The sequence below is a fragment of the Gopherus evgoodei genome, chromosome 14 (assembly GCF_007399415.2).
Source record: "Gopherus evgoodei ecotype Sinaloan lineage chromosome 14, rGopEvg1_v1.p, whole genome shotgun sequence".
NCBI lineage: Eukaryota > Metazoa > Chordata > Testudines > Testudinidae > Gopherus > Gopherus evgoodei.
The window spans coordinates 1,451,457-2,021,975 of record NC_044335.1 but is presented as its reverse complement, the minus strand read 5'-3'; the positions used below and the strand labels follow the sequence as shown (position 1 = coordinate 2,021,975).

The 570,519-nt window shown below is 51.1% G+C and overlaps 11 protein-coding genes across 19 annotated transcripts; 3 read left to right on the top strand and 8 right to left on the bottom strand.

Moving 5' to 3' along the window:
* Window positions 1-3,711: 3,711 nt before the first annotated feature.
* Window positions 3,712-16,361, bottom strand: CDK5RAP1 (CDK5 regulatory subunit associated protein 1). Of its 4 annotated transcripts, none has more exons than XM_030532902.1 (14): window positions 16,282-16,361; window positions 14,710-15,027; window positions 13,393-13,496; window positions 12,878-12,912; window positions 11,202-11,302; window positions 10,809-11,019; window positions 9,970-10,090; window positions 8,971-9,201; window positions 8,656-8,753; window positions 7,696-7,751; window positions 7,148-7,278; window positions 6,289-6,438; window positions 5,496-5,636; window positions 3,712-5,001 (listed from the first exon to the last, which is right to left on the bottom strand). In XM_030532902.1, exons 2-14 carry the CDS (start codon window positions 14,996-14,998, stop codon window positions 4,921-4,923), a joined length of 1,749 nt encoding a protein of 582 aa, XP_030388762.1. In that variant the 5' UTR covers window positions 14,999-15,027; window positions 16,282-16,361; the 3' UTR covers window positions 3,712-4,920. The 4 variants fall into 4 exon arrangements, with proteins under 4 accessions (XP_030388762.1, XP_030388764.1, XP_030388763.1 ...); XM_030532904.1 differs by having other exon boundaries at window positions 14,710-15,000; window positions 16,282-16,348; XM_030532903.1 differs by lacking the exon at window positions 16,282-16,361 and adding an exon at window positions 15,394-15,667.
* A 2,894-nt stretch (window positions 16,362-19,255) lies between these two features.
* Window positions 19,256-37,125, bottom strand: BPI (bactericidal permeability increasing protein). Its single transcript, XM_030532906.1, has 15 exons — window positions 36,763-37,125; window positions 35,154-35,268; window positions 34,256-34,384; window positions 33,139-33,294; window positions 32,475-32,538; window positions 29,789-29,852; window positions 29,131-29,222; window positions 28,391-28,567; window positions 27,205-27,264; window positions 26,653-26,820; window positions 26,104-26,171; window positions 23,410-23,452; window positions 22,517-22,580; window positions 21,945-22,021; window positions 19,256-20,514 (listed from the first exon to the last, which is right to left on the bottom strand). Exons 1-15 carry the CDS (start codon window positions 36,875-36,877, stop codon window positions 20,476-20,478), a joined length of 1,431 nt encoding a protein of 476 aa, XP_030388766.1. The 5' UTR covers window positions 36,878-37,125; the 3' UTR covers window positions 19,256-20,475.
* A 17,875-nt stretch (window positions 37,126-55,000) lies between these two features.
* KIAA1755 (KIAA1755 ortholog) lies at window positions 55,001-82,888 on the top strand. 2 transcript variants are annotated; one of them, XM_030533627.1, is made up of 14 exons: window positions 55,001-55,272; window positions 63,871-64,068; window positions 64,800-66,198; window positions 66,321-66,515; window positions 67,641-67,764; window positions 69,777-69,870; window positions 73,427-73,513; window positions 74,868-74,984; window positions 75,678-75,776; window positions 76,953-77,101; window positions 78,460-78,598; window positions 78,980-79,099; window positions 79,858-80,049; window positions 80,575-82,888. In XM_030533627.1, the coding sequence occupies exons 1-14, from the start codon at window positions 55,270-55,272 to the stop codon at window positions 81,628-81,630; spliced, it is 3,972 nt and encodes a 1,323-aa protein (XP_030389487.1). In that variant the 5' UTR covers window positions 55,001-55,269; the 3' UTR covers window positions 81,631-82,888. The 2 variants fall into 2 exon arrangements, with proteins under 2 accessions (XP_030389487.1, XP_030389488.1); XM_030533628.1 differs by lacking the exon at window positions 73,427-73,513.
* Window positions 82,889-113,707: 30,819 nt separating this feature from the next.
* Window positions 113,708-152,767, top strand: TGM2 (transglutaminase 2). Its single transcript, XM_030533432.1, has 13 exons — window positions 113,708-113,818; window positions 122,861-123,040; window positions 132,394-132,636; window positions 134,232-134,350; window positions 138,630-138,758; window positions 139,692-139,869; window positions 141,060-141,195; window positions 141,570-141,673; window positions 142,279-142,518; window positions 142,940-143,212; window positions 149,907-150,067; window positions 151,223-151,359; window positions 151,965-152,767. The coding sequence occupies exons 1-13, from the start codon at window positions 113,809-113,811 to the stop codon at window positions 152,119-152,121; spliced, it is 2,067 nt and encodes a 688-aa protein (XP_030389292.1). The 5' UTR covers window positions 113,708-113,808; the 3' UTR covers window positions 152,122-152,767.
* Window positions 152,768-182,559: 29,792 nt separating this feature from the next.
* Window positions 182,560-231,098, bottom strand: RPRD1B (regulation of nuclear pre-mRNA domain containing 1B). Its single transcript, XM_030533830.1, is given in 9 exon segments — window positions 182,560-185,297; window positions 203,801-203,976; window positions 207,053-207,179; window positions 210,974-211,086; window positions 224,865-224,998; window positions 225,852-225,861; window positions 226,854-226,920; window positions 226,922-226,974; window positions 230,683-231,098. Coding segments are annotated over 9 exon segments (981 nt in total). The 5' UTR covers window positions 230,834-231,098; the 3' UTR covers window positions 182,560-185,147.
* Window positions 230,832-253,505, top strand: TTI1 (TELO2 interacting protein 1). The gene is given in 12 exon segments (XM_030533528.1): window positions 230,832-230,964; window positions 234,464-234,513; window positions 234,515-236,744; window positions 239,576-239,779; window positions 240,653-240,784; window positions 241,255-241,337; window positions 241,339-241,419; window positions 242,974-243,178; window positions 243,951-244,038; window positions 244,528-244,538; window positions 251,129-251,257; window positions 251,260-253,505. Coding segments are annotated over 12 exon segments (3,435 nt in total). The 3' UTR covers window positions 251,349-253,505.
* Window positions 253,506-261,372: 7,867 nt separating this feature from the next.
* Window positions 261,373-311,441, bottom strand: VSTM2L (V-set and transmembrane domain containing 2 like). Of its 2 annotated transcripts, XM_030533559.1 has the most exons (4): window positions 311,264-311,441; window positions 275,152-275,321; window positions 272,615-272,665; window positions 261,373-263,176 (listed from the first exon to the last, which is right to left on the bottom strand). In XM_030533559.1, the coding sequence occupies exons 1-4, from the start codon at window positions 311,352-311,354 to the stop codon at window positions 262,835-262,837; spliced, it is 654 nt and encodes a 217-aa protein (XP_030389419.1). In that variant the 5' UTR covers window positions 311,355-311,441; the 3' UTR covers window positions 261,373-262,834. The 2 variants fall into 2 exon arrangements, with proteins under 2 accessions (XP_030389419.1, XP_030389420.1); XM_030533560.1 differs by lacking the exon at window positions 272,615-272,665.
* A 21,092-nt stretch (window positions 311,442-332,533) lies between these two features.
* Window positions 332,534-441,280, bottom strand: CTNNBL1 (catenin beta like 1). Its single transcript, XM_030532901.1, has 16 exons — window positions 441,174-441,280; window positions 424,690-424,878; window positions 422,316-422,422; window positions 417,183-417,322; window positions 412,375-412,472; window positions 409,134-409,227; window positions 406,180-406,271; window positions 400,358-400,430; window positions 400,059-400,117; window positions 398,713-398,861; window positions 387,431-387,612; window positions 359,697-359,794; window positions 357,695-357,775; window positions 339,943-340,080; window positions 338,840-338,912; window positions 332,534-332,769 (listed from the first exon to the last, which is right to left on the bottom strand). The coding sequence occupies exons 1-16, from the start codon at window positions 441,201-441,203 to the stop codon at window positions 332,681-332,683; spliced, it is 1,692 nt and encodes a 563-aa protein (XP_030388761.1). The 5' UTR covers window positions 441,204-441,280; the 3' UTR covers window positions 332,534-332,680.
* A 57,969-nt stretch (window positions 441,281-499,249) lies between these two features.
* Window positions 499,250-511,821, bottom strand: LOC115634885 (WAP four-disulfide core domain protein 3-like). 3 transcript variants are annotated; one of them, XM_030532867.1, is made up of 7 exons: window positions 511,642-511,821; window positions 506,042-506,182; window positions 504,284-504,424; window positions 503,775-503,918; window positions 503,460-503,648; window positions 500,611-500,751; window positions 499,250-499,415 (listed from the first exon to the last, which is right to left on the bottom strand). In XM_030532867.1, the coding sequence occupies exons 1-7, from the start codon at window positions 511,721-511,723 to the stop codon at window positions 499,375-499,377; spliced, it is 879 nt and encodes a 292-aa protein (XP_030388727.1). In that variant the 5' UTR covers window positions 511,724-511,821; the 3' UTR covers window positions 499,250-499,374. The 3 variants fall into 3 exon arrangements, with proteins under 3 accessions (XP_030388727.1, XP_030388728.1, XP_030388729.1); XM_030532868.1 differs by having other exon boundaries at window positions 503,460-503,630; window positions 511,642-511,818; XM_030532869.1 differs by lacking the exon at window positions 500,611-500,751 and having other exon boundaries at window positions 511,642-511,817.
* Window positions 511,822-518,256: 6,435 nt separating this feature from the next.
* Window positions 518,257-534,533, bottom strand: LOC115634888 (kunitz-type serine protease inhibitor B1-like). Of its 2 annotated transcripts, XM_030532872.1 has the most exons (4): window positions 534,201-534,533; window positions 532,945-533,118; window positions 531,248-531,418; window positions 518,257-518,423 (listed from the first exon to the last, which is right to left on the bottom strand). In XM_030532872.1, the coding sequence occupies exons 1-4, from the start codon at window positions 534,280-534,282 to the stop codon at window positions 518,383-518,385; spliced, it is 468 nt and encodes a 155-aa protein (XP_030388732.1). In that variant the 5' UTR covers window positions 534,283-534,533; the 3' UTR covers window positions 518,257-518,382. The 2 variants fall into 2 exon arrangements, with proteins under 2 accessions (XP_030388732.1, XP_030388731.1); XM_030532871.1 differs by lacking the exon at window positions 518,257-518,423 and having other exon boundaries at window positions 530,950-531,418.
* Window positions 534,534-541,214: 6,681 nt separating this feature from the next.
* LOC115635183 (papilin-like) lies at window positions 541,215-570,311 on the bottom strand. Its single transcript, XM_030533527.1, has 11 exons — window positions 570,161-570,311; window positions 566,031-566,204; window positions 564,146-564,319; window positions 563,398-563,571; window positions 562,477-562,644; window positions 561,701-561,874; window positions 557,938-558,111; window positions 551,844-552,017; window positions 549,377-549,550; window positions 542,026-542,157; window positions 541,215-541,380 (listed from the first exon to the last, which is right to left on the bottom strand). The coding sequence occupies exons 1-11, from the start codon at window positions 570,240-570,242 to the stop codon at window positions 541,340-541,342; spliced, it is 1,641 nt and encodes a 546-aa protein (XP_030389387.1). The 5' UTR covers window positions 570,243-570,311; the 3' UTR covers window positions 541,215-541,339.
* Window positions 570,312-570,519: the final 208 nt, after the last annotated feature.

The following is a 570,519-nucleotide window of genomic DNA, read 5'->3' as shown; positions in this document are numbered from 1 at the left end:
CCTGGGTCACAGCTCACACATTTGACGCCTGCCCCTCTGCACAACGCTCGGCCCAAGCAGGAGAGAGTTGGTCAGGCCCACCAGAGGCCAGCAGCCCTGAGCCGACCCCCTGCAACCCTCCCATACACTGGTGCCAGTCAAGTAGGCACCCAGAAATGTGCTGCCCTGGGCAGTGGCCTGATGTGCCTAGAGCAAGCGCAGCCCCTGGATTGCAAACTGGAGGAGGGGTCCCGGTGCAGCAAAAAGGGGGCCTGCTAAGACTTGGGGAGGGGGAGATGAGCTCTGAAGTGACCCCCCGCCGCCTTACTGTGGGCCACACCTGGCTCCCGCCAGACAGGGCCTGAGCTTTGAGCCGTTGCCTTTTTCGCCAGACAAATTGCACCATCGCAGCAGCACAGAAGGTCCAGAATTGTACCACTCAATCATGCCGCTTTGGACCAAATGGAGGACACCACCCTGACATAGCCCAGCCCAGGATTAGGGGCTTGCAAAGGAGCCCTGAAGTCATCATGCACGCTGGCCCTCCATGAGCTGCATCCCCCGCACCTGTCTTGCTGCAGGTCAGGGTCTGGCCATATGTACAAAGCTTTGAGCAGTGGCTTGCAAAAGCCGCTGGAGATTCAGGATCATCAGCAAAACAATTAGCAAACCCATAGCATGTAAGGTCTCCTTGGGGATCCATCACCAGCTTTAAACAACACCAAATAAGAGCAAAAGCAAACACCTGGGAGAAGGCAGGCGCCACCTCAGGCAGACAAATCAGTGGGCTGCCCTTACTAATGCCGCTAAGCCGCGCACGGGGCTGGAAGGAGGGCTGGGACGTGCAAAGCCTTGGGCTCGGCTGGCACAGCGCTTGTCGTGTGTCACACGGGTGCATAAGGGCGCCAGGGAAGCCCAATGAGCTGGTCCAGTCCAGCAGGTGCTGCAGGACAAGGCTGTGCCCTGCTCGTGGCGGGGCCAAGCGAGGACACGGACAGGTGGGCAAACCCTGTGCAATGGGAGCCACCTAACGCACCCTTATGCTGGGTAGCACTTACTCACCAGAGCAGGTGCAGTGGAGCCCGTGAGACTGAATCCTGGACACCTAGGGCTGGCATGGCCCTCGCGAGGCCCCCTAGTCCCCCCCCCCCCCCGCCCCATACACACAATGCTGAGGCAGGACCAAGTTAACCTAGGCCAGGGGGGTCGAACCTTGGTCTCTCTCTCTCTCTGTGCCCCTGCCCCCTGCCATGTGCGATTATAAACTCCAGGGCCCAGCGGTGGGGAGGGTAGAGGGAGACTCATACAGAGGTACGGTATGATGTCTGTGGGGAGGTGGGGGAGGAAACAGCACACACACACACATAGGGAAGGGAGCACGACCCTTCCCCCCCCCCGCCCCGCCTCAGCATGATACTAGCCATACTGGGCTGTGGGTGGGCTGGGAGCCCACCCACAAAATATAACACACAGACACAGAGTTTGGAGTGGCGGGGGGGGGGGGGGGCGACTAAGTGCAAATAGTTGGAAAACAGCTCAGGACCCCTTGCCCCCCAGTGCCCTCCCCGAGCACCTAGCTCCCCCTCCCCCTCCTTCACACAGAGCTGCCCTCTCCTGGCACCATTCTGCAATACCAGCTCCCAGCATCCTAAGCTACCCCCACACAGGTAGCTGGAGGCGGTGTGTGCTCAGGGTGCAGGCAGGAGGTAGCTGGGGGGGGGGGCTGTGTGCAGGTGGGGGGGGGGGGTAGCTCAGGGTGCAGGCAGGGGGCAGCTGGGGGCTGTGTGCAGACAGGGGGTATCTAGGGACTGTGTGCAGGGAGGCAGTAGCTGGGGGGGAGCTGTGTGCATGTAGGGGGGTCACTTAGGGGGTAGCTGGGGGCTGTGTGCAGACATGGGTAGCTCAGGGTGGAGGCAGGGGGTAGCTGGGGGCTCTGTGCAGGGAGAGGGGAAGCTCAGGGTGCAGATGGGTAGCTGGGGACTGTGTTCAGGTGGGGGGGTAGCTCAGGGTGCAGGCAGTGGGGGGGGCTGTGTGCGGACAGGGGTAGCGCAGGGTGGAGGCAGGAGGTAGCTGTGGGCTGTGTGAGGACAGGGAGTAGGTCAGGGTGCAGGCAGTGGGTTGCTGGAGGGGGGCTGTGTGCAGACAGGGGTAGCTCAGGGGGTAGGCGGGGGCTGTGTGCAGGGAGGAGGGAAGCTCAGGGTGCAGACAGGGATAGCTGGGGGCTGTGTGAGGATAGGGGTAGCTCAGGGGGCAGGCAGGGGGTAGCTGGGGTCTGTGTGCAGACAGGGGTCGCTCAGGGTGCAAGCAGGGGTTAGCCGGGGGCTGCGTGCAAACGGGGTAGCTCAGGGTGCAGGCAGGGGGTAGCTAGGGGCTGTGTGCAGGGAGGAAGTATTTCAGGGCAGGAGATAGCTGGGGGCTGTGTGCAGGCAGGGGGGTAGCTAGGGGCTGTTTGCGGACACAGGTAGCTCAGGGGGCAGCTGGGGGATGTATGCAGGTGGTGGGGGTAGCTCAGGGTGCAGGCAGGGGGTAACTAGGGGCTGTGTGGGGACAGGGGTAGCTCAGGATGCAGGCAGGGGTAACTAGGAGCTGTGTGGGGACAGGGCTAGCTCAGGATGCAGGCAGGGGGTAGCTGGGGGCTCTGTGGAGGGAGGAGGGAAGCTCAGGGTGCAGACAGGGGTAGCTGGGGGCTGCATGTAGGCAGGGGGGGTAGCTCAGGGGGTTGCTGGGGGCTGTGTGCAGGTGTGTGTGGGGGGTAGCTCAGGGTGCAGACAGGCGGTAGCTGGAGGCTCTGTACCCAGAGGACTTCTCTGTGGTCCCTGTTCTCACCGGGCTCTGCTAGCCAGGGAGCTGCTCCTGTGCCCCTCAACTCTGCCCATGGGCTCAGGGCTTCTGCTCCATAGGGAGCTCCTGGCTTCAGCCCCACAAAGGGCCTGGGGATGCAGCTTCAACTCGGGAGGGACGCTTCGTTTCAGCCAGACGGCCCTTGCTCACTGCTGACCTAGCCCCTCTAACAGGTGTTCGTCCAACCTGTTCTTAAAAACCTCCCATGACGGGGATTCCACAACCTCCCTTGGCTGCCAGTTCCAGAGTTTAACCACTCTCCAAGTTAGAAAGTTTCTCTCCTAACATCCAACCGAAACCTCCCTTGCTGCAGCTGATGACGGCTGGTCCTACCTCCGGGTCAGATTCGTCAGATGTTACCCACTGGCTGAAAATACAGTGTATTGATGTAAGCACGGGGGAGGGGGGGGGCTCTTGGCCGCTATCCCTCCCTTTACCTGCCTTGTTCTTACCCCAGCTGTATGATTCACCCAGCTCTCTATTCCCGATCCGGTTCTGCTCTCGCAGGCTGTGCTGTGTGAGTCAGCCCCAGAGCTATACATCCGATGCTCATCCTCCAGCTGGCAGCATCTGTGGGTCAGGCCCTGGGTTCCACCCCACACCCTGCCCCATGCCCAGTAAAGCTCTGAAGGCTCTGCCCCTTGCTCACCCTTCCACCACAATTCCAACACTCCTGCACCGTGCAGGCTCCAGCTGGCCATAACCCCGCTGCCTCGCTCGGGGACGCACGGCTCTGAACTCACTGCAGCCCAGCTGGGGGCGCTCAGGTGGGGCCCAGTTACAGGGTCAATTCCTTCCTCCTTTACAGGGAGATGAGCTGTTGAATTTTCCATACAAAGTTCACTAGAGTATTTAGCTTGTGGCAGTGTGAAAAAAACAACACACACTTCATAAGAGGTGTGAATCTTTTATCAATGTCCTCCCATTTCAGAACATTACATCCTGCGACCCACTGCTCACTCCCACCTGACAGGTACAGGTATCGATTCCATTTCAAAGCCCTGCTCTGTCCCACAAAGCAGCGAGGAATTCCCACGTCAGTCTGGGATTCTACTGGATGCTAACAGCTCCTTGGGCACAGATTGCCGGGAATAATCTCCCAGTTAAACAGCTCAGGCTGCCTCCCTACTCCTGCGAAATTGCCCAGGAGGATGACACTAGCCCACCTGGAATCCAGAGCACGGAAACGAAAGGGAGCGCTGCATCGCGACTCAGACCAGTGCTCAGCCTTAACAGCCACTTCACCCAGCTACCCCCGGACTCCGCAGCTACAAGGGATTGTCCAGGTGGCAGAGCTGCCCTTCAGCTCCTATCTCCTCCTGCTCTAGAGGGCCTGGACAGGAAGTGACCAGTGCAGGGCAGGGCTGGGCCGCCTGGATGGTTCCCACAGCTAGCAGGGTGCAGCTCTGCAATCTGTCTCCCACCCCACAGCTCACCCCTCAGCTGGGCATTTAAAAGCAATACTTCCTCTGCTCTGCTCCCATCTGCCCAGCACTTTATAAACAGCACATTAACAATCTCTCCCCGCTCCCCTTTCACGCAGGGCTCTCACTGCCCCACTGGCACAACAGAGGTGTTACTTGTCAGCTGTAGGAGTAGCGACTGCCAGCCCCTGCTTTAACCACCAGGGCATGCCCCACCTTCTGCAGAGTCTCCTGCTGCCCTTGCTCGGGCTTTGAGCAATCACTGGAGTTTTGCAGCTCCTAATGTCAGTGGCTCCCTGCAGAGTTTACGGAGGTGACCTGGGAGAAGGCCGCAAGTCGCTGGGTGCGGAGACCTCCAGCCCCTGGTGCTGAACTCTGGCAGGTGCACAGCTGGGGGAGGGGAGGTGTTAACTGCCCCTGAGCCCAGGGAGGTACAGCCAAGACAGCAAGTGAAAAAGCAATTCCTGGAGGCAGCAATTTTCGAATGACTCAAAGCAGCTTTGCCAAGGCCAGCGTGTGCGTACGTGTCCGTTGCCTTTTGCTCAGGAGTTTGCACGGCTCCAGCTGAGGGAGCATCTCTGGGATTAAACACCACGCCCGTCTGCACCTCCATTCAGCCAGCACGCCCTGCTCCTCCCTGGGGAAAGGTCACTTGCCCCTTGCTCGCAGGCAGGCGTCAGCGGTGTGCTGCCGATTCTCTGAGGGTGGTGCGGCGAAAGAGAACTCCCTTCAGCGTCTGGGAGCTGGCGGAGGTAACCTGAAAGGCAGCAGCACAGAACAGTCATGAGAGGAGCTGGGAGAGGTGGAGTGACAGCAGGGAACAGTTCAGGAGAGCTGGCTGCATGGGGCAGGGCAATGGCCCAGCTCTGCAGGTCAGATGGATTTCCGACAGGGAATGCTGAAGGACGACATCCGCTGGAGTTCCAGTCCCGCCCAGCAGCAATGGACAGCGCACTGCTGGTGTCTGAACTCCCAGCCTCATCCCGGAAGGCACTGGAGAGAGCAGGGCAGCAGCGCTGCCAGTGGTGGGAGGTCCCAGCCATGCCAGAATCCCTGGAAGAGGAACTGGCATCTCCCCCCAGCAGGGGATGGTGCTGGAGCACCAGGCAGGCAGCAGCGCAGCTCGTCTACTTACATTTGTGCTCACTATTCATTTGCAAGCACAAAAAAGCACACGCAAAAAGGGAGAGCTGGCCCCAGCCCTTTGAACGCCCAGCTCCCTCCTGGAAATGAGAGCCACACGAGCCTCACCTTCACCAGCACATAGTCCCCTGGCTGGGCTCTCACCACAGCCCCCGAGTCAGTGCCGTCCTCCATCTCCGTGTCGGGGAAGACCACTCTGATGTTTCCATCATTCCTACCGCACAGCTCGGCGGCAGAGCGCTTGCTGGGCTGGGAGGAGGACAGGGAACATTATCTGCACAGCATCAACCCCAACTCACGGCTGGACTCTGCTGCCCAGGGATTGAGCGCTGTGGCCAACATTAAAATCCACCTTCCGTGTCGTTAAGCAAAGAGCTCTGGCTGCAGCAGCTGTGCTAGGAGGGAGGCAGCCAAAAAGCCTCCACTCATTTTGGGTGCCCAACTTGAGACATATCTAAACTCCACCCCCATCAGGGCTGTCAACTCTTCAGGGCAAGGACCCTGCCTTCACATCTGTCTGCAACACATCCAACGGACAGACGTATTTCACCAACTCCTCCAGTCTGGGCTCTTGTCACCTGACCAGCATCCCCTGCAGCCACACCCTGAAATAATTCTTCTGCAGCCTCCCAACAGTCCTATTTCAGGACCTCTCCAAAGCAAAGATTTTCCAAACTAGGTGCCTGGAGTTACGTCCCTACAGAAAAGTGAGCTGATTTTTAACGGGTGCATCCAAGTATTTTGCTTTGCACTTCTGAAGAGCAGGGCACTTATTTAGTACGTATCGCCGGCCCTGACTAGAGGGCATATGTGCCGGGGAGGTGGAATGGTCGAATGGCCTCAGAGCCTCTTGGGCCGGGGGTGGGAAGCAGACCCAGCGTGGTGTTAAAGTTCCACTCACCCCTTCCACCAGCACGAGCTGCAAGCGGCCCACCATGGCCCCGTTTGCCCGGGTGGCCTCCTCCCGGAAGACGGAGATGAGTTCCTCCAGCCGCCTACGCTTCACCTCGGCTGGCAAGTCGTCCAGCAGCCGGTGATAGGCCCGAGTTTTCTGAAACAACAAAGAGATTAAAAGCCCCTTCTCGGCCAGGATGCCAGGGGCAGGAGCCCCGTCCTGTCTGAGCCAGTGGGGCTCAGATGCCATTCAAAGAAGGACAAACTTTTCACAGGTGGCCAGTTAACGCCCACCCCGAGGAGATTTATCTTCTTTTGTCTCCTTCAGCCACTGCCAACCTCCCGCCTTCTTTCCCTCCACCTGGCATGGCCACCAAGAGACCTTCTGCCTCTTCTGCCAAAAGCTTCTGAAAGCCGACCGGCTCCACCTGCAGTGGGGCGGATACCTGGCTATGTGCTGCATCTGCAAAATTCCCCTCCAGCAAAGCCAAATGTACTGTGGTCAGCCCCCGAGTGCTCAGCTGGGGTGCAAACTGTGCTGCGAAACCAGCTCACCCAGCTGGCAGCCTGGATGCTCACACTGCATTTCGCACCTGGAAAGTGCTGAGCAAGGCAAGCATTGCGGCTGGGAAAGGCTGCTCCATGGGCTGCTCTGCTGGGCTGGACTGTATCAGCTCATGCTCCATGACCATAGGTCCCACGGGCTGGGAAGGTCCTCACTTGGGCAGCCCACCCCACGGATGCTGACAGTGCAAGAGACTGGGGCTCGGTAACACAGTCACTGCCATTCACTGGGGAGGGTGGAACAAACTGACCCGGACGAGGGTGACCATGCTCGAGGCTTCTCCCCCGGGCCCCGCACTCACCTGCCTCATGCTGTAGGCAAAGAGGAAACCCACATTGTAGCGGACTTGCCTGAGCAAGGACACCGTCTGCTGGTGATCGTCCTCGGTCTCACCGCAGAAGCCAGCGATGAAATCACTGCTGAGACTCACTCCTGGCACCGAGAGGCACAGGGTTACACAGCTGGGGAGCAAAGCCTTCGCCCCACAAAGCATAGACGAGAGGGGGATACCCAGGCAGCTAGGAGCAGCTTTATTCCCCATCCACCCTCCCTGCCAGGGCTCTTTCCCAGCATGCACGAGGGCAGAGTGAGGCCGGAGGCTGGCTTTGGTGCACAGTCATTTCTCTGAGGAACGGGCGAGGGCCAGGCAGGCCACCTCGCTGACCTCATTTCATTTGGAGGAACATCCTGGTTCTTCCCATGGGCCCCTGCAAATGCAAAGCCCGAACCCCAATCTAGCCAATCCCAGCACCACTGCCCGTGCGCATGCGTGAGGATGAGAGAGAGATTCCAGCAGGGGAAGTGGGACAGCAGTGGCTGGGTCAGATCCAGGTGAAAGGAAACCCCTACCTGGAATGGAATCCCGCACGTGCTGTATGAGCTCTAAATATGCTTCCCTCGTGTAGCTGTCAGGAAAAGCACACGGATGCGTTGGTTATGAAGTTCTGACCTCATCACAGAGACAGGAAACAAAAGCAGCATCTGCAGGGTCTCCCCTAAACCCAGGGATTCCTCTAGCTGGACCCAAAGCTCAAGAGGAGTGGAGTGGGAAAGTCAAGTATCAGAGGGTAGCCGTGTTAGTCTGGATCTGTAAAAGCGGCAAAGAATCCTGTGGCACCTTATAGACTAACAGACGTTTTGGAGCATGAGCTTTCGTGGGTGAATACCCACTTCCTCAGATGCATGTCATGCATGTCATGCATCTGAGGAAGTGGGTATTCAACCACGAAAGCTCATGCTCCAAAACGTCCCGGAGTGGGAAAGTGTGTCTCCTCCATCTCCCTCCCTGCCAGGCGGGCAACATGCCCCTGACAAAGCTCAAGGCGACAACACATAGCACTGCAATTGTCTGGGAGCCACGCAGAGGGGGGCACCTGCCCTCCCCACAGACACCAACCGTGAGGGGAGAACCAAAAGTGCATGGAATGAAACTTGGCCAACAGAAGTGAGCACTGCTCAGAGAGGCGCTGAGCGTCACTGCAGCGCGGGTTTGCCACGTCAAGACTGAGACGCAGACAGGCCTGGAGAGGCACTGCCGGAATCCACCCCCTTCACTTCCAAAATGTTTAGGGGGGTGTTAAACTGTTCACCCAGGCCTCTGAACTAGCCTGTGCTGCCATCCCGTGTCTGCCCTGGCCAATGCATGGTCGTCACACTCGCAAACAGGCACGTCTGTGCATCATGTGGCTTCCTTGAGCTCCTGTCTGGCAGGCACGGTGGCCCCCAGAAGGCTCCTGCTCCCCTATCTCCGAGCCGAGGGGCAGGCTGCAGGGCAGCGAGGCCAGAACATGTCCCTTCAGTCAGACTCACCCTCGCCTCATGGCCTCCAGGATTCGCGAGCTCCCGCTCTGGGCCGGGAGGTGGAGCTGTTTGCAGATGTTGTGCCTCTCTTGGATGAGCTGCAGGACCTGCCGAGAGCAGAGCGGATGGGTGGTCACAGAGCTGCACAGCTCTGGCCCAAACAAAGGGAACAACCTCCCTACGCGAAAGGGAGCAAAGAGCGATTGCAAAGACACAGCTCCCGCTAGCACCAGCTGCCGGGGGTGATCTCAGGCTGGTTCCCTCTGGGGGGAGCTGCCGTTCCCGTGGCGAGGAGATGAAATCCCGCAGCCCCTTCGCACGCACCTCGTCAGGAAAGTCCTTGGGGTGCGGGGAGGTGAAGCGGATCCGCATTTCCGGGTCAACTCTGGAGGCTTGATCCAGCAGATGTGCGAAGCGCAAGCCCCCCTCTTTAGCCTTGTAGATGGTGCTAAAGCCGCGACTCAGGCCAGGTGCGGCTGCCAAGCGGAACTGGACCTCGGAGGTGTCTCGGAAGCTATTGACGTTTTGACCCAGGAGGGTCACTTCTTTCACCCCCTGTGGAGACGGACAAGGGGGCACAAGTCACAAAGGGAAATACCAGCCTAGCCAGCAAGCTAAACCAAGCCAAGCCTCCGGACCAAGCCTGGCTTTGCAAAGCCATGGCCAAGGGGGCAGGTTCAGTACGCTGCCGGGAAGGGGTGGGGGCTGACGCCTGCTCTTCACGCAGACCCACCAGAGCCCCAGGAGTAGCAGGACGAGCTCACTGCCCTGCCTGTGGGATGCCCCCGAGGGCCAAGGGGCAGCTCCGGCTCCATGGCCTTGTCAAGCCTTGGCCTCTCGGCTGAAACTGTCCAGCGTACAGGAGCAAAGACCGGACGGGAGGTTTTGTGACGCGGACGCCTCTGCACCAGAACAAGCCTGAGACCATCAAACCTGTTCCCATGGGCCATCGAACAGATGGGAAGGATTCGGGGATGCCACCGGCATGGGTGGCTGACTCTGTACCCCAGCACAGCACAACTCCCTCAGCCAGCCAGCACCCCCCTCAATGCCTGAGGCCAAGGGCCCCTCCCTGTGGGGGAAATGGGGGTGGACAGGAAACAGCCTTTGGTCACTCCCTTCTGGGATGTCCCATAGGGAGAGCCATAGTTTTATGGGATCGCTGATCCCCGGAGGGGCTGATCACCACACGCAGCCCGTGGCCTCGGCTCAGCGCGGCACTTGGGACTGCTGGCACAAAGACGGCAGCCCAGCCAAGCAGCCTGACCAAAGAGCTCGCACGGCCCCGGGGCTGGGCCGGGCGGGGTGCAAAGGACAGCGCACCTGATCAGACAGCACCTTCACTTCCTGCAGGATGGAGGCCAGGGGCCGGCTCCTCTCGCGGCCGCGGGTGAAGGGGACGATGCAGTAGCTGCACATGTTGTCGCAGCCGCGCATGATAGATCTGTGGAGGGGACATGCTGATGAATGGGCACCAGTCACACTAGCAGAGCCACTGGCTAAGCATGCTCCCCACCTGGACCCAGTGCCTCTGGGTGAGCCTGCCCCACGCGGGAGGTGCCCATGTCCTCCTCCCTCCCAGGGCAGGGCGGTAACCGCCTATCTGTACCCATACAGCGCATCCACACCTAGAATGTGGCTTCACAGCTGGGCGGCTCTGTCTCAGAAAGGAACTCGCCAACGGGAAGAAAAGCAACAAGGACGGGGTGGGAGGTGCCCTGGAAGAGGCGACGTACAAGGCAGGATAAAATACGCACAACTTGGGTGTCCAGCTACGAGCAGGGAGGGTGAGACAGTTGCCCACCCAGGAGAGGTGCCAATGTCAGAGGCAGGGGAATTGTCTGGAATGGTGCTGGGGTAGTGGGACAAAGCATTGAAAGGGAAACCAAAGCTGGCTATTAGGAAAAGATCCCTGACGGTCTGAACTGTCGGGCAGCCTTGCCAGGGCAGGTGGGAGTCCGATCACCAGGATAAAGCAGGTACAACAGGCGACAGGCCTGCATCAGCGGGGTGATGGCCTGGGTCTGCGTTGCCAGGGACGAGCACGGTACAGACACTAGCTCGCAAGTCTCTGCCATCTCTAAGGTCTGGTTCCCCACGACTCTCCGAAATCAGAGCCCTGCAGAGCAGGGCAGGTGGGAGAGAGACTCCTCGGCTCTTACACAAACGCAGAGGTGGCATCCGGACTGGTCTGAACAGGCAGGATATCTGCATACGTCTCATCTAAGGAGAGCAGGACATTGGCAGCCTGCTGGCCCGTTTTGGCCACAGCCAGCAGCCTGGGCAGGTCACGGTAAGCATCAGGGCCAACCACGATATCCACCAGCTTCTCCTTGTGCAGGATCGCTTCCTTCAGCCTCTCGGCCATGCAGCCTGTGGCCAGAGGAGAAAAGTCAGTGTCTGACCCCACCCAACAGCCCGCTCTTCCCCGTCAGAGAAGGCTCAGTGCCCCCGATGAAGCCAGTGTCCTGGGATGCAGCTTTTCGTCCCCTTGACAGTGGATGTAACACCCTCTGTCCCCTTGCCACGGCAATGCTGTACCTACTGCCAGGTACCTAAAATCCCAATGCGGAGAGGTGCCTGGGACCGCAGCCGCTTGGATTTCAGAGCTGTGAGGTGCCGCAGGCGGTTCCAGATCACCTGCTCGGCCTTCTCCCTGGGGAGCCATGAGAAACGGCAGTCAGTGATGCTGATGGTTCTTCCTCTGCCCCGCCCAGCCAAGGGCCCCAGGCACTTGTTGAACAGCAGGAATGAGAGGCAGGGAAATTTATCAGTGTCCTTTCACAGACAAGGCACAGGGCTGCCGAGTGACACACCCACGTGTGTGACAGGCCCAGGGAACAAGCTCAGCCCCATCTCCGCAGCCTGGGCCCTGAACCGTGTCCACTGTCATCAACCCCCTGCTGTCCTAGGTTAGGCCAGGAGGGACTCTTATGATTAGCTGGCCTGTCACATGGGCCAGAGAACCTCACCCGTGCCCTTGGCATCCAGCCCACAGTGTGTGCTGAGCTAGAACAGATCTACTGGGCAAATATCCAGTCCTGACTTTGGGCATGCAAGAGACCCAGAGCCCAGCACATGCCCAGGTAAATTGTTCTGATGGTTAATCCCCTACTCCCGATAAAAGCCTGCACCAGATCTCTAGGCTGAATGTGTCTAGCTTCATCTTCCAACCACTGAACTCATGAGGTTTTGTCCTGCTAGATCAGAGAGCCATCTGCTCTCCAAAACCTCTTCTCCATGCGGGTTACGTGGGATATACCATGCTGAAACCACCCCGTACCCTCTCTTGGGTACAAATAAATAGATTGAGCTTCTTAAATAACTCAATAGAAGGCCTGTTTTCCAAACCTCAGACTGTTCTTGTCGTTCTTTCCAGAACCTTTTCCAATTTTCCCCCTCCTGACTCCCCCGAGAGTGAGGGAGGATATTTGTCATTACAGTGTACCTCAGCCTGGGCCGGTTGCCTGAGGGTGCGCACTGTTTACGGCAGACAGATTGCATTGTTTCGGCATTGCGTCACCAAGAGCTGTTTTGTTTGCTTGCACAGGTATTGCCTGTAGGCTGCAGCTACACTGCAGAAATGATTCTTAATCAGCGAGACTGAGGTCTTTCAGAGAAAGAATCGGACGTAACTGGTGACACAAACTGCATCACAGCTGACAATGAGCATTCTGCGATGCGTTCAGAAACCGCATGCAATTTTACTACCAGCACTGAACTACAGCCCACATCCTAACTCCATTCCACGTGAGGAGATGGAGAAAAGAGGCAGGATGCAGAGAAGCAAAACCAGATGCAGATTAAGTAGTAAAAAAAAAAAGGGGCTTCATTCTGTATAACGCGGCTATAAGTGTATCCCACTGGTGAATGTTATAGGGCCCCCTCCGTCACAGATTCCAGCTCAGAACGTTCTCTCGCTAGCTCAGGCTGCAGCAACTTGGCTTTTAGCTCGGGAGGTCCTAGTTCAGTCCCCAGCGTGTCAGCCAGGATGGCAGTCATCACATGAACACACGTTATGTTCACTTCAGGCTGCGCTACAGCAGAGACCAGGGAGACCTGGATGCCGATGTGCCGCAAGGTGAGCACTATAATAAGGTCAGTTCAGCTCTTTAGATATCTAGTGGGCAGATCCAGGTCTCCAAGCTCCCAGCTCTGATCTCCGACACTCAGGGACATTCACTCTCCATGGTTTCCAAATAACCCTTTCTAAGAAAGCGATGTTCCTTACCTGACAGAGCAGGTGACCAGGAGAATCACGTCTGCCTACAGTGAAGAAGACAATACAGAAGAAATGAGAGGAGGAGGATCAGTTCTCCATGCAAGCTGGAATCCAGGCACAGCCAGCATCACGGCCATCAGCTAGTTCAGCAAACCAAGGGAATCGCTACGACTCTCCCCAGAGCGGAATACAGGCAGCGTGCGCCGTGGAATGGCTGAAAGTTACAGCCCGGCCACCTGCTTCAGGCTGGGCCTAACCCCCTTTGCAGCCAAGACAGACGCAACAGTTAAAAAATATAAATCAAGTTTTATTAATGTGCCCAGCACATCATTCCATTCCAGCTGCTGAGCAGGACTTCCCACAGAGTTAGCACATGAACCGGCAGGGTGCTCTGCAGAGAAGACCCCACTGAGGATATCAGACCCTTAATGTAAAGCTGCTTCTGGACCCAGGCTGGGAGACATGGGCCCAGGGGTTCCCCGAGCAGCACCCTGTATGTCAGGACAGCAAACACGGGGCCATACCTCCTCCAGCCGGTGTGTCCGCAGGTAGCCACTCTTCTGTAGGACGGCCCAGGCAATCTCGGTGTCATTAACGTTCATTTGGCAACCGTAGGTCTCCAGATACACTGCAATTAAACAGAAGGCAGCTCCTGGGCATGACCAGGACAGATGGGGCCAAATCCTGACCACGCAGAGCAGGCAAAGGAAGACCGCACCCATCACTGCTGACTGCAGGGGGCATTCGGAGATTCACCCACTGTGCAAACCTGCTCAGCGGTCTGCTGGAAGATTCAGACACGTTGTACCCCTAACACTGTCAACCTGCAGCAACGACAGCTGCTTAGTGAGGGTGGGAATCCTGCCGGAATGGGAAGGAGGCCAAGGATGTAACAAACTGACCACGTGGGCACAGCCCCCAGCTAGGCCTGGACCCGCTACCCTGAGCGCACAAGCCCCTTCTACCTGCCCTGCAGGAGTAAAGCAACTGGCTCCACAGAAGCAGCAGTTTCTGGGGCCAGATGCTCGAGGGAGACGGGATCACATCACTCAGCCCGTCTGTCACGCTTGGCTCTGTCTTGTTCCTCTCCCGGCCACCCTGCTGCTCTCCCACCTGGGCTCCGATTCACGCAGGCAGCACATGAATTGCCACCACCTCCCAGTTTGCTTCTTCCACATCAATGACATGCCAGGGCTGCCAGCAATCCCTACCACTGGCTCTGGGCAGCCTCAGGCCCTACAGCGTCTCCCCCTCATGCCGTGGGCCCAGACTCTGCAGCCCCCTAACAGCGCGGCACTCTTGGGATGCTCATAGCACCACTCTTCGGCTGGTGCCTCCTGATAACCAGCGATTCCCTCTGTAGCAACCAGAGGCACAGTACGCACGTGCTATGAAACGTGCACAAACACTCCTACTTTCCTAGTGGCGGCTGTGCCGGGTGCCTGGTCACCACCATAATGACTAGCCAACAGGAAGAGCTGGGCACCGCTCCTCAGCCCCCACTTCCGGGCACAGGGGAAAGAGCAGCTTCATTCTCCTCATTTCAGAAAAACAAAAGAGCATGAACTGGGCACTTCCCAGCGAGTCTCATAGCTGGCTAGCCCCGGGCCTGGCTCCACTGGCCCATCGGTCCCTGGTGCACAGGGTGAGACTCGCTAGCCCCCGATGCCAGCCTGGTGCTAGGTCACTGACAGCCAGGCTCTGCCACAACCGCGGCCTGTCATAATGCCCAGGAGCTGGGGACAGGTGCATGGGAGGACAGAAAGCTGGTGCAAAGAGGAGGTGTGAGCCAGTCCTGAGGAAAGGGGTGAGTGGGGCCAAGAAGGGGCAGTAACACTGACCTTTCCAGCCGGCTTCCTCCAGGATACTGGAGGTGAGATAGGGCTCTGGCTCCTCCGGCTCCTCCGCCAGCTGAGGGCGAGTTTCCTGAGGTGGGGACGCGTTTCTTAAGAAATGCTGCAGCGTTGGCCCTGCTGCCAGCCGGGCACTAAAGTCCTCCAGGCGCCTGTTCCGCTCGCCACAACCCCGGGTGGGCACGCGAGCTCTGAGCTCGGAACGCGCTGCCCAGGACAACCGCCTCCAGAGGAAGGTCCCAGCAGCTCCCGAGACGTGTTTGAAGGGCAGGAGCATCGCTGCAGATGGGCAAGAGACCAGACACCCTGCAAAACCCCAGAGAGCAGCCTGTTCACTAGCCAGCCCCCCTTCACGCCCTGTCTTGGGAAACTGATCAGATGCAAAACGCCTGGGAACCCGTTTCCTCCCCGCCGGAATCAGCAAACTATCAAATGATCGAAATTCCCAGCATTCGTGTTTCAGAACAGGGGCGACGCTCCTGCTGCAGCATCGGGGGGCTGGTGACGCCAGTGGGGCTACAGGCCAGCGCTGGCACCTGCCCAAGTGGAGCAAGCTGCAGAATCGGGGCCGTACGTCATTGTCAGTGAGTCAGAGACACGGTTCTCCGGGGATGTGCACCCTGGGGTGCAAATGGAGAGGGGCATAAAAAGGAGGGTGGGGGGAGGTCTCACTGTAAGTCAGGTCCAGTCTGGCAGCTGGCCCATCCTGCCCCCCATGCAGGGCAGGCACGTGTCTCCTGGGCTAGGGATGAACTGGGGAGGGGGCCCCGTGGGTCAGCAAAAGGACTGAGGTGCAGGGCCCCAGCAAAGACAGGCAGGAAGCAAAGGGAAGAGACACGACAGATGCACCCTGTGTTCGGGCTGCAGCCGGGGGCATCCCCAAACCCTGGGCCCTGCACCCGGGGCCGGGGGGGGTGGTGCAGGGCGGGCAGGACCCGCTGCATGGCCCAGGGCTCAGGCAGCCCCCGAGCAGAGCGACCTGCGCGGGGCAGCGGGTCTCACACCCCCGCACCGGGTCACAGCGAGCTGCTGAGCGCCCCCCCCAACACACCGCTATGGATTCACCCCCCGCCCCCAGTCTGAGCCCCCCGGGCTAAGGGACCTGCACGGGCAGCGGGTCTCACACCCACGCACCGGGTCACAGCGAGCTGCCGGGTGCCCCCCCTCACACAGCGAGCTGCCGGGTGCCCCCCCCAACACACCGCTATGGATTCACCCCCGCCCCCAGTCTGAGCCCCCCGGCTAAGGGACCTGCACGGGGCAGCGGGTCTCACCCCCGCACCGGGTCACACAGCGAGCTGCTGAGCGCCCCCCCCAAACACCGCTATGGATTCACCCCCCGGCCCCCAGTCTGAGCCCCCCCGGGCTAAGGGACCTGCGCGGGGCAGCGGGTCTCACACCCACGCACCGGGTCCCCCCCCTCACACAGCGAGCTGCCGGGTGCCCCCCCCCCAACACACCGCTATGGATTCACCCCCCGGCCCCAGTCTGAGCCCCCCCGGCTAAGGGACCTGCGCGGGGCAGCGGGTCTCACACCCCCGCGCCGGGTCCCCCCCTCACCCCGTGACAGGTCCCGGCGGCAAAGCGGGGTGGGGGGGGCCGCCCCGGCTTCACCCGCGAGAGCAGCCGCAGGCCCCGCCCACCCGCGCGCTCACCGCCCCATCGCGTGTCCCGCAGAACTCGCTCCCCCGGCAACCGCGCGCGCAGGTGCAGTTCCGGCTCCGAGGTTCCTGCCGCGGCCGAGTCCCTGGCTGGTGCCTGTGGGCAAAGCCCCGCTCCTCCCTGCGGCCGGCAGAGCGCGTTACCCAGCAGAGCCCGGCCCGGCCCGGCCCGCCCGTCTGTTAGCCTCTGAGAGCAGCGGAGTCCTGTGGCACCTTGCAGACTAACAGCCGTGTCGGAGCATGAGCTTTCCTGGCGGAATCCCCACTTCGTCGGATGCACGATCCCGGGAATTTGAGTCTTGCATCCGACGAAGTGGGGATTCACCCAGGAAAGCTCATGCTGGTGCCACAGGACTCTGCTGCTTTCACAGATCCAGACTAACGTGGCTCCCCCTCTGATACTTAGTCTGAGGTGGTTTTTGTGGGTAGACTCCCAGGCCACAGATCCTGGCCAGGTTCCCGCCGTCTCCCCCCCAGGCTGAGCGCGTGGCCCGGCTCTCACTCTCGATGCTCTTGGACGCTTCTCTCAGCGCCTCCGTCAGACTCTTGCCTCTGTTTTTAAAAGTCAGCCCGTGTCTGGCTGCCTGCTTATGGGCCAAGGTGAGAGCATGACCGTGTGCCGCCGGCCAGCTCTGCCGGGCACAGAAACAAACAACTCTCAGGATTTCGGGTGCTTGCCACGTGATTTTTGAACTCTTGGGGTTGGCAGTGCGGCAAAGAAATCACCATCCCCGGATCCCGAGTACGGAGCTTCCCCCTCCAGCATGGCAGAGCGATCATCCACCCCCGCGAAACCAGCCCAGCAGGAGAGCATGCGGTGCAATCACCGGGCACGCCAGGGCCCCTCAGCACGGGCAGGATTCCCACTGCTGAGTGTTAGAATGATACTTAATTCAATTGTACAAGGCCAGCACGGGCTCAGGTGCTCTGTTGAAAGAGACGTGGCTGTCAGTTACAAGGGCCGTGCCTGCTGCCCTGGATCCTAGTTCGAACTAAGAACCAGACACCTCCCTGCTTTGCAGCTCCACCGTCCCTCTTCTATCAGCTCTGCTCATGATATCACCGTCCTGGTGCCCAGAGAGTCACCTCCCTAGCAGGTCTGGCTGGAAATGGGACTTTTCTCTGGATCATGCAGTCAAGGTGAACGCAGCCAGGGGGGCACCATTCGATTCCTGACCCTGGCAGGTGCCAATTGCTGGGTTTGCCCCTCTACCCCACAGCTCTCTGCCCAGGCTAGTGGCTGTTTGGCAGAGCGTCCCGCTGAGTGCACAGCTTTGCCTTTGCCTCCCACTTTTACTTCCGCGTGTTGCTGCTCACAGCAATCCCCATGGACTGGGCTGGGGCAGGACAGAAACCGGGCTAGGGCCGGAACCAGCGGCCAGCGCCGGAACCAGCGGCCGGCCTGCCTCCTGCTGTGACTAGTTCCCACGCTCCTCCGCTCCCCTTCGTTGATGTGTCATACACAAGCGCAGGCCCCAGTGCCCTCAGTGCCTCTTCCCAGAAAGACTGAGCCTGCCCACATGGACTCCATTGCTTCCACATGTCTGTGGGTGTCCCGGAGCATGCAGCAACTGGGCCAGAGAATTGGAGTGTGGGGCCAGTGGGGGACGTTGCCCTGTTTCAGACACAGACCTCCACGGGGTTCCTGCCTCACCCATCTCAGCTCCACAGCACCTGCCTCAAAGGGCCAATGGTCTAAATTCCACCGCCAGCAAACTGGGCCTCAGAAACCTGCCTCTAATCACTGGCTGCAGCCTGGACAGCAGTACCAGAAACTGTCACGCTGCCTGTCACATGGGGGCCTGACATTCCAACAGCAAGTTCTGCTCGTCCTGCTGTCAGCTTTTTCGTGCCTTTGTCACCCCAGCCGTGCCCACCTTCATCACCACTGCCAGGCAAACCTCCCTCAAGCCCTGCAGGACCAACCTGGCTTCTTTGTGGGAAGACAGGGCCCTGGTCTCCAACATTGCCTATGCCAACAGCTGCCTGAATCCCATCCTCTCTGAGAATTACAGAACAGGGCTGGGGAAATCAGTCACTACCACCTCAAGAGACTCTCAGGCAGAAGTTACTGCCTCGGGCCTGCTCTGAGCGACCCACGTAGCACCAGAGTCCAGCAGTGGGTGGGAAAGTTAATCTGCATTCAAACTACTAAAGGAAAAATATCCAGTGGATAAGTGGTTAGTATATCATACCTGGTGGGTAGGGGAGGGGCCTGAGGGTCAGGACTCCTGTGTTTGATTTTTGGCTCTGCTATAAAACCGAGCCTGTGACTTAACCGCTACTTGCCTCAGTTTACTCACATGTAAGATGGCTGCCTCCCTCAGACCTTATTAATCAGTCGTGCTGCTTGGACAATTATTCACCTCTCCCTTGAAAAATTCTGAAGAAAATTATTTTTGTTGTTTTTCTGCTCATAAAAGTCTTATTTTTAGTTTTTGTTGAAAACCTGATAAACATTTTCATTTTAAACAATAAATAAATAAATGCACATGGTTTTTCGTTACTGAAAACTGAAAATTTGTTGGATTTCATAGTTTTCCCCCCAAAATTTCCAGGATATCAAAAAATTGTTTTTCATTGGAAAAAAAAATGTGTTCTTTTTTTACAGATTTTTTTCAGCCACCTCATTACTGTGTAATGGAGCTTCAAATGCTTGGCTGAAAGCCACTCTGGACCTGACGCAAAGTCCACCGAAGGCAATGGAAAATGTTCCAACTGGCTAGTGTGTTACACGCAAATGCTGGAAAGGTGTTGATGAGAGGCATGTGAGTGTGAAGTATTATTGTTATGTCAGGTACTTCCTCGGAGTAATCGTTCTGCTGAGGGGCCACAGAAACACAGAAATAGATGAAAAAACCTTCCACAACGTCTGCCTTTATCAGAGTGTTTTATTTGCCAACAGCCCAATAAAACATGTGTTCCTCTTTCTAACATACTTTCCACTGGAGCACGCTGCAGCGTGAATAAATAAGTTACAGCTGGTCAGAGTGCAAAGTGGAGCGGGGGAGATGCGGGACCGGGAGCCCTGTTCTGAGAAACCCACAATTTCAATGTGCCTTTTTTCCAGGGTTTTCTTGTCATTATAAAATGTGCAGCGAGCTGGCAGGTCACATGGTGCTGGTTCTCCTTCCCCTGCCCCCCTTCATTGCTAGCTGCTACGCTGAGTTAAAGATACAGCAAATGCTGCCACGTGTTACTGATCCATGAAACCAATTGCCATAGTTAGCCCAGAGACGACCCTGCATCGGAGTGTGCAGGGCAGTGGGCCTCGAGACAATGTCTGCCTACTGGGGGAAAGGTGGAGGAACCCTGAGCTTAGATGCTAACCTCCTGGTAGGGTGTGTGGGTATTTTCAGTTGCACACACCACTTAACAAAACTAGGGCTAGAGCTCAGATGAAGACTGACAGCCGGGGCCCGGTGCATGTGACTCCCAGCTCCCTGCTAATCAGGCCTCACGCACCCCCTGGCTTTTGTTCATTTCTGGTCTCTTCTGCCACACCGTGAATTGCTCTGCACAATCAATGGACACGTCCCTTCTGAGTGCCCATTCTCAGGTTCTGTTGTGAGCATTTCCCCGTGCCACACTCCACCTGGCACAACCAGTCTGCTGCACAGGGCAATGGCCACAACTGCTCATTAATGCAGATCAGTGCAGCCAATGGGCACCTTTCCTGGGAGCTGGATCGGTTCCTGTTTGCTGGAGAGCAGCACATACCAGAACGGTTTCCTAGAATCAAAGGCTGTGGAAGGGAAGCTTGTTTGCTTGGTTTTTCTTATTGTTCAAATGCACTTGCTGCTCCTCTGTCTATCCAGTGCTCAGTGATCCAGACCGAGACAGGCAGGGGAGGAATTTCTTTGGAGACAAATCACATGTGTTTTACTCCTGGACAAACAGCTTTGGTAGCAGTGAATTGCAGGGGGAAGGAGGGAATCTGGAGCCCTCTCTGGGCATGAGGTGGGTGTGGCGCAGACAAAGAGGAAAGGCGGGAGCCTGCTATCCATTCACAAGGCCAGGTGCTGCTCAGGGGAAAGAGGAACGTTGTCTTTTCATATCGGTCATTTCTTTCAGCGTCTCAGCCTTGGCCTCTCTACACGTAACGAACGTCTGCTCCAAACAGCAGGAAGTTCTAGGAAAGAGATCATGATGTAAGCCACTGGCAAAGCCTTTCCTCTGGTCACAGAACAGCAGAGCCCACCTGCATTTGGCAGTAAATGCAGGGCTCTCTTTAATCAGGGAATATGTACTGTAATTAGAGCAGCAAGCCGATGAGCACGTGTGTACGGTGCAGGCCGCAGGGCATGCAGTGTGTGAGTTGGCTCCACATCAGAGGGAAATCCATGTTTCTCCCCAGCTATTGTTCCCAACTTTCTATTTATTCAGCATTGTGTGAGCAGCTGTTTCTCTGTTTCTGTCATTGGTGCTTTACTCATTCGCCCTAGGCTGGATATGCTGCTTTGCTTTGGAAGGGCTTTACAAACATGCCTGGCCAGCACCCAGTGGACTCAGTTCTTGACAGGTTACGTTTCTTTAGTTTCCTCATGCTGAGGGGTCCCAATTGCCTCACAAAGTCTGGGCTGGATCCAGGCCCCGTTCAAAATAACAGGACTCTGCATTGATGTCAGTGTGAATCGGCTTGAGCCCTCTATGTGCATACAAAGCCACCGGACTGCAGCCATGGCTAATGTGAGGGTGGGGACAGGGAAGGACGCAACCCAATAGAAAACCCACACATAGCACATGGCAAGATTGTGTGTGTTAGTGCTGGTGGAGATGGTGGGAATTTAGGGTCAAAAATCACAGCAAATCTCGGTCTTTATAAAAAGAGCCGTGTGAAAGTTAAGACCAGACTCTCAGAAAACACAAAACCACATGTGCATTTGCACGCTGATTCTGAATGTGCAGTTCTGGGACTGATGTGCAATTGTACTTGTGCAATTGTGAAAATCTGGACCCTGACGCTCAGAGCCGAGATCAGCTCAGTTCCTAAGTTCTGGTCTGAGAGACAGGTCCTACCCCCTGGCCGCCCACGCCCAGTAAATCCTAAGGAAATCCAGGGATGTACCTTGGGTAGACAGAGGGCTTTATATGAACCTGAGCTCCCACGGAGTCTGTGTGTTGCTGGGCCACTGACACTGACTAGTGATCTTCTCCTCATTCTCCTCCCTTAGTACAGACCAGCTCCTCCCTGCCAGCTAGCACCGACTAAGCAGGGTGATTCCTGCCTGTTCCCCTGCCTGTGAACGGCACTGTTCTTCCTCACCACGCTTCCGCCAACCTGTTTGTCAGCGCAGAGACCCCTTCATACCCTCTCCCGCCCTTCGCCCCCCCTACAAGAGCGTCACTAGCCATGAAAAGGGTTTATTAGGCTACCTCGCCTTCCCCTGCCCTTCCCTGGCCCTGTACTAAGGTATCCAATGGTGGTTGTTCTGGGCCTGGCTCACACCCTGCTCGGGAGGCTGCTCTTCACTCTGCTCCGCCTGCTGTCAGCATTATTTGTTGTCCCAGATATTTGCCCAGGGGCCCCTTTGCCCAGCACAGAGGACTGTGTTCACTGACCTGGCGGGGCTGTATGACGAGGTTGGAGAGCTGAACGCGAGCCGGCAGTGGGAGGGGGAAGCCCTCCTTGAGTCTTGCTGCAAAATAAACCACTCGTGTGAGCAATGGTGGGGCAGAACTATCCGAGTCACTGCAGGGTAATGCAGCAAACTGGGCACCATCGACTCGCACCGACCCAGCCCTCCCCTTGTTAGCACCCTGCTCCCTGCAGCTGCACAAGCAGGGAGACGTCTCGTGTGCTGCTCTGCCCCTGCACATGCACACAGGAGCCAGTCCCAGTGCTCTGGTCTTGCGAGCTGCAGCAGGAGACGCAGCATGTGAGGGAGACGGGATCTGGAAAGCATTAAGATGTGCATCGTCAGGCACATTCTTTCCAGTGAGTTCTCTGTGTGTCACCGCTCCGAGATGGACTCTATCCAGCCACCCACCCTGTGTGTGCAGTGGTCCCCAGGACGCTGGTGGCAGCTCTGGGATCTAGGTCTCTGCTCGCAGCAGCTTCTAGCCACCGCTGAGAAGTGAGGTGTCAGGGTGCTGGTCTGGTACAGATACCCCGGGCCCCACCAGCCCCTCACCATTGATGCGTGGGATCAGGATGCTTGAGCCATAGAAGTTCATGAGCGCCTGCAGCAGCTGCACCTGGGGATGCAATGAAGAGTGTAACCCTCTGCAGCTGGCAGCAGGAGAGGCAATGGGAGGGGGGTGGCTGTATGCCAGGGGACCAGGAACTCCGGTTAGAATCTGCTTGAACCAAGGAGACAAAAGACAGGGGCCGTCCTGGAAACTAACCAGGTCCCACAGACTGCAACACCCGGGGCGGGGGGAGCATCATCCCAGGTCCCACAGGCAGGCCCAGTGGGGGTGTACAGGCTCCCTGTGTCTACACCGCTCACTGAGCCTGGCTTGGGGGACCTGGGCAGGTGGACTCAGCACTGCACTCTAAACCTGGGCTTAGAGTTGCTCCACCTGCGTCTCCCAGGTGGGCTGATACGTCCACACTGCGCTACGCAGACTATCTGACTCAGGCTGCAGCTTGACCTCCATCCACACTGCAAAATGACAGGGCTTTGACCCGAGCCCCCCAGGGGTCCCAGAAGGGGACCCAGCCCCCTAGCAGGGTCCTAGGACCCGGGTCCTGAGGGCTTGCTGCTGGAAGCGGGGCTGACACCTGAGTCCCAGCTTGGGCTTAGTGTGCAGTGTAGACACATGCATGGTCTCCTGGTGCTCCAGGGAGGAGGAAGGGATGGGCCTGTGGAAGTTGAATCCTGGGAGATGAGAAGACCCCAGTAGTGCAGCTCCTCTTGAGTCCCGCTGGCACCCCAATAGAATGGAGGCAGTGGGGTGCCATCTCCCCTCCCCCGGGAGCCCTCCCTTGGGTGCACATCCAGGGGTGTGACTCAAGCCCAGCAGCTCCTCCAGGGAGAGCCTGGGTGACTTCTGGTGTGAAGTCCCTTTGAGGAGAACTCACGGAGAAAGGGCCGACATCCGAGTGCTTCAGTGACAGCTGCAGCCTGCAGAAAAACACAGAGACTTGGCATGTCCGTCGCACCCTCATTTAGGTTGGTCTAATCTACTGTCAGGGCTCTGCCCCAGGAGGGGGCTCACGTCTGAACCCCACCCGCAGCCAGCCCAGCCTTTAGAGAGAGTGGAATGGCAGCAAGCACAGAGCTGTGACCCCTCTGTGATAGCAGCAAGCACTAGGGTGCGGCCAGAAGCAAGCCCTGGACAGTGATGGGCATGGCTAGGTTGGGCCCTGGGCAGTGACACTCGGGCGCTGTGGCACGGGTGGGGGTGGGCCCCGGGCAGTGACCCTCGGGCGCCGTGGCGTGGGTGGGGGCGGGCCCCGGGCAGTGACCCTCGGGCGCCGTGGCGTGGGTGGGGGTGGGCCCCGGGCAGTGACCCTCGGGCGCCGTGGCGCGGGTGGGGGCGGGCCCCGGGCAGTGACCCTCGGGCGCTGTGCCTCGGCTGGGGGGTGGGCCCTGGGCAGTGACCCTCGGGGGCTGTGGCGCGGGTGGGGGCGGGCCCCGGGCAGTGACCCTCGGGCGCTGTGGCCCGAGTGGGGGCGGGCCCCGGGCAGTGACCCTCGGGCGCTGTGGCCCGAGTGGGGGCGGGCCCCGGGCAGTGACCCTCGGGCGCTGTGGCCCGAATGGGGGCGGGCCCCGGGCAGTGACTCTCGGGCGCCGTGGCGCGGGTGGGGCAGGCCCCAGGCAGTGACCCTCGGGCACTGTGGCGCGAATAGGGGTGGGCCCTGGGCAGTGACCCTCGGGCGCTGTGGTGCGAATAGGGGTGGGCCCTGGGCAGTGACCCTCGGGCGCTGTGGTGCGGGTGGGGGCGGGCCCCGGGCAGTGACCCTCGGGCGCCGTGGCGCGGGCGGGGGTGGGCCCCGGGCAGTGACCCTCGGGCACTGTGGCGCGGGTGGGGGCGGGCCCCGGGCAGTGACCCTCGGGCGCTGTGGCGCGGGTGGGGGCTGGCCCCGGGCAGTGACCCTCGGGCGCTGTGGCACGAATAGGGGTGGGCCCTGGGCAGTGACCCTCGGGGGCTGTGACACGGGCAGGGGCAGGCCCCGGGCAGTGACCCTTGGGTGCTGTGGTGTGGGTGGGGCAGGCCCTTGGCAGTGACCCTCAGGCACTGTGGCGCGGGTGGGGGCAGGCCCCAGGCAGTGACTCTTGGGAGCTGTGGCGCGAATAGGGGTGGGCCCTGGGCAGTGACCCTTGGGCGCTGTGGCGCGGACGGGGGCGGGCCCTGGGCAGTGACCCTCGGGGGCTGTGACACGGGCAGGGGCGGGCCCCGGGCAGTGACCCTCGGGCGCTGTGGCCCGAATGGGGGCGGGCCCTGGGCAGTGACCCTCGGGCGCTGTGGCGCGGGTGGGGGCGGGCCCCGGGCAGTGACCCTCGGGCGCTGTGGCGCGAATAGGGGTGGGCCCTGGGCAGTGACCCTCGGGCGCCATGGCGCGGGTGGGGGTGGGCCCCGGGCAGTGACCCTCGGGCGCTGTGGCGCGAATAGGGGTGGGCCCTGGGCAGTGACCCTCGGGCGCTGTGGTGCGGGTGGGGGCGGGCCCCGGGCAGTGACCCTCGGGCGCTGTGGCGTGAATAGGGGTGGGCCCTGGGCAGTGACCCTCGGGGGCTGTGACACGGGCAGGGGCAGGCCCCGGGCAGTGACCCTTGGGTGCTGTGGTGTGGGTGGGGCAGGCCCTTGGCAGTGACCCTCAGGCACTGTGGCGCGGGCGGGGGCAGGCCCCAGGCAGTGACTCTTGGGTGCTGTGGCGTGAATAGGGGTGGGCCCTGGGCAGTGACCCTCGGGCGCTGTGGCGCGGGCGGGGGCGGGCCCTGGGCAGTGACCCTCGGGGGCTGTGACACGGGCAGGGGCAGGCCCCGGGCAGTGACCCTTGGGTGCTGTGGTGTGGGTGGGGCAGGCCCTTGGCAGTGACCCTCAGGCACTGTGGCGCGGGCGGGGGCAGGCCCCAGGCAGTGACTCTTGGGCGCTGTGGCGCGAATAGGGGTGGGCCCTGGGCAGTGACCCTTGGGCGCTGTGGCGCGGGCGGGGGCGGGCCCTGGGCAGTGACCCTCGGGGGCTGTGGCGTGGACGGGGGTGGGCCCTGGGCAGTGATACCCGGGTGCTGTGGTGCGGTCGGGCTGGCGGTGCACTGTGAAGTGTGTGCTGTAATGCCAAGGCACACTGGAAGGAGTGAAGTCACATACCAGGGGAGCTGGGAGTTTGAATCCCACCGCTTTCATCCCAGCTTCGTTGCTCCCCCGCCCCATGACCCCTGGCCTTCACTGGCAGGTACAGGACCAAATTCAGCTCAGATGTAAGCCAAGGCAACTCGCCTGATGCCAAAAGGGCTGGATTTACTCCACCAATAAGGCCATGGCCATGGCTGGCTCACTAACCAACAAGGAGTCTGGGCTTGCAGCTCTGGGATGCTTCTCAGCCTCCCTCCCACCCTCACCCGCCCTCATCTCCCGAATGGAAACTCTAACACCTCCTGGGCCCTGCGGGAAGTTTAGCCGAATCCTCTGGCAGTGCCATTGCCCAGGATCCACACTGCTCTCAGAGACACTCGGCTTGCTAGCAAGCCTTTACGAGCATCTTGTGACTTGATGGCGGCTTAGTGGGCAAGGGCAAAGGTTGAACTCCCCCTGACCCTCGCTGTGGCTCCTACCTGCCAAGTTCCAGGGTCCCACCTATCCGGGCAGAGGTCACCATAATCTTGGCTGAAACGCTGCTGGTCTAGGAATAGAAGGAGAAGTGACATCCGTTTCCGTGAGCCTGGCACTGTGAATGCAAAGGCCCTTCCCTGGCATTGGGGAGCCAGGAGTGAGATCTGGCTCCTCCAGGGGAAGGGCTGGGCACAGCCTGCACTGTCAGTTTGCTGACAATACTTGGAGCGAAGCTGGCCTGGGGAGGAGGCCAGAGTGGCTGTGCTGGGAAAGGCAGATTAGGTGAGGGGTCCCTCTCCTCTCCTGCTCTGGGAATGCAGTAGAATTGCTGCACTTGGCAAAGGGATGGGACCCAGCTCATGGCAAATCCAGTCCCAGCCGATCCCAGCAGGAGTCAGCTTGCTAGAGGGGGCGACACAGGGATATGAGCTTAGGAGAGCTCACAGCTATTCCAGGTCCATATGCCAGATCCCTCCTCTATCATCAGTAGGACAACTGCACTAAGGTCTCTCCACCCAGGGTCAATATCCATAAGCCATTCCCAGACTGACCACGCTGAGGAGGAAGACAGGGACGAGGGAGGAGTTGGGTAAGATAACATATGCTTGGATATCCACAACAGGCATAAGCGACAAGTTCCCAGGTGTGATGGTCAGGAATGGAGCAGAAGAGGTTTTAATCCTGAGCTTCATCAGCTTGTCTGGGTAAATCTTTTCCAGCTGGGGATGGAGCAGAAGAGAGCCAGTCAGCACTGGGGAAGGTGACAACAGATTTGCACAAACTCGGTACAGTGGTAAAGCAAAGTCCCTGAGAAATGGAATCTGATGCAGCCTTTAATCTAACAACATATCATGTTCCTCCAGTGATCATCGCCCCAGCGAGCAGCGGGCCCACCTCGCTATTTCCAAACACGTCTTTCTTAACACAAACCAAGGTGTTGTGTGAAGTTCTCATCTTTAATCCAGTGTGGGAATGGGCGACGGCTCACTTGAAAACAATAGACCAAAGCCACCCCCAGGAAACCCCGATGCCCAATCGCGTGTGTGCGGCAGACAGGTAGCTGGCTCAGCACCGAGGCTCTCTCAGGGCAGCGGGACACTTACCTGGGGAATGAAGGCTGAAAAGGTGGAGGTGTTCAAATGGAATTTAAACTCCTTAGGAATCTGCAGCAGGAGAAACACAAATGGTGCCTGAGGGCCAATTTGCCACAGCAATGACCTGCCGTGCAGAACAGCACAAGGAAGAGCTGGAGGCAAAATCAGCCACCAAAGCCACCTCTGCCTTCCTCACTAGAAGCTGGTTTCAAACAGGGAAAGGTTTCTCCAGGTGCGCTTTGGTAGGACAGCAAGGACCTGGGGCCACAGATACCCCGTGGATGGGCTCTTCCAGGACTGAAATCCATACACGCAAGCTGGCCTGTCTCCTACAGCCAGAGCTGAGTGACCACTACAGCCATCAGTGTGTGGCTGGGCATATCCCCATCTCATTTCCCAATCCAAGCTCTTCGAAGGCGCACTACATGTGTAACAGACATGGGGCTGCTGTGCAATAATCTAAGACTACTGCTGTGTAAGGCCGGGCCCTGTATGAACCTGATATGTGACCTGGTCAGTCAGGGAAAGTGAGTTATTAGAATCTCCTGTTCGAGCTAACTCCTACTGGGAGCAGTGGCACGTTCATGATGGGCCTATCATTCTGGAATTCAGACCTGCTGGGTGACCACAGCTGATGCACAGGGCCCAGTCTGAGAGTGAGAGAATCGCCTGCATCCACCCTGAGGGAGGTTGCAGCCCCAGGCCTGAAAGCGGATGGGCTCAGAGGTGCCATTAGCCCAAGGAATTGTGACTAAACACCCCATCTCCTTCTCTGGGAGCCATAGCCCAGGGTCTGTGGGACCTGCCCTAAACAGTGAGAAGAGCTCTCAACCCCAGCAGCAAGGGGGGTATCCACCTCTAAGGACGGGTCCATGTGAGATCTTGCTTTTTACTCTGTCAGGGGATCACTGCAAACTCCACATGTGGTGCCCAGTGAGAGAGAAAACATGCCCCACTCACGTCCCCTAGATGCCCCTGCCCCTACCCATCCCGGTACTCATATGGCCCTCACCACCACAGCGTCTGAGTGCCACGCAGTCATCAGTGGAGTTATCCCATCCCCACCCCATGCAGCAGGGTGATTCAACGATCCCCATTTCACAGATGGGCCGGAGAGATTCAGCAACTCGCCCAAGGAAGCTTGTGGTTGAGATGGGAATGGAACCCAGGTCTCCTGAGTCCCACAGCCTCTTACCATGGCATCAGTGATCTCGAAGAGCAGGGCCCCGGCTGTGTGGTACACAAAGCCGGCTGTGTTGAAGAAGTAACTGGAGGCCCCGCAGTAAACCATGCGGTCATGATCCTCCGGGAGGGCCAGTGCAGGAGGAGGAAAGGGGATGGCAGAGTGATGGGCCAGGGAAAAAAATTCACCCTAGTGAGGAAGGAAAGGAAGAGTGACGCCTGGAGGAGGGGAGAACAAGAGCAGCTGGAATTCACTTGGTTCTCACTGACCCAGCTCGGGAGCAAAGCATTCGGAGGAAGAGAATAAAACCCGAGTCTACCCACCACTCTCCCCGCCCTGCACTCGCACCACAATGTGTTAAAAATAACCCGGACTGGATCAATATAAAGAATGCTAATGCTTTGGAATGGTCTGGAGCTCGTCAGGGGAAGGAGCTCAAGTGCCCCGTACATGACACCAGAGAGGGACGGATTGCGTTTTACTCATTTCACCCGTTTTTAGCTGCAGCTAAGTCACTGGAGGCACAGAGAGGTTAAGTGACTTGCTGATGGCCACAATTCCACACTGAGAGTCAGTGGCAGATCTGAGAACAGAATCAATGAGTCCTGACTTCCAGCCCCTAGTTCCTAGGATGCTCCGGCACCTGGTAGTTGATGCTCCAGGCCCTTGCTAGGCAGAAATGCTAATGGAACGTACAACTATTCTTCACTGATCCCCGCAGGGTTGTGTGTGTACCTCCGTTCCCTTCTCACCTTCAGATACACATCCAGAGACTGGGCTGTTACCGCAGGAGGTGCAACCAGGGAGTAATCAATCCCAGCCACCTTGTCTATCTTTGCTGTGACTACAGAACAGGAGAGACACAAATGAGATGGGCTGAGATGCCAGAGGAAATCACTGTGTGTGTGGGGGTGGGCGCTAGCCGGTCCTGCTCCCCAGCTGGGACTCACACAGAGCAGCAAGCCAGGGAGGAGTTACCAGTGGCATGGGGAGTTAGGGAGCCAGGGTTATTCTCCCTTAGCTCAGTTCGGCACAAAGAGACAAGGTTTTTCTGTAGCTATCAGCTCTGGGAACTAGCCCTCAGCCCGGAGAGTCAAGCTAGGTCCTTTCTGATAAGGACGACTGCACTTCCAACCCCTGGGGGGCCCTGGGCCTGGTCCAGCCATGCTCCCCAGAGGCTGCAGGGAGGAGGCAGGGCTTTGCACCCTCCCGTCCTGAGAGCAGCTGACTAGGCACAGAGGTGGTCAGCCTCCACCACGGAGCTCACACAGTCCCTCTGGGGTGAGGTGGTGCCCCATGGCCCTCAGTGTGGGCCGGAGGCTAAATGCGGGGTGAAAAACAGTGTCTCATAGCATGTGCCTGGCCTGAGGAAAATACTTGTAAAAATCCAAAGCCATCACCATGTTGTACCTGGCACAGTCTGGAGATAGGGCTGCAGCTTGGTGGTGACAGAGCTGGTCACCGCTCCACAGACCTGAGGAAAACAGAGAAGTGACACCTTGGTGAATGGCCAGCAGCTCTGTCTGGAGAGGCTGGGTCACACACAGAGGGGCAAGTTCTCAAACCGCCTCTTAGTTTTGGCAATGTTGCACAATTTTTTTACTTATGCAAAAGCCTGCGTTTGCACATGCAAGTGAAATTTGTGCATGCAAATGAGGCAGCAGTCTGGCTGACTGCCCGACATGCATGTATCACATATATGTGGGGGTGGGGGGTCTGTGTGTGCAAATATCTACTCATGCAAACAACTCCAAGCACAGCCTGGTGGCTGAGCTGAGCTCCTTTGAAAAGGGTCTCACTGGTGACCCAATTCCCAGTTCTATCTTCTAGGCTGGACATGTGGGAGAATATGTACATGGAATCCAACCTGCTCTGGGTGATCTCTGTGACCAAAGCCCCATCACGTAGGCTGGAAGTTTGTCTGTTCACCAAATGCAGGCAGTGGGGAGAGTGGAGGGAGGGGGAGGTGTCTTTAAATTACTGCTCTTGGATAAGCTAGGCTGGGAAGCCATGTTTTTAGCCAACCCAGGCAACCAGAAAGGGCTAATTCAGCCTTGCCTGGGGAGGGGGAGAGAAACACTGCAATGGAGTGTGATGATAAAACTCAGAGTTCTGTGCTCTCAGTGACAACCAGGGCCGGCTCCAGGCATCAGCCCAACAAGCAAGTGCTTGGGGCGGCAAAAACTCTGGAGCCAGCCCTGGTGACAGCATGCTATTGACTCTCCTCCCCAAGCTCCAGGTGCTCTGTGTAAACACCACTCCAGTATTACTGGGGGATTGAATCAGCGTACACAGCATGGTAGGAAGTGGACTGCAGGGGATAACCCTGCCAATGCACTGGAACACCTGCCGGACATCTCCAGTTCCGTTTCCCATAAGGACCCAGAAACTGCCGCGCTGGATCGGACCATTGGTCTGTCCAGTCTGGCCGCTGGCCTGCAGTATGGCCAAGAGCAATATCCAGTGCTTCAGAGGAAAGGGGGACAGTAACCAGAAAACAGAGCTGAGCTCAAGGGGAGAATTCCCTCGAGCGGTACGAGGCAGGAGCTGCCTGGTTAGTCCACGGGTCCCCGTTATCCACCATGCGGTCAGCTCACGTTCAGTTCTTTCCCCTGCTCTCTGCTGTACAGCTTGTGAAAGGGGAGGCATGTTCCTTCCACCCTGCTGTGCAGAGACAGGACACATCCCCCCACTTGGTCCTGCTAGTGAAGGCAGGGGGCTGGACTCAATGACCTTTCAGGATCCCTTCCGGTTCTGTGAGATAGGTATAGCTCCATATATTTTTAATTTAAGGCCCTGGAGCACCAAAACCTGGCCAGAGACTGATGGGGAAACGAGAAAGGTTTGTTGGGGGCTGAGTCATATAACAGCCCTTGTGCATTCACACACCTTCCTAGTACACAGAGACACACTTGTGTGTCAAGGGGGAGCCAGCCCAGCGGAGAATGGGAAGGGGAGAGAGGCAAGGCAGGGGCAGGGGCACGTCAGCAATATAGGGTGTGGGAAGGTCCCTGAGACTGACAGGGAGCTGGGGCATGCAGGGAGTTAGGGTGAGAGACAGGATGCACCCCCTGTTCGAAGGAGGGGAAACAAAGCAGCTCAGTGACTTCCTTGGGACAGGCATGAGCAGATTGACCGGTCGCTATGGAGGGGGGAGGCCCCTGCCTACGGGAAGTTTCTTGCCTGTGTTGACAGGCAGCTGACGTGCTGCAAGAGGAGCAGAAGGAGATTCTCACCAGGTTTCCAATGTTCCCCAGTGGTGTCCCCTCCAGAGAGGCAGGAGACGAAAGCCTTAAATGGAAGCACGTCTCTGACAGGCCTGGGCTTTGCTTCTAACGCCAACCCATCTGCTCCAGCAGCTTCCAAATGGCCCTTAAAAAGCCACTAGATGGCACTAAAAGTAGCTCAATACAATCAGTCCCGTATTTTAAATCTATTATATAAATGGACTTTTCCCTGTTCTCCAACTGCCTCCTTCCTGACTGAGATTCCGATCCAGAGATGGAGCAAGTCGTGCCAGTTAGCCGTGTAGCAATTATTGCTAACAGCTTGTTTCTATGTCTTGGTGCAGGTTTCCTGAGGGCAGGCTATTGTACCGTGCTGTAGGTACCAGGCTTTTGCTACTGCGCCCCATTCAAACAAGCTGGTAAATGTCTGTAAATCCAGCCATGAGAATTTCTACCCCAAAGCTCCTAAAAATCTCTACGAGTGACAGGCCGTTCAAAGCCTCGCTCTAAGTGGGCTCTCTCGTTTGATACAAGCTTCGCTGAGGTATGCAATCTAATGAACAGACCACGTGCAAAGAAAAGTCTATGTTAATTGAGACCAATTATATTAGGCACTGGCAAATGTTGCAAGTTTAGAATTCCGTAAGAACCATGCACTGCCAAGGGGACTGCCATTCATGTGTTTTTTCACAATACTTTGCAGCACTTATCTCCGTACTGCACACTTCTCCCCAAGACACCCCTCATCCCCCGAGCTCTCGTCTGTGGACATGGGCCATCTGGAAATCGTGTCAGTGCTGCAGGAGAGCTGGACAGTGAAGGAGGGGCACTAAAAAGAGTTGGTAGTCTGTGCTCCGAGTATATCGTACCTTGCCTTCCATTGTCCTCCTGAAGCTGGACTCAATCTTCTTGTGAAAGAGATTGTACAGCCAGCTATGGAGAAAAACACAAAGCGCTAAAGTCATGCTCCTGCCCATGGAGGAAAATCGGTGGAACGTTTGCTTGGAAAGGGGTGACACTAGAGAAGCGAGTGACTGCGGGGCATATTGTCCCAGGATGTTCTGGATTCTAATTTTGGCTGCTTTGCTTTGTGTTGATATGATGGCTGCATTTGCAAATCGATAGGAGAGCTCCCAAATTTAAAGATGAGCTGAAAACGTGTCTCCTAAAGGGACAACACTGTGGGCCAAATTCAGACCTGGTGCAAGATAATTCATTAGCTCATGATTTGATTCTGCATGTTTATTTATTAAATTCGTCTTTGACCAACCAATCTCCTGGCAATAGTGGAGCTTTTCCTTAATTAGCCTCTCTATGAAGCTACTGGGCCTTTGGGCCAATTACTCTAGGATTCAGTTTACCTCGTTAGCATTCTGTGAAGGAAGGCCGAATGGGAAGGGCCAACAGTGCTGTTTACAGACCAGTGGGTGCAGCAGAGATGGGCTGAAGGTAACCTATATCCCTGGAGGCCCTTGTAGAAGATGGCTAATCAACATGATCCCCAAGCCACAATAATTAAGGGAAGTTACATACCCAAACCTGCCCGAAATGTGCACCCGAACATTGGAGATGTGGGTTCCACACTCCGAGGTGGTAACGGTGGGTCTCCCAGAGGTGTCGCTGCCCAGCTTCAGACCAATAGAGATAGAGAGACCCTCAACCTTCAGGTCAAACGACCCACTGTCCCTGCTAATGGGAAAGGAGGAAGGAGAAGAGATTGCATTTGCAGCCAGGGCTCTCCTAATATCCCTGCACATGCCACATGCTGGTGGAAAGGGCTTGTATGTTAATCCCTTGAGCATGGATTATTCACAAGGAACATCCCTGAGGCTGGAGCAATATTCAGGATACGTAGTCACTCCGCCATTTCTTTTTTCCTTTATCTATCATTAGGGAGTGGGAAATAACCTACAAGGCCATTGGTTCCATGCCTGGGATGGAGGTTCACTGCAGGATTGCGCCCTCCAGTATATTCCCCAATGCTTCATACTAACCACCTCAGAGCATCAGCCTCGGGGCTGCCCCATGTCACCCACTAGCCATTTAAGCCATTTCTAAAGAGGCAGAAGGGGAGAACACAGCAAGAAATTCCCTCCATCCTCATCCCTGTGGCTTTTCCTCAGGAGCCACGTGACCAAGCCACTAGACGGATCACCAAGGGCTGAAGTGCAGAGGCCAGAGCCTACAAGGGCTGTAGGAGTGACTCTGGAGGAGATCCAGAGAAGAACCCAGCCCACTGCCCAGTGCCGCGAGAATGCTGCCCTCAGGAAATGAAAAGCTGGGCTTGAGTACTGCCCTCCAATCATCCCTGTGAGTGCTCACGCCAGGGAGACAGGCCCTATGGGTGGGCTTTGGGGCCTGCCTCCCTGTGGATGATGGGCCTGATCCTTCTCTCGCTTATGCTAGTGTAAATCAGGAGTAACCCCACTGATGTCAATGAGGCTGCCCTTGTGTAAAACTAGTATGAGAGGAGAATCAGCCCCCTCCATGTGGGAAACAAGTTAGTGGGGCAGGAAATGACAAGGAAAAACAAGTGTGTGCGCGTGTGTGTGTGCGCGTGTGTGAGTGAAGGGGCAGGGGAGGGGAGATAGATGAGATGGGGCTGTTTGGGACACAAAGGGTTACACACGCGGGGTCAGACGGAGCTTACACAAATCTCTTCTTCACCCTCCACTTCCCTGTCAGCTGGGCAAAGGCGTTGGCGATGGAGACTTTCAGGCCCACGTTGGGGATCGGGGCAATCTGTGAACTCGGCAACTGGAAACTGCGAATGTTCAGGCTGCAAGAGAGAGAAATTCTATCAGCAGGAAACCAGACCCTCCTCGGGAAAAGTGGCTGGTGGCTCTCAGCCGCACCCTAAGCATAGGCCTCCATGTCCCCACAGCCACCAGCACTGCTGGTCGCACAAGGCCCAAGACCGAGCAGGTCAGGGTGAACAAACTCCTTCACAAGTGACCCTGCCAGGACAGGCCTGAGGCACGGGGAGGGGCTGTGCCCCGAGGCTATGCCCCTCCCGTGAACACAACGCTCTGCCATTCACCCGCGGTCTCTCAGCAAAGCAAGTGACCTCACTCCTGGGAGAGAGCCACAAAGTGCCTTCACCATCACAGGAACCTGCTTGTGTCAGACGGGCTGGGGATGGACTGAGGGGTTATTCGTGGTCTTCTGAAAGGAGAAGTCACCCAGCAGCGCTGGGAACTCTGCTCCCTGGAGAGGGGCTAGCTCTGGAATCAGACAGGGACAAACTGGGCTGGGGGTAGGTTTTCTTTTTGGGAAAACCCATTGGGCCGATTTTGCACAAACACTATCCCAACCTTGAGTGCCTGGGCTCCGGGTCACATTGTACTTGGCTCTGGCTGGAAGGTTTGGATAAACAGGTCTGGCAGAACCACGCAATTTCCTCTCCACCTTGTTCAACCCCCTTGCACCCGGCTCTCTGGCGTGAGAAGAACGGTCCCTCAGGGACATGCCGCACCCTGGGAAGGACTCTGCCCACACCTGGCACTCAGAGCGGGGGCTGGCTGCGCATGGAAGCCCCAAGGTCTCACCTGTAGAAAGTGTAGTGCACCTTTCCTAAGAGCTTGACTTTAAAGGACCCCGAGAAGTCTGGCAGCTTCAGCTTGGCTAATTCCTTCTGCAGAACAGCGATGCCCTCCTGACGAGCTGCAGGGCCACAAAGGTGACATCACAGGCTGGCCCTTTGAGAGCGAGCCGGATACAGCCCTGGCATTTATGCCATCACACAAGGAAAGTGTCAAAAGGAACAACTAGTTAGTAACTTACCTGCTGATTCCATAAGTGAAGGGAGCTGGTTTTCATCCCACATGAGATTACTAGTGCAAAGCCTTAGATTGTGAGAAAGAGCCCTAACATTCCAGCCTGAGCTACGGCTGCACTAAATGACATCTGATTAGCCCTGACCCATGGGGGAAGGCTGCAGCAAGGTGGACAATTGGCACAGGGCAGGCTGCACTGCTGCCAAGGGGAAGGGAACCCAGGAAGCAGGGCTGCATGCCGAACATATATTAATTCCAGCTCCTAATGGATGCTAGTGAGCCTCATTCTTCACGGCCCTGCATCTCGGGCAGTCGTTTACACCAGTGCAAAGCAGGGGTACCGTTGGTGTAATGGGCCACTCTCTTACCACTTCAAAAGTTATTTTTCCTCCCTTGGTATCCTATTCTTAGTTGATTTATCTCATTAGACTGACCTCACGCTTGGTAAAGCAACCCTCATCCTTTCATGTATTTATACCTGCTCCTGTATTTTTCACTTCATGCATCCGATGAAGTGGGTTTTAGCCCATGAAAGCCCAAAATAAATTTGTTAGTCTGTAAGGTGCCACAAGGACTCCTAGTTGTTGGTGTCAAAGAGGCCCCAGATCTGAGTGCTCGCACACTGCAGTCACTTTGACAGTGCAGAGCACTGCACAAGGCACAGCAGAGCCGGGTAGGATGGGCCCAGGTTCTCCTGAGATCGGCACGGCCCTTACAGGTGTGTGTCCACTGCCGCTTGCTCGAGCTTGAATTTAGCTAGTGCGGCTAAAAACAGCAGCGAAGGTGCGGCAGCATGGCCCTGGCGTGGGTTAGCAACATGAGCACGTATCCAGGATTCCCGGCAGGTTTGTACAGCCTGCACCAGGGTCTGTGCCGGTGTGTGCTAGTTCTAGTCACGTGACCAAAATGAAAGCTAGTGTGAGCTGCAATCATACCTGTGTTTGCAGCGTAGATAGCCCTTAGATGGCTGCAGCTGTTGGCTCTAGCTAGGAGGGAAAGGCACTTCCCACCACACGCAGAGATGACACAGGGAGGACTCTGCCCATTTAACCTGCACGCACCCCACAGAGAACACGCCTGGAGAGATGCAAGTCCCAAATGCCCTAATGGGGTTGGTAGGGCTCCTTCCCTGCCTTCACAGGGAGACGTTGCCATGAAATGGCCCATTCCAGAGATGGGAACAGGCTACTCCACACGGTCACAGGACCCATCCTCACGGCCATGACTAGCACCCGCATTTCTGGACTCTCATGTCATGTCCATCCCACTGGCCGACTGGTTCCTATCATACCCCCCTTACAATGCATTTTGGGGAGCTGCACACCTGGCCCCTCTCGCCCAGCTCGGTGTGAGACAGACACAAATTGGACTGGGAACCTACCGTAGTCCAGGCCTTTAACAGTGATTCTGGCCACAAAGCCGGGGTTAGTGGCCCTGATGAGCACCGTGCAGATGGCCAGCACGGAGGCAGCCAGGGCCAGGCGATGCGCTACCATCCTTACAGGAGTGCAGAGGAACCGTCCGTGCTGAGCTGGCTGCTGGCAGATGCTCCCCTCCGATCCTGCTGCTGTAACCGGCGTGTTTATGGCAGGGTGGAAAAGGGAACTGAGAACGGGTGCCAAGGAAGCAGGAAGTTGCTTTCACATTCCTCTGGGGGCTGTCCCCACTTGCACAATTCTCAGCCATGTCCTGCTCCAGGTTCCTCCTCCTGGGGCTGGGGCTGGGGCAGACCCTCGGGCAGAGGGCAGTGGCACACCCCAGGGGACAGAGCTGCTCGGGGCACTTGTGCTCTCTGCTCCCCAGCCCGTGGCTCGCTCGCTGCTCACTTGGGGAGTTTCTGCTGGTCTCTGGCAGTGCGGGTGACGCTCGGCTCCACTAACAGACACCTGCTGACCGCAGCCGTGCAAGCCACAGGAATGCAGCTGGAAGAGTCTCCATGGATACCAGGGTGGGTCCTGGAGAAAGGAGAGGCAAGGACTTTGCATTCAGCACGGTGCCAACCTCGAATGCCTCCTCACTGCCCTGGCAACTTGTAGAAGCTCCTTGCTGGCTCCTGAGCAGGCCCCAGGATTCAGCCAGGGGCTTGGATCTGCTTGCTTTCTTGCACTGTATTTTGCCTATTTCATTGGCAGAGGGCAGGGAGCAGGATGGCGCAGTTTATATCTCAGCAGGGAGCTGCTGGGGGCTGCTCTCCCTAGAGGTTTCTCTGGGCATTTTCTCCCTTGCGAGGAGGATTTTACATCTTGTCAAGTCCCCTGGCTGGGAGCAGCTTTTCCCAGTTATTTCTCTCCTCCTGCAGCTTCCTCCTTTCCACATCCTCAGCAGGCTTCTCCTGGCCCCAGCTCCACTAGCCAACGGCCTCACCAACCAGCAGTGGCCAGTAAGACGTGGCCCAATCAGCGTGGTAGATGGCATGGGCCAGGCCAGGGAATCAAGTCGGTCGCTCTTTTATCCCCTCTGCACCCTGGCTAGGTAGCTAGCAGCCACATTCACTGCACGGTTCTGCGCAGGAAACTGGTCGGGGCCCAGGACGCCAGGCCTGAAGTGTCATGCTGAAGCCAAGCTATTAAGGTCCATCTTCACCCTTGGTTTTAGTCACTAGTAACATGCTGCAGGCCCTTGTATGGCACCAAGTGCCTCGGACCAGCCTCCGGCCGAGACCTCAGCAGGGTGTAAAAGAAAAGGAGATGCACAGTTCTCATGCCCCGCAGAGCCCGGATGCTCCACCTGCAGCAAGGGCCGGTGATCACATGGGAACAGAGAGGGCTCAGACGGGGTGTGACACGAATGAGATGCTGTTATTACCCCGCACGTGGGGGGCTAGACTGCATGAGAGTTGCTCTGCCCCTTCTCAGTCCTGACGGCTGAATTCCAGCACTGCCCAAGAGCAGCCACACTGGGAAAGGTGGGGCATGCAGCCTTGAAACCAGCAGCAGACCCAAGCTGCAAAGATCCCAGACATTGAGGTGTGCTCAGAGCTGGGGGTTTGCCTCAGCCCCCTGTTCCGCTAAACTATGCTCTGGGTGCAACTCCTCTCCTTCTGCAAACCACAGTGCTTTGGTCCTGCCATTGAAGTCCAGCCAATAGGAAGATTCTACGCCCATTTCACAAGTGGCCATGGTTTGCTTTGTGCAGAAGCACATTTCCAGGGGCCTGAGCAGCCCTGCCCCTCCGCAGAACTGACAGTCACAACCGAAGGAAGGAGAAATCTATTCAGAAATGTTCAGTTCCCTTTTTGCGATGAGCTCCAGGCAGAGCACAGGAAATCTGAGGGCACCGCTGCATGTGCATTGCTACACTCTGCGAATCCCATGGAGCAATCCCATAGAGCTCCTCTGAGCTTACAGCTGCTAACAAAGGAAGACATACCACAAACCAATTGCGCAAAAGCTGGGGCTCTAGATGAGCAGGGGCCTGTATTTTGTGTGTGCAGGCTGGAGACTAGCTGCCTGCCGATTTACCATTGCCCCTCAAAACACACATTGCACAAGCAGCATTATCCAGCTCACTAGAATGTTTTGGTGGCCCTGCCCCAAGAAATGGGGTGCCTTCCCTGCAGGGTCTGGCACTCTGAGGGTTTGTGCCAGGGAGGCTGGAAACCCACAGCCAGAGTCTATTTTTCCTGCCTTTTGAGAAAAAGGCTCATGCAGTTGAGTGCCCAAGGAACGTGTGTACAAACGTGCACAATTTGCATGCAGAATTACTGGATTTGAGGGTGCAGTTGTGGTAACTGAAGGTGCAAAGAGCTAATTAGGTGCCTAATTGGCCAACTGCACATCCAGTAAGATGTGCAGATGTGTATCTCACTACTGCACGCTGGATACAGTGTGAGAGCTGCTCTGCCACTGGCCTTCAGAGTGCTGCAGCGAGAGGGGATTCTCCTTTGGCGGCCGTGAGAGACACCTGCACTCTTGGAGCAGAAGGACTTGAGTTTTATCCCGGCTGCCTCTGACTGTGGAGTCCTAGGGGTCAGCTGTGATTGGCAGACACACAGCAGGAAACACAATGAAAGACCCACCCAAAAAGGCAGCTGTTGACCGTTTCCTTTTAGAGCAGCAGGCAGATGATGTGCTTCAAAGGGGGGCAAACCTCACTGGGATCCCCACAGAGAAGAACCCCAGAGCCTCTCAAAGTACAAAACTTCATTCATCAGCCACACCTGTCACGTGGTGTGTCTAACAAGCTGCTCTCCAAAGCTCCCGCAAACAAGTCACCATGGGGAAGGGGGGGGGTGTCTCTCTCTTGTAGCTCAGGTGGACAAGGTCTGTTAATTCAGAGCCGAAGGCCATGACTCCTATAACACACTGCCCCTCCCACGCCCCATCCCAGGAGGTGCCAGAGCGCTGGTGCAGGGTGTAAGTTCTCGATCTGACCCAGTTTGCTATAGATTGAGCAATTCACCAAAAAGCCACTGAAGGCCTTGGTTTGTGACACTGCAGACGTTTGAGTTCAGTTTGGTAACAATTTAATAAATATGCGAAGCAGAGCCCGTAAGAACCAGAGAGCTTTTTAAAGGTGAACTGAAAACCTTTCCACATCCCTGTGTTTGTCACACAACAGCTGGTGACATCACTAGCGCCTAAGGGCAGAAGACTGTGGTCCTTACACAGCTCTAAGTGCTAGAGGGGACACTGACTCATGCAAGAAAAAGATAGTTTTGCTAACAATCCTCGGGGTAAAAGGCCTGGGTACGGTTTCACGAGCAGATGGCGATCTCTCCCATGCACCACTATGTCTTCAGGCTCTGCTTATCCTGGCAGTGGCGGCCCCAGCCCAGGGCAGATTGTAACCTGCCTAGTGTGTCCGTTCACTGCTAGCATGATGATAACCCTGCACAAACACGGGAACACAGCAAGGTCCTTCTGAACAACTCCCGCCTCACTCCCCCGCCTATACAACGCCACAGCAGCACAACGCGACGGGCCTTGTGCCACCCGTGAAAAATGACCTAGTGGGTATGAAACCTGCAAAGAGCAGCCTAGCCTCGATGGGCTTCCACTTCCCGTATTCTTTGTGAGCACCTGGCTGTGCTGCAGGGAAGCCTTCTGGTGCCTGGCCCCAGCGCACTCAGACATGGGCACTGTGATAACGCCAAGCCCTTTACTAAAGCTAATGAATTAAGCTTCCAACCCTTGGGAGGAAGGTGAGTATCACTGTCCCCTGATCTATATACAGGAAAACTGAGGCACGTAGGAATTCAGCAACTTGCCCAGGCTCACCCAGAGAACAGGCCTGGGACTAGAGCCCAGGAGTCCAGGCAGCTGAAAGCACACACCACTCAGCACTTCCAAGCTTTCACCACAGGATTTTTTCAGACCTTTCCCCTGCTGAGGTTCCTGGGTCCATCTGGCACCGACGGGCGAACAAAGTGCCTCCATTTCGAGCTGGGGAGAGCTGTACGTTATTAACGCGGCCAGCCTGGTGCAGCAGGAACCTATTGCCTTGCCCGGCCTCTGGCTAGACCAGCCCTTCTTTTGGTTCCTTGCTGCTGTAATCCACACCCAGGCGGATGCAGCAGCACAAGACGAGCTGTGGGGAAGGGTCATGGGGTTATGCAGCAATCGGGGCAGAGAGAACATTCAGCTGCTGCCCTGGCTGGTGCCCTCTCGGCTGCAGAGACGCTGCTAAGCAGCACTCGTTCAAACCCTTGCCCTGCAGCAGCTGCCATTCAAACGGTACTGAGCTGACCAGGCGCAGAGCCCAGCTGGCCACAGGGATGTCAGACCAGTCTGTCCTCTCCCAGGGACCATATCCTGGGCCCACTCCAGATGGGTGGTGAAAGTCAGGTCTCTCCCCACTGCCACCCCAATCATTTATAAAGCTGCACCCAGGTCATGAGCACGGACACTCCTGCAGTGGTGCTTCGAAGTCAGCTTTGGCTTTGCCAGGCCCAGCAGCCTAATGGGAATTCCTGTTCTCGCTTGCAGGCAGCACAGCCTGATCTGCCAGAGGTGGGGTTGTGCCCAAGGGCCACACACAAGCCATTCCATGCTCTTTAACTAGAAGTTGGGTTTGCTCAGCTGCCCCTCTCTAGCTCCTGAATACAGGGCCTGCTGTGCAGACAGAGAGCAGACGGGATTCCAGGGGGTGGGAAGGGGAACAGGTTGTTCTCCTATGACAGTCCACAGCTATCTGGATTTGCAGCTGTAGTTCATGACTGGTTCTCTGCAGCCTTCCACAGCTCTCCTGTCCCAGGGGATGTGCATGTGTCTTGATTCACACAGTCTGGGTTACTGCTCATGTGGGACTGGAGGGAGGTCTCAGATGGGGTTATGCAGGGATCTGTTCCGGGTCCAGCATTGTTTAACATCTTTATTAATGACCTGGAGGTAGGTAGAACAAGCACACTGATGAAGTTTGCAGATGATGGATAGCTACGGGGGTTGCCAATACTTTGGAGGATAAAGCTAAAATTCAGAGGGATCTCGATAAATTGAAGCACTGGGCTGTAGACAACAAAATGACATTCAGCAAAGAGAAGTATCAGGTGCTCCACTTAGGGAAGAAAAACCAAGCGCACAAACAGAATGAGGGGTAACGCCGTGCAGCAGCAGGGCTGAGAAGGATCTGGGAGTTGTGGTGGATCACACCCTCAGCATGAGTCAGCAATGCGAGGCTGTTGCAAAAAAGCAAATGCAATTTCAGGTTGCATTAACTGAGAGTAGCATGCAACTCACAGGAGGCGATAGTGCCACTCTACTCCGCACTGGTTAGGCCCAGCTGGAGAACTGTGTCCAGTTTTGGACCCCAATGTATAGAAAGGATGTAGAGAAACTGGAAAAGATCCAGAGAGGAGCAACAAAGATGATCAAAGGGATGGAATGCAGCCATAGGAGCAAAGGCTGAAGGAACTGGGCATGTTTAGTTTGGAAAAAAGGAGATTAAGGGGGGATATGATAGTGCTCTTCAGATCCTTGAAAGGCTGCCATAGAAAAGCTGGAGAAAAGCGGTTCTCTCTGGCCACTGAGGGCAGGACAAGAGGCGACGGGATCAAACTGCAGCACAGCAGATTGAGATTAAATCTTAGGAAAAACTTCCCAGCTGTAAGAACAGTCGGACAATGGGACAGATGCCTGGGGAGGTTGTGGAAAATCTTTCCCGGGAGGTTTTCAAAAGGAGGCTGGAGCCGTCTGTCTGGGATGGGTCAGACAGACCAACTCCTGCATCTCGCTGGGGTCAGACGAGATGACCCTTGGGGTCCCTTCTAACCCTGTGGGTCTGTATCAGCCACGACTCTCAAGGTGCAATCACACTGCTGGTGCGGAGCTGCAGTCTGCACAATCTGAGGGATGAGCATTTGCCTGGTCTGTCTGCACGGGAATTGCTCTCTGTTTTATTTGCTCATTCTCCAGGCTCAGGGCGACAGTCCAGCCTGGGTCAATTCACTTTCTGAGGTTCAACCTCCTTCCCGCTCCCTCCCAAAATACTACAAAGAGCTTTCCTGGAACACCTGGCCTCTTTGCCCTGGGGGACACAGCCAGCTGCTGACTGGGCACTGAAGTGCCTGGGATGATGCAGTCCAGACCTTGGGGACTCTGGTAACTGTGTGATCAAAAGTAGCTTTCTCAGTAACCTGGGCCATGGCCTGGTCTGAAGGCTGGTAACTGAGGACAAGCCAGACAAGTCAGCAGTGAGGGGTGAAGCAGACTGAAGCCTGGGCTCCCTCACAACCCACCCAGGACTGGGAACTCCCTAGGGTTGATGTCAGGGGAATGAGATCTGCTGCTTACAGACTCCTGCTGTGCAGATACCTGCTGTCCAATCAATAACGGGCCGGGGCTTGGAGAGCAACAGCAAAGCTGGGCCGGGTTCTCAGGGAACTGGGAATAAGAAAAGCCTGCAGCTGGGAATAAAACCGTGTCTGTCTGGCCCTGCCGGCCAGGGTAGGGATCTCACAAGGAACCCTGGGATAATACAGGTCACTCCAAAGGTAGGGGACGCTTGCCAGCCTAAGGGGAGATGTCTGTACCCTTCCCCAGGGTACTTGCAGAGGGATAACGCTATTCTTATACTCCTGGCCACAAACACACACAAGTTCTCCCTGGGAAGCTCACGGACCCAGAGCTGAACATTTTGAGCCTCCTGTTCCAAAGTATCAGAAAGCTCATGCTCCAAAACGTCTGTTAGTCTATAAGGTGCCACAGGATTCTTTGCTGTTCCAAAGGGCTCAGTCCCCAATGTGCTGAACCCCCTAATCTGGCCCTTCCAGCCAGGGCCCAGCCAGTTTAGAGGTGGGATTTCATGTCTTATCCCCTCCTCCCAACATACTACAAAGAAATCCAGGGAAAGGTCTGGGCCTGACTCCTGACAAGGCAGCTGGACTCAGGGGAGCAGAGGGGGAGTTCAGGAGAGCGTCACACTGCACCTCCTAGCAAAGATACGGCAGAAAGCCCTGATAACGGAGGCTGATCTAACAAAGGACCCTGGGAATGGCCCAGATTGCCCCCTAAGAGTAGGTTAGATAAATGTCTATCAGGGATGTTCTAGACAGTATTTGGTCCTGCCATGAGGGCAGGGGACTGGACTCGATGACCTCTCGAGGTCCCTTCCAGTCCTAGAGTCTATGAATCTATATCACCTCCCAGTCTCTGAATCAATCCACCACATTCTTCCGAGGTCGCCTTGCAGGTGTTATGATGATCCCAGGGGTGCTGAGAGCACTGGGTAAGGGGAGGTGGAGTCCCACCTCTGTCCTCCCCTCTGGGCCCCGCACTGGTCCAGTGCTGACTTCTCACACCCCCTCTGCCATGCTGCGTGTCCCACCCAGCCCACATCCCCTCGGTGGGGGGGAGTGTCCCAGGCTGGCACTGTCCACCGTGCTGAGAGGAGACACATGGAAGTGAGGGGGTTCCTGAGTGCAAGATGAGATGGAGCCCCCCAAATGCCTACGCCTGAGTGACCACAGCTGGATGCAGACAAAAGCCTGGTGCATTCAACGTCTGGGCCAAGCTGCATCTTCATGAGCTGGACCGAGACGCCTTGCTCGTTGCCTGGAAAGCATGACATTGACTGATTGGGAACCCAACCCCCTTCGCCCTCCCCCCAGAGCAGGCTGTAGTCATGCTCCCCACCCCTGGAGAGGCCATTTGGGGCTGAATTTAAAGAGAGGAAAGAACTTGCTGTGCCCACATGGCAGCTCTGAGACAGTCCCCTGGCCTCCAGCAGGACTCAGGGACCTACATTGCCCAGGCCAATAGCAAGAGGAACTGGGGAAGAGTATGTGGGGGGTAGGTCTGCCTCCACATCCATCCCAGCAACTGCTCCCCTGGCCTGGGGTCTAGGCTCAGAGCACCTCGACAGCTGGGGAATAGCAGCTCAGCTTCTTCTCACACTTTCTTCTGTTTGGGCCCCTGGTGAAAAATCTACTCCTGGGGGCATTCTGTGCCAGAAAAATTAAAATCCTGTGCACAATATTTTAAAATTCTGCAAATTTTATTTTTCAAATAAATGTGGAGGTTCCAGCATGGCAGTGGGGAGCACAGGCCACTGGCTGCATAGGGTGGGAGATCATTGTGCAACTCCCCCCGCCCCCGGACACAGCCTCAGCGGTGAGGCTGCACCAACCCAGACACGGGGCAAGGACCAGGACTGCCCCAGAAACACCCCAGGGTCCTGCCCCTCCATGCCAGGTGCACCAGGTGTGGGCAGGCAGGTTGAGCAAGGCAGATCCAAGTGTGGAGGGGCTCAGTGTGTGTGTGGGGGGGGGGAGGGGATCCAGGTGTGGGGTGAGACGGTTCTGGGTGGGTGCGGGCAGCTCAGTGGGGGATCTGAATGTGGAGGGGATCTGGATGCACAGGGGCTTGTTGTGGGATTCTAGGTGCAATGGAAGTGGGACTCTGCAGGGGGGTCCAGGTGAAGGTGCTTCGGGCTCAGTGGAGGGGGGTCTGGGTGTGGAGGGCTCAGTGGGGGGTCCAGGTGCTGGGGGAGCGGGCTCAGTGGAGTGGGGATCCAGGTTCAACTGGTTGGGGCTCAGTAGGGTGGGGACCTGGGTGCGAGTGGCTTGTCAGGGTGGTCCAGGTGCAGGAGGACTGAGGCTCATCAGTCGGGTTCTGAGTGTGGGGGATGAGACTCGGCAGGAGGGTCTCGGTATGAGGGGGTCTGGATGCATGGGGGTTAGTGGATGGGGGAGCAGCTCCCTGTACAAAGATCCCTCCCCTTGCAGCTGAGAAGTGATGGGTGCAGGAAATGGGGTGGGGTGAGGTTGCAGAGCGTCCTGCAGCCAGGGGAGAAATCTGGGGGTGGGTCTGACCCTGCCCCAGATGCCATGCTGGGGAAGAGAAAGTCCCATTCTCCCCAGATTTACCTCTCTGCCAGTTGCTCTGTGCACCCAAAACATACTGCTGGGGAGGGTTGCATACCCGCTCTTGTGAATTCCCTTTACTTCCCCATCAGAAAGTCATTTCTGTATGGGGAAGCAAAGAAATTTGCAGGGGACATAAATTCTGTGCCTGCGCAGGGGCGCAGCATTCCCCCAGGAGTAAAATCTCCCAGAGGCAGAATGTAACCGCATTGCTCTTGCTTTTGCTCTCTCTCTCTCTGCTGTTTCCAAGTTTGATTTAGCAGCCCCAGCATCACCATCAGCTGTCGCTGCCTGTACAGCCACTGAGCTCCATCCCGATGGTATCTAAAAATACACAGTCTTAGCAGGACGGGACGGGGGGTCCTTTTCTGCTATTGTTTTCCCAGCTGCAGGATCAGGCTGTCTCCTGAGCATGACCAGGGTTCAGCCTGTTCCTGGAAGCTGGTGGGGACGTCCCTGGGTTGGGATAATGTTACAGAGGCAGACGAGAACAGCTGGCCAGGTCATCAGAACTCCGAAGACCAGGAACCACTTGGGGATACAATAAATAGAGTAGCTGTGAAAAAGCATGCACTGCAGGCAGGACAGGGTTTGCAGCTCTTATACAAAGTGCAGGGATAGTCCCAGAATGCTGGGTTCATCCTCTGGGGAGCTCTGCCAGGCTGCCGCTCCCCCTGCATGTGTCTGGCACGAGGGAGAGGGCATCCTCTCAGGGCCAGGTTAGGGGGCATCTGCCACACATCAGCCAATTAATCCTCACAGCGCCTGAGCGAGGCAGGCCAGCGCGTGTCTCCATCCTCATTTTGCAGAAGAGGAAACAGACAGCCAGGCAACGTGACTTGGCTGAGGCTACACGGTAAGGAGTTAAGGATGCACACTTCTGGGCCCATTAACCACAGGAATGGCTTTGGGCCCATAAGAGATGATTTCATGGCTGAGGGGCACCTAATTGGAATGCAGTCAGGTGTAGTCCGTCAGGCGCTCGTCAAGAGCCTGTATGCTGCAGGAGGTCAGACTAGATTTCAGTGTGACCCCAGGGGCTGGAGTAGCCCCACTGGAAATGCCAAGGTCAGGGCAGACAGCAAAAGGGAGAGCAGGTGCTGCCAAGGCTGACGGGTAAATACTGAAATTAAACTCCCCAACCAGTCACAAACTGTGCTGCTGCTCCCCCACGCTGGTTATCAGGATGCTAAAAAAGAAAGAAATCACCCAGCCCCCTTTACTGCATTCCTGTTCTCTGGCTCCCAATCACCACCTCGGTGCAGTAAGGTGAGCAGTTATTTCAAAACTCTGCTCACTCTGCAAAATGTTCTTCTGAACCCCAAAGGGCCAGTCACATTGCCAGGTCCGTATTAGGTTGGATCTTACCCCAAATCTCAGGCTGCCAGCTAACCCTTTAGCATCTAAAACTAAAGGTTTATTATACAGAAAAAAGAACAAGATGTGAGCTGTGAAAAGGTAAAGCAGTCACATACACACAGAGACCTCAGATCCCATAGGTCACGTTCTCAGCAGTATTGGTGAGCTTGCTGGCTTGAAAGTCTCTCCGGACACACCCACAGCTTGGGTGGGTCATTCAGTCCTTTGTTCAGAGCTTGGTTTGTAGAGAAGTTACTTCAGAAGTAGCAAGCAGGAATGAAGACAAAATGGAGACGATGCAGCTGCCCTTTATATTCCTTTTGCCATGTGGCTGGTACTTCCTGTGTCCCAAACACAAGCTGCACAGCACATGGCATTAGTGCTGTCCACCGGCATGCCCCTACATGGCTTGCTGACTCATAAGGTGTTACCCCTCACCCTCCTTTCAATGGGTCCCTTGATGGGCCATCAAGCAGGATGCCAATCTGTCTGCGGGTGTCACCCAGAAACACAGCACAAGTTTGGAAATACAGACATACCCTACACATCTATAACTCCCAATACACAGGTGAAACAAACATATCAACAAGCTAGGCATACTTGGCAATTTACAACATTTTCACAGATACCTCACACGGCAGATCGGGTCCGATTCCTTGCAATTTTATAATATTGGTATCAACAATATCATAAAGTGTCCCACATATTCCATGCAGTGTCACAATCAGGCTTAAAGAGAGACTGGGAATGGTTGGGCCTTTACACACATTGAATCTATTTTCCCATGTTAAGTATCCTCACACCTTCTTGTCAAACTGTCTTAAATAGGCCATCTTGATTATCACTACAAAAGTTTTTTTTCTCCTACTGACCATAGCTCATCTTAATTAATTGGCCTGGTAGGGGAATTCCCACCTTTCCATGTTCTCTGGATGTATAAATATCTTCTTGCTGTATGTTCCAGTCTATGCATCCGATGAAGTGGGCTGTAGCCCACAAAAGCTTATGCTCAAATACATTTGTTAGTCTCTAAGGTGCCACAAGGACTCCTGTTCTTTTTACAATCAGAACTGCCCCTTCTGGCCTTATGGCCCGTAGCTCTGATGTGGCAGGGCTCAGACATGCACGCAGGGCAGGAACTGAGGCTGCAGCCTACCCCAGAAGATTCCACAAGGTAAGGATTATGCCGTTGGCTACAGCCCTGAGTCATAGAGCTCAGATCTGACTCCAGATCCAGAGTCATTCCTTCCTCACTCTCAGGAAGGCTGAGCTCAGGAGTCTCACACTTCAGAGAGAAAGGCACAAGCTGTAGCCTCAGGATTGGAACATGGCTCTTAGCTCTAGGGTTGGGTTCACATCCACTCCACCACAGCTCACCCCCAGCCCTTGGCCTGCGACGTCTGAGCCATATGCCTGCTCCCCCTGGTCAACCACATGGCAGCGAATGACGTATTCTAGACACACCACAGTGGTGATCTCATGCCCCGAAAAATAGTCTGTTATTACCCCTGTGCTGCACCCCCTGCCCCATACACACACACTCCCATCCGCTCAGTGCCCCCTCCCCAACACACTCCCTTCTGCTCAGTGACGTGATCCAGGCCCCACTCAGGAGACAACAATGACCCAGAGCTGGGAAGGAATGATGACCTCAGGGAGCCCCTGGCGGGAAGACTCCAGCCGCCCCGTTGGCCCTGAATGGTGGCTCTGTGCCTGCGAGGGGTGCAGAGAGAAAAGCCACATACAAGCTCTCAACAGCTGCTCATGCAAAGCCAGACAGAGAAGGGGGGAGGGGGAGATAAAAGTGAGGGAGAAACAGAGAGACCCACACAGAGCCCCTCATCCCATGCCCTCCCTGAGGCAAATTCTGGATGCTCCTGGGACGCTGTGCCTGTCTCCAGCTGGAGCTCATCTGGCCCCGCTACCCTGAGTTCTACATGAGTGTCCCTCCTTTCCACTCCACCCCTGGGGACCCAGGGAACCCGGGGGGAGATGGCCCAAGCTGGTAGTGGCCTGTATGAAAGGGAACCATGCTTTGCTGTTGCTGCCTCCTGCGTATGCTCATCTCTTCATCCCATTCTTACCTGCAGACTCACGGCCAGTCGGGCAATGCCAGCAGCCCATGCCAGGGGCTCACTCGGCCCAGAGCCTGGCTCTGGCACTGAAGTGGCTGGACAGGCTCCAGGAGCTACGGGGGACACCTACCTACTGCTCCTGGCTTCACCAGGGAGTTCTTTCATGCTGACCGCATTGCCCTCTCCTGCCCTGGGCTGCCGCTGATTCGAACCCCTTGTCCCAGCCTGCAAACCTGTAACTACTCTCGATCCCCCCCTCGAGGTTTTGTGCAGCCCCTTCCCCAGGTGCACCTGCGCTCCTCGCAGTGGACCTGCTGAGCGGCTGGCGACCCCAGCACTCCTGGGTCGTGCCATTCTGCAGAGACGATACCTCTGGGATCCACACCCAGCCATGGAGGTCTGGGGTTTCTTCTCTCCCCCATGGGCAGCAGTGGACACTGCGTATGTCAGTCTGCCCCTTGGGACGTCTCCAGGACTCTGGGGGACGTGTCCCATGGTTCTTAGCACGGCGATAAGCTGAGCCGCTTTCGGATTCTTTCCCAGTGAATTGTGGGAGAATGTGTCTGTCCTGGGCACCTGGGGGGAATTGTGGGACGGCAGTGTCAACGCCCGAGAGCTTTCACCTGTGTCCTCACTGCAAACCAGCCTGAGTGAAAGTAGAGCCTGGGCTCGAACTCCAGCCCCAGCCAGGCTGAGAGCACCACGAAGCTCAGGTGACAAGAGTTTGGGGTGTGGGTGGGGGGTAGGGACAACACCAGGCTAACTCTGCAGGGAATTCACCCTCATTTCCTCCTGTAATGAGACTCAGGGGAAGCTGCGGCTGACATCACCCCAAGCAGGAGAGGATGAAAGGAGAGAACATTGGCCTACTAAACCCAGGGTTGTGAGTTCAGTCCTTGAGGGGGCCATTTAGGGATCTGGGACAAAAATCTGTCGGGGGTTTGCTCCTGCTTTGAGCAGGGGGCTGGACTAGATACCTCCTGGGCTCCCTTCCAACCCTGACATTCTATGATCTATGACCTAAACAAACCAGTCCATGGAGAAATGGCTGCTGGGGAGGGAGCTGCCCTAGGCAGGGCCACAGCTGCTCAGATGTTCAGCCCCCTGACACACAGGGAGAGGCCCCGCTCTGCATCGCTGCACATCACCCATTGCCTTTAGCACCAGCCCAGCAGCCTGCTGCAGCCCAATCCAGCGGGACCAATGGCTCATCCAGGCAGCTCCTGGAGAAGGGAGCTGGGAACCCCACTGCACCAGAGGCCCTTGGATCTCAGACACTGAATGATCATGCTGCAGCCGTGGTGAAGGGGCTCTTGCTGCTAACCAGCTCACAAGGGAATGGGAACGCAGCAAGCTACGGACTCTCCAAAAGACTTCCCTGGCCAGCGGAGCAGCATTACCCCTCCTTCCACCGCCGTTTGTTTTTGTAGTGCTCTGTCCATCCCCTGCCTAATCCCTGGACAAAAGTTTGTTATTGCAACTGCCTCCCCCTCAGCCAGCTGTTCCAGGATCCACCGAGCTCTGGTGCCAGAGCCCCTTTCCCAGAGCTGCTTGGATGCTCGCTGTCAACGTCACGCTATATGCTTGATCTCCAGCACCACAGACCCAGTGCTGCCAGCCCCTCAGGTTCAAAACTCATGAGGGAGGACTCAGAAATCATGAGGGTTTTTTAAAAAACATAAACGTGGGGTTCTTTCCATGTGCTTTTGGGTTTCTGAGCCTTTAGGACACGCATGGGTCACGTTCTCCAGCTTTCCTCTGAGACCATTTATCTAGTTCTTCAAAAAAGAACTAGATCAGTTCCTGGAGAACAGGTCCATCAATGGCTATTAGCCAGGATAGGCAGGGATGGAGTTCCTAGTCTCTGTTTGCCAGAAGCTGTGAAGGGGCGACAGGGGATGAGTCACTTGATAATTCTCTGTTCTGTTCCTTCCCTCTGGGGCACCTGGCACTGACCACTGTTGGAAGCCAGGACACTGGGCTAGATGGACCTTTGGTCTGACCCAGTACGACGTTCTTATGTTCTTATGCTCATGAGGGCTAGAAACTTCCTTTTTTTTAATGAAGGCTGAAAGTGTCACACAGTCAGCTGACTCAAGGAGCTGGCGCTTTAAGGAAAACTCCAAGGAAAACTCTTAAGGAAAACAGGAAGGCAGGTGGTGTGGCCCCAGGCCCCTGGAGTCCAGTGGCACTGCCGAAGTGGGGCCGGGGGGCGGGGAGGGTCACACCTAGCTTTTTGAGGCGGCACCGCCTCCCCCAGCCTCCCCTACACACCCCCACCGTGGTCGGTTTTGGAAGTGACATCGCTTCCACCCGGGTCCCGCACCCCCCAAGGACGGCCCTGCCTGGCAGAGTATTAAAGGATCTTCTGACAAATCCACCTAGTGTGTATAAGTAAGCTCGGTGACCAGTCTATCTCTGGTATAGAAGTACATGACATGGTGTCCGGAGTAAATTAAGGACAGACACAAAAGGACAACAGAGGCTGCAGACGGAAGGAACAACGACAAAGGTTGCAGGATCTCATCCACATGCCGCTCTTCAATGCCCTTGGGAACTTGAGCTTTGACAAACCTTCCCAGTGAACAGAATGGAAGTAGCATTTTGCAAGATTCTGAATTGCAAACCAACTCCACAAAGAAACTGGAGATATACACATATCTTCTTTAATTTACATACTACGGGGAAGAAGGCAGAGCATATCTTTAAATCCTTTGAATTTACTGAAGACAATCACAAAGATGGCTGGAAAGCTGCATACTTCAGACCTTGGAGAAATGTGGTTTATGAAAGACCATGTTTCCACCAGAGAATTTAAGAACCAGGGGGAAGTGTTGAGTGTTTTATAGGAGCTCTGCGTAGATTGGCTGAAAACTGTGATTTGGGGAATGCAAAACATGAAAGCAGCCTTTGCTGGTGAGACAGCAAAACCAAGAGCAACTTGCCAAACTTGAAAATCAAGAAACTAGCCTAGAAGCTGTTAGCAAATGCAGCATGAGTGTTAAAAGTACTTACTATGAGACCCCAGAGGCAAGGAGAAAGAACTCCCAGGCTAAGAGGGACAAATTCCAGCCCAAATGCACACGTTGTGGAAAAAGTCTTATCCCAAGAGATGATGCATGTCCAGCCGGAGACGCATGGTGTAATACATGCACAAAATATGGACATTTTGTAGCTGTTTGCTGCACCAAAGCAGTCAGGGAGTTGACACATATTCCAGACAATCAAGGCTGTTGTTTCTATGATCTATCCTTTGTGATGCCATACAGCCTGCCTGGGGAATGAAATTGAATATTTATGGCAAGTCCACCGACTTTAAAACTGACTCAGGAGCTGACATCACAGTCCTCTCAGAAGGAGCTTACAATCATGTTCAACCCCGCCCAGGGCTGAAGTCACCTGACTCCACTCTGACTAGCCCTGCAGGTTTTCTGAACTGCATGGGCCAGTTCACCACTGAAACAACTTACAAAGACCGAAGCTGTGCATTCAGAGTGTATATGACCAAAGGACCACAGGCCAGCAGCCTTCTCAGCTGCAGAATGGCAGCCATGATGGGCGTAGTGAGAAAGCAGGAAGAATTCAACAGAGGTTTTGATTATATTGGACTTTTGACAGGAGATCCACTACAAATCAACCTGCAAGACAATGCTGAACCATACAGTGTACAAACACCTCTGCCAGAGAGACCTTGGAAGAGACTAGCTGCAGTATATGCACATTCAGAGGACATCACTACCTGGTCACTGTGGACTGTTTTTCCAGGCATATAGGAGTAATGTACCTGAAAGATACAAAGGGTGGCTGTGTTACCAAGAAACCAAAGTGCACTGTTGCTCACTTTGATATTCCAGAACAAAGAGTGATGGGCAATGGACTGTAATTCACTGCAGCAGAATTTAAATCACTCTGAATGAAATATTATTTTGATCATATTACTAGCAGCCCACACTACCCACAAGCAAATGGAGAGGCTGAGAGTTGTACAGACAGCCAGGAAAATCCTACAGCAGGAAGACACATTCCTTGCTCTTCTGAGTTACAGAGCAAGATTAAATACAGTTCAGCACAACTCCTGGTGGGAAGACAACTCAGAGCTACTGTTCCGACTTTGGAAAAGAACCTATGTCCATAATGACCAGATATGACGAGAGTAGCCCCCCAATCAGGTAAAGAGGCTTAAAAGAGCTTATGGACACATATAATAGACATCAATCAGTCAGAGAACAGCCAGGTCTAGAACCTTGGTGACCACGTCCATGGAGAAAAAGGATAGACAACTCCAGCTGTCATAAAGACAAAGAATTCAGATGGTATGTGATAAGCGACTGACAGTGGAGAGTTCACCAGAAACCGCTGACATCTACAGTTTGTTCCTCAGAGATAACAATCAACAGAGCAAACTCAACAGACAGTGGATGCAGAAAAAGACGCCGACGCCTGACAGATTCCAAACCCATCAGAGCCAGTCACTGCAATTCCTGGACAGCCAGATGACCCAGTTGTTACGGGTTCAGGACGTGTAATTAGAAAACGGGGACGATTCAGAGACACTTAAAGAACCGATCCATACTGAACTTCGACGAGAGTCTGACAGTGAAATCCTGTAAAGGGTATGATTGTAGAACGTGAAGTGGGAGATTTGATGGAATGCTCAACTGGGTGACATTGGTCAGCCACCAGGTGACACGTGTAAAAAATCTTATGTGCGCTCAACTCAGCCAGACCCAGCAGAGCAGTAAAGGATCTTATGATGAACACCTCTGGTGTGTACAAGTCAGGTCTGTAGCCAGCCCATCTCTGGTACAGACATACATGACAGACGATTGATAAGACAGGCAGGCAGAATGATCCAATGGAGAGAGAACAGGACTTGGGTGGAAGTCAGGAGACCTGGTCTCTATTCCAGCCACTGTCTGACTCACTGTGTAACCTAGGACAAGTCTCTGTGCCTCTGTTTCCCCACTAATAAATGGGGATAATGACACTCACCTTATTTGTGATCAATGGCTGAAAAGTGCTAAGAACGGACAGACTCGCAGATTTCGCTATAACCCAGGCCATTGCCGGCGCCGCAGCATTCTGTATTAGGATTCTGCAGTGGTTTTCTCCCAGAACAGTTTTATGATCTATTTTTCCCAAAACCCCTTTATTTCTGAAAACGCTCAGCTAGAAACGGAGACCTGGATAACATCTAGGGCAGAGACAGGGTAGTGTTCTGCCTGTCTGAAGGAGTGTCTCCTTTAATTGGCTTGCTTCACTCTTGCTTTCCTTCCCCATCATCTGAGTCACAGCTTGGATAAGCCCTGAGCCTGGAAATGGATTTTACCAGATTACAAAGGAAATGAGTGGCCAATTAAGCAAAGCTATTTCACACAGGCAGGAGGGGAGATTTCAAGGCACTGGCTGGCATGCCCCTTCCAGGAAGAGACAGAGAAAGAAACCACTTCGGAGGGAAATAGAACAGTTAGAAAAACAAGCCTGTGTGGGCGTCTTGTGTTCGTCTTGGCAGGCATCACTGGCCAGATTCACCCGGTGGGACTGCACTGAATTCTGTGTGCATGCACCACAGATGGATTTGGCCACTTAAGATGCTTCCCCTGCCTGTTTTGCTCTCACTCCAGTTCTTGTGCTGTGTGGGCATGAAAAGAGCCTGTCTAGATGCACAATGGGGGCTGCTGTGCCTGGGGCCTGGCTTGCTCTGTGAATGTTTTGTAGATGAAGCAGCACAGGCGTGAAGTAGACTGAGCTTAAGACGTCTTTCCCAGACAGTCCCCTCCCTTCTTCCCTCTTTCCACTCCCTCTCCCTCCCCTTCACAAGCAGGGCTGCTCTTTTCTACAAGAGAGGAGAGGTGGGTGGCTGGGTGGGAGGGATCCTCTCTGACTTATTCTGGTCGGGAATGGGATGGAGGTACGGAGGCAGAAGCTGGGCTGACGCAGGCAGAGCCACCTCTGCCCCTTGTCTGGCTTCACTGCAACTTTTCTAGGGCACCTGGATTTCACTGAGAATCCGCCAGAAGGAAAAAGAGCCGCTTGCATGGACTGAAGACTGTGGCAGGGCAACTAGATGCAATAGGAAAACTTCTAGCTTCCAGGGAGAAGGGACAGTTACCTCCTTGCTCCCGCCAGCCTCCCTGCCACTTCCTAGTAAAACATGGTAATGCCTTCTGCTTTTGTATCTTTGTAATGACTTTCCCACTAGCTTTCCCTGTCTGCTTGTCTCCTCTGGCCCCTGCTGCCAACACAGACTGCACACCTGGCCCTGCAGCAAAGTCCTAGCAGTAGCCTGCTGCTTTGTTGCTCTCAATGCATGGTGGGTGCTGTCCTTTCCCAGGCCCTGTCTTTCTGTATGCTTGTGCCACACTGGGCGCGGCTGTCAGCAATGAAACGCTAACGCTCAGGTGTAACACCACTCCTTGCCAGGTGGGAAAGGGGAGATAGATTGAAGACAGAGCTCGCTTCTAAATCCGTTTGTGCCTGGGAGGATTCCCTTCTCACGCAGAGCCTGTGTCTCCAGCAGATTGAGCAGACGTTTGGCACCAAGTAGAAGGAAGGGTACAAAGATCACTAGCAGCTGTTTGGATGGAAGCGTGCGGGACTGCAAACCATTGTGGTTAAAATCTCCCTGCAGCCCCTAGCTATGGCTGCAGGGAATTAGAGCCAGAGAATGTGTGTTAATAACTTCACTCCTTCTCCCTGTGCTATGCAGGGATGACATTCCTTACTCTGTCGGTCCCGACTGCATTACTGTTAGTGCCCCCCTGTGCTGCCTGGAGTGGCTGTGATGACCTCGTCTCTTGCCTTCCTAATGCTTTGACTTGTCTTTAAAGTTTGGATCCTGCAGTCCTTACTCAGGCTAAACTCCCCTGATGTAAGAGCCGGAGCAGCGGGAGTGGAGTTGTTATTGGCCACTGGTTAGTGCTCTCAAACCTCCGCATCAGGCAGAAGGAGCGGTATGCTTGGTAACTTGAGAGTTAAATGAACAACCTTACTGTGCCAAAACTGTGTTTACTGTGAAGCTCTAACCCGTCCGGAGATTCAGACAGACGGCTTTATAAAAACAGATGGGGATTTGGGGGAAAGAGCATTGTGTCCGTTTGAACTACACTTTAGGTTATTGAAATGGAAATAACTTATGAAATCTCAGTCTCTTTATGCTTTTAGTGACTTTTGTTTTCGTTTTGCACTTCACTTAAATTGGTCAAAGAAAGTCGACTGGTCAGTTTCCTTTGGTTTCTAATCACTGCTTAGTTAGGGTCCCTTTTCGCCTCGCGTTTGCACGCTGCTGCTGCTCTCTATTCACAGCCAGATCAGACTCATTTACTGATGGGAGGTTTTTTGGTAACATTTCATGAAGTTGTTTTGTCATCTTGGGCCAAATCATCCCTGGTGTAATTGACCGTGGAATTACACTAAGAATAAAGTCTTGTCATTAGGATTTGTAAAATCCCACTCTTCTCTCCTCTACATGGGGGCCCCAAATTCAGTTGACATTTTTTTTTAACCTGGGTTTAAGAGGGCCCTGCTGCTTTACAGATTACAGCATTAGAATCTGAACTGGTTGATCTTGGGAGGCGGGGATTCGAACTTCTTCATCTCTGTTTTGTTACAGCACCAGGAAACCCAATGAATTCAGTACCTCACCAGCTACTGGGAGGTGCTAAATTCCAAGCTCCCCTTTGAGATTTGGGAGTAACAGCACCTGCTCCGTTCACTGCCCCATCCACCAGACCAGGGAAGGGCATGAGAACCAGCAGATGGGGGGTTGAAGTGCCATGGTACCCAGACAGCAGGACAGCATGGAGAGATGAAGTGACTTGCAAGACAGTCTGCAAAAGAGTAGGATTCCCATGCCCCAAAGGCACCCAACCGGGTCCCTTCCGACAAATCTGACCGGGAGATAAAACCAAGTATTGTGCAAGTGTCTGTTTGCAGGGGGTGCCAGATCTCAGCAGAGGCGAGGAGGCAGCACTGGATGGGCTCACATGGACAGAGCTCCCTGCCTCCCCTGTCCCTCTAGAGGAGGCCCCTGCAGGTCAGGGCAGAAGCAGAGTGACACAACCTTGCTTCGTAGCCCTGCACCCATGCTGTGCGGCCTTAGTGTAGTAGACACTTCCTGCATTGACAGAAGGGATTTTTCCACTGCTGTAGGGAATCTACCTCCCCACGTTACGGTAGCCAGGCTGACAGACTAATTCGTCCATCGACCAAGCCACGTCTATACCAGGGCAAGGTTGGCTTAACCACAGTGCTCAGAGGGTGTAAATTTTTCACACCCCTGAGTGCCATAGCTATGTTGACCTAATTTTTAGTGTAGACCAGGCCTAAGGCTGTCAAATCTGAGCATATGGCTACACTCGAAAGTTCAAAGCGGTGCAGCGGGAGTGCTGCCGCGGGAGCGCTTTGAAGTTTCGAGTGAAGTCGCAGCGCCAGCGCTGGGAGAGAGCTCTCCCAGCACTGCACGTACTCCACATCCTCTACGGGTGTAGAGAGCTCTCCCAGCACTGCACGTACTCCACATCCTCTACGGGTGTAGAGAGCTCTCCCAGCGCTGCACGTACTCCACCTCCTCATGGGGATTAGCTTGCAGCGCTGGAAGCCGCGCTTCTAGTGCTGGGGCACTGTTTACACTGACGCTTTCCAGCGTTGTATCTTGCAGCGCTCGGGGGTGTGTTTTTTTCACACCCCTGAGCGAGAAAGTTGCAGCGCTATAAAGCGCCAGTGTAGCCATGACCTGACACAGCCTTCTCTTTAAAATGGTAAACAGAGAGCTCTGCAACCAGGCTGAAATCTGCCTGACTGAGAAGTGAGAATCTAACGGCAGGGTGTGTCTACTTGGGGACACTCAGGAAAGCTCCTCAGAATTAGCTAAAAGGTATGATGTTAAAGTGCTTTAGCTAAGACACATTAAACCTAATTAAGCTAAGCTGGACAAGGCAGCTTTACTTCTGAAGTAACATGTCCACACAAGGTTTAATGTGCTTTAACTAGTGCACTCTACATTCACACCTTGGGATAATTCCACTTCACCTTCCCGAGTGTTCCCACATTGACATGTGTGTGACAGTCTCACCTCCTCAGCCCTAGTGTGTGACAGCCACAGACCCCGGGCTCATTCAAGTACCAGAAGCCGTTGCTGATACAGCTCCTGGATGGATTAATGGGAGGCTGCTAACTAAAGGTCCTCTCTACTTGAGGCTGTGCTCAGAGCTTTGGAATTCGTCCATATCAAGCACAGTTAAATTTGGAGACTGACCTTCCTACCAGGTCAAGAAGCTCAGATCTGTAGCAGGTCAAGCTTGGCAGTGGGAGATAAAAGCGCCTTCTCTGTTATCTAGAGATTGAACAGAGACAGATCAGGAGTTTTTAGATATATATAAAAACTCAACACATCCCAGTTAAAAAGTATATTGGGGTTAATTCTTCCACCAGCTTCCAACAGCCCAGATTTTGCAGGAACATGGGTTTGCACGCTCAGAAACCTCCATTTGTGTGTGCCTATGGGCCTCTGTACATTCAAATCCAGTCAAGGCTTTATTTGTCCGCCTGTCCAGTTCCGGCAAAAAGGCCAGCTCTGGGAGAGCAGTCTCAGGCTACATAGCTGCATTATTATTTACTCTCTGTGAACAGCCTGAAAGCCCCTCCTAATGGCCTGAAAAGCCAATGTCTATCCCTACTCATTATGCGTTTTTTCCATTTGACAACCATTGCTTTCCTAAAGCAGCTGAAATTTAACCTGAACTCATCCTGATTGCTTCCCTTGGTGCACCAGTTATGTCAGTCAGATTAGCACAGCCTTGGAAACAGGGTTTGTTTAATTAACTGCTTCTGCAGAGGCAGGTCAGTGAATTGGAAATATCATTAAGTGGGCCTTACTCAAATGGTGGGTCGTGTTGTAGTCTGGAGGGTCTTGTTTTGCAAGGATGGAGCTGTAGAACATGTAGGATATTTCCTAACAGATTCTCCAGTGATTGGTTTGGAATCAATGAAATGTAGGGATGAGGCTGAACCAGAGCAATCATGGTGCTTGGCCTCATGCATTGTCACCTATCCACACAATTGGAATTTCTAAAACACCTGCCAGTGTCTGGGAAAGAGCTTAGATCTGAACAGCTCTGAATTTGGGGGCAGTTGGGATTGGGTCTAATCTCACTAGCTACCCTTCTCACTATAATGGACTGAGCCAAATCACCAGGTGTGAACACTCCTGAACTTGGAGGAGTTTAGAATTTGGAGCGTGCACTTGGGAACTCAGACCCACCACAAATCAAACGTGTATAAACCTAGACATACTACCGACCCTTTCAACCAAAAGCTCCTTAACCTGCCTGGTCAAAAGAAAGTCCTCTGTGACGCTAGTGGCATCTCCCCAATTCGCTCAGATCTTTCGACCTTTCCTCACTTCAGCAGTGTCATAACTAATGTACCCCGAGTCCCAGAAAGGCACAGTTACTCCTAAGGAAACACATCTATTGCATGTGACTCTGCCAGCCTGTGACGGACTGGGAAAGTTCTTAATGTTTTCTCTGAATACTGTATTGGTGCCTCAGTGTCCCCATGGCAGTTCTTAAGTATCTGGCAGAGCAAAGGGCCAGTGCACCTAAATGCCTGACACTCTGTCTCCTAGCAACTGATGGCCTGGGCCCCTCCTCTACAAAGGTGCCAGCTGAAGGTGTTGGAGACAAAGGGATCATGTGACCTCCTGGCCCGGGAAAGGGGCTAAGCAGAGAGGAGGGGCTGAGGGAGGGGTTGTGAGTCTGGAGCTGGCTGGGGTCGAGGGTGGAGGGCAGACCTGGGGGTCTGGCTCACTGCCCCCCAGAATGGACCCAGCCGAGGGGTCCGGTTCTCTGTACCTACAAGCTCTGTTTTAGACCCTGTTCCTGTCATCGAATAAACCTCTGTTTTACTGGCTGGCTGAGAGTCACGTCTGACTGCAAAGTGGGGGTGCAGAACCCGGTGGCTTCCCCAGGACCCCGCTGGGGTGGACTCGCTGTGGGAAGCGCACGGAGGGGCAGAGGATGCTGAATGCTCCAAGGAGAGACCCAGGAGGTGAAGACGTGTGAGCTTCTTGCCCTGAACAAGTCTGCTCCAAGGGAGAGGAGGCTCCCCAAAGTCCTGACTGGCTTGGTGGGGAGCAGTTCCAGAGCATCGCCCGGTGACTCTGTGACAACTGGTGGCAGTGGTGGGATGTACTGCACCCCGTGAATGGCGCTGCTTGCAGTAAGTGACTGGGGAGCAGTAAAACAAAGGAGGGATAATGAGGATCAGGTGTGCTGAAGGCTCAGAAAGGCACGGTTTCAGGGGGCGGTTAACCTCTGGGAGTGTGTGACCAGCGAGAAGGACTGTTGGAGTAACAGGGTCCCCCTGAGCACTGCAGCGAGCAGTCTCAGGGGCGGAGGAGCTTGCCGCTCGACCCTGAGAGAGAGAAGGATTTTTGCAGTAGCAGGGTTCCCCGGGGGATTGCAGGAGCAGTCCCAGGGGCGGAGGAGTCTGCAGCTCGACCCTGGCAAAAAGGTGGTGATCACGAGAAGGGCTGGCACACCAGGGGTTCTTCCTGGAAACCATGGGGGAGGCAAGAGCACACAGGCCTGTGAGTCCAGAGCCACTTGGGAAAGGCGAAGTGATGGCCTATCACCATCTCCTTGAGAAGGACATTGTGATCCTGTGCACAAAGAGAGGGTTACGCATGGGGACGTTCACCAAGGCACAGTTAATCGTGCAGTTGAAGGAGAAGCACCGCTCTGAGGAGCAGATTCCTGGCCCAGATGGGGCTACAAGAGGATCTGAGAGCAGCTGGAGCATCAGCCAGGCATCCCCGGGAGTCTGGTCCCCAATCAGACGAGGGTCTTCACGATTGGGTTCCCCATCAGGAGATTGGAGACGGATGGGATGGGAGCAGAGCCCGAGAGAGCGAGAGGACCGTGAGAGAAAGCAAGAGCCCGAGGAAAAGCTGCAGAAGAAGCAGCAGCAGCGTGGACTGGTGATGGTGGAGCAGAGAGACATAGGGGGCTGCCCAGGGGTCAGTGGGGAAACACGCCTGCAGGGGCGAGACCCTGGGACAGAGAGAACTGTGGTGGTGCAGCCCCAGATGCTGAGGGACTGTGGGACCTGGGTGAAGGTCCCCGGGTTGAAGCCCCTCGCCCTGCCTATGGCCCAGATCCCTGTGCAGACCCAGAAGGGGTCGGGCTGGCTGGTAGTTGGGGTTCTCCAGGATATCGGCTCGGAGGCCCTGTTGGGGGGGTGACTGTCTCCCCATGGGACAGGATCCAGGCCCCGCTTCTGTAACGGCCGAGGGTTTGAATTCAAATCCAGGGAACCAATTGGCTAGGATGGAAATGGTCAGTGAAAATGCAAATAACCTGGCTGGCAGGGGGGAGAGGCTGCTGGGCTCAGGATACCTGCCTACCTGTAACCAGCCCCCTGAGGCTGAGTGGGAGGGAGAGATGCTCCCCGCCCTCCTGCACACCGGAGAGGGGGCTCACGCTGGCTCTGATGCTGTGACCAGAGCAGAGAGCTCGCTGCCTGTCCCCACTGGGACAGCAAGGGCAGCGCTGAGCACAGGGGGAGCTGAGACCCCAGCTGAGTGGGGGGACACCCAGGCAGGGCAGGTCGGCTGCCAAACCGGTTTGCCTGGTCCAGACGTGCTGCTGGGAAGTGATTACACAGCAGGAAGGGAGCTACCAGGGACAGGGCTCAGGGGGGCTGTGACCCCAGGCCCAGCCAGCGAGAGGGAGCAGGTCCCACTCCCTGCCCCAGCTGCTGGATCCCAGACCGAGCTGCAGAAGGATCCCTCCTTGGAGAAGCTGAGAGAACTTGCTGGCCACAGCGCTGCAAACCCCCTTGGGGAAGGCTGCAGGGACAGAGTCCTGCAAGAGAAGGGATTCCTGTACCGGGAATGGGCTCCCCAAGGGGAAGTAGAACTGGGGGGAATCGGGAGACAGCTGGTGGTGCCCCAGGAATCCACAGGGTTCTTCCCTTTCGAGCTGCTGGATGGGAGGAGAGTGAGGGGACCCCTGAACCTGAAGAGGGAGGATTGGATGGAGAAGGGGGAAGACCCCCTGGGGGATCTCTTCCCTGAGGTGGGAGACAATCTCCCCATCAGGTGTTCCCCGTTCAGAGTCACTGGGAAAGCAGCCCAGAACCTGGAGAGAGAGGTCAGGGACATGCTGGCTTTAGCTGGGATCCAGCCGTTTTACAGCGCATGGGCCTCACCTGTGGGGCTGATCCCCAAGCGAGACAGGATGATCTGGTTTTATGGGGGCTATCAGAAGCTTAAAGCCATCACAGTGTCCGATGCCGACCCCATGCCTAGGCCTGGGGAGATTCTAGACAAGCAGAGGACGATGGAGAACTTGGCCCTGGCAGACACTGATAACATGTGCATCTTTAGCCAGACCTGGGAGGAACAGGTGTCCCAGGTGAAGAGGGGGCTGGGCTGCCTCAAGGAGGTGGGACTGACGGTAAAAGCTGGAAAGTGCAAGGGGGGACGGCAGAAGTGTTGTGTCTGGGCCACAAAGTGGGAAGTGGCTGCCCAAGCCCAGAGCTGGCAAAGGCCAAGATGGGGGCTCTTAACCAAGGGAGCCCGAATCACAGACCAGAGGGCTGGGAAAAGACCCAATCCCAGCTTGAACCCCGGGGGTACTGGGGTGGCAAAGGGTGTGGGCTGCATAAACCTTCCCACATGCGGCCTGCAAGTGCCATCAAGCACACCCGACCTAAGGGAGGGCGTAAGACTGGACTGTCCTAGTGTAACTCACACCAAGGAATGGGAGAGATGCTGGGGCATCCATGGGAACCTTGGTGCGTTCGAACTTCCCCAGGTCACTGGCTGGAGTGACCTTGCTCAGTTCGGTCTCGAAGGGGGGAGAGATGTGACGAACTGGGAAAGTTCTTAATGTTTTCTCTGAATACTGTATTGGTGCCTCAGTGTCCCCATGGCAGTTCTTAAGTATCTGGCAGAGCAATGGCCAGTGCACCTAAATGCCTGACCCTCTGTCTCCTAGCAACTGATGGCCTGGGCCCCTCCTCTGCAAAGGTGCCAGCTGAAGGTGTTGGAGACAAAGGGATCAGGTGACCTCCTGGCCCGGGAAAGGGGCTGAGGAGAGAGGAGGGGCTGGGAGGGGTTGTTAGTCTGGAGCTGGCTGGGGTCGAGGAGTGGAGGGCAGACCTGGGGGTCTGGCTCACTGGCCCCCAGAATGGACCCAGCCGAGGGGTCCGGTTTGCTGTATCTACAAGCTCTGTTTTAGACCCTGTTCCTGTCATCTAATAAACCTCTGTGTTACTGGCTGGCTGAGAGTCACGTCTGACTGCAAAGTGGGGGTGCAGAACCCGGTGGCTTCCCCAGGACCCCGCTGGGGTGGACTCGCTGTGGGAAGCGCACGGAGGGGCAGAGGATGCTGAATGCTCCAAGGAGAGACCCAGGAGGTGAAGCTGTGTGAGCTTCTTGCCCTGAACAAGTCTGCTCCAAAGGAGAGGAGGCTCCCCAAAGTCCTGACTGGCTTGGTGGGGAGCAGTTCCAGAGCATCGCCCGGTGACTCCGTGACACAGCCGCATTGGTTATTTAAATCAGCGTTCCTCCTTTAAAGACACTTCCATGCTCCCACCAGGCTGGAGGGACGGCCTGGAGGCTCTGTAGGGAGGCTGGGAAAGCGAGTGATGGATGCGGTATATTAAACAGGGGGCGGTGGGAGAGGTCCCCAAAGGGGGCGGGTTACTAGTGCTGGTCTGTCTAATGGATGGTGCGTTTCCCCTGCAGGATCCCCAATCACTCGATGCTGCGGTGCAGAACGCCCTGCTAGCCCTCTACCCGCCATTTGAAGTCACAGCCCCAACCGTCCTCAGCCAGCTCTTCCGCCTGCTAGACAGCAACTACCACGGCGATGGGCTGTGCTGCCTCCTTGATTTCCTGATTCCTGCCAAGCGCCTCTTTGAGCATGTGCGGCAGGCAGCCTGTGTGAGTTCATGGACAACAACACCAGTCTCCACCTTCCCCAAGCCTTCCCAGAGCCCAGCTCTCAGGCCCAGGCCTGCCGGGGGTGCATGGATGCAGGCGGGCTTCCCCCACTGAAGCAAACTTTCCACGTAGACTCTAAACGCTGTACTATCATATCCCACCTAGGGGCAGTGCAGGCTGGTAGTTAAGCAAGGAACAGGACAGGATGCCTGGTTTCTCTCTGTGGGGCCTTCAGCAAATCACCTCATCAGGGTCTCCTTTTCCCATCCGTAAAATGGGATGATGAGACTTCCCCAACCCCCCGCAGGTTGCTGGGTTTATTAATCATTGTGAAGCACTTTGTGGCACTGCAGAGTCAGTCTGTGCATCATTATCCCCACCCCAAACAGGAATAATGGCCCGGCCTGGCCTCACACAGGGGCTGTGACAAAACGTCCAGTACGGGTTGCAAGGTGCTCGTACACTGTGGAACAAAGGCCATACAATAATAATAATCCTGAGCTCTTACACAGCTCTTCATCAGTAAATCTCAAAGCATTTTACAGAGGAGGACAGGCTCATTATCCACACTTTACAGATAGGGAAACTGAGGCACGGGGAGGGGAGTGGCTTGCCCAAGATCATCCAGCAGGCCCGTGGTAGAGCCGTCTCCCTGTCTGATGCTCTATCCATTAGGCCACAATAAGCTGGTCAGATTCCATTTCGTTAATATCCTGTCTTTCTTCTCTTAGGCACCTTACTTTAACTGCATCTTTCTCCATGAAGGCTGGCCCTTGTGTCTTCACGAGAAAGTGGTCATTCACCTTGCCCCACTCAACCCTCTCTTACTACGCCCAGGAGACTTCTACTTCCAAGCAGAGCCCTATGGAGAGCAATCTGCCTGCATCACTGTGAAGTGCCTCTCTCAGGACTTGCGCACTGTGGAAGAAAGAACCGTTCCTGAATCCTCCTACACGCTGCTATTTACCAATGAGTGGCTGGAGGAAATCAACCGAGACCTGGAGAGAGCACCTCTGCACACCTGCCTGGTAGCCACAGAAAAGGGAATTGCCCCTGTGCCTTGGAGTAAGATAGCCAGGCCAGAATTCATCAGCAAGCCCAAAGCAGCACCAAGTCCCACCCAGGTCGGAGTGTCCCTTCCAGCACATGCACTGGGCCTTGGAAGCTCTGAGGTGATGGTAGAGCCAGCATCACAGAGCTGCACAATGTCTTTTTGCATGACTGATGCTCAGGTGCCACCTGGTAACGTCATGGGTAATGTCCAAGACTGCAATGATGTACACTGGAGGTCCAGCCAGGGCAAGTATCCAGGACTCATCAAGCTGGATCAAGCAGGATCATGGAAGAAGCCCAGTGTGTTTGCTGTGCCAAGCCTGTGTGATACCATCAGCCAGGGCCTGGATGGTGACTATGTTGACCTGTTGGAATTTTCTGAAGAAATGAAGCTGGATCTTCTGGCCAAGTCAGGACCATCTGCTGAGCAACCTGGACCTTCTAGAGAAATAAAGGTGCCATCAGAGCGTAAATCAAGGCTTTCAAAAGTGAACAGAGAGTCAGCAGCAGAAAAATGGACCTGTGGGAAAGGGCAGAGCTCAGAGGAGGGTCCCTGCAGACCGTGTCTGAGGAGAAAACTGAACAGAGACCCCAAATTCCATGGGCCGAGGTGTCGATACCGTGAGTCCTACGTGGCCGCCCTTCAGAACCCTGTGAGCTTTGGCTCTGGGCTGATGGCAGCCATACTGGAGGAGTCTGATGTGCCCAAACCGGAGTTCCCTTCAGCAAGCACAGCTCCAGAGAGTCCAGCTCACCTCAGACAGAGGCCAGGCCAGGCAGCTACTCCCAGACTCCTCTCTGGCAGTCCTCCGAAGGCAGTGACTCAGGAGACAAAAGCGAAGGAGGTGACAAAGCAGGGATACTTAAAGCTTCTCAAGTCTCCTGCTGGTGCAAGGAGAAACCTCTCTCGGTCACAGTCTCCCCCTGCCAGCCATAGATTCTCCTTCTTCAAAGGCCAACGACAACCAGCATCCCCAGGGGACAGTTTGTCTGGTACCAGCCAATACGAAGGGCCTCAGAAAAGGATGTCGGCTATTTACTCTCCCAGGATGAGCAGGGCTAAGCCGACTGGGAAAGGTAATAGCCAGTAGAGGGTTGTACAAAACTGGGTATAAAGCAAACATTGTAGTAAGTTGTGCAAGTTTTGCCTCCTTACAGCTAAAAACTCTGCCACATCTTTGATCTGTTTTCCTGGCCAGGTACCAATCAGACGGATGCGTCTCTCTTTGACATCAGCTCTCTCCAAGGCACCAACTGTAAGAATGGTCTTTGTGTTACCACCGTGAGCTATCCTGCCCGAGAACCCCTGTCTGCAGAGTCCAGCCCTCAACGACCACCCCAATGGCAGGATCTCGGTGCTGAGCTCTTGCACTCGGGCATAGCTCGCTTGCCAGGTAGTGACAGGATCACGACTAGACCTAGTCACATTTCTTCATTCAAAATGGTTTTTTTAATGAAAGATTTTTGAGTCAAAATGAAAATTTCTGCAGGGAATGTCCAACGTTCTACATTTTTTTAGGGGTTTTGTTGAAAAATGGAAAGCACCAAAATGGCAAAAAATTCAGCCAGTCATTTCAGTAAAACTAAAATATTTGCCTGGTTAGCTGAAATGTTTCTGTTTTAAGTGGCTGAGAACTAATTTTTAACTGAACATTTGGGGTCGGGGGGTACACTGAAAACCTGAACATTTTTGACAGAAACAAAAAAATGCCTCAGGGGAAACCCAGACATTCCCCAACCAGTTCTTATCTCCTGAAGGCAGGACACAGCCATTAACTTCTGAGTGTGCAAAGCCCCCCAGGCAGGCAGGGAAACATTCTCCCCCCATTTCACAGATGAGAACTCTGAGACACAGATGAAAGCCCCCCAGAGCCAGAATTAGAGCTCCCAACATGCTACTAATTCCTCCAGACTCTAGCCCCTCTCACATGAGCCTCCACCCCAGCTACTCAGACCAGGTGGAAACCTGAGGTGTGAGCAGTCATCAAGGTGAAAGTGAGGTTGTGCGGGAGTTTAGGCCAATAGTATTAACTGCAGCTCTTCCATGAACTCCCCAAGGAGATGTACTGGAGGTGCTGTACCATGCAAGCAGCACTCCCTAAGGGCTTTCAGGGAAAGCATGCAGCCGTGTGATGGAGTAGTTCAAGGGAGAATGCAGTAGATGACATTTGGATTGTCCAGGGTCTCCCACTCCACAACAAACTCAACATCGCCAAGTCTCCCGATACTTAGTGATTTCCTTGAAGCCCCAATTCCTGGAATCATGGAATAGGTTGAAACTCTGCTTTGCTTTGTTTTAAGAAAAAGCATGTCTCTAGCCTTCATGGTTGCAGAGAGAAAACAGCTTCAAAATGTGACTCTTAAAGGCTCAAAAAGAGCAGGCAAATTAAAGAACCCAAGCTTTGTTTTTCGAACAATCTCATGATTTTTAAGTCAATCTGATGGCTTTGGAGGTCTGAGCACGTGGGCGTGGCAGTACTGTGAACTGGTAACTCACTGTTTGCTTTTCCTGGCTGCAGGGAGCACAGATAAGCTTGGCAGGGCCCTGATCCAGGTGACCACAAGCAGCAGAGCATGGGAAGCCGCCTGGTGCTCTGCCAGAGAGGTAGCCCAGCTCCTCCTTTACCTCTGCTTCATCCCCAGGTAAGGGGAGAACACAGCAGCCTTCCCACAACATCCATGTTATAGCACAACCTTAGCAGAGCACCTGCATGCAGCATTGCCCGGCGCAGCAGCCACTCAGCCTTGGTTTCCCAGCCTGTCTTCCACTGCTCTGCCCAGTCTTCAACACTTTCTGGGTTGCAGAGACTTAGCCCTCCAGCAGGTCCCTTCCAGTTCTACCCCTTGCAAGGCACTCCTGTTCCAAAACAAGGAGGAAACAACATGAACTTAAATTCTTCCTTTTCCTTGGGCAGATCTGCTAGGCACTGGGCCCTGACCAGCCTTCTCCAGCCGCTGCTCTCTCTGCCTGCTCCCCCCAACTGAGCAGGGCTCTGCCTTTTACCCTGGAAGCCAGGCTTCTGTTCCAGGTATCTCAGTTGGGCTATCAAAGCCTCCAGCTGCCCATTAACCCCTTCCTGCCATGTGTGGCGGCTTGCATGCCCCGTTCCAATTCCTTTCAGGTAGTAGCATAGTCAACGGTAAACATGGGTTAAAGGAATTTGGGGAATATGGTGTTTAGTCTGCCTGGGAGCTGGGCATCCATACTCGCTCCTTTGCCTGCTTTGCGCCCCCATCTGCTGCCTGGCAAGAGGGAGTCAGGTGGCTCCAGGCTGCAGAGGGCCCAGTTAATTCTTGTGAAAGGCATTCTTTCCACCCGTCCTTTGAAATCCCATGGCAGCTGTTGGATGTGAAGATAAATAGTGTGTGTGATGTTGGGTGTGTGCAGGCATTTCGGGGGGGAGCAGGCAGAGAGAGAGCAGAGCTGGGGTTCTTGCCATGGGGCAGAAGGCTGGCCAGGGCCAAATGCCCAGAAGATTTCTGGAGGAAAGGGAAGAGTTGATGTTCATGTCCCAGGGTTTCAGCCTGAAAGACAATCCCAGGAGAAGTCATTGAAATATGTAACTACTTCAGAGGTTAATGTACACGCCACATACCTCTTTGTCAATGTCATTAGCCACTGTGCACCAGAGTGAAGTAATCAAGTCTAGAAACCAGGACCAGCCATAGGCAAGGCCACCTACCCCTCACAGAAGAGAAAATTTGAGTTCTACAGTCCATTGAAACTTTCACTTAACTGGTAAATCCGGCTCTGCTTCTGGAGTCTTTGGATTGCTCCAGCCCTTCCCCATTATCTAGAAAAACACACACACCCCAACCCCCAAAGCCACCTACGCTGCTGATGGTAAAATAACCCCTAGAGGATAGGTGTGAAGTGATGAACTGTTCACCCATGCAGGAGAAGGCCTGGGGTAATCCAAGCAAGGTATTTGGGGGTTCAGTGCCATTAAATCCAGCAGGTATCTCCCTCAGCTTTGGCCTGGAATGAAAAAGGGTGGGGAGATGGGCCACAGCACCTCCTGTTGGTTGGTTTAAAGTAGTGCTACAGCTTTGGAAGAATTCAGGTTCCCTCTTGGCCTTAATCTGAACACTCATATGGGCCCTGACTTACTGTATGGCTGGGAGGGTGAGGATAGAGGTGCCAACTTGAAGTGCGGGGGAGAAGGGAGCGGGACACCAGCTCTCAGGGGAAAGGAGGCCCTTAGACTTCCCCTGACCAGACGTCAGCGGGCACACGTCTACACTGAGGCTGGAAGTGACAAGTGAGCTCCCAGTCTAGCAGATAGACTCATGCCGGTGGGCTCGAGCGAACGTGCTAAAACCAGAAATATGGACGTTCAGCATGGGCTGAACCTCGGGCTCTGATGCCTAGGGGGTGAGGTGGGCTGGAGCGTCCAAGCTGCTGCCTCCACTGCCCGCATTGCTACTGTTGGTGCACTAGTGCGAGCTCTCTAGCACGAGTCCGTCTGCCCGAGCTGGGAGACTCGCTCCCCACTGCAGCGCAGGCACACAGACCCCAGGACGGTGCCTTCAGGAAACTGAGGCATTTCCTCTCCAGCAGGGATGGGGAAACCCCAAATCAGCTGCTGAGGGTCTCAGTTAATGCTGTTTTCTTCTTCCAATGGGAGCTCACTGTGGTTTATTTTGTTCCCTAGGAGGGAAGCAAGGGACAGAGGGCTGACCATTGTGGTGGATGCCAGGAGACAGCCTCCCTCCCCGACCCTGCACATGGCATTCAGATCAGTCCAGGTACATATTGGTCTCTGTACAGTCATGAGCTCAGAGTGATAAGAGGGCCCAGGAAAGCACAGTCGATTTGTGTGGGCGAGATCCTCTGTTCAGCTAATCAGTAAAGTTCAGCAGTGTTGTCCCTAAAGCACCTCTTGAATTCCCTCTGGAGTGTATTGTGTTGAGTGGGGACCTGTGAGCAGTTCCCTGCTGGCCTGCAGCTGATCCTTTGACAGTCTCTTTGTCTGCGATGCCCTGAGGCCAAGATTTTGATCTCATCCACACTCTTTGCCCTAAGCATCCCCAAGACCATTTACTCAGGCAGGTCTCTGTTACCCTCTGTTTGAGTGGGATATATTTATCTAGGAAACACTGCATAGCTCCTGCTCTCCCTGGGACACCTGCCCAGTCTCCTCCTTCACAGGCCGTTACTGATCTCCTGGGGAACCGTCAATGCATCTGGCCGCCCACAGCTGTCTGGGAGGTCAGTGCTACACTCCAGCACTTTCCTGGTTGTCTGGTCTCAAGTTGCCACTACAATTCTCTGCTTGCCACCTGTGGATACACAGATCGCACACGTGGAGGATCAGACTCAAAGCACTGTTTATAGTCCCCCGGGCACAAAAGATGCTCATTGCTACCCCAAAATCATGCTAGGCTTAGCTCATGTAGCCAGGAGATGTGCATCTGTCTGTCTCTGCATACTCTAAAACCAGCAGAGAAAATCCTTTGTCCAAACCCCAGCCCAAGTCACTTGTCAATCAGAGGTTACTACCTTTCTCTCTGCTTCCAGTAGCCACAGTCAGCTGCAGAATCTAATCAGTGCCCCTGTGAATGGACCAATCCACAATGGAGCACCCAGACCCTGACCTCATGTCCAAGCTTATCCCATACCTGGAATTCAAACACAACAACACCACGTACATCTCCACCTCTCGCAGCTGCTCCTAAGGATTCCTGGCAGGACCTCCTGGGCCCCTTGCAAGTCCCGGCTGGCATTAACTGGGCCCACCTGCCAGAATGACTCTGCAATCATTACCCTGCACCTTAATGGAGGTGTTTAGTGCCTGAGCCCAGGGCAACTCAGAGAAGTGCCCTGTGTTCCTGCACAGAGGCTGAGAGTTTGTCACTGACACAGCTCCCATCAACTCTGCATTTTGCCGGGGTTTGCTTTAGGTCTCTTCAGTGAGTTTTGTGCTCATTTGTGATTGGTCAAATAAGTCCCATGATATCTGTTCTGTCCCCAGCCTGGATGACCGTACATGCTGTTCCAGCATGAATATAGAATGTTTCATAGAAATTCCCCTGCTGCTTTTTGCTGGGTTGCTCATGGGAGGTGGACACAGCCAGGGTGTGGATGCGCTGTCCTGTTCTACACAGGTTCTGGCCCAAGTGACTGGATTGGGGGAAATGGGCTGCATTTCCCACCCAGCTCTGCTCAGGAGCTTTTTCTCTGGCTTCTAATAGCAGCATTGAACTGCTCAGGATATGAGGCTCTCCCGCTCACAACAGGACAGTCCCGTATTTGGTGAGTGTTTCCCAATGCCAGGACTGAATGTCACGTGCAGAGTAAGCAGAGGATGTCATAGAACCATAGAATCTCAGGGTTGGAAGGGACTTCAGGAGTCACCTAGTCCAATCCCCTGCTCAAAGCAGGACCAATCCCTAACTAAATCATCCCAGCCAGGGCTGTGTCAAGCCTGACCTTTAAAACCTCCAAGGAAGGAGATTCCACCACCTCCCTAGGGAACCCATTCCAGTGCTTCACCACCCTCCTAGTGAAAACTTTTTTCCTAATATCCAACCTAAACCTCCCCCACTGCAACTTGAGACCATTGCTCCTTGTTCTGTCATCAGCTACCACTGAGAACAGCTGAACTCCATCCTCTTTGGAACCTCCCTTCAGGTAGTTGAAAGCATCTATCAAATCCCCCCCTCACTCTTCTCTTCTGCAGACTAAACAATCCCAGTTCCCTGAGCCTCTCCTCATAAGTCATGTGCAACAGCCCCCTAATAATTTTTGTTGCCCTCCACTAGACTCTTTCCAATTTTTCCACATCCTTCTTGTAGTGTGGGACCCAAAACTGGACACAGTACTCCAGATGAGGCCTCATCAATGTTGAATAGAGGGGAATGGTCACGTCCCTCAATCTGCTGGCAATGCCCCTACTTATACAGCCCAAAATGCCATCAGCCTTCTTGGCAACAAGGGCACACTGTTGACTCATATCCAGCTTCTCGTCCACTGTAACCCCTAGGTCCTTTTCTGCAGAACTGCTGTCTAGCCATTCAGTCCCTAGGCTGTAGCAGTGCATGGGATTCTTCTGTCCTAAGTGCAGGACTCTGCACTTGTCCTTGTTGAACCTCATCAGGTTTCTTTTGGCCCAGTCCTCTAATTTGTCTAAGTCCTTCTGTATCCTATCCAGGGCTGGCTCCAGGCACCAGCTTATCAAGCAGATGCTTGGGGCAGCAACTCCGGAGTGGGGCGGCACTTTCAGGGATTTGGTGGCAATTCAGAGGGTCCCTCACTCCCGCTCGGAGTGAAGGACCTCCCACTGAATTGCCGCAGATCACGATTGCGGCTTTTGGGGTTTTTTTTTGGCTGCTTGGGGTGGCAAAACCCCTGGAGCCGGCCCTGATCCTATCCCTACTCTCCAGCATATCTACCAATCCTCTCAGTTTAGTGTCATCTGCAAACTTGCTGAGAGTGCAGTTCACACCATCCTCCAGATCATTAATGAAGATATTGAACAAAACCAGCCCCAGGACCGACCCTTGGAGAACTCCGCTTGATACCGGCTGCCAACTAGACATGGAGCTGTTGATCACTACTCATTGAGCCCAACCATCGTCCAAGCCCATACTTCTTTAACTTGCTGGAAAGAATACTGTGGGAGACCATATCAAAAGCTTTGCTAAAGTCAAGGAATAACACGTCTGCTGCTTTCCCCTCATCTGCAGACCCAGTTATCTCCTCATAGAAGGCAATTAGGTTAATCAGGCATGACTTGCCCTTAGTGAATCCATGCTGACTGTTCCTGATCACTTTCCTCTCCTCTGACTGCTCAGAATTGATTCCTTGAGGACCTGCTCCATGATTTTTCCAGGGACTGAGGTGAGGCTGATTGGCCTGTAGTTCCCCAGATCCTCCTCCTTCCCTTTTTTAAAGATGGGCCCCACATTAGCCTTTTTCCAGTCATCCGGGACCTCCCCCATTCGCCATGAGTTTTCAAAGATAATGGCCAATGGCTCTGCAATCACATCTGCCAACTCCTTTAGCACCCTCAGATGCAGTGCATCCGGCCCCATGGACTTGTGCTCATCCAGCTTTTCTAAACAGTCTCCTGGTCACCTTCTCCCCATGCTGTGCTGCCCAGTGCAGCAGTCCGGGAGCTGACCTTGTTTATGAAGACAGAAGCAAAAAAAAGCATTGAGTACATTAGCTTTTTCCACATCCTCTGTCAGTAGGTTGCCTCCCTCATTCAGTAAGGGGCCCCCACTTCTTTGAGTTTCTTCTTGTTACTCTTAACATCTCTTGTATTGCAAGGAGTGACATTTACTCTTCCCTCCCCTGCAGAGATCTTCACCTGCCACCATCCATGGTGTGTTGCTGTTGGCAGAGAAGGAGACGGCTGCACACCTGGAGAAGTTACCTGGAATACAGGTGAGGACTGGAGCAGTGTCTTCTGCTGCTGCTCCCTAGCCTCGTCTTTATACTATTTGTACCTTCTCCTGCTAGGAGGACAGAGTCTGTATTGATGGAGGGTTCCTTCCTTTTCTCCCTCGTCTCTGCAGTCAAGGGGATGGAGCTGGGCCGAGGTGCTCCCCCACCTCATCTCCACCTTGGCCTAGCTCACTGGGGCTCCATCTGTGCCGGCAGAAGCAGTGACTAGACGGATTCTGTCTGTCCTGATCACGTTGCTAGAGCTCAGGTTCGACTATTCCCAGGACATTGTCAGTACAGCCTGCCCATGTGCACAGTCCTCACCCTCGTTAAGAAATACCTGGATCCTGTCTCACATGAGGAGCAGGAAGAGGTGCCCTTCTCTCTGTCTGTGGGGCCTTTATCTTATTATCTGTGTCCCAGGCAGGTAATTCTTGCAGTCCTCACATTGTCTGACGGCAGTAATGGACTGCAGCCACCCGGGGGAAGCCAAGGACTTTCTCAGTTACTTCCACATGCTGGACACGGGCATTAGGCTAATAACTCACAACTTGAAAGAGTTTATTGTTCTTTTAAGGCTGCTCTGTTTAATTAATATAGTGTGAAATATTAATAAGTTCGATTACCCAGCCTGGCTGTCCTGGCAGGTTTACTAAAATGCCAGCGTTCTGCTGTGCATTCGAAAACCACAGAGCCCCAGGGAGCTCCACTTAGAGACAGTGACTTCTTCTGAGCCAGTGCTAGGTTCAGGCTCTTGGGAAGGAACCAGAACTGCTAAAATGCCAAGGGTAACAGCTTTTCTCTCCAGGCCTCATGCAAAGCCTGTTGAAGCCGCTTCTGGGCTTTGGGTCCAGTCCCCAGTGGGTCTGTACTCAGCAGGGGTTTGCCTGAATAAAGACTGCATGTAAGAAACTGCAGCTGCACACAGACCCCAGGGTCTTGCATGGGAATGGAACCAGGACCTACCCAAACAAGTCCCTCTTTCTCTGAGCCAACAGAGGAACTGACTCATTTGCTGCTGATAACTAGCAGGCAGTTCTGCTTGCTATAGGGAGACACAGCTGCATGCATCTAGCCAGCACATTGCATGTGGGGTTCAGGATTTACAGCACAGCCAGGCAGGAGCGGACAGCCGGGAATCTCAACCAGCAGCTTCTCCTTCTGACTCTTCAAGCCCTGTTTTGGAGATTCAGGTGGCTGGGATCCTTTGGAGAAGGAGAGAGGGATTTTCATGCCCAAAGGCTGCAGGATCCCCTTGGGGAAGCTTTGCCAAACCAAACTCTTACCCACCACTCTCACTTGCCTCTGTAAGAGCTCACCACAGAATTTAAAGCCGTGTCCCTCCCTCCTGCAGGTGGAGCTGCTGACTTCTCTCAGAGCCCTGGGCCGCTATGTCGACAGCACCCAGCTGACCCCAGACTTGGATGGTACTTTCCCTTACAACCACGGCGAGTGGGTTCAATTCTTCCAGGTGTCTATTATCATGGCCTTTAGCTTCCCCCTTGTGTTTGCAGCAGCCCTTTCTCCTCAGCAAAGGACTTGCTTCTCAGGGGGCATAACACTCACAGTGACGATCACTGGCAAATCCCTGGTACCTTGGTAATGCAGGAAAACAATGTACGAGAATGCACATGCTGCTGGTACTGCAATAACAGCGTAACACCCGACTGCGGGGAGAGAGTGAATCTGGTTGCAGGTTATGCCAACTGGTTGCATCACAATAAGTACATCCCTGTTTCAATGTATCACAAAAATTGCGTGTGTGTGTGTGTGGAGAGAGAGAGAGAGAGATGAGGGGGAGGATTCCCATGGGATGCCCTGAAGCAAGCAGCGGTTTTCACGTGTATTATGCACAAGTTCAAGAAATCAACAAGAAGGCCCAGAACTTTAGCTAAGTATCAATAGCTACCTCAGTTCTGCTTAGAAATATATTATCTACAATGTCTCCCTGCAGTTAACCTTCCCACTCTGCTTATTGGCTGCACTGCTATTCATCCATATTTCCACCTGCTTCTTTCCCTATCAGCCATTAAACTACTGTCCATCTGTTTATACATCCACACAATCTAAACCCTTTCCCCCTCTCTACTCTAAGCCTGTCTTGCCACCCCTCCGCCAGCCCTCCTGGCCTGGGACAGGCCAACTTGTGTTTCCTTCTCTGTAGAAGCTGCATCCCTTCGTGGCAGATCTCAAGCAGGCCTCCGAGCTACTGCAGAGCTCCATCCAGGAACTGGAGAAGGGCGATTTCCCAGAGGATATGCAGGTAACATGCTTCCGAGTTCCAGACAGGAGAGCCTGCACCCAGCTCTGAAGCAGTGATCCCCCAAAACAACAGCACGTGCACTGTGCTGCCATCTCCTGATGCCCAATGGCAATCCAGCCCTGGGCCATTCCTGCCCACCGGGAGAGCCAGAGGAACTCTCTAGGTGCCTTTGATCAAAAGCAGCAGTGAATCTCTCCCACAGCCTTTGCTTGCTATGTAATCAGTATTTAAGAGCAAAGAATCAATTATTATATTGCAAAACAATTTTTAAGCCAGCCTTGTGCTGTTCAGCTGGCGCAGCCCACAAGCTAAGTCAGGTCAGGCTGGGTCACTGCTTGGACAGGAGACCTGCAAGGAACTGCATGCAGCGGCCATACTGAATCTGTGCTGGAGCGGGACACCTGGCTGGTATGATGCACTGCTCTGCTGAAGATGCTGTTTATTGGCTAAGACTTAACACCAGCGCCCTGAGTACTTGTGGTCACTGCAGATGCCATGGGAAGGTCTGCAAGAGGAGGAGCGTGAACTCTAGTGCCCTGTCAAATTCCAGTCCATATCATTCCAAGCAGCCCACCTGAAGCCCCTGTACAGGTCCCACTGGACACAGACAGCTGCCATGTTGCACCCCAAAGGTGGCTGCAGTCAGTAATGAATGAGATGATCTGTGCACAGATTTGTTACTGTCTCATGCTCAGAAAGAACACTGGGATCCTCTGACCAAGGGACCACAGAACCATAGGGTTAGAAGGAACCTCAAGGGTCATCTAGTCTAACCCCCTGCCATGGTGCAGGACTTGTGTCTAAACCCTCCAAGACAGATGGCTCCAGCCTCCTTTCGAAACCCTCCAGTGAAGGAGCTTCCGCAACTGACCTAGGCAGTCTGTGATTCAGATAGCTCCTCCAGGGCTCTTTGCAGGACAATGTGTGTTTTACGTGGCCCGTGGCATTTAACTCCATTTTGTCCCAGGGTGACGGGCATGAGTGTGAGTGAGTGTGTGTAAGATAGAGTTCCTTTGGGGGAAATGTTGTTCTCCAGGTCGAAGGCCTTTTCCGACCTCAGGCTCTGTTCCCTCTTCCCTTTGCCCCTGACAGCCGACTTGGTGCTGTTGATTCGGAGGGTGATGGGGCAAAGGGCAATTGCAGTGACAACCGTGTGTGTCTCTGATCCTCGGGCAGGAGGCAGCCGAGTGCACGGAGAGATACAGAGAGCTGATGAAGGCAGTGCTCAGCAACGTGCAGCTAGTCAGCTTGCAGAGAGAGGGTGGGGCCATGCTGGCCAGGCTGAGGAAGGAGGCATCCCGGCTCAGTTTCTCACCGGATGTCAGGTACGGAGACTGGAGCCATCCCTGCCCCAGAAGAGGGACACGGAGCACGAGCTCTCACCCTACTGGCTTCAGGATGCTCGTGCCTTTGGCATTGCAGAGCCCCTGCTCCTCATCCGTTCTCTGGGGACAATGCAGTCCATTACCCATCAGCACAGGCTTCTCACCAGCCCTTCAAGGTGTTCCCACCACCATCCGCTCCCCTAGGCCTAGCTCTGCCAGCTCCCCACCAAGCTGGAGGTCCGAGCTCCCGGGAGTGGTTCCACGGCCCCGCTCAGCCCAGGCCTGGAAAGCGACCGGGCACCGTTGGCTTGAGCAGGGTGAGGATTTTCTCCCTGGACTGAGCACATGTGCCTGTGTCACTGGGAAGACGGAGCTCTTGTCCCCTGCAGAACTCCATTCCATGCAACTTTAAACAGATGTCATCCAATGTTATTTCATTTTATTTTCCAGTGGGGCTGCTAGATGGCGCTGCTCCCCCATACTATCACATTGCTTCCAGCCAGCCGCACACCACAAAACCTGCCAGTTTCCTTCTCCCTCCGCTCACTCCACTTGTCCCCCACTCCTTTGCCCGAACTCCTCTGCTTCTGGCTGTGGCAGTGTCAGGCTGGGGTGCAGGATATTTCCAAGGGGACAGAGAGCAGAGTTAGCAAGCGCCATCCCTCCCTCTGGTATCCAACATCCAACTCCAACCTGCTCGCTGTAACTGGGAGATTGCTGGACATCTGCAATCACCTGACATTACACCTGCAGCTATTCAGGGCTCCACACATCTGGAGAGTAACATGTACCTTGCCCCAGGGACGGCCAGTCTGTGGGCACAAACTGGTCCCACACAGAGCGATACAATGAGGTTTTCTGGACAGGTACAAATCCAGAGTCCCCTGGTGTGTTAATAGAATTAGAAACATTAGCAGCTTGGCTCAGCTTGTGGCAAAGCATCACCTACAAATTAGAACCCTTGTGACCTCAGCTCTGGCTCCCACGCTGGGCTACAGTGCGGCGGAACGGGACTGTGGCTCTTCCACTCTGCATGTGCAATCCTTCGGTGCCACCGTGCCAATCAGCAGAGCAATCTTTGCACATGACCTTTCTCAGCGCCCAACAGTGTGCATCAGGGTCATAACTAGAACCCAGCTCCAGGGAGCACAAGGGCATAGGCTAGGGTTCCCCTCTCCCCAGTTAAGGGATTGTGATGCTCAGAGGACTCCCTCTGTTGATTTCTTTACTAGGAATTGTGCCTGACCTGTAGCTCTAATTCTAGGAGGGATGGATGGTCTCCTCGCATACCAGAGGCTGATATGCTGTAGGTGAACAGAGATGGGCCAGATAGATTTGTCACCCTTTTTGTTCTTAAGGAACAGCATGGACTCAGCCATGGGCCTCTACAACCAAGTGGAGGAAGAAGTTCACACTTTGGTGACAAAATCCAACAGCTGCCTGGAGCGTCTGGAGTTCCTCCGAAAGATCCGGGAGTTTGAGGCAGAATTCGTCAAGGTGAGTGCTCTCCTCACGACATGCTGCCGGAAAGGTCAGATTGCACCTTGGATACCATGGCAACACTTGCTGAATCTCATTAATCAAATCCAGGACCCAGCCACTAAGTGACAGAGCAAAAGATTTCTTTGCTTCAGCTCAGAGTTGAGTGAAACAAATAAACTTCTCTGCCCACAGCCTGGGCTGCTGATACCAAGGGAACCTGGAGAACAACAAGATTTTCTTGAAGCCCAGATTTTAATTACTAGATTACTGGGAAAAAATTGCTCACAAACTCTGTGAAATCTGGATGACCCAAGGGAAGGAGGGGAAATTCCCAGGGACGTGGCAGCTGTTAAATAACTGAGATCTCATGGAAACCCTATTTATTTCTTCTTACAGCTCACTTGCTGGATTGATGAAGGAGATTCTCGGCTCCGTGAGCTGAGCACTGAGGAATGGAGCCTGAACAGCCCAGAGAGATCCTACCAGCAGTTCAAGGAATTCTTGATGCAGGCTACAGTATGTTTGAGGATGCTTTTCTATAACCTGTATCCTAGCTATAGCTATATTGCCTCTGTCTGGAACATGGTCCTTGCTAGGGCTCTTTGCCAGATACTCAGAATGAAATACGAAAACCCCAGAATTAGAGCTTCTCACATTGCACTGCAATTTAGTTACAAATGGCCCAGTATTGTTACAGAGCTGCAGAAAATACCATTTTTGACCATTTGAGCGATAATGGGCCCATCAACATTTAATTGTCAGGTCAAATTTTTGCAAGGAGGTTCCCAGTGTTGCACAGCGCTAGTCCCAAATGTGAGACAATCCTTATACTTCTGGACCACGTATGGGCTCCGACCCCTAACACTCCTGCCTCCTCATCCCTTCTCCCAGCCTCCAGCTCTGGAGGGCAGTCGTTCTGTTCCAAGGAAGGTCCAGTGCTGTATGGGGACACCCAGGATAGGGTTCTGTGGAGACAGGCTTCTGGTTAATTGACCCAAACAAGCAACCCCATGCACTGCACCGAATTAAATGAGGTCTCAGTGTGGGGAGTGTAGAATGAGACCCTCCATTCTTATTTCCTCCCAAGACAGAATGATTCTCTTCTGCTTCCTTGCACCCAGAAATGGCTTGTGCCCAAACAGAGAACATTCCTCTGACTTTGATGCTGGAATCTTCCAGCTGCCGAGCTCCTGGCCCTCAGCAAACGAGGCCACCACAATAAAGACAGCAAAGCCTATTTAGGAATAGATCATTTTCCTTGTATCCTCCTTTAGGCTCACTACAACCATGGACTTGTGCTGTGTAAGGAAGCTGCTGAGTTCCAAGGCTCCATGTTCCCAGAGGCACAAGCCTTCCAGGCAGCCAGAGGTACCATGCAGGCCAAACTGAGGAGTTTCTACACAAACTTGGAGCGGCAGCAGGCTGAGCTGGAAACTCTGCTCAACCTCTGCAGGTTCTACGACAAGGTGACTGTGCTAAGCTAACTGCTCCATATTGTTACCCTGCAGCAAACTGGAACCAGACCAACATTGCTCTCAGCCTGATGGGAATCTGTAGGGCACAGTGTGAAATGTATGAGCAGGGAAGTAGTTTGAGACCCCCAGCACCGATTGCATAGCAAGGAAACGGAGCTCCCTCCCCCCCCGAGGATGTGCTCTCCTGACACTGGTAGAGACAAACCAGTGGAGAAACTCAAGGTTGGTGATTATGATGGAATTTCTGTAGGACACCAGAAGGAAGTCGGTGTGGAGGGTCTGCAGCAGAACAGGGGATGAGAGAAGTTACAGAGGGATAAATAAGCAAGTGGGAAATGAGGTCTGGAGAGAGAGAGAAAAGTTCACTAGATGGAGAGCATGGGAAGGACGTTGCAGTTATAAGAGGTATAAGAGAAGGTTCTTGCACCAGCAGCAAGTGGGATCCTGGGGGAGGAGAGACAGCAAGTTCTAGATGAGCGACAAGGAAAAACTACCAACTATTGCTCTGTTTTCTAGATAACATTGCTTAACCTTGACTGCAAACCTCACATGGCTCATGTGAAGCTTGGGGAGGGACAGCCAGCGAGTCGGGAGGCCCTACAATGCCTAGAGAAATCATTACAGAAGCTATCACTGAAGTTTTCAGCAGAGAGGTTCCAGGAGATGAAGGTACAAGCCTACACCATGCACAGCTGCAGAGGACTAGGAGTATGGAACAAGGCATGGCAGAAGTGTCAAGAAACCAGGCAGATCCTTGAGGAGATGCTGGAAAAATTCAAGAAGGCCCAAGGATTTGAGCCAGACTGTAGTGGGGAGGAGGATTCTTTCAGCTCAGCTGCCTCTAAATCAGGCCCCAGAGTCCAAGGCAAAGCTCCTCATGTTTGCAAATCAACTTCCAACCCTGCCCAAGCAACAGCAGAAAGCAAGACACAAGTTAAAGAATCAGGATGCAGAGCAAGGAGTGAGATAGAATTAAAACCACATCTGCCCACAGACTCTGCCCTAGGTGTAGATCCCAGGGACCCCAGGTGTTCTCAGCAAGACTCCTTGTACTGCAAGGATGTGCAGGAGGGCAGATGTTTTCATCAAGGCTTTATAACAGCTGAAGAGTCTCCCCTGAGTGCTGCATGTGGAGCTGATCTTGAACAGAGAGAAGCCCTGGCTCAGAATCCCAGCACAAAGGCTTTAGAAAGCGTCCATCGGGCACCCCCTCAGAAGCCTCCTCTGACTCTTCCTTCCCAAGCCTCTTGCCCAGACCCCGGCCAGTTTCCTCGGGTCAGTGTGAGTGAGTCCCTGGGTGATGGGCCTTGCTCAGCCCACATCACATGTGGTCAGCAGCACAGGGGTAAGATGCCAGAGGCAGCCCAATACTTTCAGGTGTCCAGACATGGCAGCTTTTCTTCTGAAGATACAGAGTCACAGAACTTGGCCCAAGACCCTTCAACAACTAATCTCATTTTGCCCATGGAACTCGTAAGTCCTAGACTGCCTGGGCCGCTGGGAAAGCCCCTGGGGATCATATATCTGGAAAACCACCACACAAATAGCCATGAAAAAGCAGATGCTGAGTAAAACCAGCTCTTTTGAAACTGGGTTGGCTTTGTCTTTCCAGTCCTGGCAACTTTGGCCACGGAGTGGATGTGTTGTCTAGTGGTTATAGCACAGGACTTGGCATCAGACCTACTGGGCTCTGCTCCTTACCCTGCCATTGACTCATTGCTTGCCATTAGGCAGGTTACTTAACTACCCTGTGCCTAACTTATCCCCATTTTGCAGATGGGTAGAACAGTACTTACCTACCTCCCGGGAAGCTGTGAGGCTGTTAATGAACAATCTCGAAGTGCTTTGTGGTCCTCCTGTGAAAGGCCTGCAGCTGGGTAAGCGCAGGGTACTGGTCGAGTTAACAATAACGTCACATTCACATTCAGTCACCGCAGGAGAAAAACCTCGGGCAAATGGAAACAGCTTGGTCACTTCTCTTCTAGCAACACCCGTTTTCCCTGAGGCACACCAATCATCCCCTGAGCCCCCGCAGGAGCACCGTGCAGCTCACTATGGGATGTTCCTCACTGCTGAATCTTCCCCCGTCCAGAGCCGCCAGGCCTCAGAGCGTAAATTGTTACCACAACAGAGCGTCGTCCCAACTCCCCTGCCTGCCCCGTGGAATTTTCCTCCTGCCCATGTTTTTACTGTCTCCTTTCCCTCCTGGTCTATGGGGCTGCTGCAGCTTGGGTTGTGATATTTTGTCCCTGTTACACAAGGATAATTTTATTACCTATAATAAACCCAAAATGCAGAGCTCTCAGTGTAGAGCAGTGCAGAGGAAACTACATTCCAGCCTGCAGTCAGACAGCCCCCAGAGTCTGTTCCAGCTGCGAACAGAAATCCTTCTCGCGTGCTTCTGCTGTGGCGGGAGGAGCCAGAGGAATAAATTCAAGGTGAGCACCAAAATCCAGTCCTGATTCATCTTCTCTTAGCAGCTGTGCTCACTATCCTTTCAGTGAGCCAAAAAAGAAATGTCGGATTCTACTCCTCTGAGGCTGTACCCATAATCCATCCCCAGCGCACAGGCATTTATTCTCCTTAATCTAAGGGTGGACATTGAGATGGGCTCCTGGATAGACTTTCAAGCACGCAGGGCATAACTTGCATGCACTATTACAGAGACTGAACATGCAAGTGACAGTTGTTAGCGGTTTGCACACACTGTTACCCAGTTTTCATGTGTCATCACAGGAATCTCATGTCTGAGTGTTTAAAAATCCAGCCCCGTGCGTCTGCCTGGGAAGATGTGATGGAGTAGGGGCTGTCTGTGTGGGGAGTGGGAGAGCAGGGGAGGACTTTAGGGGATGGACGATGCCAGGGCCTGTAACCTGAGCTAGGTAAGGGAGGGGAAAGGTCAACACCTTTGCCCGGGAAGGGGACAAAGGAAGGGAGTGGCAGGAGGGAAGCAGTTTTGAGTTTGGGCTTGGGGCTGTGTGGGCGAAATTCAGGGTATCCTAGCTAGGATCCAAGCACCCTGAAAGCCCAGAGGGACTCGATGGAGGGGTCCTGACTGTGCCTGCAAGCCCTGCTGTAACCTGTGTTCCTGTTGTCCAATAAACCTTCTGTTTTACTGGCTGGCCAAGAGTCACTGTGGGTCCCAGGAAGAGGGGTGCAGGGCCGGACTTCCCCACACTCCGTGACAGAAGGATTTTGGTGAAGTCTTGAGTGTTTTTCTTTTTAGCAAAACATTCAAATCCAGGCTCGTCTCTCATACTGCGCTGCCTCCTCCTCCTTTTTCCCGTCCCCTCATCAGTTCAGAAGGGTGCGTTGTGTTTGGTTCCATCCTTTCCCCCACAGCCAGCTGGCAATGGAATGAGAGGACCTGCTTCCAGGTCTGGGGGGTCAGGTCACTGTCCTTCCTGGATTGTAAGGTGAGGAGGGACCAGTCTGGTTACTAGTCTGAGCTCCCTGCATCAACGTAGGGAGTTCAAGCCCCGAAGGGACTGTGAGATAATCTGGTCTGACCCAGATCACAGCCCTCAAATTTCTCTCCATTGTCCCTGTAGTGAAACAATTCGCTTATGTCTGGCAGAAGCATCCAGCCATGGGCTCTCAGGCTGCTTTTCTCCTCTGAGAGCCTTTCGGACACAGGATTGACATGCTGTACAAAGTCACCTCTCAGCCTTCCTTCCAATAAGCAAAGCAGACTGAGCTCAGTCACTGGCTCATTTTCAGCATTTTGTCCAGCTCTTGTGCCTCTTTTCTGCACCTTGTCCAAAATTGGACCTCAGAGCTGACACGAGATCCAGTATCGGTCTCACCAGTGCCCTTTACAGAGGTAAATCACCTCCCTGCTCTGACTCACTACTCCCCTGTTTAGATCTCCAAGGATCACATTAGCCCCGTCTGCCCCAGCATCACACGGGGAGCTCCTGGTGAGCTGCTGGTGCACCGCGACCACTAGATCCTTTTCAGAGTCCCTGCTTTCCAGTCTGAAGGGATGCTCTGCATTCCTGTCCTGAGACGTGTAACTGTGCACTTGTCTGTATGAAAACACATTCTATTAAAATGGACCCAGCAGACCAAGTAACCAGGACTGCTCTGTCTGACAGCCCCGTCCTCATCATTTTTACTACTCAGCGAATCTTTGTGTCATCTGCAAATTTTATTGGCAGTGATTTTATATTTACTTCCAGGTAACTGATGAAAATGTCAAACAACGTTGGGACCAGCGCTGGTCCCTGTGGAACCCCATGAGAAACACCTCCATTCGATGGTGATTCCCCATTGACAACTCCTTGAGATCAGTCCGTTTGCCAGTTGACAAGCCATTGAATGGGTGATTTATTGATACGCTGTAGCACTCATTTTTAATCTGAATGTCATTCAGTACTAAGTCAAATGCCTTACAAAAGTCCAGGTCTGTGACATCCAGGCAGTTATCCACTCGTAACCTCAAAGATGAAATCAAGTTTGTTGGACAAGACTTATTTTCTGTAACTCTTGTTGCCTGCCATTAATTAGATTGCTTTAATTCTTTATTAATTAAATCCTATATCAGATTTCCTATTATTTTGCCCAGGACTGATGTCAAGCTAACTGGCCAGTCATCCTGCTTGCCTTGTTGAATGTTGGCACAAAATTAGCCCTCTTCCAGTCCTCTGGAATTTCCCTGATATTCCAGGTTTTACTAAAAATGAACATCAGAGAGAGAGAGAGAGAGATTGTCTGTCACCTCTTTTCAGACTCTTGTGTGGAAGTTGTCCAGGCTGCTGATATACAAATGTTTATCCCTAGTACATGTTGTTTAACATACTCCTTGGTTACTAATAGATTGGAAAGTACTCCATTCATCATGTGATACAAACATATCATCCTGCATCTTTCCAAATATAGAACAGAAATATTTACCAAACATTTCTACCTTTTCTGCATTAACTGTTTTACCATTTCCTTCTAGTAATTGGCCTATATCATTGCTAGGATTTCTTTTGTTCCTAATTCACTTTAAAAAACTCCTTAGTATTGTCTTTACCCCTCCCAGACATAGATTTTTCTGTAATATCTTTAGCTTCCTTTATCAATTTTCTATACTTCACAACTTCTGATTTATATCGTGAGCTATACATTTCTCTCTCTCTCTCTCTCTCTCTCTCTCTCTCTCACACACACACACACACACACACACACACACACTTATTATATGTGGCTTTTTCGTTTTCTAATTGCTGCTTTCACTACTCCACTGGACCAGAAGGGCTTTTAGCCAAATTTTTACTTCCTTGAGGTAGAGTCCTGGCTTTTGGGCCTCCTAATAGACTCTGCTTAAAGAACTCACTATTTTCATTTGCATTTTTTTCCTCCCAATCAATTTTGTTCATAGTTTTCCTCAGCTTTGGGACACTGACCACTGTGAGGCACCAAACCTTTTTATTACTGGCTGGGACTGCCCTCTGTTTTCCCGGATTGAATGCAATCAGGTCATGATCGCTAGTCCCTAGGCAACCACCAACTTGCAGTCTAGTGATTAAATGTCCTCGGCACAGCTTTCCGCCACAAAGAACATGGAGGAGGCCACATAAGGGCATTTCCGAAGCCATTAGATTCAAGATGCAGCCAATGACTTCCAAGTCCATGTGCTAAACCCCCAATACCAGCTGAAGGCTTGTACTGCACAGAGGTTCCTGTCTCGTGCTAAGGCCAAGGAAGGAAAGAGTGTGATTTATTCTTTCTAGGAATGCAGATCATGATTTTCTAGTGTAACCCTTCTGCCAGTCAGAGTGGGTAGCAGGAAGGACTGGGTTCAGTATCCAGGGTTTCTTTTCACTAGTACAACACAAACCAGCTCGAACCCCCGCCCAGTGACCTGGGACAATTACACCCCACCCCCTGGGTGCCTCTCAAAGGCAATACTTCCCACTCGCAAGCACAGAGTCTGAGTGCAGCAAAACACTTTTAATAAAAGGAAGGAAATAATGCGGCATTAATTTGGGGTAACACCACACAGGGCTCATAAACGTAAACCATGAGCAAAAGACCCACCCCCAAGTAGGGTGGGCAGTGTCCTTTTCCCCTCAGGTTCTTTAGTCTAGCAACCCAACAGACCCTTTCACGTGCCCGTCCCTTCTCTGCACCCCACTCACAGTTGCTGTCCCTGGATAGTGCAGGCCCAGAGTGTTTCTTGAGACATATTAAGTAAGTTCTCTCAGATAGTCTCATCAGATGTTACTGAAGAAGGCCAACTAGAGTCTGCCTTCTCTTGATCCGGTTCCAACCCAGCTGGCAGAAGGAACATCAGCTGGGCTTGGGGTCTCTTATTTTGAGAGCTATGAGTCTTACCTACATGCTAACCATTTGAAAGGCAGCCCTCCAAATTCCTTCGCTGAGTTTCCTCCTTTGCGTAAGGATGATCTGTCTCCTTGTCACCCTCTTCCTTTTTTCCCTGCAAAACATTAAATATATTTACACTGTCTTAAATCAAGCTCTCAGTAGACACCATTTACTTGAAGTAGTTCAGTCTGGATTCTGCAGCCACCCTAAACTTCAAAGGTCGCAAGCAGCAGTTTAGAGCCATTTCCTAATTGTAGTTGATCTCACTCTCAAATAAATGCCACATTTCAAATGCACAGAAACCTTACCCTAGCCATGTGCAGGGGCCGTGCTAATAACTCAGTATCAGCTGGATTTGGCACATGTCACCGCAGGGCATAAAGTGTGGGCACTCCCTCGGCACTGGTATCTTGGATCGCTCAGTACGGCTGAGCTGAAAGCGACCCGTTTTGAAAAGGGGCGTGCACTGCTCAATCTTGCATTTGTGTATGTGGAGACCTAGGTGCCTGTCTGTATGTGCAAATGCTGTGAAGGGAGTATTTTCTAGGCACATGTGTTGGGCCTTCTGATGAAAATGTTGCCCTTTCCAATCTAGACAAATTGTCTGTGAGGTTCAGTATCGGATGGTAAATAATTTTTTGAAGATTCAACCCAATACGGCCAAAGTTTTGTGAATCAGTCTAGAATCCTGTGTAAGCAAGAGGACCTAAGCAACGAGGGCTTGTAATGACTGGTTCCAGGTGTCTCCTGTGCTTGGCTCTTACTCCTGACTTTCTCCCCCTTACATATAAATTGCACATAGATTCACACACACACACACACACACACACACACACACACACACACACACACACACACACACACAGGTCCATGCGCGCGCGCACACACACACACACACACACACACACACTCTCTTTCTTATTGTATCCAGGAAATGAACAAGTAAGCAAGTGACCCAAACTTTGCCAAGTAAGGGGCTGTGCCGAGACCTGGTTGCAGCAAAGGGTGTCTCAGGAAACCTACATGCTCCAGGAAACAAAAAAGGGCTGCACAGCAGATGTCTGGAGGAGCCTCTGGGACCAGGGCTTTGTGAATACAGATGAGCTGATTCAGGTAAGGCCACTATCAGCGTGTGGTCAAGAGGGAAGCCTCTGGCTTGGTGTCATGCTTTCATTGCCTGTATTTAAGTGGTAGGGATGTCTGAGTGAAGATCCAGAGACACAATATATCTAACACTCAGGGCCGGCGCTACCATTTAGGCAGCCTAGGCAATCGCCTAGGGCGCCAGAATAAATGGTGGGCGCCGTTTTGCCGGAGGGGGTGCCTGCGGACGGTCGGCTGCTCGCGCAGCTCCGGTGGACCTCTCGCAGGCGTGACTGCGGCAGCTCCACCGGAGCCACGGAGCACCGGACCGCCCGCAGGCACCACTGCGGCAGCTCCAGCGGAGCCGCAGGACCAGCGCGCGAGGTGGCGATATTGCCGTCCACCTAGCGCGCTCAAACCCCTAGCGCTGGTCCTGCTAACACTCCACCGATTTAAACAGAACTGACAAAACGCATGTGAGAGGGAAAGACACACAACCCTCCCCAATTTAAGAATCAGTCAGTAACCTTTCTCATCCGCCCCTGCCTTGCTGACCTGCTGTCTCTCCTGATTCTGCCTTGCCATCTGGCCTGACCTCACCTGCCTGGTCTGCCAACCTGCCCCCCTCGACTGGCTCTCCTGGCTACAGACCCCCTACAAGAACTCTGACCACTGCCTGGTCTCCCTCTAATCCCAATTGACCTGCCGGCTACCAGACCGCACAGGTATCACTTGATCCTGGCTCTGAATGTCAACCACTGAGCAGTACACTCTGTCCTGCACTGCTTTGCTTTCAGGCAGGTAGTGTTAGGGAGACCAGCCTCAGTAGGTGGATAGTAGGAGTCGCTGAGGCTGGCGCTAAGCGCAGGTGCTGTGCTGTCCTGTTCTGTCCGTCAGTAAGACATTGCCACTAATTTCTACTTAGGAACATTTTGTAAATCTCCTTCTTCTTCCTTCTGAACAGCCTGTTCCCTGATGGATCAGGCGAATGGCAGTGAGGGCGCTGCAGTGTCCTTCAAAAGACCATGCCTGTTGGTTTTGGCTTTTTGGGGATTATAAATGTTTCCAACACACCTGAGTAGCAAAGAGGCCTCCCAGCCCAATCAGCCATTGCCTGCTCAATGTCATCCAGAATCTAATTGTTCACAGTTTAGCATATGCCAGTTGGCAAAATATCTGAGCTGACATCTGCACCGGTCTCACAACTGACTTTGGCAGAGGCCTTTCTTGGAGAACCGCGTTTGTGGGGAGGTTACTTGTTCCTGGTGAACTCCATGTTCGTGAAAGGTGCTGGATTGCCAGGGCTAGGCAGGGACAGCCTTGATTTATCTACAGGTCACTGGCAGGGCAACCTGCCTTTCCTCGTCCCCTGACAATGGCCCGCCACAGCCTGTTCTAGGGTGAAGCATCAGTCTGGCTGCGTGGCCTGCTTAGTCCTTTGCCTCTTTGCCAAAATCACAAAGAAAGGAGCTGGCTGTCGTGTGAATCTCACGCCAAGAAGGCACCATACTGTGTAGTACCAGTCAGCGACCTAGAGAGAAGCCACTGTCCTTTATCAATCCCTTGGGCCATCCACGGCCTCCTTTCACTTTGTTTTAATCTATTGCTGAATCAGTCACCACACCCGGCTTCTAATCAGAGACAAACCCTGAAATCTGACCAGTCCTGACCTTTGGGTGGGAACAGGGGTGTCATGGAACCCTGGCAAGAGATAGCCACGTCTCGGGAAGCCCCAATTCCTGTGCTCTGTGGGAACATGCACTCAAGCAACAGAGCAGTGAGAATGCACAAACCAGCTGGGATCTCTAGGGAAAACCTGCATGTTCCTGGAAATCACTTCACTTCCCCCTTTTCCCACACAGCCACCAGCTGAAGCTCCACCAATGGGAATATCAGTGGGTCCAGAAACTCGGAACCCAGCAGTCTCAGACCCACTTCAAGGCTCCTTTGCGCTGCCAGAACTCTGCAAGGGGCCTTTGTGCAAAGGAGAATTGGGTCCATTGGTGTTTAAGGTACATGATCTGCCTGGGAATGCTTTATGAGTGGCATCTACGCCATGAAAAGGCATCTAGATTTTGTGCTGCTGTCTTAATAGATGAAAAAAATCACAGAAACATGGTGGGGATTTTCCCACTCAACTGACATGAATATTTTCTAAAACAATTCTCATGTTCTCATTTTTATTTAAAAAACTCATGGAAAATTTTGAATGAAATTACTGATTTTCTTTTCTTTAAAAAATGTTCGTCTTGCTGCCCAGCCAGTAATTGAGACCAGACTGGAGAACTGCTGGCAAGCCAGGAAGGGTGCAGTGTTGCTCTAAGAAGAGCTCCATGCTCTCAGATTCTCAGCTGTCCTGCCTGCCCTTGGTTTTCTGCACTCATTTGGATGGATCCTCCCAAGAAAAGCCTTTGCATCCTCTTGTAAAAGCTTTCCTTGTGTCTCCTTCCCTTTCAGTGCTGGATTTATAGCTGACAGTCTGACCAATTAAGCTGTAACCTTTCTGGAAGCCAAGTGCAGGAGTTAATGAATGTTTCTTCCCCATCCCTGAAATGGCAAAATCATTTGTCAAGAGCTTCAGCGTGAGGTCTCAGCGGTGGCAAATCTCTCCAAGATCTCCAACAGCTCTGCAGAGTGTCCTGGAAGTGCGAGGTGAGCTGGGCTTGAAGGTATTTCAAGTGAACAATTATTTTAGGCTGAGATGGGTTTTTTTTGCAGTCCAAAGACTGGTGGCCCCCAGAGGCTTTGAGAAAATTATTCTCTTTCCAAGGGAAAAGCTAATCAATCTTAGATGTAAAAGAGAAGAGAGAAGGCGCAACAGGCAGAAACTCACCCACTGAATCTAAGAAACAAAACTATGGTCACAATTTACAAGCATTGGCAGGGGCCTCATTCCTCAGCAAGATCCAGGTATTATTGGGGGATCCCATTGTTTGAAACGATTTCTAAGATTGTGTCTTCTTCTCTATAACAGAACTGGTGTCCATTGTGCCTGCATCTCACCCTATCTCTGGGGATAGGGGAAGTGTCCGTTGCCTCCACAGGCTCTGTGGAGAGCTCTCTCTGACATCAGGGATCGAAGCAGGGGAGACAGATGGGAAGTGAAGGAATGGAGCTAGTGGAGACCCATGTTGTTCCCCCAGAAGGGAATCTGTATTCACTTCAGTACAGTCTCTCCTCTGCCCCATGTTCCAGACTCCCCTTCCCCTCAATGACACGCTCAATGGACAGATACCATGGGCACATCCCTGGCACTGAAGGGCGGTGCTGCCCAGGAGCTGGAGGTGAGGTTGTCACCGAGTGTGGGGAGTCCAGTCCTGCACCCCTCTTCCTGGGACCCACAGTGACTCTTAGCCAGCCAGTAAAACAGAAGGTTTATTGGACAACAGGAACACAGGTTACAGCAGGGCTTGCAGGCACAGTCAGGACCCCTCCACCGAGTCCTTCTGGGCTTTCAGGGTGCTTGGATCTTAGCTAGGATACCCTGAATTCCGCCCATCCAGCCCCAAGCCCAAACTCAAACTGCTTCCCTCCTGCCACTCCCTTCCTTTGTCCCCTTCCCGGGCAGAGGTGTTGACCTTTCCCCTCCCTTACCTAGCTCAGGTTACAGGCCCTGGCATCGTCCATCCCCTAAAGTCCTCCCCTGCTCTCCCACTCCCCACACAGACAGTCCCTACTCCATCACATCTCTCCCCCCTTCGAGACTGAACTGAGCAGGGTCACTCTGCCCAGTGACCTGGGGAAGTTCAGGGCCCCCCCTCCGGGACAACGCGTCCGCTGTCAGGTTGGCACTTCCCTTCCCATGGACCACGTCCATGTCATAGTCCTGCAGGAGCAGGCTCCACCCTCAGGAGCTTGGCGTTGGCTCCTTTCATCTGGTGCAGCCAGGTCAGGGGAGAGTGGTCGGTGTACACGGTGAAGTGTCGCCCAAAGAGATATGGCTCTAGCTTCTTAAGGGCCCACACCATGGTCAGACATTCCTTCTCGATGGCCGCGTAGCTTTGTTCCCGGGGTAGCAGCTTCTTACTCAGGTACACGATGGGGTGTCTCTCGCCCTTTTCATCCTCCTGCATTAACACCGCCCCCAGTCCTGTGTCTGAGGCATCAGTGAACACCATAAAGGGTTTGTCAAAATCTGGGTTTGCCAGAACTGGGCCACTAACCAGAGCCTCCTTCAGCGCCCGGAAAGCCTCCTGGCACTGCTCAGTCCAGAACACCTTGTCTGGCTTCCCCTTTTTGCACAGTTCAGTGATGGGGCCGGCTATGGCACTAAAGTGGGGCACAAACCTTCGATAGTACCCCGCCATCCCAATAAAGGCCTGGACCTGCTTTTTGGATTGGGGAGCAGGCCAGTCTCTGATCACCTCCACCTTGGCTGGCTCCGGCTTCAGGCAGCCGCTCCCCACCCGATGGCCCAGGTAAGATACTTCAGCCATCCCCACCTTGCACTTCTCAGCCTTTACTGTTAACCCAGCCTTTCGGAGTCGGTCCAGGACTTGTTTAACCTGGGACATGTGGTCCTCCCAGGTCTGGCTGAAGACGCAGATGTCGTCAATATACGTCACGGCAACACTCTCCATCCCCCTCAGTAGCTGATCCACCAGGCGCTGGAAGGTGGCCGGTGCTTCCTTGAGGCCGAAGGGCAGGGTCAGAAACTCGTAGAGCCCCAGAGGGGTGATAAAGGCCGATTTCAGCCTGGCATCTGCATCCAGCGACACTTGCCAGTAGCCTTTGGTAAGATCCATAGTGGTGAGGTACCGAGCACCTCCCAGCTTGTCTAGGAGCTCGTCAGGCCTGGGCATGGGGTAGGCATCAGATATGGTGATGGCATTGAGCTTTCGATAGTCCACACAGAACCGGATTGACCCATTCTTCTTGGGGACCAGCACCGCTGGCGAGGCCCAAGGGCTGGAAGATGGCTGGATCACCCCCAAAGCCAGCATGTCCCTGACCTCTCTTTCAAGATCCTGGGCAGTTTTACCAGTGACCCGAAAAGGGGAGCATCTTATAGGGGGATGTGACCCGGTCTCCACCCGGTGGACAGTCAAATTAGTGCGTCCAGGCTGGTTGGAAAACAGCTGTCGGTATAGATGCAGCACCCCTCTGATCTCAGCGTGCTGGCCCGGGGTCAGCTGATCAGAGAGGGAAATCGCCTCCAGGGGGGAACCAGCTTTTTTCCCAGGGAATAGATCTACTAAGGGGTCATCTCTCTGCCCCTCCCAATGTCCACACATGGCCAACACCATATTCCCTCTGTCATAGTATGGTTTCATCATGTTCACATGGTACACCCGACGGTGATGTGCCCAGTTTGACAGCTCCACCACATAGTTTCCCTCATTCAGTTTCTTGATAACCTTGAAGGGCCCTTCCCAAGCATCCTGGAGTTTGTTTCTCCTCACAGGGATGAGAACCATCACCTGATCTCCGGTGGTGAAGGCACGGGCCCGTGCCGTGCAGTCATACCAGACCTTCTGCCTCCTCTGGGCTCGGGCCAGATTCTCCCTGGCCAGGCCCATGAGCTCGGCCAGTCTTTCCTGGAAGGTCAGGACATACTCCACCACTGACTCTCCCTCGGGAGCGGCCTTCCCCTCCCATTCGTCCCTCATCAGGTCTAGGGGCCCCCTTACCCGCCTTCCATACAACAGTTCGAAAGGTGAAAACCAGGTAGATTCCTGGGGTACCTCCCCGTACGCGAACAGCAAGTGAGGTAAGTACTTGTCCCAATCCTGCCAGTGCTGGTTCATAAATGTTTTTAGCATCATCTTCAGCGTCCCGTTGAACCTTTCCACCAGCCCGTTGGACTGGGGGTGATACGCTGAGGCCCAGTTGTGCCTGACCCCACATTTCTGCCATAAGGACCGGAGCAGGGCCGACATGAAGTTGGACCCCTGATCCATTAAGACCTCTTTGGGGAACCCCACCTGGCTGAAAATTGTCAGCAGCGCATCTGCCACTGTGTCGGCTTCGATAGAGGACAAGGCCACCGCCTCGGGGTAGCGAGTGGCAAAATCCACCACCACCAGGATGTATTTCTCCCTGACCGGGTCGTCTTGCTGAGGGGTCCCACTATGTCCATGGCCACCTTCTGGAAAGGTTCTTCTATGATGGGTAAAGGCCTCAAAGCCGCTTTCTCCTTGTCCCGGGCCTTCCCCACCCTCTGGCAGGGGTCACAGGATTGGCAGTACTGTCGGACATGGGTAAAGACCCCAGGCCAGTAAAAGTTCTGTAGCAGCCTCTGCCTGGTGCGCCGGATTCCCTGGTGCCCTGCGAGAGGGATGTCATGGGCCAGGTACAACAGCTTGTGACGGAACTTCTGGGGGACCACCAGCTGCCTCCTGATCCCCCATGACTCTACTTCCCGAGGGGGAGCCCATTCTCGGTACAGGAACCCCTTCTCCCACAGGAACCTCTCCTTGCAACCTCTCCTCATGGTCTGTACCGCATTAAGGTCAGCCCGGTCCCTGTGCTTCCGCAAGGAGGGATCTTTCTGCAACTCGGCCTGGAACTCAGCAGCTGGGACAGGGATGGGGACCGGCTCTCTCTTGCTGGCTGGGTCTGAGGCTGCAGCCTCTCTGAACCGTGCCCCTGGGCGTTCCCCGCTCCCTGGGTTAGGGTCCTGCACCTCGGGTCGAGTACCTTCCCCGTTGTCGGGGTGCAGTGCCCTTTGCCGACTCTGACTACGAGTCATGACCAGGGCACTCTGGGTGTTATTAGGCCAGTCCTCAAGGTCCCCTCCCATTAACACGTCAGTGGGCAAATATTGGTGTACCCCCACATCCTTGGGGCCCTCCTTGGCCCCCCACTTCAGGTGTACCCTTGCCACGGGCACCTTGAATGGGGTCCCGCCCACGCCCATCAAGGTCAGGTAGGTGTCGGGCACCATCCGATCTGAGGCCACGACCTCGGGCCGGGCCAGTGTCACCTCTGCGCTCGTGTCCCAGTACCCAGTGACCTTCCTCCCATCTACCTCCAGGAAAACAATGCACTTTTTCCGGAGGGGCAGCCCCGCTCCCACCCGGTAAACCAAAAACCCGGAGCCTGGAGCATCTAGCCCCCCAGAGGAGCTGACCTGGGGACCTCCTCCCTTCTTCACAGGTGGTATGTTGCCAGCCTCCCTTTCCTGGGAATGTAGCCCCTCCTCTAATTGGGTTTTTACCCAGTCCACTCTCTGCGGGTTGGGTCTGCTTGGTCTGTCCCTGAGCTTGGGGCACTGGGCCCGTATATGGCCTCGTTGGCCACAGCGATAGTAGCCCATGTCTCGTGGGTCCCCTTGAGTGGGTCGGAGGGACCTGACGCTGGATGTTCCCCTTTTGGGGGGGTTCTCCATAGGCCCCCTTTGGGAGGTCCCATGATGACTCTCTCTCTGCGTTGAGGCAGGCCTGCTCCTTCGAGACTCCTCCCTGCCATCCCCTGCCCGACTGTCCACAAATTGGTCGGCCAGCTGGCCTGTGTGCTGTGGGTTCTCCGGCTTCTGGTCTCTCAACCACAGCCTCAGGTCGGACGGGCACTGCTCATGCAGGTGCTCCAGTATGAATAGGTCAAGCAGGTCCTCTTTAGTTTGGGCCCCAGCTGACCACTTGCGGGCATACCCCTGCGCCCAGTTGACCAGTTGTAGGTATGTGACCTCACAGGTTTTACGCTGGCTCCGGAACTTTTTCCGGTACATCTCAGGAGTCAGCCCAAACTCGCGGAGCAGGGCCTGTTTGAACAGTTCGTAGTCCCCTGCCTCCGCCCCTTTCAGTCGGCTGTACACCTCCACGGCTGTGGAGTCCAGTAAGGGGGTGAGAACTGCGATCCTGTCTGCAGGGTCAACCCTGTGCAGCTCGCAGGCATTCTCAAAGGCCGTCAGGAAGGTATCTATGTCCTCCCCCTCCTTACGCCGGGGCAGCAAGTGCTTATCAAAGCTCTTTGTAGGCTTGGGTCCCCCCTCACTCACCGCAGCCGGGGCCTCACTGCTCCTCAGCTGGGCCAGGTCCAGCTCATGTTTACGCTGTTTCTCCTTCTCCTCCCGCTCATGTTTACGCTGTTTCTCCTTCTCCTCCAGCTCATGTTTACGCTGGTTCTCCTCATGTTTACGCTGTTTCGCCTTCTCCTCCAGCTCTTGCCTCTTTAACTCAAGCTCCTCCCGTCTCAGCTCCCTTTCATATTCCAGCCGCATCCGCTCCACGGATGCCGAGCGTTGCCGGGAGGATCCCCTGCTGGCCGGGGGTGTCACGGTGCCCTCGGTATTCACTGGGCTCCTCCCTGCTCTTCCCCTACGCCTAGGAAGGGGGGGTCTCGGGAAGCCCTCGTCCGCCGGCTGACCACTCCCAGCGGGGACAGACCCTGGTGCCTGCGCTGCATCTGCCCGGTTGCTTCCCTCAGAGACAGGGCTCCGTTCATTCATGTGGTCTCCCTGTTCCAGCTGGGCAATCAGCTTGTCTTTGTTGAGCCTCCCCGGGCGCAGCCCCCTCTGCTTGCACAGCTCCAGCAGGTCGCACTTGCGCCGCTTGGCATACATCTTCCTGCTGGCCACTCACAGGCCGGGGTGCTCGCCGCTCCCCACGGTTTCCGGGGGGACCCCTAGTGCACCAGCCCTTCTTGAGGTCACCACCTCTCTGCCAGGGTCGAGCTGCAGACTCCTCCGCCCCTGGGACCGCTCGCTGCAATCCCCCGGGGGACCCTGTTACTGCAAAGTCCTTCTCACTGGCCACACACTCCCAGAGGTTAACCACCCCTTCGTTTTACTGCTCCCCAGTCACTTACTGCAGGAAGCGCCGTCCACGGGGTGCAGTATCTCCCGCCGCTGCCACCAGTTGTCACGGAGTGGGGGGGAGTCCGGCCCTGCATCCCTCTTCCTGGGACCCACAGTGACTCTCAGCCAGCCAGTAAAACAGAAGGTTTATTGGACAACAGGAACACAGGTTACAGCAGAGCTTGCAGGCACAGTCAGGACCCCTCCACCGAGTCCTTCTGGGCTTTCAGGGTGCTTGGATCCTAGCTAGGATCCCCTGAATTCCGCCCACACAGCCCCAAGCCCAAACTCAAACTGCTTCCCTCCTGCCACTCCCTTCCTTTGTTCCCCTTCCTGGGCAAAGGTGTTGACCTTTCCCCTCCCTTACCTAGCTCAGGTTACAGGCCCTGGCATCTTCCATCCCCTAAAGTCCTCCCCTGCTCTCCCACTCCCCACACAGACAGTCCCTACTGCATCACAGAGGTCAGGTGGCCTAGAGCCAGTGCAGTGCTCATGACCTACTGTGTGTAGCAGATCTGCAGGCTCTGGCCATGGAACTCCCTGCTTATCCCATGGTGGGCACACCCTGCCCTTCTCCCTTATGGGACAATCTGGGGGGCAGAGGGAGTGTTTTCTCCTCACACCCCAAAAGCTCTTCCCATGGGAGAGAGAGACCCTATCATTGTCTCCAGTAAGAAGTTGGTTTAGACTGAACAAAACTTGCTGCATGTAAATAAAATAGCAGTGTATTCGTTCAGTGGGTGCCAGTCTCCATAGGTGTTGTAAAGAACCATGGACTAATCCTGGCTATGCAGATAACTGGAAAAGATCTTAGCTTCCTTGCGGAGTGTCTGTTTGCATTGCATCCCCAGCGCTCACTATTCCACTTCCAACACAGTGCCTCGCTTGTCACTACCAACGCAATCAGTACCTTCGAGGTAATACAGGCCAGCCCACACTCGGGCACCAGTAGGAGACGTCTGACATTAGCTTAACCAGCATGAAGCCCTGCGCAAAATGTAAGTGCTGTTCTGGGGCTGCCAACGTCCACCCACGTCACTGGGAGCCTTCCATTACCAAGTCCAGCAAGAACTCTCACTGCAGAGTCTACATGGCCCTCCCAAGTAAACACTCTCCAAGTTCCTCACCCCGTATGCGTGAGGACCCTGGAAGAGAGGTTTTAGAAATAGATTCATATTGTTTATATTTAGTCATCATTTTGAGCGCCTGTTCAGTGCTGTATTAGTTGTTCTGGTAATAGTGATATTAATTATATAACAACAGAAATGGGAGCTGCCCCTCTAAGAACAGAGTGGGGACACCAGGCATGAGAGGCTTGTGTGGCTAGCAGGCTGCCACAAGTTAAAGCTAGCCGGTAGCTAGGCACGGAGGAGGTCTCTGGCTGCAAGAAGGTCTTAAAGAAAAGGTTGTGATTCCCAAAATAGAGGTTCTCCTTCAAAAGCTGAGCCGTGTGATTAAGGGTGTAACACATGCACTTGTGAAAGCCTGAGATGGGTTGTCTGGGGAGTGTCTGCAGTTCGGTTCCTTTTAAGTCTTCTTGGTGGGGAACTGCCCAAGCCCACTGCGGTGAAATGGCCATGGGAGCTGGATTTCTCATCACGCCACACTGCAGAAGGGTGGAAGCTTAGAAAATTGCCACACAAAGTGAAGAGACAGTGGATGCAAGGACCACGCATGTTTTGCTGAAGTGGAGACAGTTGCTGGGCTACTTAGCTCTGTAGTTATAGAAAAGAAGCCACGATCTTGGAGATGGTTCCAAACCGGCTACAGCGAACGAAGCACAATATAGGGAATGTTTCCAGTTTCCCACAGCTGCGGCAATAGCAGACAAGTGCAGAGCTTACCCAGCCTGGCAGAGATGATGGTTTTGATGTCTAATGAGGTTATTGAAGAATTGTGCTAACCAAACAGCAGTCCCCCTTTGTCATAAACAGATAGCTAAGGGTTAATGTCTCTTTCACCTGGAAAGGAGTAAACTGAAACACCTGACCAGAGGACCAATCAGGAAACAAGACTTTTTCAAATCTGGGTGGAGGGAAGTTTGTGTGTGAGTTCTTTGTTCTTTGTCTTGTGTCTGACCCTCTCGGCTATGAGAGTGATTTTTCTATCTCCAGCTTTCTAATCTTCTGTTTCCACATTGTAAGTACAAAGATAGGAAGACCATAGGTTTATATTGTTTTCTTTTGTATTTACATGTGTGTAGTTGCTGGAATGTTTTGAATTGTATTCTTTTTGAATAAGGCTGTTTATTCATATTTCTTTTAAGCATTTGACCCTGTATTTGTCACCTTAATACAGAGAAACCATTTTTATGTCCTTTTCTTTCTTTTTATATAAAGCTTTCTTTTTAAGACCCGTTGGAGTTTTTCTTTAGTGGGGACTCCAGGGAATTGAGTCTGCAGCTCACCAGGGAATTGGTGGGAGGAAGAAGTCAGGGGGAAAATCTCTTTGTGTTAGATTTACTAAGCCTGACTTTGCATACCCTCTGGGTGAAGAGGGGGGTGGGATTAGACCTCTCGGTACTTCTGTTTCCAGGACTGGAAATAGGGAGGGTGGAATCCCTCTGTTTAGATTCACGGAGCTTGCTTCTGTGTATCTCCCCAGGAACCCAGAGAGGGAACACCTGGAAGGGAGAAGGGGGGGGAAATGGTTTATTCCCCTCTGTTGTAAGACTCAAGGAATTTGGGTCTTGGGGTCCCCAGGGAAGGTTGTTGGGGGGACCAGAGTGCCCCAAAACACTCTAATTTTTTGGGTAGTGGCAGCTTTACCAGGTCCAAGCTGGTAACTAAGCTTGAAGGTTTTCATGCTAACACCCATATTTTGGATGCTAAGGTCCAAATCTGGGGAAAATGTTATGACATGGTGTGCAGTGGTGGGATAGATAGAATCCAGAAGCCAGTAGGAATATTATATTTTTCTTTTCTCTGCTAGGGGCTTTTAAGCAGAGAGGGTTTGGTTTTAAAAGGAACCAGAGAGAATTTTTTTTCTGTTCTCTCCTGGCAGTAGCTTGCATATTAAGCAAGGAACCATTAAGCTGTGACAAACAGGTCTTTTGTCAGACAATAGCACTCCGATTGTGAGTCAAGTATCCAGCAATACACATGCAAATAAAGTGGTTTTTCTGGTTTACTTTACATTTAAAAGATTAGCTAGAGGAAGAAAGGGAAAAAGGCACTGTTGCTAGGCAGACCCCAGGAGGCAACAGAGAGCCTGCAGTTCAGAAGATAAACACCGGAGGGCACCCCAACACAAGAAAACAGGAACCATGCCTTCCAATACAAAAATGGAGGCCGAAGAACAAATCAAAGAAGCTGAACACAGGCGACAACTGGAAAAAAGACAAAAAGAGGTGGAGCTGAAAGAAAAGGAAGAAAACATCAAACTGGCAGCCTACAAAAGAGAACAAGCAGCCAAAGAGGCAGCCCACAAAAGGAAAGTAGAAGAAGAAGAGGTGGCCCACAGAAGGAAACAAGAAGAAGAAGAGGCAGCCTACAGAAGACAGATAGAACTCCAGAGGGAGACCCACCGACAGGCCATGGAATTAGAAAAGGCTAAGCAACAGGCTCCAGCTAATCCTAACAACCCTTCACCAATTATGGTTCCACATCCCAAGAAATTTCCCACCTACAAGGCAGGTGATGACACTGAGGCCTTCTTGGGAAATTTTGAAAGAGCCTGCCTTGGGCACAACTTCCCTGAAGACCAGTACATGATAGAGCTGAGGCCACAGCTCAGTGGACCCTTAGCAGAGGTGGCAGCTGAAATGCCTAAGGAGCAAATGAACGACTATAAACTTTTTCAAACCAAGGCCAGATACAGAATGGGGATAACCCCGGATCATGCCCCCCTTCAAATAGAGCAATAGCTGGGACGTGCAGCAAAGCACCAGTCTTCATTCAGCGCCCCGGACTCTGCAAACATGCCGCCAACTCTCTGTTGCTATAGCAAGTGCGATGGTCTATACAGGAAGCTTTCTAGTGTGTGTCAGCAAGAAACCACTTGACCTAAGGTCCTGAAACAAGACACAAAATAGGCAAATGAGTTCATTAGCCAGTAATATATGGTCAGAATGGAGGAAGTGAGTCAGTAAAGACTGGAGCCAGAGCAGCAAAAAATACAAGTCAGCACAGAGATAACTGTACCCCAGAGCCCATGTGAGCTGGGGGAGGCTCCCAGACTTCTTTCATAGAATCATCAGAGTTGGAAATGGAAGAAAGTCCCCGTTGAACGGCTGGTGCATCCCCCAGCCAATGCAGGATTGTTCCCTGAGTCATGTTGATGTTATCCTGTCTAGCTTCAATTGTCCCCAGCAAAGGGAGTTCCAACCCTTCCCTGGGGACACTGCTCCACAGCCTAATGGACCCTGCTGGCAGGAAGTTTCATGAGTATTTGAATGATTTATTCAACCTACATTGTCCCTCTCTTCAGTGCATTCCATTACGCCTCGCTCTATTCCCCCCCTCACTTCCGCTGTATAATCTCTTCCCCCGCTGTACGCCCTTCCAATACCCGTGGGCTGCTATCATGGCTTAGCCATGCTGTGCATGTTTAACTCACTTGATCCTTTTCCTCCTGCATCAATCCCCCCACTCTCCTTAATCATTGCTCTTGCTCTTCTCTGAATTCCCTCCAGGAGTGAACACAATATTCCAGATGAGGCCACACAAGGAATATGTGTATGTGTGTTTTTGTGACATCGTAGGGGGAAGGACAGATTCAGATCTCTTTTGCACAAGCTTATGTCTGAAATAGTGCCACTGGAATCAACCGAGTTGAACTAGATTTACGCCGGCGCATGTATCTGAGTTTAGAATCTGGCCGAGTGATGATTCTCTTCCTGGTCCGATATACACATCCAACAGGAAATACGGCAGTCTCTCTAATAGCCTTGTGTGGCAGTTGTGGATACATGGTGACTTTTTAATAACATCTACTAACCTGACAAATTCCACTCCGAAACTTTTCTAAACAAGAAAGCTGCATAAGACGTTCGGTGAAAATTCTGAAGCTTATTGCCAATAAACACCCAGCTCTGAACCTGTTACAAGAAACCACGCTGACAGCTATATACGGTTGAATCAAGGTCACCATGTATGTTCCTCTTTTTCCCAAAAGCTGACAAAGTTCTCTAGCTGTTTCTGTCCTGCCTTGCTCCTATGGGGAGTGCCGACGTGACTCAGTACGGATGGTAGATGCACCCACAGCATTGTGACAAGTGGAAAAGAATCACCCCCAGGGACACTGCAGGCGAGACAGAGAAATGTCAGTGTTCTGCTGCTCTGTGGTGTTTGTGCTTCTGTGCCTCTGGCTCTGCTTCTTGGAGCTGCGCACATGTGGGGCCAGAGGGAGGGGAGAGAACAGGCCTGGTTCTCTGTAGCTCTAGTCCTGCCTTTGGTGCAGTAATGGAGGGGGAGCAAACCACTCCCCATATCCTCGGGGTAGCCAGGGACCTGCCTGGCCCTTGGGTTAAGCGGAAGCAGCCAGGGGTTGCAGGGGCCACATGCCTGGCACACACAGTCAGAGGGCTGCCTGGAAGTGTTCGACCCAGGATCTGGATTCAGCTCATGATAAAGAGAGTGGCTAGTCACAGAGTTCGGATCCGGATCTGGTCTGCAACTCACCATTCACATCTATGGATTTCATTTGGGCAAATGAACAAATGGACCAAGGAACCTTTAACACCGTGGCCAGCTAAACTGTGATCAGAAAACCACTTTGACTCAAGTAGCTTCCAACTGCATTTCAATCTGCTTCAGCAATTTATTTATTTTTAATTACAAGCCAAAATGGGGCCTCTGGCATTGGAGCAGACTTTGTTAGATGCTATTTCCCTTCAAGAACAGAGAGGAATCTCCACCATCCCCACTTCTCTCCCCTGCAAAAAAGACAGACAGCAAAGATCTGGGAAAAAGTGTAAAGCGGCTTCAGATTAGTTGGAACAACAGGGCCGGCGCAGGGTCAAAGGTCCAAAATCAGACACAGTCTGAGCTCAGTGAGTGAGGGGAAGCCAAGGTTTGGGTTTTCCACAAAATTAGCTGAGTCAGGGAAAGCTCCATTCTCTGGCTGCCTGCTGGGAAGTTTGAATTGTACAGTTATTACCCAGACCACCTTGCTGGTAAACATAAAGGCCATTGTTTGAAACTCCAGAGACTAAAGGAAGAGGGAAAGTCATTTTAACCTCTCTCTGTTTCTGTTTAGCCACTGAAACATGTGGCTAATAAATTCTGTACCTCTCCTGCTGAAGTTGTGAGGCTCAATGCACTCATGTTTGAAAACACTTTGAGACCCTTGGAAGATAGGTGAAAAGGTATCGTTACAAATCAAGTAACTAACAGGCAAATAGAGGCCTTTTGTTTTCTCTAGCAGACTCTTGGGGACTTACTTTCAAATATCACAGAGGTGTCAAATTCCTCAGGGATAAACAGGTTCAAAGACACTTGGGGTCCAAGGAGAATTGAGCAAGACCATTTCCAATCAGGTTTTTTCTGCCTTGAACTGTTTTGGAAGTGGCACTTGGGAGGTAGCAATTTGACCTAAGTCAGATTTATGTATTTCAATTTTCAAAAGAAACCTTGGGCCTGTTTTATAACTCAACCTGTCACTTGTTTGTCTTGCTCTGCAATCTTTCTGTTCCTCCCAGCAGCACTAACAAATGACAACCAGCAAAGCTGGCATCCCGTGCCTTGGCACACCACAGGGCCACATGCCAGGGCTTATTCAATCAGTTGTGCTTTTGGATTGGACTGGAGCACCCCCTCCAAAAACTTAACAGGCTGAACCTACTGCCAATGCTGACCTTTCCAAGGGCCTGTCACAGCCAACGCTGCTGCAGGTTCCTCAGCTAGGATTCAAGAAGAGCTGACTGCTGTCACTGGGGCCAGTTCTTCAGTAATCAGCATCTGTTAGGTCAAAGCCAACTCCCTGGCACAGTGTCACTGTTGGGCACTGGGGATTTGCAAAGATGCCCCAGAACCTGACGAGATCACACTAATAACTGGGATACCCATTGCAATGGACTGAATTTAGCAGATTACCAAGCCGATGAACAATTAAAATCCCCAGGGATACTAAGAGCATCAGAACGGCCAGACTGGGTCAGATCAAAGGTCCATCCAGCCCCGTATCCTGTCTTCCGACAGTGGCCAACGCCAGGTGCCCTAGAGGAAGTGAACCTAACAGGTAATGCTCAAGTGATCTCTCTCCTGCCATCCATCTCCACCCTCTGACAAACAGAGGCTGGGGACACCCTTCCTTACCCATCCTGGCTAATAGCCATTAATGGACTTAACCTCCATGATTTTATCCAGTTCTCTTTTAACGCTGTTACTGTATCATCACATGCAAACCAGAGAGCAATGTGCACACAGTCAAGAAAGTCTTTCACCAGCCACTGAAATGCAGCCACAGCTGAGGTGGGGGGCTGCCTGTAGACAATGCAGTTACCCTGCAGGGCAGGAGGACTTTGCTAACCACTCCGGGGCTTGGCTATGCTTAAAAGGCTGCAGCAGTGAATCCACTAGCTGCACCTGAGGGAGGGGCTCTCCTATTGGCGCAGGAGAAGGGCCCGCACGTAGGCCCCGCTGATTCCCAACCCCCCAAGATAGACGATTTCATGTTCATTGACGTAACTGACCCTACATTTAAAAGACAATAGGTTGCAGAGAGCTGCATGCAGGGCTTTGAGAAGCGGCTCTCTCTAAAAGAACCTGCTGTGGTGCTGGCAGGCAGGGCCTTTGGGCTTTGTTGTGGGCTTGAGATTTATTTAACTGACAGGTCTGAAATTTAACTTCCAGCCTATCAGCTGTCAGTGCCCAAGTCAACTCGGCCTTTACTCTGCCCCGAGGGAGCCACGAGCCCTCAGACTTGGCTACCTCAGGTCGCCTTGTGTTTGGCTGGGCCCCGAGCCCATGCCGGTGCCTGCAGCTGCCTGGCTGATGTAATGGGGAATGGCTAGTCCAAGCTGTGTCTGAAGGCGGTCACTTGGCAGGCAAGGGAGAACATCACTCGGACACTGCACAATGTGAAATTCAAAACAAGCTGAGCTGCTCAGCACCTGACTTCCACGCAGGCCAGAGGGGAAAACAAGCCCTCAGTCAGAAAAGGCCTCCCGGTCTCTCTGCTTTCCTCTAGGAACCGGCCTCTGCCTTACACCGGGGGCATGGAAGTGGCTGATAAGCCCCTGATCATCCTGAGTTTTGTATGCCCTGATCAAAGCCCCAACTCACCCTGCAGCAGGAGGAGCAGTGAGAGCGCAGCCCCCAGAACACCTCCCCCAGATGCAGACTTAACAACCCTCTTGTACAATACAGCCCGGGCACTGGGCAGGCTAGAGGGCTGGCGATGAGGCACAGGGCTGTCACCTCCGGGGCCCTGGTGCAAATCCAGCCCTGGGTGCTAGCGACTGACAGCCATTGAAACCTGACTGCTGCTCAGCGGAAAATGAGTGGTGAGCGTGGTCCAGGTCAGCGAGGTCAGTCCCGGGGACATATGCACTCACTCAGAGTGGGGGTGAGGGTGCCACCAGGGGCAGGGAAGTCACCCCAGCCTTCCTTTCTGGAAGGCAGCAGAATTTGAACCAGGGGCTCCTCTCACACGTCCATGATTCACTTCCTACAGGATACTAACTCACAACGGGCTTGGCTAATTGATGGTGCTTGCAGTTTTATGGAGTCTTGTCTGGCTCTCTCTTGGGCGGGGAGCAGGACAGAGAACACACGTGGCATTCACTAGAAACAGAGACCATGGCGCCCTGGCTATCTTGCCTCGGCTGTCCTCTTGGCAGGTAGAAACGTTAATGTTTAGCTTGTCTGGCTTGTAAGTGTAGCACAGGCTACTCAGGTCACCACACTGCTGAGTCAGGATTCAACATCTCCAGCCATTACATCCCTCTTATTTCCCTTACGGACCTTCAGGGCAGCCAGAGTGCCCAGTGCGCTGGACCTCATTGCGATAGGTGAGCTGGGGGAGGGAACGTGCCCAGCCCATCACTTCCTGTGCCAAGGGCAGGTCAGTTTGCCACATTGGTCCCAGGCAACGGGGGCCTCTGGGGAATCTGAGAAGAGTTGTGGTTCCCTGACTGATGGCGTCTTTCCTCAGCCAGGTCCCCTCTCAGGTCCATTCCTATCATGGTTAAAGCACTTTTACATTTGTCCTTTATCAGTTCTAGAGCATTCTCCCAGGCACATGGACCAGAGGTTGCATCTATAACTGCACTATTTTGAGGATGAATGTAATGAAATCCATTGGGCATGGGGCTGCAAGCCAGCCAGGGTTCCAATGGGCAGATACATATATTCCCTGCCAGCTCCATCTTCAGGAACCTAGGAATCACAGTCAGTGACTGTGAAATGCTCAGGGAGATTAGACAGCTACAAAACCAGAAAACTCAGTAAAAATGGGGGGGGGCCAACTATCCCCATATTAACTGGGTGCATGTCACCTCAGGATGGGATGCAGAGATAAAATGTGTAGACACCATTAATGGCTGCTTCTTGCAGCAGCTAGTCCTAGAGCCCACAAGAGGAGAGGCAATTCTTGATTGGCTCCTAAGTGGCACACAGGATCTGGTCCAAGAGGTGAATATAACCGAACCGTTTGGTAAGAGTGACCATACTATAATTAAATTTAGCATTCTTGTAGGCAAGAAAATACCAAAACACCAAAGAAACCCATCTTAAAGGATCTTAAAGTGCTTTAGATCCTTAACGTGGGCCAACTGTTGCTCCCTCCTCTGTTGCTGTGGAGGACTCCAGACCCATTAGAACTAGCATAGGGAGAGAAAGAGAATTGGGAAACTACACAGACCCCCCCTCCCAGCCATTGCACCCTTCAGAATAGAGCAGCAGGGTCTAGGGTAGCCATTTGTAGGGGCCTCTGTTGCCACTCCATGATGTATGACTAAGGGGAGGATTCCTGTCTCCCCAGCCCCCACAGCCTTACTTCTTGAGCTGGGTGCATGGGGTAGCATTTAGTCAATGAATTAAAACGAGCATTAATGCAGTATTCCCATTGAGACACAGAACATTCAGTCCTCAGAAAATAAATACTGGCTTAAAGATGACATCTCAACAAATTTAACTCTAACCTTCGTGTTTATGCCTTAAAATAGTCTCACTTGCATACAATCCGTAGTATTGGAAACTGTCTATCAGTTAATAAAATATATTGTATAATTGTCACGGAGTTCCTGGGTGATGCTCTGGAACTGCTCCCTATAAAGCCACTCAGGACTTTGGGGAGCCTCCTCTCCCTTGGAGCAGACTTGTTCAGGGCAAGAAGCTCACACGTCTTCACCTTCTGGGTCTCTCCTTGGAGCATTCAGCATCCTCTACCCCCCCCATAGCGAGTCTGCCCAGGCAGGGTCCTGGGGAAGCCAGAGAGTCCTGCACCCCCACTTTGCAGTCAGACATGACTCTTAGCCAGCCAGTAACACAGAGGTTTATTAGATGACGGGAACAGGGTCTAAAACAGAGCTTGTAGGTACAGAGAACAGGACCCTTCAGCCAGGTCCATCCTGGAGGGCGGGCAGTGAGCCAGACACTCATGTCTGCACTCACTCCTCATCCCCAGCCAGCTCCAAACTGACTTACCCTCCAGCCCCTTCTCCTCTGGGCTTTGTTCCTTTCCTGGGTCAGGGGTCAGCTGATCTCTTTGTTCTCCGACACTTTAGCTATCTCCTTGCAGGGGGGAAGGTCCCCTGCCATTAGTTGCCAGGAGAGAGTGCCAGCCATTTATGCACACTGGTCCTTTGCTCTGCAACAATCTCACCCCCTAGAGACTTAAGAAATGCATAGGGGAAACTGAGGCACCCACACAATATTCAGAGGAAACATTAAGAACAGTCCCAACTTTGTCACAATAACACAAACTGAAATCTCTTGCATACAGTAAATTATAGTAGAGTACATGCACTCTACAGATTGATGTTAAAGTCTCCCTTAGATCTACAAAACAAGCCAAGTCTGAAAAAAATTGTTTTGGAGCCACATACCGCAAATCCAGCATAGTTTCCAAGAACACTCTTTTTGGGTACCGAGGTACTTCAAGCACATATTAGGGCTACAGATTCTTTCCTTCAGCCTTGCCAGGGCTTAGCACATTTTCATGAAAGCTAAAGTCAAACCCTTTCCTTGGGCTTTGCTCAGCATCTTCGGAACCCCTCCCCCTTTCCCATAGAATTCTGAATCAAGTTCAATGTCTCAGTCCTTATCTTCCAGGTGCTCCATGGCCTGGGCCCAGGTAAGTAAAGGCTAGCCTAAAGCTTCGGGGTAAAGACAATGATCAACAGCTCTGCTCCTCTGATACCATGGAACGCTCCACAGTAAGGGGAAAGTTTGTCTGTGCAGGACACAGCGATTTCTCAGGGCCTAGCCCCAGACTGTGGAACAAACTCCCTCAAGAACTAAGGACCATCACAGATCTCATCATCTCCCGCTCCAAGTGCAAGGGGCATTTCTTTGACCTGCCTTCTCTCAAATAAATACACAGCAATATGGATATTAAACAAACCAACCCTACCAAACCAGACACTGCATTGTATACACTTCTCCCCCCAGGGAGAGAATGGGAGAACAACGCCTGACACAGGTGTAGTGACGCTGCTTAATGACGCTGCTCAGATATTAGGGTGATGAGTGCGGCATAAGACCGCAACTGTCACCCACTAAATCACCAACACCATCTGCTCCCGGCTTTCGTTCGTCAAAAGTTGGGAGTGGGCAGCAGGGGATGGATTACTTGATGATTCTCTGTTCTGTTCATTCCCTCTGGGGCACTTGGCACTGGCCACTGTCAGAAGCCAGGATACGGGCTGGATGGACCGTGGATCTGTCCAAGTGTGACCATTCTTATGTTCTTTGAAGATTTCCAGTCAAAGTATTGACACGATCTGAAACCTGAGGAAACACAGATGCCTTTAAAGCTGCCCTTCCCCTGTGATCCATGTGAATGGCTGTTTCTTTTTGCTGTATGATGCTCGGGTGGCACAGTATAAAAGAATTCAGAATGGAAGTCATGTTAGTGGGTTTAGCCCACGAAAGCTTATGCCCAAATAAACGTATTAGTCTCTATGGTGCCACAAGGACTCCTTGCTCTTTTTGTATAAAAGAAGCTATTCAGCCGTTGTGGTTTTCCAGAGACACTCTCCATGTTGATTTGCAAAGTGGGAGCTGACATTTTTCTGACCCTACTCACTCATCATATTTAATGGCACCTGCACGTAATATGAAATAATCTAAGAAAAAGGGCAACTTTTAAGTGAGGGTGGATAACTTAGACAAATGACTAATGTACTGCCTCTTCTCATGGGCTTGCTATCCCGTCTGCATTGGAGACCGAGTCAGGATCTACTGCTACAACAGAGTTAGTGTAGAGGTGAGCTGTTTGTCTAGTGTACACGCATCCAATAATGCAAATAGTATTCAACCTGACAGTACAATGATTTGGAAAGGCCAAGAATGTGCATACTTTGAGGAGGTGCCAGATTCAAAGGCGGGTGTGAGAGGAAAACACAATTGTATGCTATCCACCTTGAGCAAATTCCTGGCACCCAGCAGCGCAAATGCCTCCTAAAAGCCCTTGGCTTGCTAAGCAAGGTAAAAATAAGCATGATGAGGTTTGCCTTTCCAGTGAATGGCGAATACCACTATAGTGCGCAGCAGAAGCTTGGATGAAGAGGACAGTAACATGAAGATTTTCTTCTTTCCCCAGATACTTTGTTCAAACTCACTTCCCGCAATGGTCCTTACTTTCTTCCCACAGCAGAGGGCTTTTCAGTGTCCCCTGGGAACTCTGCTCACGCTCAGTCTTTCTCCAGTGTTGGAACATAAGGCTGTCAAAACTTGCATTAGGCACTCAAAAAACTCAAGGACCGTGGGCAAAGCCTCAGATGCCGCAAAGCTGGCATAGCTGGCTTTACACTCTTGGTGCCTGGCATCCTGTGGGCTAATCTAGTGCCCATAAATGTCCTTAAAAACTCAAGTCCTGATGTGCCCAAACTAAAAGGCTCCCTTACTAGGCATGAGGGAGTAGTTCCGTTTCTCATCCATTCAGTCCTTAGGTTGCCAATCAGCTGTTCATTCATCTGAATCGGAGACAGCAGTTGATGGGGCGTGGACATGGACTGACACCAGTAAACTCATTTCATATAGGCCCCCAGTAGGCATCCAAACAGGAGGAGGGCCCTATGATTAAGGCACTAGCGTAGGACTTGGGAGCCAGGGCTCAAGTCCCTGCCCTGCCACAGCCTTCCTGTGCAACCGGGGACAAGTCACTTGATCTCTCTGGGGCTCAGTTCCCCCTCTGTACAATGGTGATAACTCTGTCATGCCACACAGGTGTGTGAGGACAAGTCCAGTCATGATTGTGAGGTGCTCAGATACTACAGTGATGATAGCCATAGCTGGCCAGATGGTAGAGACTGTTGGGCGTTGCTGACCGAGGCGATGTTTAACCCAACAATGACAATAAAGATGAAATTCACCGTAGTCAGTGAATAGGCCTCACCGCCATCCAGTCCTCCTAATTTGTTTTCCTTCAAGCAGATGCACAAATACACACACATTACAGGGTAATGAACAGCTTGGGTTTCTGAGCAAAATGGAAGCAGAGTGAGAAAAGTCTGTTCGATGTGTTTTAGATTTGCTTTGCTGAGATGCTCATTACTGGTCTATTGGCTGTACATTACACAAAGCACATCCAGAGCACAGCAGCTCAACGTGATGAGCACAAGTAAAGTTCAGTGACAGAAAGCAGGACTGAAATGTGGCAGAATGGATTGCCTGTCATGCTCTGCAGCAGACAGGGCCAAGTCCTGTGTTCATTACTCTGGTACAGGGGTAATCAATTATTTTTTGTCAAGGTCCAAATTTCTTGGTCAAGGTTAGTCAAGGTCCAGAGAATAATGCAGAAATAAAATAATAATAAACAATAAATAATAATAATAATAATAATATAAAAAATAAAAAGATGTTGTGATCTGTTCAAAAGCACATGGCGGTCCGGATTGACTACCCCTGCTCTGATATTTCTTATATTCCCCTTGAAGCAAAACCGCAAAGTCAACAGGAGTTTGCCTGAGTACAGACATGAAGCATGTGGGCTGCACTGACACAGTTGTAGTGAGCTGCATTCTCAATCTGATCTGAAGAGACACATTTTCCAAAATCTGCCTAAAAAACTAGGGGGTGTCCCACCCCCCGGCAGATGCAAAAGCCTGCATTGGTGTGTGCCCAAATTGCTGTGTAGAAGAGAACCTGGGTGCTTTCAGCCCAAATACTCTATACATGGGTTGCTCTATGAACAGGTTCCACTTACACATCTTGGGGTGTATTTTTGGAGAATGCTTTGAAAAGTTGGCCCGATGTTACAATATGTGCAAGATCTAAGATCACACAGGAGTGGCTTCTGTGTCCTAGGAGAATTACTAAAAAAGGCTCAGCAACCAAGGAAAGTACAGAATGCTGACAAAATACGGGCCCGAGCGAAAAGATAAAGTGCAATGTGAGACATTTCAAACCGTTAGTAAATCATATCAACACTGTATAGGTAGGTGCTCAAACTCAGAGGCAGCTGACCATCCAAAAATAGGATTTAATTATCAGTCTGTTCTCTAATCCCAACTGCGTCCCAGAAAACAGCTCCCACAATGGCCCTATGCTACCACCATGCCCTAGGAGACACCTAGCCGGTGAGGGTGGTGGCATAAAGCAGATACCAAGGGTGCTGAGGACACTACTGCAGTTCCATAGTCTGGTTGTTTACCAGACCTACTGGTTGTACTCACTCATTGGGAATTACTGATTTTGACCCTCTTTTAAGCTACTTAATTGCAACATAAAACATATGGAGCCAGGGGCACTGGAACAGTTTTTATAGTGGGCGCTGAGAGCCATTGAACCAAACTGTAAACCCTGCATGTGATGGAAACCCCTTCAAGCCAGGGGGGTGCAGTAGCACCCCCAGCACCCCTAGTTCCGGCACCTACGGATGGAGCCTGATCCACTGTGTTCCATCAGCTTTTGCGTCCAGGAAAGCCCATTGAAGCCACTGCTGTTACACTGGCCTATCAGAGAGGAGACTCAGGACCATCCTGTATTGTCATTCCATGTGTGCTAAACGAGCTCTGCAGCCTAAGGGCACCTATATCGTTCTTACTCGGTACATGGTGAGATGGGAAGATGAGGCAAATATTCTCGAGGCAGCTGATTTACATTACACAGGATGAAAAGTGCAGACCATACGCCATGTGTTCCTTCTCAGGTCCATCAGCAATGCAGCTCCAGACATAGCTCCCCGACTTGATTCACCAGGATGCTGGAACTAACCACATCACGTCACAAGGCTTCCACTCAGCCAGGATTTATTGCACATTAAACCTTGTTCCCTGCCTCCCCTCCTGCGGGTTATGATGAATGGCTGGGCTCTTCCCAGCCACAGCTGGGTCATTACATCCATGTTGGGCTCTGCTTGCCTGCTTCATTTCATGCGCTGGGAGAGATTTCATTTCCAGAGTCCCCAGTCGGCCCTCTGCCGTGTGAGACAGAACAGTGCCATATCTCTAGGACAATCAACTGCAAAGCATTTGTAAATATGAAAAATTCAACTAGCTGAGCTAAATCCATCAGAGTTCATTTCCCCATGGCTGCTCGTCCCTCCATTGCACGTGCCGGAACGCGGTATTGAACTCTAGAGCAAGGATTTCTTTTCGCAAAATCCCACACACTGATGTGAAAACAACCCAGCTCCTTGTGTATTACCGAATCATTGGATAATTTTGTTTTCTCCCTGCTGGAGCGCTTTCCCCCCATCGTCAATGGAGAGCATGCCCAGCCGCCGTCCACCTGCCACCACCTAGCAGAGTAGCCATTTAGTGGGGAGGGAGAATGCCAGTGCTGCAGCCAAGTCAATTCATGGGCCACAGGGGCTGCAACAAAGTCATTTTTCAGCTTTGCAGTGGCAATGCAATTAGCTGTCGGCACCAGTGTAGAAAAGGCCAGGGCACTGACTCAGCACAGCTTTGGTGACAGTAGGGTTCTTCCACCACTGCAGAATGAGGAAAATATTCTATCTATTGCATAGCCTTGGGCCTCCTGCAGAAGCTATCTGCCCTTCGGCTTACAAGGTGGCACATCAGCCGAGCACACAGAGGAGCTGATGGAAGTTACGGTGGAACTAGATGGCATTTCAGTCAGTTTCCATTACAGGGCAGCTCAGACATTACGGACAATAGCGAAAGTGTCAAATGTCAAAACCTCTCAACTAAAAACATAGGACATATTTTTCATGAACATCTTCCAGTTCCAATGTCAAGGAGCAGGCCTCTCCCGCCACCCTGGGCTCCCATGAACTGCCCAGTGCTGGGACAGCCCAAATGAGAGGGAGACAGCAATCCATAAAACATGGTTGTCTGGTCCCAGGCAGCTTGTGAGCAAAATGCCCAAAAGTGCTGATTGGTTATGAATTATCCTGGAGCATGGGCCAGATCTGGAAAGGATTCAGAAAGAGGTGTAAATTACCCGTCAGTGAGTGAGTGCAACCATCTCACTTCATGGACGGACCCTGAAGCTGCCGCTTGTGATTAATAGCCAGCACCAAAGTGCAGGAGCAGCAACACCTCCCATCCCGGGGAACCACCAAATGTTTAACCTTCACTCCCTGCCCGCGAGGGCTAAACTCTGTGGGTAGTTCCCTCCCTTCCCCCAAGAGCTCAGCATCATTGACTGGTCACAAGCTCCCCCCTCCCCCGCCAGATTTGCTCACTACCTGTACTTGCAAATGGTTTTCCTGAAGTACCAACAGCAGCCAATTCCCACAGTCAAAGGCCACAGCAACTGGCCCCAAGGATTCTGGGTTGTGGCTGAGGGGGAGAATGTGGGGTTGCAGTCTGAAAAGAGCACAACCCCAGTGCTTCACTCTGCCGACCCATTCTCCCAGTTAGCCCGTGGGGTGGTGGGTGGAGGAGGGTCTGACGTGAGGTGACAAGGTGTCCGCCATGTTTTTCCTGGGGAGGGCCCATCTCCTCCCAGTGTGTTTAAAAGAAGGGGGTTTCCAAGAGCTCTGCCTTTCCCTTTAACGGCCTGTGCAAATTAGGGGGGACACAGTCTTCAGACCAGCTAACTAAAAGAGAAAGCCCCTCCTACCGAGATTTGTGACTAGCCTCCTCAGGCACTGCACACGAACCCCACTTTCATAGGATGACATAAGAAATTCCTTCCCTGAAACTGGGGAAAGAATTTCACAACATTGAGCAGCGAGAGAGGCTATTCATCTGCAGTGTCCCCACACTGGCTCTTTCTGTGCGTCTCACTTATCTGTATATTTTTAGCATGTGTGGGGGAAGTGAGCTATTACAGACCTGCTTTTGTCACAAATCCATGCTCAACTTTGAAAAAAAATAGGTGGATTTAGTTTTTCTTGGAAACAGTGGGTTTTTTTCCAGTTCTTGCTTAGGTTCCACCATCCACCCAGATGAGGGGGTGTGTGCTGTGTGTGCCTGTATAAAGGGAGAGCACAACTAGTGAGGGTGGGAGGAGATAAACCATCAGCTCCTTGTTCATAGCTGTAGGCACGCCAAGCAGAGAGCAAGCAGAGTAAACGGGATTCCAGTGCTGGACACCATGGCTGAAGGTAAAGCCGCAGAATGGCACATTGCCAGAGGCTGCATTTCAGCAAAACTTGACAATTTTTTTATAATTCTTCTAAATCAGAAAAGTTTGCTTGGTTATAGTGAACTTTGCAAAGTGTCTATGTAAGGGTGGGCAGTGATATCAGTGAGTCGGTATGTATCTGTGTACATAAGTTCTACTTTAAAAGTTGAGTATTACAGTCTGTTCAGTTAGATCAGGCTGGAACATTAAGCAAGCTCCTTTATGTCAACTGCACTTGTTTATATTTCTGGAACTTATTGAAACTGAATGGCAAACTCTTGGCTCAAGTGCAGAAAATTCAGACATGCCAAAGATTAAAATAGAAGATAGTTATGATCAGGAGGAAACTATTTTGAGTTAATTTTGTTCTTTACCATAACAACAGTAATTTGCTACTGTTTTAATAACGTCAATGCTGTAAAGAGTGAAATTTTAAAATACTGTTTGCAATTGCAAGCTCCCTTTCAGCAGGACTCTGCAGAAAGCTGCTCTAAAAATATTTGCTTTAAGTCTCACCCTATTTTTAAAGAGAGTTATCTAAATAAAGCCATAAAAAGCCCCTTCTAAGCCTTTAGAAATCCCTCTGACACATAGCTGTCTTTTTTCTGTGTAGTCTTTCACTGGGGAAAGAATACTTTCTTCTCTAGATCTTTCACAGTGGAAAGAGGTAAATAGAACCATTCCCCAAAGATCTGTACTGGGACCAGTGCTGTTTAACATATCCAAAAATGATTTGGTAAAGGGGGTAAACAGGGAGGTGGCAAAGTTTGCAGATGATACAAAACTATTCAAGATAGTGAAGTCCTAAGCTGACTGTGAAGAGTTACAAAGGGATCTCACTAAATTGAGTGACTGGGCAACAAAATGGCAGATGAAATTTAATGTTGATAAATGCAAAGTAATGCACATTGGAAAACATAATCCCAACTACACATACAAAACAATGGAGTCTAAATTAGCTGTTACCACTCAAGAAAGATCTTGGAGTCATTGTGGATAGTTCACTGATCAATGTGCAGCGGCAGTCAAAATTCCTAACAGAATGTTAGGAACCACTGGGAAAGGGATAGAAGAAAACATCATATTACAGTATAGGCCACTTTGAATAGTGCATGCCATTCTGCAGGGCCGGCTTTAGGAAGTGCGGGGCCCAATTCGGGAGAATTGGTGGAATAGGCCTAAAGCTGGCCCTGCCGTTCTGGTCACCCCATCTCAACAAAGATATATTAGAATTGGGAAAAGTGCAGAAAAGGGCAATGGAAATGGTTAGGGAGATGGAACAGCATCCACACACACGGAGAGATTAAAACACTGGGAGTGTCCAGTTTCAAAAAGAGACAACTGAGGGGAGATGGGGTCCACAAAAGCATGACCAGTGCAGAGAAGTAGATAAGGAGGTGTTAGTCACCTCTTTGCATAAGACAAGAACCAGGGGTCACCCAATGAATGTAATAAACAGCAGGTTTAAAACTAACAGAAGGAAGTGCTTCTTCACACAACAGACAGTCAACCTGTGGAATTCACTGCCAGGGGATGTTGTGGAGGCCAAAAGTATAACTGTGCTCAAGAAAGAACTAGATAAGTTCATGGAGGACAGGTCCATCAATGGCTATTAACCAAGAGGGCCAGGGATGTAGCCCCATGCTCTGGGTGTCCCTAAACCTCTGACAGCCAGAAGCTGGGACAGAACAACAGGGGATCGATCACTCGATAATTGCTGTGTTCTGTTCATTCCCTCTGAAGCACCTGGCATCAGCCACTGTTGGAAGACTGACTACTGGGCTAGATGGACCATTGGTCTGACCCAGTATGGCCGTTCTTATGAAATAATATTTACCATGTCAGATTCTGATCAGGTGTGCAGCCCTTTTGGTTCAGTCTATGGTCAGTGAGACAAGGCAATACAGGCTCAGCGTTATTATGTGGCATCAGAGCCCATCCTAAAGCAAGTGACTGTGTCCTATGGCTGAGTGTGGAGGTGCAGATAGGCAGGTGAGAGACATGTCAAACCCACAACAGTGACAAAAACAAACAGGGAAGTTAATTCAGTTTAGCCGCCTGGGATCTCAGTGACAAGACCAGGTTTTATTAAATCGAGTCCCAAGACAAAATAAAAATGAACGAAAGAGGAGGAGCCAGCAATGGCATTGCAGTGACTGCACCCTAAGGAAAACAGGGTCAGAACGGACTGTGGCACTGAGAGAGCTGGGCCTGCTTTAAACCCTCTGACTGCTCATCACTATAGGGCAGCGGTCGGACTTTGAGAGGAGTCTGAAGACCCTCATCCTTCATTTTCCCTCAGGATGATGAAAAGCAGGATCCCTTACATCAGAGATTGGACCAAATTATATGCGGGCGTAAATGGGGAAAGCTCCACTGAGGTTGATGCATGGTGCTCACTGCCATCACCAGAGAATGCTGCTCCTGGCACTTCTCTTCCATGAAGCCCCTCACCTGGGCCCTCGGCTTGGGCTGTTCCTGGGAGAAGGTGGAACTGAAGTCTTCCATGAGCTTCTCTTCCTCTGTCTTTGTGCTCACAGGGACCCTCCCATGCTGTGTCCAACTTCCCAGCACTCCCACGTCTTTCAAAATAGAAACAAACGCTGACAGGCTGTCTCTGCATCTCCTGCTGCTAGATGCCAGGAAGAGCTTAGTTCAGAGCTGGTTTGTGTATGTTTAAAATGCAAGTATGTCTAGGGAAAGGAAGGGTGAAAAGGGGAGTTACATGTTTTGATGTGAACGCAGCAAGGCTTGTGGCCATTCTTCTCTCTCGCAGGAGTGAGCACCAGCGTCTAAGTCTGACTCTCCAATGCACAAAGCAAAGAACACTCAAAAAAACAGAAGAGAAAAACCCTTCTAATCTCTTTCGTGGCAGCTGTCCTAGGGGTTAGTTATAACAGTAGGACATAGAAGTCTGGCAGACAGAAATTTGACTGTTTAACTGGTGTCCTGTTACATTAAAGGATTTCAAAACACAAGGAAAATGGAACTGGAAAGTTAAGATATTTCATTCCACTCATGGCCTTGTGAACATTGTAATACCTGCAGTGAATAGCATGTAGACATCCAGGAAGAGCTCTGCAAACATTCTAGTATATGTTTTCATCAATTTAATAACTAAGGAATAAATTGGTTGTTACTGATCAAAGAGGCCAACAGAATACAAGTTTGGAGTTACCAGCTCAGGCTGGTTTTTTGAGCCAAAAATCATTTTTTAGAATTCCTCTCTCTAATGCACTTTCTCTGACTTGGCCCAAATTTTCTGGGAGAGTCTAGTTTGATATAAGAAAATACGCATGTAATTGGGCACAGTTTTTGCTAAATCGGGGCAGGGGCGGCTCTATGTATTTTGCCGCCCCAAGCACGGCAGGCAAGTGGCTTTTGGTGGCGCGCCTGTGGGAGGTCCACTGGTAATGCGGATTCGGCAGCATGCCTGTGGGAGGTCCACTGGTAATGCAGATTTGGCAGCATGCCTGTGGGAGGTCTGCCGGTCCAGCAGCTTCGGTGTACCCGCTGCCAAATTGCCGCCAAAACTGCAGGACCGGTGGATCTCCTGCAGGCTCGCTGCCAAAGGCAACCTGACTGCCTCCCCCCTGCAGCTTGCCACTTCAGGCACACGCTTGGAGTGCTGGTTCCTGGAGCCGCCCCTGATCAGAAGTGAAATGTGTAAAATGGAAGTCTCCCTTCAGTTTGTTCTACACTGGTCACACTCCTGCAGCTTGGCAGCCTGATGGAATCATTTTGATTATGGGCAAGCTATGCTTTCTCCATAACTCCATCTATCTAGATCTCTTAGGTCTTACCACGATAGCCTCCTACCAGGGAAAGCAATTATTTCTCTCCCACATGCCTTTCCCTGCTGGCAAGCAACAGGGCTGACTTTGTGGTAAGGTTTTGGGGGCATATCCATAAGCACGAACGTGAGGGCACTATTGCAAGAAAGCCTTTCGCTCTGGATGTGGCAATGTCAGAGGTCTTCCTTTTTACACCTGGCACTATTCCTATAGCAACGGGTTTCTGCAGCTCTCTCCCTTCCTCCTTCTGGCCAGCATTCAGCCCCTTCCCTAGGGCAGTGACTCTCAGCCCTTCCAGACGACTGTACCCCTTTCAGGAGGCTGATTTGTCTCGCGTACCCCTGGTTTCACCTCACTTAAAAACGACTTGCTTAGAAAATCAGACATGAGAATACAAAAGGGTCATAGCCACTAGTACTAAACAATGGCTGAGTTTCTCATTGTTACCACAGAATTATAAAATAAATCAATTGGAATATAAATACTGTACTTACATTTCAGTGTATAGTAGACAAAGCTGTATAAACAAGTCATTGTCTGTATGAAATTTTAGTTTGTTCTGTCTTTGCTAGTGCTTTTCCTGTAGCCTGTTGTAAAACTAGGCAAATCTCTAGATGCGGTTCTGTCCCTCCTGGAAGACCCTTGCGTTCCCCTTGGGTAGGCATACCCCTGGCTGAGAACCACTCCTCTAGGTGACCCATTGCTGAGAGAGGATGGGAGCGAAGCAGCAGTGAGCTGAGCAGCCCCAGCCCTGTCAGCACTTGCTCCATAAATCAGGCCCTGGTTTTCCAGCTCAGGTACTCTGGCACTGAACTCGCTATGTGTTCTCCTACATTAAATACTTTCACTTATTCTGGCAGCTAATCTGCCTGACTGCAATACATTCACGGCTCGCTAGCCTGGAACAATGATGAATGATATCACATTGCCCCAGGAAACCACGCTGAAACAAGGGTAATGGTGCTGTCTGATTATCACCGGCTGCCGAGCACAGGCCCTGCTTATACCAGTGCCTCTCTGCCCTACCACCACAAGAGCACGCCCTGCAGAATGCCGCAGGCCACTCAGTCAGACATCCCTTTTCGCAGTACGTTTATGGGCAGGCTCTCCAATTTGTCAAGACATAAAATATAGGAAACTTCCCGTCAGCCTGACCGAGGGCACAGGGAACATCCAAAGCCAAGCGTTCCCCAAGCTCAGAAATGCTTCTCTCTCTATTGGGGGGAAAGCAACCAAGACAACTTGGCAGCGGAAGCCTGAAGCCAAACTCCTCCAGAGGCAGGAAGGGTAAGCGCTGACCCTTTCTGCTGCTGGCCCTCTGCAAGTCTCTCCTGCCCTTGAATCCTGATGGACCCAGTGCAGCTCTGCAACACACCTTTGGCCTGGCCTCAGGCCTCTCTGCTGAGCAGAAGCCTAGTACAAGGGGTCTGGCACAGAACTGAGGGGAAACTCGGCATTCCACTCCCAACTCTACCGCTGACTGGCTGCGTGACATTAGGCACCGTGTTTTTTCTCTGTGCTCTTCAGTTTACTCCCTGGTGGAATGAGGAATGTAACATGCGTCAGCTCTGTAAGGCTCTTTGAGATCGACGCAGGAAGAGTGCTGTGTAAGTTCTATGGGTGGTACCAAACCGGGGCAGCCACAGCGACTGTAACTGTGTCACACGTCTCTGTGTCCTGGGAAAAGGGAGAGTGGGGAAGAGATTAGCAAACTCCTCCCTTGGCCCTAGTGATGATCCAAAGGAGCTTTTAGCCCAGAGACACCCAGGATTCTGCTTCTCTCTCCCCCACAAGTAGATTGCTTAAATTATTAATTAGTTTCAGTTTGCTCCTGGGAGCTTTGGCCATGGTGAAAGAACAGTGGTGAAAGAACAGATTAAGGACAATTTAGAAAAGCTGGATGTGCACAAGTCCATGGGGCCAGATCTTATGCATCCAAGGGTGCTGAGGGAGTCGGCTGGTGTGATTGCAGAGCCATTGGCCATGATCTTTGAAAACTCGTGGCGATTGGGGAAGGTCCCGGACAATTGGAAAAAGACAAATATAGTGCCCATATTTTAAAAAGGGAAAAAAGAGAACCCAGGGAATGGCAAAATCATGGAGCAGGTCCTCAAGGAATCCATTTTGAAGCACTTGGAGGAGAGGAAGGTGATCAGGAACAGTCAACATGGATTCACTAGGGGTAAGTCATGCCTGACCAACCTGATTGCCTTAGATGATGAGATCACTGGCTCCATGGATATGGGGAAAGTGGTGGACGTGATATATCTTGACTTTAGCAAAGCTTTTGATACGGTCTCCCACAGTATTCTTGACGGCAAGTTAAAGAAGTATGGATTGGACGAATGGACTATAAGGTGGATAGAAAGCTGGCTAGATTGTCAGCTCAATGGGTAGTGATCAATGGCTCAATGTCTAGTTGGTAGCTGATATTAAGCAGAGTCCCCCCAAGGGTCGGTCCTGGGGCCAGTTTTGTTCAACAACTTTGTTAATGACCTGGATGATTGGATGGATTGCAACCTCAGCAAGTTCGTGAATGACACTAAACTGGGGGCAGAGGTAGATACACTGAAGGGAGGGATAGGGTCCAGAGTGACCTAGACAAATTGGAGGATTGGGCCAAAAGAAATCTGATGAGGTTAAACAAGGACAAGTGCACAGTCCTGCACTTAGGAAGGAAGAATCCCATGCACTGCAACAGGCTGGAACAGACTAGCTAAGTAGCAGAAAAGGACCTAGAGGTTACAATGGATGAGAAGCTGGATATGAGTCAAAAGTGTACCCTTGTTGCCAAGAAGGCAAACAGCATATTGGGCTGCATTAGTTAGAGCATTGCCAGCAGATTGAGGGACGTGATTATTCCTCTCTATTCGGCACTAGTGAGGCCACACCTCGAGTATTGCGTCCAGTTTTGGTCCCCCCACTACAGAAGGGATGTGGACAAATTGGAGAGAGTCCAGCGGAGGGCAACAAAAAAGATTAGGGGGCTGGAGCACATGACTTATGAGGAGAGGCTGAGGGAACTGGGGTTATTTAGTCTGCAGAAGAGAAGAGTGAGGGGGGATTTGATATCAGCCTTCAACTACCTGAAGGAGGGTTCCAAAGAGGATGGATCCAGACTGTTCTCAGTGGTGGCAGTTGACAGAACAAGGAGTAATGGTCTCAAATTGCAGTGGGGGAGGTTTAAGTTGGATATTAGGAAACACTATTTCACTAGGAGGGTGGTGAAGCACTGGAATGGGTTCCCTAGGGAGGTGGTGGAATCTCCTTTCTTAGAGGTTTTTAAGGTCAGGATTGACAAAGCTCTTGCTGGGATGATTTAGTTGGTGTTGGTCCTGCTTTGAGCAGGGGGCTGGACTAGATGACCTCCTGAGGTCTCTTCCAACCCTAATATGCTGTGATTCTATGATTCGTGGTAGGGAGCTATTTTCTAACTGCTGAGGCAATCGACCCCTGTGAGGCAGGCACACTGAAAGGACAGATAACTCGGGAGTTCAGACAGGTTCCACTGAAGCCATTTCCATGCTAGAGCGCAGAGGAGATGTGTGCATGCTGTATGTGCGTGTATGTATGTTGTGTAGGTACATGTATGTATGCGGTGTGTGAATGTATGTAAGCTGTGTGTGTGCACAGCTTCACAGATTCCAAGGCCAGAACAGATCATTGTGATCATCTAGTCTCACTTCCTGCACAGAACAGGCCATAGAACTTCCCCAAAGTAATTCCTAGAGCAGGTCTTTTAGAAAAACGTCCAAAATGGTCAGTGATGGAGAATCCACCGTGACTTGGTAAGTTGCTCCAATGGTAAATTACCCTGACTGTCAAACACTTACACCTTATTTCCAGTCTGAATGGGTCTAGCTTCAACTTTCAGCCATTGGATCATGTTATACCCTTATCTGATAGATTAAAAAGCCCATTATTAAATATTTGTTCCCCATGTAGGTACTTACAGACAGTAATCAAGCCACCCCTTAATTTTCTCTATGTTAAGTTAAATAGGTTGAGCTCCTTGAGTCTATCACTATATAGCTTGTTTTCTATTCATTCTCGTGGCTCTTCTCTGAATCCTCTCCAATTTTTCAGCCTCCTCCTTGAATTGTGGGCACCAGATTTGGACACAGGATTCCAGCAATGGTCACACAAGTGCCAAATACAGAGGGAAAATAACCTCTCTGCTCCTACTCGAGATTACCCTGTTCATGCATTCCAGGATTGCATTGACTCTTTTGGCCACAGCCTCCCACTGGGAGCACATATTCAGCTGATTATCTACCACAATCCCCAAATCTTCCTCAGAGTAACTGCTTCCCAGGATAGGGTCCTCCCATCCTGTAAGTATGGCCTGCATTCTTTGTTCCCAGATGTGTATATTTACATTTAGCCATATTAAAACATGTATAGTTTGCTTTCACCCAGTTTACCAAGCAATTTAGATCATTCTGAATCGGTGATCTGTCCTCTTCATTACTTACCACTCCATTATTTTTGTGTCATCTGCAAACTTTACCAAGGATGATTTTATGTTTTTTTCCAAGTCATTGACAAAAAGATTAAATAGTGTATGGCCAAGAACTGATCCCTGGGGTACCCTACTGGAAACAGTCCTGGATGAAGTTTCCCCATTTACAAGCTACTTTTTGAGACCTATCAGTTAGCCAGTTTTTAATCATTTCATGTGTGCCATGTTAATTTTATATCATTCTAGTTTTTTAATCAAAATATCATGTGGTACAAAGTAAAATGCCTTACAGAAGTCTACGTATATTACATCGACAGTGTTACCTTTATCAACCAAACTTGTACTGACTATTAGTAGACGCCTATTCACGAGTGTTGGGGTGGGAAAGAGGCGGGGGGAGAAGGGGGCTAGATCCAGCCCTGAGTTACACCGACATACACCAAGGTAAAGATTCCCAACTAGTGAATCTCGTGGGGCTCAGAGCTCCCCGTTCATGCACGGAGATGCACCCTGTACTCCCTAAATGCAGCAGAACAACAACCTGGCCATGTGTGTATGCACATGAGAAACACATGGTAGTGAAGCCAAATGCATGAGCTCTATAGGAGTAAAATTGATCTCTTCTCCGTTGGAGCATCAGATTTTGAAGCCCAGCCTCTGAACCACTAAATGGATTCAAAGGAAGAGAGAGTGGAGTCTGGGTCAGTTTGTGCTGTGTCTTTGCTGCCTTCCTGAAAAAGAGCTTTAGATGCTGTTGGTTTTGCAGATCTGGTGCTGGAATCATGCAACCTGGAGTGTGAGAGCAACAATCGGAACCACATGACGGCTGACATGGGCAGCCAGAAGCTCATTGTGAGGAGGGGACAGTCTTTCACCATCACGCTGCTCTTCGCTGGAAGGGGTTATGAGGAAGGAGTGGATAGACTTACTCTCAACGTAGAGACAGGTAAGCCCAGAGCTATTCACTAAACTCAACTGCAGTCAGCTTGGAAAGGAGCTACCTCCATCCTCTCCTTCAGAGACACACACAATATCCACCCCTGTCACATCATCTCAGAGATGAGCCGTCCTACCCCCTCATCTCAGAGACAGACATATTCACCCACCCTCCCCTCAGAGAGAGACACCATCCACCCTCCCTTCAGGGAGAGGCCATGCCCAACTAAGCCACCTCCGCGCCGTCACATCCAGGAGGGGCAATTTCTACCCCAGTCATCACGGAGAGAGCCATCCCTGCCTCAGCCCATTCAAAAAAACACTTTCCACATTGGTCGCTTGTATACAGATTCCTCCTCAATCATTTTGTAGGCAAGCTGTCCTCAGTTTCCACCCCCATCACCCCACCTCCCCATCCCTCACCTCAGTAAGAGGCCGACCCCACCCCATTCACCTCAGACAGTCCATCCCGGGGTCTGTCACCATCCAGATAAGCAAGCACTACCACATGAATGGCCCTCACATTTTTGTTCAAGAAAACTAATTGCTTTCTCTGCTGCTTATATTTGCTTGTTTTTTCAACTCACAAAGTGAATCTAAAAGCTCTTGGTCCAAACTTTTTATTTATTTGTTTTACATTGTGGGATCTGAGAGGACAGCTTCCTCTTCCTGTCAGGAGACTGTTATCTCAGTTATGTTATTTCCAACACTAAAGTAAAATTTCCCTGGCACTGATCCTGATGTCATAGGTGGTTTTTCCTCATGGTTCGGGACAAAGATATAAAAACAGAGACTCCACAATATAATAATAGTTGAATGGTCTCAAGTTGCAGTGTGGGATGTTTAGGTTGGATAGTGGGAAAAACTTTTTCCCTAGGAGGGTGGTGAAGCACTGGAATGGGTTCCCTAGGGAGGTGGTGGAATCTCCTTCCTTAGAGGTTTTTAAGGCCTGGCTTGATAGAGCCCTGGCTGGGATGATTTAGTTGGAGATTGGTCCTGCTTTGAGCAGGGGGTTGGACTAGATACCTCCTGAGGTCCCTTCCAACCCTGAGATTCTATGATTTTATGAAAGAAAGCAAGAGCCCCAGCACTAGTGAATGTTATTTGCTTGCGTATCAGAGTGGCAGCCATGTTAGTCTGGATCTGTAAAAAGCAGTAGAGTCCTGTGGCACCTTACAGACTAACAGATGTATTGGAGCATGAGCTTCTGTGGGTGGATACCCACTTCGTCAGATGCTTGTAATGGAAATTTCCAGAGGCAGGTATAAATATGCAGGCCAGAATCAGTCTGGAGATAATGAGGTTAGTTCCATCAGGGAGGGTGAGGCCCTCTTCTAGCAGCTGAGGTGTGAACACCAAGGGAGAAGAAACTGGTTTTGTAGTTGGCTAGCCATTCACAGTCTTTGTTTAATCCTGAGCTGATGGTGTCAAATTTGCAAATGAACTGAAGCTCAGCAGTTTCTCTTTGGAATCAGGTCCTGAAGTGTTTTTGCTGTAGGATGGCTACCTTTACATCTGCTATTGTGTGTCCAGGGAGATTGAAGTGTTCTCCTACAGGTGTAACACTAACTCCTCTTAGCCAACAACATTCATTGTTGCCACGTTCCACACTTCTTAAGTGTTCGGGCATGAAGACAAGTCAATCAGTCTGTGCTAAGGATTATTTCAGACGAGTTGACAGAGTTGGGCTTTGCCCAGCTATTACCTTGGAATGTCTGAGTTGGAATCCATAACATCTGTAGACTCCTAATGTGGCGTTCCAAAATTCCAAGCAGTCACTTTCACACCTGGGATTTGCATTACCATAACTGGAAAAACAAACTACTACTACGAATAATAAGAGGTACTTTGGCCAGAAGGTTTCAGAAGCCAAATAAGAGCTTCATCCACAAGCTATTTTTATGGAACTCTAAGGTTCCAGCTCAAGGAATTCAGCATAAAATAATAAGGATAGCAAGTATAAAATAAAGTCATATCCCTTAGTGGCATGGACCCTCTGTATATGCACATAGTACCTTCCCCTTGAGAATCTTAAGGACCTAATAAATATTAATTAGCTGAGCCTTATGTCACCACCATGACAAAACGCAGTAATATTATCCCCATTTTACATATAGGAAACTGAGGCACAGAAGGGGGCTTAAGTGACAGTCCAAAGTTACACATAGAGCTGTGGTAGAGTCAGGAATGTAGCCCAAAACTCCCAATTCCTGTCCCACTGTGCTTCCACCCTCTGTAGGCTAAGGGCTTCTTTGCACATGGAAGCTGTAACTGTTTAATGTAAATCAGTTTAGTTAAATCGTACAATTTGTATGTGTGGACTCTCATAAAATGATTTAAAACTTGTTCTATGCCTTTAGCTTGCACCTGTACATTTACCAGTGCAAGCTAAACTGATATAGGCCAGGTTCAAATTGATATAAGTCTTTCTGCACACAAAGTTATACTGTTTTAATCAAATCGGTACAAAAATTACACCTATAATTAAACTGGTCTAACTTTGCGTGTGGGCCAGGGTTGATTCTGTGTAAGGATCCCAATTCCCTTCTAGTGACTGGGTAAGGAGATGCCCTCTGCTCACGGTCTAGGTACATCTATCCTCCATCTTGGGAGAAATCAGACATGAAAGAACAATAGTGGTGGACCCAGCCCAGAAAGATGTGGGTTTGGTTGTGAGGCTTTGGCTATGAACCGTCTCAAAGTCTGGGCACGTTTTTTCTCTTAGGGTTGGGCCAGTGTCTGGGGAATTTCCATCTTTCAATTGCTGAGTAAAATTAGACCTCCAAAGCGAGAGACTTTACCAGGAAAGGCCAGGTGTGCTGGTGCAGAAGTGTTGGATGGGTCAAGGTTAGCCAGACCAAACTCCTTTCCCAGCATGAGCCCCAGATCTGTCCATGGACAGAACACCGCATGGAAGCCCAGCAGAGGGACAGAAGTTTTATTTATCTCGGTCCTGCCCAGGTGACTGTGTAACACAGTAAGAAAGACCCAGCCCCACTGTCAATGCTCGGGTTGGACCAGCTCCATTACTCAACCCGCTACTCACATTGGATCATGCTTCCACCAGCTGTGTGCGCCACTAATCCAGTCCCACAGGAGCTATCGGGGAGAACGCAGCTAGGATGCTGCATTTTCTTCCCTCTCCCCATCCCGGATATAGTCGTGCGCATGCAAAGCAAAGCTAGGATGGAGGGAGCAGACCACACACAAGATTGGAACTTCCCACCACCCCACAGCATTTCAGAGGCTGGAGGACTCCTTTAGCTGTCCATGGTTATGGCAGCCTGCATGGATTTGGAGGCTTTAATTCCTGGCTGAATATTCCCTCCCAGGGCTGGCTCCTGCTTTTCTGCCACCCCAAGCGGGGCCGGGGGGGGGGAAGCAATCAACGGCAGCTCTATCGCGCTGCTTCATTCTTTGGCAGCACTTCGGCAGCGGGTCCTTCACTCCCTCTCTTCCTCTTCGGCGGCACTTTGGAGGCAGCTCAAAGAGAACGACAGGGACTGAGAGACCTGCCGCCAAATTCCCACCGAAGACCCGGAGTTTCCACCCCGATACCGGACAGAGTGCTGCCCCTTTGTATTAGCTGCTCCAAGCACCTGCTTCCTTCGCTGGTGCCTGGAGCTGGCCCTGTTCCTAGGCTTATCTCAAACACTGCCCCGCCTTCAGTGTCACACTAGATCAGTGGTTCTCAAACTTCTGTACTGGTGACCCCTTTCACACAGCAAGCCTATGAGTGTGGCCCTCCTTATAAAGTAAAAACATTTTTTTATATTTAACACTATTATAAATGCAGGAGGCAAAGCATGGTCTGGAGAGGAGGCTGACAGCTCGCGACCCCCCATGTAATAACCTCGCAACCCCCAAGGGATCACTACCCCCGGTTTGAGAACCCCTAGGCTAGGGTTATTTATTCAAGAACTGGGCTGTCTCAGGCCTGAGTGGGTGAGGGGGAGAAGAATACTTAGATCTTGGCTCATGTGTTATCTCTGAACATCAGGCAGCTGTGTTCCGCCAAGAACAACGAAAGAGGCTAGGGAGGGGAACAAAACAAGGAAGCTTGCAGGCTGGCCAACACCCATCTTCCTCAGCAGTACAGTATCAAGGAAGAAAAGGTCCCAGCCTCCTCAAGTATCTGCATGGAATTTCTCAGGGAGTTAGTCACAATGAGCACTCCTACACAGCACAAAATATCTCGGAGCCTGAGTCAATGACTTGGACTCACAAGGCTCGCGCTGCAGGACCATACGTAGCCGTGTAGAAGTTCAGACTCGGGCTGGATCCCAGGCTCTGAGACTCACCCCCCTCGCCGAGTTTCAGAGCCCAGGCTCCAGCCTGTGCCCAAAGGGCAACGCTGCCATTTTTAGCCTGGCAGCACGAGCCCAAGTCAGGTGACCTGGGCCCCAGACTCACTGCCACAGGGTATTTCTGACATGCGGGTGCAACCTGTGTGCCTTCCCTGACCTGCAGTCCCTCCCTCCTCCAAGCAGAGAGCCATCCTCCTGCAGCCAGGGGCAGGGGGGGATGAGATAGCTCCCTGCAATGCAGCACAGATTCTATTAATAGCGTCAGCCACCTTTTGTCTTTCCAGTCCTTTGTACTGACAAACTTATATCCGGAGGGACACCAGTTGGCCCAGGGGATTGGGAATGAGCTCTGGGGCCTTCTGCTCCAGCTTCAGACCTGCCCCAGAGGAGGAGGCATTACCATGTGCGGGCCTGGCCAGCTCGGTGAGACTCCATCCAGTCACTTGTGTCCACGTCACAAAGCCATTGCGCTGTCTAGCATACAAGATTTGACTTGTCGGCAGCTTCCGAAGAGAGGCTGAGCTCTCCAGGCAGCATTAGCTACCCTCTCCCGCACTGTGGGTCCCAGCAGGATAGTGCAGAGGGACTTTGGTTGGAGGAATGGGGAAAATCTGCCCTGCAACTGGCTAAAGTGTGACACTTCTGGGGATAAACAATGCCTTTGCTCCAGCCTCGTCTTGTCTCAAGCAGTTTTACCTGTAGGGTGACCAGATGTCCCGATTTTATAGGGACAGTCCTGATTTTGGGGTCTTTTTCTTATATAGGCTCCTATTACCTCCCACCCCCTCTCCTGATTTTTCACTTTTGCTGTCTGGTCACCCTATTTACTAGCCCCCTGCAGGTCCTCCTCCATGGCGGAAAGCCCTAAACAGGATGTCCCGTGCCAGGGCCTAGGACAGGAGGGCTCATGACTGACATTCAAAATCATGAACCACAGAGTTGGCCGAGAATTTATTTTTCCCAATGAAAAGTTGCAATAAAAACATTAAAACTTGGTTTTGTTAAAAATTCTCATAGAAATTTTTCAGATTTTCATAAAAAAACCTTAAAACTAGAGATGGGAGGAGGGGAAAGGGAGGGGAGCAGTCAGAATGGTTTCAGTGAAAATGGAAAATGAACATTTCCATTCTGTCAAAAAAAGACAAAACCTTTTGGTCAGAAAAAAAAATTGGACAAAAAATGTAATGTATAAAACCGACCAGATGTTTTTTTGTTCCCCATCTTGGAATACAAGAACAAGGCATCCCCAGGGGCGGGTGCCTAGAGGACACGACTCATTTTAGGTGGCTGAGGAGTTAGATCCCAGAGCTGAGAAGCAAACTAGGGTGAGATCCAGGCCTGTAAGTAATGGCATCTCCTTGGGGGGCGGACCCTAAATTCTACAGGGAAGTCATTGAATCTGGAGCCTCCACAGGGAGGCTCACTAGAAAACCAGTATTAGCCTGGAGTTAGGCACAGATGGTGGAATCTTGGCTCCACTGAGGTCATTGGAGTTTTGCTCTTTGCTTTGGTAGGATGAAGAACTCCCCAGGGAGTCTGTCTTCCTGCTGCGTTTGGGAACAGATCCTGAACCTGTGGGAGGAGTTTTGTTTTGTTAGACACATCCTGTAACACCAGGTGAGGAAGGTTAGCGTCCCTGTGTTTGCTGGGTTTTGTTTAGGGGAGAACGGCACTGGACAGAACGTTTCTGAGCAGCACTGGAGGAGGGGAGTTTGTGGTCTGTGACTTTCAGAGCAGTGCCCTAGCTACACCCACTGTGCCTCATCAAAATCAAACAGCTGATCAGTGTAGAACAAATAAGAAACCCTACCCAAGTAAGCTTGTGCAGTCCAAGGATGCAGGAGGCCACTGAGTCACATACAGGGGCTAGATCAGGGATCGGCAACCTTTGGCATGCCGCCCATCAGGGTAAGCCCCTGGCAGGCCGGGCCAGTTTGTTTACCTGCTGCGTTTGCAGGTTCAGCCGATTGTGGCTCCCACTGGCCAGGGTTTGCTGCTTCAGGCCAATGGGGGTGGCGAGAAGCGGCATGGGACGAGGGATGTGCTGGCTGCCGCTTCCCGCCACCCCCATTGGCCTGTCTCAAAGATCCAGTTAATCAACCATCAGGCTTCAGGGCATAAACTGACATCCTGCAGGGGCCAGGAGGGAATTTCCCCCTCCCCCTGAATTGCTCATCTGGGTCGATGCCTTTTAGCAGTTCTCGCCTTTCTCTGAAGCTCCAGGGATTTACTGAAGCCTGCCCTTGGAAACGTGCCCTGCCCTAGAAACAGTTTTTTGCCCTGGTGTTTCTTGCCTGTTTACAACATTTCTGTTTTGTATCAGCTTCAAATTGTACAAACTGACATAAGAGGCTGAAAGCCCAGACTCAGCTACCCTAGCTTCATGCTAGGCACACTCATCCCCAAGACCAGCACTCACACCTCCTGGGGCCCTCAGGTCTCCGCCTCACGCCCTGCAGCCACATGGGTGATACAAACCTGCCATCAGTAACTGTATGGGGAAAGACATGTTCTCTGTCAGAGTGACCCAGGCCATTCTGGACACGGACGCAGCAGCCACTGACCTGCTGCTCGCTGCCCCCGTTTCCTTTGGCCATCAGTATGATTTTTACCTAGTGTCTTTCATCCCAGGTGATCCCAAAGGGTGTTCCAAATGACAGTGTGTCCATACAGCACAACTGAATGCAAGGGTGGAGGGTGGCAGGCAGCTGACATTTTGGCCAAGGGCACAGGGAGGAACATGTCTACTCTTGCAGAAAAGTGCTAGGGGTTCTTTAACATCTGCACAGGGCAGGTAAGTGCTCAGAGTTTGGGGGCCTCAATTGACCTGCCTGGCTAGCAGGACAGGGCTGTCTCTACTTTGCCAGCTTCAAACCCAGGGAGTGCATGTAGTCCAAACCTGAGCCTTTGCTACCAAGTCATCCCCACCCCGAGTGATTGCTAATAGCCTGAAATAGCCCCTGGCCTGCAAAGAAGGAGAGTTATTTCAGTGCAGACAGACAGTGTCTATTTTTAAGGCAGAGATGTTTGCACAGTTCCAGTCGGGTACCTTGTGTGGACAGATCCAATAACAGCCCTACGTCCCCACCCCACTGCTCTTCGCAACACTGAATTAGCATCTCTGTGCAGAGGAGACAGAACTTCCCCTGGCTCTTTTTGGGAATGGGTGGGCGGGGGGGGGGAGGAGGAGCAAGGGAAGGAGGCAGTTTCCTGCTGCCTGTCTGAGGAGGGGGATTCCTTGGGGACATGAGTAAGGAGCAGGGCTGAAAAGGGAAACGCTCTGCCTGTGCACTCACGCCTTTCTCAGAGCTCAGCCAGCTGCGTGTGAACTAGCCAGGTCAGCTCTCCCTGGCCCCGCAGATGGAGTGAGGAGGAGAAAGTGTGTCACTCTCATTAGTTCATGTGCATTTCTGGTCATGAAGTTCTACTCCCCAACAAGGGCAGGGCGCTGGAGCGGTGGAGTGTGGGCCCAGGACCAGCATAACACAGAGTTCCCAGTGTGGGAAGGAAGCCTGCACACAGACCATCACTTGAAATGAAATCTGCGGGTCACTGCGGCTGCCTGGACACCGGGCGCAGTCACAGGGGAGGGCCAGGTCTGAGCTGTTCTGTGTGTTCCTCTCCGTTTCTGGGAGGAGCAGTGTTTGGATCCAGGATGGCTCCTTGTACTTGGAGTAACGCCCCAAGCAGAGTGAAAGGAGAGCTCTTTGTGCAAGGGAGCACTGATGTCACTGCTAGACGCTGGAAGTGCAGAATGCTAGATGGGACCCAGGCTCTGTGAAAGGGACACGGGCTCTCATCTCGCAGGGGTGTATTGTCCTGCCAAGGGACCCGTCTGTGGTTCCAGAGCAGCTGGCTTTGGAATGAGAGCTTGGATGGTCTAGGTCGCGAGTGGAAACGCAGCGTAAAAGGGGCTTAGCGATGCTCAGCTGTGGTGTGTTGTTATGGGATGTTTGGATGTAGCCGGCAGAGGTGCTTTCACACCGTGCGCTACCTGGCACTTACTGCAGACTCAGAAATGGTTATTTGGGGAGCTGTTAGCCTCAGCTTATAAGTGCAAGACTTGGGCCCCCAACTACACAGACAGACTGGGGTGCCCCAGTCTGAACGCTCCCCAGGGCGCATCCCTTAGAGCCTCCACTGGTGTGTCCACAGAAGGGCGAGGGGAGGGCACGAACCAACCATTCCCCCAGACATCACTCAGCAGCAGAAGCAGACTGACTCTCAAACAGAATTACCGCAAAGGGAGTGTACAGACCAGGGAAAGGCTGACGGGGAGCGACTGGAAAGGACCCCAGGTCCCCAGCTGCAGGCATCACGTGTGTGCAGTTACGACTGCACATGCAGCCAGTGCAAAGCACACAGTGCACTGAATAGCGTTGAAATTCGAGTCCCGTGCATCAACTTGGGCCTGAACATTACCCATGGCTACGGGCCCCTGCCTGCCAGAGTATCATAAGACAAAATCCGGTTATAGCAGGCAGGGGATCAGGACATCACATACCAATCCAGCCAGCAGAGCAATGGGGTCCCCCTTGTCTGCTTGCTACACTGACGTGCACCAGCCACATATGAAAGAATGAGGAGAATTCTGTCCCCCAGTGAGTCACCCATCGAGTGGCTCCTCCGTACTGGGAGCAGGGAATCATCTGCAGGAGGTGCAGTGCCCTGTACGCGCCAGCCACTTAGACTCCCCTGCCCTCTGCATGCTGGTCTGCTCAGGACACCACAGCCCCCAGCCTCTGCCCTGCTGGGGGCCAGCGAAGGCAGATGCGGAACCAAGCCTGGGCCTGAGCCTCCGCTGGTTCAGTAAGGGTAGCTACCTACAGCCGGTGCAGGGAGAACGGGTGCCAGCGGGACACGTCTGTAAAGGGCAAGGGGTGCTGGGCCTCGGGAGGCTGGAATAGCTTCTGGTGCATCCAAGCGCCAGTGTCTCTCGGGCAGAGCTCACACAGGGCGAATCCTCCTTTCCCTGGCCCCAGATGCATTGCCCCCAGGACTATCAGAGCGAGAGGCCAGAGGCAGGGTACACTAACGAGGCTGTTTGCTCCGGCAGGGCCGTGCCCCATTGAGTCGTCGGGAACCAAGTCCCATTTCCCCGTCTCCGATGCCCTCCAGGAGTCAGCGTGGAGCGCGGTCGTGGACCATCGGGATGGAACCGCTCTCTCCTTGTTGATTTACTCCCCTCCCGATGCCCGGATTGGCCGCTATGCCCTGACCCTGGAGGCCTCTATGGGGTACCAAGGCTCCAGCTTCAGGCTCGGAGAGTTCATCCTGCTCTTTAACCCTTGGTATCCAGGTGAGATGTTCATTCATCCATTTAAGGTGCAGGGGTCTCTCCAAATGGAGATGGGCCAGAGTCGGAACAGCAGCCTCTGGCTGGGACTACAAGCCTGGAGCTAAACGGCCCACGCTGGCCTCTCTTGGATGGGCCGAACCAACACCAGCTCCAAACGCCCACCACTTTGGGGAGGTTTGGCCCTGAGCTTCAGCAGCAGGCCCAGTTGTGCTCCAAGCCAGGATCCACCCTAGAGAGTGCTGGTTTCCCTTCCCACACCATAGGAACGCACATATTGTCAGATGCCTGCATCCCTCTCCAAAGACCTGCTCCCTCCCTGGAAAATCCCTGACAGTGGGTGCAGTCTGGTGCATGAGGAAGAGCATGGGTTGGGGGTAGGAGCCAGCCTTGCCGCTGAATCCAGAACTCTGCCAGATGCAAGGGGACATCTCAATTCCCACTCCTCGCCCACTTGCTGCCCTGCTCCCTCACTGCCATGGCCATCGGGTTATGGGGCAGAACACGCAGCTCTGAATGCCACTATGTTAGGAGCCAGCCAGGGCACAAAAAAAGCCACCACTTTCCCTGCTGAGATCAGACAGCAGCATGTGGAGGGAGGGACCAATGTCTGGCCATGGTTGGGCAAGTGACCAACCAGGTTGCCCACATCTTGTTCTTATCCCCCACTGCTCTCCCCATCCGTACGAGGAATGTTCCCCCATCAACTCCCCCATCCAAGTGCAGCCTCATATCACCCAAGTGAAATACAAGACCTAAAATGACAAACTTCCTCCTGAATTCCAAAGTGTTTTGTGCTGACTCTTCAGAGAAAAGGAGTTTAGAAAGTTTCACTTGGCCACCACCGCACAGAACACCAGGGCTGGCAGGAAGTTTTTGCAATGAACAAATGACACAAAACATTTGGCCACATTGTTCAGTGTTTTTCACTGAAACAAGAAAAACCAAAAATCTCATCGACAGGAATATTTTTCCGTTTTCATTTTCTTGCATTTCCCTCCCTTTCTTTCTTCTTTTTTCTTCCTCTCCACTTTTCAGTGGGAGAAAAGATGGGGGTGTGGAGGAGACGGGCACACAAGCAAAGCCAACCCCCTCCATGTTACTTTTTAATTCAAATCTAATCACATTGAAAATTTTCAGCAAATTTCATGAAAAATGTTATCTGCGACATGCAGTTTCATTTCCTTCAGCATTGCTCATGGGAAATCTCGGCCACTTTTCACAGGGGCCCAGATACTCAGCAGCATAGAACTGTAGCTCGATGGGCAGCTGTGGGGCGATGCCAGTTCATGCCAGCTGAGGCTCTGGCCCAGTGGGGTCAGAGCCGTGGGACAAAGCATCACCACACAAGCCCAGAGAAGGATTTTCTCCTGCATCCTTGGGTCATGAGTCCTAGGCTCTGTGCTGCTCCAGCAATGGTCCAAACTCTGCAGCGTGAAGTAGAGGTATTCCTAGTGTGGGGGGCAACCCAGCACTGCAGTACTTTTCCCAGAAGCAATGGAGAGCTGCCCAGTCTCTGCTAGTTCGTGGATGCTAGAATGAGAGGATCCAGGGGGGAGAGCGTCTCACCCTGTTCTCTCCCTCCCTTCTCCCCACAGACGACTCTGTCTTTCTCGAGTTTGAAGACCAGCGGTGTGAGTTTGTGCTGACGCAGCAGGGCCTCATCTACCAGGGATCTCTGAAGTTCATGGTCCCTACTCCCTGGAATTTCGGACAGGTGAGTCTCCAGCCCTGACTCCCCTGCCCTGTACTGGCAGCACAGTTACAGGTAGTCGGGGACCAGGCTATAATCTCTGCCCAGGAACATGTACATGGAGTTCCTCCAGGTGGAGCTTCACAGTGCAGCTAGTCAGAGTCTATGATGCAGGATATCGCCTCTCAGGGGCCTGCAGGAGCCCTCTGGAAACACAGCAGAACCCACCCACCCACTACTGGCAGATGGCATCATGAATGGCATGAGACAAGGGGGGAGGGATAGCTCAGTGGTTTGAGCACTGGCCTGCTAAACCCAGGGCTGTGAGTTCAATCCTTGAGGGGGACATTTAGGGATCGTGGGGAGTTGGGGATTGGCCCTGCTTTGAGCAGAGGGTGGGACTAGATGACCTCCTGAGGTCCCTTCCAATCCTGAGATTCTATGATCCCTCTCCCGTCACCAATCCCCCAGCCCATTTCAGGCTCACTTAACGGCCTGAATGTTTGGAGACAACAATCCTGACCCAGTGACTGGGCAGTTCCGCAACATGTGGCCATGCGGGACATTGCATTTCTGGAGTCAGTCCTGGTCCCTTGCTGCTGGAGGCTGTGCTGTGCAGCATCATCTGCTCTGGCCTGCAAACAGAGAGGCACTAAGAGCCCAAGGGGAGCAGTGCCCAGCACCCCTCCTTCCCCCAAAGGAGACAATCTGAGATGCTGGAGGGGCAGGAGGGGGAGATCAGCAGGGATGGGAGGAGAAGATTCTGGGAAGAGTCGCTAGTGGGGAAACGCATACAACCCCCATGACCGCACCAGGCTGGCTTCCCTGCTCTGCTCAGGCACAGTGGAGAGGAGAGAGCGCTGGGGGCTAATCACAGCTGACTGGCTCCTGCATAAATGAAAGCTTTAACTTATGCCACTGGGCCCTTCTGCCAGCAGATAATCAGGCCCATCGGATTCTCTCCCTACCACATGCCCACATGCTGGCACCAGGAGAGGGGTCCTAGAGCAGGAGGAGATGCAGCTGAGTGGTGGAGGTGGAGCGGCTTTATGCCAGTGGGGAGTCCCCCTACACAGGGGGAGGACTCTAATGCAAAGCTGCAGCCTGTGTAACGTCCCTTTATCTCATGTGTGCAGCAGTAGGTGAACCTGGCGATTCAGAGCACCAGCCCCAACACACAAAACAGGGTTCGCTGCTCACTCAACATGTCCCGTCCCATTCCATGTGCTGGGCAGCAGGGGTCAATTTCTGTGTTCTCTGATAACACCTCAGTGGAAATCTCACACCTCCTGCCTCTAGAGGCAAATTAAAATCTCATTTCCGGAGGGGAAAATGCTGAGTTCAGATCCCCGGAGCAGCCCATAAATCCTTAACCAATGAGGCCTGGGAGAGAGGCCAGGACAGAACACTCCATAATAATGACAAAAACACCCTCTGTCTGGGAAACATATGGAGGGGCCTTTGTGAGATAACCAGCTCCCCCCTCCCAAGTTACAGTGCTGATAAGGGGACTGCCAGTGCCCTGCCTGGGTGTATTTTGGTCAGGAGCACGTCACGTCTGCATTTCAAATGCCTTTGGCCATATTGGGGCTGGGGCTGCCACTGGCTCCAGCCATGTCCCCCAACCCGTGAGCGCCTTTCTCTTTGGGGCTGAGTGACCTGCAATTCCCGAGGCAGATAACAGAGATGCAGATAAACCTGTCCTATCTCCTAGAACTGGAAGGGACTCCAAAAGGTCATTGAGTCCTTCACTAGCAGAACCAAGTACTGATTTTGCCCCAGATCCGTCAGTGGCCCCCTCAAGGATTGAACTCACAACCCTGGGTTTAGCAGGCCAGTGCTCAAACCACTGAGCTATCCCTCCTTCTGAGTGCCTCCTGGGGGGGGGGTCCTGTCGGGGGTGGAGCTGAATCAGGGGCTTTCCAGCCTCTTAGCATTCACCACCACTGACCCCTGAATGCAGCAAATTCCTCCTCCACCGTTACAAAAATCACCCTGGGTCACCAAAGTTGCCTGGCTCCTGTGCAGAACAGCAGCTGTCACTCAAGCCCAGCTCCTCAAAGGCCCTTCTGAGCACTGGCTGCCCAGTGCAATCCTCAGCCCCAGGCTCCCTACACAATGCAGGGGGAGAGTTAGACGCTGGCTGAAGGGTTTGTCCATACAGCGTGCTAGTGCACAGCAAGCGGGGTCAGCAGACATTCAGCGGGGTGGGGAGCTGCCTATGCTAGCTAGGAGTGAAAGGCAGGGAACATGGTGGGATTAGGCACCTAAGCAGCTGGCTGGCCAGAGACAGACAGCTCCCTCCACCAGGGATCCTGAGCCAAGAGCCCTAAGCCCATCTGCAGACAGAAAGAGAGACCCCGTCCCCATATCCAATGTTCTAGTGGGTAGGATGTTCCCCTGGGAAGCGGGACACTGATGTTCAGCTTCCCCCTTCAGACTAGGGACTTGCACATGTGCTGTCACACGTGGCTGCGCTGGGGTGCAGGAGACACACACTCATCTGGAGGGCTCAGGTGTGCCTAAGGACATTGTCGAGATGGGTGGGGATCTCCACAGCTAGGGCTCTGAGTGTGGGGTGGGGCGGCTCCAGGCACCAGCGCTCCAAGAGCGTACCTGGGGCAGCGAGCTGCGGGGGGCACCCTGCCAGTCCCTGCAAGGATGGCAGTCAGGCAGCCTTTGGTGGCTTGCCTGCCGGAGGTCCGCCGGTCCCGCAGATTCAGCGGAAATTCAGTGGTGGGTACACCGAAGCCACAGGACAGGCGGACCTCCTGCAGACATGCCGCTGAATCCGCGGGACTGAAGGACCTCCTGCAGGCAAGTCATCGAATCTGCGGCACTGGGGACCTCCCACAGGCACGCTGCTGAAGCCGCTGGACCTGGGACCTCCCGCAGGCAAGCCACCAAGGGACTTGGGGCGGCAAAAAAGCTAGAGCAGCCCCTGGCACTGAGGCACTGTGTGTACACCCAACAGTACAGTCAGGTGGCGAGAGCAGTGAGCGCTGGGGGAATTTGGGCAGCCGCTGAGGATGTCAGTAGGACCCAAATGGTGGATTCAGGCTCCTAAAGCAGCAAGAGGCACCCAGGTCCCTGGGGGATCCGAGCCTCTTCAGGGAAGTCTTGTGACTCCTGCGAGGGTGATGGGGCTAAGCAGCTGGGTTCCCACGGATGCGTGGGGCCTGGCCATGGCCCGGCTTTCCAAGAGGCATCCCAGCTGCACGCCAGCAGTCTGCTCAGCGTCTGGGGGGGGAGACTTAGCTCATTCATTTTCCATGCTTAGCCTTGAACTTTGCACACCCAGCTCCTTATCTGCACAAATGGAGAAAAGCATCCAGACTCCCTGTCCTGCTCCCCTCCCTTTGTACAAGCCCCAGGCTGTCAGATACAGGGGCGACTCCAGGCACCAGCACACCAAGCATGTGCTTGGGGCGGCAAGCCATGGGGGGCGCTCTGCCAGACACCGCGAGGGTGGTAGGCAGGCTGCCCTCGGTGGCTTGCCTGCGGAGGGTCCGCTGGTCCCGAGGCTTCGGCGGACCAACTGCAGGCTGCCAACAAATTCGCGGAACCGAGGACCTCCCACAGGCAAGCCGCCGAAGGCAGCCTGCCTGCCTGCCGTGCTTGGGGCGGCAAAATGCCTAGAGCCACCCCAGTCAGATAACATTGCTCTGAAATGTCAAGGCCTCCCCATCGCAGAACTGCTCTCACAGGTGCTTTGAGGACAGGGCACCAGTCCCAGTCAGCCTGCTGGGCTCTCGCTTTCTCCTTCCAAGTGCCCCGAGCTGCCTCCCTAAGTAAACATGCCGAGCGTCTCTCAGGAGCCTTGGCACGGGGCCGGGTGCGAACACAGCAGAGCAAGGGCCAGGAATGCGCATTCTCACTGACGTTTGAACTGGGGAGACAGACAGTCAGTGCCTGTTCCCCCTGTGCTGGTCCTGGCCATGGCCCGCACACTAAGGGGCAAACTCCTGGGTAGCCCTTGGCTACCAAGACAGTGGCAAAACCTCTGACACCTAAAGGTGGGGCATGGGGGCAGCCCACTCTACAGGATGCTGCCCCTGGGCTCTCCCACACCCTCACCACAAGTTGTCCTTGTTACAATGGAACAGTGAGACAGACCTGAGGCGAGGGAGGGGCTGAGTCCCCTGACGTGTCTCATGCCCTGGGGTGCAGCTACTTTCTATCCCTCCCAGACCTAGTCCCAGTGCTGGGCTAGCTCGCCCGCCCAGGGAGGACAAGTAGCCTGCTGTGCCAGTGCCAGCTTCCGGGCTTCACCGCGCTCCTGTCTCTCTCTCCACTGCACCAGTTTGAAGATGAAATTCTGGACATCTGCCTTCAGCTGCTGGATACAAACCCCAAATTCCTTCGAGACCAGAACCGAGACTGCTCCCGCCGCAATAACCCCGTTTACATTGGCCGGGTTGTGAGCGCCATGGTGAGTCTGGGAAACTTTCGGAGTAGCCAACAGGCAGCTTTTTATCTGCTGGCTGGTCTGCCCACCCAGTGGCCATTCCACTCACTCATCTCCAGATCCCATGTGTGTCGCCTGTATTCCCTGAGCTGCCCCTGGTTAGCCAGCCAGCTACAGCCCCGCGTATTATGGGCACCATTAGACCGTGGTGACATTGACCGCTCAGCCCAGCTGACCCGGCTGTGCTCTGTCTCATTCTGTATATGGGGGATACCCAGGCACCCCAGCAAGTTTTCACACCATCCGCACGATTGAATCACACTCACCCCACAGCAGTGGCTCTGCTCCACTCCGGGAGTTGTGGGGGTCACAGAGCCACTCGGGTTTGGGGACCTGTCAAACATGGGTCTGGGCCAGACTACCCTTCCCCAGTGGCCTTGCCCCCAACTGGAGTTCTGCCAACGGTACACACTGTGCAATTGCATAATGCGAATACGGCTGGGGGCGATCATTGCCGTGGTAATGGTGAATGGCCAGGGCTGCAGACAGCCAGTGTTAGAGGCAGGTTGATTTCCCGTTTAAGAGGGTGATTGTCTGCAGCTGCCTAGGCTTTCCGAGAGGTCCCCAGGGGAGGGGGAGGAGGCAGAGAGCAGAAAAGGAGAATTAAGGTGAGTGACCACAGTGGCTCTGTCTTCCTCTCATGTATAAAATCTCCACCCATCTGTCAATCCATCCATTCACTCTTCTACCTCCATCTATCCCTAAACCTATCCATCCGCCCTTCACTGGTCTGGTCTGTTCATCCACCAGCGCACACGTCTGTCCACCACTCCTCCGGTTATGAATCCGTTTCTCCACTGATCTCTGCGTTCAGTCCAAACTCACACCCACAGCTTCCCTTCTGACTGCTCTTTCCATGCCCTCTGCTCACCAGGAATCTCATCTGTTCTGTTGCAGGTGAATTGCAATGATGATCAAGGGGTGCTTGCAGGGCGCTGGGACGATAAGTACGAGGACGGGGTGAGCCCCATGTCCTGGATAGGGAGCGTGGACATTCTCCGGAGGTGGAGGAAGTACGGATGCCAGCCAGTCCGATATGGCCAGTGCTGGGTCTTTGCGGCAGTGGCATGTACAGGTGAGGAGACTAGCTGACAGCTGCAGACGATTCCCACTTCCTCCCAGGACTGGATCATTCAGATTCCCACTCGCTCCTCATGTTCCAGGGCTCACAATGACCCAGCTGACAGTGCTGTGAGGCCGGAATAACTTTGCTGAGGTCCGTGGCATTAGACAAGGGAAACCAGACTTGTCAGCAGGGAAGTGTCACCTCCAGGCTGATTTCCTACCAGTTACACTCTCTGTTAGTCTAAATTAAAAACACCTTGGTTTTTCAGTTACTTCTCTCTCGTGTCCCCCCAGCATGCAGCCCCTCCCCGCAACAGGGCACAGCATCATGTACTACATGAATGACAAAGAATAGTTTAAAATAATGTAATTAATCCACACAGACCATTGAGAAACACTATGTGAATGATTGATAGAAAATTCATTGGCCTTCCCTGCACACACAGGGACAAAGTCTCATGTCACTACAGTCTAACTCAAAGGTAACTTCACCAATGTGAGTTGAGTCAAACTGGTGCAAATCAGAACAGAATATGGCCTTAAATTTTTCAAGACACACATATACATGCACACACTTATTTTTCTTGGGGACAAAGTGCATGAGGGTTTGGCCTTGTTCTCCTGGGTACAGAAACAGGAGGAAGAAAATAGCTAAAATATATGTGGACTTCTCAAGCTGGCCCACGCCTACCGGTGGCCTTCAAAACTTTAGAACTGCCCGTATATTGCGAAGGGTGCCCCACGTATTGTAAGCAGCAGCTACGAGATTAAATAAACTGGTTGGATGTTAAATTCTACCTGTTCATGGAATCCCTTGAAAGCATTTCCCCAGCCTCTTTTGGCCCTGTTTCTAGTGAAGTATCAGAGCTTGACAGACTGTCAGTGTCACTGAACATCCCTTCCATCATTGTTGCCTCCCCTGGAGCACGTATGAAATTTTGGCCAAAAGAAATTTTTTTTTTAACAAAAATGTGAGTTGCTATGGCCACAACTCCTGTCTGTGACATGGTCTCTCTGGGCTTCCACACAGCAGCCTGGGCACCTGGTAGGACAACACTTCCCTGCATTGCAGAGGGGTTGTGAGGCTCAGGGACTGGACGGCACTTGGAGAGCCTGGGATGGAGAGAGATTCAAGGGATTCCAATAGCCAGTCACCAAATGCACCAGGCTTCACCTCTCTCCTTCTCACTCCCTCCCCAGTCTTGAGATGTTTGGGAATTCCCACCCGAGTGGTGACCAATTATAACTCCGCCCATGATACCAACAGCAACTTGGTCATCGACCGTTACCTAGATGAAATGGGAAACCTGCAGAAGACATCCAAAGACATGATATGGTGAGTAGCGTCCACAGCAAGGGATTCTGTGCTTCTGGGTGAAATGGCCATCATAATAGCCCAGGCTACACAAATACTGCTCCGTACGGCATGCCAGGAGCTGGGCTATTCAGGAATGCAGGCCGCGTTCTCCACTCAGTTACAGGCAGATCTCATGCAGGGTTGAGACCCCCTGTAAGATCAGTAATGGCACTTGGCAATGTCCACCTCAGCAAGCATTGAGCAAGGGGCAGAGGACAGGGCTTAAGTGTCCCTAGCAGACAGCGCTGGAAAGCTGTGACTCTCTAGGACAGGCTGCTGGACACCTCCTGCATCAGGGATGAAGACGACATGAACTTTCAACTCTCTCTCCCCTCTCTTTGCTCTTCTTACAGGAATTACCATTGCTGGGTGGAGTCCTGGATGACCCGGCCAGACCTTTCCCCTGGCTGTGATGGATGGCAGGCTTTGGATCCAACTCCTCAGGAGAAGAGTGAAGGTAAGGAGATGCTATAGGCAGTGGGCCTGATGCCTGCCTGCGAAAGCAATCAGCCACACCTGTTTCTGTCCATAGCCCTCACCTCAGGACTCTTTTTTTCTCTAAGACAGAAAAATAGGACACTAGCCCTGCTCCCAGCCTAGGTTGCGCGGCCCCCTGGTTTCCGGCAGCGTCATGGACAGGACTTTCCCCAGGCTTGGCAGGGGTTCACGGGGCTTGCTTGCCCTCTCACTGTCTTCTGCTGCAGCCCTGGGAGAGCGTCCCCCTGCCGTCTCCTGGCCCTTGTTTCTATTCCCCCGGCTGGGAACCATCAAAGCCACTCACTCAATGCTGCACAGCTGGGTCGGATGATTCCCAGCACTTGCCTGCCGGGCTCTTTTCCAGAACAGAGCTGGCCGCTCCCCAGCCCTCCCAGCTTTTAAAGGGCAGGCTGCCCTGTTACAGAGGCCAATTACTGAGTGCTCACTTCAGTCCAGTCCAGATGGTGTATGGCACGCGCCCACCATATCCAAGATCCTGACTGGCATGGCTCACTCAGCTCATTCTCATGTGTGCTGACCGTGCTCGCTAAACACAGAAGACAATGCAGAGTCCTTTCTCCCCAGGGGCATACTGCTGCGGGCCAGCTCCAGTCAAAGCCATCAAGGAAGGTGAACTGAGGCTGAAATACGACATCCCGTTTGTCTTTGCGGAGGTCAATGCAGATGTGGTTTATTGGGTGCTGCAGAAGGATGGCTCCAGAAAGAAGACCATCCACTCTTCTACCGTAGGAAGGAACATGAGCACGAAAAGCGTGGGCAAAGATACCAGAGAAGACATTACCCACAACTACAAGTATCCCGAGGGTATGTGCTGCTTGTTGGAGGATGTCCTGCAGGACAGGTGCCAACTGGTGTTCATTTCTTCTGCCGATTTGTGGGCAGGAATCATGCTAGTTCCCACTGAGCTCATAGAATCAGAGCGAGATAGGACTGGAAGGGACCTCAATAGGTAATGATGAAATAGAGGCAGAAAGGAAGGGCAAAGCACGATGCAGCTTGGGAAGGTCTGGTCTCTGCCCAGTGAGAGAAAACCCAAGTGCTGGGGGATAAAATGGGGGGAACTCAGGATTGGACAAGAATAATCTAATTAATAAAGCATCTGATTGGTCAAGCTGCAGTGGTCTCATTGAGGACGGTTATGGGGAGAAGGGCAAAGGCAGCTGGGACTCCTGTGCCAGCTTCTTGTTGACCTACCTGGTAACAATGATCTTTTCATGCACTGCAGGATCAGATGAAGAAAGGGAAGTCTTTGCAAAAGCAGAACTCCAGAAAAGTTACCTGACTGAGGAGGAGAAGGGCGTGAGCATCAAGATCAAGGTGTCCGAGGGCATGAACAATGGCTGCGATTTTGACGTCTACGCCGTCATCAGCAACAACACCGAGACAGAACGGCTGTGCAGGCTCATGTTCTGTGCCCGAACTGCCAGTTACAATGGCGTTGTGGGCCCTGAGTGTGGGTTGAAGGATCTTCTGAATGTCATTCTCCTACCCCATGCAGGTAAGAGACTGACTTTGGGAATGATACTGGAAATAAAGCAGGGAGAATGGAGCAGAGAAAATTCTCTACTTCCTGGACCAGACCCTTAGCTGATGGCAACCAGCCAAGCTCTTTTAAACCCAGTAGCACAGCAGTGATTTGTACCAGCTGACCACGCGGCTCGCTTTAGCTGTCCACCCCTCACTGTATGTATTGCAAAGCGCAGCACAGCTCAGCATCCTGTGTGTATCCTACGGTCGGATCCGAGACAACAGGGGAGATTGCAGACAAACGTTGTAGAGTGTTTTCTCCATTGTGGTAGAACTGGCATTTTGCCGAGCTCATTCCCAAACAGTATTTTGTACTGTGGCGAGGGCAGTGTCTGTATGGTACAGAGGGGCTGACTTTGAAATCAGTGCACAGAATGGTGCATGTCGACCTTGGAATTTAGCTGCTCAGCACCAGGGCATCTAAGAACCTTGGAAGACTTAATGTTTGTTTTTTCAATGAAGATCTAATTATTTAAATCCTTGTTAGTCCCCCTGCCCAGCTCTTTGGGTTTTCCATTGATCAGTATTCTGGGAAAGCCAAGTCAAATGAGTGAGTTTTGTACTTTGACCTGAAGGTGGCAAGACTGGTCATTCCCATGTGTCCTGGGAAGGCCAGGACTGTCCAGTGGCAGGCCAGATGCCAAGGAAGCTTTGCCCTCATGCTCACCTATCTTCTTCTTGTGGCTGGCAGTGCCATTGTCTCAGCAGAGCTTAGCGCTGATGGGCAGTGTAGGGTAGAAATGCTATCTGCGAATACACTGCCAGGAAGAAGCTAGCCAATAGCATGACAGCTGTATCATCCCTTTTCTAGGACATCATAGGCCAGAAGAACCTCACAGCCAGATCTAACCTGGATATCATCCCAGCCGCTAAGTTTATAATGCAAATTGGATTTGTGGGTGCAAATCAAGCAGGCATCACGTTGCATGGACAAAATCCAATAATCTAGAGGGCACCCACAAATTCCATCTGTTTATGCAAATTCTGGTTTTAGCTTGTTCAAAGTTGGAGCCGGTTTTTGACAATTTGACCCAACAAATTGTCGTTATTGACTGCTGAGACTCAAATCAACACAGATTAACACAACCCGCATTCCAGACCGGCACTTTGCATTGAATTGCTAAATGAGCTGTGAGCTGAGGACAGATTTTCATTCTGAACTTCAGTTTCCTGGCCACAGCCGTGTGCAAGTCTACTGTTGTTATTTTACTTAATTCAATTGTATAACAAGCCACCTGGGTCATCAGTTCACACAAACTATGGGCTGGCGCAGCACAAGAATTCAGTATTTGTGTTTATTCTCGGGCAATAATAAAGGTGCCAAACATATCTTGGAGGCAAACTACCAAGATAAATAGCACCTAAGGCTGTTATTTCCTCTGGGTCGGCTCCCAGCTGAGACACGTAGGTGATGTTTATCCTGGTAGGTAGCTGCCAAGCTGCATTAGCCAGTTTCACTATTGCACAGAGAGGGTTTGAAATGGCTGTGCGGCACTAAACCGCAGGCTGCCTCTACGTGCAGGCCCCCATGCAGGCAGGTGGTTATTTGATAGCTCTGGCTCTCTGGGCTTCTGCTTCGTGGCCAATGCAGCTTTCAGTGTTTTTCTGCTTATTTATTTATTGTTGTGGATTTGTAATCTTTGATGAAAGGATAAAGAACATTGTTCAGGTAGCGGGGCCGGAAATGGATTTGGAAATGGGCCAAAGCAGCGTCTGTCTGACTCTCTCCAAACGAGTTGGGCTTATCCGCATTGATCTCTCTTTCTAGGTCTTTATATCGCACTCATCTGTCCCCTCGCAGAAGAGGTTTCTCTCTCAGTATTTCTGCATTCTATTTTCTCTCTGATTAATACATTTTTATTTTGAAAATTCTGACTCAAGCTGCTCCACTCATTGGTATAACCAGGCAACAGGGGTTCCTAAACCCATTTACAAATGCATGAAGTGTTAAAGCCAGGTGTTATGGCTCCCAGACCCACGTTTGGCTGCCCAGTCTTTACGGCTCCCAAACCCATGTTCGGCTGCCCAATCCAAACCTGGGTTTTACAGCCCTGGACACATGCTCAGCTGCTAGATCTGAGATTACAGAGCCAGATCCTTGAAAACTGGATCAAGTGGCCAGAGAGCCACTTTAGGCCATAGCTAGGTCTCTAGGTCAGCCCGGACAGGCCCGGGGACCTGGATGGTGGCCAGCCTGAGTTGTGCACGAGTGTGAGGCAGCCTTCCTGCACCTGCAGGTCCAGAAAAAGCCCATGCCAGATGGGCGCATCCTGCCTGAAAAACTAACTAGGAACAAGATTTGCTTCAAGAGGAAAGCACTGAGTCTGTGTGAGATCAGAGTTCGCTGCACTCTCGGCGGTTAGAGAGAGGCTGAGACCACTGCCTATCATGATGACCAGTTGCCTGGTACTCCTGCTTTCATCTGTAGCCATCTGGCTCCTCTTGCCGTATACTGAGATGGTCGGTTCTCTGGGGCAGGATCCTGCCTTTTGTTCTGTTTCTGAACAGCTCCTGGCACAGTGGGGTCCTGGCCCAGGACAGAGGCTCCTGTGTGCTACGATAATACAAACAAATAATAACAACATCCCTATACAGCGCCACTGTGGCGGCGTCGTGACCTCTTAGCTCTCCTCTGGAGAGTTGCTCAAAGCCTAATATTTCAGGGGTGCCAAGTCCCTCTCCTAGGGTTGCCAGGAGCCTAGTTTTTGACCAGAACACCCAGTCGAAAAGAGACCCTGGCGGCTCTGGTCAGCGGCCGCTAAAAGTCAGGTTGGCCCCAGGCAGACTGGGGTGCAGAAGGTTTAGGGTGTGGGCTCTGGGTGGTGCTCACCTCATGCACCTCCCGGGAAGCAGCAACATGTCCCTGTGTCTTCTAGGCAAAGGGAGGCTCTGTGCACTGCCCCTAAGCACCAGCTCCGCCCCCGCAGCTCCCATTGGCCGTGGTTCTGAACCAATGGGAGCTGAGGAACTGGTGCCTGGGCTCCACACCCTCCTCCTGGCTCCAACCCCACAGCTCCCATTGGCTGTGGTTCCAGGCCAATGGGAGCTGTGGAGCCAGCACTTGGGGGAAGCATGCAGAGCCTCCCTGGCCGCCCTTGCACCTAGGAGTCTCAGGGATATGTTACTGCTTCCCAGGAGGTGCCTGAGGTAAGCGCCGCCTGGAGCCCACACCCCCTCCCACGCCCTTTCCTTTGCCCCAGCCCGGAGCCCCCTCCTGCAGCTGAACCCCTCATTTCTGGCCCTACTCTGGAACCTGCACACCCAGCCCAAAGCCCATACCCCCTCCCACACCCCAACCCCCAGCTTGGCTGCCCGGAGCCCGCACGCCAAACCCCCAGTCCCTTGACCCAGCCTGGTGAAAATGCACAAGTGAGCAAGGGCGGGACAGAGTGAGCAATGGAGGGAGGGGGGATGGAGAGAGAGGGGTGAAGCCTCAGAGAAGAGGCAGGGATGGGGCAGGATGGGGTAAGGGTGTTTGGTTTTCTGCAAATAGAAAGTTGGCAACCTAGACCCTCCCCAGCTCCCCAAGTCAGCGGGCAGGATCAGCAGCTCTGAATCGCCTTGGGGACCATGTGGGGGCGAGCACTGCTTTCCTATAGCCACATGGGCTAACTTCCATTAACATGGAGTCAGTGGGAAAACAGACCTCAGCCTCTGTATTTAGTCAGTCTAGGTCTTTGCTGTTTACTAACAGGCGAGCGGTTCGCTTCATCTGCCCCTTGGAAGGGCGTAACATTTCCAGTCCTTGGTGATCATTTCGCCTGCCTGTCCAGTTGCTACGGTCTGGGTTCCCAGCACTCCGTTCAGAATCCTGCTTGGTTTTTCTAATCCGTTACCATTACTGCCAGTGAAGTTAAAAGAGTTTGGGGGAGTTGTATGATTTTTTTAAACCAGCTGGTTTCTCTTATGTTGGTATCACTTATCTACACTAGGACTTTTGCCTGTTTTAAAAACCCAACACCCTCAGGTATTATTATATCAGCAAAAGGGTTTAGTTTAGAACTGGCCTAAGAAACAATCACGAGCTGAGTCCAGCCCTACAGGATATTCGGAGAATCTTTTGGATTTGTTTTGTGTTGAACTGCTGAGGAACAGAAAAATCCATTATTTGCCCAGCTCTGGCTGTGAGGGAATCTCCAGGGCAAGGCCTACTCTACGCTAGAAAATGTTTTCTGTTATAGTTGCACCAGCAAACCCTCTGAGTGCAGACACAGCTTAAACCAGCACAAAAGTGATTTTGCCAGTTCCCCAAGTGAAATCATCTGTATTGCTGGGGATTTCACAACCTTTCTAGATAGGACAGGTTAAACACCAGAATAGACTTATAGCTAGAAAATTTCTCCTGGCATCTTAAGCTCTGGAATAGTCTACCAAGGGAGGCTGTGGAATCCCCATCACTGGTGGTTTTTAAGAACTGGTGAGACAAACACCTGACAGGGATGGTCTAAGTTTACTTAATCCTGCCTCCGTGTGGGGCCTGGAGAAGAGGACGTCTTGAGGTCCCTTCCAGGCCTATGTTTCTATGATTCTATGGTGTAAATTGGGGGTAACTGCACCTAGGTCAAAGAGTTACTCTATAGTTTTACAGCAGGGTGAGATCAGAATCAGTCCCTACGGTGATGTAGCTACCTCTGGAGTGGAACACAGCAGCTGTTGAACGTCACACAACAATGCTACCCAGTGGTAAAGGGCAGGACGTCAAGACCTGAAGCATCCATCTGTAAGCGTGCAGTGAGTCCAGCAGGAAGCCTTTACTCAAGCTGGCATTTAGCCAAGATAGGTGGTGCTCACTCCCCGACTCTGACAAGAAATGCAAGAAGTTCTTTAAAGGTGACAGCTTGTCAAGACCTCAGTTTTATATCTGGTCTAAATTCCATCAAAGGATAGATGCCTTTTAGATTAAACAAGCTAATTGCAGGAAGGTTAGCATAAGGTTTCTCCTTTAAAAGGTTTCTGCTCTATCTAAAATGCTAAACTAACCCAGCTCAGTAGAGGACAGAGCACGCTGTATCAACATGCATTTGGATTTCCCTTTCCTCACAGGGCATGTTTGCTGAACCTCTTATCCTTTTTCTCTTGTGTTCCTCTGCTCGCCTTCACTGAGTGTAGAAAAGATCAGCTAGAGGTCTGTAACCTGGAAAGTGCTTTGGAATCCTTCTGGACGAAAGACTCCGTTGATGAGAAATTTGCTATTTCACAACAGACACTGATGTCTGAGCTGACTTACAGGTCACCGGTGTCGGCCAGAGTAGACAGGCCTAGAGGATCGTTGCTAGTCATGCACAGAATCCAGCTCTCCTGAGCACCAGTGCTCCGCTTTCCCCAATACTCCATGCTGCGTCCTGCCACCCAGTGCCCTGTGGGGACCGGGGTTCCCCGGATGTCAGGGTTTTGCAACTTCTCTCCAGTTCCCAGTGTTGCTGCTGGAGCTGCCGTCTCCGCAGAGCAAAGGGGCCTGGCAGCCCGGCGTTCCCAAAGCCTGCCCCCGTGAGCGTGAGGGGGCAGCTCCGCAGGGCTGTTTCTTGTTGGAGCAGTTGGCCCAGAGCACTGCTGTGTCGCTGCGGTTACACCGCCCTCCCTTGCCCTGACAGTGTCTGTCTGTGACATTAATCTGCAAAGCTCCATGTTGTGTCAGTGAAACCCAAAGGGACGAGTGGCGACTCATGACCAGGCCGCCCTCCCATCAGCACTCTCGCTGGGGGAGCCCCAAATTCAGATACCATTCAGCAGCTCCCTGCTATCGCACAGCTCTGTCACTGAGCAGCCCCATCAGCTCACCCTCCGAGGGGCCCACAACCTGCCCCAACACCACAGGGAAACGGTGCATTTGCTTGCAGCTTTATCGGGCTTGCCAAAAGCAGCCCACAGACCCAGAACTGGGTCAGAACCAGCGGGGCTCACAGGCCCTACACACCTCTGCCTATGGCCTTCCAGAGACTATGGATTTGTCTGGAAAATGCCAGCAGTGCAGGGGTTAAGAACAGCTGAATGTGAATCCCTGTTTAGTTGTGGAAGTTATGCATGACGATTAGAGTCACAAACCAGGCCTGTATCTCATCAGATAACACAGGACTCATTCCTGTTTGCAGTCACTTCCACGGTGCCCCTACACTGAAAGCATCCCACACCCAAGATCTGGGGGCCCTGGCTGCTGGCATAGCCAGCTGTAGCTTGCTCTTCTGCATGGTTCTTGAAGCAGACACCTCAGCATCATCCCTTGCTATACCAGTGCTACTCCTGCCTGCTCCTGGCTTCCCAAGGCCAGCTGCCCTGGGCACAACCCCTTTGGATTTCCAGTTCCTCTCCTCAGACTTCCCGCCTCGGTATTGCCATCAGACTTTGCCACTGTCATCCTAGCTTGTCTCCGGGCCCAATCCCAACCCTGGAAAACCAGACATTCCACCTCACTCAGAGCCAGGGTGGGGGGAGGCTCCTCCCCCTGACGTGGGTCTGTGGCATCTGCTTATGCCAGACCTGAAATCACCCCCTTTTCTCTGTCATTTCCATCCCTGCTTACTGACTGCAACAGCTGCAGGGAAACAGCTGGGCCCAGACTAGGTGATGGCCCAGCCTCCGGCTCAGTGATCCTTGGGCACCAGGAAGCCAGAGGGAGTTGAGTTTTTGGGGGGACAGCTAATCCGGAGCTTTTTCACCTTTCTCTCCAGAAAAGACTGTGCCCCTGCGTATTCTGTATGAGAAGTATGGTAGCTGCCTGACCCAAGACAACATGATCAAGCTGGTGGCCCTCCTGTTTGAATACCAGACCGGAGATATCATCCTTGGGGTCCGAGACATCTACGTAAAGAACCCGGATATTAAGATTAGGGTAAGGGCTTCAGCACGTTTCTGTCCTGGCACTGCTGAGCACGTGTCCGGTCCCTGCTCAGCTTCGCAGATGTGGAGGGGACTGGGACATTCTCAGCCCAGTATCCTTGGTGTTAGCCAGACAGCAATAATGGAAGAGATGCAGCTTGCAGCATACGCTCCTCCCCCAATGCCTGGTATTGAACTGACATCCCTGCAATCAGACAGGGAAACCAGCCTTGCTCTGCTGCTGTCCTGGGAGAGCGCATGCCTCTGGCAGTCCAGTCCTGGCACCTGTGTTCCAGTGCACACGGGAGTTCGATGCAGTGCCAAGTCAGAACTGAAAAGCATCAGCATCTCCCTGGGCCCCAATCCTGAGACCGAACTGCCAGGCACTTCCCACAGCTCCCCACACCCAGTGTGGCCCGTTTCACCTCACTCAGCACTGGAAAGGAGGGGGAAACCCAGCAGCCTCCCGCTCTCCCACAGGACCCTCTGAGGGGCTATTGGCTGAGCAGCTCACAAACAATGCAAGGGGGCTTGAGCCCGCAGAGGGGACGCTGCAACATTGCTGAGCAATTCAGGTACGGCCCCATGGTGTGGGAGGAGGTCAGGTGCCAGCTGTGAGGGCAGAGAGGTGAGACCAGTGCTGAGGGCAGGCGGGGAGCAGGCTGGCGTGGGCAGCGCTGTGAGGAGTTTGCAGCAGGTAGGTTATAGCGGCTGTCAGACAGGCAGGGTGCATTTGCCACAGCTCTTGGTGACTCACACACGCAGCCAGTAAGCGCAGAGCCAAGCTAAGCCATGGGGCCAGGAACCGCAGTAACCGGCTTTGTCTCACTAGAATCAATGAAGCAGCTAATGCAGACACGGCCTGCCCTGAGTGGTGCTGTTTAATGGCTTCCCTCTGGGCGAGGGGTGGGTGTGTCTGGAACATTATACACCCAGTCAACATGAACCAGGGCAATGGATGGGAGCGTATGCACGTGCACACACACACATGCGCACACACACACACATACTCACACACACGTATGCACACACACGTACATGCACATGCGTGCACACACAGTATACACACACACACACACACAGAGTACACATGCACACACACACATATTCTCTCTCTAATGGCAAAAGGGACTTCACTGAGGATCCAACTGATTTCTTTGAAAAACAGGTTTTAGGGGAACCAGTGCAGAAGCGGAAGCTGGTGGCAGAGCTCACCCTGACTAATCCCCTCTCGACCCCTCTGAGTGGCTGCGTGTTCACCCTGGAGGGGGCTGGTCTGACCGAAGGACAGAAGACCCAGGAGCTGTAGGTGTTTTCTACTCCCACTATGGGGTTGGGCTGCTGTGGGAGGGCAGGGGCCAAGGGACTTTCGAGACTCAGCAAGAACTTTGCACAGGGAAGGCGCTTGCCCCACCCCAGCCCCACCTCAGCCAGAGGGCTGCCGTGGGGCATGCAACAGGGATGTGAACTCTGTGAGAGATTGCAGCTGCTCCTGCCCCAGTGACAGTCACTGAAGGGACCAGCGAAGGAGGGCTGGCGGGGGAAGCTCAGAGCATCCCCAGACCAGCTACCCCCAGCAGGAGTTGCTGCAGGAAACAGTGGAGGAGCCGTAGCGAACTGTCTGGGGGCATTTGGCTGCAAGCATCCTGCGAGTCGATTTGCTGCAGTTCACTGAGGACGCTCAGTTTCATCTCCGATATTAAAGGGAAAACTCTTCCCCACCCCCCAAACAGTTTGTTTTGCTGCTCCCCAAGGATCTCCCCCTCAGGCCTGTCCAGTGTCCCCGGGGCTCTAAAGGAGATGGACTCCCGACAGGGCCATGCATGGGTCTGGCGAGGGTACTTGCTAGTGACCGAGTTACGCTGGCGGGTGGTGCTGGGGTTTGCTAATTTTCCCTCTGCCCCCCGCAGCGCCAGCCCCGTTGAGCCGGGGCAGGAGGCGAAGGTCAGGGTGGACTTGGCTCCCCAGCTGTCCGGCCTGCACAAACTCGTGGTGAATTTCGAGAGTGACAAGCTGAAGGGAGTGAAGGGCTATCGCAATGTGATCGTCGCCCCACTGCCAAAGTGAAGCCGCCTGACCCGTTCTCACCTGGCCTGCCGATGCCAACATGAGCCTCCTCTCAAGAACTAACGACGATTCCTACAGAGACCAGAGACCTCGCCCTGCGCAGCCAGTCCCAGACGCCAGGCACCTCCGCCATTCGCTGGGTTCGAAAGGACTTCACTGAACTGAGCTGCCAGCCATTGACCAGAAAAGCTCCTGCCAGAGGTGCCTGGTGCAGCCACCACACCCCGTGCGTCAGACACTTCACCAGTTGGCCACGGTCAGACAGCGAGGAGAAAATCAGTCCAAGCTGACACAGAAAGCGGCAGGGAGGGGAGGTGCCAAGGGAGAGAATGGTTCTGGGAAGAGGGAACCCCAGTTCCAGGTAGGATGACCAGACAGCAAACAGGGGTGGCTCTGTTTTTTACTGCCCCAAACATGGCAGTCAGGCAGCCTTCAGGGGCGTTTCTATGAGATGTCCGCCGGTCACACGGATTTGGTGGCAGCTCTGTGGGTGATCTGCCGGTCCCGCACGGTCGTACCTGCCACCGAATTGCCACCGAAACCATGGGACTGGCAGACTTCCCTCAGAAACGTCACTGAAGGCCGCCTGACTGCTGCCCTCAGAGCCACCGGCACGCCACTCCCTGCAGCTTGCCACCCCAGGCACGTGCTTGCTGCTCTGGTGCCTGGAGCCACCCCTGACAGCAAGTATGAAAAATCGGGATGGGGGTGGGAGGATAATAGGAGTCTACATAAGAAAAAGACCCAAAAATTGGGACGGTCCCTATAAAATCAGGACAGCTGGTCACCCGAGTCCCAGGCCTCCTCAAACACATTTGATGGAGCTCTCAGCAGCATTACCAAATGCCCCCTCAGCTGAGCAGGATGAGTCCAGATTGAATCATAGAACCATAGAATCTCAGGGTTGGAAGGGACCTCAGGAGGGATCTAGTCCAATCCCCTGCTCAAAGCAGGACCAATCCCCAACTAAATCATCCCAGCCAGGGCTTTGTCAAGCCAGGCCTTAAAAACCACTAAGGAAGGAGATTCCACCAATTCCCTAGGTAACCATTCCAGTACTTCACCACCCTCCTAGAGAAAAAGTTTTTCCTAATATCCAACCTAAACCTCCCCCACTGCAACTTGAGACCATTGCTCCTTGTTCTGTCATCTGTTACCACTGAGAACAGTCTGGATCCATCTTCTTTGGAACCCCCTTTCAGGTAGTTGAAAGCAGCTATCAAATCCCCCCTCATTCTTCTCTTCTGCAGACTAAACAAACCCAGTTCCCTCAGCCTCTCCTCATAAGTCATGTGCTTCAGCCCCCTAATCATTTTTGTTGCCCTGCCCTGCCCTGGAGAGGATATGATCAATCTACACCAAAGCAGGACTCCACTCGCTGTCCTCTGCCACGCCCAGCTGCAGGATCTGCTTCCCTTGGAGGCTGCATTTACCGGTAGGCTGGGATCCTCTGAATGCACCAGGCCCGTCTAGGGTGCAGAGGCCATGCTGCATAGAACACAAGGCTCCTCTTCCTTGCCGGTTACCCCCCATGTCCCACAGGCAGGCGTCACGCCCTTAATGACTTCTGTATTTTTAGGGTTGGGTGTTAGGGTGGCCTAGAAGCTCTCTCTGAACCTCCACCTCCATGTGGTGTTTGTGTTATGCGACATACTTGGGGATGTGGCGTGTCCACCTGCCAGATGTGCTTGTGCGTTTTTTCACATAGCCAGCGCCTGTCCTAGGCTCCCATGCACAGCTTCTCAGTGACTGGCTTTGAAAACGTGGCCCTTAGAGCTTTTGTGACCCCTAGTCACCTTCCACCTCTGCTCAGTCCCCAGCTGTTTTAGCAAAGCCTTGGCCGCCTGTCCCTGCCTCCCAGTGGCCCAGGCAGGGCCAAAGGAAATGGCTTTAGACAATCGGCAATCCCCCTAGACTGCCTCTGGGCACATCTCAGCTGTTTAGGGTGCGCTGTATCCTGATCGGTGCAGGGGAACTTAGAGAACAGAGTGGAAAACCTCTGGTGAAAAGAGCAAGGAAATGAACAAAGCAGCCAGGCGATTTTGGCTTGGCAGGGCAGTCAGACTCATCTGAACCCCTGCTGTTGTAAAGCACGAGGGTGGCAGACGTGACTTAACCTGACTGGTCACAGCATGTTCCAGAGGCCCGGTCTGGAGTTCCCACCAAGGCTCACGGATGGGTTCAGCATCATGCAGGATCAGGCCCTGTATAAGTTAACCTCTCCATGCCACCCAGCCAAATGTGCTAAACAGTCAGTTCCCTCCCCCAAACTCCCAATAAATCCCTTCCCCCAAACCTCCAGTAAATCCCCCAAACCCCCATAAATCCCTTCCCCCAAACTTCCAGTAAATCTCCCCAAACCCCAATAAATCCCTTCCCCCAAACCTCCAGTAAATCCCCCCAAACCCCTAATAAATCTTCCCCCAAACCTCCAGTAAATCCCCCCAAACCCCTAATAAATCCCTTCCCCCAACCTCCAGTAAATCCCCCCAAACCCCCAATAAATCCCTTCCCCCAAACCTCCAGTAAATCCCCCTAAACCCCCAATAAATCCCTTCCCCCAAACCTCCAGTAAATCCCCCTAAACCCCCAATAAATCCCTTCCCCCAAACCTCCAGTAAATCCCCCCAAACCCCAATAAATCCCTTCCCCTGAACGCCCAATGAATCCTTCCATTCCTGCAGAAGAAAAGGCACTTTGGAGGGCAGGGGGTTATTGTGAAAGGAGCATCTCCTTGCTGTGGGATCAGCTTGCTGCTGTGGCTGTGGCAGGCGCCTGTGCCTTGGCAGCAGTCCCCACAGGAATGGCCAGGGGCACCTGGCACATCTTACAGTCCTGGCAGCGCACCGCCATGCGACATATCCGCTACATCATTCAGCAGTGAAGTGGTTAATAAAAATTGGCTTCACCTCCTGATGGGGGGAACATGATCTGATGATTCGCGCTGTGGCTGTTTACATTTGTTATGGGGTTTGGGAAGAGTTAACCCCTCCCAGCCCCGGGGCATTCCTAGCAGCACTACCTGGCATCTATACAAATCAGGAGGCATTTTAACAGGTCTGGAAAGTTTGCAGTTTCAAAACCACCACTTCTTCTAGAACTAGACACCAAGTAGAAATGTCCCCTTTCCCCCAGCTTTACATACTCGACTGGGAATCTGAGCAGAATTGATAAACTAACCCGCAGGAAGACAAGACACTTTTATAACGGGATTGCACAGGGCCAGCGCTATTTTATACCAGTTATCAGTACCGGGGAAGGGCTTTTGAAACCAGCGAGGTGGAAAAAGGATTGTATAATGTGAGCAACACTGTGTTTGTTTTCGATGCACATTATATGTAACCTCTCCTGTGCAAAGAGGGCAGCACATGTGCTTTTCTAACCCTTTCTATTACTGTCACGGCAGACACTGCATGCCGAGGGCTGGACATGACACTGACATGAATTCATGAATTCACTCTGTAAGCACAGAATAAAGAGTTTATTTTTCGCTTTCAAAATCTGACTTGCTGTGTTCTCAGCCTCTTGTGCCTCAGGGGGCTCCCAATAATCTCTCTGTCTGGCTTACAGCCGGCTGGGAGCAGGGGTGTTTTTCCACTAAATTAATATGAAATTGTGTTTTCTGTCCTTCCTAGGTGAATTGAGGCCCCCAGTAAAATGCTGGGTCAGTGGGTTTTTTTTCTACGTCAATTCATCCAGGAATCCAAACGAGTCACTCTCTGATTCCCCTCTAAATAGCTCTCTCCGTTTCTGTAGCCACAAAGCCAATACATTCAATGGCAAAAGACTACCCTGACTGAGACTTACAGTGGCTTGGTGGTCAGTCATCCCCTTTCAGAATGCTGAATTGAGCAAATCTCAAACTTTGGAAAACTAGGAAGTGCAGAGATAAGGTTGCCCATGCAACCTTAACTCTGCCCTCCTTCAGCTATGCCCCACCACGTCCCAGTAACACACATACTGTTATTCTGCCCACCCCACAGGTGCTGAAATATACAAGCTCCTCACCTCCTTCTACACCACATTCAGCCCTCCCCAGGATTCCATCAAACATTATTGAAGGACAAGGGGTGGGGGGATGGGAAGGTTGCTCACACAAGTTTCCCTCTCTTCCTCGGGAGCTGGCAGCAGCCAATGAGGATTGCTGGTGTACACGCCAGGTGCAGCCAGGGGGTTAGATGTGCCAACACTAAACAGCGGAGGCAAGAGCTGGGCCTGCTTGGTAGAAGTGTCTGTCAGAGGAGGAGACGTGTGGGTTACTTTGTGGCACGTGACAGGGCTGTGACTGTGATGTGAGGAAATCCACGTTTTGCAATGTGTGAAGGCAAAGGGCAGAGCAGCAAATGTATCTTCTGGCTCCAGCATGCATCATGTCAGTGCCGAATTGTGTCTGTTCGACACAGAGCAGGGCACAGGGGCTGTCAGTCGTAAGCTGAGCGAGGAGAGCAAGCCGAGCGTTTATTATCTGCATGCATTCCCGGTACAGCGAGCGTGGGCGGTGTCAGGAGGAGCGGAACAGGACGGTGATGGCAGAAGTTGGTCTGCGTGGTGGAGGTGTGTCTGCAGATCTGTGGAGCCCTTAGTGGGTGTGACAGAGCTGTGGGGAGATCTTTGCTTTGCAGCCTGTCATGTGTGAGGAAAGGGAAGAGGTGCCCGTGCCCGTGTCCCTTCAGGGGCAGCATTTCTGTGCAGAATTGCCCAGGGCAGGGCAGCAGCAGGGCACAGGGCTTTTATGGCAAAGGCTCCTGGCAGCAGTGAGCTGGCAGGGAAGAGGATCCTAATGCTTTACTGACGGTGAAAGGAAAATGGAGGTTGAGCTGGCAGCCTGCGGTAACGGTACATCCGTGTCTGAGCTGCGAGGTGCCGCCCCCACACTAGCTGTGCTCTAGCTGGCTCGCTAGAAACATGCCACACACCCGCCCGGGCCCCGGGTGTGTAACTGGAGGCTAGGCCAAGCCACTGCCCCTGCTCCCTCAGCTGCACAGGGATGCAGCCTCCCCTCAGGAATAGCCGCGTGGGACCTGCCCCACGAGCCAAGCGTGAGCATCTCTGAGCAAGCGACACCCAAAGCCCCTCACAATCCCCTTCCCCACCGCAAGCCCACGCAGCCCTGCCCGGAGCAGCTACGCTGACGGGGCCTTGCAAAGGCTTCTGCAGCAGTCGGGCTAGATAGAAAACACCTGGTCCCCTACCTGGTGGTGTCTTCTGTGGGGACAGGACCAGCCCACTCGACGCTGGTGGTGGGAACTAGGCCCGTTCCTTCCTCTGGACTCTTCTCTCCTCCCAGCCCTGCCTGAGGAAGTTACTCAAAATGGCTTCCTCTGCTGAGCCCATGATGGGGGCGGCTCAGCCCGTCAGGGATCTTGTGCAAACGCCCCGGTGCCAGAACCCAGGTAGCCCAGCTCCAGCTCAGGAAAGCACCACACAAAGCTGGGGCCACCCACAAAGTGGCCAAAGGCAGCAGCTGCTGAGTGGCAGGATAGCCCACAGTATCAGGTGCTCCCCTTGCCCCAGGGAGACTGGGGTTCAATGCCCTGTTCTGCCAGCCACCAGGCGTGTCCCTGGACAACTTGTCTGGTCTCGCCATGCAAGGGGGATACTGGGGCTGCCCTGCCTCAGGGCCTGTTGGGAGGCTAAATACACTAATTGTGAGGTGCTGGGATATTACACGAGTGCCTCCCTCAGAGATCTTCTGATGCAGTCCCAGGGGAAATGTATTTTCATGGCAGCGCTAAAGAAATAAGTTCTGACTGTTGTTAATGTTTCTGTATTTCACACCCCACTTCTACACTTTGATGCTGCACTAAGAAACTGGCAACCTGTAATTCTCACCCGTGCTGCCGCTCCAGGGGTAGCAATGGAGGAAGCTGTAACGTAGGCAGGACTCAGGCATTTTTGACTCTAGGTCGGCTCTAGGTAGAGTGAGACAACACAGTGAGGAAACCACCAGAGTCCTGTCCGTGCTACAGCCTCTGCCACTGCTGCACGGAGGGAACTGCACCAGTCCCAGGTAACAGGCCAGACAGCCTCGTATAGATGCAGCCCTATATGCACTTTATAGCCCAGATGTTCATACCCAGAGATGGCCTGAGCACAGCACTGAGAACTAGGACCAGGATTCTAAGGCCAGGCATGAGATGAGCCCAGCTGGTCTTTGAAAAGTAGCCCCTGTACATGTGAATTGCAGTAACTCCTAAGTGTTTGTGATGATTTGGGAATTCTGTGTCTGTACACCCTACAAATTCTGTTTGACACTGGGGACTCTCTGCATGTATCTTTGTCAGGCTGCAAACTCCATCCTGATTGTAGGGCTGGTCAGTGCCTTCCTGCTGGCTGTTTACCTGCATCTTGGTAGCACAGGCTAACCTTGGAAGGTCATTAAACTTTGATGATCATCCATTTAAATGGAGCACCCTTGACAAAGAGATGGCTATTGTCCAGGGCAAACCAGCTTTTCAAAGCTGAAATCCAGAGGGGCAATAACTGATGAAAAGGTCACCTGGTGAGGGACTTTGATCACCTGACCAAGGGGGCTGGAGCTTGTAAAAGAGGGTCTCTCATCAGCCATTTGAGAGATTCCATGTCCTGGAAGAGGGTCCTTATCCTGGCCTTCTTGGAGGACTCTGCCTAAGCCCACAGAATGCTCCAAAGTGATGAGGACACGGATGCAGAGACACGCATGTAGGGTTTTATCATTTGGCCTGTACCTGTGTATTTCTCACATTGCCTTAATAAAGGGCAGTTCTGGTTAGAAACCCCTCCAATGCCCATGTCTCTTTCCCTTTCACTCGCCCGTGTCCCTGAAGAGAACTGTAAACCTAGCGTCCCTGCCCCTTGGGAGCGCTGGGAAAGGGTGTGCTTGACCTACGGAAGGCTGCGGGGTCAGCACTGGTTCCAGTGACCTAGGGCAGCTGTGCCACCGGGGGCTATTTCTGTGACATGGTAACAGACAAAACTCATGTCCAGGCAGTTTGCCATGGAGGCCAAGGGGAGAAATAGGGCTGCAGCCTTCTGGGACCCAGCCTGTTGGGACCTGAACCCAGCAGCCTGGGGGTGGCCAGCAGGGCTGTGTGAGAGCGTTCAGTTAGGCTTGGAGAGGAAGTGCTGTCTAGTGGTTCATGCACAGGCATGAGGGGTACATTCCCAAATGCTCGGGAGAAGAAAACAGTAGCTAAGCCTCAAGGAAACACAATGAATGAACTTTGCTTTATTAGGCTCCAACAACAACGGATCTCTGGCGTCCAGGGGAAACAGGGTGAAACTCTCCAGCAGGTGCAGGCCCTGGCACCCATGCAGGAGTGTTCTCCTCGCTCCCTACTCCATGGCTGGGTCTAGTCTTCTCTCAAGCAATAGGACGTTGCCCCTTCCTCTTTCTAGACCACAGAAGAGTCTATGGGGAATTTCTTTTCTCTCTGTCACGGAGTGTGGGGGAGTCCAGCCCTGCACCCCTCTTCCTGGGACCCACAGTGACTCTCGGCCAGCCAGTAAAACAGAAGGTTTATTGGACAACAGGAACACAGGTTACAGCAGGGCTTGCAGGCGCAGTCAGGACCCCTCCACCGAGTCCATCTGGGCTTTCAGGGTGCTTGGATCCTAGCTCGGATACCCTGAATTCCACCCATCCAGCCCCAAGCCCAAACTCAAACTGCTTCCCTCCTGCCACTCCCTTCCTTTGTCCCCCTTCCCGGGCAAAGGTGTTGACCTTTCCCCTCCCTTACCTGGCTCAGGTTACAGGCCCTGGCATCGTCCATCCCCTAAAGTCCTCCCCTGCTCTCCCACTCCCCACACAGACAGTCCGTACTGCATCACACTCTCATTTAGGGCAAACATGCATGTTATGTTAAAAAAATTAAATTTGCTTGTAAGTGGGGTCAGGCTTGTGCGGATTGTTAGCCAGGTGCATGACAGCTCCCTAGCTGAAGCTCCCCGTTACAGTTCAAAGTCGCTCCCCATGGGGAAGGACAATGCACAATGGCAGGATGCAACTGAGAACAGGCAAAGCACAGACCCCAAACATGGAGTCAAGCTCCCATGTGGGGAATTGCACGTTGGTAGTTCACGCATGTGAGTCTGGAGCCCATGTACAGCCTCCTCCAAGGAAAGCACCAGGCCAAATCCTGCTCTTCGGCACAGGAGTCTCCACTGATTTAATTCAAGGCAGTTCCCAAGTGCCCCTCACTCAGGACCCAGCTGCTCTGGATGTGTCTGTATCAGCCACCAGCCTGGAATGAAATGCCAACTTACCCAATGCCTTTGCAGAGAGCGTGAAGGGGAGCAGCGCAGCCCAGGGAGAGGACATAAAACAGGGCCATGCAGACACTGTAGTCATCTCTGGGTCAGTTATGAAGTTCCAGAGGGCCCTAGACTTAGTGTTGTTTCATCTCTCCCTTCACATACCTCCAACCCAGACTCTCCTGCTCCTAAATCTTCCAGCCTGGCCTCTGGAACCCAAGGGCCCCTGAATTCCACCGTGTCAGTTCCTGGCAGTCAAGGATGTTTGTGCCATGAGCAAACATTCCTCTGACTGCTGAGAAAAATCTGAGAGAGTAGAGGAGGGAATATCTTTTATTAGACCAACTTCTCTTGGTGAGAGAGACCAGCTTGCAGAGGTCCAGGTCAGAAGTCAGAGAGAACCACAGACTCTGGCTCTATGCTCAGGCTTTCTGCAGATCCAGCAATGAGGGGAGAGGACTGGCTGAGACACCCTGGTGGCAGTTTCAGCTGTGCCATCCAACGCTGCTCTGAGCAGAGCCAGACGCATGGTGGTGAAATGCCAGCACTGGGTGGGGTTGTAGCTTTCTTCCCGTTGCAACCCTAGGGCGGAACTGCTGCTAGAGTAAAGCTGGTTTGATTTCAATGTCCTCAGTGTAGACAGGGCTTCTGTCCCACAAAGAGGCAACGCCTTCGCCTTCCCTGGCAGCTGTTCCTGCCTCCTTGGTACAGAGCTCTGCTCTAGCACTTGCTTTGGGGCAGGGCTCTGGCCTGTGGCATGCAGGAAGTCAGACTAGAGGATCACAGTGGGCCCTTCTGTCCTCACAATCCATGAATTTGTCAAGAGGAGTATATAAGGACAGCCAGACTGGGTCAGACCAAAGGTCCATCTAGCCCAGTGGTTCTCACACTTTTGTACTGGTGACCCCTTTCACAGAGTGAGCCTCTGAGTTTCGACACCCCTTATAAATTAAAAACCCTTAATATATTTAACACCATGATAAATGCTGGAGGGAAAGCGGGGTTTGGGGCAGAGCTGACAGCTCACAACCCCCCCTGTAATAACCTCATGACCCCAAGGGGGTCACGACCTCCGGTTTGAGAGCCCCTGATCTAGCCAGGTGCACCAGAGGGAATGAACAGAACAGGGAATCACCAAGTGATCCAGTCCATCGCCCATTCCCAGCTTCTGGCGAACAGAGGCAGGGGACAGTTCAGAGCACGGGGTCCTGTAAAACTCAGGAGGATGTTTAGTCTGAGCTGCATGTTGATCACTGCTGCTCTAGGGGTCTCTGGCCCTGGTCTAGGGTAAAACCAACACACTCTTCTAGTTCACCCTCCCTGGCAGTGTCTCAGTCCAGCACTGTTTCGACATCAGCGGTTCTAAGAATGACGATAGGTACATATGCCAATGATCCCAATAGACACATCGAGTATACTGAAAAAAAATAATTACATTTTCTCCAAAGTTATATACCTGTGCTGAGAGCTGGCAGAAAGTTTTCATCAAAACGCTGTTCTGCTGGAAAATGCTGTTCTGATGAAAATGAAACTGGTCATGAAGATGTAGAGCCTAACAATTTCTGGTTTGGAAAAAACTTTGAAATTTAGTTTCAAAATAAAATGTGTCAATTTATTTTATTTTAATTTATATTTTGGGGTTTTTTTTACAATATTTCATAACATGTTAGCAGTACTACTTTATGACATGGCATGTCAAGTCATGTCATGTCATATTATGACAACTAAATAATAATTGAAATATCTACTTATTTTATTTTTAACATCATTAAAGGCAGCTGCTGCTCAGTACAGATTGAAACAGTTTTCCTGCTGAAAATGTCTCCTGTGTGTGTTGTAATGAAACAGTTTGACACTGACACTTTCAACAACAATATAAGAGAAGTGCTCTGAGTACTAACTAGAGGAGCCGCTGTTTCTAATCTACTTCTGTGATCCTGGAATCATTTTGCTAGGATATTAAATACAGCTGCTCTTCTAATTAGCATACTGAAAGATTATCATTTTCATGTTAAATGTGTCAGTGTCAAACTATTTCTTTACAACACAAAGAGGAGTAACCTGCATCTAAAAACAGTACTGATCGAAACATCTCAAATGACAGCTGCCCTTAATGTTTGTCCAAAATAACATTAAAATAAAACCGGCACTGAAACAGTCCAGTGAGTCATCATGACACAGCTATGCGCTGCTACTACTGACATGTTATGCAGGAACGTCAAATACAGACATGAAAACCAGACATTTCACAACCAAAACTTCATTTTGAAACAAAACTTCAAAACATTTTCTACAACAAATTTTTCTATATTAATTTTTTTCCAGAATTTTAAGACAATTGTTTTCACTTGGATTTGGAATGAAAACAAATTTTGAAAGTGTCGAAATGTCCCTGTGAAATGGGAATTCTGAGTTTTGAGCCACTCTCCCTATAACCCAGAAGGAAGCGTTTCTACACTTTAATAGCAGAGGAGTTTCTGAACAGCACAACCAACGGCAGCACATATACCCCCCAAATCATTTCCCTACTGTATTTTAGAGAAGATAACACTGCAAAGAGCAGAGCAGGAGTTCTCCACGCCAGCACAGACAGATTGCTGTAAAAACTTGCTGACTTTGTTGGCTTGGCTCAAGACGTTAAGGTTTCCTAGAATCCTCAGGGAACAGGGCAAATCCTAATCGCCACCAGCCTCCTCTCTGGCCCAAACGCACAAAGCAGCAGGGCCTTCTCCATGGTAATCTTATGCCTGCCTGGATCATTCTAACGCAGATGCAGCATTCGTGCAAAGGAGCCGCTCGATAGCCCTGATGTCAGAACTGCTCTGTTCGCACACAAGAGACCAGCAAGGGAGACGCAGGGCAATCCCTTCCCCCACCCTGCACTGGAGGGCTTGAGCACAGATGGCAGAGCTCAGCGTCCGAGACCCGTTCCGCTTTGGTCACCAAAGGGGAGAATTAAGATGGTGGGTTTTTCTAGCACTTGGGAATTAGAGCAGCCACTCATTACGCTGGCCAATAACAGTCACATTTGTAGTGTCTACCAGCTGGAGCCAGATTTGAACTAGCAGCCTAAAGGTGAAAGATCATGTCCCTTCACCAGTCCCCTGGGACAGTCAGTGTTCATGTAGCTCCACTTCTTCTCACGTTTCCATCCAGCACGGACAGCTGCAAAACTTCTTTACCTCTTGGGCTCCTAAAGAGCCACAGCCTGAGAGACAAGCTCTCAGCCGGACCCGTAATAATCCCCGGAGCGGTGGGGGACTGAGCCTCTTTAGCACAGCAGACACTCGTGGAAAGCTGTGAAGGTGTTCAAACTCTTTGACGAGAGGCGCTCCAGACACGCCGAGGATTCTTTCTGGGGCTAGTTGGTCCAGCACTAAGTGTGCTAGGCCTAGAAAATAAATATCAGTACAAAGCGCCGTGGGAAGATAAGCCTTTCATGCAGAGCTTTGGTCTTATTCTGGTTCCAAGAAAACATCTTTTTAAAGAAACCGAATCCAGCTAGAGGGACCGAGGGAGGAGTGAGAGATGGAATTAAAGACCCAAATGTACACGAGGAAGAGCCAGAGTGTGGTGCAATCCCCATTAGTGTGCTCCAGCAAATCAGTCACATGAAGGCCTTTGAAACAGCTCCGAGAGCTCCCCAGCCAGCCAATTACACAGAAGGTCTGTAACAGTCACGACTCTGTCCTGCACTTCGCAAGCATCTGCACAGCAATTGCCAGTGACCTAGGACCCATCAAACCTTCAGCCAAGGAACCAAGAGCATTTCCATTGACTCATGCCACTGGCTCCAAGGCCTTAGCCTCCTACAGGAATCATTACTTATCCTCAGGAGCCATCCAGCCGCCTGGGAATGGAGCAGTTACCAAGGCAGGGGTTTCATTTTAGGGACACAGCTTGAGATTAGGAATCTCTGACTATTTCTGACAATCCAGAGGGCTGGTCAACAGTGACACTTAGCACCAGCTACTGAGACCCGAAAGAAGCCCAGAGAGGAAATGGCCTAGTTCACAAATCAAAGAGAAACCGTAAAGAAACCTGAGGGTCTGTTCTCCCTTCCTGGCTGCTCCGTTTGTTTGATGGATTTGAGGCTGAGCCTTTCATTAAACCAGGGAGCTCTGCCAGGCACCGAGGGGCAGCTGTGACCATCCACTGTTTGCAGGGCAAGCCAGGTGTATGCACAGGGCAACCAAAACCAGGAGAGCAAGTGTAGGCATATGGAATCTTCCATCCTACACTGGCATGACTGAACCCAGGCAAGTGACACTAGTGTAATTCCCAATGCCGCTCTGGCTACAAGGGCAGGTGATGTCCAGCCAGCAGCGCAGGGCCCTGATTGCATATTCCTTGCCAAAATTCCTTGCACTGGCTGATATGTCCAAGAGCCAGGACAGGCTGAGCACATCTCATCTCTCAGTACGAAACCCGAGTCCAGTTTCTCACTCCCCCTTGCAGGAGGCACCTGAACAGATTTGCCATCTTCAGTACCACAAGCCTTTGGCTACAAGCTGAGGCAGAAGGTGGCTCCAAAGCTCAGCTGCTGTTGTTTGCGTCAGGCTACAGCTGTGTCGCTTCCAGCCCTCAAACCCCAGGACCGGACTTGGAGGGGAGAGGAGAAGAAATACCACAGAGGGACAGACTCATTCCTGGAGTGAAAAATCAGAGTCTAACATCACCTTCAATCACAGGGGGAAACCATGCGGGACTTGAAGCGTGAAGCTTTTTGCAAAGCCAGGAGGTTGGGCAGACTAAGATGAAGTAGAGAAAGTGAATGGGAGGGGGAGTTCTGAGCATGCATTTCTCACCTAAACCCTGCGACAAACTATCTGTCAGGCCTTTGAGGTCATTGACCAACAGGGTTGGTCGTGAAGGCCTCATTTATCACAGCTCTGCACGCTGCAGTTGAGCTCATTCAAGGACACAGGGAGAGAGCAGCAATGGGCCAGCACCTGGAGCCTGCTGCCCAGTTCGAGTACTGGAATTACGAGCCAGGAGCAGCAGGGGAAAAGCCAATAAATATTGAAAACATTTGTATTTTATTAAAATACCAGCCCCCTACTGCCTGGCTGGGAGTCCAGGCTCTGCTAGGTGTTCGGAATCCAGTCCTGACTGTGTTTAACGTGAGGAAGGCGCCTCTCTGATGTGAGAACGGCACCTTCTTGCTCAGAAGATTCACTTTCCAGGCACATTCCAAGTCTCATGTTTGACACTGAAGTCAGCAGATAAGAGTTCACTACTCTTGTGAGAATTGCTTATGAAGGTCCAATTCTAGGGCCAGTTACATACGTTCAAATCCACTGAAGGCAACTGGATTGCACGGGTATTGTTAAAGACATAAATCACAACAGTGCGGTTGTCCAGAAACCATAATGAAACTTTTGTAAGCAGCAATGATGCACAAGGAAAGAGCCCAGCTTGACTCTCAGATCCCAGGCTGAGTTTGCCAGCAGTTCAGAATATATACTTGTATTACAAGGAAAAAAGGTATTTGATTTTTTAAAAAATGACTGACACAAAAGCAGCATAGACCGTCACAATGCCATTTGTGCAGTCATGTTTCAAAGGAGAATCATGCTTTAAAAAGCAGAGCAGAAACATGAGCAATTTTTGAGGATTAACCCCTATCCCTCTCTTTGATGGCCAAGGCTCATCTTAGGCACACGCTCTCAATCTGGGTGTGCATCTAAGATAAGCCTTGGCCATCAAATAGAGGGATAGGGTTAATTCTCAAAAATTACATCTCCTCTTCCTGGGCACATTCTGTTCTTCCAGTCCAAGGAGTTGCCTGCCTCCATCCTCCCCTCTCCTCCACTCCTGGAAATCAGTGAGTTTCAGCACAGCTGAACTGATGAATGCGTTATAGCAGCTGGAGGGCAAAGTAGGTTTTCACCATCTTCTGAAATATCAGGCATGGGCCAGTGACAGATAGCTGAAGGACAGCTGGTCACATTTGCAATGACGAATGTTATGACCCTAGTTACAGACGACTTCCCAGGCAGCTGCACAGCACATTTGTATCACATACCACAAGGACAATGTTGGACATGGCTAACGTGCCTTTCCCTGCAGCATGTAGGCATGTCCCTCACTAGTGCTACCTCTCAGAACATTGTGTCTCATGGAGAAGCTCAGCTGTTTAGGAGACATCGCTTCAGCGGCACAAAACGACAGGGGGGCTGAGCTGTCTGATAGAGTAACTCTCTTCTTGCAGTGCTGACACTATCTGTGAACAGTCGTGAGGCCTTGGGGCCGGGGGGCGGTTCTGTGTCTTTAAACATCAGGACAGACAAATGAGAGAACTGGTTTCAGCACACACAAGATCATTAGACGGCCCAGCTGGCATGGAGTGACGTCTTCTGGCTACTCAGCCATTGCACCCCCTTAAGGGACCGGATCACAGGAGTGAGATAGGGCAGGGAGGAAACTGACTAAAAGCTGGGTCAGGAGTGGTTTCCAGCTGAGATGGGGTTATGAAGCGAGACATAAATTCCAGTTTTGCCCATTTTTGCGCATTTCCATTGTGCGTTCATGTGAAGGGAGGATAATGAACTCTCCCGAGAACAATTCAGATTTGCTTTGTGCAATGAATACACAACAGCCAAGACCAATTAGATCTTCCAAAATACTCTCAACATGACACAGCAACTTTCACTGTTCCCCAAGTGACCATTTGATCCTCTCCTGAAAACTGCCAGGCTCACGTCTTCTACAATTGGTCACGTAAGCACAGACTGGCTGCGGGGCAGGAAAGTTTGGAGTTTGACAGATTTAATAGCAGCTGTAGGACATGGTGGAAATGGGAAAATTGGATTTATTTTTTCAAAACAAATTCCCGCCCTTCAGAGCTCTGAAGAGTCCCTCCTTGCGTTACCCAGCAGCTCAGCCGGAGAGCCAAGAGCAGAACTGGATACCAGAAACTGACAGGAACTCATCTTAATTCAGTCTTTTAAGAGGAGTAAAGAACTCCTGGCAAGAGCCCGGGGGGAATTCTCCAGCTGCAGGCTGGTTGCATAGTGCAGAACAGCAGCATGGGGTATTAGCACATGGGCGCTCTTATTTAAGTTTCCCCCTCCCTGGGCACTACTTGCTAGTATGAGCTATTTAAATGCTGATAAAGGAGGAAACAGTGAGTGTAATGACAAAAGGAAAACTAGGAGCCTAAGCCTTGGCTACACTCACACTTTACAAAAACACCCCCCTGAGCGCTGCAAGATACAGCGCTGTAAAGCGTCAGTGTAATCAGGGCAGCAGCGCTGGGAGCGCGGCTTCCAGCGCTGCACGCTACACCCGTAAGGGATGTGGTTTACATGTAGCGCTGGGAGAGCTCTCTCCCAGTGCTGCCGCTCTGACTACACTCACACTTCGCAGCGCTGCCGGGGCAGCGCTTTGAAATTGAGTGCTGCTTGGGATTTTAGTTCTATTCGCACATAGGGAACTGACTACAGAAAAAAAACTCCATAAAGCGTTCAGATCTCCCCACCCTCCCCTAGCCCTAAATCTGTTATTTTCATAGAAGCCTACAAGTCGGTGATGGAAAAGACCTATTGCTATGAGGCTCTTATGCCAGCCCTCTGGGACCAACGGCAGTGTGAGACTAGGCTGCAGGGGGCAGGCGTTCAGCATGCAGTTTGGATTTGCTGAAGTGACGTCAAATCTTCCACATGCGCAAGGACATGTTCTCTAATAGACCTAGGAACACCCTGGCATCACGTATCAGTGTTGCCAAGTCTGTCTGCTCCATCCAGGGCCTGGCCTAAAGAACCTTACAGAGCACAGCATGGCTGTTGGTTTGAAAAGGCAGGAGGCACTTGGGCTCCTGGAAAAGGGGAAGGTACTGTCAATCATTTGCATGGAAATGGTTTAGTCAGTCTCTTCCCTGACCTGTCTCACTCCTGTGATCTGGTCCCTTACGGAGGCACAATGGCTGGGTAGCCAGAGGATGTCAGTGCCTCTCTCTCACTAGCAATGTTGAGGGATAAATCCCAGGGTGTGACATGTTCTGTCCTTCCTAGCAAAGGCAGTGTGTTCTGGGGCACATTCCTGAGTTTCTTGCAGTATCAAAGTTCTCTGTATAATTCAGCAGAAGTGCCCTTGAGCAGAACTGGGTTTTAATGCTTCCCTCAGACGTGTGTTGATCATCCACACGCCACTGGCAGCTCTGAAATCTTGCCCTGCCCCAGCTCAGTGTATGTACCCTGACACTCCGAGAACTTTGGCTGCTCCATCGTCATCTGGTTTACGTCTCCGAAGGCAGGAAAACAGCTATTCCTCGGCCTGTTTGTTCCCGATTACTAAGGGATAAATTAAAAGGCTCCCTGGGCAGCCAGCGAAAGCCAAACAGTAATGAGCTTGTGGGGGAGGGGAGAGGCTCATCCAACACACTTTAAGACACATTGCCTCAGACCAGTTGTACTTGTTTTGGTGTAAGCCTGGGGGTACTGGGGGGCACGCAGGCATGATGGAGTTACTGCACCGTGAGTGGAGAGCGGCCCTTGGCCGGTGCACAGGCAGAGCTCACGTACATCTGAGGGCCAAGGAGTCGTCTGTTCCACTCTACTGTAAGGGGGAGAAGGTACCCAGTTCCAGCTGGCCATGTACCCACATCACCCGAACCACTGGCGCTGCTGGGAGCAGGGGCAGCTGGCTCTGGAGAGAGACCAAAGACCACGGAATGAGTCAGGCCTGCACAAGGCAAACTCTGCCTGCGGGTTTAAAGACACGTTTTAAATGAATCCTCAGCTACTTCGACAAAGATGCTTTGCCTAGTGCAGAAACCTAGGCCATGTCAGACAGGCAGCGCTGCCTGTGCTAGCCCTACAGAGAGGCACATGAGCGACACGCACCGGTATCTGTACCCCAACTTCTCAGCATCCCATTGTCATGCTACAGAGAAAAACAACGGTTTCCATTGGGGGTAGGAGATGGTCAAGTCTTGAGGAGAACTGATGGTAATACCTGAAACTTGATAGTTTCTGCTGAGTTCAGCTTTAAGGGGTTCAGGGATTTTTTGGGTTAAGTTACATTAAAATGGAGGATACCCCCCCCCCCAACAGGTTCTCTGCCCCCCTGCAAGTGATCTAACACACCACTGGAGATTTGACTAAGATTGTTAACCCAGGCTGTACCCTGTTCCCACTGAAGAGGACAAAACCTGTCACCTGCTCTGGGAGCACAACTCAGGCCCTCGCCGGGGGAGATGCAGCACTTATTAAAGGGTGGGGATCCTGCTGGATAGTTCTGCCTTTGTCCCCATCCTTGCCCTGAGGTGAGCCTTGGGCAGCAGGGAGCGTTCAGCTGGAGCCGTGCTGTTCTGGGCCCCACAGGAGCTTAAACCCTGGTCACTGTTCAGCAGGACGCTTTAAGGCAAGAGCTTGGTCCCCTGTGTTTTGCTGTGCAGATTTCTCCGTCTCACCCAAATGATATCCATCTTTAATCTCTCAGTCCCGTTCATTCGCATCAGAGCAAAGGGCTTAGACGTCCTAGAAAAAGGGGAGGGAAATGCAGATCCTATTTCAGCCAGCGTTCAATACAGCTCCAGCCTCTCCCCACCTAATCCTCTGCAGCCGATGAAGTGGGCTGTAGCCCACGAGAGCTTAGGCTCAAATAAATGTGTTAGTCTCTAAGGTGCTACAAGGGCTCATGTTCTTTTTGTGGACACAGACTAACACGGCTGCTACTCTGAATACCATAGTTGTAAACTCTCTTTAAAACAGGTAGAGGGGCATTAATATATCATCAGTACCGGCTCAGTAATACAGATCTGCTTCCTGTAAGGCAGGGGCAGGCAAGCGATGGCACGGGTGCCAAAGACGGCACACAAGCTGATTTTCAGTGGCACTCACAGTGCCCAGGTCCTGGCCACAGGTCCCGGGGGGAGACGGGGGACTCTGCATTTTAATTTAATTTTAAATGAAGCTTCTTAAACATTTTAAAAACTTTATTTACTTTACATACAACAATAGTTTAGTTATCTATTATAGACTTATAGAAAGAGACCTAAAAAGGTTAAAATGGCACGCGACGCATTACTGGCACGCGACACCTTAAATTAGAGTGAATAAATGAAGACTCGGCACAGCACTTCCGAAAGGTTGCCGACTTCTGCTGTAATGCCTCGCCCTGCAACAAAAATTAGCCACCTAAACAGCCCTTTTTCAGTCTCCTCTCGGTGTATGTAACGTTACTGCTCAAGGCTGTTGCCAGGACCACCAAAGGCTGGCAAGGGGAGCAGTTTTCTTCCTTGCAGGAAAGCTAAACGGTGCCACATTCCAATTTGTGCTGATATCTCATTTGCCCGGTCAGGGGTCTAGCTGGCTTCTCGCTTTCCAGCACTGCACAGGACAGAGCAAATAGAGATGGTTCCCCCAGGCCTCAGGGCAATTCAACCCAGGGCTTTGGTTCTGTCCATCATAGAGGTAGGGACCAGCTCAGAAGTTCTGAGCCAGATCCTAATTTCTGGGGGTTTGGTTTGGGCTCATCCCTGAACATAAGCAGACAGTTCACATTTACCCAAAGGAATATTTGTTCTATAGACAGTTCCGGGTGCTCCAAACCTCAGCCTCTAAAAGAGGCATGCAAGTGGCCACCCTGATTCTCTCCTCCTCAGGCTGTGACCTCCTCTCAGCTGAGCAGAGATCAATTTGCCTTTCAAACTGCTGTGCTTTGCTGAATGTGGATTGTTCTCACACGTGCTAATACCACCCTCAAAACAGCAGGATTAAACACACAATGAAGTGCAACATACACTTGGCTGGAGGGGAGGGCAGGGGGCAGCCATCACCCTGGGCCTGCTTGCTGGGACACCTGCTGCTGCACTGGGGATATGATGGAAGGCATAGTTCCAATCCTGGCATTTTAGCTGCTGTGTAGCAGACATTTAACCTTTAGCTTCTTCACTGCTTCGCAGGCTGGCCTGGGGTTCTCCAGGTTATTATGCAAACCATGGCTGGGATGGACAACCACCTCAGGGAGTGTTTCTGCAGATCTGAAGGGCTGGCCTTGGGAATCCAAGGGGCAGTTTAGTATCAGGCTACCAACCAGCCCGTTAGAGGGGTGGACATGCTTCTTCCCCCTGAAGGTGTCATCCCTCATGCCTAGGGTGACCAGATGTCCTGATTATGTGGGCACAGTCCTGATTTTTGGGTCTTTTCCTTATATAGGGTCCTACTATCCCCCCACCCCGATTTCTCACACTTGCTGTGTGGTCACCCTACTCATGCCTGCTCCTTTGGAAGTGTTCTGGCATCGCTGCAGCAGCTAGCCTAGGAAAGCCATGCCTGGGGTCTGCTGTGGCTCTCCAAAGGCGTAGGACAGAGGGACTTGAAGCCATGGAATAAGGAACAGATTGTGGCTCTTTGAAAGGAGCAGGAAGAGGAGGGAGGTGCTAGTGCCCATGACATGAACCCAGTTCCCAGGCTGGGCAAAGAGGAGACGGGGCAGAGACAGGCTTCCTCCACTGGAGCCTGGAAGCTGGGGAGCTCACCAAAAGATTCCTGCTGCTGGCCACCCTGATTTTCTGTCTGGAGGAATGAAGGAAGAAGAGTGGGACCATCAAGATCTCCTCCAGGACTGCCTGGTGAGGCCAGAGACTGCACTGTGCAAACACAAATAGGACATTACACAAGAGCCACGGAGAGAGAGGTCTAGAGAGGTCAACTCCTCACTCTCCTTTATCAGAAACATTCTTCAGAGCAGGAAACAATGCACAACAGCACTTCAGAGAGCATGCGTGTCACACAGCTCTGCTGAGTAGGGCCAATGCCTGGTTTAAAAATAACTGGTTCAATGCCTGGTCCTGATAAAATAAACATTAGCCCAGCTATTTCTGAAGGTCAGTCACATCTGCCTTAACACACACTTGGCAGCAGTGCTGCTTTAACAGAAAATGCACTTCTTAGGAAACCAGTTGCTGAATTCCTGGCTCAAAGCTGGGTTTTAGTTCTTGACACCACCACTATTGCCTCATGGCTCCTATCATTTCCAGCAGTTGATGTTAAACAATGCAAAGCACATCACTCAACCCTGGGGCACAATGGCCCTCTCGCTTTAGCACTCTCCCGAAGACTGCTGGTTTCAGGAGTGAGATAGCAGGTAGAAGAGTATCACAGGATAGCAGAGATGTTCACTCAGAAGCTGGAGGAGGGCAGCCAAAGTCTGGCTACATCTCTAGGTCACAGAATACTCTGGTACAGCTGCTGGGCTGTGATGATAGGGGAAGTCAGTAATTCGTGACATCCATGTACATGGAAAACACATCTTAGCCAACTGAGGTGTCAGACACTGGTACCCAGGGAATGGCTATCTGCTCATTCTAGCCTTAAGGACCTCGATTTGCCTTGATCAAGAGAGCAGAGACTGGCAGTAATACAAACACAATGCTTTGCATCTCTGTAGGATTTTTCCCTTCCACCCTCTCCACGACCCTGGCAAACATCAGCCTCCCACCATGTGGCCAAGGCAGGAAAGTATTTTATACTGATCAAACCAAAGCATGGACATGTAGCATAAGCAACAGCAGAGCAAGGAACAGGACCGAGGAGTCCTGATAAGTCATTGCTTTCCTAATCCCCCACCCCACCTTCTTCCATGAAAACAGTATTCCACAGGAAGCATGGTCAGCTTGCAGTCTGGCCATGAGAGTCACTTTGGGAGAACAGGATTTCCATGCCCACCAGAAAGAATCTCTTCATACAGTGCCAGGAAGGAGAAAACGGTGAACAGGATTTTGGTGCTGGCTTTAATCTGATAGTGGGTGCAGCATGTAACAGACGAGCATTGTTTCTGGGCCTTGCACCGTATTTGCCATGGCTAGACTCATGTGCACCAGACCCATGAAAGCAGGTGCCTTGCTTACTGCCATTTCTCATTTTCAAATCGTATCACACATCTGTCTGCTAGATCCCTACAAACAAAAAAGGTCCGTTTCCAAGTAATTTCCACATGGGCTTTTCTTTCTGCTGCCAGCATTGAGTTGAAACCAGTATAATGGAATTGACCATAAAACACTCAAGTTTCTAGATACTCATTAAATCCCTGGAGTAGGGGAGAATGCTGGGAAAAGACATTTACTTACAACTAGATTTTTAAAGGCTGATGGTGTAGTTGTACCCACAAAACATGTCCCCCCAAATCTGGCATTTACCTGTGCAGTGGGTATGTGTGTGCCTGAGTCAGCTATTTACCCCCGAGCAAACATCATTTTATGCATGCAAATACAGACCGGAAACAGCATATGCCCAAACCGTGTAGGTATGTTTTAATGCTAGTCGTCTTCTTGGTGTTTTAAGAATGTACAAACCCACACAGAGCTTGCTCCTCTCTTCCTTTCACCTTATCTGTTCGGTCTACACAAGAGAACTGGGAGATGCGACGGTGATGGTATCGGCACCAAACAAGACCAGCCCATGGTGCAGTATAGAGAAGAGAATGGAGATAACGGACAGGAAGTACTCAAGGGGCCACGAGAAAGACAAGCGAGCAGAACAAGGCGTAGCAGTCACCCAGCACTTTCTACAAACTTGGATACAGAGACAAAGTGCCCACAGGCCTTGGAAAATCTTTGTACCCTGGAAGTTACTATTTTAGCACTTGTTTGTAGTTTGTTGTGGCCATGTTGGTCCCAGGATATTAAAGACAAAGTGGGTGAGGCCATAGCTCTTAGTGCTTGTTGGAGCTCGAAAGGGTCTCTTTCACCAACAGAAGTTGGCCCAATAGGAGATATTCCCTCCTCCACCTCATCTATTTTAGCACTGGTGAACTGATATTTTCACCGCTTTGAAGTTAGACTTTGTAAGCCCCAACCAAAGCGTTCATTCCTTACAATGCTTGTTATTTTATTGAAGTAGCACCTAGGAGCCATGTTCATGGACCCTTGTGGTAGGTGCTGTACTAACAAAACAAAAAGATGGTCCCTGCCCTCAACTGCTTACAGTCAAAGTAGAACACAAGAGAACAGATGGATACAGACAGATAGGGAAGCACAAGGAAACAGTACGATGGTCTCAGTTCATCAGCCGTCTCATTGTCAAAATTGTGTCAGCATCATAGCTCAGGACATTTTGAGGTGGGGATCTCAAAGATGATGATTTGACTTTGGCTCTCTGCTTTCTCCAAAATGAAAGAGAAATGCACTTAATTGCAGGTGGCACAGCTGGCCAGTGTTGTTTGCAGCTCCTTAATGCCAGGGACCTTCATAAAAATCCTGAGTAGCCACAACAATGCAAACAGATGGAAGCCAACCGGGAGTTTGTTTTTTTAAAAAACTGCTGCTACTAGTGTAGATAATCACAAGGAAACAGAAGACCCATATGAAGCCATTGATTCTTCTGAGGTAGACACCCCTCCAGCACCACTGGCAACAGGGATGCATCAAATGGCTGCTTATGCAGGTCCCATTGAAGCAAGCCCCTCTGCAGCTGAACTTAGCTACTAGACACAGGAGTGAGATGCAAGGAGAATACAGTATAAGGTTCCACATCAATGCACATTGTACCCCAAAAATCCATGGACAAAAAACCCAAATGCCTCAAACCATCTTTAACTTTATTCCAGAGGTCTGGATAATCATCATCCGCCACCACCATTAATAGCAGGTGTCCCATAGTCCTATTGAAACAGCTGTTTAACAGAAGCATCTGATAGAGTTGTGTGGCTCAGCTGTTAAGACAAAGGGAACACAAACAATGAGACCCAGGTCATATTCCCAGCTCTGCCCTGCACTTGTTGGGAAAGCTTGGCCTGTCTCTCGGCTTCCCATCTGTAAAATGAAAGAATTTAATTCCTAATTACACATGGTATTTTACAGATAAATAGTACTATCCCCTCTATGAAATCCCTGGAGAATTTCCTATGAAAATCACTGTTCACATTTTGCACTTACATAATAACTACACCTGAAAGAACTCAAACCTGTTGTAAGGAGAGGCTTATGGTATTCTAATAGTACTTATTAAATTAGCTTCTTAAATGCTGTGGTGTTAAACCCAGCACTGAAAATGTGGCTAAATATAAGCCCCTCATGATTTCATTAAAAGGCAGAGAGTTTTATAGTAAAGGTTAGTAGAAGCAATTGACATGTATGGCAGGGAAAAACTGCAAGGAAGGCTGGATCAAACAACACACACTGGGTCTGGTGCCACTTCCCTTTATGCAATCGCTTTAGGTCATCCACAAGGGAGCAAGCTCTGATTTTAAACATTATTACAGGACTCTCTCTCTTCTAAAGAAAAGAGAAATTGAATGATGAATCTCTGATTAAATGAATTCTGCAGTCTTGGAGACCACGGCACCCCTCCTAAAAAGTCAGTTTATCAAATTATAAATCCTCCAACCATTGCACTATTTTGAAGGAGATACTTATGGAGCTTGTGGGGCACAGTTTGTCTTATTTAATATTTAGTTTGTCATACAAGAAGGGAAAATGTGTTCTCTGAAAACTGACTTGGTAAAGTTAGATCCACCACTGTTTTTGGAGCTACCTAAATATGCAGTTCTACTCCACAAATGTGCCTAAAGAGATCACTGTGGAGCTCCATGCTTAGTGCATCTCTATGATTCCCACATCAAATCTGCTCTATTTAAGAAATAAAAAGGTTTTTCTAAGCATCTCATTTCTGAAAGTCTAGTTGTATTTTTTTAGATTTCCCATCAAAAGGAGAAAGATCAGGCAGACAAAATTCTGCCTATTGAGGTAGACAAATACTGAAAACAAAGTTGTTAATGTTATTTGAAAAATATCACAACACACATTGGATCAATTAGATGAATAGTATTCAGGCAACTCCAGCTGTCAGTTACACTAGCGCTAGGAATATCTGGTGGGGTTTAAATGGTACACAAATTGGCCTGGAATTTAGTAAACAGTTCTGTTACTACCCAGACCAGACCTCCCCACCCACGCTGCTTTAGGGCTGGCAGAGAAAGCACTAGTAACTTATACTTGTCACTAAAATAGGCAAATGTGATTGAATACACAGACTGAAGATGACAGTTTTACAAAGTCATTTTTCAGAGAATTGTACTTTCATTAAACCTCCCTGTTTATCCTTCCATGGCAGTGGCAATAGGCTACACAAAAACAAGGAGTCCTCAAAAGAAGTGGGTTTTAGCCCACGAAAGCTTATGCCCAAATAAATCCATTAGTCTTTAAGGTGGCACCAGACTCCTTGTTGTTTTTGTGGATACAGACTTACACAGGTACCCCCGATAATAGCCTACACAGTTCCTCGTGGAGCTGCAGCAATACTGGCACACAAATTGGGGAAATACATTTCAGCTCCCATACAGAAGAGAGGTCACATATTTGTCAATACTGATCAAACATATTTAGACTTTTAAGGTGGATTAAAAACACAAAGATTTTAGGACTATCTCCTTTCAAAAAATCACTCGAGATGTCTGGGATACTGGGGCTATGTTTTTAAAAAGGTTACAACATGTATCTTTTCCCCCAGCTTGAAAGGAGATTGGGTCCTAAGATCTGAAGTCTTATTCTTGACTTCAAAACCAGATGGAGGCTCCTACTCTACAATGCTGCACTTCCAAGGTTTGCTATTGGCACGAATAGCGATGACAGTAGTTGGTGATCATTTTAACATGCTAAATAGCAAGGCTTTCATTCAACTGTACAAAATAGAATCGGTTTGATCCTCAAAATAATAGCAAGAGTTTAGAGCTTGTGTGGCAGCAGCCTAGTGCACTTATAAATGTATCTGGCTCATGCAGAAAAATCAGATTTAACGGAGCATCTTAAGCAGATGATTGCAAGATGCAAGCTGAACTGTACATACCATGCTACAATGAAGGAGTAGAGAACAGACGTATGGAGGACCTGCTCATAGGACACAAGGACACCATATATTGACTGCTGGACAGTAGACTGGGTAAAGCACTTAGGTTATGCATTTCTCCTAGCATCAGAATACTTTTTAAACATATTAATGCTCTCACGTAGCACAAGGGACAAAACACAAAGCCTCCAGAGTCTACTTCATCTAACTCCTCTGTGGAAGCTAAAAGTTGTTTTAATTTTATTGACACCATGATCACATGGTATCTGAGTACTTCACAAAAGTACATAAATCCTTGAGCTGTCAACACTCAAGTTTCTTTTTCCCCTCCACCGTTTCAGAGAAGGCGTGTGTCACGGAGTCACCGGGTGATGCTCTGGAACTGCTCCCCACCAAGCCAGTCAGGACTTTGGGGAACCTCCTCTCCCTTGGAGCAGACTTGTTCAGGGCAAGAAGCTCACACAGCTTCACCTCCTGGGTCTCTCCTTGGAGCATTCAGCATCCTCTGCCCCTCCGTGCGCTTCCCACAGCGAGTCCACCCCAGCGGGGTCCTGGGGAAGCCACCGGGTTCTGCACCCCCACTTTGCAGTCAGACATGACTCTCAGCCAGCCAGTAAAACAGAGGTTTATTCGATGACAGGAACAGGGTCTAAAACAGAGCTTGTAGATACAGCGAACCGGACCCCTCGGCTGGGTCCATTCTGGGGGGCAGTGAGCCAGACCCCCAGGTCTGCCCTCCACCCTCGACCCCAGCCAGCTCCAGACTCACAACCCCTCCCAGCCCCTCCTCTCTGCTCAGCTCCTTTCCCGGGCCAGGAGGTCACCTGATCCCTTTGTCTCCAACACCTTCAGCTGGCACCTTTGCAGAGGAGGGGCCCAGGCCATCAGTTGCTAGGAGATAGAGTGTCAGGCATTTAGGTGCACTGGCCCTTGGCTCTGCCAGATACTTAAGAACTGCCATGGGGACACTGAGGCACCAATACAGTATTCAGAGAAAACATTAAGAACTTTCCCAGTTCGTCATATCTCTCCCCCCTTCGAGACCGAACTGAGCGAGGTCACTTCAGCCAGTGACCTGGGGAAGTTCGAACCCACCAAGGTTCCCATGGATGCCCCAGCATCTCTCCCATTCTTTGGTGTGAGTTACACCAGGACAGTCCAGTCTTACGCCCTCCCTTAGGTCGGGTGTGCTTGATGGCACTTGCAGGCCGCATGTGGGAAGGTTTATGCAGCCCACACCCTTTGCCACCCCAGTACCCCTGGGCTTCAAGCTGGGATTGGGTCTTTTCCCAGCACTCTGGTCTGTGATTCGGGCTCCCTTGGTTAAGAGCCCCCATCTTGGCCTTTGCCAGCTCTGGGCTTGGGCAGCCGCTTCCCACTTTGTGGCCCAGACACAACACCTCTGCCGTCCCCCCTTACATTTTCCAGCTTTTACCATCAGTCCCACTTCCTTGAGGCAGCCCAGCCCCCTCTTCACCTGGGACACCTGTTCCTCCCAGGTCTGGCTAAAGATGCACATGTTATCAGTGTCTGCCAGGGCCAAGTTCTCCATCCCCCTCAGCTTGTCTAGAATCTCCCCAGGCCTAGGCATGGGGTTGGCATCGGACACTGTGATGGCTTTAAGCTTCTGATAGCCCCCATAAAACCAGATCATCCTGTCTCGCTTGGGGATCAGCCCCACGGGTGAGGCCCATGGGCTGTAAAATGGCTGGATCCCATCTAAAGCCAGCATGTCCCTGACCTCTCTCTCCAGGTTCTGGGTTGCTTTCCCAGTGACTCTGAATGGGGAACACCTGATGGGGAGATTGTCTCCCACCTCAGGGAAGAGATCCCCCAGGGGGTCTTCCCCCTTCTTCATCCAATCCTCCCTCTTCAGGTTCAGGGGTCCCCTCACTCTCCTCCCATCCAGCAGCTCGAAAGGGAAGAACCCTGTGGATTCCTGGGGCACCACCAGCTGTCTCCCGATTCCCCCCTGTTCTACTTCCCCTTGGGGAGCCCATTCCCGGTACAGGAATCCCTCCTCCTGCAGGACTCTGTCCCTGCAGCCTTCCCCAAGGGGGGTTGCAGCGCTGTGGCCAGCAAGTTCCCTCAGCTTCTCCAAGGAGGGATCCCTCTGCAGCTCAGTCTGGGATTCAGCGGCTGGGCAGGGAGTGGGACCTGCTCCCTCTCGCTGGCTGGACCTGGGGTCACAGCCCCCCTGAGCCCTGTCCCTGGTAGCTCCCTTCCTGCTGTGTAATCACTTCCCAGCAGCACGTCTGGACCAGGCAAACCGGTTTGGCAGCCGACCTGCCCTGCCCGGGTGTCCCTGCACTCAGCTGGGGTCTCAGCTCCCCCCGTGCTCAGCGCTGCCCTTGCTGTCCCAGTGGGGGCAGGCAGCGAGCTCTCTGCTCTGGTCCCAGCATCAGAGCCAGTGTGAGCCCCCTCTCCGGTGTGCAGGGGGGCGGGGAGCATCTCTCCCTCCCACTCAGCCCCAGGGGGCTGGTTACAGGTAGGCAGGTATCCTGAGCCCAGCAGCCCCTCCCCCCTGCCAGCCAGGTCATTTGCATTTTCACTGACCATTTCCATCCTAGCCAATTGGTTCCCTGGATTTGAATTCAAACCCTCGGCCGTTACAGGAGCGGGGCCTGGATCCTGTTCCATGGGGAGACAGTCACCCCCCAACAGGGCCTCCCAGCCGATATCCTGGAGAACCCCAACTACCAGCCAGCCTGACCCCTCCTGGGTCTGCACAGGGATCTGGGCCATAGGCAGGGCGAGGGGCTTCACCCCAGGGAACTTCACCCAGGTTCCACAGTCCCTCAGCATCTGGGGCTGCACCACCACAGTTCTCTCTGTCCCAGGGTCTTGCCCCTGCAGGCGTGTTTCCCCACTGACCCCTGGGCAGCCCCCTATGTCTCTCTGCTCCACCATCACCAGTCCACGCTGCTGCTGCTTCTCCTGCAGCTTTTCCTCAGGCTCTTGCTTTCTCTCACGGTCCTCTCGCTCTCTCGGGCTCTGCTCCCATCCCATCTGTCTCCAATCTCCTGATGGGGAACCCAATCGTGAAGACCCTCGTCTGATTGGGGACCAGACTCCCGGGGATGCCTGGCTGATGCTCCAGCTGCTCTCAGATCCTCTTGTAGCCCCATCTGGGCCAGGAATCTGCTCCTCAGAGCGGTACTTCTCCTCCAACTGCACGATTAACTGTGCCTTGGTGAATTTCCCCATGCGTAACCCTCTCTTTGTGCACAGGATCACAATGTCCTTCTCAAGGAGATGGTGATAGGCCATCAGTTCACCGTTCCCAAGTGGCTCTGGACTCACAGGCCTGTGTGCTCTTGGCTCCCCCATGGTTTCCAGGAAGAACCCCTGGTGTGCCAGCCCTTCTCGTGATCACCACCTCTTTGCCAGGGTCGAGCTGCAGACTCCTCCGCCCCTGGGACAGCTCGCTGCAATCCCCAGGGGAACCCTGCTACTGCAAAAATCCTTCTCTCTCCCGGGGTCGAGCGGCAAGCTCCTCCGCCCCTGAGACTGCTCGCTGCAGTCCTCAGGGGGACCCCGTTACTCCAACAGTCCTTCTCGCTGGTCACACGCTCCCAGAGGTTAACCGCCCCCTGAAACCGTCCCTCTCTGAGCCTTCAGCACGCCTAGTCCTCATTATCCCTCCTTTGTTTTACTGCTCCCCAATCACTTACTGCAAGCAGCGCTATTCACGGGGTGCAGTACATCCCAGCGCTGCCACCAGTTGTCACGGAGTCACCGGGCGATGCTCTGGAACTGCTCCCCACCAAGCCAGTCAGGACTTTGGGGAACCTCCTCTCCCTTGGAGCAGACTTGTTCAGGGCAAGAAGCTCACACAGCTTCACCTCCTGGGTCTCTCCTTGGAGCATTCAGCATCCTCTGCCCCTCCGTGCGCTTCCCACAGCGAGTCCACCCCAGCGGGGTCCTGGGGAAGCCACTGGGTTCTGCACCCCCACTTTGCAGTCAGACGTGACTCTCAGCCAGCCAGTAAAACAGAGGTTTATTCGATGACAGGAACAGAGTCTAAAACAGAGCTTGTAGATACAGCGAACCGGACCCCTCGGCTGGGTCCATTCTGGGGGGCAGTGAGCCAGACCCCCAGGTCTGCCCTCCACCCTCGACCCCAGCCAGCTCCAGACTCACAACCCCTCCCAGCCCCTCCTCTCTGCTCAGCTCCTTTCCCGGGCCAGGAGGTCACCTGATCCCTTTGTCTCCAACACCTTCAGCTGGCACCTTTGCAGAGGAGGGGCCCAGGCCATCAGTTGCTAGGAGATAGAGTGTCAGGCATTTAGGTGCACTGGCCCTTGGCTCTGCCAGATACTTAAGAACTGCCATGGGGACACTGAGGCACCAATACAGTATTCAGAGAAAACATTAAGAACTTTCCCAGTTCGTCACAGCGTGAAATAGTGGTATTAGCCTTTTAACTAGCATTATCTGATGGTTATGTTTTTGGTGAAGGGTACACAGTGTGCCGAAGTAGAGAACAGTATGAAAGAAGTTGTGAACAAGGCCAAGTCTTTTTTGGAGAACTGTAAGATGAAAACCTCTAGAGCCGTGTCTGGCAGATGGCACCTACCTGCAATCTGTGCCTTTGAAAAATCTTCCTTCTAGTTCCTAGGATCACCAGAAGAAGAAGAATTTTCAAGTGAGCAGGAAAATGAAACAGGTCTCCTCTTATTCACAGGAAGGATGTCCACCTTGAATGCCTTTCATGGTAAAGGAAGTAGCATTGAACTTTAAATATGCCACAGACTATAGGACTTCAAGCTGGTATAAAATCTGAGAGGCAGGAGAATATTTATGGCTACTCTCCAACCTCTAAGCCTTATCTGCAATGTAGATGCACCTCTTGCTAATTAAATTTGTCTGAAGGCATGCTTAAACTCAGGAGTCACTTAGGCTGAAGAACTTTGCCATAAGCATCTCTCACACACTCTGGTCAACATTATGCAAGAACTAATATCACAACTTCTATGTTTTCTCTTTCATACCACCCTCTCTAAAGCGCCTCAACTACCCAGTATCACAAACTCTTATTACCACAGTTCTTGATATAGCATTCTAATTACAGTGTAGTTAGTTAGACAGACATTTCCCGGTGCAACTGGGATTACTTGTTGATTGAATATGTCTCCCAAACCTTCTGCTCCCTCTAAGCAGGAGTGAGCCCATTGGAGTAGAGGGTCTTTGGCATGGTGATGATTTAAGACAATCATACAAAACTGTAGCCTGTAAGCAGTGAAAGGGCGACTGTCAATTTGCCAAGTTCAAATGATACTTCACAGTTGCAGAACTCCTCAAAGTGGGAATTCTCTAGTAGCCACTGCACATGGATCTCACTGCTTTAAACAAAGCAAAGCCTGGGGTGTGCCAGTGCAAAATGCAAGCTCTGAATAAAATAAACCCAGTACCATTCAAGAACACCCTCTTTATTCAAAAATAGATATCTGAGACATTTCAGAATATACTGCTGCCAGAATGGCAGCCTATACTTCTAAATGAATTCCTAGATCAATTCATATACAGATTTAAGCTTTTTTTTTTTTTTTTTTTAAAAGAGACACTTTGGGGAAACTATTTGATGAAGTTGCACCCAGTTCACCAGGCATCCTTTGCCCTTCCCCCTCCCCGTCGATAAAAACCACAAGACCATTTAAATTAAGCAAAATAAAGTAAAACACACACATTTTTTTGGAAAAATCAAAGCATTTCAATTTAAAAAACAAACATACAACTTTCTCACAGAAAATCCGCCCAAAATAGCAGTTTGAGATGCCAACACTCATTTGTCTACATAATTTCTATGACAGTTTTGCTTCATTTTTATCCTGTAATGGTTATGCAGTCAAATTACAGGTCAAGAATAGTTACTGTTTAAATAAAATACAGCCTGGGGTTAACTAAACTGAGCTGGGGCACAATAGAAATGCATCTTTTGGTTTGTGTTTAAGAGTTTGGGATTTTCTTTTGTTTTTTTTGGCAAAAGCAGAGAGGGTAGAACACTTTATGGTTCAAACATTTAGCTATAGGGCTCTCCAATCACATCAATTCATGGAAGAATGTAGTTCTGCCCCCAGGAATTCTCCTCTACAACAAGAGGAAAAACAGATTCCACAGATGGGCAGTAAGGAGGCAAGAATAAAAGGGCCAAAATGAAGTGCAGGAACTTTTCACAAACTAAATGACCAGAAATGCTAGTTTATTGGGTTTCACTGAATGCTGAATTAGCCATTATATTCCCTGTAAAATAAGTTAATGAGCACACAGAACAAGCTTCATATTTCTACAGGTTTCCTCTCACGTCTTTGAAAAGCCCAGCTTAACACCACAATGAGGCACGAACAAAGCACATCCCTCTGCCTTCCTGGTTTCAGCCTCTGTAATACAAAACCTATATTATCCAATCAAGTGTTTCCAGCAGCTTGTGAAGTCTTAGGCCTGGTCTACATGGGCACTTTACAGCACTGCAACGCTCTCACTCAGGGGTGTGAAAAAACAATCCCAAGCACTGCAAGTTTCAGTGCTTTAAAGTTGAAGTGTAGACAGTGCCCCAGTGCTGGGAGTTACTCCACTTGTGGAGTGGGGTTTTTATAGCGCTTGGACAGACAGTGCACCAGCACTGGTGCCACGACTACACAGCCAGCTTAAAGCATTGCTGCACTGCTAGTGAAGACGGGCCCTTAGCAAGAAGTGTTTACATTAAAACAAAAATTGCCAGATTGGAATGGTTTGCAATGAGCAGGCAGGCCTGCTTGCTAAAACTAACACACAAAAATTTAAACCTAACTACATCCATGGTAGTTATACCATTAGCTAGCACGATCATAGAACTAGAATTAGTATTTAAATTTGTTTTTCGATTTTTACTGGGAAAAATCAACTCAATGTGTGATACGAAATTACATACATCCTCCCAATATATACATGCACATGTATATTGATGTATGGCATACATATACATACAGGTCTGTATATGTTGATACATTGTATAAATAAAATATTTATACCACATTTAACTTCAGTCCATCAAATAAAATTCACTTATTTAACCTAAGGAGACAAAATTCATAGAACAAAATTTTTAATATAGCCATTCTCAAGGTCACAAAGCAAGTTACAGTACCTATCTGAGATATCACTAGCTTTATTCCACCACTCCAACCTCTTGGCTAGTTAAATGCCTGTAGCATTTACATTTATATAATACTGAGGGAAAATGTGGTATAAATATAATACAAGGAAGTTGGAATAAAATTCACTTCTACTCATGTCTAGTAACCAGTTCTGCATTGCTCAGCAGAGCTTAAGTTATGAAGTTAACCCTAATTCACAACAACAAGCTGTTCATTTCTATTGCCCATAGCGCGAGTTTCAAGGTATATACATATGCACCATACCAGATAGGAACCACCTTGAGGTCATACCTACAACAGTAACAGCAACTATAGATTTAACAAAAGGTTAACTGTACTGTTGCTCTGTGGACATGTAACCCTGATCCCAGTATGGTACAGTACACACATGCATACACCCCCATAAAGAATGCCAGCCACTCTACTGCTTATAGATTTGAACTAACACAGACAAAACAGATTCAGAAATAATCAGACACTTTCAGAGAGAAAAAACAACATTTCTTTGAAAAAAAACTTTCAAGGTATATGTACATGATTCTTATGACTTCTGTGGGAGTAACAAGTGCTAAGAGCAAACAGAAACTAATCTGAGTAGAGAAAAGGTGAGGAAAAAAGTTTCTTTTCAAAATATATATGGACTCTATACCCACTCCCTTCAGAACATGGACATACATACTCTCCATCTTCCCCTCAACGTGAGCCACTGTACACAGAGAGCACACATGTGCAGCTGGTAGGTTGAAAGTAGGGTCTGTATGTTCGTTCCTATGGTAGATCATTGGAAGACTGGATTTCCAGTCAATACGAGAGTTTTCTTACTTCTGCTGGTACCAAGGGGAAGTAGTAAATGCGGGCACCATTAGTTCTAGTCAGTTGAAAACAGATCACCAGCAGATGGTAAAGGTGCCAGGCCTCCTGTTACATTGGGCAGCAGCGACAGATCTGGAAGGCTCTGGATGTGAGATTTCAACTCCTTGCGGACCTGGGTTACCCGAGCAAGCTTCTGTTTATACTCCTGAGGGGAAGAGACAAGAGAATAAGATTAGAAACAGATTTTTACACGTGATCAGTGCGTACTGTGAGAGAGTTTTCTAGGACCGGTTTCCTGGAGAAGACTGATTGCTAACTCTGAGAACAATAATTAGAGTGTTGTTGTAACCATGGTCAGTCCTAGAATATTAGGAAGACAAGGTTGGTGAGGTAATCACTAGATTTATGGGTTATTATAAAAATCTAACTGATTAACCCCCTTTTTGTCCTATGACTGCAGAGGTGTTAACAGGCCACTCTACCTTGAACGGTCCCTTAGAATACGTGCTAGCTACTTATGCTAAAGAATCTGTTCCACCTTGTATTTAGCTGTGATGCTCAGAGTACTTTTCCCAGACCCAAAGAGCTGTGTGTGGCTCAAAAGCTGGTCTCTCTCACCAACAGAAGTTGGTCCAATAACATATTACCTCACCCACCTGGTCTCAACAACAATTACAGACAGTCTCATAGCTCCCCATCACCTGGGTCCACGTTCACAGCACGTGACTGACAGGAATGCCACAAGCTTTAGCATTCCAGAGCCTGTAATTCTCCTCCTGTTGAGGTGGGGAAGAGTCCCCTAGTGCCTCTGTCAATTATGTCACAGCGTTAGAGCTAAAGGCCAGAAGAGACCATTATATCTTCTAGTTTGACCTCCTGCGTTATCAGAGGCCATCCCCACCACACAGCACTCTAAACCCAACCACCCAAATGAGACCCAAAGGAGATTAGGCTATTGCGTGTCACAGGCAGAGAACGGGAGAAACGGAGGCGCATCAGTGCTCGAGGTCCCCGCAATCGCAGGGAAATTATTTCTCACTAGCAACTAGTAGGGCTCATCAGTTGCTACAGATATAACTACAGGGGACACTTTCTTCAAACGTCATATAAAAAGGTCAAACTGAGAATCTGGATTTCCCTTCAGATTGTTATTGTTATCCTTTCCCCACGTTAAGTCAAACACAGATAGACCCATGTTGGTTTTCGGGCTTACACGAGGCTCAAGCCCTTATGAACATTTTCTACATTTGCCTTCTATACTGACACAAGAGTTCCTGCTCCATCTAGCCTCGTATGTGTGTTTGCCATCTTTCTGCGAGACAGATGCAGCACAGGCGTTCGGCCACACGTGGAGTCCCGTCACGAAGTCACAGACCCCCTAGGCCTGAAGCTGTTATTACTGGTAAGAGGGGTAATAAGCTCCCTGTGACGAACTGGGAAAGTTCTTAATGTTTTCTCTGAATACTGTATTGGTGCCTCAGTGTTCCCATGGCAGTTCTTAAGTATCTGGCAGAGCAATGGCCAGTGCACCTAAATGCCTGACACTCTGTCTCCTAGCAACTGATGGCCTGGGCCCCTCCTCTGCAAAGGTGCCAGCTGAAGGTGTTGGAGACAAAGGGATCAGGTGACCTCCTGGCCCGGGAAAGGGGCTGAGCAGAGAGGAGGGGCTGAGGGAGGGGTTGTTAGTCTGGAGCTGGCTGGGGTCGAGGAGTGGAGGGCAGACCTGGGGGTCTTGCTCACTGCCCCCCAGAATGGACCCAGCCGAGGGGTCCGGTTCGCTGTATCTACAAGCTCTGTTTTAGACCCTGTTCCTGTCATTGAATAAACCTCTGTTTTACTGGCTGGCTAAGAGTCACGTCTGACTGCAAAGTGGGGGTGCAGAACCCGGTGGCTTCCCCAGAACCCCGCTGGGGTGGACTCTCCGTGGAAAGCGCACGGAGGGGCAGAGGATGCTGAATGCTCCAAGGAGAGACCCAGAAGGTGAAGCTGTGTAAGCTTCTTGCCCTAAACAAGTCTGCTCCAAGGTAGAGGAGGCTCCCCAAAGTCCTGACTGGCTTGGTGGGGAGCAGTTCCAGAGCATCGCCCGGTGACTCCGTGACACTCCCAAATAGAAATTATGGCTCTGAAATTTTACCATCTCCTGCATGATGATTTTTATGTTGAAGTCTGGTCCAGTTACCTTTTTAACATGCTGTAGTATGATGGTAGGTTTACAGAAAGCATGTCCCTCCTCAGGTACAACTGAAGGGATTGAAATTATTGACAACTAGATAATTTTCTGAAGGTCAATAGTGTGTCCTTCTAGAGAAAAATGAGATCAACCCCTACAAAGCATATATGTATGAGAGAGGCAAGCCCGTCACTTCCCAGTGCACAGTACTACAATAGTCTTTACTCCATGGACATTTGAAGAATGACATTATGAACAATCTATGTAGATACTCCCTTATGGAACTATAAAAGTAGCCAAGGATAAAGAGAAATCATTACTATTAGCCAGTCAATTTGTGTTATTAGCACTTATCCATAACATATCAGACAACCGATTATTAACCGTAACAGCTGTAGCATTATATTGGCGCATTACCAGTGACTCAGAATTATGCACCACAATCACTAAATGTGAATAAAAATCAGAGGGTCAGAGACTGAAACCACCAACTTAGTCTCTGCTAACTTCAGAAATGTGCAACAGCAACAGAAGAAAGGCAGTATGTAGAAGGAAGAGATACTGCAGAAAGAATTCCTTCCAAGAGCTAGGCAGCCAGGACTGTTCATTCAAAAGTCCAGTAAGTGAATATTTGAGAGTTCTGGGAAGTCATCCCTGAATTCCACAGCCTGAAGATGACCTGAAATAAGGCTGATTCTTCATTGCAGGAAGCCGGGAGGGGAGAAAGGGGATTGATCAGAAGCCCAAAAGCCCAGGAAACCAACTATCATCATGCATCACATTATCCTGTCTAGTAATGACTTTTAGAGAGACTGTCAAAAGCAGACTAACATTCACACCCAAATACAAGTCAACTATCCAATTCAAAAGCTCAGTTAAGATTTAACACATTAACTCTGTAACACGATTCCCATCAGAGCACTTTGCCTACATATAATAGGCTAATAGCATTAAGATGTTATAGTCCAGTATAATAAACCAACCATTACATTGAGCTCCATCCCCATATGTCATAATTTTAAACTGTATTCAAGTGTCTCTCTACCCAATTGCTTATCCTGTATTTTTCAAGTCATCCCTGAAATGTGATATAATTCTATGAGAAACAATGTGACAGTTAAAAAAACCTCAGAGTGCTGAACAGGTTTCCATATAGTCAATTGCAATACTAATTTACTTCTGATTTCTTGTTTAATTAGTAGCAAGAGAAGAACAGTTTACTATGGAATCCTCTCTGAAGAGCAAAGAAAAACTGGGCATTTAATAGTGAATCAGCCTTCTGAAGAGTTTACAACTTTAATTTGAACCCAATTCCCTATTTAGTCCTTACAATGATGGAAATTCTCCCCACCTTCCCCAAATCTCAAAGCAAAGCAAAATATTCCCCACATGATCATGAATGATGAATTTACATTCCTATCAGTTTATTGCTTTGTACTGGAATAGTGAGAACAGAACCGATTGCAATAATGCAAAATATCTCTACACTTGAAGAGGGTGTATGAATGTCTACTGTAAATTTCCAGTACAGACACAAATATGGATTTCCTTTAACATCCTATTTCATATATAAGCGGATTCACCAGGCTAAGGCAGTAACAGATCATTACATCATAAACATGTACACACACAGGATAATAGATTGGAAGGATGGAATTCAAATGAGGCTCTAGTGGCTTCATAAACTGTTAGTGTGCTGCTTAAGAAGCTAGGGAACGGCAGAGGCTCAGGAGGAAATGCACTCTTCAATTTACGGGGGGGCGGAGGGGTTGGTGGGAGGCAAAGGACAGAAAGAGCAGAGACACTGGGGAGGAAGGAGGGCAAAAAAAGTGGACAATGTGGGGAAGAGCCTTCATATGGGGAAAATGAGGCAAGAGAGCTGGGGGATGGACGGACACCGAATGCGTAACAGTGGAAGAGTAAAATGCGAACATAGTATGAAGTTAAAGGCATGAAAAAAAAAACAAAACGAACAAGAGATGGGACCAAAAGTTGAAAGAGGCAATAAAAGCTCTCCAAGGATAGACTTATCAATATATTCATGGTTCTAGATGATATTGCATTTCTCTGGTAGAATATGGGAACCAACACAGGAGAAAGGGAGAATGCAGGGCAACCAAAGCAGTTCTCCTCCCTTCTCTCCCTTATGTCTCAGCAATTACAATCCCAAAAGAAATGCCAAGGCTTACTGCAGGTTTACTCCTGGGGGAATTCTGCGCCAAAAAATTAAAAATTCTGCACATATTTTAAAATTATGCAAATTATGTCAAAACAACACTATATAATCATGCCAGTTTCAATTATTTTGGTAATTTATTTCAAAATACCTGTCAGCAAGTATGTCTGTAATAATACAAACAAAAATTCCCCCAGGAGTAGAGTATATGACAACCCAGTTCCTGTTTCTATGCCCAAGGCCCTGCTGGTGGGTCAGACACTCACACCTGCTAGCCCCAGAGGCCAGCTGTACCCCCCCACCCTCTTCCCCTTACAGTCCAGTCACAGCCCCCCACGGCCCTCACATTCACATCCCCTACCCCCTAGAGGCCAGGGATACAGAGTGAGCCCATGTCCAGACTAACCCGCGGCATCAGCGGGTTAAAATCGATTGCTCGGGGATCGATATATTGCGTCTAGTCTGGACGTGATGTATCGATCCCCGAGCACGCTTACATCGATTCCGGAACTCCATCAACCAGAACAGAGTTCCGGAATCGACATGGAAAGCCGCGGACATCGATGCCACGCCGTCTGGACGGGTGAGTACCTCGATTTTAGAAATTCGACTTCAGCTACGTTATTCACGTAGCTGAAGTTGCGTATCTAAAATCGATTTTAATACCCTAGTCTGGACGTGGCCTGAGAGACAGCGTGATGCTGGGGGCCAGGCTTGCACAGAGTTTCTTACATGCCTCCGCCTCCTTTCTTCAGACATGCTGGGAACTCTCCAGTTCCCTCCCTCCTCACATCCCCCCCAAGCCTTGTCTTCTATTTGTGAGCTGGGCTCTACTGGGTCCAATGGCCCCTCGTGTCAACCAACATCTTTGCAGCCCATTTCTGTGAGGGGGGGGGAGGAGGAAATTCTGTGTGCACAACATTAATTTCTGCAAAATTCTGCATTGCACAATGGTACAGAATTCCCCCAGAAGTATGTGTTGTACCATCCATGCAGAGTTATGGCAAATTGAGTGCTCTGCTTAAGCATGACAAGTTAATTGTTAACATGCAGTAAAAGGAGGGCAGAGCATGAGTGCTCATGTACCTAGAATACAAACAGCAAAGGGGCTTATTGAACTGCATCTGCTCACAGATAGGAGTTGGATACTGCTGCTTCTACAGATAGCTTTCTGCAAAGAACCTGCAGTCTGAAAGTTGTTGCACATGAATCTGCCAGACAGTGATAGATCCAAGCTAGAAAAGGAGGGAGAAAAAGGCTGCGCTCTCTCAGGAATGCTGATGTCCACCAACACAGACAGGAGAGGGCAACAAGAAAGCTTGCTACACTCTCTCAGGCAGGAGAGAAATAAAAAACAGCAAGAGACAAAGCAAAACCAAACGGTATGATTATCCAGAGGAGTGGCAAATTCCATGTGAGGACCAAGGGATGAAGTTAACTACTCTTAAGAAATGAAGAGGTGTGCTTGCAAGATAGAAGTAAATCCACACTTGTTTCTGCCTAGTTGGGAAGAGCAGAGCCCCTCCCTGATCTTTCAGATGCAGGACTACGCTGGAGGGAACAGGAAGAGCATGCTTTAATATTAATGAAAGAAATAAAAAACATTTTATCCAATTAACTGAAAACCAAAACAATCTCATTCCTCCCATCCCAGAAAGATTCTCAGGCCTGTAAATCTTTGGAACGCCTCACTCAGTCAAATCTTATGAGAACATACTCACAAAAAATGTTTGCAAAATGTGCTATTAATGTGGAAGTATGTGCATCTGTTCTGAATGCTGGTGCTGCAGACAAGTATCCACATTGAGATAGAGTTTCTTCTAAGGGCTGACATGGCTATTTGTTCCCAGATATATGGTGCACAGCTTCAAACATTTAACTACATGATGGGGAACATTATTCTTAAGTGTATCCTTATTTGTACGTGTGCACTATTTTGAGATACCCCTCCAACACTCAGTCACATGGGGCAAGTGTTCCTACCTGAAAAGGAACTGGATTTTGAACATGTATCAATGGCAAAATAATTCAGGTCACCCCAACCACCACATCTGTACAATCCTTAGAATATTCTTTGCCTGGGGGCTAAAGGGAGTGATCTACCCCTAACCAATATTATTGCACCTCAGAGCGCCAGCTGTGGAGCAGAACCCCACCATGTGGGGCACTGGACAGACATAAGACAACTGGTCCTACCCTGAAGAGCTTAGAAAGAGGGCTCAGAAACAGATCACAGCCATGAGAAAGACGCTGCACCACAGCAGGTTGAGAGAGACAACCAGGTATCTGAAAGCTTTGCTAGATGATTGAAAGCAAAAGAAGGACCTTCAGGATGCCAGGCAGAACATTGTGCTGTAGATCAAATCCCTCCAGTTAAAGAGCTACCATCCAATTTGGCTGCTGATTGCACTACAGATACTGTATTACCTACTTTCTACTTAACCACGGTCTGCTCTGGGGCCAAGGAGGCAGTGTGCTGATGCAGAAAATGGCAACAAGTGAGAAGAAGGATTGGAAACCACTGATGGAGCAGGAACAGCTGGCAAAGTTGAAGCTGAAGCAACTGACAGGCACAACAAAAGAACAGACCATATCAGCCCAGAAGCGATGGTCTCAAGAGAGTATGTCAATACTTCACTGATTAATCCTTCAAGGCAAGGATGGTGCTCAGTCAGGGCAGGGTGAACCCTTTAACCCTAGTTAAAAGAGCCCTTAGTGTAGGTCTACATTGCAGGTGGAAACATGCCTCTGAGCACAGAGATGCTAGCTCTGCTTGAGCTAGTACGCTACAAATAGCAGGGTGAACATTGCAGCAAGGGCACCAGCTCTGGCTAGCCACCCAAGTTCAGACAGAGGGAGTTGCACAGGCTTGCACTGCAACACCCACACTGCTATTTTTAGCACACTGCCTTGAGAAGAGGTAGCATGAGTCCGTTTACCCAGGATGGGAGGCACACTCCCAGCTGCAGTGTAAACATACCCTTAATGTCTACCCTTAAGCACAATACCGCTCTACCCCGATAGAACGCTGTCCTCGGGAGCCAAAAAATATCTTACCATGTTATAGGTGAAACTATGTTATTTTGAACTTGCTTTGATCCACCGGAGTGCACAGCCCTGCCCCCCTGGAGCGCTGCTTTGCCGTGTTATATCCAAATTTGTGTTATATTAGGTCACATTATATCGGGGTAGAGGTGAATTAAAGTTAAGATCTCCTGTCCTTTTAAAGGTTCTCTGTGGCCAGCTTCAGAAGCCTACGCTGCCTGCTTCAGTTGGTGACTGGAGTGCTCAGTCCTACTTCAAACAGGACATCACTTAGCAGAACGTCACCCCACGTCACATTAGACGTGAACTGCGGGGCACAGTGTGTATTGACAGACCTCTGAACCCGGTCCTTGGCAATACGAGGTCATGGACAAGCCTTAAAAATAAAATCTGAGAAGGGCAACTAAAATGATTAGCGGTTTGGAACGGGTCCCATATGAGGAGAGACTAAAGAGACCAGGACTTTTTAGCTTGGAAAAGAGGAGACTAAGGAGGGATATGACAGAGGTATATAAAATTATAAGTGATGTGGAGAAAACAGATAAGGAAAAGTTATTTACTTATTCCCATAAGAACCAGTGGTCACCAAATGAAATTAATGGGCAGCAGGTTTAAAACAAATAGAAGGAAGTTCTTCTTCACACAGCACACAGTCAGCTTGTGGAACTCCTTGCCTAAGGAGGTTGTGAAGGCTAGGACTATAACAACGTTTAAAAGAGAACTGGATAAATTCATTGAGGTTAAGTCCATTAATGGCTATAAGCCAGAATGGGTAAGGAATGGTGTCCCTAGCCTGTTTGTCAGAGGGTGGAGATGGATGGCAGAAGAGAGATCACTTGATCATTACCTGTTAGGTTCACTTCCTCTGGGGCACCTGGCATTGGACACTGTTGGTAGACAGGATACTGGGCTGGATGGACCTTAGGTCTGACCCAGTCTGGCCGTTCTTATGTTTGTACGAAATGTGCCTAAAAGAAACTGCTGTGCATACAGCTGACTGCCATGGTGCATAGGAGGGGTTCATTGAGACTGACAGCATTTGGCTGTTATTTGCCTTTTATGGTCAGAGCAATGAGAACTGACTCAATATTTGCTGTAGCTAGACCATGAGGATGATGTTGGAAAACACTGGCACTGTGCATTGCGAGTGCCCTTCCTAATCTATGTTCACTTTCAGAATAAAAGTTAGAATTCTAACTCCTCTGTGGCAAAACAACTCCAGAATCAAAAACTTAACACCATTAAGCAGTGTGATCTGACAGGAAAACACTCTTACTACTAAACTGACAAGACAGGAAACCCAGAGTGAAAGCGATTTCTGAGCTTAACTCATTCTGTTGTGCTATAGCATAGGAAATTGCAAACTTTTTCATAGCTGGACCTCATTTTAGTATAGAGATTACACTGGCAACTTCTGACCCAATTTATAGTTATATAAGACCCCTGTATGCAATTACAACAGTTGCTTAGCTGTTATCACTAAAGAAAGATCTTGAAGTCATTGTGGATTGTTCCCTGAAAACATCCATTCAATGTGCAACAGCAGTCAAAAAAGCAAACAGAATGTTGGGAATCATTAAGAAAGGGATAGATCATGAGAGAGAAAATATCATTGCCTCTATATAAATCCATGGTACACCCACATCTTGAACACTGCGTGCAGATGTGGTTGCCCTATCTCGAAAGAGAGATATTGGACTTGGAAAAGGTTCAGAAAAGGGCAAAATTATTAGTGGTATGGAACAGCTGTCATATGAGGAGACATTAATAAGACTGGGAATTTTCAGCTTGGAAAAGAAAGAGGACTAAGGGGGGGATATAGAGGTCTATAAACTCATGACTAAAGTGTTTACTCCTTCTCATAACACAAGAACTAGGGGTCACCAAATGAAATAGGCAGCAGATTTAAAAACAAACAAAAAGGAAGTATATCTTCACACAACACACAGTCAACCTGTGGAAATCTTTGCCAGAGGACATTGTGAAGGCCAAGACGATAACGGGGTTCAAAAGGGAATTAGATACATTCATGGAGGATAGGTCCATCAATGGCTATTAGCCGGGATGGACAGGGATGGTGCCCCATGCCTCTGTTTGCCAGAAGCTGGGAATGGATCACATGATGATTTCCTGTTCTGTTTATTCCCTCTAGGGCACCTGGCATTGGCCACTGTCAGAAGACAGGATACTGGGCTAGATAGACCTTTGGTCTGATCCAGAATGGCCGTTCTTATGCTTACACTACAAAGTGTGTTTATTTTAGCTTTAACGTAATTTATTAGGTGAATTGGAGGAGCTAAATCTCCCCCGATACTCATTTCAAGCACCTCTGTTGTAGCAGGTCATACGTACAAACATCCTTTGCTTGACATTGTTGATTAAAGGATATATCTTCCATCACTATGCATAATATAAGGTGGAAAGTTTCAGCATTAAGAAGAGATCTGCAGGTTTAAATGGCACTAACACTTCAGTTTGTGTTGAATGCCTGAAATAAGAGGGATAATTAAAAAAAAAAAGTTCTAACATTCCCCCTCCCACCACCAATTTGTTTAGCTCCTCTGAAGTCACACCAGACAGCCCAGAATTCAGTGTTCTACAACATCACTGCTCCCACTAACCCACACCAGGATTAATTCTGTCTCTTAAAATAAACCACTGAAAGACCCTTTTAAGTTGCCCTGTTGTGCATAACTTAACTCGGCTTTCATGTTCAGGAAATCAGAATAGTGGGTAATTTTTATCTACATTATGTGTGCTACAGTGCAAAAATGAACTGAAGACAGTTGCAGTCTGAGCTGTGAATATCATCTATTTTGTTAGTTAAATCAGATCATTGGGAATTAACATTAAAAATGACATTTTTATTACTGTATAAAGGAAGGCAGAAGGCTTCACTCAGAATTTTTTGAACATGCATCATTGGCTTAAGAGTAATTATTTGAAAACCGCTAAAGTTGTATAAATAGCCTAATATTCAGAGTTTAAATAGTTTGGCATAAGCTTGCTATGTTTCCATTTTAACAAGTTGATTAAAATTATATAAATATGCATCAGGGATACCGAAAATGTGCAGTATTTACAAAGCAGTCCAATCAATCAATCAATCATTTCTTGGCTATTCTAGCTTGCCACTCAAGTCTGTGTTTAACAAGCTTTTAGAAAGTGGACTCATTAAAATATAAGAGTCACAATGTGACAGTCGTAGAGACACGGTTCCTATAGAAAAAAAGCCAATGTGAAGTTTTGTCGAAAAACAGTTACTGCAACTGATCAATAGCTATTTAAATAGCATATGTTTGTTAGATAAACCCTCCCTTAATGCTTCTACAGCTTTTCAAAAAGACAAAATACTTTGAAGTATATGACCATAAGATTTTCCGCTAGCAGCCTGTTATTCATTATTAATAGGTACAGCTACTAGATGGGTAACTAGCTGGACTCAACATTTTTAGCATAGACTCTTATTACTATTTGTATTACAAAGAACACCTCCAAGAGCTTAATCCTGGCTATTCTGTGCTCAACATCAACCTCTTTCAGGATAACTTCACTGCCACTTAACCAGCTGAGGATCATCCCTTTGGATACAGCATTCATTCCCCTTTGAAATCCAGTCATTTAACTATTCCCTGCTTTTAAAACAGGGAATTTTGGAGTGTTTGGTATTATCACTGCCTTCCCTTTCCTCTGCCCACAATCCCACCTACCCCCACATCCTTTCAGTTGTCCTGTCTGTAGTTTTTAAAGTTGTATTTACTCCCATTCTGCACAGCACCCGTATTGTTTTATAAACAAGTCATTTCCCCTACACATTTGATCAAGAGTGAGCATATCAGCATGCCAAATAAAACTATGAACAGTTAAACAAAGGAGGGGGAAGAGTTCCCCACATCAGTTATAACACCCAGCTTGCTATACAGCAGACTGCGAGAGAGCCTGGCTGCATACAAAAGAGACAAGTTAACCTAATAAGGAAACATCTCAACCCCGATGATAATAAAAAAAAGTTACTTGGTCCCAATAAAGGAGGCCCGCACACATGTACAAATCAAGCAGGAAAAGAAGAAACTAAATATTTAGTGTGCATAATTTATATTTAATTTTCATCCAAACTCAGCTGAGAAGTAGGTGAGAAGTTAGATACACTTAGGGCCTGATCCAGAGACCAACAGAGTAACTTGAAAGACTCCCATTAACTTCAGGGGGCTTTCAACCAAGCACTAAAAAAGTTTTCTCCCTTGAAAAGCAGCTCCTCTGGATTTGCTACAAACAAAGAAGTTTAGATGTGACCTTCCCCACCTCGGGGCCCTACTTCTGACCTCAAGGCTCCAAAAATCACATGGAGCAGAGGGGGCATGCAGACCCAGTATAAAGAAGTAAGGAACAGCGCACTCTCAGGCCACGTCCAGACTATCCGCCGTATCGGCGGGTTAAAAATCGATTGCTCGGGGATCGATATATCGCATCTAATCTAGACGCGATATATCGATCCCCGAGCGCGCTTATATCGATTCCGGAACTCCATCAACCCCAACGGAGTTCCGGAATCGACTCGGAGAGCCGCGGACATCGATCCCGCGCCGTCTGGACGGGTGAGTAATCTGATCTTAGATATTCGACTTCAGCTACGTTATTCACGTAGCTGAAGTTGCGTATCTAAGATCGATCTCCCCCCCTTAGTATGGACCAGCCCTCAGATACATTGTGGGTGAGGTCTGACACCAAGTTAACATTTGAATAGATAGGTTATTTTGAGGATTTCTTTAAAAAGGCCATGCAATTTCCTCCCTGCGGAAAGGTAGATAATATAGCAGAGAGGGAACCAGCTTCCATCTGTCAGATTCTGTGCTCTTCAGTGCAAAACAGGAGAATTCATCTTAATTTTTATATATATAAATAAAATACTAAAAACAAAACACCCCTACCCCCAAAATACATGAAGCAAAGCTGTGTCTCAAGTGGGTTCTCTCACTTCCCACTGTTTTCTGAACAGAACAAGCATCTCTGAATAGATATTCTCTTCAGTCTAACCTGGAGAGAGCAGACAGAACCAAGGAATCAATTTCCCTCTCTCATTTCACAGCAAGATAGCAACAAACTTGACTTTGCAGACAAGTTTCTCTCAAAGAAACAACACACCATTCAGAACCCGAAGGGTAATCATAGCTCCTTTCAGAGCTAAAGCTTACATTTGGTAGATCAGGTTTGCTGGCAGATTGTATTTCCTTATTTAAAGAGTGGGAGAGGGGAAAAAAACAAACAAAAAAAAAACCAGCTTCTTTCCCTCCAGCACCAGTCACTTCAATTTACTAAGCATGTTGCTGCTGCGGCGGCAGCATTTCATGCTCCACAAACTGCTCCTCTTGCTCACCTTTTGCTAGGGCGCCAGGTTATGAAGCTGTCCAGTGTAGCACACGGCACCATTTACAGCCCTGACCGTATTGTTCCTACACCCGGGGGCATTCTCTGCTCCATGCAGAGACAGATACCAATGCCATATGGCATCTAAGCCCACACAGTACTATTGGCCCTGAACGTTATTCAATTTGACTTACAGCAGAAATGGGGCACAGTGTTATGTGCACAATTCCTCTCCGCATGCTAACCACACCTTCTCCAGAGCATAAAGTTCACAACACAAGCACACTTCCAGTCATACATTCACCTTTGTTCAAATATTTTATTGATTTTCATCGCTAGGTGGAAGTGTAGCAATGCATGCATCTCTTTGAAAAATACAGCAACATTACATGGAAATAATTTCATGATCTCTAGATAATTTGGGTTTTTTTAATATCATATTTCACATAACATTTATATGGCAGGAGTGCCTAGAAGTGCCAATCAGGCCAGGGTCCCATTGTGCTGAACACTGTATAAGCAGCATATAGTCATGGCTCACGTGTGCTCTATGGCACAACAGACAAATTCTGCTTCAAACATTACTTTGTTGTATTCCCCACCACCTCCAATAGCTCTCAGTTGGAAATACTCCTTGATACACAGTCAATGATTGATTTCTTCACTGCATTCTCCAGACAGTCCAGTTCTATGGCAGCAATTACTAGATTATCTCAGTGGTCCAGCTCAGAGACTTCTTACTTCATTCAATGCGTGCCAGAGATGGAGAAAACTTGTAGTCTGCTTCAGTGGTCCTCTAGGACTCAACCAGTGCCCTATTCACTAGGCAGCCTAGCTATCTGTGCCTATATGCTTCCTGGATGCAAACAGGACTCCAGTTCTTCTCTACAAAACGGTGAGGAGAGCATGAACTGTAACCCAAATAATTCCCCATTGTGGAGAAAGCGGCAGCTATAGGCAAGTTCATGCAGGGCATGAGTAGCTTGGGAAAATGACAAATTTCATGGTCACACAATCACGGAGTCCATGGAACATTAAGTGAGATGACGGGCGCAGTTCACACCTCTGAACTATTCTTTGAGGCTCTTGGCAGACTCAGACAGTCATTGGTTTACATTCAGGTCACATCGTCAAAAGTTATTTTTGCAACTATAAAGTCACAAAACTTTTAATTGAAAGCGGAGATAATGGATCTCAATGTTCAGCAACAGGTGAATTCTACAGAAAATTTCTTGATTGCAGAATCATGGAATATACAGGGGCCTGGATATAATAAGCAACATACCCTATCCCAAATATTAAACCAAAAAAAAAAAAAAAAAAAAAAAAAGCAAAATCATACAGAGAGGACAAATGAGGAGGAAAGAAAAGAGGGAACAGTGTATAGTATCAACTTTATAAACCAAAGCTACAGCCATGAACACAATTTCACCCTCCTCCAGGTTAGGCTGACTCTTCTGCAAGCAGAGTCATTTTGCTGTTTTGTACCACCTAACCCTGACCTACTGCAGATATTACATATACTTTAGGGATCCATCCTTCCATAGAATCAGAGATGTTCTGATAGTACTTTCACTTATGTGGCTCCATCTATTCAGCTACCTTCACTTTACAATCATCTGGCAACTTGAACATGGAGGCCGTCTCCTTCATTGACTATCTTCCCTATAGTCCTTAGTTTCCAGTTTTATACAGTATAACTGATTAGCTGTTTTTTCTTAGATAGCTATTGTCATTTATTTCAACAGGCATAGCATGCACTTGGCTTCACAGTAGCTAGCCTGTTACCTTAATGTTCAGACACAAAATTTAACTTTGCAGGTTCTGACACAGTTTTTATTCTCAATATGCTTTTATTTGATTAGCATTTCAGTGGGATCTTAGGTGATCAAAAAAATGTCAGTACCAAAGATAAGGAACTTAGATTTGAGTCATCTATTCATCAGCAACAGGGAGCCACTGTAGAATTTCACCCTGTAATTCCTGCATCAAGACCACAAGTTCCAGCTGAGCTAGAGCATCTCTTTTAAGAAAGGAATCCAAAACTCCAGGTGATGGCGAACCCAACCCATCCCTTGATAAAGTGTTCCCATGTAACCCTCAAATATTTGAGCTTAATTTCCAGTCCTCATTTGTACAGCTTCAGCTTCTAGCCAATGGATCTCGTTAAACCTTTCCTAAATTAAAGAGTCTTCTACTATCAGAAATCTTCTCCCCATGTACATATAGACTGATCAAGTCACCTTTTATTCTTTGGTAAACTACACAGATTTAAGAAGTGGGTGAGGTAATAGCTTTTATTGGACCAACTTCTGTTGGCAGGTTTTTCAGAGCATGAATCTTCTGTAGCTCTATGAACCATTTCCAATTTTTCAACAGTCTTTTGGAAGCATTGACAACGGAACTGGACACAGTGTTCTATTAATGGCCTCAACAATGCTGAAGACAGAAATAATACCACCTCCCTACTCCTATTTACACCCCCAAGGACCTCACTAACACCTCTTCACTGAAGCATTGCACTGGGAGCTACTCTAACTGGTTATCCAACCATGGCCAATTCCTTTTCAGAATCACTGTTTAAGACACAGTTCTACAGCATGTGGGGCCTACATTCTTCTCCCCTAGATGTCTGACCCTGATGTCTTTTCTCTCAGACTGAACACCCAGTACTATCTTCCCCCTCAAACCATCAGTTCGTGGGTTTCTTAGTAGTATAGCAGCCTTTGAATTCACTCATGCAAATCTTTGCCACTGCTCACTCATGAATTGTAGTCCCCTTGTCCAACCTCATCTTTTCTAATATATACCTCTACCTCCATATAATGCTGTCCTCGGGAGGCACAAAAAATCTTACCATATTATAGGTGAAACCGCATTATATTGAACTTGCTTTGATCTGCCAAAGTGCGCAGCCCCGCCTGCCTGGAGCACTGCTTTACTGCGTTATATCCGAATTCATGTTATATCGGGGTATGGTGTATCATGTCTTGAAAGGATTTTATGTGACTGAGGACAGTAAGAGCTTTTGGCACCCTGGACTTATTTCAAAATCTCTTGAGTAATAGCCTACTTTGAGTAAATACTCCCATTCAGTGTAAATGATGACATTTGTTTGTAGAATTTGCCATAGTTGATGAAAGGCAGTAGTATTGGACTATTTAAATTAAATAAGAACTCCAGTGTTTAGACAGCAAAAGTTCCCTTCCTAGACACAGGGCTTAGCTATTTTTATTACTATCTCAAAAAAAAAAAAAAAAAAGTTACTTGTGCGTGCAACCCCAGTACCCTGACCATCCACAATGATTTACAATTTTTGATCAGACGGATACTGGCACTTCTCATGACTCGACAGAATAAAATCCTGGTTCATATTACCAACAAGGAGCCTACTTTCTCTCCTCTCAGTCACTTTCAACAGAAAAGCTAATGAAGTAAACAGTCCACCCTGAAACAGAATTTTGCTTTTAAAACACATCTCAGCTGAAAGCAAGGTTTGATTTTGTACACACATACAGCTTGCAATTCAAGATGTTTGGAAAAAGGTCATGATGGAGCACAACATGTCATCGAGAAGTATTAGGAACAGGGTTTTTTAATTTAAATCTGAGTATTTACATGTTGCTAGTTCTTTACTTTCTTATTTTATAGACCTAAATTGATAGAGTGGATGTTTTGTACTTGTTTCTTTAGCATCCTGTTAGAATTTCAAATTTTTCTATTAAGAGATTACACACTTGAAACACCCATCTACGCTGAATGAGATAAACCCAGAGTCTCATTAACATTGAGTTTCTGGTGTTCTCACAGTAACAAACACAAAACTGATAAGCAAATTGCCTGGGCTACACATTTGCAACCAACAAAATTCTCCGATATATTAAACTTCCACAAGTCAGGAAAGCTGAAATGCTTGTCGACTATACCCCAAAGGGTTTGCAGTACAACCTCAACATGACTTGTGCTTCTATGTCACTTTTAACTGCTTAATTTAAGATTCCTAGGGTTTTTAAGTTTTGGCCTGACGGTATACTGCGAGTATGCTGGACGTCTAATTTTTCATTGTTAATGACACAACTGTGTTCTGAACTGAAAGATTTCATGCCATTAAGAGACATTTTTAATAGAATACAGCTTTAGTCCTTAATGTATCAAACTCTTTTGCACTTGCTCAAGTCAAGCATATGATGTCAATGGGATTATTTGTGCGATTTAAATTACGTATCTGCTTAACTGTTTGAAGATCAGTGCCTGAATTTTCATTATTTTGGCCTATAGCAGTTTGCTAACTTTCACATGAGACCTTACCAGAAGTGTCATTTCAAAACAAAAAAACCCACAGCATTTATAAGGTAGTTTATTATAAACTTTGATCTAAAGTTGATATAGCACAAGTTTCCAAATTAGTTTTACGATACCTCAAGCTGATTCAAATCGAAGATTTTTAAAATGCATGCTGAAGCATTCTGCTTTTTATTGTAGGTGCCATTAAAGCAGTTAAGAGATGTATGAGGGGCTCACAATCCCCTTCCTGCAGAAGTGAACTGGCGTTTTATCATGGACTTCAGTGAAAGATGAATCTAACCCAAGGTTTCTGTTGGCATTTTCAGTAAATAAAGTAACCAATGCCAGAACGCAGTTTTTATGGCTTCTTTTGTACTCATGAGAGCTAAAGTGCTTTACAATGAACCAACTATGGGAAAACCACAATAAACTCAACTCTCAGATCACCTTCTGGAGATCAAATACATTTGCTAGATGGGATAGTTAAAGCCTAGCAACCTTTAGATTTTTGAACGCAACAGTCTTAAATCTTCTGGCTGATTTTAACTCTGGATCAATAATGTACAGTATGTACTCAAGTTACTATGTACAGACATAGGATGAAAACCTATGGCCCAAACGGAGTACAAGTTAAATAGTACTGCCTAACGTTCCAGGAGAGAAGACAAGTTGTGATGGAAAGAGGGCACACGAAGGGTTGAACTGCTCTACAATCCAGTCTCTTTCTAGAAGACTATGTCCTCTGTAACTCTCGGCCCACCCAACAGCAGCTGCTGCTAAAAAGCATCTGACAGTGTAGAGGAAGCCCATAATGTGTCGCCCAGGGGCAGTTCAACAGATGGCAGAGTGACACACAACCAGAATCATTAAACTGCCATACTAGTCCCACAACGCAGTGCTTAAAACACTTCCTCAGTAAAAGAGGAATATTGCAGATAAATGACTGTCTGCTGTTCCCCATGTACTCACTCTAGGGCTTCTGGTCATTACTGAGATCCAGTCAGAACAGTTTTTTTGTACAGCAGTTTCTTGCCCTCCAAGTTCAAGCTGGCTATGGCATGAAGTCTGAGTTGTCATCTTTCTACATCACCACCACATCACCTGTTTCTTCATATACGCACTACACGTAAAGGCAGTTAAGAGCACCACCATTTTTTGGTTAAGCAGGGATGGCAATACTAAAAAACGCATTTGACAAGTGATCTCAGCAAACAGGACCTTCAAGCCAGACAAGCAGCAACCAACTATACACAAAATATACAAAAAGCATCAGATACTTGCAGGAAGGAGTAATGTTGGATTTCTTTTTGGGAAAGTGTTTTCATTCAAAAGCAAACCCTGAAATGAACCAGGACTGAACATCAAAAATGTTGGATGATAAAACAATCTTTCTTGAAAAATAGATTTAAGTTCTAGAGCTTCTTTCTCCATCTACTGTTGTGCTGGACATCTGAGTTCAGCAGTTCACAGTTTTTAATTTATTTATTTACAGGAAAAAAAAATTCCTCAGGCCTGTTTTCTTCCAACAGCAAAGTGCTCCAGGGAGCATTAAATTGCTACATTACCTCATATCATTCTCATTTAAAAAGAAAAAATGTTTCAGTTTGAAGGCAAGTATGTGTGTTTGGTAGGAGGATAAGGTTTCAGCATTGTTCTGAGCAGTACTCACGTCTAACTTTTTCTCTTTCTCTGTCAATACATCCTTCTGGTTCTGGGTATACTCAATCAGCATGCGTGCCAGCTGGCGTCGGTCTTCCAACTCTGCTGCCAGCCGCCCATTATACTCTGCTAGTAACAAACATGCTTCATCCACCGTTTTCGAAAGACGTTCTGCTGCCTCTTTGTCTACATGCAAAGGTGGTAAAAAATGTACATGGACTCAGTTAAAAACCTTTTATGCTTTGAAAAAAGGCTCTGATTCAACAACCACATGCACAATAACATTTTATTCACAAGAGTTATCCAGGGTTTATAAGAAAATGAGTTGTAATCAAGAGATTTAAGGGGCACTCAAAAATTGCTAGGACTCTAAATCTGAAAACGGAAGAAGATTTTAAAACAGAACCAGCTGGTCACATTTTTAGTCTTGCAGTTCTAACAGTGAGGTTTGATCTACACTTAAAAACTAGCTCAACCTAGCTACATCACTCAGGGCTGCGAAATAATTCATACCCTGAGTGCCATAGTTAGGTTGACCTAACCCCTAGTGTAGATGCTGCTATGTTGAGAAGATTTTTTTTTTCTGTCAACTACACTACCGCCTCCTGCAGAGGATGATTAACTACACTAATGGGAAAAACCCCTTCCGTTGCTGAAGGAAGAGTCTACACTACAGAGCCATAGTGGTACAGCTGCAGCGCCAGAGCTGTGCCACTGTTGCAATTGTGCTAACACTCCCTCAGAAGTTGTTTTTGTGGATCTCGTACAAGCTGTTAATTATACCAGAATATTAGCTTACATTAACAGAATGTCTTCTGTCACATCATGGGGCCCTAGCATTTATGCAAGATATGCACTGTATGATGGATCTTATGCCTATGAATATTTATCAACCCTTAGAACACAAGCTTGAACACAAATACACACTTGTCCTCACAGCTGGACATGAGCAGCACACACTACGAAGAGTTGAATACGTGGTAGTCCTTATAGAATTCTAAAACTAAAAGTTAGGAATGCTTGCAAAAACAGAATTGATTTTGCCTCATTTGCATGTGCTCCCAGGTTCTTAAGCAAACATTTTTCAAACATGGATGCATAAATTTATATGCACCCAAATATAATTGGTCAGCACATCTGAGCACCCACTTCCTATTGCAGTCAAAGGGAACTGCAGGTACTCAGCTCTGACAGGTGGGGGAAGAGAGAAATCAGGCCACTTAATATACATAAATGTGTTTAATGCTTAACTTTCAGCACCTGAATCTGAAAATTCTGGCTCTAGTTTCTTTTCAAAACTACAAAATGAAGGCATCAAAAGTTGATTGAGGAAAGGACAGTGAATACAGGCTCTCCAAGTATAAAAATCCTTGTAAACACATTTTGGTTTTATAGACTTACGGTCAGAAGGGACCATTATGGTCATAAAGTCTGACTTCCTGCACAATGCAGGCCACAGAATCTCACCCTCCCACTCCTGTAACAAACCCCTAACCTATGCGAGTTATTGAAGTCCTCAAATTGTGCTTTAAATACTTCAACATGCAGAGAATCCTCTAGTGACCCATGCCCCACGCTGCAGAGGAAGGCGAAAAACCTCCAGGGCCTCTGCCAATCTTCCCTGGAGGAAAATTCCTTTTTGATGCCAAATATGGCGATCAGTTAAACCCTGAGCATGTGGGCAAGACTCATCAGCCAGACACCAAGGAAAAAATTCTCTGTAGTAACTCAGATCCCATCCCATCTAACATCCTATCACAGACCATTGGGCATATTTACCTGCCAATAATCAAAGATGAATTAATTGCCAAAATTAGGCTATCCCATCATACCATCCCCTCCGTAAACTTATCAAGCTTAGTCTTGAAGCCAGATATGTCTTTTGCCCCCACTACTCCCCTTGGAAGGCTGTTCTAGAACTTCACTCCTCTAACGGTTAGAAACCTTCGTCTAATTTCAAGTCTAAACTTCCTAGTGTCTAGTTTATATCCATTTGTTCTTGTGTCCACATTGATACTGAACTTAAATAAATTCCTCTCCCTCCCTGATATTTATCCCTTTGATATATTTATAAAGAGCAATCATATCCCCCCTCAGCCTTCGTTTGGTTAGGCTACACAAGCCAAGCTCTTTCAGTCTCCTTTCATAAGACAGGTTTTTCCATTCCTCGGATCATCCTAGTAGCCTCTCTCTGTACCTGTTCCAGTTTGAATTCATCCTTCTTAAACATGGGAGACCAGAACTGCACACAGTATTCCGATGAGGTCTCACCAGTGCCTTGTACAACGGTACTAACACCTCCTTATCTCTACTGGAAATACCTTGCCTGATGCATCCTAAAACCGCATTAGCTTTTTTCACAGCCATATCACATTGGCGGCTCATAGTCATCCTGTGAACAACCAATACTCTGAGGTCCTTCTCCTCCTATGTTACTTCCAACTGATGTGTCCCCAATATTAATCCCTAAATGCATGACCTTGCACTTTTCACTATTAAATTTCATCCTATTACTATTACTCCAGTTTACAAGGTCATCCAGATCTTCCTATACGATATCCTGGTCCTTCTCTGCATTAGCAATACCTCCCAGCTTTGTGTCATCTGCAAATTTTTATTAGCACATTCCCATTTTTTGTGCCAAGGTCAGTAATAAAAAGATTAAATAAGTTTGGTCCCAAAACCAATCCCTGAGGAACTCCACTAGTAATCTCCCTCCAGTCTGACAGTTCACCTTTCAGTATGACCCACTGTAGTCTCCCCTTTAACCAGTTCCTTATCCACCTTTCAGTTTTCATATTGATCCCCATCTTTTCCAATTTAGCTAATAATTCCCCATGTGGAACCATATCAAATGCCTTACTGAAATCGAGATAAATTAGATCCACTGCATTTCCTTTGTCTAAAAAATCTGTTACCTTCTCAAAGAAGGGGATCAGGTTGGTTTGGCACGATCTACCTTTTGTAAAGCCATGTTGTATTCTGTCCCAGTCACCATTGACCTCAAACTTCTTAACTACTTTCTTCAAATTTTTTTCCATGACCTTGCATACTGCAAATTATTTGGTTTTGGCCCAAGGAATGAAGGAGAGATGTAAATCTTACCTCCAACCACATGCCAGAAGATTTTTACCTGCTAACTGTTAGGGAGCTATACAGCTGGCATGCATAAAGGGCATGAGGTGCATCCATCCTACTCATTATAGTTACTTGAATGAAAAGGAGTATAGAGGGATTTGACTTTCATCTTCCAGCTTCTTACCTGTAATTTTCTCCAGCAGTGACACATCTTGAACTTCCTGTGGCAGCGAGGCAATTTTCTGCCGCACTGTGGCATCTCCTGATGCTGCATTTTCCAGGTCCTGCAGGGCTTTGATCAAGTCCTCAGTCTGCAGGAGGGAAAGACAAAAACCGACAGTTTTCAAATGGAGTAGCAGGTAACTGCAGCACAGCCAAGTTCTAGACAGGCCTGCTGCTAAGCTATTTTCTCTAGCTATTGTCATTGCACCACAGGCTGAGATCACTTACCTTTTCAAGTGCTTTTCAGTGTCCTACTTTCTCCTTACACTCAGTACTGCAGCACCCACTAAACTCTAAACTAGCCAAAAACCTGGACTTTGCATAAGTACAATACACTTATCTTAGCAGGGACACTGCAGTGGACATTCATCCCAATTAAGAGAAGAAGACATTTAAAAATAAGGCTGAAAAGATGAAGGAAACACTATACAGATTAGAGAAATAAAAGTATTCTTTACATTTCACTTTTGCATTTGGTTTATCTCAATATTTTGCCTTTGGAGGATTGTTTTTATTTTGCCTTGACCAAGAGGCAAGTTTACATGCAAATTTATTTAACTGCATACATGCACCTTGGGATAATGTGTAGGGGGCACATTTTGTAAATCCAAAAGAACAAACAAACCAGACTTTCTGAATAACACCTAGTAAAGCTGGGAGGTGTGGCAGATACGCTGGAGGGTAGGGATAGGATACAAAGGCACCTAGACAAATTAGAGGACTGGGCCAAAAGAAACCTGATGAGGTTCAACAAGGACAAGTGCAAAGTCCTGCACTTGGGAAGGAAGAATCCCATGCACTGCTACAGACTAGGGACCGAGTGGCTAGGCAGCAGTTCTGCAGAAAAAGACCTAGGGGTTACAGTGGACGAGAAGCTGGATATAAGTCAACAGCATGCCCTGCTGCCAAGAAGGCTAACAGCATTTTGGGATGTATAAGCAGGAGGATTGCCAGCAGATCGAGGAACATGATCATTCCCCTCTATTCGGCATTGGTGAGGCCTCATCTGGAGCAGTGTGTCCAGTTTTGGGCCCCCCACGACAAGAATGATATGGAAAAATTGGAGAGTCCAGCGGAGGGCAACAAAAATGATTCATGTGCCCCAGCACCCTACTTACCAGGAGAGGCTGAGGGAACTGGGATTATTTAGTCTGCAGAAGAGAAGAATGAGCAGGGATTTAATAGCTGCTTTCAACTACCTGAAAGGGGGTTCCAAAGAGGATGGATCTAGACTGTTCTCAGTGGTAGCAGATGACAGAACAAGGAGCAATGGTCTCAAGTTGCAGTGGGGGAGGTTTAGGCTGAATATTAAGAAACACTTTCACTATGAGGGTGGTGAAGCACTGGAATGGGATCCCTAGGGTGGTGGTGGAATCTCCTTCCTTAGAGGCTTTTCAAGGGCTGGCTTGACAAAGCCCTGGCTGGGATGATTTAGTTGGGGATTGGTCCTGCTTTGAGCAGGAGGTTGGACTAGACGACCTTCCATGGTTCCTTCCAACCCTGATATTTTATGATTCTAAGCACCGCATACTCACTTGGCCCCAGCTAAAAATCATCCTTTTTAAAGCAGACTTTAAAGCCATTGCCATTTCTTCACTAGCTCAACTGATTCTTTGGGAATATAACTGCAATATAATTGCTTGATATTGTACTCCATTAATCCCATTCTGCCAGTTTTATTTAGTTCTTTGCAATAAAAGTGCGAGACTGGGCAACAAAATGGCAGATTAAATTCAATGTTGATAAATGCAAAGTAATGCACATTGGCAAACATAATCCCAACTATACATATAAGATGATGGGGTCTAAATTAGCTGTTACCACTCAAAAGAAAGATCTTGGAGTCACTGTGGATAGTGCTCTGAAAACATCCACTCAATGTGCAGCGGCAGTCAAAAAAAAGCGAACAGAATGTTGGGAATCATTAAGAAAGGGATAGATAATAGGACAGAAAATATATTGCCTCTATATAAATCCATGGTACACCCACATCTTGAATGCTGCGTCCAGATGCAATCGCCCCATCTCAAAAGAGATATTGGACTTGGAAAAGTTTCAGGAAAGGGCAACAAAAACGATTAGGGATATGGAACAGCTTCTGTATGAAGAGAGATTAATAAGCCTGGGACTTTTCAGCTTGGAAAAAAAGAGAGGACATGGGGGATATGCTAGAGATCTATAAAATCATGACTGGTGTGGAGAAAAATAAATAAGGAAGTGTTATTTACTCCTCCTAACACAAGAGCTAGGGGTCACCAAATGAAATTAACAGACAGCAGGTTTAAAAAATAAACAAACGAAAAGAAGTATTTATTTACACAACACACAGTTAACCTGTGGAACTCTTTGCCAGAGGATGTTGTGAAGGCCAAGATGATAACAGGGTTCAAAAGAGAATTAGATAAGTTCCTGGGGGATAGGTCCATCAATGGCTATTAGCAAGGATGGCAGGGATTGTGTCCCTAGCCTCTGTTTGCCAGAAGCTAGGAATGGGCAACAGGGGATGGATCACTTGCTGATTACCTGTTCTCTTCATTCCTTCGGAGGCACTGGCATTGGCCGCGGTCGGCAGACAGGCTACCGGGCTAGATCAACCTTTGGTCTGACCCAGAATGGCCATTCTGATGTTAACAATCAGCAAATGGAATGGCCATTGAGAAAGATCCACCAATGCAACTGAACACACCCACACTGCTTTTACTAACCTAGTCAAAAGGAGAATCTGGGTGACGGGAGAATAGGCGCCCAAAGAAAGGGAGAAGGGGAGAGACACACATTAAGCAGGAAAACTACAAACATTCAGCTTTATTTTGTTTTTAAAAGCATTCAAGGATTTCATGATTTTGCTGGCATTAGCTAGGCTAATTCTGTAGTGCTGATTTTTATCCTCCAGTTTCAATCATTAATTTTTTAGGTACACATTCAAAACTGTCATTACAAAAATACACAAATTTCTTAAGAACACACACCTTTTCAATGTTTATGCTGGCTTGAAGAACCAAAGGATGTTCACTGTCTGCTTGACATACATACTTCCTTGTAAGCTACATAATGATTTCCAATAAGTGACAAATTAAACGCGTGTTAAAACAAGCCAAAAGCTGTAATCTAGCTGCAGTAAAAGCTCTCATTTCCTCAGCTCATGTAATCTTATAGTATTTACACCATACATCTGGCAGACTGTTTAACTCTTTACCTTCCTTCAAATAGCCATAGATTTAACATAAGGCCAATTGTAGCCTTAAGGAGGAGAGTTTGGATTATACTGTCTATTTCATTTCTGTTATATCCAGGTCATTAACACTACACTCCTGCCAGCCCCAAACTAAGGTTGAAATCTTCTCAACAGATTTTAGTTTCCAACTCTAAACAAATCCATTTAATGCTGATCTTTTGTGGCTACAGGGTATACAAAACTTGCTGTTGGTTTCTTTGTCAGGCTGTATTCTACTTGAAACCCAAATGAAATTTCCTGAGTCAATGTTCGTGTACTGGATTTGAGAGTTCATAAGTCGATATATAAAAGTCTTTTTATATACCTTTTGTTTTTGTTTTGTTTCAAAAGAAAAAACAGAAGACACTGGCAGTAATGCAGGGGCCTTGGTTCAGCCTAGATTAAATCAGACCACCAAGGTTTTTATTGTTAAGGATAACTTTTGGAACAGCATTCACACCAGAATGCATCTATGATCCCTTCCTCTTGCCTATCACAAAACAGACAACCCAGTGGTTTAATAAAACTGTTCTTACATGTTGGCTTCCAAGAGTAAATTGTATTTTTCCATTAATTACATTTTACTTGTTAATGGCTCCACCTTGTGGCTGTATCTTTATAAGAGGTCGCCTTTTACAATTTCTCAGATCCTCAGCCCTCCAAACATACCAGTAATGGCCCAGTGCTGGGGTCCTGGGGCGAGTAGCTCCCAGGGTAATCCTCATCTTCTTCCTCTTGTATCTGCTGAAACGTCCGCTTCAAGGACTTTTTCTCCTCTGTAACTGTAGACACACAGTCTCAATACAAGCCATTCAAGCCTGATGCCATATGTGCATTCTTCAACAGAATCTTAACTATCTACATTTTCAAAAAGTTGTACCAGATGCTCTCATGATCTCTACAGAGGGTCAATCTACAATTTAATTTCCTTTACAGAAGGCTAATTTATGTATCACTTTCAGAATGATCAGCAGCATAACGGCAAAAGAACCATCATTTACAGTAACCAGAGTTCTTGAGATCGTAGTGAGATCTGTGAACAAAAAAAAGACAACACACAAGCAGGGAATATTCTGGACAGCAGTGTCCCTTGGGGCTGTGCATTCACCTGTACGCTCTTATACCCCCTATAAAGGACAAAGCATCCCAACCACCACTTAATTTTGTCACTAATACAAAATATCCAGGCAAGCGAAGCAGGTCACAGGATCTGTGTGGACAAAGGCATCTCCGAGAATTCCAGTTACTGAAGGTTAAGTAACCTCTTTCTTTCTTCGAGCATTTGTCTACGCAGATCCCGCTGTAGATCAGTGACTAGCAGTTAGCACTTCTACTGCCCACCTTGAGGGGTATCTAAATGACAGCAGGACAGCCCTTCCAAACTGCAAATCTGAGCTAGAAGCTGTCACAATGGAGCAGTAATAGATAAACATAGGTAGGAACTCCACATAGTTGCCCTACAAGTCTCCAATAGGCGGGTCACCTAAAACAAGCTACTGATGCTGACTGAGCCTAGCAGAGTGTGCCCTAACTCGAGAAGGAAGGAGTAATTTATTTAATGGAGTAGGAAATCTTACTGCAGTCTGTAACCCATTTAGAGATCTTTAAGAGAAACAGCCTGCCCTTGAGACTTATCACAAAAGCACAAAGAACCTGGATGCTTTATGAAATGGCTTTGTACTGGAAAGATAAAGAGAACAGCCCTAAGAATGTCTAGTTTATGGAGTTTAGCCTCAGCAGAAGAATCATGTGGTTTAGGGAAATGTGTAAATTGGTTTATATGAAAATCCAAAACCACTTTCCAAAAATGTTGGATATGGCCTGAGTCTAACTGTCTTTATGAAAAGGAACTAATGGAGGACTTGATACCAAAGTCTGAAATTTCACTCGCTCGCTGAGCCAAATTGATGCCATTTTAACTGAGAGGGGCTATAGCAAATATTACAACCTGGGTTCAAAGGGCAGGTGCATCAAAGACAGGAGCACCACATTCAAGTCCCAGACAGGTAACTATGCCTCACTGATGGAAATGTATCAATTGGCCCCTCTTAAAACAGAAAAACAAACACAAACCAAACACACCAATCCAGACAAGGGGGGGGAGGGAGGAATAACCCTTAACAGATCAAGGGCTATATTAGCCAGATGAACTCTATTAGAACTAAGCAATCATGTGTTTCAAAACACAATTAGTCCAAGACAGATGGAATAGAAGATTCCAAGGCTGAAGAGGTCTCTGAATGGGACTGCAGTGAGACATGTTTCCACTTAGACTCATAGACTCCAGGACTGGAAGGGACCTTGAGAGGTCATCGAGTCCAGTCCCCTGCCCTCATGACAGGATCAAATACTGTCTAGACCATCCCTAATAGACATTTATCTAACCTACTCTTAAATATCTCCAGAGATGGAGATTCCATAACTTCCCTAGGCAATCTATTCCAGTGTTTAACTACCCTGACAGTTAGGAACTTTTTCCTAATGTCCAACCTAAATCTCCCTTGTTGCAGTTTAAGCCCATTGCTTCTTGTTCTATCATTGGAGGCTAAGGTGAACAAGTTTCCTCCCTCCTCCTGATGACACCCTTTTAGATACCTGAAAACTGCTATCATGTCCCCTCTCAGTCTTCTCTTTTCCAAACTAAACAAACCCAATTCCTTCAGCCTTCCTTCATAGGTCATGTTCTCAAGACCTTTAATCATTCTCGTTGCTCTTCTCTGGACCCTCTCCAATTTCTCCACATCTTTCTTGAAAGGCGGTGCTCAGAACTGGACACAATACTCCAGCTGAGGCCTGACCAGCGCAGAGTAAAGCGGAAGAATGACTTCTCGTGTCTTGTTTACAACACACCTGTTAATGCGTCCCAGGATCATGTTTGCTTTTTTTGTAACAGTATCACACTGTTGTCTCATATTAAGCTTGTGGTCCACTATGACCTCTAGATCTCTTTCTGCCATACTCCTTCCTAGACAGTCTCTTCCCATTCTGTATGTGTGAAACTGATTGTTCCTTCCTAAGTGGAGCGCTTTGCATTTATCTTTATTGAACTTCATCCTGTTTACCTCAGACCATTTCTCCAATTTGTCCAGATCATTTTGAATTTTGACCCTGTCCTCCAAAGCAGTTGCAATCCCTCCCAGTTTGGTATCGTCCGCAAACTTAATAAGCGTACTTTCTATGCCAACATCTAAATCGTTGAAGAAGATATTGAACAGAACCGGTCCCAAAACAGACCCCTGCGGAACCCCACTTGTTATACCTTTCCAGCAGGATTGGGAGCCATTAACAACTACTCTCTGAGTACGGTTATCCAGCCAATTATGCACCCACCTTATAGTAGCCCCATCTAAATTGTACTTTCCTAGTTTATCTATAAGAATATCATGCGAGATCGTATCAAATGCCTTACTAAAGTCTGGGTATATCACATCCACCACTTCTCCCTTATCCACAAGGCTCGTTATCCTATCAAAGAACGCTATCAGATTAGTTTGACACGATTTGTTCTTTACAAATCCATGCTGGCTATTCCCTATCATCTTATCACCTTCCAAGTGTTTGCAGATGATTTCTTTAATTACCTGCTCCATTATCTTTCCTGGCACAGAAGTTAAACTAACTGGTCTGTAGTTTCCTGGGTTGTTTTTATTTCTCTTTTTATAGATGGGCACTATATTTGCCCCCTTCCAGTCTTCTGGAATCTCCCCCGTCTCCCATGATTTCCCAAAGATAATAGCTAGAGGCTCAGATACCTCCTCTATTAACTCCTTGAGTATTCTAGGATGCATTTCATCAGGATCTGGTGACTTGCAGGCATCTAACTTTTCTAAGTGATTTTTTACTTGCTCTTTTTTTATTTTATCTTCTAAACCTACCCTCTTCCCATAAGCATTCACTATATGAGACATTCCTTCAGACTTCTCAGTGAAGACCGAAACAAAGAAGTCATTAAGCATCTCTGCCATTTCCAAGTCTCCCGTTACTGTTTCCCCCTCCTTACTGAGCAGTGGGCCTTAACTTGGCATGTCCTTTTAATAGAAGCCCTTCTGCTATGGATCAAAACCTCCCATACAGCTGCTAAGCAGCTTCTGTCCACAGAAATTTGGCCAGGTAGTCTGTCAAATGCATGGGTGCAGCATCAGGCCTTGGTTCTGATCAACTTCCCAAAACTCCTCCATGTTGTTTAAAGAGGTAGCCTGATTGACAGATGTATCAGGTCAGAATACTAGAACTGACATGTCCTTCTGAGGACTGACAATTAGCAGAATGGGAAGAAGACATAAGCAAGTTATTTTCCCACTGAACCAGAAATACATCTAATGAGACATAAGACCAGCGTCTATGGCAGAAGAACATCGGACATTTTGTGTTCACCTTGGTTGCGAACAGGTCTATGAGCAACTCCCCCACCTTAGAAATATTTTGTCTAGAACAGAGTCTTAACTCCCATTTATGAGTGAAGGAACTCTTCTGCTTAGCTGATCTTCCACAGGGCTCCTGGTTAATCTAACGCAGAATGCACCAATCCCACACAGATGTGTTGCTTCTTGACATAAGAGGGATAATCTCCCTCTCTCCCTTGTCTGTTTAGATAGTTCATAGCCAGGATACAATCCATCTGGATTTGAGCAGCAGTACCTTGAAGGAGAAGCAGGAACACCTTGCAAGCCAGCTGACAGCCATGATCTCTAATATATTTATGTATAATTGAGACTCTGTACAGGACCACATGCCCTGCATCTGGAGAGAGAGTCTCCAAATGTGCACTCCCGCCTTGACTGGATGCATTTTTCAGAGTCTTTGAAGGAGACAGTGAATGAAACAGAGTACCCAGATGGACGTTCTGAGGGTCTGTCCACCAAAGTAGGTATGACAGTATTACAGAGGAACTTTGGCTGGTGGATAAACATCCTTAACCAACCCCAAAGGAGACCAGAGACAACCATGATAGTCACATAAGTATAAACTACCATATAACCCAGACCGTCAGCGTGACTCCTGGATGAGACCGAATGCATGATCTAGGCAATTCTTTTTGGACAAATATTTGAAGGTATGCTCCTGCAAAGTGGAAGTGGAGCACAGCTCCTATAAATTCTATGGATGAGCAGGGGTGAGAGGAGATGTATCTCAACTGACCCTGAGGCCCAGTCTGGAAAACGACTGTAGAACTGTGAGAACACTCTTGCTGATCTGCTGCAATGAGCAGACTCAAATCAGCCAGTTGTCAAGATAGAAATATATATGGAGGACTTCTCCCCCCAGCTGCACTGCTCCCACAGCCAAGCATTTGGTAAACACCCTTAGAGATGCTGAAGGGCTGAATAGTAGGACTCTGGACTGGTAGTGGAGTCCACTGACCATGAAACATATTTTTGGTGAGTAGGATAGATTTACGCACAGAAGTGGATATCCTGCTAGTAGAGGTGCAAACCAATACATGGGCTATCAGGGAAAATAAATAAATAAATAAAAACTTAAGAAAGGGTGATCATCTGAAACTTGACGTGAGATGAATCCGCTGAGACACCTATGATCTAAAACAGGACACCATCCATCCTTGCCTTTTCTTTGGGGTGAGGAAGTAGTGGGAATAGAACTCCCTGCTGCAGAACTCTGGAAGCACCTTCTCTACAGCCCCCAGCTAAAGGAGAGAGTATCTCCAAACTCAGCAGGATGTTGTGAGAAAAGTCCTTGAAAAGGGATGGGGGAGGGGATAAGGAGTTGGCAGAGACTAAAATTGGACTGAATATGCTTTCTAGAGAACTCCTAATATCTATTAGCGGGTAGCAATTTCAGCCAATGCATCCCCCCTTCCCCTCCCCCCAAAAAGAAGGTGATATACAAAGGGAAGAGAGGGGGTAAAGAGCCTCTAAAATTTGTCCAGGATTTTTGACCAAACTATTAAACCTGCAACCTCTTCCCAATGAAGAGTACACAATCTATTTTCTATTTCTGTAATTTCTAGGATCCCCAGTTATGGACCAGAATCCCATAGTGCCAACTGCTGAACAATAGTGGGAAAAAAAAAGACCTACAGAGCTTACAATCTATGCATAAGATAGATCGATAGGGGGTACAGGGAAACAACTTGAGAAATGTTGGTCAACATAACAGGCAGTAGTATCCGCACACCAGCAGCCCTGTTCTACTTTTTTGTAGGCATCATGGAAAAGAGATAAGGAGGGATTTTTAAAGAGGAAAATGAGTTAGTTTTGTAGGGGGACTAGGCGAGTGAGGTAATATTTTTTATTGGACTACCACTGGAAAGAGAGACATGCTTTTGAGCTACAATTAGTTTACCAGAGGTGAGGGAGAAAGGGGCCTTTCAAGCTTACAGGACAGCATGGGAGAAAACGTGAAGATACTTGTTTGAAAATTTGAGAAGCGGGCAATGGATGCTGACAGCATGAGCTGATCAGAGGCGGAAGTCAACCTTTCTATACTGAATGAGAGATGATAGGTACAGTGGGGATAGGCCATGAAAATGGACACAAGTAGCCTGTGTTTAATACCATAAAGAAGAGAGAGCCAGTAGAGAGCCGACATGGTTAAAGCGACTGGCTAGGAAAATTATCTTTATGGCAGCATCTGAATGGAGATGAATGTAGTAAGAATGCCTATGCCAAGGCCAGAGAGATGCTGAGTGCCAGAATGAGAGTTTAAGCTGTGTGGACGGACAGGAGAGGCATTATCTTAGAAGTGTTCTGTAGAATGAATCTGCAAGACTTGGACATGGCCTGGATGCGAGGACCTAGAAAGATCTGAGCCAAAGCTGATGCCTAGGTTACGGGCCTGCGTAATGGTGTCGAAGGAGAAGGGAAGGGGTTCCAAGGATGGAGCCCTGTAGAACTCCCACAGAAATCTGAGGAAGATTCTGAGAAACAGACTCTGAAAGAGCCTTAGAGAGGTAGGAGAAGCGCCAAGAGAAAGAGTCTCAAGAGCAAAGGGAGGAGGAGATTTCAAAGAAGAGCATCATCAGCTGCATTAAAAGTGTCAAGGAGGATGAAGGAGTAACACTAATTCTGAGATTTGGCTAGGAGGAGACCACTAAATACTGTGGCGAGAGCAGCATCAGGCGAGTGCAAGGACCAGATGGCAGACTGGAGATGATCTAGAATGGAACTGGAGAAGAACTCCAGACACCTACTGTAAACAGTAAACTCAATGATCTTAGAGATGAAAGGGAAAACGGGTGATGGGCCACTAGTTGAAAAGGCAAGTGGAGTGAAGAGTGGGATTTATGATAGGAGAGTAACGCATGTTTATATTGTGACGGGAAGGTGTCAAAGGAGAGTGAGAGGTTAAAGAGAAGAGTAAGGAAGGAGATGAAAGTGGGCATGAGGCAGATCAGGGGATGGAGTCACTGGGGCAAATGGAGGGGTTAGAGAAAGACAGCAAATCAAACATTTCTGTATCTCTGACCAGGGAGGAGTAGGGAGTTGTAGGAAGGAAGGAAAGGCAATGTTGTATTTTCAATTTTCTCTTAGAAAAAATAAATAAATAAAATCAGCAGCAGAAGGTGGAGGAGACTCCTTTCAAGTGACATGTTTCCTTAGAAAGATGAGAAGCTTTGCTGCTAAGGATGATACAGATACAAGGTATATGATACAGATACAAGGTATACAAGGGCTTATATCTGCTTTGCTTCCTCTTTTACTAGGGTGTGCATAGTACCAGACACTGAAGCATCACACTAGAGTCCTTTGAAGAGTGAAGTACCTTGTCATTTTGAAAGGAAGGTCTTCAATTGTGGTCTGAACCTCCTTCAGTATGTCTAAGAACATGATGTTCAGTGATTATTGATTGTTGAGAGGTCAGAGGGCACTGCAATGTCAGAAGCATCCAGAAACCTGGCAAAGCTATCTTCCCTACCAGTTGGCCCTCCACAGTCACAGCCTTCAACTTATCTCTGGTGCCTTGAGAAAGAGACAAATTTTCTCCCACTAAAGAAAATTGAACTGCACCAACAAAGCCTGATAGTTGGCTGTACAGATCTGCAAGACAGCAGAGGAATAAACCTTATTTCCCTAAGATGATGCATCTGTTGGGGCTCATCAGTATACATAGATTTAGGGGTACAAGACAGCTTAGATTTGTCATGAGTTGTTGCCACAACTGAAAAAAAATTAAGGATGAGGTTAAAATAAAATAGTCAAATGTTTTAGAAGGAACCTTTGTGCCCGAGACCTGCCCTTTTAGACGTATCAAAGATAGATGCCAGGATACGCCACAGATCCTTGGTTAATAGACATGACCAAGCAAACCTGGAATACTGGGTGCAAAATATCAAATAATTCACAAGACCTCTCCAGGATGACTTTAGGAAAATCTCTAGATGTCCACCATTCTTTTCAGGAGGTCTCTGAGTGCCTTGAAATAGTCTATTGTGGACATGGTAGATGGAGTCACAGCTTCATCAGGTGATAATGACAATATGGCTGGGGAAACTGATAGCTCTTCATACTCAATAAGGTATTCTTCGTCATTATGGGGTTCTTGTTCATAACTTTGAAAGAACTCTTGATGAGATAATGGAGCCTTCTTAGGATGAATCATTAGGAGCAACGACCTTACTCTATATCTCAGTGCTGCTGAATAAAAAGGGGGTAAACCTGAGGGTTTCATACAGATCAACAGGGCCAAAACTTCACCCTGTATTGTGCCATAGAAATGTGTAGTACAGAACCTGAAACCTCTCTAAAGGGGAGATCCATGACAAAAGAGATTCCTTTCAAGGCTTCTCTCAAGAACTATTTTAGGCAAAGGAGGAGATCTGCTACTACAGGGGTTCTCAAACTGGGGGTCGGGACCCCTCAGGGTGTCACGAGGTTATTACATGGGGGGGAGGAGGGGTCGCAAACTGTCAGCCTCCATCTCAAACCCTGTTTTGCCTCCATCATTTATAATGGTGTTAAATATATTTTAAAATGTTTAATTTATATGTGTGGGGGGGGGTCCACACTCAGTCTTGCTATGTGAAAGGGGTCACCAGTACAAAAGTTTGAGAACCACTGTGCTAGTAGAAGGGTTTCTGCTGCTATATGAAAAGTACAATGCAGAGAAGTATAATTCTGCTAAAGACGATACACTCCCCTCAGGAGTGGGAACAGGAACAGATTCAGACATCACACTATGAGAAGTAAGCAATGATACCAGAGATTTTCACTATCAATACTCTGGTTTCCAGGATCAGCAGGGACTTGGGTACCACAGCTAAAGGAGAGACATCTAGCAAAGGGTACTCCAGTTTTAGGAGACTTAAAAGCAGCCTGGGCAATACTGATGTCAACAATATTGTGACTGACCATACCAAAGCAAGAGTCTCAGGAAATGAGGTTTTCTTATCAGGATGTGGTACTGATGAATCTGTGGCATACATAGTACTTATGCAAACAGCAGCAAGAAAGCACTGCCAATCACTGAAGACAGAGGATATGGTATAGCAGTTGAAAAACGGCATCCCCCAGTCTTTGAAAACACGAAGTACAGATGCAACTTCAAAGGAGCATGCTTGGGTAAGCCAGAGGCATGATGGATTTGAGCCTTCCTCTTGGCGGGGACCAGGGACAGCTATTGGTGCCGGTGCCAATGCCCATCCAGAGATTTTTTTTGCTCCTTCCTACCTTGGGAAGTAGTAGACACTGACTGAGCTGAAGAGGACTGATGAAAAGGCTCGAAGTGTTTCAAGGAAGCATGACATCTTTTAGAGCCAGAAGACCTCTTAGCACCCCAAGTAGCGTCTCTTGTAGACAGAGCATTATCTGAACCCAGTTTTGAGGCAGGAGCAGACTGCTTTTGAGGAGGATCCTTGGAATCAGAGACTCTTCTCGTTCTCTTTACTATCAGAAACAGCTTCAAGAAGGCATCATGGGCCTTCTGAGTGCACTTCAAAAAAATTACAGAGAGTGTTTAAGATAGGAGATGCCTGGAAACAAAAGAGGCATTTCCATAGGCATAGCTGTCTCACAGGCAAGCAGGCAGATTTTAAAGCCAGAGACCTGTTCTCAGCCACCACACCTACTCCTTGGTACCAAGGTGTGACTCAGAGAAACAAGTAAAGTATTTTTTTAAAAAAGCCAATGTACTTTAATTAAACTTAACAAGACTCACCAAACTATAAAATCATAATCCTATCCAAAAGTAAGAGGACACACAGGCTCTGACTAGCTACCAATCGGTGGCATGAAATGTTGGGGCTGCTTTCATGATACCATCCATCCTTCAGCTTCATGATAAGAGATTGCACTACAGTACTTGTATTAAGTGAATTGTAAAATACTATTTATTTTGTTTTTAAAGTGCATATATTGTACTAAAATAAGTAGAAAGTGAGCACTGTACACTTTGTATTCTGTGTTGTAACTGAAATCAATTATTTGAAAAATGTAGAATATATCTAAAAATATTTAAATAAATGGTATTCTATTCATTTTTTTAAATAGCACAACAGCCCTAATCGTCAAGTATTTACAAGTGGCCAGAGGAGAAGCTTCCCTCAACCCTAACCCAATGGAATTATGGTTCTCACCTGAGATGTGGGAGACTGAGGTTCAACTCCTTTGCCTCTGTCTAGTGTGCAGAAAGGATGCGTCTCCCACATGGCAGGAGACCGCCTCATACCAGAATATCCCAGTGTCCTCGGGCATTCTCAATCCCTCCTCTTGAAGTGGTTCCACTTTTATAAATAGCCATTGGAGCAGCGGTTGAATTTGGGTTGCCTGCATTCTAGCAAGGCTCTAATTACCAAGCTGTAGAATCACTCACACTTTCCTTAGCCCAATGACTATCCACTGCCATCACGACTAGGAGTTGTAACAGTAACAATGACGGACCTGAAACTGCATTTTCCCACAAAAAGACTTCTCCACAATTTTTTGCTCAGTCTGTAATTGTGACAGAACTAGCTCAAGCACTTCTCACCTAGTTCACTTGCAAACGAGTCACATGGAAATATCTATGAAACTGGTATGTTTAACAGTTAGACAAAAGATTTTGCAACTAAACTCCACCCAGACCTAATTTTCTTGACTTTTTAAGTAGTTAAAATATAAGTTAGCTGAAACTAGGTAGGATATATAAATTTATTTCTTGCTAAAGGAATGGGCTATTCAAATTCGAATAACAACAGGAGATTAATTAGAAACTAGCTACAAGAATATCTTCTTGGATACAATTTAACGTTTGAAAGACATGCAAACAAAATATAGATGTCCACATATGTTTGCATGTATGTGTGAGAGAAATACTCCACATATTTCCTTGAGGAAACTGAAAGGCCTCCAGTGTGTAAATAGCTTTAACTCATAAGAAGTGAAAGCTAAACAACAACTGATTGCAAGATTCTCTTCCTCCCCTCATAGATTCCAAGGCCAGAAAGTACCATTGTGATCACCAGGTCTGACCTCCTGTGTAACACCGGCCAGAGAACTTCCCCAGAATAATTCCGAAAGCAAGATCTTAAATATAAAAAAAGAATCTAATTTGGATTTCAAAAATTGCCCATTAATGAGAATCAACTACGCACTTAGTAAACTGTTCCAATGGTTAATTACCCTTGCTGTAAAAATTGAAACCTTCTTTTCCAGTCTGAATTTGGCTAGTTTCAACTACTTTCAGCATTAGATTACGTATACCTTTCCTACTAGACGTGAAAAGCCCATTAAATAGTTGTTCCCTAAGTAGATACTTTACAGACCATGATCAAGTCAACCCCTTAACCTTCCCTTTATTAAACTAAATAGATTGATCCCTGCAGTTAACACCATAAGGCAGGTTTCTAATCCTTTAATCATTCTCATGGCTTTTCTCTGAGCCCTTTCCAAGATAAATTGCAGACACCATACTACAGCCTTGGTGGCACCAAGGCCAAATACAGAAGTGGTATAACCTCTCTACTCCTACTCGAAGTTCCTATTTATGCCTCCAAGGATTGCATTAGCCCTTGTGGCCATAGCATCACACTGGGAGCTCATGTTCAAGCTGATTATCCACCATGGCCACCAAATCTTTCTCAGAGTCACTGCTTCCCAAGATAAGAGCCCCCTCTTCTGTAAGTATGGCTTACATTCTTTGTCTAGATGTACATATTTAACTGTATATCAAAGTTCGTATTTTCTTGTACTCAACTTATCAAGTGATCCAGATAACTCTATGCAGGACTTGTCCTCTTCCCACTCCCCAATGTGTGTTATCTTCAAACTTTCAGTGATGAGTCTATGTTTTTTTTCCTTAACTCATGCAATCCATTTTGAATCATAAGAATATGCTCCCATAGGATACATAGCCCAGTATACGTTTCAAATTGATTAGAAATTAATTGCAATGATTTCAGTTACATGAGAGGAAGAGCAGAGGGGCTACATCAAGCAAGCAGCAGTGAATATCAATATTATATTCTGCAATACAAAAGTGTTCATCTTTGATACTTTCCTACTTAGTCTTCTACCACATTTGGGCAAGCATCACAGGTTCCTAGCATACTGAAAGCTCTGGAATTTATTCCGAGCCATCCTGTTCAACAAATCACATCTAGTCAGCAAACTTATCAAAACACTGTGGCTCTGTACAACAGTGTACATAGACTTTAAGGTCAGAAGGGACCAATATGATTGTCTACTCTGACCTCCCTGCACAATGCAGGCCACAGAATCTCACCCACCCAGGCCACTCCCGCAACAGACCTCTAACCTACGTTTGAGCCACTGAAGTCCTCAAATCATGGTTTAAAAGACTTCAAGGTGCAGAAATACCTCAGCAAGGTGACCTGGGCCCCATGCTGCAGAGGAAGGTGAAAACCCCCCAGGGCCTCTGCCAATCTGCCCTGGAGAAAAATTCCTTCCTGACTCCAAATATGGTGATCAGTGAAACCCTGAGCATGTGGGGCAAGACTCATCAGCCAGACACCCTGGAAAGAATTCTCTGTAGTAACTCAGATCCCACCCCATCTAACATCCCATCACAGACCACTGGGCATATTTACCGCTAAAAGTCAAAGATCGATTATTGCCAAAATTAGGCTATCCCATCATACCATCTCTTCCATAAACTTATCAGCTCAGTCTTGAAGCCAGATGTGTCCTTTTGCCCCCACTGCTCCCCTTGGAAGGCTGTTCCAGAACTTCACTCCTCTGAGGATTAGAAATCTTTGTCTAATTTCACATCTAAACCTCCTGATGGCTATTTTATACTGGACATAACCACGCGAATTTTCTGCTTTGAGTTACCACACAGTCTTAGAACTAAAAAGAAAAGTTATTCATGATCACAGTTCAAATATCCTCAGGAGGTTCCAAGAATTTTGTTCTAAGGGAGCCACTTTTTGCCAAGCTAAAGATATCTTATTACAGATTTCCAACCTATGTTTCCATAGGAGTTTGTAAATTCAGAAGCGCCTGAAGTCAGTTTTTCCTGAAGGCTATATCACTCCTGCTTTGTTTACATACTGCAATCTTACCTGGTGTTTGAAAAGCCACAACGGAAAACAGCAAGAGCTCAGTGTTTTTATTATGATCCACTCAATCTTTGTCTGACTACCAGCTATATGGTGGCTTTTGTGATATAGATGCCCACCAGGAATTGGACTGAAGTCAATTTATGTCAGAAAGCCACTGAAAATCTGTCACACAAAAGACAGTTTCAGTTGTTACCAACCTGAGTTAAAAAGAAGCCAAACCAATTGCAATGTCAATTTTCTAGCCTTCCACTTCCATTTGCCAAAAACTCACTGTTAAATCATGGTAATCGATAAGGATCATACAGACTGAGGAAGGGCATCCAAGGACCAAGTGTGCAGAACAGACTGTTGTAATGACCCACCTAACCATCCACACTTGTGTCTGGAGGCAGGACAATTTTAAACTGCCAGAGTGCTCTGGAAACCAACAAGTTACATTGTCTCCTTGGTTGGACCATTACTGCAGTTGCCTATTTCTACAGGTGAGCAGAAGGGTACTATCTCACCCTGGAGGGTGGTGACCATGGTCTCCATTGGGATTGGTCCCTTTTATCCCCAAAATCCACACTCATGTCTATAAAGATAGATTCAGAGTGTATCCACTTGCATGTGTAGAGTCAAACGACCTGGCGCAGGCCCATGGTAACAGGGCCATGAGGTCTCAGGCTAACAAACCAGATCTATCATCTCTACAAATGCAAAATCTCTTGAGACAATTAGTCTAGAGGTATGCCTAAATGGCAAGCAGAAACTCAGAGAAGCAAATCTCAGAGCATGGATCTATAGACTCTGGCTCGAAAAGCCTATGGAGAGGGGTGGGCTTCAGAGGCCAAGCTCAGACATCTACACAGCTGTTTTAGCACCATAGTGTCAGCCAAGTCTTTAGACCAGGTGTTTTAAAATGCAGCGAAACTTTCCCTTGGTGACTCCAGTGTCAATTCAACAGCAATTCCCCTAACCTTAGATGCGCATGATGCCAGGAACTGGCCTGTTTACCACCAGAGTTCTAATGTCAGTTAGTGACAGATTAATTTGACAGATTAACTTTTCAATATGGTATTTGTTACTGCTTTTTTTTTTTTTTTTTTTTAACTATGCTTTTACCTTTTGGTGGAGGGCTACTGGTGTCCTCCATAGAAAGTTTCAGCTGTTGTATAAACTCGCTGCCATACACGCTCCTTTCTTGCCAGATATTAAGCAATCGCTCCAAGGGCTTTTTGCAGCCTTCATCTGCCTCTCTGTTAAATATTTAAAAAAAAAAATAGTTAAAACTTTGGTTGAACAATACAAGTATGTTTTTTTAAAATGCCATCATACAAATTAGAAGCTGTACCCATCAGAGGAAGATGTAAGCTTGGGGACAGGCTTTCTTGTACAGTCTGGACTACACTGTGCAAATACTTAGGTAACATTTTCCCCTTAAGCTGGAACCCAATGTGTAGAAGTACCCGCAGTCTTTCCTGCCGTGCCCACATTGCAGAAGAACTTTTGCAAGGGAGGGAAAAAATAGCATCCTTCTGCGTTGTAGAAAGAACTATGAAAATCCTACAAAGTTACCAGGTTTATAGTTTAAAAATGTTCACGTCTAATGAGTGTTTCAGTCATGACATTCTATTAAAAAAGGAAATTGTTTGGGTCATTAGGCATTCAGTGAGAATTACTTATTGAACATCAACCAAATTAGCAAGACTTCTAGGAATAAGAAAACAACGCCAAGAGTTATGTAGTTATCCAGAACACACTGTTATTAGATGCTCTTTAATTCCCCGTGTGCACTATCACTGTTTGGTTCAGGGACTAAGCTCGTCTCTGAATACTATAACAATCCCTAACTAGCTATAGACCATCCTATGACAGGAAGAATATGCAGCTGCTCCCCCTTCACACCTACTGTCTCCTCCTCTGGATTATATAAATCATCCTTTCCGCCCAGTGAAGAGACCTATCATTTGATAACAGTTTCTATGAGCCAGTAAGCTCACACACTTTGGAACTACCAGATATATAGATTCTGAGACATGATTTAACTCTATACAGATCTCACTTGAAGCATATTAATGATGTCTACACAAAAGAACTGTACTCTAAAGCCCACTGATGACTGGTACAGAAGAAGGAGTTTAAGTTTTCTAAAGGGAATATTCTAGCCAGTAACATGTTTCAGACCTATATATAACTTTTAGTAGGTAACTGAGATTAAGAAATCATATTTAAACTAAAATATAATATAATTTTTAACTGCACAAGCTTTGGAAAAAAAGATAGCAGCTATTTGCAGCACAGCAGCAGAAAAACAAAAGCAGAATCACAGACTATCAGGGTTGAAGGGACCTCAGGAGACCATCTAGTCCAACCCTGTGCTCAAAGAGCAGGAACCATCCCCAGACAGAGTTTGGGCCCCAGATCTCTAAATGGCTCCCTCAAGGACTGAACTCACAACCCAGGTTTAGCAGGCCAACGCTCAAGGCACTGAGCTATTCCTCCCCCTGAAAGTGGCGTGTGTGTGTTCCAATTAATAAAGCACTTTGAAACTGTGTTATTTCAAAGCTCATTATAGGAAAAACTGATCTAGTGGACTGACCAGATTACTAGTAGTCAGGAAACCCGAGTTCTGTTTCAAACTCTCCCACTAGGGAAAGAGTTACTCGTATGTGACTCTCTCCTAGAGACAAATTACATGACTTTCGACAAATCATTTAACTGCTCGGTTTCACAATCTTTAGCCCAGAGATAATTTCCAACTTTGTACAGAGCTTTGAGATTTATGGATAAGTGTAAAGTATTTAACCAGCATAGGAGTTACACACAAAAAACCTCACAACCAATTGTCATTGCACAGAAACCAAAATCAGAATCAGCCTCCATAATTTTACTTCTGTTTCTCAGGAGCAAGGAATAATTGACAATTTCTTAAGGAAAGGAGTTAGAGTTCAGCTTCTAGTAAAGGACAATTTAAACCTTCCTGAGCAAATATATTCTATAACTGAAAAGCACTTGAATTTAAACTTGTGGAATATTTAACACAAAAGCTATGGAGAAAGAAATTGGAGAGGGAATGTGGAATGGATGAAATGTTCAAACTTACCTGGCAACATGAAAAAGCATCCACAAGAACAGATTCAAACTCCCTTGTGAATTCAGGACCCTTCCTTTTACTGTTTCTGGATGACATCATTCGCCAAATATAGAAATGTAAGCTTCCTACTTGATTTTGCTGGGAAGAAGAGAAGACAACTTAACTTGCATTCTTATTTCTCATTTCATGTTTTAATTCTGAGGCTACTTGTTATATATTAAAAAAGCGGTCACAGTTTCTCATGCTTAAAATATGGTTTGAGTTTCCTGCATTTCAATTTGACCAAAGTGGCAAAAGCAGCTAGCTGCTTTTGAATCACCCATCTTTGCTGTAGCTAGAATTTGGTTAGTAATTAATTTATAAAACAAAAGGGAAATAATCTTAATATTACTGTGCATCTTTCATCTGATGAACTCATAGTGCTGCATAACATTAAACCTTACCACAAGTGCAGGTTAAAATGAAAAGAACTGTTGCAAACTTTATGCCCAAATTAGTGTGACAATAGACTTATTTTTCATTAATCAATATATTGAAATAGTATTATTTTAGCCTTATACTTCAGCTGTTTAATTACTGAACATCTCTGGATGGAAGAGCTTGAACCCAGGACCTTTTACTTATCAAAATCAATTTTTCTAATCCATGCTACATGGAAATAGCTATTAGCATGTGTTTCTTCTCAATCCCCAAAAGTTAGCTATTTCCATTAATCACAATTAGTCAATGCCAACAGACCCTACATTCTGAAGAGCAGAATCTACAGGAGATAAACTCTAGTATAATATAGCTTGCATATATTCAACATGACAATTGAGAATTTACATACACAAGAGTCAGGAATTCAGCTATGGTTCCCACAGCAAGACCTACTCAGACCCTTTCAAATACATAGTCTTTTCTATTACCTATATGGTGACACCTAATACCTTATATAAGTGCAGGACTAACAAAATCTTGCCAAGTAAAGGGTATGCAGCTAAACTATCACTTTCTGCAGATTCTAAGCTTTCATGTTTAAAGCTTCCAGATGTGACTCCATACAGCCCCATCTATCTCATTGGCAAAAAAACCCTACCATATCTGCAACAAGGAGCAAAAGGAAAGTAACAAAACTCTGGTCAGTTTCAACCTATTCAGAAGAACAGCCATACTGGGTCAGCCCACAGGTCCATCCAGTCCCCTATCCTATCTTCCAACAGTGGCCATGTCAGGTGCCCCAGATGAGTGAACCTAACAGATAATGATCAAGTGATCTCTCTCCTGCCATCTAGCTCCACTCTCTGACAAACAGAGGCTAGGGACACCATTGCTTACCCATTCTGGCTACAGCCGTTAATGGACTTAAATTCATGAGTTTATCTAGTTCTCTTTTAAACCCTGTTATAGTCCTAGCCTTCACAACCTCCTCAGGCAAGGAGTTCGAAAGGTTGACTGTGCGCTGTGTGAAGAAGAACTTCCTTTTATTTGTTTTAAACCTGCTGCCCATTAATTTCATTTGGGGCCCTCAGTTCTTAGATTATGGGAACAAGTAAATAACTTTCCTTATTCACTTTCTGCACACTACTCATGATTTTAATATACCTCTATCATATCCCCCCCTTAGTCTCCTCTTTTCCAAGATGAAAAGTCCTAACCTCTTTAATCTCACCTTATATGGGACCCATTCCAAACTCCTAATCATTTTAGTTGCCCTTTTCTGAACTTTTTCTAATGCCAGTATATCTTCTTTGAGATGAGGAGACCCCATCTCTAGATAGTATTCAAGATGTGGGCATACCTACATAAGGGCAATAATATATTCTCAGTCTTATTCTCTATCCCTTATTTAATGATTCCTAACATCCTGTTTGCTTTTTTGACTGCCGCTGCACGGACATCATCATCAGAGAAACTATCCACAATGACTCTAAGATCTTTTTTCCTGTTTCGCTGTAGCTAAATTAGCCCCCTGCTTATTGTATGTATAAGTTGAGGTTATTTTTTCCAGTGTGCATTACTTCACATTTATCCACATAAAATTTCATTTGCCATTTTGCTGCCCAATCATTTAGTTTTGGTGAGATTCTTTTTGAAGTTCTTCACAGTCTGCTTTGGTCTTAACAGGGTTGTAAACTGCAAGAGTGAAACTGGGTCTTGTTAACTTCACTCTGATTCTCGTTGAGGAACTATAAGCATATGGGATTTGTCTATGCAGCATTTTGGAGCAGGCAAAAGCAAACCTCCCAGATTGGACTGAAACTGGCTAGCAGGGTTTGCTATATAGAAAGCACTTTGTTCTACTCCCTAGGAGTCAGAATCAGATGCAACTTCAAGTGCTGTCTATATACCAATTTTGGAGCATTTGCACAAGCCCCACCAGCCCAAGTCTGTGGATCCAGGACAGGGAAAGCTCACTGCAAAATGCAGTGTAAACGTTAGAAAGGTAGACACAGGATGAATTCCCAGGAAAGAAAGCCCCCAAAAATGTCTGTGTAAGGCCACCACACACTTCTAACCATATAGCCCATCCCCAAAGAACAGGTATATTGGAAAAATACCATGAGTTCTAGACAAAACAGCTGATAGACTACTTTGACAATGTTATGAATACATTTTCTTTAAAAATCACAGAAATAAGTATTATGATCTGGGTATCTGATCCTGCAAAATGCTGAGGACTTCAACAGATTAAGAGAGCCACCTACACAATTTTTTCCAGCAAATAAGCCAGTTATTTCTTAACGACATTTCTGGGCTCTACACATCAAGGAACCTGTATTAATAGTATGAATCTGTGTGTAGATGATAGATAGATAGATACAGACACCACACACACACACACTAATATAATATACCCCAGGAACATATTTTATAATTATTAAACAAATCAATTCCCCCCATGTCATTTATCAGTAATTCTTTTCCATTTGGCATGCCATTCAAATTTAATTGAAATGCCTTTTGCAGCTATCAATGAGATATTAAGAGAGTGAATAAAAGGATCTAAGAACACAAATAAACTAACAGTCACAAGCTCTCTAAAACCTAGAAAAAAATTATTCCTACCCAACGCAATACACTGAAGGCAGTGGGGTTCCACAGGTATCATTTTAAGACACAGGACTACACAGATGTAACTGAGCCTGATGCTCAAATGGAAACACAGTAAATTCTGCCTTAGAGACAACATCTGAAGAGAGACCACCTGTCACAAGCAACTACTTGCCGAGGTCATGAGAGAGCACCTCTTACAAGTGACCACTTTGCTAACTCCCATGAGTGGTCGCTCTTGGCAGGTTTTACCGTAGCACAGCTGACTCTCAGGGCTCGTCCACACAACGTTTTTGCACAAAGCTAACTAAGTCAGTGCAGCCTTCTAGCATGGATGCAGTTACACTGGTTTTAAAGTGTTCACACCAACGATCTACATATACTAACTTTTAAAATCTAGGTATATTTCATCCCACCTCAGCACGTGCGGGGGGTGGAGTATAAGATTTCTTGAGGCCCCTGACAGCCGCACACGCCTCTGAGTCTACATTAAAGTGACATCTAAAGCAGGGGCTTGCCCCAGTTCAGTACAGGAGGTTCTCTAAAGCCCCTTTCCAGGCGGAACGCGCAGTGGAAAGGAAAGAGGGAGCCCGGAGGAATGAGACACGAGCGCCCAGCCAAGGGGCAGCCCGCAAGGAGGGGAAACTGCAGCCCGGCCACCTGCGAGCGCGATGGGGCGGGAGGAGCCGAGAGCAGGCCAGAGCCCGGGGGGGCAGGACGCTAGGTACCGACCCAGGCTGGCCTGGGCCAGTGTCTGGGGCTCCGGCGCGCTGCCCCGCGGGCATCCCGCAGCCTCCCGCCCGGAGCCGGTACCTTTGCGCAGCTCCCGGTGCCACACGGAGACGATGGGCCCTGCGTGCTTGCGGTGGTGGATGAGCCACAGCGACAGGGTCTGGACGCTCTGCTGGGAGTTGCTCAGCTCCGAGAGCTTCTTCTCCAGGGCCGACTCCGAGAAGGAGGACATGGCGCCGCCCGGCCCGGCCCGGCCCCGGGGCCTGCTCAGCCCGGGGGAGGGGGCGCGGCGGGGCCTCACCAACAACAAACCGCCACCGCTGCCACAAGATGGCCACCCGACCTCTCACCCCGCCTCGGCGGGTCAAAGGGCCACATGCTACGGGTCGCCAGCCGGGAAGAGAGACCACCCGCGTGTCCAGTTATAGCTCACACATCGCACCGGGCCGGAGGCAGGCGCGGGCGCGGGAACGCGGCGCATGCGCATTGACTCCAGCTGAGACTTTTCTAACCTTTACCCGGCGCCAGCCGAGGACGCATGCGCTGTATGCCTCACTGAGCCCTATTTCAAAACTCCGAGACGGCCAGCTCCGCATGCGCAGTGCGCTCACCTGAGACTTTTCTTGTTTCTCCTTCCTGCCTAGATAAGCGGGGGAGTTTTTTTCACTCTACTCCTGAGTTGGATGGTCGGGGGTTGGTCCACGTTACTTCCGGCATGTGAGTGTGACTGAGCAGGTAGGAGATGGGGGTCTTGGAGGGTCCTCTGCTGCTCTGCCTCCAAGCTGGGGCTCCTGCCCCCCAGCTCCGTGCCGGGGGCAGGGATTCACGGGGGGGGAGGGGTAGAGGCTCTTGGTCCCCCCCGAGCTCCGTGCAGGGGGCAGGGATTCACGGGGGGGGTAGAGGCTCTTGCCCCCCCCGAGCTCCGTGCAGGGGGCCGGGATTCACGTGGGGGGGGGTAGAGGCTCTTGGTCCCCCCCGAGCTCCGTGCAGGGGGCAGGGATTCACGGGGGGGTAGAGGCTCTTGCCCCCCCCCCAGCTCCGTGCAGGGGGCAGGGATTCACGTGGGGGGGGTAGAGGCTCTTGGTCCCCCCCGAGCTCCGTGCAGGGGGCAGGGATTCACGGGGGGAGGCAGGGGCTCTTGCCCCCCCCCCGAGCTCCGTGCAGGGGGCAGGGATTCACGTGGGGGGGGGTAGAGGCTCTTGGTCCCCCCCGAGCTCCGTGCAGGGGGCAGGGATTCACGGGGGGAGGCAGGGGCTCTTGCCCCCCCAGCTCCGTGCAGGGGGCAGGGATTCACGTTGGGATAGGGGCTTCTGGGGCCCCCCCAGTTCCGTGCAGGGGGCAGGGGCTCCTGGGCCTCCCCAGTTCCCTACAGGGGGCAGGGATTCACTTGGGGGGGGCAGGGCTCCCCCAAGGCAGGACAGTCCCGGGGCTCTTGAATTGCTGGGCTCAGCAGAAGCTTCAGGGCTGCTGTAAACGCCACAGGGGCTGGGGAGAGCAGAGGGGGTGGGGGGAGTCTTCCTTGTTTATTACCCTGCTTGGCATCCTGGAGCCGCCTGGTTGGGTGCCCCCCACCCACCCCTACAAGCTTACAGATAGATGGTGTAAGCAGAGCGATTCAGCCTGCGGCTGTAGTTACCAAGTCGGGCACTTGTGTAGAGACAGCCTGAGGCATGGCCTTCACTTCCTGGGCCATGCACGTGTGAATGTAATGAGTTCCTCAGGAGCATCTATCAGAGGGTAGCCGTGTTAGTCTGGCTCTGTAAAAGCAGCAAAGAGTCCTGTGGCATCTTATAGACTGACAGACATGCATCTGAGGAAGTGGGGATTCACCCACGAAAGCTCATGCTCCAAAACGTCTGTTAGTTTATAAGGTGCCACAGGACTCAGGAGCATCTGTCAGTGCCACTGAGTGATCCCACCCACTCGGCTTTTTGGAGGGGTTGGGGTCAGAGGTTTACCTGTCAACTTCTCATTAGGGAAACAAAGTGGGTGCAGTAATATATTGCACCAACTTCTGTTGGTGAAAAAGACAAGCTGTTAAGCTTACACAGAGCTCTTCGTCTGGTCTGGGGAAGTAGACAGGGTGTCGCAGTGAAATACAAGGTGGAGTAGATTGTTTCGCATAAGTAGTCAGCACATATTTTAAGGGCTCCTTCAAGGTGAAGTGCCTGGTTGACACAGGGAGATTGAGGGATGCTGGAGAGGGGTTAGTGGGTTATAAAATGATGTAATAAGCCATAAATCCCATATTTGTATTCAGCCCGTTATTTTAAGAGTCTAGCAAAGTTACAAATGTAAGCTCCCAGGCTCATCTTTAGAAGGTGTTGCGCAGGTTTTCTTTGGGAATGAGGAGTAAGAGATCATAGACAGACTGATCGCTTTACAAAGAGCATTCACCCCTGGGTGACGTGGTGGTGGTATCTTTTACCGTTTTCCCGGTGTGACTTCATTTGAATGCATAGTGAATGTCTGTTTCTCCTCATATGCAGTAGTTGTTGTTGGGGCATTTAATGCACTGGATGAGGTACACCACATGTGACAGGCATGTATGGGTCGTGAAAGGGGGGTCGTGAGGGGTATTGATCAGTGGAGATATGTCTACAGGTTTTGTATCAGTTGTTCTGGCAAGGTCTGGTTCTGCTTGAGATGCTGGGTCTTGAATCTATGGGGAGCTTGCTTCTGATGAGGAGCTTAGAGAAGTGGGAGTTGTTTGAACACTAGAAGAGACGTGGTCCCCAAGACGTATGGGTTGTAATTGTCTGATGATGCCCTGTATGGGTTCCAGCATGGAACAGCCTACATACTAATGCTCAGACACCAGAGCACACTAATTAATCAGCAGAGTCCTACCACTACCCTATCATGTGCATATCCAGTATATCAACCCACCTTTGTTCTGCACTTTAGCTCAGCAGACTCAAGCTGGGGCCTACAAGCATATGCACTGCCATATCCCTACGATGCTAGAATAGGGCTTTTGCTCTAAGAGTTTGCCCCTCATGGCCCCTGACCAAGCACCAGATTTTTAAAGATACTTAAGCACCTCCAGCTGCAGATAATACCTAATAGGATTTTAAGAAGTGCTTAGGTCTCTTTGATGCTTTTGAAAATCCCACTAGGCTTCTGTCTGCATCTGGAAATATCTAGGTACCTTTAAAAATCTGTCCTCACAATTACAATCCTATTTGGTTACACTCATCCTTAAAGTGTTTTTGAAAACCAAAATTAAACACTGCTGTAAATCTGGTTGAGATGGAGCCGAACATTGAGAAACAGGACTCAACCCATCCTGCCAGAAACTAAAGAGAAATGTTGAAACACAAACAAACATTCACTGTACATCACCTAAGAAACTGCCATCATCCCCTGGGTCTATAGCTGCTGAGTTATATCTGCTGTGTTAATAAATCATTACTGAAGATTGGTTTTTTTCTTCGAGTCAGACCTAACAGAGTAGACCATTTTCACACAACACATTAAGTTATAGATTTCTATAGGTAAGGGTGGATGGAGGGAAGTATATAATTCTAATAATAATAATAACTCCAAGCTCTTATATAATGCTTTTCATCCATGGGTCTCAAAGCACTTCTAGGTGGAAGCCTAGAGAGCTCCTGTATATAATCGGAATGCTTTTTATACCACTTAGAGAGAATGAATGGAATTACCTTTTGCTTTGCAATAGACACTGTCACACTTTTCTGAGCACAGTAGGGCTGGCTAATCAGTCAGGAACAGATTGCAATTGTTTTAATGCTGCTTTCATTGAAGCAAGTATTGCTTCTCTTTCCTTCCTGCGGATGATAACTACAGACACATAAGAAGAGGATTGCTGGACAATGAAGTTTTTGATACCCCACAGAAGCATTCGGGATCTTGCGCCCAGTTTGTGTACAGCTAACAAAGGTGCAGGACTACTGAGAATGTGGAACGCTTGCAGGCTCAGCTGCAGACAGTCAGTGACTCTGCCCTGCAGGAACTGCAGGAGTACATTCTTTTCCCATTGAGGTTCACCCTGAAGACCCCAGGACCCAAACGGGAGAGACTTGTCCAGAGTGTGGTGCAGTGCATCACGTCCATCCTTTCAACAACATGTGTGAAGAAGCAGGACCTTCTTCAGGAGCTTTTTTCTGAGCTCTGCCTGTGTCTATCTTCTCCATCTGGTTTGCAGTCACCAGCCCCGCTATCAGAGGAATTAAAACTGACTGTAATCCAAGCACTCCAGGTCCTGATGCATTCAGCTTATGGGGACATTATCCTTACTTTGTATCAGCCTTCTACCCTTCCTCACTTAGGATTTGCTGTATCTTTACTTTTGGCCTTGGCAGAACAAGAAAAAGCAAAGCAAATTAAGCTGTCTGCCTTAAAGTGTTTACAGGTCCTAATTCTGCAGTGTGACTGCCAGGAGCATCATAGACTCCTAGACATGGCTGAAACAAGACATTATGGGAATTTGTTTGCTTCTTTTCTACCTGGGATCTCTACAGCCCTGTCCCGGGTTATTACTGGAGACATCAAACAAGGTCATATGGTCACTGTTTCTGCCATCAGGCTCTTTTATCAAACTGTCTGCTTGGCGATGGCAGATGAACAACTAGCCACAATCACACAAGATGAAGAGAAGCCTTCAGTGGAACAAAGCAGAGTATCTGAGCTGGTGGTCCATAGAGGATCTGACTGGGTAAAAAGCACTGCAGACAAATTGTCTCTCCTTATCCACAAGATAGTTGAATTTGCTTCTCTTCACCCTCACTGGAAGGTCAGGATGGAGTTGGTGGAGCTAGTCCATCACCTTATGTTGAAGTGCAGTCAGTCACTGGTAGAATCAGTTGGTCACCTGTTAAAGGCCTTGGTTGGGCTTGTTAATGATGAAAGCAATGAGGTCCAAATCAAGTGTCATGAGATTCTCAGGAGCATTGCGGAGCTGAGAACAGTAGCTGAGAACAGGGCTCTTGCTGACATTCTGTCAGAGAATCTGCATTCCCTGGCCACAGCCCTTCCACGTCTGATGAATTCCCAGGATGATCAAGGCAAGTTCTCTACCTTGAGCTTATTACTCGGCTCCCTGAAGTTGCTGGGCCCCAAGGTGAACATTGTGCTCAACTCTGCAGCCCACCTCCAGCGTCTCTCCAAAGCACTGATGCAAGTTCTGGAGCTGGATGTGGCTGATGTGAAGATTGTTAAAGAAAGACATTGGGGCCCTGAAAACTCTCTAGGTGAGCCCTTGGGTTCCTTGCAGCATGGAAAAAGTCAGAAGAAATACTTCCGGTTCTTCTCTGATGAGCGGATTTTCTTGCTCATTCAGCAGGTTTGCCGGGTACTTGGCTACTACGGAAACCTCTACTTGCTAGTGGATCATTTCATGGGGCTATACAATGAATCTGTGGTGTATCGGAAGCAGGCTGCCATGGTCCTCAATGAGTTGATCACAGGAGCTGCTGGACTGGAGGTTGATGTTCTTCACGAAAGGGAAACTGCAGTGAGCACGGAAGACCTTAAAGGGACCATAACATCCATCCTCGAAGAATATACTGACCAGGCAAACTGGTATCTAACCACCAGCACTGAAACTGAGGGAACCAGCGATGAGTTAACTGTGAAACATTCAAGAGTACGTGCTATCCCAAGAGGTGCACACAGCAGTTATTTGATTTCATCCTCCTCCCCTTCTTCAGACCCAAGCCCAACCATCCGCTCCATGAACAGCAATATCTGGCAGATCTGCATCCAGCTGGAGGGGGTTGGCTGCTTTGCGTATGTGCTGGGGAAAGAGTTCCGCTTGCTTCTAGCTTCAGTCCTCTACCCTGTGCTTGAAAAGGCCGGGGACAGCAGTCTGCTGATTAGTCAGACGGCGACTGGAACCATGGTGGATGTCTGCCATGCCTGTGGCTATGACTCTGTGCAAAATCTGATTAATGCTAACTCGGACTATCTGGTGAATGGGATTTCCCTAAACCTGCGTCGGGTGGCACATCAGCCTCATGCCTCGCGGGTCCTGGAGGCCATGCTTAGGCATTCGGATGCCAGCTTGCTCCCACTGGTGGAGGATGTGATCCAAGATGCCCTGTCTGCCCTTGATCAGTTTTATGACGACCGAGCTTCCTCCTTCCTTGGGGTCCTGTCCACATTAGTGGCAGCTTTAGGTATCTAAATAACCTGCCTTTTGAATAATTTTGTCTTACTGTCACTTAAAGAATTTCCCTCTTTAACCCCTTGAGCGCTGATGGAATGTTCCCATAGTTCCAGAAAGCACAACCATTACCATACATTGAGCATTGGGCTGGTGAGCCAGTGGTGCTGGAACTGTGCTCGGCCCAAAGACATTCCAGACAGATTCAGCACAGAGCTGCAGGATCATGTCCCACATGCCAGGGGGTTTAGTATTGCTGAGAGTAGCTTACCCAGGGAGGGATAGCTGTGGGAAATAAAGTTACTTAGGAGCCAGGCATGAGAAGTCCAGTCACCAGTGGCAAGTAAGAAGCTTTTCCTGGCAAGTTTGAGGGAGGGGAAGAACAGGAGGACTAAACCATCAGATTCTGCAGTTTGTTTTTGTTTAAATAAAACAAACTTTTCCTGCTCTTGCTGCAAAGAAAATGGGAGCTGTGGAGCCCACAGCGAAACAGTGTCTGGGGCCTTCCATTCCAGCAGTCAGGGGAGGGTCTAGAATCTCAGACATGGATAACAAGAATATTCAGAGTTACAACACGTAATGCCGGAAAACCAATATTGGGGGGAGAGACACCTCCCATGTCACGTTTAGGCCAGTCTCTAATTATAGGGATCATTGAGACCTTCCTGGCATGGGGGGGGGGGGCAATTTTCCCCCCAGCGTTCTTGCCCCTTCTACTGAAGCAGAGAGACAGGACTCTAAGGCCATGTCTACATCTAAAATTTTGCAGCGCTGGTTGTTACAGCTGTATTAGTACAGCTGTATAGGGCCAGCGCTGCAGAGTGGCCACACTTACAGCAACCAGCGCTGCAAGTGGTGTTAGATGTGGCCACACTGCAGCGCTGTTGGGCGGCTTCAAGGGGGTTCCGGGACCGAGAGAGCAAACCGGGAAAGGAAACCAGCTTCGCCGCGGTTTGCTCTCTCGGTCCCGGAGCCAGCCAGCAAACCGCAGGGAAGGAGACCTGCTTGCTCGGGGTTCCGGGACCGAGAGAGCAAACCGGGAACGCCGCGGTTTGCTCTCTCGGTCCCGGAGCCAGCCAGCAAACCGCGGGGAAGGAGACCTGCTTGCTCGGGGTTCCGGGACCGAGAGAGCAAACCGGGAACGCCGCGGTTTGCTCTCTCGGTCCCGGAGCCAGCCAGCAAACCGCGGGGAAGGAGACCTGCTTGCTCGGGTTCCGGGACCGAGAGAGCAAACCGGGAACGCCGCGGTTTGCTCTCTCGGTCCCGGAGCCAGCCAGCAAACCGCGGGGAAGGAGACCTGCTTGCTCGGGGTTCCGGGACCGAGAGAGCAAACCGGGAACGCCGCGGTTTGCTCTCTCGGTCCCGGAGCCAGCCAGCAAACCGCGGGGAAGGAGACCTGCTTGCTCGGGGTTCCGGGACCGAGAGAGCAAACCGGGAAAGGAAACCAGCTTCGCCGCGGTTTGCTCTCTCGGTCCCGGAACCGAGCAAGCAGGTCTCCTTCCCCGCGGTTTGCTGGCTGGCTCGGGACCGAGAGAGCAAACCGCGGCGAAGCTGGTTTCCTTTCCCGGTTTGCTCTCTCGGTCCCGGAACCCCGAGCAAGCAGGTCTCCTTCCCCGCGGTTTGCTGGCTGGCTCCGGGACCGAGAGAGCAAACCGCGGCGTTGCCGGGTTGCTCTGTCGGTCCCGGAACCCCGAGCAAGCAGGTCTCCTTCCCTGCGGTTTGCTGGCTGGCTCCGGGACCGAGAGAGCAAACCGGGAAAGGAAACCAGCTTGATTACCAGAGGCTTCCTCCTTCCACGGAGGTCAAGAAAAGCGCTGGTGAGTGTCTACATTGCATTACCAGCGCTGGATCACCAGCGCTGGATCCTCTACACCCGAGACAAAACGGGGTACGGCCAGCGCTGCAAACAGGGAGTTGCAGCGCTGGTGATGCCCTGCAGATGTGGACACTCTCAAAGTTGCAGCGCTGTAACTCCCTCACCAGCGCTGCAACTTTCTGATGTAGACAAGCCCTAAGCTAGACAGACCTTGGAACTGCCAAACTGGTTCAGACCATGTATACCATCTTTTTGCTTTCTTGCCTGGTCAAAGAAGTGTATTTTCAAATGACTCCTCCAAGTTTCAGTATTTAATACCCCATTTGGAGAGGCCTGTGTGGTGCTGGAGAATAGTCTGAAGGTCAGTTTTAGAACAGATTTGAGGGTATGTTTCAGTTACACACTTCCTGCCAAACTTCTCTCGATGTACTACACCTCTCCTCGTCTTTCAGTTCACATCTGCATTATGGATTTCAACCAAACGGGAGCCCTCCTCACACCCCATCTGAGGCTCAGGGGGCCACACCATTCTCAGCACCCATTGCAGCATGAGCATGGAACAGACGGTCCCAAGCTCACTGTGATGGATGTTGAAAAAGGCTTGGCCCTCTCTGCATAAGCCACAAAACTGTTTTCAGCCCCACTTGAGGGATTGGAAGGACCCAACTGTTACCACCAAGAGGACATTTTCCTAGTGTAGATGGACTCTTTGGGGTTGCAGCAGCAGAATCTGACACCCTTTTTGGAAGAGGAGGGATAGAGGGTCAGATTTACTTCTTGCATTAACATTCTGTTGAAGCTAATGGGGATTGCCCTCTATTATGCCAGGCTGGATATGAGCCAGTTCCTCTCTGTAGTCCGGCTGTCTTGATTGCAAGGACCTAGTTCCAAGATTCACCTCTTTCAGGTTGCTTTTGCGTCTCTGCCTCACACTTTGTACACAGTGTCCGTCTGTTCACAACATCCAGGCTGCTGTGGTACAAAGCTGACATGGGTTCTCAGTGACATTTCATGCCTCTCTTCTGCAGCGCAGTGGTTCATTGTGGGGAAGGGGAAGGAGCACCCACAAGAGCAGAATCTAGAGCAGCAGAGCAGCACTTCATCCCAGAAGCAGGGGGAAGGGTCCGTAATTACCCCCATGGTGCAAGAAGTGGAACAGTTCTTCCTGGACTACATCAAACAGAGTCAGATTGCAGAGGGCAACCTTCCAGCCATGGAGGAGGAGGAAGAGGGTCAGTACTGGTTGTGTAACTTCGGGGTGCGGTTGTGAGCTTGGTAAAGCCACTGATCTCTGGGGGGGATGTGAGGGCTCAAAGCCAGGCTGGGACTCAGAATCATGAGTTCTGTGGGCTCAGTTCCATTCTGAATAGAATTAAATCCACAGAGGACGCTGGTGGGACCACACAGTGCATTGTCTGGTGGTCTGTGCTCACTGAGGCCTAGGGAAAACCTGCCACGTAGTTGTTGATCTAGTAGCAGATAACCAGGGGCCAGATTCCAGTGGTCACAGCCACAAGCCAGTTGTACCATAGTCCGCAAGTCTGGCCCTAGCTAATCCTAAGTAGGGCAAGTGTTTTGGTAGCAGGACACATGGTGCATGGTATTCAGCATCCAAAATAGCAAAATCCTGGAAAATTGCTGCTTTTTCCTCCCCCCTTACTGGAATTCTGTACTGTCTCTTCCCTGGCTCAGGACCCCAGCACTTCTTTCGCCCCCAGCACTAACTCCAGCCAAGGCCCTTTAGAAACTTTCCAGTAGGGAACATTTGCCTTCTCATTACTCTGCCATGCTGGAATTCTGACCTTTAAACACCCAGGTCTTTCATTTTTAATCAAAACCAATTGGAAATAAAGGGGTCTGTGGGGGAGGACAGACTGCAAATGTCAGTCTGATAAAGGAAACTAAATCTTCCTTTCTCCTATAACAAACACACTGCTGCTGGATTTCACAAACAGGCATTTAGCCCCAGAGAGCACAGACTTTGCCGTCACAAATGCCCCGGGTCTCCTTTGGGACACTGGATAAGAGCCTTGCAGTGGGGGTGAGGCACGTGCCTATGGCTCCTAGTTCATTCCCACAGCTGCCAACTGTGCCCTGTCTTCCAGAGGTGCAGGCCCCCCCACCTGAGCCGGAGATGAACGACAGCAGTGCGGAGGGAGAGACTCCATTGCCAGCCCATGCCCAGATAGCAAAGGATGTGATGAGATGTATCCATTTACTGTCCGACAAGTCTGCGGGTGCGGCTGAAGGTTAGCACAGCACATGCACTACACCATACCGACAGGGAGCACCACAGGGCCCAGCCTTGCAGAGGCTCAGGGTGCCCATCATGGGGACTGTTACCTTGTGCTGGGGGGCGGGGAGCGTCACAGGACGTGCCAGACATGCCACTAGGACGAGGCCAGTCCCACCTTGACGTCTCTCTGCTGCCAGGACAGAGGCTCCAAGTGCTGGCAAGCCTTAGCCTAGATAAAAAGAGAGGGAAAGAGGAGGCTGCCTTGCACCAAGGAGACTGACTCAGCCTCGCTAACAGCTTCGTGTCAGGCATCAGAACTTGATAGCTTGTCCCGTGACAGGTAGAGCCCACCCATTCCTGCCCCCGTGGCTTTCCTTCCCAGGTCAGGGAGAGGGAGAGGTAGATCCCATTGCTTTAGACTTCCATCCTCTGCTCTCCGGAGAGGCAGAGGGGACTGTAACAGCCTGTCAGAGCTGTGCCTTCTCCTTGTGCAGGTCCTGGACGTGCTGGAGTTCTGCGTGATTGTGCTGCATCTTCATGAAAGCCATCTGCTTCCCCATGGCTCATCGCACCTGGCCGGCTCTCGTCACCCGGCTGATTAACGACGACCCGCTGGCGGTGCTCAGAGCCTTCAAGGTACGACGATGAATCCTGGCCAGTGGCCTTCAAGCTGGAGCACAAAGAGCAAGCCACAGAGCTGCACCCTGCCACATGCAGGGCTTGGGGATGTAGAAACGCTCACTGTACAGAATGAATTTTAAACACACAGTGCAGAGCAAAGGTGCTTCCCTGCCCAGTATAGGAGCATATCTGCAGGTACACTCTCTTAGTGCCCTTTGCCCACGAATGAGATACTGACTCCCTCCCCATGGGGAAGCGCTTATTAATGATTATTTATTTGGTGCAGTGTGTTTGGCTGTGCAGGAAGACCCATCCTTTTACTGTCAGAGGCACAGTATACTCTCATGCGAGCTATGGGTTTTGGCACCCCTGGGGGATCACCCTCGGAGACAAGAGGGTAATTCAACAGGCCCTATTCCTGGAGGGGAGGGGTTTCCTTGTGGCTGAGGCATTTGGGAGGTGGTTTTGCAGTTGCACTTAACCTTTTTATTAACCTGAGCATTTGTGTTAAAAACTGTTCCCACCCTCATCAGTCCTGCAGTGCACTCTGCCACGTTCCAGCAGCACCCTGCTCCCAAGAAGTCAGGCAATAAAACATCCATTTATGAGGATATCCACAAGGTCACCAGCTCCCCAGGCTGACTTACCTTTCTTTTCCACCCAGGCCGAGGAGGAGCATAAAGCGTTTGCAGTGACAAATGTTAAAATGCCTCCAAAAAACCAACAGAGCCAGGACCCTAGAATTTCAAAGCTGCCCCATGATAACCCCCCCGAGTGCGCTTGGGGTAAAGGAAGAGACATATCACTGTACAGAACAGATTTGCTTTCAGATATTCAAGGGAGGATTATAAGCAGCAGGGAGGACTTTAAAAAAAAAACATGAAAAATCCTTTGAAAGTGTCTGTTTAAATTACAGAAGAAGATAGAAAATGCTGCAGTGTGGCATAACTGGACCATGCCTAATGCAGGACCCCAGTTCTACAAGCTGAGCCCAGGCTGAGGACCCCAGTACGGATATGTTTTTCACCCCATTCTCTAGGGATGAGTTAGCATAACTTACGTCATCTTCTTGTTCGTAACCCACAAACTAGTCCGTTCACTGCCTGTGTGCAGTTGCCTTAGCTCCCCTTCGCTTGCTGGCAATGCAGGCTGTTTTCATGATGATGGTAGTTTGGCATCTTTTATCTGATCTCCAAGGTCCTTGCAGTTTTGAATGAAGCCTCACTACCCACTTTGTGTGCTAAGGCAGTGATCACCCAACTGCAGATGAGGAAACTGAGGGATGGAGAAGGTTACATGACTTGCCCAAAGTAACAGGGACTCCAGGGTGGGACCCGGCTCTCTCAGCCCCACATTTGAAGCACAAATCCCTCCTTTCTCCCCGCTCAGTTCTACGCTGGGAATACAGCCAGCAGGTTGCTGTAATAACAACAGGCCGCAGTCCAGGGATGAACTCCCCTTTCCCCTGCTCACTGAGGGTGTTGCTGAGTTGTGCATTTCCACTCTGCCCCTGCGCACCTCTGAGCTCCCCTCCTGATAACCATGGGCTCAGTGGGGTTTCTTTGCTAGGTGCTATGTACCCTGGCTGAGAAGTGTGGCGATTTCCTGAAGCGACGATTCTCCAAAGACGTCCTGCCCAAGCTGGCCGGTTCCCTTGTCGCCCAGGCTCCAGTCAGCGCCAGAGCTGGACCCATGTACAGCCATACTCTTGCCTTCAAGCTACAGCTGGCTGTGCTGCAGGGGCTGGGTTTGCTGTGTGAGAAGCTGGACTTGGGTGAGTACCAGGGGAGGACTAGGTCAGCTGTCTGAGAACTGTCAGCCTTGCCCTCCCGTCTCTGATCTTTGTCTTTCTGCTCAGTAGGCCTCATCCATCACTCTTCACAGCAGCTATGAAAGCCCATGCTCTGTCCCTGTCACATGGGATTTATTTTCTGCCCCTTCTCCAGCCTTACTCCAGCTCCACCTATTCCAGTTGTGTCTCAGCATTCACCTCTCCCCATCAGAGCCCAAGATGGAGGGGCTTGTGCCCTCGACTCCCTGTGAGACAAAAGGGTGAGAAGGGCTCCTAGGACCAGGCTCAGGATCTGACTGCTGGCCCTTCTCCCCCTCCTTGTCAGCCTGTCTGTTTCTGACCTGGTGAGGTGTCACAAGGGGATTAGAACCCCAGAGCCCTGGCAGCCAGACCTAGGGCCAAGCCATGCTGCTCTCTGAACTAACCAAAATGAAGAGCTGGAATCCAGACATCCTTCCCAAACTCAACAGGCTGGTCTCCTTTTGGGACGACTCCATGGAGAGCCCTTCTATTTTGGCAGATTTCGGTAGCATGCTGCAGTACACTGGGCGTCCCCTGGCCTTGTGGGGGAGGAGAGGCGAGTTTGCAGGGCTGAGAGCTTCTTTGCTGTCTTGTTTTCCTTGCTATACAGCAGGCCTCTCAAGGGGATGGGGAGGAAGAGTTCTGGCTTAGACTGCGAGAGGTGCAGAAGCCCCAAATCCCATTAGCCCGTGTCAGTTATCTCCTGCCATTCCTTTCTCTCCCATTTCTGCAGGCGAGAGTGACCTGAATAAAGTAGCAGATGCCTGTCTGATTTACCTCAGTGCCAAACAACCTGTGAAACTGCAAGAGTCCGCCCGGAGGTACTGACCCCCCACTTCTGAATGAGGGAAGGGACTTAGGGGAAATAGGAGTCACCACCCAAAGGTGGAAGCTGAAGAGCCAGCCCGTCTGCGGTGAGGGGTTTCTTTTCTCAGTTTCTCCCCAGTCGCAGTGAGGAGAATGTGCCTCATTTGTTTTACTCCAGCTCTGCACAGGGCTGTTCGCATGCTGAGGGTCTGAATTTATACATTGGAATGGACTTGTAGAGTTGCTGCTTGTTTACCTGACTTCTCTTACTGGAGGGCTGCACTTTTCCTTGCTTTTGTTGGCCAGCTGATTGCACATGCCAGGGGCTCCTTGCATCCCTCCATCCCCCCCACAAGCTCCCTCCCCATCGTCAGGGGCTCCTGCCCCCCAGTGCCCCTGCCAGCTGTCTAGTGGCTCAGGTGCACATATACCAACATCTACAAAATGTCCACAGACGTTCTACTTCAGGCTAGACCAGATCCTGCCCTCCAGTGAGTCGCAAGCTTGTTTCTGCAGTGAAAAATCACTGCTGCTCTATTGTGCCACCTGGAGAGTAGACAAAAGATCTCAGTCAATGAGATCTGCCCAGCTACAGAATACACAGGGTGAATAAGAACAGGGATTCATTTTTCTGCTAGAGGAAAGGGGCAGAGGCTTCCCTCCCCCAGGGTTAGCCTGGGTCTCACACAACAGGCAGAAAGCAGCCAGCATTGAGAGATTGTAGGGTGGAATATTACTAAAAGGGAGAAAACTTGCAGGCACCTTTCCCCTGAGCGCAGGGCTCCTGGAGAGCAGGCAGAGCATGAAAAGCTTTCGTGCAGTTGGCCAGCATCTCTGCCAGAGAGGGAAGCTGTGCAGATTTAAGCTCTCGCAGGAACTGCAGCCTTCCCCTCTTAATCTGCACTGGGCTGCTGGGGAGAGGGGTTATTTTTTACCAAGGCGACTGTTGTCCTTTTCAGCAGGCTCCAGTCCCTGTCTCCAATGGATTCGTCATCTGTGGGCCAGATCCCCTGAGTTAGCGGGAGCCCCTTTCCTCTCTGTAAGCTGGGCTGGGGTGGAAAGCTTAGCTCCAGGTTTGAGCAGTACATTCGGCGCTTTAAGACCTTTAATAATTCTGCTGTGGAATAAAACAGGGATATGTTGAATTATGACCTGATCACAACTTAGGTCCCTTAGAGCCTGCTGTACGGCCTGCACAGAGGAGGATGGAATTAAGGGCACGTATAGCCTTTCACTCCAACAGTGCCTGACTTGGCCTTTGTGTTCCCCTCATACTGAAGATAAAGGTACCCAGGAGCGGGCACTATCCGGTCTGGCCCGCCCCCCCAAGGGGCTCCAGTCATTCCGTACACCTTTGTTGAACAAGGTAAGGCCCGCAGCGGACGGCCAGCTCCCTGAGCGCACACCTAGCGCTGGGGGCCAGCTGGAGGTTAGCGTCATGCCCGGGCATGGGAAGATTTGATCTGTGCACATCTCAGCCCTTGAAGGTTTCATGAGTCTCGTGCAATGCACAAACATTGGCAGGCTTTTTATAAGGAAATGTAGTTCAGTCAGGTGTAGCACTGCCTCACCTGCTTTGGGACGTGGCGTTCACAGCTAACTATACCACTAGCTGTAGAAACCTGTTTTCAAAGGGGCATAACCTGGGTAACTCAAAACCAGTTTCCCCCAGAACAATGGGAGGCACTGTTCCCCCAGTAAAAAGGCTCAGCCAGACTTCAGCTTCCTGTCCCCAGCCGTTTCAGCACTAGAGCCCTTTTAAAATTACAAATAGAGATACCTATTTGTAATTAACGAGGAAAGTATTGGCCTTTATTCCCTAGTGCTTGAAAATAGCTCCAACAGCCATCCAGCTCAGCCTTTCAGAGCAGATCTCTTCATGTTTAGGCAGGGAGCAAGTCTGAAAATTACCAGCTGATTGGATCAAAAATTCAAAATGTTACGGTGCAGCTGAAAAGCAGGGTTATAACTAGACCGCCCAGGCAGCCGTAACCCTGGCATGCTGACTAGAACCAGCTGGGGCAGTGGCACATTACAGCTCCAAGTATAACTACTGATTGGGTTACTGGATTTTTACTCATGATTTATGACCTGCCAAGACTGAGGGTCAGATTTATAGTATCACAGGGTTACAAGGGTCTGCAGGAGTCCTGGTGCAATCAGGTGCAACACTGCTGATGTCCTGCATGCCAGCTGGGAGTGCTTCCACCCACTCAAGAGAGGAGAGCAGGGGTTGATGGAGGGGGAGAGGGAAGAGTTAAGTGGAGTCATGGCCAAGCTGCTGCAGCTGTACAAAGCAAGTGCAGGACTATCCATCAGGAACATCACCCTGCCAGAGGGAGGCTGTTTGATCCTATGGTGGGAGCTGGTAGTGAACTAGTGGGATAAAGTGAGTTTGGTGACTGCGTTTTTGCACAGTTCCCTGCAGGCAGAAATAGCATCTGGAAAAAAGTGAGTCACAGCACGGCTGAGGAGGGGATACGGGGCAGCCAACAGTATGACACAGTGGCTGTCAGCTGGCGACTGCTCAGGAAGGAGTTATTGTCCCTGTAATACCCATGGGGACAGAGGAGGGGAAGAGTGGGGGGAGCTGCATGGCTCTGGATCCACCTTGGCCTGCTACCACTGTGGGTAAAGCGGCAGGAGACCCTGGAAGGCCTCCTTTCCCTCTTCCTTCTCCAGTGGGGCCCTTGCAGCTGGGCAGGGCAGGGCTCTTTATAACTGGACATTCAGCAGAGGCAAGCAAGGAGCCACAGAGGAGTCCTCCACTTTGCCAGCCTTGATCACATTGGCCCTGGTGCTTGACAGGGCTAAGCTCAGCACATGGGGAAAGGCAAAGCAGCAGAATAGCCTAGCTCTGCTCTGCACCAACATGATAAATTGTTCAGTGCCACTGGAACAAGCATAAGCTATTTTTGGACGTTTTCGCTCCCCAAGTTGATTACTGAGCAGTAAAGCCCCTCCCTCGCCTGGGTTTGATGGCTGTAGTTTATTGGACACGTATTGACAGCTGTCAGTCGCAGGCTGGGCTGAAGTGCACTAAAGCAGCCACCTGCGCCAAGCACAATTCAATAAAATCACATTTAAGTTTACAAAAAATCCAACCCCCTGGATTAACCCCAGGACTCTTTGCCATGGAAACAGAGGCCGTTTCTAAGCAACCTAAGAGTAAATTTTAAAATGTAAAAGTCAAGTTGTTATTTAAGCTGCACAGCACTCCAGGTTATCCAGAGATAATCACTGGCCTTGGGCCATTATGGGCACACAGGGAGCTGAGTGCCTCCAGTCCTCTGGGAACCAGATAACGGTCTTGAGAGTTGCTCTCTCTGGAGCTGCTGATTGGGAAGTGGGGAGGCGAGAGGGACGTCTTTGTTGTGAACATAAGAGGTAAGACGCGTGTATGCGCGAGGGGCGGAAAAGCTGACACTGGCTGGGTAATATTCCAGACAGCGGCTTCTGTGCTAGTCCCTGTTACCTGCTGTATTACTGCTCTGTCCTGTCAGCACAGGCTGTGTGTAACGGGGCTGTTTGGATACAGCTTCTGCCCATCGGTAAGCTAAAGGCAAGGCCCAATGGACCCGGCAGCGCACCCCAGAGATTGGTGGACTCTAGTCACTGATGGGCCTGGCTAGGACCACATGTAGAGAGGAGAGACGGCTGAATCCCATCATAGAGCAGAGACTGCTCAAGCATCTGCCCTAGCAAACCTGCTGCATCCTTACAATCTTAACTTCTGGCTGTGCGATTCGTCCAGAAGGCTAGTGCCAGATTCTGCCCTTACCCTAGTGTAAAGCAGGAGCAATTTAGTTTAAGCCAGTGTGGTTGCACCAACTAAAGCTGGAGTGACTGAGATCAGCACCAGGTGGCCAGCTGTCCCCAATGCGTTTTCCCAGCGCACCATGCACTGGTGCCGACGCAGTTGGTCCCAGACCATCTGCGGTTTGGAAGTCAAGATCACATTGCATTCTGGAAGTACCATGCTGAGGTGAGGGAGCGGTGTTAGGCGTTCAGTGTAGGTAATAATTATGTTATATCTTTTGGAGTCCCAGATGGGTTCTAAGTTAATGACGCAGATCGATTCTTTGGCCATTTGTAGGGTAACGGGGGGTTACGCAGCAACAGGAGGATTACTTTGAAGTCTTCCTAGCATCTCCAGCTTATTCCTACACTTGTTCTAGGTTCCCAGGAAACCCCTACCCCTTCAGAGCACAGGAGGTGTCAGAAAATGGAGCTTTTCCCAAGCACTTCTGTCTAATTGCATAGGAAGTGCGCTGACTTCAGGCATAAAAGCCCAAGCAGGGGACGTTTCTGATAGATGTGGGGCTCGTGTTTGTGTGAATTGCTTAGCAGAGGATCTTTGGTTTGCATTTCAGATGAGAGGAACAGGGTCTACTAGTAGCTTCACAATGAAACAGAAACCTACTTACCTCTCTCTGTGCTGTCTCACAATTTCATTCTCCGTTCCAATTATCACAGATACTCCGCTCCTCCCACACAACCCAGCTTTTTTCTGCACCTTCCCATGGTGAGGTAGAAATGATGAATTTGGGCATGCCAGTCTTTTCCTTGGCTATATCATAAATACACGATGCTCCCCCTGCAAAACAACTATGTTAAATCCAGCTCAGGCTAGGGAGGTTTTACGCTGTGTTTATTTTTTATTTAATATTTATCTAGTGCAGGGGTGGGCAAGCTTTTTGGCCTGAGGGCCACATTGGGGTTGCAAAACCATATTGAGGGTCGGATAGGGAAGGCTGTGCCTCCCCAAACAGCCTGGTCCCTGCCCCCTATCCTACCCCTCCCACTTCCCACCCCCAGACTGCCCCCCTCAGAATCCCTGACGCATCCAATCCCCTCTGCTCCTTGTCCCCTGACTGTCCCCTTGTGGGACCCTCCTTGCCCCTAACTGCCCCCCCCGGGACCCCACCCCCTATCCAACCTCCCTGCTCCCAGTCCCCTGTCTGCCCTGACCGCTATCCACACCCCCACCCCTGAAAGGTCCCCCAGGATTTCCACACCTATCCACACACACCCCTTTTTCCCATCCCCTAACCCCTATCCACACCCCCACTCCTGACAGGCCCCCTGGGACTCCCACATTTATCCATCCCCTCCCCCTAGAACCTCCACCCTATCCAACACCCCCGCTCTCTGCCCCCTGGGATTCCCCACCCCTTATCCAATCCCCCAGCCCCCTTACCATGCCACTCAGAGCAGAATGTCTGGCAGCTGCGCCACCCTGGCCAGAGCCAGACACACTGCTGTGCCACCCAGAGCGCTGCAGGGGGAGGGGCCGGGGGCTAGCCTCCCCAGTTGGGAGATCAAGGGCTGGGCAGGACTGGCCCACCAGCCCAAATGGCCAACAGGCTGTAGTTGCCCACTCTGATCTAGTGTGTGAACAGGGTGCTTCACAGAAAGCAAAGATGAGAATTCCTGAAGCGCTTATTGGTCAAAGGCCCTGATCCTGCAGTCAGATCCTCACAGGAGGAGGGTCCATGTCTGCAGCTCTCATTACAGGATCAGGGCAAGGGCTGAGGGCCAGATTTTTAAGGTACTGGAGGGCCTAAAGAAGCATGTAGTCACCTAGTGTGATTTTCAAAAGTGTCTAACTCCCTTTGATTTCAATGGGAATTGGGCACAGAGACACAAATCCCCATTAGATGTCTCCCTGTATCTTTAGGCACTAAAACCTTGGCCTTAATCCTGCCAGATGCTGGGCATTCTCAACTGCTATGGATTCTTCTAGGAATAGATCATGCTTAGCCCCTTGCAGGAGTGGGGCCTTAGACAATGCTGCCACCGTGGCATGTCAATTCCTGTTTCCTTTAGCCTAGCCTGTGGCCCAGGTGTGGAGATTAGTGCCAATTAAAGCCAATCTGCCTCCCATGCAGCAAAATGCTGACACAAACCAAGTCAAACTCAAGGTGTTTGACAGCAGGAGAATTAACAGAAGAAATAAATAAATACAAGGACTCATGCAAATTAACCCTTAGCCTCTTCACGCCCCAGCAGCTCCTGCTCTCCACCAAGATCACGTTCAGCGTCTCCTTCCCATGTCAGAGGTTCTGACCTTGAACCGACAAGAAATTCTTCTGCAAGGTTCCCACACCAAACTCAACTCCCCTGCCTCCCCTTTCATATTAAAATTCAAGCAGCAGCAAGAGCCATACAAAAGTTGCCACTTTTCTAAAGAATGAAGTTGTTACCATTTTCTGGCCCATGAAATGTGAGAGGTAGCTGAAAGAATTCAGAGGCAACCAGCAAGGTCTCTGCCTTGGGGAGAGAATGTTTGTAGCAAATAGCATTCAGCTCCTGGAATCCCCTGCCCTGCCCAGCAGTCAGACCTGACCTCTAGGGCAGACTCTGCAGCTCTCCCTTCCCAAGCAGCCATCTTGTTAACCTTGCTCCTAAGCACCTGTGCAATGGGAGGGGACAGCTGAGCTGGGGTAACCCCCTTGCTCTCCAGGGACCAGGTAATACCTTGCACCTTATCTCACATTATTTGTTGGTAGAGACCAGGTCCGGGACGTACCAACACCTAACGCCATGTCCAGGATTCTAGACTAAACTCAGCAGCGTTTGTGCCCCATCTGGGTGGGCTTATTTCTAAAGTTCTCTCCAGCAGCAGCAAAGAAATTAGCAATTTCCTTTTGGAAACTCAAAGTGCTGTTTGGCTTAATCCACGGTTGCCCTCTGTGTTACCATGTGCTACTTGTATCATTTCAGCAACCTCCCTCCACTGGTGCCTGCTTACACCGGGCTGGGACTGCCTTCCACTGGGCCAGGTGCTCAGCTGGTGTAAATGGCTATCGCTTCACTGACTTAAATTGAGCTGCAACAATTCCTGCCAGCTGAGTTAGCACCTCCCTTGTAATGCTGGGAGCTCTCTGGCCCCGAGACCCATTAGTTCCCCGCCGCTTGTTCATTAATCTTGTTTTGCTGAAAATAGTGACTAGGTTCCCACCACTTGCCAATAAACATGAAACTGTTGAACGCTGTTTCTGTTGGGCTTAGCAGCCATCTATGGCCCTGCTTATTGCTGACCCCCCTCCTCTGACGCTGCTTTCTTTTCCTTCCCATGTCCCCCCGAAGCGTTTCCCTCCAATTTGATGTGTGTGGACCCTGACGCCACCTGGCTCTTTCTGAACGAGATCTGCTGCCCTCTCCCGGTATGAGCCCCCCCCCACCCCAGCCTCCAGCCGGTGAAGCTAGGTGGGATGGGGAGGCAACGGACCGATTCACCGACAATGTGCTGGGCCTGCTGGGTGAGCTGCAGCGACGGGGAGACAGCAGCGTTTCAAGCCAGGCCCCAAGAGGCACCTGAGCCGCAAGCCTCCTCGCTGACAGAGGCACTGGGATAGTGGCTGGGGGAAGCGAGAAACAGCTGGTGTAAATGCAGTGCTGTCTAGGAACGTCCCATCACCTCAGGCTGAATCGCTGCGGAGGAAGATGAGAGCTGCTCCTGGACTAAGACCCAACTCCCTGAGGGCAGAGTTTACAAAGGCATTTGAGGGCGAGTTAGGTGTAGCACACGGCCGAGCCTGCACTCCCCTGCACACATGGGGCCGAAGGGGCATGTGCATCTCAGGCTCTTTTGTGGCTAAAGAAGGAGATTGTCAAGACGGTCCCGTCCCTATTATCAAAACGCTGGGCTGCTGCCTGGGGTCGCTGGCAGAACGCCCCCGCCAGTGCTGCCCCAGGCCAAGAATGCAGCTGCATCCCCCCCTGCTTCCAAGTGCATCCCTTCCCTTCCTCCCCCCACTGTACACTCACATCCCCTTCTTCACTGATTATAAATGATGGCCTGAAAACGTTCATTGAAATTTCCTCCCCTCGCTGACCATAACTTCTCCAATATGGCAGAAACTCTCTTCGGGTTGGAACTCTGTCTCTAGCAGTGCTTCGTATTAAGAAACAATGTAAACAAAAATCACGTTTCAAAGGAAATCCCTCGCCTGCACCTTCCGATAAGAGCGGAGATGATCAAACCCAGCAGGGATTTAGCAGCGTTGGGGTAGTTCACATTCTGCAATTCACTCACTATGGGCAATAAAACAAAACTGCAGGTTTTACTTCCCAGATCTCTGCCTAGATTTTTCCAGGGCAGAAGGGACCATTCTGGTCATTTTGTCCTGTGGTTTTCAACCTGTGGTCTGCAGAACCCTGGACTAAGTCTAAGATTTCCAGAGGGCTCCACATCTCCAGTCGAAATTGTTTATGAATCCACAAATGTAAAAAGGTTGAAAACCACTGATCTAATCTGACCTGCATCGCAGGCCAGAGAACATCACCCAGTAATTTCTGCATCAAGCCCATAACTTGTGGTTGAGCTAGAGCAGATGTGTTAGAAAAATAGCCAGTATCGACTTAAAGACGGCAAGTGTTTAAGCCCACAGCCCTCGGTGAGTTGTTCTGATAGTTAATCACCCTGCCTTTAAAAGTGAGGGGGGGAATAGTTCTAGTCTGAATTTGTCTAGCGTCAGCTTCCAGCCTTGAACGTTGTTAGGCCTTTTTCTGCTAAATAGCCATCACCTAGTAGCAGATTCTTCTCCAAGTAGGCTACGTGTAAACTGATCAAGTCACTATTTAGCCTTCCCTTGGATAAACTAAAGTGAGCATCTTAAGGCGCTCACCATAAGGCCTGTTTTCAGACCTCAAATCATTCTTGTAATTCTTTTGTGCAGCCTGTTAAATATTTCAGCACCCTAAGCCTCTGGGTCCTGGGTAGGCTCTTTGTAGTTCAAGTATAGCATAGTGGTGCTCACTATTTTATGGCACCTGGAAGTGCTGTTTGTGCACCGAGGGTTGTATTATTTCTGCACCGCATCACCAAGGACTGTTTTGTTTGCTTGCACGGTATTGCCTGTAGGCAGCAGCTAGACTGCAGAAACGATTCTGATTCAGAAAGACAGGCCTTTCAAAGTTAAAAATGAACATTACTGATGATACAAACTGCATCACAGCTGACACTGAGCATTCAGAAACAGCATGTGGATTCCCTGCAAGCACTGAACTACATCTCACGTTCTGTTACCATGAGAGGAGGAGATGGAGGAGAGAAGTAAGATTCAGAGAAGCAAAAACAGATGATGTTTAAGCAGGGAAAGGAACATGGTTAAGGCCTTGTTATGTTTCCCCTTGGGCCTACACTACTGCAGTGGTGCAGTGTTTAGGTTCACAGCATTGCAGGCAGACATTAAAATCAGAGGCAAGACCTGTTGCACTAATGAAAACTGAACCAAACCTTTGGGTTCATGTTGGGTTTTGTTCACTATTTTTTCTTAAACCTAAATTGGCAGCTAGAGTAGTGAGTGGCAATTAACCCAGTGATATGGCTGAATATCACTCGCAGCCAGGTTTGAACCTCATTTTTTTGCTGATGATCTTGCTTGGGGTCTGGCTTCAAACATCAAACTACACCCAGCATTAGCTGGTTTTTCTGCACCATTAATTTGTTAGGAAATAAAATATGTATACCTTTTATTTCTTTTCTTTTTTTATCCACGTCCCAGCCCTTGGTTTAGTTCAATGTCTCAAGGACAGTCTACTGCCTTTTTTTATATCCAGCTGTTTAGAATTCCTACCAGCTGTTTCTGTTCTAAATAGGTCACATTCTGAAGCTATGCAACTTGACCATGCTGTAGGTTACATTCAGGTAGTGACATCTCAGAGCTTCCTCTAAATCCCATATGGAGGTGTTGGGCACTGTTGGCCCTACCCCTTTGCATGTGTTCGACTGGGGACCGTGAGGACTGATTCTCCACTGCTTTGCAGCTTGTGCAGTAACTTAGCGCCTGGGCAGAGTGGCTGGAAACACGCGTGAATTCAACACTCACTCACTCACTCTAGAGGTAGCAGCAGCATTGGTGGTGGCTACACTATGTAAACAGCACCACAAGGTGCAAGGACTCATTTCTGCCGCCAAGTCTCATGACCAAGTTAGTGCACACATCTAAAAGAAGCGACTGACTGACTGTACATACAGTACAGATAAAGTGCAGTCAAATCCTACCTCCTGAGAAGTACGGAGCCCTGCAAATGATTAGTATGGCTCCTGCTGAGACCTGTCAACTCCAGACAATACATGGCATGCTTTCCAGTTCTGTACCTTTCTAAAGCCCTCTGGGCCATGTGATTGGATTGGAAGCAGAGTGTCAGCACCGCGATTCCTGAGGAATGCAGAAAAGAGGCTGCATTGCGATCATGCAGAGAGGTGTTGGAGTCCAGCGGCAGGCTGATTACTTTGTAAATGACACTCTTTCCTGCCTCATTTGGTGACGAGGTTCTGAAAGGTCCTATGGAGAGCGTTCATTGACTCCCAGGTCCTACCAGGGGGACTTTACACGAACAAAGGCCGGGCGTTGCATTTGTAGCCATCGTTTCCCTTTCCAGTGGCCAGTTCTCTTGATTAGCAACCTATCTCCTGCCACAAAGTAACCTCAGCATGTCTTTGAATCTTGCCAGTGCCACTCAGCTGTCACATGCCAGGCTGTCGTGGGCAGAGCGTAGGGTGAAGACGGGGGTGTCTGAGCGCATTCTGTGGGCAGAGTGGGTACACAGCCCTCACCAGGATGCAGTGCCCAAGCTGCTCACTTGGAAACCAGAAACAACAAATCAGCGATTGGGAGAGGAGGGAATGAGGCCTGGCCAGGCACAGCATGGGCAGCACTGGGCAGCTGCAGCCTGACTTTTTGTTCTGTATTTGTACAGCTCCTAGCACAGTGGGGTCCTGACCCATGACAGTCCCCTAGGTGCTGTGATAATTCAAAGAATTCCCTTGCACGCTGTTAGGGGCTTCGTTCCGGCAGCATGTGTGTGCGGAATGGCCCACAAGCCTCGTTCACACCCAGCTGTGCTGGTTTTGCACAGAAGAAACACGAACCTCACAATCAGGTGGGATCTTCTGCCTACAGAGCCAAGCTCGCAGCACCATCCTGATTAGCTGGCTCTCTGCTCTGTCTGTGGGGTGGAATTCACCCCTGGGCAGAGGAAGGGACAAGGCCCAGAGGCCGGAAGTGGAGTGAGTTTCAGCTTGCAGGAAGGGTAGAGGAGCCGAGCTCACGCCCACTGTGGTGCCCACTCCCCTGTGGCCGCAGCAGATGGTGCCTGAATCGTGTCAGCTCAAAGCCAGGGCCGAGGGAGATGGCTGGAGGGTGAACGGTTACTGCCACTGGCTGGCCCGGAGAAACTGCAGTGCTTTGCCCAGCTGCAGAGCCTTTGGAAAGCCAGGGCATGTGCTAAACACACCAGGCCCAAGTGTCCTGTCGCAGGGGGAGAGTCAGGCACTGGTCTGCAAGGCTGGCCTCACCATGACGCAAACTGAGGCAGCCGCCTCGGGTGCCAGACTGTGGGGGGTGTCACTGGGACCCGGAGTGTAGAAAATTGTGTCTACAAGGGGGTATGGGGATATCATTTGAGCTCCCCACCTCAGGTGCCAAAATGGTGTGGGCCGGCCCTGCTGGTGTGAGTGAGGATGGGGCCCTGTGTGTACCCATGGCCAGCGCTGTGCCAAATGCCAGGCTCTGGGCAGAGCCGGTGCAGGGTCCAGCCTTGGCTCCTGTAGATGGTGCTGCAAGCAAAGACGTCTTCTGAGGTAAAGTGCCTGCGGGCCTTTGCCACTCGCCAGTTGTCAGAAACAGCAGGAGCCAGGCACCAGGGTCAGTGGTCTGGGCAGACCCAGCCTGCCCCAGCAGTAAATCTTCCCTTCCCGGGCGGGGCTGGGGGGAAGGAGGAAGGTGCAGCATTGTCCCACGGGGGCTGACGTGAGACAAAAGGAACTGGAAGAGTTCTCGTCATTACCATCTGCCTTCCCTAGGGGCTAACGCTCGTGGCAGAGGAACAGCTAAAACCCAAACCCGCTGTAAGTTTAGTGCAGGCTTCCTGGTGACCTAATGAAGCAGCCTTCTGGTTTGTAGGTGAACTGACCATTTACCACTGGAAACCCGCCAAGGCGCAGAGACCACGTGACTCGCGTTTGACACGGAAAAGCTGCTGCTGGTTCGGAGCGGCGCCTTTCCTCTGCATCCCCCGCCATCGGGAGAGCATCGCCCCAGGAACCAAATTCAGCAGTGACGTAGCAACATGCGTGGAGCAAAGTCAGAGCCATGTCCCACACGTGCTGCTCATGGGCAGAGTGGCTAGAGGCCAAAGCAGCCCACAGACACACAGAATGCAGCCAGACCCAACTGTTACATCAGTCTAATGGAGACACACCACAGCAGGCCTTTGTTGGGCACAGGTGATCATGGCCAGGCCTGGCCTGGCTGGGAAAGAGCAGGAATTTGGTTTTGCCAGCTCATCAACCCACCTCTTTGCTCTGCTCCTGTCCCTGAACCGCTCCCCAGCCACTCGCTTTGTGAAGAATTCGGCAGACACGTCTGACAGCAAATGGGCTGCAGTCGCCTCTACACCCAGCAGCAATGGCCCAGGCAGTGCGGGGCCACGAGCAGTCAAGAGGCTTTAAACACAGCTGCAACCACAGCAATCAAATTAAACTCTTGCCCCACGTTGGCAATACTGACTACAACTAAACCCCCTCAGAGGAGCAGCTGCTGCAAACACCAGGCTCCAGGGTGGGGTGGAGCAGCTGGGTTGGGGCCAGGGCAGAGGATCATTAGTAAAGTAGCAGGTGGAGTGTAACGGACTCTTGCTATATCAGCATAAGCACCAATACCAGAGGGCAGGACCCCCGGCTCTAGGCCCTGACAGCCTCTCGCCAGCAGAATACAAGTGCTGTCTCCTTCACGGTCTGTGGAATTGAGCCACTGAGCATCATTCCCTGGCCCCTCGCCCAGCCACAGCACTTATCCGGGATGCATGCAGGCCGTCTGTCCCCAGATTGCCCTGTCAAAGCCCCGTGCACCTTTCACTGCATTAAAGCCCTAGAGTGGCAAGCAGTTAAACTTCAAAAGGTTACAAATAATTCCAGGCATTAGAACTGGCTCTGTCCCACCTCCACTAGGCAAGGCCCTGAGCTTACGTGGCCACTTTAAGGTCTCCCCAAGGCTTCCAGTACAATTTTCTTTGACCTTTAGTTAAAGACCAGCTTCACCAGGCAAGTGGTTCTTGTTGGTCCTCAGGTGGCCACTTACGAAAGGTTTAACTTTATATTGCCGTTAACGATAATTCCTCGGGCCCCCACAGAGGAAGAGAAGCAGCATGAGCAGTGTCAGGCTCAGAGGGGTTCTCTGGATCACGGCCCTTATGCTGCTCTGACACTTTCAGTAGAAACCAAAAAGGCTTTTGAATAATTCCTAATATCCACCCACTGTGGGTAGACGCAGCTAGTTGCAGAGATGGGGACAGTCCAGCACCTGAGCTCCCACAGGACTGCAAAAGCTGCTGTGGTTTAAAGTTACTAGAGCCATGAGGGCAGAAAACGGGAACACCACGGAACTGCGCTGGAGTCAATGAGGAAATGGTCTTTAAAAAGCCGACAGCAAACAGCGACTGCCAAACCTGAACAGGGCTGTTAACGTCCACCTCGCCTTGATTTGATCACCCATATACACATTCATACACACATTTGCACACACAGGTGATTCCACAGGCAAACAGGCAGTTGCATACAGGCCCAAGCAGTTAGGTGCTTCCAAAAGCGTCACACACACATGCCAGAGCTGTGCGCCCAGATTCACTGCATGCTCAGAATTGGTGCTTGGCTCCAGGCAGTTTGGGCCACAGTCGCCGAGTGCCTTGGCTAACGGAGCAGCGCCCTTAGCAGATGGCAGCAGGGCTGTTTTTACACATCCTCTCCAATGCCTCTGTGGATCTATGTTCTGCAGACGTGTCTCCTGACAGAGGATTGATTTTTCATAGACAGCTTCTCCATCCAGGTCGTTGGTGTATGTGACGCAATGGGATTTCTCTGGGCTTTATGGATCTATTGGAAATTCTTAGTGGCTGCAGTCTCTGCCCAGCATCTTGTGTTTCTGTTGAAGTGGCTGCCGGGGCAGGGAGGCCGGCCTTTCTCGGGAGCAAGCTGTGCAGCTGCTCTCAGGTTTGTTATCACCCATGCTTTATTACAGGCAGAGTAAATTGGTTTTGTTTGCAGCGGGATAATGGTCAGAAAAGTGACTCTGTGGAAATGACATTTTCATGGTGCCTATTTATTCCCCACCAGTGACTTGCATATTAAGTTTGTTCACTTTACAAATCAAAAGAAGGGGGGTGGGGGAAGGTTATCTAACTGCTGGCACTTAAGCTCAGCCCTTTTTCTAGTACCGAGCTCTTTCTGCTGCCTACACCCGGCAGCGATGGTAACTCTGCAGCCAGACCTCAGCTGGGAGCTTTGATGATAATGCACAAGGCAGACGGAAGCGGGGAGGCTAGTGGAGCTGGCTCACAGGATGGGGACTCAGAAGACTGGGATTTCATTCCTGATCGTGTGCAAGTTATCTAACCCCTCTGCTGCAGCCTCCCCTGCTGTGAAATGGATTTATCGCCTCCTAGGGCCCAGGGCTGTTGTGACCTTAGCACAGGGCCCGCTGGGGCAGGCGCTATGTACGTGCAGGCTGGTGGGGCTCAGCAGTGCCGGCCCTTGCAGGGCGGGGGCGGGGGAGCTGCAGGGGCTGGGTGTGCATGGCATGTGGACTGGCCTACAGCTGAGCCCCGTCTCCACTCTAGCGCCAGGAACCCCACAACGCCAGTCAGTGCCAAGGCCTACGGACAGTGCCCCAAGCGAGCGATACAGCAGCCAGGCCCTGCACCCGCTTGTCCTGCAGAGACTCCTGCAGAATCTAAACCAGGCAAGAGGGGAAAATCCTTCCTGCGCTGCTCCTACGCCAGAGCCCAGCAGCAGGTGCAGGGAGGCCATGGTTTAAGGCTGGCATGCAGCTGGCAGCTGAGCTGGGGCATCTCTCTGCTTTGGGACCTTTGCGATGCGTGTGGCAGGCATGCCAGGGCTACCAGTTGGTGGTAGAGCTGGCCAGCCATTGCCCAACAGGAATTTGGTCCTGTGTTCTAGGGGTTGTACCGTGCTCTCCTGCTTCAGCGAGCTGGGGGGCAGCAGGCCAGGAGCTGGAACTGTCTCTCGTGCTCCTGCAGGTTCAATTAAACCCACAGAAATGAATCTCTCCTAACACAACCAGTTGTTGGTTTTACTAACTCACCTCCAGGTTCTCAGGCTATTACTCCAGACACCACCATTTCTTTACTTGCATTTGTTCTGCAGGGATTCGCAGCCATGGGTCGCTCTTGAGGCTGCTCTGATTCGCTTTGCCAGCCTTTGTCAATTAGTGTCACTATTTTTTCTGTGGGGGGGGGGGGATGCTTTTCCCCTCTCTCTCACAGGAGAGATGCCTGCCTCTGACCAGAGGTATCAGAGCAACACACACACACCAGGGGTTGCTCAGGGAGAGACAGATTAGCGATTCTTATTGCTAGTGGGAGAGCTGGATTTCCTGCTAAAACTACCAGTCCCAGGAGCTGGTAAATATTTCTTTCCTGGCAAAGTATCCGGTGTATTTGTATGGTTCTGCAGAGTTTCCTCCTGTTATTGTGGACAATGCCAAACTTGATAGGGTGGTGGGAGGAAGGGGAAGGGAAGGGGTAGCTTTTATTACTGTCCTTGACTGCGAGCTGTGTGCTCTGCCTCTCTGGCTGGTTTTAACTGCCTGGCATTGACCCTGGGGGATTTTTTAACGTATTTTATACTTTGCTAAGCCATGACCCTAGAGCACTGGAGAGGTGCAGTTATGTGACCCTGTTAGCAGAGCCATCAGGAAACCGGGGGCCCTGCAGTTTGCCTTTCAGGTTGTTGTGAGGGCATCATCGGGCTTTGAAGTTCGCCAACACCCGCTGCTGCAATGGCTTGTTCTCAGGCAGCTGCTTCAGCCCCAGCAGGGCTCAGAGCTTCTCTTCAGTCATTACGAAAAGCTGAGTCTGGAGAACACCCTGAAATCCACAGATCCAGATGGCTCCTACAGAGCCTGCCCTGGTGCCAAAGGGAAAGCCGGCCCCTCTAGGCAGTTGCGTTTCATGTGACTGGATTTCTGTAGCCATCTGGCACAGACCAGGGCCAACACCTGATCTGAGCTCCCCCACCCACAGTCACGGGGCCGTGAAGAGTTGCTCCACTTTGCAATGTGCATGGAGGGAGCTCCCAAAGCCCAGGGTCTGGCTGCAGGACACAGCATGGGGAGGCTGAGGCTTCCCATCAACAGGGCACAAAGAGAGGCAGGGACCCAATGGAAACCTCTCCAGGTGCAGCAGAAAATTAAGCAGAGAGAATTAACCTGAGCCTCTTACTTTGTCCTGTAAATAGCTGCATGGCTCTGTACACCAGCTGGTACCAGGAACTGGTCAGGTTTTCAGGGTAGCAGCCAGGTCTGCCCACAAAGGGTCCAAATTCTGCCCTCTGCTGTGTTCCTGTTACCCAGCACTGCTCAGCACTGGCACAGCAACGCCCTTCGCAGAAAGCCAGGGTCTCTCTACACTGGGGACTGAAGAGGCCATGGGGTGCGGCTAGACACGCAGGAGAGAAACCTGGTGTCCTGGCCTCACCTCCCTCCCTTTGCTCTAAAGCAAGTGCTCCCAGCACATGGAAGGTGGTGGCAGGCCAGAGCCGTGGTATGAGAATGCAGAGCTCCACGGCTGGATCGCGCTGGGCTCAGGTGCTCAAAGATCGTGGGTAATTACCCACCAAGTCAGGCTGGCGGGGCAGTTTGCGCTGGCTAGCAGCGTGTTTTGGCAGAGCAGGATCTGGAGGAGTTTGCTGTTAACAATAGGGCCAAGCCCTGACATGAGGGCAGGGCAGGAGTTCGGACACAAGGCGCTAGCTGCCCATTTCACCATGTGCACATGATGGGGGAGCGCCCAGCACTGCTGTCTCAGTCTAAGCTCCGCATTGCACCCCCAGCAGGCAATCGGGGGCAGGGCTGGGCTCCGCACAGCTCAGGAGACATTTCCCAGCAGGCCAGGCTGAGCAAACCCCCCGAGGGCTCTGGTGACATCAGAACAAACCCCAGACTCACCCTGTGCAGAGCTGACAGCCAAACACCCCAAGCCAGCCCCGAGAGGGCAGCTCCTGTCTCCCACATGCGCTGCAGGATCCTGGCCTCCTGGGGAGGCTCTGAGCAGGACTGGCAGCTGCAGCTGATCCCCCAGCTGCAGGGAATCTAAACCCTCAGCTGGAATTGAAGTGCTGCTCTGCAGCTTGGCAGGGCCTGCAGCTGGGACCAGCACCAGGCTAGGGTGCGTCATGGCTGCGGGGCACCTCCAGGGGCCATTGTCATGGGGTGGGGGGGGGGGATGCTGTCTCACATGGTACCCTGCTCGATTATATTGCCCAGTGTTTATTAAAGGCCCCCCTGTAAAACGCTGCTGTGAACAGAGAGGCAGAGGCTGCGTTCATTTAAAGAGCTTTATTCGCTTCAGCGGGGCTGCAAGTCACAGCTTGGATCATGTGCTGCATGGGGAGGTTAGAGCAAGAGAGCAGCTGAGATCCCCTTTCCCCTCCTGTGTGACTGCAGGTCAGGGAGCCCATGGCCTCCCGCCCGCGCCAGGAGCTGCTCTTGCGGGCTGCAGCTCGCCCTCCCCGCGGATGATCGGCGCACATAGAAATACTAACGCATGCCCAGGAACAGGCTGGGCTCAGCCTGTTGTATTGAACCAAGGTAGGAATGCTCAGAACCGGGCTGTGGTTTGAACCCACCCCCCTCCCTGGACAGAGGAGCGGGTTCGACAGTGCAGGAAGGTCAGCCTGAGTCCTACAGCGGGCTGGGCACCATCACCAGTCCTCAGGAGCGAGCCAGGCCCGAGCCCCTCCCCACTTCTCCATGAAATGCAATGAGGAAAGAGGGGCAGTGGGTGCAAAACCTCCCTAAAGCTCTTGGGCCCCAGGGTTGGGCTAACTCCAGATGGCAGAGCTCTGCACTTCCCCAAGCTTAGGCACAAACCAACCGACCCAGGCCCCATCTTTTATCCAAATGAAATCTAGGCAGCTTGGCGTTTTCTGCCCCTTCCCTCCAGCCAATGGGATGGCTCATGAAAACCCATTCAGAGTGCCCCTCTCTTCCTCCCATGCCCTCAGAGACTGACCGGCCGGGGGGTGGGGCGGGTTGTGGCACCTGGAGGAGGAAGAGGGACCTTTATTTACAGTCTATAGGAATGAGCGACATAAGCTGTATCCACGTGACTGGATCCAACCAGAGTAACTACACTGGGTCTCTCGAGGGAGGGAGGCAGGACTCATTGGGCAAAGCAAAGGGGAGCGACTGCGATTCCCACATACACAGAGACCCAGATGGGTTCACTAGAGTCATAAAAAGCTAGCAATGTGAAACGGGGGGGAGCAGCTGGCATACACTAAACCTGGCACAAAGCTGGAAGCCCTGTCTGCACACGGCCAGCCAGGGGAACCAGTGCGACTAGTGGCCATATTCCATGGAAATGAGCCCCAGCCTCTCCCCTGGGCACAGACAGCAGGGAGATCCTCCCCCCACCTTACAAGCTGGTGGCACCGGGGAAGTTCCCCACCTCTGGTCACACCCTACTTGGGAACAGAGAGGTCCCATTTCTGCATTCGAATCCTGGAGTCGGCACTGCATCATCAGCTCAAGGGTATTTTTAAAGAAATTTAAAAATCCATAGCTACATGGCAGGGTGGGGAGAGAGGGGTACATGCGAGAGTCACAGAGTGCGCGCACACACGTTAGTCTCTGATTCGGAGCATTAGATTTCCATCAGCCCGGCACCGGTCCTCATGCACTCCTCCTCTGCCCAGTCTGGGGTGGGGAGAGACGTGTGTGCGTGTGTGTGTCGGGAGTGGGGGGAGATCCAGCAGCCTGGTCTGTGCCACACCGGCTCAGTCTACAGCAGGCAGGAGGTGTCTGCCGCCCGCTTCCTCAGCTCTTTGCCCATTTTGTGGTGGTGGTAGTGCTGGTGGTGGGAGGGGGTGCCACTCAGTCTGGCGTGGTCAGAGAGCTGGCCGCCCAGCAGCTGGGTGTCTTGCATGTGCCTGGCGGAGGAGCCGTGGTGGGGCGCCTCAGAGCTCTCCTCCGGCTCCACCCGCAGGTAGGCCTTGACCTTGTGGTGCTGGGCTTTGCTGTCGCTGAAGTCGATCACCCGGCACTCGTACGTCCCCTCGTCGGTGGGCTTCACCCTGGAGAGCCGCAGCTTGTGGGAGATGTTACTGCCGACCACCTTCACCACCTGGCGGGGAGCAGGAGAGAGCACTGCGCTGAGAGCAGAAGGGCTCCAACAACAAGCTCCCCTAACCCCACCAGCCCCTAGGCGGGGCAGCCCGTCCCCAGTCCCCCCACTCTCCATCACACCTTTCCATGCAATGCCCCCACGCAGCGGTGGTTTAGCCACTGGACCAACGGGGGACCCTGGAAAAATGGGCACCCCCATGTCCCGACCTTCTCTGCTGGCCAACGCTCCTGTCAGGGAGTGGGGTTGAGGTGCAGGGGCTTGCCCCACTCTGTCCATCCACCCAGCCCATCTGCTGTGGTGCAGGGCCCCTGGACCCTGACCCCACTCCCCAGCAGGAGCACTGGATGGGCAGAAGCCCCATACCCTGACCCCATTTCCCTGGCAGGAGTGTGGGGAGGGGCCCCCACTTGCTCTGGCCCAAGGCCCCACAAAACCCTAATCTGTCTCTGCCCCCAAGGAAGGCGCCAACAACTCGGGGTGGGTGGGGCCTTAGGCTTCAGGGTCACAGCTGCTCCCAGGCTCCGCTCTTGCTCAGGGCAGGGGAAAGCAGTTGCTGCAGCCCTTGAAAAGCCTTCCCCAGGTCCGGCGCCCCTGGCCCATGCTAGCTCCATCTCCCCCCGGCTGTGCAGCACCCTCCAGAGACACCATAGCTAGAGGGAGAAGAAACATGGGGGCACGGGAGCTGGGTCTCTGCTACAGCTGGAGCGAGTGACCATCAGTGCCTGGCTGCCCCGAGCGCTTGGCTCACGCCAGGCCCTACCCCCTTGGTGAGATCAGCGACCCTGTGATTAACCACCCCAGCGAAAGGGGCAAGAGGTGAGTGTGACCAAGTGGGGGGTTTTCTGTGTCTTCCAGGGTTTGCATGCACAAGGGGTGGGACTCAATGTCCCTGGGTGTTACTGGTTTAACGAGGTGAGGGGAGAGGGAGTTTGTTGTTACAGAGGACCGGAGAGGGACTCAGGACCCCAGCCCAGGAGACACAACCGGATCTGGGCAGAGGGAGGACAAAGGGCTGCAGAGAGAGGACCCCGTGACCTGACCAGCCGGTTCCAGCCAGAGGGGCCAGAGGAGGACTGCGAGGAGAGGGGACCCAGGCCTTCCTGTTTACGACCCTGTTTACCTGGAGAGAAGCCAATGGACAGAGGGGGCTTGGGGCTGGGGATATCAGAGGCCCAGCTGGGAAGCAGGGGGGCTCTGGGCTGGAGAGGGGGAGCAGGCAGAGCCCCCCTGGCTGCAGGGGAGACTGGGATGTGCTCGGCTGAGGGAGGCCAGGCCTGAGGCTCTGACAGTTTCCTGTGCTGTGATCAACTCTCAATAAACCTCCTGTTTTATGCTGGCTGAGAGTCACTCTGGTCTAGAGAGCAGGGTTGCATCAACCCCTTCAGGGGTGAGGAGGCCCAGAGGCTCCAGAGCGCGAGGACTCCCTGAGGGGGCCCACGGCAGAGACAGACGTGCTGAGGCTCAGAGAGGTGCGGCTCCAGGAGGTGGAGGGGCCTGACCCTGAGAGAGTGGACCCCCAAGAAGGGCTGTCTCACTGAAAGGGGCACCCCCCACGGACTGCACAGGGCCAAGAGGGGCACAATCTGCGAGTCCGTTACAACGAGGCAAATTGGAGCAGGCCAGAGCCCCAGGCACGAGGATGAAGCCGCTCACGCTTGTGATACATGCCATTCAGCCGGTCCTAGGAGAAATATTCAGCCACTGGCCGGGACATAACATCATCTCCTCTACTGCACACCCCTCACCCCCAGCTCCTGTGCACGATGGGATCCGTCAGCCCACAGCTGCTCCAGCCGAGGTGATGAAATCCAGCATTCTTCACCGAGCTGTGTTTGAGATCGATGCAGAACCATGCAGGCTAATTAGCTTTTCTACCAAATTGATTCGCTCTTAGCATTTATCACCCAATGAAATTTAAGACTTACGCACTAGTCCAAGCTGCTGCTGCTGTTGGGTAAGGTCAATAAATCAGATTTATAACCCGCCCTGAGGCCCCTGGCTCTGTTCCTTCTAATCACACTGGATGGGAAAGGCCATTTTTCTCCTTACCACTGCATTGGTGAGCTGAGGATTTTGTGGGTTTAGCGTCTGGCCTGGAGGCTGCAGCCTGGGAGTCGTGAACCCCCGGCTGAAGCAGCAACAGGGCTGAACCAAACCCAGCCACAGGCTGAGCAAGCAGGAGAGACCTGTCACCAGCCTAATGAATGGATTCATTATAGGGCTGCATGTGCTCTGCAGCTGCAGGCCATGGAGCCAGAGAGTAATGAATTGATGCCTTAAGAGGGAGTGAGATGGTCGGGCTGGACGCACAGTCTGGGGGTCCTGGCATTACGCAGCCACGGATGGGGTGCTCCTGAGACCTGCAGGCGGCTGCAGGTTGCATGGTAGCAACATGTTATAGCTGCTCTGCCACATCCCCTTAGCAGCGTCTGCTAATGAGAATCTCAGAGAGCTGCCAATGGTCATTCCAGCTGTAAACCCAGCAGAGAATTGGCATGCAATCTCCCCCTGCCCTCTGCTGGGGTTGAAGGCCCTGTGGTGCAGCAAGGAACACCAGTACAGCAGTGCCAAGCTGTCACTAAGATTTTTTCCTCCCGCATTTTCAAAATGCAACATGAGAGTTAGCTGGGCAGGAAGCTGCCAGGGAGTCTAATACTGTCGATGACTTTTTAGAATGGGCTGGATAATTTTGTGACCAATACTCACACCTGTAGCTGCAGACTAGGAAAAGGGTCAGCAAATCTCATGCTCCTGATTGCAGCAAGGTCAGGAAGGAATTTAAATAGCAGTTTGCATTTATATAGCACTTTTCATCCACAGATTTCAGAGTACTTTGGAAAGTTAAGCAAAAGATCATTATTCCCATTTTACAGATGAAGAAATTGAGGCCCAGTGCCTAGACCAAGGTCACGCAATGAGTCATGAGGCCCAGTCTGCTGCCCTGTTCCACTGGACAATGCTGTCTCTCCAAGTACAGCTGCTTACCGAGATGGGGAAGGCTAGAGGTCTGGCTAGAATTTACACACAACACCAAGTATTGCAGCCTTGAAGGGAGGTGAGCTATCCGGTCCTTTTGCTGAAGGGTGGGAGATTCTGGAGGATGTCATGGGAAAGGATCAGTTCCTCCTTTTAACTTTGTATTACAAGAACAAGGAGTCACTTAAAGAAATGAATGGCTGGTAAATTTAGCACTAATAAAAGGAAACCTCCTTTGCAAATCTTGCAGTCAGTCTGTGGAATTTGCTGCTCTAGTGGGTCCTACAGTCCCGTCTTGTGGCTGGATTATAAAAGGGCTGGATAATTTTATGATCACTAATAATATCTGCAGTGATGCAGGCTGAGATAAAAGTAATGAAATGTCATGCTTCAGGGTGTGAAGTGACCGCCACAGGGGTCAGGAAGGAATATTCTCCCCCCGTGCAGCCACTGGACGCTGGGCTAGATGCTGGAGGGTTTCTTTTGTAGGCTCTCTCTGACACACTGGATATTGGCCATGCTGCAACTGGACACTGATCGCCTTGGTAGCCCAGCAGTCTCTCCTGGCATGGCCAACGCTGCCCTCCTAGGGAAATGCAGTTGCTGTATGGGCATAACTGCCTTTTGGTGACAGCCCAAATGCACCAAGCCAGCAGCTTGCTAACGAACTCAGACACGTGCACTTGCTGTTGCCTCCCAAGCTGCTGGAAAAGCACCTTGAAATGCCACCCAATACTCCGTACAGGCTGCTTTGAAAGCAGTTTTTGTTTACAATAAGGAGACAAGTTTCCTTTGTGCCTCTCTCAGCTCAAAGCACCTTCTCTTCCACCTCTGGGGTGAAATTCACTCTCGGGGAGAGCAACCTAGTGCAAGGCTGAAGTCCCCCTGAGTCCCCCGGACACACAGGTCTGGAGCTGGCCCCTGCACGGGGCTGAATTTCATTCTGGCTGAAAAGCCGTGAATGGGGGTTAATGCAGACAAGGTTCCGAAGGTGGTTTCTGGGCTGTAATGCAGTTGGACTCTCTGGAGCCGAGAATGTTATTTATGATCTGACTAAGTCTGAGCAGGTAACACCTGGCTACGGAAGCTTTCAATGCGACGTTTTCCACACGTCGGTCGCAGAGCCTGGTTTGCCTTCTGGGGCCGGGTGTGTTTGCTTTACTTCCCCTTCGGACGCTGCACATTTTATCACAGTCTCTTGCAGGGACGGCTCATCTCCCTGCATTTCTTTCCCAGTCTCTAAACGTTTAATAATCACGGATGTTTAAAACAACAATCAATAAATAAATGTTTTCAAAAGCGAATCTCTCCCCATGGCCTGAGCTGGAGGAAGCATCATCCCCAGCCTGCCTGGGAATCAATCACAGTTACACAGGAAAATGCACTGATCACATTCAGGCATGCAATTAACTGCCTAATTATGCTGGAAAATGCAATTGCGCAGTTAAAGAGAAGACCCCACCCCAGGATCCAGGGGGAGGGATAGCTCAGTGGTTTGAGCATTGGCTTGCTAAACCCAGGGTTGTGAGCTCAATCCTTGAGGGGGCCACTTAGGGATCTGGGGCTAAAAGTCAGTAGTTGGTCCTGCTAGTGAAGGCAGGGGGCTGGACTTAATGACCTTTCAAGGTCCCTTCCAGTTCTAGGAGATAGGTATATCTCCAAAGGCACTCTCCTTGGTGGTGGAATCTCCTTCCTTAGAGGTTTTTATGGCCCAGCTTGACAAAGCCCTGGCTGGGATGATTTAGTTGGGGATTGGTCCTGCTTTGAGCAGGGGGTTGGACTAGATACCTCCTGAGGTCCCTTCCAACCCTGAGATTCTATGATCATTCCGCAGCTTCTGCCTTCGTGGCTTCCCTTTGTGCTCCCTCCACACCTCTCGCTAGCTGGGAGTGGCGCTGCAGGGGGGTCCCAGCTGGCTGGGGCTGAGGAAGGGCCGGTGAGCTTCTCTTTCATTTTAACATTACGCATTCATTCTTCACCATGCAGAGGGGAGCGGCCGTGTGCCTGGCGGCCTGGGCATGAAGCCAGTGAGCAGCAGTGGATTGTCCCAAATGCCCACGGGTCCCCAACAGGGGGGCTAAATCATGAAGGCACCATGGTCCCACCAAGGGAAGCAAGGGTGCTCAGCACCTCCAAGAGGCATGTGCTGCATGGCCCAAGGCCGGTTCCATACACGTTGGACAGGCAGGTCTCTGACCTCCCAGCTGGGGCCAGACTGATGGGTCCTGAAGCTGAGCTCATAGCAAACCCCACGCCAGGCAACACTGCCTCCCCAAACGGACCAGGCTCACCCAGCCCATCTTGGATGAGCAGCTAGGAAGTCAGAGCTGGTGCTGGGTTTAGGTGGAAAAGCAGCCAAACCGTGGCAGTTTCCAGAGAGCTCTAGAATCAATCGAAACCAGCCCAGGAAAGAGAAGTCACAAAAGGAGTGGGCCGGGCGGTTTACAGAGCTTGGTCGCTCGGCAATGCTGTTGCTTTGATGCTCACCCCAGCGACACAGCGTATCGCACTGAACTGGCACAGGCAGAGCAGCAAGGACCCATGCTTGCCCGGATTTCCAAAGGCACGAGAGCAGGCGCACGTTTGGGGGGCCCTGTACCTGAGCTGCTCGTTTCCAAAGGTCCCACCAGCGAGCGTTACCGGGCCAGGCTGGGACTGTGCTGGTGGAGGGGAGCGAGGAGATGGAGCCAGTGCCATTTTGTGTAACTCTCTCACCGCTGCCCTTTCCCAGGCAGGGACATGACCCAAACCAGCTGGGCTGGCATCCCCAGGCCTCGCACACAGGCTAGCGCTGCCAGGGTACCAGGGGAGGAAAGCACGGGGGGCTGAGATGGGGATATTTTTGCCTGTACACTCACTCTGGGCCATTGAGGACTTCTTCCAGCGTATGTTCAACCCAGTCTGATGCAGCCAGCTGGAGCCATTCCCACCTGTTCGGCACATCGATACAACACCTTTAACCTGCTAGTATTGCTCCAGTGGAGCCGGTCGGGGTGCTGTTACGCACACAGTAATGTGGGCTGGGCAAGGAATTTCCCCCCAGGTCAGACTGGCAGGGACCTTGGGGGGGCGGGTGTCACTTGCCAGGATTAGCTGGGTTTAGCTCACTGAATTCCTTCCCACAGCAGGGACCTCAGACGTGGTGCGCCTCACTCCCGCCTATTCTCCGCCCGTGCACAGAACAGTCCAGGGCCCCGGGGGCTGTAAGACCTTGGTGGGTCAGTGGGTGGGTGTACACAGGAGGTCAGACTTGATCTGGTGATCCCCCTCCTAGCCCTAAAGTCTGTGTCTCTGACTGGAGTGACAGTGATTTACATTTACACATTGCATTCGGTCCTGTCCAGCCCCTGCCGACACTCTGTCCGGGAGTCATTCCCTGCCACTGAAACAGCAGCTGTGACAGCACCCGGGGGGCTGTGGGGGAGAGTGAAGCCCAGGCACAATTACACAAGGTATTTGGGGGAACATGGAGCCCCTCTCCCTGGCGTCTGGCCCTGGCACATGGATTAACATCCCTGATTCTTATGAGAAGGTTCTGTGTGCTCTGATGCCCACAAGTAGCTGAGATCTCCGTTGAATCTCTCTTCAATGGCACAGTGACACCCTATTTCCCACAGGTACTGAATCAGCAGGGGAAGCAGCCTGTCTGCACCAGTAACACTGGAGCTCTCCCAGGCTAACAACGAGCAGCGTTCGCGGCTAGTTAGCTTCAGAGGGTTCACGAGGCCACAGTCCAAGGGGGCACGGCCCTAGGTTGTTACACAGAATCCACACCCGAGCCACATTCAGACTTGTGAAACTCCACTGGAGTAGCAGAGTCCCTGGACGCCAGGTCTGAATCGCGCCCTGAGAACTTTCTAAACAGAAGCACCCTAATGAGGGTGAGTTGTTCTAGCCTCAGCGCCGAGGCAGCAGCACGACAGGTGCCCTAGAGAAATCTCAGCTAGTTCAGGGTTTGAAACACATCCACATCACTCGCTCTTTGAAATAAATGCCCGGTGGGACAATGTGTGAAGGGTGATGAATGTGGCTCAACATTTTGGAGATGACCCAGCTGACTAGGCCCAGGGGATATGCTCTGCGTGCTGGATTCCATGAGGGGAGTCATTATTGTCAATAGGATTTACCCATGTTAATCCCCACGCATTGAAATGAGAGTAGATGCCCCTAGGTCGTGAGACTTGGAGCTGGAACAGCCTGGGAGTTTCCAGTTGCCTGTTTCTGTATTTTCAGGCCCCAATCCTGTGAGGCACTGAGCACCGTCAGCTCCCGCCAAAGAAGACAGGAGGTTGGGGAGTGCCACCGCTGGAGGGGTGAGCTCAGCTGTTAAACTCAGCACAGAACCTGGGAGTGATGTGCTGGGCTCGCTCGGCCTTCCTTGGGCTAGCGCAGGGCTCTGAAAATCCCAGGCAGTCAGAGCAATGGCAGTTAGAACCAGGACCTTTAAAATATTTTGCTATTTTTGTCATCCTGGGCCTGGGCAAAACCCGTCTCCGCCATGAGCTGCGAGATAATTGAGAAGCAAGTCTCTGTGACGCGCCTGCCTTATCAGAGCCAGAGCAGCGAAAAAGCGCAGGTGGGAGCCAGACCGACAGGGAGGGAGCGAAGATGCCAGTGACAGCAGGCGGCCAGGACCATTTATTTTATTTAACTAATTGGTGTCTACTCATTCCGTTCATGTGAGCCAAAATGTCTTCGGCCTTCTAATCTGCTAAATCAATTTGATTATTTTCTTCTTAGTGTAAACTTGTTCCTTACATGCCTCAGGAACTCAAGTCTCAGAGGGGTAACTGTGTTAGTCTGGATCTGTAAAAGCAGCAGAGAGTCCTGAGGCACCTTATAGACTAACAGACGTTTTGGAGCATGAGCCTTCATGGGTGAAAACCCACTTCGTCAGATGTATTCACCCACAAAAGCTCATGCTCCAATACGTCTTTTAGTCTATAAGGTGCCACAGGACTCTTTGCTGCTTTTACAGGAACTCAAAGAAGTTCTATCCTGGGCTGTCTGCACCCCCGTTCAGGGAGTTCGACAATGGGGCTGGTGATGAGCTTTGGGGTTTTCGCAGAACTCAGGCCAGCTCAGATTGAAGCAGCTGTGCTCCGGGGAGGTGAGGGAAAGGGTGGGGTCTGCAGCAAAGGCCCAAGCCTGGGACTCAGGCAATCAATTTCCATCTGGGACACAGACACCTAGTGTGCGCAGGGGCCAGTTGCTACCTCTTGGGGCCAGATTCTCCTCAACACCAGCAGGCAGCGGACAGGGGCCTTAGTGGGACTGAGAATTCGGGTCCTTGTGCCTCAGCTCCCCGCCTGTAACCTGGGGCTGGAAACTTCTCGTGTGGCCGTCTGGCCTGGTCAGACCTCGAGCTCTGGGAGGCAGGGCTGTCTCTCTGACTTGTCTGTGCCGCCCCCTGCACACTGGGGCCCTGCTCGCAGCCAGAGCGTCCAGGCAGTGCTAATAAACAAGGTTTAAGGCTGCAGCCCTCCTTCTGCCAGCAACCTGCACTCATGCAAGGAGCCCCACCAGAGCCACAGGGATGAGCGCTCCTGCAAGGACCCAAAGTCCCTCACCGCCCACGAACTCCACTGGGGAAAAAGGGCACTCAGCACTCAGGATCGGACCCTTCACATAGGCTAGTTCTGCAGTGACTGAGCTCCCAAGCTGTGCGGACCCCTAACCTGGCTGTGTGGGGCCACCTGGAGCCGTGGGATGACCCACCAGAAGATGTGCAGCAGGCATGTGCCTAGCAGCCTGACTGGTCCCATGCTCCAGTTCGGAAGCGCTGGCGCAGTGGATCCCTCAGTCGGATTCTCCCTCTGGATTCTCCAGCCCGGAGCGCCCCCAGCATCCTCAATGGAAGCAGAAGGGAAGCCAGAGTCTTTGGCCCAAACCATTTCTCTCTCTCACTGCCCTTCCCTGGCAAAGGCCAATGACGTGATTTATCACGTGGTCACTGGGCAGAGAAAGGGCACCGCTGCACCGGGACTGACAGACTGACAGGCACTTAAGACCCCAAAGAAGTTTAAAACACTGCAGAAAACATAATTGCTTCAAGGGCTAACAGTCATTTTGTTCTAATGTATGGCCCCGATTCAGGAGAGCACACAAGCACGTACTGCACTGTACGTCAGTGAGACTTGAGCGCATACATAAATGCTCTCCAGAATTCAGGCTTCGATTCCAAAGCAAGCCCCCCGGGAGGGAATCACTCCGCATAGTGCCACACGGCACTCATGCGCCGTGGGTTGCAAGCCTTCACTGCGGAGTGGCCACCAGCTCCTGATCCCAACATGCACCAGTTCTCCTACCGGCAGCTTTTCAAACCAAGTTGAAAAGACTCTTTGGTCTTTAAAAAACAGAACAGGGCAATTTTTGTTCAAGCTGCCAGCATCTCGGGGACCAAAGTTACAGCTGTACCCTCGATTAAAGCCCTCGCCAGAAGTCATTATCCAAACTCACGCTTATTTTCGTCGCCTCCTTCCCAGTTTCTTCCTGCTGAGATGCTTTTAGCTGTCGGGGAGGGAGGAATGGGGGTGGCGAGAGAAGGAGAGATGAGAACCCATTAGTTTAGCTGGAAGGGGAGAAAAACCCATCAGACTAATTCACACCTCAGCCCCTAATGGATGCTTCAAAGGCAGGTGGCGGATGTAGTGTGGAGGAGGGGAAGGGAGTGTGCTACTGAGTGAAAATTTCAGCAGTGAAAGGAAAAGAGGAAAAATTCATTCTGCTTCAGCCTTTCAGCTCTGAATGCTGTGCCTGGAAAAGGCACCAGTCCTGCCTGCTCACACAGGCTGCTCCTGGCCTGAGAGACATGGCAGACTGCAGATTAGAAAGGAGCTTGCAATGCAAGATGATGACACCAGGCTGCACAGGCACAGAGGCACCAGACCAGAGACAGGGAGATGGAGCACGCCGAGGATGCTGCAGTCAGTTCTGGGCCCCTCCGCACCAGGCAGATGATGACAAATAGGAAGGCAAAAGCCGAATGAAGGGGCTGGGGTGAATGATTTATGAGGAGAGATTAGCAACGTGCTGCTGGGCTCAATGATGGCTAAGGAATGCAGGGATCACTGGGATGGATGTCCAGGAGCAACAGAACCAGTCTGGGCAGAGGAAAATGCAGGCTGGATGTCTGGGAACCCAGACTTCAGACCAGGGAATAATCTGCCCGGGGAAAGGGGCTCAGTGGTCCCAGCGATTTAAGGGTGGTCTGGGAAGAGCCCTGGAGAACACACCAGGCAGGACCCTGCCCCAGCCCAGGAGCCTTGCCACACAGAGCATCTAGGAGTGAACAGACGTTCTTTGCATAGGGACAAGGTTGCTGCTGAGCCCGGGCAGCACAGAGGGGCCTGGGGTAAAGGAAATGGAGAAAGGAACAGGAGGGGAAGAAACCAGCCGTTCACGGAGCTGGTTGTTCTCTGCCCTCTTTCTCCTCACCCGTTCCAGGTGGCATCACCCTGCTGCAGAGAGCCAAACCCCACCCCACACTGCGAACCTCCCATGCGGGGGAGCTGTTCCAGGTGCTGAGCACCATTTCCCAAGGTGGGTACCTAAGTAGAGCCCCAGCCTCTGCTCCGAGTATCCAGATACAGAACTGGGACCCCTCGGTGACCCGCAGGCACCGAGCATCATCGGTGGGTGTGGGGGGTGCCAGCTTACAGTCTCTGGTTTTATCTTCTGCTCCTAAGTTCAAATATTGCGGCCACAATTTGCATGTAACTTCTTTAGCAGGTTGCTCTTGTAACTGGCAGGCTGTGATACCCCAGCTGTGTGGGGCAATACGGGCAGGGCCGGGTGCTACGGGCGACAATGTGAAGGGAGAGTCTCGGACAGCTGGGCCACACAGAGACAAGCCCAGACTGATCAGTAAAGGCTCCTGGCTGGAATCAGGTTTTAGATTTGGGGTTTGCATTAGGTTTCAGTATCGGGATGACCCCCTTGCTTCCCCATTTCCCACCCTTCTGGACTCTGAGCTGCTTCAAAGCTCAGCACTTCCCCCGAGGAGAATCAATGCCTCTGAATGGCCTACTAAGCTGTGCAGGGAGCCTGCTCTGTCTGGGACTCAGGTGTCTGAGCTCTGCGGCACGGCATTCAGCTCATGCTGAGAGTCACTTTCCCCCCACCCCGCCTCACTCTCCCTCCACCCCGTTCTACAGCAATGCTGTCGAGTGATAGCATTTCTCTGACACGTCTCTCAATTTATGGTAATACTGCCAGAGACGCAAGAATACAGCCTCATTAAAATATCTAAAGCTGCCTTTCCATTATTTGGCCCTTATCTCTGTGTGAACAGAAAGAGAAATAAAGAGACAGCTGTTTGCCAGGACTGATATCCGGAGCGAAGGGGGAGCGGACAATGACGGGATGGACAGTGGTGACACAAGGGGAGAACACAGGAGCACGAAGACAAATCCATTTATGATATTATTAAAACCCAGCAGGATCGGCCAGCTGGCATCAGAGGTAACTGGGGAAAGAGACACACCAGGGGGAGGCCACGCACCCCCCCGCAGCTGCTCCAGCCCAGCCAAGGTGCAGAGCGTGGCCTTTGGGACTCTGGGAAGTAACCTTCCCTGCTGTAACATCCTGGTATGATCCCTGATGGTGGGGTGGGACTCGCAGCCAGAATCCTTCCTCCCATCTGGGGAGGGCTGGGGAAACAGACTCCACCGCGAAACATGGGTTCTGAGGAAGGAGGGGTCCACTGGGATAAAGTCTCCGTATTCAGCCCGCTGGAGACACAAACACCCTGGGCAAACTATAATAAAATGGCTCAGCCCAGAGATACCTGCCAACCGGGCACACTGCCAGGCTGCTGGCAGCAGTGGCAGGAGCAAAGGGAGGGGCAGCAGCCTCACAGGAGGGAAGTGCCAGTGAGCAGGACCCCCCCACCATCCCCTGGCATTGGGGGAGGGCAGGTCTGGTTTGCCAAAGGCAAACGCCAACAAATCTCAGGCAGTAATTCCAAGGCAGAGAAGCCAGCGGGGGGGCATTACCTGGGTTGAAGCCCACGTCTGTTTGTCTGTCCAGTCCCGGTGATTGCGAACATACCACCACTGGATCTCGAGCGAGTAGGAGGGGGAGCCACTGCCTCGGAAGGAGCAGGCCATCTCCACGTCCTCCCCGGCGTGGGCCGTCATGTCATGCGGGGTCTCTGTGAACAGGGCTGCAGGGGAGAGAGAAGGGAGAGCCAGCCCCCCGTTAGGGACTGCAGGGCACTCAGACCCCCTGCCCACAGCAGGCTGCCTCTGCTGCCCACGGCACTGCCTGCGCCTGGCCCATCAGGGGAGGTTTTCACCGGAAAGATCCCACCCCCTGGGGCTGAGGGGAGACACACTGAGGCTCTTCTGTCCAGTAGGCATCAGCCCAGCCCTAAGCCATCCGCCTTGTGCAGCCCCCACATTCATTTAACTTTGGCCTACACGGCTTAGCCCTAACCCAGGGACCCTAAGAGACTAGCTTCTCTGTGGAGAGCCTGCCCCCAGCGCAGCCATCCTGGGAAGGATCCTTTCAGTACAAACAGGGTCATCCAGGTCAAAGATGTCTGCTGGGCCTGGCTCTCCTCTCTCATACGTCAGTTCTACACCTGAAAACCTTCACTAGCTCTCCTGCGCTTTCCCCAGACTCCTGCCTGTGTCCGTGAGGGCAGCACCAGACCCACAGGCTTTTAAAAGAAGCAGTATCCGGCCAGAGAAAGACCCAGCAGCATGCAAAGGGGCCTTTTAGGAACCGTGAATCCATCCTGCTCTCTCAAGCCAGATTGTTCCCGGGCGCCTCCCGTTCCAGGACACGCAAGATGTCCAAGTTACAGGATCTCTGCCCAGTAAACCAAACACAATCTCAGCGCTGCCTAAATCGAAGTATAAATGAAAAACAAATCCTCATTTAATGCCGCCCCAAACAGTCTCCCACATGCCGTATGGTTTGCTTTTCTCTCTCAAAACAAATATTGTTCAGAGGTGTCATGAGAATTCTTTTCACCTTCTCTGGAGAGTATTGTTCCACTGTAAACAGTGTTTGCAATGGGCAGGTCACTCCGGAAATGCTACTGTCACAATTAATGACATATCCCACCGACAGCTTCTACCTTGTCAGGAGAGACCACCCCGTCCCCACCCTCTTTGGTTAGACTCCATGGGGCTGAGGGTTTAGCACCTGAATACTCAAAGCCTTCCAGTGTTTGGAGGCCCCCACACTTCCAGGTTGAACAGGCAACTTCCCTCCCAGGAGTGTTTCGTTTGGGTGAAACGCGGGCAGCTATTTTATCAGAACCAGTTCATCCTGCTCTGCTCCGTGCTGACTTTCCAGCCACCAAGATCCCCAGAGCTGCCCCTCAAATCCACCCGGTTTCTTCCAACTCCCACCCCAATGGCTTTTCCTGCCGCTGTGATTCTGCTCGGGAGCTGATTTCTACAGAACTGCATGTGCCGCTTCCCTGTGGGTTTCTTGCAGAGTTCAGATCCAGGCTGAAAACTGAATTATCATCACCCCAGACAGAAAAGTTAATACCTTTAATATCTATCCATCCCTCTGGACGCATGGAAATCCCACAGACTTATCGCTTTCCTTTAATCCATTTTAGCAGGGGAGCTCAGGAAAATACATTGCATAAGGGGCTTAACAGGCATCCCCGTCTCCTTGCTGAATTCCTGGTGGCGCTCTTCCCATGCCACCCATTCAACCAAGGGACCCCAGACACCAAGAATTCCAAAGCTTCAGTCAGTGCAGGAAGATATCCCCAGGATTCCGTAACAGCCAAGCCCCGGAAATAAGTGCGAATTACAGGCCTGCGTATTCAAGCTGGCTACATAAAAAGGATGAAAGCCCCCTGCCTCCTGTTCCAGCTACTCCGCACCACACAGCGAGGGCTGTGCTGCTGGTTCCTGCAGCATCCGGGCTGGGGCCATTACCGTGAAACAATTACACAATAATGACGCTAACGTTCTCGGATTGTGGCCTAATCAGGATCTCGCCCTCCAATTCCACCATCAGCAAAAAGTACAACCGATGGATTTCTCTGCCTGCGCCTTGTGTGTCCATTTCCTGCTCATTGAGTCCAAGGGCCACCAGCAGCAGGGTACCGTGCGGACGCCTCCCGCTGCTCTGCCAGTGCGCTTTAATCCTCACCCACAGCCCCGCCTGGAGTGCCAGTTCAGGGGCTTCTATACAGCCCTCAGTGCCCCAATCCCAGCCCGCAGCATTCCTGCCCTTCCAGTCCTGGCCACGGCAGAGGGACTTGCCAATGCTCCTCTCCCCCGACCTGCACGGCCCCTGCTGTCCCAGCCTGGGCAGGGCCACCCCTAAGCTCTGTCGCCTGCACATCAGTCCTGCGAGCAGAAGCCCTGCAATCCCAGTCTTCACTCTCTCTACAGCAAAGGCTAATGTGCTCTGGTTTGGTGAGGTGGAAACCATTCACCAGGGGCTTAAGCAAGGTTCTCCTCTGTTGTGAGGGAGGCGGAGTCTCTGAAGGTGAGCGGCTCACGCGTTAGGCCCTGGCACGGTGCACAGAGGGAAGACTGGTTCATTGTTGGAAGGTAAAGAGCCATCCCAAGCTGAAGTATTGTTATCCCCAGTTCACAGATGTAGAAACTGAGGCCCAGAGCGGTTATGTGAGCAGCCCAGGGTTACACAGCAAGAATGCAGCAGACTCATAGACTCATAGGTCAGAAGGGACCAATCTGATCATCTAGTCTGACCTCCTGCACAAGGCAGGCCACAGAACCCCACCCATCCAATTTTATAACAACCCCTATCCCAGGACCGAGTTATTGAAATCCTCAAAATTGGTTTGAAGACCTCAAGCTGCAGAGAAACCACCAGCAAGTGACCCGTGCCCCACGCTGCAGGGGAAGGCGAAAAACCTCCAGGGCCCCTGCCAATCCGCCCTGGAGGAAAATTCCTTCCCGACCCCAAATATGGCGATCAGCTAAACCCTGAGCATGTGGGCAAGAGTCACCAGCCAGCACCCAAGAAGGAATTCTCTGCAGTAACTCAGTTCCCATCCCATCCAACATCTCCCCGCAGACCATTGAGCAGACCTATCTGGTGGTAATCCAAGATCAATTGCCCAAATTGACAATCCTATCATAACATCCCCTCCATATACTTATCAAGCTTTGTCTTAAAGCCAGGAAAGTCTTTTGCCCCCACTACTTCCCTCGGAAGGCTGTTCCAGAACTTCACTCCCCTAATGGTTAGAAACCTTCATCTAATTTCAAGTCTAAACTTCCTAATATCCAGTTTATACCCATTCGTCCTCGTGCCTACATTAGTACTAAACTTAAATAATTCCTCTCCCTCCCTAATGTTAACCCCCCTGATATATTTATATAGAGCAAGCATATCCCCCCGCAGCCTTCTTTTGGCCAGGCTAAACAAGCCAAGCTCTTTGAGTCTCCTTTCATAAGGCAGTTTTTCCATTCCTCGGATCATCCTTGTAGCCCGTCTCTGAACCTGTTCCAGTTTGAATTCATCCTTCTTGAACATGGGACACCAGAACTGCACACAGAGATGGGGTCTCACCAACGCCTTGTATAACGGTACTAACACCTCCTTATCCTTGCAGGAAATACCCCGCCTGATGCATCCCAAAATCGCATTTGCTTTTTTAACAGCCGTATCACATTGGCGACTCATAGTCATCCTGCTATCAACCAGTACCCCAAGGTCCTTCTCCTCCTCCATCGCTTCCAACTGATGCGCCCCCAACATATATCCAAAATTCTTATTATTAATTCCTAAATGCATAACCTTGCACTTTTCACTATTGTATTTCATCCTATTTCTATTACTCCAGTTTACAAGGTGGTTCAGATCTTCCTGAATAGTATCCCTGTCCTTCTCCGTGTTAGCAATACCCCCCAGCTTCGTGTCATCCGCAAACTTTATTAGCACATTCCCGCTCTTTGTGCCAAGGTCAGTAATAAAAAGGTTAAATAAGATCGGTCCCAAAACCGATCCTTGAGGGACTCCACTAGTGACTTCCTTCCAGCCTGACAATTCACCCTTCAATACGACCCTCTGGAGTCTCCCCTTTAACCAGTTCCTTATCCACCTTACAACTTTCATATTCATTCCCATCTTTTCCAATTTGACTAACAGTTCCCCGTGCGGAACCGTGTCGAACGCCTTACTGAAATCTAGGTAAATTATATCTACCGCATTTCCTTTATCTAAGTAATTCGTCATCTTCTCAAAGAAGGAGATCAGATTGGTTTGACACGATCTGCCTTTACTAAATCCGTGTTGCAATTCATCCCAATTACCATTGACCTCTATGTCCTTAACTACTTTCTCCCTTAAAATTTTTTCCAAGACCTTGCATACTACAGACGTCAAGCTAACAGGCCTATAATTACCCGGATCACTTTTATTCCCTTTCTTAAAAATAGGAACTACATTAGCAATCCTCCAGTCATACGGCACAACCCCCGAGTTTATCGATTGCTTAAAAATTCTCGCTAACGGGCTCGCAATTTCACGCGCCAGTTCCTTTAATATCCTCGGATGGAGATTGTCCGGGCCCTCCGACTTCATCCCATCGAGCTGTTCAAGTACGGCCTCTACCTCAGTTGCGGTAATATCCACTTCCATATCCACATTCCCATTTATCATCCCTCCATCATCGCAAGGTTCCTCACTAGTCTTATTAAAAACTGAGGCAAAGTACTTGTTTAGATGTTGGGCCATGCCTAGGTTATCCTTAACCTCCATTCCATCCTCAGTGTATAGCGGCCCCACTTCTTCTTTCTTTGTTTTCTTCTTATTTATGTGGCTGTAGAACCTTTTACTATTGGTTTTGATTCCCTTTGCAAGGTCCAGTTCAATGCGGCTTTTAGCCTTCCTCACTTTATCCCTACATGTTCTGACCTCACCAAGGTAGCTTTCCTTACTGATCCTGCCTTTCTTCCACTCCCTGTAAGCTTTCTGCTTTTGTCTAATCCCCTCTCTGAGTTGCTTGCTCATCCAGTTTGGCCTACAACTCCTGCCCATGTTTTTTTTCCCCTTTCTTGGGATGCAGGCTTCCGACAGTCTCCGCAGCTGCGACTTAAAGTAATTCCAGGCCTCCTCCGCATTTAAATCCACTAATTCCTCCGTCCAATCCACTTCCCTAACTAATATCCTTAACTCTTTAAAATTAGCCCTCGAGAAGTCAAAAACCCTAATCCCAGATCTACATTTGTTTATCCTTCCATCTAATTTGAACTGAATCAGCTCATGATCACTCGAACCAAGGTTGTCCCCTACCACCATTTCTTCTACGAGGTCCTCACTGCTCACCAACACCAAATCTAAAATGGCATCTCCTCTCGTAGGTACTTCAACTACTTGATGAAGAAATCCATCCGCTATCACATCCAGAAAAATCTGACCCCTTTTATTCTTGCAAGCACTCGTCCTCCAGTCTATATCCGGGAAGTTGAAGTCCCCCATAATCACACATTTCCCCTTTGTGTTTACCTCATTAAAGACATTAAAGAGGTCTCTATCCATATCCCAATCAGATCCTGGCGGTCTGTAGCACACGCCAAGCACTATCTCAGGGGAAGCTCTAGTTGCTTTTTTACCCAGTGTGATTTTTGCCCAGACAGACTCTGTCTTATCCATTCCATCGCTTCTTATTTCCCTACAGTTAATTTCATCATTGATGTACAAGGCTACTCCACCACCTTTGCCTTTCTTCCTGTCTTTTCTAAACAGCACATAGCCTTCAATACCCGTGCTCCAGTCATGAGTACTATTCCACCAGGTTTCAGTTATCCCTATAATATCTGGTTTCACTTCCTGCACCAGTAACTCCAGTTCCTCCATCTTGTTACCTAGGCTCCTCGCATTAGTGTACAGACCTTTTAATTTTTGGCGTTTGGCCCCAGGTTCCTATGCCTAGCCCAGTGTCTCCATTTGCCTCCTTCAGTTCATCAGAGAATCGTTCCATGGCAGCAGAGGAGCACGGCAGCATCTTGGTAAGGAACAAGGCAGCCACCAGTGGTTCCTCGTTTCCGCTTTCAGAAAACACAGCGTTGGTGTGTGGCAGTCCCATGGCTCGGCCTTCCTCTGCCCATCTGCTGCACACGTCCAGCTCTGGCAGTGGCAGCCAGGGTGCAAGGGCCCTGGAGCACCCACTCCGAGGGCAGAGGGCACGAGCTTGTGCTACAGCCTCAGCATTGCTGTTGTGCACAAAGCCTGGGGCCGTTCCCCAGCTCACACCCCGAGCCCCAAAGGTGCCCGGGAGAAGCTGCGGTTTGTGCAGTGCCCCCAACACTAAACAAAGCTACGTAAAAGTAAATGACTACCAAGTGAGTGGGAAGCACTTTCCTTAATGAGCACATCCTACGGGACTCCTGATTTCAATGCCACGTATGTTCTTATTAATGCTGAGCAGCTGGTTTTTAGCATCTGCATTATTTGTTCTAAACGCTGCACAACGCAGCAACGAGGGCCTGTCGTAAGGCCGGCTGGCCCTGCCCCCAGCTGTCCAGGACCCTGCTTTCTTAGGTGGAGTCTGAGCACAGCCCCAGCCTCACCTCGCGTTAGCCAAGCCCCACTTCCCCTGTGCACAGAGAATTAGTTACCCTGGAGGGGAATGTTGAGGCCGAACTATCCCCAGTGGAATCTGGGCAAGAAACCTCAGGGCTGCGCTTTTCATCACAAAACACACCTCTCCCAGCGGCTTTTTACCTGTCCACCCAGGACACGTATTGCCTGAGCTCCCTGGGGAATGTGTTCTGACCTATGTCCTCCAAGGGAATCTGCTTTAATTATAGAGTTTAAAGAGTGTAGATTATGCTGGGTAGCCTGAGATCTCAAGCCCATGTCTAAATTACTCGGGACACAATTAAAATCAGCTCCCAGAGACTAGAATTTGGCAGACAAGCAGAGAAAAGGCCTGATTGAATCAAACATCTTCTTTCTTTCCAGTTTTAATTGTGAAGCATGCGTATTAATTAACCTCAGGGCTCGGCCTTCTCAAAGGGCATCCGAACCGAAACCAGAGCTGCTTGCGCTGAACAGCTCCCCTCCTCTGTGGTCAACAGGATGTGCACCCCCATGATACCAACTTCTCACCCGTGGGAAATATGCAACCCCTCCCTTAGGTTCCCTCTGCCTCCTCTTTCAGCTCCACCTGGAACCCAAAGGAGGATATATCTTGGCTGGAGGCAACACCAGCCTTTAGGAAAGCTTCTAGGGGCCATTGCTCCATCTCTTGGAGGTCTGATGCTGTCACGACTGCATCTCAGGAAGGAAAGTGGCTGTGAAAGCCCCCGGGCCACAACACCACATGGAACCGAGAATGGAAATTCAGACTCCCTGAGATGCCCCGACCAGAGACAAGGGCAGGTTCCTAACAACTGTCTTCTCGGAAGCCTCACCAGGGCTGCAGAGGACACCGAGACGTGAAGGGACCAGGCCCTTCTGCAGTGAGCCGGAACGTGGTCCTCAACACACTGCTGCCACTCTCCATTGACTCTACTAGGGTTGCATGGCAGATTTATAGTGGTGTGACCAAGACCATCATCTGGCCTCTATGTTCATTCCCTTCCAGGTTTCCCCCATCTGTACCACAGAGCAGCGATCTAGAACGTCAGCGCCTCCCCTTCCTGAATCCAGGTGTAGCTGGGCTCTAGAGCTGCATCAAGACATCACAGCTCAGAGCACTCTCTGCAATGGGGCTCCCTGCCTTAGATACTGCAGCTGGGGCCAGAGAGGCACCTGATCTGTTACGTATTTCTCCTCCGACCAGCCACGAGGCAGGGCAGTGGTTCTCCCTCCGTGCAGGTGGGAACCGAGTCACAGAGAGGCTAAGTGACTGGCCCAACATCCCCTGGGAAGTCTGGACAGAGCAGAGAATTGAACCTGGGTTTCTCAAGTCCCCTAACTGCTGGGCCATCCTCCCTCTCGGAAACCAACCATCTGCAAAACGGGGGTTAATTCAGATTTGTATCTAGGCCCAGCCCTGAGCTTGGTGGCTCCACTACAGATCTCATGAGAGAGCCTGTCCCAGACCATGCTGCAGGCTCCAGAGGCTTGGACTGCTGGGAACGGCCTCCCCGCCCCGCATCGGTGCCTCCCCCTGCCCATCATTAGACACTAAGGAGATCTGACCGAGCCTTAGCTGGAGCAGCCTCTGCAATCAAGCCTCTTCCTTGGCTCTGGGTACCAGCAGCATGCCCATGTGCTGACCTCCCTTTGCCAGCTCCACTTACAGCCTCGGCACATCCTGCAGATCAGGGATTTGCTCTAGCGGGATCTCTCTCCTGTGAGATCTCCTGGTGGTCCTCATCCTTGCAGCATCACCGTCCCCATCAAGTCAGGGCCTGGTGAATAGCTACAGGAGACAAGCTCAATGGGAAGCAAGTCTCTTGCTAAGCAGCCTGAGTAACACTACAGGTGAGGGGGGGATGTGGGGCAACAAGCCCAGGAGGCTGCATTACCCCTGGGTAGGGCAAGGAGTGGGAAGCAATGCCCAACTGAATCACAGCCAATCCCCTCCCCCCTCGCCCCCAGCCCCAGCCAATGCACAAACGAGGCATTCTCGGGGTGACAGGATTAGCAGGTGCAAACGACTCCTCTAGGTTGAGCGGACCCGCTGGATTCTGCTAGGTGAGGCCAGATGCTTTAGCCGTTGGGGGCAAACTGCTCCCTACAGCTACGCTTAGACGACAGCTCTGAAGGGCAGAGGGGGAGACGCACACGGGGCTGGACTTGGAGACCATTTCAGCCCAATTCCCGGCCAGGCCCTGCCTGCCGCAGCCACCCCACCATGTAAAATGGAGCACAGAGATTCCCCGGAGCGGACAGGACTTGGTCTCGGCTTCGGGAGCTGATGGTGCCTGCAGTGGTGAGAGGAGAAGGACGAAGAGGAAATAATCTGACCCCCATTATTGCATCTGTTACAAAATCGGTGGTTTCAGAAGCTTAAGACCGTAAAGCAGCTTATTAACATGAGCCTGCGAGAAAGGCACTGGAAGCACAGAAGGTAGCAACTGCCCAGGCTACAACATGTGCAGGGCCTGTGCTGCCAAGAAGCCCAGGCATTTAGACTGGATTTGTATTTGCTTCTAATCCTGGGTCCCTCTGTGACAACAAAGAGTGGGCTGGGGAAGCAAGCACCAAAGAGGATCTTGCTGCGAGGGGCCCCCGCCATCTGGTGGAGTCCTGGCACGCATGGCCGGCACGCTCGACACGTACCAACAAAGGAAAGGCGACAGTTATATCTGCTCCAGCAACATGCTCCCCACCTGGCTGAGAGCAGCCCTCGGCAAAGCTGACCTTCTGCTCCCCTTTGAGGTCCTGCCAAGTCCAGCAGCTGGTTCTCAATCGGCAGCGAGCAGGCTGCCATCAGGAGGCAACCCAGGCTGTCAGCAGGATGCTGGGATTGGTACCAACCTGTCCTGGGCCAGGCTCAACAAGGGTTGTGACCTCTCCGACTTTCAGGCAAATGGAGGCCAATACAACCACCGGTCGCTGCAGCACGGAGGGCTGGGTTCGGTGCCCGGGAAAACCAGCGATTTGGCACAATCCGTCCCCAAACCACGTGATGGTGATGGAGACATTTCATAGGACGCTTCCCCAGACCAGCCACCTCATCCCTGCGCTTGTCCTGTGATTTGCTTTGATGACTGGAACTTTCAGCCCCACCGGCCCCATCGCCGCTCCGGCTTTTGGTGCTACCCACAAGTGAAGGCCACGAGCGCGCCAGCTGCCTGAAACCCAGCACTAGACTGCCAGGGTTTCTCACACGCGCGCACCCTCACGCCCCCCGCCGGAGCGTCTTGGCGTCTCGAGAGACTGGGGAGACAGCAAGCACTGTAGTACTTGCCCTCTGCCAAAGTGACCCAGAGCAGAGAGAAGCAGAAACTGAGGCAGAGCTGCCTCTCCTTTATGGTGGTTTCTACTAGCCAAAAGCCATGCAGCCCCTCTCCCACCAATGACATAGTCAGCTGGGCCCGGGTGGGGGAAGGGGTTGGAGTGAGACCAGACCCAACACCACCTGAGTGGACAGCAGCGGCCAAGGGATGCACTGGTTCCGGGTCCATGTGAAGCCCCCAGTGAAATGACCCGGCATAGTCCCGGCGGAGGGTGGCCATCCCCGCAGCCCCCAATGATGGATGCCTTGCAGTGCACAAAGGGCAGGGAGGGTGTGGCTGGGCCACGCTGGCCCCTCGACTGCTTCCAAATCCAACATGGTTCAGTTTCCTCACCAGGCCGCAGTGGTTCCTCCAAGCTGGGCAACAAGGCCATGACTGTTCTGCTCAGCAGGGAGCCCTACTGTGATGGGCGTTCACCCCAACCCAGCTCTGACGGGGTCACGGTGGTGCAGGTGGGGCCAATTAACCAGATCCGGCGGAGCGTCTGGCTTGACTGACAACGACTAGTGGCTGATAAAGCCCAGCTGGCTAAAGGGTAAAGCCAGAGAGTCTGCAGCAGAAGGGGGCTGCAGTGTGGAAGCCGGCAGTCACCCTCTGGGCTTAGAGAGGGAAAAGCAGGATCCCCAGCAGCGAGAGAAGTGCTGGGATCCTGGCCCTGGGGCAGGGGTTTACCCAGAAGGGGGAGAAGAAAGCCTGTGGGGGGCAGGGTAGGAAGCAGCCCAGGGAAACAGCAGTGAGAGTGGAGATTGCACAGAACTTAGCTGCTGCTGAGGGTCTCTGGGCTGGGTTCCCCTGCCAGCCACTCAGAAGTGGCACAGGATTGTGGGAGATGCCAACTGGACAGCTGGTCCAGACGGCCTGGGATAGCCCGGAAGGGGGCACTGTACAGTGACGTAGCGGGAGGGCTGTGACACGCTGCACGCGAGACACCCCGAGCTGCAGACAGAGGGTCTGGGGCAAGCGAACGATGCAAGAGGGTGCTGGACCAGAGTAGCGCTGATTCCCCAGACACAGCCACGAGGGGGCGCTGCAGCAGCGAGTGAGCCCTGTGACACCCACGTACAGCCAGAGCCTGGGGCCCCTGCTTGTTGGGGGGCACGGAGCAGACTGGCACCGGCTGAGCGTCTGTGACACACAGGCAGAGACCTGCTGTTCTCACGGGGCTGCTGAATGCCGTGCGACACCCGATGTGGCTGCAGCCGACAGCGTGCACGTCTGCTACCCACACTCCAGCCTCGCTAGTCCAATGTCCAGTATGGACAGCCCTCTGCTCAGCCCAGCAGCTCCCCAACCATCCCTCCAGCTAACGGGACACGCTCACAGCACCGCTGCTCTGAACAACTGCGAAGGCTCCTTGAAAACCTTCCCAGCTGGTCGGCACTGACGCCCGCAGCAGAAGGCGCCTCCCCCAAGGAGAGAATCCCGGCCACTGGCTACCATCTCCCCCACCCCACCCGCACAGTGCTGGCTGCAGCTGGGTCCCGAGCCACAGGGCCAGGGAGGGGGGCTAAACGGGAGTGACGGGCCAGCTGGAAACTTCTAAGAGCTCGTCCATCAAAAGGCACCGAAGAGTGAAATGGGCAGTAAATAATCGCTGACAGGAAGAATAGGGGAGTTCCTCCCCCTCCACCACTGCAGCCCTGCTTGCCCCAGAGCCCCAGCCCTTCATTCTCTGCTCCTTCCCCCACCCCCCGTGCCCCCGGCTTCCTCCCACCCCCACACCTGGCTAGTCCAGTCTCCCTATCTCACCCCCACCACCTCTCTCTCAGCTGTCCACCTTTCCGCCCCGTCTGGCTCTCATCTGTGCTCATCTCCTCCATCCCACCCCCTCCCCCCGCACTGAGGGGTTTGTCTCGTGCCCCCATCTCCTCTCAGCTGCAGGGCCAGTTGAGCTGGTTCCACGGGCACCATCCGGCCCTGGGCATGCCCCCCCCCGCACGCTTCCGGGCTGCAAAGAGCCATTGGCCAACAGCCCCAGAGAGCAGCGCAGGGGAGGCAGCTGCTCACAGGCCCCAGAACAAGAGTGGGCGACTGTGCGTGTGAGGGAGGAGACGCAGGAATGAGAAAGGGAGGAAGAGAGGTGAGAGCGGCGAACAGGGAGTGGGGCTATGGGGTGTCCCATGCATATGTGGGGGATGGGGAAGTTGTCAGACTGTTTGGCCTCTGCTGCTGTTCTCTGCCATACACCTGAGAGCACCCCAACTCCTAAATGCAGCCCCCCCCGCTGCATCGAGCAGGAGCCAGTCACCCCCCTGCCAGCAACCAGCTAGCTGGCAGCACATCTCCATAGCCTCCTACTCCCCCTTCTTGGAACGCAGCCATGCAGCTCTGCTCATTAGATCCTAAGTCGTTGCCACGAAAATTACTATTGTCACACGAGCAGAATGTGGCCTACTGTCTGGGGAAAGCGCGGTGTGTTCCAGGTCACCGGGCCGAACGTCACAGCAGGCAGCGTCCCCGCACTGGGTGGCAGAGGCTCACTACTTAGAATACGGCCCCCTGGCCAGCTCGCTACACTCGGATTTGCATGCATGCAAATGCGCATCTCCCACTGCCCCCTCCTTTCCACAGACAGCTAACGTGGTAAGTACAGTAAACACACGAACCACGGCACTGAGCCATTTGCTCACACAACTATCAAGTGTACGTGCTCAGCTGCAGTCTCAGCGTGTGCAAAGCTCTGCCTGCGTTGTTTGCACGTGCAGTGCTCGCAAAGCATGGACCTAACTCACTAGCTGTCCTTTTAGAAAAATATCAAAGAGCTGCCATATTTCCTGGTGCCCTCCCCGCATTGGCATTGCAACAGCAAGTAATTCACCAAACACCCGCCTCAGAACTCTGCTGGCATCACAAATGTCACTGGTGCATGAACAAAGGAAGCAAAGCAAGAGTAACTGCAGGTCCCTTTACATTCAGCTCAGGGAAATGGCTAACAGCTAAATAGCCAGAGGAATCCAAACTGCTCATAAGCCCTGACAAACTGCACTAATTCTCACATTTCATTACAAACTCCACAAGAGAGCAGCCAGGTTGGAAATCATGTTGCCTTCTTTCTGGAACTGGTTTTTGCTGGAACTGGCGCTATTTCAGAAGAGCAGGAGCCAGGCCCGGCACAAAGGGAACTCCAGAAATGAGAAATTCACATTTTTAATACTTTCCATTTGAAAAAGGCCATTTGTCAAATTACATTTAAAAGCAAAGTCTGAGTCTAAATTCTACTAACAGCTAGAAATAATCATCTTTCACGCAGACCCATTGTCACGGAGTCCCCGTGCGATGCTCTGGAACTGCTCCCCACAAAGCCAGTCAGGACTTTGGGGAGCCTCCTCTCCCTTGGAGCAGACTTGTTCAGGGCAAGAAGTTCACAGGGCTTCACCTCCTGGGTCTCTCCTTGGAGCATTCAGCATCCTCTGCCCCTCTGTGCGCTTTCCACAGTGAGTCCACCCCAGCGGGGTCCTGGGGAAGCCACCGGGTTCTGCACCCCCACTTTGCAGTCAGACGTGACTCTCAGCCAGCTAGTAAAACAGAGGTTTATTAGATGATAGAAACAGGGTCTAAAACAGAGCTTGTAGGTACAGCAAATGGGACCCCTCGGCTGGGTCCATTCTGGGGGGCAGTGAGCCAGACTCCCCACATCTGCACTTCACTCCTCGTCCCCATGCAGCTCCAGACTAACAACCCCCTCCAGCCCCTCCTCTCTGCTCAGCTCCTTTCCCGGGCCAGGAGATCACCTGATCTCTTTGTCTCTAACACCTTCAGCTGGCACCTTTGCAGAGGAGGGGCCCAGGCCATCAGTTGCTAGGAAACAGAGTGCCAGGCATTTAGGTGCACTGGCCCCTTCCTCTGCAGCAATCACACACCCTTATTCCACCACCTAGATATTAAGAACTGCATAGGGGACACTGAGGCACCAACACAGTATTCAGAGCAAACATTAAGAACATTCCCAGTTCGTCACACCCATCCAGAGCACCTTGTGTATCCCATCCCAATGGCACAAAATCCACCGCAAAGAAACCGGCACCAAAGGCGTGGGCTGGATGCAGTCTTCCCTCTTGGGGCTTCTCTGCTCTACCCTTTGCAGAACACTGGGGAGTGACGCTCCACCCAACTACTAGCACATCAAGACTTTTCAGTTTGAGATTGATGGAGCGCGCTAGTCTGGTTGATAGATGGACAGTGAGACACTGTCTGTGAGTGAAAGAAAGGCTGCGCAATAGCATGGATGTTAGCTGAGTGATAAGGTGATGGACAAAGAGAGGAATTTGGGATGAAGGCTCAGTGACAGAGTGATATTTTATCTAGCCCCCCTCGCTGGGAACCAGTGCGGTGCAGGCAGAGAGTGTGGAATTGCAATCCCCAGGAGGTACAACCAGCAGAGAGTAGCACTTCAAAAACTGCAGTGGCGTTGCAAGACCAAATGCAAGCAGTTGGGATGCAGATGCCATGTTCTGTAAGGGCTTCTGCTGACGGTGGTATAAAATGGAGATGGTTCTCAGTAGGTTAAAGTCCCTCTTGGTTAGCTGGGTATTTGGGGGGCAGTTCTTGGGGAGAACAAAAGAAATAAAAACAGACTGGGTCAAAAGGATCCATCTATTCAAGGGTCTCATTCTGTCCCCCAATAAATCCAAGGGGGCTTGGGGTCAGGATCAGTCACAGAAGTTGCAATCCCTGCCTTTCAAAGGAACATTTCACTGGAGCCTTTTAACTATTAGTTGCTATTTAACCTTTCAGCAATATTGGAAGACACTAATTATATCTTCCTATAACAGAAGCCACGGCCTCTTGGGCTGCAGAGGTGCCCTTGCAAACCCTGCGCCTGGGGAGGGCTCTGTCCCACCCTGCCAGCGGTGGGCGAGCTGCCCACAGATACATGAGCAGACACAGACAAGGAAGGAGTCTGCTCTTCTAATTCAGAGTGTACACAAGCTTCACCCACAAGCCTAGGTCTGGAGATGGACCACATAGGTACTGGAGGGACGGGTGTCTCAGAAACACAATGGGAAATCCAGAACACCACAAGGACACTGGATTAGGATTGACTATTCCCAGGAAGCAACTGACCGATTTCACAAACTCAGCCCTCGCTCCTGTTAGGGAGCAGGCGTCTCCTGGACGGTTCGGTTGTTACACGGAATTCTTCCAGCAATTCTTTCAGATGTATTTCTGCCTGCAGACTGTCACAAACTGACTGATATCTGCAGTGTGACTGGTCAGTTAAATTACACGGGGTTGCTACTGATTGTGAAGGTGCTTCCAACCCAAAGGGTGGCTTGTGACTCCCTGTGTTCATGTGCAAAGGCCCTGGTTCACACGGGAGCAGAGGGGTCTCCACTGAATGGCACAGCTGGTCCTCAGATGAAAAGCTCCAACGTTCATGAAACATGAAAAAGAACAGGGCACTAGCTCAAACTCCTTAAAGTCAAACATTTGTGAATATGGATTTGCAGCATTCTACACACACACACACACACACACACACACACACACACACACACACACACACACACACACACTGTAAACAAATGAACCCAAAAGAACCGCATGGAGTGTTCCAGTTCCACGAAGTGGTAGACGAGCAGGCAAAGGGCAGGAACATCACATCATGCAGCTGCTATCAGAGGTAAAATAAAGAATTGCTTTAATGAGGGTTATGATGTTACTGCCTCTGATTGGTATCGGTTTCAGCGAAGTTGGCACCTGGCAAAGAGCTGGAGAAAGGCCCAGGAAAGTGATAAACAGTTTGGGGTCCCCCTGGAGGGAAATCCTAGGAAAGACTGATAGTGGTGTAGCCTTAGGAGGAGATAAGGACGACTGTGAGGGCCTTTTATAGCAATGCAGAGCAGACTCTTTCGCCGACAGCCCTTTCAAGCTGCGCTGAACCTGCTGTGCTGATCAGCACTCCAAAAACACAGTGCAAGGTGCAGGAGAGAGAAAAGCAGGAGCACTTCATAGGAAAGCCCCCGAGACCTTTGCTTCCTGCCCCTGGGATCAACAGCTCACCCCAGTGCTGCTAATCAGGGGACCTCCCTGTGCCATTCCTACACAAGGACCTGGTGCAAGTACTTGTGCATGTGAATCTAAAATTCAGTTTCCACAAAAGTTTGTGCACAAAATTCACTTTCCAAGACTATTTGGCCTGGTGAAAACTGATCACACAAGTGTTCACAGAGAGATGGAGAAAGCAAATTTACTAAGAAACTGGAGCCACAACATCTGCAGTGTAATAAATGGCAGCTGCCGATGTACTCTCCAAACCATGCTGCCACTAGGGGCAGGCCAGAGGCGGAGACAAGAGTCGAACACCCCTGCCTAAAAACTACTGATAGTTTGAGACCAACAGTTCCCTGGTTTCCTCTCCCATACTCTCCATAGCTGCTCAGGGCGTTCACTCCAGCCTGAGCAGGTTTTCCAACGACAGACATGGCAGGGTCCTGCCTTCTCAGACTCCGACTCCTGTGCCCAGGGCAGAGCAGAAAAGGAAACTCAGTGGGATGCCCATGCAGGCCAATGCTCCCGTCCTGGATGAGTCTGTAGAGGCTTTGCCTGTGCGACTGTCTCCCTCTAGGGGCCTGTCACCAACGGCTGTTACGCTCCAGCTGCCCTGACTGTCAGAAGCTGGGAATGGGCAACAGCGGATGGATCACTTGATGATCCTCTGGTCTGTTCGTTCCCTCAGGGCATCAGGCATTGGCCACCGTCGGAACAGAGGATACTGGGCTAGATGTACCCTTGGACTGACCCAGTCTGGCCATGCTTGTGCCATTCCTTACAGCCGATGGAGTTACTGGCCCAGGTTTCTATGTTCGACTCGTGGGGTTGTGGTGGGCACCAGAACCTCAGTGCTCTAATCCCAGCTCCCACTGCAGCCTTGGGCTACACTCTTCCTCTTGTGAGTAGCCCCATTCACAAGGAGGGTCACAGGCAGGAGCAAGTCCTTATCCCTGTTCTCCATGGGGCAGAGAGGGGAAGGCTGCTCTCCCTGGGGAGCTCGGAGGGCCCGTTGGGTGAGGATGGTGCACGGACATTGCAAAGCGCTCCACAAATGCCGAGCTGTACGCCCTTCCCTGACATCATCTGGAAGTGCCCAGCATGCTGCACCTGCCCCACCCTGTTGGCTCTAGAGCCCTGGCCCCTTTGCACCTTGCTCTGCTCCCCTTCCCCCCCCCCCCGACATTGGTGCTGCCTTCTCTTAGCCAGCAGGCAAAGGAGAGAGTGACTTTAACGGGCTCAGTGCTCCGATGGTTTATAGCCACTGCCTGTCATAAACCGAGGAAACCAGGATCGATAAATCTCCCAGGAAACAAAAATCAGGGGAAATAAAATGAACTCAATGGGGAAACACAGATAAACGGAATTGAAAACGCCTGCTGGGACAGCCTGGGGCTGTCATAACCCTGAGATATACCGGTCGCCTCGCTATCTCCCCACCGCCGCACAGCCCAAGTCCCGGCAGGGGAGGGCAGCACAGACCAACCCACCCGGGTCGCTCAGCACAGCCGGGCGCTCCTGGCAGCCAACGCAGAATGAGACACCCCGGGGAGAAAGGGAGGGCGCGCCCAACCGCCCAGCACTTTCCTGGGAGGTGCTTAGCCACACTTCTCCCTGCAGGGGCTGCCCCCCAGTCTGTTCCTGGGGCGATCTGCAATCCAGGCCAGGTTCGCCTCTCAGCTAGACTGGACTCCAGGTGAGCACAAGGACCTGACACCAGCTCTCCCTTGCTGAGGGCTGAAGGGGGAGCAGGAGGGACACAGAGACCAGGCCAGGCTCTCGGCCTTCCAGAAATGGCCCCAAATCCATTGTGTGTGGGGAGCGGGACCTTGCTTGACAGTGACACTGCCTGCTCCTCTCATGTCCCTCTCCCTCAAGGCTGGCTCTTGCTCCCTCTGACATGAGCAGGAGATTCCCCATGTTCCTTAACTGGACCAGAACTGGGCCGGGGACCCAGCTCACAGCAGCAGTGGGCCCCATTCTGCTCTCAGCTGCACAGGAGTAAAGATGGAGCTGCTCCTGAGACGCAGGTGGGCGACAGCTCAGAGCCTGCCTTGTGCTCTGCAATGCGCTGGGCACACGCCTGCCCTGTGTGGGAGTGGGCAGAGCTCTTCTCCTCCCTGTTCCACCTAAACAATCAGCAGGAGCAGCCCCCTGGGGCTGCCAGACATGTGCAGACTTGGGGACCCAATATTTTGATTACGGGTGTTACCAGAGCACAGACAGCTCCTATGTGACAGCCGCAGCAGGCTTCCTAACAGAGCATCCTTTGGAGATAACGAGATCCCCACTAGACAGCTGGGGCACCAGCCACGGGCTCCCCGGCTTGTCGCAATGGCTTGGGCGACGCTTGTGACCTGCCTTTGCCAAGCTGACAAAGCACAGGCTGAAGCAGCCCAGGGCAGGACAGTCTCATAACTAAAGGACTTTGCCATCGTCACACAGCCGCTCTACTGGGGGAGGAGCAGACGGAAAGTGAATAACCAACTTGTGCAGGTGCCCGGTAATTGCCTCTCCTGGCCTGGCAGCCCGGCCTGTGGCAGAGGCTCCTCGCTATGTGCCAATACACTGAGGCCTTGGCTACACTGGTGCTTTACAGTGCTGCAACTTTCTCGCTCAGGGGTGTGAAAAACACCCCCCCCGAGCACAGCAAGTTGCAGCGCTGCAAAGCGCCAGGGTAAACAGTGCCCCAGTGCTGGGAGGGGGGAGGGGACATACCTGCAGCGCTGCATAGCGCCAGTGTAAACACTGCCCCAGTGATGGGAGGGGGAGGGGGCGTACCTGCAGCGCTGGGAGAACTCTCTGGCACTGCGACCACACTGACACTTCAAAGCGTTCCCGCGGCAGCGCTGTGTAGCTCTAAGTGTAGCCGTACCCATAGATTCCAAGGGCTCTAACAGCGCCAAGAGGCTAAAATACCTCGAGGCTCGTTAGCAGAGCTGGTTAAGGCCGGCAGTGCCATGGGCCGCTCTCCGGCACATTCTCTCTCAGCACTGCTTTCCCGGTCAGGTTTTCAGCTCACAGCATAACTGCAGCCAGGGGAGAGGGCAGGGTGCGTTTGCAGCTTCTTGAAGTGCTGTGCCTGCATTTCACCTGTTGTCCCCTCCCACCAGTGGGATACCCTGGAGAGAAGGCAGAGCGAAATCCTCCTGAAAGTACCGACACCCAATGGCTGCTCCAGGCACTTCCCCAGCCCAGTCGCTCAGACAGGAGTTTGTCTGTCTCACTGTTTGGTCCAGGAGGTACAGACAATGTGGAACTCTACAGAGGAGCCTCTCGGTCACTGCAGGAGGCAATACGCGTGTAACATCAGCCCTACACACACAGACCGAACCAGCGCTCGCATTCAGCCTCCCAGCTGGGGGAGGGACGATCTCGCCACCAAGTCTGAGGCCCTAATTTACACGTTCAAAGCTGTAAGTCGCGTGCACCCTACGCTCAAAGTCAGGTCAATCCCCTGCACTCCGGAGCAAAGCTCTGCGCCACAAGCAGATGAAACTGAAACAGAACACAAGCTGCTCCGGGGGGGCATCAGAGGAACAAACAGAAACCAGGCTACTGCTGGAGCTACCTAGAAGGCAAAGGTCTTTTCCAAGTGGCCATTATCAACCACAGGAGGCCAGCAGGAACCCCTCCCCCAACAGCCAAGTGGCCCTGGCAGGGTGGATGCGGTTGGTACAATTATTGCTCAGCCAGGTAGTTTCCCCTGGGTGACAACTGACAAATCCAAAGACAGCCCATTCGGTTCAAACCAATGCTGAATTTTTTTTCCCCACCATGAAATGAAAAAAAAATTGCTCAGAGGAATAAAATGCCTGGAATGGCAAATCAAAGCCACAGTTCCAAACCTCTGGTGTTCAGGGTTTTTTCAACCAAAACTATTCACCCAGTTCTGCCTGAATGCACCAAGCTTCAGTGCCCGGAAAGCGTATTTGTCAGTGAATTTACTATTCACAGAACAGAAGTTGTACGGCTCTAGTCGCAACTGCAGTAAATGCTTGTGCAGAAGAACACCCAGCAGCTCACAGCGCCTGTATTTGCCACAGCCGCGTGTGTCCTTTTCTAACAATTTGGGCCTAGAAGTTTTTCATGCATTAAATAACATTCCTTCTCATCATTAACAACCTGCCTGGAAGCTTCACATTTCACAAATTAACCTCCCATCTGGTGCCTGGACTCCCTAGATACTCGGGGAAATGCAGCAAGGTGTAGCCTCCTTCTCTGGATACCATTTTGCAGCGGTGGCACCTCAGAAGATACAGTTCCAGCTCCAGCAGCTTCCTAGGGACCATGCTGGGTGAGGTCTATGACGGCAGGCGTTCTCAACCAGCTGCCTTCTCACACTGCGACCAGCGAGGGCGGGCCTGGCTGGATCCCAGTTGGACGGGAAAGGGATGGCACTGAAAAGGTGGAGAACCATTGTATGGTGGGGTAGATATGGAATTCTGTTCTGTTGGCTGGGACATGAAAACAAGTCCCACACTCATTCTGAAAGCAGGAAGGAAGGGTTTCATGGGCCATTGCTCAGTTTTAGGGTTCACATTCCCTTCAACAGAAATTCACTTGAGACAGCTGAAAACCCACTGTGAAAGGCCCCGAGTGCTTTCAACACACCTGGCTAATGGTAAGGCTGTAAAGTCAGCTGTTTAATCCCCAGCTGACTTGCCAGTCTAGGCAGCGAGCGGTAGCCCATCACAAAGCATTTGTATTATTAGTTACTCGTTTTAGCAGAGCTGGACCAGGACCTGACTGTGCCATGTGCCGAACAGACAGACCAAAAGGACAGTGCCTGCCCCCGAGAGCTTCCAATCTCAGTCTAACTCAGGAGACACCAGATTGCTTCCTTGTGCTCCTCCTTTGGTCTGTCTGTAGCCATGAGACAACAGGGCTCAGTGACAGGCAGCAGGCGCCGCCCAGCAGTGGCATCATGGTCAGGAGAATTTTCGGGAGGCGAATGCGTTAGCTTTGCAGATGTTTGGAGAGCTCTCCCCAGGTGGGAGGGACAGCATGGCAGAAAACAGGAGCCTGCTTGTTTCAAAATGTAACGAGCGATGGAGGCTGGTGCCACGGGCCAATCCATAATGGGCACTGATGCCACGATAGCAAGTGAGAGATGACAGGGAGACGGGGGACTGACTGTGAAGGGCCCTGAAAGCGAAGTCAGGCAGCTTACGTTCACTGCAGCAGAGAGGGGGAGCAGTGGAGGGATGCAGAGAGGGGAGTGACGGGTGAGGAACATGATCGTTGCAGCAGCATTCTGAAAGGAGACGGGCAGGGCAAGACTGCCTGTGCCAAGGCCAGAAACATGCCCAGTGATTGCGACACAAGACGAGAAGAGCATGTAACGGTGTGGAGGGATGGGGAGGGACGTGCCTGAGAGCCGGTACGCAGGAAGAGCCAGCAAGGCCTAGACACAGCCTGCCGCCCTGAGTGACAGGCAGGAGAGTGGAGAAAGGAGGCAGCAGGCAGGGCTTTGTGGGGGAAGATTGGGAGCGCTGGTTTAGAAGGACAGAAGGTGACAGGTCTGGAGTACAGAGGTAGGTCTATGGAGCATCAGTGGAGAGAGGGTCGCTGAATTTGTGTTTGTGGATGAGATCACCCAGAAAGAAGGTGCAAAGGGAGACGAGGAGAGGACCGAAGACCGAGCCCTGTGGAGTCCCACAGACAGCTGGAGGGGGAAGAGGAGGATCTGCTGAAGGACACGCTGAAGGAGCGATTAGGGAGAGGACGGAGCCAGGGAAGCCAGAAGAGCACCAGATTGCAAGAAGCGCCTGGCCAATGGCATTGAAGGCAGCTGACAGGTGGCTTTGTAAGTCCAGCACTGGCTCTGCAATTTGGCTAGGAAAAGGACTCTGGGGACAGTGGCCCCAGTGGAGTGCGAGGGGTGGAAACCAGGCCAGAGAGGAACCCCAGACAGCACCAGTGAACAGCAGAGTCAATGAGCTCAGAGATGAAAGAGGGATGGGGCGATACCTGGAGAAGTCATGGGTGGGGGGTTTGTTCCCTAGACTTGAAAACGAGCGTCACAGATGGACTCACGTCCACCAGGCAGGTTTATTGCTAATGGACCCAACCAGAAAGATACAACCCCCCCCCGCCTGGGGGCTTCAGTCCCCGGGGGGCGAGTGGGTAAGAGACAGGGACTCCCAACCCTCCACCCCTTCCTCGTGCAGTGGCTGGGATGCAGCAGCAGAGGAAGGAGCATTCTCAGCTGCTGCAGGGACATTGATGGGGACAGCAGATGAATTACAAACCTAGGGAGACTTAAGGGGGAAAAACCACTCTGGCACTTGCAGGATTGTGCTCGTTGAGCAGCTTCCCCAGTGGGATTTCATATCATACAAAGGGACAGGCTCAGGGGGAAGGAGAGGAGATTCTTACTGGGGGGCCTCCTACTCATGGGGGTCCTGCAAGCAGGCGCAGGGAGGGAGAAAACTCTATTGACACGGCCCTAATACTAACCCATCCAGGGGCAAAGTCTGCTGCGATCCAAGCAAAGGGAGTGAGGAAGCCAGGGTATGAGGGATACTGGAAATCCCAGGAGTAAGAGGCTCACAATTCCAGAGCAGAGGAGGATGGTGCCGAACAAAAGCCAAGCACAGCAGCAGGGCGGAGGGAGCGGTGCGTGCAGGACTTCAGCAGCAGACAGGCAGAGCTACCGCGCAGCCGGGCGACTGATCTCAGCCAAAACAGGTGGGTTTAATCAGCAATAACTGGAGTCCACCAGCGTCTGCGGAGAGGGGATGATCCAAGAGACAGGTGAGCCCCTGCAATGCCAGGGCCTTGCCTGAAATCACATACTCACCACTATGCAGACACAGCCTCTTTTCACCCTAACAGTAAACCCCACAGCCAGGCCCAGGTCTACAGAAAAACTCTCCTGATCAAGGCGTTCCTGCCTGGCTGGAACCGGCTCTGAGCAGCCACAGGTTCCCCTCTGATTACTGTCCACTTGGCATTTGCAACAGATCAACTGGGGGCAGAGATGGAAACAAATCCAGTTCACTGTCTCCTCTGCCTCTTCCCTCCCCGGAGCCTGGAGTGGGAACAGTTACCCTTGTTGCCGAGATCAACACTGGTCCCCAGGCAGCCGGTGGCCAGTCCGGCTCAGACAGAGAAGCACGCGGCAGGCGCAATCTGTCTGTTTCTAATGGGGGAAAGCAGAGGAGCCAATGTTCAGAGACACACAGAGGCTCACTAGCGCACAGAGCAATCGAATGGCTTTGTCTATATTACTGAGAAGCAGCTTTGTGGGGAGTGGGTGGCTTCTGAAGACAGAACCAGGGCCCTGCCTCATCTGTGCCCTTCACTGGAATCCCCTTCACATTAGCCTGAGCTACTCAGACCCTGCAGTGGGAAAGCAGGGGCCTCTCGCTGGAAATCTTTCAATTCTCAATGCTCGGCTTCAACCCAGGCCGGGTCTGCGACATCGGACAGCAGTGTGCTGGCCTGCGCACCATGAACTGGGGATTCCAGTGTGTGCCCATCGCTTAGCCTGTGCCTGTGCCCATCCCGATGGTGGCTCAGCGCTTCTGCGGTTTTAGGGCACAGAATCCTTCCCCACAACTGGTGCCCTTGGCAGCAGCCTTCCCAGAGCGCCCAGCACGGAGCGGACTCCGGAGACAAAGGCTAGATTGGCTCTGGGCCCAGCTTTGCTCAGCGTGGGAGTGAGGACATCAGGAAGCTGCTAGAGGCTTTGCAGCTCTCAGAGTCAGCTCCAGCCCCAATGGGACTGGGGGTTGCTTGGCAGATGCTCTGGGTCCACACCTGCCACCCAGAGCGGCTGGAAAACGGGTTCCCCATTCCACAAAGATTTTCAAGATAGTGAAAACTTGTCCTGGTCCAAACTGGGATGAAAAGTTGTAATCTTGAAAATTTCCTCAAATTCCAATAGAGAAATGAACGAACAGAAATTCTGTTTGGGCCATTTGAAGTGATGCGTTTTGATTTGGACCGTCTCTTTTGTTAATGTTTGTCTAAATTTACTAAAATTTCAAAACCAAAAACTGTTTTGACTCAAAAACCAACAATTCAACAGTTCCAAAGTTTTTTTCCCAGTAATGTTTTGAGTCGGGAGAGATGGCGAACCCGACCCTGTTTTGGTTTTGACTAAACAATATTGTTTGCTAGGAGAAAAAAAAACAGTGGATCTGGCCCCTCTCTCAAGTCTGATCCCCGGCTGGGGCCAGCTTGCAGGATGCTTGCACAGCTGATGCTCTGCGGTGTCTCCTCTGAGGACAGACACAGATGCCCAGAACCTCCAATGAGCCTTTAATAACCATCCTGTGAAGATATGTTCTGAACGTTGTAGCTCAAACAAACTGGCCCACAGGTTAATATTTGTGTAAACACGTATTGAAGGGCAATTAAAGATGTACAGTAACTCCTCACTAAAGTCACCCCGCTTAATGTTGTTTCCTTGTTACGTTGCTGATCAATTAGGGAACATGCTGGTTTAAAGTTGTGCAATGCTCCCCTCTAACGCGTTTGGCAGCCGCCTGCTGTGTTCACTGCTTGCAGGAAGAGCAGCCCGTTGCAGCTAGCTGGTAGGGGCTTGGAACCAGGGTGGACCAGCAGCCCCCCATCAGCTCCCCACTCCCCCAAGTTCCCTGTCCAGCAGGCTAACAATTGCAGCTGTCCCTCCCCCCACTCCCATGTGCTGCTCCTGCCCTCTGCCTTGGAGCTGCTCCTCGACTTCTGTTGCTGTGCTGAGGGGGAGGGAAGGAAGAGGGGGGCTAATGTCAGGGTGTCCCCCTCCCCTCTGCTCCTGCACCCCACTTACCCAATCTTCCACAGAGCAGAGAATGGGGCACACGACAGACGGAGCTTCTGGGCAGCAGCAGCTGCACCTGCGGTCAGGTCTCAGCTTGCTGATCTAATTAACAAGGCAGTGTACTTCTGACCCCACTCTTCATACTTAAAGGGGAAATGTGCATCTCTCTCTCTCACACACACACAGGGTGTGTGTCTCTGTCTCTGTCTGCCCTCCCTCCTTTCCTGCTGCCTTGTACAGCAGAATGTGAGAGTTAACCCTCGAGGGCTCAGCCAATTGCTAGTCCATCATTTAGCAGTAAGGGAAATATCCCACCCTCTGACTCCTCCGCCTCAACCAAGCTTCACAATTATCATCACTGTGTACCAGTATGGAATTGTTTGTTTAAAACTTATACTGTGCGTGTGTGTATTGTGACAGACCCAGGCCAGTGTGGTACAGGAGTCTGGTAGAGGGCAAATATACTGGTCACTGGGTGAGTAGTTTTCTGTTCCCTGAGTGACCAGAGCAGGGGCTGCACTAGAGTAATCAGGAACCTGCTAGAACCAATTAAGGCAGACAGGCTGATTAGAACACCTGCAGCCAATCAAGGCAGGCTAATCAGGGCACCTGGGTTTAAAAAGGAGCTCACTCCAGTCAGGCGGGAAGGAGCCAGAGGAGAGGAAGTGCGTGTGAGGAGCTGGGAGCAAGAGGCACAAGGAGCTGAGACTGAGAGGCTGTGCTGCTGGAGGACTAAGGAGTACAAGCATTATCAGACATCAGGAGGAAGGTCCTGTGGTGAGGATGAAGAAGGTGTTTGGAGGAGGCCATGGGGAAGTAGCCCAGGGAGTTGTAGCTGTCATGCAGCTGTTACAGGAGGCACTACAGACAGCTGCAGTCCACAGGGCCCTGGGCTGGAACCCGGAGTACAGGGCGGGCCTGGATTCCCCCCAAACGTCCCCACTCCTGATCAGACACAGGAGAAGCTGACTGAGACTGTGGGGAAGATCACTGAAGTGAGCAAATCTGCCAGTAAGCGCAGGACCCACCAAGGTAGAGGAGGAACTTTGTCACAACATATATAAAATAGTCTTTTGTCTGGTGAAAAAAGTTTCCCTGGAACCTAACTCCCCCATTTACATTAATTCTTATGGGGAAATTGGATTCACTTAACATCATTTCACTTAAAGTCACATTTTTCAGGAACAGGACTACGACATGAAGCGAGGAGTTCCTGTATTGGACATTTGCAAAAGGCACATTAATTACTGTGTTAGAGCTTTAGCTTGCCTGCGAATTATTTTCCCCGATGAACCATGACTGACTCTAGTCAATCAGAGGCATCTTGCTACATCTACATGAGCCAAAGGCTTCTCCTCTGGAGCTGTATCCAGTTTGCAGTGGAAACCCCCCCCCCCCGAGCGGACCAGGAGCATGGTGACTTGGCCCCACCCCTGAGGAAGTGTGATGGTTGTACAGGGAACTGGGTGTTTTACACAGATCCGTGTGGCTGTTTTCTGAAATGCCCAAAGCCGCCAGTGCTCGCTACGTAGGCTCGGGATCAGCTCTCCAGCGGTGCTGAGTTCCTGCAAGTCGTACAGATGGACATGGAGCTGCAGGTGCTCAGCACTTGTGAATATCAGGGGTGAAATCCTGGCCCTACTGGAGTCAGTGGGATTTTGGAGAAGAAAAAGGATCACGAGACAGGCTCCTTGCAGGTTAAACAACAACGAAGCTCAGCCCGACACTAAGGCCTCTGAGCTCTGGCTGCTTCCACTTGCAGTGAGAACTTACAGCCTGCCCTGGAGCTGGGGAATTGTAATTTTCCACGTTGGGATGATAAAAGCTGCTCCCTGGCTCAGGCGGCTGAAGGCAACACGCGGCGCAGAGCACCTGCCACCCGCCCTAACAACAGGGGGCTCGAATGAAACCAACGGGCCTTTGACTCCAGCAGCACGGACAGCGCCAGTGCCGAGTCTGCAGGGAAAAGCACAAGGCAGGCACCTGGGCCACTCAGAGAGAAGGTTCACGGCTGACATCCTTGAGCGTGTCATTAGCAGGAGCCACGAAGGAATCACGGGCAGACAGAGCTGGAGACGCAGAGGCAGGAAAGGTATCTGAAAAGGACGGGGAGGGTGCGAGGAAAGCAGGCTGCTCCCAGGAAGGGAGAGGAAGAGCGGGGAGACACAAAGAAAGGCGGAGCGGGATTTTCTATCAGTAGTTCTCTAATTTCTCCCTACACTCTGTACTGCTGATCTCTCTCATTATGTGCTGGGCTGCGAGTGAGGGTGGCTTATTCTCTCCTTTCACAGAACTCCTTGTCTAATTCACAGTTTTGTATAGTTCAGTGAGTCAAGGTGCTCATAGAACTAATTGCCAGCTCAGTCTCACTCCTATACTAAGCTATTCCCCCTCCTGGGCTCCGCTGCCACGTCACACCAGCCAGGAGCAAACGGCTCAGTCCCACTCCCGGCTGGGGTTAGGGAGTGTGACAAACTGGGAAAGTTCTTAATGTTTTCTCTGAATACTGTGTTGGTGCCTCAGTGTCTCCATGGCAGTTCTTAAGTATCTGGCAGAGCCAAGGGCCAGTGCACCTAAATGCCTGGCACTCTGTCTCCTAGCAAGTGATGGCCTGGGCCCCCCCTCTGCAAAGGTGCCAGCTGAAGGGGTTGGAGACAAAGGGATCAGGTGACCTCCTGGCCCGGGAAAGGAGCTGAGCAGAGAGGAGGGGCTGGGAGGGGTTGTTAGTCTGGAGCTGGCTGGGGTCAAGGGTGGAGGGCAGACCTGGGGGTCTGGCTCTCTGCTCCCCAGAATGGACCCAGCTGAGGGGTCCGGTTCGCTGTACCTACAAGCTCTGTTTTAGACCCTGTTCCTGTCATTGAATAAACCTCTGTTTTACTGGCTGGCTGAGAGTCACGTCTGACTGTGAAGTGGGGGTGCAGAACCCGGTGGCTTCCCCAGGACCCCGCTGGGGTGGACTCGCTGTGGGAAGCGCACGGAGGGGCAGAGGATGCTGAATGCTCCAAGGAGAGACCAAGGAGGTGAAGCCGTGTGAGCTTCTTGCCCTGAACAAGTCTGCTCCAAGGGAGAGAAGGCTCCCCAAAGTCCTGACTGGCTTCGTGGGGAGCAGTTCCGGCGCATCGCCCGGTGACTCCATGACAGGGAGCAACGCTGAGATTCTGCAATTTAATTATAGCTCCCAGTCAGCACCGCCAAGGGCGAATGCACCCTCGGAAGCCTGCTGTGGCTGGGAGGTACCACTGACCGGGTGCTGGCCCATCAATAGCTCAATGACCACTGCTCCTGGCCGGCCCCACAATCCCCTGGGCCTGCGTCCCAGAGTGGCCATGTTCTGCCTTCTGCTGCACCCGTCAGCCTGCTGCTGGGATGGCAGGGGGGCAAACCAGGGCAGAGTTAGGGCCAGGTGTTTAGGACCAAGTTTCCTGGCAATGCTATGTGTGAGCCAGCACATGCAGCCGGACGTGGTCGGGAGGCAGCTCACGCAGCTGAGGGCTGAGCGAGCATCTAGGGTAAAATCGCCCACCCTGCCTAGAGAGTCGGGAGCCTACATCCCGGTTTGAAAGTGACTTGGGCACTCGGGGGCCTGGGTCTCCCAGAAATCAGTGGGGTTTAGGCTGCTTCACCCCTTCAGCCCTTTTGAAAATGTCTACCTGTGATCTACCCCAGGAAGGCCCCTGCTTTAGTTTACAACTTCCCGTTAATCCTGGGAAACCTCCCCAGCCCTGCCTCATGGCCAGCCAAGGCGTGATGCCATCACCTCGCAATTCAGCCCCTTTGCCCCTCTGGGCCATGCCCAGGGCCTGGGGAGAAGCTCGCGTCCCTCGCGCCAGAACTTCTCTTCAGGGGGCTCCTCTGCACAGAGGGGTCAGGGGCTCTGGCTTCGCAGCAGTGTGTGAACGCGTGTGTGTGCGTGCATGCATGTGTTTACACATTACTCGCACAAACACCCAGTACCATCACGTGAGCAGCCTGCAGGAATTGCCAGGGCCCGTCTAGTTAAAACTAACCACAGCCACTAGCCCCTCTGACTTCACCCATCTGTTTCCAGTCCTGGCTGTCCACATTTCTCCTCTCCCCACCCCAGTGCAGCTCACTTCCAGCCTGTGCCACCGAGCTCCCCAGGCCCGCGACAGGAGCCAATGCCGCTCTCAGCCCAGAGTGCTGCGAAGCAGACAGAAGGCGAGCTGGGGAGGGAGACTGCTCAAGGGAAGAGACTGAGGCCGGACTGTGCCATGGAGAGTCCTGGGTGTTTCACTGGAGAACCGGCTCCTTGGGTCTGCTCTCCCTGGCATGGAGCAGGAGCGCTGGAGTCAAGGCAGGAGCTGGTGTGGAGCCAGGAGCTCCCTCCAGGGCCATCCCCAAACTCCCAATGGGGGATTTCTCCCCACAATTCTCAGGCCGTAGACAAGCCCTTACCTAGTGCAGAAAACTCATTGCTCTTCCCCTCGGCCATCAGCTCTGCCTGGCCCAATCAGCTGCTGCTGCGCTGGAGACACCTGAGCCAATCCTGATTCACCGCACACTCCATAGCGCGAGAGACAACCCTACATCTCAGCAGCTGCACTCCAGCATGGACTGCACAGCAGTGTCATGACGTGCCACGCTTCTCACCAGAGACCTGGAAGCCAACGCTGGCACCCACCCGGCTTGTGAGTTGTGTGCCATCGTGGGGGGGGGGTTTGGGGTTTAAACCACCACAAGCAAACAGCTAGTTCTGCAGACTCGATGGAGCTTTCTTCTCCCACTCACCTCCTGACAGCCTGATGGGATATTACATAGACGGTGATGTACAGTCATGTACCAGCTCTCAACATGCCTCAAACTGTAGCACTTGTATTTTAAATTAACCCACCCCAAATCCCCCTTGAGCAACCCCTATCCCCCCAAACACCCAGCCACTGAAATGCCTGGCGATAGAGGAGTGTACTTGGCGTATTATAGATATTCACGTATCACACGCATGCAAATCCCTGCCCCCACCCCCAATCCCAGCGAGGACTGGGACAAAGGTTCTCAGCAGGAGTTTGGGGTGGTAGCATCACTGACCAGTGGCACAGCCGAGAACTCTGCACTCACTGCATGAGTGCCCAGAAAGCCATTCCCCCCCAGCCCGGGGGGCACCCTCCATTGCAGAAAGCCTCTTACACAAACGTCTCCCACTGGGATTATTTTACAGCCCTTCACCTGGCACCTCCCTTGCCATGAGGCCAGCTGTATATTGCTCATCCACGACTGATGGAGATAGATGGAGCTCCCATTACCCATGATGCACCACAATCCCAGCCCCCAGCTCCCGATAACACATGGGCTTATCAATCTAAAGCTGGGACAATCTCATGCCCAGTGGCCCACGCCTGTATCTTGCCCCATAACCTGGGTAATTCTGGGAGAGAACTGCCATGTTTGGAGGGTGGAGGAAACATCTGTCTGGCAGCCTGATTTATTTTTTTTAAATTGGTGATTTGCAGCTTCTTCTGGGCTGGAGCCATTAGCTGGCAGCTCGGGGGAGCATCAGCAAGCAGAGGCCAGGTGCTCAAAGGCGCATGATAAATTCATTATTACATGGCTCAGGTTCAGCACCCAGCCCCCCTTTCCTCCCCCCGCCCCCCCCCTCAATATTCTTCAAAGTACCCCTGAAGCTACCGGGCACACACCAAACCCTGACAGTGGGAATCCAGTGAGTTTGTCGCTGCCACTCCTCTGCTCCTCTCTGTGCACAGCGAGCCTGATCCTGTGTTCACCGGCAGCCCCAGCCACTCACCACTCACAGGAGCTGGTCTCAGAGCCCCTGCTCCTACTCCCATTAATGCCGATGGCAAAACTGCCTTGACTTCCACAGGAGCAGGACTGATTCCACAGCCAGCGCTCCCAGCGCTGTGCCTGTGAACCCCGGGGGCTGCAAAAGGAGTAAATACAGCAGACAGTGAGCCACACGCCAAAGGCCTTTTCTGTCCTACGGCTCTGCCATGGTAACCGGCCTTGGACTCCCTTATCTCTGCCTAGAGGTGGCCTCCGCTTCCCGCGGGCAGACACCTCACGGGCTGGGTGCCAGGGCATCGCTAGCATAAACCACAGGCAGTGCCGAGCAAAGGGAACAGCCAGGGCGCTTAGGCAGGTGTGTGTGCGTGCAGAGGGGGTACAGCACATTTAAAGCAACGCATCCCCATTTCTGCTGTGAATTTCAAGTAGCCCTCTAGCCTGTGCAGACGCTGCTCGCTCCTGCTTCATGCCTCTCTCCACGGACCAAGGGATGGAAGTGGGGTCGGGGCTGAGTGCAGTTCTGATGCCAGAAGGCACTCAGGGTATCTGAACTACGGCCGTTTCTCCACATACCCTCAGCATGCTGTGCCTGTGCTCTCTCCTAAACAGGCTGGGCGAGGTTCTCTGGCCTGCATTGTGCAGGTCACACTAGATTATCACAGTGGTGCTGTCTGGCCTGAGAATCTCGGAATGAATCTGTTTTTAACGAGCCTGCTCCCGGGGAAAGCTGATGCTAGGTCATCAAGAAAGCATCACAGCATGGAAGCCTGATGCACGAACATAGCACTATGACTTCCTATGTCACAGGTGTGAGCAGAGGGGGCACCGATAGCTGTGAGAGTGGCAAAGGGGATTCAGCTTTGAAAACGACCAGATACAGACTCTTAAACAGAAGGTATCTTTCTCCTTTGTCCCTGTGCAGAAGTCCTTGCTCAGTGATCTGTAAGTCACTCGCTTCATTAACAGCATGATGTGCAAGGCCACACCCACCCACCCACCCACCCACACACACACACACACACACACACACACACACACACACACACACAGCAAATCTTGAAATCAGCACTAAGCCCCTAGAGAAAACCACAGGATCTCAGTTGTGGAGCACATCTTACACCCAGAAAGCTCCCCAAATGCCTTACTAACATAGGGCCGAATCCTGCTCCCATCACAGTCAATGGCAAAACTCCCACTGACACAGCAAGGGGAGGATCTTGTGATATGTTACACAAAACAAAAACCAAAAAATGCAACTAACGTGGGGATTTTGACCAGGGGTGGAGCTTACCTTGCCAGGGAGCTGGAATTACCCCGAACTGGTGTGTATTTCTAACAGTTCACTGTTCCCACACAGGGGAAAAGGCCTCTTGTCCCCATGGGAGGCTTCACCGTTGCAAGGGAAGGAATGCATGGCAGAAATCATCCCTGTCCCCCATTTCAGGCCCCTCCCAAGAGGTGACACTTCAAGGGAAGAGACATCCAGCAGCCTAAATGTGAATTAGTTTGGGGTCACATTCCTGTCTCTCCCACCGTTCTCTTCCAGAAAGAACAGAGGAAAAGCAGTTAGAGTAGAAAACGGGGCACCAGGACTTCTGGGGCTGTTCTGAAAACTCTACCAGTGACTCCTGAGGGGCCCCTGGCAAGACTCTTCCAGCCAAAGCGCCAGATGCTGCCTCAGATTTGGAAGCTCAGCTGGAGACACCATGGCCTGGTTTTCACGGAGGTTGGGCACCTGCAGCTCCACATTATTCCCAGTGGAGTGGTGGGGGAAGAAAGCCAGGGCCACGTCATCTCAAGCTGGGCACCCAAAATAAACAAGGCATCAACAGCCACTGGAGAGAGCGCTGCTCTTGGCTCCTCTGGTTCTGCCAGTTCCTGCTGCGTCCTGTCCCCCAGGCGCTGGCCACATTCACTGTCACTGGGCACTCCAGGAAGTCTGGTGATGGGAAAGGAAACAACTCGCGCCATCCTACATCAGTCCGTGCAGCTGGCTGAGGGGGCACATGCCTGTCCAGGAAGGACCAGGACTAAGGCAGCATGAAAGGAAGGACCAGAAACCACTGGCTTGGTCTATTCTGCCTTAGTGAGTCCAGTGACCAAGGACCATTATCACAACCTTCGCCTCCGCGTGCTGCACAGCACAGAGCATTACCCAAGGGCTGCTGGGAACAGGAGAGGAAGATAAAAACTAGAACTTCAGTTAAGGCCAAATTCAAGCCAGAGGAGGTGGCTGTGGTCTGGGTTTGGAAAGGGGCACATTATCCAGGGTCAGGGAGAGGCAGCACCATACAGCAGCAGCAAAGGTTTTTCCACCCCCAGGGATGTGAACAGAGAGAACCTGGACTAGGCCAGAGTGAGAGAGCCGCCTACCCTAGTCACCACCCAAATCACAGCAGCCTGAAAGAGTAGCACTGCTGAGACAACGCAGAAGGACGCAGGGAGTTTCCAGCTCCTGGTTAAATCAAGGTCCCCGCCCTGTCTGCCAAATTCTTGGGAACGGCACCCATTGCTCCAGCTGATTTGCTGCCTGGTTCGTGGAGAATTTTTAAATGACAATTAGCTGTCATTGTCCTAATGTGATAATTCCCACTGTCTTGCCCATCATATGTCAGCCTTCTTCCAGGGAAAGTTAAGCACCGACATTTGATGGGGAAGGGATGTCAGAAGTAATTGTCTTGAACGACTGCATGAGAAGCAGCAGGAAAAACACATCGGATGGAGAATTCCCACCAGGAAGCTTGAAAAAAATCCCGAAGAATGCAGAGTGTTTCTGAAAGTAATTGCTAGAATAATCATTGGCGTGTGCGACAAAGGAGAAGGGCAGCACCGTGGGGAATCAGGGCACAGCTCCCTTAATCCTTCAGCCATTAAACTAACTGGCTCATTGATGTAAGACACTCACATTTGCAGCTGATGCAGAGAAGAAGGCTAGATTCTCCTGCTCTGGAACGCACACTGTTTACCAGCTGGCTCTTTTCCTTCCGGGCTCCATGCAGACAGACAGACTGGGACTAACCCACATTTGAAAACCAATGGCACCAGCCCAGCGTGCGCACACTGTCTGCAATGGGGGCATGAATAATTGAAGGAAGTAGCCCGAAGAAGAGCGAGGCAGTGCTGTTTGTGGAGGAGTGACAGGACGTACAATGCAGTAGTGGCTCCCTGCTCGGGGGCAGGGCATAACTAGCTCAAAGCAAACCCTTTGTGGTGAGGACACAGGGAGGGAGTTTGAAAGAGATTTGTTGAGAACAGCCTCTTTCAGCCAGGTGGGCTGGGATCACACTGCTCAGGCTTGCAGTGCAGAGGAGGATGGGGGGACAAACGTACCCACATACCCCTGTAAAGGAAGACATATTGTGTATATTACCGTAACACCTAGCAGCTGCAGTCACAGACCATTCATAACAAAGCTCTCGGAAGCCTGCTGAGCATATGGTGCATTTTCATTCCAACGCCCGGCTGATGCCTTTGGGGACAGGATTTAAATATTGCATCCCTAGAGCACATGTTCTGGTTCGAACTCTCAGCTGCAGACAGGGGCACTCAGGCTGCTGGTCCCTCCCCCAAAAGCCTCTTGTGCTTCCACGTAGGTCAGAGGCAGATGCACTTCTCAGACGCTGTTCCTCTCACTCCAAGAGGCTACCCGGCCCCGGCTTGCACCCACCAAAGTCAACAGGCACGTGGAGGATCAGGCCCGGAATGAAGACAAAGCACACCGGGGTGTTGTTTTCTGGAGTAACTAGTTTGATGTGCCCCCTGAATTGCCTGATGCCTGGTTCCAGCCCTGTCCTGCCCTGCAGGATCACTTGCTCACTCCAGGGAGGCTTCCAGGGCTCTGTTCTCCCCTCCTCTGCCGCTGCTTGGGGAAAGCTGTACCAGTGACTAATGAAATGATCAATCTCCAATCTGCTAAACAGCAGTTTATCCAGGCTTGCAGCACACACAGCTTTTATCAAATTGGTATTCACCTGCTGAACACAAATGGCTTATTATACATGACCCACTTATTCACTGCATTTCAGGATCCTTAATAAAGGTTCTGTTATGATTAAGTGAGTTGCTGCGGAACTGCCCATGGTACAAAGCCCTGTAAGGAGGCTCTGAAATGCACTCACCTACTCTCATCTTTTTTCTTTACAGCAACCATTTCAGTGCCTAGTCGTCTATTGCTGAATTTCTGCGGGAGCTAATGGAGGCAGATCTCTGTCTCTAGCACCCCCTTCTCAAAGCACCCAGGGAAGGCCAGCAATCCCAGGATATGGTCCTGGTTTCCCAGGCACTAGCACAAATGACAGATTAGTCCTGAAGCATGACAACACATTGCTGTTCATCCCTGTTAGACTGCAGGGCATGGTAAGGATACACTGCGCAGCAAGGCAGTCCTTCTGCGCGCCAGGCAGCCATGGAACGTGGCTCTTAAATAGACTGGAAGCGCCTCAGGGCAGGGCCCAGCTTTCGCTCTGTGGGGTCCCGGTTCTGATGGAGGCTCCCATAACTAATCCAGGCTAATAGACCAGGCTACCATCACCTGATCTGTGAGCTCCTGGTTTTCCCCAGGGAAGGGTGAGGGATGTAACACACATCCAGCTCCCTGGCTCCAACAGGGAGGAGAACCCAGAAGCGAGTGTCTCCTTCCCACCTCCTCCGGTGAGGGATGCGCTCCTGGGAGCTGCTTGGGAAGTCCTCATGGGAACCAGACACTAACTGTGGAGCTGTGCACAGAAGGGCTCTCCCATGTTCCAGCTCCTGGAACCAGGCCAGGGGAGGGAGGGTTTCCGGGTTGCTCTGCTTGGGAATCAGGACGAAGCAACCCAGGCGCTTTTCGCTGGAGCGAGGGCAGGCAGAGCAGCGGGGGGGGGCTTGCAGCGGCTCGTGGCTGTGTGAACACACGGTGCCAGGTGGCCAAGGCGACACGGATAATCGGACTCTCCGGAAGGGCTGGAAAGCGGCAGCCCCTGAGCCCCGGAGACGAGTCACTAACTTTTCCTCCCTAAACTCCTGGCAGACCAGGGTCTCCGGCAGCTCCCGCGCCGGCGTCCCGGACCTGGGTCTCTCCGGGCGCGCTCGGCTGCTCCTGACCCCCAGCGGGGCTGCCCGGGAGCTCAGCCTGCCTCCGCCGGGGCTGTGCCCGGTCCCTGCCCAGCCCGGGACAGGCGGACCCGCTCCGGGGCCGGGGCCGGGGCCGGGTGCGCAGCACGCAGCGGGGAGCGGCACCTCAGGCCGCCCCCGCACACGGCTCCGCAGCAGCCCCCTGCCCGGCTGGCTGCGCCCCGAGCTCGGTTCGCAGCCCCGCGGGCCCCGGCTCGCCCAGCCGGCCGGACTCAGCGCCCCCGCCCCGGGGGGAGAAGTTTCCAAAGCCCCGCGCTGCCCCCCGGAGGCTGCCCCCGGCCCCGTCTGGCCTCCGCCCTGCCCGGTCCCTGCCCCTGCCCTGCCCGGTCTCTTCCCCAGCCCGATCCCAGCCCCTGCCCCGGTCCCAGCCCCGGTCTCTTCCCCAGCCTGGTCCCTGCCCCAGTCCCTGCCCGGTCTCAATCCGGTCCCAGCCCCTGCCCTGTCCGGTCTCTGCCCGGCCCCGGCTCGGTCTCTGCCCGGTCCCGGCTCGGTCTCTGCCCCTGCCCGGTCCCGGTCCCAGCCCCTGCCCTGCCCGGTCCCTGCCCGGCCCCGGCCCCGGCTCGGTCCCTGCCCCGTCCCGGTCCCTGCCCGGCCCCGGCTCACCGTTGGCCGCGGGGGCCCGCGCCGGGGCGCCCAGCTGGAGGTAGAGCCCCAGGTAGTGGAGGATCCCCAGGGTCAGGCCCAGGGCCCCCATGGTGCTCGGGCTCCGTCCGCCTGCCCGGCTCACATGGGCTCGGACCCTCCGCAGAGCCGCCGCGCTGCTGCCGGAGACTGCGGGACTCTTCCCTGCCGCGGAAGGCTCCGCGCTCGGTGGCGGCGCCGCGGTTCAGCCAGAGGCCCCCCCCCCCCCGGCGGAGGGATCCGAGCGCTTGATTTAGCATCAAAGTTTTTCCCGGGGTCTCATTGGCCGGGCCGGGCCGGGCCGAGCCGAGCCGAGCCGGGTCCCAGCGCCGGGGGCTCCCAGGCACCGGGGGGCCGCTGGCCGTGGCCGAGCCGCGCTGCCTGGCCGGGGGGGCGGGTCCGGATTTACCCCCCCCCCCGCGCTGGCCCGGGGAGCTCGGGGTGCGGAGCCCCTGCGCAGCGCCGTGCACCGGCCGGGCCAGGGGGCCCCTTGCGCGTCTCCTGCTTCCCGGGGCGCGGCCCGGCCCGGCCCGGCCCCCACGGACCAGCACCGCGGACAGCGCCCGCCCGCCCGCCGCCTCCCTGCCCCGGGCGCCGCGCCGCGATGCGTGGGAAGGGCCGGGGGCGCCGCGGGGTCCTGGGAACCCAGACTCGGCCCCCCCCCCCGGGAGCCTCACCTGGCCGGGACTGCGGGGAGCGAACCCGCGGTGCAGCAGCCCAGCCCAACCCCGGAACACACACCGGGGGGCACCCCAGGGCCCCAGCCACGCGTGACAGCCTGGGGGCTAACCCTGCCCTTCCCCCCGGGCCCTGGCTCTGAACTCCCGGAGCCCAGGCGGCAGCCTGGAGCCTCTGCCCCTCGAGGGCCTGGGACAAGCTGGCTGTGTCATAGGGTGACCTGGCAGCACGTGTGAGAAATCGGGACAGGGCCTGAGGGGTAATAGGAGCCCCTATAAGAAAAAGCCCCAAATGCTGGGACTGGCCCTATAAAATCCGGACATTTGGTCACCCCACGTTGTAGCTCTGGAGTGGGGGTGATGTTATGAACTCTGACCCTGCATGGGTGGCTGCCTTTGCTGTGTTCCTCCTGCCTCACCCGCGCTAAGGAGGGGACTGGCACCTGGGGATCCCCCTCTCACCAGCCTGCTGGTAAAGATCAGCGCCAAGTGACTCCTGCACAAACAGTGGCTGCAGCAGCTTCCCTAGGGGAGAGGGAAGAGTGGAAAGAGGTGTTAGTGCAGGCCTCTAAAAACAGAAATGGAGAGGTGAAAGGAGAGAGATGAGTCCTGAGGGAGGGGGAACCCTTTGCCTGTGGTATGGGTCCAAACTGGGGGAAGCTGGCTGGCTGTACAGGTCAAAGAGGAGATTCACTCCTCCTGAGCAGGAGGAGTAAGGTCTGGTAGAGGGGAGCTAGAAACCTGAGGAGACTGACCAAATCCCAAAGAACACTCAAGAGTGTTGAAGAAACCAAGGCAGAAGAGTGGAAGCCTGTAGTTATTGTTTTGCCTAGATGAATATAAATCAGAAGGTACGGAGTGTAGAAAATTGATATGGGAAGCAAAGGGACACAAAGAAATCTGCAGCCTGCAGCATTATGAAAAACAAGTAATTATTAAAGTATTTTAGGAACAAAAAGAATCCTAGCAATTATATTGGTGCATTACAAGATGCAAATGGTAGAATTATCAATAATAATGCACAAAAGGTAGATGTGTTCAATAAATATTTCTGTTCAGTATTGGGGGGTGGAGGGAACAGATGATGTAGTCGTATAACAACACTGTTTCCATTCTGCTAACATCTCAGGACGATCTTAAACAGCAGATTAAAAAAATATTAACGTTAATGTTTAAAATTAAATATTCACAAGTGAAGAGGGAAGGTCCTGTACAGCTGGGGTCAGGCTTGAGTTATGAGGGATTACAGGTATGGCGTACAAGGTGTGCCGGAGCAGGGCGGATTTGACCTGGGAATGTCGCATGGGGGTTACATTGGGGATGGGGGACTTCCCTTGAAGGAAGCTCCCTGAGCTGTAACCTGAGCCGGGGGGGTTGGGAGAAGTGACACCTTCTGCCTGGGAGACTGAACAAAGGAGAGGAGCAGCAGGGGGAGGGGAGAGAGCTGCTGGAGGAGTTTTTTGTGATCAGTCTGGGGCTGGGAGGTGCAACGCAGGGAACCCCAAGCTGGGGTCTAAGCTCCCTGAACCCCCCAGAAGGACTTGATTGAGGGGTCCTGGTTGTACCTACACGCTCTGCTTGGGACTGTGTTTCTGTCATCTAACAACCCTTCTGTTTTACTGGCTGGCTGAGAGTCACGGTGAATCTCAGGAAGAGGGGTGCAGGGCCCTGACTTCCCCACACTCCGTGACACAAGGATCATGAGGTACATACCTATCACATCACCACCACAGACCCAGATTGGGGTGCGGGAGTTTTTAAAGCGTCAGGATAAGTGGGCTCAGGTACGCCACCTACAGAACGTATGAAGAGTCCAAGTCAGTATTAGTGTAGTGAAAAAGTACATGGGTGGGGTGCGTCCCTTGGATACTATATTTTAAAATCAGCAGGGCTGGTTAACTTGCACTCAAGGGTTTAGAATATTTTAATGTATTTTCATGTTTCAAGCAATGGGGTTTGTGGTTACTCCTATGAACCAATTTGAGTCTCTCAGTCCTTGGGAGGGGAAGTTCCCTGCGTGCCCAGGTTAGATTTGTCTTTGCCCAGTATAATACACAGACAGTCCTAATGAGAACACTTTAGACTATCCCAAGAAGAGCATCAGAGCTGCCTAGGTCTGTGCACTGCTTCGCATCATGGTACCCAGGGCCCTCTCAGCATTATAGGCCTCAGGAAGCCATTCCACCCAGAAGCCCTGGACTCCCAAACCTGCAGGCCTCAAGTCCTTATTTAGACTCCTAAATTAGCATCCTGCTTCATGGAGTCAGTGGGAACCGATCGATTCTCAGCACTTTCAAACATTTAGTCACGCCCTTAAGTTGCCTGCCTATGGATTTAGGAGCCTAATTTTAGGCACTATGGGGTGAGAAGCTTGGCCAGAGGTTTTAGTTCCCTCTCTCGGCAGGGGTGTGCACTCACCCCATCTCCACTCTCTCCCTTGTCCTTTTAACAGCCGCTGGGGGGTGGCAGCCAAATCCTGCCCTGGTTGCTGCAGCAAGGAGAAGCAGAGAAGTAGCTCCAGTCACTCTCACCCCAAGATCCTGCTGCCAGGACACCCTGGATTCAGGGAGCATGCTGCTGCATGTGCACCACTATCCAGCGGTGCCAGAACAGAAGGGCCAAGGGGCAATTGCCCTCCCACTTTTTACCAGCCATATGGGTGAGTGACCAGAGGTGGGGAGATCTTGTGGAGGAGCAGAGCTTCTGGGGAAGGGGCGGTCCAAGGGCAGGGCCTCAGGGAGAAGGGGTGCTGCAGAGGCAGGGCCTTGGGGGGCATGTTCAGATACCAGTGACCCCCCACCCCATTAGGGAGCCTTCTGCTGACCCTGCCACTGCCTGCAAACTCAGCATTTGCTGCTGCTGCTGGTAACACAGGCACTAGTGCATTGGTTCTCAACCTTTTTTTCCCATTTGCAAATCCCTTTGGAAATTTCACATAGAGGTGCAGCCCCCTCTGGAAATCTATCGTCTGTAGCTATAGCTGAAGTCTGTTCAGTCAGTTTGCAGACTCAGTCTGTCGTGGAGCCCTTAGATGTAGTCTGCGGGCCCCTGGCAATCCACAGGTTGAGAACCACGCCACTAATGCACGAGGAGAACAAGAGCTCCTGTCCCAACCACCGAACAGGTGGACCTGAGCCCTGCTACCTCGTTCCACCTTCTAATGCATTGTAGCAAGATCTGACTCTGCTGGGGAAAAGGCTCCTTATGGTCCCCAGTCCCCTCCCACAGCCTGCTCAACAGGGAAGCACGGGCCAGGACCAAGTCCCTTCCGGGTGCTCAGCCACACCCACCCGAGCTAAGGTTACCAAAGGTACGGTCAAAACCGCATGTGCACACGCTGTTAAGCTCCTTACTCCGCTGGGTGTAACGTTTTCCATGGTGGGGCTGTGCCTGAAGGAGAAATTGGTCTGGGAAGTTTGAGATAAATTCCATCCTCTGTTTTCCAGTGGCAGGGGAGGGAGAGAACACTTCCAATTAGACTACCTTATTTTATCTCCCTGATTTTCTGGTTAAGTGACATAGCTCAATCTATTACAGTTAATACAGTAACACATAGAAACCAATACCCTCAAAGAGAGATTTTAAAACACTGCATTACTGGCGGCTGTTTGCAGGTAGCACCCACAGCTTTTTGTAAGAAAGGATTTCTCAGTGTGTGTCACAAATCACAACTCCAGCAAGTTCCTCTTCATAACAAAAAGCTTAATAGGCTCCAATACAAGGCTGGAAGTATTCTCGATCTACTGTATATTACCAAGCAGCAATACTCTAAGTAAATCCTATTTTGATGATTTCATTATGGTATTTTATAGGAAGACAGATCCTTGAATGTACTTTCCCTCCCCCACAATGGAAAATGTATTATTTATAGTGAAATAAAAGAAGCCGGCAGCATTAGACTCTGACAAAGACTAGGCAATAGCTCACACACCCCTGTTTGCTTTAGCCAGCGGGATGCTGCATGATCCCAGCCAGCACCGGGGTTCTAGCACTGCTGTTTTATAACGATTATTGTAACGATTAGCGCAATGCACTGTAATCGTGCTGCCTGGGGACAGCAAGGGTACGATCCTGAAATCCTCACTGAGGCAAGGCTCCCATCAATAGCAGTGGGCGTGCTGTCTGAATAATGGCCACGAGACTTGGCTCGTATACAATCTAAGGCCCGCGTGAGTGAGAAGAGACACTTTGCACCGACGAAGTGGATATTCACCCACAAAAGCTCATGCTCCAAAACGTCTGTTAGTCTAAGGTACCACAGGACTCTTTGCTGCTTTTACAGATCCAGACTAACACGGCTACCCCTCTGATACTTTGCACCGTGGCACTTTCTTGCTATAAAAGATGTTCAGGAAATGATTTAACACAATGGGTCTGATTCTGATCCCATTTACACTCATGTAAACAGGGCCACTCAGAGGATTCAGGGGGCCTGGGGCAAAGCAATTTCGGGGGCCCCTTCCATAAAAACAAGTTGCAATACTCTAGAATACTATATTCTCATGGGGGCCCCTGCAGGGCCTGGGGCAGCCCTGCATGTAAATCTAGGAATAACTCCACTGACATCAATGGAGTTTTCCCACAGTCTACCAGCGTAACAGATCCGAATCAGGCCCACTCAGAGGGCACAACCTATAACTTCTGTCAACCTGCTCTAAAAAGGTAACAAAAACACAAATAGGAACCCGCAGGCAACATATCACCCGTCTAAATACCAAGCTTCTTCTAAGTCACAGCTACTGTCTTCACTCCTCTGATGGTATCTGTGCACTGCACAGGAATCCAAAAGACATTTCCTCTCTAGATAAACAGTCAGAATCAGATTATGTCAGGTATTGCTGAGAGATGACAGACACCTCCCCCCCACTCTTCAAAGAGATTCTTTAAATTGGACTTGAAAATACAACAGTATTTCTTCACCCTTCGCTCAGCGGGATTTCTCCCACAGAAGTGGCAAAAGTATTTCTCATATTACCACCCTGGAAGGCAGGGTCCCTGGATGTCCAGCTGAAAAAAGTGCTAGACTATAGACCATGTAACTACTGACAGTGTAATACCAACATTACACATCAATAGGTTTTAAAAAATTCTGCATTCTGCAATGTTTTCCAGCTGTCAGAATAAATCTCCCATAAGGACAGAGCAGAGAGCATTGATCTCTACTCAGGTTCATTACTCCTGTAGGATTTGGGGAGTGGGGGGCAGGACTAAAGAGCAATAATTGATCATCCTGGCCAGGCTGTAGTTTTGTATTTGATGATGCTCAGACAGCTGCTTGCAGTTTAGAAGGTTCTTGCTCTGTAACATCAAAAGTGCAGCAGCATCCAAGGCAAAGCTCAAGGAGTTCCCGGTGGATAGGCTCTTGGAACCGCACAGCAGCCTGAGCAACTTTAGGGAGATTTAAAGTTTTAAGCAGATTATGGCAGAACCTTGGGAGTCACTTGTCTCCTAACTTCAAGGGAGGCCTTGGCTGTAGAAAAGTGAGGGCACCTCTGCTGCCTCAGTCTCCTTGTGCAGGAATCCCACTAATTTTAAATCATTTCAGTAGAATCGCACTTCAGTGGAGCATTTGCTGCACTTGACCAGATCACCGAATAGGGCGGTGGAGGCAGGTGCAGCGAAAGCAGAAGCCTGCCCCACATGGGCAGAGATTCAGAAGACAGAGAGAATACTCCACAATCAAGTAACTAGCTGTGCAATGTGGCACATGGAGGAAAACTTCTCCCCAGTCTTGGCAAAGCTCACTTTGCAGTCAGAGACATGAGAACTGGTTGCCTTTAGCCAAGTAGAACTGGAAGAACCACCCAGCAGTGTGTAACAAGCATACAGCAGAGTTAGCTAAATCACGGCAGCGTGACCTAAAGCGATGGGCTGGGGCTCAGGAGACCTGGTTCTGGTCCTAGCTATCCTGCTGGTCTACTGGGTGCCCTTGGAAAAGCCACTTCATCACTCAGTGCCTCAGTTTCCCCATCTGTAAAATCTGGACAATTATGTTTACCTCTTTTGTAAAGTACTTCGAGATCAAAAGTTGAGACATGCTTTACATGAGCTAGATATTATGATTATTATTACGGTAATGGATAAAGCCTCCCAGTAGGTGAATGTTCACCTCTTGAATACCAGTAGGAATCCTTGTCCCGAGGTATTGAGAGCCCAGTCCTGCCAGGTGTTCTCTCTTACCTGGCCGGTCGTACCTGCTGAGTGACATGCAGGGAGCATACGTATTGATGTCTGTCTTAGGAATCTGAATACTGACATCGTATAAGCACAGTTAAATGGCTGGAATCTGCCAAGATCTTTTATTGCATAATCAAATATATTTAAATGATGCCACGAAGAAGCAATGAGAGCATAAATTTCCTCTTAAAGCTCGGAACATCTCCAGATGTAGAGCCTGAATTAAGTTCCATTTCCAGATGATTTTCTATCTCCACAGCATGATGATTAACGGATAATAAGTCTTCTGTGCAGCAGGGCGACCAGCCCTGCAGAAAGAGAAAGGGAAATGCTGGACATCTTTGTACCATGTGCACATGTGCAAAATTTCCCCTTTCCACCCTGATCATAACTCACCAGTGAATGGGACCAGGCCCTGCCCCCGTTGCACCCGTACAGCCCTGCTGAAGCCAATGAGGTCACCCAGCTACGAATGAGAGGAGGATTTTCTCCTTTAACCCCATGCCTGTCTCAGCCACACACAGGTGACTGGCATTCACAGTGCAAATAGGGTCCCTTTATCTGCACATTCTGTATTTTGTTTTTCAAACCCGTGGCCACTCGTTCAGGGCTGGTCATAGTCATAATGGAACACCCGCTGCAGCCTACTCTCAAGGCTGAAGCATTTCTTATTTCATTCAGTGACAGATTTCCCGCCTTCTTTCCAATTTTGCATGTGCAATGGATACTGCTTGCAAAGTGCTCATCTGCAAAATGGATGAATACCAATAATCATTTGCATATGCAAATTAGACAACCAAGCTCCCAGCTGCACAATTTTCATATGAAATTGAAAGCTTTGCATGTGTAGAACTGGTGTGCATCTGCTTCTGAGTACACATTTAGTTGTGCTTGCAAAAGTGAGCATACAAAATTGGAAGTTGAATTTGAAACAGTCTAAATATTTGGACATAAAATAGAAAACTTTTACATTTGGAATCATTTTACCTGCAACTGAACTCAACTATAAGTGGACAAGAAACAGAAGTTCTGTTTGGTGCAACACACAGTAGCGTCCTTTCACACCAGACAAAGCTGTGCTCGTGCTTCCAGCATCTTTCCCCTTATTGCAGTCTGTCACGGACTCACAGATTGTGCCCACTCTTGGTTCCGTGTGGTCCGTGGGGGGTGCCCTTTTCAGAGAGACAGCCCTTCTCGGGGGTTCACTCTCTCCCCTGGTTAGGCCCCACACCTCTCTCTCTGCCGTGGGCCCCCTCTCTGGAGTCCACTCACTCTGGACCCCTGGGGCCTCCACTCTCCAAAGGGGACGATACGCCCCACCCCGCCCTGCTCTCTAGCCCGGAGTGACTCTCAGCCAGCGTAACATAGGAGCTTTACTGAGCCTTGAACCCAGCACAGGAAACTCTCAGGGCTTCAGGCCTGGCCTCCCTCAGCCCAGCACATTCCAGTCCCCCTGCAGCCAGGGGGGCTCTGCCTGCTCCCCCTCTCCAGCCCAGAGCCCCCCTGCTTCCCAGCTGGGCCTCTGATATCCCCAGCCCCAAGCCCCCTCTGTCCATTGGCTTCTCTCCAGGTAAACAGGGTCGTAAACAGGGTCACTTGGGCCAACTCTCCCCTCTTCCATCCTCTGGCTGGAACCAGCTGGTCAGGTCACCGGGGTCCTCTCTCTGCAGCCCATTGTCCTCCCACTGGCCAGAACCGGCTGTGACTCCTGAGCTGGGTTTCCGGGTCACCAGTCGCTGGGGTCTCCATCCTCCAGGCCCTCGGCTGGGGTCCTGAGTCCCTCTCCGGTCCTGTGTCCCAACAAACTCCCTCTCCCCTCCCCTCGTTAAACCCGTAACACCCAGGGACACGGAGTCCCACTCCCGCTGCATGCAACCCACTGGAAACCAAGACAATCCCCCACTTCATCAGAGTTGCTCAAAATTTCATTGCAGAAGGAAAACTAGAATCGCATCTTTACCGAGTAGCTGATTTATTTGTTATGCCTCTAAGTGCTGACAACAATTTTGAACCTTAAATTCAGATTTCAAAATAATTTATAAGTTAATGGAGGGCAAACAGAAGAAGAATTAGATGCCATGCGCTGGGCTCGACAAGAAATAAAAACACAGAGCACCTTCCCAGTGCTGTCCAAGTGCAGGGCCAGAACCTCAGCGAGTGTCGACCAGCGCAGCTCCATTTGCATGCGAGTAACTAGGGCTCAGGAGGGGTAGTGACTTCCACGCAGCCAGGCCGCTCAGGTAGGCGCTCAGCAATCCTCAGCCGCCAGCTAACGATGTGAAAACAGCCCCCCCCCGCCACAAGAGCATTACCCTGACCAAGTCCTCACTGAACGCTTTGTTCACATTGTACCTCCCCAATACAGGCCCCTCCCCAACCGTTACTCCCTGCCCAGCTCCGTCTTCACGCCACTCACCCATCCACAGTGGCAGTGAAAAGAGCAGGCTGAGGCCGAAACCTTTCACCCACCAGCAGCCACCGCTCACGGCTAGATCTTCGATGCTGGGAATAACAGGTGTCAAATGCTGCCTATTGCCTTGTGAACCTGGCCCAAAGAGATGCTGTTTCCCTACCAGTGGCCTCAAGCCCCCGAAGATAAAGCTTTTAACGGTATGAAGAGGGCTCTCATTTAGAATCCAGCTACTAAAGTGGACCCAGGCCCTGTTAGCATGGGCTCAGGTTAGTTTCTGCCTCTCCACTCCATGCCCAGAATGTTGGATTGGTTTGTTCATTTTTTTCCTGGGCAGAATAAATACCATTCAGACTGATACTGGACCCGTTTCTAGTCCTTGTTTTGAATCTCAACAATCCCTGTTCCTTCCACAGCTGAAGTGTGATAGTCGTGTGCTATTCGATTATTTGCCAAGGCCCGTGCGCATCGCAGGAAGGCACATTACCACTATCTATAAATAAGATATTTTATTACACAAACAGGTTATGACAATGATAACAGCACCATGGAGACGGCTTAGGGCTGATTTAAGCGATATCAGAAAATCAAAGGAGGGTTGTGTCGAGATGTCTGGGTACTGCCAGACAAGTGAGCACAGTCCAAAGCACTCCGTGAAAAGTACAGGCGACTAGGACCTGGGTCTGGGAGAACACAGATTCCAATGTCAGTCGGGGGCGGGCACAGCCTCAGGAGGGAATGACGGTCTAGTGTTGAGAGTAGGGAATCAAAGAATATCAGGGTTGGAAGAGACCTCAGGAGGTCATCTAGTCCAACCACCTACTCAATCTCCAACTAAATCATCCCAGCCAGGGCTTTGTCAAGCTGGGTCTTAAAAACCTCTAAGGAAGGAGATTCCACCACCTCCCTAGGGAACCCATTCCAGTGCTTCACCACCCTCCTAGTGAAATAGTGCTTCCTAATATCCAACTAAACCTCCCCCACTGCAACTTGAGACCATTGCTCCTTGTTCTGTCATCTGCCATGCATGAAAACATGCAGGGCTGAAGGAAGTCAGTCTCTGTGTAAAGAACTGGACCAAACTTTTTGAGTTCTAGGGGAGTGAAAAGTCTTGTGTTGCTAGCTTATGCAAGAAGTGCCCATTATTCCTCAGGAGAGGGGGAGGGCTGCTCTCTAGAGTCATTCTGAGCTTTGAAAGGACCCAAGGCCATTGCCCTGAGCCCTCACCACTAGTAGGTGCTTGACAGAAAACTGAATGAAAAGAAATCCATAAATCCTGCAGTATTTCTGCACCAAGAGGAAGGATGGGCTTATAACTAAGGCCCTGGTCTGGGACTCAGGATATCAGGGTTAAATTCTCTGTTCTATTACAGTGTCCTTTTGTGACCTTGGACAAGTCACATTCTCTGAGCTTCATTTCCTATCTGCGGCATGTTGTTAATACTTCCCTACCTCAGAGGGCTGAGGCAAGAGAATCATGAACTCTGCAAAGTGCTCACACACTGCGGTGGTGGTGGAAACCAACCAGACAGAGGTACAGTTTCAGGTTGAAGGCCAGAGCCTTAAAGATTATGTCTTTGCTACGTGAACATTCACCAGGAAAAGAGGCAGCCAAATTAAAGTCTTCACAGCTGCCCTTTACCAACCAACTGAAAGTTTCTGGGTAGCTTGACAGAGACTGAAGTAAAGGGAGGATCACACACTGTCTTACCACTGGTGGAGCACACTCCACTCTGGGCATAAAGGCTTCTCTAAGTCTCACAGATCTGACTGGAGCAGCCCACCTGCTGCGCATGATTATCGAAACCCTAGAACCCTCCGGACAAAGAAGCCTTGGTAAAAGAACCAGCATTTCTTTAGGAATGATTCAAGTTCATTTTCTGTCATTTAACTTCTTCCTCTTTTCCAAAACCCACTGTCAATTTCCCAGCAGACAAAGGGCTGTCATGGGGTATCAGTGTCATTTCCAGGATTGTTTCATGTTCCAGATCACGATTTTAATGGCCAAAAATCAAACACGAAAGACTCTTCCCTCCCTCCCCCCAGTGCCTCTTCTGGTTTATTTACTGCTGCTCATGATAAAGAGTTCCTGCAACCAAGATCTCTTAGAAAAATCCCTTGTGTAAGTGACTGCATTTGCACGTCAGAAGGTTTGCTTCTCAATTCTGACAGCGTCTCTTTGTATTTAGTGTTGCCTTGGTCCCTCTACAAGGATGCCAGAAAACATTCCTCAGTCATGATTTGCACTCACCTCGCCCCATTTAGAGATGCTAACAAGCTGTTTGGGCGAGCCAAGCCAGAGATGCACCCGGACACCCAGTGAACACGGCTATTACTGTTCTGTGCACACCAAGGACCCCCGCACAGCTTCTGCTGGGTTCCCTCCTGCAAGGAAATCAGAGAGGTTATGTTGCTTCAATTTGAAGTCTTTCCAGGTGCCATTATCTGGTCCTGTTGCTCTGTGAGAGATGTTCTAACCCAGCACTTATCAGATGCCAAGATTGGCGGGAGACTCAAGGGGTTCCAACATCAGCCGCTTGTTTTCTGGGTTGCTCTCACATAGGAGCTGCACCCAGCTCCGGCAACGTTTGCATGCAGGGCCTTATGGCTTCAGTTGCCTACTCCCAGGTCCTGCATCAGCTCCCGTGGGAGCTGAGTCTGGCTAAGGATGGGTCTGAAGCCCTGAGTCTAAATGATGCAGAAAGAAAAAATTAACAGCAGGCTCCCCATAGCCGCCACGATGGGGATGCGGCAGGGAAGCAGCTCCTCCTCCCCTGCCCCCAGTGTAATGCCCTCTGTAGGTGTGGGGCACCACACCGGGGACACTGCTCTCATGTGACGTGGCACATTCGGAATTGAACAAAAGTGTCCATGGAGGTCGCGCGCATCAGAAGGGCGGTGGATGTCAGCAGGCAGGCAGGGCTCTACAGGTGGCCACACGGAGCTGGACTCAGGGCCAAGATCAGCCCCCGTCTCACACGTGCTGAGCCTCAGCCAGTGAACCCTCATCTGAATCTCCACCTCATTCACCCTGCGAGCAGGTCATGTCACTGCCATGGGGGAGCCAGGAGCTGGGGCCGGGACAGCACTGCGTCCCCGAAGTCTGGACTAGTCCTCTCAGCGACCCTGAATGGAGCGACGGCAAGAGGAGTTCTGCCTGCAGACGATCACCCACCCACGGCCACGTGTTGGGCTTCACACAGGAAGAAGCAGTGCCCCTAACTGGGGACTTCAGCAGAACCCTCGCTGGTCAGCAGTATTGACGCTGACAGATCTCAGGGGATCTGACCTTCATCAGCAGATCAGCCAGCACCAGCAGCCAGTTGGGTGCCAGGTCTGAAACCAGATCGCTGAGGGACGGGAAGCCTGGGGACTCCAGCACAGTCCAAGAGTTGTTGCCAATGGAGTGAGATGAGACCTGGGTTGAAGTGGGAAGTGTATCAAGAAACAGGCCCTAGAACCAGCCCTTACGATAGGTTCCTTGGGGACAGCTGGCATGGTGGGTGCTCCACCCCCGTAGAAAGAGGCAGGGACAATCCGTGCCAGCAGAGCCCTTGTTTCCCCTCAAGCCGTCAGCAGCCAGAAAAGAGGTGGATTAGGTTGAGCCCGCCAGAACCCCCCGAGAAGACACTGACGCCCAAGAGGCAGGCAGTGCAGCTTGGAGCCGAGTGACGGGATGCACAAAGTACCATGAAGACTGCTTGCAGCAGGACAGACTCTGCCCCGTTAGCCTAGACTGACCAGGCCGCCCCACCTCTGGGTCACACCGCTTGGGCCTGTGGGTGACAAAGGAAAGGATGAAATCCCCACAGCTCTCTGTGCTGTGAGATGGAAAACATACCTGCCCCTGGCACAGGGGCCTTGGGGCAGTGCTCTGACATGGGCAATTAAACCCTCTTGTAGTAAGATGAGGCCCTGAAACAAACTCTTGTGTCAGAGGCCCAGTCTGAGGCCTGAAGCCTGAACCAAAGTACTTCCAGGCATTGCTAAGCAAAAGCTGGGCTGTGAGCCAGAGGCAGGCCCCACTCACAGAAGTTGGCAAGAAGAGGATTGCTAGAAGCAGGTGCATCCACACGTAAGTGCCAATAAGAGGAACTTGTGCCAAGATGACATCAGAACACTTCACAGAGGTAACGAGGAACAGGCAGGTGCATTTTATAGACAGAGTCAGAAGGACAGCAGGATGGACAGATCTGTTTGAAACAACATGATCAAAGGAGGAGACAGCCCCCAATGGGCCAAGGGGCTGTACCTCAATTTGTCAGTAGGGCTGCGTAATCTGTCCTGTAACTGTATAAAAGTAGGTCCCGGAGTGTACATCTTTGTCCAGCCTAGAGGGCAGTGGAAAGTCCCACCACTGACTGAGCCGGTCCATTGCTGGGGGCACAGATTCGTAGTATGTCCTGTACAGTCTACGGGAAACTATTACTGTGCTTCGTTTGACAATAAACCTGGCTTGGGTTCCTTTGTACCTTACCAGAGTCTGTGGTCTTTGGGGGTTCTCTCAGGGTTTGCTGTGTTAGCTACCCGCGCAGAGCTGGGACAGCACACAGAGGGAACACGCACGCAGCCGACTGTTCTCGTCATCGAACAAGAGCAGAGCACCACACCAGCTACTGACACCTCTTATCTGTCTAGTGATGGCCTCATTGCTGGTAAAGGGCTCTGAGCGCCCTGCTCTGCAAATGCAGATTCCTTCTCCCCGGAGCAGGAGGAGGCTGGAAGCCAGGCTGTGATAACTCCAGCCTTCCTTTTGCACGGGCATGCAGGGGCCCAAAGGGCTCTTCCCAAGCAGGCCCCAACTGGTGGGACAGGGAGGGCAGACAGCATGTTCTATTCTCCTGCCTTGAGTGCAATTTCACCAGCTCCAGGGCTACAGATCCCTACCCACCCACCCAACTCCATGGCCAGAGCAGACTGCGTGGCAGCTGGGTGGGCACTGCTGTGTGTGATGCTGCCAACCTCTCGTCTGGGAAGGGATTCAGAAGAACAAGGGCTACGGTGCTGGGGGGGGGAGCGGGGGCAGGGGGAAGGGCATCGCACCAGCCGCAGAGGCCCTCTGCCCCTCTTCTGCTCTGAGTGTAAGTTCCCTCACCTCCCAAATCACCACAAAGTGTCTCATCAATCATGTTCCCTCTAATTAACTTCCAATTTACCTCTTTAGTCAAGTCTGTTTACAATCAGAGACAAGAAAACACGACCCAGAGCGAGGTGCAATAAATCGGTCTCTCTCCCTGCACACTTTGCTGCCTCTATCTTATAAATCAGCTCCCAGCTGTGTGCTGAGCTACTCTCACAAGGGGGGGGGGGACGCCCAGCACGCCTGCCCCAGCCATCCCGTCTTACCAGAGCTCCGCTCTCCTGGGCCCCCTTGTCAATTCTCCCACCTCCTGCACACTTGAAAGGAACGTGAAAAGGGATTTTCTAATCCCCTGGCAGCAGCCAGAGAGCAGGACACGGAGCAGCAGCAGCACCAGCACCACAGTGAGTGCTGCATTCTGAACGCTGAGCACGCGGCAGCAAAGAAAGGCCTTGGATTCCGGACCAGATGAATCCATGTGCCACGGGCTAGCGGAGGCCCAGCTGCTTCGGACGGGAGCCCAGTGGATTTACGTTATGCTGTCCACAGGAGTGTGATGTGAAGGAAGGGGAGCGCGACAAGACACCAGTGCCAATGATGCTGAACCCATCTGTGCCAGGATGAGCACGTCAACAGGTGCTTCTAGCCGGGGTCCTGGGCGCCCAGCACGGAGTGCACAAAGCTATTACAGTCGTTTTGTTCCCTGGAGCCAGCACTGCCAGCCTGGCCTGGCCGGGCGCAAAGCACAGGGCTATGCAGCCCGCTCAGGCCCAGGCAGAGCAATGGCAATCAGGAGACTCCAGGGGCTGTTCCCAGCTCCGCTGGGACCTTGGCCAAGTCCCAACCTCTCCATGCCTCAGCTTCCTCGTGTGCCAATGGGGGTTATTCCTCCCTGCAGGGTGGACAGGTGGCGAGAGGTCGCTCCTTCGACAGCTGTGCTGCTCCTCTGTCCTGCACGCAAGTGACTGCCCTTCACGCACCCCTCCCAGAACCCGCCTCTGTCCAGGCTAGCTTCAGCCCAGACACCTACCCCAATCTCACCTCCGTTCCAGAGTGGGCTCAGGCTTAGCTGCTCTGCACAGCATGGTGGCTAAGAGCTGCGCAGCTTCCCACTGATCTCTAACCCCGGAAAGAAATGGACCCTGCCCCCACCGCCTGGGCGCAGAATCTGAGGAAAGGGTTCTGGCTGCCAGGGCCAAGAGAAAAGAGGGGGCAGCACTGATCCCAGTTTCTGTAGCCAGCGTGGGTGTGGGGAATTCCCTAGTGAAGGTGAAAAGGGGAAGCAGAAGGACCAGGCGAGCACACTACAGGGGAAACCCCCATCCCACCCATCTCTTGCAGTCCTCCACCCCCAGCAACTTGTGACCAAGAGCCCCAGAGCTTCCTGCTTCGGGGGCCTTGGGTTATAAACTCAGTGTGGAACTAGACAACCAAAACCCAGCACCTTTGCACCAGTGGGAAGAGCAATGCTTGGCTCAGCTCCCTTTATTCTGATGCTCAGTTAGCAGTCTCCGGCACTGGTGGGTGGTGATTGTGCAGCGTGTGTTGGTCAAACTCCAAGAGACCAGATGGAGTCCAAAGGGGATTATCCATAACATGGCATCAGAACGCCACTGTTTTACCAGTGCTCCACGTGACCCCCGTGTAGTGCTGTATGTGGGCAGGCGATGTGGCTCAGTCCTACGCCCGGCCCCGAGGCTACCTGCACCAGCCACAGCGCTGCACTAGGGACAGTGCTAATCTTGTGATTCTAAAGCTCCGTCTACCTCCAGAATCCCAACGCATTTAACAAACTGCCCTGGGCAATGCAGCTTCCACCCAGCATGGAGCCTGCTCCAGAAAAGGAGCTGGGACGGGATGCCTAGGCCCAGACACCAGCACAAGGCCCTACTTACCCAACAAGCGGGTACAGAGCCTTCCGCGAGGTCTGCAGCCAGGTAACGGTAGACGGCTTTCCCATTCCACTGGACTTCACTGGCACAGCACACCGGAGACAAGAGTTGCCCAAATGCTCAATAAAGAGACAGGCCCTTCAGGTGTCTGTCACGGGCAGGTGAGAGCCACCCGTGCAGGGCGACATTTCTGATCCCAGCGCAGCTCGCACTCCTGATCACAGGCAGCTGTCTCTGCTCTCCCTCTTCTCCCAGGGGCAGGTGCTGTTTCTCTCATGGCTTTTGGCTGAGATGTCTGCTGACTCTGGACAGTCCGAGACGTCGCTCTGACGCTCCTTCCTCCTTGTTTTTGGGACTTCCATACCGCGCTGCTGGGGCGCGGCTGCCTCCAGCACAGTGGTCTTGAAATGTCGGCCAAAGGTCCATAAACAAACGAGGCTCTTATTTCCTTTGTGAGAATAGGTTCTTCGTCATCTCCTGTGGCAGCACATGCTGTGGGGCAGTTGCTCTTCCCCTGCTTGGGACTTAAATTTAACCCCCTATTCACTCGTCACTATTAACATAATGCATTTAACACACAGCCCTGCTCGCCATTTAGTTTTCACACAGCTGCTGTTGCATTGCCCTCTGAACTTTAACCCAGGGTCAGCAGACTGAGGCAAGTAAATGGGGACAAATCCCCGTCTACAACTCAGTTTTTTTCATTAAGGAAGTTCACTATTAGCTCAACCCTTTAATCCTCCCCAATTATAACAATGCTATTTATCCACAGCTGCACAGACTCTTCGTGCCTGGCTTGCATCTCCAAGGCTTTCCCATGCCACTGAACATTGGTGCAAAAGTGACATGGCATGCATCAGGAGCACTTTAAGCTGCAGAATTATCTTAATTAGTAACCCAGGGCAGAGGAGAAGGCATCTCACACTTTGCCCTGTGGTGAGGCTGAGTCGCCTCCCCACCCCACGCACAGCAGTTTAGAGTGGGCTCTGGCATGTTGCCGGAGGGAACTCTCTTGGCTAGTCTATCATGGCCACTAGAAGTTGAAAGAAGCAAGTGCCCAGGTGCTGCAGGGGCAAATCCTTCAGGTGGAAGAGTTCAGCTTGCAGCAGGTCCCAAACTCAGACCACAATTTATTGCAGCTGTTTCTCTCTCACTGCAGCTCCCTCGCCTAATGAAAATTTAGTGCAGGTGGGAAGATGACTTCCCAGCCCCACAAGACTATTCATTCACTGAAGATATACATGTGCTGGGTGGTTCTTCAGGCACAAAGACCAGCTAGCTGAAGAGAACCCAGAAATTAACCAGCGGGTACACACTGTTCTTCAGCATATCTTAAGAAAGGAGCAACGATCCTGTGACTTTATCTCCAAGAGGAATGGTGCCTAGTTGTTCCACATTTAGGAAGCTCTGACAGCCTCACTGGAGTCCCCAACACCACAGCACTCAGGGACATTTGTGCAAGATGGTTTCTCTCTGGTTTCCACCTTCCCAGGGTTTCCGTGGGCTTCGCTGAGGCAATATAGGAATGTTGCTGCTCTTGCTAGCAGAGAAGGAGCATCATGTTGCACCAGAATCACTCCACCGTTTTAAGAAAGCCCGTACCAAGATAACAAGCTCTGTGCGAATACCTCAATGACATCTGGACCACTCTTCTCATCTATCACAAGGAAGAGACACTCCGATTGCTTTGTGTGCAGATAAGCACAGACATTTTAACTTTTATAATCCCCTCAGACATTTCTTTCACTGGGAAAAAGAGCGAATTTACTCCTTTCTTGAAGCCCAGATTGGCCTGTTTGTGCTTCAATTGACTTCTCAATCAGGCTGCTTCTGAATCGCCCTCTAAGCACAAGTCCCTGTGATGGTTTTATGGGTCAGATAAGGGTGCTCAGTGACAGGCTAACAGATCAGCAGACAATGCAGAAAGAGAGCATTACAGCTCCAGAGGATTTAGGCTGGTATAAGTGGTGTGATAAGGCTCCAACCTACCCCTTGGTCTGGGCCTCGATTCACTATTCCAGCCAAGCTAGTGCAAGAACTAGGGGAGGGGGTGTGGAGCAGGAGGAGGAGGAAGGTGGCATAACACCTCCCCAGTTCTGGAGCTGGTTTGGCTCTGATGTAAGTCAGAGCAGCCTCAAGGCTGGTCTAATTTACCCTCTGCTGCAATAGTTGTCTAGAGGCTGTTGCAGCAGCTTGGAATAGGCAGAGCACCATGTGCTTCAGCCCCAGCTCCTCACTTCCCAAGCCACAACCCTGCACTCAAGGCTGCATGGGAGGGAGAGTGGGGGGTAGACTGTAGGCCATTTTGCTGCCTCTGCACCACCAAGAGGGGGACCCCCTCCCCCTCACACTCGCCTTAATCTCTAACTGTCCTCACTTCCAAGTGCCAGGTGCGCATCTGTCCCTGACCCTAAAACTGAGAGCAGCTTCTGCACCTCAGACAGCCACTAGGAGGCACACAAGGCAAAGCCTGAACACCGACCTGCGAATTCAGTTCCTCTGCACCTCACAGCTTTTCCCACCAACATTCACTCAAAAAAAAAAATAATTCCCTTTGCCCATCCCCCCCTTTCATAAACCTTCGTGGAAGGAATTCGCAGGCACGACTGACGGTGGAGACAGCCCTGGGAGCAAATGGAGAATGTGCACCAACGGTGTTGTGAAACTGCAAACTCAAGTGCTTCCATCAGACAACTGTTCTACAAGTGACTTTAATCTAGTCAAGGAACAGAAACCATCTCATGTGGCCAAGCTACAGCAAACATAGCTGGCTGCAAGAATTTGATACTGAGCTATCTGCAGACTGAAATGTATCTGGCAAATAGCTAATTAGGTCAAGAGAACGTTTCACAAAGAGAAAGGCTGTTTAATAAAATGGTCACTGCCAGTGTTCTCTAAGCTCCATTAACAGCAGCACTTTTGCAAACACTGCAGAGCAGAGCAGAGCAGAGAGCCCTCTGGTATCTCCTAGCCTGGGTCTCTGCACTTGATGGCCCAGCCAAGGCCAGAGTTAACGGAAAACAAATATTAGATAGCTGTGAACTAAGGCCATTCCACAGTAGTGAGATTGGAAAGCTGCTCTCATTCCTGCCACAGGGATGGTGGACGAATCTTGCCCCTCTGGTAGGAAGCAGAGTTGAGGTGCGACTGTGCACAGAATGCATCCCTAGCTTGCATCCACAATTACTGTGATTAAAGCAGCAAAGAATCCTGTGGCACCTTATATACTAACAGATGTTTTGGAGCATGAACTTTCGTGGGTGAATACCCACTTCATCAGATGCATCTGAGGAAGTGGGTATTCACCCACAAAAGCTCATGCTCCAAAACGTCTGTTAGTCTATAAGGTGCCACAGGATTCTTTGCTGCTTTTACAGATCCAGACTAACACGGCTACCCTCTGATACTTGACACTGTGATTAAAGACAACTTAGGTCACTGTGCACACAGCCAATTCTGTAATTTGTGCACACGGCTCCCTTTTGTGTGAATGCAGCTGCAGTAACTGAGTGCAAATTATGTGCACAACTGTATATCTAAACTAACAACCTGGCCTGTGTTCAACGCTTCACGTTACTCTTTTCTACTCAGTATATTCAAAACCATGTCTCTCTCGCTCCTTTTTTTAAAAACACATAGCTCTTAGTTTTTAGATTCTTTTCATCATTACTATCACATCCCCCGCCACTCCACCCAGCTCTTTTCCCATCTCCTACCCCCTTGTTTCTCTGGTGCAAAATGCAGCTTCATGAAGGACCAACATGGTTTCCAGCAGGTCATCTTCCAGTATGAAAGTCCAAAGGCAGACGCAAGCAGGAATTCACTGTGGAAAGGGAAGAATTCCAGGGTACAGCACTGTCAAGAACTGAAGCCATCTCTGAAAGGATAAGATTAAAGATCCTCTTTTCTACAGGGGTCAAGGAGGGGGGAGGAAAACAGGCAGAACAGATCATTTCTGCACCACAAATGTGTTTTTGCAGCTTTGTGCAGCTGCTGCCACCACGACTCCCATGCTGATCCTGAAGTAATGGCATTCAGTACACCCAGGCCAGTGGTGCCTCCCGAAGTCATGACTGAAGGAACCCTTAAAGCTTCCCTGACAAGACATTCTTCTGAGATAAAATACAAATGCTGTCAGCATGCAAATCTCTCTCAATTAGGCACAGTCCAGCTTACTGGAGCTCCGCTGTTTTGGGATGACCGTCATTAACTCTAGCAGCGCAGAAAAGGAAGCAAGGATGCCCTCAGCAGGCTGCTATCCCAGCTGGGTGCCACTGCTCAAAGAAACACTTGGGTTTGGCTGGCTGACATCTGGAATCACACTGCCAGTGACGGAGGGCGAGCGAGAAAAGGGCTTTGGTCAGCTTCTTTGCAACCCACCTGCTGTGACTCCCTGGAAAGGAACAGAGACCTGCACAGTGCGACTGTGATAGTTTGCATCTGGGGTTCTCCTTCTCACCAGCACTGCATTCCCGGATGTGAAGTCCCAGATCGATAGCTCAGGGGCCAGGGTTCTGTTTAGCCACAGAACAGGGGGGAAGAGTAGTTGAAACAGGAGGGTGAGATGTGGAGGGGCACTGTTTACCCAACTCAGAGCAAGTGCACTCTCCTCCGTTTCTCTTGGTTTAACCCCTGCTACAGCCCAGGTAGGGCTCTCTAAGCCTCCCTAGAAGAGGGGAATTCTGTCTCCATGGCCCAGGGAGTCCGGCAACAAGAGCACCCAATCAGGGCCACTTATAGAAGCTTGTGTCCTGTGGAAACTGTCTGAGACCATCCCCCAAGCTGCTGAAATGTGGTAACGTTCCTGACCAGTGTTCCCCTGGGCTGGATTTGACTCTGCTACCTGGAGGTGAGCGTCTCCCTACCAGGCCCCACCTCTACTCTGCTGTCAACCCCCTCAGGCTGTGCGCATGGGATAGCTTCTCAACAGTATGCAGGAGAGAGGCCATGCGAGGAAGCTACACTAGTGTCTGCGATGCTGTGAGGTCTCTTGGCAGAAAACATCAGACAAAAAAATAAAAAAATTAACTTTAATGTCTCAGAAATCCCTGTTAGAACTGGTTTAACTGAGAAGTCATTTCTGCTGGGCAGCCAGCGGTGGACAGGCTCAGTGTGCTGGCTGTGTCCTCGTTATGAGATGCACAGATTTCAAACCCAGAGGTCTCAGAAATTCTCCAACAGCTCCAGAATCCGCTTCTGCTCGCTCTCCCGGAATTCCTGGTTCTTCCCATCCCCGATGTTCTCTGCGTACTCTGCAGAAAAACAAAAACAAGCCCTGAGCAAGATGTGATGGCAGATAAGCCTCCTCTATTGCAGCGACACCACCGCAGAACCTAAACTTGTATCCTGGCCTGTGAACAACTCACTTCAATACCTGATGGAGAGTTAGCCAAGGAACGGTGATGGACTCCTTTTCCTGGTGATTAAAACTCTGCATGTTAGACATCTACCGACTCCTCATTCAAAGATTTTTTTGGAAAGGATGGGGCACTAGAATCAGTGCTCTTCTCCCTCATTCCTTAGCACGATGGACATCAGCTGGGAGACCAGAAGTCTAGTTCAGATTACACCCCCAGCCTCATCATCTGGAGGGGAGACAGTTTAGGAACTGTCCCCAAGCTGCATTCAAAGCCCTCTCATGAGATCTGGGTCAGAGCCAGAAGCAGTTCACCCTGCACCTTTACAAATTATTACAAAACAAAAGGTAGATTTGGGGCTGAAGACACGAGCATCTGAGTGACTCGACGCTGTCTGCCTAGGAAGATGTTTTCCAGCCTCTCTGGCTCCTCTCATGCAACCCCTTCTTCCCAACCAAAGAGAACAGCTTGTATTCAGTGTCTGAATGGCAAAGCTGCAGAAGAAAGTTTGCTTTAATATTTGTGTGTTCAGCATTGCTACACATTTCTGAGCTCCATCAAAGCCCTCATTATAAGAGCACTGAAAAGGCTGGGGACAGGGAGAAGCTAGTTGGTGTGGGAGCCTTCTCTCATGCACACTCACTGTCTCCACAAACAAAGCAGAGAGCTCTTTGCCAAGGCCTCCGGGATAAATCCGTTTAATATTTATAAACTGCTATAGTCTCTGCAACAAGAGATGCCCAGTGCCACCATGTTTTGCTGCTAGTGGGTCCGTCTGACTGGCATCCTGGAGACAAGGAGGTGGGGGAGCAGCGGAGGACAGAGGGCTCTCCTGCATGAAGCAGATAGCAGCGCCCCCTCTCCCCCCCGCCCCAATGGTTTACAGCTCAGATCTTGTTCCCGCTGCCCAGAGTTTGAACACAGTGAGGCTCAGGGCCATGCCCTCTCTCTGCTGCCAGGTTCTCAATCACATCCCGGCCTGGGGGTGCATCCTGAGCCCAGTGACGGCCCAGCCCACTCTTAACACTCCTCTCCTGGAAGAGACCAGTGCCAGGTGCTGAGCTGGGGGGGAGGGGGTTGCTTTCTCCAGGAAAAAGTACCCACGGATAGCAGTGTGTAGCTCAGTATTCCTGAGTGGGTTCCACATACTGGCACCATCCCCACAGGGAAATAAGCAGAGGCGCAGGTTCTGCCCCGAGCAGGCCATTTCGCTGGCCCTTGTGACTCTGAGTGCCTGAGAGATGTAGCAAGTGGCATGGCCTTTGTTCACGAGCAGCCGAACGGGAACTCTGCACCCCATCTGAGTGCCAGGAGGGACTCCGTCCCTGAGTGTACTGCCCAGTGGTGGAGCCGTGGGACAACACCAGGCTACTCAGATCCTCTCACTTCAAGAAGGAACCTGGGGCCATTTTCTGCAGAGCAGGAGGCACTAGCAGAGCTGGATCACAGCTCAGTTAGATATTAAGGGTTTGTTCAAGGAAAAAGCACCTGCAGCACTTGCCTCAAGTGATGTAATAGCCACAGGGGTCACTGACAGCCATCTCCCCCCCCGCCTCCCCTGAGCCAGTGAAATCTCCCATGTGAGAACAAGTCACAGATTTTCTGTTTTCTGCCCAAAGCGCAGCATTTTTTCCTCCTAAGCATTTAGCTTTGTAAGACGAAGCCTCACAACGACTTGCTGGGAAATTGTTTATTAGGTCACTACCAGCTGATGACATGAAGTGAAAAAAAGCAGATAAAAACTCAGTGAGAATGGGGTTTAATGTATTTATTTAAATGGGGAGTGTGCACGTCCGCCTCACTCAGACTCAGATTCTAGGGTCAGAAGGGACCAATGTGATCATCTAGTCCTACCCCCTGCACAAAGCAGGCCACAGAACCCTACCCATCCACTTCTATAACAAACCCCTAACCTATGTCCGAGTTACTGAAGTCTTCAAATTGTGGTTTGAAGACCTCAAGCTGCAGAGAATCCACCAGCAAGTGACCCATGCCCCATGCTGCAGGGGAAGGCGAAAAACCTCCAGGGCCTCTGCCAATCTGCCCTGGAGGAAAATTCCTTCCTGACCCCAAATATGGCGATCAGCTAAACCCTGAGCATGTGGGCAAGACTCACCAGCCAGCACTCAGGAAAGAAGTCTCTGCAGTAACTCAGATCCCATCCCATCACTGACCACTGGGCATACTTATCTGCTGATAATCAAAGATCAATTGCCAAAATTAGGCTCTCCCATCATACCATCCCTTCCATAAACTTATCAAGCTTAGTCTTAAAGCCAGATATGTCTTTTGCCCCCACTACTCCCCTTGGAAGGCTGTTCCAGAACTTCACTCCTCTAATGGTTAGAAACCTTCGTCTAATTTCAAGTCTGAACTTCCTAGTGTCCAGTTTATACCTATTTGTTCTTGTGTCTACATTGGTACTAAGCTTAAATAATTCCTCTCCCTCCCTAATATTAATCCCTCTGATATATTTATAAAGAGCAATCATATCCCCCCTCAACCTTCTTTTGGCTAGACTAAACAAGCCAAGCTCTTTGAGTCTCCTTTCATACGACACGATTTCCATTCCTCGGATCATCCTAGTAGCCCTTCTCTGTACCTGTTCCAGTTTGAATTCATCCTTCTTAAACACGGGAGACCAGAACTGCACACAGTATTCCAGATGAGGTCTCACCAGCACCTTATATAACGGTACTAACACCTCCTTATCTTTACTGGAAATACCTCGCCTGATGCATCCTAAAACCGCATTAGCTTTTTTAACGGCCATATCACATTGGCGGCTCATAGTCATCCTGTGATCAACCAATACCCCAAGTCCTTCTCCTCCTCTGTTGCTTCCAATTGATGTGTCCCCAATGTATATCTAAAGTTCTTCTTATTAATCCCTAAGTGCATGACCGTGCACTTTTCACTATTAAATTTCATCCTGTTACTATTACTCTAGTTTACAAGGTCATCCAGATCTTCCTGTATGATATCCCAGTCCTTCTCCGTGTTAGCAATACCCGTCAGCTTTGTGTCATCCGCAAACTTTATTAGCACATTCCTGCTTTTTATGCCAAGGTCAGTAATAAAAAGGTTAAATAAGATTGGTCCCAGAACCGATCCTTGAGGAACTCCACTAGTAACCTCCTTCCAGCCTGACAGTTCACTCTTCAGTATGACCCGTTGGAGTCTCCCCTTTAACCAGTTCCTTATCCACCTTTCAATTTTCATATTGATCCCCATCTTTTCCAATTTAACTAATAATTCCCCATGTGGAACCGTGTCAAATGCCTTACTGAAATCGAGGTAAATTAGGTCTACTGCATTTCCCTTGTCTAAATAATCTGTCACCTTCTCAAAGAAGGAGATCAGGTTGGTTTGGTAGGATCTACCTTTAGTAAAACCATGTTGTAATTTGTCCCAATTACCATTGACCTCAATGTCCTTAACTACTTTCTCCTTCAAAATTTTTTCCAAGACCTTACATACTACAGATGTCAAACTAACCAGCGCTTCCTCAGAGCTGTACGCACCGCTGCTGCTGTGCAAACAGAAAGTGCCTAAGATCGGCTTCTGCTTCATTAGACAAAAGAAAATACAATGGTTACAGAACAGTCCAAATCAACAGGGAAATACTTCCAGGTTTCTAAGAGGATATTGGAAACAGCAGAGAACATAGACTGAGGGAACATGGGCCAAATTTTGTGCAGTTATAAAGCATTTGCCTTTTCTCTTTGGTTAAGCACAGAACAGGCTTTAGTTTAACTTTTAACACACATTCCTCCCTCCCAGCTATCTTACTAGTGGCCCATCACTGTAGAATCTAGGTGCTTCTGATGCCTCATTCACCAATCAGGGCATCATTCGGAAACCACGGGAGGGTCCACGTGGGGGCTGGGGCAACGGCCTGACAAGGGGGCAGAGGCAGGAAAGAATGGCCCCTCCATGGGTCAGCAATCACCAGTCCATGTTCCTCCCTGTAAGGGCAAGTGTCCCTATTTATACAATTGTTCCTTGAGCAGAGATCAGCTTAAATAATATCACCACCACGATTTAATACAGCACTTTTCATCAGTGTGTCTTAAAGTGCTTTACGAAGAGTCATTAATTCCATTTTACAGATGGGGAAACTGAGGCATGGGCAGGGCAGTGACGCAGCAAGGTTGCCCAGCAGGCCAGTGGCCGAGGCATAAACACAACCCAGGTCCCCTTGTCCAAGTCCAGTGCTCTATCTACTAGGCCGAATTTGCATTCCAATATCTGCTCCCTCCCAGTCCAAGTACTCCTGAAGCCCTGAAGAGAATACTGACGGTCCAGCTGTGAGTGCGGCTGGATCTTCAGGAGAACAGGCCAGGAGACTGCCTGGTCAATCTGCAGAGATTCACTTATCTCCGGCCCACTCCTCCCCCACTGAAAAACCACGGGAGGAACAGAGGCCTACCGCTTCACTTGCTTGATAAGCAATTTGCAGCAATCCCCAGGGAACCATCAGCTGCCAGAGAAACATGGAGAATAAGTAGGCCATAAAACCAAACTAAAAAGCAGGCACCTAATTAGTATGCAAAACCAGAAAATAAAAATGGAACAAGAGAGAAGCCCACGGAGTGGAAAGCAAGACTATGCATGAAGGGGCGATCCCAGACTGTGCCCAACCCGTGAGTGAGCCAGACACTGGCGGGGGGGGAGGCTTCAGCAACGGCTCTATCCACAAGGGCGGTGCTGGGGTTACGCCACTTTGCAGTGCGGGATTCCTGCTCCCGCTGTGCCAAGGGCTGGAAATCCTCCCCCTTCTTGTCACTAGCCTCTCAAGGGGGACACGCAGGGCCAGTGTGTTGGGACTCCTCCCCCAGATGAAACCTGGTACTCCAACTGGCAGGCAGCTTCCCCAAGTTCATTCCTGAGGTAACTCCTGTTAAGTCAGTGGAGTGACACCAAGGATGAATTTGGCCCAAAGTGCACGACCTCTGACATCTAAACACCAGCCTGGAGCGCAGGTTAGCCCGTTATTCCTACATGTGCAGCTTCTGCACCACGGCTGCCAGCACCACAGCAGCTGTACAGTGTCCAGAGCCCCCAGGAAGAATACTCCTGAGGACCCTGGAGTCCCTAATCACCTCAATCTTTTCCCCGCGGCACCAGTGCACTGCTCACCCTTGCCCTCCCCTCTGAACGGGTGGGGAGGGGCATGAGAGAAGAAACAGCTGCTCTCTCTCTTCCTGTCCGCACCGACACTGTCAGCTGGAAGGGACAGGCCAACCGCTGTTCTTTGTTCTGGACTCAGAGCCAGGACAGCCCTGATCACTGCACTGACAGTGGCACAACTCACAGCCCCACACCACATTCCAGACATTCCTCCTTCCCTCAGAGGGAAGAGACACATCCTCCAGCACCCATAGACACCAACCCAGCTCCTCAGGATCAGCCAGCCATGGTCGCACTGTACAATAAGGAATTGCAGCCTCAGCTGTCAGGGAATTTACAATTTTTTTAGCCAGCTCTTAACAGACCAGCCACCTGGAGTAGCAAGTCAGAGGGGGAACTTTACTGCGGGTGATCATCTCTGCAGCCTGCCACATGTCTCTGCCTTCCTGCTCCTCAATCCAGATGACTATTTATGTTGGAGAAGAGATGGGATGGCCTGGAGCTGGGAGGGTAGAGCCCAAATAAGCACTGCTTTTTTGCAAACACTACATTAAAGCTAGGACTGCAAATCACAACAGCTACATCTTAAAACTGGAGAGCGATACTTTAATACCCTAATCCATATTCATCTGCTGCTAAGAACAAGACAAACATGCCATGGACACAGATATGCCATAGATGGTGCGGGGCGGGGCCATGGGAACGAAACATGAGACTCAGCTAGAACTTTGCAAAGTCTGAACAAGCTCTATTCCCTTGATCTCAGGGAGAATGGCCCTGGGCAAAGGCACATGACTGGGGTACTACAAACCAGTGAGCAAGAGCAACTCACCCTTTATGATGTGCCGAACAATTTTGATGGAGCTGCCTCTCATGTTCAGAATCTGATGGACTCTCTGACGAATCTGGTAGGGAGAGAAGAGAGAACAGACATCATTCCCAGCACAGCTGCAGAGAGACCATGAATGTCTTGTTTTCTTGGCGGAAGAGCAGAAATCCTGAGCATTCTAAACTCCCATCTACCTTCGGAAGCCCACTTCTCTCAGTGCACAGCCAGGCAAGTTTTGAAAGGCTCACCAATGGGTTTGCAAAAGGTGTGCCCACCCCCAGCCCACAAAGCTCCATATTTGTGTGCACAAAGGACCGTGGCATATTGTCACGGAGTATAGGGGAGTCCGGCCCTGCACCCCTCTTCCTGGGACCCACAGTGACTCTTAGCCAGCCAGTAAAACAGAAGGTTTATTGGACAACAGGAACACAGGTTACAGCAGAGCTTGCAGGCACAGTCAGGACCCCTCCACCGAGTCCTTCTGGGCTTTCAGGGTGCTTGGATCCTAGCTAGGATACCCTGAATTCCGCCCACACAGCCCCAAGCCCAAACTCAAACTGCTTCCCTCCTGCCACTCCCTTCCTTTGTCCCCTTCCCGGGCAAAGGTGTTGACCTTTCCCCTCCCTTACCTAGCTCAGGTTACAGGCCCTGGCATCGTCCATCCCCTAAAGTCCTCCCCTGCTCTCCCACTCCCCACACAGACAGCCCCTACTCCATCACACATATCACATGGTTTGAGAGACCCGTAGGCAGAATGAGCTACCGTGGGAATTCACAGGAGACCTACGTGGTGCCTACATCAGACTTCTGGGAAATGGCACTACCTCCAATTGTAAGGCAGAGCACCAACATTTCTACCTTTGGGACTGCTGGCCCTACTCACAGCTGCTCTAGCTGATGTGGTGGTAACAATGCTGGTGTTCTTGGCCCATTAGGGCAGGCACAGTTGTTACCACTGGTGCAACTGTGACTGGAGCAGATTTCTTTAAAAAAAAAAAAAAGTCTAGTGCAGAGAAATTCCTGTAGGGATGAGGAGCAGCGGAGGGGATTCAGAGCCCTGCGTGTCATGGCTGGAAGCCCATGGCTGAAGCAGGTGGCGTCTTTACCTGGGGGACATTGGCATTGCAGATCTCTGCCATGATGTAACAGATGAGCTGCAGAACGAAGAGACCAGCATCTAGGCGACGGAGGTAGAATTCATCCTCCATGTCATCATCTATTATCTCCCCTCGGCGCACCATATCCTGAAGGATGGCACAAGGTGGTGTTATCAAGTGGATCAAGAGAGCGCCCTACCCCCATATTGCTGTGGTACATGTAACAAAAGACAAAGTATCTGGCATTTTTGTAATCTCACTATAGAGGGTTTATCTGCTTTGCCGTATATTCCCAGCTTTCCCCCACTAGGAAATGGAGTCCCTGACCGAGCTCCTAGGATCTGATCCCTCTGCTTTCCCACACCCCAAACTCTCAAACTCAGCCATTGTGTCCACCATCCTCCTCCAGGCCAAGAATCTCTGACATTTCCCCATAAAATAGGCTGTGCGAAGCTAGAAAAAACGTGGAGGTGGGTTCTTTAAACAAAAATAGTCCCAATTCCATTCCATACGATTTTCGCACTTGCAAAAATTTGCCAATACTCTTTCACTGGATATACTTTATGCATCAAGAACTGCAAGTTCTCATTTACTTCTCTTACAAAATTATAGTTCCCTTGAAAATGAATTTAATTTCACTCAATTCCATTCACTTTTTAGCAAACTTTCACCCTTTATCTCTAAAATGTGCTCACCTGCAAAGGATCATGTTTTTATTTTTCAGTAACAAGTTTATAAGTATTTCAAAAAGTCAGGCTGATTTCTGATTCCATGACAAAATGTGAAAAAAATCAATTTCAACTGTTTCCAGTTTTGATGTGAAAAATGTGCATAGTTCTCTCCTTAAAGTCCCTTTTTAGTGAAGGGCTGCTACCAATCCTCAACAGACTCAAAGACCTGTCTATTGGAGCTCCATGTTTCTGTGGCCACGTGAACAAGACAGAACCAAAGCCTAGAGGTCCTACACAGTATGCAGATTCACCACCACTAAACTATTGGCTATTCCAGCTTCGTTTACTGGGAACATTCATACAGCAGATCCTCAGCTGGTATAAATAATCATAGCTCCACTGGCTTTCGTGACAGTTGCACCTGCTGAAGTTCTGCCAGACAGTCTTGGGGCACTGTAGGTACGATGACCTACAAGGGGTCGATGCAGAACAGTGCATTAAGGAATGTTATCCAAAGCACTCATTTCAGCATGATCAGTTCTCATTCAGGACAGGAAGAGCGTCTGGCATAAGAGAAGTGTGGGGTTGGTTTGTTTGGTTTTTTTTGAAGGGGCCAGAGGAGGATCCTTTAGGAACCTCTCTCATCGCCTTTTACTCCTCCCACTCTGAAAGGTTCTACAGCATGGTGATTTCCTGTCCTATAGGGAGGACCAGATAGAGCTTCCTTTCAAAGCCAGTCAGTGGCCCCCTTCAGTCAACAGGGGTTACAGAGAGCAACCTGGGCACTTCTTCTTCCGCTCTTCCCCAAGGCTAAGCATCTGGACCTGTAAGCAGACCTCGGTGGCCCAGTGCTTGTGTGCTGAGCAGACAATAGACGGTCAGGCCCAGGCAATAGCAATATGTAGGGGAAGCTGCCTAAGGAAGTGCTCACTTTTCCTACATGCAGGGTACGGAGGTTAAAGGAGGCAGCTGCCAGCATCTAGCCCATCTCCGTGGAAAGTCATCACACTGCTTAGAACATTTTCTCCAAGGATAACCCAGCAATAAACTCAGACAGTCCCTTTCTGGGAAAGGCCCATCAAACCCACCCACACAGGTATGTGCCCTCCATTTTCAGAGAGACCAGCTGTAACTCCTGTCACGTGTGACCTTCCACAATCTTCACAGTGGAGGGTTTTTTTTAGAAAAGAAAGGAAGCAGCCTGTCAGGCCCTGCTAGCTCTCTGCAGCTCGTTTGATTTATTATGCAGTGGTCTGGCAGGTGGGCACAAAACAGCAGAGCAATATTACCTCATTAGAGCCATCGCCAGCGAGTACACTGTACCTGCAATGCTCAGCAAGGAGAGCCTTGTGTGTGTGTGTGTTGCAGACAAAGATGCACACAAGGTCACAAGAGCCACAAGCTGATTTCGGCTACCAACTTTTTCTGGCTTTCTGAGCCTACCTCTGCAGTGCAATTACAGGCAGAGTCCCTTAGTCACCAGGAGGAGAATTAACCCTTCCCACCTCTGCAACAGACTCTTACATTACAAAGTCCTGAGCACAGCGTCTGCTGGAGAGGACACAGACAGTGCTCAGGAGGTGTCCCTCAGCAGATGCCTCATGCACAGCCCCTCTAACACATCTATTGGGAAGCAGGGTGTGTGTCCTGGTGAGATATTTAACACCAGGCCAGCATCAGTGACTCAAGCTACCAGGGCCCTACAGAGCCCTGTAAGGGGAGGGAGGGGGCACTAAGCCATCCATCCATCCCACTCCTCCCCATTGCCCAAAATACTAACAATCCTAAGGGGTCTGTCCAAAGGTTGAGTCCCTGCCCTGCGCTTAAGCGTTGTCCTCCGGGACCTCCTCTGCCCTAGCTCCTTTGTTGTCTCGGGGCTCCGAGAGAGACTCCCTCCCCCTTCAGTTCCTGGCTGGAGCTAACTGTGCCCACCTCTCAGACCGGCGGAGGCCTGATGTACACGTATAGATACAGCCGGCATCTATCAATTAGGAGCGTGGTTTAAAAAGTACCACACTCCCAACCGAGATCTTTGCTAGACACTATTATAATGGCAGTCAGCGCTTACTTTGTTCAGGGAACAGGTATAAGCTACACCAGCAGCAGAGCTCTTGCCAGTATAAGCTGGCTCTCCACGAGCAGGTTTGCCAGCAGAGCCCTACTGGCAAAGCCCTGCTAGACACACTGACACATTGACACTGCATCTTAACACAGGGTTTCAGCATCTTAATCTAGTGTGACTGGAAACCCCCGTCCTGCTTTTCTCTGCAAGGTCCCAGCATCTGCTACTGTTAGTCTTCCTCTTCAGATGGTCAAGGGCTCTTCTCAATGACTGCTCAACATGCCTGAGACACGGAACTAGGACAACTCAACTGATGCCTCCGAAACGGGGAAGGAAGACAAATCTCCTGACCAGCCGTATGTGGGATGAAATAAGTAACTCACGTGCTCTGTATGTATAATATCTCCTGTCTGTGTGCTCCATTCTGTGCATCCGAAGAAGTGAGCTGTAGCTCATGAAAGCTCATGCTGAAATAAATGCTAGTCTCTAAGGTGCCACAAGCACTCCTGTTCTTTTTGCGGACACAGACTAATACAGCTGCTACTCTGAATCCTCTCCGATGGACTCAGTGTGCGAGACTCAGAAAAGGCTTTAAAGGTGACTGGGTTATTGACAACACAGAGATGCCCAAGTGGCAGAAAACCCTGGACTTTAACACACTCCAGCTCTCTGAAGAATGGACACAGACATGGCTGTGCAGAGTTCAAGAGCAGGATGTTGCTGCCTGTGGAAAGGCTTCTGAATCTTATGCGAGCACTGAGTTCCCTCCCACTCGAGTTCAGGAGGTTGGCACTAGGACAGGCTTCCTGGCATCTTGCAAACACCTTCTGGAGAGCACACCAGATGCCACCAGGCCTCACAGGCCGAGAGCGCTCGTGAAGGATGGCAGCACTGCGGAGTGGGATGTTACAGTTCCATGTGCTGCATGCGAGCTGTCACTCACTGGCAACCCCACAAAGGAAAAACAACTATCCGTGAGCCCAACTAAAACAAGCCTGATCGGGAGATGGGCAGGAAGACCAACTGGGGCAGTGACAAGGCCATGCAGTATGAGGAGCTCTGCGGCAGCCCCAGCAGGGATGGAGAACTTTCCAGATGTAAAGCTATGCTCTGAGGGCAGCCTTCATTCCTGAGTTCAGGGGACAATGCCCAAACTGGCCTGTTTCCCCTCTACACTTGCCCACCATGCCACAGGCACAAAGGGCCCCAATAGCAGACCCAAAACGGGTTCTCCTGTTTGAGATGGGGGGAGGGAGGCATGGCAGTTATAGGGGGTTACAGACCTTGCTGGGGGCCTGGACACCTTGAAGTACAGCTCTTCAGGAGCTCACTGTGCCCCAGGATGTAGGGGCTTTGTAGTGGGGAGAGCTTGTGGCTACACTATTTCCCCCCATATGGCAAGGGATGCTGCAGCTCCAGGCGTACTCCACCCCTGGGGCTGGAGAGCAATGGTTGCCAGTCAAATGCCTGGAATGCTCGGTGGGGACGGACGACTCCTGACAGCCCGCCAGCTCCTATTAACTTCCCAGTACACCAACTGCCTACCCGATGCATACGTAGTCTGTTAGGGATGTGCTGGCCCTCTAAATGCTCTCAGAGTTCCATTCACAGCAGCTCCTCCATCCCCCCACAAGCCCCCCATGGCCTATCGCCCTCGACAGCACTTAATTCTTACACTGAGCTCACAGTAATGGGAACGATGTGCAGACTGCCAGGGCTGCAGCCAGTTGTGGATTTACAGGGGTTCAACACCCCAGCCTTTACAGTCTCTTTGGGAACACCCCATTATTCACTAGGCCCTCAGCACAGCTTTTTACGGGGTAAGCCACCTGGCAACACAATGTGGGCGTTCCCACTACAGTCGCATGACTCTGCACAGAGTCCTGACAGAGATCTGGGCCTTTTAGGGAGCAATGCAGCCAGTGTCTGCGAGGAGGCAGAACAGGCTTTACAAAACAAGGCAGCATTTATTAGCCACCTGGACTACAGCACAGGAGGGTCCAGGTTAGAATGGCAAAGCCAAGCGTAAGTCAGAGTACACCACAACAGAGTCATCTCCCTTACTCTTGCTGAGCCTCCTGGGTTCCATCAGTCTCTCAGTCCCTCTCTGACCCACAATGTGCAGCAGCCACAGACTGTCTGGTCACTCCTGGACCCTTTGTCTTCGGTTGGAGCCACGCTCTGTTCACACGGTCAGCTTCCTTGGCTCCCAGTCGCTGAAAGCTTCTGTTCAGTCATTGGAACGTCTGTTGTCGCTTCAGGACACACCATTCACCTGTGCCGATTCCAGTTAGTTCTTGATAGTGTAACTGGCTCCAATCTAGGCAGGCGTACACGATATTCACCTGTTTACCTTCCCCATCCCGGAGAGAAACTAACCCCTTAGCACTCCATGGGTAGGGATACAAAGTGAGCGCACAAACTGAGGCACACATTGTTCATGAAGGTATTGCAAAAATTCCCATATTCTCCACATAAAGGCAACCTTATTATTTCTCTTACGTACGTCGCTACCAAGAAGAAGTGATCTGGGGAGCAGCATTCAGCTATTTGCTGGATTATGCAGGCAGTAGCAAAGAAGATGCTCACATCTTCCATAGCTGTAACAGGCTCTGCCACACTGACAGGGAGGCAAAATTGCTGTGTACCAGTAAATTAAGCAGATACAACTCATGAGACACATCGCAGGGAGATGTACTAAGGGGCCATTTTTTTTTAGCCTTTAACCACAGCCCCCTTTAAATGTTAATCTATCTCGCAGCACAACACCAAATAGCCACCTTTCCACTTTGTGTCTCTCTGAGCAGTTCAATTGCTACCCTCCAAATGAGACTCAGATGCCATTTCTAATCTGCCACCAATATTCACTGAGATGCCCCTTGCTGATGGGAGAAGACAGCAAGAAGATGGGCTTCTGTGAAAGTAAAATGAGCTCCTTTCACACTAATGAGGGAGGACTGACAGGACTAGAGTGTCACGTGAAGACTCAAAAGCTACAGATGATGATGGATCTGCCACTACCATGTAGAGAGATCACATTTCTCTGCACAGCATGGCAAAGTGGGCTGAAGTGATGCTCCACACCCTTCTCCTCACACATATGGCAGTTCACCTCTCTCATCCGAGGAGAGCTAGGACTGACAGTGCAGAGCAGTGGGGGAAGAGAACAAGTTCAGACTGTCACGAATGCCACTGCACCATTCTGAAGGTCTGTCTACACTTAAACTGCTGCAGCGCCTCAGTGTAGACACTAACCACACCAAGAGGAGGGGCTCTCCTGTCAGCATGGCTAATTCACCTCCCCGAGAGGCGGTAACTACAAAAGAATTCCTCCACGGGCCTCGCACTGTCTACACCAGGGGGTGGGGTAGATCAGACTCAGTACAGTTACGTCTGTCAGTGGTGTTGATTTTTCACCCCCCTGAGAGATGTAACAATGCTGAGATAAGTTCCCAGTGTAAACCAGCCCTGACCAGCCTAAGGAGAGCGTAGAGCTAAAAGCCAGAACATTCTACATCACTTCAGGCATGGACATGAAAAGTGCTGTTAGGCCTTGGATCCTGCACTAATGTAGGCAGCTCATCCCCTCGTTCCCTTCATCCTGCCGTGTTGGGCAGGTTCACATGGGGAGAGGGGAAAGACAAAGAAGGAGGATGTCTGCCACACTCCTGAGGTGATTTCATGACTGAGGCACTCAGCACATCTGGTGAGTTAGGTATCCACCAGCAACTCACTCACCATTAAATGCCTCATCCAGCCCAGCAAAAGAAAAGCCTGTGTGATAGAGAGCAGAGTTCATGCCTGTAGGGTTGGCAGGAGAAGCCAACAGAGAAAGGGGGTGTAAATCAGTCACCAGGAGGATCAGGAATGACCAGAATTAAGTGTAAAGATTTGCAATTTGCTCTCAAATCACAGCAGCCCAACTGCACAGTGAACTGGAACAATGTCCAAAGCAAAAGGAGAGAGAAGAAGACAGATAATACTACAAAACACCAAAGACCTGGCATTCCATCCCTACATCCCAGCAGGACCAAGCTATGCTGCTGTGACCCACATGCACTAGGGGAGTCCTATAAGCCGTCTAAACTGAGATTTAAAGGTGAAACATTAAGCTAATGCATAAGCTAATGTTCTTTAACACATACTAAGGTGGCCAAGTGAAAGCCTAGACTTCTCCTATGGTCCCCACTAGAGTTTGAGAGTGTGTTAGTTAACACCACATCTTTTATCTTCGTTTGTACACTTCACAGGTTGTAAAGAAACAGCGTTAAGGGCCCTGGTAAATTCACTCAGAGTCCAAAAGGCACTGGAGGCCCCATACAGTGTTACCAAAGGAGAATGACTTGTTCCATGCAGCCTGTGTTCTTGAATAATATGCCAAAGATGCACTGAGCCGGTTTCATGCATCCTGCCACCTCAGTGAAAACAGACACTCTGATCTCCCAGCTTCTCTCACACACTGATTTGCCATCATCACGTTCCTTGAAATGCAGGCTTGGGACTGACTCCTGGATGGGCTCACAGCTCCTACTGCAGGCAACAGGGCAGGTCTACATCTAGGTCATGTCAAGGTGACAGCTGAGTGCTCAAACCTGCATACAGAAAGCAAATGCACTGTCCTGTGAAGTTTTCTTCATGTCTGCCTACATGCCGAGATGCATTTGTGCATCTGTAAACCGAGCAGCCAATCCGCAATAGCTACTGTTTGCTACAATGCCTAGCACTCCAGGGAATCAGTAAACATAAGGCTGCAGCTACGGTAAACTTTGGGAGCTAGAATTGGGAAGTGTGACAGGGCATTCAACATGACTTGTCTAGATGACCCAGCAATCCCAGCAGTGGAGCTTATAAAGCTCACTTTAGCCTCTTGGCTTGTTCCTGAAGAAGCTCACAATACAGACAGCAAGACGACCAATCAACTGCATAACTGTAGCCAGATTCTGCAATCTGCATGCCCTCCAGGGAACACAGTTATACTGCTTATACTTTACATTAACCCCCCTCATTATCTCTGGCCCTCAATTCAATTCCATGCAATTCAAACTGAACTCAAATGCCAGACTAATACAAATCCCCATTTAAGCTATCAAAACCTGTGGACACTGCTTCAGTTCTAGTTCAGTCCATCTTGTCCTTTCAAGGGTGGAATGACTTAACTGTAGCACAATTAGCAGGTAATTTGTAAGTCGTTATAGTTCAAAGTATCTGGTGAGAACATTTTATTGAATAAACCTGCTGAGCATAATTTCCTGTGGAACTAAAAAAAAATATTAAACCATCTCTTGCCTTTTTCTTCCCTTTTCAGAGCTCGCCGCGGTTACTGCTGCCTATAATTATATCTCCTTCTAGATGGAGCTAAGAGCCCAGGGGGTTCTGCACCTTTTCCTACAGCAGGGATTAAAAAGCTCGAGAGAGAACAAGATGCTTCCCTCACAAGCCAAGGATTCGATATTTTCTAGGCTTTATTTGCTAGAGACTCAGCCGAAAAGCACTAAGACGTACTGGTGTTGGAAAAGGAAGTCCTCGGCTTCATATGGCTGTTGGGGGAATGCTACTAACTCATCGCCTGACCACTTCCAACGCCGCAGAAAGTGCATAGCTCCACCATACTGATATGAAGCCAACTCTCATACTGGGCCAAATTCTGCTCCGCTAAGTCAGCCTCTCAAGCGCCCTGCATAATGTGGCTTTCATCCATCTACGAAAGAAGCAGATCGAAGTCTCACTCATCCCGGCCCAGGCAGTAATGAACCTGTTGGGGGACATGGACCTGTAGATCCAGATTCTCCGGGAACAGGGCCCTTCATTGCAGGAGATCAATCAGGAGCATGAGTGAAGCTCTGCCTAGGAAGTTACCTAGAAGGTGAAGGCCAAGAGGGCTAAGCCTCTCTAAGCATGGAATCCTAGCAAAACCTGAGGGCAGCTCCCTTCATGCCCACCACCTCGGTGAAGACCTCGGGCACTATGCTGACCCTGAGTGGCAGAGCGCAGTATTGAAGGGCCAAGCACCAATGTTAGATGGTTTGATGATTGGTGCACAGTAGGTATGTGCAGGTAGGTGCCCTATGGGTATCAGCGTTGGGGAAGTCTTTGCTCTCTTTGCCTACTTCTACAGGAGTAAACTCCCTGAGCCACTTCAGAGCCGAATGGGGCCTCCAAAACAAAGCAAGCAGACACCTCCAAGCCTTTCCCAGTTCCCACTTCTGCAGTTTTTAGTGTCCAATGCTCTTGTTTTTTTCTAGGCATCCAGAAGGGAGAAAACTTATTTCTGGGAACCAGAAGGAGAGCAGAAATTTATTCCATAACCCCTGTGAATAACCACTAATGCGCACTTTGCCAGTGGTGACTGACCCCCTTGCCTCCCTGGAAAGTGAGAGGGACACAACAGGGCCATGAACTCAGAAACTGTCTCTACTCCCCTCTGATGGGGGCATTTGCTGGCAGAACCATCTTGAAATGACCAACTGAAGGAAGATGCATCTCTAACCTCTGTCTCCTGTCCCTCAGCACCTGCTCCCAGTTATGTGTAAAGTTACCTCCCCTTTGGAAGTTTCCAATAGAAGGGTGGAGTCCCAGTGCCCTTCCTGGGTTACTGCACGGCATGCCATATTTTTCGCAAAATCCGCAGCCACCTTGAGCTGTCTTGTGAAGGAAAATGGCTGGACAGAACTTTCTGGGAGGGGCTTCTAGGCTTCTGCTTCTCAGTTATGGCCTTGGCAGCACAGAGAATGCACAGAGATTTAATATTACAGTACCATCTACAGATCCCAGTCAGGACGTGTAGGATCCGGTACTGTAGATGGTACTGTGATATTAACAGGACTGTGCTAGGACGTGTATGATCAACTTATTAATGTAATAGATTCCATACAGCATAAGGCCAGAAGGGACCATTAGATCATTTAGTCTGATCTGTATAATACAGGCCAGTCAGTTTCACCCAGACCCCCTACTCTGAGCCCAATGATTTCAGTTAAGATTAATGCATTGCTGTCCTCAAAAGACTAAACTTGTGTCCACAGGCAGAGAACAGGAGGGACCAAAGTGCCACCAGGGCCTGAGGTCCCTACACTGGCAGGGAATTGTTTCGGTGAGATGCCCACAAGAACCTAACAGGCAAACCACACTCACTGCGGCAAAGGAACCCAGAGTCCCAGCCAATGTGACCAGGGAAGAAGGGGAGAAGATTCCTTTCCCACCTCAAATCTGGTGAGCAAGACACACAAGCCAGGCATCAAAGTTTCCGACGAACATGCACGCGCAGCGCGCACACCTAACTGGAATGGATGTGAGCAATCACTCGAAGAAGAACTGGTCCATGCTGACCTAAGCCCCATCTCCAACTTTGGAGCATGCAGAGGGTGCTAAAAATCTGTAAGGTACTTAGAACCTCAGAACGGCCAGACTGGGTCAGACCAAAAGGTCCACCTAGCCCAGTATCCTGTCTGCCGACAGTGGCCAATGCCAGGTGCCCCACAGGGAATGAACAAGTCACCAAGTGATCCATCCCCCTTCTATGGCCCCCATCACCAGAGGATCTGAGCAAGTCACAATCTTTAATGGATTTAACTCTGGGAGGCAGGAAAGAGCTATTCTCCCCATTACACGGAGGAGAACAGAAGCCCAGAGAAATCGAACAACTTGCCTGGTGACACACCCGATGTGTGTTGACAGAGCAAAATTTGGACCCTGGTATCCCAAAGGCCACACTAGCGCGCTAACACTGGACCATCCCTCATCTGGTGACCTACTGGCTCTGCTGCTGCCTGCCACCCTTGAAGAGGTGCCAACTGGCACCCCTGGATGCAGAACACAGACCTACTGCACAGGGATGATCTGCGGCATCACTTAATACCCGTAAAGGCCTTTGCAATGCTCAGATGAAAGGTGCTGCAGAAGGTCGAAGGACATGGGGGACATTTCTGTTCTCTCCTAAACATCCCTAGAGCTAGGGGAGGCAGGGTAAGAGGGAACCATTTATTCTAGCCATTCCAAACTACGGGGAGCTGGCATGGGGGACTGGCAAGAACACTGCAGGGAGGGTGCAGCCTTTCTAGCTGCACTTTGCTAACAGAGGATCTGAGCTGTAAGAGAGTCCCCTTTTCCGATGCCCCTAATATAGGTAAGTCAGGCAGCAAAGCCAGCTGGGCACAGCACAAGTGGAACAGATCTGTCACAAATGTGCTGAGCTCGGTGAATGCACAGGGCTTCCTAATGCCACTCATCTCTGAGTAGGAGAGGCCCAGTCCTGGAACAGCAGGGAGCGGGGCAAACCTCAAAGGTGAAATATTTATACCTTTGGCCGGGTCAATTCAGCCCCTCATCATTACCATGTAAATGAAGCGAGTCCTGCGCAGTTTAACTACAGGTGCTGTCTGCTCTCCATGGACGCTGAGGAACTCTGGCACAGTCTCTAAGGGAAAGGTCCCCAGTCAAACATCCCAGGCCTCAAGTTCCCCTCTCCCTTCATACCACGTGCTGGCTGGTGGCTGCCCGAGGGCTAAAGGGATTCTGCAGGTGTAATATTCATGGAATGGTTTGAGATCCTTTTGGATGAAAGATGCTCTATAAAGAGCAAACAGAGCTAGTGAGGGGAGGGAGGAAGGAGAGGGCTCTGAGCAGCAGCTGCCCACACTCTGCTAGGCACCAGACAGTGCCCTTAGCCTGAACCCCACCCACCAACACTGAAATGTACAGAATCAATCAGTTCTTGCTGCGTTTGAACAGAAGCAATGGAGAGGGCGGGGAAGGAAGGGAAAACGCTGTTTTGCTGCAGGCCACTGTTCATTTGTGAAGCTGCAGCTGTCCATATGGAGCCTGCATGCTGGCAGCGGATGTGACTCAATTCATCACTCACCCCTCTGCCTTTTTGAGCAGTCAGGAAGCTGCTGAGCTCAAATGCCCTCAGAATGTTTGCCTGTGCCCAGTGAACTGGCCTTGGCATTGAGGAGACAGATGTTTGTCAGAGACTGGTGGGGGGTTTGCAGCCTGTGTCATGCAGAGTCAGCTCATGTGCTAGAGAGAGCCACAGTCGTGATTACTCTCCCTCAGTACTAATCAATTTCACACCCTCTTCAGTGCAGATACCCATAATCTTGTGGGAAGCGGGCCAAACTCACTAACAGCTCCGCAAGCTGCCTCCTAACTCCAACAGCTCGTCCTCTCATTCAGGGAAGTCTGTGTCAGCTTTAGTTCCAAGAAAATACGACCTGGTACCAAAGCTCATGTCACTCAGAATGATCCACTGTAGGTACTTGGAGCAACCACCAGTCTTTGGCTGCAGCCCCATCTAATCAGGATAGAAGCTCCCTCACAGCTGATCAGGACTCTAAAGAGGCAGGAAAGAGACCTTGAATATTACCATGTAATTGTCACACTGCATGTCACTTACTCCCCCCTATCTGCCAGCCCCAGTAACGTTTCAGTCTAGTAAAAGTGACTGCAAAGAGAAACACAGCTGCTGCAGTCCTAGACTCAGGAATCACTGTACAGTGTGTGTGTGTAGACATATATACGCACATACACAAACAAACCCCAATATGTTAATCCAAAACACTTTATACCTAGCCCCTGTGCATGGTGGAAGCACAGCCAAGCTAGTTACACTTGTGTTAAAATGCGGCTGTTGCTACCAGGTCCTGCTATCAGCTTCCCTAGCCAGCGACGACAAGGATTTTCACCAGAGAACTTGGCCAGACAACTGTGCTGCATAGTGAGCGACCCAACCCAGTAGGCTGTAGCATGATTTTACAATATGGTTGTAACATTGTTTCTCAGACAAAAATACCATCCCCCCCCCTGCTCAAAGTAGTCATGCTGGGGCCTTGCTAGCAGCCACTGTGTGAGCACTGTGAGGATGCCTATCTGGAGAAGGCTAATGAGGCAGGACAGAGAAGTGCTGCGTTACAGAGCTGGAAGCGAATGAAAAACACCAATCGAGACAGCTGTAGTTGAGCAGGAAAAGGTGGCTGCCATTTGAACAGTGTGGTGACAGGCACACAGTTAGAAGTTAGAGGGTAACAGGAAGGCAGGGAAGGCTGGGCACATTTTAGAGACAGGCGTGGTCTACACTACGCGTTTATATCGAATTTAGCAGCGTTAAACCGATTTAACCCTGCACCCGTCCACACAATGAGACCCTTTATATCGATGTAAAGGGCTCTTTAAACCAGTTTCTGTACTCCTCCTCGACGAGAGGAGTAGCGCTGAAATCAGAACTGCCATGTTGGATGAGGATTAAAGTGGCCACAAATTGACGGTATTGGCCTCCAGGCGGTATCCCACAGTGCACCATTGTGACCGCTCTGGAAAGTCATCTGAACTCGGATGCAGTGGCAAGGTAGACAGGAAAGCCCCAAGAAGTTTTGAATTTCATTTCCTGTTTGGCCAGCGTGGAAAGCTCACCAGCACAGGTGACCACGCAGAGCTCATCAGCACAGGTAGCAATGCAGTCTCCTGAGAATTGAAAAAGAGCTCCAGCATGGACCGCACGGGAGGTACTGGATCTGATCGCTATATGGGAAGAGGATTCTGTGCTAACAGAACTCCGTTCCAAAAGACGAAATGAAAAAACATTTGAAAAAATTTCCAAGGCTATGATACAGAGAGGCCACAGCAGGGACTCAGTGCAGTGCCATGTGAAAGTTAAGGAGCTCAGACAAGCCTACCAGAAAACCGAAGAAGCAAACGGAAGGTCCGGGTCAGGGCCGAAAACATGCCACTTCTACACTGAGCTGCATGCAATTCTAGGGGGGTCCGCCACCAGTTCCCCACCCCATCTGTGGATTCTGAGGTGGGGTTGGTAATCTCAGCCATACCTGAGGATTCTGCGGAGGGGGAAGATGAGGAGGAGGAAGAGGAGGACGAGCTTGCAGAGAGCACACAGCACTCAGTTCTCCCCAACAGCCAGGAGCTTTTTCTTACCCAGACAGAATTACCCTCCCTGCCCTCCCAAGCCACTAGCCCAGACAATGAAGCCATGGAAGCGACCTCTGGTGAGTGTACCTTTGTAAATATAAAACATGGTTTAAAAGCAGGAGTTTTTTAATGATTAATTTGCCTTGAGGACTTTGGATGCATTCGCAGCCAGTACAGTTACTGGAAAAGTCTGTTAATGTCTGGGGATGGAGCGGAAATCCTCCAGGGACATCTCCATGAAGCTCTCCTGGAGGTACTCCAAAAGCCTTTGCAGAAGGTTTCTGGGCAGGGCAGCCTTATTCTGTCCTCCATGGTAGGACACTTGACCACACCATGCATGTAGCAAGTAATCTGGTATCATTGCATGACAAAGCCTAGCTGCGTATGGTCCCGGTGACTGCTGGCATTCAAGCAACATCCTTTCTTTATCTCACTGTTATCCTCAGGAGAGTGATATCATTCATGGTAATCTAGTTGAAATTCAGGAATTTAATTAAGGGGACAGACATGGCCATTCCTACTGGGCTGTTTGCCTGTTGCTTAAAAGAAATCCTTCCTTGCAGGTAGCCAAGCAGGTGCGGGGGTGGATTAGCGCGGAGCTTTTTCGCATTTGGCTAGCAGTGATCTTCCATGATACCAGCCACGCGGTGTGGGGAGGGGTAAATCGATCATCCCAGAGAATTGGATGGAGAGGTGGTTTCTGCTGCTGCACGTTAACAGGAATGAAGCAGCACTGAACGAGATTTGCTTGGTATTTGGGAAAGGAGGGCACTGTGTATATGAAGGCTGCAGAAGCCGAAAGACAATGGCTTACCATGGACGCATGCAAGCTGAATTCTGCTGCCTGGACCTGCATCTGTGAGATCTCTAACACCAGCGCCGCAGGCACTCAATATTAAGATGCAAAATGCGACCTTGTAGTGAAATCACATGTGCTACGTAAGGTGAATAGTGTTGTTCACCGTGAAAGAGTAAAACCATTGTTCTGTAAAGTGTATCTTTTAAAATACTTCTCTCTCTTTTTTCCCCTCCCTCATGCAGCTGCAAATTTTTCAAGCCTCCCTACTCCTCCCGAAGGCTATCTCAGATAAGGCGGTGGAAAAAAAAAGATGCGAGACGAAATGTTCTCAGAAATCATGGAAGTGACCCGCAATGAAAGAGCTCATCTGAATGAGTGGAAGGACGTGGTATCAAATTACAGGAAAGATGCCAGCAGGGACCAACGTGAGGACAGGAGGGACGCTCGCGATGAGAGGTGGCGGCAGGAAGATCAGAGGTGTAGGCAGGAAGATCAGTGGTGGCAGGATGCAACTCTGGGGCTGCTGCGTGATCAAACTGACATCCTCCGACGTCTGGTGGAGCTTCAGGAACAGCAGCGGGATCACAGAGTGCCGCTGCAGCCCCTGTGTAACCACCCTCACCGCTCACCATGTTCCATATCCTCCTCACCCAGACGTGTAAGAACGCGTGGGGGAAGGCTTCGTGCACCCGCCAACTCCACTCCCGTGGACAGCCCAACCAAAAGGCTGTCATTACATTGAAATGTTTTTAGTGGCCTTTTCCTTCCCTCCTACCCTCCTCCCAAACCACACCCAGGCTACCTTGTCAGTTCTCTCCCTCTTTTTATAATGAATTAATAAAGAATACATGGTTTTTAAACAATAGTGACTTTATTTCCTTAGAAAGCAAACTGTAATCAAAGCGGGAAGGTGGGTTGCTTACAGGGAATGAGTCAATCAAGGGGGGGGGGGTTCATCAAGGGGAAACAAACACAGCAGTCAGACCATACCCTGGCCCGTGATAAAACTCATTTTCAAAGCTTCTCTGATGTGCACTGCTTCCTGGTGAGCTCTTCTAATCTCCCTGGTGTCTGGCTGCGTGTAATCAGCAGCCAGGTGATTTGCCTCAGCCTCCCACCCCACCATAAAGGTCTCCCCCTTACTCTCACAGAGATTATGGAGCACACAGCAAGCAGCAATAACAATGGGGACATTGGTTTGGCTGAGGTCAGAGCGAGTCAGTAATGTGCGCCAGCGCGCCTTTAAATGGCCAAATGCACATTTACCACCATCCTGCACTTGCTCAGCCTGTAGTTGAACAACTCCTGACTACTGTCCAGGATGCCTGTGTATGGCTTCATGAGCCATGGCATCAAGGGGTAGGCTGGGTCCCCCAGGATAACTACAGGCATTTCAACATCCCCAACTGTTATTTTCTGGTCTGGGAAGTAATTCCCTTGCTGGAGCCGTTTAAACAGAGTAGTATTCTTGAAGACGCGAGTGTCATGAACCCTTCCCAGCCATCCCACATGGATGTTGGTGAAATATCCCTTGTGATCCACCAGTGCTTGCAGCACCACTAAAAAGTTCCCCTTGCGGTTTAAGTAATGGGTGCCCTGGTGCTCCAGTGCCAAGATAGGGATATGGGTTCCATCTATCGCCCCCCCACAGTTAGGGAATCCCATTGCAGCAAAGCCATCCACTATGACCTGCACATTTTCCAGAGTCATTACCCTTGATAGCAGCAGTTCAGTGATTGCGTTGGTTTCTTGGCTTACAGCAGCCCCCATAGTAGATTTTCCCACTCCAAACTGATTCCCGACTGACCGGTAGCTGTCTGGTGTTGCAAGCTTCCAGAGGGCTATTGCCACTCACTTCTCAATTGTGAGGGCTGCTCTCATCTTGGTATTCTGGCGTTTCAGGGCAGGGGAAAGCAAGACACAAAGTTCCATGAAAGTGCCCTTACGCATGCGAAAGAATCGTCCCTAACCTGCAAAACTATGCAGTCCCACCAGTCTGTGCTTATTTCCCGGGCCCAAAATCGGCGTTCAATGGCTAGAACCTGCCCCATTACCAGCAGGATCTCCAAAGCACAGGGGCCCGCGGTTTGAGAGAATTCTGTGTCCATGTCCTCATCACTCTCGTCGCCGCGCTGCCGTAGCCGCCTCCTCCTTGCCTGGTTTTGCAGGTCCTGGTTCAGCACAGACTATATGAGAATGCGTGAGGTGTTTACAACGTCCACGATTGGGGTCTTGAGCTGAGCAGGGTCCATGCTTGCTGTGCTATGGCGTTTGCACAGTTCACCCAGGAAAAAAGGCGTGAAACAGTTGTCTGCTGCTTTCATGGAGGGAGGAGTGAGGCTGTACCCAGAACCACCCGCAACAATGTTTTTTGCACCATCAGGCACTGGGATCTCAACCCAGAATTCCAAGGGGCAGGGGAGATGGCGGAAACTATGGGATAGCTATCCACAGTGCAACGCTCCAGAAATCAACACTAGCATTGGTACATGGACACCCACCGCCGAATTAATGTGCTTACTGTGGCCGCGTGCACTCGACTTTATACAATCTGTTTTAAAAAACCAGTTTCTGTAAAATTGGAATAATCCCGTAGTGTAGACATACCCAGGGTTAATCTAAAGCACATAGGGAACTTTTAAAAATATGGTAGAAAACAAAGCAAGTGAGTCCAGGGACAGACCGCCCCACAGAGGAAACCCTGGCGAGAGAGGTCTCAAAGCGTAAGTCTCAGCACAGAAACGAAGGCTCGGTGCGCAGCACTGGCTTGGCTAGCCAGGAATTCGTTGCTATGTTCGGCCCAGAAACAACGTGCCCCCTCCCAGCAGACAGAACACACTGAGCTCTTGCTCATTACCTGCACAGTACAAAAGCTAGTGTCTGTGAGAACCACACAAAGTAGCCCATGAGACACCAGAACAGGTGCCTGTCCCTTGAGTGGTGAATTGTGTTCCCAGAGCTCGGGGATCCACTGTGGTTTGGCCAGAATTCACCAATTTGGCTGCTGAACATCTATAGAGAGGAACATCTGCTTCTTACACAGAGATTCACATCTTCCTTGCCCAACAGCAGCGTGCCAGTCAACCCCTGTGTACAACCTTGTCCCAAAGGATACCCACCCCTGCCAGAAGAAACTCCTCTGCAGGCAAGCAGGCATTCAGCTCTTTGCAAGAGAATGGGCAGAAGGCAGCCAACTCAAAAACGTGTCATGTGCAGGACATTAAACCACCACCTCCCTGGCTGAGGGCTCAGAGTGGGAGGAAGAACAGGAGTTAGAGACACGGGCTGGCAACACAAGGAAGCAATACATACATGCTTTTCTCCTTCTATCTTCTTGTCAGCCACCTGCATTGCATCCAAGTATTTAAAATGCAGTTCCATCAGCCTATCAACCTGTGAGGGCAGGAGAGACACAGACTAAGCAAGAGAAAGGCCCACTCCACTCAGTATTCAGCCCTTCCTACTCCACTGTTCGTCCTCCCAGAAATCTCACAAAGCAGCTTGCAGCTCTGCCACTTCCAGGAGAGACACGGGAATGAGTGAATGCTGGACAGGTGAGTGCTTTGGATTGAAATGCCAGTGATCTCTACACCTTATCACAATGTGATCCAATCAGCTCCCACTAGAAGGTGGGCAACCAGGTCACAAGCTCAGCCCACTTCTCTGATCTGTGCTCCTCCACTTTCCCCAGCTCCCTAAATGCAGCTGCACAGATGGCAGATATAATAAGCCAGGGAAGGCACAGCCACAGGATGCCAGGTTGTAGGTTTTTACTCATTATTATGTGCTATGCAGGTTCCAGGGCAGCTGAGGAGGTGGTATCTGCTATTCAGCTTCCCGAGCTCATCAGTCATCTCCCTGGACTTGAGAGAGACTCATGAACCCTGGGAAGCTGGGTAGCAGATACTGGCTGCTCAGCCACCCTGGAACCTGCATGGCACATATAAAAAGCTCAGTGTTCTTCCACTGGGTGGCTGGGAGTTCTCGGGAAGGGAGGCACACCACCTTTCCCATTTTCCAGCCAGCGCAGCTAGGGCAGCTCAGGCCAGCCTGGGGCTTAGGTGGGCTGGATGGCATGGCTAGGACTGTTTGGGCCAGTGCAGCTGGGGCTGGCCCAGGGTTCCTCCAGCATTGGAGGGGTGGGGGAGGGCTTGGGGTTCTGGCTGGCCCAGGGTTTCTCTGGCTGCGGAAGGGTTGGGGTGGAGGGCTCAGGGCCACAGCCATGTCGAGTGGAGGGGCGCGTAGGGCCGGGGCTGGGGGCAAGCCTCCCCAAAGGGAGGGGTCCACCCACTACCCATTTGTAGCTGTCTGTCCAGCCAGGCTGTGACCACTCAGACCGCGGTTACACATTACAGGCTAATGCTGCCCTCTCTGTTGCACTGAATTAAGCAATTAAACAAGGCCTTTCAATGTGAGAGACTTTCTGGAGTTCGGAGAACCAGTTATGGGCACAGCACGTGAACAGCGTGTTGAGGGTTTATGGCGGTGTTCTGCACAGAGGAACCAAGATAATCCGGGGGGGGGGGGGGGGGGGGCGGCTGTGCACCGAGGCAGTACTGGGAATTCTCAGATGCTTGGTGGGTGGCTCTTTGCTCACATGCTCAGGCCCACACCGATCACCATTTTCAGAGTCAGAAGGAATCTTTCCCCAGATTAGACTGACAAGCACCTTGGTTGTGTTGAGCGTGGATCACTTGCTGGGATCAGCGGGTTATATCCTGCTGGGCCTTGGACATTTGTGCACCTTCCTATTGTCCCCTCGAGGCACACAACAGTTTAGTCTCCTGAGGCCTGGCATGCTTTAGTCTAATCCAGTTTACTGGGACCAATACAGGGGGAACGGGGTGGGTTTTAGTGGCTGTGGAATGCAGGAAGTCAGACCAGACGACCTGATGGTCCCTTCTGGCCTTAAATTCTGACTGAATTTACAATTCCCATTGGAAGAACTGGTTTGCAAAAGCTGCTTCTTTGCAGATGGCTACCCTGGCTATCCATCAGCTGGTGGTACTTCAGGGAAAATCCATGCCCAAATGCCACTCCTGCTAAGGATGAAGCACTCCACGGATTAGGGGTGAGGGATACACGTGTGGAACATAAGAGCACTAGCCCACGTGCTGGCCAGCAGCTAGCACAACTAACTAGCATATTCCCAAGTCTCACTGCTACTGGTAGGGTTTGGTTTTTTTCCACCCCCTAGAGACACAGCAACTTAGACCCACAGCCACTGAAACGCTGGCACCACACTAGTTCTAACCATCTTCCCCTGCTCTGTTCTCCAACAGCAGGAGCAGAGTTGGGCCTCCAGCACACTAACCTTCTCACTGTCGTTCTCCGTGAATTTATTCAGCAGCCGTGTTCTCTGCTGCCCTCTCAGATTCCGCAGCAGAGAGGCCAGGATGGAACAGACGTGCTCTGGTAGTGAAGAGAGAGAGTTGCACACAGGTCAGGAAAACCAGATCATTTCCTCGCTGGGACTAGGTGTAAAAGAGGCACAACTTTGGTTCCAGCTGCAGGGGTTTCCTGCCCGTGATCTGGGGTGTGGTTATAAAAGAATGGGGAAGCTGTTGCAAGAATAGGTCCCTAGGTGTCTCGTCTCTTCTCCCAGCTTAGCTGAAAGCTGGAAAAACCTCTAGGCCTTTATCAAATGTGTGTGTTACTTTGAACCTGTTTTGGAATCTTCTTGCTGTTAATTACAGTCCTGAAAAAACAAGACATTATAAAATATAGCCCAAACCTGGTTCCGTTTAACTCCCCTGGCTGAGGTCTCTCTCAGCAGCTTTCACTCTCCTTCTGGCACTTCCTATCCTAGCTAATGGGATGGCGTTGCTGCTTCTGTCACAGCTGACAGCCATACTGGACCCAAACCAGGCTCCATTCAGAAGCTGGCACTGTCAGCTGAGCGACCCTTACGTTAACAAGCAGGGAGCAGTTGTTAGAACAGCATAGCTCAAGAAAGGTAGAAGCACGCCAGAATACAGCTCCTGCAGAGATTTAATTGGCATTAGCTAGAGCAAAACCTTCAAACAAACCTCTTATTTACAGAAAATCCTGTGTTCGGAATACAAATTCAGCACAACACACAAGGAAATAATGAACAAATAAATCTGCTCTACAGCCTTCTAGATTCTCCCTAAGGGTCAAAATTTTCACAGCCCAACTCTGGAACAGAATAAAATATTAACTGTGCAAAAAACACAAGAGGCAACCCAAGTTCATGTTCAACCCCACTGAATTTCAGAGTCTGAAGGGCAACTGAACTAAGTACCTCAAATTTGTCCTGATTCTTTTCTTGTGTGTGGCAGGTCACAGCTTCAAGGTGTTCTCTTTATGAATAGCTATGCCAATGTCCCACAACAAGATGCTGTTCTCCAAAGCCACAGGAAGAACACAGTTTTCAGTGAAGGGAGAGAGCATAGCAAGCATCACAATTTCTTTCATTCTTTATAAATTTCCTTCAGAAGCTCTTCCCTGTCAAATGTTGCAGCAGAATCTCCTCTCCAGATCCTTGCTAACAAGACATGGCAGCAGTCTCACTGCCAGGGTCCGATTCTGCACAGCACTGGGCACCTTCCATGGGAGTTCAGGTCACTCAGCATCTCATGGGAAGTGAAAGCTCTGTTCTAGGCCTCTTTGCTTGTAGGGTGTGTTGTGGCTCTCTAATGCTGGTTTTCAAGGCTTCCCAGGAGCTACATTAAGTAGAAAAGGAAGACTCCTTGCTGGCCCCCGTTCCCTTAGAAGGAACACCCATGGGGGGGAGGAATAGCTCAGTGGTTTGAGCACTGGCCTGCTAAACCCAGGGTTGAGAGTTCAGTCCTTGAGGGGGCCATTTAGGGATCTGGGACAAAAATCTGTCGGGGGTTTGCTCCTGCTTTGAGCAGAGGCTGGACTAGATACCTCCTGAGGTCCCTTCCAACCCTAACATTCTATGATACACAGCCCCAACCTCGCTCGAGGCAGAATCTGGTCTTCAGCCTGACCTTAACTGGGCTTCCCTCTTTGTGCCCACAGTTCACTTCATGTGAGTGTCTAACTACTCGGTATGTACCTGCCTGAAAGATAGGCTGCACTTGCACATGTTCTGGGGGCCAGACTAGATGACCTCTAGAGGTCCCTTCCAGTCCTACAATTCTGTGATAGAATCTAGGTTTTTCAATGTATTCCAAATAAAATGTGAATTAAACATCCCCATTCCTTTCTCGCCAAGTTCTCCAATTGTAACGCTTTCCTTGGCTCCTCTATCTTGCCCATTAAGACACTGACAGTGGCAGACTGCTGTGCTGACAGAGTCTGGATTCACATATATTTTGAGGTACAAAGGTGGGTGGATGAGGAGAGACAGATTCATGGGAGGCTGTGGAAACAATAGCAGTGAGGTACATGCCCTGCATCACCCCACTACAGGCCTGGTCACTGCAGGGGGTGCAAATCATTTGCAGAGTTTGTGCCAATGTCAGATATGGGGCAGTGCACCAAAGGGCAACATTTAAATAAGGGCAGATAGAAGCAAGCACAAAGCCACAGAGAAAAAAAGACAGCCTTCACCTTCTCTCCCTCACCAAATCATTTGTTATCGCTTCCTGCCTTCCTGTATGCATTAAGCACAGACCTCAGGTTTCATACGTTTCAATGTGTTCTGAACTAGAACTTCTCAACGACGTCTTTGCTTTAGTCCTGCTGATTAAGATTGATGAGAAATAGTGGCCGTAAAAATCTCCTCCACTGCCTCAGTGACAGGAGGGGAGAAAGGGGTGTCAAGGTTTGTTATTTTCCACAGACAAAAATGCAATATACAGAGAAGAGGGATCATCTTCTCATTGCCATCAAACCAGATTAACATGCATTTCCACAATTCTGCCTAGCCTGCAGCCAAGAGAAGCCTCACTCAACCGCGCTGGTGTACAAAGAACAAACCACATTTATCTGTTTGCATGGCACTTTCAAATAAACTGACAGCTCACCTTTTTCATTAAAAGGCTGCAGTCACCTAAACTGTGCCATGCCCCAATTTGGAGTCTGCCCCTTTGCACCACAGGTTATCTGCGTGCCACATAAGGGCAGCAAAACAACCACAAAAAAATAGATACACAGTTTCATTTGCTACTAATAAATGTAGCTTTCTCAGGAACAGATTTCTGCTGGAGGTGGTGTCAGTTTTTCAACACCAAGGAGATGGGGAGAGCTGCTGGCAGGAAGAGCAGAGGAGATAACAGGTTTATCTGGTGGCCGGCACCGTTCAGCTGCTCTGTCATTTCGACAGTATAAAAATGGAGGTGAAGGATGGCCATGGATACATCAGTGCAGCCTGTGTGAATGCAGGCTCACTGCAGAGGGGCCTTCAGGATAGCAAGAGGCAACTACACCACACACACTATATCAAATGAGTTGTCCATGTAAAAAAAGGATGACAAAACACCCCAAATGCTATTGAGCCCATTTGTCCTTAAAATGAGGAGGATGACATTCAAAAAGTTGTAAATATCCTAGCAGCTTGTTCTGCTGGCTTGGAAGAAAGCCGGTGTTTCCAATGTGACAGAGTTCACCTGCTCTGTGTCAGACAGGAGGCTATGAGGAGGCTGGCAGTGGAGTAAGAAGTTGCTTCACTCCCTGTTGTACCCGTGTGGCCTGATCTTCTCTAATATGAGGACCCCTTGTTCCCCAATCCTGCTCCCATGTACCTGTCTCACTCTCTCCTGTGCATCACCTCCCTCTTCAGGATTTGTAGTCAGTAACTGAACACCGAGCCAATTCCTTCAGGAATACAGACATAGCAGATTTGTCACGGATATGCCCTAGGGTCTGTCTACCTAGCTGCACTGCCGTATAGGCCAGAAGGGACTAGTATGATTTTGTCCAACCTGCTCCACCGCACAGGCCATAGGACTTCACCCAGTGATTTCTGCATCAGGCTCATTATTTCAGGATGAGCTAGAGCATGTTCTTTAGAGACACATCCAGTCTGGATTTAAAGACTGTAAATGACAGACTCTACCACATCCCTTCATAGCTGGTCAATGGTTAGTTCCCTTCACCATTAAAAATGTGATTTCCAGTTTGAATTTTTCTACTTTCAATTTCCAGTCGCCGGATCTTGTTGCTTTTGTCTGCTAGATGTAAGAGCCCTCTTATCAGCCCTCTCTTGTGTAGGGTACTTACACACAAGGACCAGGTCACCTGTTACCCTTCTCACTGATAACCTAAACAAGCTGATCTCTTCAAGTCATAAGACAGGTTTTCCAGACTTCCTGTCAATTCTTGCAGCTCTTCTCTGGGCTTTCCTTTTTTTAACGTACGGACACCAGATTCCAGTAGTAGAGTAACCATCAGATGCAACTGAATGTCACTCCATTTCTCCTGAAAATTCCTCCACTACATATTAGCCACAGCACCTCCTCGCAAGCTCACAATCAGGTGGTTATGTATGAGGACCCCTCAGACCTTTTCAGTCACTGAATTTATGGAGAACCACAAGGACACTGAGTCAGAAGAATGTTTCAGTGTTTATTCTTTGGGTACAGCATCTATCCTGTCCACTTCCTATAGCTTCCTCCACAGACACATGGATGTGAAGTCCTATTTAATGATACAATGCATGAACAAAAAATAAAACTATGAGCCCAATCATACAAACACTAACTAGTGGGTGTAGTGCTTACTACTGGAAGGTGTCTCATTGACATTAATGGGCCCATTTTTAATAGTGAGCACTATGTCGGGTAGCACTAGCAGGATCTGGCCTTCCCTATTTAATCTCTCTTCCCAAATGATGGTATAATTATTCTCCAAGTCTAAAATATTTCTGAGCCAAAAGGAGGAGTCTCCACTTGCTTGGCCTATTTCCAATGAACATGCTCTAATGCGCCCTACTGCCCAATTAATACCAGTACCTATGGGCAGCACAGGAACACAGCTAATTGACCTGCCATGGACAATTTTTGGCTTATTTAAACCAAAAGCTGACATGAAGCTTGGCTGATTCCACTACTTAATTAAATCAAGATGCCTGCAGGAACAATGAGAAATACTAACCCAAACAGACCTGCACTTCTAGGCACCACAGGGCACATTCACAGCTTTCCAGGAACCTGCAGCACTATACATCACACACACAGACATGTAAGTGGGTGCACTTTCTCACACTTGACTGGAAACTGCTGCTGCTTTGAGTCCATCAATAGAGGAACCTGCAGCTGATCAGCTTTGTCCTCATCCTACATCTACAGGCCATATTTCATCATTCCCTTGGTCACATATGGCCCTCATACTACACCTAACGCAGCTCAATCGACTCCATAAATACTGGCCCTGTTACGTGGAAGCTTTGTAAAATCTGAATGGAAAATGTTGGTCTGGGGGAGGGAAACAAGGTCAGAGGCCAAAGGCGTTACCTACCCTGATGCCCCACCCAGAACAAAGATAGGTATATCTCCATATATTAAAACAATCACCTTGCAAGACAGGCCTAGATGCTTCTCTTTTGAAAAAGTGTCAAACCCAAACCCACAAAAGCCTGGTCTGCACCAGGGAAAAAAGGTGTGTTCTTACCATTACTAGCCAACCCACGATAAACAACAGGAGGTAAAATCGGAATGAAGACAAGGCCTGTTAGTAGGCTGAGATAAATAGCAGGCTCACTTCTACTGTTTCCTTTGACCTGCTAACACACCAAAACTAGCCACCTTTTTTCCTAGTGTGGATGCAATCGATTCCCAAGAGTCTGCAAAGACATGCATGAGTGCAAAGCAGAGCTGGTCACCAAAAGCTTCTGCTTTGGACTCTTAGCCATACTCTATCCTAGGAGATAACGTTGTCTTCTCCAGTGTAATGGGCCAGATGTGATTAAACCGTTAAACTCCTAACCAATGCTATGACTCGCCTTTGTTTCTGAGCAACGCACAAGGCCCTTAGGTCTTCCTTTGTTCTAGGTAGGTCACATACAGAACATGCTGCCCTACTGCATCAGAGATTCTTCTCAGTCCAATATCACTTTAGAACCTCACAGACCTCCCTACTCCTCCCTAGAGAAGATGGCCATGGAAGATTTAGGATTGAAGCAGTTCTTAAAATACCTAATTAGATCGATCTTGACTTCAGCAGTGGTGTGTTGGAAAACAGATGAACCTAGTCCATGGCTAGCACTGGCAGCTACAGCAGCAGGAGGTCCTGTCAAACCAAGCCATAACATTACACTCTCTGCCTTTATTATTCTTTTCCCCTCTTTTTAAATTTCATTATAACGGACATCTGGCTGGCAGGGCAGGGCGCTCGCAGACACAGCCATGCACAGTGGAATACTGATGCAGATTAAACCAGCCTCATAGCAAAAAGACAGAGAGCTGTACATTTTGGGGATATCAAAGCAGTGACAGCACCCACTTGGTGGAAAGGGGAGAAGGAAGGAAGGGGCAAGAGCCCACCTAGCACAAATTCTGATGAACCAGTGGAATAAGTTTAAGAGTTTTAAATCATTTAAAATCAAAATTAGAAAGATTTACAGGATACGCCCTAGTTCAGCCACCAGTTATTGGACTCAGCGCAAGAATTACTGTGTGGAATTCTAGGGCATATATTATACAGTCACAAGGAGTAAGACTACATGACAATAATGGTCCCTTCTAGTCTTAACATTTATTCATTTATGTTAATACTTTGCACTTGTACAGAACCCTCCAGCCATGATTCTGAAAATGGTACAAAGATGAATTACCCTTCGGAACCCTAGGATGGAGGAGGGCATCACTCTGATTTTACTGATGGGTAAAGTGAGGCCAGAGTCACCTGTCCAGGGCACATGAAAGCCTCTGGCAAGACAGGATTAGAGCACCACACTAGGCAAAGTTCCCTTCAGACCCTTAGCAATGTTATTTTCCAGAACAATCTCTTTATTACGAGAACATTAAACAAAGTTTAAAACTAATTAAACCCTATTTTAAAACACTAATTTAAAACATTAAAACTAAGACTCATTCACATAAGAGGATCCTGCTGTATTCTGAAAAGTTGGTGGCAAAATAATAAATTGGTGCAATTAAATTTGTTTAAACAGATTGATTTCTTTAGTAGGCATTCGTCTTGGCAAACCACTGTGTGAAAAATATTTTCTGCTGGCTCACAGATGATGTTCAGTTAGAAGAACTAATCTCTATCATGTCAGTTTTCTATTATTTTTACCCTTTTCATGCCCTGGGAATTTAGTCACATAGCAGATACTCATTTTAAAGGGTGTTGCTACATTTCAGTGCATGTTACCATGGATCAAGAAAGCATTTTTAGTAACAGAGCTATTCCTCTAAAGGAAAACTAAAAAGCTGTGTCACTCTAATTCACTTTTTTTTATTACGGGGCAGACTGGCAAAATACACAAACTGCAGATACTTGGTAAATAGGAAAGCGCGTGAACTTCTTCCAAGGTTAGAAAATAAATTATTCTTAAATAAAACTGACATTTGGGGAAAGCAAAGGCAGTTAAATTTGGATGACTTGGTATGAACATCCTCCCAGTTCATTACAATCTCTTGGCGTGCAAGGGAAAGATTGTCTTCTCTCAGGCTAGGCACACTAGCCAACGTGTGGGTCTAAAGATTTGCTTCCCTACAGGCTACCTGATGATCCACAGAGAGGAGGCCCTTGCCTCATACCTGAATTTGTGTTTCCTCCATTTTAACCCACTGAGTGTGTTCAGGAATTTTAAACCAGTAGATTGCTCCTGGAGCAACAGCCTAATAGTATAGTTTGAAGATCAGCAGACAGGCCTCTCACTTCTATGGGATGCTAAGGTGCCCCATCAGACTCTTGGCTTTTTTTGCCAGATGAATATGCTAACTATTTTATTCAGCTTTCTGAAATTTAGGAGTGCTGCTTTTTTAAAATGTTAATGTTCTGCGTTCACGTATCCAGGAAAAGAACATTTTATCCCATCTACCTCGCATTTAAAAATCCAGATGGTTGTCAACCTTCTTCATAGAATTACCGAACACTGCCACATTCCATTTTATTCCTCAGCTCTCTTATACTCTTCAGGTACCAGACATCACTGCATCTTCCTCCCGGTCTGTCCACAGTGGTGGGACAGTCAGTACTCCTGCGATGACCCACTATCTGGAACAGAATTCCTGACCCTTCTTCACAATTTAAGACTCACTTTAGCATCTTCCTCTCCTTGGTTTATGATTCATAACCATCTTTATAACAAAACAATCAAACCCAAATCTCAAATTCAGTTTGCTTCTGATCTATCAGTTCCTCACAACCCTGTCTACAGATGCTAGCTGTAGGGAATGCCATACTTACACATATTACTTGCATTTAGCTGTATAGATTAACAGTCTGTGAAAGGCCATTACCAACCCACGTTGTATTGTAAATCATGCATGGTATTCATTCATCTACTGGGAGGCTCGTCTGGATTACACCTCTACAGGAATTGTAATCCTTAATCAAGGATTAAGGTAAACTCAGAGAGCTGATAGGCAAGGTCCCATGGGAATTAAGACTGAGGGGAAAAACAACTGAGGAAAGTTGGCAGTTTTTCAAAGGGACGCTATTAAGGGCCCAAAAGCAAGTTATTCCGATGGTTAGGAAAGATAGAAAATGTGGCAAAAGACCACCCTGGCTTACCCTTGAGATCTTGCATGACCTACAAAATAAAAAGGCGTCATATAAAAAATGGAAACTAGGTCAGATCACGAAGGATGAATATAGGCAAACAACACAGGAATGCAGAGGCAAGATTAGAAAAGCAAAGGCACAAAATGAACTCAAACTAGCGATGGGAATAAAGGGAAACAAGAAGACTTTTTATCAATACATTAGAAGCAAGAGGAAGACTAAGGACAGGGTAGGCCCACTGCTCAATGAGGAGGGGGTAACAGTAACGGGAGACTTGGAAATGGCAGAGATGCTTAATGACTTCTGTGTTTCGGTCTTCACTGAGAAGTCTGAAGGAATGTCTAGTATAGTGAATGCTTACGGGAAGAGGGTAGGTTTAGAAGAGAAAATAAGGAAAGAGCAAGTAAAAAATCACTTAGAAAAGTTAGATGCCTGCAAGTCACCAGGGCCTGATGAAATGCATCCTAGAATACTCAAGGAGTTAATAGAGGAGGTATCTGAGCCTCTAGCTATTATCTTTGGGAAATCATGGGAGACGGGGGAGATTCCAGAAGACTGGAAGGGGGCAAATATAGTGCCCATCTATAAAAAGGGAAATAAAAACAACCCAGGAAACTACAGACCAGTTAGTTTAACTTCTGTGCCAGGGAAGATAATGGAGCAGGTAATCAAAGAAATCATCTGCAAACACTTGGAAGGTGGTAAGGTGATAGGGAATAGCCAGCATGGATTTGTAAAGAACAAATCATGTCAAACTAATCTGATAACGTTCTTTGATAGGATAACGAGCCTTGTGGATAAGGGAGAAGCGGTGGATGTGATATACCTAGACTTTAGTAAGGCATTTGATACAGTTTCGCATGATATTCTTATAGATAAGCTAGGAAAGTACAATTTAGATGGGGCTACTATAAGGTGGGTGCATAACTGGCTGGATAACCGTACTCAGAGAGTAGTTGTTAATGGCTCCCAATCCTGCTGGAAAGGTATAACAAGTGGGGTTCCGCAGGGGTCTGTTTTGGGACCGGTTCTGTTCAATATCTTCATCAACGATTTAGATGTTGGCATAGAAAGTACGCTTATTAAGTTTGCGGACGATACCAAACTGGGAGGGATTGCAACTGCTCTGGAGGACAGGGTCAAAATTCAAAACGATCTGGACAAATTGGAGAAATGGTCTGAGGTAAACAGGATAAAGTTCAATAAAGATAAATGCAAAGTGCTCCACTTAGGAAGGAACAATCAGTTTCACACATACAGAATGGGAAGAGACTGTCTAGGAAGGAGTATGGCAGAAAGAGATCTAGGGGTCATAGTGGACCACAAGCTTAATATGAGTGAACAGTGTGATACTGTTGCAAAAAAAGCAAACATGATTCTGGGATGCATTAACAGGTGTGTTGTAAACAAGACACGAGAAGTCATTCTTCCGCTTTACTCTGCGCTGGTTAGGCCTCAACTGGAGTATTGTGTCCAGTTCTGGGCACCGCATTTCAGGAAAGATGTGGAGAAATTGGAGCGGGTCCAGAGAAGAGCAACAAGAATGATTAAAGGTCTTGAGAACATGACCTATGAAGGAAGGCTGAAGGAATTGGGTTTGTTTAGTTTGGAAAAGAGAAGACTGAGAGGGGACATGATAGCAGTTTTCAGGTATCTAAAAGGGTGTCATCAGGAGGAGGGAGGAAACTTGTTCACCTTAGCCTCCAATGATAGAACAAGAAGCAATGGGCTTAAACTGCAGCAAGGGAGATTTAGGTTGGACATTAGGAAAAAGTTATTAACTGTCAGGGTAGTTAAACACTGGAATAGATTGCCTAGGGAAGTTGTGGAATCTCCATCGCTGGAGATATTTAAGAGTAGGTTAGATAAATGTCTATCAGGGATGGTCTAGACAGTATTTGGTCCTGCCATGAGGGCAGGGGACTGGACTCGAGGACCTCTCGAGGTCCCTTCCAGTCCTAGAGTCTATGAGTCTATAAGATGATTATGGCAAGTAACTAATCCTAAAAAACAAACACAAAGTGTCTAGTGGAATTAAACTTCTTTTTCTGTACAGCCCATTTCTCCTCCCTTTCCCTTCCTTGTGTCCTCAGTAATCTCATCTAGAAGGGCTTGGTTAACTAGGTCCAAGAATATCAAGACTTTATCTGCTACAGGGCGAAAACTCTCAAAAACATTCCGTTGATAACAAGTAGTGTGTTAAAGAAGCAGACAAGCATCCAACTAATATATTTTTATATATAGCGAGTAGAGAGGGCATCTCAAATAAAAAATTCTCCACTTCTTTGGGAGTAGGCAGATGCATTCCATCTCCCGTCATACCTCAAATACTCATCTGGATACAAAAATCAGAGCACGAGTACAGAAGTAGACAGGAGTGCACTGGCTTTCTTGCAATAAAAAAATTCGAAGTGTTCACTATGATTAAATATATTCAGCGTCTCTCCTTCACAGCCTGAAGATGACTACGTATACTACTGTCTCCAGTTTCAGCAAGACAGAAGAAATTTGTTTTCATCAAAGGCAGTTTTGTTTGTATGCAAAAGTATCAAAGATACTGCAAACAGCAAGACTCTTGATAATGTAACATCACCAGACTTAAAGTACTAACAAAATATCAAAATAATAAAAAATGAAACAAAATAATCAAAAAGATAACAAAATACTTAAAAACTCATTGCATGAAGACTAACAGTTTTGCCTCAGAAAAGTCTAAACTCAACACTATTCTCGTACCAAGACACGCACATGTAACAGAGTTCATAGGACTAAGTTTTAAAGCAATCACAGGCCTTCGCCAAACCACAACATTAATGGCAAGACCGTTGGATGAGGCAATAGTTCCCAGAGATCAGTTGGATTACATTGTTGGTGTGTTACAGTCGAAGTTACACATGATTATGTCCCAGAAACCCAAGTTTTAAGATCCAGCATATAACTCAGGAAAGCATATCCCATAACAGACTTCACTCTGGCCGAAAACTGGAGATTAGAACAGGATTAAGTCCACTATGGTCAATTACACAATGTGGGTCAATCTTCTAAGTTTAAGTGATCCAACAGGACTGAAGTACAAGGGGTTTCTCATCGGTAGGACTTATTTTTTACTTTTATCCCTTGCTACATAATGTATAAAAACCACACTTAATCCAAACTATGAACCAGACACCTTACAATACAAATCGCCCACTAGGGACTGTGTAATTTTTATTGGTATCAATACTATAGAAAATTAGAGATAAAAATGTAGGTATCCCAGTCACCAGAGTTGGCACCTTCATGCTAGTTTTTAAAGCGATAAATACTTTATAAGAAATTGTTCCAATAAAATTTAATTTGGAGTATAAAATTTTCTGTAATTAATGAAAATTGGCCAAGTTACATTGACAAAATAATAAATACTCTAGTGAAAATTCCATAGCCAAAAAAAGATTTTTTTAGCTATGAGGATCAACACTATTTCACACATGAACTCCTACGTGAAAAGCACATTCCTAGTGTACCCATCAAAGTCAAGAAAGTAGAGAAGCAGGATCCTCTCGCTGTCAAAGGTGCATTTGCAATGGCAGCACCTATCTACAGACAAATGGAACATAATGCCAGGTAGGCATGAGCTCACTGGACAAGTGCTACTGATGAATGTGTTTTGTACATTGCCCAGCGGTAAACCATTTTAACAGAGTCATTATTTAAATGGTAATTAGGTTTAACATTCAGATGTTTGAAGAAAGATGTGAACAACTGCACTGCAAGGTGTGAACTGTCTAGCTGCAGTCTCAATTGCTCTCTAGTGGGTTTCTTTATAGCATGAAGGCCATCAAACTTCATTTTTAATGAAAATACAGATTTTGATTATGAAACTACAGTAGTTAACACTAAGGAATTATTATGATGTTTGATTCTGACCTCTTTTCTAGTTTCCAGACAAAGTCAAAAGGTCCTTTCCACCTGAAAGTTTGCATGTGCAATCGCCTGCTGGAAAAGAATCTCTCTTTTTTTGCGGCAAAGTGTCAGGCAGGTGGGATGAACTGTTTATGAACAACATCATGAAAAGTGACTACTAGTACCTGTCTGTTGGAATCACTTTTTAATGCTTTTTTGAAGAATCAGGGCTTGGAACAACTCCATGCGTAGACAATTAATTGTTGCTGATTAAGTCCAGGTGTGGACACTCTTCCAGAGTGCTTTGTTCCTGTTTGTCTTAACCCACTTTCAAATGCTGCTAAGCTAAACAGGAACAAGGCACTCTTATTCTGGAACAAGAGAGTCCACACATGGAGTTAATATCAGGAACAACTTCATGTGTAGACAAGCCCTCATCTCTCAGGAACTGAAGAACTCCAGTTGTGTTGCATTCACCAGTCCACCCAAGAACTAGCACATGAGATTGTTTTCTTTGAGCTGTTTAGTTTTGTGTTATTTTAACAGATCCCCTCCTCCTTATGTGCACCACTGTAACAGAAAACGACAATACATAGGCATGCTGATACAGACATGAATGTGACTGGGTAGGACCAAAGCACATTTCACAGTCTTTAATGGGGCTATATCCTGAACCCCTCCTGGAATAATAGGGTTTCTAATGGAAATGCTGATAATTCTGTAGCTACATACAGCTACTGGACACTCCTATTAAAAAACAAACATTCTTGGAGGCTACAGAGGAGGTATCTCTAATATCTACGTATTTAAAAAATGAGAGCTTAGTCAGGTTTTTGGACACATCTTTCTCTCTCTCTCTCTCTTTTTTTTTTTTAAATTAAAAAGCTGTTTCCATACATCCTCTAGTTTACCCTTTACGACCTCAGAGCTTGCCCTCAGTATTCAAAAGGAACACTGCAAAGCTTTATATTTTGCTACTGCTGAATTTTCCTTTTTTGGATATACAAAAGGCATCCACATGTAAAACAAACATGATACAATGCACTTTTAGACACTAATCTGATGTGTGAGCTTTCTCCATGGCAAGGATATCCCAGACTCTAGCATACCATGCTGAAACAGTAGTGGGATTCTTTTTTTCCCCTCATTGAGCCAAGACAATCTTGCTTCTACTGTGTTTACTATTGAAAGAAACTGGGTAATTTTAATGGAACATTTAATGATTAGTCTATTTGTTCTCAAATTTTGGAACAGTAATTACTGAAAAAAGGAAAAATGTGATTGGGAGATAATCTTAGAACTATTTACTACATAATGTGACCCTTCAATGAACATTGCAAAATATCCATAGACACAATTCATGAGGAGCCCATAGACTGTCTCTCTCAGACATCATAGGCAAAGCTTGTCATGTTCATTAACTCTGTGCTCCAAAGCCTACAACAGAGAACTCTGAAGCACCATGAGGCCAAGACTTGAGGCAACGTGCCAGGGTGTCAAAGCATCAGGAAAAGAAATTGAGATGCCAGTACCATAATTATTATGTGTGTTACCATAGCACCGAGGAGCTAGTCATGGACCAGGACCCCTTTGGCTAGGCGCTGTACAAGCACAAAACCAAGACAGTCCCTGCCCCAGAGAGCCGACAATCTTAGCACGAGACAAGAGATGACAGGTTGATACAGTCAGATGGGGAGCACAAGGGAACAATGAGATGATACTGATCAGTATGATGGGCCGTGGTCTCAGCAAACTAGAGGCCTAGCCACGGTAGGCACCACAGAAAAGGAGAGTTTTAAGGAACCACAGAACTAAAGTTCCCCCAGAGTCCCTGGGAGGCGGGAGCCTGGGGCATTGGTGGCGCTGCCAGAGCAAGTGGTCACCAAAATAAAAACAAAGCAAAAGAAAACCCAGGTCTAACTGGAAGGGAGGGAGCAGAAGAGACCCCAGGAAGATGTGCTGAGAGAGAAGGTGATAAACACCTACACAGGTGCTGATAACATCAAGGACTGAAAGGGTCCAGTGGTGAGAAAGTTCAGCTCCATGGTGGCATGTGGCAATGGGAGGGGAGATGGCTTGGGCTCTTACTCACTACCACTGTCTTTTCAGACCTTCAGCACTTGGGGAGTCCCACTCGTCTCAAGTCGCAGAGCAGAGAATCATCAAGGAGAACCCTGCACCTGGGGTGTCTACTGTTCCAGGCAGAGAGAGAGACAGGCAGAGACAGAGAGCGGGCGCGAGCGCTGAGGGGACAGAGAAGGACAGTTGATAGATGGGTCTGAGAAAAGAAGTGGATTCAGAAACCCCTCAGTAACATGGTTTCCAAACAGCAAGAAAAGCATCAAACACACATTTTAATCTCGTTTAACAAAGTGCCTGTTAACAAACGGTTTAATGCCATTCTTTAAATTAAATACCATTTACTCCTCCCACTGCTCATTGGCTAAGCTTCCACAGCAAGACAGAAAAAAGACGGTTACTCACCTTTGTAACTGTTGTTCTTCGAGATGTGTTGCTCACATCCATTCCAGTTAGGTGTGCGCGCCGCGCGTGCACGTTCGTCGGAAACTTTTTTACCCTAGCAACTCCAGTGGGCCGGCAGGTCGCCCCCTAGAGTGGCGCCGCCATGGCGCTCTATATATACCCCTGCCGGCCCGCCCGCTCCTCAGTTCCTTCTTGCCGGCTACTCTGACAGTGGGGAAGGAGGGCGGGTGTGGAATGGATGTGAGCAACACATCTCGAAGAACAACAGTTACAAAGGTGAGTAACCGTCTTTTCTTCTTCGAGTGATTGCTCACATCCATTCCAGTTAGGTGACTCCCAAGCCATACCTAGGCGGTGGGGTCGGAGTGAGAAGTCGCGGCCCGGAGCACCGCAGTTCCGAAGGCCGCATCCTCCCTCGACTGCTGGACCAGGGCGTAGTGGGAAGCAAAAGTGTGGACCGATGACCAGGTCGCTGCCCGACAGATTTCCTGGATGGGCACACGGGCTAGGAAAGCCAGCGATGACGCCTGCGCCCTGGTAGAATGCGCAGTCACACGGCCCGCAGGGACATGGGCCAAGTCATAACAAGTCCTGATACAGGACGTAACCCAAGAGGATATCCTCTGGGAGGAGATAGGAAGACCTTTCATACGATCTGCTACCGCCACGAAAAGCTGGGGGGATTTTCGGAAGGGCTTAGTCCTGTCTATGTAGAACGCGAGAGCCCTACGGACATCCAGCGAGTGGAGCTGCTGCTCCCTGCCTGAGGAGTGAGGTTTTGGGAAAAAAACCGGAAGGAAAATCTCTTGGTTGACATGGAAGGCTGAGACCACCTTGGGCAGAAAAGCAGGGTGTGGTCTCAGCTGCACCTTGTCCTTGTGGAAGACCGTATATGGGGGGTCTACCACAAGAGCTCGGAGCTCCGACACCCGTCTAGCTGAGGTGACAGCCACTAGAAAGGCAGTTTTCCAAGAGAGGTAGAGCAGGGAGCAAGTAGCTAACGGCTCAAAGGGGGGCCCCATGAGTCGGGACAACACCAGGTTAAGATCCCAGGTGGGAGCAGGGGGACGGACGTTAGGGAATAAACGTTCCAGCCCTTTAAGGAATCTCGACACCGTCGGGTGGGAAAAAACGGAGCGACCGTCCGCACCCGGGTGAAAGGTGGAGATAGCAGCTAGGTGGACTCGCAACGACGATAAGGCCAGACCTTGCCCCTTGAGGGACAAAACGTAGTCTAATATTTCGGAAACCGAAACTTCCATAGGGCGGAGATTTCTCTCTACGCACCAACAGGAGAAGCGCTTCCATTTCGCTGAATACGTGGCTCTTGTGGACGGTTTCCTGCTGCTCAAGAGCACCTCTCTCACAGGCGTGGAGCATCGCAGCTCTGGGCCAGTCAGCCACGCAGGAGCCACGCCGCTAGGTGCAGCGACTGCAGGTCTGGGTGACAAAGGGTCCCGTGGTCCTGGGTAATCAGGTCCGGATGAAGGGGCAGGGGAACTGGGTCGGCTATGGCCAAGTCCAGCAGCATGGTGTACCAGTGCTGCCTGGGCCACGCCGGGGCTACCATGATCACGAGCGCCTTGTCCCTGCGCACCTTCAGGAGGACCTTGTGGACTAGAGGGAACGGGGGAAATGCATAGTACAGGTGGGTCGACCACCGGATGAGGAAGGCGTCCCCTATCGACCCCGGTTCCCTGCCCTGAAAGGAGCAGAATGCTGGGCATTTCCTGTTCCCCCTGGACGCAAAGAGGTCCACCCGGGGATAACCCCACCTCCGGAAAATGGAGAGAGCGACATCCGGGCGAAGGGACCACTCGTGCGACAGGAAGGATCTGCTCAGTCGATCTGCCAGAGTGTTCCGTACTCCAGGGAGGAAGGAAGCCCTGAGGTGAACGGAGCGGGCTACGCAAAAGTCCCAGAGACGTATCGCCTCGTGGCACAGGGAGGAGGACCTGGTGCCGCCCTGCTTGTTGATATAGTACATCGTCGTCGTGTTGTCCGTAAACACGGCGACACAACGACCCTGAAGCTGATGACAAAACGCTTGACAAGCAAGGCGGACCGCTCTCAACTCCCGTATGTTGATGTGGAGCCCCACCTCCTCCTGGGACCACAGGCCCTGTGTCCGCAGGGTCCCCAGGTGGGCCCCCCAGCCCAGATCTGAGGCATCCGTTGTCAGGGATACCGATGGCTGAGAGGGGTGAAAGGGAAGACCCGCACATAACACGGACTGGTCCAACCACCAGCCGAGAGAGTCCAAGACCTTCTGGGGGATTGTGACTAACATGTCTAAAGGTTGTCTTTGCGGCCTGTAACGGCTGATAAGCCACAGCTGGAGAGGCCTCATGTGGAGCCGAGCGTAGCCGGTCACAAAAGTGCACGCTGCCATGTGGCCTAACAGGGTTAGACATGTCCTTACTGACGTCAACGGGGCTGACCGCAAACGCTGAACGATCGCCGCCATGGTCTGGAACCGTTGCAGAGGCAGCGAGGCCCTGCCCATCGTGGCGTCCAAGACCGCCCCGATAAATTCCACCTTTTGCGTGGGCCTCAGAGTGGATTTGTCTGTGTTTATCAAGAGGCCCAGACTTGCAAATACGGCGGTGATCAGGCGGACATGGCTGCTGACCTGCTGCTCCGACGTGCCCCGAATCAACCAGTCGTCCAGATAAGGGAACACGTGGACACGGTTGCGTCGAAGATGCGCCACGACAACTGCCATGCATTTTGTAAACACCCTTGGGGCCGTGGACAGGCCGAAAGGGAGGACTGCAAACTGATAATGAAGAGCCCCCACAACGAAGCGGAGAAAGCGTCTGTGGCGCGGCCAAATGGCAATATGAAAATACGCGTCCTGCATGTCGAGGGCGGCGTACCAGTCTCCCGGATCCAGGGATGGAATAATGGTCCCCAGGGATACCATGCGGAACTTCAACTTCACGAGGTATTTGTTGAGTTCTCGCAGGTCGAGGATAGGCCTGAGGCCCCCCTTGGCCTTGGGGATCAGAAAGTAGCGGGAATAAAACCCCTTGCCTTTCTCGTTTTCCGGAACCGCCTCTATGGCTCCTTTGCTGAGGAGCGTCTGCACCTCCTGTCGAAGGAATTGCTCGTGAGAGGGGTCCCTGAAGAGGGACGAGGAAGGAGGGCGGGAAGGAGGAAACGAAACAAACTGCAGGCGGTATCCCGTCTGCACCAGGTTTAAGACCCAGCGGTCCGATGTTATTTGGGACCACGCCGGGAGGAAAAACGAAAGGCGGTTTGAAAACGGGGGGAAAGGATCCATAGGGGAAACTGCTATAGCGCCCTCGGGCGCACCTTCAAAATGAAGGCTTAGGACCAGGCGGGGGTTTCGAGGAGCCTTGGTTCTGCCCCCCTTGGTTCCCAGACTGCCTGCGCCTGCCGTTCCTGCCGCGGCGCCTGTAAGGGTCCTGCCGCTGGCGGAACTGGGAAAACGGCCTACGGTACGGCTGCTGCTGTGGCCTAAAGGGTCTACGCTGCGTCACGGGGGTGTGCATCCCGAGGGACCGCGCAATGACCCGGTTGTCCTTCAGACTCTTGAGTCTGGGGTCTGTCTTTTCCGAAACAGGCCCTGGCCTTCGAAAGGAAGGTCCTGTATCGTGTGCTGGAGCTCTGGCGGAAGGCCGGAAACCTGCAGCCAGGAGATGCGACGCATCGTAACTCCCGACGCGAGGGTACGGGCAGCCGAGTCCGCAGCGTCCAAGGATGCTTGTAAGGCCGTGCGCGCGACCTTTTTGCCCTCGTCCAGGATGGCCGTAAACTCCTGGCGAGCATCCTGTGGCAGCAGCTCTTTAAATTTGTCCACTGCCACCCAGGAGTTAAAAGCGTACCTGCTCAGCAGGGCCTGCTGATTAGAGACCCTGAGCTGCAGGGCCCCAGCCGAATATACCTTACGGCCAAGGAGGTCCATCCGCCTGGCCTCTCTGGATTTGGGGGCCGGAGCCTCCTGGCCGTGACGCTCCCTATCGTTCACCGACTGCACCACCAGTGAACCGGGAGTCGGGTGAACGTGCAAGTATTCATACCCCTTGGAAGGGGCCATGTACTTTCTCTCGACTCCTTTCGCTGTTGGAGGGATGGAGGCCGGGGACTGCCAGATAGTATTGGCATTGGCCTGAATGGTCCGTACAAAGGGCAGGGCGACCCTGGTGGGAGCATCCGAAGAGAGGATGGTAACAATCGGGTCCTCTATCTCCGAGACCTCCTCTGCCTGCAGACTCAGGTTTTGGGCCAACCGCCTGAGGAGGTCCTGGTGCGCCCTGAGATCCAGCGGGGGGGGACTGTTGGAGGAGGTACCCGCCACCGCCTCATCCGGGGAGGAGGATGATGAGACCCCAGGCACGATAGTGTCCAACTGAGGGTCTTCCTCAGCCCTCGCCTCTACCTCCGGAGCCACAGCGGAGTCCTGCTGTTTGGACCCTTCCTCCGCCTCCGGGGAGGGAGGGGGGCGAGACAAGGAGGCTTCAGGGGCCCTACGCTCCGCATTCGCCGGTGTGGGAGGGAGCTGCTGGGGGCCCTGGGCCTGATGGTATGCCCAGGGTGTCCAGAATCCCCACTGTGGTGGGCCTTGGTCTTCCAGCGGCGGATCCCCGAAGAGCGCCGCCTGGCGGTCGGTGCCGAGCGCATACGCACTGTCCGCTTGCGAAGATACGGACGGCTGTCTCGAGGGCCACGGCGGGGCCGACCCCGGATGGTACGGGCCGGCGCGGGTCGGCACGGAGGATCGTCTCGGTGCCGGGGACCGGTGCCGGGAGTCGTATCGGTGCCGGGATCGGGACCGGGACCTGGATCTGTCACGGTGCCGGGATCCTGATCGGTACCGGGTGTCGCTTCGGTAGCGGGACCTGCCACCGGCTCGGTGCCGGGAGGTCGACCGGGACCTACCACCGGCTCGGCGCCGGGAGGTCGACCGAGACCGGGACCTGCCACCATCTCGGTGCCGGGAGGTCGACCAGGACCTACCACCGGCTCGGCGCCGGGAGGTCGACCGAGACCGGGACCTGCCACCAGCTCGGTGCCGGGAGGTCGACCGGTGCGGCGAGTAGCGATGGGACCTGCTCCTGGAGTCGCGGTGCCGGTGACGCCGACTGGAGCTTGACCGCGACCGTCTGGAGGTCGACCGTTGCCGCGAGTGCGACCGGTGCCGCTGAGGGGAGCGGTGCCGGGACTGCGAGCGGCGTCGGGATCTGGAGCGCCCAAGACGTCGGGACCTAGATGGCGAAGGACTGTCTCTGGGCGGCGCCGACATCATGGGCTTGCCCCTGGACACGACCCGCACCGGAGGTACCGGGGGTGGCAGCCGAGTGGGCTCCGTCAGGGCAATAAGGTCCTGAGCCGAGGCGAAGGTCTCCGGTGTTGATGGGACCACTATCTCAACCCCAGATCTCATGGGGGAGCTCGGCGGCACCGGACTCAACGGACCCGCCGGGCCCGGAGTCAACGGTGCTGACGGTGCCGGCGGTGCCGCGGCCGATGTCGAGGCCGGGCGCTCAAGCCGGGTCTGCCTGGCCGGAGTAGCAGACTTCGACGGCCTAGGCTGTGATTCCGGTGCCGGAGAAGGTCGGTGCCGAGGAGTCTTCTCGGTGCCGGAGCGATCCGGTGCCGGTGCCGAGACCACGGTCCGCGAAGTCGACGGGTCAAGTGCCGCCTCCATTAGGAGAGTTCGGAGCCTCTGATCTCTCTCCTTTTTTGTCCTCGGCTTGAAAGCCTTACAGATGCGGCACTTGTCAGACCTGTGCGATTCCCCGAGGCACTTCAGGCACGCTTCGTGGGGATCGCTGGTGGGCATGGGCCTCTTGCAGGCCGCACACTGCTTGAAGCCCGGCGAGACAGGCATGAGCCTGGCGCCGGGTGCCGGGAAGGGCTAAGCCCCCGGCCAAGAACTATTTAACAACTATTGACTAAACTACTTACTTAACAACACTAATTAACAACTATATAGAACTAGAGATAAGCGATTGAAAACTAGGAGAGCTAGGGACGTGGAGGACAGCTATGCCGCGCTCCACAGTTCCAACGACCGACACGGCGGTAAGAAGGAACTGAGGAGCGGGCGGGCCGGCAGGAGTATATATGGAGCGCCATGGCGGCGCCACTCTAGGGGGCGACCTGCCGGCCCACTGGAGTTGCTAGGGTAAAAAAGTTTCCGACGAACGTGCACGCGCGGCGCGCACACCTAACTGGAATGGATGTGAGCAATCACTCGAAGAAGAACTCCCCTTTACTATTTCCAAGCTCAGGAAAAACAAAATGGAGAGCAAACACATTCTCTGTGTAATATGTTTCACCAGGTGGTTTATTTTAGACCCTCAGATCCCTTGCAATACAGATACAACGGAATCTTGGCTCCAGGAAGTTTCCAAACCGGCTTGAGACAAGCTGCAGTGGGGATGAAGGGTTAGAAATGTAGGAAGGCTGGGCTGGAGGGTAAAGGACTCAGCAAAAGCCAGTGCACAGAGCAAGGAATTTCTCTCTTAAATAAATGTTTTAATTGGCTAATTTCTTGAGGACATCACAGAGGAAGTGGGTTTTAGGGAAGAGAGGACAGTGGCCTTTGGATCAGCTCATAGAGAGCTTGAAATAAAGCCCAGAGACATTGCGGGAGAGGTAGACAAATGAAGTACCTAGGCTGTCACTGCTTGCAGAGGGGTGTGATAAGTGACCAAGATGGTTAAGTAGGGAAGGACAAAGTACCACAGGGCCTTGAAAGGGAGGAAAGGAAGCTTGGACTGGAGGTTGTAGGGAAAGAGGGACCGGAGTGATATGGCACCATGGTAGGCTATGAAGCAGCTCTTTGTATAAAAAGCAGTTCTGTCTGGGATGGGGGACCAGGGCATGCAGAAGAGGTGAGGTTATATGACAATCAGGATGGGAAGAGAGGAATGCTTTAACTACTTGGGCCGAAGGGAAAAAGGTCAGAGCTTAGAAATGTCGTGGAGAAACATGCACTGTGACTCGTAAGTGTTGAAGCAGATCCTGAGTCTGCCCCAAGGACCCTTCTCCAAAATCCAGGAACTCCGTGCACAGGAGGGCTTCTAAAACACACCTACATCCAGGGGAAAAGTCAATTAGGAGCTGGAGTTTACTCCACTTTTCCCCCCACTTGAAAGCACAGCAGAGCTTGAGCCAAACCCCAATTGTAACGCTTCCCTTCCCAAACCGAACCTGGTGACTGCAACATTCCTGACAATGTGCATCTTCAACCCCACATCGCCAGGGCCTTACAAACCCACCTTTCCATTCCAGTCTATTCTAGTCAACTACACTGCCAGGGCTCTGCCATACGCTCCTCTAATGGAAGAGCAGCTCCTATTCCTACTCTCCTGTTTGATCAGCTCCCACAGCAGAAACTTTCACCTCTGACAAAAACTCCAGGATTGGCACGTGCCAGCAGGCAGAAAGCCCTCAGAAACCAATACTGCTGAAATGCTGCCACTCCACTCCCAAGTGGGCACAGAGATTATGAGACCACCACTAACAAAACCATGTACTGCAGTGCCCTGGGCATGCCCCAGAACTGTCAACTCAACCCTGGACAAGCAGGGGAAACACAATGGGGTGGCATGGCTCTGAGATAACAGAGCACAGTGAGGCACTGAGAATCAATCATGACACTAGGATCCCCTAAGACTAGCGTGTGACGTTCTATACCTTGGGGGAGCGTACTGTAACCCCCATAGTTCTTATTTTCATATAATCATAGAATATCAGTGTTGGAAGGGACCTCAGGAGATCATCTAGTCCACCCCCTGCTCAAACCAGGACCAATCCCCAGACAGATTTTTGCCCTCGATCCCTAAATGGTCCCCTCAAGGATTGAACTCACAAACCTAGGTTTAGCAGGCCAATGCTCAAACCACTGAGCCATCCCCAAGCATGCCTTGTAAGATATCAGGGGAAAGGTTAGGATCTGCTGAAAGTCATTTCTATCTCCATAGATGTGTATCATTAATGCATATGACGTTATGAGAATTGTGTTGTATGGTGGTCACTAAAACATGCTGTAAGCTGGGGAATCAGCCAGATATTCGCTCCCCAGAGGCAACAGCAAGAAAAGTAACGGACACCCAGGTTAAAACAATGTGGCACCTTGAAGACTAACAGATTTATCTGGGCATAAGCTTTCAGGGGTAAGAAGCCCACTTCTTCAGCGGCAAGGAGCGAAAGTTACAGATATAGGCTTAAATATACTGACACATGAAGAGAAGGGAGTTACAAGTGGAGAACCAGTGTTGACAGGGCGAATTCAGTCAGGCTGGATGTGGTGCACTCCCAATAACTGATGAGGAGGTGTCAATACCATAAGAGGGAAAATTGCTTTTGTAGTGAGCCAGCCACCCCCAAGTCCCTATTCAAGCCCAAATTAATGGTGTTAAGTTTGCAAACGCCCAGGCAGGGTGTCAAATAACCCATCAACAGCCACTGTCCAGCAAGGGAGCTGCAATGCAATAACTCACTTGAATGAGGCCACACCAGGGGAACTGCTCAACCTGGCTTGGAGAGACTCAGCAATGCCCCCCAGACATGCCTGGACTTGTGCTCCCCAAGCACATGGGCTGAGGGTATAAAACAGACAGCGTGGACACATACTGGGCCCATCTCCTGCCCCCACCTGTGCTGCAAGCAATCAAGACACTAACACAGGAGATTACAGGTTTATTCTTTAAACCTGGGCCAAATTAAGGACTGCAATATCCAGTGGGGTGAGAAAAACTGCTTCATCTAGTTGCTGCCCAATCTAGTAATGTTGAGAGTTCAGACTGTGTGCTTATATTTTATTTTATTGTAGTAACCACTCTGACTTTCTGCCTATCACTTAAAATCTATCTTTTATAGTCAATAAATTCGTTTAATTGTTTATATTTACCAGTGAATTTGTATGAAGTGTGGGGCAAATCTGCTCAGGTTTGCAAAGGCTGGTGTATGTCCACTCTCCAGTTAATGCAGTGCAAGATAGTCTATTCCTGAGGTACAGTGCTGGGGGGATTTGGCTCTGGTACCTTTCTCTGGTGATCCATGAGCGGCTCTGGGAGCATTCATGCCATAGAGCTTTGTGTGGGGCTTCACATGCTGCTGTGCTGAGTGATCACAGCGCCTGGATGGGGCTGCTGCTGCTGGTCACTAGCAAGGCATTGTGAGGGACAGCCCAGGCTGGAGAGAGTTCAGGGGGCACAGTGGTCCCACAGTCCCAGGCTGCACCCTGGGGATGCCATCACAGCATGGATACCAAGAAGATATTTCAGTATTCCCGTTCTACCAGTGGCTCGCAGTGGTTATCCTCAAGCTGTATTTCCCCAAAGCATAGAACTGCTACTGGGTTTATCACTGCCGGCGAAACATTTGGCAAGGCACAGGCACATGTACACATCAGGACAATGGCCCTGACAGACTCCAGGGGAACCCCGTTAAACATCCCAATTAACTTAAATGGCTATAAGCCCAATAACTCACCTGCCCAATGATGCAAAACATAGAAAATTGGACTTATGGAAATGGGATTTAAAAAAAAAATCTCTATAAAAATCATCTCTGGACCCTCATCTCTCTCCGTCCCTCATTTCACTGACCAATAATGATCTAGAATTATGTGAACAAGGAGCCCTGTAACTGCCACTCCCCTTCCTCCAGAAGACAGAACCCTGCTTCACTTTACAATATAAAAAAATAATTAATACCTAACCCTTTTGTAGGCTTTGCAATACACTGGCTAATCCTCACAATACACCTATGGGTTAGGTAGCCAGGCATTGTTCACAGACTGAAGAGGAAGACACTGAGACAAAGGTTAAGTGACTTTCCCAAACGCACAAATCAAATCAGTGGCACAGCCAGCAGAGCCAGGTCTCCCTACTCCAAATCGCACAGCTTGGCATAGTGATTAAGGTTCCTCCATAACGGGAATGAGGCAATCGTTATTTCCTCCTGGGAATAAGATTCCCAAACAGCCTCAAATCTATCTGAGTGTCTCACCAGATCCCTCTCTCCAGTTTTATTATGCAAATCCAAGTAACAATGTAAAAGAGCATCTCTTCCTCACCCCCATCTATGAAAACAAGGAACACGTATATAAATAGCTAACGGAACCTGAATTCGCCAACCTTCGTATAAATCATAACTAGCCCCGGCACTGATGCGTTGGCGGACAAGTAAGCATCCTCCTCACTTCAGAGACAAGCAGCTAGGAAAGCAGCAGCCACACCAGGCCTGCATTTGTTGTTTTGTTTTAGCATCTCCCTCTCCCAGTCCTGTTGTATTCAAGATGCAGAGCTCATCTCAACAGCTATTACAGCCCAAACATGCCTTCCAGGAGCTGTCTTGCCAAGCCATTGCCTTCCTTAATACAATGTTATCAAATTTCTAATGCTGGTGCTCTAAAGCAAATGTACTGTTACCAGCTCACTACTGGCACATTTTTCAGGAGGAAAACAGCTGCTCGTTGAATCTGTCGCTTTTCTTCCCTACCATCCAGACTCTCTCTCAAACACAAACAAGTGCTGACTCCCCCCTACCCGGCTGCTTTTCAGCACTGCTATTCTGACCATGGTAAATACTCTACCCTGACTACAGATGGCTGATGTTAGTTCAGCATGGGGTCTGAGCCAGTAGGAGGTAATGTAACAGTCTTGGAGGGGTCATGGTATTCTCCAAATCAAACTGAAAGAATGTCAAGCGCAATTAAATAAAGACACAAAAACCAACAGCAAAAAATGTGTAAATACATCAGAACTAGGAAACCTGCCAAGCAACCAGTGGGGCCACTGGCTAATCGAAGGGCTGAAGGAGCACTCAAGGAAGACAAGCCCATTGTAGAGATGCTAAATGAATTCTTTGCATTGGTCTTCACTGCAGAGCTTCTGGGGGAGACCCCCCCCCACCAACCTGAGTGATTCTTTTTAGGTGACAAATCTGAGGAACTGTCCAAAACTGAAGTGTCAGAGGTGGTTTTGGAACAAATTGACACATTAAACAGTAATAAAGCACAGGACCAGAGGGTATTCACTGGAGTTCTGAAGGAAATCAAATATGAAATTGCAAAACTATTAACTATGGTATGTAACCTATCACTTTAGCAAGCCTCTGTACCAGATGATTGGAGGGTAGTTAATGTAACACCGATTTTTAAAAAAGGCTCCAGATGCAATTACAGGTCAGTAAGCCTAACTTCAGTACCAGGCAAATTGATTGAAACTACAGTAAAGGACACATCATTAAACACGATCTGTTAGGGAAGAGTCAACATGGCTTCCGTAGAGGGAAATCATGTCTCATCAATCTATTAAAATTATTTGAGAGTATCAACAAACACATGGACAAGGGTGACCAAGTGGATGTAGTGCACTTGGACAGTCAGAAAGCCTTTGACAAGGTCCTTCACCAAAGGCTCTTAAGCAAAGTAAGCTGTCATGGGATAAGAGCGAAGGTCCTGGTTAAAAACAGGAACAAATGGTAGGAATAAATGGTAAGTGTTCATGTGGAGAGAGGAAAAAAGCAGGGTCTTCAAAAGATCTGTACTGGGATCAGTACTGTTCAACATATTCATAAGAGATCTGGAAAAGGGGTGAACAGTGAGGTAACAAAATTTGCAGATGACACAAAATGATTCAAAATAGTTAAGCCCACAGCAGATTGCAAAGAGCTACAGAGGGATCTCACTAAACTGAGTGACTGAGCAACGAAATGGCAGATGAAATTCAATATTGATAAATGCAAAGTAATGCACATTGGAAAACATAATCCCAACTACACATACAAAATAATGGGGTCTAAATTAACTGTTACTACTCAAGGAAGAGTTCTTGGGAGTCAGCACAGATAGCTCTCTGAAAACATCTGCTCAATTTGCACCAGCAGACAAAAAAGCCAACGATGTTAGGAAGCATTAGGAAAAGGATAGATAATACAGAAAATATCATAACGCCCCTAGAGAAATCCATGGCACGCCACATCTTGAACACGGCATGCAGTTTTAGTTGCTCCATCTCAAAAAAGATGTATTAGAAATGGAACAAGTACAGAGAAGGGCAACCAAAATGATTAGGGGTATGGAACAGCTTGTGTATGAGGAGAGATTAAAAGGAGACTAACGGGAGATATGCTAGAGGCCTATAAAATCATAAATGATATGGAGAAAGAAATAGAGAAGGCTTATTTACCCCTTTGTGTAGCACAAGAACTAGGGGTCACTCAACTAAATTAATCAGGAGCAGGTTTAAAACAAGTAAAAGCAACTACTACTTCATATAATGCACAGTCAACCTGTGGAACTCATTGGCATAAGATGTTGTGAAGGCCAAAATTATAACCAGGTTCAAAAAAGAATTAGATAAGTTCATGGAGGACAGGTCTCCAACTGCCAGAAGCTGGGACTGGACAATGGGATGGATCACTCGAAATAAGAGTTACCTATTTAAGATCCACTCATACTCCTCACTGGTTTTGCCAACCATTTGAATTGCCCCCCCCGGAAAGTTCAGCTAGGAAATCTCTGGTACAAAGCCCAAGTATCATTGTCAGTATTTACAGTTCTCCCCCAGCAGCAGGGGGAGACTGAGCCAGACCCAGCTCAGGTTGCAGGGTCCCGGCGTACTGCAGAGAAGCATTCTGTAATGCAGAGTCTCCCAGAGGAAAAAAGGAAACAAAGAGAAGAACTTTAGCTGTTACTAGTTTATTTCTGCAAAGCCTGATGTTCATTGAGTCACACTTCAATGCTCAGAGCCCTGAAAACACTGCTTTTGAGGTGACATTTGTAGTTGCCTCATTACTCTTTTCAAAAGAGTTTTGCATCAAAGAGACAGATCTTCGAACAGCAGACACATGTACACATATACAATAACTTATTAACAGCCACACGGGAAATGGAACTACTATGAGCTGCCGGTACTGAAATATGCAAAGCAGCTGTGTGCACAGCTAATGCTGCACCAAGGTGACTGCACAGGCTGTCATGCATTTTATGCTGCGGAGGAGTAATGAAAGGGCTGGTGCTCTATTCTTTTCAGAAATTTACTTTCCCCTTCCACCATGCACTGTAACAGGACAGATCTGGCTGAGTCCTACCTTCATGTTCCTTTTCAGTTGTTCCGATTTTTTTTATCTTCTTTGGAGACTTCATGAAGAGTGGGAAGATAGTCCTCAGACCCAGGATGTCAACAAACTTGTGACAGTTGTCTGTGCCCTCGGGTCCAATCATGGCATGGTCCAGTACCTTCAGAGCACTGTTGCGAGAGATCTTTTTTTCTCTGTGAAAAGAAAATACCCGTGTTCAGGATTGGAGTGATGCACAGAGCTATGGAGTAAAGCTTCATTTATAGAAGTTTGAAGAGACTGTGTGAAAAGGCAAAAATTAATATTGCAAAACCAAGTGAGAAGAGTCTATATACAAATTCCTCTAAGTGTCTTGTTTTGCGATAAGCAGAAGTGTTAGCTCCCTGAATCTCTCCCCTTCAAATCAACAACGAGGGCAAAACAGCCTTCATGCTCTTCTGCTACAACAAGAGCAGTCTACCTTCAGATTGTCTTACACACAAAGCGCATGGTGTGCAGCACGCGGAACCAGGTACTCTTACACCATAAGGACCAGGATTCAAATTTAATGTGAGGTCAGCTGAGAGGACATGAGTAGAGTAACCTCTGTTGGGTTCCTGCTGGACAAGAGTCCACATCACGAAACCAAGGAAGGGTTCCTGATGACGTTAATAAAACCACCACTAAACCTGCTACATTCAGAGGCAAATGGAAAAGGGACCTCTTTGTGCAGGCTTTCCCACATCAGTATGCTTGTTTTCACAGCCCCATCTGCAGGGGCAAAGGGGGCAATTACCCAGGAGCCCCCGGCTGCTGCCAGCAGCACAGCAGCACTAAGGCAGGCTTCCTGCCCGTCCTCGCTCCGTGCCGCTCCCAGAATCGGCAGGACAGCCCCGTGGCCCCTGGGGAGGAGGAGTTTTTATGCACTGCCCCCGCCCCGAGCACTGATTCCGCAGCTCCCATTGGCCAGGAACTTCAGTGAATGGGAGCTGCGGGGGCACGTGGAGACCTCCTGGGCTCCCCACCTAGGATCTGCTGCCAGAGGGATGTGCCGGTCTCTTTCAGGAGCCACTCGAGGTAAGCACTGATCCCCAGACTCCCTCCTGCACCCCAACACCGCCTGCCCCATCCCAGAACCCACACCCAAACTCCTTCCCAGGACCCACACCACACACCCAATCTCCTTCCTGGAGCCTGCACCCCACACCGCAAAACCCTGCCCCAGCCTCGTGAAAGTGAGTGAGGGTGGGGGAGAGCGAGCAATGGAGGGAGGGGGAATGGAGTGAGCAGAGGCGGGGCCTCAAAGAAGGGGTGGGGGCTCAGTGAAGGGGCAGGGCAAGTGCCTTTGGGTTTGCATGATTAGACAGTTGGCAACTCTACCGGGCGGGCATGGAAATGCCCTGGCTGTGCCAGAACAGCGAACCCAGCAGCGCAGCCTGCAGCTAGCTTGACACCAGCCAGCACAGGTGCAGTACTGCCCAAATGTCAAGTGGACCGTGGACACAGCTTGTGCATGCATGGGGACCCACTGACTGGTCTGCCCCGGGGCCTAGAATTGCTGTCGGCGGGCCTGCCCATTCATCTGAAAAGACTATTGACCTGTTTCTTGGTGGCAGGGAAGAAAGAGAGAAAGAAACTGATTAACTATAGGGAGGCTCTCAGATATGCTAGAGATGAGGACCATAGGAATACCGGGAGAGACAGATGTACCACAACTGCACTTATAGGGTATTGAAAAATAAACTGCCTTGCACAAATTGACCCCAAAAAATAACAGAACTGTTAAATATATTTTCTATGCAGAGTAATATTTAATAAGAGTCCAGTCCTCAAAGTGTTATGCTAGGCACCTTAGACTGTCTCCACAAGGTTATAAACCGGCCTCTCTCTCAGCAATGAAGGAGGCTTGAAAACTCTGAACACGTGCTGCACTCATCTGAGCTGGGAATCTGGCTCTTGCTAGGATGAGATTTAAAAATTTTATTACGATGTTTAAAAAAAAGCGAACGGTACAGAGTTTAAGCAAAGCAAAGTAGTTTCTGGTTATCAGGGAATAAGGTACAAGATTATAAAAGGCATGTTTCGGTGCCTGCATCTAGTATGTTCTGTTCATGCTAATCACCATGGAAACAGTTCAGAGCAGGAGCCATAACTTGGGAGAAACTTCTGTTTCTTGGGGTACCACACAGACCAAGTCAGCATTTAAATAATTAAACTTGAAGTTTCCCCCACAAGAGGTAGTGGAATCAATAATGGTTACCTTTCCATAAAGCAACTTTTGTGGCTAAAGCTGAATTAAGAGTCTTTACCACATATGCCAAGTTCCCAGTTTGGCCTTTCTATGACAACAGTTAACAACATCAATAGCAATGAACACACTACATCTGTTCCTGTTGGGGTGATGTCAAACGTAGCAGAGAAAACTCAGTCCCCTGAAATCATGTCTTGGAGGGAAGCAGAGGGATTTTCAGCTATTTGGTTTTAACAGGAATTTGTAATTTTAATGTTTGCAATTCACATTGTAGGCAGGTACCTCAGAAGTAGTATTTTAAATTCTATGCATCTCACATCAGCAACATGATTGACCACAACAGATTTGAGACATTTAACAAAATCTGTGAAACATGAACTGCGAAAGGAGCCACGGAAACGTTTAGCTAGCAGACCAAGTGGAACAGACAAACACATGCAGAGACAACACAACCGGAAGAACAAAAGAATGCACACAGCCCCTTCCAGCCCATGCTACAGAACACTGAGAGGCTGGCAAGAATGCACACTCAGGGCCCAGGTCTGCATTCCCATCATACTCCAAACCACAATGAAACCTGACAATGCAGGATCAAGCCCTTAACTGGTAAAATTTTCACTGCTCTTAACAGGCACATACAAACAGAGCAGACCACTAGTCCATCTAGTACAGTGGTCCCCAACATGGTGCCCATCATCAACAGGTGTCGCCGCTGAAAATCAGAGGCATTTCAGTGGAGACACCTCTTGAGGTTGCCACTTCTCAGTGGCATTTATAGACTCAGACTCGTAGACTTTAGGGTCAGAAGGGACTAATATGATCATCTAGTCTGACCTCCAGCACAAAGCAGGCCATAGAACCCTACCCATCCACTTCTATAACAAACCCCATACCTATGTCTGAGTTATTGAAGTCCTCAAATTGTGGTTTGAAGACCTCAAGCTGCAGAGAATCCACCAGCAAGTGACCCATGCCCCACGCTGCAGAGGAAGGCGAAAAACCTCCAGGGCCTCTGCCAATCTGCCCCGGGAGGAAAATTCCTTCCCGACCCCAAATATGGCAATCAGCTAAACCCTGAGCATTTCAGTGAATGCTTGTCCGTCGGCCACAGTCCTCGGTGGCTCGCCATCCGGCGCCTGCCAGACGAAAAGGGTTGAAGACCACTGATCTAGTATATTATCCTCTCTCTGACAGCAGCCAGGATCAGATGCTTCAGAGAAAGGTGCAAGAAACCCCATAGTGGATAATTACAGAATAGTATGTCTACAGTGGAAGCTTCTTCCTAACCTCTGCGAATTAGTGGTTCTTATACCTGAAGCATGAAAGTATATAATAGCCTAACTAAAAAAAGTTACCCTGCCTAGTGTAACTGTGGATGTTTTCAATACCCATTAAATGTCCTTTTTTTATATATTCTGCTAAGATCTTGGCCTTACTCATGCTAGTTATGCATTAAATTAAAAAAATAAGTAAATTGAGATCTGGGGGTTCAATCTTTTCCCTGCCCTATCTGTTACCTGCACACCTTTCCCACTTTAAACTCTCCCTTGCACTCTGGGTCAAAGTAACAAAAAGCTAAAAAATAAAGTCTTTTTTTGGCTGACTAGCCTAAAACATTTTCAGAGGGAAGTAATTGCCTATTGATCAGCATTTAGGAAGGTTGCACAGAACTATCTCTGGAATATTCATTGGATTTAAGTTCAGGCTTTAGAGATCAATAGCTGTTTGACTGGACTGTCTAGGGTTGATTTTATTTGAAATATTTATTCTACTAGAGGGCAAGTAGTTTATCTTAGTCTCATCTGGGTTTATTGAAGTATCTTTTAGCTGAGCACTAATTCAAACACAAGCAGGTGTGCAGCCCACCAAATAGAGAGTGAGCTCAGTTTAAAAGAAGGACTAACGCACTACAATGCAGAGTCTCCCCATTGCACATAGCACCCTGTGGTTTATTCCTTTGTTGCTGTTCAACATAAGAGAAGTATCCTTTGTAAAGTCTATTTCTTTAAAAGGATAGTTGCCAAGGTTTTCCAGACCCCACATCAGCATAAATGTAAAGCCAATTATTATAAACCCTGTCTCTATACATCATCTTGTCTCTTATAAGCAGGGTTTTCTAAAGTCATTCAGTCCATCCCAATCCATCGCATCCCAGTCAAACATCTCTCCCATTACATTACGCAGAGGTCAGAGTACACGCTGTGCAGAGAAGACACTCCCTCGCCCTCTGAGCTGTAGTGTTATTTTTAATGGCAGCACTTACTGTCAGAGTAACAATCAACCTCCTGTGCACACCGCTTAAGGACAAAGGCAATGTATGCATCTACCTGGGCCACTGCATGTGCTTTACATTCTCCTTTCTAAAAGGTTTTCATGCTTCAAATTTGTATTTTCCTCGTATACATCAAGAGAAATAAATAATTATAGTTTTTATAAAGGGAAATCATGCATCACCATTCTACTAGAATTCTTTGGCGGGGGCCGGGGAGGGTCAAGCAGCATGTGGACAAGGAGGATCCAGTGAGACTGTTGTATATTAGTCACTTTGAGAATCATAGAACTGGAAGGGACCGAGAGGTCATCTAGTCCAGTCCCCTGCTACTCAAGGCAGGACTAAGAATTATCTAGATCACTCCTGACGGGTGTTTGTCTAACCTGCTCTTAAAAATCTCCAATGATGGAGACTCCACAACCTCCCAAGGCAATTTATTCCAGTGCTTAACTATCCTGTTAATAAGTTAGTAAGTTTTTCCTAACGTCCAACCTAAAGCTCCCTTGCTGCAATTTAAGCCCATTGCTTCTTGTCCTATCCTCAGCGGTTAAGAAACAGTACAGCATGCTTGATGGACTAATGGACAGAGCCTGCAAGGCAAACGCTGGGTAAAATGTCTATGCTTAATGAAAAAAGATACAGCAAGAAGACTAATTCGGAGCTTTGAAGGGATCATTGGGAACACCAGGACTAGTAAACAGAAGAGACTGTTAAGAGCCATGAAAGATGCACCTTGAAAGAACTACAGACAAGCTCTGTGGAGCATCTGCATGTGCACAGCATTTGTCACAGTTTGTGCCTTGTACTGCTCACATACCCTTGTTTGTACTGCAGAGTCAGAGGCTTTTGCACAGGTTAAGCAAAGCCACAGTGAATTTCTTCAGAATAGAAATATCTGTTGTTCAAGCAATGGAAATCTCTGTGCACCCTCTTTGCTGCATTTGTCTGTGTGTGCATGCCTGCACCTTCAGTTAATAATCAAGACAGATTCACTTTATTCTTGCTACACAACAGAGATCCCTCTCAATATGTCCCTTGAGAACACGGTGGTCGCTTCTCTTCCAAGCCCTAACAGAGTTTTACAGCAAAAGTAATAAGCCTCGTGTCAATGTTTTCAAGGAAGCTGACAACACAATTCTGGTTTTCTCTCTTTGTTGCCTTTTTAAGAGACCTGAACCTTCTTTGGCTCAAGGCAGCGCCTGAGATTCCACACTGCATAAAGTGCTTCCTGGCCTGCAGAAACCTGAACTGTGCTGGAAGAAAGACTAATTGAATGTGACATTTCTAAACCTTCTGTGGTGGCCACCATCTTGCTGATAAATTCTCATTCGTGAGAGGCAGCCCACACCATAAACAAGGCTCCATGCCTGGGCACAAGGTGCATCCTCAAGCAATTCTATCTCCTCTGGGTCTCACCTTGTCTCAGAACTCTCGTCTGTCTCTACTGCCCACAATTTCGGTCACGCTCAATCCTCTATTCTCCTGCTTCTTCCATAATTGTTTTTTGCAAATCTGTTTATCCCCACCTCTGCAATATCAGCCATCTGCCCCTCTGCTGAAGTGCTCATCCAGGCCTCTATCTCCTCCTGATCTGACTGGTGCAACTCCCATCTCAATGACCCCCCATGCCCCAAATACAGATCACAGACTTCAAGAGCAGAATACTGCCACCCATCTTCCCACACATACAAAGGGCGATGCCCACCGCAGGCCTCTCTTTGAATACCACTGCTGGCTCCCCATTAATTCAGGGCTCAGTTCAAAACTGCCATCATTACTGAAACAGTTGCCTCATGTGCATTGACTATTTCTTGTTTGCTCCCTCCTCTCATCAGCTACTCTTGCCACTGTCAGCACAAGAACTTTCTCTGCAGTTCTTGCCATATGGAATAGCCTTCCTGTGTCACTCTGCTTTGATTCGCCAGGCCTTTTATCTGTAACTTTAACTATATTAACCCTGTGCAACATTTCAGCATCCATTTAGTTAAACAGAATAAAGATGTATCATATAGAGGCCCAGTATATAAAGTCTGAAAATCAATTTCAGCTCTCCTTTAATAAGAACATTTGCTCAGTTTTTATTGAATGTGTCACTTAAAAATACATTAACTGAAGACACTCAGCACTGACTATGGTTTGCTATTTAATGGGAGAGTAGATGAAGGCTGTGCGTAGTCCCCAAGGGAAGTGAGAGAATAAGTTCACACAAGGTGCAAGTTTCCTTTGCTGGTAGATATATAGTCTTAAATCTCAGCATAAGTAACCCAGATCTGTTTTCATTCCTTTGTCATCCATGGGAATCTCTTGGGGCACTTTATCTGCTAAGCTAACCATTCAGCTGAAGGACACCACACTGTCTGGCAGCTCTGGATAGATGATCTCACTAATGGAGCAGTTACACCAGTGATACACACCTGCTAACGTGCACTAGACAAAGAATGGAACATGCGCCTAGGAAATAGCCAGGAGTCAAGCCACAGAACATTCCTACCTAGCTCTCCTCTCTCCCACACCAGGTGAACGAAACATGTTAGAACAACTTGGGACTTGTTAGACCTTGGGCAGGTGTAAAGGGAGGGGGAATACATACACTTAACATTTCTTAAACTTCTTCAAACTTAAGCTAAAAAACGCCCCCTGGAAAAACAAAAAAAACAACAACAACAACAAAGGAACCAGCTCCAGGAATATAAAGAGCATGCAGTCAGAAGTCCAGCAACAGAGTAGGGGCAAGCCAGTTAATTGCACCCAATGCAGCATGTATGATTACCTGCCCTATGGGCAGATGGCGTACATGTGTGTTTGGTGCAAGGTGCTCCTGGCCCTCAGAGACCGTGTATGGGCTTTGGAGACCAGGGTGGCTGAACTGGAGGAGCATTTCAGAGAATGCTACCATAATATATGGAGCTATACCTTTCTCACAGAACCAGAAGGGACACTGAACGGTCATCGAGTCCAGCCCTCTGCCTTCACTAGCAGGATCAAGTACTGATTTTGCCCCAGATCCCTAAATGGCCCCCTCAACGACTGGACTCACAACCCTGGAATTAGCAGGCCAGTGCTCAAACCAGTGAGCTATCCCACCCCAGGGGAACCGTATGGTGACTTGCCTGCCTGGTGCGAAAGTTGCAGATCTCTTGGATGATAAGGCCATTATGGAGAAGCTAAATGAACTCTCTGCATTGGTCTTCATGCTTGAGGATGTGAGGGAGATTCCCAAACCTGACCCATTCCTTTTAGTGACAAATCTGAGGAACTGTTTCAGAGTGAGGTATCATTAGAGGAGATTTTGGAACAAATTGATAAACTAAACAGTAGTAAGTCACCAGGACCAGGTGGTTTTCACCTAAGAGTTCTGAAGGAACTCAAATGTGAAATTGCAGGACTACTAACTGTAGTCTGTAACCTATCATTTAAATCAGCTTCTGTACCAAATGACTGGAGGATAGCTAACATGACACCACTTTTTAAAAAGGGCTCCAGAGGTGACCCCGGCAATTACAGGCCACTAAACCTGACTTCAGTGCCAGGCAAACTGGTTGAAACTTAGTAAAGAACAAAATTGTCAGACACATAGATGAACATAATTTGTTGAGGAATAGTCAAAATGGTTTTTGTAAAGGGAAATCATGCCTCACCAATCTACTAGAATTCTCTGAGGGGGTCAACAAGTATGTGGACTATGGGGATCCAGTGGATATAGTGTACAGTAACTCATCGCTTACTGTTGTAGTTATGTTCCTGAAAAATGCTACTTTAAGCAAAACAATGTTAAGCGAATCCAATTTCCCCATAAGAATTATTGTAAATGGGGGGGTTTGGTTCCAGGGAAATATTTTTCTCCAGACAAAAGACTACTACACACATATATGCACAGTATAAGTTTTAAACAAACAATTTAATACTCTACACAGCAATGATGATTGTGAAGCTTGGTTGAGGTGGTGGAATCAGAGGGTGGAAGGCGGGGGGGGAGTGGGAATATTTCCCAGGGAATGCCTTACTGCTAAATGATGAACTAGCACTTGGCTCAGCCCTCAAGGGTTAACATGTTGTTAATGTAGCCTCACACTCTACACAGCAGCACGAATGGAGGGAGCGGAGACAGCATGGCAGAGAGAAACAGACACACACCTTGTGTGTGAGAGATGTGCATTGCCCCTTTAAGTACGCTGACCCCACTTTAAATACACTGCCTTTTTAAGTAGATCAGCAAGTTGAGACAGCAGCTGCTGACAGCAAGCTTCCTCCGTCCTGAGCCCTATCATGTCCCTACTCCCCCCTGCGTGTGTCATCAGCATGGACGCTTGTCCTCCAGAATGGTGGTTGAAACATGAAGGGACCATATGAATCTTCAGCGCATCTGACACATAAATACCTTGCAACGCCAGCTACAAAAGTGCCATGCAAATGCCTGTTCTCACTTTCAGGTGACATTGTAAACAAGAAGAGGGCAGCATTATCTCCTGCAAATGTAAACAAACTTGTATGTCTGAGCGACTGGCTAAACAAGAAGCAGGACTGAGTGGACTTACAGACTCTAAAGTTTTACATTGCATTAAAAAACAATTTTTTTCTTTACATAATTCTATGTTTGTAAGTTCAACTTTCATGATAAAGAGATTGCACTGCAGTACTTGTATTAGGTGAACTGAAAAATATTTTTGGTTTTTTACAGTGCAAATATTTGCAATCAATAATAAATAAAGTGAGCACTATATACTGTAAAATATTTAAATAAACGATATTCTATTATTGTTTAAGCACATGATTAATCACAATTAATTTTTTTAATCGCTTGACAGCCCTGAAAAAAAAACCCATACCAAAAAGGTGTTAAGAAACATGCATTAGAAATGGGAATCAAAGGACACGTCCGCAGCACAGAAAGAGTGAACTGAGTATGTTCAAGTTCTTTCATATCCTTTAAGAGAGAAGGAATTATTTTACTGTTAGTGAGAGGGTCGGACTCCCAGCCCATAGAAAGTGGAACAGAACAGACAGCACAGATGACAGCAATAAAAGCTCCCACTCGGTGCCTTTAACCTTGACCGACAGGAACCACTTTTAGTGAGCAGTGAGTAATTCGCTCTCCAGGCCCAGCTAGTCACTGCTCCCTCTGAAACGTGCAACAAGCAGACAAATCAATGCCACATGTGATGGTGGTTTGGGGATGTGAACATCTGTCTAGAAGGAATCAGGCAGAACAACAATTCCTGTTGCCCAGTCAAACAGCCAGACGACAATGACTTCTGGCTGCTGCTGACCTGCACTGGATTTGAATAGTTCAAGGCTCTGTCCCACAAGCAATCCAGTCCCCTTTATCATCGACTAATGTGCAATCCAGAGCCCAGCTCAAGCTTCGATAAGTCCCACTTTTCCTCTTTCACCACTTCGGGTGAGGAGCCATATTTCCAAAACTGCAACTCCTTTCTGAGACTGCAGCAACACCACAGATGTTGATGGCAGTTTAATTGTGCTTTGCCCTTCATTGCTCCTTTATGACCACTAAAAAAAGAAAAAAGTCTCAAGGGAAAAATTTTCCCCTCGTCATAACATTCCAGCTAGGATCCTGGTGAAGAAGATGGTAAACATCGCAGTCCAAACAAGGGAAAAAAATCCATTAAAAATTCAAATGGTAATTCCCACCCACATGGCACAAGTACTCCAGATATTTAGTTCCGCAAGACTAGCTTAGCCACTTAGTATTAGAAACAACCTAGAGGCAGAGGGAGGCTTCCCCCTTGTCCTTGGCTTTGGAGCTTTTCTTTAATTAGCCTTAAGAAAACACAGCCTTCCTATCTGAACAATCCAGGTTTCTGGATATTTATTCAGCTCCCCATTGCTGCACATTACCCAGCCATACACTGCAGGAATACATCATTTCTCATTGGCATTTGCTAGCAGCCTCCACAGGCAGCTCAGCACACCAGGCAGAACTGGACAGAGAGCCTACTCAACATGCAATTGTGAGGCTTGGGCAGAGCCCAAGTCAAGTCAGAGCAGATATGCTTCACCAGCAAAGAGGGGAGTAGGAGGACTGGAGAGTTACGGTGTGACACAAAACGTGCATGGATAGGAAATGCATATTTATATTCATTTCCCAAAAGCAGTTTCACCTCAGCTTTCACAAAAACACCCTTACCAACCTGGTCAATCAATGTTGCGAGGATAACATCTGGATACAAAGAAAAGCACTCTGTTCAGAGGCCCCCACAACCTGTAGTCTGTTTTTGTTGGAGTCCAAATTCTTAGTGGGTTAGCGGATTGACCTATAGTCTTCTTTCACCTGGTTTTCCAGGACAGAATTATACTTGCATCTTCCAGCAGCTACTTTATCTCAGTAATGCCTCACTAGGGGAAGTTTCACCCAAAAAAATAAATTAAAAAAAAAAATCACTCTTTTTGCATAAAATTCAGAACTGGGATTGTTACATAGAACTATCAGGGACGGAGCATTATATCAGTGAGATATTCAGATGTGAGAGAGGGGACTGGATGGAGAAACAAGCACATTAAGAATCTCTGGCTAGATCAAAGGGGAGTATTGCGTTGGGACAAGGGGGTATCACCCAAATAGGAATGTGTCCTCCAGACTAGTACCTGGATGGATTACAGGTGCATTTAGCAACCAGATGGCAGGGAGACACCACCCAATTTGTTTCACTAGTGGTTGTACTTATTGACGCTGCTGGACAGAAGAAACAGAGCATGAGGACAGAGGTGTCCGGACGCAAGGTGCATATGTTGTTCTGGTTAAGTGTGAATGAGATCAAGTAGTCAGATATGTACCTGAGCATGAGGTTCATCAGCTGTAGCCCCTCCCCCTTCAGGAAGCGATCTCGGTTGGAGCTCAGCATAAGACAGGAACAGAGAGAGTCAAACAGGTTCTCCATCATTTCCTGCTCCTCAGCCGTGCTTGGATTGTGTCGTTTAAACACCTGCATGCCAAAGGGGGCAAAAAAAATGTAAGCCCTTACTTGGCTGCATATGAACACTGACATCAAACACAAATTAACATCAAACACAAATTTCGCAGGGCAAAGCTTCAGAGTTTAACTTGTAAATTACAATTTTGCATAAGCCTGCAACTGTGATGGTAGCAACCACCCTCTCGATGCATTACCCCCCATATCTCTGAGCCTCTCTCATTCCATTTGGCATGACTGACTGTTATTGCCATGGCCCAAAATGGCTGCTAGCAAATGGGATGTAATCAAAAGCACAACAAGAGGGTGTGCTGGAAAAATGGAAACAGGTTGGTTACCTGACCTACAGTGCCGTGAGGATACAGCTGATTACCAGAGGCACAACTGCTGCTGACTGTGTGCTCAGATGACCTCTTCTTTATACTAACGAAATCTATGATCACTTCAAATAGCCAACCTACCAACACCCCACTAGCATCCCTCAATAGTCACTTATGCCATTCCTGACCTCCTCCCAACCAGCCTCTGCCCAACAATTCCACATAATTGTTAGTTTTTCCTATGATTTTTTTTTCTTCTGCACCCCAAAGACAAGGCCTCCCCTGTTGTCACTAGTCTTTACTCCTGTTTTTTTGCTTAATTTCTTCCTCAACCCTTCTCTGTATGCAAGCCTCAACGACTATGATACAGCTGAAGAGTCCTTGATAGTGAACACCAGAAGCAGTTGTTGAGTAAACAAATATAAGCCTGACCCTAGACTTTACCCACACACGTCACCATCACTTCAGCGAACAAGTAGTAGTTAAGGATACAAAGCTGAGTAAACCCCCTTAAAAGGGCAAATAGGCAATGCAGTCTAGTGCACTGAGCAGAGGATGCCAGGAGTACCCGAGTTCTAATCCTCACTTTACCTCCAAGTCTTGATGTAGCTTTAGGTGAACCATTAACTTCTGTTGTGCCTCAGTACTCACATCTCTAAAATGGGGACAACCCCCACCTGTCTTGGAGGGTGAGCTCCCAGTGGAAGTTACTAAAGTACTATGAAAGTGCTGAAGAGTGAGCATTATAATGCAACAATGTATACAAGCTGCCAAGACAGAACAATACCGAGCATCTGTTCCACTCCTGCTACTATTTTTGCTCATCACTATTTTCAGCCCCAATCAGTGAGTCTCTCAATGGCAGACCAGAAGCATATGAATTACTCACAGACAACTGCTGAAGCAGCACATCGATCCCATCCAGCTCCCCCAGCAATTCCCTGTTGTCTAGAGGGGGAAAAAAAGAGAGGAAAAAATGAAGCTAACTGTCAGATTTTACAGCCGTCTAACACGGATACATCAGCAACCAAAATCAATACAGCTTGACAGAGTACAAAAGCTGCAGAGAGAGAGAGAGAGAGAGAGAGCGAGAGCAAGGGGAAGCCAGAGGCAGAAGAGTGCTGTCATGATCTGAAACAAGCCTGGATCCTATCCTAACAGAATATCAATACCAGAGCTGCATCTCACCATCATTATTCTGGAGCAGAATGGCCAGCACCTCACTGCAGTACAGCTTGTTGGCATCAAAAGGCATCTTTGCCTGTTGGAAAAAACAAGGATGAGAAACCCCTCAGGGGCACTACTCTGGGTGTTTATTTTGATTTAGAGAACATGCTAAGCAGATCACGCAACACATGAGCAACGCTTAACACAAAACACAAACAGCAATAATCTTATAGTCTGAATCAGTGCCAAGAAAAAAATTAATTCTTCTCACTGATTTAAAAACAAACCAAAACAAACCAAACAAACAAACTCTGATCCCTGCCAACATCCTCAGAGGCAAAAGCTTGTGTAAGGAAGTATGCCTGGCAGTGGGCTTGGAAAGTCTACAAACATGGCCTGCCACTGGGCACATACAGGAAGAAATGTGTTATGACAGATTTACCATACCCACTTACAGAAATTAAGATTATACATAGGTCTGTACACACGTATCCTCATCCCAGTGTGAACAACCTATACTCACCTCACCAGGAACTGAATTAGGGTCAACGAATCGCAGTAAAGCTACCCAGTGGCAAACACTGACCTCACACACCCGGACGAAGGACTGAGATGCATCAAGCAGGGCAGCATGCAAGACTCTGGCATTGCCCCGGCCCAGACTGTATCAGGGCTTGGGGCTCAATCCCACACCTTGCACGAACACTGCAGTCACTCAGATCTGATGAAAGTGAACAGCCTGGAACTCTTTTCCTTGGAAGAAAGGCAAGACCCTTGGACTGGGATCACGAATCGTGCTCAACCCCCCAGTTTTACCTACCGAGCAGTTTCATTGGAGGGAACAGTTACAGACTGGCCAGTAACAGTTCAGAAGCACTAATGTGGGCCAGTTCACTAAAGGCATTTACAAAACAGGAAGCTTCCTTTAGGGTTTTTGCTTTCCACTGCCTGCCATTAATCTTCCCTTGTACACAGAGAAAAAAGTAGTACCACAAAAAGGGTTAGGTTTAAAATAGTGTTTGTCACCAGCCACACACTGCCTGCCACACACGGCTACCTGCAGCTTCATTAAGGGAGCAGTCACCACGCAAGGTGTTGTCTGCACCAATCATCTCAGTCTGTTGCCACATCAGAGAGAACAAGAGACTAATATCTGGTGCCAATAACGAGCAGTAGGACGCACCAAGGGGCACCAATGTACTGTTTCCACTAAGCCTTTTCCCCAGAAAGATCCCAAAGCACTCTACAGACTGCAGCTCTTCATACCAATCGTCTGCCAGCTCTGGAGATGGAGCATGGCAGCCAGTATGGGCCATCTGTAAGAGGAATCAATGAAATCAGGGCATTCTCACTCCCTGGTGAGACAGGCCCTAGTAAATAACAGTCTGTGTCTGACCCACGCTCCTGGGTGATACACACACACTACACAATAGCAATCCAATACAATTTTTATGAGGAAGTAAATATAACTTCTGCCCTTGAGGGCATTTTGGTGGCCAGAATGCAAATAACCAAGTTAGAAATCAGTCAGGAAACCAGAGTTCACATATCTTTACTTTTGTGAAAGAGCCAGGTCTCTTTAGAGATCTCTGGCCAGAGCCTTTGTCCAACATCTCCTCCTGAGGATGGGACCTCCCGCAGCAGAGCCCTTATCACATGTTGAGGCATTGGCCTAACACTCTTCTCCTGGAACCAGCACTATCTACTAACTCACCAACACCACATCTTGGGAAAAACAAGATTCTGCTTGCAGGTGCTGACTGGATGAAGACTTCCTCTGCTTATCCCAGCCCACGACGTGGTTCTGGACCAGCACGTCTGTTTGCATGCAAAGGGATAACGCACTTGGCTCAAAAGAAGCCTGAATGAGTTCGGGGAATAAATCAGCAGGATGCTCTCGAGGACTGTGATGCAACTGAACAGACTGAGGGCTCGCTCACTGACACACAGAAAAGGGAACCAAAGCCCACACAAAGCAAGGAAAGTATTTCCCATTCAACACTGAAGCAATAGGATGGGGCAGGCGTGTGTCTGCGGGGGCAGAAACGTTCAAATCAGCCAAGTATTGCCAAAAGCAAAGGTCACTGAATGAAATTTCATTAGTGTGCACCTTCCCCCAATGAAAGCTGTAAACAAAAGCAAACATTGCCTGACCGCATTGCACTTATGCCCCGCAGAAATTAAAACATGTCAGAATGAAGACAATGCCTGCCTTCAGCACCAGGCTTGCCAGCCTGTCAGCGGTCACGTCTGGCTGCATTAACCAGGGGAATCCAAGTGGTGATTATTTTGCTTTCCTAAGTTTCTAAGTCTTTCAGCTGTCAGAGTAATTACATAGCAGAGAGGAGGTCTGCATTTAGTACATACCTGCCTGGAATATAATTAGCTTTACTTTTTTTTGTTTTTAGCCAAAAGAAACAATTATGTTACCACCTGTAGTCAGAAATTATAGGTTACTTCTGCTAACGACTACGTAAGGGACACAGAGGAACATTTGCAGACTTATGCAACTGGTGGAATATATTTTGTGGTTCAGTTGCCTTTTGACTACTAAGGTGTTCTGGGGTGGAGGGGAGAGAGGAGGAGGTTCTCCACTGCTAGAGGTGCTAATTATTGACCACCACAAAGGCAAGGACTTGACCACTAGCACATCCTCAGCATATGAATAGGACTGTTAACTTACTGGCTGCAGCAGCATCCCCAGAGCCCCCTTTTTAAGGGAGACTCACCTGCTACTTCATACAGGATGTTTTCATGCATTCGCCATTGTTTTCAATAGACTCTTCAAGGTTAACAACATCTCAGCATTCTCCTTGTGGGCATCCAAACACTGAACCCTTCTTAAACTTACCCCAGCCCAAGGTGGGTCTTGGCCAAACACTCCTTGGCATGCAAAGGATTAAGTACTTGGCTCTTCCTTTGATGAATTTATTTCTCCTTCCTACCCCCTACTGGTTTTTTTTTGCAGAAGCAGCCAACAAGGCTGCCTTTTCTCTACTTGTCCACCAGCATTACCAGGAGGAACGTGCGTGACTCAGAAGACAAGTGCTTGCTAGTGCATAAGGGCAGCAGAGAACATTAACATGTGGTACCAATGGTCTGGGCTCATTTATTGGCAACACAAACACACAGACCCTTCTGATTCAGAGAACATTCCCCACCTCATCCTAATAGTTGCACACAAGGGAGTGTGGAGTCTTAACAAGTGAAAATTACTAACATAGGCCCCGATCCTGCAATTGAGGACACCAGGGTGGACTACACCACCCACGCAGAGCCCTGTTGGCAGAAGGGTTGATCTACATGGTTCTCATTGCAGGATCAGGGCCATATTTACCAAACAGAACACACAAGAAACAAACACAAAAGCAAAGTCTCAGAAAACACAAATTATTACAGACACTCTACCAGCCTGAGGGTACGTCTACACTCCGGGATTATTCCGATTTTACATAAACCGGTTTTATAAAACAGATTGTATAAAGTCGAGTGCACGTGGCCACACTAAGCACATTAATTCGGCGGTGTGCGTCCATGGTCAGAGGCTAGCGTCGATTTCCGGAGCGTTGCACTGTGGGTAGCTATTCTGTAGCTATCCCATAGTTCCCGCAGTCTCCCCCGCCCCTTAGAATTCTGGGTTGAGATCCCAGTGCCTGATGGGGCAAAAATCATTGTCGCGGGTGGTTCTGGGTAAATGTCGTCACTCATTCCTTCCTCCGGGAAAACAACGGCAGACAATCATTTCACACCCTTTTTCCCTGGATTGCCCTGGCAGATGCCATAGCACGGCAACCATGGAGCCCGTTGAGCTTTTTTTTTTTTTCTTTTTACTGTCACCGTATGTGTACTGGATGCCGCTAACAGAGGCGTTACTGCAGCACTACACAGCAGCATTCGTTTGCTTTTGCATGATAGCAGAGATGGTTATCAGTCGTTCTGTATCGTCTGCTGCTATCATGGGTGCCCCTGGCTGAGGTCGGCCGGGGTGCAAAGGCAAAACTGGGAATGACTCCCCAAGTCAATCCCTCCTTTATGGTTTCTAAAAATAGACTCAGTACTGCCTAGAATATGGGGCAAGCGTGCTAGAGAACCAGTGTATCAGAGAGCACAGCTGCTCTGTGTCAGATCCTGCAGAAATGATGAGCTACATGCCATTCACGGGGGGTGCCCCTGCAAAAACCCCACCCATTGCTTCCCTCCTCCCCCAACCTTCCTGGGCTACCCTTGCAGGGTCCCCCCATTTGTGTGATGAAGTTATAAAGAAAGCAGGAATAACAAACAGTGACTTGTTAGTGAGATAAAATGAGGGGGAGGCAGCCTCCTGGTGCTATGACAGTCCAGGCAGGACATTAAGCGGTGCGGGGGAGAGGAGCCCAGCATCCCGCTGCTATGATAGTCCAGGCAGTACAGAATCTTTTCTTTACACATGAAAGGGAGGGAGCTGATGGAGCTCAGCCCCCAGTTGCTATGATGAGGACGGTTACCAGCCGTTCTGTAACATCTACTGGGAATGACCAGGAATCATTCCTATTTTTACCCAGGCGCCCCCAGCCGACCTCACCTGAGGCCAGCCAGGAGCACTCACGGGCTGATGGCGACGACGGATAGCAGTCATATTGTACCATCTGCCACCAGGGAGGGGAGAGGAGCGGATACTGCTCTTCACTGCTGCAGCATCACACCTACCACCAGCATTCAGTAGACATAGGGTGACACTGAAAAAAGTCAGGAAACGATTTCTTTCCCTTTTCTTTCACGTGGGTGGGGGGGAGGGAGTAAATTTTTTTCCCTTTTCTTTCATGTGTGGGGGAGTGAGGGAGTAAATTGACGAGCTATACCCTGAACCACACCGGACAATGTGTTTGAACCTACAGGTACTGGGAACTCAGCCAAGAATGCAAATAGTTTTCGGAGACTGCTGTGGACTGTGGGATAACTGGAGTCCTCAGTACCCCCTCCCTCCCTCCATGAGCGTCCATTTGATTCTTTGGCTTTCCGTTACACTTGTCACGCAGCACTGTGTAGCCTGGAGATTTTTTTCAAAAGCTTCGGCATTTCGTCTTCTGTAACGGAGCTCTGATAGAACAGATTTGTATCCCCATACAGCGATCAGATCCAGTATCTCCCATACAGCCCACGCTGGAGCTCTTTTTGGATTTGGGACTGCATCGCCACCCGTGCTGATCAGAGCTCCAAGCTGGGCAAACAGGAAATGTAATTCAAAAGTTTGCGGGGCTTTTCCTGTTTACCAGGCCACTGCATCTGAGTTCAGATTGCTGTCCAGAGCAGTCACAGTGGTGCACTGTAGGAAATCCCCTGGAGGCCAATACCATCGATTTGCGGCCACATTAACCCTAATCCGATATGGTAATACCGACTTTAGCGCTACTCCTCTCGTTGGGGAGGAGTACAGAAACCGATATAAAGGGTCTCGTAGTTTGGACGGGTGCACCGTTAAATCGGTTTAACACTGCTAAAATCGGTTTAAACGCGTAGTGTAGACCAGGCCTGAGACTCAAATTGGAACACTTGCCCACAGACTCCCTAAGCCCTATGCACAGGTGCTAGCATACAAAAGCACCGATTTTTGGTGCTCCACAAAAAAATTCAAGAGGCACATTTTCCAGGCTGGAAGAGGGAAGGCTTGAAATCTATTGCCCTCACAGGTGTTGGGAGTGGAAGGGAAGGAGAAATTGAAGGGACTGTGAAATCTGCATTAAATGGAAGAGTGACTACTAGCCCTGGGCCTTTGGTATTTATGCCAGACACCACCTCAGGTGCAGCAGTTTCCAGGTCACTGGCTTGTTGCTTATTATTGAAGGATGAAAGGGGAATAAACTCACCTTCAGTCTCTTGAGCAACCATTGCACGAGGCCCTGCTGCGCAGCTTCTGTACACATTTCTGGCCGGAACTCCGCCATGTTCTCAACAATTGCTGACAAAAGAGATACAGATCACAGCCTGAGTCCATTGTGTTTCCATGTGTGCTCCAGTCCCCTCCCAAACAGAGGCACCTCTCCCAGCTCCACACTGCTCAGTCAGTTTTAATGTCCTTCCAAGGGCTGCAGTTCTTGTTTCAAAGTTAGAGGTCTTATTTATGCTACACTAGGTATAGGGCACTGTCTCAATTTCCTCATTTCCATGGTGATCCATCTCCAGACTGTGTGTTACCAGCTCCTGCAGTGGGAGTCTGAAGAAGCTGTGAACTACCTTTCCCTCATCCATAGTCAGAGTTCCTGCACCATCCCATGCAGCAACTCCCGCTGGGAAAGGCTGAATTACAAACATTAGTTCCCACAGAGTGATGTGAACAAAACAAAGATTCCTACTTCCAGCCTCACATTCCTCCAGCTCTCAGGAAGGATGCAGAGCCAGAGAAATGATAGCTTTAAATGAGTACCAAAAGTCCGACAGCACAGCTTTGAGTGTCCCGCAGGTCAAATTTGAACTGGCCACAGAAGTGTGCGTGTAAAGACAATGAAATGGAGCCCACCTAATGGATTACTCTAAAGAAAAAGATTTTTCAGAGAACAGCCTCTCATTCGCTTTAAGTACTGTGCTTACAGAGAAACAATAATGAACATTTAAAATAAGCAAATGCTGTACCTCAGTTGTTAACAAATTGTGGCCCCCCCAAGACATACGTGGATGGTCACAAGGTACTAACACTCCCTGTTTTCATTTGCATGAAGAGACAAACAAAAATATCTATTTATTTTCCTAATATGATTTGTTAAGAAGCCATTGCTGTGGTTGCCAAAAGAGTCACGTAGTATCCTAAGAGGGGAAGGTGATGACAGAATAGAAGCATTCTGCAAAACAGTCGCCACATTGTGCAAAAGTTTGAGGGCCCCTAAAGTAATGTTGTTACAGCAGTGGTTCTCAGCCAGGAGACGTGGACCCTGGAGGTACTCGGAGGTCTTCCGTGGGTACATCAACTCATCTACATATTTGCCTAGTTTTGCAACAGGCTACAGAAACAGAGATGTGCACAGATCCACATGCAATCCGCGAAACGCAAACCTGGTCAGCAGAGATCCACAGATATGCAGAGCTGTATACATAGAAAGCACTAGCCAAGTAAGTACAAACTAAAATTTCATACAGATAATGATTTGTTTATACTGCTCTCTCTATTAGTGGTTTTCAAATTGCAGGTCGCAACCCAGTACTGGGTCGCGGAATGTAAGGCACTGGGTCATGGCGGTGCTGGTCAGCATTACTGACCAGGCCATTAGAAGTCCTATTTGCGGTGCTGCCCAGCTAAGACAGGCTAGTCCCTACCTGTTCTGACGCCGCACTGCGCTCTGGAAGCGGCCAGCAGGTCTGGCTCCTAGGCGGGGCGACCATGGAGCTCTGTGTGCTGCCCTCACCCCGAGCACCAGCTATGGAGCGGGGGGGGGGGCAGTGCCCACGGGTAAGAGCCGCGCAGAGCCACTTGTGTGCCTCTGCCTAGGAGCTGGACCTATGCTGGCCACTTTCGTGGCATAGCATGGTCTGAGAATAGGCAGGAAGCCTGCCTTAGCATCCCTGCCGTGCCGCAGATCAGGAGCTGCCCTAGGTAAGCCTGCACCCCAATCCCCTGCCCCAGCCCTGAGCCCCCTAAAAACCCACAGCACCTTCCTGCACCCCAAACCCCTCATCCCCAGCCCCACCCCAGAGCCTGCACCCTGAGCCCAGAGCCCTGACCCCCTCCCACAGCCCAACCCTCTGCTCCAGCCCAGATCCCCCTCCTATACCCTGAACCCCTCATTCCCAGCCCCACCCTGCAGCCCTCACCCCCACACTCCAACCTTCTGCTCCAGCCCTGAGCCCCTCCCACACCCCAAACTCTTCATCATCAGTTCCGCTGGGTCACAGGCATCAATTTTCTTCAACTGGGTCACCAGAAAAAAAGTTTGAAAACCGCTGCTACATACTATACACTGAAATGTAAGTACAATATCTATATTCCAATTGATTTATTTTAGAATGATATGGTAAAAATGAGAAAGTCATTTTTCAGTAATAGTGGCTGTGACACTTCTGTATTTTTATGTCTGATTTTGTAAGCAAGTAGGTTTTAAGTGAGGTGAAGCTTGGGGGTACGTAAGACAAATCAGTCTCCTGAAAGGGGTACAGTTGTCTGGAAGGGCTGAGAGCCGCTGTGTTATAGGGTATATTTCCTGGGCTCTAGATCAGGGGTTCTCAGAACAATTTTTTTGGTGGCCTAAGGGCCTGAAACCCGAAGTCTGCTGAGCACACATACTGGCCCCATGTGTCTGCTGAGGTGCCTCCTGGAGCCCCCCGGGAGGCTGCGTGATGCAGGCTGCTGATCCCCTAATGGTGGTGCCAGCAAACACCAAGGCAGCCAGGAGGAACCGCTGGGTGCTGCAAGGAGGGGCCACTGCTTTGCCCTCCTTTCCACATCTCCGCCCAGGAGGCTGCTGGGCCGCAGAAAAATCTGCATTTGAGAAACACTGCTCTAGATGGTAACAAATTAATGGCACATTTATTCCTAAGAAACACAGCTGTGATAAGTGAAGATACTCTTTTGGCAGAGCACAGAAAAATACAGTTAATACTTTAATACATGAAGAGGAGGAAGCCTCTTAAAGTAATACAGCTTCCTGTAATGAAGTTACCCGTTGAACAGATTTATGCTTTATTACATGAAAGCTAAATGAAAACAGTATTACACGAAATTCACGCAAGGCCTTTTCTGCCCCCTGTGGTAGTTCACAACAGGGACAGACTACATACACCCGCCCCTCTGTTGACTGTATCAAAAAGATACTGTACTGTAATATCCCCTTACCAAGCGTGTTATGGACTCCGTCAGCCTCTTCTTTTACACCTTCATCTAGGCGCTCTAAATTCTGGACCAGCAAGGCCACAACCTGGCCATCAACCTACGGCATTGAGGCCACATGGAGAAAAGAGGATTGAGGTGGAGATGGGAGAGAAAGGAGGGGGGGGGGGAAATCAATAAGCACAACAAAAACACTCCAGAAAGCATGCCTCTGATCAGGAGACATGAACAATCGTGCTCTGAAACCTCAGAGCTAGCAAAGGATACACAAAGTAAATTCACCACTTCATTTTTCTTAATTAGACAATTTTTGTGTCAGATAAAACAAACATCTGGAGGAAAAATATGAACCTTTTCACAGTCTGTTATTTCCTAAATCACCCTGATTGACTTATAATCTCCCTGAATTTCAAAGTGCGAGACACATGAGCTGCCTGTCAGCTATAAAAGCAGCTCCCCTAGTTTCAACTGCTTGTTGATGGTTTATCTGCATTTTGTCCTTGGCTGTCAGAAAGCAGCTGAAACAATGCCTGTGAAGGCAGCATCACAAGGTAAGGGGTCAGCAATCACACAGAGGGAAGTCTTAGTTCTAGGTGCAGAAAGACCGGTTTAAAAAAGGATGGGTTTGGCTTCCATTATATGTGACATCACGTAGCCACCCTGGCCAGAGCCAACTGTAAATGATTAAAAATGAATTTGACTTTTATGGCAGTTTGGGGGAAGCCTTGGACGGCGTTCACTTGGGCACTGCTTTGCCTAGGATTGAAAGGTATGATGTAAGCTCACCTTACCTAGCTTATTCTAATGCCTGCTAATGCTCCATCACAACAAGGTGAGTCGTACTTATGCAGGGGCTGAGGTGGCTGAGTTAAAGCCCAGGCTCTGTGCACCATGCAGGAAGACACCCCCTGCCCCAGAGAGCTTACATATGTCAACACATCGGTACATTTCAGCATGCAACACCCATGTTAAGATCTCCACTCCCCATACATGGAGATGAAATGACATGTTCCAGGTCACAGAGCAAGTCAATAGCGGAAACGGAAATCCAGATTTTGAAGTTTGTGGATCCCAGCATTACTTTAGTCCTGCTACTAGCTAAAGTCTAACGTGACAATCCTCAGTTTTAAACAGGAGAGTGGAAATTGCAAGCACAGTGTCTCCCCAATCACGAATACCATTTGCTAACTGAGGTTTTCTATAAGCTCAAAGAGTGAAGTAACAGCAGGGTTTAGCTTGCTGTAGTAGGTAATGCAACAATCTCTAAACAGGCCTCCCAGGATGATGCCCACATCCTTAAAATAAAGGAGCCATCTAGATTCTAGAAGCAGATAGCTTGGGTTTTCTCATGACATGGCTGACCTGGTTCTTTCAAGTGAACAATCAAACCTGGCTATTGTGGGCTGATGACAAGAAACACACAGAAAGAGCTTTTGTTGAATGTACTGCTTTCAGTGCATTGTATAGAAAGGACCCTCCCTATCAGCTCCTCTCTTCCATTTCATTCATCCAGCAACCCTTCTATGAAGGGACAGTAATTAAAAACAGCCCAGAGGCCAGCCAGAGGAACTCAACTCAGGGCCACTGTAATTAACCTGTGGAAGGCAACATTACAGCGACTAGGCAAGAGGGATTGTAGGAGAAAGAATACAGCTGTCTTCTCACTCTGCTCCTCTAAGAAACCATAATCCCTAGCTCCTTAATCTCAACATAATAGTTAGAGACCAGGCCAGAGTCTAGATGTTTCACAAACACAGCAATTCACTTGGAGAAACTGCCTGAAAGGAGAATGGACTCCATCTCTTGCATACCATTACAAATAGTTCTAATGGCTTCCCTTCCCTGCAATGTACTCCTGCTCACACTGGGAGCTTTCACCTTCTACTACAATGCTGTGAAAAAGGATATCCTGCCCAAACAGGAGGAAAAGAGGGTATCCCACCAACATAGCAGATGAGAGGCACTCGGTACTGTTAACTAAACAGAGTTCCTTCACGAGGAAAAGGAAGACGTCAGTAGTAGTGCCTTTTCAACTGGTACAGGACACAACATGCAGTTGTTTTCTCTGTGGAATAAGAGATAATTAAATTCTCTTCCACGCTCAGAATAAGTATGTGGCAGGACGAGTTTGTTGGATTATACATAAAGAATTTTGAGCATTTTCCTTGGTAGGATCATGCCGTTGTTAGTTGGCTTGAAGCAGGCAATATTGGGTGAACATCTATGGGCTGCATTATGTAGGAGGTCAGACTAGATGATCAAAATGGCCCTTCTGCGCTTTAAAAAAAAAAAAGGAATAAAAATCTCTGAACCAACTATGTCAGATTTCAATTTTCCCAGTATGAGTAGATCAGAGAACTGCCTTGCTTTGCAAAGGAAGCACAAGAGCAGGTATCAAGATCCTATTTAATTCAATATGACACTGTGCTGCTGTCACAGAACTGCCATCATTCTCCTGCTATAACAATACATGAAGCACAGTAAGATACGACACAGAGAAATATGTCATCCCCACACAAAGCTAATTAAAAACAAGCCCTTCCTTCCAAAAATCAGGTGGTCTGGTGATGCAGAGGAGGAACTTGCCCCAAGAATTCATTCATATCAGAATAGAAACCCGTCATGGCTGTATTCACAGTATCTCAAGCCATTCAAAAGAAAATGGATTATTCAAACAGACTAGGAGCAACACAGTTCTGCCCCACACTGAGAACCACAGGCTAAGTTCCCTCTAAGCTGCACGGCTACATAGCAGGCTATCAAGGGCCGTGCAGGTGGGGAAAGCCTGCTTCCCCTGGCCCCGGCCCCAGCCCCAGAGCTGCCTCGGCCAGGGAAAGGCACCTGTCCCCTGGCCCTGGAGCTACCGCAGCCAGAAAGGGCTGAGAGGAGTTCTCTCTCCCTGCTGCAGCCCGAGGGAAGCCTGCAGCCCAAACCCTTCATCCTGAGCCCCACCCTAGAGCCCAAGAACCCAGACAGAGCCCTCATCCACCCTGCAGCCCAACTCTCTCCCCAGCACTGAGCTTCCTCCCACACTCCGAACCCCTCAGCCCCACCCCCACCATACATCACCTCCATATTGGTGCACATAACAAAATTCATTCCGCACATGGGTGTAAAATATTAGAGGGAGCATTGATGCCACAGGTATAAAAAAATCCTTTTCTAAAAAGATCTAAAAACACATCCTTCCCCTCTATAAGGTGGCCACTGATCAGCCTAATCTGGAGATACTGAAATTGCTACTTACTAGAGCATCAATGAGGACTTCAGCTCCGTCTTCACTCTCATGGAGCGTGTCTATGTCCGTCAGTTCTTGAAGCAGATCCACCACGGCTATGGACACATGTGGGAGATGTTAAGGATAACCAAAGTCATAATCAAGACCTCATTTATCTTCATACTTTGCACAACATGAGCGTGATTGCTCACCGACTGCCGAGACTGGAACAGCAAGGAGCGTGTGACGAGCAGAGCAGAGCAGAGCGACAGAGGAAGACCAAGCATAAGTGCGGGCACTGCTTTAGCAGCCCTTGTTTTCATAAGCACTAAAACTAACTGATTTTAGTAATTGGGAGTAATCCTGCAATATGATCATCTATTTGCTGTATTTGGCAATTTCACTGTTCCCCAGTGCCATCTGCTTTTTGTCATTTTTAAACCAATTAAATACTCCAGAGCTGGTGCAACTGGTTACCAGCCATTTTACATTGTAGCAATTGTTAAACCTCTAGTTAGGAGCACAGAAAAATGTAGCAACTTGATTTGTGTGCATTATCCTCCCAATGATACCATCGCTAACTTGGCATAGCATGCACCCCACGAACAAGGCCGTAATATGACGATGGAATGATAACCGTTTTCTGCCTGGCCCAATTAGGACAGCATGCGTCTATAACCATGCACCCCACAGGAAAACTGCAAAAATCCTGCCAGCCAATTTTAATTCATTAACACTGGGCTGTATAACACATGGTTCTTTTGACAGCTACATAGCTCTTTAGTACAGCCAGACGTATTCCCTCTCATTAGACCAACTTTCCTATTCTCTCAGACACACCGATCAATCCTGCCCAATTCCCACTAGGACAGAACAAGAAATCCAGCTGTCAAGATGTCCTACATAGCAAGATTCTGAAGGATCTCTTTAAAATCCACAGGCTAATAAACTAGGCATCCATTTATGTAAGAATGGAAATGTATTTTTATATACTTCATTATTTAATAAGGTTACAGTCCTGACTTAACCAGACCCAGGAAATTCTGTAATACGACTGCCATTTCATTCCCACTTCAAACTGCTACATCCAGGCACTGCAGAATCCTCAGATCAGTAAGTGATAGTACCTACTTCACATGCAGCAGCACCCATCTAAGGGGGTGAGTTTGGCATGAGGAGATATACCTGCACTAGCTTTAATCTGCCTAGCACGGGCAACAACAGCACTGCAGATGGGGTGGGATGGACCCTGCTGAACCCATGCTGCCACGTCTACACAGCTATTGTTACCCATGCTAGCGAGACTGAGGCTAGCACAGGTATCACCTGCCTGTGCTACAATCGCACCTTCACCTGTAGAGTAGACCTACCCTTACTGAGGTGAGACTAGTTTTGCTGATACAAAAACACAGGTTATGCTCGTAAAACATCAAAGTCAGGCCTCTGCTCACCTAAACATATAACACTTTACAGCGCTGCAACTTTCGCGCTCAGGGGTGTGAAAAAACACCCCCCTGAGCGCTGCAAGATACAGCGCTGTAAAGCGTCAGTGTAATCAGGGCGGCAGCGCTGGGAGCGGGGCTCCCAGCGCTGCATGCTACACCCGTAAGGGATGTGGTTTATGTGCAGCGCTGGGAGAGCTCTCTCCCAGCGCTGCCGCTCCGACTACACTCACACTTTGCAGCACTGCCGGGGCAGCGCTTCGAAATTCCAAATGTAGCCATACCCTAAGTAAAGTTTTGAAGTGTTTAAGTGACTTAGGAGCCCAAACCCATTAAAAGCCAGTGACAGGTTCCTAGGTCACTTTTGAAACAGTCACTTGAAACAGTCACCTATACATTTACCACTAAAGACAACACCAAATTGCTAGTGCTAAAGAAACTGAAATCCTCTAGCCACGTAAGAAATGCACCATGGCACATGCAGGATGTTTTCCCTGCGGCTACCTGTGATTGTGCTGCAGTCTCTCTAGTGGTCAGGATAGTGGAGCTTCTATGGCACTTCCATCCATGGAATCTCTACGGAGCCTGCCAACAAGGATGCCAGTTGTGCAGGCGAGTTCAGGACAAAGGAAAAGGCTTCTCTGGCTCTCCTGACTTTTGCTAATTTAAGTCACAGCCTAGTCATTATCTTTTACTCACATCTTTTGCACTAACTCAGTTCAACAGCTACCTAAACAAATCACCTGGGATTCATCCCCACACCTCTCCATCCCTTCCCTACATTAGCCCCTCCAAGGCACTAATCTTAATGAAGTGTGAAGAACCTGTCCTTTGGTGTTCCCTTTGGAGAAACTATTTTTAAACCTTATCCTGTTTAGTTTTAGTAAAGCCACCAGGAGACCTGAATGAAGAGCCCTATTTCCTGTATGTCTAGGAGCTTCGTTTCAATAGTTTTTGCATTTTTGGCTTGAGCAATAACCTAGCACAGAGAGAAGTGCTACTGCAGCCTACAGTCTGCTTCCAACACATCTGAAAAGATTTCTACAAACCTGTAACAAGAAATACGTTTTCTCCCAGGTTTACAGCTCGCAGGCCAAATTTCTGCCCCCAAACTAACCGACAAACAAGTTTTGACTCCTTTACCACAAAAAAAAGGGGAGGGGGAGAAGCTAGCAGTGTAAATACTGACAAGCCCTTAACAAGTGATCCCAAGACACATCTTTTTATGGCTGAAAGGACAAGACAAGCTGTGTTCCCATATGCTCCAGCTCTTAAGGTCACCATGAACCAGCCCTCTGATCCCAGTCAAAATCCCCATAGTTTATGTTTTCCCTAAGAATGACAAATTCAAGATAACCTTTCAGTGCTCTGCACATTGTACACAAAAAGCCTGAGGTCTCTGGTGAAGGTATAAAATATTAAATCATGATGTCCAAGAAACTGGTTATGCATGGTAGGCATTTCCAGCTGTACAACAGTAAATTGTTAACAACCTTATACTTGAGAATAATTTCTATTACAGATCGCAGATAAGACAGCAGCGGTGTTGGCTATTTTGCAGAGATCAGCATTCTAGCAGACCAAGGTTATGTTAGATGCAAGTTAAAATAGTCAACCCTGTAAATAGCGCTCTCTGATGAAAACTGCAATGTAATGAGATTTTAAAAATATGTTTTTATAATACCATCACTATATCTATTTGCAAAGATTGTATCATTTTTAAAAAAATATATAGTGCCTTAAATGCAAAAAAAAAGATTGCTAAAGAGAAAAACGACATCCTTAAATCAAACAATAATAAATATTTAGCATTTTTACAGCACTTTTAACCTGGAAATCTCAAAGGGCCTAAGAAAAGTGTCAGGCATTATCATCTGCTTTTTCACAAATGGAAAAAAGGAGGCGGAGAGATTGCAAGTGACTTGCCCAAAGTCATACAGCGAGCCACTGGAAGAAACCCCTGGTCTCATTTCCCAATCCAGTGCCCTATCCTTGGACCAGGCCGCCTCATTAATTCACTAATGCTAGTTCAAACACAGTACATGCAGCCTCCCTCCGGAATGGAAGAGGGGGAAGCCATTACATGATTTTCAGTTAGGTTAAACTAGTCTTTGCCTCTCATGCACATCACTGGTAAGCCAAATATCTTGTGTCAGTCTGCTCCTAAGCTGAAGGTCAGATGTCCTGGCAACAAAAGGGAATAGTGCAGTTATGGTGCTTCTGTTCAGGACAGACAAACCACTGGGACACAGCAGACATAGGCCAAAACTGAGGTTCTCTGGTAGAACCTTTGGGGAACAAGGACTGGAATAAATAGCATGAATGGATGCATGCTAGCATTCAGCTGCCATATCCTCAGCAGCATTTGTAAAGGAAAGTGCACTGCATGCTTGTCTGTGATTAGCCCTCCACTTTACATGAGTGCCCAAACAAAACCTTTAAAAATGAAATTAAGGCTAATTCCTCAAATGAGATGACATGTACATTAACAGCTCGGAAGGGGAAAATAAGGACACTGAAATGTTCAGGAGAGAGAGTAGCTGAGTAAAGAAGGGTTTCAGGTGAAAAAAAAGATGATGCAAATTTAAAGCGGTGGGAGGGAAGAGAAAAAAATATCTAGCAGTTGTGACAAAGTTCCTCCTTTACCTTGGTGGGTCCTGCGCTTATTGGCAGATTTGCTCACCTCAGTGATCTTCCTCTCTGGTGGAACCCACAGTCTGGGTCAACTCCTCCTGTGTCTGATCAGGAGTTGCGAGGTTTGGGGGGAACCCAAGCCCGCCCTCTATTCCGGGTTCCAGCCCAGGGCCCTGTGGATTGCAGCTGTCTATACTGCCTCCTGCAACTGCTGCATGACAGCTACAACTCCCTGGGCTACTTCCCCATGGCCTCCTCCAAACACCTTCTTTATCCTCACCACAGGACCTTCCTCCTGGTGTCTGATAATGCTTGATTGTCTGATAATTCCTCAATCCTCCAGCAGCACAACCTCTCAGTCTCAGCTCCTTGCGCCTCTTGCTCCCAGCTCCTCACACGCACTTCCTCTCCTCTGGCTCCTTCCCGCCTGACTGGAGAGCGATTTTTTAACCCAGGTGCCCTGACTAGCCTGCCTTGATTGGCTGCAGGTGTTCTAATCAATGTAGCTATCTCCACTGCCTTCTAGAAAGATCTTAATTGGCCCCAGGTGCCTTGATTAACTTGGAGCAACTGCCATTTGGTTACCATGGTACTAGGGATCTGTTTAGCCTGGGGCTAACATACCTGTTCCTCAGTACTTTACTGTAACCATCTGGCCTTGCCCCATCACACAGTCTGTGTGAAAATGGAGCACAAGAGATTGTGGAGGTGCCTGCAGAAAGCCTAACCCCTGGGAGACGTGTTCTAACACTAAAAGGATATCTGTATTATCATGTCCAAGCAGCCCTAGGAGAGACTGCACAGCGTTCAGCTCCACCAGCAGGTGGTAAAGATCAGGCATGGTCGCAATCACATGCATTTCTTGAATGATGTCATTTAAATCCAGCTCAGACTCCATGAACCTGTGGACAGAAGCAGGGCAAAATTGGTCAGTGGTAATATAAGTGCATCAGCTATTCTCACAGCAGAACACAGGCCTTCCCAACACTGAGAACAAAGCAGCCACACAACCCACCAACCAAGGCTCATTCATCCAGGCATCACAGTGCCCCAGTATTTCCAATTCCTCGTCCCGAGTTTCCTACAGGAGGTGTGGGAGCTTCAGGGGTGAAAGTAACTGAACGGACTTACTGATACGCCGGAGTCCTGAGTGGTGGCATGACCTCAACCAGAAGAGGTGTGGTCTTTAAAGATTGCAGAGGCAGCTGGGAGCTCCGGGGCTGTGGGGCAAAATAAAGGGCCCGGGGCTCCCAGCAGCGGCAGGAGCACTGGGCCTTTTAAATCCCAGCCCGATCCCAGCTGCTGGGCTCCGGTGAGGATTTAAGGGCCCAGAGGCTCCGGCCGCTGTGGGGAGCCCCAGGTCCTTTAAATCACCGCTGGGGAAGCCGGTCCAGTCCAGCACGGCGTACAAGCTCTTGCCAGTACACTGTACCGGACCATACCAGCTTACTTTCACCTCTGGGGAGCTCCCAGGTGGAGCTCTTAACTACAGCACAGCATTCCTGTGAAATCTGAGGGCTTGTCTACATCAGAAAGTTGCAGCGCTGGTGAGGGAGTTACAGCGCTGCAACTTAGGAGGTGTACACATCTGCAGGGCACCACCAGCGCTGCAACTCCCTGTTTGCAGCGCTGGCCGTATTCCCGTTTTGTCTCGGGTGTAGAGGATCCAGCGCTGGTGATCCAGCGCTGGTAATCAAGTATAGACACTTACCAGCGCTTTTCTTGACCTCCGTGGAATAAGCAGGTATCCCAGCATACCTGAGGAAGCCTCTGGTAATCAAACTGGTCTCCTTCCCCAGCTTGCTCTCGCGTTCCCCGAACCCCGAGCAAGCAGGTCTCCTTCCCTGCGGTTTGCAGGGTGGTTCGGGGAACGCGAGAGCAAACCGCGGCGAAGCTGGTCTCCTTTCCCGGTTTGCTCTCGCGTTCCCCGAACCCCCCTTGAAGCCGCCCAACAGCGCTGCAGTGTGGCCACATCTAACACCACTTGCAGCGCTGGTTGCTGTAAGTGTGGCCACTCTGCAGCGCTGGCCCTATACAGCTGTACTAATACAGCTGTAACAACCAGCGCTGCAAAATTGTAGATGTAGACATGGCCTAAGTTGTGCAAAGGAGATGTGCCCCTGGGCAGGGAGTTAGCATTTTGTTTACAAACAGAGGCAAGGTGATTAAGATAAGAAAGGGCTGGTGATTAAATGAAGGGTATGGAAGTTTAGCTTGTAAAAGAGGAATCCCTCAGTGGAGGGGGGGAGAAGGAGGAGGGGTTGTTTTAGAGAGAACAGGAGATTCAGAAAAAATACAGGTTTCAGAGGGGTAGCTGTGTTATTCTGCATCAGCAAAAACTATGAGGAGTCCTTGTGGCACCTTAGAGACAGAGGCCTTGGCTACACTCACACTTTACAGCGCTGCAACTGGGGTGTGAAAAAACACCCCCCTGAGCGCTGCAAGATACAGCGCTGTAAAGCGTTAGTGTAATCAGGGCAGCAGCGCTGGGAGCGTGGCTCCTAGCGCTGCACGCTACACCCGTAAGGGATGTGGTTTACATGTAGCGCTGGGAGAGCTCTCTCCCAGCGCTGCCGCTCTGACTACACTCACACTTCAAAGCGCTGCCAATTCCAAATGTAGCCATACCCTAACACATTTATTTGGGCATATGCTTTCGTGGGCTAAAACCACTTCATCAGATGCATGGAGCGGAACATACAGTAGGCAGGTATACATGAAAAGATGGGAGTTGCTTTATCAAGTGGGGGGTCAGTGCTAACGAGACAATTCAATTAAAGTGGAAGTGGGCTATTCCCAGCAATAGAATACAGCAAAGCACTGAGCCTAGGTTATATTCAGAAAAGGGGGTCTAATATTTATTAAATCCTCTTTTTTTTTTTTTTTTTTTTTACATAGGAATCAGATACAGTGCTCCTATCAGCTAATTTCTAAGTTATTATCTGCAAAAACAAACAAACAAAAAAATAACCTAGCGTTTTCAGGTGCCTAAGTAGCCCTTGGAGTCACAGTTAAAGTTGCCTCCTGGCCACCAAATATGAAATAGCGCCCCTGCTATTCTGCTCACATCATCACCAAGTCAGTCACTGGATTCAGAACTCACTGCAAAGAGTGTGTCCCTCATTTCGTCATATCACTGCACATGGGCCCCGAAAGCATTTTATGATGTAGCATTCCTGCCCTCTCTAATTTATGTATATCACTTTAAAAGAGTAAATGTGCAGGCTAGTTCCTGCATAGAGAATTCTTCTGCTGACTCATCTTAATGTTAACGTGTGTGGGTTATATTAGCTCCAGTAAGGGTACAAGAGGACTTGGGTGTCTGTCTGAGACAGGGAGAATAGGAGCAGGGGCAGAGACCTAGCTCCAGCCACCTTAGGAGAAAACAGGCAGAAAGTTTACTTTAATTTAAGTTAAATAAAGGCAATTCCAAGAAAACAGGTACGTTTGAATCAGACCCAGCGTCCCTGTACTGGTGTGAGGAAAGGGGTGGGGATATCACTTGTTACATTGAACTTCTCACCTCTTGCTTCAGATTCAGAAAGAAGGGTTTTGTAAACTGGCCTTGCTGAACCGAGTCTTTTCTTCCCACTTTAAGCAAGCTCTGACCTTCAGAAGGGATTGTCTTGGGGTATTAGACTCCCAGACGTGTGACTCATCAGTCAGGAGAAAGGGTCAAGCTAGAGGGCAAACACATAGTACCAAGTACCAACACTGCCTGTTAAAACTAGAACTCAAGACTTGCAAAAGGGACATGGATTCAGCCTGACATATCACAGAATATTTCTTTTGCTATCAGAACTCCTTCTCCGCTTAATGTGGCAGAGCACATATCAGCAGGGCCTGCAAAGTTCAGGACTGGGAGAAAAGCAGCAAAAACTAATGAGTAGTGACTGCAGCCACAGACACACAAAGATTTCAATCCAAGAGCCTTGGACTAACTGTGGGAGGGAGCTCCCTGTGTTCAAACAACTGCAGTTCTGAGAACAAATACTTCATAGGAAGAGTCAGATTATCAACAGATTTGAACCACTCATTTTGCTCAGCGTAGAGTCTTTTGAAAGTTCCCATGTTGTGAAGCAGGATTCCCTTCACATACACACTTGGTAGTACAGTTACATGATTTGGCTGTGCTGAGCGTATCATTTAGGATACACCCTTAAATTCATGGTCATCCCTTCACCTTCTGAAATGCCTGGCACCTACATTTATTAGGTAAACAGAGCCCTCTTTAGACTTTGGGGCTGGCAAGGTTAGAAATCATGGAAAGGAAGGAGCATCAAAGTGTGGAGAAACTGAGGGGAAAGTACTAACAATGAGGAGAGATCGGTGAAAAAAAAAGGACAACAAGGAAAGGCCAAATTCAAAAAGAAAAGAAAAAAGTGCTTTCAAGAGAAAGTTTTAGACGGACAGTAGAAATGGGTGAAGAATTATAGCATGGGAGCTGAACATCCTGAGAGGCACAAGACATCAGTATAGAGAGGAAAGTGAAGAAGTGGGAGAGAGCAACAAATGAAACAGTACGTGTTACAGGAAGTCTGCCTGAGAGCATTCTGTAAAACCCTGATAATGGCAGTCTGGACATTCTAGCCCAAGTCCATCTGACTTTCCAGGCAACAGACAAGAAGACCATCTGCTCCTAGGGGACCAGCTGGGCACTCAGCACTTTTGAAAACTAGGTCTTTATTGGGGTGTTTAAAAAAGACCTTGCAAGCCTTACTTTAAGTCCCATTTTTTTAAATCTTTGCCCAAAAATAGAATACAAACTAGCAGATTTTAAATAATCTAAGGTATTATTAGTAACATAGCAAGGAATTTAATATATTTTTAAATAAAATTCAACCTGTCCTCCTCTTATTCACAGCATAGCCACTACCAGCACGAGTCTCAGCAATTCCAATTTTTAAATTAAAAATGTTGATTTCTGTGAGGCTGCACTCTATATGATTTTATGAAAATATGCTTATGAGTGTAAATATAATATAACTGGATTATGCTTCATGGAAAAGGTCTCTTGTAAAGTATCATTACAAACCTTATAATCCACTGAATGTGATCATCCTATTTGTATGAATGTTTCATTCTTGTAGCTGAAACTAGAAATATGAAATATAACTCTGAGGGCCTATCGTAATTATGCAAAGTGTGGGCCATTAAAGGCGGTTTGGAATCTTGATGGCTCCCATTAACCAGGACAATTGTTTTCTTACTGTATTAGGCATAGACTTGCATGTTCTATTTTATTTTGCTTAGTAATTCACGTTATTCTGTCTGCTATTACTTGGAGTTACTTAAATCCTACTTTCTGTATTTAATAATATCATTTTTTACTTATTAATTAACCCAGACTATGTATTAATACCTGGGGGGGGGGGGAAACAGCCGTGCATGTCTCTCTACCAGTGTTATAGAGGGTGAACAATTTATGAGTTTACCCCGTATAAGCTTTATACAGGGAAAACGAATTTATTTGGGGTTTGGATCCCATTGGGAGCTGGGCATCTGAGAGTTAAAGACAGGAACACTTCTTAACCTGGTTTCAGTTAAGCCTACAGCTGTTAGGGGACGTGGTTCAGACCTGGGTCTAGGTTTGCAGCAGGCTAGCGGGTCTGGCTCAAACCAGGCAGGGCACTGAAGCTCCAAGCTGCCAGGGCAGGAAAACAGGAGCAGGAGTAGTCTTGGTACATCAGTTGGCAGCTCCCAAGGGGGTTTCTGTGATCCAGCCCCGTCACATTTCAAACACAATTTACAGGTCATACCTGGCAATAACTGTCTTTAATCACATGATCTTTCACACAACTGAACCTGCCTCTCTGATGAAGAGATTAACTTTGGGCTCAAGCAAGGAGGGAAGGCTCACAGTGAGTGAGACAGAGGGACTGCACATGACCTTACTTTTCTGGATTATCTGGGAACTTAATCCGCAGCTCTTGGTTTTTGTAAGACCTCTTCTCAAAAGTGAGAATCATCTTCTTCACCGAACTTTCATCCAGAGGCTCATCCTAGCCAAACAAAACAAATATTGCTCAGCTTTCAGAGATGGACGCAACACCAACCTGGCAATAAGTAAGAGTAACCAACAAACTGAACGAGTCCTGGCTACACCTGTGATATAACAGTAACCAGGAGCAAATGGCAATCAGACAAGGAAGCTCACCAAAAGTCTCACTGCAGAAGGCTGACATAGCCCTAGCGTGAGCCACATTTTCAGATTAAGCAAGTCCAGTTAGAAAAAAATGTTTCCATGAGACCTACAGAGACTGTCTGCATAAACAAGGGCATCTACTCAGTAAATAAAAAAGCTATTTAATGGCACTGACATGAACTAAGCTACCAATCAGGGGACTTAGATTCTAAAGGGATTTTTTAAATTCTAGCATCTTGGGCTATGGGAAAAACAGAATGCTTGGATGATATTCTTGTTGCTAGAGACTGGGAACTTGCACACTACATGATTCCCAAGATTCTAGCCAATCAACAGGGCTTTTGCTTGATCCATTCATCCTCCAACTCAAACACTAAGGAAATCCCGCATTATCTGTCTCACCATCAACCACAGCAGCAGTAGCAATAGCTCAACATCAGAAAGTAGAGGGAGATTTCAGAGATGAACGTTAGAAATGATGCCCCCAAAGGACAATGATATTTTACAAACCCACATGATTCCACTGTGGCAAATGTCACTTGTTATTCATCAAACATGAAACAGTTACTTCCTGATGTCTATCTCCTGGATTTATAGCAACCCGTTTGTTAGATTTATACAATTATCTTTTCCCTGCCCCTTAACAGAAGGGCCAGTCCCGCACTGGGTCTCCGTCTCCAAGACTTGAAATCATTTACCCTTGATAGCTGTGTGACAGAGACGGCAATATCCTGCAAAATCCTTGAAAGACCTTTATTAAGTTTATGTATTACTGCGGGCTGGGATTGTATGTAACCTCTCTAGTGGGGAGACATAAGAACCGGGAGTATGGACTTCTGGGACAATAGGGGTTAAGTGGATTTCCAGAGGAATACCTAGTTAATGCAAATTCCCCAACTTCGGTTACGCCTTTTGAAGTTACCGAGTATCTATTACAAAAGTCCAAGATCAAAGGCCCAAGCTGTATAAAGAAAGGACTGAACTTCTCAGCCTTTGTTCTGGTTCTAAGGCAGGTGAACTTGTAGCCATGGGGAAAACCCAGCTGTGGGTTTGGAAGGACTAAAACCTACTGAAGCCCTAGGATGGAGTTGATGTAATCTCTGGTAAGATTTTTAGCATGTCTGTACGAACTTACATTGGTTTTTACCTGTTTCTCAGTAATGTTTTTACCTTAAGATTAAACATGCAGTGTGACAACTTATACCTGTGAGCAATACACCGGTCATTGCCTTCAGAGAGAAAGCACAGTGCAGGAGCCAGTTGCCAAGGATATCACAGTGCAATACTGGGAACTGTGCAGCATTAAAACTTCGGATCAAAAGGGAATGAGGCCCAGGTGAGGTGATAGCTAGGAACCATAAGCCTTTAAGTGAGTGCCCTTGGTGAAAGCAGGTGCAGTTGCCCTGAAACTGTGCCAAGCTGCTACCCTAATCCTGTGGCCAAGTCCTTCCCCCTACAGAAGGTGGTTTGCTTCTTTGCTGCTGCACAGCTAGCAAGAGAGGAAGGGTGGGTGAAGCTATGAGGCTGAGAGTACCTATGAAACTAATGGATTTAGAAAATTAATAAGAACCCAGAAGCTACTTCTGGACACAAATTTTAGAAGTAGACTCAAGTAGTTTACACCTAAAACAGAGACTTTATATTTTGAAAGTTTTTTCCAAGCCTTCTTAGGATCTTTTGTTCATTATTTCAGAAGCCCCTTTTTAAAATGAGTGTATTCCCGGAAGGGTTAGAAATGGAAACAATAGCCCCATGATGTTCCGAGCCCCAGGAATTAAAAATGACCAGTTAGTTTCAGCATCCAAGCAGATTGAAATGTAAATCTTAGGTAAATGATTGTGTCATTCATTTTCATATTTTCCATTCTTAAAGTGGTTAAGAAAACAGTCTCCTTTTTTCCTCCAAATATTTGTACTGCAGAGTAGGCTGATAGGTAGGTACAATTAGGACTGTCAATAGGATTTATGGTATTGAAAGTGTCTTCCTTAAAGGGGGGACAGTTTTGGGCCCAGACAACTTTAAAGCCCCCATATTTTTCTCATTAAACTTATGGAAAAGGCTCTGATTTGAATAGAGGCGACTACATCTCAGGCAGCCCATCCCCACAGAACACTGGAGATTTACCTCCTCTTCTTCCTCTTCTCCCTCCTTGTCAACCATCTGAAGAAGTTTTTTTTTCTCATCATCAGTTTCTTCCAGTGCAGCAGCTTCTTCTTCTCGGTGGCGACTGCGCTCCCGTGCACTGGCTTGTTTCCGCCGTGCTTTGATATCCTCATCTTCATCATCACGGGGCCTTTTTGTCCCTCTGTTGGGCTGAGGTAAGAGAAAGAGGAAATGAAGCGAGTGAGCCAAGAACTTTTGCCTCCCTTTATCTCAGAGCCCCAGAGACAAAGCTTATTTATTTTAAGCACAGTTAATTAGATTTGCTTACAATATTTTTACCAACTTTGAAAATTGAAATAGAGATTACTTTAGTGATGTTTAATATCATATAAATAGATGACTAGTACCAGCAAGAGCTGTGTCAACCTTCTTCCCTACATTGGCTCATGAACATCCATTAGGACATCACATCCTTATCATGCAAAACCCCTGGAACTTCACATCCAAGCAGGATTTAGTGACCAAGCTGACTAGGGAATGGTTCTATGAAATGGATAAATTTTCACTTGGCTCACAAGTGATACAAGTCCTTGGTTCCCAACTCTCAGATGACTCCAGGGTCTAGAGGTGAATTCACGGAATTTCCAATACTGCACCCTCGTCTTCTGACTCACCTCGTGAAGACTGAATTCTGAATTATTTTCCGCACCCAAAATCCACTTGGGTTGGATGCCCAATTAACGCAGAATCAGGCTCATCATTTGCACACCCAGGGCAGTATTAGGCCTGTATACTGCAGTTCAGCAGCGGCAGGACATGGGAACTACATGCGCACAGTATGTTTGATTGCAACTGCCTGTTATTTTCATCCGCCGTTCCCATTCACTCGGCAAAATTAAAGTGGACCCACAGAGGGAAAAAAGGGCATAGTACTTTTTCTTCTTTAGGGTGGACAGAAAAAGCCTGAAAGTTCTTGGGTTGGGATTTTAAGGAAAAAAAAATTTACTCCACCCCTTAAGAGATAGGAAGGTTAAGTCCTGTCTCCTCTGCCTTTTGCTGGAAGGAAAGGGAGATGGAATGAGAGCTCTCAGCCCTATATTGAAGGGCAGCAGCTGATTCTTTCACAAAAATCTTTTCTGCCAACTGTTTAACAGGTGTCTATGTAAACTAGGTATTAATTTAAAGAAAAATAACTAAAAATTCCTCTCCTTTGCCAGCTGCTCAGGTTTTGGTTCCTTGATATTTGTGATATGATAACCCTATTAGTCTATCTTTCTCCCATAGTTTTCCACCTAACTTTCTATTGCACAAAGCAGATCTTTTTTCTGAAAAATCCTCTTTGGCCTTCTTAAGAGATCAAAAACACAACTCTCTCCTTTGCTGTTCCTTTATCTACAATCTCAAAATCACAGCTCACTTCCACAAAGGTAGCAGCTACTGTTTCAATGCAATCAGGACTATTCCTGACTTTGAGGATGGAGAATTGTAAATAAATTGAAAAAAAAAAATCTTTTGAGAAGAAAAAGTGGAAGTGTCACTCTCTTGCCAGGTCCCATAAGAGCACAGGCTTCCAAGTGGGAATTTTCAGCTCCACAGCATGTTGGGAACCATAGCCCCCAGGAGGCACTAATTCTTTCAGGCTCATAAGACAAGACCTGCTGTGATTTTGATTAAAATGCGTATACTACTGCAGACCAGCTACGACACTGTCTGTGCAAAATCCAAAGAGCATTTCATTTATTTTCAGAGATTCTGTAGAGTTTAAGGGACCATCACATCATCTAGTCTGATCTCTTGTATATATCACAGGCCGTTCCATTTCACCCACACACCCGTGACTTTAGTTAGCCTAAGCATTTCAGTCCACAGGAGACCAAACTATTGTGTCCACTGGCAGAGAACACGAGAGTCCAAGGTGCTACCAATGGCCAAGGCCCAATGACAGGAAATTGTTTAGCTGAGATACCCACAGGATCCTAGCAGGCAAACCACACTCACTGCTGCATATGAAGGCAAAAAAAACCCTAAAACAAACCAACATCCCAGCCAATGTGGTTTAGTTGGAAGGAAAGGGGATGTTCCCCATCCCAAATCTGGCAAGCAGTTTGACTCTGAACATATACAACATCCAGCTTCCCATCTCCAACTGTGGCTAATCTTCGATGCCTCAGAGGCAGACAAAACCCCAGAATGCATCTGGCCAACTGTGCATCTGAGGAGGGAATAGGTGAGGGGATCCTTCCTGATCGCTGCAGGTGAATGGGATGAAATGAAGCATGAGATTTGAGTATAGTCACTGTCCTAACGTAGTGCTGAAAATGTTAGGAGCACATTAAGGGACAATGCATGCAATCCTGTTCTTCCCAAGGCCCTGAAGGACAGGGATAAACAGGGGAATTCGTAGGATCCAAGGCCAGAAGGGACCTCCATGACCATCAAGCCCAGACACACACACGGTCCACAGAATTTCTCCCAAGAGCTGGATTAAAACATACCTTTTAGAAAGGTAACTAATTTCACCCTAAAGACTCCAAACAATGGTGAGTCCACCACCTCTCCGATAAGCTGCTCCAATATTTAGTTTCCCTCACTACTACTTTTTTAAATTAAATCAAAGACAGGTAACTGAAAACTTGGCTGTCCACATTATGCAAAAGAGACTGGAAGTTGTGACCATGTGCAAAGTGCAAATGGAACAGCAGGCACAACACAGTTTTTTAATGGACATAAAAGCAGCATAGTTAGGGGCACTGTGCTGTTGAAGGTGCCATCTTTAGGAGGAGACTTACAATTAAGGTCCTGTGCGCATATCATCATGAGAAATGGCTTGGCACCTCTGGTAAGAATATGAGTTCTAAGCCTTGGTCTCTTGCCAGATTCATTTAAACTTGGTTAACTATATTCTGTCTGCCTACATTTTCCCTCCTGCTTCAACTGGATATAGTACGCTTGTTTGCTTCTTATCCCAAGACAGTAGCATCTGTCTTGTGCAGTTCTACTGCACACTCTTAAGCACCTGCTGAGGTCCATTGCAGAAATGGCAATATTTCAGTGCCTGGTGCAGTAATGTATGTATACACTGTAAAACACTTCAGGATCCTTTGGACTGAAAAATGCTATTTATTTCTAAAAAGTGTGCTCCTTACATGCCTTCTGGGCACATTAACAACTTAGAACACCCCACAGGTCAACTTTGAAACGATGTATTGTTTGCAGCAGCCAGCAATTTAAACACTCCCCTACCAATTAGCAACACTTTTGTCTAAAACAAAAATAAAAATGTTCTTTCAGTTAACACCCTCTCAGGGAAGAGTATTGGTAAACACATATGCCTTCCCTGCTGCCCTGAAAGGCAGACCATGCTCCTGTTCCACAAACAGCGATTTCCAGAGACAAGGATGTTCTACTGACTCCAGCCTGCTGCTGCCCACAGTTCAAACCCAAAAACTATCAGGAGAAATGGCTCAAGTCGTCCCAAACATTTCTCTAAAATGATTTCCACTGGAAACATAGAACTGAATTAGTGCTACAAAAGCCAATAAAGAGTTAAAGAAAAATCCAGCATTTTCCTTGGATGTTCCCTGTGTATCCAGACACTTTCCAACCTAGACTCCAGGTTCTCATTTCTCTCTCCTTCTTATTTTTTAAATTAAAAAGCAATGAGACCGTAGCTGTAATGAAGGGCAAATGGGCTGACGGATGCAAACTAATGTACCGTAGTAAGAGGCTACATCACCAGAACAAATTCTAAATTAAAACTGCACCATGAAACCAACTCCAGTTCCTCTAAGCATGCAATCTAGATCATCAGCATTTACAAGCTGTTTCGACCTCAATTACACTATCTTTTTTCGGGAGGAGGGGGTGTTCTCTAATATGCAGTAACAGAGTTATTATGATCAATTATGAAAATGCCTGGAGTGTAATTATTAATGCCACCAACACATTTGCAACCGAATGTAACTGAATTCTCAGACAAACTTTGTTAAGCAGGAGTTAAGGTTTAAAGGATCATAAAAGGAAAGAAAACCTTACAAGAACATTGCATTTATCAAACAAGCATAATGAATAACCAAATAAATCCAGGTTAAGATAACATGCCTGGATTTCTGTTCATTTAAAAGTATAAAGAGAGAGTTAAGGTACCCAAACAACCTTAATTCTGCCCCCATAGCACACACTCAACAGCATCTTAAAAGTTTTTCTCAAAATTATGTGGCTTTTTAAAAAGCATTTTTAAATGCTTATGGCAGAATGTGTGGGAGGCAGCAAAACACTTCACACCAGTCTTATACAACACAGGGTAGTGAGCCTTGGGGGTGCCAGAAAACCTGTAAATAACGTATGTTTTGAAGAGCCTACAACATTTCCATATGCCCAGTTCCAGATGTGCTCATTTTCATAGTTCTACACTGTGATGTCAACTACTCAAGAAACACCTTCTAATTCTAACACAGGGAACTACAGGAGAACTTAAGTATGCAACAATATGGAAATGATTTACTATTTATGTTGCTGTAGTGCCTTGGGGCTTCAATCAAGTGACAGCCCCGTTGCACCAGGCACTGTACAAATATGCAGTAAATGACATTTCCTGCCCCAGAGAGCTAACAATCTAAAATTAAGTTGACAAGGTAGGTGAAGTAATTTCTTTAATTGGACCAACTTCTGTGGGTGAGAAAGACAGGCTTTCGAGCTTATGCAGAGCTCTTCTTCAGGTCTGGGACACGTACTCCGAGAGTCACAATTAAATACAAGGCAGAACAGACTGTTTAGTATAAGACGTTAATATGTATTTCAAGGGGCACGCCGAAGGCATTTCCCAGACCTGAAGAAGAGTTCTGTATAAGCTTAAAAGTTTGTCTCTCCTACCAACAGAAGTTGGTCCAATAAAAGACATTGCCTCAACCACCTAGCCTCTCTAATATCCTGGGACTGACAAGGCTACAACACCACTGCATAAAATGAGATTATACTTACAGATAACTAGATAGATACAAATGTATGATTTTTAGATTAAAAAAACAAATTTCTGTATTTAAAACTTAAAATCAGATTTTGTAAATACGTTTTTCTTCTTCAGGAAGAACCATCTGACTCTACTGGGTAGTAGGGTGCAATTTATATTCACAAAATGCTGTCAAATACAAAAAGTAAACAAACTGATGGGAAAAACAAAGACTTTCTCTCTACTCTCTTTCAGCTATAGTTATTTTAGGTGTAATTTGCTACACTAGTAGAAAATTAAAAATGACCAAATGTAAAGTTTTAAGATAATGCATCCTGGAATCGGAATTTTTTGTTCTCACATGTGGATTTAAGGGCTTGCCTGCATGAGGAGTTTTTCCACAATAGCTGTTCCTGCTTAACCTTGTGTATGGACACTCTTATTCTGTAAAAAGCAACAGAGTGTCCTGTGGCACCTTTAAGACTAACAGACGTATTGGAGCATGAGCTTTTGTGGGTGAATATCCACTTCGTCACCCACAAAAGCTTATGCTCCAATACGTCTGTTAGTCTTAAAGGTGCCACAGGACTCTCTGCTGCTTTTTACAGATCCAGACTAAGGCCATGTCTACATCTAAAATTTTGCAGCGCTGGTTGTTACAGCTGTATTAGTACAGCTGTATAGGGCCAGCGCTGCAGAGTGGCCACACTTACAGCAACCAGCGCTGCAAGTGGTGTTAGATGTGGCCACACTGCAGCGCTGTTGGGCGGCTTCAATGGGGGTTCGGGGAACGAGAGAGCAAACTGGGGAAGGAGACCAGCTTCGCCGCGGTTTGCTCTCGCGTTCCCGGAACCACCCAGCAAACCTCAGGGAAGGAGACCTGCTTGTTCGGGGAACGCGAGAGCAAACCGGGAAAGGAGACCAGCTTCGCTGCAGTTTGCTCTCGCGTTCCCCGAACCACCCTGCAAACCGCAGGGAAGGAGACCTGCTTGCTCGGGGGTTCGGGGAACGCGAGAGCAAACCGGGAAAGGAGACCAGCTTCGCCGCGGTTTGCTCTCGCGTTCCCCGAACCACCCTGCAAACCGCAGGGAAGGAGACCTGCTTGCTCGGGGGTTCGGGGAACGAGAGAGCAAACCGGGAAAGGAGACCAGCTTCGCCGCGGTTTGCTCTCGCGTTCCCCGAACCACCCTGCAAACCGCAGGGAAGGAGACCTGCTTGCTCGGGGGTTCGGGGAACGAGAGCAAACCGGGAAAGGAGACCAGCTTCGCCGCGGTTTGCTCTCGCGTTCCCCGAACCACCCTGCAAACCGCAGGGAAGGAGACCTGCTTGCTCGGGGTTCAGGGAACGCGAGAGCAAGCCGGGGAAGGAGACCAGCTTGATTACCAGAGGCTTCCTCAGGTATGCTGGGATACCTGCTTATTCCACGGAGGTCAAGAAAAGCGCTGGTAAGTGTCTATACTTGATTACCAGCGCTGGATCACCAGCGCTGGATCCTCTACACCCGAGACAAAACGGGAGTACGGCCAGCGCTGCAAACAGGGAGTTGCAGCGCTGGTGGTGCCCTGCAGATGTGTACACCTCCTAAGTTGCAGCGCTGTAACTCCCTCACCAGCGCTGCAACTTTCTGATGTAGACAAGCCCTAACACAGCTACCCCGATACTCTTATTCTGGAATAAGCGCATCTACCCATAGAGTTAGTCAGGAATAGTTAATCTGCTTTAAATTTACATCTTACCTCTTTCCAGATTAACCCTCATGTGTCGACAAGTCCTAACGCAAGATCTGTCCTTGGATCCAGTATCAAAAGAGAAAGAGCTCTGCCTATGGGTTGAGGTGGTGAAGCTCAGTGGTTTGAGCATTGGCCTGCTAAACCCAGGGTTGTGAGTTCAATCCCTTGAGGGGGCCACTGAAGGATCGGGGCAAAAATTTGCCTGGGGATTGGTCCTGCTTTGAGCAGGGGGCTGGACTAGATGACGCCCTGAAGTCCCTTCCAACCCTGATAGTCTATCAAAAAAGATGTGCCCTAAATCAATGAATAATCATACTAGGGGGCACCTGCCTTACCTTCCCCTGGCGCAGGGAATTATTCATCACTAACAAAACAGTGTATCCCACAGAAATCTGGGAACACATTCTGAGCCCTGACTGCTTCCTCAATGAATCAGGAAGATTTAAAGAAACCTGGCTAACTTACTTATTTTAATAATACAGAGATACCTGCTTTGCCTGATGCAGAGGCACAGTAACTTTGTCACTCCGGAGCTCAGAAATCATGTATTAAAGACATCTGAAAGGAACCTTCTTTAGGGATTGAGCTCCCTTTGTGAGCAAAACTCAGCCACTTGCAACCAGCTCGAAAGAGCCATCAAGAAAAACTATCCATTAGTTGTCAATTTAGAATGACTTCTGAAAACGAGTCCCAAAACTCCAGCCATCTCTTTCCAAGAGCCTCTTAATCCTGTTTGTAACACCTGTGTTAAACCAGACACTCTCCATCTCACTTCTCATTGCCATAACTCAAAAGAGATGAGCAATTTTAGGTAACATGAAATCTAAATATTAAAAAAAAAAAAAAAACTAAACAACCAAGTATAAGAAAAATTCATAAATACTTCCCCAGAGCTGTGAGTCACACAAGCCAGCAAATACATAGGGAAGGGAACCTGTGCACTTCAGCCACGTGGATGCAGTGTAAGTCTTAATTCTCCTTTAACTCCTTTCCTCTCCCCTTTCCTGCACTGGGTGCAAAAGGCATAAAAGACAGCTTGCTACTGCTTAAGGGGCACAAAAAGGAAAAAGTTGTGAAGTCATAAAAATCTGAAGATTTCCTGCCCCCCTGCAGACTGACACTCGCCAGCAAGAGCAGAAAAAAATTAAGGTGATGACCCCTGGTAAATATTTGCATGGAAAGGGGATAAAAATTGATCATACCACATCCAATAAGTCCTGCAGTTGTCTGCCTTTGTTTCATGCTGGGGAATGATTCAGAGATGAATGAAGATATGCCAGTTACTGAAAGACTATACCACAAACAGCTGCCAAAAACTAGGCGGCTAGCCTTTAACTGACACCACAGACTTGCCGTAAGAAACCCATCTCTACCATCAAGATCAAGTTAATGACCAAGGCACATATGCACAGACAGTGGCAGAAAATGCACTGGCAAGAACAGGTTTAAAGGGACTTGTAGCATTGCTAAGACCCATCCACATAGTCAGCTGCACAATTCCCAATACTTTTCCATCTTGCATGATCTCAAAGCCTGAAAGAACAACACCCCCCTTTGTGCTCAGCAGAGCAACCTGAAAGTTCCCAAAGAATGACTACTCCCAATATGAGATCCGAACTGTCCCCCAAAATAACTAAATTCAGATATGCTATTCTGAAACTCCTGCTGACTCTCTCATCAAAAGTTGGGTCATTCAGCTTAAGACCAGAAGCCAGTGGTCAGTTCAGTCCTCGGCCTCTCTTTTCAGGTTAGGTCTATTGCAATTAGATACTCATGGCTGGCCAATGCCAGCTGATTCAGGCTAAGGGGTTATTCAGTTGCGATGTAGACATCTGGGCTCAGAATGGAGCCTAGGCTTTGGGACCCTACAAGGTGGGAAGGTCCCAGAGATTGGGCTGCAGCCCAAGCCCACACGTCTACACCACAATTAAACAGCCCCTTAGCCCTGAGCCTGATTCAGCTTGCACAGGCCATGCATGGATTTTTAACTGCAGTATAGCTATACCTTGAGACTGCAAAATGGAAGCCTGTTACAGTGGTTTTTGTAAGACATAGATACAATCATTAGCCATGCATATGAGAACCAGCAACTCACTTCACATAGGCAAGCAGTTCATAAGACAGGATGGGAAGTGATGCTTATTTCAGTTTTGTATTATTTTGCTCTGGTTTGTTTTTCCCGGGCCTTTTACAAGCTTTCCAGTCTACAGGAGGGGAGGGAGACCACACATGGAAAGGCAGAGTTCAGGGTCAGGTTTCAAGTTCATTATCTTAGCTTCAGGGCATTCATTCCTGCTGAGCTGGGCAATGATGAACCTTGCAAGCACTTCAAACAGCATACGATGGCAGGTGCTATGGACAGGGCCGGCTTCAGGGTTTTTGCTGCCCAAAGTGGTGGGGAAAAAAAAAGTCGCGGTCGTGATCGGCGGCAGCTCCAGCGCGCCGCTTTCTTCTCCGAGAGGGACCAAAGGACCTGCCGCTGAATTGCTGCCGAAGAGCCCGACGTGCCGCCCCTTCCCCTTGGCTGCCCCAAGCACCTGCTTACTGAGCTGGTGCCTGGAGCCAGCCCTGGCTACGGACTACTACTTTAACCAGAAAGAATGACCAGAGTTGAAGTTACTGGGAACAGCTTATCAGTTGCAGGAGATGCACCGGGTTAATAAGGTTGTAAATATTCACCAAGTCCACTGCTTCTCAAGCTGCACTGTCTTCAGCTTCACCTGCATTCATTACCCAGCAAATGTATGGTAAGTTATCTGTACACCATCATGCACCTGCACTAATTGAGACAGATCCAACTGTGAGCCAAGCTTAGCAAATTTAACAAGAGCTACCGTTTAAGAACATAACCCCAGCCAGTACAGCCAAGCTTTACATTGATTCCTGCCTTCACTACTTCCTTTAATTTCACAAACGCAGTCTATCTAAAACCAAAGCAGTTTGTAATTTCTACATACAGCAGTGAAATCCACATCTGAGCAGGATTAAAAACATCTCCCCTTTTCCTCTCCAGAGATAACTGAAAGAGATGTCTGGAAATAACTGGAGATGGCTCTGCCCCCTTAATTAACACTGTAATTGGAAACCAGACACAGAGGGTATGGGCATAGCATTTCTGGGCAAAACAGCAGCAATATTTAATCATCGGTTTAGACCATCTGCAACTATTTTGCAGAAGCGCATAAAGTTTATGGATTCCTGATCTCTGTATAAACAGCCACGTGCTGGAGTCAGTTTAATCGTATTCTCTGCTGCAAGAAATTCCTTTTTCCATTTTGACCAGCACTTGGTGCAGAATTGGAGGCATAGTGTCTGAAATCTTCCATGCCAAATTTGGCACTAAGGGAGCACAGCTGCTTGATTAAGTAGGGACACATATTAACTGTTCAGAGAGGAGAAATCTGAAACAATATAAGGAAAGCAATTAAGGTTTGTGATGGGGAAAGCAGAGAAGACCAAGGGACTTTGCAGAAAGGCCACAATAGCACAGGATTTTAATTATGTGGCTTTTCGTCTGGTAGAGAAAAAGTGCAGATACCCTCAATAATCATGTGCTAGGAGGCACCTCTGGAGCAGGGATTATCCAACATGATCAAGATGGTTTAACCCACTAAAAACTTAAGACTGGCCGTACCAGGTCAGACCAAAGTTCCATCTAGCCCAGCATCCTGTCTTCCAACAGTGGCCAAAGCCAGGTGCCCCAGAGGGAAGGAACAGAACAGGTAATCAAGTGATACATTTCTTGTCACCCATTCCCAGCTTCTGGCAAACAGGCTAGGAACACCATTCAAGCCTATCCTGGCTAACAGCCATTGATGGACCCATCCTCCATGAATTTTTCTTGTTCTTTTTTGAACTCTGTTATAGTCTTGGCCTTCACAACATCCTCTGGCAAGAAGTTCCACAGGTTGACTGAGGGTTGTGTGAAAAAAATACTCTCTTTTTTTCTTTTAAACCTGCTACCCATTAATTTCATTTGGTGACCCTTAGTTCTTGTGTTATGAGAAAGAGTAAATAATGCTTCCTTATTTGCTTTCTCCACACCAATCATGATTTTATAGACCTCTATCATATCCCCCCTTAGTCGTCTCTTTTCCAAGCTGAAAAGTCCTAGGCTTATTAATCTCTCCTCAAATGGCAGCCGTTCCATACCACTAATCATTTTTGTTGCCCTTTTCTGAACCTTTTCCAAGTCCAATTTATCTTTGAGACCAAAACTGCATGCAGCATTCAAGATGTGGTTGTACCATGGATTTATATAGAGGCAACATGATATTGTCTGTCTTATAATCTATCCCTTTCTTAATGATTCCCAACATTCTGTTCACTTTTTGGACTGCCACGGTACATTGAGTGGATGTTTTCAAGGAACTATCTACAATGACTCCAAGATCTCTTTCTTGAGTGGTGTCAGCTAATTTAGACCCCATCGTTTTATACATGTAGTTGGGATTATGTTTTCCAATGTGTATTATTTTGCATTTATCAACACTAAATTTCATCTGCCATTTTGTTGCCCAGTTACCCAGTTTTGAGAGATCCTTTTGTAGTTCTTCACAGTCTGCCTGGAACGTAACTATCTTGAGTAGTTTTGTATGATCTGCAAATTTTGCCACCTCACTGTTTACTGTTTTTCCAGATCATTTATGAATCTGTTGACTAGGACTGGGCCCAGTACAGACCCCTGGGGGACACCACTATTTACCTCTCTCCATTCTGAGAACTGACCATTTATTCCTACCCTTTGTTTCTTATCTTTTAACCAGTTGCTGATCCATGAGAGGACCTTCCCTCTTATCCCATGACAGCTCACTTTGCTTAAGAGCCTTTGGTGAGGGACCTTGCCAAAGACTTTCTGAAAATCTAAATACAAGATATCCACTGGATCCCTCTTGATCACATGCTTGTTGACCCTCTCAAAGAATTCTATGTTTCGGCTACCAGTCCAATAACGGAAGCATCCCTCCCTTAACCCCCAACCCAGGTTCGACTGAAAGCTGCAGGATAATAATTTTTCATTTTTTTAAAAAGTATCCACAAGTAGAGAATAGGTTGCTAGCAAGACCAGCAGCCAAACCCATGAGAACTGAGAGGAAGAGAGGATTTCTTCATACTCTGCCTCCCAACAATCCTTCAAAAATTATCCATAGCCCTGTAGTAGAAAGACCATTTCCCTGGGAAATGGGAATTCAAAAGGTTTAGAGAAATCAGAGATGATATCCAATATTTCAAGTAGATGTGAGCAAGCCCTCCCCGCCAGAGTGGAATAGAATCAAACAGGGACTTACTTATCTTTCATTTTGAAACAAGAAAAACGTGAGGAATAAATCGTCCTTTCCAGAAGAGCTGCTGAAATAAGCGAACTAAATGAAATACAGTGCAACTTTGTATTTTATAACATCTTACATACAAAAACTGTGCCACAAAATACTTAGAAATAAATAACAGAGCCTGAGAAAAATGAGAAAGTAGAAACCAGTGAAAAATGAATGTTTTCACTTGGGATTGGAAATTGGATGGAAAGTTGGTAAAATGGAGAGACACAAGAGCAATAGAGGGAAAGGGTATCATATCAACAGCAGTAAGATTAGTACTGTCAGTCAGTAGATAGATGGCTGGATGGATAGGAAGGGGAAGATCGGAGACACAGGAGCAAGTCCACAAAGAGTTTTAGAAAGGAAAGATGTGCTGAACTTGATCTGAAGAAACCAGACCCCCATGGAGCTGTCAGAGGACGAGGTCGCATTTTGTTGACTATGCGAGAAGGTAAGCAGCACTCTGCAGCTTCGATGCCAGAGTGAGCTGAAGACACAGAGGAGGAATTAGCACAGCAGGATCCCTTCCACATCCTTTCAGAATAACTCACTCGTGTGGAAAAGACAACACAGAAACTACCTAAAGTCAATGGAACTTTTTCCTCTCCACCTCAAAGTAATGGCACTTCAGAAATTTAAACACACCCTAACTAATGGCAGGTTTCAGAGTAGCAGCTGTGTTAGTCTGTATCCGCAAAAAGAACAGGAGTACTTGTGGCACCTAGAGACTAACAAATGTATTTGAGCATAAGCTTTTGTGGGCTAGAACCCACTTCATCAGATGCATAGAATGGAACACACAGAAAGAAGATAATGTATACAAAGAGAACATGAAAAGGAGGGAGTAGCCATGCCAACTGTATGGTGTCAAGTATCAGAGGGGTACCTGTGTTAGTCTGGATCTGTAAAAGCAGTAAAGAATCCTGTGGCACCTTATAGACTAACAGACGTTTTGGAGCATGAGCTTTCGTGGGTGAATACCCACTTCCTCAGATGCATGTAGTGGAAATTTCCACTACATGCATACTGTTAGTCTATAAGGTGCCACAGGATTCTTTGCTGCCATGCCAACTGTAAGAGGCCAATCAACTGAGATGAGCTATCATTAGCCAGAGAAAGAAAAAAAACCTTTGAAGTGATAATCTAATTGAATCTATTTCCCCATGTTAAAATATCTTCACACCTTCTACAGGTCATCTCGATTATCATTTCAAAGGTTTTTATTCTCTCTCCGGCTGATGATAGCTCAACTCAATTGATTGGCCTCTTACAGTTGGCATGGCTACTCCCACATTTTCATGACCTCTGCATGTATAAATATCTTGTGTTTTCCATTCTATGCATCCGATGAAATGGGTTTTAGCCCACAAAAGCTTATGTTCAAATACATTTGTTAGTCTCCAAGGTGCCACAAGTACTCCTGTTCTTTCTCCTAACTAACAGGCAGACTGTGTCACAGGCAATAAACAAAGCATATTCACAAGTGCTCTCTCCTCTAGAGAGAGATATCCCAAGGTTATAACAAATCCCACTTCCAGACAGTTCTAAGGACTGCAGAAATAATCTACCTGAACATCTTTTAAATTGGAGTTTTATACTTACGTATATGTTGGCTAATACATTAAAGTGTCTTTTGGTTTCATACTGTACTGAACTATAAGGCAAAGAACTAGCTTGCTCAGGAATGAATCTCCAAGTCCTCAGTAGCATAAGAGGGATCCCAACATTATAAATCACCATACAAGGTCTCATTCAGTTGCCCACAGGACAGTATTCCAGGCTCACTATGGTCAGGGGAAATAAGAGGTTCGCTACATCTGACTAGAAAAAGTTTAAACACTCTCTGATAAGGCTGTTATGGTTGTAGGCCAACAAGAGAACAAACTTCATGAAATAATACACATTACTCAAGAGGAGGGAAACTGGATTTAAAAGGATCCGGATAAAATACATTCAAAAGTGACTTGTGCAACATAAAGTGACTTGTGCTGAAAGTAATGAAGACAGCTGTGAAATGAGTATAGGCTCTATTCAGGAAAAGGATTTAGGACAACTGTGAACAATAACTTAAAGCCACTTTTTCAACAGTTAAGAAAGCAAGAACAATTGGAGATGTGAACAGAGTACCAATGTATTGCAGTGGTCGCCCAATGTACTGAGTAAAGCTTGAGGCACCATATTTCAGGAATTAGAAGACACCCACAGGAAAGCATCATCAGATGCCAGGGACAACAGACACAATATTAGGAAATTTTATTCATATTTGTTGGAAGAGAGATTAGACACCTCCACACATCCACTTCTAAAGTTGAGGGCTATGAGAAGGTAGATGAACACTATTCAAGAGGATAATATAGTAGACTAAGAACCAAAAGGTCACAAACTATACATAAGAAAAGACCAGATGCCAAGGTTAAATAAATAAATAAATGGAGATATCCTGTCTCCCAGAACTGGAAGGGACCTTGAAAGGTCGTTAAGTCCAGCCCCCTGCCTTCCCTAGGAGGACCAAGTACTGATTTTGCCCCGATCCCTAAGTGGACCCCTCAAGGATTGAACTCACAACCCTGGGTTTAGCAGGCCAATGCTCAAACCACTGAGCTATCCCTCCCTCTAATGAGGGAAATTTTATTACTAAGAATAGTCAGGAGGATTATCAGATTAAGACTTAAAAAACAGGTATTGCCTGTGTCACAAACTGCACCACAACATTTTAGAAATCTAATGTTCTTTTCACCACTAATGTTGACATTTACTTTTTGCATTTCATTCAGCTGGAATAACAAAAATAGACTTGTCAGTTTCACTTTCCTGCTATAATATTTGAGGAGAAACACTACAGAAAAAAAATTTAGATTGTTTTTAATCACAATCTATTTCAAAAAAGTGTGAAGACATTGACATTGATCTTGTAAGTTTTCTGCCTAAAGTGACCTAACAGTCAGTTAATGTGTGGAACAGCCCAAGGGCACAGACAGACACTGCCCTATGGGGACACACAAATAAACATTAGACAGTAATAGAAAGACATACAGGACGTATGACAATGACAGGCAGGTGGAAAGATTTCCATAGGTCCCATGGTCTCCTTTCTTCCCAAGACATTACAAACTCTATATATGGGGCGGAAAGGTCAATTTGTGGATCCAAGAACTTCACTAGTTTGCCACTACCAACGGGAATGTCTCCTAAGGACTGACTATTGGCCCTCCCTGGACAGCCAGCAAGATAAGTCGCAATTTAAGACAAATTGGTGGCAAAGATTTTTACATTGCTTTCTGCTGAAAACAAAGATAATTTTGCTTGGGGAACAAGCCAAAAGCACACGCCACCCTCGAACGTTCTACGAGAAACCTTCATTACCAAACCCTCCCTTCATTTCCAAGAGTTGCCCGTGACAGCTCTTCATTAGGTCAGTGTTCGGCCAAAGTCGCAGGCACTCGATAGCCGGCCCGTTGAGCTGGTGCCCGCCGGGGTGGCCCCAAATGCAGTGCAGTTACACACCTGAGCGTTGCCCACTGCTGTAGGCTGCCGGTTCTCACGCTTGGCGAGGCCGCGGGCCACGTGCGGGCACCACGATGCGCCCGGCCTGTCGCTTTGCTAACTCCGAGCCGGTGTGGCTGCAGGGAGTCTCCTGCCGGCGGCCCCCCGCCCCCGCGAGCCCCATGGCACAAGGGGAGAACCGGGGCCTAGGCGGGGGGGATCTCGGGCTCTCCAGCCGCTGGAGCAGTCCCACTTTCACCCCCCGCCCCGAGCAGGCTGCAGGCGGGGCCCCTCCCCCCGCCCGCGGGGGTCACACCCCCCGCCCCCGCGAGCCCCATGGCACAAGGGGAGAACCGGGGCCTAGGCGGGGGGGGGATCTCGGGCTCTCCAGCCGCTGGAGCAGTCCCACTTTCACCCCCCGCCCCGAGCAGGCTGCAGGCGGGGCCCCTCCCCCCGCCCGCGGGGGTCACACCCCCCGCCCCCGCGAGCCCCATGGCACAAGGGGAGAACCGGGGCCTAGGCAGGGGGGGGGGGGTCTCGGGCTCTCCAGCCGCTGGAGCAGTCCCACTTTCACCCCCCGCCCCGAGCAGGCTGCAGGCGGGGCGGGGCCCCTCCCCCCGCCCGCGGGGGTCACACCCCCCGCCCCCGCGAGCCCCATGGCACAAGGGGAGAACCGGGGCCTAGGCAGGGGGGGGATCTCGGGCTCTCCAGCCGCTGGAGCAGTCCCACTTTCACCCCCCGCCCCGAGCAGGCTGCAGGCGGGGCGGGGCCCCACCCCCCGCCCGCGGGGGGCCCCCCCCCCGCCCCCGCGAGCCCCATGGCACAAGGGGAGAACCGGGGCCTAGGCAGGGGGGGGATCTCGGGCTCTCCAGCCGCTGGAGCAGTCCCACTTTCACCCCCCGCCCCGAGCAGGCTGCAGGCGGGCCCCCTCCCCCCGCCCCGCACAGGCTCCGGCACTCGGGGGGAGGGCCAGGCGCTGTGCCCCCCAGGAGGGGGAAGGAGCCGGCCCCGCCCCCGGCCGCCCCTCACCTGGTAGCTGAGCAGCTCACCCACGTCCATGACCCTCGCGCAGCGGCCCCCTCCAACTGTCGCAAAACCCGAGGGAGGGACAACACGCTGCCGTAAAGCGCCGCGCAAAAAAAGCGGCTCCTCCTCGGGGCGAGCAGGAGCCGCGCTGCCGCAAAGCGCGACGGGGGGCGCCACACTGCTGTCACGTGCCCTCAAACGCAATACTTCCGGAGCCGCGGAGGGGGGGGATTGGCGAGCGGTAGAGGGGGCGGGGCTGTGCCGGCAGGTGGGGCACTGGGCGGGGCCGTGCTGGGCGGAGGGGGCAGGTGGGGCACTGGGCGGGGCTGTGCTGGGCGGAGGGGGCGGGTGGGGCGCTGGGCGGGGCTGTGCTGGGCAGGTGGGGCAGGTGGGGCACTGGGCGGGGCCGTGCTGGGCGGAGGGGGCAGGTGGGGCACTGGGCGGGGCTGTGCTGGGCAGAGGGGGCAGGTGGGGCACTGGGCGGGGCTGTGCTGGGCAGAGGGGGCGGGTGGGGCACTGGGCGGGGCTGTGCTGGGCAGAGGGGGCAGGTGGGGCACTGGGCGGGGCTGTGCTGGGCAGGTGGGGCACTGGGCAGGGCCGTGCTGAGCAGGGCAGGGCTGTGTTAGCAGTGTCCTGCTTTGCCCTGCTGCGGCCGGCCCTGTCTGGGGGGGGGGCACACAAGCTAGCTCTTTGCACCCCTCCCCACAACGCATGCTAATAATGGGGCCTGGCCCCTGAGCCATTTCTGATTCAGCTTCTGCCTGGTGCTCACTGGGCTCCCCAATTGCCTGAGCACAGGCAGCACAGCCCCTGTTAGACAGGGCAGAGCCAGGGCGGGGGCCTGGGACTAGATTCTCACAGGGATTTTGGTGCTGCAGCGGCTCACTGCCAGGCACCCGGCAGCCCTGTGGCACTCTTAGCCCTGAGGAAGGCACCCAGGCTCCCTCTGCTAGGCCGGGGAAGAGGTGGACACCTAAGAAACGGATTCATGGACACCAGCAAGCTGAATGGGGAGCTGCCAAAGCCAGCCGGGGTGAAATGCAGGGCCAAGCACCAGGCCTAGGGCCCATGTTCACAGGGGCATTGGGATTCCCAGCCACAAACCCTCTCCTGGAGTCAGGCCATTCCTTTGCAGGGAGCCAATAGACAATGGTCAGGGAACTCTCCAAGGAATCTGGGACACTTGTTCTGCCTGATTTGGTGGAGATTTGAACTCGAGTCTCTTACAGTATGTTTTCACTGCAATTAGATGCCCACGCCAGCTGACTCGCATTCACAGGGCTCAGGCTAAGGGGCTGTTTAACTGTGTCGTAGACCTTCTGGCTGCAGCATCCTGGCTAGACCCCCAGCTTGAACACAAGCCTGCACAGGTACACTGCATTAAACAGCCCCTTAGCCTAGTCTGCTGGCATGGGCCAGCCACAGGTTTTTAATCCAGTGTACACACCCTTACAGCCCAGGGGAGTGCCCTGACCACCAGGCCATTGGGTCTCCCACAAGATTGCCTATTGAATCTGGTCCATTTTGTGTAAAGAATTAAACATTCATTGAGAGAGAAGGGAGGGGTGAGAGATGGACACTCTATAGCCCAGTGATCTGGGTATTCACAGGGGAGACTCAGGCTCGAGTCCCAGCTCCAATGAATATTTAGCTATTTATCCAACACTTCAGCAGGACAAATTGCATAAGGCCTACACCTGCCTTGCCAGTAGTCTGGTGGTCAGGACACTCCCTGGGATGGTGAAGAACCAGGTTTGATTCCTCAGCCTGCCTCAGTTAGAGTAGGACTTGAACTCCCTCCTCCCAAGAGAATGTCCCAGGTGGCTTACCCCCAGCTGCCTTTTGCACAGGTTAGGCGTATTCTGAGCAAGGCTATCAGACAAGATAGGGGGAGGAATGCCCAATGTGAGAATCTGGCCAGGGTTTAGGCCTGAGCTAGGGTGTGGAGCATCTCAGTGACCTCAGGACTTAGGTGACTTTGCAAGGGCTCAGCAGTGCCGTTGGGTGGCAGCCAAGCAGTGGTTTGGTGAGTATCAGTGGTGTCCAATGTTGGATTTAGGCATCTAAATCCTTTTGTGAATCCAGCACCCCTGATTGTCAGAAGTGCTGGACATCCCCCCCCCCCACCTGAATTCAAAAAAGACTGTGGAGATGTAGCTCTGGCGACAATCAGGCCTTCACAGACTTGCCTGAGGGTGCCCAACAAGTCTGCTGCAGAGCTACCATCCTAGTGCAGAAAACATCAACATCTGCATGGAGGAGATGTGTCAAATCCCACTGGTTACCGAGGTCATGACAGACAGTCAGTTTTGCTTTTCAGCTGAATATGAAGCAATGACTAGCAGCATTTGTTGACTTTTAAAAAAAGGAATGATGAAAACAGAGAGCCAAACTGTCCAAAATCTTATCAAATATATTTTAGCTGTTCTTTAAAAATCAGCTTTGAGGTAAAAATCCTTGTAGCATAACGATAGCAGCTACTGCAGTTATCTCAGCGGGTGTCTACTCTAAGGACAGTCATGAAATTAAAAATATATATAACATTTTCTAAGAAAGAAGCCCCTGGCATCCCTGCTGTTTCAATAAAGTCTGGGAGACAGCAGTCACGACAAAATTAACTCAACAAATCTGCACTCTAAAGAAGAGACTTGTAAAGGATAATTATTGGATCCTCTGCCTTTCTTTTATTGGGTATTCAGATAATTCTCCAGCTGTGAAGACAAAACACAGTCATTCTGTGAGTATTGACACATACTTGTGAGCATGATACAGTTATTGGAAAGCTTGACAAGTGATGCTAACAAATAAGACATACAGAGTTGCAAAATAAATAAAGTACATAAAGAGGTAAGAGCCAACCCTCAGTGTACAGACAGGAGCATAAACCTGGCATCCATAGGAAACTCAGACAACATTCACTTTTGTATTCAAAGTGACATTATGTTTTGTTGCTCTGACTTCCCTTGTGTCCCCTTTTGTTGCTTTTGTTTCTTGAATGATATTATCTGCCTAAAATGATGTTTTTCCTTTCACTGTGTAATAATACTTTGGGCATGTAGTTCACCCAAAGATCTCATCGCGGTTTACATACAGAGATTACCTTACAGAGGGGCTGTGAGATTTAAAGTGTTGACCTGTATCCTGCAGAGACTTACACACTTGGACATTAAGGGGAAGTGTGTGAAGCTCAGCACATGGGTAAATCTTTGCACACTCAGAGCCTTCCTGTGCCCATCTTGCAGGTGGGGAAAGTGAGGCAGAGAGAGGTTGTTACTAATTCATAAACTGCAAATGGCAGCTCTGCTAATAGTTTGCATTTAGACAGCGCTTGCCAGCTCCCAAGTACTGTCCAGACGCTAACTATTTCATCCTGGCAGAAACCACTGAGAAAAAGGTGGGTAAGTTGCATCATTCTGATGTTACAGATTGGGAAACTGAGGAAGAAAAGGGAGGCCACAGCAGGAGTCAGTCTCAGAGACTGGATTAGGACCCAGGCTTTTTTGGGGGCCCAAACCCCACCTGTTTGTAGACCCTCTGTCTCCAAGAGATTCTGCTTCTCTCCCATCAGCTTTTCAAAATAACCAGGGGGCTTCCTTGCCATTGGTTCCCTAATACTAAGGTCTCTGAAGTGTGCTGGGAAGAATGGAAAGGCAGAGGGTGAAACAAGCATAGGACAATGCAAGTGTCAGTGGAGCAACTGTTGTCAGCCACTAGAGCCTCTCCTGGCCATGTTCCCATCTCACACGCTGCCTGGCCTTATAAGGCTCCATAACAACCTTATTGCTGTCTGCAAAACTGAATTCTGTCCAAGCTGCCGCAGGGCAGGATTCAATAACGCAGTGTTTTTATCCAATAAAGGGAGCTGGCACATGGGGACAAAATATCAAATTAAAAACAAATACAGAAACAAAACTGAGGAAAAAGAAATGCCAGGGGAATGTAGGGCTGGAGGAGAGCAATGTGCCCTTGGTTCTGGGTTCTGAACTGGAGCCTGTTCTGGATACCAGAAGGGGGAGGCCAAATGCACTGAGAAGTAGAAGCATTTTTCATGCTCGAGGGAAGGAGTGTTGATTCCCAGGCTCATGACTGAGAGCTTCCAAAGGAGCACAACCATGGACCAATCCATCCTTGGTACAAATCCCCTAAAGACAATGGGGTTACTCCAGAAATTATATTGGCCCCACTTCTGTAACAAGTAGGTCAACTGCCCGAAGAAAGGCAGGGTGTCTAGTAGTTAGACCAGAGGACAGGGAGCCAGGAGACCTGGGTTCTATTCCTACCTCTCACTGGTTTGCTGTGTGGCCTTGGGCTTGGAGATAATGCTATGTACCCACCTGTATGGAAGCACTTTGAAATCCTCGGCTGAAAGGCGTGGTAGAAGTACCAAGTACAATTCAACTAAAGGCTTGGGGGAGCAGGGCCTCTGCTGTCTACTCCTGAAAACGTAGCGAGTCAGAAGGTCTCTGCATAGCCTAATGTCTCTCAGTGGGGGATGCACTGTGTGCAGTTTGCTTGCAGAAAGAAGCTGCTTCCCCAGACAAAGGGAAATGCCAAGTCTCCCCAGGGACTCTGCTTCATACACCTCCCACCCTGGTACCAACCCCAGTGACTTAGGCCCTGATCCTGCACGTGGCTCCCCACAGGCAGAACTCCATGACCATGCAGAGCAGCTTGCAGGATGAGGGCCTTGATTTGTCAACAGCAGTCATGGGCACACAAACAGCCCAAGAACCAGAGCCAAATGGATGAAAAACAGCTCCTGCCATTCAGGCACCAGGTCTCCCATGGGGAAGGAATGAAAGGAACTAGGATTAGTTCTCTTGGAGGTGAGGGACTAAACAGCACTGCTGTTAGAGCAGCAGCATAGACCAGACAGAGCCTGCGAACAGGCGCATGGCAAGCTCAGAGCTGCTCAGCTGTGGAAGGGACCTGCTTGCCAGTCCAGCGCTGGCTCTTCTCTTGCCAGAGAGCAGGAATAGTGTCAAACGGTGCCAGACATTTTGCAAAGCAGACACACACCCTGCCGGCCAGGGACTCAGCTGAGCCACCCCTCACTTGATTTCCTTGTGCAAGTTTACAGGCAGGCCTGCAGAGATGAAGACGAGGCGTGACATGGTGGCCCCTCCGGAAGGCAACGGGAGTTTTGCCATGATTTCAGTGGGGCTTGGGACTGCACCCAAAGATTGCAGCCTTCGTGAGATAGTGAGCCGTGTGGGGATGAGAAGAACCCCGACATGCAATGGCTGTTCCGCCTATTCTGCCACTTATTTACGTTAGGACATCCCACAGCTACCAAGAAAACACCGAAAGGTGCTGGCGACTCGCCCTACTCCCCTGGAATCTCCTCCCTCCACCACATGGATCTTCCCAGAAACTCATTTTTCACCTGCAAAGCAGCTCAGCAAGCGAATGAAGCCGATCTGGGACGTGCATTCAGCCCCGGCATTTGGTCGTCCATCACCCAGCCAACAAGAACTTGCTTCCCACAGATAAAGTTATGACAAGCGTCTCCAGCCTAGCCTCTCAGCTGTTGCATCCATGTTTCCATCATCTCAGACATTCTAAGCAATCAGCTGAGCAGGGCCTCTGACAACACATCAGGAGTGTCAAAGCTGCTGCTCTGGGAGGCAGAAGTGAAGGGGAAAGGCTTCATCATGTTACCTATAAACACAGACCAGACCATTCAGCGTAGCGGCTGCAGGCTTGGCGCCTTTCACAGCTTGCCAAAGTGTGGTTGGCTTTTGCTGCGCTCTGCCTTTAAACATCTGGTCCAGAAGACTCCCCTACAGACACTCCTCTCCCCTCACTTCAGCACTATAGGAGACAGGCTGAGGACTGAATGAGACCTCGCAGGGTCCTAGAGCCTGGGCTGCAACCAGAGCCTGAAGGTTCACACTGCAATTGAACAGCCCAGCAAGCCCCAGTCAGCTGGCACAGGCCAGCCGCGGGTGTCGAACTGCAGTGCAGACACACCCTTTGTTCTGTTTTTTGCACTAACCCTAACAAGAGCTTTTGTTGCTTCCTCCAGCAGCGCTGGGACAGCGCAGGCTCCTCCCGGAGGTGGTGCAGAAATGCAGCTTCTGCAATAGATACACGGGACTGAGTCTCCCTGCCCCACCCCTCACGTTGTCACTCACCCTGTGCTAAGTGAGTGTAATATGCTACCAAGTCCAAACAGTTCAGAACAAAGCTGCACCACTGGGCTGTCTGCACGCTGCTGTCGATCAGCATCGAGCTAACTTTGAGTCTCTCTGTCACCTACCCACTGTCAGATGCTTCCTCCCCTCCCCCCCATTCTCGGGACTCTGTCATTCCTCTAGAGCAGAAGACGATCTAGGTCAGCACATGCCACGGAGTCCTAGCAGGGCTTGCACTGGAAGAGAGCAGCAATGACTCTGGGGAGGGCCCTGGGCTGGGAGTCAAGAGACCTGACTTCTATTCTTGGCTCTGCCACTGACTTGCTATGTGACCTTGGAAGGTCACTGCCCCTCTCTGGGCCTCTGTCTCCCTTCCCACCTGCTGTCTGCTTAGATTGTGAGCTCCTCAGGGCAGGGCCTGGCTCTCGCTGGTGGCCATGCAGCGCCTGGCACACTGTGCTCCCGAGTCCCAGCTGGGGTTTCTAGCTGGTGCCATAACACCGACAGTGAGTTAACAGCAATAACAAATACAGTCCTGAAAACCCAGGGGAAGCCTGGGCATTGCACCACACCCAAGGAGACACCGTGCAGCCATTAAACTGCCAGCAGGAAGTGTTCTGTGTAAATTGTTCCACTAGGACACAAGGAAGAGTCACTGACAGAGGTTTTCTATTCCCTTTTATGTATAAAGTATTTATCATTTCCTCTCCCTCTGCCGAGTTCTTGCTTTCATTTCAGTTGTACGCAGCCTCTCTCAGATGCCTGTCTGCATTAGTGCAGCGGCAGATACAGCTGTTGTATGTGTGGAGAGGAAGTGCCGTCTAGTGATTAGACTGACATGGGAGCAGAGGGTCAAAAGATTGGACTTGTGTTGGTAGCAGCCTTGGAGCTATCCGCTGCCTCTAGTTCCTGATATTCCTCATTCCCCCTTCCCTGGCAACACTCAGCAGCTGCTTTTTTGCAATGGAAAGAGGGAGAAAAAAGGAAAATTACCATCAAGGGACAACAGAGTCCAGGGCGTGAGACAGTCTCAGTAAACACCAGTCCCCAAGCAGCTGTCAGCACAAAGTAGGCGGAGTGGAGGGGGTGCTTTCAAAGCCACCCCCTTCCACTGGGAGGAATGTGCCCAGAGAAGGGGATTCAGCCATGTCTGAAACAGATTGTGAGGATTACAAGAAGAGGCAGCTGGATCCATTATTAATGAGAATGAGCCAGAGAGAGGTGGAGGGATGGAAACAGGACAGGAGAACACAGGCATTTCCCAGCCAGTCATAGCTCTAGATGAGAGAGGAAATTGTGTGGGTTAGAGGTTCAGAGACAGCCCCATACCTGGGTGGCAGGATCAGACACACACACGCTCATGCCTGGGCTCCTGACTCCCAGGGTAGCCTCACCCACTTCAGGGCCAAAGGCTGGTTGCTGCAGCGAAGCTAGAGCAGTAACCACCACTCAGCTTCCTTCCCTGCAGCAGACCCTGAGGGCCAGGACTGCTAGGGCGGCTCCTGCTTGGGGCTGTCCCATGCGACACAGAGAGGCTGGCGGTTCAGAGATGGCCCCTGCTTTAGAACAATTTCTTAAAAGGAAAAAACAAACAAACTGCGATCATGATGATTTCCCATCAGTGCAACAGAAGCGCCACTAAAAAACCAAGCGTTTTTCTATTCAGCCCGGCTGCCACACGGGGAGGTGCATCACACTGCTGGCAGGGGGCAAGGGGGACGCCCCGGGGGGAGCCACAAAAAGAGATGAACACACAGAGGAGGAGAATCCCTTTTTAATTTTGTTCCTAGTTCACTTTTCAATCCAGATGCCTCAAGATCTAATTCCGAATAAATAATTGTACTGAGTAACCCAGGTCCCCTGTGAATAACTAAACACACGGAGGCTCACTGAAATTGAATTAGTGGTGTGCACTCAGCCGTTATTACCCTCCCCACATCATGAATATTAATGAGGGGTTATTAAGAAATGTAAATGATGCCTCAGGGGGTTGGGAGCAAAGGGGGGATTGCAGGGAGTTGTGGGCTGATATGACAAACCATTAGGAAAACAGCCTGATTGAAGCCACTTTTGAATGATGTCAGATCTTGCTCTTTCCCGGGTGCGGTAATGTTTCCGGATGCGTTCATGTTTATTACAATGAGAAAAGGGAACAAGGTATAATTGGAATGTAAAATTAGCATTTGCAAAGCAGTAAATCTGCAGCAACTAAGAAATGTTTTGATGGAGTGTGGCAGTGGGGTGGGGGGCTGGGCTGAGGTGAGTCTGTCTCTCCCGCTAGCTCTGGGTCTGCTTCAGAAGAGCTCTCAGTATGTTTTTCCGATCAGGCAAAAGCAACATAAACAATTTTTCCTGAGTGAGAAGTGCTGCACAGTGGAGAAAAAGCAAGTTTCCAGCAAGATGGTCTCTGTGCACATACCCAGCCCCTGATCCCATCTGGCTGCACCCTCTTCCACAGAGAATCTCAAACCACTTTGCAAACAGGAGTCAGTGAAGGCTCCCACCAGGCATTAGTGCCCCTGTTCGGGAGAGGAGCAAGCAGGCTGAGAAGCTAAGTGGCTTGCACACCTGTAGCCAGGCAGGACTAGGACACAGGGGCCCTGCCTCTCAGTCCCGCATCGACCCCTGCCCCTCGCTAACTTGCCCTTTCACTGGAGGGCACTTTTAGGCCAAAATGTTTGAAAGTGGCCACTCCTTTTGCCTGGCTCAATGCAAGCTGCTTTGGATTTCTCCAACTGGGACCCAAAATTCAAAGTCACTTAGGCCACAGCCAACATGCTGCGTTCTGCTGCGCCCACCCTGAGCTCTCTCTCCTCCCAGGAACCCTGAGAAAAATCGACAGAGACTGCTGGCCTGACTCCCCTGTCACTGCCACCAGCCTCACCCCGTCAGCCACCCCCCCAGTCAGTCCCCACCTCTGCCTCTTCAGTCACCCCTGGATCTCATCCACCACCGTCCCCACAGGAACAGAGCCACACGGGCCCAGGCGACTTACCCCAACCTCAGGGCTGCAGTGCCCCATACGATGTCCCACTTCCAGGACTCGCACAGATGGAAGAGGTTCTGCTTCCAGGCACCCTCCTAACCCCAGGGAGCAGCTTCTGCCATAGGCAGAAGCGAATTCATTCCTGCGCGGAGCCCCATGCAGTCCTTCCCTGGACACCCCCCTGGGCCTAGCTTCCATGGGGCTGAGAAGGGAGTTAATTTCCTGTCTTCGACCTCCCCTGAACTGCTCTCAAACTATGCCAGCCCCATCTGCAAGAGATCACACCTGCCTAGAGGCTGGCCCAACTGTATCAAGGTTCACAGCCCAGCCCATTGGGCCTGCTGCTGTCTCTGTAAGAGTGAATTTACCGCTGGTGACAGGTGTTGGCTTGGCTGGCTCGGAGGCATCAGCTACAAACAAAACCCTCTGCTCGCCTGCAAAGCTGGGCCGGCTCCTTTCCCATTAGCCCCCCTGCAGTCCTGAGCCCTGACTTTTAGGGAGGAAAGGCAACTTATTCCCTCCTTGGTCACTGTGCCAAGACTTCCAGCAAAGGGGTCGGGCAGTTCTAGACACGGGGTGGAGACCTTCCCAGATCAAGGCCACCAGTGGACATTATGTTGCCCCCACGGTTGGGAGACCTTGGGGCTTAAAAGATGCAACGTCCCAGCTCAGTTCCATCTAAGAACAATAGTCATATCCCAGGCCAGAGCCAGGGGAAGCAGGAGTCACTGAGGATCAGCTGTTCCAGCAGGATTCTCCATTGCTTTCAGTGGAAGCAATGAAGTGCTCAATGCTTTTGGAAACCTGCCCTCTCCAACAGGTGCCTAAGTGGGCACTGAGCTCTTTGGCCAGGTCGCTGTAACTGACTTCCTTAGAACCCCCCGGCAGGCCAGGGAATTATTTACTAGCCAGAAAGGGCTCTGCCTTCGGGTAGGAGCCAGCAGCTGCATTTTCCCTGTCAGCTCCATCCTGTTCCTGCTTATAGTTCAGCATGGTTGGCCATGAAAGAGTGAATGTGATAAAACTCATGCATTTTAACAGGTTTCTGCAAGTTACTCCCCGCTCCATGGAATAAAAGCTGACAGGTGCAGTTGAGTTAATCAGAGTGGATAATAGAGGGAAAGAAAGAAATCTCAGACCAAATTGCTGCAGGAAAAAAAAAAAGAAGTAATCATGAGACTGAGCTCAAAAGTATCCAATTAATTTGTGATGAAACTTAAAGGACCAGCATCCTCCTTTCTGAAAACCCAGCACTGGCAAGAGAGTTTACGGTCAGTCGCAAGAAGAACAAATGGAATAAGCATGGTCAGAGCCCCAGATGCAATGAGTCTGCAGAGATTTGGCTGGCTCCTTTGCTGGGTAAATGGGCCACCCCCGAATCAGTGGTTTTGAGGATCTAATCCCAGCAGCCCACCTCTCCCCCCCACCAAGTCACAAACAGGCAGAGGCCATTACTAGGGACACAAGCTGAAAACGCAGCAGCACAAACTGTCTCTGTCTCCCCCTCCGACCACGACTTTGGGGTTTCACCTATAACCTGCCATGCAGAACTCAATTGCCCCAACCCCCTCCATCCCCCAGCCACTCTTCTAGTCCTCCCAGGGCACCTCCGCAAGAGGAAAGGAAAACTGAGCTGAAGTTAACCCCTTAATCACCGGATAGCGCCCCTGCTGCACCTGCCACATCCACGTCTTTGGGGCACAGGCTGGTCCAAAGCGAAGGGTGCACAATGGCTGTAGAAGCCAAAGCAAACCCTTCCAACATGACTGTTGTTAAGGTGGCAGCTCCCAGCCCCTCCTCCTGTGGTGTGGACTCTGCTCAGTGACGAGGTCTAAAACACCCCGGCCCTTATCTCAGTTGTATTCGACCCTACTGCCTGTCCGAAAGGGCAGTGAGTTTCTAAGGGGTCTAACTACTTCCAGCCCTGCCCCAGCTCCTGTGCATAGAGACAATTGGTTTCTGACTAGAGCCTAGTGAACTACTGGTGTAAAATCCCAATCCCTGGGAGACTCCCCTAGCTTGGGGCTTCCTTACAGACTTGCATCCGACAGAGTGGGGATTCACCTACGAAAGCTCATGCTCCAAAACGTCTGTTAGTCTATAAGGTGCCACAGGACTCTCTGCTGCTTTTACAGATCCAGACTAACACGGCTACCCTTCTGATACTTACAGACTTGACACTCTGCCCAGGTGCACTGGACAGTTCGTTAGCGTCGTGAGCCCATTGACAAACGGATCCAACCTGGACCGATTCCGCACTTCCCATTGGAACCAGCAGCTTCACAAGGGCTGGGTGCAAAACCAGATGAAACTCACCCCTTTTGAGCTTCACTTTGAGTTTTTGGAGTTCATTTGATCTCAGAACTTGGGACAGTCCCAAGTCACAACATCCCAAGCTGGGCTGAGCTTCCTCACAGTTCAGAGCGGCTGGTTCTAGGGGTGAGGGGCCAACTTGGAGGGCAGCTACAAAACACGAACTCACCGACAGTCTGAGAATGACACACAGCCAGCCGAATCCTGTGCTCAGCGACCCCGGGTAAAGCCAGAGTCTCTCTCTGCTTGAAGACGAAGGTGCTCTGGACTCACTAACGTAACCAAGCAGAGAACCAGGCCCCAGGTTTGGTAAGCTGCATAGACAGAAACCAAAGGAAACGTTCATACAACCATTGTGAACCCAAACTGCTGGTCCCTCCCAGGCCCAGTCAGAGCCAGCACCTCAGGGTCAGGGCACTAGAAACGAGCAGCTTCTTCCAAGCGGCTCGGGGGTGACTGGTTCTCCCAGGCTCTGCCCTGCCAGGCCTGCAGGGACAGGAGGTTTACAGAGCCCTGCATGTGAAGAGGAGGTAGTTGTACCTTTTCTGCCCTGACCCCATGCTCCTGCCCTCGGCACAGCACACATCCTGGGGCTTTCCCCGAGGAGAATTTGGTTTTGGAAGATCAAAAGTTAATTGTCTGGTAAGCGCCAGCTACATGCAGGCCTTTGGAAACCCAGCCTCTCGGGCATGGGGAAAGGAGAAGTGTCCCTCCAGGCCAGGCTGGGGTCTGCTGGCAGAACAGTCTGGAGCACGAATTGGGACAAGCAAGGCAAGCAGAGAACAGGGTAAGCCCTGCTGCTCACAGCTGGGCTACAGGGATGCACTTAGTGGCCTCGGAGGAGTCTCAGGTTTGCAGTTCTATTAAAATAACAGACTACTCTTTCTCTCTGTGGCTATCAATGGCCTATCCATAATGAGTACTAAACCCATCACTTAAATGTCTTTGAGGAGGCTGGGCTATCAGACAAGTTAAAAAATGTGCATTTAATGTAGTCAAGCCCCATTACAGCGGGCGATGGAAATCTGCTGGCATTATTGCAGTTTTATCACTGATAAATCAGACGGCCCAGGAAGGCAAATGCACATTGGAGTTTGTTAGTATTCAGGTCTTTGCGCACTGATAGCTTCATAACTCCAGAATTGCCTCTTAATTGCACCCGTAAGTGTTGAAATTACTGAAGGGTAAAATGCAAATACGCTGTAACCTTTCCGGAGTTCACCCCCAGAACCGCCACACGGGGCTCTGCAGAGAGAGGGTTTCATTTTTCCCCTCTTTTATAATTGCTAATAGAGCTGTGAGGTGATACCACTGTAAGGCCCTCATTATGGGAGAGAACAAACCCTCTGTTATTGCATGTGATGCCACAAATGAGAAGGAGAAAAACAGCAAAGGGCTTGCTCCTTAATCCTCTAGCCAGGGCTGACTGGGCTGCGAAAGCTGCTATCCCTGTCTGGCCGGAGCCTGATCTGGCTTCGGGTGACACGGTCCAGCTCTGAGAATCCTGCCATGGAAGGTGAAGAGCACAGGACCCTGCCTGAGCACACGGGCCTTGGGGTCCAATTTGCAAAAGCATCAAAGTGATTTAGGAGTCCAAATTTCCAAAATTAGCTAAGACCTGGTTTACACTAAGTCGGTTTAACTACATAGATCGGGTGTGAAAAATCCACACCCTGAGCGCAGCAGTTAAGCTGACCTAAGTCCCCATGCAGACAGCGCTTGCTATCACCTCTTGGGGAGGTGGAGTCCCTGTGCTGGCGGGAGAGTCCTGCTTATCGGCATAGGCAGTGTCTACACTGAAGTACTGCAGCAGCGCAGCTGTAGTGTTCTAGGTGTGGACAAGCCCTAAGGCACTTAGGAGCTTAAATCTCACTGAAAGTCAATGGGAATTAGGCTGCTACGGTCTGGTCTACACTAGACTGGCCAAACCAGAGAGTCTCTACGCAAAAGAACAAATGGACACAAATCAGACATCAAGAATTATAACATAAGAACGGCCGTACCGGGTCAGACCAGAGGTCCATCCAGCCCAGTATCCTGTCTTCCGACAGTGGCCAATGCCAGGTGTCCCAGAGGGAGTGAACCTAACAAGCAATGATCAAGTGATCTATCTTCTGCCATCCATCTCCATCCTCTGATAAACAATCAAAAACCAGTTGGAGAAAAGTTCAACCTCCCTGGTCACTCGATTACAGACCTCAAAGTCACAATATTACAACAAAAAAACTTCAGAAACAGACTCCAATGAGAAATGGCAGAATTGGAATTAATTTGCAAACTGGACACCATTAAATTAGGCTTGAATAAAGACTGGGAGTGGATGGATCATTACACAAACCTATCTCCCCCTGCTAATTTTTCCCCCTACTGTTAACTCACACCTTCTTGTCAGCAGTTGGAAATGGGCCATCCTGATTAGCACTACAAATTTTTTTTTCCTTCTGCTGCTAATAGCTCACCTAATAGGTCACCTTAATTAATTACCCTTGTTACAGTTGGTATGGCAACACTCATTGTTTCATGTTCTATGTGTGTATATATATCTTCCTACTGTATCTTCCACTCCATGTATCCGATGAAGTAGGTTCTTGCCCACGAAAGCTTATGCTCAGCTAAATGTGTTAGTCTCTAAGGTGCCACAAGGACTCCTGTGTCCTATTCTTTTTGCTGGTATACCTACGTCATTCAGGGTTGTCTTAGGGCTCGTCCAGACTAGGGGGGGGGGAAATCGATCTTAGATACGCAACTTCAGCTACGTGAATAACATAGCTGAAGTCGAATATCTAAGATCGAATTACTCACCCATCCACACCGCGCGGGATCGATGTTCGTGGCTCTCCGTGTCGATTCCGGAACTCCGTTGGGGTTGATGGAGTTCCGGAATCGATATAAGCGCGCTTGGGGATCGATATATCGCATCTAGATTAGACGCGATATATCGATCCCCGAGCAATCGATTTTAACTCGCCGATACGGCGGGTAGTCTGGACGAGGGCAGAGACAGTTATACCGATTTCACCTCCCGTGTAGACAGAGCTATGGTCCCCTGCCCCGAATGTAGCTGTCTCCTGTCGGCTTAGAACATCTTGACTGGTGCAGATACGCCAATGCAGTGTTTTAAGTGTGGGGGACCTGCCTTAGTCTCTCGGGCCTTGTCCACCTGAGAAGGTTTTTTCCGTGTACCCTAAGGTGAAGTGGCATTATCCTGATATCATGCTGCATTTGCTAGAAGGGGCATTTTTCAGCTGTCACTTGGAGGCCGGTGAGAGGAAAAAAGCCATTCACACACAGGAACAAGAGCAGCGGTGTATTCATTTAGATGGGCCAATCACTGTCCAGCATTAAGCAAAATCCAGGGTTTGGAATACAGAGACCTCAGTCTGCTCAGCACCATGGCAAACACCCCAGTAAAACTCCTTTTAACCTTTTATTAAAGCTACAGAGGAGAAGGGAAAACAGCTGAAGCCTTTGAAAGGTAAAGCATTAAATAAGGCTTTTGTTTTAACCCCATCCCTTGGGCCCTGTCCCTGTAGCTGGGGAGGGTTTTAGAAGGAAACCCTTTGTCTGAACATCTTTAGCTGGTATCAGCACAGAGGCTGGGGCAGAAGGAAAGAGGGTCCTCGTGCTCCAGCTCTTCTCAGCTGACAGAATGGGCCACAGGGGCTCCTGCATCTGGGGTGCATGTTAGGGCCCTATACTGGGAGCAAGGCCAGCCAGGGCAGCCCATTGCTCCCGCTCAGCCTTCCTGTGCTGGGTCTGGCCCTGGCACGCCCAGCCCTCAAGGCCAGTTTGGGAGATCTAGGTGTTTGCTTGTGCTAGGTATGCCCTCCCCGGGGGTACACATCCTGCAGCCAGTGCTCGCTGCCTGGCCCCAGAGCGGATGGGGGGCGGGGGGACAGGTTAAAGGAGCAACGGAGGAGACACTGCCCCTCTGTAAGTTCGAAGGGGCTGGTTGTGACTCAGGAGCAAGTATCTGCCCCCTCCGCCCCCCTGGGCTGAGGGTTTCAGTGTGTTCTTCCCGCCAGCTTCAGTGTCACATCTTCAGATGAAAGGTCAGTTCCCAGCCAGAGAACGGCAGCAGGTCAGGAGAAGCCAGGCACTGCACAGCAATTACCGGGAGGGGGCAGGAATGCCCGCCGAGGCGGATGCTTTAGCCTGTGCACACCCGCCCACTGCAGCCCCCGCAATGGGTAATGTGGAGGGGCTGGAGGGCCAGCATGCCCCCCTCCTTCCAGCCTGACCCCCGGCACAGGCAGGGAGGGAGCAGGGGTAGAATTAAGGTTAATGAGATTTTTATGAACCTGCAGTTCCACGCTGGGAGAGGAGAGAGGATTGGAATCAGGGCTAATTAAAGGGAGCTGACCTGTGAAATCCACGCGCCCAGCGCAGGCGGGCTGGAAAGTGTCAGCAAAGAACAGGGGGGAGGGCGAGGAGCAGAGAGACCAAGCTGGGGAGGGGAGGGCGCTCAGGGAGGAAAGGGAAGGGAAAGCGAGAGAGGCTGAGGGAGGGAGAGGAAAGAAGAGAAGAGCTGTGAGGGGGGCAGGGAAAAGGGGGGACAGCAGAACAGTCATGTGGGGCCATGGTGCTCCCCCCGCTGCAGAGCAGCCCCTCACTTGCCCAGGAGCCGCCCAGAGAGTCTGCAGAGAGGGCATCACAGCATCCGCCCAAGACCGGCTGGCAGGGGGGACGGCAGCTCGGGGCACAATGAAGCGCTGCCCAGGAACCAGGGTGGCAGATAGGGATGGGAAATCCCACTGTGCTGGTAACAAGGCCCCCTGGACACCACCCCCAGCTATGCCCGCCCCACGCTGTCCTGCCAGGGCAGCCGGGGAACGAGGGTCATGCCAGGGGGAGTGCTGTGTTGTTGGGGAGCCAGGGAACCAGGGCTGGCCCTAACGGCCACAAGGAAAGGGAACACCTGGTGCCCCAGGAGGTTTCATGCTGAGGCAGCTGGGGCCTGGCCCCAGGCCGTGCTGCAGCAGGAGTGCTGAGCGTCAGCACACTGGGCTGCGTGGGGCTGGTACCCTGCAGCAGCATTGTCTGAGCCCAGCCCCCCACCTGCCCCCCTGGGGCACTCATCAGGCTGCTGTGAAGGGATCCAGCTGCTGGGGTCTGAACTGAGCTGAAGCCCTGCCCAGCTTGGGAGCTCCAGGCTCTTGAGGATGCTAAACACAACTGCACCCCTCCTGAGAGCTGAGACCTCACAGTCCAGCTGCCCAGGGTCCAGTGCTGAGCCTCAGGCAATCCCACAGCTTAAACACCCCTACTCCCTGAACCCCAGCCATGAGGGCGCTCTGGTCACAGGTCAACTCTTGGAGAGCACAGGGTAGGCACAACACATCACACTTAGACGTCACACAGGATCCTAACTGCCATTGCTCTGTGCCTGATAGCACAAGAAACAGATCTGCACAAAAATATAAACCTTTTCCCCATTCCCCTGCCTCGGCCTCTGTACCCCCCAGAGCATTTTGTGGGCTGGGCTCTGGGTCTGCTGGGGATGTCCAGGCCTCCTGCTACAGCTCCCAGTTTGACTTCTGAACCCCACAGCCTCGCTCTCTCCCTCCGCCAGCTTGTCTTGACCTTGGCTGGTCCCACAGCTAAGCCAGGCCCCATCTGCTACGAAAGCCAGCCCGTCTCTTCCCCGCCTGCCAAAAGCTTCCTGTGTGGCTTTCTCCCTCTTCCCAGGAGTCCCCTTAAAACCCTGCTTTGCCTGTCTGTCAGGGAATTTTCCATGCCCTCTCGTGAGAGGCTGGCGAGCACTGGTTCTCTCAGCGTCAGCCACCCCCTTCGCCTACCAGCTGAGTAGTCAGGTGCAGTCGTTACGGGACCTGCTCTACCATGTCCCTCGTCTAGTGGGCAGGTGCTACCAGCCCACGGTGGATTCCACGTTGACACAGAAGCAATCCATGGTCCAGCCGTGTTAATAGCAACAGCTTCACCGTAGCAACCAGAATTCAGAACGGGCACCGAGCGAGCCCCCAAGCGGCCGTGAGCTGTCCCTGGTCCCTACGCAGCAGAGCACCCAGCGCAATCCCTGCCTGGGAGTGCTAGGGGGAGCTAGGGAAAGGGTGGGAGTTTACAGCTGCCCTGTGTTAATTGCATTGTGCTGGGAGCTGCACGCACCCACTACAGCACAATGGTCCCTGCCACAGTCGGAGGAAGGGCTGTGACCCCTCCGGTCTCAGGGCACGAGCTGGCCCTGAGCCAACAGGGGCAGGTGACACCCTAAGGAGATATTTGGGGGTTCTTTCACTTTCCTCCAAGACAGCTGACTCTGGCCACTCTCCGAGAGCAGGCCTGGGCTGAGACAACCTGCCAGTCGCTACATTCCAGCATCAGCTGAGAGGATGGAGCATTTACATGGATTTGCTGAAGCAACCAACCCAGTTTAACCCTCCCAGCTCCGTCCTTCGTCCTGCACCACGCAGTCAGTGCCCCCTGGCACCTGGCTATAGTGCAGACTCCCATGGTCTGGGGACTCTGCCCCTCCGCCAGGGGCTGAGTGACACAGAACCAAACCAAAGAGGGCCCAGCACAAAGGGAGGCAGGGGATGGGAAAGGGGACAAATCTGGAGAGACGCACCTGGAGGATGTGCGGTTTCGACGCTGCCCATTCTCACTGGCAGTTTAGTTCCCTGGCACCGCTGCTCTGAAGTGGGGCCTTATTTAGAACTCTCCTTCCCTGATTTAAACTCCACAAAGAGTGACAATCAAACTGAAAGATTTCTCCAGAAAGCCAACCTGGGGGGAAATCATTGGCGAGGCCACTGGAGAGTTCCCAGCAGTGACTTTTAAATTAAAGGGGAAAAGAATTTCTTTAATTTGGTTGCATACTTGGGATGCAGCTCACTGGACGCGTTATTAACCAGCTCTGCAAATGCTCCTGGAATTCACTTGCTCTCCAAAGTACCAACTGATCTGGTAGGCAGTTTCCCCATATGTTCTGAAGATGGTTTTGCTAAGGGAAAGGGTTGAAATTACAGTCCTATTCTGGCCACTTCCTGCATATGGACTTGTGTGTGTGAAGAGCCGCACGTTCTAGACTGCCTGTACCTACAGCTGCACATGTGCAGAGAGTAGAGATGGAACGAGCCAGGGAATGAGCTCTCAGACCAGACAGGAGCACCAGGTCTGAGCCCAGCCAGAGCTGGAGGGAGGTTTGTATTCAGATCTGACAACTGTCCATTTCAGCCCCACGTGTTCAGATGTGCACACAGTACATACCTGTAGATATGTTTGCATGCCTGCACCTGCAGAGGGACATGCAGAGGACAGGCGTGTTGTCAGTGCTTGCGTGTGAGCAGCAGGCCGGGGGGAACCTACCTTTGGAGCCTTGCAGACTCTTGCATGAACGATGTTTGCACAAGTTGTTCCAGATAATGAAGCATATCCCCCCACAAAGATCGTTCCCCAGGTCACGGGCAGCCGGGCTCCACTGGAGGGACTGAGAAGCCCCCTCAGCTATGGGGACAAGAGCGAGTGCCCTTTGGCCTCGTGCCCAGGAACTGGGAATTCAGTATCATTGTCCTTCCCAGGGCTCTCCCACTCACTGCCCAGCTTCCATCCCCCTTCAGCTCTCTACTTTCTCATCCCAACACGAGGCCCTGCTCTGCTCAGCCCCTCCCTGCACTGGCACCCTGGAGTGGGTCAGAAAGGGAGCAGCCGGGGTGGAAAGAGAACTCCCCCCTCCTTTCCCTGCCTGCCCCCCCACCCTGGGCCCCCAGAGCTCTTTGAACTGGGCTGTCGCTTCTCATCCCTTTGATGTGCTCCTGGCTCTGTCTAGCAAGGAGTAAAATCTTCCTTTGCAAATGAAAGAGCTGATGGGCGTCAGGTTAAAGAGAACAGAGCTGCCAGGGAGGCTGGGCCTGTGCGCAGTGGGACACATCCCACAGCTGCCTTTCCGTGGCGGGGGGGGGGGGGGGAGAGGCATTATCGGAAGAGGTTCAGCTGCTTGGGGGGTGAGTAAAGGTCCCTGGGTCACCAGTTCAATTCTAGCCCAGTTCCAGAGGTCTTGTGAGATAATGGCTTGTCTCAGTCAGACCAGGCATCTGTGCCCCAGTTGACGCCAGTAGAGAGGCCAAGGGCTGAGTGAGCCACAGATGCAGAAGAGCCATCTGCCTGGCGGAGGGGACGCGGGGGCAGGACAGTGTGGCGTGGGGAGCCTGCTGTGGCCCAGGCTATGTCTGTCTGTGAAGAAACACAAGGCTGCCCAATAGGCACCTTGCAACAACCACAGAGCATCTGCATCTGCTTCCACAAATGAACGGCCTGTATTGCCCTGAGTGCTCTCAGCCCAGCGCTAGAGTCCTGCAGGGGCCTGTCAGCCAGGGCAGAGCAGGAACAGTGACTGGGAGACCAGCCATGAAAGCCACTCGAGGAACTTTGATCCAAGGACAGAGGGCAAAGGATGGCACTGCTAGAGAAGACACGAGGCGGGGGACAGCAAAGGTGGTGCAGGCTCTGCTATTCAACTCTCTTACAATACAAAGACAAAGCAGCCGATCTGAAAATCTAGAAAGGAAAGAATCTTTCGTACAATGCATAACTAACCTGTGGAACTCACTGCCCCTTGATAGCCTTGAGGCCAAAAGCTTAGCAAGGCTAAACCCAGGATTAGGCTGTTATATGGCAGAGACAATCTGCAGCTGTGGTACATAGCACAGGGGATCCAATTTCTCCCACTTGCAGACGACCACAAATCGATACCTGCTGACTGGGGGCGGCAATTTAAACATCCCCTGCTCAACAGCTTGAGTTACACCGCCCCAGGCACGCCCCCTCTTATTCTCCTCAGCCCCTTCCTGCAGCTCCCAGCTGTTTACTGCTGCCTTTCCCCACGGCTGCAGCTCGCCACCTTCAGGAGCTGCCGCACAGGGAGGGGGCCTGGCTGGCAAACCCTGGCAGAAATTTTGGGGGGTGCCCACGACCCTGCGTGATCTGAGATGACGTGTCCTCAAAAGGGGAGTGTCTCCGTCACTTTCAGTAAGAATGCTTTTCTGACCCAGGTTTGTTCTCAAACCCACTGTTCTTCCAGGGAGTTCTGCCCCTACCCCTACCCCCGCCCGTGTGCAATAAACTTCTCAGACTGAACGGGCTCCAGTGTGGAGCTGGGGGGGCTCAGGACTGTCCCGCGCTGGGCTCCAGCACCAATTTAACCCACAGCCATTTAGAAACCGCACTTGGTGACCTGGTGCAAACCCTTGCTCTGGACACACACAATTCAGATGGTGATCGCCCTGCTTCCATTTACCTGAAACGGGTTATTTACTAACCTACGTGAAATCGGATACCGGGCCCCCCCAAGGCAGGCACAGAAATAACAACAGGGTGAATCACAACCCAGCCCCTGATTTGGTGCACGGCCCCGTGCAGAGAAACCCTCGGTCCTCATGTCACAACGAGGCCCGTGAACATTCTCGGGCAGGGGCTGCCCCCAAACTCCCCTCTTGCTTCCAGCCGAAGAGACAGCCCCTCTCCCAAGATGTGTCCTGGCTAAATCCTTGGAGTCTGATTCGCCAGCCTTCCGTCCCTGCCTCGTGCAGGAGCACAGCTTTGGAGAGCGCAAACATGGCTTCAAGCCACCTGCTCTTCTGAGGCTGCCCAGGCCCTGGTGCCAGTCAGAGCTGCCCCGGCTGCTCAGAGCCCCTTGCCATTTCATTTGAGTGGGCGCTCAAACACGAGCTGGGGGAGACAATCAAAGAGCCTAACAAGGAATTTTCGCTGCTTGAGCCCCAGTGGTCACTGCAAGGCGATATAGCGTCAGACACCTCATCCCATGGTAACAGCAAGTTGCATTAGCTGTCAGGACGGGGTAGAGGGTCTCCTCCCCCCGCCCTGCACACACCTGAAAGGCGCTCCAAGGGTGTCTTTCTTTGCTCAGAGGTAGCACTGACCCACTGGTAAGGGACACTCTGGCCCAGTCGTAAATCAGAGACCCCCGATGCTCTTGGCCATTAAAGCCCCCACAGGACTTTTCATGAACGGGTGATTAATCCCGGAGCCTCGGACAAGTTCAAGGTCAAGTCATCCCCATGCTTCTGTTGCCGTCTGGTCTGACACCCACCCCCCTGGGCAGAGTGCGTTGAGGCCTGCGGCTGAGAAGCCCCACTGCACTGGGCGTGCAGGCGGCACTGCCCCTTTAGCACCAGGGACTGCACCCTGAGCAACAGGCCCAGCACGGGGATGCCCTGAGGATTTCAGGAGGCCGAGTCCTGCCCTGCGGGAAGCACCCTGGACCAGGCCCCGTGCTGCGCAGCTCGGTCGTCTCCCCAAATGAGCTCAGAGCTGACAATTCTTCTTCTTCTTCCCCCCTTTTAAGATGAAGCAATGAAATTATTTTTCTACTTGAGCAGTTTTCAATTTAGATTAAGAAAAATCTGTGCCCGGTTAGTGGCGTTGCAGTAAATCACATGCAAGCGGCACTCGGCACCTGACAGCCCGATCGCTTATCGGATGCAAACCTTTTTTCAAGTTGACAGGCTCCGAGTGTGACATTGAACGAGGGCAAAGGGCTGGGAGCGGCTCAAAGCAGGCGGTGCGGCTGAGACAAATGGCGGAACCAACCGGGAGGAGATGGAGGCGGTGAGCGAGGGGACTGACCTGCGCCAGCACTGTGCAGGGGATGAGGGCTAGCGCTGAGGGTCATGGGGCCCAGACCATGCAGCGGAGGCTTGAGCTCAGTGGGATCCATCTCTGGAGGCCAATGGCAGCAGGTCAGTCCTTTAGTTGTAAGCTGCCTGTCTCCCAAAGCTCAGGGCCAGATGCCACAAGCAGCCCCAGGCACCAGCTGTCACATGAGTCAGGCCCCTGTGTCGCCAGCCACCAATGTCCCAGTAGCGTCACTCTGGCCCTCAGGAAGCCGGAGGGGTTTTAGAAATAACAGGTGTCAAGACTGTTTCTTTACCATCTGGTCTCTGAGCCACAGGCCATGCTCAGGTCATGTTTTCAGGCTTTTCTTTGCAGCTACAAGGGCTAAAAACATAGAATCAGAGATTCCCAGGCCAGACGGGACCACTGTGATCATCTAGCCTGACCTCCTGCCCAGCAGAGGCTAGAGCCCTGCCCCAATAACGCCTAGCGCAGATCTGTTACAAAACCATCCACACTTGATTTTAAAATGGTGAATGATGGAGCCTCCACCAGGACCCTTGGGAAATTGTTCTAATGGTTAATTACTCTCACTGTTAAAAATGCTGCCTTGTCTCCAGGTCTGGATTTGTCTCATTGCCCTCCAGCCGTTGGATTAGGTTGGGACTTTCTCTGCTAGACTGAAGAGCCCTGTTAAATATTTGTTCCCCCTGAGGATACCTGTAGGCTGTGAGCAAGTCGCCCCTTAAACTTATCTTTGTAAAGCTAAATGGATTAAGGTCCCTGAGCCTATCACTACAAGGCAGGTTTTCGAATCCTTTAATCATTCTCATGGCTCTTTGCTGAACCATCAGCAGTGTATCAACCCCCTTCAGAGAATCTTAGAATCTCAGGGTTGGGAGGGACCTCAGGAGGTATCTAGTCCAACCCCCTGCTCAAAGCAGGACCAATCCCCAACTAAATCATCCCAGCCAGGGCTTTGTCAAGCCAGGCCTTAAAAACCACTAAGGAAGGAGATTCCACCACTTCCCTCGGTAACCCATTCCAGTGCTTCACCACCCTCCTAGTGAAAAAGTTTTTCCTAATATCCAACCTAAACCTCCCCCACTGCAACTTGAGACCATTGCTCCTTGTTCTGTCATCTGCCACCACTGAGAACAGTCTGGATCCATCCCCTTTGGAACCCCCTTTCAGGTAGTTGAAGGCTGATATCAAATCCCCCCTCATTCTTCACTTCTGCAGACTAAACAATCCCAGTTCCCTCAGCCTCTCCTCATAAGTCGTGTGTTCCAGCCCCCTGATCATTTTTGTTGCCCTTCGCTGGACTCTCCAATTTTCCACATTCCTTCTGTAATGGGGGGCCCAAAACTGGACACACTGCTCCAGATGAGGCCTCACTAGTGCCAAGTAGAGAGGAATAATCACTTCCCTCAATTTGCAGGCAATGCTTCTACTAATACAACCAAATATGCTGTTGGCCTTCTTGGCAACAAGGGCACACTGCTGACTCATATCCAGCTTCTCATCCACTGCTACTCCCAGGTCCTTTTCTGCACAACTGCTGCTTAGCCAGTCGGTCCCCAGCCTGTAGCAGTGCATGGAATTCTTCCTTCCTAAGTGCAGGACTGTGCACTTGTCCTTGTTGAACCTCTCTTTTGGCCCAATCCTCCAATTTGTCTAGGTCACTCTGGACCCTATCCCTACCCTCCAGCATATCTACCTCTCCCCCCAGCTTACTGTAAAAGCAGCAAAGGATCCTGTGGCACCTTATAGACTAACAGACGTTTTGGAGCATGAGCTTTCGTGGGTGAATACCCACTTCCTCATCTGAGGAAGTGGGTATTCACCCACGAAAGCTCATGCTCCAAAACGTCTGTTAGTCTATAAGGTGCCACAGGATTCTTTGCTGCTTTTACAGATCCAGACTAACACGGCTACCCTCTGATACTTGACCCCAGCTTACTGTCATCTGTGAACTTGCTGAGGGTGCAATTCATCCCATCATCCAGATCATTAATGAAGATGTTGAACAAAACAGGCCCCAGGACCGGAATTGTGGCAAGAACTGAACACAGAGTTCCAGCAGCAGGTGTCCGGATGCCGAATACAGAAGTAAAATATCCTCTCTGCTTCTACTCCAGATTCCTGGAGCCCTGGATCGCATTGGCTCTTTTGGCCACAGCTTCGAGCCAGGCGCTCATGTCATCTGATTATCCACCCTCACCCCCACATCTTTTCCAGCCTCACTACTTCCCAGGGTAAACCCCCCACCCCCTATCTCTGGCCAACAGTCTTTGTTCCTAGGTTTATATTTCACCTTATTGAAACTCACCTTGTTTGCTTATGCCCTGCTTATCAAGCCACCCAGATGGCTCTGAATCAGGAACTGGCCTCTGCATTATTTATCACTTCCCCTCTGTGTGTTCTCTTACCAGGGGGGAGTTTGTTTTCTTCCAGGTCACTGATTAAATGTTAACTAGCATGGGGCTAAGAGTGGATCCCTATGGGACCCCGCTGGGAACATGCCCACTCCAGGATGACTCCCCATGTACGGATACGCTCTGAAATCCTAGCTCGTTACTAAAGCCATGCGGCTGTGACTGGAGGGCCAGGCCATGCCAGGCCCTCAGGGCAGGGGAGAAGGTGCAAGGAGCCCCTCATACAGCCCATATAACTAAGGCCCAGCTGCAGGTGCAGTCCCATACTCGGGGTGAGCTAGGCCGTTCACTGTGTGCAGTGGGGTAGGGAAGGCTGTGGGGGGGCCTGACTGGCAGCAGCACAGAGAATTGGGCAGCTGCTACCCCATTCCCCAGCTCCCCGGGATCCAGCACGATTGCCAGAGCAGGGCTGGGCTGGGCCGGCCAGGGCCAAGCAGAGGGGGAGCCAGGAGCCCATTTGGCCTGGGCCTCAAATGTAGACATCGGGTAATTTTTTGGCATTTGATAAGTTTAGCAACTTATTTTTATGCACATCCCTATCGGATCGAACAGTGACCCACTCTCAGCTTAGAGTGGCAAATTTAAGCAAATAAGAGATGTGATTTGGTAAAAGACATAATTTCTTTGTTAACTGATATAGATTTTGTCATATTAAAGACTTAAAAATATTCATAAATATTAATAAAAATATATCGGTTCCAATGGCACAAGATTCGACCATGTGTTGTCATTTTTTGTTTATTATGCTAGGAGCCTCGAAAGCTGGAAGTGGCCCGGGCCTCTCTGGACCTGTGAGAGGGCCTGAGGCCAGCCAGGTGCAGTCTAGCCCAGGGAAGTGGGTACTCACTCATGTGGGCAGGAGGGGAATCCAGTTGGCAAGTGGACAACTGGGGGCACAGGTCAGGAAACATGGCTGCCGGGGAGCACGGGCCCGGGTCTGCTCCTTGCAGCCCAGAGGATGTCCAGGGCTGGCGTCATCCCCTAGCCCTGCCATGCAGAGAGCACCAGGGGTGCTGAGCTGGGCGTGCAGCGTGCACGGCTTGTCCCAGGCTCCTTCCAGCAGGGACACCATGGGAATACAGAGTGTGTGTGGGGGAATTCAGTGACGTGGACCCCTGTGTGATGAACTGGGAATGTTCTTAATGTTTTCTCTGAATACTGTGTTGGTGCCTCAGTGTCCCCTATGCAGTTCTTAATATCTAGGTGGTGGAATAAGGGTGTGTGATTGCTGCAGAGGAAGGGGCCAGTGCACCTAAATGCCTGGCACTCTGTTTCCTAGCAACTGATGGCCTGGGCCCCTCCCCTGCATAGGTGCCAACTGAAGATGTTGGAGACAAAGAGACCAGGTGACCTCCTGGCCCGGGAAAGGGGCTGAGCAGAGAGGAGGGGCTGGAGGGGGTTGTTAGTCTGGAGTTAGCTGGGGACAAGGAGTGAAGTGCAGATGTGCAGGTCTGGCTCACTGCCCCCCAGAATGGACCCGGCCGAGGGGTCTGGTTCACTGTACCTACAAGCTCTGTTTTAGACCCTGTTTCCATCATCTAATAAACCTCTGTTTTACTGGCTGGCTGAGAGTCACGTCTGACTGCAAAGTGGGGGTGCAGGACCCTCTGGCTTCCCCAGGACCCCGCCTGGGCGGACTCGCTGTGGGAAGTGCACGGAGGGGCAGAGGATGCTGAATGCTCCAAGGAGAGACCCAGAAGGTGAAGAGGTGTGAGCTTCTTGCCCTGAACAAGTCTGCTCCAAGGGAGAGAAGGCTCCTCAAATCCTGACTGGCTTGTGGGGACCAGTTCCAGAGCATCGCTAGGGACTCCGTGACACCCTGACCCCAAGGAGCCGGACTGCGCCCCACCATTTTGCTGCCCCACACCCTGGGCCGGACTCCCACCAGCAGCCGGGAGCCACCATGTCCAGTGACAATTAATACTTCATGCTCCACCTTCCCCAAGCGCCGCCCAGCCATTAACCCCGGGCATCCAGCCCTGCCTGGCAGACAAGAGAGCCAGGGCCCAGGGGTCTGCCCCCTGCCCATAGCCACAGGGGCCGGGAGTGCTAGGGCCAAGGATGACGGGGCCAGGATGTGAGCCCACGAGCCCCACTCCAATGTCCGGTCCCATGAGTGCCAGATCCTGGCAGGCAGGTGGCACCCAGTGGTCCCAGGCCAGCAGCCTGATGCCAGCAAGCGCCTCCCCTCGCAGGCAGGGAGGACACCAGCCCAGACAGCACCCGGGTGAGGCTGGGGCAGAGCTTTGCACAGCAGGGGAACGTTGTGTTGCTCGTTGCTTTCGCTCAGTTCTCGCTCCAGCAGGCCAGTGAAGCTGCCAGTGTCTGCACCTCGCTCAGCCATTTAACCTTGGGGGAAGACACACATTTGTGCCGGATAACACGCATCAGATGGTGGCACCCAGAGGCTCCCGCAGCTGCGGCGGCTGATGGATGGGGTACATGGGCCTCGCCTGACCTGTGCTTGTACGTTATCTGCATTGCCGCAGGAGGCTTTTCATCACACCGACAGCTGGGATCACACGGCTGGCAGCGGCTTGGCGCCGGGCTGGCAGGCGGGAGGGGAAAGGCAGTGCGAGATGGGACGAATGGGCAGAGATGGGGCGCACAGGGGGGGCAGAGGAGTGCCTGCCTCTCCCTGGAGCAGGCTTGGAAGGGAGCAAATTGCAAGGAGCTCCCTCCCCCCACATGTGCTTCCCCCTCCCCAGCAAAGTGATCACAGCACAACATGGGAAAAGACACTCCCCACTCCCCACCTTGTCCCCTGGCAATAGCCTGGGGCTGTCTCCTGCTCGCCTGCAGCCGGGCTGATGTCCACGAACTCCCTGCAGGCGACACAGGGCCCTTCTTTCGCAGCTCCTGTGGTCCTAACATGACCTGCAGGAATCGCTCACCATCACCAGGTGTTTCATGGTACAAGGAACAGACTGGCACCTGCCAGCCTCGCTGGCGCCTCCCTTTCTAGGTCTCTCTCCAAAGCTCCGGCCAGGCTGGCTGCTGGGGTGCAAGGCCATACAGATGGTGCAGTCAGGTGAAGCGTGTAAGCAACACAAACCCAGGATGCACAGTGTTCAGAGTACTCAGAGACCACCTCTTCCTCGCTGGTCCGGAGCTCTTTGCACCAAGGTCACAAGCAGCTCGTGACCGTGATGGATGCCTGAAGGTATTGTGCAAAAGCACTAGGAGAGCACACCACAGCAGCCCCAGATATCCTTAGCTCACACAAGTTCCCCCCACACCCCCTTGCTGAACATGGGACAGATGTCACAGCTCCCTGGGAGCAGTGGGGAGTTGCTAGTAGGCTGCGGTCCCTGATTTCAGCACATTTTTCAATGGAGCGATGATGAAAGGAGCCAGAGTCTCCTGTCCCCAGCTCAGCCACACACAGGCACGAGGGGATTGTTCGGCCTCCATGGCCTGTGGAGACCTTGGCCTCCCTGCGGAGAGGAGGTACTGGTGACTCAGGGAATGTGGACGTGTGTGTGGGGAACCAGCCAGAGATCCACTGGCTCCTGTGAAATAGGGCCCTGCCTAGCCATTGGATCCCCGTGATGTTCAGGCACCAGCCTCTGGTGCTGCTCTGATCCAGCCACCGGGAGGAGGCGGGTTCCCTCACGCACGTGCCTTGCTTCCCCCGTCCTGTCTTCTTCCTGGTGATTTGCCCGTGGGCCAGGCCCCAATGGTATAAACGAGCAAAGCTCCATGGAAGTCAGTCAGTCTCCACCTCTGCTGGCGTGAGCCGGATCTGGCCCGTGCCTCTCTCTCACAAAGGGCTTGGTTCAGCCGAGTACCACGATGCGGGAGCTGGAGGGCTGGCTGCTGGAATCACACCGAGGGCGTAGCTGGGGGCGGCAGAAGCCTTCGTGCCGGTGGGACTCAGCCCTTCCTCCTTCTCGTTAGGCAGCGAGAGCGTTTTCATTACATGCTGAGTCCCTCGTTACCATGCTCACCTTCCAAGCGTTTACAAGCACTCCTATCCAATTGCGGCCGGCCCCGGGAGCAAAGGCTGGGAAATAAATGAGTCTGTTTATGAAGCCCATAATGTAGCCAGCAAAACAAGTCACTCAGCGCAGCCACGCTGCTCCTGTAATGGGATATTATTTATGTTGTTTCCCTTCTGGCGCAGGAGAGATTACAAAGTAGGACAGGCCGCGGTTCTCCTCCACTGTCGCCACGTCACGTTGGAGCAGGCACGACTGCTAACATGCCCATTACTCCCATCTCCCACTGCTGTGCTGTCTGTGAGATGAGTGGCACATTCTCAGATCAGCCTGAAATGACAGGAATCCGCTGCTCAGCCCAGGAGAGCGGCATGGGGAGCCCAGGGCTGAGTAAGCGTGAAGAGCGACCTCTCCCCTCTATGCAATGCTAGTGGTCTGTCCTGGGTGGGTGTGAGGTCCTCTGGCAAGGTGCTGGAGGGGGTATAGGGATGAATGAGCCCAGAGACTAGGTTCCCTGGCCCGTGGTGGAACCAGACAGACAATCCAGGAGTGAGACGAAATTCCCCATCTAGCCCCGAGAGCTTCCAAAGCTCCTCTGGCACAGCCTGGCCCCTGTGCACCAGAGCCGGGCTCAGCTGGCCCCAGGAGGGTCACCCTAGCATGAAGGGGATTCTCATATAGGGGCTTTCCCCACCCAGCCTACCTACTGCCCACATAGCTGGGGGGTGGCTGGAGCAAGGAAGTGGAGGCCAGGACTCCCCTTTGCCACACCAGCCCTGGGCTGGATTTTCACCCATTGGCTGCTCTGATACCAGGCTCGGGGGAGCACAAAGGGAGCTGGGAGCCACTGTTGCCCAGCACCCCTTGACTTGCTTCCTCCCAGAGCTTAGCCCAGTGGATCCATTTTCCAAAGTTCCTGGTCAAACATTTCCCCCCCTGGCCCCAGCACCCTCCAAGGAGACCACCATTGGGAGTCAGGGACCGGCACCACCTGGCAGCTTATGCGAGGGTTCAGCCCCCTGCGACCTGGTTCCCCTCTCACTCAGTGTGGGGAGAATCAGGAGTGAGCACCCTGAGCCCCATGGAGTGAGAAGACAGGAAGTCCTCTGGGGGAACAAACCAGGCAAACCACACCATGGCCTGCAGTGACCTCCCTAAGGGAGCGTGGTGCTCACCTCTCAGGCCACATCATCTGCAGGCACCAGAGTGGGCAGAGCCTGAAGGGAGGCACCTGCCCCAGTGGGAGTTCTCGTACTTGGGGCTAAATCCTGCGGTTCTTCAGCAAAATCCCACTGACTGTTCTCCAGGCCCAGAGCAAGAGCTGGCCACATGCTGAGAAGAGGAAGTCGTTTGTGTAAGGTGACCAGACAGCAAGTGTGAAAAATCGGGACAGGGAGTGGGGGGTAATAAGTACCTATATAAGATAAGCCATGAATATAGGGACTGTCACTATAAAATTGGGACATCTGGTCACCCTACGGCCATGGCATCTGGGTGGGTGGTTTGCAGCACACAGTCACTGATCTGGGCAACCTTTGCCCACAACCGTCTGCGCCCACATCTGAAATCCATTTGCTCTCAGCCCTTGCCCAGTTTTGGCTCAGCTCACACCCAAGTGGGTTATGCATGTCTCCGTGTGGTCATTTGCATGCCCAAGCGACAGTGCCCACAAGGTCCAGGAGCAAGAGACTGCACTTGCCGAGTGGCCCATTCACAAGCAGCCCATGCTGCGGAGAGGGGAACAAAGCCGAGGAAGTGCCAAGCAAGCGTTTGCTGCTGTGCCTCATTTATCCCAACCTGTGCAGGAGTCGGACTGGTGCTGCTACGGCCATTTCAGGTGTGCAGTCAGGACACTGAGCATGGGTGAGACTGGCTTACAGAACGAGCCAACTACAGCACCTCTCCCCTGGCTCCTCATGATAGTCAATGCTGGAAATGGAGAGAGAGGGGCAAATAGGTGCAGCAGTACAGATTCCCTCCGCCTCCACTCACACACAGACTTTAGCAGCTCTGGAGTGACTAGCACAGAGTTCCTATGACTTAGCAACCATCTCTGAGCCTCAGGGCTGCCAATGCTCGGCTCTATGCGTTCCTCTCTCAAGCTGCTACGCTGGCTGCTCCCAGGCCAGGCCCGGCCCACATGCGAACTTTCAGCAAAATCCTCTTGGCCATTTCTGAGTCACGTATAGCAAAAAAAAGCTGGCCTGTGCCCCATGCCACCCTGGGGAGACCCGGAGCCTGAGAGAGTGTGAGATAGCGTGAGCCTAGAGCCAGCCTGGCCATTCCTAGTGTGGACTCAGGGACTGCTGGGAATGAAGGCATATGGCCCCCTTCAGAGCATGGAAACCGAGTCTTTTTACTCCCCAGTGTGGGCAGGAGGAGGGGGATTCTAGGCCAGAAGAGCTGCAGGTCAGCTAGGGAGGCAGTTTGGAAGAGGCAGGGGAAGCCCGTCCTGTCCCAGGGACCAGGAGAACTTGGAGGGGAAAGGGAGAGAGTCCATGACGCTGCTGCGTGTGTCCTTTGGGTGACACCTGGCCGGCGGGGTGGGGGCTGACAGTGACAGAGCAGCACAGAGCGGGGCAGCCTGCTGCCCTGCTGACAGATGAGCGCTGCCAAGTGCCGACACAAAACCATTCGGAGGGGGGAAGTGATAGATGCTAACACTAATTTTAACCACAGGCAGCCGAATTCCTTCCGACAGGCGCCGCGCTCAGAATTTAGGGCACAGCTGCTGGGTTCAGATAAGGTGTGCAATCAGGCCGGCGTGCCGAGTGTTACTTAATAATGACCGTGTGTGATGGATGCGGCTGTCTCAAGGATATAACCTCCGCATTTGGAGCCTTTCAACCCTGGAGCCATCAATCCTGGTCCCTGGGTGGCTGGGGGAGGGGGCGAGAGAGCGGGCTGGGGGGCGACAGCTTGTTTCGCTCTCTTTAGCGCCCAGCTGGGCACCCCTGCCCTGAACCCAAGGGGACAAGGAAGCGTGGGGGTTGGTTCATGGTCACCTATCTAAGGGGAGGACAGCGTTCCTGGGGCGACAGCCACCGGCTGGATCCCGTCTCCGAGGGCCCTGCCTTTTTCTAGCCACAAGTCCCTAATTACTCTACCAGTCCCTAGGGAATGTCTTCTCCCAGCAGCCCATCTCCGTTCCCCATGCTGAAGGCAGATCTGGTTGAAGGAATGGATCACTGGGGCACGGGAGGCCCACGGGGCACAGGACGGGCCCATTCTGCACCGAGGAAGAGAGGCAGGAGCAGAGGACTCCAGCCTGGGGGCAAGGGAGCTGGGCTTCTAGTCTCAGCAGTGCCAGTGCCGCTCGTGATCACTTGACCTGTGCATGTCTCATTGGTGACTCTTCCCCTCCTTGTGACACCACCTGGCACCTACGCTGTGCTCCAGCCCCAATCGCTCAGCTCCCCACGGGACATTTCCCACTCTCAGGGCAGCCGGGTACCAGCGTTACCCCACCTGGGCAGGCAGGAGGGACGTGCTGACTTTATGCTGGATTACACCATGAACTGTCCCCCTTTGCCCCAGGCAGTAACAGGAAAAATCCCAATCTGCCACTTGCTTTCTTCCTTCTTCATCACCCCCCTTAGCACTATCCTGTGGCAGGGACAGCACCATCCTATGCCCCCTCGCTGCTGGCCTGGGGCTGGGCTTGTTATGTAGGATCTGCCAGCTGTCAGGATAGGGTCCCTGCTCCCACTTCCCCGGCTGCTAGTCTGAATTCTCACTGAACATTAGCAGCTGTTCTGGGACTTGAACAAACTGCCTGCGCAGGCTGAGCTGGCCTGGCCTGACAGCGGAGGAACATGGCAAAGGGCAGCTGCCCACCTCCTGCCCTTTGGGGAGCTGGTCTCCCCCGCCCGCAGTTATTCTTTGTCTAGCCCAGTGACATACTGCCGGTCGCAGTGTGGCAGCCCTTGCCTGGGTCTGCCCACAGGCTCCCTGCACTTTGCAGAAGCAGCGAGACCCATTTATTCAGAACAGGTCCAGCCAAGGGCAGCTCTAGCTTTTTTGCTGCCCCAAGTGTGGCAGTCAGGCTACCTTTGGCGGCGCCTGTGGCAGGTCCCCGGTCCCGCGGCTTCAGCAGCAATTTGGCAGCGGGTACGCCAAAGCTACGGGACCGGCAGACCTCCCACAGGTAAGCCGCCAAAGGCTGCCTAACTGCTGCCTTCACAGCGACTGGCAGGGCGCCCCCCGTGACTTGCCACCCCAGGCACGCACTTGGAGCGCTGGTGCCGGGAGCAGCCGCTGGGTCCGGCAGCCTCAGAGGCGCATGCACCAGCCACTCACAGCCAAGTGTTTTAAACTGGCCTCCCATTGCACACCCCCCGTTCCTCACGGTTTGCCTGCAGACATTCCACCACCAGCAAGCCAGGGCCTGGGCACCCAAACACTTTTGTTTGTGCCACGACTAAACATGTCCACAAAACCAGAGGCTAGGTTAAAAAGCCTGCCCCTCCAGGAGCCACGGGCACTGAGCCACCCGGCCAAGTCCAAGGACATGACTCTCTCCCAAAATATTTGTGATAAAAACTAGCCTCCAACCAGCAAGCACTTGGTTCATCATCAGCATTTAATCTTTCATTTGACCTTATAAAAAGTCTATTTGTTTGGGAGTTTAAATTAAGTTTTCTTAAATCATCCACTGTAGATTTTACACTATATTAATTTCTATTCAAGCAAAAGAATTTGGTATTTGCTCTTTTCAGAAGCCGCTGCCTGGAGACGGAGGGAAGGGCCAGGGAGTGTCATTTCCTTTGGCTCAGTCTGACAGCCCTCAAACTGTGCCTGTGCTGTCCCTTCTGGCAGGAAGAGCCACAGGTCCCCATTTGGGTCCTGCCCCCCAGCCCAGCACTGGAGTTGCTGGCTGCAGGAGGGTTCGGTGCCTGGCATGTTCTGCGTCCCCCTCTGCAAAGGGCCAGCATTCTCCCTTTTCGTGATTAAGGCATTTCTGTGGGATGGGCTCCTGTGGCCAGTACGGTCTGGAAGGCTGTAAATCCAGGATTAAATAAGAGGGAACAAATCTGGGTGCTGCTTGGCTTGGGGACTTCTCTTCCCCTCCTTTTTGCCTCCATGTGTCCGTGGGACAGAGTGAAAAGTGGCCTCGAGTGGAGAGGGAGGGCAAACACTGTGCACCGGGAAACCGCAGCGCAGACCCCGCGCTCAGCCAGCGAGAGCAGCAGCGCGGCCTAGGGAGCTGTGCTGCGTCCCGCTCGCCGTCCCGCAGACAGATACTCAGAACCCAAGAGCGGCTGGAGGGGAGCGAAAGCCCAAACCGAGGTGGTAACCCTGGCGTGGGCTCTCACAGGGCTGGCCTGCAGCTGCTGCCTTCAGTTTGCTGGGGGTGAGGGCCTGTTCCAACTCACTTTGCATGTCTGGCTTTGCCTTCCTTATCCCTCAGCTGCAACCGGGCTTAGTTAAAGTGTCTGGAGCAGTATCATTTACAGTCTCCAGTTGCTAGGCAACAGGCCCAGGTGAGCTCTTGAACTTTATCATAAGTGCTGAAATGTACTGGGGCTGGGCGCCCTCCCCTGCCAGCACCCCCAGCTCAGGGAGCCAGAGGTGTTTCATGGGGCTGTTTACTGCTTTCACCGGGGTCAGAGCTCTAGGGGAGCAGACAGGCCTGCCCCAAGGCCCCGAGCCAGATACCCCAGGGATGGGAGAGCTTCGGCTCATGGCTCTGCTAAGGGCTCAGACGAAGCCGTCCTCAGACCCATGGCCATGCTTCACAGCCTGGGGCGAATTAAGCCATTTCCATCCTCTCTTCTTCACCTGCACCTCACACCCTAGGGCTCCACGGACAGCGCAGGCTGATGTCACTCTGACGGGGTCACCACAGGCTCTGCGCAACCAGCCGAGCGGCCCTGCCCTCTGCTAACAGGTCTGCGGGATTAGCTGTAGCTTCTAGGAGGAACCCTAATGAACTTTGTTACCAAACTGACCCACTGAACCCCCCAGGGTGGGGAGTCTGCCGGAGACTGAGGGTGGAGCACTGGGGAGCAAGGAGATGTCTGCTTCCCTGGCTGGAAGCCCGTGAAGGTTGAAGCCAACCTTGTGCAATACTCGTGACCATCAGGGTTTGGCTACAGGTAGCCCTGCTGTACTTTGAATTAGGGCCAAAGGAACAAGCCACCAAATCCTCACTCCCTGTGGAGGCTGTCAGCAGGCAGGCAGGCAGCTGGTGGGATTCGGAATCCAGCTCCCCTCTTCACAGGCCCCTGTGCAGCCCATGACAGCTACTGGGCTCACCAGCTCAGCTTGGAGCTGCAGGTAAAAGGCTCCACAACTGTCCTCAATGAGCTGCGCTTCCCGGTCCTCCACAGACATTTTCTCCTAGGCTTTATTTCCACAATCCCAGACTAAGCCTCAGTTGCAACGTGAGGAGTAGAGAGGAATCAATGCACCAACCAGTGAGATGCAGCCACTGCTGCTGGGAAAGTGGGAGCAGTTTAACAGCACCCAACAGTGCAGGATAGGAGGCTGAAGAAACCCACGCAAGGGAAGCTACAGGGGATTCATGGGATGGCAGAGTGCAATCAGCTGTGTCCAAGTGTGGCTAAGGGTTGGTCACTCTTCCTGTGGGAAATGCCATGGGATCAAGAATGACCACAAATGGACAAGACCTGTGTTTTATGTCTCATCTGGAGGTGCCATCTTGTAGGAGCCCAGTGTCCCATAGCACCAGGCTGGGACAGAACATTACTTCAGCATCAGCTCAGGCCAACTGGCTAGCAGGACAGTGGCCCCTTTGTCCTTCCTCGGTGCTGGAGCTGTCGCAGGAGAAATGGATAGAAAGGGAAGCCCCTCCACCAGCGACCTCCCCTCCGACCTGGTGTGGTTCCTGGGATGCTGTCAGCTACCAAGTTTAGGGAATGACATCTGGGAAGGGAAGAGTGGCACAAGCTAAGCACAAGAGCTTTGAAACAAGTTCTTCAGCCTGTTGCTATTGATTTGGTGGAGATTGCAATGGGGTGAAGCTCGGTCAGCTTGCCTCATTATTGTGCAAATTGCTTTAAATGCAAATCTTTTGGTGCACCTGGGGAAAAATGCATTAATAATCTTACTGCTGATTAAGGTCGCAAGGCTGCTTTTTCGCTTGTTCACTGAAGTTTTGCTCCCATTCATCTTTTGAATTTAGTAGTTGGTTTATTTTTATACATCCGTCTCTTTGGAGGCCGTAGAAGATATTTCATTAGGGTTTTTACAAAATGTTCTTGCAATCACTTGACAAAATCCTGACTGTACTATCAGTCCTCTCTTTGTCCTTCCTTCAGAATAAGAGACCCAGCTGGAGCTTTGCAAAGAGGAATGCACAGCCAGCCAGCGAATATATGCTGTATGAGTCAAAATGCAAGTTCCAGGCCTTTATGGCACATTGGAAGCAGCAGTGGAGACCAGGCTACCACACAGGCTCATCTCTCTTGTATTTCCCTACTTGAACAAACCCAGACTCACCTTTCAGAAACTTTGAGCGAATCAGTGAGGTTTAGAGTTTGGAACTTTCAAACACTCAGGAGGTCTAGAATTTAAACCTGGTGAACCTTGAAATTCTAGAACAGAACATGTTTTACAGCTAGGGGATCATTCCGGTATCATACATCTTAGACCTCTGTGGGGCAGAGACCGTGTCTGTGCCATGTCTATGCCCCACCCTGCACACTAGGTCTCCTGGCTGAACTAGTACATACCATGATGTGTGTCATCAGAAACAAACAGTCAGGGTAGAGTCAGGGCTGGCTCTAGGTCTTCCCACCCCAACCAAAAAACAAACAAACAAACAAAACTTTGAGAGTGCAACTGCAGAAGCAAAAATAAATAAATAAATAAATAATGATGGCCAGAATGCCACCCCTGAAATTGTGTTGCCCGAAGCACATGTTCGGTTTGCTGGTGCCTAGACCTGGCCCTGTAGAGTTCACTGTCTCTTACTATTTCAATTTTAACATTTTAGAGCTTTATGAAAGGCCCTAGAACCTTTCCCATTCTAGATTTTGAAACTTTTTGGAAGTGTTTGAGGGAGGGGTGCTGAGGGAGTTGGCTGGCGTGATTGCAGAGACATTGGCCATTATCTTGGAAAATTCATGGCAATCGGGGGAGGTCCTAGATGATTGGAAAAAAGAAAATATCATGCCCCTCTTTAAAAAAGGGAAGGAGAATCCGGAGAACTACAGACCAGTCAGTCTCACCTCCATCCCTGGAAAAATCATGGAGTAGGCCCTCAAGAAATTCATGTTGAAGCACTTGGAGGAGAGGCAGGTGATCAGGAACAGTCAAAGGATTCACCAAGGGCAAGTCCTGCCTGACCAACCTGATAGCCGTCTATGATGAGATAACTGGCTTTGTGAATATGGGGAAAGTGGTGGATGTGACTTGCATCCAACAAAGTGGGTGTTTACCCACGAAAGCTCATGCTCCAATACGTCTGTTAGTCTATAAGGTGCCACAGGACTCTTTGCTGCTTTTACAGATTCAGACTAACACGGCTACCCCTCTGATACGTGATATACCTTGACTTTAGCAAAGCTTTTGATATGGTCTCCCACAGCATTCCAGCAAGTTAGAGAAGCATGGATTGGATGAATGGACTATAAGATGGATAGAAAGCTGGCAAGATCATCGGGCTCAATAGGTAGTGATCAACGGCTCCATGTCTAGTTGGCAGCCGGTATCAAGCGAAGTGCCCCAGGGGTCAGTCCTGGGGCCGGTTTTGTTCAACATCTTCATTAATGATCTGGATGATGGGATGAATTGCACCCTCAGCAAGTTCTCAGATGACACTAAGCTGGGGGGAGAGGTAGATATGCTGGAAGGTAGGGATAGGGGTCCAGAGTGACCTAGACAAATTGGAAGATTGGGCCAAAAAATCTGATGAGGTTCAACAAGGACAAGTGCAGAGTCCTTCATTTAGGAAGGAAGAATCGCATGCACTGCTACAGGCTGGGGACCAACTGGCTAAGTGGCAGATGTGATGTTGCACTCCATAATGTTTTATGGAAATATGCTTATGATTGTGAATATGATGTAACTGGAATATGCTTTATGCATAAGGTTTCTTGTAAGGTATCATAACAAAGGTTATAACCTACTGAATATATTCCTCCTATTTGTATATATGTATCATTCTTGTATCTGAAACTAGGACTATGAAGTATAACACTGAGGTCCTAGCATAATTATGCAAAGGGTGGGCCATTAATGGCGGTTTGGAAGCTTGATAGCTCCCATTGACTAGGACAATTGGTTGTAAATGATCTGCTTACTTGCAAACCTTACTGGGTGTGTGTACCCCAGGCCTGGAAGAATGGAGGCTGGGGTCTCACAGGACATGTGACCATGTCACCTGATACTGGAATCTATCTTAAACCTGGTGCTTTTCCATTTACTAGGAAGGTGGTGAAGCACTGGAATAGGTTCCCTAGGGAGGTGGTAGAATCTCCTTCCTTAGAGGTTTTTAAGGTCAGGCTTGACAGAGCCCTGGCCGGGATGATATAATTGGGGATTGGCCCTGCTTTGAGCAGGGGGTTGGACTAGATACCTGCTGAGGTTTCTTCCAACCCTGATATTCCATGATTCTAAGTCTGTTCTGTACTTAAAGATGGGTGCGATGAATGGATCAGGGGGATTCTTACGGTTCTAGAGTTTTCTGATACGCCGAACTCCTCCTGGTTCTATTTGTCAGCCTCTCTGTTCCCAAAAGTCTCCTGTTTGGGGGGCTCCTGCCCCATCTGTTTTCTGCAGACCACTCCTGATATACGGCTTGACCCTTCAGCCATTCGCAGTACCAGCACAACTCCCCTTGCTCCCAGTGGGGCTATCTGAGGAGGTAGGAAAGATCCAGGAACTCAGCTTGTAAAGGGCAAAGAGACACCTGGGGCTGATCCAGTGCCCACTGATATCAACACCATCCTCCCATTGACTTCAGTGGAGGTCATAGCAACAAAAGCCTCGTTTCTTTCTAATGCCCCAATCCCCCTTCCCTCAGGGTACAGCCTGATCCCTTCCCACACTGCTCCCTGGTGTCCCCCCACAGCAGTCTCTGCCTTCCCTCCCCTCCAGCTCCTCTCCCAAGCAAGCAGCCTCTCAGCACTCTGAATTCCTCTCCTTTCCCATCCCTGTCTTGCAAGGACCTGGAAATAGCTGCACCAGGCAGTTTCCTCCAGGGGAGTTCTCAGCAGACGGTCATGGAAGATCACCCAGAGAGCCCGATAAGACGTAATGGATTATGCGTGTGCGCTCTCTTATCATAGCTTTACCCATTATAGCGACAGTTCTATTCAATAACATTCCACGTAGCCAGCTTTTGGAACCGTATCTTTTATTAATATGCCAATGGCTGCTTATAGAGGAACCTGTTAAACAGATCACCTTGTCCCCTGGCTGCATTAGCAGGCGCTTAGATTGCAGCTGTCCTGTCTGTTTCACCTCTGGAGTCACGTATGGATGCAGGCCGTGACTGATACCATAGAAGGGGGTCTCCATCTCCCCCCTGCTTAGACAACTCTCGCTTGCCTTTTGCAATATCACTGTTCATTTGCAAGCCTGCAGCAGCCAAAGGCTTTTCCTACAAGCTGTGAGACAGGCCATGCTGGGAGGAGTAATTATCCTTCGGACAAGTAGATACTGACGTGAGCCCAGCTCGAATGTAACTGCTGGACAGGAATTCCTCTGACCCTCCCAGCTGCTTGGGGGGACAGACAGAGAATGAAGCACCAGGCTCTGTCTGCCTCCCATGTGCACACGCAGCACCACACATACACACAAGCCCACGCAGCCATACACACATGCCTGTGCTATGAGCTTTGAGGGCTTGTGGAAGATTTCCTGAGACAGGGCTGGGTCAGGGAAAAGGGCCACGGTGACAATATGTCAGGACTTGTGCAGCTGCCAGCCGCAAACTGCCAGCCCAAGCACCCCAGGAGAGGGCACTTCCACTGCAGACTAGGACCTCATGTCCTCAGACAGCAGCTCGGCCAGGAGACGCTGGCTGCAGGGAGTCCAGGGAATAATCGGAGCCTGTTGCAGCACATGTAGGGCCTAACCCCGAAAGGCACTAATTTCCCACCGCTCCCACTGCCACCCTTTTGGGGTCAGGCCCTTACGCAGCCCCTCATCCATGGAGCGCACAGTCCTCTGCAGGTAGAATGATTTAATGGACCCATTTCAGCCTCGCCTTTCAGCTCGTGTGGGTCCAGCCAAACCATCTTACACCTATGCCAAGGAAAGAGGCACGAGCCTTAGTCGGCAGTATCAAAACCTAGTCCCAGATTTGGACCTTAGCGTCCAAAATATGGGGGTTAGCATGAAAACCTCCAAGCTTAGTTACCAGCTTGGACCTGGTAAAGCTGCCACCACCCAAAAAATTAGAGTGTTTTGGGGCACTCTGGTCCCTGGGGACCCCAAGACCCAACTCCCTTGAGTCTCCCAACAAAGGGAAATAAACCTTTTCCCTTCCCCCCTCCAGGTGTGCCTGGAGAGAGACACAGAAGCAAGCTCCGTGAATGTAAACAGAGGGACTCCACCCTCCCCGTTCCCAGTCCTGGAGAACAAAATTACCAAGAGCTAATCTCTCTTCCCCCCTCACCCAGAGGGAATGCAAAGTCAGGCTAGTAAATCTAACACACACAGATTTCCCCCCTGACTTCTTCCTCCCACCAATTCTCTGGTGAGTACAGACTCAATTCCCTGGAGTTCCCCACTAAAGAAAAACTCCAACAGGTCTTAAAAAGAAAGCTTTATATAAAAAGAAAGAAAAATACATAAAAATGGTCTCTCTGCATTAAGGTGACACATACAGGGTCAATTGCTTAAAAGAAATATGAATAAACAGCCTTATTCAAAAAGAATACAATTCAAAGCACTCCAGCAACTATAGACATGTAAATACAAAAAAACATATAAATCACTATCTGATCTTTTGTACTCACAACTTGGAAACAGAAGATTAGAAAGCAGGAAACAGAAATCACTTCTCATAGCCGAGAGAGCATACAGGCAGAAGACCCCAGAACAAAGGACTCACACACAAAAAATCCCTCCACCCAGATTTGAAAAAATCCTGTTTCCTGATTGGTCCTCTGGTCAGGTGCTTCAGGTTACTTTTTTTTTCAGGTGAAAGAGACATTAACCCTTAGCTATCTGTTTATGACAGGCAGGATACAGCAGGGACATGGCTGGGTGTGCACACGAGGTGTAAACACGATGGTACCAGTGTAGACCAGATGTCAGAGGCTCAGTTGCTTGGCTGGGAAGGTTAAAGGGTGACAGTCACAGGCTGCAAGTCCCTGCACCAGGACCAGATTTATGAGAGCAGAGAGCCCGTCAGTCTAGCAGATTCAGGTCTAACAAGACCCACTGCCCAAAGCCGAAGTAAGGAATGAGGCTCATGTTTTCAGCAGGGAGGGTAATTCATCATCGACACAACAGACAGAGGGATGTGCAGGAGTCTCTCCTGGAGTCGGTAAGCAGGACGGGACAGCTCTTTCTGACAGATCTGCTCTGGCTCAGACACAAGCTCTGGGTGGATGCAGCAATCCCTGGATGAGCATTGCTGGCCTGTAAAATCAGAGTGGTCCCTTCTGGCCTTGGGATCAGCAGTGCTCCCTTGACTGACACTAAATTGAGAGGAGTGGTAGATACACTGGAGGGTAGGGATAGCATACAGAGAGGCCTAGACACATTAGAGGATTGGGCCAAAAGAAACCTGATGAGGTTCAACAAGGACAAGTGCAGAGTCCTGCACTTAGGACGGAAGAATCCCAGGCACTGCTACAGCCTAGGGACTGAATGGCTAGGCAGCAGTTCTGCAGACAAGGACCTAGGGGTTACAGTGGACGAGAAGCTGGATATGAGTCAACAGTGTGCCCTTGTTGCCAAGAAGGCTAACGGCATTTTGGGCTGTATAAGTAGGGGCATTGCCAGTAAATCGAGGGACGTGATCATTCCCCTCTATTCGGCACTGGTGAGGCCTCATCTGGAGTACTGTGTCCAGTTTTGGCCCCACACTACAAGAACAATGTGGAAAAATTGGAGAGAGTCCAGTGGAGGACAACAAAAATGATTAGGGGGCTGGGGTACATGACTTCCAGGAGAGGCTGAGGGAACTGGGGTTATTTAGTCTGCAGAAGAGAAGAGTGAGGGGGGATTTGATAGCTGCTTTTAACTACCTGAAGGAGGGTTCCAAAGAGGATGGATCCAGACTGTTCTCAGTGGTAGCAGATGACAGAGCAAGGAGCAATGGTCTCAAGTTGCGGTGGGGGAGGTTTAGGTTGGATATTAGGAAAAACTTTCTCACTAGGAGGGTGGTGAAGCACTGGAATGGGTTACCGAGGGAGGTGGTGGAATCTCCTTTTTTAGAGGTTTTTAAGGTCAGGCTTGACAAAGCCCTGGCTGGGATGATTTAGTTGGGGATTGGTCCTGCTTTGAGCAGGAGGTGGGACTAGATACCTCCTGAGGTCCCTTCCAACCCTGAGATTCTATGGTTCTATGACTCACCGGATCCTCTGTCCATTTATACCTGCTGGGGTTGGAGTTCAGGCTCCAGGAATGACTGCCCACACTCCAGAGGTGGGGGAACATTGGTATTTACGGAGGCAGATGGGGAGGTAATGGGCCTTGTCCAAGCAACTGAGCTGGGAGCAGGAGACCCCCAGCCTGGCCCTGCTCTGAGTGCCAGCCCAGGCATCCCCAGTGCATGGGGTGGGCACAGTCCCTCTGGGCAAGGAGGGCCCCCCAGTGATGGGGCAGCGAAGGAGGGAGGCAGAGAGCAGAGCAGAGAGCTCAGGACAGGTCCTGGGCCAGCAGCCAGCACAGCAGAGGTGGGGGCAGAGAAACAAGCAGGAATCCTGATGAGCCGGCAATCAGCAGGTGACCTCGATTAGCCCGGCACCAGCAAGGCCCAATTACAGTGTCAATCAGCAGGAGGGAAGCAGGGGTCAAGGGGAACCAGCTCAGAGCTGCCCAGCGAGGCTCTTCCCCTGAAACCCCGAGGGAGCTCGGTAAAATCGCCATGAGGGGGACCCCACAGACAGACACTGATCCGGGAGCCGAGGCTGCAGCCCCCCACCCCACTCCCTGCTTGCCCCATCCCACTCAGGGCACCGCCACAGCCCAGACCATATGTTGCATGGGGAGGACGCCCTCCCCGAGCATGTCAGGGCTTGCAGAGCCTGGGGCAACAGGACGGGGACAGGGCTCCAACTCGGGGTGTGTGTGTGGGGGGAGGGGATTCAACTCACACCTGGGCATTTCCTGTGCTCTGCTTCCCCTGCTCCCTTCCCTGGTGCAAGTAGGAGCAGCCCCAACTCCAGGCCCCTCTCCACGGGGACTCCCACAGGACAGACCATATGGGGCACATCCAGGCCCCTCTCCATGGGGACCCCCATGGGGCAGACCATCTGGGGCATGTCCAGGCCTGTGGCTATGACTGTTGTGCAGACGTGAGTTACACCGAACTGGGATTGCAGTGAAGTGCAGGGTGCTACTTGGGGCCCGGGAGGGAGCAAGAAGGGATGTGGCATTCGGTTTAATGGGCATGAATGGAAAGCAAAGTCCTGCCAATGTAGTACCCAGATGCTGCTGTCTGGAAGTGATGTACGTAAAGGAGCCAATTAGCATTTCATTAATATGTCTGGCCCCTGTGCTGAAGCGACTCCTCGCTATTCGACGGGGTGAACCCGGATCTTTAACAGCCAGGAGGTGAAGAGGCTGTGGCGACTGCTGGCAGGATGGAGCCAGTCACCCCCAGGAAGCAGTTCGGTCACAAGGCCTGCAGAATTAATGAAGATCCCTTGGGTTACCAGACTTTTGCAAGGCGGCACTTGCTGATCCGTCATGTATCCCTTGCACCATGGACGGCGTTGTTAGACTGGCAGCAGGACACCAAATACCGGCACGTCATGACCCCTCCTGATCAGCTACCCCACCTCCCATGGGGGCCTTGGAGAGAAGGGTCACGTACCCAACACACGCAGGAGAGGGAGAAGTGCCTCCAGGTGCTCAGGGTCAAGCCAGGGGCAGATCTCAGGAGAGAACCCAGGAGTCCAGGGCACCTGTTCTAACCATGAGGCAACAAGGCTGAAAAGCTAAGGGAGACAAGGGGATCAGCTCCAGAGCTGTACCCTGAGCACAGTGGGTCTAATCCTGCAGTGCTGGCTTAGGCAAAATGCCAACTTTAGGAGTGAGGGGGTGTCACAGAGTCCCCGGGCGATGCTCTGGAACTGCTCCCCACAAAGACAGTCAGGACTTTGGGGAGACTCCTCTCCCTTGGAGCAGACTGTCTCCAGGGCAAGAAGCTCACACGGCTTCACCTCCTGGGTCTCTCCTTGGAGCATTCAGCATCCTCTGCCCCTCTGTGCATTTCCCACAGTGAGTCCGCCCAGGCGGGGTACTGGGGAAGCCAGAGGGTCCTGCACCCCCACTTCGCAGTCAGATGTGACTCTCAGCCAGCCAGTAACACAGAGGTTTATTCGATGACAGGAACAGGGTCTAAAACAGAGCTTGTAGGTACAGAGAATGGGACCCTTCAGCCGGGTCCATTTTGTGGGGGCAGTGAGCCAGACCCCCATGTCTGCACTTAACTCCTCGTCCCCAGCTAGCTCCAAACTGAAACCCCCTCCAGCCCCTCCTCTCTGGCCTTTGTCTCTTCCCCCGGCCAGGAGGTCACCTGGTCTCTTTGTCTCCAACACCTTCAGCTGGCACCTTTGCAGGGGAGGGGCCCAGGCCATCAGTTGCTAGGAGACCGAGTGTCAGGCATTTAGGTGCACTGGCCCTTTGCTCTGTAGCAATCACACACCCTTATCCCACCACCTAGATATTAAGAACTGCCTAGGGGACACTGAAGCACCAACACAGTATTCAGAGAGAACAGTCCCAGTTTGTCACAGGGGGGAGTTGCCTCATCATCCCCTGGAGGGCGCATGGGCAAAGCCAACCAGCTTCTCCTGGAGAAAATCACCTGCTGCAAGCACTGCTTATCCTGCTGCTCCCAGGCATCGCCCGGCCTGTGCTGTAGCCGCCCGCCCCCCTCTCTCCTCCTGCACAGAGGCAGGGACCATCTGTCTGTTATATGTGCGTGCAGCGTGTGGTGCAGCAGGAGCCTGATCCCAAGAGCTGCAGCAGCGAGGATGGGGGGAAGGCGAGGATTTGCCCGAACTGAAGTCTAGGAGCCCTGGGACAGGGAATTTGGGACTGGAGCTCTGCAACCAGAGCCCCTATCTCAGTGCAGGGAGCCATACAAGCCCCAGCACAGAGGTTACATCAGGGCACAATCCCCTCCTGCCAGGGCCTTGCACAGTGCTACCATGCAACACACAGGCTCACAGCACTGGGCATCATCCTGGTCCTCACAAGACTGGTCCCCAGGTCCCTGACCTCTGACTCCAAACACCCCCCAGGCTTCTGTCTCATACCTGCACATCCCTGGGGGAAGGAGTTGTTGGGGCACAGGGCTGTCTTGGCTCAGACGCTGCACTCCCGCAGCTCAGCACTCAGAACCTGGCCCTGCTGGCTCCACACAGTAGCCTCCTGTGGCCCCTGGGCTAAGCAGCTGCACCTGCCCCTCCTTGCCCAGCTGGGTGAGGAGAGGGGGCGGGGCTGCATAAAACAGTCCTGCTGCCCCTGCTTGATCCCGCATGAGCGCTCCTAACGGCCTCCACAGAGTCTGCAGGGGAAGGGCTCCTGGAGAGAGACCCGCATTTGTAATGACAAAGCACAAGCAGAGACACCCCCCATGTACAACCCCCCTCCCATACACTGCCCCACCCCCACACTTTGCAGGCTCCCAGCCTGGCTTTGAGGAAAGGGCAGACGATTACATTAGGGTCGCCCTTAGTGACGTCCGGAATAACAAGCCCCCGGCTAGGTGAATGTCTTTACCCCACAGGTGACACTGCAGGGCACTGGCCAGCTGCTGGGGCTAATGCTCTTTGCTGGCAAAACTTCTTCCTGTCCATTAACTGATGACCCCATGGCACTGGGCACAGCTGGAAAGCGACAAAGGGAAACTGAGGCACAGAGGGTGCAGGGATGTGCTGGAGGAACAGGGCTGGGTCGAACTAGATTAGATCCCAGTTCTGGGCTCTGCGCCCAGCACTCCCCCATGTAGCCAGAGGTTAAAACCACCAGAGCCCACCATTGAGCTGCCCCTGCATGAGGAGAAACGTGGGAAAGCCTGCACTGCGTCTCCCACAGAGCCCTCGTGCAGAGGGGACCCCGGGTGCTGGGCGAGCCACAGGCGGTACCAGGCATTGCTCTCCGATGGCTCCCTGGGCTGGTGCTTCGAGAAGAGCTGGCAGGCTCTGGAGGGGAGAGCAGGGCTGAGAACAGTGCTCCAGGGGGAGGGCTCCTTCCTCCCCCAGACAGTGACCTGGGCTGCCATGGAAGCCCGGGCAGCCGCTGGAGCTGTGAGCTTGGGGGATACTGCCAGTCCAGGGGGGCCTGCAGCAATGTCCTGCCCTGGCTTTGTCTCCACAGATTAACCAGCACCCATGAGGGTATGGCATGGCTCCCAGGAGCATGCCCCGGCACAGACCCTGCCCTAGCAGCACAACCAGAGGGGCAGCTTGCCCCCCACATACACACTGCTGACAACAGTGCAGGACAGCCTCTGGGCCCCGTTCAGGCAGATGCTAGGGGATTGGGCAGCGCGAGGAGTCCTCTGGGCTCGCCCTCAAGCCCACAGCGGGGCAGGAGGGGTGAGGGAACACCCCAGGCCGGCTGACAGGCCGTCCTGGTGCAGTCAGAGGGTGCTTGGGTGGCCTGTTTGCAGCTCAGACACGTCACTCGCCTCAGCTGGGCCAGCTGGCAGCCAGGGACAGACTGGCCGGCTGCTCAAACCAACCCCTGGCACCAAGCGCAGCCCAGGTTAGGATGTTCCCAATCCCCCAGGGGCCATGATGGGCTCTCCTGAGCGGCAGCTCTGCCCCGGAGCGCCTTGCCCACAGCTGAGGAAGAGCTGAGAGCTGGTCTCTCTCCCCACCCAAAGCTGGCCCAGTCACAGATATGACCTCACTCAGCTTGTCTGTGTGGTATCCTGGGCCCGGCAAGGCTGCAGCCCCACTGGGTACAGCCTCGTCCTGCTCTTCCTTCTTTTCCTCCCAACGTCTCTCTCGCTAAGGACTCGCCAGGGGAGGGCTGGGTGGAATAGCTCATCCTCTCATTATTTTGACCACTGTCATGGAGTCCCCGGGCGATGCTCTGGAACTGCTCCCCACCAAGCCAGTCAGGACTTTGGGGAGCCTCCTCTCCCTTGGAGCAGACTTGTTCAGGGCAAGAAGCTCACACACCTTCACCTCCTGGGTCTCTCCTTGGAGCATTCAGCATCCTCTGCCCCTCCGTGCGCTTCCCACAGCGAGCCCACCCCAGCGGGGTCCTGGGGAAGCCACAGGGTCCTGCACCCCCATTTTGCAGTCAGACGTGACTCTCAGCCAGCCAGTAACACAGAGGTTTATTCGATGACAGGAACAGGGTGTAAAACAGAGCTTGTAGGTACAGAGAACGGGACCCCCTCAGCCGGATCCATTTTGTGGGGGTAGTGAGCCAGACCCCCCCCACATCTGCCCTCACTCCTTGTCCCCAGCCAGCTCCAAACTGCCAAACCCCCTCCATCCCCTCCTCTCTGGCCTTTGTCTCTTTCCCAGGCCAGGAGGCCACCTGATCTCTTTGTTCACCTTTAGCCATCCCCTCGCAGGGGAAGGGCCCTGGCCATTTGTTGCCAGGAGACAGTGTCGGCCATTTATGCAAGCTGAAGACTTAAGAAATGCATAGGGGAAACTGTATTCAGAGGAAACATTAAGAACAGTCCCACTTCGTCACACCCACCAATTAAGCCTAATATCTGACACACCAATTTTGTTTCACTGATTTGCAGTTGCACAGCCTCTGTTTTTACCAAGTGTCATTTCAGCACAATCCTAGCATCTTTCAACATGGCCTTGTTTGGTTGAACTAATTTAGCCTGTCTGGTTCTCTTGCACCCGTGTCGAACATCCACCACTGAGAGAAACTCCGCCTTCGACCCCCCCCCACGCTTCTTATCACACGTCACTGGGATGTCTTAGGAACGGACACAAGCTCTGTGCAGTTGTGCTCACAATTAGGGCACAGCAGCTGGGCGGGCAGTGAATGGTGACAGCTGCCCCACTGCCAGCTGCAGAATGGGGCCCTGTCAAGTCCATTGCAGGAGCCTCAGAGAGGTGGCTGCAATATCTGGGAATCTGGAAGTATTATGGGCTGGCAGCTCAAGGCCAGGAGTGGGGGCTGGTCTTGGGGTCTTCGCTTGGTGAGTCCCCTCTGCTCCCCTATCGACACCTCTGTTCAACACCCAGGGCTGGTCTACACTGAACGTTCACACTGGCACAGCACGGCACTCAGGGCTAAATCCACACCCCTAAGAGTCATGGCTACCCCAACCAAAGCCTGGTGCAGGCAGCGCTAGGCCAACTGAAGGATTTCCCCTGCACTACGGCTACCGCCTCTCAGGGAGGTGGATTAGCTACAGCAGTGGCAGAGCAGGTTGTGTCTACACTGGAGTGCTACAGCGGCGCAGCTGCAGCAGTGTAGCCATACCTGAGACTTCCCTGCCCTACTGCTCAGCAGTGTCCCCTGCTGCTGACGGAGCGTTTCCAGGAGCCAAGAACCAGGGGCTCTGCATTCTCTCCTAGCTGAAGTGAAGTACCGAGAGGCTGGAGCATGCAGTGCGCGGGTCTGTGCAGGCCCCAGAGCGCTGCACACCGTGGAAAAGAGGCCTGAGAATGCCGAGATGGCATGGTGTCACCAGCGGGGTTCCTTTCCCTGAATGGCCCCAATCCAGCAAAGCTCCTGACCCCACGTTTAGCCCTCGGCATGGAGTAGTACCATTGGAGCCTGGGAGCTGTCCCATCACCTGCCTCCGCACTGGGCTGGACTGGGGCCTGGATATGTGCAGACACTTTAGCCAGTGCCGTGCCAGGCTGTTCCTGTGGGTGAGGGAGCCCTGGCAGCGGCCTGGCCGCTCTGCGTCAATGCACTGATCACTCCCTCCCCGTGCGCCCAACCTCTCGCTATAGCAAAGTTCACATCAATTTTCCTTCCCCTCATTTGTCTGTAAACCATGAAGAAAAATCACCGCCGTCCACCCGCATCAGAACGCCACGGTGATGTATGGCTGTAATAAAAACCCCATTTCGGGAGGCTGCCTTCCCAGAGCCGCTGGGCTGTGTCACCGTGCAGTGCTGCAGCCCCCGGGCGGTGCTGATGGGCCCTGGTGTCTGCAGCTGATGCTGGGAACAGTCGGGGGGTGCTACTGCCTGGCAGTCGCTGCCCGGGCTGCCAGGGCCTGGGGAGGAAATGACCAGAGACAAGCGCCCCGGCCCTAGATCTCCCTCCCCAGCCAATTGCTATCTCCCGCCACTGGTCACAGGCTCTGTGCATTATTGATAGGAGCCATTAGGGCTATTATTGAGCAGCAGCCTTTGCAGAGCCATTTAGACAGCTGGCGTCATTAACCCCCGAGGAGCCGGAGTTAATGGAATGGGACCAGGGGGTGGAGGAAGACGGGATCCAGGATCCAGCAGGGGCAGGGGGGAAATGGATAGGCTGCCCCACGCAGGGCACCTCCTCTCAGGCAAGCATGGGGCAGCACTCCCGTCCCCACAGGCCTGACCCCAAGGTGCTGGGAGCAGGGGACGTGGCCCCAAGTGCAGGTGCCCCTGCAGGCCCTAGAGGGTTTGCTGAGTCGCTCTCCGCAGCAGCTGCACTGCCCCTGAAGCCAAGGGAAGGCCTTGCCCTGCCCCGGCAGACAGAGAGGAAAGGCCCAGCATCTGCTAGCAGGCAGGGCCAGCGAGCCACTCCCCGGACAGGCCTGGACAGGCTGCCTGCACCTAACCCTGTAGCCTGACCAAGCTGTACGGACCACACCACCTTTCCAGCCCCGCCGTGCCCATGTGAGGGGCTCTGAGCTTGTCCTTTGGCAGGTGCTCGGCGGAGGGTCCAGCCAGACCCCTGCATCACCATGACCAGACTCGGATCAATCCTATGGGCGCAGGGGGCAGCATGGGCAGTGGGGAGTGCATGCACTCAGGATGTGCCAGGGCTCACTGGCTGTGCATTGCACACACGCCCTGCAAGGCGAGAGGGGCCCCGAGCTCAGGCCATACGTCTACACGATGATGTTTAGTGCCCTGGTCCGAGACCCTGGAGCCCAAGTCAGCTGATGCAGGCTGGGGGCCATCGCCTTGCTGCAGGGCTCTTATCCCTGTGTGAAGGGCCCCTCTGAGCATGGGCGAGACCAAGCCCAGTCACAACATGCCATAGGGAGCTTTGGGAAGCCTGGCCAATAACCCACCGCACCTGCCACATCCCTGCCAATAACCCACCGCACCCGCCGCATCCCAGCCAATAACCCACCGCGCCTGCCACGTCCCAGCCAATAACCAACCGCACCTGCCACGTCCCAGCCAACAACCCACCGCGCCTGCCGCATCCCTGCCAATAACCCACCGCACCTGGCATGTCCCAGCCAATAACCTATGGAGGGTCCTGCATCCCGGCCAATAGCCACCGTGCCTGCCACGTCCTGGCCAGCAGTTCCTCAGCCTGTGTCTCCCTCTCTGCTGCCTGTCGCAGGTGCCCATATGTAGACTTGGGGATTCCTGGCCCTGCCAGCATTAGTGTGACCTGTGACTTGCCCTTGTCCCCACAAGGTGGTGCAGAACCGAACCAGCACATCCCTGCCCGGGCAGCGGTTATCAGCGACCGGCCCGCAGCTCAGCCCTGCATGGTGTGTCCTGCTCATTGTCACTTTCCGACGCCTGCTCCAGAACTCAGGAGGCGCACAGCAAAGCGCGCTCGCAGCACTCCCTGCTTGCTGCGTGAGTCGCCCCGGCCCGGGAGAGCAGGCAGCATGTGGCCCACGCCCCACTCTACCGCACTGGGGACTTTCCCCTTCCCCAAAGAGGAATTTCCATGCCGGCTCCAGGGCTGCGTGGAGCAGTTAGACATTGCGCTGAAGAATAAGCTGGCCTTTTTGGGGGCTTTTCATCTTGCTAAGCTGCTCGCTCTCCCTGTACAAAGCTCGCCAGAGGCCAGAGCCAGCGAGCATTGCACGCGGGCAGGGACAGGGCGTGGGGGAGGGGATGCTCGCAGCGCACCATCTGTGCTCAGTAATTATCATCCAGATGAACGAGCTGAGCCCTCTTCAAAGCAAACCCCAGCAGGGAGGAGATGTGGCTCGTGAGTGTTGTGGGGCTGTTCCTGGGGGGGTCTAAGTGTCTGGGTGCGATGAGCTCGGCCCTGGTGCCCGGGAGACCCAGACCTGCCCCCTCCCCGAGGCCCGGCAAAGGCTGGGGGCACTAGGAAGGGTGCAGGATCCCCCCAGTTGGCCCCAGAAGGGAAGGTGACTCTTTCGTGGCACTTCAGTGACACCGAGTGATGACGAGCCCCCCAGAGCCCCGGGGCTGAGGGAAGGGGGCCCTGACTTGCAGGTGAAACCAGGGTAAGTGGGAGGCCTCTCCTGGGACAGTCACTGTCAGGCACGGGGGACGGAAACGCTGGCTGTGGGGCGGAGATCTGTCCCGCTCCCTTACCCGGCTCAGCTCCTGGGCAGAGGCTGGTGTGTGGCGTGGCCAGGTCTCAGCCACGGCTGCAGCCACCTCCTCCCACCCCTGTCGCTGCGGGGACAAGGCGCTTAGCAATTCATCATCCCACGATGCGCCGGCAGCAGCAGACTCCCTTCGGCGTCTCCTTTGTCTGGAAACCAGCTACTGTGCCGGGCCGCAGGCGCTGGGGGGAGGGGACTGTGCCAGCTCCTGGGCCGCAGCCCCCCAGCCCTGCACTCCCTCCCCTGGGGGGCGGGGGTGGACAGGCAGACACAGCACAGGCAGCAGCTGTGCCAGCTTCCCCCCCCCAGGGGAGCTCAGCCTCTGTGGCCCCAGCAGGCCTCAGTCCCTCTGCAGCCCCAAGAGCCCCCCCACTAGTGCCGTGCATTGTGTGTTTGTGACATGATCACGTGTCCCGCTACCGTCTGGCCTGAGACCCCCAGCTCATTGCCAGCCACCCCCCCAGCTTCCCCTCCGCCCACCCCAGCCACCCCCAGTCCTACCCGAGCTGTAGGGAAGAGCTGGCACCTGTCCAGAGAGCAGGCTCTGCGGGTCCATTAAATGTCACCGGTGGGCGTGGGCAGCTGCCTGGAGGGGAGGGCCATCGCACCCCCCTCGTGGGGCGCTGCATTCCTGCAGCCCCTGCCGCAGGAGGTGTGACTGGCTGCAGCTTGAGGCCTGCCACAGGCAGGGGCAGCTCCAGAGTGTTTCTAGACCTCTCTCGCTATATAAATATGTCGCTGTGGAGCCAGGTGTCATGGCCCCCTCCATCCCACTTGTTAAGGGGGCAGCTGGGCTGCTGCAGGGGCCTTGGCTGTGGCATTATTGGGCCCAGACAGGGAGGCTCTGCAGGGCTTCATTTGGTGTTTTCCAAGAGCTGGGACATGTGGGAAGCTGGCAGACCAGAGGCCATGTTCCAGGAATGGCTGAAACCCTGTGTCTGCTGGAGGTGGAGAGAGACGAGAGTGGGGGTGGGTGTGAACGGGACGCAGGTGGTTTCTGATTCTCTGAGGGAAGGTGACTGCAGATATCTGGAATCTCAGCTTTCCTTTGGGACTGGGCTCTGGCTGGGGCCCCAGTCAGAATCAGGGTCTGTGGTGCAGTGAGTCAGAGCATCAGCCTGCGAATTGTGAGCCATCTTCATGATAATACTTTGTGCTGTGCGAGGCCTCAGCACCCTGAGCAAGGGGAGGCGTCATCCTCACAGGTGCACAGCAGGGAAACTGAGGCACCGGTCAGTTTAGTGACTTGCCCAAGGTGCCATGGGCAGATCAGAACCAAACACTGGGCTCTCGGCTCCTGAGTGCACTGTCCAGCTCTGTGGCTCAGCTCACATCCCAATGGGGACCTGCGGGGGTAAGGAGGCACACAACCTCGCGGCGGAGCTCGCCGGGCGGCACCTAGATGAACACACTTGCTGTTGGGGACTTGCCCAGTCCCACGCCTCATCCTGCCTTGTGAGCTGACATCTGGGCTCCTCTTCTGCAGCCAGGTGTGGATAGAACTTGGGCAGAAAATGTATCGTGCCCAGGAAGTGCTGAGCCCCTTTCACACCCGCTGGAGCTGGCACGTCTCTGACTGCCTTGATCTTGCTTGGATCTGCTTTCAGCCACTCAGTTGTGAGCAGAAGGCCAACGTATGTCGGCTCACGCTGGTTGAGTCACAGGTTTTCTGGCCCTGCTTGGCTGTAGAAAAGCTTTGTTCACACCAGGTCTGAGCAGGCGTGGAGGGCTTGGTGCAGCGTGCTCAGCCAGCCTGGCCAGGCGACTTCCCCCAGCGACGGCACACGGCATGCACATGTGGCCAACCCCCCTCTGGCAGCGCCAGTGACGCAGCTCATTAACTGGATTGTAGCTGTGCTGGCGGGAGGCACGCTGGAAGCTGAACTCACAGGGAAGGCATCTTCCGAGCAGGGGAATGACTATGCGTGTGAGGTGATGTAATCCCAGGCTGGGCAGGACTACGTTAATGACTGTGTTATGCCCCTGAGCATGCGCAGTATGAGCGAGCTCTCTAGCTATTTCCAGGAGCCTGAGCTGACTGGACTGAGCTGAGTGTCTGTGCTGTTAATAAATAGGCTGTTAGGTGCGTGCATGTGCCCATGGTGCCCTCTAATGGCCCTCTCAGCCCAGGAGTCGCTCCTTTAGCTGCAGCGCCAGAGGCTGTTGCTGAAGGTCCAGGGTTCACGTCCCTGCAAGCTAAGGGCAAAATCACCCCTTGGATGCAGGTGCATGGGGCCACTGGTGTCCGTACAGCCCTGTGAGCGCACTTGGCCTGAGTGTGTCCCCAAGGATAGCAGTGAACGCAGCACTGGGCACGTAGCAGCTGCCTTCTGCTGGGTGGACTCAATGAGCGAATCCCCGTCTGCTCTCGTAGCAGGGCCTGGTACTGCTGGGCCATTCCGGGAGAGCCGGAGCAGGGGCAGCCAGGAGCCCTCGCTGGCCACGGGTCTGTTACAGCACTTTCGGGTCAGATGGCAGCGTTTGCCACATGATGGTGCGATGCCGACCCAACCCAAGGCCATGGTGGAAATGCCCCTGCTGCAAGGCGACACACCGGGAAGGACCGGTACTGGGAGAGGTGCTTCTGGTAAGACATGGCACCAGACCCCCTTTCTCCCTTCAGCTGTGCCTGGGTGGACCCGGCAGGCAGCGCAGCCCTGATGCAGCGCCCGGGTGGACCCGGCAGGCAGCGCAGCCCTGATGCAGTGCCCGGGTGGACCCGGCGGGCAGTGCAGCCCTGATGCAGCGCCCGGGTGGACCCGGCGGGCAGTGCAGCCCTGATGCAGTGCCTGCCCGCTGTCTGCGAGCTGTCGCAGGGCACTCTGCCTGCCACGCTGGCTTGCACCACCAGCACCTGGCACAGGGCACAGGAAAGGCACCGGGCAGGGAAGAGAAGCCAGAATCTGGGGAGAGGCACAAGGGGCCCTGGGATCGACGGTGCAACAGTGCCACCTGCCGACGCACAGAAAGGCTGTAGCTTGTTGGGAAAAGGCCCCTGGAATTTTCCACTCCCTGGCTTCTGTCTCACCAGGACTTGCCTAGTTAAATCCCACTTGCTGTTCAGCAGCCCCGCATTGAAAGCCGGCGTGGCCAGGCCAGGCCTGCTCACTGACTGAGAACGGGGTTCCCAATAAGTCTCTGGTTCCCCTTCCACAATGCCATGGACTCCCCTCAGGTGCCCGTAGCCTGTCGCAGTCACGCAGCATGACGCGGAAGACAGGTTACATTGCAACACGACACTTCACTAAACCCTGTAAATGTAAATCGCCACTCATGGAGCTTTGAGCTGCCGATACGGCGCTTTTCAACGCTAAAACTTCTGTTGCTCAGGGCGGTGTTTTTTCACATCCCTGAATGACTAAAGTTTTAGCGCTGAAAGTGGCAGTGTAGACTCCCTGCCCACCCGCTCTGCGACTCCCTGCCCATCCCAGCCAGTTGTCAATGCCCAGGCATGAGGCGTGTGTTCTTTGCACGGCAGCCCTACGTACTGAGGCAGGGATAACAGCCCTGTGTCCAGGTTTTCTGGGTTAAGTTTTAGCTTCTTGTCCGTGCATGGCTGTAGGAAGCTTGTAGTTTTCTGCTATGGTCTCATTGAGCTCGTGGGTCCTTGCTCCCTTCACCTACAGTGAGAATATTGTCTGCAATTATTTTCACTGCAGGCAGCCCTGCCGGCACCTGGGTGAGTCTTCTCTGGAACAGCTCTGGTGCCGGGCTTATGCCACCTGCATGGGCAGCTATCGGTAGTAACCAAATGGTGTTGTAAAGCTTGTCAGCATGCTGGCCTCTTTACCAGGCTGATGTGCCAACCCCCCATGCCTCACAGCACAGACCGGAACAATTCTGGCTTTGGTGAGTTCTGGCATGAGGTCAGTTGTGGGCAGTGGATAGTGGCATTTAGTCAATGCCTGGTTCAGTGGCTTGGGTGTATGCAGATGCATAATTTCCCTGATGGCGTCTTTACCTCCACCATGTTGCTTACCCAGGCTGCAGTGGTGCTAGGACACCTCTGCTCTGCAGCCTTTCAAGCTCCTTGTACTGGATAACATAGGGCCAAGGATGTTTCCCTCCTGGTAAGCACACAGGTTCCCCAGTCGGGTCTATTTCCATTTGCAGCTTTCCTTCAAGGCACCTCTCGCCTTTGAAAACCTCCCCATATGCTTTTACAATTGTCTCCATTGTTCAGGAGATGCCTCCTTTTGACTTTTACACTGCAGCTATATAATTCTGACAGCGCATCCTGAACAAAGCCACCGCTCCTGTGGCTGGATTCCCCACGAGGGTCTGTGGTGCTTGCCATCTGTGACCCAGAAACCTCTTGGAGCCACCTGGCCGAGAGCACAGGGAATGCATAGGGTTTGACAGGGTGTGATGGAGTAGGGGCTGTCTATGTGGGGAGTGGGAGAGCAGGGGAGGACTTTAGGGGATGGACGATACCAGAGCCTGTAATCTGAGTAAGGGAGGGGAAAGGTCAACACCTTTGCCCGGGAAGGGGACAAAGGAAGGGAGTGGCAGGAGGGAAGCAGTTGGAGTTTGGGCTTGGGGCTGGATGGGCGGAATTCAGGGTATCCTAGCTAGGATCCAAGCACCCTGAAAGCCCAGAAGGACTCGGTGGAGGGGTCCTGACTGGGCCTGCAAGCTCTGCTGTAACCTGTGTTCCTGTTGTCCAATAAACCTTCTGTTTTACTGGCTGGCTAAGAGTCACTGTGGGTCCCAGGAAGAGGGGTGCAGGGCCGGACTCCCCCACACTCCGTGACACAGGGATCCCCTCGGTCAGATCCAGTTCACCAAAGAGAGGAATGTGAGGTCTCCACCAGCAGCCAGTAGCCCACTGCTCATCAGAATCATTGCAAAAAGCTCTGCACTGCAAATTATATTCTCAAGGTCCTGGGAGGGAAGTCGCCAGGAGGTGACAGCCTTGGCCATGTTCCTTACAGGCAGCGGGCAACAGACGCTTACCTCTCAGTCTGGCCATGAGCCTGCTGTGTATTGTGTGCCTGCCAAGGGACGCCTGTTTGCTCACTGAGACAGATACCGGGGATACTACAAGAGAGAAAATCGACAGGAACCAGGAGGGGTGGGGTGTCCTGCTTGTGACTGAGATCAAAGGCTTAGTCTGAGATGGAAAGAAACAAGCAGGATCCTTCACCAAGGGGGCAAGCTGCCAGCGTGTTGTCTCATGAAAGAGGGGTCATATCAATGTATCTCAGTGCGATGCCTGCAAAGGCCAGGGCTTCAGGGGGCGTAGTCGGAGTTCCCTGGATCACGCCTCCAGCCGCTGCCCTGCACAGAACTCATAGCTCAGCCCTGCCACCGCGGTTCCCTAGCAAAGCGAGAGGCTGCGCGCAGGTCGAGGTGGCCAGGTGGAGCTTCAGTAAACCCCACACACTGCTCTGCCCACATGGGCGAGCCGCTTCCAGCCCAATTCCCCCATTCCACTGGCGTCCTGCCATCACAGACCCTCTGGGGAACATGGGCCCTCTGACTCCAGTTCCACTCATCCTGCTACGCAGGGGGTTAGCAGGTGGGAAATACGTGTCGTTCTGCTCATCGGAGGATGTAACAATGATTAGCACCAGAGCCCTAAAGCACCTTCCATCCCAGCATACATCAGACATCCCTGTGCGGAGCATGCAGGCTGCACTTTAACCCTTCATTCAGGAGCACCTGCCCTAGCAGCCATGCCTTCATGCCGCAGACCTAGCCCACCATCGTCAGATTGCAGGCGTTAGCACGAGTCTGCCGCTGACTCGTGCTTCTCTTCACCCTCTATTTCATAAGAATATCAGAGCGGCCGGACTGGGTCAGACCAAAGGTCCATCTAGCCCAGTATCCTGCCTGCCAACCGTGGCCAATGCCAAGTACCTCAGAGGGAATGAACAGAACCCCTGTCGCCCACTCCCAGCAGCCTAAGGCTACAGGAGAATCTCAGCTTCCATTTACAACAACCAGCTAGGTTCTAGCACCCATGGCTGTAGAGAAAAGCTAGGAAACATGGTCCCAGAGCAGCCCGAAGGCTGAGAGGCCCAACATCAAAGGAACAGAACCCATGCCATGTTTTTTGTTTTGTTTTCTTTTAAATCTCATGATTTTAAAGCCAATCTCGTGGTTTTGGGGGTCTCACTCCTGGCTTTTAACGCTGGTGGTTAGCAATGCTGCTGAAGAGATGCCTCAGTCCTTTGGGGTCTCTCCATGCAGGGGGAATTTCACCCTGCATAGGGGAACCTTCCATTCATTACATCTCTGCGGGATGCAGCGGTGCCCGCAGGCTTGCCCAGCCACCACTAGGACAGACGCGGCATCCCATTGGGCTGCTTGGGGAATCGAGGCTGGTGACGCTGCACTGCCTGCCAGGCCCTGAGGGGTAGGGCCCCGCCTCCTGAGGAGACGCTTGGGGAGCCGGAATGAGGTCACTGGGTGGGGCTGGGCACAAGGCATTTAAATTCCTGCTGGGGCCTAAGGAGGAACTTCACAAACATCTGATTCTGAAATAGTTCTGCTCCCCAGCCCCCGTCCCCTCGCTCCCCTGACTGAGGCTGTTTCTGGGTCCAGCTAACAGCCCAGCTGGCCGCTGAGACAGTGCAGACCAGGGCTGTGAAGTGACAAAGGCTGGGCAGCAGAAGCAGATGAGCATGTCACAAAGAAAGAGCCTGTCTCCCTGCAGCTTCCCTGAGTCACAAAATACAGAAGGAAGGAAATAACCTAGGAACTGGGAGGCCACAGGGCCTCTCACCAGATTGTCTGTCCCGGGCTCCAGTCAGCGCTGCACACCACTGCAAAAGGGATGTGCACCTGAGATCAGAGGCAGTCCCACGACCCCGCTCGCTGCCTGGCCCTACAAACATGCAGCCTGTTCTCTGAGGCTATGTCCAGGCAATGGCCGCGCTGGTGAGTCAGGATACGTCACCATCGCCAGCAGCTCGAGTACTGGGAGCATGGTCTGGGTCACTGGCTGAGAACCAGGAGTGGGGGCAAGCCAGGACCCTGTACGTCAGTGCCCAGAGCGATGGGAGAGATGGCAGCTGCAGGGGAGGTTTCCCAGGCGGACATGCAGGGTCAGTGAGGCCCAAGCCAGGAAATCACAGGGAGGCCAGCTGAGCTGAGCTCTTTAATACACAAGCCATGTGCGGGGCGCGATCAGGCCCATGGGCAACTGGGGGTGGATGTCAGATGGGGACCGGATTGGAGGATCCTGTCCCATACCCCCACAGGCCCTGCTGTCAGGCTCTCGGTTCTTCCCAGTCTCTCTCTCTGGTCGGCCCTGTGGAAGAAGGGGCAGTCAGTCAGGCCAGGGGCTGATCCTGAGGCTGGGGGCAGGGAGGGAGGTGACAGGAGCAAGGACCTGCAATCCTGGACTGCCTCATGCGCAGGGCTGGGCACAGAGATCCCGGCACACAGGGGGGCCCTCGGTGTCAGGTGCAGGCAGAGCGGTTCTGCCTGGGGGGAGTTGGGGACACAGCTGATGCGGCTGCACCCGGCCCTTCCAGGGCAGTCGCCCTCCTTGCAGCAGGGCTGAGTGCACGGGGCTGGGTGACCTTGGGAGCCACCACTGGGCAAACTCCATGGCACACAGCAGCCCCAGGGAGGAGGCAGGAGACCCAGCTGGCCGGTATCATCCCTGAGCAGTGTCTCCCCATCTCCATGCCAGCCTCCCACAGCCCTTCGCCTCATCCCGAGAGAGCTGGGAGCACTGTGGGGGGAGAGGGCAATCTGCAGTCCCAGCTTCCACGCAGACTCCAGGCCTGGGGGGAGCTGGGTCACTCGGAGCAGGTCTGTGACTACAGTGACCTTTTCAAAATGTAAAAACAAAACACAGGCAGGGACCCCAGACCCTCTGTGACCACGTCCCCTGAACTGCCTCTTCCCCCAGGTCCCGCACTCTGGCCAGGCCAGAAGCCGGAGCCAAGCCAGGGGAAGAGCTGCCCAGGGAGCCTGGGCTGCTGCGGGGAGACCCAGACCCTCCACCTGTCCTGGGCGGGGGCCGAGGTGCCTGACAGCAGCTCCCGGATGGTTTTTCTGCCCCCTGGAGTAGGGTGACCAGGGCAGCCTGAGAGCCTGGGACTCCCCCCAGCAGCCTGGGCTCCCCTTACCATGGCCTGGCTTCGACTTTTGGCCTGGCCAGGGGGTGGGGTCTCATAGTGAAGGGGAGCTAAGGCCCACCTCAGCTCCCCCAGCCAGGAAGAGGCTGGCACCACCCTGCGTGTCAGGCAGGCTGTCCTGGAGTCATTCCCCAGGAATGAGACGTGAAATGTACATTTTAGGACATTTATGCCCAAATCAGGACAGGTGGTCACCCCTTCTGTGATGCTGGGGCCCTGGCCCTGCCTGCGTGACCCGATTCCTCCCAGCGCTCAGAGATTGGAGCAGGGAGCCCTTGTGCCTGGTGATCAGAACGGCCCCGTGCAGCGGGAGGCAAGACTCGCTCTGCAGAGCCCCCGCACTACGCTGAACCTCGCCTGCTGTGGGGGTTTGGCAAGTCCAGCCACACCCAACACTGCAGCACTTTTCTGCTTCAGGGCAGTCGGCATCGCTGAAGCAGAGCAGAGCACAGATCCCCATGGTGTCTGGGGGGAACATGCGGCAGAACCCGGGTTTCTCTGGAAGACAGAACGGTCCCATGGCAGTGAGACACCTGGCTGATAACAAAGCCCAACAGCTCCATGAGGGGCTGAGCGGGGTCCTCAGAGAAATGCACCAGCCCTGGAGACAGCAGTGAGAGATTAGATATCAGATGGAAAACTGCCCCCAGGCCTGCGCTCAAGGCACCCCTGGCTCCTGCCCTTGAGCCAGGGGTCCCCGTCCAGTCCCCGTCTCACCAAGAGCTCAGCGCAGGGAGGGGCGGCCTTCCAGCAGAGAAGCCTCCACTTCCAGCTTCAGCCACGCTCTCCAGGGCCGAGCCCCACCCAGCTCTAGGGGCTAGGGGAGGAATTCTGTCCCAGGGGTTCCAGTGAGGGAGGCTGGATAAACACAGCACTAAGGGCTGCAAAGGGAGGGGCCGAGGGGCAGGACCCCCCGCAGGAGCAAACATCTCTGTAGTTCTCTGTGAATCCTGCACAGAGCTCGTGTCTCACATGCTGGGCTGATGGGAGATCCTGTCTGTGCCGCGCCCAGCACCTTTGGGGGCCATAACACTAACAGCGTTTCCAACGTGTGCAGAGTGGCGAGCGGGAGGGCCAAGGGCTCGTCACAGCTACGCTCTCATCCCTGCAAAGAGGCACCTCCTGGGTAGCCGTTTATTCCGTTTAACAACAGGAGAAGGGAAGCAGTTGCTTCAGCAGATGAACGCCCAACGTCCTCAGGAAGGGGCCAGTCAGTTCCTGTCCCAACGTGAAATGTAGCAACAGGATAGCAGCTGAGCAATGTGGCAACCACCTGCTCAGGTCAGAGCTTTATACCCCTCCTTCCCCCCGACCCTAACAAAGCCAGGGTGGGGTGACACTGGCAATCCCGAGTCCCCGAGTCTCAATGGAACAGTGACAGACACAGAGCTGGAATCAGTCTGGCTCACCTGTGTGTTAGTAGTGTTAACAGAGGGGGTGGGATGATAGGAATCTGTTTAGTGTTTATTGAATGCTGGTGTGTTGCCACCTGCATTCATCTCACTTACAGTGTTTGTGTCCCATAGTGTAGGGTAATATTTGAGCAGTCATATGGTGAGTCCATGTGACTGTGTAACTTGCCAGAGGGGAGAAAGCCATGAATTAGTGTGAATGGCTGATCTCCTGCAGAAGCTGTTATGTCCTGCCAACGGGAACGGGCCATTGACATCAGACGGACTATTGTGGGGCATTAAAGAGGACAAACGATGTTTGTTGTTTTGCCTTCCCTGCCCCAGTGAGGATGAGTCGTGCTAGTGGATTCCTCCCATCACTGAATTTGCAGCTGAGATCACAAGGATGGATGGGGATAGAACCCCCAAACAGAAGGAACTGATGCTCATTAGGCTGCTTGGACTCTGGGGTGGGCAAGTTTCTAGACATAAGCAAGAGATTCAAAGCTGCTCAGGCAGGGTTAGTCCTGAAGGGCATATAACTCTTACTCATGATAGAAGCCTCTATTTCCTTGTGAAAGTTGAGATAGTGACTCATTTGTGTTTCTATGTTTACCTGCACTAACCTTGTAAATAACTCTCTGGTTTCCTTTTCCCAGTTAATAAATCTTTAGATAGTTATTATAGGACTGGCTAGAAGCCTTCTCTCTGGTGTGAGATCTGAGGTGCGATTGACCTAGGTAAGTGACTGGCCCTTTGGGGCTGGGAGTCAGCTGAATATTGCTCTGATAAGGAACCAGGTATCACAAAGGTGCACTCACCTGGGGGGGCGAGACAGACCGGCGTACCCAAGGGGCCTGTCTGGGACACCCCTGGTTAGGCTGTTATGGTGCCTGAGGAGTTCACACTTAATAACTGGTTGGTGATACCAAGGTAGAGAACTCACAGCCGTTTCTGTCAGTGAAACTCATGTGGCTCAGGGGTGTGTTTCTTCACACTTCTGAATAACATACATTATACTGGCAAAAGTGGTAGTGTAGACACAGCCTCCTGGCTCCTCCACAGGGCCGGAGACATTTGGCTCCAGTGCTCAATTGTTCCCACTGCCCTGGCAGCCACCATAAAGGAACTCGTCATACGTCTTGGCGATTGAGTCATAGTAGCTGTGACTGCAGGCTGAACGTGGGCCGGGCTGCACAGGGAGCCTGCAGGTCTCTTTAGCTACAGAGTCTGGAGAGACGGTTCGGAGAAAAGGGAGAACTCTCCGAAGGCTCTCAGCCTCCACGTTCAAATCTAACTGGGACCCAGTCTCCAGCTGGGGTGGGAGATGGGGCTAAAGGGGACCTGGTCACAAGGGCAGGAGAGCCGTGTGTATATCCGAACCTCATGAAAACCCGTTTCTTAAGGTTAGGCAGACAAAACATATGTGCAACTGCAAACCCCGTTTGCTAACAGTTACAGACTGTGTATGCAAACTCTCAATCCACACGTGCATATGACTGCTCACGGCCATTTCATGCAGGGCTCCCTCACGGTACAGCCAGGGCTGTTTGTTTATGAATACTTATAGCACAGATTCACATGCTGAATATTTTTTTAACTGATTTTCGTGATGGTCTCCCCTGCCCTGCCCTCCTGAAGCAGCAGGACTAGAATCCAGCCCCCAGAACGAGCAAGCTATTTTTATTTAGTCCCGTTTCCCACCCTGGACTCCTGGGGACCAGTCCCGCCGGCAGTTGTGTTAATTCTCAGGCTGTCCCAGCTCGCTGAGCTGCCCAGCCCAGGTGAGCAGGTTCACGTGCTTGGTCCCCTTACCGCGTTTCCTGCAGGCCCGCTGGCACTCCGGGAGTGTTCTAAAGTTGTTCCCGTTGCCCTGGCAGCCGCCGTAGATGAAGCTTTCGCACGTCCTGGAGGCCGGGTTGTAGAAGAAGCGAGGGATCAGTGCTTCACAAGGGCCTGTCTTTGGCGGGAGTCGGCAAATGTCACCTGGAGAGAGGCAAAGATCTGCAAGAGAGCTCAGGCTAGTGAACCCAGACTGGAGGGGAAGTGGGGATGTGTCTGGCCCACAGGATGCCTGGCAAGTGCTGTGGGCCTGAGGGCTTCTCATGCCCCTCTCTTTGCTGCTAGTACCTGTTACAGGGGCCAGACAGCCAAGGCCACAGCCAGTAAAGCAGCATTTCTTCCTGTTGGGACAGTCCCTGTCATCTCTGCACTTATTCTCACATGGAGCGAACGTCCGCAGCACTCTCCTCTTGGGGCAGGTGCCGGCTTTGGCTGGAAAAGGGAAACAAGAACAGCTCATGTCTCTGCGGGGAACAAACTCCAAACCCACAGGCCTGCACCACGGACCTGAGCCAGGCCCAACATCGGACCGCCTCTCCAGGACCGGTCTTTGCTGCTTCCGCCCAGACCCTCCCATCCCATGCTCAGCCACAGGCCCATGGGCCCTACACCCTCTCCACTCAGTCCCCTGCCTGTCCCAGCTCTGTCACTTAGACCCCCTTCCTCCCTGGCCCATTCTCAGACCCAGCCCCAGATGCGTAGCAATTCGAATTACACAGAATATCCTGGGGGCTCATCTAATAGGCAGGACCAAGTACCCCTCCCTTTGACACCCCCACTCCCAGGTGCGGCGTTACCTGGCACTGCCCGTGCGCACTGCACACGGCATCCCAGGCTGCAGCACTTGCTGACAGCTCCACATTCCCTGTCATTGCTGCATTCCACAATGCAGATTGTCATTATGTCGGGGTCGATCTTCGGGCAGTACCCTGGGTTTACTGGGGAACAGAACAGCGAGAGAGCAGGCTCAGCATTGTCTGGACTAGTGACAATGGAAACTGCAGCCTGTGCTCCTGCAACCCTGAGCAGGCTGATCCCCCACCCACCCAGATCACTGGCTTTGCACACACAGCCCTGTTCAGTGCTAGCTAATGTCTCTGCCTGTAGGGCTCCGGGGAAGCCTGGAAATGCAGGACTGGGAGGGATCTGAGAGGTTCGGGTCAAACTCAGGGTGGAAATGGGCAGCTGCCCCTGGACTAGGCAGGAAGCAGCAGACATGGTCAATTTATCCCCGTAACACCTGAGCGCGACTGTTGTAATCAGGACACCCCGAGATTCCACCCCCGCATCAGGAACCTCGTACTCCGTGTCACTCCCGCACACAAGGGAGGCCCAGCTCGGCCTGAGTTCTGACCAGCTGTCGGCTGGATGGGGGCCAGGCCCATGCCCGTTGGGGTGGGGTTGGGCCCTGGAAGCAGGATTCATGGGGCTATCATGGCTGCAGATGTCCAGACTTTCTCAGGGGGCTGTGGCCACCTTGTTACATTAAAATAAGGAGCCCAAAGGGTGGGTGTGGCCACGGGATCCCCAGCCCTTGGCTCTAGGCTCCCAGCAGCAATGTGGGGCTGGGGTGGAGACAGGGATAGATTTATTTTTTGTGGGCCCCAGGGGGCAATGGGACATGGCACCGGGACGGGGGGCAGTGTTGGTCCCCAGAGCAAGGGCCCAGCCAGGGGCAATGGGGCACGGTGTGGCAGGAGCAGCCCCGCTCTGCCCAGCCCAGTGCAGGGCATGTTTACAAACTGGCCAGATGCACAGTGGCGCACCTGGCCTTGTGCTGCCAGCATGCCCCTTCCCCTGGGGGGCGGGCCTATGTCATGCCACACATCCTCCCTCACCCAACACTGGAACACTCCCCCCCCATTCCCTATGACCAGAGGGCCCCCCCTAGATCCACTATGCCCAGCACCTCCCCAGACCCTGCCATAAATGCACAGCGCCCTGCACACCACCACCTCTGCCGACAGCCCCACCACAACTGCCCAGCACCCCACACAGAACTCACACTAGTGCCCCAACACACACATCTCCCCCACCTCAAGCCCAGTACCCCCCCAGGTCTCCCAGATACCCTCTCCCCCATGCCCTGCCTCCTGACTGCACTCACAGGCCCTGCTGGGAGGTGACTGTGTCTGCCGGGCTGAGCCAGCAGCACAGCCAGGGCTGGTCCCAGGGCAGGAAATTGCTCCAGCCCCTCGAAAGTGGCGCAATCAGCCAGGCTCCCTCAGGACCCACCTGCCTGGAGGGGCCCAGCCAAGCCCCCCACACTGTCTCCCCCATACACACACTTGGCTGAGACTGGCCAGGCTTCTGCATCAGTCCCAGGCACTCAGCTCCAGGGAGCCCCACAGGTGGTGGGAAGCAGAGACTGCCCAGAGCCAGAGATGCATTGGGGTCTGGCAAGGAGACAGAGAGAAACTGGCAGGTGGGGGCAGAGAGGAGCCCTTGGCTGGTGGGATCTCAGGGTACCGTGCAAGCAGAGCATGGGCCTGGCTCCACGGTGCCACCGGCGCCATTGTAAACCCAGCACTGGGTGGAGAAGGAGAACCCCTCACCTCCTGTGGGGAGTCTGCACTCCCTCCCGCAGCCGTTACTGCAGCAGCGCTCAGATCCGGGGCAGTCAGCGTCCGTGGAGCAGAAGTTATTGCAGTTCGCAGCCCCCGCATTGATGGGAGCGGGGCACTTGCCTGTTTTCACTGGAAACAAATGGGAAGAGAACCAGGGTTACAGAGCATGGGGCAGAGCAGGGCTGGCCCCAAGCGTCGAAAAGAAAAAAGCCACGATCGCGATTGGTGGCAGCTCCACTGCGCCACTTTCTTCTTCGGCGGCACTTCGGCGGCAGGTCCTTCCCCCCGAACTGCAGCCGACGTGCCGCCCCTTCCCCTTGGCCGCCCCAAGCCCCTGCTTGCTGAGCTGGTGCCTGGGGCCGGCCCTGGGGCAGACACACCGGCCAGGCCAGGGAAAGTGAAGCAGCCTGAGGCAAGGGGGTCATGTCTAGACAATGGACTCTCCTTCCCTGTACCCCCTCCCCCAGAGATGAAGGAATTGAACTGCTCAGCCCCCAGGGGTGACCTCCTCCACTCCCCAAAGAGCCCTGCAAAACTTCCAGTTTCAGGGCCTGTTTCCAACTGTGTGTCACTGGAGACACAGGCCTCAGGGAGGGGGCTGGTGGGAGGATCCAATGGCATGCTTTGAGATGGGCCCAGGAATTAACAATGAACCCCAGCCTGTGCCAGGCCCACCTGGGGGGGCACACGGCAAGCCCCCACCACAGCAGGGCCCTTACATGACAGAAACGAGTGTAAAGTCAGAGCAAACAAGACAAGGGAACCTAAACAGAGAGAAGGCTCCTCTCCAGGGTGAATCCTCTTTGCTGTGCTCTCTACCCCACTCCCCAGCAGGGTCTGTTGTAATTCCACACAGGGCCGTCCTTAGGATTTATGGGGCCCTAGGCAGTATTATTAAACTGGTGCCCCTGTGCCGGATGGCAGCCCAAGCTCACAGCCTGGTGGGGGAGGGGGAGGAGGGACTTGACAGCAAAGGATAATGAGATGCCCAGCCTGCCTCATGGTGGCGGAGAGTCACAGTTCCCCGCAGAGACTTCCATGCACTCTCCCTCATGCAGAATGGACATGAAGAAAGTACCTAATTAAAAGCACTAAAATTTGGGAATAAAAAATGTCAGTCACAGGTTTTTTGATATGCCTTAAAGTTTGTCAGAGATTTATTTGCAAAAACTTCATAGTAAGGGTGAGTCAGCTGTCCTACTGAATACAACATTACATATAATGGAATATATGATGCAGCTCTTCTCTGTTTTACATTTTCTTCATCAGTATTTCTAAGTTGAATTTATATTTTAAATGTACTCAAATCTTAAACCAGCATTCCAGATTACTACATATTTAACTCACTGAAACAAAGACATTCTTTTAAATTAATCAGAGAGGTTTAGTGTGTTCATAACAATGTTCATTGCTTTTAGAAAAAGGGAACAGTAATTTACTTTGTGTGATCTCCATAACAAGAGACATGGTTATGAAATTTCACCAACTTTAAAAAAATATGTTTCCAAAGATTTTAGGTATAACAAGGATTTTGTCTTACTAAGGTACTGATTTTACTGGAGGGTTCTTTTAAAACTAGTTTGTCGGATAGTCAGAAGTAAAGAAAGGGAACTCTTTGTCCAGCTATCTGGAAGGGAAGGACTGTTGTCCCTTTAAGGGCTCTCTTCAGTGGGGAGTGGAGGGAGAGGTGGTGAAGGGATGGACAGAAAGGACAGGAAGACTTGGAAGCACTTTTTTTTTTAACTATAGTAATTAAAATGTGTATTTTAGATAAGGAAGGTCTTTTGAAGGATTTATTTAAAAAACTATGTGTGAAGATCCACACATTTAAGGCTAAAGATGATTGTGCATCTAAAACTCTATGCAAGCATTTTTTAGAAATGTGATTTTATAATCTTCACCAGCTCACTAATTAAATATTTTTAAAGCAAATTTTAAACTAAGGTCCTGTAGACTGACATGTTCTGTGTAAATATTACATTAATGCACAACTGTTTTTGTCAGTAAAGTCAGAAACTGACAGTATAAAAACTTATTTGGGCATAAGCTTTCGTGGACATCTGATGAAATGGGTTCTAGTCCACAAAAGCTTATGCCCAAATAATTTGTTAGTCTTTGAGGTGACACAAGGACTCGTCCTTGTTTTTGCTGATACAGACTAACAGGACTACCACTCTGAAACCTGTCAGTATATACCTTGGGATTGGCAAATGCCTGTTAAATGGCTTTATTACCTCTTGAATGTCTCTTTAACAGTTTCAATGTTGTGCTAATAGGTCTGGCAGGCTGGAGGTTTTTTCACTCTTAACTACTGGATTCCCTCCCAAGGAAGACTCACCAGGCTAGAGCAGCCATCTGTGGGAGCCTGCAGGAAGGGTCAGAACAGGGATAGGAAAACAAGAGGGTGGACACTAAGACCCAGTGGTGCCCCAAATTTTCAGGTGCCCTACGCAGCTGCCTATGTTGCCTATGCCTAAGGACGGCCCTGATTCCACAGATCGGCTGGGGCAATTCCACTGGAATCGCCACTGGGCAGCAGTTTCTATTCGGTATATGTTCCCGTGGGTGTGCAAAGACCCTGGCTTATGACACAGCATCGTATAACACAGGTCAAGCCCCGCATCCCGCCCAACAGCTCAGTGATGGGGGGTTGGCACCAAGGGCACCCAGAGGTGCCATCCCCTCCTTCTGCCTTTGTTCTGCAAAGGCAGAACCGGCCCAGAGGTCTGGCTCTCGGGCTTTGACATGTCACAGGTACAGAGAGAGCTGGGAGAGCTTCCTGCCGGCAGCAGGGCGGGGAGGCAGCTCCGGGACTTAGGCTCTGGCTACACGAGAGAGCTCACAGCTGTCGCAATAGAGCTGCACACTGTAGAGTCTCTGGTGAAGCCCTTTTAGGCTGACGGGAGTTGCTCTCCCACCCTAACGAGCGGCAGTAGCTATGTCAGTGGGAGAAGCTCCCCATCGGCTGTCCACAGCATTGCTTAGGTCAGTGTAACTTATCTCGCTCGGGGGCGGCTTAGTCACACCCCTGAACGATGTCAGCTCTACTGGATAAGTGGTGGTGTAGACTCGTGGGTCTCAACCAGGAGTCCGTGAACCCCTGGGGTACGCAGAGCTCTTCCAGGGGTACATCACCTCAGCGAGAGATTTGCCTAGGTTTACAACAGGCTCCATACACAGCACTAGCGAAGTCAGAACAAACTAAAATTTCAGAGCGACAATGACCTGTTTGTGCAGCTCTATCGCCATACACTGAAATGTAAGCACAAGATTCACAGTCCAGTTGACTTACTTTGTAACTGTCTGGTCCCAGTGAGAAACTCAGCCATTGTTCAGTGCCAGTGGCTGTGACCCATTTGTATTTCTATGTCTGGTTTTGCAAGCGAGGCGTTTTTAAGTGAGGGGAAACTTGGGGAATGCAAGAGAGATCAGCCCCCTGAAAGGGCTACAGGCGCCCAAAAGGGCGGAGAGGCCATGGTGTAGACATAGGCTTAGTATCAGTCTGTGTTACTCACACCCTGCCACGGGCATATGCAGCTCTGGGCAATGACTGAGCTGCACCAAACAACGGCTGGCGCCTGCCCTGAGCCATTTCCGCACCACCAGGTACACGTGTTGACAGCAGAGCGCTGTGCTGCACAGGACAAGCTGGAGCCGAGCAACGAGTGAAAAGTGACTTCACCAACACGTGTTCACTAGTATTTGTCCTTGAAGCGTTGTGGCAGCTGCTGGGCATCAGGAAAATGTTAGTGATTCTCATACATTTCACACGCTTCAGCACCAGTGATGGTGCGTCTGATGCTCCACCCCAGACTGGGCAAGACTTGACAGTCCTCATTCCCTGCTTCCAAACGCTTCAAGCATTAGCTCAGGGGCAGAAACAACATGATGTGACTTAGGGAGCCAGTCACACGAGAAGAAAAACGACCAGGGCCATTTAAAGGAGACAGTTCACAACCACCCCAGCGTCCCTCCCCATCGGTTTCTCCCACTATCGGGTGAATCCATCGAATGACAAACAAACATGCTCTTGGAGCCTTGATAATGAGTCAGCATGGCTCAGCTGGCAACAAACAAGACAAGCACCAGACAGCCTGAGGGCTCCAGGGCAAAGAGGCCCCGGGGAAGCTGCGTGCAGGGAGGGAGTGTTTATGGAGTTTTGGCAGTGGGGAGGGAAGGTGCTGGGTGCATGGGGCCAAGAGGCTGCTTGGGGTATAGGAGATGGCAAAGGAGCCCAAGGCAGGTTTCAGGGAGAGGCGCGGGCAGAGGAGGGGATGAGGGAAAGGCTGGATTAAAACTGAACGAGGAACCAGAGCAGAGCTGTCCAAATGGCATGGGGGCAGGGGCTGAGCAGCAGAGGAGAAAAATCCTGGGGGGATCATTTTGGTGGGGCAGGGAGGGGAGGCTGTGGCAGCACAGGGACCGACAGAACAGCCAATCTCCCAGCTGGGGCCGGGGTAGTCCCTGCAGCACAGCGGGCAGGACAGCAATTGCCAGGGCCCAGGCTGCTGTCTGGGCAGCCGGGAGAGATGAGCAGTCGACCGACCCCCAGCCTCGTCTCAGCCATAGGCTTGGTGAGTGTCTTGCCCTTCGCTCCCCTGTGGGAGCCCCTGCTCCTGGGCGATCTCACGGGTCCTGGCAGGAGTTCAGCTCACCCCCTGCGGGGTCTGTCCAGACTCCAGCTACAGTTCACTGGTCTGCAGCCCCTGGAGCCGCTCCCCAGGTCCTGCCACAGGTCACTGGCGAGAAGCAGCCCTCCAGGGCCCCTTGGTATCAACCTGGCAGTGCCAGTCAGTGCCAACCAGTATGTATGCGGGGAGAGGGGGCCTGGCCACTGTCTCAGGCTGGGCTCCCCTCCTGCCCGAGCTCACTCGCAGCCCCCAGCAGCCTCCCCGCTCCCAAGGAAATATCTCCCCCTTTCCTGTGACCACTGGCACCATTTGAGGCTCCCCGCTGCAGGGGCAGCATGTTCTGCAGGTGGCTGAACTAGGGCTGCCTGAGTGCAGGAAAGCGCCTGCCTTTGGACCTGGCGGGGATGGGGGTCCTATCGCCGGGGAGCCAGCCTACAGGTGAATTAGAGAAAGACCCGGTAGGATGGGAGGGAAGAGAGCTCACACTGAGCTAAGCATGGCAGGGAGACACCCAAGGGCACATCCCATAGCCAGGCTGCGACCCAGCCCAGAGGGAGATGGGTCCAAGGGGGGGTGTCAGAGCCATGGGCATGGGGGGCTCACCAGGGAGAGCCTAGAGGGTAGAATGGCTCCAGGAGCAGCCAGAGGACTGGGGAGAGCCAGGGGGGCTCAGAGTCCCGGAGCGGGAGGGGAAGAGCGAAAGGCCGGGGACAGAGGAAAGAAGCCTCACTGGGGTGAAATGGGGGACGCCCGGGGACAGCCCCACGCCCAGGGGGCAAGAGACACTGGGGCTGGCGGCAGGGCCAAGGACGCTGCAAGGGGCTGTGTTATGTGGGGGATACGGGGTAGGAGCCGCTGAGAGCGAACGGGGCTGAGGGCAGGCTCAGGGCAGGGGCAGGCAGGAGGGAAGCACTGGCTGCCGGGCTGGGTTGGGAGCCAGGGGCAGGGAGCCCTTACCTTGACGGAGCTGCCCAGAGGCAGGCAGCAGGTCAGCCCAGAGGGCGAGGAGCCCCAGGAAGAGGAGGAGGCCTGATTTCATGGTGCTGATGGGCCAGGATGTCCAGCGCTGAGCTGCACAAGCTTATATACCATCATGCCAGCCCGGCACTGCCGTCACTGGCGGGGACATTGCACAAGAGAGCACCCCCAATGTCTGCCCCTCCCAAAGGGAACAGGGAAGCAGCAGGGCCCTGCAAGAGTTGGGAAACGTCCCTGGGTGAGGAAGGTGGAAATGTAATAACAGGCTGCAGAGGTGACTTCATGTTTCCAGGAGGCTCCACGCCCGACTTGGGGCACCGGGACAAACAGCTGAGCCCAGAGGCCACTGATCACTGGGCCTCCCTGGAGCGAACCTCTCGTGAAGCCCACCCAGCGCCGGCCCCAGGAGCTGAGCGGGACAGGACGCTCTCAGCTCATGGCAAAGAACTAGTTCCCCAGAGCCAGATCTGTCATTCTCCAAACACAAACGCGTCTTCATTCGCCTCCAGCCCTTCCTCTTCCTTCTGCTGCTTCCCATGAGGAGCTGCTGGGCCCAGGCCTGCCACACTGTAATTCCTAAAGCTGGGCACACCGGTCTGGCAGCTCCCCATGGCCCAGAAAGCAGGACTCATGCACCCTCCCCTCCCCAGAGCTGGCCGCAGGGACAGCTCCAGACAGGGCCGCCCAGAGGATTCAGGGGGCCTGGGGCAAAGCAATTTCAGGGGCCTCTTCCATAAAAAGTTGCAACACTATAAAATACTATATTCTCGTGGGGGACCGTCCAGGGCCCGGTGCAAATTACCCCATTTGTTCTCCCCCAGGCGGCTCTGGGAAAAATAAACTTTCTGCACTGCGGCACAAACCCAGTTTTGAGAAAACTTCTTTACAAGGTATCACTGGTTCTCAGCATCAGCTAGTGCTAAAAGGCACTAAAGCTCATTAAAAGGGTTGGACAAATATTTTCTGTCAAAACTTTTTCTGGATTGAAAACTAGGGGTTTTTAAAAAGCAGAAAAAATCACGGACAATGTCTGCTTTCCTTCAAAATTTGTTGTAGTTTTTTTAATTGAAAAGCTGAAATTAGTCTGTCAAAACCTGAATACGGTTTGGGGTTTCAGAAGTGTGTGGCCAAATATTTGCTGCTTGCTGTGTTCGATTGTTTAAAGAAACAAAAAAAAATTCTTCTTAAAAAGATCCAAAACTTTTGAACCACCTGAGCTTGTGACCAAACGCCCATTCAGTCAGAGATTTTTCCAGGTTTCTGATACTCTGCTGGCTTCCTTGACTCATATCTGTTACCATAAAGTTTGGGTTCATTTAGCTTAGAACATAAGAACAGCCATACTGAGTCAAACCAAAGGTCCATCCAGCCCAGTATCCTGTCTATCGACAATGGCCAATGCCAAGTGCCCCAGAGGGAGTAAACCTAACAGGTATTGATCAAGTGATCTCTCTCCTGCCATCCATCTCCACCCTCTGACAAACAGAGGCTAGGGACATCATTCCTTACCCATCCTGGCTAATAGCCATTAATGGACTTAACCACCATGCATTTATCTGTTTCCTAGAGACTGGCTCCATGGGGCCCCTCACAAACTGGAGACGGTTACTGTGGGTTTGTCTTTAGTATAGCTTACGTACTGTGACAAAGTTCCTCCTCTACCTTGGAGAGTCCTGCACTTACTGGCAGATTTGCTCACCTCAGTGATCTTCCTCACAATCTGGGTCAACTCCTCCTGTGTCTGTTCAGGATTTGGGAGGTTTGGAGGGAACCTGGGCCCGCTCTCTACTCTGGGTTCCAGCCCAGGGCCCTGTGGATTGCAGCTGTCTATAGTGCCTCCTGAAACAGCTGCATGACAGCTACAACTCCCTGGGCTACTTCCCCATGGCCTCCTCCAAACACCTTCTTTATCCTCACCCCAGGACCTTCCTCCTGGTGTCTGATAACGCTTGTACTCCTTAGTCCTCCAGCAGCACGACCTCTCAGTCTCAGCTCTTTGTGCCTCTTGCTCCCAGCTCCTCACACGCACTTCTCCTCCTCTGGCTCCTCCTCATCTGACTAGAGAGAGCTCCTTTTTAAACCCAAGTGCCCTGATTAGCCTGCCTTGATTGGCTGCAGGTGTTCTAATCAGCCTGTCTGCCTTAATTGGTTCTAGCAGGTTCCTGATTACTCTAGTGCAGCCCCTGCTCTGGTCACTCAGCGAACAGAAAACTGCTCACCCAGGGACCAGTATATTTGCCCTCGACCAGACTCCTGCACCCACTGGCCTGGGTCTGTCACAGTACATACTCCACGAACTGAGCGTTAGAGCTTGTTGGAGAATCTGGGACGAGCCTGTGTTGTGAAAACCAAAATGCTCAAAATAGCACATGCATGTGAATGGACACGGTGCTAAAATTAAATTAACCCAGGGGGTCTCAAACCGGGGGTCAGGACCCCTCAGGGGGTCACGAGGTTATTACGGGGGGCCGCAAGCTGTCAGCCTCCGCTTCAAACCCTGCTTTGCCTCCAGCATTTATAATAGTGTTAAATATATAAAAAGAATGTTTTCAGTTTATAAGGGGAGGGGGTGGCACTCAGAGGTTTGCTATGTGAAAGGGGTCACCAGTATAAAAGTTTGAGAACCACTGAATTAACCCCTCTGGAGCCTCAGGGAATGCAGGGGAGGGGTCTCCCTTGGTAGGGATGGGAAGGATATTGCTCTTCCCATGTGATCCCTCCCCCAGTGGCTAATTTTAAATGAAGCTACCCTCCCCTGACATGAATCTCCCTATGGCACTGAAATTAACTGTAGACTATAATTTGGCATTTGAGAAGTGAAAGGGATGGGAGCCCTAATGGAAAAGCTAACAGCTTGGCTCTTCTGCAAGCCTTAAACTGCTGACTGAGCTTCAGGGTAGGGAAGGCTGTGCCTTCCAAACAGCCTGGCCCTGGCCCCTATCCGACCCCCACCCACTTCCAGCCCCCTGACTGCCCACCCCCCTCAGAATCCCAGACCCATCCTGCTCCTTGTCTCCTCACCATCCCCCAGAGACCCCACCCCAGGACCCCACCCCTGCTCCCTGTCCCCTGACTGCCCCGACCCCTATCCACCCCCCCGCTGAGTCCTGACAGACCCCCGGAACACCCACGATCCAACCCCCCCCGTTCCCTGCCCCCTGACTGCCTGCCCCCCCCTCAGAATCCCTGACCCATCCTGTTTCTTGTCCCCTCATTGTCCCCGAGAGACCCCCCCCAACCACCATCCCGGGACCCCACCCCTGCTCCCTGACTGCCCCAACCCCTATCCTGAGCCCCGGAATGATGCAGCTTGGGGTGTCCCTCATCCCCTGACTGGCCCCCCCAACCTCTCCCCCCTCCGTGTGCCCTGACTGTCCCCAGGATTCCCTGCCTCCTAGCCAATCCCCGCCCCCGACTCCTTACCCCGGCTCTGGCTCCCCCCTCACCCGGAGCCTCAGCCCCTCCAGGAGCGTCCCTCAACAGCTGCAGCGTGGCTCCGGCGGGGCCCCTGAGCCCCTCCCCGCTCACAGCCACGTGGTCAGGGGACGGGGCTGGGAGCTCCAGGCTGAGCTCAGCTCAGCTCCCTCCGCTCGGCGTGGAGCTCGCAGCCCCGCCCCGACACGTGGCTCTGAGTGGGGTTCGCTCAGGGGCCACGCGGGAGCCACGCTGCAGCTCTCGAGGGACGCTCCTGGATGGGCTGAGGCTCCAGGACAGGGGCAGATATGGGGTCAGGTGGGGCGGGGGAGGGAGCCGCGGCCATTCTCCTGGGGGCCCCTGCGGAGTCTGGGGCAAATTGCCCCACTTGCCGCCCCCCGGGCGACCCTGGCTCCAGAACCTAACCCTGCCCCTCGCACTCTGCCCCTGCGGGTTGGGGGCTAAGGGAGGGGTCGCTACATCTTTCTCACTCTCCCACCAGGTCTCTGACACTCCTTCGGGGGACAGGGATAAGCCCCCTCCAAAGGCCTGGGCTATCCATGTGTGTGCTCCGTGCTCTAGATCCTGCCCTGTCCATCTCTGTTCCCCCCGCCCAGCCCTGCCCCACCCCGCGGATATCCTCAGCTGTTGTCTAATGCTGAGAGTTGCACGGCTCTGTGCTGCTGACCCGTCTCTGGGATGTGACTGGAGGAGGGGCATGGGGAAGTCTTGGGGCTCCCACCCTGTGCCCAGGGCCCCTGGACTCCCAAGTCACTCATGCACCCAGTCCCGGCCCCGGCCGCAGCCCCACTCACATCCTGCCTCCAGACCAGCTGGGCTCCTGCTCTCCCCTTAGCTCTGCCCCTCTGGCCCAGCAGCTTCACCTTACATGGGACTCCACGCTCCTCACTCCCTCATTGGCCTGGCTGCCCTGTCAATCAGCCAGACTTGGAGCGTTGGTCTCTCCCCATTGGCCCTGGGGACTGTCAGCCTCAGAGTCCTGATTTCCCATTGGCCCTCCCCCTTTTGGTACTGGGAGAGGGGAACCAAACCTCCCACCCTGAGTTTCAGTGGGTGGGCCAGCAGCCTGCTGACACCAAGATGCTGCATGCGGGTGTTTGACTTACTGGTTGCAGCATTTCCCCAAATTACCACTGGGTTTTCTCCTTTTTATAAAAGCCTCTTTTGTGAGACAGGGCAGTGGGGCAGGACTGCCTCCTGCAAGCTCCCCCCCCCCCCCCCGGGTGATTTATCACCGCCCAGAGAGGCTACTCCATCTGAGCCAGGGCACCCCCCAACTCTCCTTTAACATGCTGGGGCAGTTTGAACACAAGCCTGCCAGGAGCCCCTGCAGCCTGTGTGTACGTGTCCTCCTCTGCCTCTCTACAGTGGGGACACCCTGGCTCTCCCAGGCACATTGCCACCGTGGGCAGGCACCCCACTGTTGAAAAACAGGGGACATGCCTTGATTCAAGGGTTGGGGCATTTCTGAAACCCTCAGGTCCTAAGCCAGGGAACGGCCTGGAGGCTGGAGCGGGAGTTTGCCTGAGGATGCACTGCAGGACCTTGTCCGTAGTATTGACAATCCCCTTGCCTTTCACTGCTGATCAGATGGACATGGAGTGACACCAGCCCCGTAACTCTCAGGAGAGTCCCCGGCTGGGGTGGCTGCTGGGTCACTGGGGAATCCTGAATGTATCTTAGTGACATCATCACGCACCCCAAGCTGCATCATGCTAAAGAGCATCTGCACACCCAGCTTGTAATAAATAACGCTGGAAGGTGGCTGCTGCTTTGGCTTTCTGGACACCAGGATCCCTGAGCCAAAGGCAACCTGGGCTTGTGGGCTCTCTCCTGGGGTTAGAGAGGAAATGCCCAGCACTCATGGCAGCTGTCTGAGCCATCTCTCCTGTGTCCTGCCCCTTGAGCCCCCACCCCAGCTGCGACCCAGACGAACATGACCCCTCTGAGCCCTGGCAGGAGGGCCATGGTCCTGGGTGCCAGCCTACAGAGGAGTTCAGTAGGACTGGTAATATCAGAAACATTGTCCCACCCGCAGTGATTTCAGCTCTCATTTAAACACTTACAATAACAAAGGCTCCTAATGGAGCCTATTTAGCTCTGTCTTTGAACAGTGGGGAGAAACAGGTTAAACCAGACACAGGGGACCCTTACACTACCTACCCCTGCATTCAGTGATCTGTAACCCAGCACCAGTCAAAGCTGATCACTTTGAGCAACAGGGCTCTATCTGCTGGATATCATGGCAGAGTAGGTGTGCCCATGTAAATACAGTTTGCTCCTGAAGTCTCTCCCCCTCCCAGCTAGCTGTCAGGGGAGAACTCCTTCAGACCCTGCTTACACATTCTTGTGCCCTTCCATGGCAGCCTGGAGGTCTCTGCTCCCGCTGTCCATCACTTTGCTGTTTGTGAAGTGTGGCCACTTCATTCCTTCTGTGCTGGGGGAGCCAGATAGGAATGTGTCTGACTCACCCCCCAAGCTCAGACCAGACCCACAGATCTCTGCCTGGCTCCCATCTCAGATCTCAACACCTGTGGGGTGTGGCTGGAGTCCAGAGCAGGAACCCCAGAGAAAGTCTTTCCCCCTGGGATTCAGAGGCGGGTCCCACGGGCCGGGGTCTGGTCGCTCCAGTGGGGATGGGAAAGCAAGCAAGAGTGTGGGAAGGGAGCAGGGTCAATCGGCTCACACCCCCGGCCTCCGGCAGCAGGCCCCTCTCCTGCCCAAAGGGACAGTCATAAGGCCCCAGCTTCTGCGGGGGGGGGGGGTGTTCTCAGGGTGGCAGAGCCAGGGTGCCACTGCAGGGCAAAGCCGTGTTTATGCAGCCCCCGGGCACTGTCTGCAGCTCCCTGCGCTGAGGAGATACTACAAGAGGTGGGGTTAAAGAGGGAACACGATCCTCTTGTAGCGAAGGTCCTGTGGGGTGGGGGACTGCGATCCTCGGGATCTGGTGTCTCTAGGACACCAACAGCTGCTCTCTGGAGCCAGGGACTATGGGGCAGCTCACACTCTAGTGACACTGTCCAGTGCCTGCCACCCCCCCCAGAAAACCCGTTTCACCAGAGACATTAGCCTGGGGCACAGGCTCCAGCTGCAGGGGGTTGTCCTGGGTGGACATGCAGGGACAGTGAGGCCCAAGCCAGGAAATCACAGGGAGGCCAGCTGAGCTGAGCTCTTTAATACACAAGCCATGTGCGGGGCGAGATCAGGCCCATGGGCGACTGGGGGTGGGTGTCAGATGGGGACCGGATTGGAGGATCCTGTCCCATCCCCCCACAGGCCCTGCTGTCAGGCTCTCGGTTCTTCCCAGTCTCTCTCTCTGGTCGGCCCTGTGGAAGAAGGGGCAGTCAGTCAGGCCAGGGGCTGATCCTGGGGCTGGGGGGCAGGGAGGGAGGTGACAGGAGCAAGGACCTGCAATCCTGGACTGCCTCATGCGCAGGGCTGGGCACAGAGATCCCGGCACACAGGGGGGCCCTCGGTGTCAGGTGCAGGCAGAGCGGTTCTGCCTGGGGGGCGGTCGGGGACACGGCTGATGCGGCTGCACCCGGCCCTTCCAGGGCAGTCGCCCTCCTTGCAGCAGGGCTGAGTGCACGGGGCTGGGTGACCTCGGGAGCCACCACTGGGCAAACTCCATGGCACAGAGAAGCCCCAGGGAGGAGGCAGGAGATCCAGCCGGCCAATATCATCCCTGAGAAGTCCTCTCCCCATCTCCACTGCAGCCTCCCACAGCCCTTTGCCTCATCTCCAGAGAGCTGGGAGCACTGTGGGGGGAGAGGGCAATCTGCACTCCCAGCTTCCACGAAGACTCCAGGCCTGGGGGGAGCTGGGTCACTCGGAGCAGGTCTGTGACTACAGTGACCTCTTCAAAATGTAAAAACAAGACACAGGCAGGAACCCCAGACCCTCTGTGACCACGTCCCTGCACTGCCTCTTGCCCCAGGCCCCGCACTCTGGCCAGGCCAGAAGCTGGAGCCAAGCCATGGGAAGAGCTGCCCAAGGAGCCTGGGCCGCTGCGGGGAGACCCAGACCCTCCACCTAGCCTGGGCGGGGGCCGAGGTGCCTGAGAGCAGCTCCCGGCCAGTTTTCCTGACCCCTGGGGTAGGGTGACCAGGGCAGCCTGAGAGCCTGGGACTCCCGCCAGCAGCCTGGGCTCCCCTTACCATGGCCTGGCTTCGGCTTGGCCAGGGGGTGGGTTCTCATAGTGAAGGGGAGCTAAGACCCACCTCAGCTCCCCCAGCCAGGAAGAGGCTGGCACCACCCTGCGTGTCAGGCAGGCTGTCCTGGAGTCATTCACCCAGGAACGAGACGTGAAATGTACATTTTGGGACATTTACACCCAAGTCAGGACAGGTGGTCACCCCTTCTGTGATGCTGGGGCCCTGGCCCTGTCTGCGTGACCCGATTCCTCCCAGCGCTCAGAGATTGGAGCAGGGAGCCCTTGTGCCTGGTGATCAGAATGGCCCCGTGCAGCGGGAGGCAGGACTCGCTCTGCAGAGCCCCCGCACTACGCTGAACCTCGCCTGCCATGTGGGTTTGGCAAGTCTGGCCAGTTGTGGGGGGTAGTGAGCAGAGGGGCACTGTGCAGGGGTGGTGTTCTGCAGGGCACTGGGCATTTGCAAAGGGTCTGTAGGTGGTTCTGGCCATAGGGAATCATGGGGGTTTTGGGTGGGGGGAATGTGTGCATGGCATAAGCCTGCCCCTGACAGGAAGGGACATGCTGGCGGCATAGGGCTGGGCAGGCCCCTGTGCATCTGACAATTGGTCAGTAAATAGTCCCCTGCACTGGGCTGGGTGAAGCAGGGCCACCCCTGCCATGCCATGCCCCTGGCCAGTCCCTCGCTCTGGGGACAGAAGCCACCCCCCCATGCCATGCTCCATTGCCCCCATTAGGGCCCACAAATATATTTGGTGCCAGGCCCACAAAAGGTTAATCCGGCCCTGCGGCCACACCCAACACTCCAGCACTTTTCTGCTCCAGGGCAGTCGGCATCGCTGAAGCAGAGCAGAGCACAGATCCCCATGGTGTCTGGGGGGAACATGCGGCAGAACCCGGGTTTCTCTGGAAGACAGAACGGTCCCATGGCAGTGAGACACCTGGCTGATCACAAAGCCCAACAGCTCCATGAGGGGCTGAGCGGGGTCCTCAGAGAAATGCACCAGCCCTGGAGACAGCAGTGAGAGATTAGATATCAGATGGAAAACTGCCCCCAGGCCTGCGCTCAAGGCACCCCTGGCTCCTGCCCTTGAGCCAGGGGTCCCCGTCCAGTCCCCGTCTCACCAAGAGCTCAGCGCAGGGAGGGGCGGCCTTCCAGCAGAGAAGCCTCCACTTCCAGCTTCAGCCACGCTCTCCAGGGCCGAGCCCCACCCAGCTCTAGGGGTTAGGGGAGGAATTCTGTCCCAGGGGTTCCAGTGAGGGAGGCTGGATAAACACAGCACTAAGGGCTGCAAAGGGAGGGGCCGGGGCAGGACCCCCCGCAGGAGCAAACATCTCTGTAGTTCTCTGTGAATCCTGCACAGAGCTCGTGTCTCACATGCTGGGCTGATGGGAGATCCTGTCTGTGCCGCGCCCAGCACCTTTGGGGGCCATAACACTAACAGCGTTTCCAACGTGTGCAGAGTGGCGAGCGGGAGGGCCAAGGGCTCGTCACAGCTACGCTCTCATCCCTGCAAAGAGGCACCTCCTGGGTAGCCGTTTATTCCGTTTAACAACAGGAGAAGGGAAGCAATTGCTTCAGCAGCTGAACGCCCAACGTCCTCAGGAAGGGGCCAGTCATTTCCTGTCCCAACGTGAAATGTAGCAACAGGATAGCAGCTGAGCAATGTGGCAACCACCTGCTCAGGTCAGAGCTTTATACCCCTCCTTCCCCCCGACCCTAACAAAGCCAGGGTGGGGTGACACTGGCAATCCCGAGTCCCCGAGTCTCAATGGAACAGTGACAGACACAGAGCTGGAACAGGGCCGGATTAATCTTTTGTGGGCCCTTATGTAGTCACTGTGGGCTCCGAGTGTGGGCCTGTTGGGGCAGTGCCATTGGTACCCTAGTATACCTGGTACTGAACCTCATAGACATATTTCATTTTGATCACACACCCCTACATGACTATATGAATTGCCATACACAGCTCCCTCAGCCCCCGGTTCTTCTCACTGAGCTGGACCCATGTGGGTTTACTAGTGTCCACAGTGAGTAGAACTTTCACAGTAATCAAGCAAACTCCGCACAGATTTATCTCCTTTCTCATTCAAACCTTCTCTAGCCATGTCTCCAGTACCCCGCTACATCACCAGTCACCGCATGTGGTCCTAGTCTCAGCTCAAAGTTCTAAAGTCAGCAGACACCTGATCGGTTCTGACAGATCCCTCCCTCAGCCCCCATCCTGCCATGTGAGCAAACCACCTGCAAGCACCATTTCCCCAAAGTGAGGACTTAGGCTGGTGTCTTCAGATTCCCAAGGGCTTTCTCCCTCTGCTCCCATCTACATGCTAGTCTGCTACCTGATCACCACCACCTCTCCCAATACTTGTTTCCTTTGTACTTTGGACATGCTCCCAACCAGCTGGAAGCTCACTCTGCAAGCCTGATCTGCTCCCTCCTTCCCTGCTCCCCCTGACATTCCTTTTTTACTGGTGTGATGGAGTAGGGGCTGTCTGTGTGGGGAATGGGAGAGCAGAGGGGGACTTTAGGGGATGGACAATACCGGAGCCTGTAACCTGAGCTAGGTAAGGGAGAAAAAAGGTCAACATCTTTGCCTGGGAAGGAGGACAAAGGAAGGGAGTGGCAGGAGGGAAGCAGTTTTGAGTCTGGGCTTGGGGCTGTGTGGGCAGAATTCAGGGTATCCTAGCTAGGATCCAAGCACCCTAAAAGCCCAGAAGGACTCGATGGAGGGGTCCTGACTGTGCCTGCAAGCTCTGCTGTAACCTGTGTTCCTGTTGTCTAATAAACCTTCTGTTTTACTGGCTGGCTAAGAGTCACTGTGGGTCCCAGGAAGAGGGGTGCAGGGCCGGACTCCCCCACACTCTGTGACAACTGGTGGCAGTGGCGGGAGATACTGCACCCCGTGGACGGTGCTTCCTGCAGTAAGTGACTGGGGAGCAGTAAAACGAAGGGGTGGTTAACCCCTGGGAGTGTGTGCCCAGTGAGAAGGACTTTGCAGTAACAGGGTCCCCCGGGGGATTGCAGCGAGCGGTCCCAGGGGCGGAGGAGTCTGCAGCGTGACCCTGGCAGAGAGGTGGTGACCTCAAGAAGGGCTGGTGCACTAGGGGTCCCCCTGGAAACCGTGGGGAGCGCCGAGCACCCCGGCCTGTGAGTGCCCAGCAGGAAGATGTATGCCAAGCTGCGCAAGTGTGACCTGCTGGAGCTGTGCAAGCAGAGGGGGCTGCACCCGGGGAGACGCACCAAGGACCAGCTGATTGCCCAGCTGGAGCGGGGAGACCGCATGAATGAACGGAGCCCTGTCTCTGAGGGAAGCAGCCAGGCAGATGCAGCGCAGGCACCAGTGTCTGTTCCCACTGGGAGTGGTCAGCCGGCGGACGAGGGCTTCCCGAGACCCCCCCTTCCTAGGCCTAGGGGAAGGGCGAGGAGGAGCCCAGTGAATACCGAGGGCACCGTGACCCCCCCGGCCAGCAGGGGATCCTCCCGGCGACGCTCGGCATCCGTGGAGCGGATGCGGCTGGAATATGAAAGGGAGCTGAGACGGGAGGAGCTCGAGTTAAAGAGGCAAGAGCTGGAGGAGATGGCGAAACAGCGTAAACATGAGGAGAACCAGCGTAAACATGAGCGGGAGGAGAAGGAGAAACAGCGTAAACATGAGCAGGAGGAGAAGGAGAAACAGTGTAAACATGAGCTGGACCTGGCCCAGCTGAGGAGCAGTGAGGCCCCAGCTGCGGTGAGTGAGGGGGGACCCAAGCCTACAAAGAGCTTTGATAAGCACTTGCTGCCCCGGTGTAAGGAGGGGGAGGACATAGATACCTTCCTGACGGCCTTTGAGAATGCCTGCGAGCTGCACAGGGTTGACCCTGCAGACAGGATCGCAGTTCTCACCCCCTTACTGGACTCCACAGCCGTGGAGGTGTACAGCCGACTGAAAGGGGCGGAGGCAGGGGACTACGAACTGTTCAAACAGGCCCTGCTCCGCGAGTTTGGGCTGACTCCTGAGATGTACCGGAAAAAGGTCCGGAGCCAGCGTAAAACCCGTGAGGTCACATACCTACAACTGGTCAACCGGGCGCAGGGGTATGCCCGCAGTGGTCAGCTGGTGCCCAAACTAAAGAGGACCTGCTTGACCTATTCATACTGGAGCACCTGCATGAGCAGTGCCCGTCCGACTTGAGGCTGTGGTTGAGAGACCAGAAGCCGGAGAACCCGCAGCACGCAGGCCAGCTGGCCGACCAATTTGTGGACAGTCGGGTAGGGGATGGCAGGGAGGAGTCTCGAAGGAGCAGGCCTGCCTCAACGCAGAGAGAGAGTCATCACGGGACCTCCCAAAGAGGCCTTTGGAGAACCCCCCCAAAAGGGGAACATCCAGTGTCAGGTCCCTCCGACCCACTCAAGGGGACCCACGAGACATGGGCTGCTATCGCTGTGGCCAACGAGGCCACATACGGGCCCAGTGCCCCAAGCTCAGGGACAGACCAAGCAGACCCAACCCGCAGAGGGTGGACTGGGTAAAAACCCAATCGGAGGAGGGGTTACATTCCCAGGAAAGGGGGGCTGGCAACGTACCACCTGTGGATGCTCCAGGTTCCGGGCTTTTGGTTTACTGAATGGGCGCGGGGCTGCCCCTCTGGAAAGAGTGCCTTGTTTCCCGGAGGGAGGTCACTGGGTACTGGGACACGGGCGCAGAGGTGACGCTGGCCCTGTCCGAGGTGGTGGCCTCAGATCGGATGGTGTCCGACACCTACCTGACCCTGATGGGCGTGGGCAGGACCCCATTCAAGGTGTCCGTGGCAAGAGTACATCTGAAGTGGGAGGCCAAGGAGGGCCCCAAGGATGTGGGGGTACACCCACATTTGCCCACGGACATGTTAATGGGAGGGGACCTCGAGGACTGGCCTAGTAACACCCAGAGTACCCTGGTCATGACTCGTAGTCAGAGTCGGCAAAGGGCACTGCACCCCGACAACGGGGAAGGTACTCGACCCGAGGTGCAGGACCCTAACCCAGGGAGCAGGGAACGCCCAGGGGCACGGTTCAGAGAGGCTGCGGCCTCAGACCCAGCCAGCAAGAGAGAGCCGGTCCCCATCCCTGTCCCAGCTGCTGAGTTCCAGGCCGAGTTGCAGAAAGATCCCTCCTTGCGGAAGCACAGGGACCGGGCTGACCTTAGTGCGGTTACAGATCATGAGGAGAGGTTGCAAGGAGAGGTTCCTGTGGGAGAAGGGGTTCCTGTACCGAGAATGGGCTCCCCCTCGGGAAGTAGAGGCATAGGGGATCAGGAGGTAGCTGGTGGTTCCCCAGAAGTTTCACCACAAGCTGCTGTACCTGGCCCATGACATCCCTCTCGCAGGGCACCAGGGAATCCGGCGCACCAGGCAGAGGCTGCTACAGAACTTTTACTGGCCTGGGGTCTTTACCCATGTCCGACAGTACTGCCAATCCTGTGACCCCTGCCAGAGGGTGGGGAAGGCCCAGGACATGGGGAAAGCGGCTTTGAGGCCTTTACCCATCATAGAAGAACCTTTCCAGAAGGTGGCCATGGACATAGTGGGATCCCTCAGCAAGACGACCCGGTCAGGGAAGAAATACATCCTGGTGGTGGTGGATTTCACCACTCGCTACCCCGAGGCAGTGGCCTTGTCCTCTATCGAAGCAGACACAGTGGCAGATGCGCTGCTGATAATTTTCAGCCGGGTGGGGTTCCCGAAAGAGGTCTTAATGGACCCGGGTCCAACTTCATGTCGGCCCTGCTCCGGTCCTTATGGCAGAAATGTGGTGTCCAGCACAAGTGGGTCTCAGCGTATCACCCTCAGTCCAACGAGCTGGTGGAAAGGTTCAACGGGACACTGAAGATGATGCTAAAAACATTTATGAACCAGCACCCGCAGGATTGGGACAAGTACTTACCTCACCTGCTGTTCGCGTACAGGGAGGTACCCCAGGAATCTACCGGGTTTTCACCTTTTGAACTGTTGTATGGAAGGCGGGTAAGGGGGCCCCTAGACCTGATGAGGGACGAATGGGAGGGGAAGGCCGCTCCCGAGGGAGAGTCAGTGGTGGAGTATGTCCTGACCTTCCGGGAAAGACTGGCCGAGCTCATGGGCCTGGCCAGGGAGAATCTGGCCCGAGCCCAGAGGAGGCAGAAGGTCTGGTATGACTGCACGGCACGAGCCCGTGCCTTCGCCACCGGGGATCAGGTGATGGTTCTCATCTCCGTGAGGAGAAACAAACTCCAGTCTGCCTGGGAAGGGCCCCTTCAAGGTTATCAAGCAACTGAATGAGGTAAACTATGTGGCGGAGCTGTCAAACCGGGCACACCACCGTCGGGTGTACCATGGGAACATGATGAAACCATACTATGACAGGGGGAATGTGGTGTTGGCCGTGTGTGGACATTGGGAGGGGCAGGGAGATGACCCCTTAGTGGATCTATAGCCTGGGACAAAAGCTGGTTCCCCCCTGGAGGCGATTCCCCTCTCTGATCAACTGACCCCGGGCCAGCATGCTGAGATCAGGGGGGTGCTGCATCTATACCGACAGCTGTTTTCCAACCAGCCTGGACGCACTAATTTGACTGTCCACAGGGTGGAGACTGGGTCACATCCCCCTATAAGATGCTCCCCTTTTCGGGTCACTGGTAAAACTGCCCAGGATCTTGAAAGAGAGGTCAGGGACATGCTGGCTTTGAGGGTGATCCAGCCGTCTTCCAGCCCTTGGGCCTCGCCAGTGGTGCTGGTCCCCAAGAAGGATGGGTCAATCCGGTTCTGTGTGGACTATCGAAAGCTCAATGCCATCACCGTATCTGATGCCTACCCTATGCCCAGGCCTGACGAGCTCCTGGACAAGCTGGGAGGTGCTCGGTACCTCACCACTATGGATCTTACCAAAGGCTACTGGCAAGTACCGCTGGACGCAGATGCCAGACTGAAATCGGCCTTTATCACCCCTCTGGGGCTGTATGAGTTTCTGACCCTGCCCTTCGGCCTCAAGGGAGCGCCGGCCACCTGCCAGCGCCTGTTGGATCAGCTACTGAGGGGGATGGAGAGTTTTGCCGTGGCATATATTGACGACATCTGTGTCTTCAGCCAGACCTGGGAGGACCACATGTCCCAGGTTAAACAAGTCCTGGACTGACTTCGGGAGGCTGGGTTAACAGTAAAGGCTGAGAAGTGCAAGGTGGGGATGGCTGAAGTATCTTACCTGGGCCATCGGGTGGGGAGCGGCTGCCTGAAGCCGGAACCAGCCAAGGTGGAGGTGATCAGAGACTGGCCTGCTCCCCAAACCAAAAAGCAGGTCCAGGCTTTTATTGGGATGGCGGGGTACTATCGAAGGTTCGTGCCCCACTTTAGCGCCATAGCCGGCCCCATCACTGAACTGTGCAAAAAGGGGAAGCCAGACAAGGTGTTCTGGACTGAGCAGTGCCAGGAGGCTTTCCGGGCGCTGAAGGAGGCTCTGGTTAGTGGCCCAGTTCTGGCAAACCCAGATTTTGACAAACCCTTTATGGTGTTCACCGATGCCTCAGACACAGGACTGGGGGTGGTGTTAATGCAGGAGGATGAAAAGGGCGAGAGACACCCCATCGTGTACCTGAGTAAGAAGCTGCTACCCTGGGAACAAAGCTACGCGGCCATCGAGAAGGAATGCCTGGCCATGGTGTGGGCCCTTAAGAAGCTAGAGCCATATCTCTTTGGGCGACACTTCACCGTGTACACCGACCACTCTCCCCTGACCTGGCTGCACCAGATGAAAGGAGCCAACGCCAAGCTCCTGAGGTGGAGCCTGCTCCTGCAGGACTATGACATGGACGTGGTCCATGTGAAGGGAAGTGCCAACCTGACAGCGGACGCGTTGTCCCGGAGAGGGGACCCTGAACTTCCCCAGGTCACTGGGCAGAGTGACCCCGCTCAGTTCAGTCTCGAAGGGGGGAGAGATGTGATGCAGTAGGGACTGTCTGTGTGGGGAGTGGGAGAGCAGGGGAGGACTTTAGGGGATGGACGATGCCAGAGCCTGTAACCTGAGCTAGGTAAGGGAGGAGAAAGGTCAACACCTTTGTCCGGGAAGGGGAACAAAGGAAGGGAGTGGCAGGAGGGAAGCAGTTTGAGTTTGGGCTTGGGGCTGTGTGGGCGGAATTCAGGGCATCCTAGCTAGGATCCAAGCACCCTGAAAGCCCAGAAGGACTCGGTGGAGGGGTCCTGACTGTGCCTGCAAGCCCTGCTGTAACCTGTGTTCCTGTTGTCCAATAAACCTTCTGTTTTACTGGCTGGCTAAGAGTCACTGTGGGTCCCAGGAAGAGGGGTGCAGGGCCGGACTCCCCCACACTCTGTGACAACTGGTGACCTCTGTTCCTTGAGGTTAAGTCCAGTGTCTTTAGCTGGTCTAGCCTAATTGCCCCAGTAGTCACAGAGCCACCTGCAGCTTCTCTGGCTACAGCCATGAGGCCAGAGGCCAGCCTTAGACAGCTGCAGCTACTAGCCGCAGGAGGGTGGCAATGCCAAGGCTGAGAATGCTTGAACCTTGCAACAGCAGCACTAGGGACTCTTAATCCTCAGCGCTGGCCGTAGGCAGCTGCAGACTCTGGAGTTAGGCAGTTCGCTCCTCTAGGCTCTGGCTTTAAATACCTGAGATTCCCATCACCTGCAGCAAAGGCCACCAATTCCCACGCACCCCTCAGCTAGCACACAGTCATGCAGAAAGTGCAGCCTGAATGATTTTGGAAGCTGGGGTGCCAGGAGGTTCCCATCCTTGAGCAGCAGTTCTGCAACAAGCTCACATGGCCCCCCTCCGCTGTGAGACCAGGACCCTGTGAAGACAGTGGAGTTACCCTGTGTATAATCAGTTCTGTCCAAAGCCTGTTGAAGTGAATGGGAGTCTTTTCGTTGTCTTTAATGGGCTGTGTATGGAAGCAAAGGCCCCATTCTAGACCCTAGGAGCAAAGTGCATTCTGTGTGGCCCTGGTTTACTAGTATAACAGGAAGGTCTCACATTACCTAGTGAATAAGCAACACCTCCTACAGCACCTAACTTTTTCTGAGATGCTTCCCACCCAATTACTGAATGTGAACCTCCTTCACTTACAAGGGCTGAAAATATCAGGTAGGATGGTCACAAAAGCAAGGCACTTCTGAATTCAGCAGGAATTTGGGATGTGCACAGAAGACAGACAGGATTCGTTCCCACATGGTTACAGAACTGCAGTAAAGTGGAACAATTTTCAGCTTGTGTGATTGGAGGATATCTGGATGCATATTATAAGACTGTCCTACATAAATGAGGACAAGTTGAGGTGCCTTTATTATTCTTTTGTTCCACTCTTTGTTTCTATGGGGAATTTGCCAGTGCAGTATCACTGTCTTCCTTTTAAACAAACAAAACTAAAAAAAAATGGTAATGGCTGTTGAAAATAGCAATTCAAGCCCTAGTTAGCACTGGGAAGACCCCAGCATTTGTTGCTCACTTTTATCCTACTTTTTCTACAGCAAATGACAGTGGATCTGCATATTTGATTTGGGAGAAATGCAGTAACAGTTGCCCAAATTGAACTTGAGCACTCCTGAGTTTTGAGTGTTCAAATCTGGAAGGCAGGGGCTAGATTCCCTTTCTGAATATTAGATACACCTGGAAAGGAAAAAGTCAATTTCTATTTTCATGGCTCAGAAGTGGAAATCCTCCTGTCCTGTATCTGAAGATGCCCAGGTCCTCTAGCAGAGCCTCCCCTCCTTTACTTACCATTTTAACTTCTGGTGGGATCCACGTACCTCCCTTGCTAGACTTCAGATAGAGGGGGGCACTGTCCAGTTAGTCCCCCGGGTTCCTTCTTTGGGAGCTGCCAGGTGAGGTCACACCAGCATCTCTAAGCCGGTCTGGGGAAGTCTTCTGAAGGGGATATCTGGACCAAAAGCCTTCTACTCCTTGGGCACACCTGTCACGGAGTTCCCGGGCGATGCTCTGGAACTGCTCCCCACCAAGCCAGTCAGGACTTTGGGGAGCCTCCTCTCCCTTGGAACAGACTTGTTCAGGGCAAGAAGCTCACACGGCTTCACCTCCTGGGTCTCTCCTTGGAGCATTCAGCATCCTCTGCCCCTCCGTGCGCTTCCCACAGCGAGTCCACCCCAGCAGGGTCCTGGGGAAGCCACCGGGTTCTGCACCCCCACTTTGCAGTCAGACGTGACTCTCAGCCAGCCAGTAAAACAGAGGTTTATTCGATGACAGGAACAGGGTCTAAAACAGAGCTTGTAGATATAGCGAACCGGACCCCTCGGCTGGGTCCATTCTGGGGGGCAGTGAGCCAGACCCCCATGTCTGCACTTCACTCCTTGTCCCCAGCCAGCTCCAGACTAACAACCCCTCCCAGCCCCTCCTCTCTGCTCAGCTCCTTTCCCGGGCCAGGAGGTCACCTGATCTCTTTATCTCCAGCACCTTCAGCTGGCACCTTTGCAGGGGAGGGGCCCAGGCCATCAGTTGCTAGGAGACAGAGTGTCAGGCATTTAGGTGCACTGGCCCTTTGCTCTGCCAGATACTTAAGAACTGCCATGGGGACACTGAGGCACCAATACAGTATTCAGAGGAAACATTAAGAACTTTCCCAGTTCGTCACAACACCTGTTCCCCATTCACGGTGCCACCCCCTTCTAGCAGCCAGCCCCCAGCCACAGCAACCTGTAGCACATGGAGTCTTGCAGCCTCCCCCGCCCTTTCCTGTTGATAGCGGCCCAGGCAATGCTGGGAAATGTAGTTCCTTCCCTACACCAGGGCAGGCCCTCTAGGCAGGGAGCTGGCCAGGGAACTAGAGCTCCCAGGACCCCATGGGTGTCTCAGTTCCCATGCTGGATCGGGGCTGCTCTGAGGCTCTGTTTCTGCAGCGTGGGGGAAGCAAGTGTTACGGGCCCCTTCTGAGCTTGGGCCTGGCCCTATGGTGCCACTGGCACCATGGTAAATCCAGTACACCACTGGAATCAGTCTGGCTCACCTGTGCATTAGTAGTGTTAACACAGGGGATGGGATGATAGGAATCTGTTTGGTGTTTATTGAATGCTGGTGTGTTGCCGCCTGCATTCATCTCACTTACAACAGCTGTGTCCCATAGTGTAGGGTAATATTTGAGCAGTCATATGGTGAGTCCCTGTGACTGTGTAACTTGCCAGAGGGGAGAAAGCCATGAATTAGTGTGAATGATGGGTCTCCTGCAGAAGCTGTTATGTCCTGCCAACGGGAACGGGCCATTGACACCAGACGGACTATTGTGGGGCATTAAAGAGGACAAACGATGTTTGTTGTTTTGCCTTCCCTGCCCCAGTGAGGATGAGTCGTGCTAGTGGATTCCTCCCATCACTGAATTTGCAGCTGAGATCACAAGGACGGATGGGGATAAAGCCCCCAAACAGAAGGAACTGATGCTCACTAGGCTGCTTGGACTCTGGGATGGGCAGGTTTCAAGGCACAAGCATTAGTGCTCTGGGGCATGGCGAGGACTTGGTCACGAGTGCAGGAGAGCCGTGTGCGTATCTGAACCCCATGAAAACCCATTTCTTAATGGTCACTTCATTTACATATTGGTTGAAGAACGTTTAGGGCCGGATTTTCAGAAACTAAGGTTAGGCAGACAAAACGTATGTGCAACTGCAAACCCTGTTTGCTAACAGTTACAGACTGTGTATGCAAACTCTCAATCCACACGTGCATATGACTGCTCACGGCCATTTCATGCAGGGCTCCCTCACGGTACAGCCAGGGCTGTTTGTTTATGAATACTTATAGCACAGATTCACAAGCCGAACATTTTTTCAACTGATTTTCATGATGGTCTCCCCTGCCCTGACCTCCCGAAGTAGCGGGACTAGAATCCAGCCCCCAGAACAAGCAAGCTATATTTATTTAGTCCTGTTTCCCACCCTGGACTCCTGGGGACCAGTCCCGCCGGCAGTTGTGTTAATTCTCAGGCTGTCCCAGCTCGCTGAGCTGCCCAGCCCAGGTGAGCAGGTTCACGTGCTTGGTCCCCTTACCGCGTTTCCTGCAGGCCCGCTGGCACTCCGGGAGGGTTCTAAAGTTGTTCCCATTGCCCTGGCAGCCGCCGTAGATGAAGCTTTCGCACGTCCTGGAGGCCGGGTTGTAGAAGAAGCGAGGGATCAGTGCCTCACAAGGGCCTGTCTTTGGCGGGAGTCGGCAAATGTCACCTGGAGAGAGGCAAAGATCTGCAAGAGAGCTCAGGCTAGTGAACCCAGACGGGAGGGGAAGTGGGGATGCCTGGAGTGAAAATTACAGATGCAGGCATATTATACTGACACAGGAAGAGAAGGGAGTTACCTCACAAGTGGAGAACCAGTGCTGACAGGGCCAATTCAATCAGGGTGGATGTGGTCCACTCCCAATAATTGATGAACTGTGGACTGCACCCTCAGCAAGAACAGTGATAATCTAGGATGACGCTAAAGAGCGTCTGCACACCCGGCTTGTAATAAATAACGCTGGAAGGTGGCTTCTGCTTTGGCTTTCTGGACACCAGGATCCCTGAGCCAAAGGCAACCTGGGCTTGTGGGCTCTCTCCTGGGGTTAGAGAGGAAATGCCCAGCACTCACGGCAGCTGTCTGAGCCATTTCTCCAGCACTCAAGTGTCTCAAACTGGGACTCACTCACTCCGGCTCCTTCAGACCCCACCCCAGCTGTGCCAGAGACAAGCATGACTCCTCTGAGCCAGGCCAGTGGTTCTGGGTGCCAGAGTACAGACGTGTTCAGCAGGATTGTTATTGTCATTAACGCCCTAGCCAAGGGCCTTCCAGAGCTGGCTGGAATGCAGCTACCAGGACTCAGGGACCTTCAATTTAGATTCTGCTCCCAGCATGAGCTGTGCCATGGACTCCTCTCCCACGCTGTCCTCAGCCCTCCTCCCTCTGCCTAGTCAGTCTGTGTACTCCTCAGGGCCAGGGCTGCCTCTCACTGCGGGTATGTCTACATCTACAATTTTGCAGCGCTGGTTGTTACAGCTGTATTAGTACAGCTGTATAGGGCCAGCGCTGCAGAGTGGCCACACTTACAGCAACCAGCGCTGCAAGTGGTGTTAGATGTGGCCACACTGCAGCGCTGTTGGGCGGCTTCAAGGGGGGTTCAGGGAACGCGAGAGCAAACTGGGGAAGGAGACCAGCTTCGCCGCGGTTTGCTCTCGCGTTTCGCGGACCCCCCTGCAAACCGCAGGGAAGGAGACCTGCTTGCTCGGGGATTCAGGGAACGCGAGAGCAAACCGCAGGGAAGGAGACCTGCTTGATTACCAGAGGCTTCCTCAGGTATGCTGGGATACCTGCTTATTCCACGGAGGTCAAGAAAAGCGCTGGTAAGTGTCTACACTTGATTACCAACGCTGGATCACCAGCGCTGGATCCTCTACACCCGAGACAAAACGGGAGTACGGCCAGCGCTGCAAACAGGGAGTTGCAGCGCTGGTGATGCCCTGCAGATGTGTACACCTCCTAAGTTGCAGCGCTGTAACCCCCTCACCAGCGCTGCAACTTTGTGATGTAGACAAGCCCTAAGTCTCTGCAGCGCCCGGCATGACAGAGTCCTGGCTCTGCTGGATCCTCTAGGCACTGCTGTGATGCAACCAGTCAGTCATTAGAGTGGAGATCAGTCTCTGTGGCCTCAGCTGCTTTTCATTCACATCCTTTTGACCAGCTCATGACTCAGCTAGCTGAGTTTCTATTGCTCTTACCTGAGCTTCCACAAGTCTGGAGACATTCATCCACATTGGGAAACCTGTTCCCATTGCCCTGGCACCCGCCATAAACGAACTCCTCACACCTCTTGGTGGCCGAGTTGTAGAAGTAGTTGAGGCTGTAGGTGAAACATGGGCCGGGATCCGCAGAGAGATTGCAGATTGGGTTAGCTACAGAGCAAAGAAAGATGGGTTAGGAAGGAAGGGGGTGTCACGGAGTCCCTGGGCGATGCTCTGGAACTGCTCCCCACAAAGCCAGTCAGGACTCTGGGGAACCTCCTCTCCCTTGGAGCAGACTTGTTCAGGGCAAGAAGCTCACATGGCTTCACCTCCTGGGTCTCTCCTTGGAGCATTCAGCATCCTCTGCCCCTCGGTGCGCTTCCCACAGCGAGTCCACCCCAGCGGGGTCCTGGGGAAACCACCGGGTCCTGCACCCCCACTTTGCAGTCAGACATGACTCTCAGCCAGCCAGTAAAACAGAGGTTTATTCGATGACAGGAACAGGGTCTAAAACAGAGCTTGTAGATACAGCGAACCGGACCCCTCGGCTGGGTCCATTCTGGGGGGCAGTGAACCAGACCCCCAGGTCTGCCCTCCACCCTTGACCCCAGCCAGCTCCAGACTAACAGCCCCTCCCAGCCCCTCCTCTCTGCTCAGCCCCTTTCCCGGGCCAGGAGGTCACCTGATCCCTTTGTCTCCAACACCTTCAGCTGGCACCTTTGCAGGGGAGGGGCCCAGGCCATCAGTTGCTAGGAGACAGAGTGTCAGGCATTTAGGTGCACTGGTCCTTGGCTCTGCCAGATACTTAAGAACTGCCATGGGGACACTGAGGCACCAACATAGTACTCAGAGAAAACATTAAGAATTTTCCCAGTTCGTCACAGGGGGAACCCTGCAAAGGATCTCAGCTGCCTGATTCAAAACTAAGGGACGATGCAAGCTGCAGTGCCTGGGGTGGGAGATGGGGCTAAACAAGGATCTTATTGCTAATGTGTGAGATCTGTGAGCATCTCTGGGGTATGGGGGACAGAGGAAAGAGGCCACACTGGGGTGAAATGGGGGACGCCTGGGGACAGCCCCACGCCCAGTGGACACTTGGGCTGGTGGGAGGGCAAGGGGTGCTGCGAGGGGCTGTGTCACAGGGCAGGAGCCACTGAGAGTGAACGGGGCTAGGCAGGCTCAGGGTGGGGGGCAGGCAGGAGGAAAGCGCTGGCTGCTGGGCTGGTTGGGAGCCAGGGGCAGGGAGCCCTCACCTTGACGGAGCTGCCCAGAGGCAGGCAGCAGGTCAGCCCAGAGGGCGAGGAGCCCCAGGAGGAGGAGGAGGCCTGATTTCATGGTGCTGATGGGCCAGGATGTCCAGCGCTGAGCTGCATGAGCTTATATACCATCATGCCAGCCCGGCACTGCCGTCACTGGCGGGGACATTGCACAAGAGAGCACCCCCAGTGTCTGCCCCTCCCAAAGGGAACAGGGAAGCAGCAGGGCCCTGCAAGAGTTGGGAAACGTCCCTGGGTGAGGAAGGTGGAAATGTAATTGTGATGGAGTAGGGGCTGTCTGTGTGGGGGATAGGAGAGCCGGGGATGTCTTTAGGTGAGGGACAGGACCTTTAAGCCCGTAACCTGAGCCAGGCAGGGGGGAGGGGGTTAGCACCTTGGCCTGGGAAGCTGGACAAAGGAATTGGCCGGCTGGAGGAGGGGCAGTTCAGTTTTGGTTTGGGACTGGGTGGGGGAATTCAGGGGATCCTATGCTGGGATCCAAGCGCCCTGAACCCTGAGAAGGACTCGATTGAGGGGTCCTGGTTGGACCTCCGGGCTCTGCTGTAACCTGTGTTCCTGTTGTCCAATAAATCTTCTGTTTTACTGGCTGGCTGAGAGTCATTGTGGGTCCCAGGAAGAGGGGTGCAGGACCGGACTCCCCCACACTCCGTGACAGTAATAACAGACTGCAGAGGTGACTTCATGTTTCCAGGCGACTCCACGCCCTGACTGGGGCACTGGGACAAACAGCTGAGCCCAGAGGCCACTGATCACTGGGCCTCTCTGGAGCGAACCTCTCATGAAGCCCACCCAGCGCCAGCCCCAGGAGCTGTGCGGGACAGGATGCTCTCAGCTCATGGCAAAGGGCTAGTTCCCCAGAGCCAGATCTGTCATTCTCCAAACACAAATGCGTCTTCATTCGCCTCCAGCCCTCTCTCTTCCCTCTGCTGCTTCCCACGAGGAGCTGCTTGGCCCAGGCCTGCCACACCGTAATTCCTAACGCTGGGCACACCGGCCTGGCAGCTCCCCATGGCCCAGAAAGCAGGACTTATGTGCCCTCCCCTCCCCAGAGCTGGCTGCAGCAACAGGTCCAGAACCTAACCCTGTCCCTGGCACTCTGCCCCCGTGGGCCGGGGGCTAAGGGAGGGGTCACTACGTCCTTCTTGCTCTCCCACCGGGTCTCTGACACTCCTTTGTGGGACAGGGATAAGCCCCCCCCCCAAAAGGCCTAGGCTATTCGTGTGTGTGTCCTGTGCTCTGGATCCTGCCCTGTCCATTTCTATTCCCCCTACCCAGCCCTGCCCCACCCCGCGGATATCCTCAGCTGATGTCTAACGCCGGGAGTTGCATGTCTCTGTGCTGCTGACCCTCGTCTCTGGGATGTGACTGGAGGCGGGTGCGTGGGGAGGTCTTGGGGCTCCCACCCTATGCCTGGGGCCCCTGGACTCTTGAGCCGCTCATACGCCTGGCCCCAGCCCCACTCACATCCTGCCTCCAGCCCAGCCCGGCTCCTGCTCTCCCCTTAGCTCTGCCCCTCTGGCCCAGCAGCTCCACCTTACACAGGACCCCACACTCCTCACTCCCTCATTGGCCAGGCTGCCCTGTCAATCAGCCGGACCTGGAGCACTGGCCTATCCCCATTGGCCCTGGGGACTGTCAGCCTCAGAGTCCTGATTTCCCATTGGCCTTCCCCCTTTCCTTTCCTGTGCCTCACTTGGCTCTCTCACCACACCCTGCTTACAGGGGGTGTCCTTGGCCAGTCAGGTGCAGCTGTGTGAGTTCCCCTCCCACCAGCCGCCTGTTTGCTGCTTCTGCAGGCTGGCTGTTCGCCCTTCCCGCCAGCTGACTGTCAGTTATCTACTGTGGCCACCTCTCTGCTGTGACCTCTGCAGCTCAGTCTCTTAGTGATCTTCAGCTTTTAGTGGGCTGGGCAGAAATATTGTCCCACCCCCAGTGATTTCAGCTCTCATTTAAACACTGACAATGACAAAGGCTCCTAATGGAAGCTCTGTCTTTGAACAGGAGAAGAAACCAGGTTAAACCAGATGGGGGACCCCTGGGGAGAGTCCACACTGCCTGGCTGGAACACCATCCCCACCCCTCTTACTCTCACAGGGCTCTGGCATTCAAGGCCCTGGCATAACAAGGTCCTTTCAGTTGAGGTGACCCCCCTCATTTGGGACAGGTTAAGCACAGTCCTGGTCGTCTTTATTCATGCAATAGAGACAACAACACTGATAACATTTCACTACCTACCCCTGCATTCAGTACTAAAGTGATTTGTAACCCAGTGTGACGAACTGGGAAAGTTCTTAATGTTTTCTCTGAATACTGTATTGGTGCCTCAGTGTCCCCATGGCAGTTCTTAAGTATCTGGCAGAGCAATGGCCAGTGCACCTAAATGCCTGACCCTCTGTCTCCTAGCAACTGATGGCCTGGGCCCCTCCCCTGCAAAGGTGCCAGCTGAAGGTGTTGGAGACAAAGGGATCAGGTGACCTCCTGGCCCAGGAAAGGGGCTGAGCAGAGAGGAGGGGCTGGGAGGGGTTGTTAGTCTGGAGCTGGCTGGGGTCAAGGGTGGAGGGCAGACCTGGGGGTCTGGCTCACTGCCCCCCAGAATGGACCCAGCCGAAGGGTCCAGTTCGCTGTATCTACAAGCTCTGTTTTAGACCCTGTTCCTGTCATCGAATAAACCTCTGTGTTACTGGCTGGCTGAGAGTCACGTCTGACTGCAAAGTGGGGGTGCAGAACCCGGTGGCTTCCCCAGGACCCCGCTGGGGTGGACTCGCTGTGGGAAGCGCATGGAGGGGCAGAGGATGCTGAATGCTCCAAGGAGAGACCCAGGAGGTGAAGACGTGTGAGCTTCTTGCCGTGAACAAGTCTGCTCCAAGGGAGAGGAGGCTCCCCAAAGTCCTGACTGGCTTGGTGGGGAGCAGTTCCAGAGCATCACCCGGTGACTCTGTGACAACTGGTGGCAGCGGCGGGACGTACTGCACCCCGTGAATGGCGCTGCTTGCAGTAAGTGACTGGGGAGCAGTAAAACAAAGGAGGGATAATGAGGACCAGGCGTGCTGAAGGCTCAGAGAGGGACGGTTTCAGGGGGCAGTTAACCTCTGGGAGTGTGTGACCAGCGAGAAGGACTGTTGGAGTAACGGGGTCCCCCTGAGGACTGCAGCGAGCAGTCTCAGGGGCGGAGGAGCTTGCCGCTCGACCCTGGGAGAGAGAAGGATTTTGCAGTAGCAGGGTTCCCCGGGGGATTGCAGGAGCAGTCCCAGGGGCGGAGGAGTCTGCAGCTCGACCCTGGCAAAGAGGTGGTGATCACGAGAAGGGCTGGCACACCAGGGGTTCTTCCTGGAAACCATGGGGGAGCCAAGAGCACACAGGCCTGTGAGTCCAGAGCCACTTGGGAACGATGAAGTGATGGCCTATCACCATCTCCTTGAGAAGGACATTGTGATCCTGTGCACACAGAGAGGGTTACGCCTGGGGAAATTCAACAAGGCACAGTTAATCGTGCAGTTGGAGGAGAAGGACCGCTCTGAGGAGCAGATTCCTGGCCCAGATGGGGCTACAAGAGGATCTGAGAGCAGCTGGAGCATCAGCCAGGCATCCCCGGGAGTCTGGTCCCCAATCAGACGAGGGTCTTCACGATTGGGTTCCCCATCAGGAGATTGGAGACGGATGGGATGGGAGCAGAGCCCGAGAGAGCAAGAGGACCATGAGAGAAAGGAAGAGCCCGAGGAAAAGCAGAAGAAGCAGCAGCAGCGTGGACTGGTGATGGTGGAGCAGAAAGACATAGGGGGCTGCCCAGGGGTCAGTGGGGAAACACGCCTGCGAGGGCGAGACCCTGGGACAGAGAGAACTGTGGTGGTGCAGCCCCAGATGCTGAGGGACTGTGGGACTTGGGTTAAGTTCCCTGGGGTGAGGCCCCTTGCCCTGCCTATGGCCCAGATCCCTGTGCAGACCCAGGAGATGTTGGGCTGGCTGGTAGTTGGGGTTCTCCAGGATATCGGCTAGGAGGCCCTGTTGGGGGGTGACTGTCTCCCCATGGGACAGGATCCAGGCCCCGCTCCTGTAATGGCCGAGGGTTTGAATTCAAATCCAGGGAACCAATTGGCTAGGATGGAAATGGTCAGTGAAAATGCAAATGACCTGGCTGGCAGGGGGGAGGGGCTGCTGGGCTCAGGATACCTGCCTACCTGTAACCAGCCCCCTGGGGCTGAGTGGGAGGGAGAGATGCTCCCCGCCCCCCTGCACACCGGAGAGGGGGCTCACGCTGGCTCTGATGCTGGGACCAGAGCAGAGAGCTCGCTGCCTGCCCCCACTGGGACAGCAAGGGCAGCGCTGAGCACGGGGGGAGCTGAGACCCCAGCTGAGTGGGGGGACACCCAGGCAGGGCAGGTCAGCTGCCAAACAGGTTTGCCTGGTCCAGACGTTCTGCTGGGAAGTGATTACACAGCAGGGAGGGAGCTACCAGGGCCAGGGCTCAGGGGGGCTGTGACCCCAGGTCCAGCCAGCGAGAGGGAGCAGGTCCCAGTCCCTGCCCTAGCCGCTGAATCCCAGACCGAGCTGCAGAGGGATCCCTCCTTGGAGAAGCTGAGAGAACTTGCTGGCCACAGCGCTGCAAACCTCCTTGGGGAAGGCTGCAGGGACAGAGTCCTGCAGGAGGAGGGATTCCTGTACCGGGAATGGGCTCCCCAAGGGGAAGTAGAACTGGGGGAAATCGGGAGGCAACTGGTGGTGCCCGAGGAATCCACAGGGTTCTTCCCGTTCGAGCTGCTGGATGGGAGGAGAGTGAGGGGACCCCTGGACCCGGAAAGGTAGGATTGGGAGGAGAAGAGGGAAGACCCCCTGGGGGATCTCTTCCCTGAGGTGGGAGCAAATCTCCCCATCAGGTGTTCCCCGTTCAGAGTCACTGGGAAAGCAGCCCAGAACCTAGAGAGAGAGGTCAAGGACCTGCTGGCTTTAGATGGGATCCAGCCGTTTTACAGCCCATGGGCCTCACCTGTGGGGCTGATCCCCAAGCGAGACAGGATGATCTGGTTTTATGGGGGCTATCAGAAGCTTAAAGCCATCACAGTGTCCGAGGTCGACCCCATGCCTAGGCCGGGGGAGATTCTAGACAAGCTGAGGGGGATGGAGAACTTGGCCCTGGCAGACACTGATAACATGTGCATCTTTAGCCAGACCTGGGAGGAACAGGTGTCCCAGGTGAAGAGGGGGCTGGGCTGCCTCAAGGAGGTGGGACTGACGTTAAAAGCTGGAAAGTGCAAGGGGGGACGGCAGAGGTGTTGTGTCTGGGCCACAAAGTGGGAAGCGGCTGTCCAAGCCCAGAGCTGGCAAAGGCCAAGATGGGGGCTCTTAACCAAGGGAGCCCGAATCACAGACCAGAGTGCTGGGAAAAGACCCAATCGCAGCTTGAAGCCCAGGGGTACTGGGGTGGCAAAGGGTGTGGGCTGCATAAACCTTCCCACATGCGGCCTGCAAGTGCCATCAAGCACACCCGACCTAAGGGAGGGCGTAAGACTGGACTGTCCTGGTGTAACTCACACCAAGGGATGGGAGAGATGCTGGGGCATCCATGGGAACCTTGGTGGGTTCGAACTTCCCCAGGTCACTGGCTGAAGTGACCTCGCTCAGTTCGGTCTCGAATGGGGGAGACATGTGACGAACTGGGAAAGTTCTTAATGTTTTCTCTGAATACTGTGTTGGTGCCTCAGTGTCCCCATGGCAGTTCTTAAGTATCTGGCAGAGCAAAGGGCCAGTGCACCTAAATGCCTGACCCTCTGTCTCCTAGCAACTGATGGCCTGGGCCCCTCCTCTGCAAAGGTGCCAGCTGAAGGTGTTGGAGACAAAGGGATCAGGTGACCTCCTGGCCCGGGAAAGGGGCTGAGGAGAGAGGAGGGGCTGGGAGGGGTTGTTAGTCTGGAGCTGGCTGGGGTCAAGGGTGGAGGGCAGACCTGGGGGTCTTGCTCACTGCCCCCCAGAATGGACCCAGCCGAACGGTCCGGTTCGCTGTATCTACAAGCTCTGTTTTAGACCCTGTTCCTGTCATCGAATAAACTTCTGTTTTACTGGCTGGCTGAGAGTCACGTCTGACTGCAAAGTGGGGGTGCAGAACCCGGTGGCTTCCCCAGGACCCCGCTGGGGTGGGCTCACTGTGGGAAGCGCACGGAGGGGCAGAGGATGCTGAATGCTCCAAGGAGAGACCCAGGAGGTGAAGCTGTGTGAGCTTCTTGCCCTGAACAAGTCTGCTCCAAGGGAGAGGAGGTTCCCCAAAGTCCTGACTGGCTTGGTGGGGAGCAGTTCCAGAGCATCGCCCAGTGACTCCGTGACACCCAGCACCAGTCAAAGTTGATCACTTTGAGCAACAGGGCTCTACCTGCTGTCGGGTGTGACTGGGGTCCGGAGCAGGAACCCCAGAGAAAGTCTTTCCCCCTGGGATTCAGAGGCGGGTCCCACAGGCCCGGGTCTGGTCGCTCCAGTGGGAATGGGAAAGCAAGCGAGAGTGTGGGAAGGGAGCAGGGTCAATCGGCTCACACCCCCGGCCTCCGGCAGCAGGCCCCTCTCCTGCCCAAAGGGACAGTCATAAGGCCCCAGCTTCTGCGGGGGGGGGGGGTGTTCTCAGGGTGGCAGAGCCAGGGTGCCACTGCAGGGCAAAGCCGTGTTTATGCAGCCCCCGGGCACTGTCTGCAGCTCCCTGCGCTGAGGAGATACTACAAGAGGTGGGGTTAAAGAGGGAACACGATCCTCTTGTAGCGAAGGTCCTGTGGGGTGGGGGACTGCGATCCTCGGGATCTGGTGTCTCTAGGACACCAACAGCTGCTCTCTGGAGCCAGGGACTATGGGGCAGCTCACACTCTAGTGACACTGTCCAGTGCCTGCCACCCCCCCCAGAAAACCCGTTTCACCAGAGACATTAGCCTGGGGCACAGGCTCCAGCTGCAGGGGGTTGTCCTGGGTGGACATGCAGGGACAGTGAGGCCCAAGCCAGGAAATCACAGGGAGGCCAGCTGAGCTGAGCTCTTTAATACACAAGCCATGTGCGGGGCGAGATCAGGCCCATGGGCGACTGGGGGTGGGTGTCAGGTGGGGACCAGATTGGAGGATCCTGTCCCATCCCCCCACAGGCCCTGCTGTCAGGCTCTCGGTTCTTCCCAGTCTCTCTCTCTGGTCGGCCCTGTGGAAGAAGGGGCAGTCAGTCAGGCCAGGGGCTGATCCTGAGGCTGGGGGGCAGGGAGGGACGTGACAGGAGCAAGGACCTGCAATCCTGGACTGCCTCATGCGCAGGGCTGGGCACAGAGATCCCGGCACACAGGGGGGCCCCTCGGTGTCAGGAGCAGGCAGAGCGGTTCTGCCTGGGGGGCGGTTGGGGACACGGCTGATGCGGCTGCACCCGGCCCTTCCAGGGCAGTCGCCCTCCTTGCAGCAGGGATGAGTGCACGGGGCTGGGTGACCTCGGGAGCCACCACTGGGCAAACTCCATGGCACAGAGAAGCCCCAGGGAGGAGGCAGGAGACCCAGCCGGCCAATATCATCCCTGAGAAGTCCTCTCCCCATCTCCATGTCAGCCTCCCACAGCCCTTCGCCTCGTCTCCAGAGAGCTGGGAGCACTGTGGGGGGAGAGGGCAATCTGCACTCCCAGCTTCCATGCAGACTCCAGGCCTCGGGGGAGCTGGGTCACTCGGAGCAGGTCTGTGATGCTGGGGCGCTGGAGCTCTCAGAGATGGGGACAGGGAGCCCTTGTGCCTGGTGATCAGAACGGCCCAGTGCTGCAGGAGGCAGAACTCTCTCTGCAGAACCGCCACACTACACTGAACCTCACCTGCTGTGGGGATTTGGCAAGTCCGGCCACACCCATTACTGCAGTACTTTTCTGTTCCAGCACAGTCGTCATCATCATTGCATCCCAGAATGCAGAGCCCTCCAGTTGTCTTGGGGCAGAACCCGGGTTTCTCTGGAAGACAGAACGGTCCCATGGCAGTGAGACACCTGGCTGATCACAAAGCCCAACAGCTCCATGAGGGGCTGAGCGGGGTCCTCAGAGAAATGCACCAGCCCTGGAGACAGCAGTGAGAGATTAGATATCAGATGGAAAACTGCCCCCAGGCCTGCGCTCAAGGCACCCCTGGCTCCTGCCCTTGAGCCAGGGGTCCCCGTCCAGTCCCCGTCTCACCAAGAGCTCAGCGCAGGGAGGGGCGGCCTTCCAGCAGAGAAGCCTCCACTTCCAGCTTCAGCCACGCTCTCCAGGGCCGAGCCCCACCCAGCTCTAGGGGCTAGGGGAGGAATTCTGTCCCAGGGGTTCCAGTGAGGGAGGCTGGATAAACACAGCACTAAGGGCTGCAAAGGGAGGGGCCGGGGCAGGACCCCCCGCAGGAGCAAACATCTCTGTAGTTCTCTGTGAATCCTGCACAGAGCTCGTGTCTCACATGCTGGGCTGATGGGAGATCCTGTCTGTGCCGCGCCCAGCACCTTTGGGGGCCATAACACTAACAGCGTTTCCAACGTGTGCAGAGTGGCGAGCGGGAGGGCCAAGGGCTCGTCACAGCTACGCTCTCATCCCTGCAAAGAGGCACCTCCTGGGTAGCCGTTTATTCCGTTTAACAACAGGAGAAGGGAAGCAGTTGCTGAGTCACCCAACGGCCTTAGAAAATGACGTGTTCGTTCCTGTTCCAAAGGGAAATATAACAACAGGCTGGCACCTTTGCAATGGGACAAGCACCTGCTCTGGTCAGGACTTTACACCACCCCACCCATGGGCCTTCCTGAGGGGAGGGATAGCTCAGTGGGTTGAGCATTGGCCTGCTAAACCAAGGGTTGAGAGTTCAATCCTTGAAGGGGCCATTTGGGGACCTGAGGCAAAATCAGTACTTGGCCCTGCTAGTGAAGGTGGGGGCTGGATTTGATACCTCTTACGGTCCCTTCCAGCTCTGTGGGATAGGTATAGCTTAGGCCTAGTCTACGCTACACATTTAAACTGATTTAACACTGCACCTGTCCACACAATGAGGCCCTTTATATCAATATAAAGGGCTCTTTAAATTGGTTTCTGTACTCCTCCCCGACAAGAGGAGTAGCGCTGAAATCAGTATTAGGGTTAGTGTGGCTGCAAATCAATGGTATTGGCCTCCGGGCGGTATCCCACATTGCACCATTGTGACTGCTCTGGACAGCAATCCGAACTTGCAGGCACTGGCCAGGTAAACAGGAAAAGCCCTGCAAACTTTTGAATTTTATTTCCTGTTTGCCCAGCGTGGAGCTCTGATCAGCATGGGTGGCAATGCAGTCCCAAATTTAAAAAGAGCTCCAGCATGGACCGTACGGGAGATACTGGATCTGATCGCTGTATGGGGAGACAAATCTGTTCTATCAGAGCTCCGTTACAGAAAACGAAATGCCAAAGCATTTGAAAAAAATCTCCAGGCTATGATAGACAGAGGCCACTGCACAGTGCTGTGTGACAAGCGTAACGGAAAGCCAAAGAATCAAATGGACGCTCATGGAGGGAGGGAGGGGGGACTGAGGACTCCAGCTATCCCACAGTCCACAGCAGTCTCTGAAAAGTATTTGCATTCTTGGCTGAGCTCCCAATGCCTGTTGGTTCAAACACATTGTCCGGCGTGGTTCAGGGTATAGCTCGTCAATTTACTCCCTCACACATGAAAGAAAAGGGAAAAAAATTGTTTCTTGACTTTTTTATATGTCACCCTATGTCTACTGCATGCTGCTGGTAGACACGGTGCTGTGGCAATGAATAGCAGCATCCTCTCCCCTCCCTTCCCTGGTAGCAAATGGTACTGTACAAAAGGACTGATAGCCATCCTCATCATCCTGTGACTGTTCCTGGCTGGCCTCAGATGAGGTTGGCCGTGGGCGCCTGAGTAAAAATAGGAATGACTCCCGGTCATTCCCGGTAGATGGTACAGAACGGCTGGTAACCGTCCTCATCATAGCAACTGGGGGCTGAGTTCCATCAGCCCCCCTCCTTTCATGTCTAAAGAAAAGATTCTGTACTGCCTGGACTGTCATAGCAGTGGGATGCTGGGCTCCTCTCCCCCCCTCTGTTTAATGTCCTGCCTGGACTATCATAGCACTGGGAGGCTACCTCCCCCTCATTTTATCTCACTAAAAAGTCAGTGTTTCTTATTCCTGCATTCTTTATTACTTCATCACACAAATGGGGGGGACACTGCCACAGTAGCCCAGGAGGGTTGGGGGAGGAGGGAAGCAACAAGTGGGGTTGTTGCAGGGGCACCCCCTAGAATGGCATGTAGCTCATCATTTCTGTGGGATCTGACACAGAGTGGCTGTGTTCTCTGGTACACTTACCCCATATTCTAGGCAGGACTGACTCTATTTTTAGATACAACATAAAGGAGGGAAGGCTTTGGGGGTCATTCTCATTTTTGTCTTTGCGCCCCCAGCTAACCTCAGCAAGGCCAGCCAGGAGCACCCATGACAGCAGCAGACAATACAGAATGACTGATAATCGTCATCTCATCGCCAATTTACACTGGCACAGCAGACAGTACAGAATGACTGGTAACCATCTCTGCTACCTTGCAAAGGCAAATGAATGCTGCTGTGTAGCACTGCAGTACCGCCTCTGTCAGCGGCATCCAGTACACATACGGTGACAGTGACAAAAGGCAAAACGGGCTCCATGGTTGCCATGCTATGGCGTCTGCCAGGGCAATCCAGGGGAAAAGGGTGCAAAATGATTGTCTGCCGTTGCTTTCCCGGAGGAAGGAATGAGTGATGACATTTACCCAGAATCACCCGCGACACTGTTTTTGCACCATCATGCATTGGGATCTCAACCCAGAATTCCAATGGGCTGGGGAGACTGCAGGAACTGACAGAGGGAGGCTTACAATGGTGAGGAGGACCCGCAACACCTGTGCCAGCACTGCTTCTGTCTCCTCCACCTGCGCCTGTAGCCAGACAGAGCACCAAAGCATGGATGCTTTTACCCAGATTCTGGTGTGGGCTTGCAAAGACTGTCATTTGCAATTTCCACTTACTGATATCCAGGCTGGGGGTGGCATCCAATGTGAAAGGTGCCTGCTGGTGGAATCTCTCAGGCAGCAGGTGGGAGAGCTACAGGAGGAGGTGGCCAGGCTGAGGAACATCCATATCCATGAGCAATTCCTGGACAGTATCCATGTGGAGACAGCTGACGTAGCTGTCCCAGTTCACAGGACTACCGACACACCAGTGGAGGAGGAGATGCCTCAGGGTGTGTCTGACACACCAGTGGAGGAGGAGGCTCAGGGTGGACACAGCCAGCTGGTTACTTCTAGCAGCAGGCAGTGCTCCACCCCTGCTGCGAACCCTCCTGCTGTGGTAAAAGATAACCATTATGCTCTTCTTGATACAGGAGAGAAGGAATCACCCCCAGCAGTTAAGGAGGTGAAGCCTCGTACCCCTAAGGCTGGGAGGTCTGCTGCCACCACTCGTAAGAAACGTAGGGTAGTGGTGGTTGGAGACTCTCTGCTGAGGGGGACGGAGACACCCATCTGTCGCCCTGACCGTTCATCCCGGGAGGTATGCTGCCTGCCAGGGGCCCGTATCCGAGATGTTACAGAGGCATTGTCGAGGATTATCCGGCCTTCTGACTACTACCCCATGCTACTCATCCATGTGGGCACAAATGATACTGCGAGGTGTGAGGCTGAGCAGATCAAGAGTGACTACAGGGCTCTGGGAGTACGGGTTAAGGAGTTTGGAGCACAGGTGGTATTCTCTTCGATTCTTCCTGTCGAAGGTAGGGGACCGGGCAGAGACAGATGCATTGTGGAGGTGAATGCCTGGCTGCGAAGATGGTGTCGCCAGGAGGGCTTTGGCTTCCTCGACCATGGGATGCTATTCGAGGAAGGACTGCTAGGCACAGATGGCGTTCACCTTTTGAAGAGGGGAAAGGCCTTATTTGCGCACAGACTGGCTAACCTAGTAAGGAGGGCTTTAAACTAGATTCGACGGGGACAGGTGAGCAAACCCCACAGGTAAGTGGGGAACAAGACCTGGGAGATGGGTTGGAAACAGGAGGGAGCACGGGCTATAATGGCAGAGAGGAAGGAGGGTCAGGGCAAAGCTGGGAGGCAAGATCAAACCAGTATCTTAGATGCCTATATACAAATGCAAGAAGTCTGGGTAATAAGCAGGAAGAACTGGAAGTGCTAATAAATAAATACAACTATGACATTGTTGGCATTACTGAAACTTGGTGGGATAATACACACGACTGGAATGTTGGTGTGGATGGGTATAGTTTGCTCAGGAAGGATAGACAGGGGAAAAAGGGAGGAGGTGTTGCCTTATATATTAAAAATGTACACACTTGGACTGAGGTGGAGATGGACATAGGAGACGGAAGTGTTGAGAGTCTCTGGGTTAGGCTAAAAGGGGTAAAAAATACGGGTGATGTCGTGCTGGGAGTTTACTACAGGCCACCTAATCGGGTGGAAGAGGGGGATGAGGCTTTTTTCAAACTAACAAAATCATCCAAAGCCCAAGATTTGGTGGTGATGGGAGACTTCAACTACCCAGATATATGTTGGGAAAATAACACCGCGGGGCACAGACTAACCAATAAGTTCCTGGACTGCATTGCAGACAACTTTTTATTTCAGAAAGTTGAAAAAGCTACTAGGGGGGAAGCTGTTCTAGACTTGATTTTAACAAATAGGGAGGAACTTATTGAGAATTTGAAAGTAGAAGGAAGCTTGGGTGAAAGTGATCATGAAATCATAGAATTTGCAATTCTAAGGAAGGGTAGAAGGGAGTACAGCAGAATAGAGACAATGGATTTCAGGAAGGCGGATTTTGGTAAGCTCAGAGAGCTGATAGGTAAGGTCCCATGGGAATCAAGACTGAGGGGAAAAACAACTGAGGAGAGTTGGCAGTTTTTCAAAGGGACGCTATTAAGGGCCCAAAAGCAAGCTATTCCGATGGTTAGGAAAGATAAAAAATGTGGCAAAAGACCACCTTGGCTTAACCACGAGATCTTGCGTGACCTACAAAATAAAAAGGCGTCATATAAAAAATGGAAACTAGGTCAGATTACAAAGGATGAATATAGGCAAATAACACAGGAATGCAGAGGCAAGATTAGAAAGGCAAAGGCACAAAATGAACTCAAACTAGCTATGGGAATAAAGGGAAACAAGAAGACTTTTTATCAATACATTAGAAGCAAGAGGAAGACTAAGGACAGGGTAGGCCCACTGCTCAGTGAGGAGGGGGAAACAGTAACGGGAGACTTGGAAATGGCAGAGACGCTTAATGACTTCTTTGTTTCGGTCTTCACTGAGAAGTCTGAAGGAATGTCTAGTATAGTGAATGCTTACGGGAAGAGGGTAGGTTTAGAAGAGAAAATAAAAAAAGAGCAAGTAAAAAATCACTTAGAAAAGTTAGATGCCTGCAAGTCACCAGGGCCTGATGAAATGCATCCTAGAATACTCAAGGAGTTAATAGAAGAGGTATCTGAGCCTCTAGCTATTATCTTTGGGAAATCATGGGAGACGGGGGAGATTCCAGAAGACTGGAAGGGGGCAAATATAGTGCCCATCTATAAAAAGGGAAATAAAAACAACCCAGGAAACTACAGACCAGTTAGTTTAACTTCTGTGCCAGGGAAGATAATGGAGCAAGTAATTAAAGAAATCATCTGCAAACACTTGGAAGGTGGTAAGGTGATAGGGAATAGTCAGCATGGATTTGTAAAGAACAAATCGTGTCAAACTAATCTGATAGCGTTCTTTGATAGGATAACGAGCCTTGTGGATAAGGGAGAAGCCGTGGATGTGATATACCTAGACTTTAGTAAGGCATTTGATACAGTCTCGCATGATATTCTCATAGATAAACTAGGAAAGTACAATTTAGATGGGGCTACTATAAGGTGGGTGCGTAACTGGCTGGATAACCGTACTCAGAGAGTAGTTGTTAATGGCTCCCAATCCTCCTGGAAAGGTATAACAAGTAGGGTTCCGCAGGGGTCGGTTTTGGGACCGGTTCTGTTCAATATCTTCATCAACGATTTAGATGTTGGCATAGAAAGTACGCTTATTAAGTTTGCGGATGATACCAAACTGGGAGGGATTGCAACTGCTTTGGAGGACAGGGTCAAAATTCAAAATGATCTGGACAAATTGGAGAAATGGTCTGAGGTAAACAGGATGAAGTTCAATAAAGATAAATGCAAAGTGCTCCACCTAGGAAGGAACAATCAGTTTCACACATACAGAATGGGAAGAGACTGTCTAGGAAGGAATATGGCAGAAAGAGATCTAGGGGTCATAGTAGACCACAAGCTTAATATGAGTCAACAGTGTGATACTGTTGCAAAAAAAGCAAACGTGATTCTGGGATGCATTAACAGGTGTGTTGTAAACAAGACACGAGGAGTCATTCTTCTGCTTTACTCTGCACTGGTCAGGCCTCAGCTGGAGTATTGTGTCCAGTTCTGGGCACTGCATTTCAAGAAAGATGTGGAGAAATTGGAGAGGGTCCAGAGAAGAGCAACAAGAATGATTAAAGGTCTTGAGAACATGACCTATGAAGGAAGGCTGAAGGAATTGGGTTTGTTTAGTTTGGAAAAGAGAAGACTGAGAGGGGACATGATAGCAGTTTTCAGGTATCTAAAAGGGTGTCATCAGGAGGAGGGAGAAAACTTGTTCACCTTAGCCTCCAATGATAGAACAAGAAGCAATGGGTTTAAACTGCAGCAAGGGAGATTTAGGTTGGACATTAGGAAAAAGTTATTAACTGTCAGGGTAGTTAAACACTGGAATAGATTGCCTAGGGAAGTTATGGAATCTCCATCTCTGGAGATATTTAAGAGTAGGTTAGATAAACGTCTATTAGGGATGGTCTAGACAATATTTGATCCTGCCATGAGGGCAGGGGACTGGACTCGATGACCTCTCAAGGTTCCTTCCAGTCCTGGAGTCTATGAATCTATGAATCTATGAAACTATGGGATAGCTATGGGATAGCTACCCACAGTGCAATGCTCCAGAAATCGACGCTAGCCTCGGTACATGGACGCACACCACCGAATTATTGTGCTTCGTGTGGCCGCGTGCACTCGACTTTATACAATCTGTTTTACAAAACCGGTTTATGTAAAATCGGAATAATCCTGTAGTGTAGACATAGCCTCACTCTCTTACCTGGACTTCCACAGGTTCTGAGACATTCGTCAATGGAGGCAAACCTGTTCCCATTGCCCTCGCAGCCGCCGTAAGTGAACGCCTCACACTTCTTGGTGACCAAGTTGTAGAAGTAGCGGGTCACATAGGAAAAACATGAGCCAGAGTCCAGAAGGAGTTTGCAAACATCATTAACTGCAAAGGAGGAAAGGGGGAAATCTGCGAAGGAACTGAGCCGCGAACAAGGGCCTGGGCTCTGGCGTAGGTGAGAAGGGTGGGAGCTGGGGCTAACCAAGGACTTGACCCAAATGCCCGAGAGCTGCGGGTGTATCAGAGCCGCATGTGAAACCCAGGCACAAGAACTACACCAGTTCAGCTATTCGTGGAAGCACCATGGGCCAGGTTTTCATGAACATTAGGCAGCCAAATGGGCAGACAAAATGCACATGCAATTTCCCAAGGAAATTAGGCGCATAAATTTGCATGATGAACATTCTAGGAATTGGGATTTATCTACAAAATTGACATTTTTTCTGCTGTCTTTATATAATTCATGTTAAACAATTTTGTCTAGACCTTGACTACAGTCTCACTATAACTCGGAAAAACTTTAACTGATTGACATCATTTAGCCACAAGCAATACTGAAATCTCAGTGCCGAGACAGTGTGCCCCATCATGCTGCTTGAAGGGATTGTGCAGCTCTGAATCCTTAGAGCCAGGGAAAGGCCTGGAGGCTGGAGCAGGAGTTTGCCTGGGGATGCACTGCAGGACCTTGTGCCTGGTATGTACAATACCATCGCCTTTCACTGCTGATCAACCAGGCACTGAATATTGGTGGGGCCTGACAGTGTTGCCAGTTCTCACGATTTTCTCATGCTGTGAGGAAGTGGGAATGTTCTTGATGTGTTCTGTGAATGCTGAGTGGGGAGCGTTGGCCTGGGAAGGTGGCAGGGGAGTTTTGCTGGGACGGCCTGCTTGGGGAAAGGGAGCATACCTGAGCATGTAACCTGAGAACCCATTAGGGGGGTTGGAGACCAAGTAACACCTCTGCCCGGGACCCTGGACAAAAGCTTGGGGAGGAGCCCGGGGGAGGCTGAGTGAGAGGCTGGGGGGAGTTTTCAGTTTGGAGCTGGCTGGGAAATGGAGGGGGATGCCCCAATGGGGCTTGGGCATCCCAACGGGGCTGTGGCCTCCCTGAGGGCCCCAGAGGGACCCAACTAAAGGGAGTCCTGTTGTCTGTAGCAGCAAGACCTGTTTTGGACTGTGTTCCTGTCGTCTAAATAAACCTTCTGTTTCACTGGCTGGCTAAGAGTCACATCTGACTGTGAAGTGGGGGTGCGTGCAGGACCCTCTGGCTTCCCCAGGACCTGCTTGGGTGGACTCACTGTGGGAAGCGCACAGAGGGGCAGAGGATGCTGAATGCTCCAAAGTCGGACCCAGGAGGTGAAGCCGTGTGAACTTCTTGCCCAGAAGACAGTCTGCTCCAAGAGAGAGATCCTCCCCAAAGTCCTGACTGGCTTGGTGGGGAGCAGTTCCAGAGCATCACCCGGGGACTCTGTGACACATGCATCTCATGATAATTATTGGTTTCCTTAAAGCTCCAGCTTCTGGAGTCAAGTGGCTCTGTGATGATTTCAGCCTTCTTTTTTAAAGAAAAAGTACATTTCTAGCCCTCATGACTGTGAAGAAAGCTACAAAATGTGACCCCAGTGCACCCTACAGGCTCAAAAAGCAGAAGGCAAATAAAAAGATCACCACATCTACTGCATTCACATCATCTCATGGTTTTAAAGCCAATCTCATGATTTTTGGTGAGCCGGACTCCTGGTTTTTGAACATTTGGAGTTGGCAGTACTGTATCCCACGCCCCCATAGGGCCTGCTGTCTCTCTGTCACTCCTGCCTTAATTGTGGAAGGCGGGGGGGAGGACCCAGATGGTAGGGAGCAGAGCAGGGCAGTGGAAGGTGAAAGACCTGCAGTTACGCCTGCCAGTGCCCAGTAAGCGAGGGGCCGGGCTCATCCCAGGGCTCAGCTGCATTCAGGATCAGGTTCGGACAGTCTAGTTTTGCTGTGTATGGAATCTCTGAGCCAAAGGCAAAGCTGGGCTCCTGGGCGCTCTCAGGGGTTAACATGGAAATGCCCAGCACCCTTGGCTGCTGTGTGAGCTGTTTCTCCAGCACTGAAGTGTCCTGCCCTGTGAGCCCCCACCCCAGCAGTGCCAGAGATGAGCACGACTCGCTGAGCCAGGCCAGCAGGTGTGCAGTCCTGGGGGAAAGGCTATAGATGTGTTCAGCAGGATTGTTCTTGTCATTAACTCCCTAGCCTCCTCTGTACAGCCCCTAGCACAATGAGGCCCTGGTCTGTGCAGGCACTGCTGTGATGCAGCTAATCAGTCATTATAGTGGTGATCAACCCCTGTGGCTTTAACGTCTGGATTATCTGGCAGCTCCCGACCCAGCTAGCTGAGTTTCTCTCACTCTCTTACCTGGTCGCACACAGGTCTTGAGACATTCGTCTTTAGTGGCAAACCTGTTCTCGTTGCCCTGGCAGCCACCGTACTGGAACGTCTCACATTTCTTGGTGACCGAGTTGTAGAAGTAGTGGGACACGTAGGCCTGACATGGGCCAGGCTGCATAGGGAGCTGGCAGATATTTGTATCTACAGAATAACAACAGACGGGTTAGGAGGAAGGGGGCGGGGGGAACGCCGTGAAAGATCTCAGGCTCCTATTCAACAGCAACAAGGCCACAGGCTCCATGAGGGGCGAAAGAGGCAGCAACTGGGGTCAGACCTGAGGCTAAAAGAGACCTTGTCCCTAGCACTAGAGAGTTGTATGTATCGGCTGTACCGAGCCCCACGTACTATCAACGCTCAGGAATGACATCATTAACATTGACATGCATCTGACAAAGTGGGGATTCACCCACGAAAGCTTATGCTCCAATACGTCTGATAGTCTATAAGGTGCCACAGGATGCCTTGTCCTGAGTAGGGAGGGAAATAGACTTCTAGGATGGAGGCTGGCACAACTGATTAAGAGAGCTTTAAACTAGGAATATGGGGGAGATGGTTGGGAGATGTGCAGGTAATCTCCACGCCAGAATTTAACACTGAGAGGGAAGAAAATAAAGTAAGAGAGGATACAGTCATGGGTAGAAGAATGGACATAAGGAGGAAGGGTAGTGTAGATACCAGTCTAACAGGTGATACTGGTGGTAGAATGTCTGGGCCTAATCGGGTAAAGAATGTCGTGAAGCCAAACAGTAAAATTAAGATGTTTGTACACTAATGCGAGGAGTCTAGGTAACAAAAGGGAGGAACTAGAGCTACTGGTGCAGGGAGTGAAACCGGATATTATAGGGATAACAGAAACATGGTGGGATAGTAGTCATGACTGGAGTACAGGTCTTGAAGGCTACGTGCTGTTTAGCAAAGACAGAAATAAAGGCAAAGGTGATGGAGTAGCACTGTATATCAATGACGAGCTTAACTGTAAAGAAATAAGAAGGGATGGAATAGATAAGACAGAGTCTGTCTGGGCAAAAATCTCATTGGGAAAGAAAGCTACTAGAGCCTTCCCTGAGATAGTGCTTGGGGTGTGCTACAGACTGCCGGGATCTGATTTGGATATGGATAGAGACCTCTTTAATGTTTTTAATGAAGTAAACACTAATGGGAATTGTGTGATCATGGGAGACTTTAACTTCCCAGATATAAACTGGAGGACAAGTGCTAGTAATAATAATAGGGCTCAGGTTTTCCTGGATGCGATAGCTGATGGATTCCTTCACTAAGTAGTTGCTGAACCAGGAAGCGGGGATGCCATTTTAGATTTGGGTTTGGTGAGTAGTGAGGTCCTCATAGAAGAAATGGTTGTAGGGGACAACCTTGGTTCAAGTGATCATGAGCTAATTCAGTTCAAACTAGATGGAAGGATTAAACAAAAATAGATCTGGGACTAGGGTTTTTGATTTCAAAAGGGCTAACTTTAAAGAATTAAGGAAATTAGTTAGGGAAGTGGATTGGACTGAAGAACTTGTGGATCTAAAGGCAGAGGAGGCCTGGAATTACTTCAAGTCAAAGTTGCTGAAACTATCAGAAGCCTGCATCCCAAGAAAGGGGGGAAAATTCATAGGCAGGAGTTGTAGAGCAAGCTGGATGAGCAAGTGTCTCAGAGAGATGATTAAGAAAAAGCAGAAAGCCTACAAGGAGTGGAAGATGGGCAGAATTAGCAAGGAAAGCTACCTTATTGAGGTCAGAACATGGACCTCAATAAAGTGAGAAAGGCCAAAAGCCATGTAGAGTTGGACCTTGCAAAGGGAATTAAAACCAATAGCAAAAGGTTCTATAGCCATATAAATAAGAAGAAAACAAAGAAAGAAGAAGTGAGACCGCTAAACACTGAGGATGGAATGGAGGTTAAGGATAATCTAGGCATGGCCCAATATCTAAACAAATACTTTGCCTCAGTCTTTAATGAGGCTAATGAGGAGCTTAGGGATAAGGGTAGGATGACAAATGGGAATGAGGCTATGGAAGTAGATATTACCACATCCGAGGTAGAAGCCAAACTCGAACAGCTTAATGGGACTAAATCGTGGGGCCCAGATAATCTTCATCCAAGAATATTAAAGTAACTGGCACATGAAATTGCAAGCCTATTAGCAAGAATTTTTAATGAATCAGTAAACTCAGGGGTTGTACCGTGCAACTGGAGAATTGCTAACATAGTTCCTATTTTTAAGAAGGGGGAAAAAAGTGATCTGAGTAACTATAGGTCTGTTAGTTTGACATCTGCAGTATGTAAGGTCTTGGAAATTTTTTTGAAGGAGAAAGTAGTTAAGGACATTGAGGTCAATGGTAATTGGGACAAAATATAACATGGTTTTGCAAAAGGTAGATCATGCCAAACCAACCTGATCTCCTTCTTTGAGAAGGTAACAGATTTTGTAGACAAAGAAAATGCAGTGGATCTAGTTTACCTCGATTTCAGTAAGGCATTTGATATGATTCCACATGGGGAATTATTAAATTGGAAAAGATAGGGATCAATATGAAAACTGAAAGGTGGATAAGGAACTGGTTAAAGGGGAGACGACAACGTGTCGTTCTGAAAGTTGAATTGTCAGACTGGAAGGAGGTTACTAGTGGAGTTCCTCAGGGATCGGTTTTGGGACAATCTTATTTAATCTTTCTATTACTGACCTTGGCACAAAAAGTGGGAATATGTGTCATGGAGTGTGGGGGAGTCCGGCCCTGCACCCCTCTTCCTGGGACCCACAGTGACTCTTAGCCAGCCAGTAAAACAGAAGGTTTATTGGACAACAGGAACACAGGTTACAGCAGAGCTTGCAGGCACAGTCAGGACCCCTCCATCGAGTCCTTCTGGGCTTTCAGGGTGCTTGGATCCTAGCTAGGATACCCTGAATTCCGCCCACACAGCCCCAAGCCCAAACTCAAAACTGCTTCCCTCCTGCCACTCCCTTCCTTTTGTTCCCCCTTCTCAGGCAAAGGTGTTGACCTTTCCCCTCCCTTACCTAGCTCAGGTTACAGCTCCGGTGTGGTCCATCCCCTAAAATCCTCCCCTGCTATCCCATTCCTCACACAGACAGTCCCTACTCCATCACAATGTGCTAATAAAGTTTGCAGATGACACAAAGCTGGGAGGTATTGCTAACACAGAGAAGGACCACGATATCATACAGGAAGATCTGGATGACCTTGTAAACTGGAGTAATAGGATGAAATTTAATAGTGAAAAGTGAAAGATCATGCATTTAGGGATTAACAACAAGAATTTTGGTTATAAATTGGGGACACATCGGTTGGAAGTAACAGAGGAGGAGAAGGACCTGGGAGTATTGGTTGATCACAGGATGACTGCGAGCCGCCAGTGTGATATGGCCGTTAAAAAAGCTAATGCGGTCTTGGGATGCATCAGGCGAGGTATTTCCAGTAGAGATAAGGAGGTGTTAGTACCGTTATACAAGGCACTGGTGAGACCTCATCTGGAATACTATGTGCAGTTCTGGTCTTCCATGTTTAAGAAGGATGAATTCAAACTGGAACAGGTACAGAGACGGGCTACGAGGATGATCTGAGGAATGGAAAACTTGTCTTATGAAAGGAGACTGAAAGAGCTTGGATTGTTTAGCCTAACCAAAAGAAGGTTGAGGGGGGATATGATTGCTCTTTATAAATATATCAGAGGGATAAATATCAGGGAGGGAGAGGAATTATTTAAGCTTAGTACCAATGTGGACTGTGACGAACTGGGAATGTTCTTAATGTTCTCTCTGAATACTGTGTTGGTGCTGCAGTGTCCCCTATGCAGTACTTAATATCTAGGTGGTGGAATAAGGGTGTGTGATTGCTGCAGAGGAAGGGGCCAGTGCACCTAAATGCCTGTCACTCTGTCTCCTAGCAACTGATGGCCTGGGCCCCTACTCTGCAAAGGTGCCAGCTGAAGGTGTTGGAGACAAAGAGATCAGGTGACCTCCTGGCCCAGGAAAGGAACTGAACAGAGAGGAGGGGCTGGAGGGGGTTGTTAGTCTGGAGCTGGCTGGGGATGAGGAGTGAAGTGCAGATGTGGGGGTCTGGCTCACTGCCCCCCAGAATGGACCTGGCCAAGGGGTCTGGTTTGCTGTATCTACAAGCTCTGTTTTAGATCCTGTTCCTGTCATCGAATAAACCTCTGTTTTACTGGCTGGCTGCGAGTCACATCTGACTGCAAAGTGGGGGTGCAGGACCCTCCGGCTTCCCCAGGACCCCGCTGGGGTGGACTCGCTGTGGGAAGTGCACGGAGGGGCAGAGGATGCTGAATGCTCCAAGGAGAGACCCAGAAGGTGAAGACGTGTGAGCTTCTTGCCCTGAACAAGTCTGCTCCAACGGAGAGGAGGCTCCCCAAAGTCCTTCCTGGCTTGGTGGGGAGCAGTTCCAGAGCATCGCCTGGTGACTCTGTGACATGGACACAAGAGCAAATGGATATAAACTGGACACTGGCAAGTTTAGACTTGAAATTAGATGAAGGCTTCTAACCATTAGAGAAGTGAAGTTCTGGAACAGCCTTCCAAGGGGAGTAGTGGGGACGAAAGACATATCTGGCCTCACGACTAAGCTTGATAAGTTTATGGAGGGAATGGTATGATGGGATAGGCTAATTCTGGCAATTAATTGATCTTTGATTATTAATAGGCCCAATGGTCTGTGATTGGATGTTAGATAGGTTGGGATCTGAGTTACTATAGAGAATTCTTTCCTGGTGCTGGCTGGTGAGTCTTGCCCACATGATCAGGGTCTAACTGATCACCATATTTGGGGTTGGGAAGGAATTTTCCTCCAGGGCAGATTGGCAGAGGCCCTGGAGGTTTTTCGCCTTCCTCTGCAGCATGGGGTATGGGTCACTTGCTAGAGGATTCTCTCTACCTTGAGGTCTTTAAACCACAATTTGAGGACTTCAATAATTCAGACATAGGTTAGGGGTTTGTTACAGGAGTGGGTGGGTGAGATTCTGTGGCCTGCATTGTGCAGGAGGTCAGACTAGATGATCATAATGGTCCCTTCTGACCTTAAAGTCTATGAGTCGCTTTTTATCATTAACATTATTACTGCAGAAAGTTTTGGGCCAGATTGTCAGAAGCATTGGGCAGACGAAGGGGCAGACAAAATGCATGTGCCGTTTGCCATTCAAATTAGGTGCCTAGATTGGCATGCTGAACATTCTGGGAATTGGAATCCAACTGCAAAAATCACTTATCTTTCTTTTGCTGATCTAATGTTATTTCTTTTAATTGATTTTGTCCAGATCTTAACAAATAGTCCCCGTATAACTGGAATAAAATGTAGTGCTGATCAACGTCAATGAGCTAAAAACGAAACTGAAAGCTCCGTGCAGAGGCAGTGAGATCTGTCATGCTGGTTGAAGGGACGGTACAGCTTTGAAATGGCATGCATCCAATGAAGTGACTTTTGGCCCATGAAAGCTCATGCTCAAATAAATTTGTTAGTCTCCAAGGTGCCACAAGGACTCCTCATTCTTTGAAATCCTGATGTCCTGAGCCAGGGAGGCTGCGGCTGGAGCTTTGTCTGGGGATGCACAGGAGGATCTTGTCCCCAGTATTGACAAAACCTTTTCACTGCTGATCAGACTGACATGGAATGAAACCTGCCCAGTAACTCTCAGGAGAGTCCCCGGTTTGGGTGCCAGGCTACAGACATGTTCAGCAGGATTGTTATTGTCATTAATGCCCTAGCCAGGGATCTTCCAGAGCTGGCTGGAATGCAGAGACTCAGGGACCTTCAGCTGAGGTCCGCCTCCCATCACGAGCAGCATCACGGACTCCTCTCAGAGTACCCATCCTCAGCCCTCCCACCCATTGTCTGGTCAGACTGTGAGCTCCTCTGGGCCAGAGCTGTCTCCACGTGCAGTGCTCAGCATGTGGGGACATGATCTCTGGTGGGTCCTCTAGGCATTGCCATGATACAGCTAATGGAGATCAGCTCCTGTGGCCCCAGCATCTTTGCATTAACATCTCTGTTCCTCAGCAACTCACAGTCCGAGTTGCTCTCGCTCTCTTACCTGGGCTGCCACAGGTCTTGAGACATTCATTTTTAGTGGCAAACCTGTTCCCATTGCCCTCGCAGCCACCATAAACGAATTCCTCACAGCTGGCAGTGACCGAGTTGTAGAAGTAGCGAGTCATGTAGGAAAAACACGAGCCAGCATCCCCAGGGAGCTTGCAGATCTCTTTAACTACAGAAGAAAGACAGATGGGTTAGCAGAAAAGGGGCGCCCTCTGCAAAGAATCTCAACTTCCTCATTTGAAACTGACAGGCTCTTGGGCTCCAGGCTGGTTGCGAGGTGCAGCAGCTGGGGTAGGAGATGGGGCTAAAAGAAGACCTTGACCCTAGGCTCTCTGTGTGTATCTGGTGTATCAGCACCCTGGCAAACCATATGCCTAAGAATGAAGTCATTGAAGTGATGAGCTCAAGAACATTTAGGGCCAGGATTTCAGAAACATCAGGCAGACAAATGGGCAAGCAAAATGCATGTGGAAGTTTTCATGCAAATTAGGTGCAAATGGACGGAGGCAAAACAGCAGAATAAAGACAATGGAATTCAAGAAATCACACCTTAGCAAACTCCGAGAATTGATAGGTAAGATCCCACAGGAAGCAAGTCTAAGGGGGAAAAAACATTCAGGAGAGTTAGCTGTTTTTTATTAAGATCACAAGCGCAAACTACCCCAAAGTATAGGAAAGACAGGAAGTCTGGTAAAAGACCATCCTGGCTTAACCAGGAGATCTTCAATGACCCGACACTCAAAACAGAGCCATATGGAGAGGGGAAACTAGTTCAAATTATGAAGGATGAATATCAAAACAACAACACAAGCATGCAGGGACAAAATTAGAAAGGTCTCGGCACAAATGAGATCAAACTAGCTAGGGACATAAAGGGTAACAAGGAAACATTTTACAAATTCATTAGAAGCAAGAGGAAGACCAAGGACAGGGGAGGCCCATTACTCAATGAGGAGAGAAAGACAATAACAGAAAACATAGCAATGACGGAAGCATTAAATGTCTTTTTTCTTTCAGTTTTCCCCAAAAAGATTAGCAGTGATCGGGTGACTGATAGAGTGAACATCAGTGTAAATGGGGGCAGACTCTGAGGCTGAAATAGGGAAAGAACAAGTTAAGAATTACTTAGACAAGTTAGATGCCTTCAAGTTGGCAGGGCCTGACAAAACACACCCTAGAATACTTAAGGAACTGACTCAAGAGATTTATGAGCCATTAGCATTTATCTTTGAGAACTCATGGCTAAGGCTACGATTTTGTCATGGAGGTCGCGAAAGTCACGAAATCTGTGACTTCCAAAGACCTCTGTGAGACTTCACCCGCAGCAGCTGGAAGCTGCAGGGTCCCATCACCTCCCACAGTGGCAGAGAGCTGCAAGATACCCCTGCCACCTGAGGCAGCAGGCCCCCAAGCTCTGAGCTGCCATGAGTAGCAGGGGTACCCCGCAGTTCCCTGGCCACTGCAGGGGGCAGGGGGATCCGCGCAGCTTCCTGGCCACCATGGGGGAGGGTGGGGCAAGGGCATCCTGGAGCTCTGAGGGCTCACAGGTGGTGAGGGCCCCGGAGCTCCCAGCCACCCCACAGCTGCCCAGCCCCTTCCCATTTTATCAGGGATATTTTTAGTAAAAGTCAGGGACAGGTCAGGGACTTCCATGAATTTTTCTTTATTGTCCATGACCTGTCCTTGACTTTTATTAAAAATATCCATGACAAACTCTTAGCTTTGCTCATGGAGGATCAGCGAGATCCCAGAGGACTGGAAAAAGGCAAACATAGTACCTAGTCATGAAAAGAGGAATAAAGACAAGCCAGGGGGTTATAGACCAATCAGCTTAACTTCAGTATCCAGAAAGGTAATGGAGCAAATAAGCAAACAATCAATTGGTGAGTACTGTCGTGAGGCGGTGTGGCTCCCCTGCTCCCCCCCGGAGAGGGTCGAGCCCCGGCTGCACTCGTGTACAGCAACTAGAAGATAATAAGGGGATAAGTAATAGTCAATATAGATTTGTCAAAACAAATCATGTCAAGCCAACCTAGTATCCTTCTGTGACAAGGTAACAAGACTTGTGGATGGGGGAACTGGTAGACTTGATGCATTTTGACTTTGGTAAGGCTGTTTGATACTATCTCACACAACCTTCTCAGAAACAACCGGAGAAATATAGCCTAGACAAACCTATTATAAGGTAGTGCGCAACTGGTTGAAAAACCGTACTCAGAGAGTAGTTATCAAGCGTTCACAGTCAAGCTGGAAGGACATATCGAGTGGGGTCCTGCAGGAATCTCTCCTGGGTCTGGTTCTGTTTGCTATCTTCATAAATGATTTAGATAAATGCATCAAGACTCCTCAGAAAGTTTGCAGATGATACTAAGCTGGGAGCAGTTGCAGTGATTTGAAAGACAGGATTAAAATTTAAAATTATCTTTACTAACTGGAGAAACGGTCTGAAATAAACAGGATGAAATTCAATAAGGTCAAATGCAAAGTACTCCACTTAGGACGGAACAATCAGTTGCACGCATACAAAATGGGAAATGACTGCCTAGGAAGGAGCACTGCGGAAAGGCATCTGGGGGTTATAGTTAAGGCTGTGAGTCTGTCACGGAAGTCATGGAAAGTCATGGATTCCATGACCTCTGTGACTTCTGCAGTGGCTGATGCAGCTGGCCCAAGGGCTGCCTGAACGGCTCAGGCAGCCCCTGGGCCAGCCACACCAGCCACTGCTGGGGCAGTCTTGGGCCATCATGCCCCACATCCTCCAGCAGCAGCAGGAGTTTGGGTGTGGGAGGGGGCTCAGGGTGGGGCAGGGGGTTCGGGTGCAGGGGATGGTTATGGGCTCCAGGCAGCGCTTACCTCAGGGCAGCTCCCTGGAATTGGCAACACATCCCTCGGCTCCTACGCAGAGGCGCAGCCAGGCCCCGGGTCACTCGCCATCCCCACGAGCACCCAAATTTAGTCAGGGGTATATAGGATAAGTCATGGACAAGTCATGGGCTGTGAATTTTTGTTTACTGCCCGTGACCTGTCCATAACTTTTACTAAATATATCCGTGACTAAATGTAGGCTTAGTTATAGTGGATCACAAACTAAATATGAGTCAGCAGTGAACACTGTTGCAAAAAATACCGAACATCATTCTGAGCTGTATTAGCAGGAGTGTTGTAAGCAAGACACAAGACGTAATTCTTTTAGTCTGTTCAGCACTGATAAGGCCTCTGCCAGAGTACTGCATCCAGTTCTGGGCACCACACTCTGGAACAGATGTGGACAAATTGGAGAGAATCCAGAGAAGAGTAACAAAAATGATTAAAGGCCTAGAAAACATGACCTATGAGGGAAGGTTGGAAAAACTGAGTTTGTTTAGTCTGGAAAAGAGAAGACTGAGAGCGGACATGATAACAGTTTAAGTACATAAAAGGTTGTTACGAGGAGGAGGGAGAAAAATTATTTTTCTTAACCTCTAAGGATAGAACAAGAAGCAATGGGCTTAAATTGCAGCAAGGGAGGTTTAGGTTGGACATTAGGAAAAAGTTCCTAACTGTCAGGGTGGTTAAGCACTGGAACAAATTGCCTAGGGAGGTGGTGGAATCTCCATCTCTGGAGGTGTTTAAGAGCAGGTTAGACAAAAACCTGCCTGGACCATCCCAGGTATTCAAAGATTTATTGAAAATCACCCCTGTGGCTCCAGCATCTTTGCATTAATGTGCCTCTGGCCTGGGCAGATCACAGCCCAACCGAGTTTCCATCATCACGGTACCTGGGCGTCCACATGTCTGGAAACATTCGTCTTTGGTGGTAAACCGGTTCTCGTTGCCCTGGCAGCCACCATACCTGAACTCCTCACATTTCTTGGTGGCTGAGTTGTAGAAGTACAGGGTAGTGTAGGCCTTACACGGGCCAGGCTGCACAGGGAGCTGGCAGATATCTACATCTACAGAATAAAGAGGGACAGGTTAGGAGGAAAAGGGGAAACTCTGCAAAGGAGCTCGGCCTCCTAATTTGAAACTTACTGGGCCCAGTCTTGTAGCGGGATGGGCGGGGGATGTGAGGTGCAGCGGGAGTTGGGGCTACCAGAGAACTTTGCCCCCAGTGCATGAGAGCTGTGTGTATATCAGGACCTCGTGTGAAACCCAGTCTCAGGAAGTACAGGCTGTAGACATGCTCAGCAGGATTGTTATTGTCATTATGTCCCTAGCAGGGGCTTCCAGAGCAGGCTGGAATGCAGCTACCAGGATTCGGGGGACATTCAAGTGAGTTCACTCCCCTCAGGAGCTGCGCCATGGACTCTTCTCAAAGTACTCATCCTCAGCCCTCCCACCCTTTGTCTAGTCAGACTGCGAGCTCTGTGTGTCTGTGCAGCGCCTGGCACGCCGGGGTCTTTATCTCTGTCGGAGCCTCTAGGCACTGCTGTGATGCAGCCAATCAGCCATTACAATGGAGATCAGTCCCTGCAGCCCCAGCATGATTGCATTAATGTCTCTGTCACCTGGGCAGCTCACAACCCAACTAGCTGAATTTCTATTGCTCTCTTACCTGAGCTTCCACAGGTCTGGAGACATTCGTCCATATTGGGAAACCTGTTACCATTGCCCTGACAGCCTCCATAAACAAACTCCTCACACCTCTTGGTGACCGAGTTGTAGAAGTACCTGGACATGTAGGTAAAACATGGGCCGGGTTCCGCAGGGAGCTTGCAGATCTCTTTAGTTCCAGAAGAAAGACAGACAGGTTAGCATAGATGGGAAATCGGTGAAGCGTCTCAGCCTTCACATTACAGATTAACAGGGCATCAGTCTCCAGGGTGGGTGTGAAGTGGCTGCAGGGGTGGGAGATGGGGTAAATGAGGGCCTTGTCATTAATGCATGGAAGCTGTGAGTATATTTGGTGTACCAGAGACGCATGTAAAACCCCTTCTGAAGCATTATACCATTTAAACTAGTAGCTTAAGAACAGTTAGTGCTTGATTTTCAGAAAAGTCGGGAAGACAAATAGGCTGACAAAATGCATATGCAGTTTTCCATGGAAAACTAGGAGCATAAGTCAGCATGCTGAAAATTCTCAGAAATGGGACCTGTCTGCAAAATGTACTTACAATTTTTTCTGCTGTTTTAATACAATTTCTTTGTAGCTCTTTTATCTAGATTATAACAAAAATCCACCTAAAACTCTGATAAACTGTAACATTGATTGACACCTTTTAGCTACAAGCAAAACTGAAATCTCAGTGCAGAGGCAGTGAGACCCCTTATGCTGGTCGACAGGATGGTGCAGGTCTGAAATCCTGATGTCCTGAGGCAGGGAAAGGCCTGGAGGCTGACGTGGGAGCTTCGCCTGGGGATGGACTACAGGAGTATGGACAATACCATCACTTTCACTGCTGATCAGATGGACATGGAGTGACACCAGCTCAGTAACTCTCGGGAGAGTCCCCGGCTGGGGTGGCTGCTGGGTCACTGGGGAACCCTGAATGTATCTTAGTGACATCATCACGCACCCCAAGCTGCATCACGCTAAAGAGCGTCTGCACACCCAGCTTGTAATAAATAACGCCGGAAGGTGGCTGCTGCTTTGGCTTTCTGGACACCAGGATCCCTGAGCCAAAGGCAACCTGGGCTTGTGGGCTCTCTCCTGGGGTTAGAGAGGAAATGCCCAGCACTCATGGCAGCTGTCTGAGCCATCTCTCCAGCACAGAAGTGTCTCAAACTGGGACTCACTCCTGCTCCTTCAGGCCCCGCCCCAGCTGTGCCAGAGACAAGCATGACTCCTCTGAGCCAGGCCAGTGGTTCTGGGTGCCAGAGTACAGACGTGTTCAGCAGGATTGTTATTGTCATTAACGCCCTAGCCAAGGGCCTTCCAGAGCTGGCTGGAATGCAGCTACCAGGACTCAGGGACCTTCAATTTAGATTCTGCTCCCAGCATGAGCTGTGCCATGGACTCCTCTCCCATGCTGTCCTCAGCCCTCCTCCCTCTGCCTAGTCAGACTGTGTACTCCTCAGGGCCAGGGCTGCCTCTCACTGCGTCTCTGCAGCGCCCGGCATGATGGAGTCCTGGCTCTGCTGGATCCTCTAGGCACTGCTGTGATGCAACCAGTCAGTCATTAGAGTGGAGATCAGTCTCTGTGGCCCCAGCTGCTTTTCATTAATGTCTCTATTACCGGGGCAGCCTGATGACCCAACTACCTGAGTTTCCATCATTCTCTTACCAGGCTGTCCACATGTCTTGAGACATTGGTCTTTAGTGGCAAACCTGTTCTTGTTGCCCTGGCAGCCACCGTAGCGGAACATCTCACATTTCTTGGTGGCCGAGTTGTAGAAGTAGCGGGTCATGTAGGCCTGACACGAGCCAGGCTCCACAGGGAGCTTGCAGATATCTTTAGCTACAGAATAAAGAGAAGCAAGTGAGGAGGAACAGGGGGACTCTGCAAAGGAGCTCAGTCTCCTCTTTGAAAGCTAGCAAAGTCTTTCGCCCCAGGCTAGCAGTGATGTGCAGCAGCTGGAGTGGAGATGACCTAGTCCTTAGGGCATGAGAAAGGTGTGCACATCTGATGTATCAACCCCATGTAAAACCCATTCTCAAGAGAGCCCACAGCTCAACACCATTTCAACTATTAATGGAAGAACAGTTAGCGCCAAATTTTCGGACATGTTATGCAAACAAATGGGCAGAGAAAATGCATGAGCACGTTTTCATACAAATTAGGCACATTAACTGGCGTGCTGAACATTCTGGGATTGGGATCTACTGCAAAAATTACTGATCTTTTTCTGCTGTTTTAATATTGTATCTTTATGATCATTTTGTCTTGGTGTCAATTACAATCTCACCTATAGCTGGAATAAACTGTAATGCTGATCAACGTCATTTAGCTACAAGCAAAACTAAAATCTCAGTGCAGAGGCAGTGAGACCCTTCATGCTGGTTGACAGGATGGTGCACCTTGGAAATCATGATGTCCTGAGGCAGGGAAAGGCCTGGAGGCTGACGTGGGAGCTTCGCCTGGGGATGGACTGCAGAAGTATGGACAATGCCATCTATGCTGCACCTGGCATGATGGGGTCCTGGCTCTGCTGGATCCTCTAGGCCAGTGGTTCTCAAAGCCAGTCTACCGCTTGTTCAGGGAAAGCCCTTGGCAGGCCAGACCGGTTTGTTTACCTTCCATGTCTGCAGGTTCGGCTGATCGTGGCTCCCACAGGCCGCGGTTCACCGCTCCAGGCTGTCACGGAGTGTGGGGAGTCCAGTCCTGCAACCCTCTTCCTGGGACCCACAGTGACTCTCACCCAGCCAGTAAAACAGAAGGTTTATTGGACAACAGGAATACAGGTTACAGCAAAGCTTGCAGGCACAGTCAGGACCCCTCCATCAAGTCCTTCTGGGCTTTCAGGGTGCTTGGATCCTAGCTAGGATACCCTGAATTCCGCCCATCCAGCCCCAAGCCCAAACTCCAACTGCTTCCCTCCTGCCACTCCCTTCCTTTGTCCCCCTTCCCGGGCAAAGGTGTTGACATTTCCCCTCCCTTACCTAGCTCAGGTTACAGCCTCCGGTATCCTCCATCCCCTAAAGTCCTCCCCTGCTCTCCCATTCCCCAGACAGACAGCCCCTACTCCATCACACAGGCCAATGGGGGCTGCTGGAAGCAGCAGCCTGCACATTCCTCGGCTCACGCCACTTCCCACAGCCCCCATTGGCCTGGAGTGGTGAACTGCAGCCAGTGGGAGCCGCGATCGGCCAGACCTGCGGACACGGCTGGTAAACAAACTGGCCTGGCTCACCAGGGGCTTTCCCTGTACAAGCATCTGAGGAAGTGGGTATTCACCCACGAAAGCTCATGCTCCAAAACGTCTGTTAGTCTATAAGGTGCCACAGGATTCTTTGCTGCTTTTACAGATCCAGACTAACACGGCTACCCTCTGATACCTGTACAAGCAGGTACCCGGCTTTGAGAACCGCTGGTCTAGGCACTGCTGTGATGCAGCCAGTCAGTCATTAGAGTGGGGATCAGCCTCTGTGGCCCCAGCTGCTTTTCATTCACATTCCTTTGACCTCGACAGCTCATAACCCAACTAGCTGAGTTTCTTCTGCTGTCTTACCTGAGCTTCCACAGGTCTTGAGGCACCTGAACATAGTGTCAAACCTGTTCCCATTGCCCTGGCAGCCGCCATAAACAAACTCCTCACACCTCTTGGTGACCGAGTTGTAGAAGTAGTTGAGGCTGTAGGTGAAACATGGGCCAGGATCCGCAGGGAGATTGCAGATTGGGTTAGCTACGGAGCAAAGAAAGGTGGGTTAGGAAGGAACAGGGAACCCTGCAAAGGATCTCAGCTGCCTGATTCGAAACTAACGAGGCCACAGTCTCAAGGTGGATGCAAGCTGCAGTGCCTGGAGTGGGAGATGGGGCTAAACAAGGACCTTGTTGCTAATGTGTGAGAGCTGTGAGCATCTCTGGGGTATCAGAACCCCTATGAAAAACTCATCCTTAAGAATTATGTCATTTAAATTAGTAGTTGAAGAAAGTTCAGAACTAGAGAGGGCTCTCTCCAAACTGAACAGACTGGTAGGGGGAGGAGCCCAGGGCAGCGGAGTCTGGAGAAGGTTTTGGAGAAGTTAAACAGAGAAATGGGCAGACAAATCGTATGCCCAGTTGCACACCTAAACTGAATGCACAGTTACTGAGCATGTATGTAAACTGTCTACCTACACATGCATGCTCATGGTCTTTGGACTGCTTGAGGTCAGTTACATGCTCAGTTTTCCTGCTTGCAGGTACTGTCATGGCAGTTTTACTTGAAAATATATTGCACAGATTTGGATGGTGTCACGGAGTGTGGGGGAGACTAGATCTTGCACCTCCGACTTCCTGCGATTCACCACGACTCTCAGCCAGCCAGTGAAACAGAAGGTTTATTTAGACGACAGGAACACAGTCCAAAACAGCTCTTCCCGGTACAGACAACAGGACCCCCTTTAGTTAGGTCCATCTGGGGCGCCAGGGAGGCCACAGCCCCATCGGGGAGCCTACGCCCTGTTGGGGTGCCCCCTCTCCATTTCCCAGCCAGCTCCAAACTGAAATTCCCTCCAGCCTCTCACTCAGCCTCCTCTCGGCTCCTTCCCAAGCCTTTGTGTCCTTTGTCCAGTTTCCCGGGCAGAGGTGTTACCTGACCTCCAACCCACCTCCTGGGTTCTCAGGTTACATGCTCAGGTATGTTCCCTTCCCCAAAGCCGGAAGTCCCAACTCCCCTGCAACCTTTCCAGGTCAATACTCCCCACTCAGCATTCAAATAACACAGCAAGAACATTCCCACTTTGTCACAGATGGGGAACATTTTTATAAATGAATTCTGTTATCATTTCCCCAGCCCTGAGGCTGCCAAGGCAGGACTAGAATTCAGCTCCCAGAACTAATGAGCTGTTTTCACTTAGCGTCATTCCCACCTATATCTGGGCTCCTCCCAGAGCTCCTGGTGATCAGGCCTGGTGACAGTGGCACTGTGTTAATTAGATGGACTATGTAGGCCAAAAGTGGTAACAGAACCCAGCCCCTGGCCAACATTAAACAGTGTTAATCAAGGTCTGGGGCTTGGAATACAGAGACCTCAGCCTGCTCAGCAATGGAGCAATCACTACAGTAAAAATCTTTTTAACCTTTTATTAAAGATACAGAAAAGTAAGGAAAACAGCTGAAGCCTTTGAAACGTTAAGCATTAAATAAGGCTTTCGTTTTAACCCCATCCCTTGGTCCCTGTCCCTTTAGCTGGACAGAGTTTCAGAAGGAAACCCCCTCTTCTCTGGCCTCTCTTAGCTGGTAGTGAAGATGCACCAACTGTCCCGCTGTGGGAAAGAGAAGACGTTAGCTGAGATGGGATGGAGCTGTTTGTTGCTGTTAAAGTCTGAGCCCATTTTATCCCAGGTGGTGATTGGGATTCACCTGGCACTGACTGGGAGGCGATGTCATCTGGGTCCCTCTCTCCTTAGGTCATTGTGGTCAGCCCATCTCTTGTGGTGAGGGCGATAAAGGCCTGAGACCCCAGGAAATGGGGTGAGAGGATGGCAGTCATGATGATGAAGCTCATTCCAGTAGTCTCTGTCTCTTCTTCCATCTTCCCCCCAAAGTCTTTTTCTTAAGAACATAAGAATGATCATACTGGGTGTAATAGGCAGCTTGCAGGGCTGAGCTGCCTAGTGGTTAGAGCATGTGGCCCTCAGTCTCCCGCTTGGTTGAGGAGCCTCAGTCTTGAAGGCCAAGAGAGGTAGGGGGATCTGGGCCCTCCCTCTGCACCGTGTCCCAGCCCAGGGCTCTATGTATGTCAACCCTTGAATAGGGCGGCCCTTCCAGCAGGGAGTCAGAATCTGCTGCCCTGGCCTGCTCCCTGCCAGTCTCTTCAGGTTGGGGGAGAGGCCTCTCTAGCCCAGTTTGCTGGTCAGCTGACTTCCTGGAGGGTCCCATTTTGAGCGGTGCCTTACCACAGTCCAAGGCGCCTTCAGACAGGGCTGTCACAAGCTGGTAGGGGTGAGCCCCACGATGTCTCTGAGGTCTGCCCAGGTGCTGGAGGCTCCATGGCTATTTTCCTTGGCTGTGGAGTCAGTGTTTACTCCCAGCCGGCTGTCCTGGCCGGCCAGCTGGTGATCCTGCCTCTTTGCCGGTCAGCCCCAAACTGGGCCAGGCTCTCTCCTGTTCTTCCGCCCCCCAGGCCTGGCATTCACTGCATGTATAATGGGGATGGGCTAGCTGGGCCCAAAGGCTCTCCTTAACCCCTGCTGTGCAGGCTGACAGTTTCTCTGCTTCATCACACTGGGTCAGACCAATAGTTCAGCTCAGTATCCGATCTTCTGACAGTGGCCAGGGACAGATGCTTCACCAGGTCTGAGCAGAACAGGGAATCATCAAGTGATCCATCCCTTGTCGTCTAGTCCCAGCTTCTACCAGTCAGATGTTTAGGGACACCCGGAACATGGGGTAGCATTCCTCACTGGCTAATAGCCGTTGATGGACCTATCTTCCAGGAACTTATCTTATTCTTTTTTGAATCCCGTTATATTTTGGTCTCCACAACATCTTCTGGCAACAAGTTCCACAGGTTGACTGTGCATTGTGTGACTGTGCGTTATGTTTGTTTTAAACCTGCTGCCTGTTCATTTCATTGGCGGGCCTCTGGCTCTTGAGTTAAGTTAAGGGCTAAATAACACTTCCTTGTTCACTTTCTTAGGACCCACAAAGGGAGTGCAGAGGGTGGAATAGCCCATCCCCTCATTATTTTGTCCACCAATTAGGTCTAATATAGGACACACTAATTTGGGGTCATTTTCCGGTTCCACATCTTCTGTTTTTACCAAGCATGATTTAAACACAGTCCTTGAACCATGTCAGTAGGGCCTTTTATCTAGATTAATTCAGTCAGTTTCCTTTTCAAACCTTCCCCATCAGCATTTATTGCTCTGCAGTATTGTTACATCTGAACGAGGAGCCAGAGCAGAGCTGTCCAAATGGCATGGGGGCAGGGGCTGAGCAGCAGAGGAGGAAGATCCTGGGGGGATCATTTGAGTGGGGCAGGGAGGGGAGGCTGTGGCAGCACAGGGACCGACAGAACAGCCCATGAAGCCCATCTCCCAGCTGGGGCCGGGGTGGTCCCTGCAGCACAGCGGGCAGGACAGCAATTGCCAGGGCCCAGGCTGCTGTCTGGACAGCCGGGAGAGATGAGCAGTCAACCGACCCCCAGCCTCGGCTCAGCCATAGGCTTGATGAGTGTCTTGCCCTTCGCTCCCCTGTGGGAGCCCCTGCTCCTGGGCGATCTCACGGGTCCTGGCAGGAGTTCAGCTCACCCCGTGGGATCCGAGGGGGGTGTCAGAGCCATGGGCATGAGGGGCTCACCAGGGAGAGCCTAGAGGGTAGAACGGCTCCAGGAGCAGCCAGAGGGCTGGGAAGAGCCAGGGGGGCTCAGTGTCCCAGAGCGAGAGGCGAAGAGCAAAAAGCTGGGGACAGAGGAAGGAGGCCTCACTGGGGTGAAATGGGGGACGTCTGGGGACAGCCCCACGCCCAGGGGGCGAGAGACACCGGGGCTGGCAGCAGGGCCAGGGACACTGAGAGGGGCTGTGTTGCATGGGGGATACATGGCAGGACCCGCTGAGAGCGAACGGGGCTGGGGGCAGGCTCAGGGTGGGGGCAGGCAGGAGGGAAGCGCTGGCTGCCGGGCTGGGTTGGGAGCCAGGGGCAGGGAGCCCTCACCTTGACGGAGCTGCCCAGAGGCAGGCAGCAGGTCAGCCCAGAGGGCGAGGAGCCCCAGGAGGAGGAGGAGGCCTGATTTCATGGTGCTGATGGGCCAGGATGTCCAGCGCTGAGCTGCACGAGCTTATATACCATCATGCCAGCCCGGCACTGCCGTCACTGGCGGGGACATTGCACAAGAGAGCACCCCCAATGTCTGCCCCTCCCAAAGGGAACAGGGAAGCAGCAGGGCCCTGCAAGAGTTGGGAAACGTCCCTGAGTGAGGAAGGTGGAAATGTAATAACAGGCTGCAGAGGTGACTTCATGTTTCCAGGAGGCTCCACGCCCGACTGGGGCACCGGGACAAACAGCTGAGCCCA

Bases quoted from the DNA above. Each gene is read 5' to 3' on its own strand.
- CDK5RAP1 (XM_030532902.1), bottom strand. From the start codon at position 14,998: ATGCTCCTGCCCTTCAAACACGTCTCGGGAGCTGCTGGGACCTTCCTC. The intron at 13,497-14,709 runs GTCAGTGTTACT...GTTTAATTGCAG, and splicing joins GGAGGAAGCCGGCTGGAAAG to TGTATCTGGAGACCTACGGT. The intron at 5,002-5,495 runs GTGAGGCTCGTG...GCTGCCTTTCAG, and splicing joins GGGACTATGTGCTGGTGAAG to GTTACCTCCGCCAGCTCCCA.
- BPI (XM_030532906.1), bottom strand. From the start codon at position 36,877: ATGGTAGCGCATCGCCTGGCCCTGGCTGCCTCCGTGCTGGCCATCTGC. The intron at 33,295-34,255 runs GTAAGCTCCGTC...CTTTCCCATTAG, and splicing joins AGGGTGAAGAAGAGATTTGT to CAGGGACAGTGGGTCGTTTG. The intron at 29,853-32,474 runs GTACGATATACT...TGTTTTCCTCAG, and splicing joins GGAGGACAATGGAAGGCAAG to GTCTGTGGAGCGGTGACCAG.
- KIAA1755 (XM_030533627.1), top strand. The intron at 74,985-75,677 runs GTGTCTATTATC...CCTTCTCTGTAG, and splicing joins AGTGGGTTCAATTCTTCCAG to AAGCTGCATCCCTTCGTGGC. The intron at 79,100-79,857 runs GTATGTTTGAGG...ATCCTCCTTTAG, and splicing joins AATTCTTGATGCAGGCTACA to GCTCACTACAACCATGGACT.
- TGM2 (XM_030533432.1), top strand. The intron at 132,637-134,231 runs GTGAGATGTTCA...TTCTCCCCACAG, and splicing joins CTTTAACCCTTGGTATCCAG to ACGACTCTGTCTTTCTCGAG. The intron at 134,351-138,629 runs GTGAGTCTCCAG...CCACTGCACCAG, and splicing joins CTCCCTGGAATTTCGGACAG to TTTGAAGATGAAATTCTGGA.
- VSTM2L (XM_030533559.1), bottom strand. From the start codon at position 311,354: ATGGGGGCCCTGGGCCTGACCCTGGGGATCCTCCACTACCTGGGGCTC. The intron at 272,666-275,151 runs GTAATGCCCCCC...CCTCCCCGACAG, and splicing joins AGACGTGGGCTTCAACCCAG to CTAAAAGCATCTCAGCAGGA. The intron at 263,177-272,614 runs GTGAGTTTGGAT...GCTCCCCGCCAG, and splicing joins AGGAGGCGACGAAAATAAGC to GTGGTGAAGGTGGTCGGCAG.
- CTNNBL1 (XM_030532901.1), bottom strand. From the start codon at position 441,203: ATGGACGTGGGTGAGCTGCTCAGCTACCAG. The intron at 412,473-417,182 runs ATATCCTTTTAG...AACATCTCCCAC, and splicing joins GCTTGGACATGATAATACAG to ATGTGTCCATAGCCGTGGTG. The intron at 398,862-400,058 runs GTGAGTAATTCA...TTTGGCATGCAG, and splicing joins TGCTGCTTCAGCAGTTGTCT to GTGTTTAAACGACACAATCC.
- LOC115634885 (XM_030532867.1), bottom strand. From the start codon at position 511,723: ATGAAATCAGGCCTCCTCCTCTTCCTGGGGCTCCTCGCCCTCTGGGCT. The intron at 500,752-503,459 runs GTAAGGGGACCA...TCTGTCTTCCAG, and splicing joins GCGGGCCTGCAGGAAACGCG to AGAAACCCGGGTTCTGCCGC. The intron at 499,416-500,610 runs GCGAGGTTCAGC...CTTCTTCCACAG, and splicing joins TTGCCAAACCCCCACAGCAG to GGCCGACCAGAGAGAGAGAC.
- LOC115634888 (XM_030532871.1), bottom strand. From the start codon at position 534,282: ATGAAATCAGGCCTCCTCCTCCTCCTGGGGCTCCTCGCCCTCTGGGCT. The intron at 533,119-534,200 runs GTGAGGGCTCCC...TTTGCTCTGTAG, and splicing joins CTCTGGGCAGCTCCGTCAAG to CTAACCCAATCTGCAATCTC. The intron at 531,419-532,944 runs GTAAGAGCAATA...GCCTCTCTCCAG, and splicing joins CCAGACTTGTGGAAGCTCAG to GTGACATTTGCCGACTCCCG.
- LOC115635183 (XM_030533527.1), bottom strand. From the start codon at position 570,242: ATGAAATCAGGCCTCCTCCTCCTCCTGGGGCTCCTCGCCCTCTGGGCT. The intron at 562,645-563,397 runs GTGACCCAGCAG...CTGGAACTAAAG, and splicing joins GATACATTCAGGGTTCCCCA to AGATCTGCAAGCTCCCTGCG. The intron at 561,875-562,476 runs GTAAGAGAGCAA...TTTATTCTGTAG, and splicing joins CCAGACCTGTGGAAGCTCAG to ATGTAGATATCTGCCAGCTC.